Below are 576716 nucleotides of genomic sequence, written 5' to 3' on the forward strand. Positions count from 1 at the left end.
ATCCAGGCACCAGGGATCAAGGTCCACCTGGGGCTCCCTGATCAGTTGGGAGTCTGCTTCTCTCTCTGCCCCTCCCCTTGCTCCTGCTCTATCCCTCCCTCTCTCAAATAAATACATAAAATCTTCTAAAATAAAAATAAAGAGTGAACATGTCAATAGGAAAATGGGCAAAGGATATAAACGGGGATTTTTTTTTTTTAATTCCAGTAAAAATATTTTCTAATGTTTAACCTTAGCAAAAAATGTGAGTGGAAAAAAGGTCGCATTTAAAAATCTTCCACCTAGGGCTAAGATAAATAAAGTAACAAATAAATAAAGTAACAATGCCCAGTATTAATGTGCGACAGAGACACAAACCCCCATTCTTGGTAGGATGTCGACCAGTACAATTCAGAGGGCAATTCAGCAATGTATGTCAAATGCCTCAAAATTACTCATAACCTCTGGCAAGGTAATTCCACAACTAAGAAAGTCCTCCGTGATAATCACCCCAGTCAGAATAAAGGCAAAGAGCCCAGTGTGGTGTAGCATTTAGCGCAGTCGGGTCAGAGTGGTGGCGAGGGCGCCCCAGGGTTGGGGGTAGCGGGGAGCGCTGCTCGGCAGGTGCTGCTACCCCAAGTGGGCCGCTGAGGCTCAGCAAGCCATGCTCTGTCTTGCTCCTAGCTGACGGGCTGGAAACCTGGAAACTGACACTAAGGAGTCATGCTTTGCTGACACCTAGTGCTCCCCAAGGTGATTGCACCCAGCTGGCGAGGAAAATAATCCCTCCGTTAAGTAACTTAGCCACCAAGGGGCCCTGTTTTCGCTTAGTATACACTATAATAAAGCATTTACTATGTACCAGGCATTGTGTTCAGCACTGCCTATTAATCCTCTTAACAGCCCTCTCAAAACCCAACTTTACAGATGAGAGAACTAAGGTACAGAGAGGTTAGGTAACTTGCCTAAGGTCACACAGCCACCCAAGTGGCTAAGATCAGAATTAGAGCAAGGTGGCCTGTTGGGACCAGGGTCTGTGCTCTGAACCACTTCCTTTGCGAGAGGCAAAGGTCTGTGTGATAATAATAGTACTCGAAGAGAACCTCACAGCCCGTACAGCAACTGCTACCCCTTCCCCTAGTACATCTGGCCCAAAGAAGTTAGCACAGGGACTGAATTGGCCTCTGCCAGATAGGCAGTCTAACCTGAGTCAGGGACAACCTATGGCCCAGGCCAAATCCAGTGGGTTTACAAAAAAAAAAAAAAAAAAAATTATTTGTGAAATACTTCATATAGACAAAAAATAAATAAGGAATAACATAAAAAATATTCAGGACCCACCAGCAGCATTTTAAAAATTGTGTCTCCAGTAGTAATGCATCAGTGATACATTTCAACCCTTAGTGCACTGGCTTGTTTTCTGCCACTGTATTAACACACCAAGGAGCACCAAGTGAGCTCTCGGTGCAATGCGGTTTTTTTTTTTTTTAAAGATTTTATTTATTTATTTGACAGACAGAGATCACAAGTAGGCAGAGAGGCAGGCAGAGAGAGAGGAAGAGAAGCAGGCTCCCCGCTGACCAGAGAGCCTGATGTGGGGCTCGATCCCAGGACCCTGGGATCATGACCTGAGCTGAAGGCAGAGGCTTTAACCCACTGAGCCACCCAGGCGCCCCTGCAATGCGGTTTTTATAGCAATCCTTCACCTTCCTAAAAAACAGTCCTCCCCAGTTACAGCTAATATCCTGCTGGAGACATCGGATGCATTCTGCTGGAGACATCTGCAGTTTGGGTAACAAAGCAGTTGCTTCATGGTAGAGCTGAGAAAGCTTCTCGATTATTTGCTATGATCTAACAAGGTAGTGGCTTGTATTCAGAGCTGTGAAACCTGGGGCTCTGAGGAATTATTGAAAAAACAGGAAGCCCAAATGCTAAGGCAACATTACTTGCAGACCAGAGTTATAAACCTGACCTCCACTAAACTCCTTAGCAAATCCATGCAGTCCTGAAGTCACATGCCAAATGTCATGTGAGTATGTTTTTTCCTTTTCGAAAAGTTAAAGGATCAGTTAGTCCCTACCTTTTATCAGATTCTCAAAGAGGTCGGAGACCTTCCAAAAAGGTTATGAATCATTCCTCCAGATCAGGGGAGGCGCCGCCAAATTCTTCCTGATATTTGCTTTTGTACAAGCCTCCAGCTGAGAATGGCTCTTTTTGGTTTGGGTTTTGGCTTTTGAGAATGGTTTTTATTTATTTATTTTTTAAGATTTTATTTATTTATTTGACAGAAGAGATCACAAGTAGGCAGAGAGGCAGGCAGAGACAGAGAAGGGGGAAGCAGGCTCCCTGCTAAGCAGAGAGCCCGATGCGGGGCTCGATCCCAGGACTCTGGGATCATGACCTGAGCCGAAGGCAGAGGCTTTAACCCACTGAGCCACCCAGGCGCCCCTAGTTTTTATATTTTTAAATGGTTGGAAAAAAACAAAAGAATAGTACTTCATGATACACAGAATTAAATGACATTCAGATTTGTGTCCATAAAAAAAGTCTTATTGGAACACAACCACACTCGCTCATTTACATCTTGCCATGGCTGCCTTTGGGGGACAAGAGAAGAGCCGAATAGCTGTAACAGAGACACAAAGCCTAAAAATGTACCATCTGGACCTTTCCTGAGAAAAGTTTGCTGACCCAGCCAGAGATGGGACTAGATAATACATCTTGTAAACATATGTGCCTCTACTTTGCACTTGTGTGTAGATGCTGTTGTGATTAAGTACAAACTCATCTAAGTCTATTACTAATGTAGGTGACATTAGTCAGTGGTACCTTCTTAATGAATCTGGGGAGCTCCTATCACATGAGTTTTGCTGACGTCCCCTATGGAAGGCCAGCCTCTCCTTTCTCCCACCTCCCTGGCACTCAGGGCATACACGCAGCCTTTGGCATTAGAGACCTCATCTAGGGCTCCGGAGCTGGAGTGAGTCACACAGAACAGCAGGGAGAGGAGAGATCATTCTGGCAGCAGCAGAGACACAGCAGTCACATCTAACTTCAAGAGCAGCAGGACCAGCAGGATGGGAGCCCTACAGCAACGACCCATTTCTGGCTGCATGTCAGAGGTCTCCTCACTCAATAGTCCCTAAGGAGTGGCTTTGTCTTTGCTTCTAGCTGTCTAGCCTGTGTGTCTACCCGGGTAAGCCAAGCTCAGGCACTAGAAGAGACCAGCATCATTGACCAGCATCATTCATTGCCAGCAGCAGAGGGGCTAAAGGCAGAGGTTGGTTAAGTATGAGCTTCAAGGGGACAGAGTGGCCAGTCCGTCTTTGTACCCTCAGCACCTGACAGTGCCAGGTACTGAGAGGGCTCACTGAGGTACCTGTTGATGAGAGCACCAGGGAGTAAGTGTGTGAGTTGGAGAGAGCATACACTAGGGATCTCGACTCCGTTAGATTCCAGCCACCTGAAACTGGCAACGAGCTTTTCATGTATCAGGGTCTCTTAAGAAGGGACTAGAAAGACAGCCCTCCTCCTTTAACCCTAGCTATGGCTTCCTGGGTTTCCCAGACCATCAAGTCTCTAGTGATCAGAGATGGTCAAAATTGAGGACTGCTGTGAATTTGACCCTGGGCTATTAGTCTCAGAGCTCCTCTGAGGATACCTGCCCTATCTTTCAGAAGCAGTGGGTCAAAAAGCACACGTGAATGCGCAAGTGTGCACTGGCTGGGAGAACGTGAGACAGGGTACACACCAGTTACACTTCGCTCTGGCCCTGGCCTTTGCCTGCAGACTGTCATGAAGCAAGCAACTGGGCATTGGTGCTCAGACCAACTCTGGTGGATTGGTCATTCAGAAGGAAGTGATTACAGTGATGACTAAAATCAGCAACACTTCGTTACTTGTGGATCTACTTATGGAGGCTGGGGGGACAGGTGTCTAATGACCTGGAAAAAAGCAAGAACTTTCATAGCGAAAGATCAGGGATCAATAGTGACATTTCCACAAAGCTAGTGCTCTGATCCCACAATGTCTAATTTTTCAGACAGCAGCATTTTTCATAATCTCAAGGGAGAGGGAGAACGTGGGGCAAAAGCTGGGCTGAGGCAGTGCAGACTTAGCAGAAACCGAAACGGTTTCCACAGGACTTCTAGAACCAGTATGTTATAGAAGAATTCGTTCTATTTTTGTCCCCCACTATCCTTTGACACTTTGTTGAGAAGGTATGATCTTCCTCTGCCCAGTGGTGAAGATCTGGGCAGACAGATGATTTCTGTCAGATGAAGTCTTCCCGTCACTTTCAATCATAAAATCTCACTGCATTAAAGAATCTAGTCACATCTCATAGTTAAAACTACAAACTTGGCATTATCTCTTTGGCTAATTTGGGTCCTGCTTCAGGCTTGAAACCTCTATCAGAGCAATGGGATACAGTCCATTCCTTCTCCCCAGCCCCCCTGCTTGCTAGTTAGTCTACCACTGCCTTAGAGGCTGATGAGGGAACATTCCAGATAGGAGAGTTCTTACTTAGCTGGTTGGCTTTGTGCTCTCTGGGCCTGCCTGGAGATTAGGGCTGGCTCTCTCTCTCTTGGGTTGGTACCTTCATGAGCTTACCAGAGGTTCCTGCTGCACCCCTTGACCCTGGCAAATGAATCTTCCCCCTTCGCTGTTCACTTGCTGTCCTCTCTCCTCAGTTCCTGGGCACCAGGCAGGACATGTTCAGACCCTTTCTGTGGAGGTCTCCTCAGCTCTGCTGATGGCCTATTGGACAAAGTCAAATACGACCCCACAGCAGTCCATGAGAAACAGTCATGCATACCTTGTCCTGAGGGCTCTGTCATCAGAGTCATTGACTTTGCCTCTCTCTTGCACTCTAGACTTCCTAGGCAGGAAGTCAGCCTGCCTTTGGCCCAGCCTTCAGTCCACTTCCACCTTCTTCCTCCGGCCCGAGTCAAGCACCGGTTTACTGGATTCCCGCAACTACAAGGAATACATTTCCAAAGTCTCTAAGTTGTCCCCTTGGAATTCCCCTCAGCAGGTAGTGGTAGAAGGTGTCCCTTCCCTACTCCTCCACCAAAACGGGGGCTGGAACTCAACACAGCAACAGCTTTATCCAAAAAAACCTCTTCATTAATCTTCTTATAAAAGCCTCTGTTCTTTCAAAACATATACTCTCGAAGTGAATAAAGGGGTTCAAGAGCCAAGGAAGAAGTTTTCCTATTTTCCCCCTTTGTATCCTCAATTAAATTTGAGGCAGAAGAGTTCCATTCTAATAACCTATTTGTTACTTAATGCTATATAACAAATTACCCCCAAACTTAGTGGTATAAACAATAAACATTTATTATTGCTCACAGTTTCTCTGGATCAGGAATTTGGGTGGCTTAGCTAGCTAGGCAGTTCTGGCTCAGGGTCTCATGAAGTTCCAGTCAAGATATCAGCTTGACTGAGGCTGCAGTATCACTTCTAACACGGTTCACTCACATGGTTTGTAAATTGGTGCTGGTTGTTGGTGCAAGGCCTCAATTCCTCTCCTTATGGAATTGTCCACAGAGTTGCTCGTGTGTTCTCATGACATGGTAGCCGGATGCCCACGGTGTGAGAGATTCAAGAGATCAAGATGAATGCAACAACACCTGTTATGATCAGCCTCAGAAGTCATACACTGTCCCCTCTGATTCTTGATTAGCCACACCTACCAGCTCTGATTCAATCTGGAAGGAAACTATATAGGGGTATGGAGACCAGGAATGGAGGATCATTGGGGAACATTCGGAGGCCGTCTTCCACAACCTGTTATACCTCAAATGATAACCAGCCCCTAAAACAAATGAACCAAGTTCAAATAAAGAAGAAACCATAAATTTAGCTTGGTTTAATCCAAACTTCTTTAGGGGACTACTTGATCTTCAAAATTATGTATATTATCTGGCCCACTCCACATTTGATCCTCATCTACAGGAGAGTCCTGATGAGTCCTGAGAGTCCTGATGGGTCCAGGACTCTCCCTGAAGGAAGGCAGGGCCTACGCCAGCTTTTAAGCGTTCTTTCTGGTTCTCAGATTTCTGATTATTATGTAGATACCTTTTAGAGTTGACGTTTACCCAAGATTTACAATTCAACATAAACATTCTAAGGTACATCATTACAAGAATTATCTCTGTTTTATTTATTCTACAGGTAATGATTTAAATTGAATACATCTGGGCACAGTAAATATTTGACATGAAAAGTAGTTGTATCAGAAGAGGCGTCAAAAAATTGCAAGTCATCTGACACATAATCACTAGAAAATATTTTCTGTCCAATCATTTAAGTGTTACAAATCCTGAGAATGTTATCCACTGAACAAACTAGGTACTGCTTATAATTAAATCTTGCTTGCAAATCATCCGTTTAAAAAATGCCTTGAGGTACAAATCACCTATGTATTAAACATGAGTCTTTTACATTTTACAAAGAATTTACAAATATATCAAACAATTAAAGGTAAGTGGCTCTTAAAACAGCTATTAGTCAGGTTCCAGAACACACTGTTCCACAATTTCCCGTAAGTTGGGGTTTTCCATTGCAGCTGCCACTCGCTCTTTGTCATTTATCTGCTTGTTGACTGCAAAACACAGACAAAAGTTAGCAGAGAGACTGTGTCAACATATAGTGACAGACAAAAATTTCATTAGCCCTTTAAAACAAAATTGAACTCCTTGATAACTTAAAGCTGGCTCACTTTTTATAAGTTCTAGAAGGGAGACTTACAGAGAAAAATACCCCCTAAATTCCTACTACTCTACCACAACTATTTTCATTTCTTTTTCTAGTCTTTGTCCATATACACTATTTCCATATAAAGAGTAGATACAATTTTGAAAACTGCTATTTTTCCCCCCTTAAGCCAATTTTTTCAAACTACAGGGTTATTTAACACAGCCAAAATCATAAGCCTTCTAAATTAGTTATGAAGACTATGCTACATGGAGCACCTTTATATATAGCCTTCTTTTTGGAAAGATTCTTAAAAGTGGCATTATTAGATCAAGGGGTCTGAATATTTTTTTATGGTTTGATTCTTATCACTGAATTACTTCCCAACATTTTTTACCAACAACAATACATGAGTTATCAGCTTGCAAAAAAATATCCAGTACTATTAATAAAAACAAACATACACACACATAAAGCAGTAGGTGAAAAACAGCTCATTATTTATTATAATTTGCAATTCCTTAACAAATAGTAAGAGGACATTTCCCCATGTTTATCTATTAGTTATTCTGTGAATTTTCTGTCCATCTCTGTTAATCTACTGCGTGTTTTATTTTTTAATGAGTTTGCATGGATCTTGATATAATAAAGGTACTGGCCCATATTGTCTGTCTATAATTTGCTAAAAGCACTCTCAACGTAAGAGTTCAAAAGAGAAATGTCCACATTCTTTTCTAGACCTTCAATTTCAATTTCAAGTACATAGCTCTCTATCCTGCACCAAAGGAAAAAATCAAGCCCTCTTTAGAGTTTGTAAGTCAAGGTCCCTAAAGCTGGGTATCTTTTAGAGAGGTGCAGCTACTCGCTGCAATATTCACAGGGCCTGCCTCTGGTTCACCTAGAGTCCTACTAAAAAATTACTTTCTTGAAAAACCTATGTTTCCCCACCCCATAGAAGAGCTAATAACTAATTCTTTGCTTTTTTGCAAACGACCTGAAGATACTTGGATAGCTGAATACCAGTATTCAAAGCGAAGTACTATCTGAAGTCGTTTTTTAATGGGTCAAGATTGACTTACTGTCTTCCTCTGTTGAGTGGGTTCCTTCAGAAATGTAGATTTCCAACTAGGAAGAAAAAAAATATAAAAACCAAAATATTTAGAACACTCTAAGATGACAAGCAAAGTGGAATGCACAGTGGACTAAAGAGTCTAGGAATGAAAGCCCAAATAGTTTTCTTAACATCAATGACTTAGTGACAAATTCCTCCAAAACAGGGACTGAAATTAGATTCTTTTTTTTAAGATTTTATTCATTTGTTCATGAGAGACAGAGAGACAGACAGACAGACAGACAGACAGAGACAGAGGAGAACAGGATCCCTGCAGAACAGGGAGCCCAATGCAAGACTTGATCCCAGGACCCTGGGATCACTACCTGAACTGAAGGCAAGTGTTAACCGACTGAGCCACCCAGACATCCTGAAATTAGTAGGATTTTTAATTTTGGTCACCTGTGGAAGGCCTGCAGGGGCTATTCCCATTAATCACCTTCTTTAATGAATACACACAAATAAAATTTTACACAAATAAGATCTCATACATATTTTACTCATGGAATGGATCTCTCTACTCTACACTGTATCTCTTCCTCCCACATCAGTACCTAAAGTATCTAAACTTCCTCTCTGCCCAAGCCCCAAGAAAAGCCATACGAATAATCTAGTGGAGTTTCTTCCATATTTTTCTCCATACCTACATAATGCAACACAGATTTTATACACCCCAAAGTTGTAAGTTTCTTTTCTTTGCTTATTTTACAAAAATGGGATCACAATATAGTTTTCAGTAGCCTCCTTTTCCCATTAACTATTATCTTGCTATATTTACTTTCAAGTATAATATTGGTTAAGCTAAACCTCCTGGCCCTGCTGCATTCCCCCAGATTAGCTAACCTCCAAGAACTAGACCTTCTGAGACAAACCCACAAAATCCCGTGACAAATAAAGCATGCTATATGATAAAGACATGTCTACTCCCCAGAGAACACTGGAGTGTATGAACTAATTCTTATACCGTTATTTTGCTACTTTCAAGAGGGAAAAAAAAATCATACTTTATTATGGCTACAAGAGAGCCTAGAGATCATATAGAATAGACTTTTTAAAAAAAACAAAACACCTTGGGGCACCTGGGTGGCTCAGTCAGCTAAGCACCAGCTCTTGATTTCAGCCCAGGTCAGGATCTCAGGATTGTGACATTCAGCTCAGTGCCAGCTCCTTGCTATTATGGAGCCTGCTTAAGATTCTTTCATTCAGGGGCGCCTGGGTGGGTCAGTGGTTTAAGCCTCTGCCTTCGGCTCAGGTCATGATCTCAGGGTCCTGGGATCGAGCCCCGCATCAGGCTCTCTGCTCAGTGAGGAGCCTGTTTCTCCCTCTCTCTCTGCCTGCCTCTCTGCCTACTTGTGACCTCTCTCTCTGTTAAATAAAATATTTAAAAAAAAAAAAAAAAGATTCTTTCATTCAGTGGGGCACCTGGGTGGCTCAGTGGGTTAAGTCTCTGCCTTCGGCTCAGGTCATGATCCTGGGGTCCTGGGATCGAGCCCCACATCGGGCTCTCTGCTCAGCAGGGTGCCTGCTTCCCCCTCTCTCTCTGCTCTGCCTCTCTGCCTACTTGTGATCTCTCTCTCTGTCAAATAAATAAATAAAATCTTTAAAAAAAAAAAAAAAGATTCTTTCATTCAGGCCACCTGGGTCATGATCCCAGGGTCTTGGGCTCCAGCCCAGCATCGGGCTCTCTGCTCAGTGGGGTGCCTGCTTCCTCCTCTCTCTCTCTCTCTCTCTGCCTGCCTCTCCCTCTACTTGAGATCTGTTTGTCAAATAAATAAAAATCTTAAAAAAAAAAAAAAGATTCTTTCTCTCCCTCTGCTCCAACCCTGCAAAAAATACCATATGAATTCCTCTAGTGGCTAGTGGCATAATACTAACTCTTATTCCAGACAACAAAGGAACAGGTATAAAATCACTCCATATTCATTTACTTTGGTTTAAAATTATGCATGACTCAACTCTGAAAAATGGCAAATGGAAGGGGAAAAGTCAGGCATTTACCCTGTTATTCCTGTATGAACTAACTATACTTCAGGGAGACCACACAGTGGGCTTGGTACCTTGCAGGCATAGAAGACTCTAAATCTAAAAGGTTACTTGTGGCCCTTTTTTTTTAAGATTTTTTTAAATTTTATTTATTTATTTGACAGACAGAGATCACAAGTAGGCAGAGAGGCAGGCAGAGAGAGGGTAGGGGAAGCAGACTCCCTGCTGAGCAGAGAGCCCTATGTGGGGCTCGATCCCAGGACCCTGGGATCATGACCTGAGCCGAAGGCAGAGGCTTCAACCCACTGAGCCACCCAGGCGCCCCTTGTGGCCCTTTCTTAGTGGTTCTTCCTTGCTTTTAAATTTTTGCACATGATAATATGTTCAACACTGTTAGCACTAGGGAAATGGCAATCAAAACCACGAGTTATCATTTCCAACCTGCTAGAATGGCTATAATGAAAAAGACAGATAATATTAATACAGAAGTGTAAGAACCCTCATACACTGTCGGTGAAAATGTAAACGGTAAAGCAGGTATGGAAAACAGTCTAGCAATGCCTCAAAAGTTAAATCTAGTTAGCAAAAGACATAGCTATTCCCCTCCTAGGTGGAGGGAAGATGAAACATATCCCCAAATGAAAACCTGTACATGAATGTTCATAGCAGCATTATTCATAATAGACAAGAAGTGGAAACAACCCAAATGTCCATCCAGTAATCGATGGATAAACAAACTATGGTATATCCATACAATGGAATCATATAAGGCAGTAAAAAGGAAAGAAAGACTGACACATGCTACGACATGGATAAATTCTGCAAATAATATTTTAAGTGAAAGAGGCCAGTCTAAAAGACCACAAACTGTATGATTCCATTTATTTATTTTTTTTAATTTTTAATTTATTTATTTGACAGACAGAGATCACAAGTAGGCGGAGAGGCAGGCAGAGAGAGAGGAGGAAGCAGGCTCCCCGCGGAGCAGAGAGCCCAATGCGGGGATCGATCCCAGGACCCTGAGACCATGACCTGAGCCGAAGGCAGAGGCCTCAACCTACCGAGCCACCCAGGTGCCCCTGTATGATTCCATTTAAATTAAACATTCAGAATAAGCAAATCCAGAGTCCAAAAGGAGATCAGTGTTTGACTGGGGATGGAGAAAGGTTTCAGGAAATGGGTATGGGGTTTCTTACTGAAGTGATGAAAATGTCTTAAAACTGGGGCAGCTGGGGGGCGCCTGGGTGGCTCAGTGGGTTAAGCCTCTGCCTTCAGCTCAGGTCATGATCTCAGGGTCCTGGGATCGAGCCCCAAATCTGGCTCTCTGCTTGGTGGGGAACCTGCTTACCCCCCCACCCTCTCTCTCTCCACCTGCCTCTCTGCCTACTTGTGATCTCTCTCTGTGTGTCAAATAAATAAATAAAATCTTTTAAAAAAACAACAACAACAAAAACTGGGGTAGCTGGGTGGCTCAGTTGGTTAAGCAGCTGCCCTCAGCTTAGGTCATGATCCCAGGGTCCTGGCATTGAGGCCCGAGTTGGACTTCCTCAGCAAGGAGTCTCCTTTTCCCTCTCCCTCTGCCCACCCCCTATTAGTGATTGCTCACACTCTCTCAAATAAATAAAATCTTAAAAAAAAAAAGTGATAGTAGTGATGGTTGCACATTTCAGTGAATAGACAAACTGTACACTTTAAACAGGTGAGTTGTGTGAAACGTGAATTAAATCTCAATAAACCTGTTATGAAACAACAAAATCTTCCTTACCTTATGTTTAAACGGTAAACACCGCTGAAGTTTTACTCTTAAGCACAGCCCTGTAGAGGGGAAAAAAGGAAAGCCCTATTATCTCTTATCAATTCCTGAAAAAGTATACAGCTATATGTAGGTGTCTCCATACAATACAGTAGCTGGAAACAACTTTAGCTCAATCCGGTGTAGGTCTCCTTTGAATCAGGCACCATGCTAGCAACTTTAATATATATAGCCTTACATATTCCTCACTGTAATCCAGTGAGCCACGTATTACCAAACCTATTCTACAAATTATGAAACTAAGGTCACAATTTAACTTGCCCAAGGTCACTGACTTAGTAAAGTGGTAGCTGAGACTAAAACCCAAGACCACTGCAAAGCCTAGGTCTTTTCTACTACATCAATTTACCTTCAAGCAAAGATCAATTCACTTGTTTAACTTTATTGAACACTCAGAACAGGCCAGATCATGTAAAAATTTAAAACCAAGTAAGAGCCTCTTAAAAAGGACCACAAGGATCTTCTCAAATTTGGAATCTTCTATGTCTGCAATGTACAAATAGAGTTCCCTAAACAAGATCCTCTGAACTTCAGTTTATCACCCAATGCCAAGTCACAGTCATATATATATATACACACACACATATAGATATATGTGTATATATATATCCCCCAGTTGAGACTTATAAGAGAATTTAAAACTGAGCTTAGAACAGACCCTCAGTGTGTCCATGTTCCACTTCTCCCCCACCTCAAAACAAGGAAGAAATTTTTATCTAAATCTACACCCCTAGACACAGAAAGTCAAACTGTTCTTATGCACAGGAAGTGTTTCAGAGTACTTAGAGCCTAAAACACAGTAATTCCATGATAAATATTAGAGAACTCTAAAGACAATATATAGTTTCTGTAAGAGGGTCCCCCTTTAGAAGATCTGCCTTAAAACATATCTGGAGGGCTCTTCTCTTCCCTCTGCCCCCCAGTCTCTCTTCAATTTGTTACCTGTGTATCATCTGAGCCTCCTCACATGTTCTACTCATTGTTGGTAGGTGTTTTATCCACATAGTAAATAACAACTGTTCCACAATTCACAAAGCACTTTCTTGACCATCAATATCCTCAAGAGAGGCAGTACAGCATTACTGAGATAGATAGTCTGGTTTCAAAAGCAGCTCCACTATATACAAGCTATGGGGCCCTAGGCAAGTTACTTAACCTCTCTTGAGCTTCAGTTTCCTTATCTGTAAAGTAAATATTATAATAGTACCCCTACATATAGGGTTGTTATGAGTGGTAAATAAATTATTATGCAATGTGCCTAAAATAGGACTTGGTACATAAAAAGTATTTAATAAATATTAGCTATTACTATCGTATCATTTTCATTTTACAACCAGGAACCATGATAAATGATTTGTCTGACCAGCAGAGAGCTGGGAGCTAAATATAGACCTTCTGACTCCAAATCCTATGCCATTCATATTGGACCACACCTCCCTTCAGCTATTCTTGTCCGGACTAAGTCAACACAAATGGCTATCAGCTGGTTTCTCTGCCTTACCCACTCATTCCCTTTGAGTCTTCCTTGTCTTTGTAATTACTTACAGGGATAACCCTAAGTAGGTGACTATCTAAGCAGTCGGGCTGGAATGCATATCCAGGTGCCTTCTGCTGGTTCGCACTACCTGCTCATAGGAAATGCCTCCCAGATGCCAGAAAGAGGGCTCTCTTTATTGAGTTTTCCAATCATGTTGATTGAACACGATTACTACACTAGTCTACTAACTTCTAAAAAGCCAAGGGTCTTAACTGAAACTCATATTAAAAGGGCCCCAAAAAACCTGACAATGCTTTGTTCAAGGAGTGGACAGATCTGAAGTAGCTACCATAATCGGATCTCGGTGCCTTTAGAGTTACTTTTATTTCGTGGGCTTTCTCAATCTTTGTCCACACAAACATGGTTTTTTGATCATTACAATTATAATGCAAATACCACTTAGCATTCCAGTTTTTTCATACTTTCTCAAACAGATACTTTGATTCCTTGATCATATTTATAATTTTCAAAAGAAGCAAGAAATCCCATTATATTGGTACCATTTCCTTATTAATAGATACTAGAGTTTCTTCCAGGCTTTATGATTACAATTTTACTATAAACATTTTGTACATGTTACTATTTTCTTCAATGGAATTATTTCCTTAATTCCTGGGTCAAAGAGTAGAAATTTTTTCATAAGGACTTACTAATATGTACCCAGAGGCTTAAAATTACTTATACCATATGACCCAATAATTCCAATTAAAGGAATTTATCCTGAGGCAATAACTAGAGATATATGAAAATATTTATGTATAAAGTCATTCATCATAGTATTATGTATAACTGTAAAAGCCTAGAAATGGTATAAATGGTTATAAAAATTATGATATACTGATGTGATTAGCACAAACTTCTATGACTATGTAATTAAAAACGAATCTTTAATGAAGAATAAAAATATTCCTTATCTATTTCATGCATTCTATTATCTAACCTTTATAATTCTTGATACTCTTATTATCTCTACTTTACAGGTGAGAAAACTGAGGCTCAGAAAGGTTAAGTAATTTGCCTAAGGCTGCAAAGTGGCAGACCTGACAGAGCTGGAATTTTATTTTTTTATAAATAAAAATTTTATTTATTTATTTGACAGACAGAGATCACAAGCATGTAGAAAGGCAGGCAAGGGGTGGGGGAAGCAGGCTCCCCACTGAGCAGAGAGCCCAATGTGGGGCTCGATCCCAGGACCCCGGGATCATGACCTGAGCCGAAGGCAGAGGCTTTAAGCCACTGGGCCACCCAAACTCACTGGGACCCCACTGGCACCCCAAAGAGCTGGAATTTTAGACCAGAGCACACATTCTTCGATGACAGCTGATTTTTACTTCCTTCTTTATGCTTTTGTGGAGTTTCCAAATTATTGCCAAGAAACACATTACTTTTGAAATAGAAAAAAAAAGCACAAAATAAATGTTACTTTTTGAAAACTCAATTTGCTAAAGGCTCTTACAAGAACAGACTCTCTTTTTAAGAACTCTTATATATCAAAATATTTTAAGATACTCCCCTTCCCATCAAGAGAGTAGCAGCACTTCTGATATCTGTTGATTCAGAAACTGTGCAATGACTAAAAAATAATAAGTATGCTTTTTCTAGTATGGAATATCAATAACCACAATATTATCAAGGCGCCTGGGTGGCTCAGTAGGTTAAGTGGCTGACTCTTGATTTTGGCTCAAGTCATGATCTCACAGTCCTGGGATCCAGCCTTGGCCTCCATGCTCAGCAGGGACTCTGCTTGAGGATTCTCTCTCCCTCAGCCCCTCCCCTGGCTCATGTTCTCTCTCTCTCTCAGATAAATAAATAAATCTTAAAAATAAATAAATAAATAACCACAATATTATCTATTGATTCACGGACCCTTTAGTCCCTCAAGATACATACGGCCTATATGCTGGAAATCACTAAGAGGAATCCCAGATCAACAAGTGAGAAGAGAAAAACAGAAATCACAACAATGGAAGTAATAATAAAACATTTATCTTTTGAGTCATTTTTATAAATGTATCTATTTTTAAATAGATAATATATTCATATAGTTTAAAGACTTAAAAATATAAAAAAGTATATAGTAAAGTCTTCCCCCCTCCTGTCCCCATCCTGCCCAGTTCCTACCACACTGCCCTTCACAGCTAGTCATTTCTTATGTATTCTTCATGTATACACAATCAAATATAAATTTCTGGTTTTGCCCTTTTTTACACAGATATAGCAATATTACACTTGCTTTTATTTCTTAACAGTCAGAAAGATCTTTCCATACCAGGACATGGAGACCTTTTCCACAGCTGTAGAGCATTCCATTGTTAATAAATATCATCAATGATTACTTCAGCATTCCCCTACTGATGAACATTTGGTTTGAAATAAACTTCTTTTATCTTCTATATTTTTATTTATTCATGTTTTTAGACAGTGGGTGGGGAGAGGGGCAGAGGGAGAGGCAGAAAGAGAATCTTTAGCAGGCTCCACACCCAGTGCAGAGCCCAAGCAGGGCTCAATCCCATGACCCTGAGGTCATGATCTGAGCAGAAATTAAGAGTTGACACTTAACTGAGTGAGCCACCCAGGCACCCCTCCTTTATCTTCTCTATAACAAAGTAGTATATATTCAAAGACATCTCTTGTATATCTTACTGCTAACTACTCCAAAATATTAGACACTACCTCTCAAATAGAAAACTACATCAAAAATACTAAAAAAAAAAAAAAAAAAAAAGAACTCTCCCACTAGGACTGATGCCCATATTGCACTGAAGCCAACAGAGCAGCAAAGGAGAGGAAGGTGATGGCAGCAGGGTTAGGCTGATAGCACCCGCTGCAATCTCCAGAACTGGGGAGAGGACTGGCCCACATCCACTCTCTTAACTGTAGGCATGTACAGGGAAGACAAGCAGCATGGTATAACTAAGGAGATCTCATGTCTGGAGTCAGGGGACCTGGGTCTGAGCCTCAGCTTCATCATTTCCTGGCTATATGATTCTGAGCAAGTCACTTAAACTCTCTGAGTCTCAGGTTCCTCATCTGAAAAATTCTCTCACAGGCTGTGAGAGCTACAGAAGACACACATCTGAAAAGACTCCGTGAACTACAAAGTGTGAAACATGACGCTAATTGTTATTTGGGGTCAATAACAGTAAAATAATTTAGAATTAAAAATATATTTGTATATAAAACCTTACCAATAAGGGTTGCCAAAGAGCAGTGAGGTACTGTTGGCGTGAACCTGATAATAACCAAATAGTCGTCTTCGTTTCTCTCCTGAACCTCCACACTACTTTCCGTTACCACTTCCAATTCTTCTAAAGTATTGGGCTTCTCTGGGTCCCGGATAGTTCGAATCAAATCTAAAGAATCATCAGAGACAAGGTATTATGTTAAAACATGAATATGCTAAATAAGGATGACTTTGCCAGTCTTAATCCAAACATGGACTTCTTTTTCTTTAACCAAATATTAACAGTATCGGCCCAGATCTCTCACAGCAGTTTCCACAACCAGTTTCCTTTTGAGAAAACTGTTTTCTTAGATTCTTAGTGGATCATAACCTGCTTCTTGGATCCAACATTCCAGAGAGAATATAAAAAGGAGGAGAGTGGGGCGCCTGGATGGCTCAGTGGGTTAAAGCCTCTGCCTTCGGCTCAGGTCATGATCTCAGGGTCCTGGGATCAAGCCCCGCATCAGGCTCTGTTCAGCAAGGAGCCTGCTTCCCCCCACCTCTCTCTGCCTGCCTCTCTGCCTACTTGTGATCTCTGTCAAATAAATAAATAAAATCTTTTTTAAAAAAATAAAAAATAAAAGGAGGAGAGTTCATAGAATCTCCAAAGGAAGAAAGAAATAACTTGTAGCTTGGGAGACTGTGGTATCAGGATTTATGAAAGTTGAATCTAAATCAAGTCTTTAAAAATATCAATATTTGGGGGCGCCTGGGTCGCTCAGTGGATTAAGCCGCTGCCTTCGGCTCAGGTCGTGATCTCAGGGTCCTGGGATCGAGCCCCGCATCAGGCTCTCTGCTCCGCAGGGAGCCTGCTTCCTCCTCTCTCTCTGCCTGCCTCTCTGCCTACTTGTGATCTCTCTCTCTGTCAAATAAATAAATAAAAATCTTTAAAAATATCAACATTTGATATTGAAGGTGAAGGAAAGGAAAGGAAAAGAAGTTTAGGGCACTGGGCTGGCTCAGTCAGCAGCGCATGCAACTCTAGATCTTGGGGTTATGAGTTTGATCCCACGTTGGGTGTAGAGGTTACCTTTAAAAAATTTTTTATTTAAAAAAAATGTTTAGTCTGCCGGGAACCCAGCATAAGTGAGTATGTAAGAGTTTGGGCCAGACCATCATCTTTTACAGTTAAGCATAGGCAATAGGGAATCCTCAAGACGTTCTGAACAAGGGAGGAACAGGGACAGAATTACACTGTCAGTAAGGAACTCATCCACTAGCTGGTAGACTCAGGAGGAAGAGCAGGGCCAGCTGAAAATGCTGGGCCCAAAACAGGCACATGACAATAGTAATGGAGAGGAGGCGACAGATGGAGAAGTAATCTCAGTGGCAGAATCAACAGAATTTGATGATTGTTTGGATGTAGAAGACAAGGAAAGGGAAAAAGGAAGATGACTCAGATTTTAACTCTGTCTGGGAGAACACTGACAGAATGAAAAAAGAAAAACTGGAGAACCCAGGAAGAAAGTTGGGTAGAGGCTGGGAGAAGTGGGTTCAATTTTATACATATTGATTTTGAGGTGCTTAAGGGGCACCCAGTGGGACATTCCAGCAAACACTGAGCTGTGACGTAAGGGTTAAGAGAGCACCAAGGTTAAACAGACACATGAAAAGATGCTCAACATCACTGGTCATCAGGAAACCGCTCAGAACCACAATGAGAGATCGGCTCACACCTGTCAGAATGGCTAAAATCAAAAACACAAGAAACAAATGTTGGCAAGGATGTGGAGAAAAAGGAACCCTGTGCACTACTGGTGGGAATGCAAACTGGTTCAGCCACTGTGGAAAATAGTATGGAGGTTCCTCAAAAAGTTAAAAATGGAACTACCCTATAATTCAGTAATTGCACTATTGGGTATTTACCCCCAAAATACAAAAACACTACTTCAAAGGGGGTACATGCACAACTATGTTTGTAGCAGCATTTTTCACAATAGCCAAGACATAGAAGCACCCCCGTATCCATTGATAGATGAATTTATGAATATACCTGATATATATGCAATGGAATATTATTCAGCCATAAAAAAGAATGAAGTTTTGCCATTTGCAAGGACATGAATAGAGTTAGAGAGTATAATGCAAACCAAAATAAGTCAAAGACAAATACCATATGATCTCACTCATATGTGGAATTTAAGAAATAAAACAAATACACAAAGGGAAAAAAGAAACAGACAAACCAAGAAACAGACTTTTAACTATAGAGAACAAACTGATGGTTATCAGAGGGGAGGTGGGTGGAGGAACAAGTGAAATGGATGAAGGGTTTTAAGAGTACACTGAATAATGTACAGAATTGTTAAATCATTATGCTGTACACCTGAAACTAGCATAAGCTGTATATTAACTGTACTGGAATTAAAATTAAGAATTTAATTAAAAAGAGGGAGAGAGCACACCAAAGCTTGAGTGGTTGATGAACCCATGGGATTCACAAAAATGAGCAGAACAGTAGTTTTCAAACTTGGGTGAACAATGGAATCATCAGGACTGCTTTAAAAACAAAACAAAGGGATGCCTGGATGGCTCAGTTGGTTGAGCGACTGCCTTTGGCTCAGGTCATGATCCTGGAGTCCTGGGATCGAGTCCCGCATCAGGTGCAGGGAGTCTGCTTCTCCCTCTGACCCTCCTACTTCTCATGCTCTCTCTCTCAAACAAATAAAATCTTTAAAAAAATATTTTTAAAAAATAAATAAAAACAAAACAAAAACTGATGTCTAAGCCCTACCCACAAAGATCCAGATTTAACTGATTTGTAGTATGGGCTGGGCACTAAAACTTAAAAAAATTCCTGCGGTTGGGGCACCTGGGTGTCTCAGTTGATTAAGCCACCGCCTTCAGCTCAGGTCATGATCCTGGAGTCCCAGGATGAGTCCCATATCAGGCTTCCCCTGCTCTAAAGGGAGCCTGCTTCTCCCTCTCCCTCTGCCTGCCATTCCCCCTGCTTGAGCTCTCTCTCTGCCAAATAAATAAATAAAATCTTAAAAACAAAAAATTCCTCAGATTGCTCTTATGGGCATCTCAATTTGAGAACAACTAATGTAAAGGGAGAGACCCAAGAATCCATCTGTGGGAAACACCTAATTTAGGGATCAGAAGGAGAAAGAAAAGCAAGAAGCAGAGATGGAAGTGGGGGGAGGTTAACAACATTAAATGCAGCAGAAAAATTCCAAATAAAGAGAGCAGAAAAGGGTCTTTGGGTTTGTCACCCAGAAAATCACCTGTAAGAAAGCAGTTTCAGTAGAGAGATAAGGCAGAAGCCAGCTTACAAAAGGGGGAAGTGAGAAGGAACTGAAAATGCAGTGCTATGACTTTGGCAGGGAAAGAAGGGCAAAGAACCAATAGGGGGTTTAGACAAAGCTAGAACAATGAAAAAAAGTAAGGGAAACTTGAGTATGTTTTATAGCCCAAGGGGAAGGATCAAATAGAGGAAGTGAGACTGAAAGTATAGGGTGGTGGATGGGGGACTGGCAAAATAAGAAGGGAATCAGACCAAGGATGTGGGAGCCTGGGTTGGCCTTGGAGAGGACAAGATTTCCTTCTTATTCTGGGGTAGAAAAATATGGAAAAAGAGAATGATAGAGAAATGGTGAGGTAGAATAGAAAGGAGAGCAGAGGGAATTCACATAGGATGGGCTTGATGTTCTCAAGCCTAAGGTTTTGTTCTATAATTCATAGCACCCCTGTAATCAAAAATGCTACTGGGAAAAACGAATCAATCAAACTCTACCTTCTCCCCGACCACTCCTGGGCTTATCACTGATTAGCCACAGAATTTGAAAATGGAGGCAGGAAAGAAAAGACAAAGCTTTCTCTTCACAAGGCTCTATCAACATGGGGCTCAGGGAAACATGGCTTTTTTTTTTTTTTGACAGAGATCATAAGTAGGCAGAGAGGCAGGCAGAGAGAGGGGGTAGGAGGCAGGCTCCCCGCTGAGCAGAGAGCCCAATGCCAGGCTGGATCATAAGACCCTGATTTCATGACCTGAGCCAAAACCAGAGGCTTTAACCCACTGAGCCACCCTGGCGCCTCAAACACATCGCTCTTTAAAAAGAAATTTGCTTCCCCTCATCCTGGGTATTTTCCCTGTAAGGCTCATTTATACAAGCTACATTATATTCTTTAATATGCTACCTAACCCTGAAATTAAGTCTCACCCCTTATTAAACTTCTCTGGTTTTCTATTGATTTGAGAGATTTGGATTTATTTCTTTAGAAAGATTTGGACTTATTTCTTTAGAAAGAGTGATGTTGCTCTTCTCACATTACTCCCCTGATGAAAATTCTTCTATGGCTCTGCACTGACATTTTTTTTTTTTCCTAAGAATTTATTTATTTGAGAGAGAGAGTGGAGAGAGTGAGTGACAGAGAGAGGGCACAAGCAGGGGAGGACCAGAGGGAGATGGGAGAAGCAGGCTGCCCGATGGGCAAGGAGCCTGATGCTGGGCAAGGAGCCCAATGTGGGGCACAATCCCAGGACCCTGGGATCACGACCTGAGCCGAAGGCAGACGCTTAAACAACTGAGTCCCACAGGTGCCCCTGCACTGATATTCTTTATACATTTAAATCCTCAGTATCCAGTACTGATCTGGTATCCAAAATAATTTTTGACCACACTTCCACCCTTAACCACACTCTATCCTGAAGCCCCACCTATCTGCCATTCTCTAACATGTCACTTTGTCACCTCCATACTTTTGCTCCCTTTTCTCTGCTTAGTATGACTTCTACCCTCTATACACCCAGAGTCTACTTATACTTCAAGGCCTAAATCAAGTAACTCGTCCTTAAAGTTTTTCCAGATCTCGGGCACCTGGGTGGCTCAGTGGGTTAAAGCCTCTGCCTTCGGCTCAGGTCATGATCCTGGGGTCCTGGGATCGAGCCCCACATTGGGCTCTCTGCTCTGCGGGGAGCCTGCTTCCTCCTCTCTCTCTGCCTGCCTCTCTGCCTAGTTGTGATTTCTCTGTGTCAAAAAAAAAAAAAAAAAAAGCCTCTGCCTTTGGCTCAGGTCATGATCCCAGGGTCCTGGGATCGAGCCCGCATCGGGTTCTCTGCTCAGCAGGGAGACTGCTTCCTCCTCTCTCTGCCTGCCTCTCTGCCTACTTGAAATCTCTGTCTGTCAAATAAATAAATAAAATCCAAAAAAAAAAAGTTTTTCCAGATCTCCCACTCAGAGATTACTATCTCTCCTTCTGAATTTCTGTATCTCTTATTCAGGTTAATGGCTTTCTACTGCATAAAACAAAAAATAATATATTTTCACATACACAGGTCTCCCTCAATATAAGCTTTAGGACAAGAATCATCTCTCTTCCAAAGCTGTATCCCCAAGTGTCCTTCTGTACTGAGATGCTGTAGACAGAAGTCAGGACAGGAATGTGTCTGTTTTGTGGAGATCATTCCACTCATAATCATCTAGCTGGGCTTAAGTCCTGCCTCTAGTAAGAGAGAGGTAAATTAGATTGGCTCCAAATATCTTTTCCAACGCTGGCCTCCTTCTCCCGGCCTATAATCATTGCCCACACTTTATTTGTATTCTTATGGTTAGATCTTTCACTCTCGGTCAGCAGGAATAGCTTAACAGTAGTTAGAGCCAGTTTTCTTAGTTTACAAAAACAATACTAGGTAAATCTAAAAACAGGGAGTCATAAGGCAATTGTAAAATGGTGTAAAGTGCAGAAAGTTTGGAATCAGAAGACATGGGCTTCGTTTTTGCCCTTTCTTTACTGGCAATGTGACCTCCAGGTAGCTGTTTTAACCATTCTGAACCTTTGTTTCCTCATCTGTGCAATGAAGCTGGCCGCAGAGGGTTAAAAAAAATCTATGTGACTCTGTGTGTGTGTGTGTATTCGTTTTTGCACTGCTGGTTTGGCTGGTTTGGCTGTGATAAGAACTGTGATAAGAAACTATAAGTTCGAGGCCTGGGTACAAGGAGCCCGTTTGTCCTCTTCTCTCTGAAACCTGTTTTTTGTTTGTTTGTTTGTTTGTTTTTTGGACAAGAGAGCAACTGCAACCTTAGGCCAGTCCCCAACTCGTTAGTCACCCAGCAGTGCTGGCAGGAGTGGTGGCAGGAGAAGGAATGCGTGTCCAAGGGGCTCGGGGACGCAAGGAAGGAGACAAGTAGTGTAGTCCGGTTTGGTTCCTAACCAAGCACCCTAAACGCCTGCTCTGCCCAGAAGTCTTGAAAAGGGCGTGGGGCAGACAAGGGAAACGAAGCGTTTAAGACCTCCAGGCTCGGCATGCCCCAGGTTTAGGAAGAGCCCGGGTCCTAGAAAGATCCACATTCCAGCGTGACTCAGGAACCCGGAGAAAAGGCTTCCCAAGCTTCGGACGAGACCCAGCAAAAACCGGGGTCTGTAACCCCAGCCCTCAGGTGAGATCCCCGTTACCCCCATCTCCACATACAACGCCAGTAGCTTCCCTGGGTAAAATTAATTACCATAAACCTCTAGCGCTTTCTCTTCCATGATCCGGGGCTGCCGGGCAGCTCCCCGCTCAAAGAGGCCGGTGAGCCACGGGACTCTGCTCAGCGTCCAGGAGAACAGCCCGGACACCCGCTCCATCCTCACGCTCCGCCATCCCTGGCGACTGTCCCACCCGAGCCACCGTCTCTCAGCAGCGAGCCTCGCGATTTATCAACTTCCTGGTCTTCAAATGGGCCAAGACCAGCCTAAAGGTCCAGGACAGCAGAAAATAGGCGGGACCCGGCGGAGTGGCGCGGAGGACCTAGGGAAGGGCCCCGCGGAGACTACAAGCCCCGGCATGCTTTGCTCGATTTCGGCGGGACAAGAGGAAAAAAAATTCCTTCCAGCACATGAGGCGCATTGCGTGTTGGGACGCATGGAACAAAGACATGTATTCTGGTATTTGTAGTCTATGTCGGGTAAGAGCGGGTAGGTAACGGTCTGTTACCCGCCACTGTGTGCCTCATTCAGCGCCCTCGATAAGCTGAAAATGAACCCTGAAGAGGTAGGGGAAAGGAGATCTTGATTTCTTTTGCTGGAGGAGCGTATGAAAGGACAGTCTACTGTTATATCTCTGAGGGAGCCGCTTCCATCCAGTTTCTTACTTCCTAGTCACGCCGGAAGTGAGTTTCCGTTGCGGTGAAACGGAAGGTCTTGAGAGTCTACTGAGGTTGGTCAGGTGTCGCGGAGCGGGGAGGGTTTTTTGATTTTCCTCGCCTCAGAGGTTCTCAGGCCAGCATCTTTCCTCACTACGAGCTGCATATTTCTTTCAGTCGCCTTCAGAGACAACTAACAACGAGCTTTCCTCGTGCCCAGGATATCCAGTAGTGACATACTGAAAATCCTCATCCTAAAAAGAATGTCTTAAGTCCTCTCATGTTCGTACCTGTGATGAATGCTAGGAACAGGGTTGATGATGTTAGTTTTATCCATCCCTCCCTCCAAGTTTCAAACTTTTATTGGCCACTTACTTTGCCAGACTTGGTGTATAGGCACTGAGAATGCAAAGGTAGGAGGCGGCCTCAAACAGCTCATAGACCTGTGAGGGAACTAATCCCTGATGTTGAAGACTTTGAAATTAGAAACAAACCTTTTGTCAGACTTGAAACCAAATGTCATCTCTTCTCTATTGAAAAGAAAGTCAGGGTCATTGTGCAGAATTACCCTATGCTAACATATCCCGTTTATCTCTAAACTTTTGCTTATTGCCTGGCTGATTTAGACTTTAGGCTCACCAGACAGGTGAGTAGTTTGGGTCCCAGGAAAATTGTGTTCAGAGTTTAAGAATTTCCCTGCCATCTGTTCCACTCCACTCCACAGCAATGAAGAGGATAACTTTAACTTCTTTGTAACCAAATTCAGGGCATTTAGGTCTCACCTCCTGTGAGGCCTCCCTACTTCTCCAAGCATAACTGATACCCTCTTTCACTGAGCTCCCATAGCACGTTACAGCACTGAACACGTTGAATTTGTTCATTTACACGCCTGTCTCCCTCAAGTGCCTAGTGGGTCAGGAGCTTATTTCTGTATTTCAAAAGCATAGTAGGGTGCCAGGCACACAGTAGATGTTCAATATATATTTCTTGAATGAATTAACTAAACACTGTCCGAAGAATAAATGGTGAAACTACTGCCGCCTGTTGAGAGACCGCAATCAAAAATATTTACTGAATCTCAACGAGAGCACTGTGCTTAGCAGAGGTAGGTGGCATGTAGAGGAGTTTTCAAACTCCTCTATTTCGAACATCTTCTTAAGAAGGCAGTTGGCTACAGCTACCCAGAACACAAAGGCCTTAGGAATCTGAGCAGACCCTACCCAGCTAGCTCCTCCTTTTCCGCCCCACTCTCCGCCTCGGTTAAGATCTCAGCGTCCAAATGCCGGGCTCGGATTTGTTGGGTAAGAGTTTGGGGCCACCCCGCCCCAGCGGCCAGGCTCCGCCCCTGAACCCCCGCCCTGTGCGTCCCGCGGGGTTGGTCACGACGATCCCACTCCTCGTTCATCTGGAACGTTTTGCTCGCGGCGCTATCTCTCTATAAAGTTGTTGTTGCGGCTTCCGCCGCGGGTGGAGGAAGATGGCGTCGGGTGGTGGTGGATGTAGCGCTTCGGAAAGATTCCCTCCGCCTTTCCCCGGCCTGGAGCCGGAGCCGGAGTCGGAGGGGGCGGCCGGAGGGTCAGAACCCGAGGCTGGGGACAGCGACACCGAGGGGGAGGATATTTTCACCGGCGCCGCGGCGGCCGTGAGTTCCCACCCTTCGGGGCGGGCGGGCGCCCCGAAAGGGAAGAGAGGCTAAGGGAGGGTCGAAGAAGCTGGGCAGAAGGGGCCCGGCGAGACCCTGCGTTGGTGACAGTAGTCGTGGCTTGAGAGCTCTTAATGATGAGTGCTAAGATGTTAGGGGCCTGACTCCCAGGTCCCTGGGGCGGACGGTGAGGAGCGAGGGGTGTGGTGGCTTCTCCAGCTTGGTCCCTGACAGCGAAGAGATGCCCAGGCCGGCATTCGGCCCTGCCGTGTGTTGACCTCAAGGACCCACGGGGTGGTTTTGTGGTGGTTTCCTGGCGGCCTGGTTTAATAGGTCAAGATAAGGAGATGAGATGCAGACTTTTCTTTCCCTAACCTTACTGCTCCTAGGACAAATAGTCTCATCTGGAGTCACTCAGGACAGTGACCCGCCCACAGATCCTTTCATTAGCTCAAAACTTAGACCGTTAATTACCAAAGGCCCATGGTGGATCTAGTTTATAAGCGTTAAGCTGACATCCTCTGTTCCCTAAGGAAAATCCTGCCAGAAGTCGGTTGAAAAAAAGGCCCTGCCGGATAAATCACTACATAGATGACAAGCTTTGTCCCTTTTAAAGAGATGTATTAAAATGCTGAAGTACCTCTGTGCGATTAAATCTCTAAACGTGAGGAGGGAATGGTGTTTCCCTTAGTAATATCCAGGTTTATAATAAGAGGTGTTGGGGGAAAAACAGATCTTTATATGTGGAATGTGAAAATCAGTAATCAGTTCTGGAACCAGTGAAGATGTTTTGGGTTGTTTTATAAGAATACTGACTCATAACCACTTGGTACAGTTCGTTCCAGTTTGAAAACTTCAGGGATAGGTCTGTGAATTTATGTACTATTCTGTCTTGGATAATACTTTTTGCAGTAGCTATTCAGTAAGTAAGTGACTAAAACAGCTGTAAATTCTTTATGTGCCATGTGTCTGAAAAAGGTTGAGGCTGTATTATTTCTGTCAGAGGTTAAGTTTCTAGGAAATATCTTTGGTGACATCTTTAGAATTTTCCCTGTACTGTATTCGGGAATTGAATTCATAATCCCAGCTCAAGAAGTACTTGTTGATACTAACATAACCGCTTAAACTGTCTAATGAAGTCTCTATTCTAAGAAATAATTCTTGCTGATTAGTCTTTCTATATCTCCCTTAAAACAAATTTTTGGTCTTTTCCTTTGGTAATTCTCCCATAAGTCATGGAGAAGAGCTACTGTTAATAATAGCTACTGGGATGGTAGATATTCAAACCAAATATCTGAAAATAGACGCTCTGACATTGAAAGTGACTAGTCACATAGGCAAATGAGGATTTATTTTCCAAAAAGGGCCCTGAAAGGGCAAGCAGTTGTTTTCTAGAGGTTTCTAAAAGAAGTTGTAGAGGCAGTGACTTGATTGATCAGATTACTTTGCAGAGGCGTCAGTACTTCTCTCGTATTAGACTGTGTGAAAGTACTTTGCTTAATTTCCAACCAAAGGGAGGAGGAAGGACTCAGAATGAACTTGTTCTACCACCGAAAGCATTATTTTTAGTTAGATTTTGATCCAGGAAAATTGAGTTGCTGGGGAAACTAAAATGCCACCTGTAAGCCATTTTTTGAGCTGCCTGTTCTGATGTTAATCTTCAGGAAGCCAAGACTCCCAAGATTTCTCACTAGTTAAACTGTGAATTTCTTGTTTAAAAGCCATTAAATACAAATTATATTCCAGTAAATGTTTTAGTTGTGAGCCAGTGTGAGAAGATAGGGGATTGCAGTGCCTCTGTGTCTTAAGGAATAACATTGAAGAATAAAATAAGAACAGCTTTGAAGGCTTATTTAAATCCACCCAGGTTCTTTTACTTGGGCAAGATACTTAATTACTCTGTGTGGTTTCCTCACCCCATAAAATGTGAATAATAGCATTTATGCCCACCATTATTGTGCAGATTAAATTTGAATATCTGTGAAACAGTTGAGCATTGTAAACTAATTACTATAACCCATGGAATCTAATAATGGGTTAGAAAAGTTATATTTATTAACTCTAAAAATGGTTAATATAGTTTATCAAAATCAAACTAGTAATAAGATTAACAAAGTCATCAAAGGCATTTAATGACTTCAGTGGTATCTTATTAAGTTTACCTTCATATATTGTGTTTTGTTGGGTGTTAGCGTAGAGGGAGTGGTATTAAAAAATTGGGAAGCTGAGGCATATAAAATTTAAAATTTATGGTATGCATGTAATTTCCTGGACATTGATGTAACAGCTGCTTTTGTTAATCATCCCATCTGCTCTCTTTTAGGGCCCAAGAGGCTTTGTTACTACAGTAATAAAAGTACGATTTATAATCAAAAGAGCAGCCCATGATAGGCATTTCAGAAACAACAAACCACAGTTACCCAAAAGGGATAGACTGGAGTTCAAAGGATTATTAAAACAAATCTGAATATTTAAAGGATTACTAAGTCTAAAACAAATCTGAAAGCATTGCCTTAAGATTGAGAACCAGCTGGGAAATATCTTAAGATGATTCTTAAGAATACTTAAGACCTTACGTCTTTCTGCTTCTTATTTTGTGGGCATATCTATAAAAAGGTTACAATTCTAAATGTATTATCTGAATCTTTGACTGGACCTGAATCTAGATACACAGCTTTTTAGTTAAAACTTTCTTAGTTCTAGGATAGGATTAATTTTTCTCCTTAATTAAATGAGAGAGCCATTTTTTTGGCCCTCCTAAATCTTTTTTTTTTTTTTTAATATTTTATTTATTTGACAGAGAGAAATCACAAGCAGGCAGAGAGGCAGGCAGAGAGAGAGGAGGAAGCAGGCTCCCTGCCAAGCAGAGAGCCCGATGCGGGGCTCGATCCCAAGACCCTGAGATCATGACCTGAGCCGAAGGCAGAGGCTTTAACCCACTGAGCCACCCAGGCGCCCCGGCCCTCCTAAATCTTAAAATTACATTGAAAAGACTGAATGGCATACATATTTCTGTGCCTCATTTGACTTCAATGGTTTTACTTGCATACTTCCAACACTGAATGATAGAGTTGAAGCAAGTTCTTTATTTGCCCTCCCAGGAATTCTAATATGCCCATCTCTTTTTAGCAGTATGCCAGGACCACAAGTAGATAGGCCCTCTAAATGAAAGAGAACTGCAGAGGCCTTTCTAATGTTAAGAGGAAGGAGGGAAACCTAGATAAATGATAACCTCACTTCAGATTTTGGCCAAATCTGGTAACTACTTCCAGTGATCTATCAGACCAAGTAGAGTTTTTCCCACTACTCTTAATCTTGAAATGAAACTCTAATAATTACAGAAATGGCTAGAAAACATAAAGGGGGGGGGCACCTGGGTGGCTTAGTTGGTTAAGTGTTCGACTCTTGATCTCAGGGTTGCGAGTTCAAGCCTTGCTTTGGGCTCCATGCCCAACATGGAGACCACTTAAATTAAAAATAAATAAAAGTAAAAAATAGAATAAAGAAGAAATAGCAGGAAACTTCAAAAGTCATGTATTGAACACTTAGTCTTTGATTAACAAAGACTTATTTACATATTCTCACTGATATTTAAATCAAAAGAATAACATAACTTTTATTGGTATTCAGAAGTCACGGATAGCAAGTGGCTTCTGATTGACAGTGTTTTATAGACTTTAGGGAATTATATAAAGGTAATTTATGTATTAACATTTAGACAGGAAAGGACATATTATTTTTAGAATCCAGCCTACATCTCTGATCAATATAGTATGTATCCTGAGGGAGAATAAATCAGGTTTTCTTTATTGTGGTATGAAACATACAACAAAATTTACCATCATTAACCTTTTTAATTTTACTGTTCAGTAGTGTTAAGTATACTCACATTTTGTAACAGATCTCCAGAACTTTTTCATTTTGCAATTCTGAAAATCAGTACCCATTAAATAACAGTTCTTCTTTCCCTCCACTCCTAAGCCCCTGGTAACCACCATTCTACTTTCTGTTTCTGTGAACTTGACTAGTTTAGATGACCTCATGTAGGTGGGATCATGCAGTATTTGTCCTTTTGTATCTGGCTTATTTCACTTAACATAATACCCTCAAGAGTTCATCCATGTTCCACTACTCATCAGAATTTCCTTCCTTTTTAAAATTGCATAATAGGGGCACCTGGGTGGCTCACTGGGTTAAGCCTCTGCCTTCAGCTCAGGTCATGATCCCAGGGTCCTGGGCTCTCTGCTCAGCAGGGAGCCTGCTTCCACCTTTCTCTCTGCCTGCCTTTCTGCCTATTTGTGAGCTCTGTCAAATAAATAAATAAAATCTTTTTTAAAAAAAAAATAAAAATAAAGTTGCATAATATTTCATTGTATATATATGCCACATTTTATTTACCCGTTCATTCCTCAGTGGACATTTGGGTTGCTTCTACCTCTTGGTTCTTGTGAATAGTGCTGCCGTGAACACAGGTGTGTAAATATCTTTTGAGACCCTTCTTCAGTTCTTTTAGGTACACACACAAGAGGGATTGCTGGATCATATCATAGTTCTATTTTTAATTTTTTGAGGAATTTCCCTACTATTTTTCATTTGTACTATTTTTCAATCCCAGGACCAGTTTATTTCCTTTTGTGTGCTTCTAGGAAAACTTCTTTAGATCTGGACAGAATATGGTAATTTTATTAAAAGGCCTAAAGAGATTGATAGTTTAGCTGGCTAATATTTTAATTCTGTTCTGCAAAATCCATGGTGACAGTTCCCAAGTAAATAACATGTCCTCAATAAGTTTTTTATAACATCCCTTCTCAAGTCTTTTTTTTTTTTTTTAACTATTACTCATTTGAGAGAGAGAGAATGCGCACAGGGGGTGTGGGGAGGGACAGAGGGAGAAGCAGACTCCCTGCTGAGCAGGGAGCCAGATCCAGGCCCAATCACAGGATCCCGAGATCATGACCTGAGCTGAAATGATGCTTAACCAAGTGAGCCACCCAAGCACCCCCCCTTCTCGATTCTTTTTTTTTTTTTAATATTTTATTTATTTGACAGAAATCACAACTAGGCAGAGAGAGAGGCAGAGAGAGGAGGAAGCAGGCTCCCTGTGGAGCAGAAAGCCCGATGCGGGGCTCGATCCCAGGACCCCGGGATCATGACCTGAGCCGAAGGCAGAGGTTTTAACCCACTGAGCCACCCAGGTGCCCTGTCCCCTGCTTCTCGATTCTTAAATAGACTTAGAAAGTTAATCTAGGTAACAGTATAGTTAAACAACAGTTTACTGCTTAGTGTCTTTAGTTAATGGTGTCAACAATTGTTATGGATAATTTATTATGTTCCTCTAGTGTGTAGTATTTTCTATAGGCATATTTTCTCAAACACTTGTTTTTGGAGCTAATATCACATTGGGTGGTCAGATCTGGTCTTAAATGATTAGTAGTTGGTACCTGGGTGACTCAGTCAGTTAAATGTCTGCTTTTGGCTCAGGTTATCATCTCAGGGTCCTGGGATCAAGCCCTGCATTGAGTGGGGCTCCTTTGCCTTCTGCCCCTTCTTCCTCCCACCCTTCCCCCCTAAACACTCTTGCTAGCAGGCCTGCTCAGTCTCTCTCTCTAATAAATAAAATCTTAAAAAAGATAGTTAAATTTCCTCATTTTTCACATAGGTCTGATACATATGTTCTTGAAAAAGTCAGCAAAACACCAAAGATTCATTTTAATGCTCAGCTCCAATTGTAAACCAGTTTCACTTCTAAAAAGTTTAGATTTTCTTGAAGTACATAGAATCATTAATTTCTTGATCATAGAATTGTGCTAGCAGGTAACCTAGCTTTCAGGATTATGCAGGAAAAGCTAATAAAAGTAGTTACAAAGCACTTTTGGAGGTAGAGGAATGAGAAAAGACTTTTAAAGATGACTAACAAGAACTCAACTTCAGGGGCACCTGGGTGGCTCAGTCGGTAAAGCGTCTGCCTTTGGTTCAGGTCATGAACCTGGAGTTCAGGATCAAGCCCCATGTAGGGCTCCCTGCTCAGCAGAGAGCCTGCTTCTCCCTCTGCTCCTCACCCTGCCCATGCTCGCTCGTTCTCTGTCTCTCACTCTCAAATAAATAAAATAAAGAAAAAAAAACTTAACTTCAAATTTATTTAAAATGAGGCTTTGGGGGGGCGCCTGGGTGGCTCAGTGGGTTGAGCCGCTGCCTTCGGCTCAGGTCATGATCTCAGGGTCCTGGGATCGAGTCCCGTATCGGGCTCTCTGCTCAGCGGGGAGCCTGCTTCCCTCTCTCTCTCTCTGCCCGCCTCTCTGTCTACTTGTGATCTCTCTCTGTCAAATAAATAAATAAAATCTTTAAAAAAAAATGAGACTTTGGGGCTTATGGGAGAAGCAGTAAAGGTTGCAGTCAGATTTCTGGTTTCTGTAGGGAGTTCTGCTCTTTGCTTATTCAGGTGCTGGGGTAGTTCTGATGACCTAGCCATTTGTGATGTTGGGTCATCCACATTTGTTTGGTTGGGAGGGGAGAGAGGAAAAAGAATTCTCTCTTGGTCCTCAAATCTTTTCTACTGTCTTGAGTAACTGTTGGCATAAATAAAATCATGAGTAGTTGATAGTTACTAGAGCAAGTAGCCATAAGTATCTGATCTCCAGGAAAAGCCTGTTGCTCAACTTTTCTGGCTTATTCTCTTGCTTAGTCAAGCGAATAGCTGGGGCTTCATTCTGCTTTCAGAGCAGATTTAAACTGGTTTTGCTTTTTCAAAATGAAAGTTAATAGACTCGTTTGGACTCTGATCCTTCTGCAGTTTTCTGGGCCTTCTAAGTTATATTAGTTTGAAACCCAAAAAGTTTAGTAGGGAAATTTAAACCGTAAAATTCAGTAGATTATAGCTAAATTTTGGTAGACCATAGTATGCCCTGTCACTTTGAGGTCTCTCATTTTCCCCACCCTTCCAGATTCCCCTTTTCTATTTTCATTAGTCTTAAAGGGACTAGCTTAGAGGTTCTTGACCTTTTTGTGCCGTGGACCCATTAACAGTCCAGTGAACCCTATGGATCCATTCTCAGAATGTTTTTACGTGTATAAAATACATAAGATTACAAGGAAACCAATTACATAGAAATGCAGTTAGCAAAACATTAAAACAGTTTTATGTTTGCAACATGTGCTTTTTAATGCTTTACATATTAAGATGTAGGGATAGTTATAACTACCATAATTTTTAAAAAATACAGATGACCATAAATGATATTTTGAGAACTGGAACTATTGTGATATCAAACAAAAATAACTAATTTCCATTATAGTGTCAAATACTGCTAATTACTGTTGCGGTTTTTTGGCCTATCTTTTAATTGAAGAAAATGCTGAATCTCAGTTAGAAATTAATGAAAATGAAATTGTAATTTTATTCCCATCTAAGTTCTGACATCTCCTGATCCCAGGATAAGAACCCCCTTGCTTAAACTCCTTTAGCTGTGAAGGGGGGTAAAATTGTGAAGTCCTTTGGGTTAATTGAATATTTAACCGGTTTGTAGGGTAAGATGCACACTATTACCAAATTTAATGAATACTAAATTCCATTCTCCCAAGTCCAGAAGCTTTTAGTGCATCTGTGCCATTTTTGAAATGTGGCCATGGCATGTGAGAGTGGAGTCACTGCCTGTGGTAAGTGAAATAATTGCCCTCTCCCTAAGATGTCTACCTCCTAATCCCAGAAGCTGTGGATCTATCAGGTTACAAAGCAAAGGAGGATAAAGGAAGATTCCTAATTAGTTGACATTAAGGTAGAGAAATTAGCCTGGGTTATCTGAATGTACCCAGTATAATCACAAGGATCCTTTAAAAATAGAAGACTGGTGGCACCAGAGTGGCTCATTAGGTTAAGCCTCTGCCTTCAGCTCAGGTCATGGTCTCAGGGTCCTGGGATCGAGCCCCACATCCGGCTCTCTGCTCAGCAGGGAGCCTGCTTCCCTCTTTCTCTCTGCCTGCCTCTCTGCCTACTTGTGATCCCTCTCTCTCTCTCTGTCAAATAAATAAATTAAAAATCTTAAAAAAAAAAAAAATAGAAGACTGAAGAGTGTCAGAGAGTGGCTATGGAAATGAGTACCCACTGAAGAAAGGCAAAGAGAGATGTGACATTGTTGGTTTTGAAGATGAGGAAGCAGGCCATGAGCCAAGAAATATGGATTGCTTTTAGAAGCTAGAAGATCAAAGCAACAGATTCTTCCATAGTACCCCCACAAAGGAACATAACTGTGGTGACCCCTTGATTTTAGCCCAGTGAGACCTGTATTGACTTCTATAGAACTACAATACATCTGCATTGTTTAAACTGTTAAATTTGTGATAATTTTGTGTTGCAGTGACGATAGAAAATGAATACACCACTCCACTTAGCTTATTCATCTGTAGAAATAAACGTGGCAAATAGAACAGTATTCCATGCCAGAGTCTGCCAGGGTGATTTTTAAAGACTTCGTGACTGCCCTGTTATCTAGGTATAACTTCTGGGCGTGACTTTTTCCTAATTGTCCTTGCCTTGTTACATTAGTATGTTTACACAATTGTGTAGCTGTATCTTGCCTTACTAAATTATATTAATTTTTCGCTAGAAGATGAGTACTCTAGTTCTCCAGAAGCACAGTTTTATCATAGCTTTTAATTTGGATTCACCCTCTAAATGCAGCTGAGAATTTTAACGGTACTCGCCTTTTGAGGTCCCTTGAAGAATGCAAGGATTCAGCAGAGAGCAAAGAGCAGTTGAGCAACATAAGGAAGAATCACCACTCAGTGACCTAAAGGGAAGTGATGCAGAATCACAGCTGTACTTTTTAGGACTAAATGGCTCTGTAAGCTATAAGGGAGAGCAAACCCAAGTCTGTCCTTCCCTGAGCTAAGATCATTGTGTTAGTGGCCTGGCCTTGTGGTTTGAGGCTGCTAATTGGTGAGGAATACCTCTTTGCCCTTAACACAAGTGCACTCTTGCTATAGCTCTTTCCAGTGCCTCTCTGAGAGGTAGATTTGGCCGTCTGTGTGCCTTCTAATTCTAAAGAGAAATACTTGAACTTTTAAGTGGGCTTATCAGTGGAACCACCTGCTAGAATTACAACCAAAAGGAGTCAGCAAGGGTTGGGTGTCCTAGCCTAGGATTCTCTCACTAAAGAAAGTATACCTCCTTTATTTCAGAAAAGGGGGCAGGAGAAGATGGCAGGACAAGGAGAAGCAGGCAAGGCTGTAATTTGCTTTATTAACTATATCACAAACACACCATTTTCATCATAGAAAATAGTTTTATCTGTTGCCTAGAAATTTAGCTCCCCTTAATAGAGGGATAGTTTTGTGATGTACTGGTGATTCAGAGATTTTTAAAATATGAATTATAAGCAAAGGTTATTTTTAGTATTGAGTTTGCAACTCAGTATAATCTGTGTGCCTCTTCCCTTCCCTCAGAATGAGTCCTTCCTGAAATTTAGCTCTTGATTTTAAATTAACTTTTTATTTATTTTTTACTTACTTTTTTTAAGTAGCTGTCATACCTAGCATGGAGCCCAGCATGGGCCTTGAACTCTCAACCCTGAGATCAAGACCTGAAGTGAGATCAAGGGTCAGATGCTTAACCAACTGAGCTGCCTAGGTGCCCCCAAATTAGCTTTTTAGTATAAATCAATAATAATGATTAAAGATTAGACTTTTAAATCTGGAGCAAAACATACGAAATGTGTTATAAAGCCCAGATAGATATTTATTTTGATGATAAGCTATTATTATAGACTCTAGTCTCATGGAAGACTTGTTTTCTATTAACAGTTCTGTTAATCTAAAGATTAACAGGGAAGGAAGGATACTTTGTCCATTTCTTATATGTAAAAGTAGTTTTCAGCAGCGCCTAGGTGGCTCAATCAGATGGGCTTTGACTCAGGTCATAGTCTTGTGGTCCTGGGATCAAGCCTCACATCATGCTTCCTGCTCAGTGGTGAGTCTGCATCTCCCTCTCCCTCTGTGATCTCTCTTGATCCCTCTGTGATCACTCTCAAATAAATAAAAACTTTTTTTTTTTTTAAGATTTTATTTATTTAACAGAGAGAAGGACAGCGAGAGAGGGAACACAAGCAGGGAGAGTGGGAGAGGGAAAGCAGGCTCCCCACTGAGCAGGGAGCCTGATGCAGGGCTCGATCCCAGGACCCTGGGATCATGACCTGAGCCAAAGGCAGATACCCAAGGATTGAGCCACCCAGGCACCCCTAAAGGAAATCTTTACAAAAAAAAAAAAAAAAAAGTTCTTAGCTTTTACTGAATCTGATTTTAAGTAAAACTTGAGATTATGCCTCAAAGACTTATTGTGTGCTGAGTACTTCCCAGCCTAAAGAAATAAGCTTAGCTTGTCCAATACCAATCCAAATTATTCATCTGAAAATAAATTTCGTAAGGTCCAAAATAAAACAGATGTGAAAAGAGATAAAGTTGGGGAGGGGTACTATACAATATGCCCTAGAGAGGATTATGTAAGAAACTTAGGTAAACTTAGATATACTTATGTAAGAAAAGTGTACATCTAAGTGTTGACTTGGAAAAAATGGGCAGAGGACATCAAGACAAGTCACAGAGGTTCAAAGACAAGTCACAGTGGAAGCAAGACTTTTCAGACCTGTCAACCTGGCAAAGATTTTTTAAAAGAAAGAATTCAGGGTACCTGGCTGGCTCAGTCAGTAAAGCACGTGACTCTTGATCACAGGGTTGTAAGAAGGTAGTTGACAATATATGAGCAAAAGGGAACTGTGGGTTTTAATTTTGTTCTATTATTTGTTGTCTTTATCTCTATAGTAATTTTGTTGATGAAGATTGTGGAAGCACCTAGAAAACAGGATCACTGTCTCTGAGTTGGTATAACATTTAAGCATACATATTTAAGTATTAAAATACTTATTCATTAAGCTTTATTAGCATAGAAAATAGGAGTATTGCTTATTAATATAAATTCTACATATTGGTAGCAGTTTCTTTCTCCGAGGATGGCCCCAGTATTGGGATGGAGCTGTTTGCCTGGCAAATTCAGAATACCCAACAGATCTGTCATTTTACTTTGTTTTGTTGGGTCGGAAAAGGCCTGTTTCTGAGGAACAAAGTCCCTCAGATTTGCTAAGGAAATGTTTCACAAAAGATTCCTTAAGTCAGGTCATTTAACTGATTTGGCCTTGGGGTTTGACTTCAAAACCCTGCAACACCACACCATGGCTTTTGAAGCCAGATTCCCAGCATTTTGTTCATGTTCTACACAATCCAGCTTTGTTCATTCTGGTACCGGTCTGGAGCCCCACCCAACACTTGTTTGTGGGTGATCACTGAGCTTTTGATAAAGGCCATCAACTGACTGTATTTTTACCATGTGCCCATTAGGCTAAGAATGACTGGTTTTTATTCTACTAGCCTGGCATGGGCGTGGTTGAAAATTGTGTCTATGTAAGTTAGGGATAAAAAGATAATTTATATTTGTGAACAGCATTAGATGTAAAGTGTTATACCTTTCTTTGCCTGTCAGGGGGCCAGTAATACATGTACAACTGCATTTCTGTGAACAGTTTAGCCAAGGCCATACAGTAAGCCAGGATCAGGGCTTGAATTCTGCACCCTAGTGTGGTGTCCTGGTCACTAGAATGTGCCCCATCAGCATTTGAAAGAATAAAGGTCATCAAGTGAGAAGGGGAAATGCTTGTGGACAGGTTCTTTAGAAAATTTTCTGTGTGTACACATAGCCATGTCAGTATCACGTGCTTTCAGGTAGGGCATTTCAGCAAGGTTATGGTTTTAGAAATTAACTCTGGAATGTATGAGTTTATTTTAGCTCTGTGATTACTTGGGCAGCACTTACATCACTAGTGATGATTTGCTGCTTATTGAACTGGCTGAATCATGAGCCTGTCTTCTCCTAAACACCCATGGGTACAACTGAGGAATGCGTTAAAAGTCACTTTATGGGTTTGTTTTTAAAAGTAGGTTTTACAGGGCACCTGGGTGGCTCAGTGGGTTAAAACCTCTGCCTTCGGCTCAGGTCATGATCCCAGCGTTCTGGGATTGACCCCCGCATCAGGCTCTCTGCTCAGTGGAGGGCCTGCTTCCCTTCCTCTCTCTCTGCCTGCCTCTCTGCCTACTTGTGATCTCTGTCTGCCAAGTAAATAAATAAAATCTTTAAAAAAAAAAAAAAGTAGGTTTTAGGGCACCTGGGTGGCTCAGTGGGTTAAAACCTCTGCCTTCGGGGCACCTGGGTGGCTCAGTGGGTTAAAGCCTCTGCCTTCGGCTCAGGTCATGATCTTGGGGTCCTGGGATCGAGCCCCATATCGGGCTCTCTGCTCAGCAGGAAGCCTGCTTCCTCCTCTCTCTCTGCCTACTTGTGATCTCTCTCTGTCAAATAAATAAAATCTTAAAAAAAAAAAAACAAAAAAACCCTCTGCCTTCGGCTCAGGTCATGATCCCAGGGTCCTGGGATTGAGCCCCACATCGGGCTTTCTGCTCTGCAGGGAGCATGCTTCCCCCTCTCTCTCTGCCAGCCTCTCTGCCTACTTGTGATCTCTGTCTGTCAAATAAATAAATAAAATCTTTAAAAAAAAATACTGTTTTAGTCAGATTATCTCTTCATTTACAGAGTAAGACCCAGTCTCCAAAGAGAATTGCTTCCCTTCCCATCAGCAATGGCTCCAAAGAAAATGGGATCCATGAGGAACAAGACCAAGAGCCCCAGGATCTCTTTGCAGGCAAGTATGGACTCAAAACCTATCCTAGGAGTCTTCTAAGTCACTGAACTATAAACAAGCAAGGTTTCTATTGGAAACAGCTCGTAAGGATACAGTCGTGGGAGATTTCAAATCATGTAGAAAGTAGCCCCTGCCATCAAGAGGGTTAAGGAGTAAGACCTAAACATACAGATAGAGTTAGGCTACTAAACAGTGTAAATGTGGCAAGAAAAATGCTAGAAATACTAAGCCTCACATCTTCGCTTGAGATCAGACTAAAGTAGTGTCTAGCCATATGATCAAGACTCATAGTGAGAATTACATTTTGTGTCATAATCCAAAATATATGCATACTTATATAAAAGTGAAACAGAAATTTATTAAGTGACTTACCTTTATTTCAATACTGTCTGAAATGTCCTATTGCAGTTTGGAAAAGACTAGTATGGAGTGAAGTTTCTTAACCTTGGCACTATTAACATTTTGGGCCCAATAATTTTTAATTGTTTTAAGATTTTTTTTTATTTATTGACTTGTTAGAGTACAAGCAGGGGGAGCAGATTGAGAAACTGGTTGAGTGCCCTTGGAAGACTTCGTAGAAGAAGGATTTATGTAGGAGAAAAGGAGAAAATTTACAGATGGTGGGGCAGGGGATGCAAGGTACATTTGAAGGCCATTCAGTAAACTTGGTGGGCCAGAGCAGGGAATTCTGAGAGAAGGCGTGGAAGTAAGACTTAAACTGTAGTTTAGGGGATTTTAGACATCAATAATAATTAGTTTGAATTTTCTTTTTTTTTTTTTTAAAGATTTTATTTATTTATTTGACAGAGATCACAAGTAGGCAGAGAGGCAGGCAGAGAGAGAGGGAAGCAGGCTCCCCGCTGAGCAGAAAACCTGATGCGGGGCTTGATCCCAGGACCCTGAGATCATGACCTGAGCCGAAGGCAGTGGCTTAACCCACTGAGCCACCCAGGCGCCCCTAGTTTGAATTTTCATTCTACTGTCAACTAAGAGCCACTGGCATTTTTGAATAAAGAAAGTGGTAAGTGTAATGTTTTAAGAAGACTGATCTAGTGGAATTACATAAAATGGATAGCAGTAGAGAAAAACTGGATACTTCAGAAGGCAATCACAAATTTGTGCAAGAATGAAATGGCAGGGCGCCTGGGTGGCTCAGTGGGTTAAGCCTCTGCCTTTGGCTCAAGTCATGATCACAGGTTCCTGGGATCGAGCCCGGCGTTGGGCTCCCTGCTCAGCAGGGAGCCTGCTTCCCCCTCTCTCTCTACCTGCCTCTCTGCCTACTTGTGATCTCTCTGTCAAATAAATAAATAAAATCTTTTTTTTTTTTTTTAACTATTTTTAGGGGCGCCTGGGTGGCTCAGTGGGTTAAAGCCTCTCTGCCTTTGGCTCGGGTCATGATCTCAGGGTCCTGGAATGGAGCCCCGCGCTGGGCTCCCTGCTCAGCAGGGAGCCTCCTTCCCCCTCCCCCTCTGCCTGCTTCTCTGCCTACTTTTGATCTCTCTATTAAATAAATAAATAAAATCTTTAAAAAAAAAACAAAACTATTTTTATTAGATTTTCAGATATTACAACATCTTTTTATCCCCTTTGGACAGCACGTATCAAACATAATCTTAGGGATACCTGGGTGGCTCAGTTGGTTAAACATCTGACTTCAGCTCAGGTCATGATCCCAGGGTCCCGGTATCAAGTGCTGCATCAGGCTCCCTGCTTAGTGGGGAGCCTGCTTCTCCCTCTCCTCCCTGCTCCTCTCCCTGCTTGTGCTTTCTCCCTCTTTCTCTTTCTCCTTCTCTCTGTCAAATAATAAAGTCTTTTAAAAAAAAAACAAACTTTGCAAGACGGTCTAAAAGTATAATTGTAAACAATAATTAAACTGCTAAAACTAATTGCCATCCTCAGGTGTGGCTAATAGTGCCTTTTCTTAAGTGTTACTATGTTTGTATGTTGGGGCTGTTTTTTCTAGCTTACCGGTTTTCCTGACTTCCTTTGATGTCATTTTTTGCTATCAGTATGCTTGCTGCCTCTAGCTGAAACTTATTCTTCTTTTCCGAACAATTGTAATAGGAATAAATAGTTTATATAAGATTGGGAATATTCCCGGGCGCCTGGGTGGCTCAGTGGGTTAAGCCGCTGCCTTCGGCTCAGGTCATGATCTCAGGGTCCTGGGATCGAGTCCCGCATCGGGCTCTCTGCTCAGCAGCGAGCCTGCTTCCCTCTCTCTCTCTCTCTCTCTCTGCCTGCCTGTCTACTTGTGATCTCTCTCTCTGTCAAATAAATAAATAAAATCTTTAAAAAAAAAAAAAAAAAAAGGTTGGGAATATTCCCAAGAGTAAAATAAATTGGTACATTGACTTTGTAGTCGTTTCGCTTAATAACTGGTTATTGCCTAAATTTTAGGTAGGAGAGGATAGCTAAGTAATTGTATTTGGAAATGGGAGAGAATGTTCCATCAAGCCTGTGCTAGAAGGACACTTCCCAGGGCACCTGGGTGGCTCAGTGGGTTAAGCCTCTGCCTTCGGCTCAAGTCATGATCTCAGGTTCCTGGGATCAAGACCCGCATTGGGCTCCCTGCTCAGTGGGGAGCCTGCTTCTCCCTCTGCCTGCTGTTCCCCCTGCTGGTGTGCACGCTCTCTCGGTCAAATTGTAAATAAAATCTTTAAGAAGAAGAAGAAGAATGCATCTCTTATCATCTTTATCCATGTAAAAATTGCTTAATTTCTCTTGTTTGGTTCACTTGGGTAAGATTTCTCGACTCTTGCTCTCAGTTTGAAAATGTGTTAAGTATTAAGAGTGGTTGCTCTTGAACCCTATCCCCTAACACTTAATCCTAACCCCTAACCCTATCCCTAACCCCCCCAACCCAGCGACCGTGAGCATGAAAAGAATTTAAAAAAAAAAAAAAAAAAGTTGTTGCTCTTGTTTTTGTCTCTTAACTATGGAACTGAAGTTTAGCTATCAGAGACCCATTATTGATCTTCATTGTAGAACGTCTACTTCTTTTTAGATGCCACAGTAGAACTCTCCCTGGACAGCACACAAAATAATCAGAAGAAGGTGCCAGCCAAAATGCTCATTTCTCTTCCTCCACAGGAAGCTATAAATTCTTCTAAATCCCAGCCAAGCTATGAAGAGGTGAGGATTTGTGCCTTTGGTCTTGTTCCTTTTGGATTTTTAGGACTGTGCTGCCAGTGTAAGGTTCAGTTGACTATGAACCTTGAGAAAATATTTGTGACTTTTGAAGACCTTTATGGTTAATTGACAGCCACAATCCAATATCTCTTTCTTGGGCAGAGGATAGCCCAAAGGATAGCACAGAGGCTTTCAGTGAACACTAATGATACTTAGTGTCTGAAGCTCCCATATTCAAGAGTGTAGTCTTTCCTCATTCCTTCCTTAGCCCAACAGAGGCAAGTCTTGCAAATTCTAGTAATTATGCATTATAATCAAAATAATGTTATAAGCAAATAGATGTAACAAAGACCTTTCAACAGGCTTAAAGTTGTGGAAGTTGATACATTGGGATTGTTGGGAAGGGACAGAGCTGAACACTGATGTATAGAAGAATATAGCTTGATGTTGTTATATTGATACAAAATAAATGCAGGATAAAATTAATAGCCTTTTTCATGTATTAACTCTTATGGTTTATCTTCTCTTTAAAAGCTAGAGGAAGAAGAACAGGAAGACCAATTTGATTTGACAGTTGGTATAACTGATCCTGAAAAGATAGGTGAGTGTACTTGGGATTCCTTCTGATGTTAGGATGTGGCCAAGGAAAGCATAGCTAGCAAATTTCTACACAGTTGTCTCTAGAGCTGAATTAGCTGACATGAAGTGCTTCATCATTATCTTTCCTGTAAGATTATACCCCTTGCTATGCTTGTAAAGCCAGAAATAGCAGTTACCTACTATTTTATTAGACTTTTCTTGGCTTTGGAAGGGAGGAAAATCAGAGACATTAAATACTATTAGAATTCTTTTTAACAGATTGTATATTATTATTTTTTATTTTCTTTTCTTTAGAACAAACATGAGCAGGGAAGGGGTGGGGCAGAGCGAGAGAAGGAGGGAGTATCTTAAGCAGTCTGCATGCCCAGTGCAGAGCCCAACATGGGTCTCACCATCCTTAGAGCATGACCTGAGCTAAAGTCAAAAGTCCATTTCTTAACCTACCGAGCCACCCAGAGGCCCCAAAGATTTTATTTTTAAGTAATCTCTATACCCAGCGTGGGGCTTGAACCTGCAACTCTGAGATCAAGAGTTACATGTTCCACTGACTAAGCCAGCCAGGTACCCCAGAATCCTTTTTTAAAAACCCAAACATTGCTCTTTCCCATAGAGTTGATGAGATGGTTTTACTCTTTTTGAAATCATAAATTCCATTTACACATCCTAAAACACATGTTCTAAAATTTGAGAGTACTGAATTTGTTTTTCTCCCCATAAGTTTAGAATTCTTGTTATGTATCATTTATCCCTTGATAGCCTAAAGAAGTAAGTCTGCATCTCTCTTTGATAGATAAAAACGAAAGGACCCAAGCTGAATTTTGGTCATATTTGGGGGAAGTTAGATTTTCAGAAAGCACAATGCTTAACTCTGGGCAGAACTTGGATTTTCTGGATAGCCTTCCCATGTTCCAAGCTTGTAAAAGCTATTAGCAGAGAGCAACAGGCCTCAGCTTTCCTTGTTCTGTATATAGTCCCTGAAAGATGAGGCTTTACAGAGCTTTTCCTTCTAAACAGGGATGGTGTTTATATGGTTAAGAGGAAAATTTATTTTTTATTTTTTATTTTTTTTAATTTGACAGAGAGGGATCACAAGTAGGCAGAGGGGCAGACAGAGAGAGGGGGGGGAAAGCAGGCTTCCCGCCGAGCAGAGAGCCCGATGCGAGGCTCGATCCTAGGACCCTGAGATCTTGACCTGAGCCGAAGGCAGAGGCTTAACCCACTGAGCCACCCAGGTGCCCCGGTTAAGAGGAAAATTTAAGAGGAAAATAAAATCAACCCTTTTTCCATTCTAAACTAGGAAGAAGAATTTATAAAGTATAATTAGATTTTATGCCAAAAGGTTTTTCATTAAACTGTTGACTTTGACTTTTCCTAGACTGTTGGACTTGTAGGATGTTTATGAGCATCTTTCACAGTTTGCTCATCCAATAGTAGAGGAAACTGGGAACCAGTAGGTGAAATGCAACTTTCCTGTCAGGTCACAGTATGGCCCATGGTAGAGCCTGGACCAGCACTTTGGATTGCATGTGTAGGATTATTTTTTGCCTCTGTAGTATTTTAAATATTCTGTAAGCACATTGATTTTTAAGCTAGTTATTACCTGCTTTGTCCTTGGTAGAATAAGAAAAATTATAAGTAAATAATACTGATTGTTTTAATATTTTAATAAATATTTTAATAAAAATGTGGGGCACCTGAGTGGCTCAGTGGGTTAAAGCCTCTGCCTTTGACTCGGGTCATGATCCTAGGGTCCTGGGATCGAGCCCCGAGTTGAGCTCTCTGCTTGGAGATCCTGCTTCCCTTCCTCGCTCTCTGCCTGCCTCCCTGCCTAATTGTGATCTCTATCTGCCAAATAAATAAATAAAATCTTTAAAAAAATATTTTAATAAAAATGATGTTTAAAAAAATTAAATAAAAATCATGATGCTTAATAAACCAAGAGAGGGAGGAAGTATATTAGTTTCCTAGGGCTACTGTAATAAAGTACTACAAAGAGGGTGAGTTAAAATAACAGGAATATGCTCAGAATTCTGAAGGCCAGAAGTCTGAAATCATGGTGTCAGCAAGGCCATCCTCCCTCTGAAGGCACTAGGGAAGATTGTTCCATGCCTCTCCCCTAGCTTCTGGGAGCCTCAGGCATTCCTTGGCCTATAGATGTATCATCATTCTAATCTTGGCCTTCATTATCACATGGCATTCTCCCTAGTGTCTTCACATAGCCTTACCTCTGTATTTGTCTATCTCTGTCCACATTTCTCTTTATAGGGACACCAGTCACATTGAATTAGGGCCTATCCCCTCTGACCTCATTTTCATTTTACTTCTATAAAGACCCTGTTTCCAAATAAGGTCACATTCTGAGATAACTGGGGCCTTAGGACTTTAAACTTATCTTTTTAAGGGGACAGAATTCAACCCTTAATAGTAATTTAAATTTCCCATGGATCAGATTTATTTAAATACAAATCACTTAGGTGATTAGCTTTCATTCCCTCGCACTATAGTCTAGATTCTTAGTCATGTTGATGCCAAGAAACCAGCTACTTAAAGCATATTCATATTCAAGACCTGATCTGAGGGGGACACCTGGGTGGCTCAGTCAGTTAAGCATCTGCCTTCAGCTCGGGTCATGATCCTAGGGTTCTAGGATCAAGTCATACATCGAGCTTTTCCCTCTGCCTGCCACTTCCTCTGCTTGTGCGTTCACTCACTCTCTTACACAAGAAATAAATAAAATCTTTATTTTTTAGAAAAAGGACCTGATCTTGGGGTCCCTGGCAGGTTTAGTCAATGGTGCATGCAGCTCTTGATCTCTGGGTCATGAGTTTGAACCCCACACTGTGTATAGAGATTACAAAAAACACCTGATCTTTAGAACGACACCTTCTGTTTGTTGTGTGCTGTTTATATTCAACATGTGCTTCTCATTCCTACACACAATCTAGATGAGAATCCAGGGCACTTGGCTGACTCAGTCAGAGGAGCATGCAACTCTTGATCTTGGGGTCGTGAGTTAGAGCCCCACATTGTGTGTAGTGATTACTTAAAAATAAAACCTTAAAAACATTAATTAATTGGGGTGCCTGGGTGGTGCCTTTGGTTAAGCGGCCAACTCTTGGTATCGGCTCAGGTGGTGGTCTCAGGGTCATGAGATCAAACCCAGCTCACATTGGCATGGAGTCTGCTTTAGATTCTCTCTCCCTCTGCCCCTCCCATTCATGTGCGTGCACACCTTCTCTACTGAAAATCAAGTAAAGAAATCTTTTTTAAAAATTAATTAGAATCTAATTAATTAATTAGAATCCCACTCATACCAGGATGTGCTTTTTAGAGCCTTGGTAATTGTATAGGCCATCTCCAACTTTCTGAAATTATTTAGGAAATTAACGTTAAATTTAAAACTGCTATATTACTTGCCCATTTCCGTGTTTTATGAACTCTGTATGTACATGCAGGTATGTTTTTTCTCATTGTCTCAGTAAAAGCAGCAGATACACTGGCAAACTGAAGATCCTGCTTTGCTCTTATGTTTTATGGATGTTTGCACTTAGGCTTCCCTTTATTCTAGGCACTAAATTTATGGGATTGACCTTTTGGAAATTTGACTATGACCTGTGAGTGAAATTCTGAATACTTCTTTTATAAAGTAAATTTAAATTTTTTTTTCCTTTTATAGTAAACATTCTTAGTAGTGTTATGCAATGTAGCGTAAATGATTTAGAAGAGAACAAACAGTGGTAATTGATACGCAGTGATTTCTAAGGTTTAGCTTATGATTTCTGTTTTATACACACCCTTTTGGTAGGATTAGAGAGGTAGAGAAGACAAACCCTGTATTTCTGTATAATAATATTTCTGTATAAACCCTGGTTCCTGTATAATCTCCAGCTCGTCTGTGTACTTTATAAAAGCAGGCATTCCTAGCCATGTCATTGAAACCAAGTCGCAGTATGGGACCCTGGTGATCTGGTACTGTACATCTTCCCCAGGGCCCCCTCCCAGGACCAGTTCAGAAGCTTAAGCAGCTAGTAATTATTGACCTAGGTTTTCTTGTTTGGTGTGGGGAAATAATTGAGGGGTTGGGAAGAAGGGAATAAAACTAACCAAAAGCACCAGATTCTAGCACTGGAGCTTTGTCTGAGTCTAGTGTATGTTTTTTCACCACTCAGGGAGTCAATGGCGCCTTTATGTCCCTAAATGGTCTAGGTCAGGACACTACCACAGAGAAAAACAATTGCCTGAATCCTAAATTATTTAACAGTCAAAGGCTTTTTCAGAAAAATAATTCCTCCAGGAAAGAGATTTGTGTGACATCAGGCAGCCGGAGCGTCTTCCTGCCAGGCCCTTTGCTCTGGGTGAACATGCTAGATGAGAGAGGTCCGTGTCCCCAGGACCAATGGAGGGGTCCGTGACAGTATTTCTGAAAGAGCAAACCGAGCCCAGAGCTAGCTTAGGGTAGAACTGCTTGTTTCCTTTTACATCAGTTGCTTCCTTCTCCTCCTGCTGCTTTATACAGCAAGAGAATTGTTTGGTTTTAGACAGATGTGTATAACCAGCCCAAATATTGGCACGGTAACAACCAATGGATTGTCAGTATCCAGTGCTGCTTTGTGGAGGGTATAAATGGAGCCTGGCCTTGGAACAGGGGGCTGACTCTCTTGTCTGTCTTAACCTGGGGCCCTGCCAGTATCTGTGGAGCCATGATATGTGACACAGAGACCCTAAGGCAAAGTAGAAGATTGTAGGATAGTATATAAAACTTGGAGATGAAACAAGTATCCCTTCTTATACAGTGCTCCTGTGGCTTATGATTCCCAGTTAAATGTGAACAACATCAGCCCTGCTTTGATTCACAGAATAATCCTCTTGTGCTTTCTTGTTTTCTCACAGGGGATGGTATGAATGCCTATGTAGCCTACAAAGTTACAACACAGGTGAGTCCAAGTGACCCTACTGGTGACAAGCTTAATAGATTTGGGTGTTTATACCAAGAAGGTCATCATTCAGATTATTTCTGGGTATTTCTTTAGTTTCTTTGCCAACATCCTCCTTCAAGTTTACTCAAGATGGAGCAAGCCTGCATCCCTTTGGTAATCTCATCTGAGCCTTTCCACTTTTCTTCCAGAGAGCTAACACTTCAGTATGAAACTTTGTAAGTTTTATTAAGACATGTGGTATATCTGATATATTCCCATCCCTCTTAGGACCTTTGTGGCTTAGAACTAGTTTGGTGGATTGCCCCAAACTACCTGTTTAAAAATCATCAGTTCTTAGGAGGTTTCCTGTGTGGAGCTTCTTTTAATACTTTCCCTACCCTTTTATCCCTCGGGTCTGGTCTTCCTTTTTTATATAACATTAATGCGTACAAAACTTATACGATGTTGTATGCAGGTTATGAAGCATAAAAAATGAAGCCCCGAACCTACCACTAGTCTTAAGATGAGTACCATTGAATCCACCTGCGTGTTTCTCCCTGTCATATCCCCTGCCTCACACCTTCAGGGCAACCACTCTCCTGAGTTTCTCATTTCCTTTATAAAGAGTCTTCACATACGTATCTCTGAACAATATACTGTTTTGCTTTGTTCTTAAGTTTCATAAAAATGGCATCATGCTGAAAATAGTGCTTTCTTTACTAGCATTGTTTCTCAGACCCATCCATGTTTTGTGTAGCTGTAGTTAGTCTTTTGTGTGATTATAGCATAATATATTTACCCATTTTCCTGTTGTGAATATTCAGCATGTTTCCAGTTTTTGTAATTACAAACCATGACCTTTCTTGCACATGTCTGCTAGTAAACACCTGGAAGGGTTTCTCTAGGGTCTATAACCAGGAGTAGTTCCCCTGGGTCATAGAGCAAATGTTGAGAAAAGGGAATACAGGCTTTCATTTTTGTTTTTGGAATACAAACTTTTTAGAAGTCTTTGTACCAGTTTATACTCCCATTGGCATGTGTAAAAGTTCTCCTTGATATACTACTTTGCCAACAATCGGCAAGGACAACCTCCTTTAATTTTGCCTACCTGGTGAGTATTAAATGATCTGTCATTAGGATGTAGGCCTAATCTTTTTTACTAGAAGTCTCCTTTATATTGTCTCACTACTACTTCTTGGCAGGCCACCTGTGAGTTCTAGATTCAGTGACACTTTACAAGTTAAAGTATCTACAGTGTGGACATTTCACCTGATACACCCCCTTTAATCTGTCTTTAGTTTTGCTGCTTTAATTCCAGCAGCCAGTACCCTTAATAAAGCAGTGCAAGATGAATGGGTTATAGGTGACCATAGATTTCCACTTTAAACTAGACTTCAACATCTGTTTCCTTTTAGAGCAAGGGTTCTTAGCCCGGAAGTAGAACTGGATTTGAATTCAATTTGTTGCCTTTATAATCCTGTACATTTTATGTTCTGCATTTAAAATCAGTCATTCTGAGAAGGGCTCTGTAGACTCCCAGACAACCAGGGGGTACTGAAGTTCAAAAAGTTTAAGAATCTCAGCCTTGGAGAGAGTTACTTGCCAGGTGGCTACAGGATAGGGATCTGGGAAATAGGTTCCTTTCACTTCAAAGATACTTAATCATCTTCTGTTTGAAATGAAATCACCTTGTGTTTTTTTTGTCCCCAAGACAAGCTTACCAATGTTCAGGAGTAAACAGTTTGCAGTGAAAAGAAGATTTAGTGACTTTCTGGGTCTTTATGAGAAGCTTTCAGAGAAACATTCTCAGAATGGCTTTATTGTCCCTCCTCCACCTGAGAAAAGCCTAATAGGTAAGCTGTGTGGTCTTTATTCTGCTTGGAATCTTTTCCTTTGCGTTCTTTCTGTAATATACTTTCTAATTAGTACATGAGACTATTAACAGTGTGGAATCTTATAGGTAGGAAAGAGATATTTCCAATGTTTTCCTATAACTTACACAAGGTCTAGAGAGATAGCATGTTCTGACATGTACGCTTTCCTCAGGTGCAGTAGGAGGCTCTGCTTGGAGCTTTCACAGCTCTGTGTGTTTGCATGTGTTGGGTTGTGTTCACGTTTGTATTGGTATCAGGAGTCTTAAATGATTCCTATTTCCTTCAGACTGAAATGTACTAAGTTGAAGGGGGATTGGCAGCAGGGGAGGGGGACTGAGGAACCTTTTCATTGCTATCAGTTGATGTTTATAATCTATACTCAGAGTCCTACGGCCCCCTTTATTTTTTTTTTTTTTTAAGATTTTTTATTTTTATTTATTTGACAGAGAGAGAGATCACAAGTAGGCAGAGAGGCAGGCAGAGAGAGAGGAGGAAGCAGGCTCCCTGCAGAGCAGAGAGCCCGACGCGGGGCTCGATTCCAGGATCCTGAGATCATGACCTGAGCCAAAGGCAGCGGCTTAATCCACTGAGCCACCCAGGTGCCCCTATGGCCCCCTTTTAGAAAACATATAATGTTCTGCAAGTCCCAGAGTTAAGACTGACCTTCAGCACTTTGAGACTAGTTCAGAATACGACTCTCATGTAAAGAACCTTTTGTTCATGCATTCTCCTGACATAGAAGTGTAGAAGTGGCCTTTGGTTGTTTTTTGTAACGCTGTTCTCATTGCCTTTCCTTTTGTGGACTTATTTATAGGTTATTTATTTTTTTTAATTCATGATGATTTAATTACATTTATTTTTACTTTTCAAATTCCATTTCAGGCATGACAAAAGTAAAAGTTGGGAAGGAAGATTCTTCTTCTGCAGAATTTCTTGAAAAACGGAGGGCCGCTCTAGAAAGGTAAGTGCCAGTGCCATACGACCATTTTCCTAAATGACATAAGAACAGGTGAGAGGCTGAAACTGAGACTTAACCATGAAACATTCACTGAAGTTAGTAGAGATGAGACTTGACTGAATTAAAGATGCACACCTCTGCAAGCTCTTTAATCTTTTCTAAGTCCCTGACCTTCCTATCTTAGGAACAGACCATCTTCTTTTCTTTCCTCATCCCGAGTGAGCAGACAAGGATATCCCCTTGGACAATCAAATATGAATGGCTCCAAGGTCTCTTTCTGAGCCATTATTTTTCTTCCTTTTTAGAAAAGTGAGGAACGTGAATTTAAATGTGCTTATAAGCAGAGTCACACTTAAGTGCCTTATCTGAGGACATGTTAAAGTAATGAAAGATGTACCCTTGCCTACACTGTATGACACCCAAAACTTTGTGAGGCCAGGTTGACTAGCCAGATAACTGCTTATACCTTGTAGGTACCTTCAGAGGATTGTGAATCATCCTACCATGTTACAGGACCCTGATGTCAGGGAGTTCTTGGAAAAAGAAGAGGTTAGTATTATACAAACTGAATTTCATAATTTCTCTCTGCCTCTAGTGAAATGAAACCAGTTCACTCAACAAACACTTGCACTTTACATCCATTTAGTTTAGTACAAGACTGTATCCTAATTTGTAAGCCCCTCAAGAATGACAGGTATTTTTCAGCCTTTGAAATAAAAGAAGTTCTACTTGTATTCAAAAGCGACTGGTTTTAGAAGTCAGATTGCAGCCTAGTTTTATCTTACTGGAACAACACAACGATCTGTTTGGCAAGTCCTTTTCATGTCTTTCATAAGTTACTACTTGGCTCAGATTGAATGCTTGTTTTATAGCAGGAGTTGAGGGGCATTGGTTCAAAACTGGTTACCACACACCACAGAACTGCCACGTAGCAAAAGTGTTGATTCAAGTAGACCGTCCTTTTTACAGGCTATGCGTAGGCTGTTCCTGATTGTGAAAAACTGGAGATGGTCCAGTTACTAACAGTTGAAGAAGTAAGTGAAATATACAATGCAACAAATACTTTATTCTTAACAGAATAATTCTGAACAGAAAATACACAGAAGTGTTTATGTATATATTCATTGGAAATATACATTAAAAGAATTACATGGGGTGCCTGGCTGGCTTAGTTGGTAGAGCATGTAACTCTTGATCTCAGGATCATGGGTTTGAGCCCCATGTTGGGTTTAGAGCTTACTTTAAAATAATAAAAATAAAAATTTATGAAAAGTGAAACTTGAAACAGCATGTATATAGAGCTGTAGGAACATGTTAGTCATTAAGGATCTCTAGAAATACTGGATTAAAATAGTGTTGTATCTCATATGAAAAAAACTAGAAGAAAGGAAATGGTAGGGCTATCATTTTGTATTTATTTTTTCATTTTGTTATTACTTTTAAAGGTTTTATTTATTTGTTATTTTAAATTTTTATTTGCATATAGTATGCATTACTGTCATGAAGAAAATGGTACTAATATGGGTTTTTTCCCCCTAAAATGAAACTTTTTAATTACAATTTCTTTACTTAATGCAGAAATTTTTTGGGGTGCCTGGGTGGCTCAGTGGGTTGGGCCTCTGCCTTCAGCTCAGGTCATGATCTCAGGGTCCTGGGTTCAAGTCCCATATCAGGCTCTCTGCTCAGTGGGGAGCCTGCTTTCCCCTTTCTCTCTCCACCTGCTGCTCTGCGTACTTGTGATCTATCTCTCTCTCTCTGTGAAATAAATAAGTAAAATCTTTAAAAAAAAAAAAAAAGTCTTTTCATTCCTCTGGGATTCCTATATCCATTTTTCTTTTTTAGTCCCTCATCCCCACTTCATATCCCTGAAACATGTTTGTCTCCAACATCACTTTTGACACTTCGGGCTGGATCATTCTTTGCTCTAGAGAGCTGTCCTGTGCATTGTAGGGTTAGCGGCATCCCTGGCTTCTATCCAGTAAATGCCAGTATTACCCCTGCCCAGTCTGAACAGCTAGAATTATGTCCAGCCATGGCCAGATGTCCCCTAGAGGGCAAAATTGCCCCAAGTTGAAAACTACTGCCCTATAATTAATTTTTCAGCATAGTGTACTATAATTACTATAGATTCTTTAGCATCCATTCCATACCTTGGGAAAGTAGTGGTAGGACTGAACCAACCAAGTTGTTTCTAAATGTTTGGCATGCTTGGCTTAACAAGATCATCCCTAAAAGTAACCTCAATCTGAACAAATAATGCTCCTGTCCTTAGACCTTTGTTCACTAAGGAAAATCCAAATGGAATCACAGGACAGCTTCAAAGCTTCTCAAGACCTTATATCCAGCTGTGTGCAGAGTATGCTAACCCAAAGGATCTTTTAACAAAAGCGTGTTTGAAATTTAAGCGGTTCATGCCTAGGATGACAGACAGTCTCAACACGAGGTCACCTGGCCACGTAACAATCCTACTCTCATTTCTTTCTGCACACTATATCAAAAGCTGAAAATTTTGCTAATTCTGCTTAACATAGTCCTTTGATTTTTTTTCTTTCTGTATGTACTAGTTACAGATATGTGTAACTGCTTTTGAAAACAGCAATCTACAGCTCAAATAATTTGTTTAGCAAGTTTTGGGCATACCATCTGATGGATACTAATTCTTCTGAACCTAAAATAGGAGCAGCAGATAACATGCCATCCCGCCTTCTTGGTCTTGTAGCTGCCACGCGCCGTGGGTACCCAGACATTGAGTGGCGCTGGTATCCTCAAGATGTTCAACAAAGCCACAGATGCCGTCAGTAAAATGACCATCAAGATGAATGAATCAGACATTGTGAGTAGCCCTGTGTCTCTCAGCTTCCCCTGCTCCCTCAGTCTTATGGGTCAGAAGCCCTGAGGAGTCCTGAATTTCTCAGAGACTTTCTTTTTAAGAGAATTCAGTCCCTTTAAAAAAAAAAACAAAAAACTGCTAAGGAAATACCATGCTGGATGCCTATATGAGTCCCCTCCATTAAAGATCTGGGCTTTTGTGTTTCAGTGGTTTGAGGAGAAGCTCCAGGAAGTAGAGTGTGAAGAGCAGCGCTTACGGAAACTGCATGCTGTTGTAGAAACTCTAGTCAACCATAGGAAAGGTAACAACCTCGGAAATGCACTTGGAGCTGGGGGAAATTGATGTTTGCTAGTGAGCTGGAGATGGGAGGACATCCTGTCCCCAAGTCTATCAGCCATTCAAGTGGAAATTCTCAGCCCACCAAGTCCTTGATGTTCTCATCAAAAAGGTATGCCCTGCACCTCCCACCTCAGCCACTCTGATCATTGTACTTTCTAGCTGGGAAGGATACAGGGAAGCCAGCCCACACTCATGGACTTCAGTTGGTATGATTTGAATTGGTGGTTTTTATCCAAAGTGATGTCACCCACTTCAGCTACACGATCAGATGGGCAGTATGTAAATTCATGGAAACCATGTATGTCTCCTAACTTTTGCCTAAGAGCTACTAAAATTTGCCACATTTGAATGCGTTCCTTCTCTGCCTTAAACATGGTAATAATCAGAAATCAAAACAGGCAGAAAACTGTTAGAATGAAGATAATGTAAGGATTGGCAAAATAGGGCCTAACCCATGGGCCACTTCTGGCTCTCAGCCTATTGCTACAAGGTGGGAATGGTTTTTACATTTTTAAAGAGAAGAGTAAAAAAATAGAGTAAGTGAGACTGTATGTGGTCCACGAAGCTTCAGTCCTCAGGGCCTTCACAAAAAATGTTTGTCCTGCTCTAGAACATACAAGACTATGGAGTGTGCACATACATTCACTCTCTCTCTTGCAAACAGACTGCTAACAGTGAGCTTTAACATGAAAATTAGGATCATCCCTTTGGCCTATTTGTATTAACTGCCCCTACTTCTCCAGCAATACTGGAGTTGCTTCTTCCAGGTAGGCCTCAACCTAGTGAAACTTAGGCCAGCAGGTGCCTCTCCCTGCTCGTGTGACCACACTGCACTCCACTCACTCTATTAAGTCCAAGTGGCCGGGGTGTAAGTGACTGGGTCACAGAGCCCCCCATTGTTAGATATGCAGAGGCAACTTTGCTGAGGCATGCCATGCAGTGCCAGCTGACTTCTCCCTTTTCCTTGTGAGATCAGAGGCCTCTGCTGTCTTCTTCCAGAGCTAGCGCTGAACACAGCCCAGTTTGCAAAGAGTCTAGCCATGCTTGGGAGCTCTGAGGACAACACAGCATTGTCACGGGCACTGTCCCAGCTGGCTGAGGTGGAAGAAAAAATTGAGCAGCTCCACCAGGAACAGGCCAACAATGACTTCTTCCTCCTTGCTGAGCTCCTGAGTGACTACATTCGTCTCCTGGCCATTGTCCGCGTAAGCTTCTTTTTCCTTTCCTCTTTCTCCCTGCTTCCATAGATTTAAGTTGTCTTTCTTTTGCTTTTCCCCTTCCCAAGACATTTCCATCCATTATAGCTGAAAATAGGTGTAGCTTTATTCTCTCAGGAGAGAAGGTATCTTTTTTTTTTTTTTAAAGATTTTATTTATTTATTTGACAGAGAGATCACAAGTAGGGAGAGAGGCAGGCAGAGAGAGAGAGAGGAGGAAGCAGGCTCCCTGCCAAGCAGAGAGCCCGATGCGGGGCTCGATCCCAGGACCCTGGGATCATGACCTGAGCGAAAGGCAGAGGCTTTAACCTACTGAGCCACCCAGGCACCCCGAGAAGGTATCTTTTGAACCAAAAAATCCATTTAACTGTTAGCTAGTTATCACAGAGTCATTTTGAGGCCTACAGCCAGTTTTTAAAATACTAAAATATTTGGAGAAGAGACTACTCTTGAATTTCCAAGTAGGCCCCTCCTTATTGTTGAAGCTGGACAGTGCTCCTTTCTTCAAACAAGGCTTATTATAGACCTGCTGTCTTGGCCTCGTGGAGCAGTGACTTCCTTAGTCTTTGGTCTTTGCCTCCTTAACAGTAAGCAGCAGCTTTGCCCCGGTAAGAGCTCTTGCTGGCTTCCACTTGTCTCTCTAATGTGGGCAGTCAGGTAACTACACGGAACTGGCTTGGCATTGCATGGGGGAGTGTGGCCAGGGGGCTGAGAGAGCTTGTCACCAGAGTCCTTTGTGTGCTGTGCTGCCCACACTGGTAACAACACCGCGGCCTGCCTCTCAGGTCAAGTACCTCAGCTCTTCTCCTGGTAACCAAGGCAGTCTGGTTTTCCAAGACCTTTTAGAGTGGCCAAGGAAGCTTTACTGGGCTGTGGTATTCACTCTCGCATGGCCCCCTGTGATAGAGGAAAGAGCCAAGAGGGATCCTGGCACCTGCCTTTTAAGGCCTGGGTCTGCCTCTGAACCAGTTTGGGACCAGGATGGACCTCTGAGTTGGAACAGGGCCACCTTCACTCCCCATCTCCAGCATTCCCCCACCAGGGAGCTCCTGTGTTGTCAAGAACCGAGCTGCTCCCAGGGCTCTCATTTCCTCCGTGGTAATGTTGCTCAATGTGGCCTGTGAGGTTGCTCATTGTCCTCCCCCTCAGCTGTCTGGTTTGCTGCTAACTCCAGACTGATAAGAGGCTGGAAAAATAACCTGCTTTGGAATTCGTAGAACTGGTCCGACTACAAAAACTGGAGCGCCACCTCAGGGAAGCACCCTCTCTGGGGAAGTTTTCAGAGGGGGGCATTGTTTGGAGTCTCAGGAGAGCACAGCTCTGGGATGTGACCATCCTCCCCACCCCCCGCCCCCAGGCTGGTTGAGCCTCTGTGGACAGCGATGGGAGAGGCCCAGCCTAGAACTCTGGGCAGGGGCTGGGGCAGCATGGCTGCGTGCAGAACTGCGAGCTAGGCTTCTCTCAGAGACCGTTCACCTGCCCATGAGGGTAGGCAGTAGGATTGAGGCGATGAGCAAATATTTCTTTTCTGCTTTTCCCTGAACCTGGAGCTGTACCCCTCTTAACCCAGAAGGTTACGCTTGACTCTTTTGTGGATACAAAGTTACCTTTACCTGTCCTTTGACATTGAGCTGCTAGGAAATTTCAAGTGAGCACATGTGACAGTCAGTGGTGGAAATGGTGAATGTGGTGGCATTTTCACTCCCTAGGGTTCAAACTTTGGTAAAGGCCTGCACTAAGGAGACCTAGAAAACATCCAGGAGACTTCTGCAGCAAAGGAGATCAAATGGAACAGGGCTGGAAATCTGGCCCCGGGTTCAGATCTCTCAACAGGCCACCTCTTGAAGTCTTACTGAGCCAGTGGGGGTGGTGGATGGCATGGTTAGGCCAACAGCTCTCCTCTGGAAATGCGATCAAGGAACTGGAAGGAGGGCAAACCAGCAAGTGGACCTTGGGGAGCTTCTTGTGAGCCTTGATAGCCTTCCACAGTTGAATATGTAGATGAGATGGAAGCCATGTGTCCCATGGTAGCTGCAATTATTTATTTAAAGATCTGTTAAGCTAACCGCATATACTATTTGGTGTTAATTTAAAGACTGCTTCCTTAGATTGGCCTTGCCTGGTGTATCTTCCAGGCTAAGCTAAGTCTCCAGTTCTGTCATTTGGTTATAGGTCCCCTGCTTTTTTTGTCTGTACTCTGCATACATGTAATTATTTATTGGTAATTATTAATATAATGTTAGCCTTTTCTGTTAGATTATAAGCTCCATTCAAAGCAGAACCATGTGTTTCATTACCCACTGTCTTCTTAGTTCCTGGCACATAGCAGGAGCTCAGGAAGGGTGTGGAGACCCATGGACTAATCTGAGGGAAGCAGTTCAGAAGCCATAGTACTGGGCATTGGCATCAGGCCACCTGCTGTGCTCCCAGCCATCCAGCCTGGGAAGTCGCATGAAGCAGCATGGCCTCCCGGAGGCTGGAGAGGAGTCTTAGCCAAGCTTGTGCATTTTGATATTAGGCTTCCAGCTGGGCACTGACATGTGGCTGCAGAACCTGCCCTTGCTCCGTCCTTCTCTAGCCCAGCTGCCCCCCCACCCCCACCCCGGGCAGAGCCGGTGGCGCTCCTGCAGGGCTGGTTGTGCTCTCCCCCAACCCCCCGCCCCACAGGCTGCCTTCGACCAGCGCATGAAGACCTGGCAGCGCTGGCAGGATGCTCAAGCTATGCTGCAGAAGAAGCGGGAGGCTGAGGCTCGGCTGCTTTGGGCCAACAAGCCTGACAAACTGCAACAGGCCAAGGACGAGATCTTAGAGGTGAGGCCCCCCAAGGCAGCCCAGTGCGGGTATTCGACTGACTCCTGAAGGAGCCCAGGTCCCATCCCACCCAGATGCTTGAACCCCCGCAGCAGGCAAGGGAGCTGTTTGAGTCTAAAGGCGGTGGCTGCTGGGGAAGCCTCAGAGGAGTCCCAGCTTGCTCCTGTGCCATTCCACCCCTGCTGGTCAAGTCAGAATCTCCGAGGGAGGGATCTTGGGTGGGTCTTCAGAGAACTCCAAGGTGATTCAGATATGCCCCTCTGGTGGCGAGAATGAAATTCAGTGGGTGCCTGAGCCAGAGGCTATGGAGCGTCAGAGCTTCCTTAGAGATCAGGCCTGGCCTGGCGCACACAGTTCCTCTTTTCCAGCCAGATGGCCTTACACACTGAATCCCATATGGTTTCTAATCTTACCCAGAGGGACGGAAAGACATAATGACCAATTCAGGTCTCATATGTAGAATTGTTATCCAGGGGTAAAGATTCAGTAATGGTACCATAATACTGAGTGACCCTTCCTTTCCCCTTTCTTCCCAGTGGGAGTCTCGTGTGACTCAGTATGAAAGGGACTTTGAAAGGATTTCAACTGTGGTCCGAAAAGAAGTGATACGGTTTGAGGTGAGATAGAACATCCTGTTTCTTCACACGTGTGCAGTGCCTGATTTTAGTGGTAGTGTTGCTTTTGTTCACGTCTGTCGAGTAGGGAGATAGATGGAAGTGCTGGTGACTTGGTACTTGTGAACAGATGTGGCCTGTGTGTGTGTGTGTGTGTGTATTTACATGTGTGTTCTGAGGCAAAGTAGCTGGCCTTTGTCATTGGACCAGAGCAGTTAGACGCAAAACAAAGCTTGCAGTCGTCCTGTGTCCTTTGGTCCCCTTTCCTTGCTCCTGTCTTCCTTCATCCCACAACCCCCCCCCCCCACCCACCATGAAGAAAACTTTGCAAGGCCTCAGCAGAAGCTGTGTGACTGGAAATTTTAGCTGTTCCAGCTGCTGGCTCTAGTTTCCGGGGCTGTGTTTGGCCTTGGTCAGCATTACACACCACCATCCAGACGGGTAGGAGCAACTGTCTGGATGATCACTCTAGAATCCTGTCTTCTGTAGAAAGAGAAATCCAAGGACTTCAAAAACCATGTGATCAAGTACCTTGAGACACTCCTGTCCTCACAGCAGCAGGTATGTACGTTATGCACGACTGGGCTCCTCTGCCTGCTCCAGAGGCCAGCTGCCTACTGTGGGCTTTGGTCACAGGATGGGATGGGCTGGCCCTGTTGCTCTAATGTGGAGCATCTAACAGGGTCTTTTGCTAAGCAGGATTGCCCAAATCCACAAGAAGTTAGTTTTTAAAGACAAACCTCAACTCTCCCTATAACCCCATGGTACCACCTAACCCTCTTTTTTTTTTTTTTTTAAGATTTTATTTATTCATTTGACAGATCACAAGAAGGCAGAGAGGCAGGCAGAGAGAGAGGAGGGGAAGCAGGCTCCCCGCGGAGCAGAGAGCACGATGCGGGGCTTGATCCCAGGACCCTGGTATCATGATCTGGGCCAAAGGCAGAGGCTTTAACCCATTGAGCCACCCAGGCTCCCCCCACCTAACCCTCTGAAGGCTGAGGCCCCAGTCTGTGTGGCGGACAGTGGGCCCCATTGTAAGGAGCTAACTGAGCTGGGCAAAGCTGTGGCCCCCGCAGGGGTACTTCCTCCAGGGCAGAACCACGACTTTAGTGATTTCCCTTGCACTTGATGCTTCCTCTCAGTCCAGAGACAGGTAAGGGCAGTGTGGCTTGCTGGCCAGTCTGGCCCAGGATCCACTCAGCCTAGCCATCTCCCCCACTTGGCCTGAGCTCCAGCCTCCCTTTAGGTGGCTCACGTGTCTGGGGGAGTGCCGTGGCACTGTGCTTGCTCCCCTCCCAGGCTCAGCCTCTGGCTCTGCCACCACCACTAGGTGGGGGCACTTGTTTACTGTCCCCACTTCTTTGCAGCTGGCAAAGTACTGGGAAGCCTTCCTTCCTGAGGCAAAGGCCATCTCCTAATGGACCAAGGACATCAGAACCCACCTGCCTGACGCTGCCTTTTTATACACTGTCCTCCACCTCTGCTGGACTCCAGTGATGCATCCTGCCTAGCCTGGACTTGACCCTTTCCTCCCTGCCCCCACGACCAACCTGTCCCCATTCTAACCGTTACTTCATTTAGCTTCCATATATATTTTCTTACCTGAGAGAATAGTTTCTTGCTTTAAGCAGAAGACCCACACTAGGTGGTGGAGTTAGGGGATGGGGTGGATTATTGATATAAATATATAAATACAAATGTATATTTTTCAGGATGTGGTTAGGAACTGGGAATAACGTTTTCTGTTACTCCTGATGGTGCCATGAAAAGATTATGTAATAAAATATTTTAAAATCAGATTACATGACTCACAATGGTGGTGCTTTTTACTTTAGGCGGGGGAGCAATTGGGAAGCAGGTCCGGAATGCTCCGAACCAAGAAGTTACCCAGGTATAGAGTAAGTTTCTCTCCATAGGAGTTTACAAGCTTTTGCTGATGCGTCCCTATGGGGCTAGGATTTCTTTTTTTTTTTTCTACCTACCTCAGGTACCTGCTCTGAGGGTCTCTTAATCTGTTTAATTCTTATTCCTATTTTTTAAGGAAGGAATTTTAAAGACCTTTCTCACAGTAAGAGAGGCAAAATTGTTCTCCTACAGAGGAGGCCGACTGTCTTTTATTCCTGCTGTTTCCCTTAGCTGCCCAGGGCTTTCTGAATCTTGCACTTTGATAGCAGTCTTGCGTTCTAAACTTTTTGCCACATCTTCAGTAGACGGATTCATGTGAAAAGTGTAAAGGGGTGATAAGGACTTAACACTTTATCTCCACTGATGACAGAGCCAGACATTCTGCCTCTGTAGATAAGATGATCCAAGAGTTCCTAAATTTTTTGAGGTTCCAAGAAGCTTTACTGCCTGTTTCAGGAGGGAGCGTGCCAACAAGAGGCTGAGTGTTGTCCACACAGGCCAAGGCCATTCATTCAAAGGGGTCTCTGTCCCGGCCTGGCCGGGGGCGGGGGGGGGCTCGAGTCTCCACTGCACTGTTGCTGGGCTTCCCCTCAGCTGTGTCCACAGCTGCTTAAACTGGCTGCTCAGAGTAGACCGTGGAGCTGCTCTGCGGGGCAGGGTTGGCGGACTGCCTGCTGTGTAACCTCGCCACTCCCGGGCCGCAGCCCCAGCCCCAGAGATGCCCGTTTCTGAGGGCGCTCCACACTTGCTCTGTTAGTTCTCTTTGGTGGGTGCTCAAGGTTTGGGGAGGGCCAGCCTGAGGCAAGAGAATGCAGTCAATACCAATGATTTCCAGTACAACAGGCTGGGAAGCAGGGGATACGGGGGTGAGGGGTGGGGTGCGGTACTGGCAAGTATCTTTTTCAACTCGTTAATTTTTTTGGAAAAAGTCAGTCAATCTCTTCCTACCCCCCAGTATCCTCATTACCACCCTTGATTTTATCCTGCCATTTTTTCTTATGTGTTTGTTTTTGCCTAGTTGTAATAATATAAACAAAATATTTTGTATCCCGCTTTTATCACTCGGCACTGTATATTTTATAAGCACTTCTTCTATATTGTTATATATCTTCACAAACTTTAAGTAGTTTTGAGGCTTCCACAGAGCGACTGTACCATAATTCTGACTCATCCCTTATTGTTGGATTCTTAGTTGTTTGGTAAACTTTTAAGTTTTAATAGAATTTCAGTCTTACAGGAAAGTTATAGGCTATCACAAAGAACTGCCATATATTCTTTACCCAAATTTACTGAGTCTTTACATTTTACCTTATTTACTGTATGACTTAGATTATCTGTATTTATGTATTGTATTTTCTGAAGCATTTGAGAGTAAGTTGCAGACATTCTGCCCCTTTACCCTTAAATCTTTAGTATGTATTTCCTTAAGAACAAGGATGCTCTCTCAGAACTTAAAGTCATAAGTGCAGTTATCCAAATCGGGAAGTTGAACACTGAAATAATACTGTGATATAAGCCATGGTCCATATTTAAATTTTGTCACTTGTCCCGGTAATGTCCTTTATAGTGATGCCCTTTTTCCTGGTGCAGGATCGTGTATTACATTTAGTTGTAACACATGATTACACGTGTCTCTCTCAACCCAGAAGAACTTCACAGCCTTTGAGTCATTGCTTTTCCTTACCTTGGCATTTGTGAAGAAGATAGGCCAGGTATTTGTAGTGTATTCCTCAGTTTGGATTGCCCTCATGGCTCCATAGGACTGGATTAGGGTTTTGCAGTCAGGCAGGAACATCACAGCAGTGATGCATCCTCAGTGAATTTTAAGTTGGCATATGATGTCCCGTTGAGCTGAAGTAACTCTGATCCCTTGGTTACTATTTTCCCTTTTGTAATTAACAAGGAATTTGTGAGGAGATACTTTGAGATCCTATAAATATTTTGTTCCTTGTCCTCTGTGCTTTTCTTTTTTTTTTTTTTAATTTTTAAAAAAGATTTTATTTATTTGACAGAGAGAGATCACAAGTAGGCGGGGGGGGGGGGTCGAAGCAGGCTCCCCGCTGAGCAGAGAGCCTGATGCGGGGCTCCATCCAGGACCCTGAGATCATGACCTGAGCCACCCAAGCACCCCAGTTGTGCTTTTCTAAGTCCATAATCTGAATTTCCTGATTGACACTCTACTAAAGAAAAGCATCCTTTCTCCCGACTTAATCATCTATGTGTTTATCATTATGGATGACTGGATTCCTATTTTTCTCAGGGTTGCAAGCCATTGCTTTGATTTACTTTGATTCTCAAATCATCCCTGATTTCTGGGAGGGTCCTGTGCCTTTTTAACCTGTCTCCTTCATTTTTGAACACTTCTGTTATTTTCTGGAGTCATAAAATGTTTCGGCTTCTCTTGTATCTTCCTTGCCCGAGCCCTGGAATCAGCCATTTCTCCATGGAGTCTTGATTTCTTTTGATGGAGGCTTATATTTAGAAACCAAGGTCTGGGCGCTAAGAGTGCTCATTGCTCCTGCAGTGTCATTGCTTCTAGGCCCTCGGTGGCCAGAGCAAGAAAATAAGGAAGGATAAAGATGTATAGCAATAGTGAGAGAGAGAGAGAGAGAGATGGCATAAAGAATTAGATACTAGAAATCATGAATTCTCAGGGATACTTCCAGTCTAGCCCCATTTGGGTTTATCCTAGTCTCCCTTTTCTGTGTTTGTTAAGTCTCTTCTAAAGAAACTTAATTTTAAAACTTTCCTTGCTTTGTTATCCAATGATCCAATGATAATCTTGATGAAGTTTATTTTTATCATTTCCTTGGGATAGATTCTCTGATTTCAGAACTTCCTCATCAGCCTCTGGCATCCAAGGCCAACAGGGCCCCTGCATTTCTGTGTAGAGCTTGCAGACATGGAAATTGCAAAGGCAGGTTAGGCGTACTGAGCCCAAAAGCGAGTACAACTGTACAAAAGGAATCATTCTATCTGGGGAGTCAGGAAGAAGAAATCTGTAGAGAAGAGGATGCTTGAACTGTGTCTTAAGGGTGAGAAGGTGTTTGCCCCTTCTGCTGGGACCATTCTGCCTCCCTGTCTCCTGACAGTGGAAAGTAGGTACATCTAGGGAAATGCAAGTGGCTCAGCATGGCCAGAGTCAAGTCCATGGGCAGTCTGCAGAGAGTGATGAGCAGGAAGCAGACTGCACTACTTGGTATGACTTGCGAGTACGACTTGCGAGGTGCTTGGAATGTTATCCTGAAATGTGGGGAGCCACAGAAGGGACTTAAGCAGGAAATAACAGATAACATGGTCACATTAGAAGGTGTGAGGCTGGAAGCAAGGGGGAGCAGCCAGGTTCATCCCAACCAAGCAGATTGCTGAGGAGGGCAGAAGGAATGGTCTTAGAGCTCTGGGGAGAGGCTCAGGAGGTGGACATGGACCCAGCATCCGGTCACTGAGATGATGAGAGGCCTGAGGGAGGGCACTACTAGCCAGACCTGCAGGTTTCTGGCTGGGATTTGGGAGTACGGTAAAGCCCTTCTTGACACAGGTAACACAGGAGGCCAAGTAGGTTTGGAACAGATGGGAGCAGAACAAAGAGGACAGTAGGTGCTGACCATGTCCTATAGTGTAAGAGGCTCCTCCGAAAGGGAAGGGAGGCCCATGCTGAGAGTTGGGGGAGAGAGGGCATGAAAGGAGCCTTAATTTAAAAGTGGGTCACACGTAGCATGTTAATAAATTCAGAAGAGAGAAAGGGAATCACCATCAAAGCCATATCTGGGAGAAAATGCACAAAGTAGGGAGCCTCACTGCCATTCAAGGAGGCGAGGAGGTATGGGGAAGAAAGATAAAGTGGGCCAGAGAGTAAATATCTCTGAATATTTACCTGCCTGATTATTATCTGCCTGATAATTACAGCATTCTCAAATAGGGATATTTTGTTTTCCTACTTGAGTCAAGTGGTTTAGAGAAGTGTGGAGGTAAGTCTACATTTCCCCCATTTCTCCTTGTGTTATATTCCCCCTAAGAATCTCTGGGCTCCAGAGTCTCGAGGATGAGGACTTTGAGCTAGAGGGACCCCAACATTCAATATGAATAGTGACAGAATAAGTGAGAAGTAGGAGTGATAGTGTCACACATAGATATTTGTAACTTTGAGCTCTTTCCAGAAGACTTGCATTCTGGGGCCCCTGGCTGGCTCAGCTGGTGGAGTGTGCGATCCTTAGGGTTGTGAGTTCAAGCCCCACGTTGGACATGGAGTCTACTTAAAATTTTAAAAAGATTAAATAGACTTGCATCCTGAGTGCATCTGTAGCTGGGAACCCTAAAGAACATAAAGAATCCCTTTGCAGCTCAAAGTTGAAAAACAGGGAGATGATGATAAAATCTGCTAAAGGTGGGACTGGGAACTGGTTGAGGAGAGAGCGCGGTGATGGAATGAGTGTCCATTGCTGAACATGCTGGGAGCCCACATGGGAGTGGAAACCGTGGCTTGTGAGGGGCATCAGGCCCAAGGTGGTGGGATTTCCCCACAGCAGCCTAGGGAAACAGGAGGGAAGAGAAAGATGATGATCCCTCCCACAGCAAGGAAGAGCAGACCTTAGCTGCAATTGGCACGCGCTTAAACCGAACGCTTTATCTTTGGAGACACTGGCTCCGATTTTCTGCTCCGCACTTGGAGAGAGTTGCGCTTGAGCTGAGCCTTAGAAACGGGTAAGAGCCACTCACCCCTGTCTTCTGGCTGGGGGGGTGGTGTGGACGTCATCTGCCAGCGTCTTATGACACCGGATGTGTGGTTGATGATGGCTTTCTCTGCCAAATAGTCAGCTCTCCGAAGTGTAAGTCCTTGTAATTCCATGGTCCCCAGCAAAGATTTGGGCTCAAAATAGGTGCCAAATAGCTAAATGTTGAATCATCTCCAACTGCAGGTTCTCCCACCTGGCATTCGCAGCCTTCCGTGAGAGGCCACCGCTCACCTTTCCTGTTTATCTCCTAGTGCTTCACAACAATACCAGCACCTCACAGAAACTGCCTCCAAACAAGCCCTTTCCTTTGGCACTTCCGTGCAGCCCCAGGAGCCTTTTATTCATAGTGGGCTTTGTACCGGATGCCCCCTGTCTCCGCTCCCATCCCTCTCTTCAGTCTCAGAATTACACCCGTCTGAATGGGAGTATAATTAGGTAGAGATGGAGGGCACGGGCGAATGTGTCAGAACATTCATGGGGGATTCCCATAGACACATCTAGAAACCAAGTCCGTGAAGGTGACTGTGTGAAGGTGCCCATCTTAGCATTATTTACGGTTGTAAAAACCGAAATCAATCTAAATGTACAGCAGGAAGGGATTAACTGAATTATGGTACATTTGGATATTATATAGTCATTGGAGATGATACATAGCTATATCCATTGGCAAGAAGAACATTTTTAAGTGAAAAAAGTAAGTTACAGAATTACATGTATAGTATCATCTACCTTTATACAGAATTATATGTATTTGAGAAGGATGTTGATTGAACGGTTACCTACAGTTGCCTAGCGGGATGGAATTTTGCATTATTTAAAATTTTGATACCATTTTGTGTTGCTTGGAATTTCTATGTATTATTTTTATAATCATAAAAATTCAAGTGTTCTCATTTTGGGAAAACAACTCAGCGCATCCTTCGAAGACCTACTTTATATGTACACTCTCCAGGAAGCTTTCCTTGACGCACTTGCCACTCTACCCCCAGACTGGAAGGGCAGCTCTACCTCCTTTGTAGCCCGTTGTCATCCTCTTAAACCTCTGCTCTTTCTCACTCCCTTGTGCAATAGATTTGAGATCTAATCAATCTGAGATGTTCTCATTAGCCTCTGGGGCTCGGAACTCCTTAAGATCATGGACTGTGTTGTTCCTACCCATCTCCATGTTCACCCACAAAGGCAGCTTAAGGGGGCAACGGCTGCCATTCAGCTCTGGCAATTACTGTTTTATGAACTTGTCGGCCCAGACCTTGGGGTTTTTGAAGAGATCCAGAAATTAACCTGATTTGGGTTTGGCAGGAATGGTGCTTAAGGAGGGGGTGCCTGCAGGCTGGGGGATAATCACCACCTGCCCCATGCTTGCCCTAGACAGGATTCCTCCCCTTTGCCCTTGTCTGTTATGGGAATGCCCCTCTGGCTGGGATGACCAGACCTCGGGAGCCGAAAACACCCCTCAGCCTCCAGGCTGCCTGGAGGGAGCCAGCTGCTCAGCCTCCGTGGGATGCACTTTGGGTCCAGAAAAACCACTGTCCCATCTGAGTTAGGACACCTTTCCCTCCAGGGATGTAACCATTGTTTCCAAATGACTGCCCCCTCCTAGCTTCAGAGCTCTCAGCTTCTTCCTCTTCCATTTTGAGTGGCAGCGGTGGTGACCACAGGGGCCCAACCAGCAAGTCTCCGGGCAGCCTCACCAGAAATCATGATAAGGCACCTGGGAGGCAGGAACCTGTGTGGGGGCAGGGTAATCTCTTCCCACCTTGGAGCCTGACGACAAGAGATGTCATGTGTTAAAGGCCTACTATGTGCCTTTGAGCTTTGAAACATCTTTTTTTTTTTCCATCTTATTTTATTTCTTTTTAGTGTTCCAGCATTCATTGTTTATACACCACACCCAGTGCTCCATGCAATACATGCCCTCCATAATACCCACCACTTGAAACATCTCTAATCTAGCGTCAGGAACTTCCAGATGGGCATCACTCTCTGCATTAAAAGACTGAGGCTTTGAGACCTGAAGCAGCTTGCTCAGGCTCATCACCACCTCCACGTCCCCCTCCTTCTCCGTCCCATTCCCCCCCCCCCCCCCCCCCCCCCCCCCCCCCCGCTCAGAAGGAAGACCTGAACCCGATCTGCTTGACTCAGCTTGTCTGCCACACCATGTCGCACATGTTCTAGGCAGGGATGGACAGGAGGAGCCTAGATAATAATGAACTAAATTATTCTTTTAAAAGACCAAAGGAAGCCACGCAATAGACCTGTTAAGGACACGTTGCCCACCTGACTTTTGTAGGCATGTGAACTTCTCTGACCTCTGTGAGGTAGTCTCTCCCCAGACGTGCACAGCATGTGGCCCAGTTGGGGAGCAGGAGCAGAAGCTGGAACACAGGGCAGCACGTTGGGTGAGCACCCTGGGGACCATTAGTGGCAGAGACGAAAACCTCCACTTGCTGAGAAACCACAGACAGCACCCAGAGCTAGAGTGGGAGGTGAGAGCATCTCAGGGCCTAGAGCTGCGGTCCCTCCCAGCCTTTGGTCTGGCTTTCCTCTTGGCCTCAGTGCTTGGACCCACAACTCTTCACAAGAAACCCCTGTGACCTGAGGATTCCTGAGCCCATCTTCATTCTGGAACCTGAGTACTGGGCACACCAGAGGGGCCGACTGGTTGGTCCCCTGACATTATCATTCTAAGTAAGGGGTGTTGAGAGTTGTTGTAGCACCAGAACAATCTCCCTGGGAAGCTGTGTGGCCTTCCAGGCCTCTGCCATTGCCCCCTCCAGACCTGGGCGGTGTCTGATGCAACTGAGCTGTCCTTGTCATCTGGACAGGGGGAAGGATGCCTAGTAGTGACACTGTTGGCTGGAACCCCAGGGCTAGAGCCTTTGTGTCCCCCGAGAAGCAGCTACCCTCAGTCAAACTTTCGGGGCTGTGGCAGGACACGCTCGCTGGTGAAAGGTGCTCTCCTAACACTACCATCTCCAGGGCTGGCTTCCCCTTCCTCACACCTCCATTTCCTCATCTGTAAAACTGACTGAGCCACCCAGGCGCCCCCAAATCAGGAAAATTCTGATCACTGAGTAGTTAAAAACTCAGGATACTGAAAGAGGAAGAGTGCAGCTTATTTGTGTTGTTTCAAAGTTGAATCAGCAATGTATTCGGATGAACTCTACGTAATTGCCCGTATCCTAATGTTGTGACCTACAAAAAGAGCAAATTCGTATAATTCCGTAAATAATAAGAGCTAACATTAATTTACTATGTGCCAAGCCCCAGCTAAACGTTTTGGAAGCATGATGTCTTTCAGCCCACACCCAACGCTCCGCGGAGCAGATAAGGACCTTGAGGCGGGGAGCTGTCCGAGCTTGTCCAGGTGACCAGAGCCTCCCGGGTCGAGTGATCTGGCGGCCCAGGTTGCAGGGGCTGGGCCCCCTCGGGCTAGTCCGCCTCCTCCCGCCGCCTGGGAAGAATCCAGCCTCTGTGCCCTGCGGCGCCCACCAGGCCAGGAGCTATTTGTTTTCTTAAAGGGCTTAGCCGGCTCCTGAGCAGCCGCGGCTCTGCAGAAGCCCGATCCGTGAAAGGGGCTTTGTGTGCCGGCTGCGGAGGGCCGCGGAGAGCCAGGGCCCAGCCAGGGCGGCAGCTGCGGTCCAACCCACCTGCGCCGTCCCCAGAAGGGGCCGGGGAGGGGACGCTTGTTCCCGGGGCCCTCGTTGCCTCCTGCTTGGCTGTGAACCTCCTCCCCAGGGGCCCAGTGTGGGAGGCAAGATACTGGTGCCTACAACGTGGCTCCCAACCCAGGAGCAGCCGCAGCGCTCCGGGCAGTTGTGGGGACCACCCACGAGCTCAGAAAACTGGACTCAGAGCCCTCTTTGCGATTCAACAGGCCTTGTAGGTGATGATGATGCTGCTGCCTGTGGAGTCCTGAGAGCCACTGCTCTGTTATCTGATCTGGAAATACTGGGGCCAAGAAACCAGGGCTTTTAAGCCCCTTTCTCCCAGAAACTTGGAAATGAAATTCATGTGTTAGAGAGTGATGGAGAGAAGACAAAGATGCTGGTGCAGTTAAACTCATTCTAAAAACAGCAGTCACTTTGAAGGTCCACACACCCCTCATAGAGTGTGAGGAACTTAGCTCCGTGCTCATCTACGGAGCTGGCCTGTGCTTAAAGTCTACAGAAAATAAGCTTTTCCCTTGACTGTAATATGGGCTTTGGAGTCCACAGTATGTCATGTATGCCTCTTTCAGGCATTCTCCAGAACTGATCTCCCCAGAGACATCCTAAAATATCTCCAGACCAAATATCTTCTTTCTTCATTTGGATCTTCACTCATGTATGGAACACAGTGGAATTGGGAGCTGCCGGTTTACTACCAGATGTTTTACAAGTCAGGTGCCTCTAACTAACCTCCCTGTAAACTGGTGATGAAACTCCATCAATCTGAGGTTTCTCAGGAACACCTGAAAATTAAGCAAATAAATAAGATGGATGACAATCTGCGGGGGGAGAGAGAGAGAGAGAGAGAGGTGTCCAGGTTTGAAGGTAACCCCCCACAGGCCTTCCTCTAACTCCTCCCTCCTTCATCTCTCCCAGGCCTTCGCTCTGCTCCCAGCCTCTTCCCAACATCCTCTTCTCCATTCATTCATGGAGGCTTTCAACCCACAAATGTTTGAGTATCTCCTACATTCTTGGCACCATGGCAGCAAACTCTGGCAAGACCAGGTCCCTGGCCCGATGGCAATGAAATCCTGGGGCAAAGTTGGGAGAACCAGGGAGGCACACAATAACCAAACATTATATAATGGAAGACAGGGTGATAGGATAGTGGTCAGGAAGGAAGGTCTCTTTGAGGAGGTTTAAGGCTAAGAATTGGAATTTTTAGGCTAAGCCCACCAGGGAGGTAAGGAGTCAGGGAAGAGTGTTCCAGGGTGAGAAAACAGCAAGCGCAAAGGCCCTGAGGCAGGAAAGATTTTGTTGGGTTTGAAGAACTAGAAGGTCACTGTGGCTGGAGCTGGTACATGAAGCAGAAGGGGAGGAAATGAGATGAGAGATGGAGGCAGGGCTGGGTCACTTTGAGCTTTGTAGACTGTGGTAGGGAGGGTGGGTTTTGTTCTCAGTATAATGGGAAGCCTTCTGAAGGCTTGAAGCAATGCCTTGATGGTGGTTTGTTCTAATTGGAGAATGGACTTTATATGAGAGAGGGAGGCAAGGAAAAACAGGGAGATCCTTTAGAAAATGTAGCTGTTTTCTGGGTGGTAGGATCAGAGACAGAGGGCGGTCATTAGGACAGGTGACCAAGAAGTTTAGAGGTCTTAGGGTCCTGGGAGAGGACTCCCTGGTAAGTAGACAAGGAGAACAGGGTCTCTGAGTGATGGGGCTCCAAAGTGCAAGGGAAGAAATGAAACCCCACCACTTCTGTTCATAATGGGTCATTTCCCTTGCGGGAAGTTTCAGCTTCCTGATTCTGGGGCTCTTGTGTGATGGAATTTGGGGGAAGAAAGTGTGGTACATAGTATTGGTGAGACCTGTTTGTTCCCTTTAGGGTCATCCTCTCAGCCTCTCTCTGAGAGCAGAGTTGAGGGCAGGGGGTGGGGGGAGACTTTCTGCTCCAGCTCAGAAGCCCCTCTGCACTAGTAGGGGAGGAAGTGAGTCAGTGGTCCCCCAATCACCGGCCTCCACCCCTAAGACAGGTGCTCTGCTTCCTCCTCACCACAAGTCCTCCAGCCTGCCCAGACCTTTGTTGGGAGAAGTCAGAGGAGTCCTGAATGGGACGCTGCTGAAAGGGACAGCTCCCTTATGGCTGAAGTGTAGGGCGCTCAGTGGGGGAGCAGAGGCCCTTTTAGCCCAAGGGTGAGAGATTTCTGGATTAAATCCTGCCCCATACCCAGGAAGGCCCTGCCTGAGGGGGTGAGCAAGAACAGCCTAGTGCTCTCTCCCACAGTCCCTCTTCCCTGTCAATTGCCCTGTACAAAGACACCACCCACCTCTGCCTCCAGGACAAGCCCACAAGCTGCCATCATCTCAACACCTGCTCTGCTGAGGGCTTAACAGGGATCATCTAAATTTTTATACACTCTCCTGAGGGAGCCCTATTATCCCAATTTTGCAGATGAGAACAGGTCTACACAGTTCAGGAAAGCCGAGTTATCTGTCCCTCAAAGCAGAGCCCAGGGCCCTAAACTGCTTCTTCCCGGCAAACTGGACCTGAAGCAGATTGGGGCTGAAAGATAAATGAATGGATGAAAAAAAAAATAAATGAATGTAAGGGCTCATGGATGCTGGGAGAGGCGGACATCAAAGCTAGATTGTCCAAGTCTTCCCAGGTGAGGTCTTGTTCCCAGGGTCCAGGTGAAAAGTGGCGGGAAGGGGATGGTGGGCAGTCTGGTCCCGGGAATGGGTGTGAGGACGCAAAAACATCCTTGATTGGCCCCCAAGGCAGGCGCCAGAGTTTGGGCCTTGCATCCCTCCCTGTCCAGCGCCCACAGACCGTAGTCGTTACTAGGCGCTCAATAAAGAGCAGATGAAATTTTGGCTCATCAGGATTCCTGGCAGTCAGCAGGTACTCAGTAAATATTGACAATTGATAATTGTCCGACGAAGAGTCCCCACCTGCGGCCCACTAGGCACAGGGGGCGGTGCTTGGCCCCTGCCTCCTCCGCGCGCTGCCTAATCGGCCCCTCGCAGGACCCGGCACAGCAAGGGAACGCCCGGGGCGGGGCCAATTTGGGGCGGGGCCTGACCGAGGGGGCGGGCCCGGGCCCTGCCCGCTGGGGTCTGCGGTGTGAGCTGGGAGAGGTCTCGCTTGCTGCTTCCCGCTCGGAGGGGCTGGAGCCGGGGTGCGGATGCTGAAAGTTCACATCCCGTCGGTGGGACCCGAGGATCCCAGGCAGAGCCCAGAGAAAGGCCACATGGTGAGTAGGGACACTGCCTGGGAAGGGGCATGGGACCCGCCGCATTTCCCCGCGCCACGCGTAGTGGGGATCCCGCGCCCGGGCTGGAGCATCCGAGCGCGGCGGGTCAGGCGGTCCAGAGACCGCCAGCCAAGGGTCTCGGCCGCTTGGATTTGGCAGCTCCGTGGACGACCGTCCGGGTTCACGGGGGACTGCACGTAGCAGAGGGGCTGGTGCATCCTCCCCATCTCCCCAAGTGTGTGGGCAGCGTGGGAGGGTCCCCGGAGATTGGCGGGGCTCCCAGGGCGCTTTGTGCCTTTGAGCGCGGGAGGGTGGGCGAGTTGCGGCCGCGGGGTCCTGTTGAGCCCTCCCGCTGGGCCTCACGCGCACCTGGCCGCCCGCCCGCGCCCGCCAGGTGTTCCGAGTGGAAGTGCTGTGCCGCGGGCGCAGGCACATCGTGCAGAGGCGCTACAGCGAGTTCCACGCGCTGCACAAGCGGGTGAGGCTGCGCCGCCAACCGACCGACCCCGGCCCGGCTCCTGCCCAGCTCCTGGGAGACGGGTGGACGAACTATGGCCCCAGCCTCTGCCACCCCCATTACCGCCCCTCTCCCTCCGGTCCTGGGCACAGACCTCCCTGCGGGCATCGGGGTAGACGTAGAGGGGCAGGGCCCAGCCTGTACCGTCAATGCCAATCGCGTGGCCGGCCAGCCCTCGGGCGTTTTGGGGGGGGGATGGGGGGAGACTGGGTCCTGTCCCAACCATCACTCACTACGGTCTTGCCCTCCCCCCCCCCCCCCCGGGGTAGAGCCTGAAGTCTGGAAGTGGGGGCAGGGAGGACCGGGGGAGACTCTTGGGCGCAGTGAGCTTGAGGGCTCACGCAGAAGGCTGTGATGGCACCGCGGTAACCTCCTGGCAGATCAAGAAACTGTACAAAGTGCCCGACTTCCCCTCAAAACGCCTGCCTAACTGGAGGAGCCGAGGATTGGAGCAGCGGCGGCAGGGCTTGGAGGCCTATATCCAGGTGTGCAGGGGGCTCGCTCTGTTAACCCCCAGCCAGCTGGACCAGTGGTGTGGTCGGGCGCGGGGGGGGCGGGGTGCGGGTACAGGCCGTGAAGGGGACCCACTCTCCAGCATGCTATGTACTACCCCAAGCCTCAATTTTCTGAACAGTATGGGTCCTAACAGCTCTCTCTGTGTTGAGAGAACAGGACGAGGTAACACGGAGGCAGGTGGTTTCTGCTCAATGAAAGCTAGTTCTCGCTTTCCTCCAGGGTGAGAGCCTGGGCTACCGTTAATACTGAGGATTTGGGTGGGGACCGTTCTCCCTCTTCCCCACACAGTGATGCCAGATTCCAGGCCACGTTGGCTTCCTGGGCTTAGGACCCATGGAGTCACCCAAGGCCCAGTGCTCAAAAGATACCCAAGCTTGGTTTAATGCTCTGCTCATTCTTGAAATTCTTGGTCATTTTAGAACCCCCACCCCCTCCATTTTGCACCGGGCTCTGTATGTTACACAGCAGGGTCTGATTACAGGTTCCCTCTGGTCCCTCCAGGGTGTCCTGTACCTGAACCAGGATGTGCCCAAGGAGTTACTGGAATTCCTGAATCTTCGGCACTTCCCCACAGACTCTAAGGCCAGCAGCTGGGGGTGAGTGCCTCTGGGGGCCATGGCTGGGCAAGAGAGAGGGGCCCCAGTGCTGGGGGCACAGGGTCTCTTTGCAGCAAGCAGGTGAGGAAAGGTTTTACTTATTTATTATTTTTAGATTATTATTTGAGAGACGGTATGAGAGGGGAGGTCAGAGGGAGGAGCTGACTCCCGGTAGAGATGGGAGCTGGAAGCCCAACTCGAAGGCCGGAATCATGACCCCAACCAAAGGCAGTTGCTTAACCAACTGAGCCACCCAGGCGCGCCTTATTATTTATCTTTGAGGAAAGGTTATAGAGGCCAAGTCCTTTTTCTTCTTACAGCTGTCAGGCATGGGCCTGTTTCTTCTTTGAGACGTGGCCTCCCTCATTAGCTTTCTTGGCCCAGGGTTGGGGGGGGGGGTGGATAGAGTGGCTATTTTCTGGACAGTCTTGGTTACCCCAGCCACCTCCGGAACTGAGCTTGTTACAAATAGAAGCAGTGGTCCCCTGGGAGGCGAAGTGCTGGGCTTGCGTGTCTCCACCCCTTCCTCACGCGCGCGCCTGCCTCCCCCCACTCCACTCCCCTCCCCAACCGCAGCTCACAGCGCGTCTCCTCTTTTCAGCGCCCTGGGGGAGTTCCTGCCGAATGACAGCAGGCAAGTCAAAGCCCCTGCCGCCCCCTAGTGGCCATGCGCCAGGAGGCGGCCTGAGGCTGTCGGGCCTATCTCCCCAACTGCCAACTCCCCCCCACCCCCACCACCATCTTGGTTTCTGTTGGTGCCTCCTGAGCCTGCTTACCACCACCTTTTCCTTTTGGGGTCCCTAGTCTCTCCCCTTCCTCTCCCTCACTGCTCTGGGCTCTTCCCTCCTAGCTCCCAGCTGCACCACCGGCCTGTCATCAGCTTCTACACGGATCCCTACATTTGCAGCCCATCCTCAGGTGAGGGGGTGGGGGCTCAGACCTATAATCTCCTTGTAGGGCCTAGATGCCAGGATGGGAGTCCAGGGTGAACCTGCCATTTTCAGCTCAGGACTTGAAGGCAGCATCTCAGGCCTACTGCCTGCATTTGGGGCCATACCTGTCCTGCTGTTCCTGTGGCCTGCTTTGTGTTTTCCTTCAGAAAGCGGTCATGGGGAGATAAACTTGGCACTCCTGGTCTCCATTCCTCACCAGTCTGGCTTTACCAAACTAATGTGAACAGAATGTAAGCAGGACATGCCAAGGCCTCATTTGGGATGGCCAGCTGTTACTGAGGGCCTTGGCAGGGACCTCTATTCCTGAGGAGGGGGCTGAGCCTATGGGTTCAGGAGCTCACATAACTACAGACCTGAGGCCAGGCCGGCCCTCCCTCTTTTCTTCCCTTCCAGTCCCCTTGCTCCTATTTTCTTTCTGTTAAACAGAGCCTCTGCCCAACGTGGTGGTGAATGGCGTGCTCCAGGGCCTCTACGGCTTCAGCAACAGGCCAGCTGAAGCTCAGCCAGAGGTCTCTTGTCATCCTGCTCCTTTGCCAACGATGCCCTGACCAGCCCAGAGGCCTATGGGCCACCTGCCAGGACAGGCACATGCCTCAGTGTATGCGCCCCCTTCTCAGAGGAGGCGGGGTCCCCCCGGCCCAGACCCAGGACTTACCCACCCTAGGTGTCAGGGCAGGGACAACAGGGGATAAGGAATAAAGGGAGAAGTCCATTTAGAGGTAGGCAATGAAAAGGAAGAGGTGTATTTCTTCTCCTACACCAGAAGGGGGCAGGGGACAAAAAGTGGCACCTTAGTGGCAAAGGTTAGAAGGAGCAAAAAGTTCCTGGTTGCTATTTGTGAGTAGTTATTCTACTCACAAGGTAGTGAGGGTTCAGACCAGAGCCCCAGAACAGGGGACAGCACCCTCTGCCACAGGATCCCAGACATTCTGGGACAGGGACTTCAGCAGCTGTTGCAGGCCCAAGAATCCAACCCACACAGTGATTATAAAAAAAAAAATCTTTTTTTTTTAATTGGTCGGTATTGGTAGGACTTTGTTACAAAAACAGGCCGGTAGGTAGGCCTGCGGAATGTGCGGGAAGGGGTCCACTCTGTCAGAGGCCAGCACTGGGGCCACTGCAGCACGGAACCCGCGGCAGCCGGTCTCCACCCAGGGGAAGGTGACAGGGCTGCACAGATGGTGGCTCAAAGGGAAGAGGTCCCGGGGGCCCTACTCCTTGGCGATGGCGAAGGGCTTCTCCACCTCAATCTTGCCACAGTCTGCAATCGTCACATCCTTCAGGGGCTTGTCCCGACTGTCGGTCTTGGTGCTCTCCACCTTCCGTACTACCTCCTGGGAAGGTAGAGCACAGTTGGGTCAGGAGGTCCATCCCCGAGGGAGAAAGGCCCCAGAATCTGGCCAGGAAAATCTGCCCCCACGGGACAAAGAGCAGGCAAACCTTGGGGCCCCAAAAATCCAAATGGAATCCTAGCCGGGGAGAGCCTAGCTGTGACATGAGGAGGCAGCAGTTTTGATCCTCTGCAGCGGGACTAGGCAGAGCTAAGGGAGAAGAGGAGGGTGGCTGGGGAGTGGGTACCCAGTGGCCTTTCCGGGATGACAGTGTGGGCAGCTGGGTTCTGCACAACAGAGGGTAGTGCCAGCCTCTCACTGAGCAAGTGAAATAGAGGCTCCTGTCCCTGTGCAGCCCACAAAAATTGAGAACTTGGGGGCAGAGACACAGAGGGTAGTTCCTGATTCCCTCCAGATTTGGACACAGGAACACTGGGAATCTATGGGTGTCTACTGGGAAAGGGATAAACTAAGTACATGGTGCCCCTGCCCGGGGATGTCCATTTCCTGGTGAAGGCAGCCCAGGTTTAGCCCTTGGCCCCCAAACTCACCATGCCTTCCAGAACTTTGCCGAACACCACGTGCTTGCCATCTAGCCAGGCTGTCTTAACCGTCGTGATAAAGAACTGGGAGCCATTGGTGTCTTTGCCTGCATTGGCCATGCTCACCCAGCCAGGCCCGTAGTGTTTCAGCTTGAAGTTCTCATCGGGGAAGCGTTCACCATAGATGCTCTTTCCTGGGAAGAAAGAGTAGAGCGAGGAGCTGAGCTGGCCCAAATCAAGCAGATCTTTGGGGTGAGGATTCCAGGGACTCAACCTGTCTTCGGTCAGGCCAGGCACCAATGGATTATAAGGACATAAAAGCTATTCCCTTCCTTCCCTCTGGTCTCGGAGCCAAACCATGCTGACAGACCAAGTGGGGCATGAGGCCAGACTAATTTAGTGAACAGCTTACCTGACTGGTTACTTTGAGAACATAACTGAGTGGCTTTTAAATAAGGCAAAGATCAACAGCTACCCTTCGCTATGGCCGGAGAGGTCTGCCACAGGAACTCTGAGGTACTCTGGTACAGAGAGGTGCTTTGCAGGGGGCAGGGGAGATAAGAACTCTCCAGAAAAGGACAGCTGTGGCTGATCAGCTTTTCTTTCTCACAGCACGGAAGATAGACGAGTGGGGAGGGGCTGCCACTTGGGTTCTGGATAATCAAGCGTCTCTTACCACTGAACACTAAATAAAAGCTGGGTGTTGATGTGTATAGTGTGTCTATCCACGAAGGATCTGAGGCCCAGGTACATGACAAAGGGAGCTGGCAGACCCTGACACCATTTCAAAAATCCTCATACCTAAGTTCCCAGAGCTGCTTCCAGGAGAAATCCTGCCCCCTACTTTCTCCCTGTCTCCTCTCGGGAAATTGACAGTGTGCACTAGTGACTATAGGTCCTGGAAAAACCCAGTAACCAGCTTCATTTTGTTTCACCCAACACCTTTCAAACTCACGTACAAAACCTGTACCTATTTACAGCGACTCCTGGGTCAAGAGCTGGCTCAGAGTCTCCTCTCCGTGACAGTCTTCTTTATAGATCTCCGGCATCTGCAGGATTTCTGCCAGAAACCCCCCACATCTCCCTCCATGGCTCTGATCACTTTCCCAACTCACATGGAATAACTCTTCATTTTAAACTCAGTATGTTTCATCATTTTCCCCTCCATACTTCAGTTAGTCTTTTGACAACTTTTCCTTTGCCCACTGTCCATGCAGCTCCCACTTGCATTACCTACTCGTCCTTCCTCTCCACTCCTGCCACGCCCACTGCAGTAGTGACTAATGCTCACAGTGGGAACGGTGTATGCCGGAGAACAGTCACGAGCAGTTTACACACAGAAACACGGCCCCATTGTCCACCCTCAAACTCCTTTGCGCCTAGGTCTTCCTCCCATTCAAACTCTCCGTGGATCCTCCCTCCACAGAGGGCAAGGCCAGGCTCCTGGGCCTGGCCACAGCCCAGCATGGGCTCCCGGTGTGGTGCATGCTCTCCATCTCCGAACCCCACCTTCAGCCAAGCTCCTGCCACAGAACAGCAGTGGGTTCACCTTAGCCCCGCCTCTTTGTCCAAGTTCTCCCTGGCCGGGACCCTGCCCAGATCTTCCCTCACAAGCAAGAGGCCACTACTGACCGGCTTGGCCGGAGTGACATCTCTGCCTGCCGGCAGCTGGCAGTGGCCAACTTACCACGCACCAGGCAGCTACCCTGCAGCACCCCAGCTCTTCCCACCCTAGGGTGGGAGGGAAGGTGAAGCTCAGAGGACTCACTTGCCTGAGGTCACAAAACATGAGGACGGCAGACCTCACCCAAATGTGTCTGACCCCACACATACAGCGCTTTGCATCGCATCTGCTCCGTCTCAGGCACTGTTGCCGATGGCCATCACTCACATTCCGTACTGTTCCATAGATTCCATGTCCTGTTCCCCTGGCTCCTCCCACCTAGACAGTGAACAACCCGGCAAGAGCCTGACCTAGAGCCACGGACCCACGTGCTTCACTTTGCTCCCCACCCCCAGGGGGTACGTCAAGAAAAGTCACCAAGGCTGTGGGCCCTGACTGGCAGGGGTGAGAGCCACACGACCCCCCACCTTTCTCCTCCCCTTTGTCCTGGGGTCTCTGTACAAAGAAGACCACAGCTGGTCCGCACACGGGTGCTAGTCCTGCTTCTGGAGCTGGGAGGGGAGGAGGCTCGTCTGCCCAGCACAATCCAGCCCTCCCAGCTTGAAGGCTGCACCACGAGAGCCCGGTGCCCAGAGGCCCGAGGTTACCTCCAGTGCCGTCTCCCCGGGTAAAGTCTCCACCCTGGATCATGAAGTCCTTGATCACACGATGGAATTTGCTGTTTTTGTAGCCGAATCCTTTCTAAAAAAGGCAAGGAGAAGGTGAGAGGTGGCAGGCGACACCAGGCAGACACTAGACCCTCCATGAACCCAGCCCACAGCTCCACCTCCCAGAAGAGACACCACTGACCAGATTCATTATTCGACGTGCCAAGTGAGCAGTTACCAACAGGCCAGGCACAGAGCACACAGACCCAGGAGAGGCTAAGACTGCACACTCCTCAGCCTTTATACAATTCTACTTCACACGTCATCTCCACCTTTCCCCCCTCATTTTCCTCTAATCGTAAGAACAGATGCAAGACAGTGGGCCAAAAAACAACAGTTACCCGCTGAGTCACTACAGGGTTAGAACACAGACATTTTTTTTCTTTGGTAATTTTTAATTCTGATTCCAGTATAGTTAAGAACACCATTATATTAGTTTCAGGTGTACAATACAGTGACTAAAAATGCTATAGATCACTCAGTGCTCATCCTGGTAAGTGTACTTTTTAAAAAAATATTTTGCAGCAGTCTTTTTTTCTAAGACTTTTATTTATTTATTTGACAGAGAGAGAGAGACAGCGCGATCGCAAGTAGGCAGAGGCAGGCAGAGCGAGGGGGGAAGCAGGCTCCCCGCCAAGCAGAGAGCCCGATGTGGGGCTCAATCCCAGGACCCTGAGATCATAACCTGGGCCAAAGGCAGGGGCTTAACCCACTGAGCCACCCAGGTGCCCCTTGGTAAGTGTAATCTTAATCCCCACCACCTGTTTGTTCTCTAGAGTTAAGAGGAATACAAACTTTCTTAAACATGGCACTCCTGTTTCTTTAAAAACCTGGGAAGCTCTGGGCCCCTTACCCTTAAGAGAAAGTTCTGGTGCACAGGCCACAAACTAGTTTCCACAGATATGTTTTCCTTGATTACTGCAATGTCTTGAAATTTTTTTTTCTCAGGGAGCCTGCATGGCTCAGTTGTTAAGCATCTGCCTTCAGCTCGGGTCATGATACCAGGGTCCTGGGATGAAGCCCCACATCAGGCTCCCTGCTCAATGGGGAGCCTGCTTCTCCCTCTCCCATTCCTCCTGCTTGTGTTCCCTCTCTCACTGTATATCAAATAAAATCTTTAAAAAAAAAACTTTTTTCTCAAAAAAAAAAAAAAAATCTGTATTTCTGGATTTAGTTTAAAACCTCCAGAAGATACAATAATACCAGGTTCCTAGAGCCGCAGGACAGGGTCAGCTGCTGGTACTCGGTGAGGGTTACTGCTGTAGATGGGCCACTCTCTGCACTTCAGTTTGCTGCCAGCTTTCCGTGGCAACTTCACTTGAGTTCAACTACCTCTGTTCCAGCCACTTACCTCTCCCGTGGCTAAGGCCACGAAATTATCCACTGTTTTTGGAACTGTCTTTCCAAAGAGACCAATGACTACCCGGCCTATATCTTCATCTCCAATTCGCAGATCAAAGTACACCTGAGGAAGAAGGGCATTTCAAACTCAGCCTTTTTGAAGGGGTCTTGCCAGAGAAGCCAGGACCCAAGAAGTTACTGTGAAGGTCGTACAGAAAAGAGCCCTATTTTGAGAACAGTGGTTCTGAACCTGATTTCGGCGGTAACAAAAACCCTATGAGCATCTAATGAAGGCTCCAGACACTTTTCCCAGAAAATGTCTGTTTGCACTCCCTTTACACGACAGGGTAGCAAACAACCTTTAGTCTACATAAATAATGAGCGCAGATTCTAGAAATGAACATCAAAAAACCGTAAGAGGGGAATTTAACTGAGCATCATGCAAGTCTGAACGAGACTGCTGTGCTTTGTAATTCCAAGTGGGTAACATCTGGCCTAAGTAAAGAAAAGGATTCAGTTTGCCAGACGCGATCCTTGACTATTTTCCCAGCGCTGAACGGTATTCTCAAAGACTGCTCTGAGGCTGACAGTGTCAGCCCCGGCTGCACATGCCGGGCGCCCGCTCCTGGGTCAAAGCAGGGGCTGGGGTGTCGGGGAGGGCCGGGCAGTCTCTGGTCTGATTGAGCAGAAAAGCACGAGGCCACAGCCGGGAACCTAGGCAGGGCCTGAGCCAAAGCCCAGGACGCCCAAGCCTGAGCTCCGGGAGTTTAAATGCCTCGAACACCGGTGACTTGCGGCTCCGAGGCCAGAACACCGGCGACGGAGGGGTGGGCCTCGCCAGGCAGGTCGGGAGAGGGGAGGACGGACCTTGACGGTGACTTTGGGCCCCTTCTTCTTCTCGTCGGCCGTGGAGGGACCTGGCAACAGCAGGAAGAAGACGGACCCCACGATGAGGGCGGCGGCGAAGAGCACCTTCATGTTACGCTCAGAGAGGCGCAGCATCCACCGGGCAAAGAGAGCGCGGCCCCGGCAGCCGAGGGCCGGAAGAGGGTGGGGACGCGTCGGCGAGAGCACCGGCGCCACCAACGAGAGCGACTGAGGGGGGAAACCGGGGCTCCTGGCCAGTCTCCTGGCAGGAGGTGATCCCTGTTTTCCCCCTCTGGGTTGGCGCCGGGTAGTAGGGTCTTGCGGGAGGCGTGGCGCGGCCCGCCATCAGGGCCTGCCAAGACGCGGGCTCGTGGGTGGCTGCCACGTTACTGTGGTCCCATTGGCTCCCCAGCTCGCCAGGACCCACCAACAGGAAGAGGATCCCGGAAGGCGGCACCGCCCCGAAGAGCACGCGGATTGGGTCTCTGAGGAGACTACAAACCCAGCATGCAGAGCGGCCTCTCCCGTGACCTGCCTTGCTTTCGGGGAGGGAAGTCCTTTGGAGGGTTATGTTGGAAGGGCCGGGGTCTGGAAGGAAAGACGGTTTGCTATTTTCCCACTTGGGCCAGTCAAGCATTAGCCACCATTAGCTTGGGTTTAAGTATGGTAGCTTCCCAAAATTCGGGGCATACTTCTGCTAACCCAGATTATTACCTTATACTGCGCGTTCTACTTGTCTTGCTTCAGAACCTTTCCTTTTTGACTTAGTCCCTGTCACTTTAGTACCTGTTTTTCTCTGGTCTTGGTGTGCTTATTGCTGTATGTATGAGTCAGTGCACACTATTATTGTATACTCTGGTTCTTAACTTCCTTTCTTTACCTATTTTTCCAAGTAAACTTTTTGTTTTTTTCGTTTTTGTTTTGAAGTAGGCTCCACACCCAGCATAGAGCCCAATACGGCTTGGACTGTTGACCCTGAGATGAAGACCTGAGCTGAGATCAAGACCTGAGCTGAGATCAAGAGTAAGACACTCACCTGACTGAGCCACCCAGGCGCTGCCAACTAACCACTTTTTTTGAGCAACAAACTGTGTTGCACTTTTGTGTACATCTCCCCAACACTCCTGCGGGGCTAAGTGTCCAACAAATATTGATTGCAATAGCATCATTAACAGGGAGGTGGGAAATCATACATATGATTATATATATATATTATATATATATATTCTAGACACCTCCAGGTCAGGGATAGTTGTCAGATGCTCTCACACTTTTTCCTCTCTACCACATATATACTTCATAAACTGGGAGTCTCACCCAGAAAAATAAAATTACACACATCTTTCTAAAATTTAGACCTATGACATTATTAAACGTATTTAAACCAGTTTTCAAAGATTAATATGGAAATTCTAGGTCTTCACAGCCCGAATTATCGGTAGGAATGGCTCGTTTCAATTAGCTAAACCAACTTCCCTGGTGGTCTAGTGGTTAGGATTCGGCGGTCTCTCTCAATTAGCTGAACCCTGCAATTTGGTCTCTTTATGAGGTCTGGGCCAAGCTGGAATTTATGCATGGCCGCTGGCATTAACTTGTCCTTGCTAACACCAAATTCAATGCGGCGAAGCTGCAAAGCTTCCATACATAGGTGTCTCAGATAAACACACATGATATTTGCTGTTTCTAATCTTCACACCTCAATTCAGACCACCTCAATCTGGTAAAGGTTCTTCTAGGTAAACTGCTGCACTGACAGGATTAATCTTCCAATACCCCACCCCCCCATCATTTTTTTGGTCAGGCCTCTTTTGCCACTGACTGGTCTGATGCTATCCATAGCTACTGGGAAAAATGTTTACCAAACTATGTTTTCAAAGTACCCATCTCCACATGAGGATCTAATGCTAAAACAGCATAAAAGTGCCTCCTCTGCACCTCCCCCACCACTATGGAAAAGAAAAAAAAAAAGGCTTATGGGTAAAATGTTCTAAATGTGAAGTTTTTCCTCTCATGATGATCTTAAAACATGTCTTCTGCTTACTTACCTACCATTGAAAAACACAAAATCGTTAAGTAGTAATTTAGTAACAAAACTTGTAACTAGCCAATCATGCTGATTGACAGTTGATCTGTGGCTATATATACATATCATACACACACTTGTGATTTTATAATTGCACATCATAGTTTTATCCTCTATCTATATAGATGGTTAATTAGTAGAGCAGAATTACAAAGCTATTCCAAAGCTGTTCCACAGAGCAGATCTTAACTTCCTGATGTTCTACTACCTAAGAACCACAGGGATTCTGGAACCAGTATGTGAGTCAAGAATGTCCAAGTTCTGCCAGAAATATTTCAAGTGACTGACAGAACAGAGCAATGTTCAACCCAAAGGAATGAAGAATGCCAAAGTACCAGGCCTTATTTTCATTCGTCAGCCCTGAGTCATATCAAAGTTAATCTTAGCTGGATCCTTCGTTACAATCCAACCAACAAACCAAAGAAAATTAGTCAAGAAAGGTAAGACATTTTTATTTTACATACAAAAAGGGTGCAAACTGAGTCCTTCTTCCCCAAATTGGGGAAGAGGTATACTTAAAGATCACATTTGTGTTTTCCATGGTGCCCTAGGAAATGGGCTACTCTGAGATAACATCAAGACCCATTTTCCGTTGTTTTTTGTTTTTGTTTTTGTTTTCCCCAAAGAAGGCTACTTCCTCTGCAGAGGAGTTTCTCCCAATGGTGTACAAATCTCTCCCTGGAGGAACCATTCAAATACACTTGAAATTGACATTCATGTTTAAAAATACTACAAGTTTCATTTTCACAGCTGAGCTATGCGACCAGTGCCAGGGTTTATGAAACATCACATATCTAAAATAAAACAAAAAGTAAAAAAAAAAAAAAGTATTTAACAATAATCAGACACATCCACACAGCAATTAAAACTGATTTCCACAGCTGATTTATACATCATCTAGTCTTAAAAAAAATTGCAATCAAATCCCAACATCTTTTTAAAAGTACAATGGGGAAAGGTTAAAGAAACAGACAAAATAACAATATAATAAATTAGAGCATGTAATATATCCAATGGGAATTGACAAATCAACATTACTTTCCATTGGGGGGGTGGTTATATTTTTGGTTTCATCTCTTATCTTTTCTGCTGTTTACTCTTCTGCTTGATAAATGGGGCTCATTCCCAGAGCCAGCTTCCTGTGACACTAATTCGAGAAGCTCACTTGTTAGTTGTTTACTTCTGAGAATATTCAGTAACATATGTTCCCAGTGGCCTGGGCCGTTAAGTCTTTATGGAAGTGAAATGCACAGATGAGAACGCGCACGAACGCGCATGCACACACACACACACACACACACACAGAGGCATACAAGTGCAACCACATACACCCATTTGTAAGTGTATTTCCCCCCAAAGAAATGGCTCATTTTTCCTGAGACATTCCTAACAGATTGACAAACCTCTTAAAGAAAGCTTTCGGTGCAAGGGCTGGCCTGGGATTTGGTCTGGAGCTCATGAAGAAGAACACTGAAAATGTCTCACCTGCCCTGAAAGAGGGGGTTTGCAGGGAAGGGGCAGTCAGGACAGCTGTCCTCGTGTGTTATAGGGATGAGTGCACTGCACCCCCGCCCCCCTTTTTACCATGGATAACCCTCTGCTCTGAGACTTTGAAGGTGGTGATGGCACTGGAAATATGATTGTGAGGACAAAGAGGAGGAAAGTAACAAAAGAAAATTGTCCACAGAACGAGGTTTCTTTATAACATCAAGTTTGGTAACAAAACTAAAAATATATGGAGTACATGTTCACTTTTTCCTTTGTAAGCTGATCTACAAATACTGGGGTGGACTTCCTGGTTGCTTTTTAAGGAAATCTGTCAACTACTACTGTCTATATCCAGGGAACCTACTTACTATTTTGAATACAATGGAGAAATCTATTCTTTTGCACTCAGTCACCTGCAAAACTAGTTATGAGAAACCTGTTTTTAAGACTGCTTAATTGATTGAAGACTTTCAAGATTCCTTATTTGTGGCTAAAAACTGCTCAAAACTCTGTAAACCCTCACAAGGGCCGTGGTTTCCTTTTTTTTAAATTCAGAAACGAAGCCACCCCTCCTCCCCCCGGCCCCCAAATAAGACAACAAAACCACAGGGATCTCATTTCGATTCCTGCCGACCCATCACAGGGAAGACTGGGAGTCACTGGCCATCAGTCTCTAGACAGGGCTTTCCCAGAGATCTGGAGTTGGCAAAAGCAAGAACCCCAGAGACAAGTGCCTGTTGCTCATATGGCCAATCTAGACGGGGTGCAACGTGATGCTGGCTCCCTAAGGATTGCTGGAATTCATCCACCCACTTTGGGGCAGTGGCAGGGAGGATGGCAGTGGACTGGCAAAGGCAATGTTGGCCAGAGCGTGCTCCAAGCTCCCAATCTGAGGGACTCCAGCCCTAACGTGGCTGACACTGGAGATGATATTGTCAGGGCAACACACTGGGGATGGAAAACTGGCTTAAATGTGAAAATGGAAGAGGTGACTGGGACACACACAAAGCAGGTGGAATTGGGAGAGATGCATCAGAAGAATACGTTCCTTTGAGATGCTTTCTGGGCTGTTTTTGAGAAATGCAGGCCATGCTTGCTCACTGGGAGGGGAGAGAGGGGGGATAAATTCTATTTTTTGCGTACAAAAAAATTTAAGGCTATGATCTTTAGTAACCACTCCGACATACATTACCATCACTGCGTATTTCTGACATTAAAGATGGTTACTTGCACTGAGAATCAACACTGAATATGCACCATCAGCGTACACTTCCAGTGAACCACGTTGGGATAAAGAGGTGATGGACCCTCTTCTGGCTACCGGCAGGGCTGTTTCTTTGTACTCGGAGTTCATGGACATAAACAGGCAAATCAACACCACTACTGAAAACTCCAGGATCCTGCCATCTCCTGTTGCCCCTGCAGGTTAGAGTGAAATGGAACTTGAACTGGAGCTCGGCTGAGTCCCTTGACTTGTACCTTCTTAGACCCTGTTTACTCCTAGACAGACCCAGTACAGCATAATGTTCATTAAGGCGGTTATGAGAGCATAGTGGCTGCTGGCACACTGCCTGCCCTTGCAGAGGAGTCCAGATGAGATCCCTGGGAAATGGCACGTGTGTGCGGCAAGGGTTCAACCCTTGCAACACCCAACTGCGCAGACACAGGTCACCCTCTGGGCATACAGAAGGACCGTTTATGCCTGGCTGGATCCCTGGCCTGCCTGCCTCAATCTGCTCAGGATACAATGCCAGAGGGGCCACAGGGCTTGGGAGAACTCCTGGTGGCATGTAGTAAGGGTTTTTTAATGAACAGATGCTGTTAGTACTTACTGCTAACTCAGAAGCAACCGCAACAATCCCAAATAAAAGATCCCTAGGCACCATGTTGAGAAATGGAGAAAGCTCAAAAAACTGCAGTGAGCGGACTGGGGTGGCTGGTGGGTGGAGGGGTTCCCCAGCCTCGGGGGCCTGGCTGAGGCACAGCGCTAAGCAAATATAGCAAATGGGTGGAGGAGGGAGCCCTGATGTGCTGGTGGGGATGGTACTGATGGCCAAATTATTCCTTAGGTAGTCTTTTTATTGGCTTTTTATTTTTCAGGAAGATCACAATAGAATCTCTCTGGGGTCTGGGACCACCTTGGAGTGCTAATGGCCTTGGAGAAATCACCATGACCCTTTGTTATGAAAATCACATACCTAGTAAGAGATGGGGGGGGGGCGGAGAGAAAGAACAGTGCATTAGGAAGGACCCCCCCCATAACTGTTTAGGTTTAAACCCCTCAAGAGCTAGCCTTTAAAAACATTTAAGCCCAAAATAAAGTCACAAACCCAGCTGCAGGGGGGCCTGCCCTGAGCCAAGCTGGTCACTGCCTTTGCTTTTTTGTGGAAGCAGAGGTGGGGAGGCACTTAGTGGGTATGGAGTGCCAGGATGCGAGAGGCTCTGTCACCACCTTCCCTTGCCCTCCCTTGAGAGAGAGACAAGGGATGAGGAAGTTAAAGATACTATACAGGAAGTTCAAGTTGCCCAAATGCCAATTGAGAAGTAAGTTTCCAAGATGGTGCCTTAACCACTGGTAATATCGAGGAAGCAATATTCAAAATCCTTGTGGAAAAGGGATGTGACACTGTGTCTCCCAGTCACTCTGTTCTGTATACAGGAAAATTTCTTTTAAAGAAATGAAAGATCACGATCTACACATGAGCTGAGCCGGTCCGGAGCCAGTAAAGTGATACTTCCTAGCTGAGGCCCAATGGAACGGCTAAAGCCCAGAAACTGATCCATGCGACTGCTATTTCTGCTCCATGTGAGATGCATCAAGGGACTTGTCAGGACATGCCAACTACCAGAAAGTATCCCTACATCCTCCAGTCCAAAAGATGGCCCTCCACCTCAAGCCAGAGGCACTGATTTCTGTGTTCCCCAAACCACCAGACTCAGTCACCAGCCACTGGTCCTCCATGGTTAGGTCTCCCTACTCCCAGACACAAGGCCTTGCTCCCTGACGTGATTCTTTCTCCTCTATCACATCTGGAGTGAGATCACTGTTTGCAAAAGCCGCTGAGCTCAAATGAAAATTGAGCACAATGAGATTAACTCCACATATTGATGACTTTCCAAGCAGTGAATGAAGAACCAAGACCCTTCATGGTAGTAGGTTCGCTGACTACCCCACATGGGAAGGCAGACAGTGGACTGGGGAAAACATGCTCTTGATACATGGCCATCTTATTTGGAAGGAGTCTACATCCAATTTGAGAAGATCATTTCAGACCTTTCATTTCAGTATCCTTTCCCCTGGAATTTTCCAGCACCAACCAATCTTATCCTCCTGTTCACGACAGCCCCACATGCTCAGTCCTGAGCCTGCTGCTGTGGACCTGCTGGGAGAAGATCTGTGGGTGCTTTCTGGTAAGGCAGGCCAGCCCAAATGCTGTCCCTCAGCTATTGGGGCAGATAGTACACGCTGATTTTATTCCCTGGCCCTCTGATACCAAATCCTGAGGTTCTTCTGGCAGTTGGAAGGCAGGCTCACATTCCTCTTCTTGTCCACTAGTGGCAATATGGCAGTGGCTCTTTCATCACTAGTCTGTCCCCCAAGTTACTATGGAAGTCACATGGCTATCTAGTTGGAAGTCCCTGGCAGTGGAGGAAACTAATTATTTCCAATTTTTTTGTCAAGCATCTCTTTCTCCTGGTCACAGTCTGGCTTGGCTGGCTCATCCCATGTGCCGGAGAGCAAGGGTGTCCAAACTGTAGGCTGATGAGGTCAAGAGGCTCTGGTAGGGACATTCTTCAGCAGTTGAGAAGATGAATGAGTATTCAAGTATGTTTCCTTGCCAACCTGAGCGTTTACTCAGAATGACACAGAGTTTGGCTTCTTCTCTTTTGGGTGCTGCAGACCCAACTCTTTCCACTGAGCATGTCCTCTGGACCCATGTTCTCTCTGAATGGCTTGGCTGGCCCCATCCCCCTCAAAACAGAAAAAAGTAAAACTCCCAATATAACCAGACACAATATGCATCTGCCATGTTTTTTGTTAAAAAACAAAACAAAACCAAAAACTAAAAGTGCAATAAAGTCAGTTTTTTCCTTTGCTCAGAACAATCTGCATTGTCCTACTACCATCTGGAGAACAGAGTTCGCTTGTCAAGAGAGCGAAGAATGCCAGCACGTGGGGACAGTAGACTGCAGATTTCTCACAGCTTGTGTCCAACAGTGTAACTTCATAGGAGGGAGCAGGGGAGGGAGGAACCTGCACCGGGGCTGGAGGCTGCGCAGGCACAGAGGAGGGAGCCACATACTGCCAGGCACACCTGGTAGCTGGAGAAGGTTCTTCTCCTGCCCAGGCCTGCCATCTTCCCCCTGCCTCCTTGGCCACACCCCCAGCCTCTGGAGTTCCTTCAGCAGACAAAGCCTGTAACTCACTAGCTTTTATGCTGGAGAGGGTTGAGGGTGGGGCAAGAACCAGGAGTAAACTACCGGGGAGGGAAGAGAATAGTAGTCCTTGAGTTTTTGTGAATGACACCTTCACTGTAAACAATAGGAAGGAGAGTCAACCAGGCAGCCCCCCAAGGGCAATCAGTGGAGGAGCAGCAGCTCTGGGACCTGCTCAGAGCTTTAGGCAGGCAGGGTGGCCAATGACCTACTGGGCCCTGGCTGCCCGCACTGGCTCCTTCTGGGGGCATCTGTTTTCTTCTTTTTGGTTTGGATCTCTACCCTCCCCCACAGAGGAGTCCCTTCCAGTGAAAAGTGGCAGGAGCTGCAGGTGCAATCAAGTTAGAGTCCCCAGGGCCTGAGGACTCCTGGGAGGCACTGGTCACTTGTGGCGCTGGGCAGTCTTCTTCCTTTTCCTCTTAAAGAAACAGCAGCACCTGGAGCACAAGGAACAGCGCAAGTCAGTGCGGGAGGCCTGTAGCTTCGGACAGCTTCTGCCTGCTTCTGCTTACTGCGGGGGTGGGGGATGGCTCCCCCCCCCCCCCCCCCGGTCCCCGGCACCCACCCACAGGGCCACCCATGTCTGCAGTGCACACACTGGAAGCAGTGGGCAGTGTCTGCCAGGAGAGCCAAAGGGAACAGCTGCTTCATTTCAATCTGCAGCCACCAAACTTCATCCAGAGGCTACAGGCTAGGCAGGGCCAAAACAGGCATCTTTGGAAGGAGGAGGAAGGAGGCTTGTTTCCCAGTCTCCCACTCAGCCCACAGAGCTCATCTTTATCTAGAACAAGGCTGGGGGTCCTCAGGGCTGCCTAAGACAGACAGCAAAATGATTTCATGCAGCTGCAGTAGCCAGCGGGTATGGAGCTAAACTGAGGCAGAGAAATCCCCCACAAAATCTGACTGCAACTCTAGAGGGACCTCTTGATGCTGCCAGTGTAGGATTCCGGATTCTCTCCATCCCGCAGCCTCATCTCCACCCTCACCCAACCCAAGCAGGCAGGAGGAGCCCCGAATCTAGTGAGACCTGTGAGCCCAGATCCTCTGACTGAAATCAGCACAGCCCACTGTCTGTTTGGAGGGGACAGGTACCACAGCCCAGGCACTGACCCTCGGCAAGCGAATGGCTGCAAGGTCCTCAACTTAGCTCCTGAGCCTGCTGTTGCGGCAGCAGACAGGGCTAGAGGGCTGGCCCTTGTGTAGGGTGGAGGTCAGGGCCTGCTCCCCTCCACTGCCCTCCATGTGCTGCTCCCTCGGGCAACAGCCACGGCTCCAGCACAGCCCTGAACCCCAGCATTGCCTCCTTACTCCTGTCACTGGAATGGGGAGCAGCTCTCACTGAGGCAGTGACTAAGTCCAGGAGCGTGTGATGAGGGCGGTGGCATGGCTGGTGCAAGAGACAGGTCCTTCCCAGGAAGCCGACGCGTGGGAAATGAGGATGGGAGGGCCAGAAGGTGTGGATGAGTCAAAGATGCCAGATGGTGGAAGGGGGAGTCACGTTGCAGACTTGACCCTTGAAAGGAAAGCTTTTTGGAGAAAAGTCTCTGGTTCTCCTGCTTAAATCCCTCTGGGTTTAATGCCAGGGCCATTCATATGAAAATGAAAAACTGTTGCTTACTTCCCATGCCCCAAAATCCTCTGCTGTAGCTAAGATTCTTTCCATTTTCAGTCTGACCCCTTGGTACTTTGACACACAAAGGACAGGTTATTAAAAATTTGGAGGTCTCTGGGCACCTGGGTGGCTCAGTGGGTTAGGCCGCTGCCTTCAGCTTGGGTCATGATCTCGGGGTCCTGGGATTGAGTCCCGCATCGGGCTCTCCGCTCAGTGGAGAGCCTGCTTCCCTTCCTCTCTCTCTGCCTGCCTCTCTTATGATTTCTCTCTGTCAAATAAATAAATAAAAAATCTTTAAAAAAAAAAAAAATTTGGAGGTCTCTTAGAATGCAGAAACAGACATTTATACAGGTAATGATAAACTTTAACCATATCTAGATGTATCAAATGTGAAAATTTTTGGAAAAAGGACCTTAAGGAGGTCTTAAAAAAGCTTTTCTGAGGGTATCAGTGACTTTTGTGAAATACTATTTTAAGTTAATTTAATTATGTAATCTCTACCCCCAGCATGGGCTCAAACTCATGACCCCAAGAGCAAGCACCACATGCTCTTCCAACCGAGCCTGCCAGGTGCCCCATGAAATACTGTTAATGGGTGTGAATATAGTCACTAAACAAATGGCAGGTATATTTGGAGACTGAATAAATTCTTTTAAATAAAAATGATCAATACTTTCAATTATTTAAGACGGTCTTCTCCCTGGAGAAGGCTTAAAAAAAATGGTGCTTTTCTATTATATATGTTTTAGAAAATGGACATTTCCAAGTTGAAGGTCCTGAAATTAATATTAAACAAGGCAAATTAAATTTCATGAGAGCACCAGTACTACAACAGAGCTACCTGTTCCCTGTTAACCATGATTTTCAGAGACATCATTAACATTTAAGTCAATTTCTATTCTTCTTTTATTTTGGGTGGGGGTGCTAAAATGAGGATTTTGTGTTTTTATTAAGAACAATCACAATGAAGTCCGAAATACTATTTCGGTCCATTTCAAATTATACTATTTCATTTTACCTCCTCCAAGGCAAATCCTAAGAATTAACGTCTGCTTACAAGCACATCATAACCTGACGTGCTGTGCGGAATTTGCCTGACCAGAGGGGAATGTGAGCTGTGGTTTTCAGGCTTGATGAATTTTTGCTAGTTACTATAGTTAATGCTTCAGCAGTAGCAGAAGGTTTTCTTAATTCTAAGCCCAAGGAAACAGGCCCCACAATCTGTTCTTTGACCCTCGAGTTTCTGTGGTTACTATTAGCAACAGGGCCTGTTAAACTGGGTCAGACCCCAGACCAAGCCCACTGACTAACTCCATACAGACATCTTATTCTCTGAAGAGAAGGAAGGTGAGTGATGAACCCTTCTTATGTCGTAGGTTTTCTTCCAGTTGATTCTTTGATTGGATGACCAGAAGTTCTTAACATGCTGTTGTCAGAATCAGTCTATTCTCCTTGGTCCCAAGCCATCACGTGCTCTTTCCCCAGACCTGTGAGCTACTACCTCACCCATATTGCACTCTTGCTACGTCCTGGCCCTATCCCCTTCTGCTATCCCTTTGCTACTCATCTCTTCTTGAGTGTTCTTTTACATTCTTCCCTTGCTCTAATACCTGGCTCAGGCCCCACCATATCTGTGAAGTTTTCCAGGCCATAGTGACCGCTTGGGGGACAACAACAAGTGTCCTGGAGAACTACTTGTCCTTTCAAGTATATATGTCTTATCTCTACAGCTAGGTGGCACCTAAGCCAGATGGTACCTAAGCTCTTGGGGAACCCCCTAGACTTCCAAGCAGAGGTGGATGAGCACACAGCAGGCTCTGTATTTGCATCCAAAATTATGCGACTGACATCTCACAGGAAAAAAATAGACTATGACAATGTCAGATTCACACAGACATGTTTGTTAGATTAAACAGGCCAAATGTGCTCCTCAGTACCAGAAGACTACAAAGTCTATTTCCATTAAACCCATTTGTTATCTTCCACATAGCCCTGTCCCTGGGGAAACCCTGTAGGCAACTTGGCTTAGACTGCTGGGGTTCAGAAACCGGTGTCCAACCCAATCCCCAAAGACAAATAGAAACAAGGTGATCACAGAGTCCAGCAGGCTGTTATCACCATGTAGAACACGACCCCATGCATGCAGACGATGTGGGGGGGGGGGGGTTCTCATTCCAGACCACAACAGACCAACTCGCTCAGGAGCATCTGGAAGGCCACAGGCAGCAGCTAAGAAGCTGGCGAGAGGGCTCTTTCCTGTAGCAAGAATGTGCCTCACTGAACGTGGATTCTTTAGGGCTTCCCCTTCCACGTAGCTCCTATTGTTCCTAAGAATGCATTCAAGGAACCTTCTCCAGGAGTGGAAAAGAGAGGCTTCAATATTGCATATTGCATTAGCTGAGTCAGCCCTTAACCTACTGAATGTACTCTGACAGGAAAAAAAGAAAAAGAAAAAGACAATAAACGAAAAACAAACAAAAAACCCAAAACAACAACAACAAAATGTCCATTTCTCCCCGCAAGAAGGAGCTCTTTTTGAGAGAATCATTCTACAGATGAAAGAACCAGCTGAATCAAAAAGGAAAGTCACAGATTTTTTCCAAAGCAGCCAATTTCCAGGTGAGGGACCAAGCTACAGAATGTGAGATTATCTGGCAACAACTGACATCGTGAATGATAATCTAAACAACTGATATAGTAACCTTGTCCTCCTACTCCTGTCCCTCTCTGTCTGATTATCTCTGATCTATTAATTTAGGAGACAATTCACTCAGCTAAAAATAGAAAGGTAATTCTGGATACTCTGGGATATTGTTTTGACAGGAGGAGAGAGCGATGAGATGGGTTTGAAAGGAAAGAAGGAACAGATTAATTCCTGGGTGTAGGCCTGCCCCATCCCCACCTTGTGGATCTAGTTCCCCAGTCTGGGTGGTTATGGCACAAGGTGGTGTATGGAAGCCATTCAGTGTTCCTAAGGCATTTTGTTTGGCTTTGCCAATCCCAGCCCAGTCTGGTCCGCTCCCCTAGCATGTGGACTGGAGAGAGGGACTCACCACAGGTTGAGCATTTTCAGGCAGCTACAGAGTGTGTAAAGAGAAAAACACAGGAAGAGAGAAAGAGAGATATTAGTCCACAGAGGTGAGATGGAAGCGACTCCCTGTGAGCCATGCAAACATGCAGTATGTGTCTGTGTTTCATTTCCTCCTCTGTTGAGGCGGTGAGTACGCCCAGGCCACTTGGCCCCCACGCTAAGGAGGAGGGGGCAGGCGCCTGACAGAAGCATAGAGGAGGGAGCTGGGTATCTCAGTGAGGGGAAAGGTAAAACAGAAAGAGTTGGTGGGAGCCCCAGAGCGGGTTTTCCCGGGCAATTTCCAGAAAGGTAGCAGGAGAAAGAGGAAACAATCCTGCCTCTAAGAATTGAATCAAGCACCAAGTGAGCCATTTTGGTTCCCACACAAAGTTTTACTGTACAATGTTAGGCTGACCTCCCAACTATTCTGAGGGAAAGAGAAGTCCTTAGCCTTTCCAGAATTCCAACATGCCTGACCAAAGCAGCTGGCAGTTAGCTCTCCCCCTAGAGGAGGGGGAAAAGGCTTCAGCCACCCTTTATTTTAGTAGGAAATGAAGCAGAGCAAGAAGGGTCACTGCTCTGGACTAAGGTATAACTGCCAGGAGAAGGGCCTACATCCCATTCTTACTAATTCCCAGAAGAAACTGCTAAGTTATATTTGGTAGCTAACCAAAAACTCCTATTTTTACCTTAACAAAAATCAACCAAAAAGCTGTCTTGCCTCACCACCCTTCCAATCATATTTAAACAAGGACATGTGTCCTATAACCAGAAGAAAAGGGCAGTTAGATATTCATTTCGTAAACAGAACAAAAACCAAGACCCTGTTATGTCTCTCCTCCTTTACACAAAACAAGCTGGGTGAGGAATCCAAACTCAAAAGCTTGAAAGGGAAGGTTTCATGTCTCTCCCCAGTCCCTGGGTGAATCTTAACAGAGGCAACAGCCCTCTTTTTCCCACAAGCAGGCTGCCTGGACAAATGGCATCACAGCTGCGTGCAATGAAGGGTTGTTTGGGATGTCTTGTGCTTCTCTAGCTGTGACTTCTTCCCATGAAAATGATCGAGCAGGTGGATTCACGGCTACCCCCTCCCTCCAAAACACAGACAGCCAAGAAGAAACACACATGGTTGTGCTGACAGTTCCCTGGGCAAGATGGATTAGTAGCTCATGAAATCACTGGGGGAATCAGCATACAAAATGCCCTAAGCTTTGAGATTTTGGATGACATTTGGTCAAAGACAACTGCTCCCCCCTGCTTTCCACACATTTCTAAAGGCCCAAACCTGGAACTAGTGGCAAAGAGGCACAGCAGTCCTTTTTACTAAATGGAGAGACTTTAAACACTCTTCATCACATCTTAGAGTTTAGAATATTCCAGAACAGAATTTACCACATTGCAATCTCTTTGTGTGAACAGCCCCCTCTTTTACACACAGGACACAAACACCACACTCATATACACAATCAGTGTACACATTTACCAAAACGAAATGAGAGAATGGGTTCAAAAGATAAATCTATATAGGACACACTAGAAGATGAAAGCCTATTCAATCTTGGCATTCAAAGTACACTATAATCCAGAACTAAATGCCTGGCCTTCAAAGTAATAGCCACAACATGAACTGGGAGTGAGGTGGGGGTGGGAATGGGTATAGCCATCTTTCAAGGCCAGACATGTTTAAATCAAAACATGCTTAATGCCCTGATTCCTAACCTTGGCAACACATTCAAATCATCTGACTTTAAAATTTCCTGATGCTCAGGCCATAATCCCAGATAAAAGCAGAATCTCTGGGACCAGGATTCAGATATACATATTTTCTAACATGCCCCAGGTGATTCCAAAGTGCAGCCAAGGCTGAGAACCCAAAGGATGAGTAGTACTATACTGTTTATTTCAGAGAATGAAGTTTTGTCACAGAAGCTGGAAAAAACCTGTGAGTACTATTAAAATATCCAAAGTCTCTGAGACCAGAGAGCATGTTCTTTACTAAAAATGGTCTCTCCCCGGCATTAAAAACTGCCCCTGCCTTCCTTGCTCATAAAGGCCCTCTAGAAACCAGGAGAGGAGCATGCGAAGCTGCCCACTGTCAGCAGGGACTTGACAAGAGAGAGTCCAAGTCATCCTTGAGTTGTTTTTTACCTACTGGGTAGTAAACCCCAAATCCTGGCTTTCTGAGGAAAGGACCCCTTGGAAACAAAGTGAGCTTATCATACAGATGGGGAGGGGATCAGAGGAGTGGGCAGGGGACAAGCATGCAAAGTGTAGCCAGAAGAGAGAATGCAGGTCTTGACTGGCCTCCCACCACTTTACACCCAGAGGTGTAAGCATGTTCTGGCAGGTACTGAGGCGACCTGGGGCTCAAGAGAGCACCTGGGACACAGTGTCACTATTCCTAAGTTGTCTGCTTCTGAGACCAAGATACTGGGATAGCCTGAATGTTCTCAAAGGGTTTCTAAGAAAGGTCATCCATATCAGGCTTGGCAGCAGTTACTGATTTGTAAAGGACTTCTCTCTCCCTACCTCATGTCTTCTTGGAGTTTCAGCCTGGATTGGAATTTGGGAAGGGGCAAAAAGGGAAAGAAGTGATAGAAACACTGCTTTAGCAGCAGACGTGGCAGTTATTCCCCCTTCTACCCCATATGCTAAGAGTTTAACCACACACCATGCAGACAGCACCAAGGGCCTGGTGGTATGGGTAAGGCAACACATTCACAGGCAAGAGAAGCAGAAAAGGGAGTGGACTCACCCGTCCCCAATAGTGTGATTTCCTCTCCTCCCAAAACTCTTCCTCACAGGTGTAGAGACTATCTTGCCTGACTTACCACAGTCTCTCTGATTCCAGAATCATTTAAGTGAGAACACAATCGGCCCTAAAACTCTTGCTCCAGGACTACACACGCAGAGTTCTTAGCCAAGAACCAGACATCAAATGCTGTTCAGTACGGTCCAAGATTTCAGATAAGCAGATTTTTCTTTGTATCCCATAGGGAGCCAGAAGCTTGAGGGACCCAAGAGGCTCATGACTACTACCCGTTTTAGCTCTTATACCACAATTCTTTCAGTTCACTAGGTCTTTTGCCCCATGTGGACTAGAAAAATGTGATGATCTTCCCAGAAATCACAGCTAAAGAAGGGCAGAAGCAGCCTTAAGGTACCATGCAAGAAAGTAAAACAGTCAAAGGAAGAAAGCTGAGGACACAAGCATGAGGAATCCAGTTTGAGATGAGCAGCACATAGAAAGGAAAAGACAGAGAAGACTTTTCAACCTAGCACTCAAGAGCCCCCATGAAAGATGAACGTACTTAGCTTCCTCGACTACCTCCACCTCGGCGTGAGCTGTGATTGGTGCATTAGAGTGGGCTCCCGTGGGGTCATCAACATTCAGCTCTCCGTTGGTTGAGCTAACCACCTGAAACAGAAAGATGGAGTGTGATGGATGTCATGGCAGCAGGAGCCTCCTGCCAGCACCAGAGAGGGTCCCTAGGGGAGATCTAGGCTCTAACTTAGGTACTAACCAGGCAGTGTCTGGAATGCTTGTCTTCCTGAGCTGAGGGGCCAAATGTCCTCATTGAGGTCAGGTTCCCAGGGCCATATCATGGGAGAACACAAAAGGCAACGAGGTAATCATGTAACAGTAGCTTCCACACTGACTGCCTACTCTGTGTCAGCACTGACACACTGTGTGTGTAAATTTAATCTTCACAAAAAGCCTGTGAAAGAGGTCATGTTAACTTGCTTTAATTCTACTTCTCTCAGTTTCTTATGCTAGAATTATAAATAGACTCAGGGGTGATGTTGAAAAAAAATTCTAAAAAGGAAATCAATAGTGGGCATCAGAAACTATAAGCAATCACACTTTCCTTCAGGAATTTCTTCACAGCTTTGACCACTGGTTTGAAGTTATTCAAACAACAAGAGTGCAGCATCCTCTCTGATGAGAGGCAGACGGTAAGGAAACGCTTTCCTTTGGAAAACCAGTGTTATTTCAACAACTTTTATTTCAGGTTCACGGTCATCCCATTTCTCACTGATGGTCCCCGAATTGTAACTGAAGGCTCTCACTCCTGTCATCTGGTTAATGTGGACCCGATCAGGCTTCTCTTGCTTGTGCAGCTGCTTCTGTCACTTGGTTTCATTTCCAGCACATGATTCCTGCTTATGTGGGTGCTGGGAAGTGGGAAAAGGGACCCCGCTGGATAAACCACTCTGCTGTTAAAGACCTTGGCTGAAACATGGGAGAGAACCACAAAATAGGATAAATGGTTCGGATATCACATGCCCTTGGGTAAGTAACTTCATCTACTTGAGATGGTTTCTTATAGGCTGATGTGAGAATTACACAAGCAAATGCACCAGATGGTGTCTGGGAGGATACCTGGCACCCGACACGGTAGCAGAGCACACGCAGTAACTAAGATATGGGCTCCAGGGTTAGTCAGTCCTGGGTGAGAGCCCTAGCTCCACCACTTACTTGCTGTGGGTCCTTGGGCAAGATCTGCAATCCTTCTGTGCCTGAGCTTCCTAAGTAAAATGGGGAAACAATGCAGCTTACCCCTAACAGGGTTACTGTGCAGACAATGTACACCAAATCTTCAGCCCCATGCCATGGTACATGGTAATGGCTCAGTAAGTGTTCATACTACTGTTATTCTCCCTCCATTAAAGTTTATTCTTATCTCCCTCTTGATCTGGGGTCCTCACCAGCAGCTTATTTGAAAAAAATTTCAAGAATAGTCATGAAAAGGCAGGCAGGAGGAAATGTGTAGAGTAAGGGCTCTTTGGGGACTTACATAAAGAATAAAGGGCACACAAGGTAAACATATTTAGCAGCAATCTCTACTTACCATTATTTCTAAACCAGAAATATTTATTTTTCTTATTGATAATACATGCTTAAAAAAATTGAAACAATGCTATATGGTTAGTCAAAGAAAACTACAACATTCAATTTGGACTTACCTAAGGGATCTGATCAAATTTACCATCTCTCATTAATGGAACCACTCAACCTTATTTATCTCCTGACATGACATAATAAATATTATATAACATTATATATGTAATAGTTTTCAAAAAAAAAAAAATTTTATCTGAATCTAAGTACGATGGACAAAAAAACAAAAATAAAAACAGACAAACCCGGGCGCCTGGGTGGCTCAGTGGGTTAAGCCGCTGCCTTCGGCTCAGGTCATGATCTCAGGGTCCTGGGATCGAGTCCCGCATCGGGCTCTCTGCTCAGCGGGGAGCCTGCTTCCCTCTCTTTCTCTCTCTCTCTCTCTGCCTGCCTCTCTGCCTACTTGTGATCTCTCTCTGTCAAATAAATAAATAAAATCTTTAAAAAAATGAAAAAAAAAAAAAAAAACAAAAACAAAAACAGACAAACCCAAAATATGGGACTTTCTATAGGACAGCAAGCCTGGACTCTTCAAAAAAGACTTCTCTGAAAAACTTTTTTCCCTCCTTATAACACAGGGCTAAGTGTTACAGACTACAAGAAATTAAGCAAATAAGAGATTGAAAGAAACTAATGGGGCATAAGAACTAAATGTCAATGCATACCTCGATTAGGTCCTGTACCCTATAAAATTAATCTGGGGCACAACTGGAAATGTGGTAAGGACTGGAGATTAGATATTATGGAATTATTATTCAATTTCTTAGATATGATGATGGTATTGATTACATGAGAGAATATCTTTGTTCTTAGGATATGTGGACTAAAGTATTGTGAGATAAAATGCAATGATGTTTACAGACTACTTTCAAATACTTTAGTACACACCCCCACACCCACACCCACCACCACCACAGAATGAAAGACATGGCAAAATCTTAATAATTTCATCTACGCTAAGGATACACATGGGTTCATTTGACCACCACTACCACCACCACCATTAACTACTACATAAATTTGAAAATTTCAAGATAAGAACATAGGGCAATAAGCAGCAAAACCGAAATATGAGTGAAGATTTACAGATTAGAGAAGCACAGCTCCTCAAGCGAATGCTGTCCCGTTAACTTCCTTAGCCTACATTTATTTCCTGGGGCACATTCTGGCTGCACGCTGGCAAGCATGCTGGTAAATTCATTCTGCCAGCACAGGGGCTAGAGGAGAAAACACTGTAAGTTTCTCGGTGAACAATTCAGGAACTGGACAAGATGTTAAAGAAAATGTCTTGGCTTCTACTGAGACAAAGCAGGAGTCAGCAAGAGTCACCACTGCCAGCTGCCTGATGACTTTGGGTCACGGCACCTGTCCACAGTGTTTCACAGGTCGTAGGCTAATTCCTCTTTGCTATGAATTGCCACTTGGCCCATAAGCAATGTCCTTGGGCAATCTAAGGAAGTACAGGTATTTCCATTTTATGGACTGGAAATCCTATCTGTATCAGTAAGTGTCTGGTCTTAAACCAGTAAGGCACAAATGGGAACCTGATCATCTGGTGTCTAACTTTTAACCTAACTATGCCTAAAATATCCTACTAATCTAGTTCTTTAGAGCATCCACGTCAGAGGCTGGAGGGACAGTCTGGCAAACCACTGAACTGCTTGCCTGGACGTTCAGTAAACGCTCCTGGAGGTGACCAGAGAGCTGGACTCCAGGCCTCGCTCCAGCCTCCTCTGTGAGCCCTGATTTCTAGCTCTAAAAGACCAGGCTGACAGCTCTGGTCCTATCTACCTCATAAATACTACAGCAGTTAAATACAAGGATGCTGAGGAAAATTATAAAAAACAAAAAACTGGGGCGCCTGGGTGGCTCAGTGGATTAAGCCGCTGCCTTTGGCTCAGGTCATGATCTCAGGGTCCTGGGATCGAGCCCCGCATCGGGCTCTCTGCTCCGTGGGGGGCCTGCTTCCTCCTCTCTCTCTCTGCCTGCTTCTCTGCTTACTTGTGATCTCTCTCTCTGTCAAATAAATAAAATAAAATCTTTAAAAAAATAAAAAATAAAAATAAATAAAAAACAACAAACAAACAAAAAAACCCCCAAACCCTCCAAAAAACAACAAAAAAACCCCAAAACACCCTTATGAATGTAGTGAATTATCAGTATTTTAAAAAAATATTTTATTTATTTATTTGAGATAGAGCACAAGTAGGCTGAAGGGCAGAGGGAGCAGCAGACTCTCTGCCAAGCAGGGGGCCCAATGTGGGATGAGCCAAAGGCAGCCGCCCAACTGAGCCACCCAGGTGCCCGAATTATTAGTATTTTAAGCAGTATCATTTTTATACCCTTTCTACTGAATTTTTAGTATAATTTCATAGAAAAATAAGCTTATTTATATACCTGGAATGTTGAAAGTTATTTTATTGTAGTCACTATTAAAATTAATCCAACATTCCTCTGGCTATATTGCAAATATCTTAAAGGACTAAATGAAAGAGATTAAGGTGAAGTGCTATTTTAAACTTTAGTCCTTAATATTAGTAACATCTCTCTTTTTTTTAAAGATTTTATTTATTTATTTGACAGACAGAGATCACAAGTAGGCAGAGAAGCAGGCAGAGAGAGAGAGAGGAGGAAGTAGGCTCCCTGCTAAGCAGAGAGCCCGATGCGGATCATGACCTGAGCTGAAGGCAGAGGCTTTAACCCACTGAGCCTCCCAGGCACCCCTAGTAACAACTCTTTTATTTTTTCATTTTTTTTTTAAATAATTAATTAATTAATTAATTAATTTGACAGACAGAGATCACAGGTAGGCAGAGAGGCAGCCAGAGAGAGAGGAAGGGAAGCAGGGTCCCTGCTGAGCAGAGAGCCTGATGTGGGCTCGATCCCAGGACCCTGAGATCATGACCTGAGCTGAAGGCAGAGGCTTTAACCCACTGAGCCACCCAGGCGCCTCAGTAACATCTCTTTTAATAAGTTAATATTTTAAGTAAAAAATTTGAGTTACTAAATCCCATATTTGAAAACCATGAAGAAAAATAAGAGTTATATACCAAAGGAAGCAATACTTTAGTCAACATTTCAATCCTCCTTCTCACAAGTAACATATGTGGTAGTTCTGTACTTTAGCTTCCCTGTCTGTAAAATGGGCATATTGTTGACCTCAACAAGAATTGTAATTAAAAATTATAAAGATTTGAGCAAAGTAAATATTAGTTAATAGCTGAATGTCATTCTTGGGGTAACTGGGTGGCTCAGTGGTTTAAAGCCTCTGTCTTCGGCTCAGGTCATGATCTCAGGGTCCTGGGATTGAGCCCCACATCGGACTCTCTGCTCAGCAGGGAGCCTGCTTCCTCCTCTCTCTCTGCCTGCTTGTGATCTCTGTCAAATAAATAAATATAATCTTAAAAAAAAATAGTTGAATGTCATTCTTAAGTCTCATGTCTTTGCCTGGTCCTGAAACTTTCTAGGTATTTCCTACATATGTTAATTTAAACAACTTCGGGGTCATCTTTTTGAAAGAGAAAAATATACTGCCTTCTTGAATTTAGATCTTCCACATGTGGAGGATTTGTGGAAACAGTGGCAGGATGGGAACCATGGGGGTGGGGCAGGGGTCTGCCTGTTAAACAGGTGAGAATGGGAGTGTCCATGTGCCTTACTAGAGCAAACTCTTCTCATCTTGGTGCTCTGCATTTCCTACCATGTGCTCTGCTGGTCATTCAGGTAGACTAAGCATGGTCTTACCACATTATCTTTGGGAAATGAGACGACTTGAAAATATATGGCATCTGTTATGTTAGGAAAGTATGGCTGATTTGGTTTGCAAAAAGCATAGCCTTTATGAGTATACACAAACTGTGGCTACAATGAGAGGGGCAGATGTCCTGAGGAGCACCAGAGCTTAATGTGATCTTAGGGAAACGGTACACTTGCCTATCCCCTACCCAAGTGTCAAGGAAGCTTGCAGAACTAAGTTTATAGGGAGTAGAGAGAGGCTGCATTTTCCAAAAGTGCCGCCAGAGACTCTAATCAACTCCAATTTTAAAGACAACCCCTCACAATGGACAATTAAGAAGCACTGTCCAAAAGAGCACCTCTGTGTTCCAGGAACACAAATCTAGTAAACTGTCCAAATGTGCTTGATTATGGAAGTATTTTCCTTTTAAAATATTTAATCTTTGCATTTTCCCTAATGAAAAAGCATGTTTACTGTAAAAAATTAGAATACTAAAAAATACTACATAAAAAGTGCAAGTTTCCAGAGATGACATCACATGGACATGACTAGTGGGAAATCCAGTATATCTTCCTTGAGAACAAGGTTGTGCAAAGTATTTATATAACAACGCAAGTAGCAAATATTTTAGGCTTTGTGGACTATACAGTCTGTGGAAACTACTCAACTCTGAGCATGAAAGCAGACATCCACAATATATAAACAAATGAGTATGCTTATGTTCTAATAAAACTTCATAAAAACAGGCAGAAGGTGGGATGTGCCCACTGGTTGTATTTGTCCTCCCCTACTCTACATTGTTTTTTTTTCTTCTGTATACACTAACATATGTGTATGTGTGTTATTCTCCATATATATGTATATACTTATATATAATATATAAAATATATATGTTAATAACAATGTGCAATAAAATATATTATATATTAATATATTATATAATAAATATGTATTTATATATTATATACAGATACATAATATATAAAAATATGTTTATATATATTTACATCTATGTGTGAAAATAAAAATGGGGCCAAATTTCATATATTGTTTTACAACTTAGTTTTTGTTTCTTTTTTAAAAAGATTTTTATTTGACAGAGAGTGAGAGAGGGAACACAGGTAGGGGGAGTGGGAGAGGAGAAGCAGGCTTCCAGCTGAGTAGGAAGCCTGACGCAGGGCTCGATCCCAGGAACCTGGAATCATGACCTGAGCAGGAGGCAGACCCTAAACGACTCAGCTACCCAGGCGCTCCTACAACTTGCTTTTTCACGAAATATCTTAGACCTTTCCCAGAGGACCTAGAGATCTCTATCCACTGTATGCAAGTGTTATGTTTGTTTTGTTAATGCCAAATTTTGTTTTATTTTTTAGTAGATGGTCAACTAATAAAAAGTTAGTTGTATCAGATTTTCTGGTAACAAGTGGCAACATACATTCTAGAACTGTAGCATCCATAATAGTAGCTACTAGCCACATGTGGCTGCTGAGTACTAAAATGTAGCTAGTTCAAACTGAGATGTTTTTTGGATATGAGACCCACTGTCGTCTTCTTTTTATTTTATTTTATTTTATTCATTTATTTGACAGACAGAAATCACAAGTAGGCAGAGGCAGACAGAGAGAGAGAGAGAGAGAGAGAGAGGAGGAAGCAGGCTCCCTGCTGAGCAGAGAGCCTGATGTGGGGCTCTAAGATTTCAAAAGAGAGTGCCAAATAATCCTCTAAAATAGTTGTAACTCCAATTTCAACAATACTAGATAGATGGGCTATTAAACTTAAAGATTTCTGCAAATGTGATAGATGAAAATTGTTATGTATGTATATGTACATAAATTATTTCTGCAAGGATTGGGGGGAGGGGACACCTGAGTGGCTCAGTCCATTAAGCTTCTGCCTTTGAGTCAGGTCATGATCTTGGGGTCCTGGGATCGAGCCTTGCATCGATCTCTCCCTCTGCCCCTACCCATCCCACTAGTGTGCACACTCTCTCTCTCAAATAAATGAATAAAATCTTTAAAAAAATTATTTCTACAAGGATCATTAGGAAAATAGCAGTCTTTCCCCAACTCCACTATTTCCTCTCCTTTAAAACTGATTCTTTTGTTTTTTACCTCCATTATCTCTGAATAACATGCATGTTGATCCTTCATTTTTAGGCATTATATTCACATTTTCCATCCTCCTAGTCTTCCATTATAGTTATACTGTAATTCTGACAAGATCAATTCTTAGTTTTACATTAACTATTTACAGCTGTGCCATGGAGTATATACTATGCTTTTTTCCTTCCCTGTATAATTTCTTATTCTTCTTAGAGTTAATCATTTTTTTGTTTTCTACAATTTCCTTTTTAAAATCTTATCTTTTACAATGTTTAACTGAAGTAGAGTTGACATATATTAGTCTCAGCTATACAACATAATGACTTAATAATGATATACATTATAAAATGCTCAGGACAATAAGTGTAGTTACCTTCTGTCACCGAAGTTATCACATTAAGAAAAATTTTTTCCAAGTAATCTCTATGTCCAACGTGCAGCTCAGACTCACAACCCTGACACTGAGAGTTGCATGCTCTATCCACTGAGCCAGCCAAGTGCCCCCAAAATCATTACATCATTAACTATATTCCCTGTGCTATACTTTTCATCCCTGTGACTTCTTTTTTTTTTTTAATTTTTTTTAAAGATTTTATTTATTTATTTGACAGACAGAGATCACAAGTAGGCAGAGAGGCAGGCAGAGAGAGAGTGGGGGAAGCAGGCTCCCCGCCGAGCAGAGAGCCCGACATGGGGCTCGATCCCAGGACCCTGGGATCATGACCCGGGCCGAAGGCAGAGGCTTCAACCCACTGAGCCACCCAGGCGCCCCCAAAATCATTACATCATTAACTATATTCCCTGTGCTATACTTTTCATCCCTGTGACTTCTTTCTTTCTTTTTTTGAAGAGAGAGAGTGAGTGGGGGTCGGGGGAGGGGGGAGAAGGAGAGAGAGCATCTTAAGCAGACTCCATATCCAGCACAGAGCCCGATGTGGGGCATGATTTCAGGACCCTGAGATCATGACCTGAGCCTAAACCAAGAGTCAGATGCTTAACCGACTGAGACCGCCAGGTGCCCCAATTTATTTATTTTCCCATGGGAAGTTTGTACCTCTTAATCCTCTTCACTTCTTTTATTTACCCTCTGACAACTACCAATTTGTTCTCATATTTGTAAGTCAGTTTCTTGTTCATTTGTTTTTTTGATTCCATAGATAAACAGAATCATAAGGTATTTTTCTTTCTCAGCTTGACTTACTGCACTTATCACAAAAGCCTCTAGTTCAACCATGTTGTCAAAAATGGAGACACTTCATTTTTAAGGCCAAGTAATATTACACGTGTGTGCACACACATACACATCTTTTTTTTTTTCAAGATTTTATTTATTTATTTGATAGACAGAGATGACAAGTAGTCAGAGAGGCAGGCAGGGAGAGAGGAAGAAGCAGGCTCCCTGCTGAGCAGAGAGCCTGATGTGGGGCTTGATCCCAGGACCCTGAGACCATGACCTGAGCTGAAGGCAGAGGCTTTAACCCACTGAGCCACCCAGGTGCCCCATACCACATCTTCTTATCCGTTCATCTATCAATGGACACTTAAGTTGCTTCCCTATCTTGGCTACTATAAATAATGTTTCAGTAAACAGAGGGGTGCATATATCTTTTTGAATTAGTGTTTTCATTTTCTTTGGATAAATATTCAGAAGTGGAATTACTGGGTCACATGGTAGTTCTATTGTTTATTTTTTCAAAAATGTTTTCTACCATTTTAACCTCTCTTTTCTCTATTTTATGGGAGACTTCCTTACAACTTTATCTTCCAAACTCTTTTTTTTAAAGATTTTTTATTTATTTGACAGATAGAGATCATAAGTAGGGAGAGAGGCAGGCAGAGAGAGAGAGAGAGGAGGAAGCAGGCTCCCTGCCAAGCAGAGAGCCTGACGCGGGGCTCGATCCCAGGACTCTGGGATCATGACCTGAGCGAAAGGCAGAGGCTTTGACGCACTGAGCCACCCAGGCGCCCCTATCTTCCAAACTCTTAAGCTTTAATTTTTCTTATGTTTTTAATTTCCAAGAGCACATGCTCTCTCTTTTTTTCTTGGTTTGCTCTTAGAATGTTCCTTTTTAAAATAGCATCGTGGGGCACCTGACTCAGGTTATGAACCCATGGTCATAAGATCAAGCCCCATGTCAGGCTCTGCACTGGGCATGGAGCCTGCTTGAGAGTTTCTCTATCTCAGGGTGTCTGGGTGGCTCAGTTAAGCACTGGGCTCCACACTCAGCAGGGAGTCTGCCTGAGATTCTCTCTCCCTCCTCCCCTCCCCTCCCCATCCCCAGTCTCTCTCTCTATATATAAAAAAGTAAAAATGAAAAAAAAAAAAAAGTGGGAACCTGCAAGAAGTATAGGGTGGGACTTTAAAGTATAGCTCACACATTCATTTACTGTCCCTTTGCTTCAATATAGCTCCCCATCCCCAAATGTGACTCACATCCCTCAATTTATAGACCCCCTATTTTGCCCTTAGCAAAGAATAAATCTTTGGTTTTGTTGGGGAGGGGGAGAGCAACTAGGGACCTATGACTTCTTAATAAACAGACTTTTAACCACTCTTCTTTATTTTAGCACATGGCCCTACATACCAACTTCTCCTTATAGAACGCCAACTTGAGTCTTTAGGGGATTACCCAGTGAAAACAGGCCCTCTTGGTTCAGGATTCAGTTTTCTTGGGACTCCTAAGTCACTGAATAATTGCCCAGCAGCTAACATTTTGTTGCTGTTGCCTCTTCTGTTTTCTCCAACCTTGTATAGATTCATGCCTTTCAAAGAAATCCCTTTATCATTCTTTTAGTACTGTTTCAGAAGGCGGTGAGAGCAGATCTGTGTGTTCAATCCATCATTTTTACCTAGATGTTTCTGAGGGTTGTTTTTTTTTTTTAACAGAACCACAGCTGTCTCCTGACTTCCTATAAATAACACAATCTTCTGTGAATCACTCCATGTAAAAAACATATTCTAGACAATGAAGCCTATTAAGACGCATTTCTACATGCGAAAGGTTTGTCTATCCCTTTATTTGATTTGGTGGCTCTGGGTTTACTTGTGTGCCCCAACTGGTGGTGTCACTTAACAGTCTGAAAGACACATTTGGATTAAGATTATTAAAACAGTGACATGGAAGAAAAGTAAAGAGACACAGATGTTCTTAAGTACTAGACACAACAAGCTTCAAAACAGTCCAAATGAAATCAGAAATAATTCACTAAGACCACACTTATTCTAGAGCTTATTCGAATAAAGCCCAAAAAGGAAAGAGCCCAACTTCTTGGTAACCCACTCAGAAATGGCTGACTTGGACCAATTAACACTCTCACCTTACATGCTAATAAGGCACAAACGACCATGGAATGAGCTACATATGCAGTCCTTTATCCAAAATCTACTTATTTTGCACATTTCAAGTCTTCAAAATTCACATACTGGACACTAACATACCTCTACCTTGACATTATTTTTATCGTTTATCATGAGTAGATCAAGGTAATAGGATTAGTTTACCCAGAGATCAGTATCAGAAGTCATACAGATGTTTCTTAGTCAATGACAACAACCAACAATCATCTCAACAAGTGGTTCTTACAAGTCTACTTAGGCAGAAATCGGCACACACAGATATTCAGTTAACTATAGAAGCAGCTCAACCTTGTAGCAAGTTTTGTTTCTAAAGGAACCAAAGTTTCAGAAGCAAGTCAACATTCCACCAGCCAAGCTGAGAAGGCCAGGAAAGGGCAATAAAGGCAGTAAGTACCTGCACTGATCCCCCATGGCGGTCTGCAGCCAAGTGAGACGTCAGGTACGAGGTATTGGTCTGCCGGCTGGGCTGGATTTCCCACTCTCCTCGGCGCTCTGACGATGCAGTCTGCTCAGGCATTAGGAAGCATGAGAGCAAGATATGGAAGGAAAGGTGAAGCAACAGCAAGCAATAACAAAATCAAGTACATTAGTGTCCCTGAGGGTTTTGTTTTCGTTTTGGATTTTAAACTAACAACTGCTGCAAAGCACTGAGGAAAAAGTTAGCTTGGCTACATTCATTTCAGCCCAATGAGCCAATACATGATAGTCTACAGCACACCATCCTCACCCAGACACAGAAAAACGATAATCACCAAAAGGCAGGGCAGGGTTGGGGGGGAGGGGCGGGACACCACCACCAAAAGCTGGAATCAATTTTAGCTTCCATATTAGTAAAATTCAGTAGCCACTAAGCAGACCGAATTCAGAATGTTAATATTGTTGGAAAAAGGAACAATCATACTTACAAATCATTTCACTGATTAAAGATCTACCTAAATGGACAGTAGTCGATACAGAAAATTCCTACCATTAGGAATCAAGATAATATGGCTGTTCCTTAAATAGGGAGCCCACCACTCTCAACATAAACCTCTGCGAGACTTTCAACTAAGATAAAACGAGCAGTGGCGGTGGCTGGAATATGCTTTCTTATCTAGGAGAATGAAAAAAGTGTATCTTCAAAACAGGCTCACGGGTCAAGAAATATGAAAAGTTGGGGGGTGCTGAGGTTACAATGTTTTCCTGATTCCCCTAGCTATTGGCCTCTAGTCCAGAATTAGAAATAGTTTTAGCTATGACTACTATGAATTGCTTTCTTCTAGAAAGCAAAAGGCAGATCTTTCCCCAGCAAAAGGAGGGCTTCCAATCCAAAACCTTTTTGGGTTCTGCTTTCAGTTCTGCTGTCATTCAGGCTCTCTTCATTCCTTCTTTACCTGTTTTTTAGATCTCATACTATTCTGATCTTGCTCATTTGTGATTTTTGTTCTGAAGAATCTGTTTAGGTGCCTCTTCCCCTGTACCAGATGGCTGAGGAGGTGTTAACATCATGATGCTCAGCTGTAACAGTCCTAAGGCTCTACAAAATGAAAAATGAGGAGTTGGAGAGGCAGCAGTGAGGGATTAGTAAATCAAATTTTAATTGCTGCTGATATAAACAACAGCAGGGGTTGGGATGTGATATTGCTGCTCTGCATGAAAATCAGCAAGGATGCAATGAATCTTAGAGATATTCACAACTACCGATGTTGTATTTTATAAAAAAAGGAAAGGAAAGAAGTAGTGGTCTGAGGCTCATAGTCAACCTCCCTCTTCTGCATCTTATGGATAAGAGCTGTTTAAAGCTCATCTGTAAGTCACCAAAAGGGCTTTTTCCATTAAAAAAGCAAGGAAAGCAAAACAAAACCTGAGCCTCATGTATCAGCTACAACCTCATCTTTATTAACAAAATATGAAGCCACATGGGTAACAGCAGTGTAAAGAATCTTGGCCATGTTTTCTGATATTCCTCAGGGAATGAGTATATTCTGTACAGAGGCAGCTGTATTAACTCACTTGCTATGTTCTCTAACAAAAGAGGGGCTTGGTTCTCTAAGTCATACCTGAGTTCGCCAGTCACATTTGAGAATCAAAGCTACCCCAAAAAACCCCACCCCTCTGATTATTTTTGTCAACAGAAGTTCAGATGTTTCATTTTCCAATATAAGGCTATGGTTTATAACAACCACAACTTTCATAAAATTATTGATAGTATCCATATCCTCAGAGCACCTAATCTCCTATCATTTTACTACTAGAGATTTGATAATAAATCCAGTTTCTTGTTTATTTTTCTAAGCAATCTCTACACCCAACATGGGGCTCGAACTCACAACCCCAAGATCAAGAGTTGCATACTCTACCAACTAACTAGCCAGGTGCCATGAGAATAAATCTGTTCTAATATTATAAGTAATACCTGTAACTATTATCCATTAGTGATAGTTTCTTCAGTTCCTCTAGACTTTACTTTTTGTAATATTTAAGTAGGATATTTAAGTTCCTAAACAACTATGAAGAACTGTCAGTTTTCAAAAAATTTAAATGTTCAAGCAATATCCAGACATTTATATGCCATTTGGGGTTGTTTTGAGTTCTAAGATACATATTCAGTGTGATTACTTCTTGCATGAATGCTGTTTTGAACTTGTTTTTAAGTCAAATAAAGCTGAAAATGGAAAGAAATGTACATAAAACACTCATATGCTTTTAAACAACAAAATCTGGACAGCGGATCAACTATTATTTCCATTTTTACTGAAACACGCATCAAAAGTCTGGTTTGATGCCACTCTGATTCACAGGACCGTGTACCTATTTATATTCATTCTAGTTAAATACAAAATTAGTTGGAGGAATTAACATTTTTGTGTAGATTTTGGAAATACCAAGACATTTCCCAAAGGCCTAAAAGCCACACTCCATTTCCGTTATCAAAGCAGTGTGTTATTTCAAAAGAGAAAAACAATGGTGAACGAAGAACACAGTGCACCATTCTACTGCCCTCCAACGCCTTCTATATACACTGGAAGCAACAAAACCAAGAGACAGATATGAACCTGGGATTGGTGGTTTATCACACCGGGAATTACTCTTCATCCTAATATTAAACTCTATGGCTATTCTCTTCTAGAATTTAAGGGCTAGGAATGGTGTATGGAAGCTGATATGGTAAAAAGGGTCATTGGCCAGTTTTAGAAAGCAACTGAGTGCGCAGGAACTAGATGAAACGGAGGAATGGCGACAACTACAGTATGCTGCTAGTGTACCTGAACGGTTTTCTAGGCAAGGCTGTGTACACAGAGTTATGACTGGGCATAATCAGCACAGGATATAGTCATACTAAGCAAACCAGTAGAGGAGATCAGCATGTAAACTCTTCACTCTCAAAGACCACTCATGCACACAAGTCTATCTAACAGGCGATCAGGAGCTTCCACAGACAGAAGAGTCACTCAACAAGGTCAATCTCTCTGCATTACTTGAAAGGCAAAGGTCCACATGGAGTGTGAAAATCCCCAAAGGCAGGAGCAGGAATCTCAAGCAGTGGGAATTCCTTAGGGGAACGCTTTAAAATCTGCTGTGATTGCATTACCTGTGTGGAAATGCTGGGTTTACTATCCAGTAGGTGAATGTGGAAATAAAACAGCAGTGATGCCACATAGCATAAATCAAAAGACAAAGCTAACAAAAATTACTTCAGGGGAAACTTAGAGGAGCCTGGTATAAAAACTCAAAACTACCACCTGTGCTTAGGGCAGAAGAAATGAATGCCTCCCAGCAGTCATCTGGCCAGGATTAATGGACAGACAGTGGGGAAAAGGGACACTAACGAGAGGGCAGGCAAATACAGTCTGGAAACACCTGAGGTACCACTCCCATCTATGGCTTAAATATTATTTCCAATTTATATTGGAGATAAAGCTTCTATTCTCAAGCAAAAGGCAGGCGAACACTTCCTGTTGTAGAAAATAAATCACTGAATCCTATCCTTTATATTCTTTGAAAGGTTTACTAATTACATTTATAAGGAAATTTCTCCATGTCACTTTATGCCTCCTAAAGTATTTTTTACAAGATGCCACCTATATAAAACATTTTGGCCTCCCATGTCAGTCTTCTAGGCCTCATTACATAATTATAGTCTTCAACTGTAATTCACTACAATAAAGACCAAATAGTACCAAAAAGTTAGTAATGAATACACTAGGTCACATTCTGTCTTACCACACTCCCAAGATTAATAAAAAAAAAAAAAAAAAAATTTAAGGTAGCAGGGGTAAGACAGAAGTAGAAAGAATGGGGCAGGAAGCATCTCAAGAATTTTTTTTGGAGCATGTTAGACCTTAGATATGAAATTTTTAAAAGCTGGCAAGGTGGCTGAAGTATATACTTTAACAAAATTTAAAACTTCCTTCTGTTAAGCTCATGAAATAGAACCAGTTTATATGCTAGACAGGGATTATTCCATGCAACCTGTCATGTGGTCAAACAATGCCTTCCTGTATTCTACAAACTAGATATCCAATATCAGGGATGTTTAAGAATCGCTGATAACAACATAAGAAGGGATTACTCCCAAGTTCAATACTACGCAGGCCCAGAGCTAACAGTATCAATTTTATGATGCTCTGGGAAACTACTCAGACCCTGCCCTATTCTTACTCCAAAGGGTTTAAGACACCCCACCCCACCTCTCCCAGCCAGAGAAGGATGACTTAACTAGGGAGGATTTCTCCAGAACCTCCTTCCTACAAAGGAAGTGCCTCAGAACACAGGATGTCTGCTGAAATACAGAATATTGAAGACTGCACAAAGAAAACTTTTAATATTGAATAGAGAATTAGAGCAGAAGTGAGTGGCAGCAACTAGGTGACAGAATGAGAGAAGGTAAGGTAAGGTCTGTATTTCAGTCTTACGCTTCCTTGTTTCAATGTCCCCCTTGGGGTAAGTGCTCCAGAAATGAGGAAGGACAGCCCCATTCTGCAGAGAGTTCTATGCTGGAGGGTGACAGGGAAAGTATGCAATCTCTACACCCAAATTCCTGCTAAATGGCAGGTAGCAAGTTAGGAAATTACACACAGGTCAGAGGAAGGCAAATTCTCTCTGAGCATACTCATCTGCCCCTTCAACTAGTAAACTGTGAACCTTGCTGAACCTGAAGCAACTACTCTGTCAAAGGAAAGCAATGGAGAATTAATCAGCTTTTGTTTTTTATAAAGCTACTGGACTTTCAAAAGAATATATGAAGCTATTCATTTTAGGAAGATCTCTGCCCATCTTGGCTAGTTATCAATCTGGCTTAATCTGTCCTTTGGAAAAGCTATGCTTACAACAAGCTTCTTTCAGTAAGCATGTCAACACTAAGCCATATATACTTTTCTAAGGCTATACATTCCTTAAATCTAATCTCTTGGATTCTAGATAGAAACAAACAAATCTGAACCACTCTTTTTTTTTAAGATTTTATTTTTAAGTAATCTCCAAATCCAACATGGAGCTCAAACTCACACCCCTAAGATCAAGAATTGTATGCTCTACTGACTAAGTCAGCCAGGTGTCCCTGAACCAACTCTTTCACTGGGAGTACATCTTCAGAATTCAACATGATTTGATCCTTTTGAGTTTTATTGTTCATTTCTTGTGTGTTTAAAAGGTATTGAAGTAGTTTGAATATGGTTTTCTAGAAGGATGAGGGATCAACTTTTCTTTGACATTTGATTCATATTTTCTTGCCTAGTCAAACTTGAGAATTTTTTTTAAAGCTTTTATTTATTTATTTGACAGACAGAGATCACAAGTAGGCAGAGAGGCAAGTAGAGAGAGAGAGGAGGAAGCAGGCTCCCTGCTGAGTAGAGACCCAGGACCCTGGGATCATGACCTGAGCCAAAGGCAGAGGCTTTAACCCACTGAGCCACCCAGGCACCCCCTCCTCTTTTTAAAAAGATTTTCTTTATTTATTTGACAGACAGAGATCACAAGTAGGCAGAGAGGCAGGTAGAGAGAGGAGGAAGCAGAAACTTGAGAATTTCTAAGTAAACAGTTCACCTCATAGAAAATGATAAAATGTAAGTTCTTTCCCTTAAACATATCTTGTATATCTAAAAATGAGTAAGTACTATTCAATATTATCATACTAGGATGCCATATCTGGCAGAGTTTAATACTTCTAGATGGCTAGTCTGACTCTTTCTAACCTCAAAACAGATACGTTCTCCCTAGCCTTTCAGGTCAAGTGCCCTTTCTTCGTATGCCAACAGAAAATCTACGTAACTACCCAAATTGCTGAACCATGGTAACATGTGTATAGCATTTACCTGAGTAAGGATTGTCACAGGCTTAGATTGAGAAAGAACAGGAAGCACACTGCTGCATGCACATCCTAGTCAATGAATTTTCTATATTTAGCATGCTGAGCAAACACACTGAATAAAACCTTCAACAGTGCAATATACTGCACTCTAATATTAGCTCTCTGGATAATGGCAAGACTTACTTCCTGATTGCACTTGATCAGAGAATGCAAAGAGAAGCTTTGCCAGGTAGAAAGAGGCAGAACTATTTTTCACCTCCTTCCTGATGGATGGTAATGCAGAATTCTTTAAAGAAGAACCACAGCCATGGCAAGATTTGCCATCTTTGGATCTCAGAAAGGACAAATACCAAGGGAAAAATGACAGAAGGTTCCACTGGGAACTTTCTGAATAGATCTAGCTTTCTCTAGAAAATAGTTTGGATAGCTTTCTCTATCCAAACTCATGATTTAATTATAGTTGTCTAGCTGGGTGATACTTATACTAAAAAAGATTGTTCTTAAGCATCTGATACTAACATAGTTGTAAAAGACAGATCCAATATAGGTGAATTCAAATACTGTTCTTTGGACGCCTGAATGGCTCAGTGGGTTAAAGCCTCTGCCTTCGGCTCAGGTCATGGTCCCAGGATCCTGGGATTGAGCCCCACATCGGGCGCTCCGCTCAGCGGGGAGCCTGCTTCCTCCTCTCTCTCTGCCTGCTTCTCTGCCTACTTGTGATCTCTGTCAAATAAATAAAATCTTTAAAAAATAAATAAATAAATAAATAAATAAGTAAATAAATAAGTAAATAAATAAATACCGTTCTTTTGGGAACTGTATTTGGGATCTGTTACTGGGAACCAACAGTACTCAATTTGATACACCTACAATTTAGAACAGCAAGGCAAATTTTCCTGGAAAATTCTCACTGTAACGAGAACTAATACAATTACCTGAGTTTACTCTGCAGCAAGACCTGCTGTATTTTTTGCACACCGTTCTCCTGCAGTAGACAATGTAGCCCTACTCTGGCTGCCAACGGAGGCAGAATGGCTTTTTGTGGAAATAGAAAACAAGCAGGAAGAAAAGCTTACAATTTATTTTTCATGGAAGGTTAAATACAAATCTGTATTTTTTTTTTTTAAAGATTTTATTTATTTATTTGACAGACAGAGATCACAGGTAGGCAGAGAGGCAGCCAGAGAGAGGAGGGGAAGCAGGCTCCCTGCTGAGCAGAGAGCCTGATGCGGGGCTCGATCCCAGGACCCTGGGACCATGACCTGGGCCGAAGGCAGAGGCTTTAACCCACTGAGCCACCCAGGTGCCCCAAATACAAATCTGTATTTTAAATGAACATCTGACTTCATCTATGCTCCTCATCTGACAGATTCATTCATTCAAACAACTATTTATCAAGTGTCTACTCCACACATTATTTTAGGTGTTAGGGAGACAGCAGTGAACAAAACAATAAAAATCTCTACCCTTACTTAGAGGCTTACATCTGAGAAAGCTAAGCGCCTCCCCAGCCCTGCCAAAGGTTAAATGTCCTATGGCCAAAGCCTTTGAGCTAAGCTAAGACCAAGTACTGAGCTCCTTTTCTTTCTCTTCCTACTCTAAGTATGGGACTAAACAGAGCCTGTTAATCCCTAGGATCACTCTTCCACAACTGAAGAGCAGATTTACCCAGAATAGGGAGGTTCTGCTGGCCCTAACATCAATGTCATTTCCATGTTCTGATTTCCAAATATGTCACTATTGTTTTGTTTGTTTTTGAGAGCCCTCCTCTGCCTGCTAGCCATCTTTAGCTAGAATATATATACTCCTAGTATTTGAAACTCAAGATGCCTTAATTCAAACTAAGTTTCTCCTTCAACTTTGCTATTTCTAGTAATCGTACCACCTGCTTCCAAATTATTGGGGTTTCAAAAATCTCCATAACAGCGCTGACTCATCCTTCTCCTTCAACCTTGACACGCATGTGGGCTGCCAAGTCTGGTAGGTCCTAACCTTTTATCATTTCTCAATTCTATTTCATTTTCACAACAATAGCCCATCCAGGCCCCTTGACCTCTGAAGGGGATGCCCTGTACTTTTATTGTCTCCAAGGTAGCTGCCAGGCTATAATCACCTTCTATGCCAAAAGACTGCTAAAGCGAAGTTTTGATCTTATCAGCCCTCTGTTCACTAACCTTTAGTACCTATTCCCTTCTGAAATTAAATACCAACTCTCCAGCCCAGCTTTCCAGGAACTTCATCAAATGGCTCCAAGATATTTTCCTAGCCTTGTCTCCCTTTATTCACACCATGTATTTTTAGCAAAATGAACCTGACAACTTGTTGCTCATTTTCCCTTTTTGCTTGGAATGCCTCTTTCATTCCCACGTTACTCTTCCAAGAACACTTCAAATGCAGTTTCTTTCATGAAACTCTGTCATGCTCAGACTAGATGAAATGTCTCCTTATTCCAAAGTCTGATGATGGTAACTTGAAACTTGGGAAACTTCTCTGTTCTGCCTTGGGTTATAGTTTTCTGGCTACTTGGCATATTTGCTTGTCAGTTCTTTGAGGGCAAGGATTCCCTACTTATTTTGATAGCCCTAGGACATACTTTCACAGAGCGCGTTCTCAACTGAACATATTTAGTCAAAGTTGTTGAGAAAAAAGTTAGCCGCCCCTCAAGTGAGGATAATACTTGTCAATATCTCTCAAAGAGAGACTTTACTTTTTTCTTTTGCTGATTTCAAAATTGAAAAGAATCAGCCTAAAAAAGAACACATACTGCTTTCAATTCCTAGAGTCATGTAAGGGACCTATGTGACTGCAATTTTTCTTAAAAAATAAAAGAACGAGGGGCACCTGGGTGGCTTAGTGGGTTAAGCCGCTGCCTTCGGCTCAGGTCATGATCCCGGGGTCCTGGGATCGAGTCCCGCGTCGGGCTCTCTGCTCAGCAGGGAGCCTGCTTCCCTCTCTCTCTCTCTCTCTGCCTGCCTCTCTATCTACTTGTGATCTCTCTCTGTCAAATAAATAAATAAAATCTTTAAAAAAAAAATAAATAAAAGAACGAAACCCCCAAAATATAACAACACAACCCTAAAGATGGAACAAAAGCAATGAAACCACATAGACACAGTGTAAAGGTAGAAGAGACACCAGAAATATATTTGCCCATGGGGCACAGTACAGAAAGAATTCTACCCAGAAGGATTCGGAATCCTGCTGGGAGTGGAGGTATAAAATTTGCATTAATGCGGGGCTTTCGGTCCCTTAGCAGCCATGGGATACTAAAAACCCTTTGGCAGGGGAAGAGAATTTCAAGATTCAATTCCTCAAAAAGAAGCTTATTGTTGCTTTGCAGATGAGATTTCCTAATTACACACACTGGTTTAATGACCCTTCACTTAAAAGTACACTGATAATTACTGTATTTTTACTCAGCTACCAGGTATGACCATATTTTTCACCTTGGCGATCTAGGTTTTCAACATCTCTTTTTCCCACACTTTTTAAAAAAAAAAAAAGATTTTATTATTTATTTGACAGACAGAGATCACAAGTAGGGAGAGACAGGCAGAAGGCGGGAGAAGCAGGCTCCCCTCTGAGCAGAGAGCCCGATGCAGGGCTCGATCCCAGGATCCTGAAGACAGAGGCTTTAACCCACTGAGCCACCCAGGCACCCCTCCCATACTTTTAAAATCCATTCAAAACAGTAATGTTGATTAAAAATTCACTGAAGCAGGAAAGACAAGGGAAACTAAAGGAAATACCTATTTTAGTTTGAAATATTCTGAAAACATGAGTGGGCAGATATGCTGATTATGCTGACTTCACTGACTACTTAAATTATCTTTTTCTTTCCAAACCTTTTCTATTTAAATGCATTTTTCATAATAAGGTAATATAACTTCATCATAGAATAGTATGGAAAAATATTAACCACAATATTATCAGTTTCAACACTACTTCTGTTAATATGTTGGCATTATCTCGTCTCACTGATTTTTTCATTTTCCCTTTCCCTCAGGGAAATTTTGTTCTCTGATTTCTTCACTCTACAAACTATAAACATTTTCAGGTTGCTACAAGTTTTCCTAAATATTTTTTTAAGTGGCTACATAATATTCCACTGAATAAATGCACTGCAATGCACTTTACTATAACCCAGTTTATCTGATAAAAGACCAGAGCTAGATCCATAACCATTCCCTTATATTTATATAGGTGGGTCATTTCTCAAACTTTGTTAAAATTGCACTGCAACAATTTTATGCACATAACTTAATCTGTATTTTGGGTTGTTCTATTACGATTGATTCCCAGAAGTAAGATTCCTCTATCAGAGAGAACAGTAACGTCATCCAATTACCTTCTAGAAAATTTTAACAATTTGGAAAGTCCAGAGCAATGTAGGACAGTAGACAGTTTAACTGTGCACTCAGCTACACTTTTAACAAGGGAGGTCTGGGGAGAACAATCGCAGAAGTCAACGATATTCTGTTGTCACATCAGAAGTCAGACAAATTATAATTCTTAGCCAACTACTTTGGTTAAAGCATATAACTATGGGGGTGCCCGGGTGGCTCAGTGGGTTGGGCCTCTGCCTTTGGCTCGGGTCGTGATCTCAGGGGCCTGGGATGGAGCCCCGAGTCGGGCTCTCTGCTCAGCGGGGAGCCTGCTTCCCTCTCTCTCTTTGCCTGCCTCTCTGCCTGATTGGGATCTCTGTCTGTCAAATAAATAAATGAAATCTTAAAAAAAAAAAAAAAAAGGATATAACTATGGACCCAACCAGTGTACACAATTTGCTAAACCCCCCCTTTTTGCCTATCTACTCTGTCTTTTAGTTACTAAGACACAAATTTCCTTCCTTTATGCTTTTTTTTCTTACCAAGCCACACATTTTGCTAAGAGTATGTACTTACAGTGAGTCTATCCATTATTTGTATGTGTATGTACTTTTATATGCTATTTTTAATCTATATGGTTCCATATGTACATCTGAGATAAGTGTTTTTGCATTTTATTATAAAAATATGTGTGAATATTAAAAAGTGAGGTCAAGGCTGAGGAGAACAAGCTAATTTGATAGGTGATACTGTCTCTGTGTGTGTGTGTGCACATATCTGTTTAATATCCTTTGCTTGTTTATCTACAGGGTCCTCAAGTTTTCTCTTAGCAATATACAGGTGACCCTTGAACAACAATGGGGTTAGGGACATGGGCCAACGTGAAGTTGAAAATCCCCATATAACTTTGACTCCCCACGTAACTGCTGATAGGCTTCTGTTGACCAGAAGCCCAACAGAAGCCTTACCAATAACACAGTCAACAAACACGTTTTGTGTGTTATATGTACTATATACTGTACTTACAATAAAGCTAGAGAAAAAAAAATGTTACTAGGAAAATCGTGAGAGAAAATACATTTACAGAACTGCACTATATTTACTGAAAAAAAAAATCCACGTATAAGTAGACCATAAAATTCAAACATGCATTATTCAAAAGTCAACTGAATATGATATAAAGATGAAAGTCACAATTTTTACTTCCCAATAAGTGACCCCTTTGTTTCAATGTTGTCAAATCTGTTGATTTTTATGTGTCTGCCTCTTGCCTTTAGGCTGAGAGAAGCCTCTCATATAGAGCACTAGTTTCTCAAACAATATTAACACTGAAGGATGGATGACATGGCTTTCTGTGGAGTGGCCTAAAGCGAAGCTGAGTCTTCACTTAGGTCCATCTCAGATCTTGGCCAGCTCTAGAATTAACTTAGGGGCAGGGACAGAGGGGGAAGAGAGGTGCCACTTTATGCCTAGGTCAGCTGGAAGTCCAAATTACCCACTCTTCTTAATCAGCAAAAAAAGCCCCTCAGCATTGCCAAGAGTGCCACATTGGCCTGCATGCAGCTGAGACACAAAATGGGCTACCCTGTTCACCCTGTATGTTCAGCTTTTTCAGGCCTGTGGCAGACTCCCCTTTCAGCCAACACTTGGGCAAGCCCAAATTCTCTAGACTGGATACTTCATGTAAATTGCCTGGCCACATCTCAGCACCACTGCCTAGCCCCGAGGAATGCTGGAACACTGCACACCACTGAGAAATGGCAAGTTCTTTGTCTTTAATTTCAGTGTATACACCGAAGCAGAGAAGCTGAAGAATTTCGGTTTCAGTGTTAGCCAAGAAGAGGGAGAATGTCTGAAACAAAGCAAGGCCCAGCACGTACCTGATTTCGCAGAGGCGGTTGTGATGGCCGGTCCCTGTGCGTGTGGCTTTCTCGAGTTATTGCAGATGCGCCAGAATCTACGTGAACTGACCCTACTGGAGTAGGCTGGAAAGACAGAACAGAAAGTCAAATGGAAAACAGGTCCAAGCTAACGCCTCCGCAAAGGTGAGCATCATTCTAATTCTAATAAAACAGTAGTGATTATTATTTTTAGCCACCAAGGGCAGTTTCCAGTCTTCTTTTGTTTATTTATCTGCAAAAGGGAGGCCGCTTGGTCCTCAAGAGCTCACTGGAGAGTAGCTTACCTTGGAAAATAAGGAAAATATCCTACAGTGATGTGTTAGCATGCTCTCAGGCACTGTGGACCCCTGGCCAAGAGAGCCAATTCAGGAGTTTCCTACAGTTCTGGGTTCCACTCCTCCAGAAGTCAAGACCTTCACAGCTTACATAGCACCAGCATCTGGATCACTTAACTGAAAGTTCTTCTTCAGAACTGGCTTCAGTTCTGATACCTTAGGACATACGGGGCATAATCTTAAAACATAGGAAGGAGTTGCTCTTACTTCCCAACTGCTACCTATGGCATCACCCTGAAAAGGCTGGCAAATGTGAAGTCTACAGTCAAAGGAATGTTTTTCTCATGGACTTAACCAGAAAGTCTGGCACGTCAAGTGGTGAGGCAGCGCTGGTCTGAGGTGAAGAGGTAAGACTGGATACTTACAATAGGCCTCCCGACCCAATCGTAGGCATAGTCGAAGGTGTAGCCTTTCCTTTCAAACAGGTCTGTGAAGAGTGTCCGTAAATACTCATAGTCAGGTTTTTCAAAGAAGTCTAATCGCCTGACATATCGCAGGTAGGTTGCCATCTCTTCTGTGGAAAAGAGGTGAAAGGCCATGTTCAAGAGCTGAATGCTTCCCATGGCGAGAAGCTCTGGACCAAGCCAAGAATATCTGGTGTTTTCTTATGACCCAAATGAAAGTGATAAAACCTGTCTTGGTCTAAATGACAATAAAAGGAAATGTGAGCAAGCACTCTCATCTAGAGATACCAAGTCATGGTCTCCAACTGCTTCAAAGCTTCAGGCACAGTGGCTGGAGCATCCTACCTGGAAAGTTTTCACAGAGAGCTTCAATGGGAGTATTCCTTTTGGTGTCACCAATTTTTTGATATCTCTCTTTTAATGTATCAGCCTGTAGAGAAGAGAAAGTTATTTGGAAAGAGGTCCCAAGTATGGGTGGTGCAGTATGTTTGGGGAGGCAATGGCTGTTTCAATCAAATTGGCAGGATTTGCTAGGCTCAGTCTTCTTTCTAATAAATAAGAAAGGTAATAGAGATGATGTATTTAATATCTGCTCTGTTCTGGAAGGTTTTTCCTTGTAAGTATATTTAGTAGTCTCAGATAAACACCATCCAATGTAATGAGATGAGTAGCTAGAAGAAAGTAAAAATATTACATGGTGGTATTTTCAAAATTACAGAAGCTTAGTAATCTCCCATGGCCACAGGGGTTCAAAAGTGATTCAGCCTTCCCCTTCTTAGATCAGTTCTATGATAAGATAAAAAAAAAAAACTGCTAATCTAAGCAGGGGCAGACAGATAGCTGGCTCCACAGAATAATTACTTTGAAGTTGAAGAGAAAAAAATAACAAGTAGTAGAAAAATATGCCTTTCTACAACGTGCTTCCAGAGGGAAAAGTGTTATCTATGACAGACGCATGGCTAACAGACAGGTTTGATACAGGTCAGTGGCTCAAAGCAGCCAAGTCTGGTTTGCTCCAAATTATAGACAGGCTCCTGGAGCTTGGATCAACAACGTGGTCTCAAGGGGGTCTCATGAGGCTCTCCCTAGCCTGCTGCACTCAGCTTTAAGCAACAGCGTTCTAAGGTAAGTTGGAGAAATTTTAGATCTACAACTGCCACTAAAATGATTCATGGATCGTGAGAATATTTCAAACAGTGACACACAAATGCACTGCTTGGCTATGTGATGAGTAAACAGAATGTGACACTCTGATAGCTATCAGTATCAATGACAAGATATATATGACCAGGAGAAGACTAGGAGGTGTTAGAAGAGGAAATTAAGGGCAAAGCTTTACTTTTCAGGACAAAAGCCTAGAAAGCATAGTGAGTGGATCCTTCTGCCCTTCTGGAGGGAGAGAGGTAGGAGGCTCGGGGCATAGAAGTACCCAAAGCTACTGATTTTCTGTCCATACTAACATGTTGAAATAAATTACAACTCAAAAATATGTCTCACATTTAACTATCTAATGAGACTTAAAATGGGTTTCCTGCTCCAACCAGCCAAAGGCACAAAGTAATTAGAGTGGTTATGATTATTATCAATAATTAACTTGAACACAAATGCACTCTACCAATACCTACCTAAGGAAAGCTATTTAAACCACATGCTTCATAAGGAACGACTATCATCTGCATAGGGATTTACTGAATGAAACACATCAACAGCAACATTAAGCCTGGATTTTTATTTTAATTCGGGGGGTCCTTAGCTTATAGAGGATGAACAAATATTTTCCAGTTCTCCTTAGGGGCACACCCAGCCCTGCTGGCCTTGTTGGTAAAATGTGTAGCAGCTGCTGTCATCAATTTGTTCCAGAAATTCCCCAGCACACTGGGAACACTCTTCCTGCTACATAATGGTAGTGGAGGAGGAAAGTGACACAGAGAAAAGCAGCACTGCCAAGGCTGGGAGGGAAGAAGGGAAGAGATTATGGGAAACCCCAAAACAAGGAAGAAGGATTCAGAAGGGGAAAAGACAAATGTAGGCAAAACAGAGCTCCAAAAGCCCAGGGGAGCATTTACGATATGTAGACTGATGTTGCCAGTCCCTGCTTCTTATCTCTGTTGCCAGCCCACCTTCTTACAGACATCGAGTCAGCAACCCCTCCATTAACAACTGAGTATTGAAACAAAGCCCTCCGCTGAGCACTTTCAAGGATACCTTGAGTCCTTGCCAGGGTAGGCTGCCTCGAAGGAAATACATGAACATATGGCCTAGGGCTTCCAAATCATCCCGCCGGCTTTGCTCTAAAAGGGAAGACAGATCACACATTATGTTTGCAGTTATTAAAGCAGAAAGGGGTTCAAAACCAAATAATCCCTTCAGAAGCCCTTCTGTCTCTGGAAAGGCTCTGCTTACTCATTCTTTGTATATCTAAACCAGGGATAGTATTTTAGATCAAAACCAAAAAACACTGTGTACTTCCTTTGCTGTCATGGGCAAGTAAATAGCAAGGGAAAGGAGAAAATCCTAAACTAAAACAAATCCAAATCACTAACTGGTGGGTAATCACCCTCAGTCACCAGGAAGGTGCTGTCACCTTCCTGAAAGTAAGGTAATTAAAATGAAATGTTATTTCCAGTATATGGGCTACAGTTACCCTTTGGGTGACCATCATGGAAACTGAGAAGTAGATTAAGCAGCTGAAACTTTTAAATAGTCCATTCTGGCTAGGCCTGCAAAGACACACGTTGCAGAATGCCTGGCATACATGTTGAGTGCTTTTATTTCATCATAAAAATTAACACTTAAAATTTAGTTTGACATAAACAAACATGGATGTATGATCTCTCAGCTCCAATCCATTTATACCATGTTCCATAGATACCTTAAGAAAAATTTAAAATGTATTACTTAAGGTGCCTATTATGGGCACATAAAACAGGATCCCCACATTCTGGGCACTTACCATATAAAATAAGTTGCTAGGTTTTTCTTTCTTTTTCATTGGAAAGACTAAGATGGTAAAGAACCAAAGAATGCTTAACAAAAAACTGTTATATCATCTCAGAAAACATCCTTATATATTCTTGGGTTGTCGGACTGAATAGAAGTAGTACATGCCTCTACTCCTTATTTGTCAATTATGACTCATCTCAGACATCTAATGTATTTACTTCTCAGAATCAAGTTTAGGGCTTTATCATAAGAAATTAGAGAGAAAAGACTAAGGGGGTACTCTAGGTTCCATTATGCTTTCTTTGTACAGAAAAGAAAATCTAAGAGGCAGGGAAAGCTACTCAGCTCAAAATACAAAAGTACAACATGTTTAAGAGCTGCCTCCAATTATGGGAAATGTGCATGAAAAGGAGTGAATAGAATGCTACAGGGCAGATGGGGAAAGAAAAGGCAACTTTCTAAATTGTGGTTTGAAAACGTTTTTTGGCAAGGTGGTTGCTAATGGGAAAGGGAGGCACCCTGACAAGAGAGATAAATAACACAAAACTGAGTGGATGCACATCAATTGAAATAATCTTTAAAAGAATTAAATAAAACAGCAAGACCAACAGAAGCTTTTGTCTACATGCTTGCCTGAGGTTTACAACAAATTTTATATATAATAGAAAACAAAAATCCGTTAGAGGAAAAGAGTTTGTTAACACAACCTAAAGACACACAACAAAAAAGAAAGTACAAGCAGGGTGAGTTGAGGCCTCCCACAAAGCATGGCAGATAGAGGAACCACACCCTGCAGTTTCTCATACTGTATCACACCTACTCATTGCCTTTCCATTTTTACATCTGCTTCCTCTAACAAGAGGCCCCTCGGTGATAAAAATTCACTGGACAAATGGTTGCACTTTTGCTAGTTGAACACTAGAGGGCAAAACTCTCCACATTTTCAATACTGATCGGCACTTCAGGAAAAAAGCCCAACTTCTCTCCACAGCAAAGCCCATTATAAAATGGTTTTGGTTTTTTAAACATCAAACAAACAAACAGAAAACACATGTAAACCCACTGGCATAACTAATAAAGTGGTTTTCCAAATACTGAGCACCATGAACAGTAGCTGTGGAATATGAAATAATAGGAAGAGCAATGGCACCTGAGTCTGGGTTATCTAGCTCCTGGCCCACTCTTTCCATTAATTTGATCCATGTGAAATTAAGCATGGCTAAGTCACCTACTTTGGGCCCCAGTCCTCATCTGAAAATACACTGGTTGATTTAGATAATCTGAAAAGTCATCTTCCAGTTCTAAAATTCTAAAGTCATTAATCTGTGGCAATTTGAGACATTAGTAATTAATCTACGACAATTTAAGCCTTTCAAAAAAAAAAAAAAGTGAAAACCAGAGTCATGTTTTGTTTCCATACTTCTTTGAAAACTCCACATTCATTGAATTCAGCATTTCCACATGCCCTCATCTTTTTTCGTGAAGGATAATTCTCCCTTTCAAAGAAGAAAGGTTTTAAGTGTCCTGGGGCTGTCCTAGGGCCAGAAGGACACAGAATTCTTCCTCACCATAAAAGCCTGCTCTCAACAATTCAGAAAGACATTTGGTTTTACATGTGTGACATCCCTGATTTTAGGTCAAATATTCTTTGCTGGAGGAAAGGGGCTGGGTGACCCAGTGTTCTCACCCTAATTTCAATCATTAAAGAATACAAGATCAAAATTGGCTACCTTAATCAGCAGGAGGTGGCTAATCTGACAAGGTAATGTCAGGTTTAGGAGGACTCTTCCCTTGTTCTCCCTCACAAAATTAATAGGCAATTCTCTCCAAGTCATTTGAAGACACCCTTCTCTTTTTATTATTAAAAATCAGGATGATTCAAGTTCCTATGGAAACCTCTCTGCTTTGAGACCCTGACCAGAGTTTTAAAGGCATGTGACAGCCATCTATATGTATTCTCTATAATATGGAGAGGACAAAATACAGTGACAGGTTCAATGTGACCTGGAAAACTCTGGAACTCAGGAAATTCAAGTTTGGAGAAAAACTCAAAGTCCAGCAGGAATGGCCACACCAAGAGATGAAAGAACCCAGTCTAATGACCATACATGCTTAAAACTTACTTTGTCAAATAAAGAACTATCATTTAGAGACTTTGCTACCATGAGACACTATGCAAAACACTTTATATACTTTATCTCTCAGAATCCTACAGTATAAGGCACTACTATCATACCCATTTCATAGATGAGATAACTAAGGCCGAGGGAAGAAGGTTACTGGACCCAAATCACATAGCTTTAAGTGCAGGAGCCAGGAATTGCATCCCCCCTTTTTTTTTTAAATTAAAAAAAAAAAGGTTATTTATTTGTTTAACAGAGAGATACACAGCAAGAGAAGGAACTCAAGCAGCAGGAGGGGGAGAGGGAGAAGAAGCAGGCTTCCTGCTGAGCATCGACCCCAGGACCCTGGGATCATGACCCAAGCCAAAGGGTTTAACTAACTGAGTCACCCAGGCGCCCCTGTATACCTTCTTTTTAACCATTACCCTACACCTCATACAAACATAACACAGATACCCACCCCTTGTCTCTTCTTGCCTTTCCTGACAAGAATAATAAAATCAGAACAGAAATTGCTATGCCTAGTAAGCAGGCATTGGAACAACTTCTAGAGTCTGTCAGTTAAACCAAGTAATCATGACTTTACTATTTACAACAGTCTGTCTCTTAGTAAAAAGGAAGGAAGAGGGAATATTGAACACTATGCAAGAGACCCGTGTTACGTATATTACTCATTCAACCCACAAACACACCCTTGTGAAATATTACTCTCATTTTACAGATAAGTTTCAGGAAGATTAAGTAACTTCTCCAAAATGACACAGATAGTAAGTGGCAGGAGACCTTCTGGTCTAATTTTAAAATATCACATTTAGGAGTGCCTGAGTGGCTCAGTCGTTAAGTGTCTGCCTTCAGCTCAGGTCATGATCCCTGGGTTCTGGGATCGAGTCCCCAATCAGGCTCCCTGCTCAGTGGGAAACCTGCTTCTCCCTCTCCCTCTCTCCTGGCATGGGTTTCCTCTCTTGCTGTCTCTCTCTCTGTGTCAAATAAATAAATAAAATATTAAGAAAAAAATTATACTTAGTTAACTGAAGATTTCCATATGGTTACTAAAAAAATCCTGACAGCATTCATGATTTCAATTCAAGTTGTATCACTTTGTAATACGATTTTTACTCCCAACGCCAGAATCCTCATCTGAATACCTATGTAGTTTACTCAACAAGACAACTTTGTAGCCATTTAGTCTTTAAAACACTTCTTAGTGTACAAAAATTCATTAATATTTAAACACCCACTATAATTAGCTATGTCTAGGAGTATGGAATCTGATAATATTGTTTACATGTCTACTCTCAAGAGTAGTGATTTTCAAACACTTTTTTCAATCACTTTGGAACCTTTTCTTCAAACAGAATCTTCCATGGAAGCCCCATAAATAAAACAGATAAAAAGAGAAGCTTTTCTGGAGAAGCTAGTGAGGGGCCCAGGGCCTTGTCTATTTGGCCTTCCCACTGTTCCTTAGACTTCTCTTTAAATATTCTCCCCTGGTTTAGTTTCTCTTACAAGTAAGGACTTCTGCCTTCATTAGCACTTTTAGCAATATTTGTGCCAATTGTCGATCCTGAATACAATGCAAGACTCATATAGGTCCTTTCAGGACTGTCATATAGGCAGTCATTCATACATAAACACCAAATTCATCATCAGACTTAACTAAAATGCTGCTACCATCTTAACACAAAAATTCAAGTGCCCACACTGCTGAGAAACTAAGTATTTGGAAACAGTATAAAGAATTAAAAATGTTTAAGTTGTCAACAGGATACTTAGGAAAGTCACTAACTTACCACCTTAGTTTTTCAAGTATAAAAATCACTTGCCTTGTGAAGCATTAAGAATCACAAGTTGTAATGCACAATGGGGACAAAAGTATTATTGGAATAAAAAGTTATTTTAAGGGGCGCCTGGGTGGCTCAATGGGTTGAGCCTGCCTTTGGCTCGGGGTCATGATCTCAGGGTCCTGGGATCAAGCCCCACATAGGGCTCTCTGCTCAGCAGGGAGCCTGCTTCCCCTTCTCTCTGCCTACTTGTGATCTCTCTGTCAAATAAATAAATAAAATCCTTAAAAAAAATGTTTTTTTTAAGTTATTTTAAGGGGGCGCCTGGGTGGCTTAGTCGTTAAGGGTCTGCCTTCAGCTCAGGTCATGATCCCAGGGTCCTGGGATCGAGCCCTGTGTCAGGCTCCCTGCTCAGAGGGGAGCCTGCTTCTCCCTCTCCAGCTCCCTGCTGCTTGTGTTTCCTCTCTTGCTCTCTCAATCTCTCTGTCAAATAAATAAAATCTTTTTTAAAAAAAAAGTTATTTTAAAGACCTGCCCATTTCATGGAGCAGAAAATAAACACACCTTTGCCAAGATGCGTGTTGATAGACATATATCTTGCAGTTCCAGTTAAACTTTTGTGCTCCCTGTAAGGTATGTGTTTTTTGGTTTCAGGGTCAATGTACTCCTTGGCTAGTCCAAAGTCTATAATGTGTATAACATGCTCTTTCTTATTGCCTTGTCGGCCAATCAGGAAGTTCTCTGGCTTCACATCTCGGTAAATGAGATTCTTTGAGTGCACATACTCCATTCGAGAAAGCTAAAAGAGAAAACACACCAATGAAAACATTCTAAAGAAGTTTATTGGGGAAAAAAAACATCAAAACATTTTCTTTTATCAGTCCAACTTAAAACGAAAATAAAACTCATTTCTTTTTCACTTCACTCTTATAAACTAGAAAATACTGATACTTCATTCTTATAAACCAGAAAATAGATACAAATATATACATAACAAATATCAAGATAAATGAAAGTGGGATAGCACTGTTCATCTAAAATGATAATACACAGTTTTACCTCATAATGTTACAATTTATAAATGATGAATGGAATTAGGTGTTTTTAGGCTACTTCAGAAAGCACACATTTGAAGCAGAGGGGGTATAGCTCAGGGGTAGAGCATTTGACTGCAGAAAGCACACATTTGAGAGGCAAGAAGTATCCCCAGCCAGGATATCAGAATAGGTCGATGTCCTGTGAAGACAGGTGCCACTGCCACAATCACCTCCTGCCCACACCTTCCTATCCTCAATCAGACATGACTCCCCAACCTAATTCTTTCTGTTGCAAAAATATGGGAAGTAAGGTCCAGAGAAGTTAGTACTGGACTGATTTCCCAGAGCTAATCAGCAGCAGAGGTAGAAGTGCAGTTTTTATGTGAAAGTAAATAAAGCCCAAAATAATAATCATGAAATTACTTCAGAGGCACCTGGGTGGCTCAGTTGGTTAAGTAGCCAACTCTTGATTTCCACTCAGGTCATGATCTCAGGATCCTGGGATCGAGCCCCACTTTGAGCTCTGTGCTCAGAGGGGAGACTGCCTGAGGAATCTCTCTCTCCCTCTGCCCTTCTGTCCCCTCCAATCCTGTGCATGTGCACTCGCTCTCTCTGTCTCTAAAATAAATAATCTTTAAAAAAATAATTTCAAATTGCATTAAGTTTTATTTCTATGTGTGACACTTCTTACTTAGCATAGAAAGGGAAGCTCAGGCATTTGAATTTTGGACTCAAAAGTCAAGGTCAAGGTCAATTTTTTTTTTTAAACCATTTCCAAGCTTTTACATTAAAGATGCATTTGCATCCTTCCTCTGAGAGGGTGACAAACTCCTCAAAGTTGAGAACTGCCTTAACTCTTGAACTGGCACTGGTATGCAATTTGGCTGGAATTGAGAGAGCTGTCTCTTCAGCTCTGCCAGTCTCTGTGAGAACTAGAGGCCAGAGAACTAAGACAGGTTCTTGGTCACAGTACTCTGGAATCTGATTGTTAGGGCAGTGGGTTACATCACCAATCCTTTCTTGGATGCAAGGGTGAGGGGAGAGGACAGAACCTTATAGCCATGTGTTTAGAACCTATAAATAAAACATCAAGGAAATTACTTGCATTTGTACAATTTCACCTAATCATCCTCTTTCTCTTCAATCTAAATTATAATGCTTCCACTTCAGTTAAGGGCAGGGTATTGCTCCAAGGTGCAAATTCTTAAAATAGAGCGCACAGAAGATGCAGTGTGACTTTTCTGGGTTAACCCTTCTTGCCCGGCCTGCTTCCTAGAATGCCATCAAGCCTCTGAGTGTACGTTCACTAGGTGTTACTACAGCCAGGAAAGCACTAAAAGGGTCACAAGGGTGTAGCTGGGGGACCTATCTTTCCGCAGATTAGCAATGCCAACTTACCAACTGGATGGCTATCATTAACACCGTCTTCAAAGTAAAAGTTCGGTCACAGAGGTCAAACAAATCCTCCAAGCTAGGGCCAAGGAGCTCCAGCACCATGGCATTATATTTCCCACATGGTCCGAAGTAATACACCTGTGGAAGACCTTCACCTGCAAGCAGAGGGGAAAGGGGGTACAGAGTGGGGGACACAAAACCCAAAATGTGAGCTCCATCAGCACTGAGTAAAAATACAGAAAGCACAATTTGTGAGATTTCCATTTTCTTTCATAGTCCCTCCTGGAGAACCTAAACTGAGTACAGCAGCTTCAAAGGGAACTAATAATGGGCAGGAAAGGCGAGCCACTGCACAATGGCCTCAAATAAGCAGCTATTTTATACCAGAGTGACAAAGGTATTTCCACTGCTGTATAAGACAGAGAATGGTCCCTGATCCATTAACTGGATCAGAGCATAAACTATTCTCCCCCAAGGAGGCCCGAAAGTGCACTGTCATAAAAGGTTCAAAAGACAGCTCACTGCGCTCAAAGCCAGCCCACCTGGCCCTGGCGCATTAGCTGGTTTCATCTGCGCTCCCTATGCTCGCTGCCAATGCCATATGGGCTGCCTGCAGCTGTTGCTCCAAGGAGAACTCAGACTGAAGGGTTGAGGTCACAGAGGGTGCATCCTGACCCTCGTCTCACAGGGAGTCTCTGTACTTTCCTGTTTTCTATCAGCTGGGGCAAAGCCAACACACAGGGTTTGGTTACTAAGTAATTCTGAAAGGAAAAGGAAGGGGGAAAAAAAAAAAGCTGGGCTTTCCCCAGATTTGAAATTCATAGCTCTAAGATGCCAAAATCTAGACTTTCTCACCTAAGTGGCAACTTGTGAATGAATTTTCTTCTAAAGTGTATTGTAAATATGAGTCATTCAGTAAATAAATGTTAAATGGCACCATGTGAGGGGTGGATATGAACGAAGACTACAGAACATTTAAAAAATCTGGTCTCATAGAGCAGAAGCACTTCCATCTTACACGTTTATATAAACCATGGTCTGCAGTTGCTTCTGCCTACAAGTTTTTTAGACAGCAAAATCTCTCCATCTCCCCATTCTCTTTCTATGTACAGGCGCGATACAAGCAGAGGGAATTCTCTCTGCCATAATCTGAATGCTTATGTCCCCCCCACCCCCATCCTCAAATTCCTATGTTGGAAACCTAATGCCCAATGTGATGGTTTTAAGAGGGGGAGGCTTTGGGAAGTGATTAGATCATGAGGGCAGAAACTTTGTGACTAAGAGTAGTGCCTTATGCAAGAGAACCTACAGTGCTCCTTAACGCCTTCCACTGTGTGAGGACACAGCAAAAAGTCAGAAGAGGGTCTCTGTCAGAACCTGACCATGACGGCACCCTGATCTTGGACTTCCGGTCACTAGAACTGTGAGAAAGACATTTCTGACTTCATAAGCTACCCAGTCTGTAGTACTTTGTTACAGCAGCCCAAATGGACTTAGACAATACCTACTACTTAAACCTCTAGCCTAGTATGCCCATCCTTGTCTCCAGCATAAATCCTGTCTATGTGGAGTTGGTACACTTCGTTGCTCTGACATCTATTTCATGCCTCTTGCATGTACTGCTACAGTGTCTCTTGTTCCATCTAGGTATGAAGCAACTCAAGTGTTCTGATATGTTCATCCCTGGCTCATATCATCGAATGTAGTATACTCTGCTCCTGCAGCTCCATAAATATCCACTCAGTTGTCCTTGTGGTCGTTTTGATTCTCCCTATCTCTAAAAGGAAACAAGATTTAATTTGAAGTGTCTTTTTTTCCCCTGTTATTCCAAACTCATTTTTCAGTCTTATTTAAAATACACAAAACCTCATAGCTGTTCCCGATAAGTCCTGTTGAAAAATCCAAAGCAGAACACCACCATAGAGAGTCATTGCTTTTATTAATCAGACATATGGTAGATGGTAGTAGTTTGGGGATTTTTCAAATTTACATCCTATATAAGTTTTTGATGTCACTAAAATTTGATTTTCCTAATATAAATATTATATTCTTCAAAACAGATTGTGGCAGATCTGTTAGTGGCCTGCCCAGTGTCCACGATCTCTTTCTTACTTAATAACAGTATTTCTAATTATTGTGAATAGCAATCTGCCCAGTTCTAACTTTTCAACCTCCCTTGATAATAGGAATGACTAGTGAAACAGAAGCAGATGGTTCTAGAAAAGCTCTTTCATGGTAGCCAACTCAAATTGGAAGTGGTCCCCTGCCCTTGACAATGGTTCAAGCTCCAGAAGCCATCTAGAACCACTAGACACCTTGAGGATCAGTGCCAAGAATGAACGGAACAAAAAAGAAAACATGAGTCCCTGATGGCTGTGAAGCAACCAATGCTGGACTTCCCTTCCCTCTGGACTCTAATCCAAAAGAAAAATCAATCTCTACCTCGACTGAACTGTTATTTGGATTTTCTCTCATAGCCAAATCTAATCCTAATTAATAAACATTATTCTCTTAGTTGGTTAAATTGCAAATCTGGGCACAATATCCTTCTTCTGAAGTACAAGCTAAAAGTAAGGCCTGCTTAGAAATATAATACTGACATAATTTCCTATACTTGCTGCCAATACTTAAGGATCAGTTTATTTTTTTTTATTTTTATTTTTTTAAGATTTTATTTATTTGTGAGAGAGAGCGAGAGAGAGAGAGAGCGAGCACAAGCTGGAGGAACAACAGGAAGAGGGAGAAGCAGGCTTCCCACTGAGCAGGGAGCCCGATGTGGGACTCGATCCCAGGACCCCGGGATCATGACCCGAGCCGAAGGCAGACGCTTAACCATCTGAGCCACCCAGGTGTCCCTTAAGGATCAGTTTAAATGAGACAAATAATCATCTTGTTCTTGACAATCTTTAGTAACACATTTAGGCATCTCTTGTCAGATATTTCCATGTTTACAAAGAAGTCACAAAAGCATTCTGGATGATGTCTGTAATTTCTACGTATGAGTTCTATCACTCATAATTCTACCTAGTACCTTCCAAGATGTGAGGAGTTCCTGCTGGCTGCATTATTGCTCCTTGTATTAAATACCGAGGCCTAACAATACTCTGGCAGGCTTCGGATACTCAGGACAATTTCTAGATTACTGAGTAGCTTGAGTACTACTGAGGACTCTTGAGTACTATTGAGGACTACTGAGTAGTCCATCCAAAGATGGACTAAGTCCAAGATACTACTGTAGAAAGGGCTCAAGTAAGTCTTTGATCTATTCTGCTACCAACCCTGAAAATTACTTCATGTCTGTTTTGTCATCTATAAAGAGGAGGCAAGCATTTAGACTGGTTTCCTTTTAAAACCAAAATTCTGACAATAGCTAGGAATTCCTTCTAGCTACCTTCTAGGTTCCTCTTTGTAAAGTCATAGAACCCATATGAATGAGGCATGCCTCCATGTTATACAGAATATGTGTGGGTCAAATTAGAATGTAAGCTGGTAAGTGGTAGTCAACTAAAAATGTGTCTGTTAGAAACATCTCCAGGGGCGCCTCAGTCAGTTAAGTGTCTGCTTTCCGCTCCAGTCATGATCCTGGGGGCCTGGGATGAGCCCCACATCAGGCTCCCTGCTCAGCAGGGAGTCTGCTTCTTCCTCTCCCTCTGCCCATCCCCGTGCTTGTGCATGTGCACGCTCTGTCTCTGTATCAAATAAATAAAATCTTCAAAAAAAAAAACCATAAAAGACTTGTCTGTTTAGCTTCTTAGGTATTACAGAAAATGTGCCAAATATGAAAGTCTCTTTGGGAGATGTAGCTATAATTTATTAGAACTATCTATACAGAAAGATACCCACGCAAGTTCCATTCTGTGCCTACTGTTTCACATGACTGCCCATAAAGTGGCCAATGCTGGTGGTGAAAGACATAGATATAAGTCCACTAAGAAAGTCTCTCTCTCTTTTTTAAAAAGTCTATCTCTTCGATCAGAGATTAGCACACAGTAATGATTTATCCTGGGCTGAATTTCAATGAGAAATACTGTATATTCTATTTCACTGTTCTTCAACAAAGCCATGTTAAATTCATAGCTAAAGAAATTTTTAATCCATAAACATGATGCTGTGAACCCTTTAAGAAGACAAGGGATGAGGTCAGAGCCTTAAATGCAGTATACTAGGAAGTATAAGGTACTTCCTAGAAGTAAGTGTGAGGTAATGGGAACAAAGTGGGAGAGGTGGGCAAGGCAGATATATGCACTGAATTCTTTGATCCATGGTATTTCAGAAGCCAAGGTAGTTTCATAATCTCTCATCTGCTCTGGAAATCAAGCACTAATAAGATCTCCCTCCTAAACTGGTCAACTGCATAAAAGCCTGGAAATTAAAGAAGTAAACCCTGAGTTTTCTTCTCCTGAAAAATTTCTAATGGACTTCAGCATATGCTATTTAGCCACAGGTTAAATCTCTTATAAACCAAAACTGCAAGGTTGTATGTACTCTGTACATATTATCTTGTACATTTTTGCAGGTACTTTAAGACAGCTTTTCCATCCATCAATAACACATTCTTATAAATCCTGCTGGACAGGGGCACCTGAGTGGTTCAGTGGGTTGAGCCTCTGCCTTCGGCTCAGGTCATGATCTCAGGGTCTTGGGATCAAGCCCTAACCGGGCTCTCTGCTCAGTGGGGAGCCTGCTTCCCCTTCTCTCTCTGCCTGCTGCTCTACCTGCTTGTGATCTCTCTCTTGTCAAATAAGTAAATAAAATCTTTTTTTTTTTAAGATTTTATTTATTTATTTGACAGAGAGAGATCACAAGTAGGCAGAGAGGCAGGCAGAGAGAGAGAGAAGAAAGCAGGCTCCCTGCTGAACAGAGAGCCCGATGCGGGACTCGAGCCCAGGACCCTGAGATCATGACCTGAGCCAAAGGCAGCGGCTTAACCCACTGAGCCACCCAGGTGCCCCGTAAATAAAATCTTTAAAGAAAAGTCCTGCTGGACACGCAGTTCACACACATATCAAGTTGCACAGAACAGGAAGTGAGGTATACCACATGACAGCTAATTTTCAGTCTGTCATAAATTTAACTTGGGTTAAACACAGCAAATCAAGGATAATGGCTTCTTTATCATCCAAGCTGTTAGCTAAAAAGATTCCATAAAGCATTATGAACAGTAACTACCCTAAGTAGAGATATTTTTAAAAAGCACATCAGGCTGAGAACTGAAATAGAACCACCTCAAAGCTTTTGGCAATTTGATCACATTATTGCCTAATAATTAGCCTTTCATTCTTTTTGAAAAACTAAATTATCTAGCTGTGAAGCAAGTTCAAGTAAGTCCCATGCCTACATTAATATCTGGATATAAAAAACACATATGTTAATATTTCCATAGAAAATAAGTATATGTTGGTGTTGACTGTCATCTAAAGTCAGGGCCAGAGAAAACCTTTAAGGACATAATGACCTTGGCAATTCCCTTCTTTTCTTTTTGTTTATACAGCTGGATTTTTTAATTCTTACAGAAAACAAGACAGTTTTTCTCCAACACTTAATTGTCCTATAGTAGTACCTTCTAGCACAACTACTAAATGTTCTTTAGTATTTGTGAGAGATTACAGAATTACTGTTTACATGTGAAATTATCATCAGGATTAAAGGTAATATTAAACAAGTCCACCTAATAAGAAAGCAGAAAGAATAGGGAAATAAACAGGATTATATTCCATAGGAAGAAGTAAAGGAGGGAAATAAAAGCATAGCCTTTAAAACCCAGAAAATAACTCTATGAAAACAATGCATCACAAAGATATGAAACAATACATGTGTTTCCCTTTTCTCATTTCTCTGAAAAATGCCTCCTTATAGTATGAACAAGTTCACATATGAATCAAAATGCCGACTTAAAAACAACAACAACAACAACAACAACAAAACAGCTAGACCCAGAATTAAGCAACAGGATTACTTTGTCCTGTAATAAAAAATGTTTTATAATCATCTTGTTCACAGGCCACTTGGGAATTTGAGTATTGCTAGACATATGCTGCTAACATGAGCTCAAATCTGTATGGTGGGGGAAGAGAAGGTGAGGAAAGGCAAGAGAAGACAAATAAGATCACATTTCTGAGCCACAAAAATTGAGATTTTACAGTTTTTCTATTTTACACACACACACACACACACACACACACACACACACACACCCCCACCCACCAAGGTCTTAAGCCTCAAAGCATGGTCAAAGTTTTATTTATCCAAAGGAGCCAGGAAAGAAAGCCAAAGGTGGGAGAAGAGATTTCTTCTGTAACAAATAGCATTTAAGATAAAAATCATTTAAAAGTGTGCTGTGTATTGGGGTTGGGTGGGGGTGGGAGATCTTCTGTCTTTCCAAAAAGACTAACTCAGCTCCGAACTGGTAAAATCTTACGGGATAAAAAACCCAGTCTCTGAAAAATTTCTACTTTCTTTAGTATTGCATTCAGTTTCTGTGACTAAGTTATAGATGCAGAATCTCTATTGAGTTTCAAAAGCTAAAAAGAGATATCAAATTCTTAATACACACCTGAGCAGTAATAACTACAAAGTTAAGAACGTTCTAGCAAGCACTTAAAAGGAATGAAAGAAAAAAAATGAGGTCACTCAAGAACAGTGAACTCCTTCTAGACAATCCTGCCCCACTCCCCCTTACACATTTTGTCCATGTGTCTGTCTTCCTTACTAACAGAAGACTGTCTGCATGCAGTGACTACTTCCATGTGTTAATTATGTTTCCATGTCAGAGCCTAGCATTGGCCCCAACATATGGCAGATAAGGGCAGGATAAATATTAAGTAAATAAATAAAAACAATTCAATGAAATGCCACTTGAGTTTTCTATTTGGAATGCATAATACCTATACCTCAAAATGCTAAAATGTATATATACAGAGCAAAACAACTTCATCAGATTTAAAAACGTGCAGGACATGCTAACAGAGTTGATACTTCTGAGTAGTTCTTGTTTGTTTTTCATAGGAATGACATTTTTTAAAAGAATGCTTTGTTGGGCAAGCCACCACTATGAAGATTCCAGTAATGCAGAGTTGTAGTATTTCTACATTGGCTCTCTTTTCTGTATATTCCTCCATGATGGTTGTACATGGTATCTGCAGTTTTACAGTTTTACCTTGCTGTTCCCACATATGGGAACCCATGTAAAACTATTCATTTTAGTTAACAGCACCAAAAGCTACGCACAAACAATGGTCCATGTCTTCCCCGCTCCCAAAAACCACCTGCCCATCCAAACAGGTTAAATGACCAACATAATGAGTCACCTGAGTTTTCTAATGTGCAAAGGCAGTCTGATGACATCTTCCTACCCCTTTCTTTTCCCACTCCATTCATTTATAGACAAGTTCTTTACTTTGCTCCAGGCTAACTTGGAGTTACATGGTCTTGTCTTTACTTAAGTAGCCCTTTTCCATTTCACTTGAACCTCACAGTCATCCTATGAAGAAAACAGCAAAATACTAATAAAATCCACTTTACATATGAGATGGAGACCCTAAGAGATGTTGTGCGACCTTTCCTAGGTAAAGGAGTGCCCAAGTAACACAAACATCTCTCAACTCCAGATTCACTGCTCTCCAGATTTATGTGGCTGCTGAAGTTACTTTCTATTGTCCCTATCCTACCTCTTCCAAATCACGTGCCCTTTTGATTATCATTTACCTTCTGTAGCAACTCTCTGTCACTCTTCGAGGATATAAATCCCCTGCTGTATTACATAAACAGCTTAATCTGTCCTATCCATTCCCTGGGTTCCCATTACTTTTATATCAGCTCCATGAATACCGCCCTTTCAGGTTTCCTATATCTATCTCTCTATAGTTCTAGAGCCTTGTCAATTCCAGCCCCTGGTCCAGAACAGGGATCACTTGGGCATTATTTTTTAAATTATAAAAGTTATGTATTTGTGTAATATATATTACACACACGTAATTACATATATATTATATGTACATATATACATATATATGTAATACATATATTACATATATATTACACAAATACATAATACAAATAACATAAACTACTTTTATATATACATAATAGGTATATTATGTATATACATGTACCTGTTATGTATATATATATATACACGCACGTATTCAAACAATCAAATATAACAGCAAACCAAAAGCAGTACAGAAATATATGAAGAAAAAATGTTCACATCCATAACAGATTAGACAAATTCACTTAACTAGGAACACTTTTCCGCAACTTCATTTTTAATTATATAGAAGACATCTTTTCTTGTCATCTCATGGGTACATCTCATTCATTTTAACAGATACATAGTTTTTCTTAGTACTGATGGACATTTAGGTTGTTATCTATATTATCTGTTGCTAGAAATAGAGTGAACAGATACTGCTTTTGCCTGGCCTGCACCCTCTTCTTCCTTCCTGTGATAACAACACTTGACTCTTCCAGTGTGGAAGCACCATTTCCTAGATACGACTTCATGTGGTTAAAGTGGGGTCAACTCATTTCCCACTGCCACCCCAAGGATATGACTCAAGCCAGGTAAATCAGAGTATTCTATCTCCCTGCCCTGGGGAACTGGGTCAAGGATGGGTGCTTGACTCATGTTTGTACCCTGAGAGTCAACTCGAGGACGCTGTGGACCTACAGAGAAGGAGGAACAATTCCTTCCCACCCCACCCCCACCGCTAAACTGGAAGGAGCTTAGCCTGGAGCTTCTAGACACTACCACATGAAAATAGGGATACACACACACACACCACACACAGACTACCTACCTGGGAATGAAACACAGAGAAAGCAGAGCTGAGAGAAACAGAGACAGACAAGTATGTCACATAACCTGAGGATCAAGGACAGTGTTGGTCCTGGATCTGGATTGCCTGAGGTATGAATATTGCTGGACTTACCAGTTCTGTGAGCCAAAAAATTCCTCCCCTCTCCTTGCTACCCTCACTCCCCAAGTGAGCTAGAACTCTATTATCTGAAAATGAAAGAATCTAGACAAATATGCAGGTAAGGTGGCAAAAATCCTTGTGCCCACATTTTTGGGCATGAGTGCAAATATATATCTTGAGGGTAAATTCCTTTAAGAGAAAATGCTGAGTCAAAAGGCATGAGTATTTAACATTTCACTTTATATCGCCAAATTGCCAAGAGGTCTAAATCCTGTGGGTTCCTGGTGTGTCTCCAATCCTGGGCCTGCTTTTAAACACAAGTCATATTACTTAAGTATGGAGGCCCATGGAGTATTAAAAACTGCTTTCAGAACCTGCCTTGATCTATTATTCCCAAAGCTCCAGCTCCAGGTTACCTCCTCTCTTATACTTAGCCACAGCAATATCTGAAGGCATCTCTAGTTTTTTTAATCCAAGTTACCATTGATATTTCAAAGTCAAGAGACCCCATTATTTGTTCAATGCTACCACGGAAAATCTCCCTCAAAGCATACCTCTATTATAAAAGTCTACTGGCCCTAAACTGCTTTATCATTGATGGAAGTGTTTTTATGCAGGTTGTCCCATTTAATCCTAACAAGTACGTATAGGTATTACTATTCTCATTTTTTTTTAAGATTTTTTTTTTATTCATTTGACAGACAGAAATCACAAGTAGGCAGAGAGGCAGGCAGAGAGAGAGGAGGAAGCAGGCTCCCTGCCGAGCAGGGAGCCCGATGTGGGGCTCGATCCCAGGACCCTGGGATCATGACCTGAGCCAAAGGCAGAGGCTTTAACCCACTGAGCCACCCAGGCGCCCCTACTATTCTCATTTTATAGGCAAGGTAACTGATCTGAAGTGACTTGCTCAGTTCCTATAATGAGTGGTACAGCCAAGACCTAAACCCCCAACTTCTGCCTCCAAGTCTTAGGCTCTCACTATATCACATGTACCCATGTGCTCTAAGTTCACAGACATCTAGACTGGCAGTAAGTTCTACTGGGATGCACTGCCTTGTCAGGAGATTAAATGATCTTATAAAGATTCAGTAAAACATGGCTTGTATATGAATCCAATGGACAATCATAAGATACCGATGATGTTGATACATTATGAACTCAAGTAATAAAGAAATACTTCCCTTATGAAAGCACAGGTAAGGTTACATCAAGAGTGCAAAAGTGGTATTTTCCTAATACAACTACGAAGGAGTCAATCTTTAAATGAAGTCCATTAATAAGTTGAACACATCATTTAGGAATTCAGAAGGCAACTTGGCAAACACTTAGAATAACACACAAAGTATAAAAAGCAGATAAGCATTTGTTTTCGTTAACTTTGGGCCCATTTAACAAATTGTTCCCAGAAGTTCTCTGATTAAAAAAACAAAACAAAACCTACTAAGGCACACAGTCTAATCATAGCACAGAAGCAGAGTGCTCCCTATTACTGAGCTCTGTTAATATTGTAACCCCCTTCCTAAAGCATCCAAATAGCCTAGGGGAGTAAAGGACCAAGTGTTACCCTCATTTTCTGAACAGAAACACAGAGGTTAAGTGGCTTGCCACAGAACAACCAGTCAATGGAACAGATACAACAGCCTGCCATTCTTTTCTCATTTGAGCCTTTACCCATATATCTCTCCAGTCTGAACACATGTGACCTGATGGAACATTCAAAATGGCCTTATAATTCTGGTCACTGAGGAAGCATGAAGATTTGCAAGGAAGCAAAGTGAACTCATTTATTTTACTGATTTTCAGCGAATCTGAGGAATAAGTACTACAGTGTTCCCGTGTCCAGTTTCAAATTCAATTAAGATCAAAGAGTCTGGTGGTCAGTCTGTCCATTCATCAAACATCACAAGTGAGAACAGAGTGCTGTGGGTACAGTGAACAAGCGGATGGAAAGGCTTCACAGAGCAGGGGCCAAAGGCCAATTCTTGAAGGATGGTTTAGGGTTGATTAGGCTGGAGTGCAAGGAATGAGGGAGGGACCGAGGGAGCAACGCATAGAGATAGCTGAAAGCATAGACGCCAAGCTCTCTGAAATGAGAAAAACTAGAGTATTTGCTCTCTCTCCTGGAGTTTATTCTAATTCTGAACCACCAGCTGGTTTAACAAATGTCTCTGAAAATTATGGCAGAGGTTATTAATAAAGTTGAAAAGGCAGAGATATTGGAGTAAATGAAAAAAAAATCATAGGAATAAAAATCTTAAAAAAAAAAAAAAAAGGCACCTGGGTAGTTCAGTCAGTTCCTCTATCTTCAGGTCAGGTCATGATTCCAGAGTCCCAGGATCCAATCCTGCATGCTCGGTGGGGAGTCTGCTTCTCCCTCTAAACCACCCCCCCCGCAAATACTTTCTCTGTCATGCTCTCTCTCAAATAAATAAAATCTTTAAAAAAATTTTTTTAAAAAGATCACAGGAATCGAGAAGAAAAATAAAGATTTTTTTAAAATTTTTTGTATTTCTTATTTTTTCATAAACATATAATGTATTTTTATCCCCAGGGGTACAGGTCTGTGAATCGCTAGGTTTACACACTTCACAGCACTCTCCATAGCACATACCTCCCTCCCCCTCTCCCAAGCCCCCTCCCCCCAGCAACCCTCAGTTTGTTTTGTGAGATTAAGAGTCACTTATGGTCAAGAAGATGTGGTATATATACACAATGGAATACTATGCAGCCATCAAAAGAAATGAAATCTTGCCATTTGCGACGACGTGGATGGAACTAGAGCGTATCATGCTTAGTGAAATAAGTCAATCGGAGAAAGACAACTATCATATGATCTCCCTGATATGAGGACATGGAGAAGCAACATGGGGGGGTAGGGGGATAGGAGAAGAATACATGAAACAAGATGGGATTGGGAGGGAGACAAACCATAAATGACTCTTAATCTCACAAAACAAACTGGGGGTTGCTGGGGGGAGGTGGGATTGGGAGAGGGGGAGGGGGCTATGGACATTGGGGAGGGGAGGCGAACCATAAGAGACTATGGACTCTGAAAAACAACCTGAGGGTTTTGAAGGGTCAGGGGTGGGAGGTTGGGGGAACAGGTGGTGGGTGATGGGGAGGGCACGTTTTGCATGGAGCACTGGGTGTTGTGCAAAAAGAATGAATACTGTTACGCTGAAAAAAAATAAATAAAAAAAAAAAAAAAAAAAAAAAAAAAAAAAAAAAAAAAAAAAAAAAGAGTCACTTATGGTTTATCTCCCTCCCAATCCCATCTTGTTTCATTTATTCTTCTCCTATCCCCCTAACCCTCCCATGTTGCATCTCCACGTCCTCATATCAGGGAGATCATATGATAGTTGTCTTTCTCCGATTGACTTATTTCACTAAGCATGATACCCTCTAGTTCCAGCCACGTCGTCGCAAATGGCAAGATTTCATTTCTTTTGATGGCTGCATAGTATTCCATTGTGTATATATACCACATCTTCTTTATCCATTCAACTGTTGATGGACATCTAGGTTCTTTCCATAGTTTGGCTATTGTAGACATTGCTGCTATAAACATTCGGGTGCATGTGCCCCTTCGGATCACTATGTTTGTATCTTTAGGGTAAATACCCAATAGTGCAATTGCGGGGTCATAGGGTAGATCTATTTTCCACATTTTGAGGAACCTCCATGCTGTTTTCCAGAGTGGTTGCACCAGCTTGCATTCCCACCAACAGAGTAGGAGGGTTCCCCTTTCTCCGTATCCTCGCCAGCATCTGTCATTTCCTGACTTGTTAATTTTAGCCATCCTGACTGGTGTGAAGTGATATCTCATTGTGGTTTTGATTTGTATTTCCCTGATGCCGAGGGATGTGGAGCACTTTTTCATGTGTCTGTTGGGCATCTGGATGTCTTCTTTGCAGAAATGTCTGTTCATGTCCTCTGCCCATTTCTTGATTGGATTGTTTGTTCTTTGGGTGTTGAGTTTGCTAAGTTCCTTATAGATTTTGGACACTAGCCCTTTATCTGATATGTCGTTTGCAAATATCTTCTCCCATTCTGTCAGTTGTCTTTTGGTTTTGTTAAAAAAATAAAGATTTTATCTGAGTATTGTATACCCATACTGCCTTAGTATATTTTTAAAAATATTTTCACCAGAAGTATTTAAAGAACACACTAGGAATACACCATTACATTATAGTAGCACAAACAGAAATATAATGCAAGCCAAGAATGAGAACCATAAATTTATTTTTAAATTTTCTAGAAACCATACTTTAAAATTAAAGGAAATAGGTGGAATTAAGTTTAATAATATATTTTATTTAATACATATCCAAAGCATCAACACTCCAGCACATAATGAATTTAAAAATTACGAAAATATTTTACATCCTTTGGGAGGGGGAGGAGGGCTAAATCTTGGAAATTTGGTTTATTTTACACTTCCAACATATTCGGATTAGCTATAGTGCTAATTCAGATGCTTCACAGGCATATGTGTCTAGTGGCTCAGATCTGTAAGGAGTTTTGAAAGATATAAATGAGGCTTATACACAGAAATGGTGCAGAAAAGAAGTTCTATACTCAGCAATCTGCATGACCCTGACCAAGGAGCCGTCACTTCTCCAGCCCACAATTCGCTCCTTCCTTTCAACTCTCTAGAACTGCTGTTTCTGTTCACTGGGTTGTCTCCTGTTTAGGAGATAGTTAAGGGCAGGGCCTACTCTTGTTCACCACTGTATCCCCAGGGCTTAACTTCCAACAGTACTTGACCTAAGTGGGATGTTCAATGAAATACCTCTTTAATAAACACATGAACAGACATGGAGCTGCCTCAAGGCCTTAGCTTATTTTGCACTTGGAAGGCTTTCCTTACTCTGGAAGGCTTCCCTTATTCTTCTATTAGAACATGTCCAGGTAAATCATACCTCTTTTTTTTTTTTTTTAAAGTTCAGCCCCTGGCTATCATCCTCTCTATAAAGCTTTCCCTATCTTCCATAATTAGTAGCCATTTCTCCCTTCAGAATTTCCATCTTATTTTATATGTACCTTAAAAAACAAACAAACAAACAAACAAACAAACATCCACTTTTTGTTTGCATTATAGTTATTCACACACCTTAGGGGAGCTCCCTGAGAGTGTAGCACAATACCTCATAAAAAAAGCACCAGAAGCTCAGCAAACATTACATTTTCTTTTCCTCTAGTCTCCTGAAGGGCAGAGACCATGTATTTCATAACCCTGTGGCCCTCAATTATTCAGCACAGGGCTATGGACACAGCTGATGCTTAGCTTTTATCTCCTTGCATCATGACTAAAGTAATTATTAGCACAAGACCACTATAGGCTGGTTAGGAATGATGAAATTAAAGCAATATGAAGTATAAAGAAAGAGGAAAATGTGGGGTGCCTGAGTGTGGCAGTCAGTTGGGTGTCTGACTCTTGGTTTCCCCTGGGGTTGTGATCTTGGGGTGTGGGATTAAGCCCCGCTTCCAGCTCTGAGCTCGGTGGAGAATCTGCTTGGGACTCCCCCTGCCCCTTCTTCCCCATGCCCACCCCCCATTCTGTCTCTGTTGCTGTCTCTCTAAAATAAATTTTAAAATCTTAAAAAAAAAAAAGAGGAAAATGCAGGGAAGAATTAAAATTGTGTCAGACTGTTGAAAGCACAAGAGTACAAAGGTGTATATAGAGCTGACAAATTCTTCTTTTAAGTGGGAGGAATATAAAATACTTGCTTACAAGTTGTTCAAAGAAGGTGACAATATAATTGGTCACAAATGTTAAAAACTGGGTTTTTTTGATGGCTTTCATCTTAAGCACGCTTATAGGTAAGTATTATTCTACAAATACTAAAGGGCTTAATTAGTAATTGGATTACTATTTTGAAAAGAGGTGCAAGGATGTATCTATCTTTATGTGGTCTGCTATTGAAACTTAAAGAAAATATTCTCTCTCACCAATGACACTGACAGACATTGGAAAGGAATTTGGTTGGTTTTAATACAAAACAGTGGATACATGCTTCCACCTTGAAAGGAGTAAATCACTTCAGTGACTCATCTCTTTGATTCCATAGTACTTACTCCACAGCTTTGAGGATGCTGCGAAATGTTATCTTCCTTCTTAATAGTTAACCTTCACAAACTGAGTTAGGAGGGGAGAGCGTCTGAGGGCTGTGGCCAGTCTCATGATGGTCACTGAGCTTACTCTAGATCTTAGTTTGGGCTGAAACTTCTCCTGCCTTTGCCCTCCTTAAAAACGCATTCTCTATGGGCAATCACTAAGTCATTCTTAATGACTGAAGAATAGCCATGAGGACACCAAAGGAAGAGTAACATGCAGTACATAGTTAGAGAGGTGTGAATAAAGACAGACACATGAAATATGAGCTATAATGAAAGGAGAAAAACGGCATCTGAAACTTTAGGGTCTGGGTCAGTTGATAAGCCACTCCCACTGACAGGCTTTGGTGATCGAACTCCCCCCAACCTTTACCTGTATAAGCGCAATACCAGTTTTCTGCAACTAATCACAATTCCACTTACATATAAGTTACTTCTGTCTATTTTTGGAACCCTGCCTTCTAGTTTGCATCAAGTTTCTTAAAAGAAGACAAAAGCCAAGTAACAAATTCAGTTCAGACTGAGCAAGTAGCTCTAGCAGTTTTGCACTTTGCAAAACAATGCACCAAAAGGTGTTCGTACTCTGTGTTACTGTGAGGTGGTACACAGGCCAATTTCTATAATAAACTCACAACACTCTGCTTGCAATTAAAGAAATTATTTGCACAACAAGTCTTCACCAGTAAAATGTTTAAAATAGAAGTCCCCTGCCCCAGGAGGGAGAGGGACAAATTTTATGTACGTAATTAAAGGTAATTACTCAATATGCTTCATGTGACTTAGAGCTATTTAGAGTTTTAAGAAGCAAAGTAGGGCCACATGGGGTTTGACTCTAACAGATAAGCAAGTCTCTTACAGCATTACATACGAACTTTTCTGCTTAATTTTCACTATACTAGAGTACACTTTAGCCATAATTTGAGAAATGTCCATTATCATATGGTTTCACTTATTTGTGAAACATAAGGAATACCATGGAGGACATTAGGAGAAGGAAGGGAAAAATGAAGGGGGGGGGGGCGGAATCAAAGGGGGAAACAAACAGTGAGAGACTATGGACTCCAGGGAAACAATCTGAGGATTTTGGGGGGGGGGGGGGTATGGGGGATAGCCCGGTGATGGGTAATAAGTATTGCATGGAGCACTGGATGTTATACACAAACAAAGAATCATGGAGCACTACATCAAAAACTAATGATGTCTTGTATGGTGACTAATATAACATAATAAAAAAATTGGAAAAAAAAAAAGTCAAGTCCTAATGCTCTAAACTATGAAAAACACACACAAAGGACACAAAACAATACAATTTATCCTAGTCAAGAAGTGTATCCTAGTCAGAAATAACAGTTCCACTTGTTCCCTTTGTTTGGCTAACCAGTGAGGCTAGTTAATAGAAGTTTAGGTCTTGATCCTTGGAAGAATGAAATTCATAGAACTATCAGCAGTAAATCTGCTCCATTAAAGACTAGCAATTATTAGTACTAAGTATGTGAATTACACCCTTCCAAGCCCAGTACACAAAAACAACCCTTTCTATATTTTCCTTCATAAAATTAAGCACGAGCGGGCGCCTGGGTGGCTCAGTGGGTTAAAGCCTCTGCCTTTGGCTCAGGTCATGATCCCAGGGTCCTGGGATCGAGCCCCACATCAGGCTCTCTGCTCGGCGGGGAACCTGCTTCCTTCTCTCTCTCTGCCTGCCTCTCTGCCTACTTGTGATCTCTCTCTGTCAAATAAATAAATAAAATCTTTAAAAAAAAAATTAAGCACAAGCAATAGACTGGACTTATGCTGTACCATCAAGGGAGGCATTTAAGTGTCCTTTTAAAATGTTTTCTAGACAACAAAAGTAGATTTGGAAGCATACATCCATGTACACACACTTTAAAAGGAAAAGATGATGACCACACCACGTTTCCTTGTCTAAAGTTCATTTCATACGCTGTGACACAGAGATGCTCTTCATATACCAATCTCGGGTTCTTGCTGCTGAGTCACCAACTCAAGGACACTTTTATATTTAGGCTCTGCTCCCTCAGAGGAACAACAGTGACACCGGGGTTGCTCCTTCTGCAAAGTATATTCAGAGGCTCAGATATTTTCACACACACCCCCTCATCTCTTTACCCAATGGACAGGACTTTTCCATTTGTTTTTAATGCGAGGCTCTGCTACTGTCCTAATGTTAACTTATTTCAAACAAACAAAACACTCTCATGCTGAAAGGAACCATTGATGTTGAAAGGAGCAGGTCCTTAAGCTGGGCAGATGCGGCTTTAAATTTCAATGCATCATTCCAGACCACCACAAAGTATAAGAAGGTCTGCCTCTGTTAACAAAGGCCTAAAGCAGGTTTCCCTCTGAGGGTTACTCTTTTCCAATAAAAGTATGGTAAGTACAATAAACACAGACACAACTATGAAATAGACAGTTCTCTTTCTGGGAATACAAACTGCCATATGCCAGGACAACACACGGTTGCTGTCTTCAGACTCCCTTCTTAGATAATCTCAAGATGTTGAAATGTTTTAGGGCAAAACATTTTGCTTCTTTAGCAAGTGTTAAATGAAGAGAAAGAAAAGCATGATCTGTAAACTCACCCTTCTCTTATCACACTATCAACCGTTCTGAAGCCACACTCTTAAGAGAACCTTCTCTCTGTGGAATGATGGTCTGCATGATTCTGTACCCCCGAATAAGGTACGTAGGCCAGGACTGGAAAGTTGTTATAGGCTAAGTCAGCCACTCCTTACCCAGGAACTTGCAATCAGGACACAGGGTTGCAGTCAATCTCTGCTGGGACTTAAATCAACAGGGACTGAGTGAAAGGCCTTCTACCAAATATAAGGAGGGACAGAGAAAGCTGGTAACATGGAGAAAATGAAGAGGGTTTGCACACACTGAGGCAAGAGACTTTATGGCCCTGAGAAAGAGAGTCAAAGTGTCAGAGTCCGTAAGAATTGGACAGAAAGCTGGAGACAAAGAGTAACTGTCCAGGTTTCTAGAGGCTTTCAAGTACTTTGTACCAATCCCTAGTGAGACCTACATTATATTTCGTTCCTTGGTTCCAAGACACAACTCTGTCACCTTCCAGTAAATTTCATTCTGGGTCTGAGCTAACCAGAATAGACTGTTAATGATAATCAAACTAGTGTTGACCAACACACACACATAACTGCTCATTTTCCTCCTCTTTAAACATCATTTCCTAAACACTCACTATGTGCAAAACACTACACTAGACACATTAGGGAGTGAAAAAATAAAAAGAAACAGACTCTGCCCTTAGGGAACTTAGAGGTAGAAAACAGAGAAGCGAACAGCTAGCATAGTTGCTAGGTCAAGCTTTTCATAAAAATAAAATGAAGAAAGAGTGGAATGTGGAATGGCATAAGATCCAAATTTATTTACTTAAATTTAACGATATATATTTGCCAAAGCTTAAAAGGTTTTTTTGTTTTTGTTTCTTAAGATTTTATTTATTTATTTGAGAGAGAGACATAGACTGTGAGAGAGAGCACGAGTGGGGAGGAGAGGGAGAATCAGGCTCCCCTCCAAGCAGGGAGCCTGACCTGGGGCTCAATTCCAGGACCCCAAGACCATACCACAGCTGAAGGCAGACACTCAACAGACTGAGCCACCCAGTGGAATGTGGAATGGCATAAGAACCAAAAATTTATTTACTCAAATTTAATGATACATATTTGGCCAAAGTTTAAATTAAAAACTACCATTAAATATCTTGCAAATGAAGCACTGTATATACTATACATCCATACTCTGCAATACATAGTTAGTGATCATGATTATATACACAAATCCAGTTGGACTAGACACTCTACAGGCAGTTTAGGGATTTTTTCAAGGCGAACTTGGATGGTGTGTGATTCTCACCTGTGTGCTAACTTTAGCTCCTAACCTCACACGTGACTCCTGTTTTTAACAGTTGGTTTCCTTAGTAAAACTGTCACCCTTGAAATCTAGCATTTTATTTGTCTATTTAAGATTTTATTTATTTTTTCTTTTTTTTTTAAGATTTTATTTATTTATTTGAGACAGAGATCACAAGTAGGCAGAGAGGCAGGCAGAGAGAAAGAGTGGGAAGCAGGCTCCCCGCTGAGCAGGGAGCCTAATGCGGGGCTCAATCCCAGGACCCTGAGATCATGACCTGACCCGAAGGCAGAGGCTTAACCCACTGAGCCACCCAGGTGCCCCAAGATTTTATTTATTTATTTGACAGAGAGAACACAAGTAGGGGCTCCATCCCATGACCCTGGCATCATGACCTGAGCCAAAGGGAGACACTTAACTGACTCAGCCACCCAGGTGGTCCTGAAATTCTAGTATTTAAATAAAATACCTAGAAACTGGTAGTTAGATGTAAACTGTGGCAGCTGATGGTCTTCTAGTTATTTGACTGATTATTAGACTATCCTAGCAGCCAAGTGAACTGAAATATAGTATTCTAAGAGGTAATTTAGGATTTTGAACAAAGTCTACAGCCTCAAATTAGGTACTAAATCCCCAAAGTGACAGTGTCTCCATATAGGAAATAAGCAAACTAGCACACAGATGAGTCCCTGCCAACTTATTCTTTAACATGTTTTATTATTCTCTAGAACTGTTCTCAATATTTTCAGTATTACAATTATTTTTTAAAATTTTATTTATTTTTTAAAGTAATCTCTACACCCAGCATGGAGCTCAATCTCACAGCCCTGAGATCAAGAGTTTCATGCTCTACTGACTGAGCCTGCCAGGTCCCCAGAATTATTTTTCAGTCATACTATTCAACTTGACATTTAATTCATTTCACCCTTTTAGTATCTTATCTCTTAAATCTATATTAAATAATAAACCTAGTAAGTGAAATAAGTCAGAGAAAGACAAATACCACATGACTACACTCATATGTGCTATTTAAGGAATAAAACAAAAGAACAAAGAGAAAATAGAGACAAACCAAGAAACAGACTCTTAACTCTAGAGAACAAACAGAAGGTTACCAGAGGAAAGGTGGTTGGGGGGATGGGTGAAATAGTTGATGGGGATTAAGATGATGAGCACTGAGTAATGCATAAAATTGCTGAGTCACCATACTGTACAACTCAAACTAATAGAACAGTGTTAACTATGCTAGAATTAAAATGTAAAAAATAAGGCTAAAAGAAACTCAGTACTATTTGAAATTTATTCCTTCCCACTTGATAAATACTTATCTTTCCATCAGAGAAATCTTTTTTTTTTTTAAGATTTTATTTATTTATTTGTCAGAGAGAGAGAGAGTGAGCACAGGCAGACAGAGTGGCAGGCAGAGGCAGAGGGAGAAGCAGGCTCCCTGCTGAGCAAGGAGCTTGATGTGGGACTCGATTCCAGGACGCTGGGATCATGACCCAAGCTGAAGGCAGCTGCTTAACCAACTGAGCCACCTAGGTGTCCCAACATCAGAGAAATCTTAATGAAAAAAATATATAAATAAAAAAGACTAAGGAGGGTGCCTGGGTAGCTCAGTTGGTTAAGCAACTGCCTTCGGCTCAGGTCATGGTCCCAGAGTCCTGGGATCGAGTCCCACATCGGGCTGCCAGCTACATGGGGAGTCTGCTTCTCCCTCTGACCTCCCCCTCTCATGCTCTCTCTCACTCTTTCTCTCTCTCTCTCAAGATAAATAAAAATCTTAAAAAAAAAAAAGACTAAGGAAATATATATAGTAATAGTAGCTGTGAATAGAGAGACTCAGCATGGCAGTGACCCAAACTTTTATCTTTTCTTTTTTTTTTTTTAAAGATTTTATTTATTTATTTGACAGACAGAGATCACAAGTAGGCAGAGAGGCAGGCAGAGAGAAGAGGAAGCAGGCTCCCTGCTGAGCAGAGAGCCCGATGCAGGGTCCTGGGATCATGACCTGAGCCGAAAGCAGAGGCTTTAACCCACTGAGCCATCCAGGCGCCCCTTATCTTTTCTTTATATATTTTTTATTTAAAAAATTTTTAAAAGATTTTATTTATTTATTTGAGAGCGCACACACACACATGCAGAAGGAACAGAAGGGGAGACAGAAGAAGGAGGGGGAAAGAATCTCAAGCAGACTCTTTTGAGTGCACAGCCTGACTCGGGACTTGATCTCATAACCCTGAGATCATGACCTGAGCCAAGACCAAGAGTCAGATGCTTAATCGACTGAGCCACCCAGGCCCACCTCTTTTAAATATTCTTCTAAATATTTAAAATCGTAGGAGTTTTCTCCAGAACTTACAAAATAATTTTTTAAGTGAAAAACTTTATTTTCCTTTGGGCAAGCTGTGCATAGATAATTGCAAATTCATCCTCTAAAGTTACTTTCTTTTTTAGGTGGCAGAGGTAAGAGATCTAGGCTGTCTTTTCTGAACTATACCTGTTGAAAGTGGAGCCAAGCAAAAAGTTGACAAGATATGACCACTGGTTCAATGTGATTGTGTCCAAATAATTCTCCAGTTGCTGATGGGCCAATTATGTCTGCAGACTTGCAATGTTATAGCCACTATACTGATGAGAACTACACATAATTCCTACCTTCCATGGGCTTCAATTCCAAAACTCTTACCATGGAGTTCTTAGATACTCTGTTTGTAGGCAGTAATGAATATAAATGTCTCTAACTACATACCAAATATTTGCAGAAATAATTTGGGGGACTTCATTCTAATAACTTAAGTGGGTGATTGTACTGCCAGCCAAAAACTGTCCAGAGAGCTTATACACTGAAATTTCATCAATTTAACAGACATTTGCTGAGTCTCTCCTTTAGATCAAGTGATATGCAAGTGATAGTATAATGAATTAAAAAGTGTTTCTTGCTCTTAAAAAGCTCACAACCTAGCAGCATATTACATTGTGAAAAATCCACAGAGTGGGAGAGAGATGCCTCTAAGTCCCCTCATTACAGTGCCTCAAGGTGGCCTAGAATTCTTTGAGGTTATTTCTATATTCTGCAAACTGAATGCAATGATAAAAAGGAGTAAGAAGTTTTGGTCACTGCTGTGCCAGAACACGGATCAGCAAACTATGCCCATAAGTTACATGTAACTGGCCTGGATACTTTTGTATGATTAGAGAACGGAAGTAAAGTTTCTACATTTGAAAATATATTTGAAACAATTTAAAGACTGATATTTTGCAATACACAAAAACTACATAAAATTCTAATTTCAGGGGCACCTGGGTGGTTCAGTCAGTTAAGCATCTGCCTTTGGCTCAGGTCATGATCTCAGAGTCCTGGGATCAAGCCCCGCAACAGCCTCCCTGCTAAGAGGAGAGTCTGTTTTCCTCTCCCCCTCCTCCTGCTTGTGCTTTCTCTCTCAAAATTTTCTAATTTCAGTGTCCATGAATACAGCTTTACTGGAATACGGTACATTTGTTTACTTATCATTTAAGGCTGCTTCGGTGCTACGGGAAAAGAGATGAATAGTTACAGGAGAGACTGACGGCCCACGAAGACTCAAGTATTTACCATCTGTTCCTTTTTACTACCTGGCTTCATAAGAAATCTCATTTTCCAAACTGGGGGCAGGATGGAGCCCAATTATAGGTAGCCTTCCTTTTCTACGTGCATTGATTGTCACTAACAGTCCGACAGATCCTTAATAAACCTGCCTTGTGATGTTTCCCTAGTTCAGCACTAGTAATACCACTTCCTTTGCAAATTCATAAATGCACCCAGTTATGATAAGGACCAAACATTAACTGAACCAGTTGGCCTGCTTCTTGTGTAATAGCTTCAGTTTGGTTTTACAGAACAAAAACAGTTACGGTAATGTGATCTTTTTTTTCCTGGGGTTCTTTTCACAGGTATTCGAGACCGCTGTGGCCAAGTGTCCCCTCCAAACTGGCAGGAAAGACTGTAGAGTTATGCAAGTAGAAGTGTTTGTTCTCACAAAGGAGGCTTAAGTGAGGGTAACTCTATTTCAATATGACCATAGTCAGCTCCTCTGAGAGAAACACACACTACCCTCAAGATCACAGATGTGATGGGTTCACTGTAGCTGGATTTCTCCTCTACTGAATCAGAAGAGCCAAGAAATATGAAGTTGCGACCGCTGGAGAATCCAGCAAAAATTCTCCTAAGATGAAACTGTTATCTCTCTCTTCATTCTGAGATTTTTAAGGCTATCAGAAATGTTAAGAGGATATTTCCATTTCTACAGGCAAGTCAGATCTTCAGCTTCGAAGTAAAACAATAACCACCGTGTATTTATATAGCACACTTCCCTTAAGAATACAAGGCTTTTAATGACCATCACCTCATTCAACCCGAGCAGGTCTTCAAACTGTGAGAAACAGGGTTTCCTGTTGTATGCATAAGGAAACTGAGGCACAGGAGGGGTACATGGTTAGCATGGAAACTGAGGCACAGGAGGGGTACATGGTTAGCATGGAGTGAAAAAAACGGTGGGAAGGGGTACAGTCAGTCAGTTTGTGAGGTCATGGGTCGAGCCCACCAACAGGCTCTGCACTCAATGAGGAGTCTGCTCGAGTTTCTCTCTCCCTGTCCCTCTGCCCCCTCTGTCCTTCCCGCCTCCAACCATGCAAGTGCTCTCTCACTCTCTCAAGTAAATAAATCTTTTTCTTAAAAAACACACACAAAAAAACCAAAAACAAAAAGGATGGAAGGAAAAACTAGGCTAAACTTTATTCCTTGTTGCAATTCTTAGCTGTCTCCACTTACTCGCATTGCCTACTCAAAGTGTAATTTCAGAGCTGTCCATTTATACTCATTAAGATCAGTTTTCCCCATATTTAGTGGTATGTGTCTCACCCCTCCACAATACCCCTGGAAGAGAGACTTCTGAAAAACATACATGACAAGAAAGGTCCAGATTTCACTTCTTTTTATCAAGTTCACTATTTTGTCCTTTCTTCTCTTATGAAAACTTTCTACCCAATGGGAAACTGAAAAGTTTCTTTTAAATTCCTTAAGTGCTGTTGAGGTATGTTACTTGTTCATAGCTACTCTTGTTACAAGATTCACTTCTATTTTAAGTAAAATTCCCATCTTTGCAGTATCTCCTCAGCTGTTCTTACTTTAAATTTTCCTGTGTTTGCTCAGCATGTTTATAACTCCTAAGGAGGTTCACAACATTATAGGAAGGTTTTGTTAATCTCACACTTTCTGATGATTTTCTTCAAATCTATGCTTTATTCCTCTGTTGAAGGAGAACCACATTCCTGTTAATTTAACAGTTGCCTAGATTCAAAGCTCTTTTGCTGGTACCAACCAGTACCTCCTATCTTGTTTGATGACATACGAAGCCATTCCCTCCTAGAAATTTCAAAATTGCAAAGTCTGATCAGCTCTGTGAACACTGTCTTTATTCACAGCATAAAGGTTTCAGTGAGTGAAGTGGATTGCACAGGACTAGCTCTGGGCTTCTCAGCTGTATACAAGGCATATGCATTCAACATAAATGATTACATTGGAAAGAAATATCTCAAAACCCAGCTGCCCAACAAATATCTCAAAATCTAGTTGCCAAAGGCCACAATGGTTTTGGAGGTAACAAAGGCAACCTTCTAAGGCATAAAGTTTAAGGGTACCATATGAAACAGGAAAAACTACTTTTTCACTGGGGGGATGTTCTGGGCCTTTGTATTTTTTTTTTTTTTTTAAGATTTTATTTATTTATTTGACAGACAGAGATCACAAGTAGGCAGAGAGGCAGGCAAGGGGTGGGAGAAGCAGGCTCCCCACTTAGCAGAGAGCCCAATGCAGGGCTCAATCCCAGGACCCTGAGATCATGACCTGAGCCGAAGGCAGAGGCTTTAACCCACTGAGCCACCCAGGCACCCCTGGGCCTTTGCTTTAATTAAACACTTAGAGGACTATCATCTACCACTCTATTAAAATTAGGTAAGGGATAACGGGTGGAAGGCCCCAGGCATCTGCTGGGGAAATGTGTATGTATACACACAAGAAAATTATCTATATTAATTATTATATATATATATAATATATTATTATATTAAAAACATTCCTAGGGGCGCCTGGGTGGCTCAATAGGTTAAACGGCTGCCTTGGGCTCAGGTCATGATCCCAGGGTCCTAGAATCGAGCCCCAAGTCAGGCTCCCTGCTCAGCAGAGAGCCTGCTTCTTCCTCTCCCTCTGCCTGCTGCTCTGCCTCCTTGTGCTCTCTCTCTGTCAAATAAACAAATGAAATCTTTAAAAAAAATTAAAATTAAAAAACATTCCTCGTTCATGTTTGCCTATTGTGTGACCCTAGGTAAGTAAGTTAATAAACTCCCCGTGCTCAAAAATAAGAAAAATGAAATAACCATATGAAGTAAACTTAAGTTTACTTACTTTCTCTGCCCAATAAGACATTACTGGGTTTTATTACATTGTGAAATTTTGGCATCTTATTGTCTTTTTATTTATTTATTTTTAAAGATTTTATTTATTTATTTATTTGACACAGAGAGAGAGAGAGATCACATAGGCAGAGAGGCAGGCAGAGAGAGAGAGAGGCAAGCAGGCTCCCTGCTGAGCAGAGAGCCCAACGCGGGGCTCGATCCCAGGACCCTGAGATCACTACCAGAGCTGAAGGCAGAGGCTTAACCCACTGAGCCACCCAGGCGCCCCTTATTGTCTTTAAATATGAGGATTAGCATCTCCTTTATGAGACATCCAAAATAGAATGGTCATTAGCAGATTAGAATAGCTGCTAAATAGTAGAGCCATGGCAGGTCAGGCTTAGATCAACTATGACATGAGTCCCTGAGAATTTTACCCAGGCAAGTTGCTGGTTAGAAGTGGAATTAAGTGTTTAACCAGAGCAAGAATTCCTCCACCACCTTTAGGATCTCTCAATACAATTAAGAAGGCTTCAGAAGCAAAAGATCATTGTAATGTCAGTCTATATTACAGTGAGGCCTTTCGGAATGCCAAGTGAACCGGCAAGAATTTACCATAACCTACTCTAGTAGTTTTACTAAAAAGGCCAAAGTTATTATTCAAAACCACTGTTCCCAAGAAACTGTTAACTCTGAGAACAGTTAGGAGAAGGCAACTTTATACTTCCTTCTTGCTAAGTCAGAGGCCTCCACCGTATTTTATCTACTTACATTCTCATTTCTTTATCTAGAGTCCCATTTTCTTGCCCTTTGCCTATTCTTCCCTCCCCCATCCTCTTTCATTTATTCCTGCCCTTGCTTATGCATATTTCCTCTCCCTCCCTTCCTCTCCTGTCACTTCAGCTGCCATGCTTGGTTCTGGTTTATTCATCTTTTATTTATTTACCAAACATATACTAGGCCTTTACCATGCCGCCGGTCCATATGTAGCTATAAACCTTCAGGCTCATACTGTCCCCTCTCTCACGTTTAGGCCTTCTAATTAGGCCTCTGGTTTTGGCCATCTCTGCCTCAAAGTGTTAGGATACCAGCAAAAGTGGGAGGTGTACTGGATAAAGGATTAGTGGGCTGGGGAATTTAAAAATTGATGATATATATATTCTCCTAAGTAAAAGGACCCTGAGAGCGCAGGGAACAATCCCTTAAACAGGAAAATGAGTTTGGGACTTACCCATAGTGACTGTAACACAATTAACACAACACTGATGAATTACAAAAAAATGAAAAGAAAGTAAGAAAGATGGTTACTTTTACCTGCTGACTGCAAAGCTTACAGCTTTTAATTACTATGCTTAAATCCTGCTCTTCTCTCTTTGATGCTGGTCCATTGTACCAAACAAATGCTAAAGCAACTAGGAGGGCAAGCAAGTTCCAGGGAATCCAGAGTAGATCTTTAAACCCTCACTCCTACTTTTATATATTCCAAACAATCCACAGAAACTACATATGAAAAGAAAAGCACAACTTGCTCAATGCCAAACCCCTCTGTGCTTTGAAAAATCAGAACACAGTGATTTAAGAAGGAATGAAACAAAAATTAGACAAAACTGAAGAAAGCATTTTCCAACAGTGAGGAAAAGAGTACTTTTTCATAGTCCTTACATATAGTTGCAGCTTCACATTTAAAAAATACTGTTTTTGGGGCGCCTGGGTGGCTCAGTGGGTTAAAGCCTCTGCCTTCGGCTCAGGTCATGATCTCAGGGTCCTGGGATTGAGTCCCCCATCGGCTTCTCTGCTCAGCGGGGAGCCTGTTTCCCTTCCTCTCTCTGCCTGCCTCTCTGCCTACTTGTGATCTCTGTCTGTCAAATAAATAAATAAAAATCTTTAAAAAAATAATAATAAATAAAAAAATAAAAAATAAAAAATACTGTTTTTCTTTCTAATAACTTTGGAAATTCTCCAGTAACCTCAGATGCAATGAGTTCAACAACAATGTGCAAAGAAAAATCTACCCCACCCACAGTGATCCAATTACGTGAAAACACTAAATTCCCATTTTGATTCACTTGGTCATTGGGAATCCACTTTGCCAGGGTTAATTTATAATGTAGTTAACTTAAAAAAATAATTTTATGTCTTCTGAAGCTGAGGAAGATACCAAGTATAAAATACCTGTACCAGGATGTTTCTTGTAGAGTAACATGTGGTTTTTAAAAAATTTTGTATTCAATCTTAGAGTTCAAAAAGTTCTTTAAAAAGTCATGTATTCTAACTTTCTACCCCATGCACAAATCTCCCTTACAATCCAGAATGCAGAACCCTTCAACTGCTGCCTGAATAATGTCCTTCCCCTAAAAGACAGGAAATCCTACTGTGTAAGACACCTTATTCCAGTTCATAATTTGTTTTTCTTTCTACAAGAAGGTGCTTGGAAAGAAAGGAAACAAGATATTGTGGCACTTTATTATCACTTGTTGAACTTATGCCTGAAACTGTGAACACATGGCTCAGGATAAATGGGGACATAAACAGGGTGCTTGGCAATATAAGAGGAAGGAGGGAGACCATAAATCTACTGCGTAGTCTTTTAAGAAACTAGTTGTTATAATAGTAATAATAGTAATAGTAATAATAATGATACATGATTAGGGCAAAAAAAAAATACAAAAATACTAAAGGATTAATGTAAAAACTTAAAAGTAGCACCACTTCCCATTTCTAATCATACTCTTCAAAGGTAATCATTATTAAATTTTTTGCATATCCAATCAGATATTTTCTATGCTCCGGTGGACATACCTGTATTATATACGGATTTCTTACACTATATAAATATGGCAATATACTGTTTTGCAAACCTTTTCACTTAAAAAACACTGGGGCATCTTTCCACATCAATACATAGGACTCTATCTTCTTTTTATTATTTATTTATTTATTTGAGATTTTATTTATTTATTTGACAGAGAGAGCACAGGCACGCAGAGCAGCAGGCAGAGGGAGAGAAAGAAGCAGGCTCCCTGCCGAGCAAGGAGTCTGATGCGGGACTCGATCCCAGAACCCTGGGATCATGACCTGTGCTGAAGGCAGGCACTTAACTGACTGATCCATCCAAGCGTCCCTATTTATTTATTTTTAAAAGATTTTATTTATTTACTTGAGAGAAGGAGTACAAGCTGGGAGACAGGCAGAGGGAGACAGAGAAGCAGACTCCCTGCTAAGCAGGGATCCTGATGTGGGGCTCCATCCCAGGACCCTGGCATCATGACCTGAGCCAAAGACAGATAGATGCTCAAATGACTGAGCCACCCAGTTGCCCCTCTACATTATTTTTAATAGCTAATTCCCTAGTATAAATATGTCATCATTTATTTATCCAGATCTATACTGATGACATTTAAATTATTTTCATTCTGTTCTAATTGTTATACAAAGCCAGAATATATCCTTCTTATAGTTTTTTTCAGTAATTTTTGTTTTAAGTCATTTGGAATCAACCTAACCTACCACTTACTAGCTCTTTAACCCTTGAAAATCATGATCATATGGGGGTAAATGGAAGAACAAATACGAGTTTTGAGTTACAATACCTGGATATCAGAAATCAATAGGGGAAATGATCTCCTCAAATAAAAACAATCTAAATATCTGACAGACCATTAAAATTGGTGCCTACATTATAGCCTATGAGGCTGATGGGCTATTACACAATGATCAGAAACATGAAGACTACAGCATCATGACAAATGCTATAAGGCTAAGTGAGAGAAGACGTAGTTACATGGAACTAGGATTAACTATGAAATATGCTTGCATATGAAAAGAAGAGATACTCAAACGAAATGTAGCTCAGTTAGGGTGCTAAGAGCATGGTTCTTTCACCACTTCCTTTCAAAATATCCTTTAATATTTTATAATTTAGTTTCTGTGGTGAATGAAAAAAGAAAAATTGAGAGCTATAACAAAGATCAGAATCATCATTCTCAGCTTCAGGGCCCTCAACACCCTCTTTACTTTCTTCCCTGATTATTTTGGAGATATCAACTGTCATAGTAATAATCAGGTCTTGAAATTTCTTGATAGCAAAGCTACAATCGGCAAACAAAGCGTAAAGTATGACTGTCCACAAGAGACAGAATGGAATGGAATGGAAGGTGTCAGAGATTAGACAAGGAAAAGAATGGACAATCAGGAAGAGTTCCAACTTAAACCATGTTCACAATCATCCAGTGCTACCATTCCTTTTTTTTTTTTTTTAAGATTTTATTTATTTATTTGACAGACAGAGATCACAAGTAGGCAAAGAGGCAGGCAGAGAGAGAGGAAGGGAAGCAGGCTCCCTGCCGAGCAGAGAGCCCGATGCGGGGCTCGATCCCAGGACCCTGGGATCATGACCCAAGCCGAAGGCAGAGGCCTTAACCCACTGAGCCACCCAGGCGCCCCTCCAGTGCTACCATTCTATCTTCCCGTAGATAGGGAACTGATATGAATTTCCACATCATATGGTCAGGGCAATATGGGGGTCAAAAACCCAAGGTAATGATTAAGACCTGCATACTTAAGGAAGAAATGGTCATACTCTCAAGCCAACACAAAAGTTCCTATTTCAGGAATTTAAAGTCTCACACCCTGGTCAGAATTCTTTAAATTCATAAGCCCTCATTCCTCTCAAAAAACTTCATCCTTTTTTTTAAAGATTTATTTTTTGAGAGACAGAGTGAGTGAGTGCTGGTAGGGTGGGGTGAGAAGCAGAGGGAGAAGGAGAGAGAAACCCAAGCAGTCTCCGTGCTGAGCACAGAGCCAAATGCAGGGCTTGATCCCAGGACCTCAAGGATCACAACCGGAGCTGAAACCAAGAGTGGGACACTTAACCAACTGCGCCACCCAGGCGCCTGGCATCCATTTTATATGCACTTATTAATTCCTTGAATAAATCTAAGTCACACTGGGCTCTTTTTTTTTAAGTATTCTTTGTCGTGATACCCAAATATTTTACAAATCACTGGCCTGTGATGAATAATGACAGACAAAAGCTAGTGAGTAAAAACAATGATTACATTATTTTGGTCACTGTCTGCAACATGAAAGGATGTTTATTTACAATGCCACATCACCTTGGTTCTGAAGAGAGTGGCATATAAGCTCTGGCTGTTTAAATATTAACTACTGATGAGTCACATTTGCAGCTGGAACTCACCCTAGAAAAATAGGGGAGAAATGTTCGCTTTTAAGGACTGGATGTTCATGCTCACATTTATAATAAGACATGGTGAAAACTTGTCTACGTTCTTGTCAAATGATTTACTTTCAAAATAAATTGCCTTTTTTGGCCATCCCCAGGAAATATTTTTATTAATAACTTGGCAAAAATCTAAAAAGGTATGCTTATCAAATCTTCCTAACTTTTTTTCTTTCACCCAAATACTTCCTAACTGCCTATCATGTGAATGAACTATGTTGGGTCTTGAGATAAACTTGAGACACAAGAAAGCAGAAGATATAAGCCTTATTCTCCAGAACTTATGGTCTCATTGCAGGGCCGGGGGGTGGAATATGTAATCACAGTTAAAGAACATTCAATACAGGATCACCAGGAACAGAATCAGGATTGAAAAAAATCCCAGTATGGCCTTTAAGATGTTTAGGTGCTCAAAATCAATTACATAACCACAAAATGCAGAAAGTCTGGGTTGATGGCAACTTACATGAAAAAGATGTAAAGGCTGCAGCTGAGTAAAACACCGTAAAAGCATAAAAGTCAACCAGTGAAATGGTTGTTAAGATAGCTAATCTAAATTAAGAGCAATATTGTGTCCAGACCAAGGAAGATAATAATGCCACTATCTCCATACTCAAGAGTTAGTGGTGCTGTTTTATGAGGCTCATTCATAACAAAACTAGGAGAGAGAGGGAGGGAGAGAGGGAAGGAAAGAAAGTGATTGAGAGAGTATATATTCATGCTAGACAGTGGTGATAGTCAAGCATCTATAAAACACATATACAGAAAGACTGAAGGAACTAAAGACATTTGGCCTGAAAGAGGACTTGGGGTGAGTGGTGAAGGGGACTGCATATACCAGCTATGATGCCTCTGAATTGGTAAAAGAGAGCTGAACTGTGCTGCATGGAAATAAAGGCAAATTTTGGCCTCATATGAAGCACTTCTAATGGCCTGGGCTTTCCAACACTGAACTATGTAGAAGAGGGGTAAACTCTACAGTTAGTAGTAATCAAGCAGAGATGGATGATCATTTGTTAAGAAAACCCTAGGAGAAATTCTTACACTTGGTAGAAACTGTAACAGATTCTAAAGCTCTTCCTATCTTAGAAAAGCTTCTGGCTACCTTGTTAGCTGCAGGCAAGAATATTAAAAAGATGATACCCACTACAGCTACTTTTAAGAGCAGTTAATCTCAAAAAGCAGAAAAGGAGTCAGGAATCAGGACTGAACTTCATGTAAGACCTAGAAGGCTTTGTGACTTTGAGATGATTGCCAGAAGTACTGGGAGGGAGACCAATGATGGCCAATAACTGGCCTGACCACTCAAACAGCACTCTTGTTATCCCCACTAGTCTCAGAGGTTGCTTGCTGCCTTAAGTGAAAGGCAATTTTTTTGAAGTCCCCTTTCCTCCAATCCTCTCCCTATTTAATCCTTTCCAGTGCATGAACAATGTCAAAACTTAAGAATCTGCAATATTCTCCTGTATTCAGGAAGAGCACAGATGCTATTCCTACATAACAGGTTCATGAAATTTTTCACTACATCTTGAAAAGGGAAGATTGGCCTCATCTGATGGGTGTACTGGGAAGGGCTTACAGAGGAAATCCTGCAGACTGGCCTGGTCACCTTCCACAGGCCCCCTCAAACTTCTAAGGTAGGATGGATCTAGCATGTTTTTACTTGAGCCTTAGATTTGTGAACCATGTATTTAATTAAAAATGAGCTGTGATAATTATCACCCTGAAATTTATAAAAAAGAGGAACAACATAAAAATCAACTTTAAAAGTTTAGTTCTGAAGACAAGACTCAAGTTACACAAATGCTCTGTGAACTCAGGTTCAATCTTAAATCCTATCTTAAATCCTATGCCTGGAACATTCCATATTTAAGGATATAATCAATAAACAAACATATGCTGAGAGGCCTTTGTGAGCAAAAACCCATTCAGGTTTAATGAAAGACAGATGCCTATCTTGGCCTTACTAGGTCATGACTATGGCTTATTACTGCCACAGCCAGGATATAAGACCACTTGAATAACACTGTATGGTTCTTAAAGAATTCTACATAATCTAGGAAGTGAAATTCAAATTCCTTCAACAGTACTTCCAATAGTGGTACTTGAAATAAAAACATGTTTCAATCACATAAAACTGTCAGACTGAAGAAAGCATACAGCAAAGGAATGTTGACAATGTCAAACAATGAAACTAGTGAACAATTTTGTCTTTTGCAAGAGGTATCCTATAGATATAACCTCTTTAGGGTTGGTAACATTTGCATAGTCAAGATATTTTTCTGAAAGCCAGTAAGATATTTCAGAAATTAGAACTTTTAGGTAAAAAACAAGTATATTTTAAAAAATTATAAATCTAACTAAAAAATCTTCAAAGGTCACAGGTTAATACAATAGCATAAGATAGGTCTTCCAAATTAAGAGAGCAATGGATAAAATGACAGTGTTATGGTATTTCGAACGTGTATTTTAGTAGTTATTTAGTAGTTACCTTTAAAACAGATTTATATAGTCTCAGTATGATAAAATACTGCTTTCAAGTTACCAAACCCTCCTCCTTTCTTTTAGTATAAAGAAATGAAAAGAGAAGGAAACTACCAAGAATCAATACCTCATACACTGTGTATTTCAGGTAGGTGAAAGCATTCAAAGGCTGATTTGTAGGCATGCTGATTTGTAGGCATGCTCATGGCATATCACAGATCCCCAATCACCTGTCCTTTCAAGGAGCCAGAGAATAAGTAGCTTTAGTTAACTATGTTTATTTACCTACTCAGCAAACAGGGGAAATATATGGTCTGGTAAAAAAAGGTCAACTGGACAAGAAAATCTGCAAACTTCTCGGCTTTCGGCTAAGCTATATGCTAACTAAGCACATGGAGAAAACAGACTTGACTTACCTGCACTGCCGAGCTGTTTATAAAACCTGTACTCTAAATGAAGCTGTGGAGCACGTGATTTTATTGGTTCCTGAAACCCAAGAAGAGAAATTGTGATCAGATGTAGACAAATAAAATTTTTCCATTCCTAGGTTTTCAAAGTAAACCAGGGCTAAGACCACTTAATATTTTAGAGATGATATCCATATATGATGGCATTTTCTTACCACAATTTCTCTTTGAAAGCACAGCTAGGGGAAGATGAAGCTGAAGTATATACAATCCCTTCACGGATATTTAAGTACAAATACTCTGTGTGAGACATCATTCAAGGATAGCTCCCTCACCATGAAATATTCTCCTGAAATGTATTCTCCTAGGAAACCAGATGCCAAACCTTTTAATTAAAGACCAGCATGTATTCTCTGCCTGTTTTATTATGAATTTTGGGTGATAAACAGTATTATTTTTTAGAAAAATGATACATGCTCAGAAAAAAAATTTCAAATACACAAAAATTAGGAAGAGACTAAGTAATCTGGGATCCTATCATTTTAAAGAAAAGCACTATTAACATTTTGGTGAATGTCCTTCTAAATATTTACACGTATATTTAGCTATAATACAGACTTGAAAATATATTTAAAATGAACGAGATACTATATTTTTCTTCTGTGTCTTTAAATTCAACAACATAATGATGACATCTTCCTATGGCAGTAAGTAGCTTCATATATATATATAGATAGATAGATATAGATATATATATATAGATATATAGATTTTTTTTTTTTAAATAGGCTCCATGCCCAAGATAGGGCCTGAACTCATGACCTTGAGATCAAGAGTCATATGCCCTACCAACTGAGTAAAGCTTTATATAAATTTTAATGGCTGTAGTATTTCTCTGTATGTGTGTGTTGTGTGTGTACACATATATGAAAACTTTTGGATGTTTTAACTATTTTCAGTTTTCATTATTATGAATAATCCTGGAGGAACATTATATGCACATGTATTTTTACACTCAAGAAAATTAAAGATTGTAAATGTAATTAAAATATGTATCTTACAAAAAGTAAAGTAAAATATGTACCCCTAATCAATATGATGTTCAAGTTTGCAAAAATAGTGTTTTTAAGACCCTGGGAATAAAACAGCCAAACTACCATTTTGCTCTACATTGAACTTTAGGAACTAGCTGGTTAATTGTTCTGAACTGACAGTACACTGGGCAACTAGTTAACAAGAAAATCAAACATTACCCTAGAAAGTAGATTTACATACCCATTAGGATAGCTATTATCAAAACCACAGAAAATAAGTGTTCATGCGGATGTAAAGAAATTGGACCCCTTGTGCATTGCTGGTGGGGATGTGAAATGGTATAGCTATTATGGGAAACAATATGGAAGTTCCTCTAAAAATTAAACAAAGAATTACCATATGATCCAGCAATTCTACTTCTGCATACAAACCTGAAAAAACTGAAAGCAGGGACTCAAACTGATATTTATATGCCCATGTTCATAGCAACATTATTTACAATAATCAAAAGGTGGAAGTGACCCAAGTATCTAGCAACACCTGAAGAAACAAAACGTGATTACATTTTGTTACACGCACGCATATGTGTGTGCACACACACACACACACAGTATTATTCAGCCATGAAAATGAAAGACATCTGGATACATACTACAACATGGATGAACCCTGAAGACATTATGCTAAGCAAGCTAAGCCAGACACAAAAGGTCAAATACTACATGATTCACTAATATGAGGTACCTAGAGTAGTCAAATTTATAGAGACATAAAGTTAAACGGTGGTTGCCAGGGGCTACGAAGGAGGAGATGGACATTCAGTGTTTAATACAGAATTTCAGCTGAGGAAGATGAAAAAGTTCTAGGGAAGGATGGTGGTAATCGTTGCACACCAGTGTGAATGTACTTAATGCCACAGAGCAACACACTTAAAAATGGGTTAAAATGGAAAATTTTAGATACAATTCTAACAGATACATGATTTTTAAATTTTCTCTCCCTTTCCATGGGTTGTCTTCTCACTGTATTCAGAGTCCTTTAATACAAAAAAGTTTTATTTTTTACAAAGTCCAATCAATCTCCTTCCTTGCTTGTGCTTTTTGTGTCATCTAAAAAATCACTGCCAAATTCAATGTCACGAAGCTTTTCCCCTAAATTTTCTTCTAAGAGATTTATAGTTTTGGCTCTTGTATTTAGATCTTTGATCCATTTTGAGTTACTTTTTTATGTTTGATGTAAGGTAAGGGTTCGACTTCAATGCATGTGGATATCGGATTTTCCTAACATTTGTGTGAAAAACTGTCCTTTCTCCAGTGAATGGTTATTTGTCCTTTTTTTTAAGACTGGCTCAAAAGAAGGAGATCCCATAGCTTCCCTTGATAATTCATCCTGATGTTAAATACATTTCATGATTTCAAAGGTCTTTATATGTAGTTTAAATCTCCACAACTGAAACTTCTTTTCTGTCCCTGACAAAAATGAAATAGCTCCTCAATAACCATGAATACTATAACAACTATCTTCAAATAATAAAACTATTCAATCATTTCTTAGACTTTCTTTATTCAGGCAAAGTAATTTCAATTCCTTTAACCTTTCCTCACTGGTCCTATTTTTCAGTTCTTTGATCATCCTTGAAGGCTCTTCCTGAACCCACTTGTTTTCTACATTTTTCTTAAGATATAGAATCCATAAATCACAGAATTCAGAAATTTCCTTGAAGTTATCTAGTCTATCCCTTTGCTTCTGGGAAGGCTGAAATAGTTCATATCCCTAATGAGCTCCATGAAAGAACTCATATCCTTCTTTGATTATAAAATCAGCAATCATCAGAGTTGAACTTCAAGCTTCTCAAGATTCTTGTAGTCAAAAGAAAAAGTACATAAGACTAATTACACTGTAAAGTCACTTCTTTATTCATTTACATCTTCAAACAGAGAAGGATCACTGTTGAGAGTCTCCATTTGGCTTTAGATCTTCTACTGTAGCACCAGTAAAGCAGCCAGTGATGGAATTTGTCCTTCAGAAAAATCCCTAATAATTCACAAGGATCCAAACAGAAACAGGACAACAAATTAATATGGAAACAGAGATTCATCTTTCTGGAGGTTTTTTTTCTGGAGAAAGTCTTTGGGATTCTGACAAACCATAAGGAACAATGAATGAAAAAGCCTTCTTCAAACACAATACTCTAAAACTTCACCGTGGACACCTTGATCAGAAATAATCTGATGGGGGATAACTAAGCTAGCAGATTAAAAAAACACAAAAGCTCTTTAGAGTTACAAAGCTGAAAGTGGACATAGATGTCACATATATTCAGACATGAGGAGCTCTTTATCACAGATGAAAGGACTTATACCCTTTGGCCAATCCCTTTAGCATACAGCTAAAGCCTGCTCAGACAATTAGAGCTTCAAGGTGCTCTTCTGGAAGCACTATAAAGAAAGTACAGTATAAACACTCAGTCTACGTCTTGTGGAAGGCGGCAAGATTAGCAGCATGGAGAGAATTTTTTTTTTCTTTTTTAACAACTGTTAGAAAATTTCTGTTAAAAAGAACATGAGAAATCTCAGTGATAGGGTAAAGGAAGGGTTCATTATACTAGTTTATGTTGTATATGATTTTTAAAAAAGGTTCCTAGAAATCTAAGAAACAAAAGCCCACAGTGAAGATCCAAACAAAGTAGAAAGAAAACAGTACCAGCAGGGCTTCCTTATATTTCTGTGCCAGATGCTGATTACATTTCCACAGAGGGCTGGCTATTTGCCAGAATCACTGTTATTCTGGAACACACATGTCTGCCTGAAATCCTAAACCGACAGCAGACGGCTACCTTGTAGGACTATAATGCTTAAGGCAAATTTTGCTGTTACAATGAAAAGAGCTCAATTACTGCCCTCATATCTCCCATGGAGAACACAGCCCAACAGCAAGAGAGGAGGCCCACAGGCAAGATTGTTATCCTATAAAAAACCTTTATTTAAGATTTATTTGAAAGAGAAATGAGCTCCTCAGACATAACATACTAGATGATATGAAATCTATTTTTAGCTTTCACTCTTGCCCATACAAAGTAGAATAAAGTTTAATAAACTACAAGTGAAATGCAGTAATCCATCATGTGAACAATATGTAATAAGCTTATCTAATGAGGTTAACTAGTATGAATTTGGAAGAAGAAATCCAGAAAGAAAAGACTGTCCCTAACAAAAAGCCTCTAGAGAAGTCTTGATATATAAAGGGAAAATAAGAAAGATATATAGCATTTAGACAGTATTTTAAAGTGTTTCAGGAGCTGCTTCCTCCTGTTACTAGTCCAACTTACTGAAGCGATAAAACAGAAAAATTAAAAGCAAACAAAAAAAAAACCAGATGAACTAGGGAACACTTCTACAGAACCAAATTCCTATAAATAAAAAATATGGTTACTCCTTTGATATTCAATCTGAGAAAATATTTGACCTGCATTGTTACATGCATTACCTGTCTTCCTGCTCCCATTTCTCCAACAAGAGTTCCAAGTCAACAAACATAAGAAAACACTTGGTTCCCCAGCAGCTACCTGCTCTAAGCCCTGCTTCCTGTCCACATCTTTGTAGAGAAACCAATCTGATAACTGTCTGATAATTGTCTTCAAAAGACAACTCGGACTTTTCTATAAACTGACAAGCTCAATCCACACACAGAGCAGGTGTGGATGTGGTTAAGTGCAATTTGTTAGAAAAGAACAGCATTATCACAATTATCACACCACACTTCCTTCAATCATTAACTCCTCTGTCTTCCAACTAATAAAGCCCCAAACTGCCTGTAAATCCTGGGAAACTTACTAGGAAGACAAACATTTACACAGTGTCATAGAAACTAGTCATCTGACATCTCATATGACTAGAAATGATTTTGTATTGACCTTAAATATAAGATAAAGAATTTTCTTCTAAAATTAAATAACATATTTTTAAAAATAGGATGTTATCTTTAATGACCACTAATTATTTATAAGATTAATATTGACAAAACCAAGTCAACTTTTTGTTTCAAATGTGAACACAAGATTTTCACATTTGACAGTTTTTAAGGCTATGATTTGATGATCAGATTTGGTTCTCTACTACTAAGTATATTAATAAATACCTTACATTTTAAAAATGATTTAGTCACAGTCAAGCAAAAGGAAATGAAAATTTCCAGTGGTTTTATCTTTTAAAATAGCACTGTGAAAGTTACAAAATTCACAGAAATTACAAATCTTCCAGTGTCTTTCTTCCAGCTATTTTTTAATAACTATTTTTTGATTCTTTGCTGCTGAAACTATAGTTAGCAACATCTAACTACACAGCATTACACAGGATATAGTGATTCATCACTGTAACACTATATATGGTTGAAGGAAAGTGACTATGTGGGAACATATGCAAAGGAGAAAAAATTAATATTTTTGTGAGTACTTACAACTATTCCCTGTAAAAAAATATGTGAGGGTAAGAGCACCAAAACATGATTACCGCAAATATAAATTTTACTCACCAGTTTGATAGCTACATATTCATTGGTGTAGAGATTTTTACCTAGGGGGAAACAGAATGTATATGTTTTAGTGACATTTATTTTGGGAAATGCAAAGCAAAATCTTAGCTTACAGGGTCATGAGAAAGGTCACATTCCCAATGCTACTCACATATATGAAACATGATTTATAAGTGAAAAGCTAAACCGAGATAATGAGACCCAGTAAGACAAGAATAGAAACCACTTGAGGATTTGGAAATTTAAGTTAAGCATGAGAACTTAAAAAAAAGAAAACAAATTTCTTTTCTCTCTCATACACACATTTTGTTATTTATTATTTCCCAACTATTAAACTATGAAGCAAACCAAGAAACACCAGAATGTCAAAAACACACATTTTAACTCTTGGCACAATAAACACAAACCTCTCAATTTTTTAAACTCACTAACAAATGGGGATTATATGTTATTTGCCACAGTATTTCGTGTCACCTTGGCAAAAAGGACAGTGTGAAATAAAACCAATTACTGCCCATCCTCCTTTTGGAAGACTCATTTCAGTAGATGATTCTCAAAGCTGCTGTGATTCTTCACCAGAACTCTAGCTCTTTATGAGCAGAAAACAGCTCTCCACCTGGACAACACTTAGATGTCTCAAAGTTCTTCTTGCAATATTAATGACTTTTCCTCTCAACTTCTCCACCTGTATAAATGGAATCAATATTCTCCTAGATATCTAAAGTGCCTGGAGGGAGGATGAGGATGAAAGCAGCAATTAACCACTTGGTAAGCCCGTGTTCCATGCTGGGTACTTAACCACCCTCACCTGCCCATCTCTACCGATTCTTGAAGGCTAATTTTAATTCCTCCTGGGTGTTTAGTTATGGCATTGGACTTCACATTTCTTCTTATAGATCTGTCCTATCTTAATCAGCTAGATTATAAATATCCTGAGGGTAGGAATTTTATCTGATAATTCTCTCAATGTCCTATGGTGCTTAAGACCATGTTCTGCACATCTCAAAGACACCCAAAACCTTGACTAATGAAGTTACTGGCACATACAGTATAACTACTATTTAAATAATACATAGAAGTAAATGTTATATTTATACATATATACGCACATATATGTACACAGTTGAATATATATGCGCGGAAAAGGATATAGAAAGATGTAGATTAAGGTATTAAAATGACTGTTCCTTAGTATTTTGATTTTTGTTTTCATTTTTATAAACAAAAAGCTACTTGCAATATAAGTTCCTATTTTAACCAGGATCTAGACAACAGATGGCCCTTTGCAAATCATACCATTATATTTTTAATACTGCTATCAGGTTGCCAAGCACCTTTATGTGTCAAAGAGCACATTAATTTAGAAATAACTTTTGTCTGCAAATAACATAATAAAGAGGACAAAGAGATTGCAGAGAAATACCTAAGAAACCATTTTAAGATGAACAACTTCTTTTTTTAGAAGCAAAAGTAGAAAACAGATATTTTTTCTCTATATATTAATTGCATTAAGCTTCTAAAAGTTAATTTGTGTTTCTTATTAATCCTCTCACCAAAAATATTTTTAAAAATGTATTTGATGCAATTGTGAAAAGGATACTAATAACTGGGAGCAGATAGTTGAAGTAGAAACAGCCAATAGAGGCAGATTAAAACTCCAACTTGGGCAGGCATCTCATTATCTGTATGGATTCTCTACATGTACAAAATTAAATTTTATTTTCTCCAAAAGCAGGGGTGGCACCTGGGTGGCTCAGTGGGTTAAGCCTCTGCCTTCGGCTCAGGTCATGATCCCAGGGTCCTGGGACTGAGCCCGTGTTGGGCTCTCTGCTCAGCAGGGAGTCTGCTTCTCCCTCTCCCTCTGCTCCTCCCCCTGCTCATGCTTGCACTTGGTCTCTTTCTCTCAAAATATATAAATAATCTTTAAAAAACAAAAACAAAAAAACTCCAACTTGGCCACAGACTTCTCCGACACCAGATACGATACTGTATAAAGATTTTTCAGGACAGCTCTTCCTGGCACAGTACAACCACTGCTATTATGACTCAAAACCAACTTTGGCACAAGGCTGACCCTAAAATTTACTATCACTTAGAGGAAAATGGTCAAATTTAAAACTGTAAACCTGGGGGCGCCTGGGTAGCTCAGTGGGTTAAAGCCTCTGTCTTCAGTTCAGGTCATGATCCCAGTATCCTGGGATCGTCCCCACATCGGGCTCTCTGCTCAGCGGGGAGCCTGCTTCCTCCTCTCTCTCTGCCTGTTTCTCTGCCTACTTGTGTTCTCTGTCTGTCAAATAAATGAATAAAATCTTTTAAAAAAATTGTAAACATGTTTAGGAGTCTTTATGAATTGACACCACACTTTCCACCCCCTGCCCAGCCAGTTTTTTTAACAGTAAGAATTCCTATGGGGAGTAGAGGCACCAAAATTCACACCTTACACTTTTAAAGTACGGCATGCCCTTACTATCAAAGAATTAACTTAACCTTTGAAGTACTTGCTTAACCTAACATCTTCAATTCCACAGATACAACATTTAAGTGAAGTAAGGTGATGGTGTACATGTAAGAGTAATAAACCTATATTCTGATCTGTGAGCAAGAAAAGAGAGAAGGCAGTTTAGGATTTCTTGGGGGAAGATATTCTTTTCTTTCTTGTCCCCATCTACTCCCCCTATCTGTATCCCCCAGCTAAAGTCTTAAAAAATGAGTTGGATTTTAATAGAAGAAAAAGGGGAAAAGGCATCCCAAGGCAAAGAAACTGTATGAAAAACAAAAAAGCGACGAAGTAGATGCAGTCTAACAATGAAAGGTGGTCTGGGAGTCGATGGACTATAAGTTGCATCATGAGCATCAGGATGGAGCAGGAATAGGTAAAGAGTGGTTAGGGTAACAAAAGAGACTAGAAAAATAAGGCTCAGGTCACACAGGAAAAATCCTCAATGCCATCTTAAAGTTTAAAACAAAAAATTTTTGTAGGGTTGTGACATGATCAAATCTGTGATCATGAATAACCATTTGTGAGGAAGCATAAACGATGAACTAGAAAATAAGAGACCACAGGTGCATGGGCAATGCAGCTGGTTAAGCCTCCAACTCTTGGTTTCAGCTCAGGTGGTGGAATCAGTGTTGTGAGATCAAGCCCTGCATTGGGCTCCATGCTTAGTGTGGAGTCTGCTTAAGATTCTCTCTCCTGCTCCTTCTGCCCCTCCCCCCAGTGCTTGCTCGCTCGCTCTAAAATAAATAAATCTTTTTCGTTTAAAGATTTTATTTATTTGACAGAGAGAGAGAGCAAGAGAGGGAACACAAGCAGGGGGAGTGGGAGAGGGAGAAGTAGGCTCCCCTCGGAGCAAGGAGCCCGATGCAGGACTCGATCCCAGACCCTGGGATCATGACCTGAGCCAAAGGCAGACACTTACTGACTGAGCCACCCAGGCACCCAAATAAACAAATTTTTTTTAAAAAGAAGGAAAGATAAATAAAATCTTAAAAAAAAAAAAAAGAAGGAGACCAAAGTTAAGGGAAAGCATTTGTACATTTAATACCCAGCCTATGCAGATATCAGACATCTAACACTCAGCTCTCACTCTGCAGAGACTGTATTCTAGGTCCTCATACAGGGCCTTACACAGGTGGCTCAATTATTAAATTAATCACATAATGTGATGAGTTATAAGAAAAATATAAACAAGTCAGTACAGGAGCTTGGATGAGGGAGGGTAAAACATTCCACCACAAGAGGCATTTGAGGGAAGGCTCACAGAGGAGACAATAAAGAGTATATAATAAAATACTAATTTGAATAGCGAGGTGGAAACATGATAGAAATTGTGCAGAATCTGATATACTCTGGGTAAGCCAATATGAATGGAGCACAAGTATATGGACAGAAATGGTGAGAAGTAAAGCCAGAAAGATCCAAAAGGGACAAGTGAATAACCCTGAACGCCAGCTTCTTACTCTAAGGTATATACAACCATGTGTATGTGGAGAGGTGTCAGGCCATAAGATATACAAATAAGACAAAATTTTCCTAGATCTTCACTTTTCTTTGAAGGTTTGGGGGAAATCTTTTGTATAGTTAAAAAGTTATTACAGAAATTGCACAGATTTCATTTGAAGAAAAAAATGCAAGAGTGTAAGGAAATCCCAAGCATTTATGGATGTGCTTCTTCCAGAGGCCACAGGGGTCTCACCAATCAGTGGGGAAACTGTTTCTCATTTTCCCTATGTTCATCTGGGTGGCCCAGCTTTCACAATGTATTTCACTTCCATCTCTTGTGAGCCACGTGTTGCCAGGGAAAGAGGTGATTTTGCCATCCAACTGCTTCTTCTATAGACTTGCCACTAAGTTCTTTTTTTACTCTAGCATCCTTGCTTTCTGAGTACCTAGTGTCTCCAATTCTTGAGCACCACTTAACTACCTGCTTTCCAGCTTCCAAAATTTTGTTAACATTTCTCACCTGTTTTCCTCTTCTCTCCCACATATTTTTTTTTTTGGTTCTTTGCGGTTTTATGACTTAAAAGGTCAAAAAGAATGTTTGACTCAACTTCTTATCGCTAGCAACAAACACAGTACTTGATATATAATAGGTAACAGATGCTAGCTGCACTGAACCAAATTAACTTAACATACAGAGAAGGTTCTTCTGAGAAAGTTCTAGGATAAAAAAAAAAAAAGAAGCCTGGTTTACAATCAGATATGGATAATCCTAAATGCAAACACAGGAGTTTTGACTTCCTTATTCAGCTGTGAATTGTTGGTTGCTGTGAAACCAACAAAGGTCTTGTGCTAAGAGAAAAAGCATAATGGTGAAATACTAATTATTAATCTGGCCCCAAAGTATAAAGTAAAAGAGAGGAGAATACTTAGAGAGATGATGAAGGGGAAGCTTTGATAACAGAACACTTAAAAAATAACATCTACAACACCTAGTATGATTATGAGTTAGAATATGTGAAACTTCTTTACAAGTTGCTAGGTGCTAGAAAAACCTAATTTTTATTTTATTGCAGGGTATGAGCCAATATTTCCTGGCAGAAAATGACTTAAAAATACAATTTATAATTAAGGCATTTCAAAGAAAAAAACTAATAATCTTTGGATTATATGTAAAAGTGGGGGATAAGGAAAAGAGAAGGATCAAAAATGATGTCTCCATTAGTGGAGAACAGAAAGAGAACCAAGAAAAGAAGCACTCTTCCACTCTACCATGATGATGCCTCTTTCCAAGTTCCCACTAAAGCTAAAAGTAACAAGACAATTATGAAACATCTCTCAGCTTCAACTTTCATACCTATATAAAAAATATAATCACAGAAACATAATGAATGAGACAGCCTATGTTAACACAAAACATGATGGCTGATACATCACAAAATATTGCTTGTGTCTGCTAACCTTCTCTGGGGGCACCAAAAGAACTGAACAAATGTCACCCTCTTACAAAGCAATTATCCTTATTCCTAAGAGGTAATGGAGGTGACTGGATAATTCTCTTGAGCTATGCATCAGTCAAATGAATTCCTCTGCCAGAGGGCATCATTAAGACTGAACAGGCCAACACAAAATGCAGCCATGTGGAAATCTAGACAATCATTCAGCCCCTATCCTCCTCAGTGATACACATACTCAAAAATGTTGCTCTGGAAGACTTACAAAAATAGAGGGTTAAAATCCTGCCCATTTAGAATGAATGACTGCTGCAGCTGAAATGTATTTATTAAGTATATATATTTAAAACATTATCAATAACTGTGAGAAAGGCAGGCAGTTTAATGGACAGTAAAGTACCATCGATGAGATGGCACAATCCCAAGCACTCAAAGCTTTTAGAATCTGTTGCACAAAATCCACAATGCTTCCCACGCTCACTTCCTGGCTCTGAGTTCTTTTATTGTTAATGGAAATGAAACTGCATTACATAGCAGCTTCTGGAGCTTTACATCTAAACTCAGCCCTTTTGAAGCAGCAGTCCTCGACGTGATGCTGCCCATAAAACCCACTGCATGAAGACTTCCTATTGCAGTAAGTCACCTACAGAGACAACATTTACCGTAAGCTTCATCAGACACAGCATTATTTCAAAGAACCAGCAGGTCTCAGTTCTCAGAGTCACACTGATAAAGGAACATACAGCCTCAGGTTCCCAGTTTAGTTAGATCTCCAGCTGTCACATTTTCTTGCCCTAAAGTGAAAATAGTACATTTATAAATTACTACCTAGAACTTGCAAAAAAAAAAAAATCCAGCCAAATGAACGTGGGGTACTTTTGTGTTAAAACAAGAAACCACTTTTTTTTTTTTTAAGAAACCACTTTTATGTAATTCAGATTGGTTACCATTTCTATTTAGGGTAAAGAGGACAGACTGGCCTAATGCCTTCACCACCCAGAGAACATCTATTTAAGCAGGCAGTATGATTAGGGGTAAGAAGATAACAAAACAGCACTACAACTTTAAAGAAAAAAGCTACAAGTCATTTTCATTTTTATTAACTTAATTCTACTAGTATATTAGTATAATGTGCAGAAATATTTCCCAAATGGTTAGCAGTTAACAGCAAAAATAAAATTTCTCTTTGTGCTATATTTTCTGAAGGACTTACTTGTCAGTACCAGTAGTATATTATTAAAAAACTTACTACAGGGCGCCTGGGTGGCTCAGTGGGTTAGGCCTCTGCCTTCGGCTCAGGTCATGATCTCAGGGTCCTGGGATTGAGTCCCGCATTGGGCTCTCTGCTCAGCGGGGAGCCTGCTTCTCCCTTCTCTCTCTCTGCCTACTTGTGATCTCTCTCTGTCAAATAAATAAATAATCTTAAAAAAAAAAAACTTACTGCATCCTGCTTAACACTTGTGACAGCATAGAGCATGTTTACTATTAATATGCAAAAACATGTCTATTTTATTTTAAAGATGTCTATTTTAGACAATATTAAAATGTCTTCTCAACTGCAGGACATGACCCATTAGTGGAGTGTCACATAAATAAATACATAGGGTCCTGACCAACATGTTCTTTGAAGAAAAACAGTGTAAAATAAAAAAATGCAGTATACCACACTTAGCAACGGTATGATTTCATGAAATGTTTGTTGCAGATATACATACATATTAAATTGCGTATGCACTGGATCACAATATAATTTATTTAGTGTGGGTCATAGTAAAAAAAATAAAAGCCATCAATAAAAGCCTTCCAGTGACAACTGGCTCACTCAAGTGGCAGAGCGTGCAAGTCTTGGTCTCAAGGTCATGAATTCAACCAAAACAACAAGATACTTAGGAATAAACCTAACCAAAAAGGTAAAAGACCTGCACTCTCAAAACTGTAAGACACGGATGAAAGAAATTGAAGACAACACAAAGAAATGGAAAAACATTCCATGCTCAGGGATTGGAAGAATAAATATTGTCAAAATGTCTATACTATCCAAAGCAATCTGCACCATTACTACAATCCTTATCAAAATACCATCAGCATTTTTCACAGAGCTAGAACAAATAATCCTAAAATTTATATGGAACCACGAAAGACCCCAAATAGCCAAAGCAAAAAAAGAAAAAGAAAAGTAAAGCTGGAGGCATCACAATTCCAGACTTCAAATTATATTACAAAACTGTAGTAATCAAAACAGTATGGTACCAGCACAAAAATAGACACATAGATCAAAGAAACAGAATAGAGAACCCAGAAATGAAACCACAACCGTGTCATCAATTAACCTTTGACAAAGCTGGAAAGAATATCTAGTGGAAAAAACACAGTCTCTTCAACAAATGGTGCTGGGAAATTCAGTAGCAACATGCAAAAGAATGAAACTGGACCACTTTCTTACACCATACACAAAAATCAATTCAAAATGGATTAAAGACCTAAATGTGAGACTTGAAACCATAAAAATCTTAGAGAAGAATACAGGCAGTAACCTCTGTGACATGAGCTGTAGTAACTTCTTTCTAGATATGTCTCTAGAGGCAAGAGAAACAAAAGCACTATAAAATTAGGGCTTCACCGAAGTAAAACACTTCTGCACAGTGAAGGAAACAACAAAACTAAAAGGCAGCCTACAGAATGGGAGAAGATATTTGCAAATGACGTCTCTGATAAAGGGGTAGTATCCAAAATCTACAAAGAACTTATCAATCTCAACACCCAGAAAATGAATAATCCAATTAAAAAATGGGCAGAAGAAATGAACAGACATTTCTCCAAAGAAGACATCCAAATGGCCAACAGACACATGAAAAGATGCTCCACATCACTCATAATCAGGGAAACACAAATCAAAACTACAATGAGATACCACCTCACCCCTGTCAGAATGGCTAAAATCAACAGCACAGGAAACAACAGATGTTGACGAGGATGTGAAGGAGAACCCTCTTATACTGTTGATGGGAATGCAAGCTGCTATAGCTATCCTGGAAAACATCAGGAGGTACCTCAAAAAGTTAAAAATAAAACCGCCCTATGATCCAGCAATCACACCACTAGCTACTTATCCAAAGAATACAAAAATACTAATTCAAAAAGATACACATGCCCGATGTTTATACAGCATTATCTACAATAGTCAAATTATGTAAACAGCCCAAATGTCCATTGATGAATGGATAAAGATGTGGTATGGGGGGCCCAGTGGCTCAGTCAGTTAAGTGTCTGCCTTTGGCTTGGGTGGTGACCCCAGGGTCCTAGGAGCCCTACAAAGGGGTCCCTGCTTAGCGGAGAGCCTGCTTCTCTCTCTCCCTCTGATGCTCCCCCACTTGTATTCTCATACTCTATCAAATAAAGAAAATAAAATTTTAAAAAGATGTGGTATATACATACACATATAATGGAATATTACTCAGCCATAAAAAAGAATGAACTCTTGCCATTTGCAATAACATGGATGAAACAATGGTATGCTACGCTAAGCGACACAAGTCAGTCAGAGAAAGACAAATACCATATGATCTCACTCATATGTAGAACTTAAGAAACAAAACAAACAAGCAAAGAGAAAAGGTTGGGGGGAACCAAGAAACAGACTCTTAACTATAGAGAACTGAAGGTTACCAGCGGAGGTGGGTGGTGGGATGGGAGAAATACATGATGGGGATTAAGGAATTCAATTGCTGTGATGAGCAGCAGGTGGTGTATGGAAGTATTAATCACTGTATTGTACACCTATAACTAATATCACACTGTATGTTAACTGGAATTTAACTAGAATACATATATAAATGAAAAATTTTTCAAATAAAAGCCTTCTGAAAAGTAGTTTCAATGATTTCAAGTTGAGTCAGTGATAGGCTTTGCTTCACTGACTTTCCTAAACTATTAAACACAATTTTATGATCAATCTGTTAGTCAGAAAAATGAGGGCTTTCTAGCAGCTCAAAATCCGGAATGAGGCTCAGTAGAGTAAGGTAAAAGAGGGTGGGGCAGTACCTTTTATAAATGGGGTCAAAGAAAGACCCATATACCCCATTTCAAGAAGGTAAGCCTATGACTACTTACAGAGGCCTAGGCTTTATTAAGCAAATGTGTAAAACTGTCCATATCACCGTGGTTAAGAAAAAAAAAAAAAAACTGGAATGAATCACTCCAAAATGCATGATACTCTGCAGTAGAAAAATACTGAAGTACTTTTATTTTATTATGTAAAATTTTAAAGTTATATAATGATTATCCCATGTAACCTTACCCAATTTCAGTAAATAAATTATTTTGAAGCAAATCCCTGGTACTCTATTTTATTAATAAATATTTCATTATGAATCCCTAATAGGTTTGAAGTAGTCCTTCAAAACAGGCGGATTACTTGCCATTGGAAAACCTCTACAATACAACCGTGGAAAATTAAAAGACCAAATGGAGACCCAGGGACAAGGAGAAGATTATAGCAATAGTCAGACACCTCAGGCATTCAGGAAGAAAAAAAAAGTCTAGGTGGTCCTTTGAAAAGCAAAAGGATTGAGTGAAAAAAGACAACTATGAACAGAGTTCAAGGTAAAGCAACTGACTCTAGAAAATCTAAAACCATGAACTGTCAATGATTTGAACTTAATCATCCGGTAAAAACAGTCTCTTATCTAAGAATTGACTTATCTAAGAATACATTATTTTATCTAAGAATCCACCACCAAATCTGAGGGCACAAAGATTTTGCTTTCTTTGATATTTCTAAGGGTTTTATATAGTTTGGGTTCTTACATTTAGTTGACCCATTCTGGGTTAATTTTTGTATATGGTATGAGGTACAGGTTCAACTATCCTGCTGTCCTAGCACTATCTGTTGAAAAAATTATACTTTGCCTGCTGGTCGAAAAGCAATGGACCACAGATTCATATCTGATTCTCAATTCTGTTCCCATTGCTCTACTACGTTTGTTCTAATGCAAGTACCACTGCTATTAGATCACTGTTGCTTTGTAGGAAGTTTCAAAATAAAAAAGTGTGAGTCATTCAACTCTGTTCTTGCTTTTCAAAACTGATTTGGCTCTTAGGTATACCTTGCAACTCCTTATGAATTTCACAATCAGCCTGTCAATTTCTACAAAGAAGCCAGCTAGAATTCAGACAGGGATTGTGTTGAACTGGAGATCAATTTAGGGAGTACTACCATCTTAACAATATTAAGTTTGCTCCCTGAATATGAATGTCTTTCCATGTATTTAGGTCTTCTTTAATTTCTTTTGACATTTTATAGTTCTCAAGAATGTAAGTTCTATACCCATTTTGTTAAATTTATTCTCCTTTGATTATATTGTAAATAGAACTCTTTTCTTAACTTCATTTTCAGATTAAACACAGATACTTTTGTTTAATAATAATTTGGACCTCTTCTCCCATGACCCATTCCTAGAAGCATATTATTTATTTTCATTAGAGAAGTATTAGGGGGAGCCTGGGTGGCTCAGTCGGTTAAGCATTTGACTTTTGATTTCAGCTCAGGTCATGACCTGGTCGTGAGATCCTGCTCCACATCAGGCTCCACACTCAGTTGCAGAGTCTGCTTGAGATTCTCTGCCTCTCTGTCCCCTTCTGACCTTTCCCCTGATCATACACACTCTCTCTCCAATAAACAAAATCTATAAAAAAAAAAAAAGTATTAATATCTCTTAAACTCTAACTAGGGAACTCTTTCATATTAATGAATTTTCCAGACTAGTGACACTCCTTCAGTAAAAGCTAAAAACTAAAATCACTTACAATGAAAATGTTTCTGAAGTTTCAGGCTTCATAAAGAGTATGTGGTGCTCATTTTGGCAGCACATGTACCAGTTGGAATGATACATAGATTAGCAAAATCCCTGTGCAAGGATGACATATAAATCTGTAAAGTGTTCCATATTTTTACATATCTCCAATTATAAAATAAGTAAGTAACGGGGATGTAATGTATAGCATGGTGACTACAGTTGCTTATTTATAATTTGTTCAGAAAGTAAATCTTGGGGCGCCTGGGTGGCTCAGTGGGTTAAGCCGCTGCCTTCAGCTCAGGTCATGATCTCAAGGTCCTGGGATCAAGTCCCGCATCGGGCTCTCTGCTCGGCAGGGAGCCTGCTTCTCTCTGCCTGCCTCTCTGCCTACTTGTGATCTCTCTCTCTCTCTCTCTCTCTCGCTGTCAAATAAATAAATAAAATCTTTAAAAAAAAAAAAAGAAAGTAAATCTTACAAGTTCTCATCATAGGAAAAAAAATTTGTTAACTATGTAGGATGACAGATGTTAACTGAACTTACTTTGATGATCATTCTGGAGTATATACAAAAATATCAAATCATTATGTTGTATACCTGAAACTAATGTTATATGGCAATTATACCTCAATTAAAATAATTTTTTAAGATTTATTTATCTTAGAGAGAGAGAGAGCACACAAGTGGGGAGAGGGGTAGATGCAGAAGGAGAGAAAGAATCTCAAGCCGACTCACCAACGAGCACAAAGCCTGAAATGGGGTTCCATCTCACAACCCCATGAGATTATGACCTGAGCTGAAACTGAGTCAGATGCTTAACCAACTGAGCCACCTAGGCACCCCTAAAAATTTTTTTAAAGGACAGAATATCTGTTTTTTTTTAAATGAATCTGATCAAGATAAGTAATAGTTATATTGTCACATGAATGATACCCTTGAAGGTTAATGAAATATATAAGGCTGTCTAGACTGCTATTTTGTGTACTCTGTCCCCTCCCTTGCTATCAGTCTGCTAGTAATTACTTCTTGATATATATAATACCCTTCTCCTGTGTATCTACTCTATGGGAGACTAAGAAAATAAAGCTTGTTAGAAATGCGTATAAAATATGAAGAGAGAAGCTTTAAGGAAAAGATTATCGTTCTAAAATATAGAAACTTTTGGGTACACAGATCCTAAGACACCTATTTTAGCTGCTAAGCCATTTTAAAATTTTTATTGTTGTTTCAATCCGTTTGCTAGTCTTCAGCCTTCTTCCAGAGAACTAGAACTTGTAAAGAAAAATGATACCATATGCAGTTTTACTATATAACACAGCTAAAAATTCCGGCAAATATAATTTATAATTCTAATTTACCTTAACATACTCTTCGTAAATTTTTGTGAAAAAATAATCAAATATTCTGAAAATAGAGATATTTTGGAGTATCTGTAGAAAACTGCACTTGTATCATTGATGTATAAATTTCCTGTGCAATATATATAAAACTAATTTTACCCAGTAAGCTATAGAGGAGGATGTTATATTTCTGATATTAATCTATCTTTATGAAAATGCTTATTTGCTTTTTTTTAAAAAAGATTTTGTTTATTTATTTGACAGAGATCACAAGTAGGCAGAGAGGCAGGCAGAGAGAAAGAGGGGGAAGCAGGCTCCCTGCTGAACAGAGAGCCCGATGCGTGGCTCCATCCCAGGACCTGGGATCATGACCTGAGCCAAAGGCAGAGGCTTAACCCACTGAGCCACCCAGGCGCCCCGCTTATTTACTTATAATAATAATAATAATAAAATCTGTAAGTAACCAGAAGCCCAATTATACAGTAACAGTTGTGGTAATGCACTTGATGAAAAAAAATATAGCCATTAAACTTGTAATCATGAAAATCATTTTAGCAATTTAGTAAATAAAAAAGCAGAATCCCAAAGCATCTCCAAATTTGTTTAGCCAAGGTGCATACATATGTATATACTCCATATATGTATATACACACACATATGACAGAACAAAGCCTTTGCTCTATTTTTCTGTGATGTTGCAATTCTGTCTACCGAAACAAAAACAATACAAAACTACTTTCATGATTTGGAATTTCTGGATGTTCAAATCCAAACCATCTAATTATTATTTAGATTTTTAAAAATTATTTAATCCCTGAAGTAGTTTATAAAATAAAGATAGAAAAAGTAGCTTACCACCTCAAAAAGACATCTGAACTTCTAGGTTCATGGCAGAAACATTATTCTGAACTACCCAAGAGAGCCCTTTAATCATAGGAACACAGAATTACTTAAAATCACAAAGCACTTACTGTTGAAGCGAAACCATCCAAACTTGAGAAAACTCTATTATTCTTTACGTACCAGTATTACTGGATTTAAAAAAAAGACTGTTCTGTGTTCTTTAACAATACAAAAAAATTAGGGATGCTTGGATGGCTCAGCTGGTTAAGCGTCCAAATTTTTATTTCACTCAGGTCACGATCTCAGTGTCATGGATCAAGCCCCACATTGGGCTACGTGCTCAGGACAGAATGTGCTTGTCCCTCTCCCTCCTCCCATTTGTGTGTGTGCTCTCTCAAATCAATAAATCTGGGTGGCTCAGTGGGTTAAGCCTCTGCCTTTGGCCTAGGTCATGATCTCAGGGTCTTGGGATCCAGCCCCACATGGGGCTCTCTGCTCAGCAGGGTGCCTACTTCTCCCTCTCTCTCTCTGCCTGCCTCTCTGCCTACTTGTGATCTGTCAGATAAATAAAATCTTTTTAAAAAATCGATCAGGGCGCCTGGGTGGCTCAGTGGATTGAGCCGCTGCCTTCGGCTCAGGTCATGATCTCAGGGTCCTGGGATCGAGCCCCGCATCGGGCTCTCTGCTCCGCATCGGGCTCTCTGCTCCGCGGGGAGCCTGCTTCCTCCTCTCTCTCTGCCTGCCTCTCTGCCTACTTGTGATCTCTCTCTGTGTCAAATAAATAGATAAAATCTTTAAAAAAAATAAAAAATAAAAAAAAATAAAAAATCGATCAATCAATAAATCAAAAAATCAATAAAATCTTAAAAAATATAAAAAATTAAATGCTTTTCAATTTTTTGAGAAAAATTATTTTTTTTTTGTGGGATGGAAAAATGAGATCAGAAGTTCTTATTAATTTATGGTCTCCAGCAAGGGGGAAAGATGACATATAATGCCTTTCCAGGTTTTTTTGCTACCTACAGAATAAAAGTGCAAAATCTACATCATGGCCCACACTTAGTCAAGAACGGACTGCTGACATCTCTAGCCTCACTTCCCCCTGAACCTTATTCAAATAAAAAGCTCAGGGTAGAATAATGTACAATGTTTACAATGTCCTCCTCCACTTTGATTTTACTCTAAATTCTAAAATACACACATTGCTAAAAAATTAAAAATTAAAATAATAATTAATTAATTAGCCAATGTTTTCCTTCCTCAACTCCCAGAAAAATCCCTGAAGATTAAAGTTGGGAATGGTCCACCAGAGAAACTAATGTTACTTAAAGAGAAGATTTTTGGCTACCATTTTATACTTTATATTTCTTTTCCTAGTAACAGGTAATTGTACTAAATGCCAATGACTATCATCTTTGGAATGAGATATTTATTCTAATGCCCTTTTAATTTTTTTTATCTCACGTGGTATTTCAACCACCCACGTAAGTGACAGGTGGTGCGATTACATAGTACAGAATGGAAATAAAGTGTTTGGGATGTCCCGATCTGGGCTCTGGTTGCAACTGTGTGGCAAACTAGTTCATTTTCCCTTGACCAAGTCCTTTAGTCTCTAATCTCTCTCATCTTTAAAATGATGAAGGTTGGACAAGGCAATGCCAAGGTTTCTTACAGGCCAAAAACTTAAGTAACTCTTACTTTCATCAGTCTGGAGTTTATATAGCATTAATGATGACAACAATCCACTAACAAATGCTCTTTGTTGATGGTGGTTAAAACAACTACAAAATCTACTTAACTATCTTAGCAGCTAGCTCACATTTTTATATGTCACTAGGATATCTCAAAGTCTGTCAAATAAATGCCTTGCTGAATAAAAATGTATGACACATAGAGAGAGCTGACTTAACATGGTAGCTAAAAAAAGAGGCATTTAGCTCTAGTCCTCTCTAAAACCCCATTGAAACTACCAAAAAAAACCAGACAGATATAAGTAGGTGAGAAAACAGCAGACTGAAGACATCAACCTTCAGAAGTACTAAACAGACAAGACCCGAGAAAGTGGACGTATACGACAGAGGAGTAATCTTAATGCTAAGACTGCCTAATGATATTGATAGAAAGTTTACAATTCTGTTGGAAACCTGAGAAGGATTAATGAAAGATATGTGGATAACTAAGAAAATTCTTTAAAAATCAAGTATCAGTAATTTTTAATTCTGAGGGAAGGGGGATGAAGATGTACGTGAAAGAAAATATAATAATAGTGCTCTCATAGCTCAGTTGTGAACAGTATTTTCACAACCGTAACACTATAAATGTAGAAAAATAGTTTAAATGAAAAGTATAACGTAAGTATGTTGGGAGAAGGTGGGGAGTGACTGGGATGGTGTACACCAGAAAAATAAAAAACAATTTTTAATAACACTTAGAAGAAAGGAGGTATCTAGAGAACATCGTTAAAAGAGTTAAAATGCTTGCCTGTAGAGATCAGGATTTCACAACCTATGCCATATGATTGTTTTCATTAAAATCAGATTATAAAAGGGGCGACTGACTGGCCCAATTGGTAGAGCGTATGACTCTGGATCTCAGGGTTGTGAGTTTGAGCCCCACACTGGGTGTAGAAATTACTTAAAAAATAACACTTAAAAAATTAGATCATAAAAATATATATGTCTATAGCATTCTCTTGCCCTAGTAACCCTAACTCAGGAAAAAACTGGATTAATCTAACATGATCTACTCACTGAGAGTCCACTATGACTGGCAGTAAACTCCACTTCCTTTGATAAAAGCTTTGCCTTTTTGGAAAAGTCTAAGTTCAGACAGTTTTCTCCTTAGGATGCATAATGGCATCAAGTAAATATTGATTCTGAACTCTCCTCATAATCAAATCCAAAATCAGCTTCGTTTCATAATCCTGCTCACACAGTTCCAGTTTCAGCAATCTTCAAAACTTCACCATTTAATTTTCCTGATAAACCAGCCAAGATGAATAATCCTGCAAGAATCCTATCCGCGACACTTCTAAAATTGTTGTATTAATGTGATGCAGACTTGGTGTCAGCGAATATGGTTGAAATGCTTGACTCCTACCATTTTTGATGGATTATGCTGACCCCAAAAAAAAATTCTTCCTCAAGATCTGTTAAAGCTGTTTAATTCTACAACCTCTGCTTGAGTTAGAACCAACAGGGTGTAATTTCAAAAGAAATTAAAACTATTATAATACTAAGAACAAGAATTTTATACTTATTCATAATTTTTCAAGAAAATGAAAATGCCTTATTTCTGGAATCATAATATTAAAGCCCTTCACAACATACCGTGGAAGCAAAACAAAGGATATAATCTGTTACATACCTGTGAAGTGGGGACATAAACATCCCTGAGAGGGGAAGGTATTTTGTCAGGTCTACAACTTACTTTGAATGGTGCAAGCACAGACACACATTCATATACTCTCACACACACACACAAATGTACACACACCTCCCCAAAGATATAAAGCATATGGGACAAAATATTAACAACTGGTAAATCTAGGTAATAGTATATTATGGATAATCACCATCCTATCCTTTTTACTTTTTAGTAAAAATTTGAAAATCTTCATACAAGGTTGGAAAAAATTAAAACAAAAGTTTAAACAATATTTGTATTATGTATATAAATGCTCACTATGTTATCAACCACCATATTATGTGATTATATATATTATGGGAATTATAGCTCCTAACAAATCTGTAAAGATATTATTACTCTCATCTTAAAAAGGGGGGAAAAAACTTCGAAAGGCATTATGACTCCAGGACTCTAACCACTTGGGAAAGAGAGTAATGACATGACTTCTAACCTTGTTTTAGTTTGTTCCATCCAAAGACGCTACAAGTTTGCAAATGTATAGGAAAACCTTAACAATGCTGTAAAAGCACAACACAGCTGTTTCTGTTTCAATGGTGGCATAGTTTTGGGCTGATACATACTTAGTTCTATTTGTTCAAAATAGATTAATTGATTTATTAAGAAACTATGAGTGAAAAAGTAATAATTCATTTTATAATGCCTTCACTTTCAACTAAAGAATAAAACACTTTTAAATTTTATCTTAAGCCTATATTCTTTCAGATGAATGATTTTCAAAAAAATTTTAACACAGCAAAGGGGTACGTGGGTGGTGCAGTCGGTTAAGTGTCCAGCTCTTTTTTTCAGCCTGGGTCATGATCTGGACGTTGTGGGATTGAGCCCCATGTGGGACTCTGCGCTCAGTGCAGAGGTGATTAAGACTCTTTCTTCCTTGGGGCGCCTGGGTGGCTCAGTGGGTTAAAGCCTCTGCCTTCGGTTCAGGTCATGATCCCAGGGTACTGGGATCGAGCCCCCCATCGGGCTCTCTGCTCAGCAGGGAGCCTGCTTCCCCCTCTCTCTCTGCCTGTCTCTCTGCCTACTTGTATTCTCTGTCTGTCAAATAAATAAATAAAATCTTTAAAAAAAAAAAAAAAGACTCTTTCTTCCTCTCCTCCTGCCCCTTCCCCCTTGCTCGCAAGTGCTCTCTCTCAAATAAATAAATAAATAAATAAATACGATCTTAAAAATTTTAACTCAGCAGATTGGTATCTTTTAAACATAATCTTATTGAAAACTCAGTATATAGGCGAGAGTCCTATCTTCTCATTCTTCATTTCCCATTATCTCACAGTGGGAAATAAGGGCTCTAAGGCCTTGTGGGACACAATATGAAATGAAGGGTTTTAGAAAATATGCATCTGTAAACTGTTAATGATCATAACTGCCAAATACAGAACTGGCTGGTAAAAGATTAAGTTAAAATTCCAATTAACTTCATTAATGACAGATAAGTAATTCAGGTAAGGAAAGAACAATATGCAAAGATGTTGTCATGTACACCCTATTTTAGTCACAGAAAAAAGTATCTTATTTTAGAAGCCAGGGAGGAGGGTGTCAAAGGACAAGTTGCTACCCTTGGCCAATTTACTTTTGTCAAAAACATTCTTCTGTGTTAATGATGTACTTTTGTGTATTTCATCAGGTACCAAAGATGAAAAACAGCAAAAACAAACAAACAAATAAATAAATAAAATAAAAAGAATTCTTTGCGCCTCCATTTTCTTATTTGCAAGTAAAATGATTCTCTAACAATGTCCTATTTCACAAGGATAATATGAAGATTATTAAAATTATATGCAACACTGTCTAGTCTAAAGGGTCTCCCATTAACATAGACACATATTAGGAATGGGTAAGAAGTATCATCTACTTATTCTTATAACTAAAAAGAAAAACAAGCCATTAGCCATTTACTTGTAGACTATACTAAATGTAGACAACATTTTCTTAATTCTGGAGGAAGAGAATCATTCACAACTTAATGTTTACATGATTCTTTCCAGGCCTGATTCAGAATACTCAAAAATTTTTTTTAAAAAGGCCTCAAAATAGACCCATGTTTCTCAATTAATAAAAAACAGTTTGCACATGTATCTCCACTCCACTGTATTCCTCCAACCTTTTATTCACAATCATCCTTCATCAATCTTCCTTTCTCAAATCTTCAAAATTCCCTTACTATTGAGGCAATATACACAGGTAAGACTCCACAGAAATAATCTTTCCAATGAGAAAGAGGCAAAGGCCACAAAGAAGCAACTCTTAAAGAAAAAATATAAATCAATGTATAAAGACATTTAACTTTACCCATGAATCTACACATATTTAATAAGACACCATTTTACCCTATCAGACTAGCATACATCAAAAGATTCTCAGTAATGTTCAGGGCTTTTGAAGGGGCAGGGAAAGAATCACCCATGCACATGCATGAACACACAGGCAGAAAGTAAAGAGAAGCCATCTTTCTATGGGTCCAATTTCCAATATGCAACAAAATCACAAATATGTATATCCTTTGACTCAGAGTGTACACTTCCCAGATTTACCCTAAGAAAATAATTAGCCAAGTCTGTACAATAAGGATGTACTACTGCAGGCATCTATTAGGATGCTCAGTACAGTATCACTTATAATATGAAAAGACAGAAACAATTAATATGAAATATAAATGGGCTAAATTACAGAATAACTACGGATATTAAAAATGAATGATCTAGGGACGCCTGGGTGGCTCAGTTGGTTAAGTGTCTGATACTTGGTTTTGGCTCAGGTGGTGATCTCAGGGTCGTGAGATAGAGCTGGTACACGGCTTTGCGCTGGGCATGGAGCTCTCTCTCCCTGCTCCCCTGCCATTTCACATGTATGCTCTCTCTCTCAAAAAAATAATAATCTGTATTTTTTATTTTTTAAAAAGATTCTTATTTATTTCACAGAGAGAGAGGCACAGAGCACAAGCAGGGGGAGCAGCAGAGGGAGAGCGGGAAGCAGGCTCTCCGCTGAGCAGAGAGTCAGATGTAGGGCTCAATCTCAGGATCCTGGGATAATGACCTGAGCAGAAGGCAGACGCTTAACCAACTGAGGCATCAGGCACCCCAAGAATGATCTGTATTTAAACTGAAAAAAGAAATCTGTGCTATATTAAGTGATAAAAACATGTTTATACTAAAGTTTGATTACATTTCCAAAATATGTCCTGATAGACGTTCTAGAAAATTAAATTAAATTAAATTAAATTAGTGGTTATCTTTGGATAAAGATTTTTTTTTAAAGATTTTATTTTTAAGTAATCTCTATACCCACCATGGGGCTTGAACTCACAACCTTTAGATTGAGAGTTGCATGCTCCACCAACTGAGCCACCCAGACACCCCTGGAAAAAGAGGAAGAGCTTGAAGAGTAGTGAGGTTAAAAACTCTTCTGACTTTTCAACCTCACTACTCTTCAAGCTCTTCCTCTTCCAGCATCCCTTAAATGCACCTTTCTCCCACTCATACAAACTCCATAAAGTATCATCTCATCATCTGTGACTGTGTGTCCATTAACACACATAGTGATGACCTCCTTATCCCTACCTCAAGCCTAAAATTTTCTTAGTCTCAGATTCACATTTTTGCGTATGTGCTGCACACTCCTCAAAGTCAGTATATTATCTACCTATCTTCCCTACCACCAACTCAAATCCTGTATTTCCTACTGCCATTCAAAGTTTCCTCATTCACTTGGTCTCTCCAAGCTGGCAAATTCAGTCATCTTTGAAAGCTTTCCCTCAAATGTAGGGGGTCAAATCCTGCCTACAATCTACTTCTGAAATTTCTCCCTAATTCATCCCTTCCTCTCCACCTCACTGCCATTTTCAGAGCTAAAAGCTAAGGCAGGTCTGGCCATTTCTGACCTAGACTGTAAAGCCAAACAAACATTTCTTTTTCTTTTCTTTTCTTTTTTTTTTTTTTTTTAAGATTTTATTTATTTATTTGACAGAGAGAGAGGTCACAAGTAGGCAGAGAGGCAGGCAGAGAGAGAGGGGGAAGCAGGCTCCCCGCCGAGCAGAGCGCCCAATGCGGGGCTCGATCCCAGGACCCTGAGATCATGACCTGAGCCGAAGGCAGAGGTTTAACCCACTGAGCCACCCAGGTGCCCCCAAACAAACATTTCTTAAGTACCCATTAACATTTCTTAAATATATATTATATGCCATACACAGTAAAAAGGAGCTGAGAATATAAAGATTAATGAAGCAAAGTACTACCATCAAGCTTATCTTGAGGCAGAGACATGGGGGAAGATAATACAATGTGACAAGTTTTACAATTAGAGCAAAATTCACAAGATGTCAATCTCTTTCTTATCTGATCTAATCTTACAACTACCTGAATTATCTTTCCATCTAGAATACAAACCAGATCATGCCACTCTTCTGTTGTAAAACCCTTGATGATTCTACTCTGCTACCTACAGGATAAAGTCCAAATGCTTTAAGTACCATCCAAACACTTCACAATCTGGCCCCAACCTCCCTGATGGAGCCATCTATTACTACCTTTTACTTCACATCCATTAACCCAGTCATGCTGCTGGGTTAAACAGTTGCTACTCTGATAATGTTTCATGTTCCTACTGCTGGAGAGCCCTTCTTCCTTGTGCCCACCAGTGGAAGTCTTGTCCTATTCTCAAATAATGCTTCCTTTCTGAAATCTTCATTAACCGCTGCTAAAGCAGTTTTTAATATATTATAATAGTTTTCACTTTGTGTTACAATTTGTTTTTTTCTTTCTACCAGTAGACTGAGACAGATTCTTGAGGATAGAAACTACATTTTGTTATTCTATCTTTCCCAAAGTCTAGTAAGTTAGTAATTATTCAAGAAATGTTTGTTAAGGTGCACCTGGGTGGCTTACTCTGTTAACTGTCTGCCTTCCGCTCAGGATATGATCTCGGGCTCCTGGGATCAAGTACCACATCAGGTCCCCTGCTTAGCAGAGAGCTTGCTTCTCCCTCTCCCTCTGCTCTTGCTCGCTCCCTCACCCTCTCTCAAATAAATAATAAAATCTTGAAAGAAAAATGTTTGTTAAATGAATGATGGGGTAGAAACAGGTTTGCAGAGAACCAAAATGTACTAACACTGCATTATTTTCTTTGTTTCTCTACCTGGAATCCAGAGGTCTCCTAAATCAGTGGTACTAAGGCCACTACCTACCATCACCCCCACCCCCCTATAACAGGATCCTGAAGGAGGCTATTTTTTTTTTTTTCCTTCTCTCTTCCCATTCATCTGGCTATCTATCTATCCAATCCACAGATTAACAACAGTAAATAACACAGATAGAATCCCCACCCTCCAAGGGGGTTATATTCAAGTAAGGAGAGACAATTAGCAGGTAAATAAACACAAATAAATCATTTCAGGTAGTGATCAATGTGATGACTAAAATAAAGTGTTTGGGGGCGCCTGGGTGGCTCAGTGGGTTAAGCCTCTGTCTTCAGCTCAGGTCACGATCCCAGGGTTCTGGGATCGAGCCCCACGTCGGGCTCTCTGCTCAGCAGGGAACCTGCTTCCTCCTCTCTCTCTGCCTGCCTCTCTGCCTACTTGTGCTGTCTGTCAAATGAATGAATAAAATCTTTTAAAAAACTAAATAAAATAAAATAAAGTGTTTGGCTTCATAGCTAGGAGAGAAATGTGCCATTTTAAATGGAGGTGGGGAAGAAATCACTGAAGGTTTCTCTGAGAAGGAAAGAAAAGGTAAAGCCTGAAGGATGAGAAGCAACCACCTAACCAAAATTTGGGAGAAAAATTCTGCAGTAGAAGGAACTTTAAGTACAAAAGCTCTGAAAACAGAAATGCATTTGGCTATTTGAGGGCCAGAGAGACAGTGTGGCTAGAAAAAGAAATGAATGTGGAGAAGAAAGCATGGCCTTGTAAGTAGCAGCCTTGGTGAAGGGCCATCTGTACCTGTCTTGAGTTTGCAATTTCTAGTTTATATCATCTGTTGTCTGCACAATCTCCTACTTACGAACATCACACCCGAAGAGCAGTGGAATGGAGTATATAGCATATCCTATTGTTAGGAAGACGTCAAATGATTCTGGAAGTTTGTTTTCTGGTTTCTGTAGATAAAAATGTATTCCTACATACAATGTCATGACAATACGGTCCCAGGGCTAATGAAAACTTGATAAGCACAAAAGACTAAAACCACTTCAAAAGAAAGAGAAGTCTTCTTTCTACTGATTACAAGGCAAGCCAAAATGAGAACTACCAAAATTACCCTAAATTCACATAAGGACTCTGAAATACATATGGGTACAAATTTATCCTTTTAACTCACTAAGTTTTTCTATTCCCATGTAAACTTAAAGATCATCTAATACAAATAGTTAAATAAGACAGATTTCCAGTTTTTACTGACTGAAGTTTTCCTTTACTTTTAGAGAAATCAAACAATTTTATGATGTTCTGAGAAAGCAAGAATTCATGTGCATCAAACTGCCTCTCAGTAGTAATTCTGTGGATGTTTATGTCATACTCTAATTCAACTTACTACTGTGATGTTAGAGCAAAGTCAATCCATTACATAAATGAATATTCACAAAACTAGCTACTAAAACAACTCAGTAGTTGCTAGGAACTCAAGCAGTGTGAAATTACACATCTTACTCCTATTCTCAGTAGCATCTGCTAGATTTGCTAACTCGAACATCGCTAAATATAAAGAGCCTTCCATTACACTAGTGAGGTCTTAAAATTCCAGGCTGCTGGCCTTCTACCAGTAAAAATAAATTCATACTCAGCATCCTTAAATTGAACTGTGCACCCAGTGATCTCTCACTAGTGTAGTGATGCTTCCCTGATTCTCTCTATGGGGGACCAGAGACAACATTTTTCCATTCTTCTGCAGAACAGAAGAAAAGGTGACAAACAATAATCATGTTACCCTTCCATACTCCTGTTCTCCTGTTCCCTCAAGGGGCAGAGTCTCTTACAATGGGTCTTTATAATCATCCATACCCATAACAGCTATGGAGAAAAAGCAAACACTTTAGCCTAAAAGGGAACCTCTTCACATTCTCCAAGCTGATGTCCAACTTCATATAAGATCTTTCATTTTCTCTTCCCAATTCATTTTCTCATTCCCATTTCAGTGACCAGGGAGGGCCACTGAAAAATTTATAAATACCTACTGTACCTTCTTCCCAATTTCACATCTTCAAACTGGTTGGTTTTGTCATTTTTTTCCTCATACTCACAAATTCATACTTGAAATTAAAAAATCCATTTCCCTGGTTGGGAAATAAAATCGAGTAACTTCTCCCTGGAGTTCTAGCTCAATCCTGATGTTGGTATTTCCAGGAAGAAATGCAAACACAGTATCAGTTGGAAAGCCTCTCTGAACAGGAAGTATATCCTTACAGACTAAGTCTGGGTATTACTCATTAAGGATTTATTCCTTATCAGGGGTGGAGTCAGATTTAAAGCAAGACCTTACTCCCTTCTTAGAGTGTGGTTCAAGGACCAACAACATCTAGGTCACCTGAAGTTTGTTAAAAAGAACTTAGGTCTACCTCTCAGACCAACTAAATTAGAATTTTCATTTTATTGATATCTGTATATAGTGCTCCTACATCATAAAATCTCAGAATTGGTGGTAAATTTAAAAGCCTATCATGCACAGAGATGAACCTTGAATACAATTATAACTGATAATGACTATAGTCCCCTTCACAAATTCTTTAGTTCTTATAATAACAAGTCCTCCTTAAGATAATTTCTCATGAAATTATAACTGCTTATGTTAAACACACCAAAGCTGTCATTGCTGGAAGTCACTGATAAAACCAAGTCCTTACCTAATCTGAGCTCTCCGAAGTTCCCACACCCTATCTTCTTGCCAACCCTGAAGTTGGGTCCCACCATAAGAACCCCAGAGGACGTTGAGGTGCCAGACGGTCGGGGACAGTGCGTACTCCTTTGTGCCATGGGTTTAGTTGTCCGTTGTCTTTCATCCTTCTCCCTACCAGAATGGTCCATGATTTTACACCACAGAGTCTCTGCACGAGTAGCCTCAGTCCGTATAATTCTCTTCAATACAAAAGTACGTCCAAATAAACCGTAGTCAGAGAAAAGTAAGGAGATCTTTTGACACCATATTTATGTTTCTAATGTATCTCCAGGAGATGAAAAATCATTGATTTGTTCTTGTAGGGCATGTAGTCTGTGGATCTCAAACATAGGAGGGTATTTTGTAACCTAGGTAAAAATCAAGAAACATAGAGTTAAAAATTAAATTTTAAAACAAATTCAGAAAGTTACCACTAATTAGAATGGATCTTATCCAAAAATGAACAAAGTGGGTAGCTTCCTGAAATGGATTTTGGTTTTATATTCTCCAACAGTTTAGCCATCTGGACTAGTTATTCATCTGGTAGCATAAGCTCGGTAAGCTGCAGACCATGGCAGCTAAGGGAACACGCAAGCCTTTAATATAAAATTCTATCTCTGGGGTGCCTAGGTGGCACAGTAGGTTAAGAATCCAATTCTTGATTTCAGGGTCATGAGTCCAAGTCCTCTGTTGGCCTCCACACTGGGAGTGGAACCTACTTACATACATACATAATATACGTATGTATTTAAGTACATACATATACACATACATAAATGCTATCTTCTAGTACTGTACAACATATGACCCACAAGAAAGCTATTTGCTCCCTTTTTCATCACTGGCCAACAGAAAGAAAAAGTGGGGTTAAGTCTAGTTAAATAAACTGTGGACAATTAAAAGCTCTTCCTTCAATTTTGAATAGAACTTACCACAAATGAATTTCCTTTCCGTCCCACCTCCTCCATCTCCCCACCATTACCAAGCACTGACAGCAACAACACAATCCAATCCAAGTTACTGATGACACAAACTAGTTCTATAAAAAACTTCCCAAAACCCTAGTGATACTAAGCAGTCCTAGACTGAAGCTTTGCAATTGTACTTAATATCCTCTAATTATCTTTGTTGTTTACTAAAAGTCCTTCAAACAGTCTTAGTAAGAGAAGGGAAATAAAACTTAAAATGTTTTAGATAGTTCTGTCTTAACTGGTGCAAGTATGTGTCTTTGTATGAGACACGTCAGGCTAGATTTTCTTCCCTTATAAATTTCTCTGAAGACAGGAAAAAGATGGATCTTAGCCTATCCTATTGAACTAACTACCAAATTTTCATAAATTATCACTAGTGTAATAGTTTCATTTATAAGATTTGGAAAAATGTACTTCCTTATCTATTGCTCTTCATACTTTTCATATGTGTTCACTCGAACAGATGGAGGTTATTTTTATACTTGTCACTAACTTTCTCCATTGCGCTTAAACTCATGAAACATTACGTGGAGTAATCACATACATCATTATCCATGTATACTTGCATGTATGTATAGAAAAACATATAGTACTTGCCAGGTTAGAACCCTGCAAAAATCATGTTCAGCTGAGAAAAGGATGTTTTTAACACCTGCTTGTAGCCCAGAAGAATCACTTTAACTCCCACAAACATGGAAAAAATTTACACTTAAGAAACCAGTTTTCTAATATATGCATGCGACATGAGCATAGTCTAACCTGTAATTATGAAAGATGAATAATATTTAATACTACTTTTATATGGCACTTCTCATTTAAGAAATCAAATTGAACAATTTTTCAAAATCCTATTTCTTTATCACCACCCACTGATCAAACCTATTTTCTACTTCTCTATTGCAAACTCTTTAGCTTGTCATTTGAATTCCTTTACTTTTAAACTCCCTATTTAAATTCTTGTATCAAAAAGTTACATTATTTATGTATATTTTATATTATGCGCGTACATACACACACACAGAGTAATATTATGCAGCCATCAAAAAAGAAATATTGACATTTGCAATGATGGGGATGGAACTAGATGGTATTAGGCTAAGTGAAATAAGTCAATCAGAGAAAGACAATTATCATACGATCTCACTGATAGTGGAATTTTTTTTTTTTATTTGACAGACAGAGATCACAGGTAGGCAGAGAGGCAGGCAGAGAGAGAGGAGGAAGCAGGCTCCCCGCTGAGCAGAGAGCCCAATGCGGGGCTCGATCCCAGGACCCTGAGATCATGACCTGAGCCGAAGGCAGCGGCTTAATCCACTGAGCCACCCAGGCACCCCTGATAGTGGAATTTAAGAAACAAAGCAGAGGATCACAGGGGAAGAGAGGGAAAAATGAAACAAGATGAACCAGAGAGGGAGACAAACCATAAGAGACTCTTAATCTCTATAAACAACTGAAGGTTGCTGGAGTGGAGCGGGGTGGGGGGAAGGGGGTGGCTGGGTGATGGACATTGGGGAGGGTATGTGTTGTGGTGAGTGCTGTGTCTTATGTAAGACTGATGAGTCACAGACCTGTACCCCTAAAGCAAATAATACATTATATGTTAATTAAAAATTAATTTTTTTTTTAAGTTACCACATAAACACAAGGAGCATCCATTGTTGGCCCTTATACCTAGAATGGCCTCTTCTGTCTTAACGGCCTGACTCACATCCTATGACCCTTATGAAACCTTTTATAACCAACTCACCATTAACACTTGGAGCACCACTGTGTATACTATGCATACATTTGCAACTTACCATGTACCAGATTATATTGATATGTATTCCAATATTCCATTTGATTATATGCCTTTTAAGTTAGGGATCTTGTCATATCTCCTTTAGTTTCTTACATATAATTGGTACTTAATAAATACTGAATAACAATTATGATGGTCTTGCTTAATAGAAAACAGATTTTCAATGACATAACCAAATATTTACACAAAATGGTACAAGAGAATACTGATTAACCTTAAAAACTCTTAGAATTCATCTAGAAAGAAGCTGGTATGGTTTCATTTCAAGTCATTAGTGTTAAGACAGGATAGTCAGGCTTTCTATTTCATAAGGATATTAAATGATTTATTTTCAATTAGTAGCAGATAACGTATGAGAAAGTTAGCTCAAGAATCAGGTCAAGGGTGCCTGGGTGGCTCAGTGGGCTAAAGCCTCTGCCTTCGGCTCAGGTCATGATCTCAGGGTCCTGGGATCGAGCCCCGAATTGGGCTCTCTGCTCAGCGGTGAGCCTGCTTCCTCCGCTCTCTCTCTGCTTACCTCTCTGCCTACTTGGGATCTCTCTGTCTGTGTCAAATAAATAAATAAATATCTTAAAAAAAAAAAAAAGAATCAGGTCAAATAGGGGACGCCTGGGTGGCTCCGTCAGTCAAGTGTCTGACTTCAGCTCAGGTCATGATCCTGGGGTTCTGGAATCAAGTCCATATATATGGGCTCCCTGCTTAGCCTGGTTCTCCCTCTGTCTCTGCCTTTCTCCCCTTCTCTCTCTCTGTCTCTCATGAATAAATAAATAAAATCTTTAAAGGAAAAAAAAAAGAACCAGGTCAAAATGAACATCCAAGGTAAATATTAAGTTATACTTTATTTTTAAAAAATGACTTCCAGGGCACCTGGGTGGCTCAGCTGGTTAAGCAACTGCCTTCAGCTCAGGTCATGATCCTTGAGTCCCAGGATCGAGTCCCGCATCGGGCTCCCAGCTCCACGGGGAGTCTGCTTCTCCCTCTGACCTTCTCCCCTCTCATGCTCTCACTCTCTTTCTCTCAAATAAATAAATAAAATATTTTTTAAAAAAATGACTTCCAAAGATAGCAGTAAAAGACAAACTACATGATTGGTCCTTTTTCTTTTTTACAGTAAAAAAGGGGGAGAGAAATTCCACTTTTTTGCACCATACACAAAAATAAACTCAAAATAGATTAAACATCTAAATGTAAGACTTGAAACCAGAGAACTCCTAAAAGCGAACAAAACACACACATACACACAGGGAGGCAGTAAACTTTTGGATATCAGCCTTCAGCAGTATTTTTCTGGATCTGTCTCCTTAGAGGAAGGAAACAAAAGCAAAAATAAATTATTGGGACTAAACTGAAAAGCTTTTCCACAGCAAAGGAAACCATCAACAAAACAAAAAGGTAATCTACTGAATGACAGAAGATATTTACAAATGATATAACCAATAAGGGTTAACACCCAAAATATATGAAGAACTCACATAAATCAATGCCTAAAAACAAAATACCCTGATTAAATAATGGGCAGAAAACCTGAACAGAAATTTCTCCAAAGAAGACAAGGTGACATATGAAAAGAGGCTCAATAACACTAATCAGGGAAATGCAAATCAAAACCACAATGAGATATCCCCTCACAGCAGTCAGAATACCCAGTACCAAAAAGACAAGAATGGGGCACTTGGTTGGCTCAATCAGCAAAGCATGCAACTCTTGATCTCAGGGTCGTGAGTTCAAGACTCACGTTCAGTGTAGAGATTACTTAGAAATAAAATCTTGGGGCACCTGGGTGGCTCAGTTGGTTAAGCATCTGCCGTTGGCTCAGGTTATGAGTCTGGGGTCCCAGGATCAAGCCCAGGTCAGGCTCCCTGATCAGCAGGGAGTCTGCTTCTTCCTTTCCCTCTCTCCCTTCCCCCTGCTTCTGTGCTCTCTCTCTTCCTATCTCAAATACATAAAATCCTTAAAAAATAAAATAAAATCTTAAAAAAAAAGATATGCCAACAAGCATTGGCAAGAATGTGGAGAAAAAGAAACCCCTGTACACTGTTCTTGGGAATGTAAATGGGTGTAACAACTCTGGAAAACAGTATGGAGATTCCTTTAAAAATTAAAAACAGAAATACCATATGACCCAGTAATCCACTTCTGCGTATTTACCTGAAGAAAACAAAAACACTAATTCAGAAAGATACATATACCCCATGTCTACTGTAGCATTATTTACAATAGCCAAGATGTGGAAGCAACCTAAGTTTCCATCGATAGATGAATGGATAAAGAAGATGGGTGGGGTGTGTGTGTGTAATGAAATATAAGTTATTTAAGGGGCGCCTGGGTGGCTCAGTGGGTTAAAGCCTCTGCCTTCGGCTCAGGTCATGGTCCCGGGGTCCTGGGATCGAGCCCCGCATCGGGCTCTCTGCTTGGCAGGGAGCCTGCTTCCTCCTCTCTCTCTCTATGCCTGCCTCTCTCCCTACTTGTGATCTCTATCTGTCAAATAAATAAATAAAATATTTAAAAGAATGGAATCTTGGGGCGCCTGGGTGGCTCAGTGGGCTAAAGCCTCTGCCTTCCGCTCAGGTCATGATCCCAGCGTCCTGGGATCGAGCCGGCATCGGGCTCTCTGCTCAGTGGGGAGCCTGCTTCCTCTTCTCTCTCTGCCTGCCTCTCTGCCTCTTGTGATCTCTGTCAAATAAATAAATAATATCTTTTTTTAAGAATATTTTATTTATTTGACAGAGAGAAATCACAACTAAGCAGAGAGGCAGGCAGAGAGAGAGCAGGAAGCAGGCTCCCCGCGGAGCAGAGAGCCTGATGTGGGGCTCAATCCCAGGACCCTGGGATCATGACCTGAACCGAAGGCAGAGGCTTTAACCCACTGAGCCACCCAGGCGCCCAAATAAAATCTTTAAAAAAAAAAAGGAATCTTGCCAGTTTGTGACAACATGTATGGACCTAGAAGCTATTATATTAAGTGAAATAAGGCAGAGAAAGACAAATTATTTTTATATTTTATATTTATATATATTTATATTATATATATTTATTATTTTATTTTTATATTTTATATATATTACTTCACTTATATGTGGAATCTAAAAAACAAAACAAATGAACAAATAAACAGATTCATAAATACAGAGAACAAACTGGTGGTTGCCATAGGGAAGGGAGATTCAGGGATGAGCAAAATAGGTGAAGGAAATTAAGAGGTACAAACTTCCAGTTATAAAATAAGTAGGTCAACAAGGATGAAAAGTACAGCATAAGGAATGTAGTCAATAATATTGTAGTAACTTCATATGGTGACAGATGGTAACCACACTTAGTGTGGTGAGCATTTCATAATGCAAGTAATTGCTGAATCACTATGTTGTACACCTGGAACAAATACTGTATGTCAACTATATGTTAATAAAAAATGACAGAGGGAGAGATATATAAATGCAATAAAATGTTTCTTTTTCTAGTAAATAAGCCATTTTGCAACTACTTGTAGCTTATTAAACATATAAATGCTATGATAAATTTTTACAATCATGCCAGCAAGTTCTTAACTTGCTAAAGTCTAGGGGCACCTGGGTGGCTCAGTCAGCTAAGCATCTGCCTTTGGCTCAGGTCATGATCCCAGTGTCCTGGGGCTGAGTCCCACATCCGGCTCACTGCTCAGCAGGGAGCCTGTTTCTCCCTCTCCCTCTGCCTGATACTCCCCTTGGTTGTGTTCTCTATCTGTCAAATAAATAAAATTTTGGGGAAAAAAAGAAGCTTAATTCTAATAGTTTCTATGAATTTAAGCATGCTTGAATTAAGAGGAAATACATTTTTTCAAGTATAACACTGCAAGCATTCTTTATAATCAAAAGTTATAATTCATTTCAGGAACTGGTTTACCGCTTCCCAGAAGGCATCACTTCATCAATAAAGCCACACTTACTGAATAAAAACAGATTTACATGCACAACTTCCTTGACTGGGAAATTATAAGAATTCTCCAGTAGGTTAAAGAATTATTGCTAATAGTAAAATGAAAAAATCCAATTCATCAAACTGCAGGTAGGGAACTGATGCCAAATCTGCTGGTTTATGACACAGTTGAAGAAATGACTATCTTCAACAGTGGTCAGTGAAAAGTTTTCCTAGAAGATATCTAGAAGACATCTTAGAGCATTCTATCACATTGAAATGGGAGAAACTTTTCTGGTACCTATCACCCTGAGGCAACATCCAAAAGAAATAGGCTAAAACCAAGGGGTCATCTGGCTCGAAGTCACTCTCTTATAAAGGCAACAATGAATGCATGCTTTGTGGAAGAGACAGGCAGCGTCCTCTATCATGAATGAAATGACTTAAGTGATTTTATTGCTTTACGTAAGAGTATTTTGAGAAGCCGTGTGAAGTCTAAAAAAAATTAAGTCATATTATAAAACCACCAAAGAAAACGTTTAAAGAATTACAGCTGTGAGTCTGTTAAGAGAAAATAAATCACTGAATTACAGTTTGTTATTTCAGATTCTCATATATTGGCACCACCAAAATGAGGTATGTAAATATTTAAATTTTAAAGTCAAAACATACAGTTTTTGTTGATAGTCAAGACAAAAGATACTCAAGCCTTCTAAGTCTCTCTCTTCTGATATAAATTACGATGAAATTGCTTAGAGGTGTAGGATTGCTAGATTGTATGGTAAGTGAATGCTTAAAGAGTCTCTGAAGTGACCATACTTTTCTGCTGTTCCTCCATCTACTGGCTTTGGTGCAAAGGTTTACAGCCTCTCGGTCACAAGTTTCAGCTTCAGACATCATTTCTCACTCCAGTATCCAAAACAAAAATCAAAGGGCAGGGGCACCTGGGTGGTTCAGTCATTAAAGCATCTGCTTTAGGCTCAGGTCATGGGCCTCACATGGGGCTCCCTGCTCCGTGGGAAGCCTGCTTCTCCCTCTCCCACTCCCCGTTCCCTCTCTTGCTGTCTCTCGCTGTCAAATAAATAAATAAAATCTTAAAAAAAAAAAAAAAGAAAGAAAGAAAGGGCAAGAGCAAAAAGACTTTCTCATCATGTATCTGCTTCTTGGTAAGGATGAAAATTCTTCCCAGAGCCCAAAGCAAAATTCCCCTCCTGTTAAGTGGCCAAGAGTGAATACCACAATCCCTGAAATTCCCACTGTAAGCTCCTCAAAGAATGACATCAAGCCTAACCTGATGTTTAGAACACAGGATAAGTTGGGGCACCTAGGTGGCTCAGTCACTTAAGCATCTGCCCTGAGGTCATGATCTCAGTCCTGGGACTGAGCCCCGAGTTGGGCTCCCTGCTCAGTCAGTCTCCCTGCTCACTGGGGAGTGCTTCTTCCTCTGCCCATGCTCTTTCAAATAAACAAACAAAATCTTAAAAAAAAAAAAAAGAACACAGGATAAGTTTCAAGAGTGGTATCATACTGAAAGAGGTACTGAGTAAATATTCAGTAAAAATGGTATCTGCATGTGTGCATATGCTTGTGTGTGAGTGTGCTAAAAGACTATCAAAAATTACAGAATAAAAAAATCAAAAGACAAATTAAGGACAAATAAAAGTCTTATAACTCATTTTAGCTTAAAAGAAAAAAGGACACTAAGAATATCACTTTAATTAATCTAAATGACCAAAATTGATTTATTTTAGTCACAATACATTTCAGGAGTGTTATTATTAAAGGGAAGAACAATGTTTAGTATCAGGTTCTGATACTATTACTGTTTCTCTTTTCCACCAATTCCAATTATTAATGTCTCCCAAATGTTTCCTATTCTTACCACCCTACCCTCACTGTTCAGTCTATTCTCATCTAATGATTACTTTTCAGTTTTATTTAAGATCACACTCTCAACAATTTCAAATATAAAATAAAATATTAACTACAGTCACCATGCAGTACATTACATCCCCAGAACTTAATTATCTTCTAACTCCAAGTTTGTGCAGAAGTCTCCCCGTGTCTCCCTTAACCAGTTTCAGTTACCTACGGTAAACTTCCATCCGGGAGCAGGTAATCTTCCTTCTGCTCTTTCATCAGAAAGTTAAGAGAAGCCTAGGGCTACGTCACAATGCCTGTGTCACTCCACTTCATCTCATCATGTAAAGCACTTGACCATCTCATAACGTCACAAGAATAAGAAGGAGAGGGGTGCCTGGGTGGGTTTGGCTCCAGTCATGATCCTGGCCGCCAGGATGGAGCCCCACATCAGGCTCCCTGCTCAGTGGGGAGTCTGCTTCTCTCTCTCTCTCTCTCTACCACTCCCCCTGCTTGTGCACTCTCTCTCAAATAAAATCTTAAAAAATAATAATAATAAAAAGGGGAACACAGGAGAGTAAGATCATCTATTTAGTATATTGTTATAACTGTTCTACTTGTCAGTTGTTGATCTCCTACTGTGCCTAACTGATAAAAGTTATCACAGGTATGTAATACAGGAAAAAACAGTATATATAGGGTACAGTACAATCCATGATTTCAGGCATCCATTGGGGGTCTTGAAACTTATCTATCACAGGTAAGGTGGGGGACTACTGTACCTTTCAACTACCTTTACAACCCCCCTATACCTACTATTACCCCTGCTTCCTGCCTCAGGCAACTCCAATCTGCTGCTCTGAGTTCAGGTTTTTTAGATTCCATGTATGTGGGTCATACAGTATTTTGTCTTTCTCTGTCTTATTTCACTTAGCATAATGCCCTCAAGGCCCATGTTAATCTTAAATCATCCACAAACAGTGATAATTTTACTTCTTCATTTCCAATTTAGATGCCTTTTGATTTCTTTCTTTCTTTAAGTAGGCTCCATGCCTAGCATGGGGCCCAATGGAGGGGTTGAATTCACAACCTTCAATCAAGCCCTGAGCTAAGATCAAGAATAAGACACTTAGGGGCGCCTGGGTGGCTCAGTGGGTTAAAGCCTCTGCCTTCAGCTCAAGTCATGATACCAGGGTCCTGAGATCAAGCCCCGCATCAGGTTCTCTGCTCAGCAGGGAGCCTGCTTCCACCTCTCTCTTTCTCTGCCTACTTGTGATCTCTGTCTGTCAAATAAATAAATAAAATCTTAAAAAAAAAAAAAAAAAAGCCTCTGCCTTCAGCTCAGGTCATGATCCCAGGGTCCTGGGATCAAGCCCCACATCGGGCTCTCTGCTCAGCAGGGAGCCTGCTTCCTCCTCTCTCTCTGCCTGCTTCTCTGCCTACTTGTGATCTCTGTCTGTCAAATAAATAAAAATCTTTAAAAAAAAAAAAAAAGAGTAAGACACTTAATCAACTGAGCCATCCAGGCACCCCTTGATTTCTTTTTCTTGACTAACTGCTCCGGCAAGGACTTCCAATACTATGCTGATTTCTTCTTTGACCCATTGGTTATTCAGTAGAATGCTGTTTAATCTCCACATACTTCTGAATTTTCCATTTTTCCTTGTAATTGATTTTTACTTTCATGCCATTGTGGTCAGAAAAGATGCTTGAGCGGCGCCTTAGGTGGCTCAGTTGGTTAAACATCTTCCTTTGGCTCAGGATAAGATCACAGGGGTCCTGGATCCAGCCCCATTTTGGGCTCCCTGCTCAATGAGAAGTCTGCTTCTCCCTCTCTCTCTGCCTCTCCCCATGGCTCATGCTCTGTCAAATAAATAAATAAAATCTAAAAAAGAAAAGAAAAGAGAAGATGCTTGATATGCTTTAAGTCTTCTTAAGTTTATTAAGTCTTGTTTTGTGACCTAACATATTATCTATCCTGGAGATATTCTGTGTATGTTAAAAAGAATGGGTATTCTGCTGTCAAGTGGAACACTGTGTAAATATCTATTAAGTCCGTCTGGTCTAGCATACACTTTAAGTCCAATGTTTACTTACTGAATATCTGTCTGAATGATCCATCCACTATTGAAAGTGGGGTACTGAAGTCCCCTATCATTATTATGTTGCCATCTATTTCTCCCTATTATTGTTTATTTTATATATATTTAAGAGCTCCTATGTTGGGTGCATAAATATTTGCAAAGTTATATCATCTTGTTGGACTGACAACATGTTGGACTGACAACATTACCATTATAATGACCTTGTTCTTATTAGAGAATTTGTCTTAAAGCCCATTTTGTCTGATGTCAGTATAGCTACCACTGCTTTTTGGTTTCAATTTGTATGGAGTATCTTTTAACATCTCTTAACTTTCAGTTTGTGTGTGTCCTTAAAGCAGATGTCTCCTGTAGGCAGCATATAGTTGGGTCTTATCTTTTCATCCATTAACCAACTTTATGTCTTTTGATTGGAGAAATTTAGTACATTTATATTTAAAGTCATTATTGATATATATGGACTTACTATTACCATTTTGTTAACTATTTTTTTAGCTGTTTTATAGTTCCTTTCTTCTTTTCTGTTCCCTTTGTCTCTTCCTTTATGACTCGATTATTTTATTTAGTGTGTGCTTAGATTCCTTTCACTTTCTCTTTTGTGTATCTTACAAGTTTCAGTTTTGTAGTTGTAATGAGGCTTATATAAAAATACATTTACAACAGTCTATTTTAAGCTGGTAACAGCTTAAAATGTACACTAAAGCTCTATATTTTTTACACACCCCCTCACTTTGTTTTCTATGGCACAATTTACATCTTTTTACCTTGTATACCTGTTAAAAAATTATTGTAGCTTGTTATTTTTACTACTTACTCTTTTAACCTTTATACTAGATTTATAAGTGATTTACCCACCACCATTACAATATTAGAGAATGTTGAATTTAACTATATATTTAACTTTACCAGTGAGATTTATACACTCATGTTTTCCTGTTAGTAATTACCATGCTTTAGTTTCAGCTTGAAAAAGTTCCTTTAACATTTCTTTTAAGACGGTCTAGTGGTGATGAACTCCTTCAATATTTGATTGTCTGGAAAATTCTTCAACACTCCTTTAATTCTAAAGGATTTCTAACCTCAGTGACTGACATTATGACCATTATTTTTAAGACTTTATCAAGTAAATCACTTATCTCTGTTTCTGAGTTTTATCTTGTTCTTTTGTTCAGAAAAGATTCCTCTGTTTTTTCATTCTCCTTGACTCTGTTGGTTTCTGTGTACTGGATAAAACAACCACCTCTCCCAGTCTAGACAGAGTAGTCTCCTGTAGATAAACCTTACTGCTCAGCCAGGTCCTAGGTCCTAGCTGTTTCTCAAATCTTTGTGATTGTCCAAAGCCACCTTCTTTGTTCTTGCCAACACATGTCAATGACCCAAAGGGGAGGACCTGGGATGCCTGGGTGGTTCAGTCAGTTAAGCGACTGCCTTCAGGTCAGGTCATGAGACTGGGGTCCTGGGATAGAGTCAGGCATTGGACTCCATGCTCAGCGGGGAGCCTGCTTCTCCCTCTGCCTCTGCCTGCCACTCTGCCTGCTTGTGCTCTCTCTCTCTCTCTGACAAATAAATAAATAAAATCTTTTAAAACAACAACAACAAAACCAAATGGGAGGATTTAAGTCAGCATTTCCATGAAGGCTATTTAGAAGCTGGACCTTCAGGCAGCAGCTTTTAAAGAATGAGAGTAGGGGCGCCTGGGTGGCTCAGTGGGTTAAGCTGCTGCCTTCGGCTCAGGTCATGATCCTGGGATCGAGTCCCGCATCGGGCTCTCTGCTCAGCAGGGAGCCTGCTTCTCTCTCTCTCTCTGCCTGCCTCTCTGCCTACTTGTGATCTCTCTCTGTCAAATAAAAATTTTAAAAAAATGATAATAAATAAATAAAAAGAATGAGAGTAGATCTTTCAGGGAGACTGAGACCAGAGCTTTTTAATCTGCTCCCTCTGCATTGAGCCGTCAGGGTTACAGTCAGTTAAAAACTGTTTGTTATAGTCTTGTGGGACTCATAAACACAAGCTCTGCAGCCACTAGAGCCAGGCAACCATGGGGGTGCAACCCCAGGCAACAGCCACAAAAGCCTGGGCACCAGATGAGACTGTACAGATTCATTCTAAGGAGACACTGGTGACATGCAATGGGCCAGAGTCCCCTATCAGGTTCCTTGCTCAGTGGGGAGACCGCTTCTCCTTTTGCCCTGCTCCCCCACTCATCTCCCTTTCTCTCAAGAATAAATAAATAAAATCTTAGAAAGAAAGAAAGAAAAGGCAAAAGAACCAGAATAGGGCGCCTGGGTGGCTCAGTGGGTTAAGCCGCTGCCTTCGGCTCAGGTCATGATCTCGGGGTCCTGGGATCGAGTCCCACATTGGGCTCTCTGCTCAGCAGGGAGCCTGCTTCCCTCTCTCTCTCTCTGCCTGCCCTCTATCTACTTGTGATCTCTCTCTGTCAAATAAATAAATAAAATCTTAAAAAAAAAAAAGAACCAGAATAGCCAACACACATTTCAAAGAGAAGAACAAAGTCGTAGGACTAACACTACTCAACTTTAAGACTCACTATAAAGCTACCATAATCAAGACAGTGTGGTACAAGTAAAAGAATACACAAATAGATCAATGGAACAGAACAGAAGGCCCAGAAATAGGCCCACACGAATATAATCAAACTGCTCTTTGACAAAGGAGCAAAAGCAATACAGTGGAGGATTATCTCTTCTAAAATTGGTCCTGGAAAAAATGGATACTACATGCAAAAAAGTGAATCTACACACAGACTTCACACCTATCACAAAAATTAACTCAAAATGAAGGGTAGCTCTAAATGGAAAACAGAAAACTATAAAACTATTAGAATGTATAATAGAGAAAATCTAAGTGACCTTGGGTTTGGCAATGATTTCTCGGATCCACCACCAAAAGTGCAATCCATGAAAGAAAAATTGGTAAGCTGGACTTAATTAAAATTAAAAACTTCAAAAAATAAAAAAAAATAAATTAAAAAAATAAAATTAAAAACTTCTGCACTGCAAAAGTCATTGTTAAAAGAACAAAAAGATAAGCTACAGACTTGGCGAAATATTCACAAAACAAATACCTGAAAAAGGACTCTTACCCAAAATTTAAAAAAAAAATTAAAAAATAAAAAATAAAAAACCAAAAAAACTTGAAAATGAACAACAAAATAAACCCAATTTAAAAATGAGCAAACGGGGGCACCTGGCTGGCTGGTTCAGTTGGTAGAGCATGTGACTCTTGATATCAGGGTTCTGGGTTCAAGCCCCACACTGGATGTAGAGCTTAATTTAAAAAAAGAAAAAGAAAATGGGCAAAGAATCTGAACAAACACCTCACAAAGACATACAAATCACAAAAATGAAAAGATGCTCAACATCATACGCCATTAAGGAATTGCAAATTCAAATAAGGTATTACTACACTATTAGGATGGAAAGTACAAAACACTGATAACACCAAATGCTGGTGAGGATATGGAGCAACAAGAACTCTCATTCATTGTTGGTTGGAATGCAAAATGGTACAGCCACAGTGGAAGGCAGTTTGGCAGCTTCTTTCAAAGCTAAACATATTCTTACCATATGATCCAGTAGTCCTTGGTACTTATTCAAAAGAACTGACAACTTAAAGGCCATACAAAAACTTTTACATAATGTTTATAGCAGCTAAACATAGTAAATGTTTTTATCTGAAATCGCCAAAAAGTGGAACCATTCAAGGTATCTTTCAATAAATGAATGGATAAACTACGATACAGCCATGCAAAGGAATATTATTCAGCAATAAAAATAAATGAAGTATCAAGCCATGAAAAGAAATAGGGGAACATTCAAAGAACAGTCACTAAGTGAAGGAAGCCAATCTGAAAATATTATATACTATATGATTCCAAGTATATGACATTCTGGAAAAGGAAAAAATATGGAGATAGTAAAAAGAACAGTAATTGCTACATATTCAGGAGACAAAGGGAGAAAGGGATGAAAAGGCAGAGGGGATTTTTGGAGCAATGAAACTAATCTATAAAATACTGTAATGGTAGATACATCATTATGTGCTTGTCAAAACCCATAAAATATATAACACAAGGATTGGATTCTATAAACTATGGGCTTTAGTTAATTATAATACAGTCAACCCTTGAATAGCACAGGTCTACTTATAAGGGATTGTTTTTTATAAATACAGTATAATGTTATAAACATATTATCTCTTCCTTATGATTTTAATATTTTCTCTAGCTTACTTTAAGAATACAGTATAGGGGGCACCTGGGTGGCTCAGTGGGTTAAAGCCTCTGCCTTCGGCTCAGGTCATGATCCCAGGGTCCTGGGATGAGCCCCGCATTGGGCTCTCTGCTCAGCAGGGAGCCTGCTTTCTCCTCTCTCTCTGCCTGCCTCTCTGCCTACTTGTGATCTCTCTCTGTCAAATAAATAAATAAAATCTTAAAAAAAAAAAAAAAAGAATACAGTATATAATACATACAACACACTATGTTATTAGTTATTTATGTTATTATTAACTATGTTATTAGTGAGGCTCCTTGTCAACAACAGACTAGCAGTAGTTTTTGAGAAGTCAAAAGTTATAAGTAGATTCTCAGCTGCACTGGAGGGCTGGCATCCCTAACCCCCACACTAATCAAAGGTCAACTATAATTTTAAATAAGCATGTATTATTTTTAGTTATTTAAAAAAAAATCATTAGATTAAAAATTCCCTCAATTTTCTAACACAAACCAGCAGAAACATGTCTGCAAAGTTACCTATCTTTACATTACCTTCTTCCTATCTCATACAGAATAGGTGGTCCTCTCACCCAAGGCAAGTAACTTATAAACTTTACTGTATCATCTCTCTCACCTGTACCTTTATCCTCTTCCTCTCTCCTGATCCCCTACAATGAGCACCAAACATGTTCAAAACATTCCCATTAAAAATATAAGACACAACACCCATACCTTGATCATTATTTCTGGTCCAGCTACCATTCTCTTTCCCATGGGCCCAACCAAACTGAAGAGCTGTCCTCACTCACAGTTTCTATTTCCTTATTACTGAACACTGTGTAATAGGGCTTTTAATCCCATCCCCCCAAACCATTTTTACCTTTCTTTTCAGGTAAACCGCACCTTTGAGGTTAAATCTGAGGAACACTGTTCAGTCCATATCTTTTTCATCTCCTTGCACTGGTGGGTGGCCTTTTGCTCTTATTTTAAACAATTTTTCCCCTTTGAGTTCATGCTGTCACTCTCTTTTGTCTTTCTATATCTCTGACTGATCCTTTTATTTTTTTAAGGTAGGCTCCTGGGCTTGGATCTGAACACACGACTTGAACTCACTACCCTGAGATCAAGACCTGAGCTGAGATCAAGAGTCAGACCCTCAACCCCGTGAACCACCCACCCTAACTGCTCCTTTACTCAGCCTGTCCTTAAATGGTTTCATTTCCTCTGAATACTGGGTCAAGCCTCTCTTCTCACTCAATACAACTTCATGGATTCCAGTCATGCATGCATTCAACATAAATGTATTAAGCATTTATTATGTAAAAGACACTGTGCCGCTGCCCCCACTCCCCCACGTGCACTGGTACATTATTCTAAGCATTCGTATCATATGTTCATTTACATGCTGATACACCCTAATTTACATTTCCAGCCCTTCTCCAGAGGTTGAGATCTATATGGTCAGAAGTATACTTAATTTTTCTACCTAAACATAAAAAATGCCGATACTTCAAACTGAACAGTTCCAACTGAACTCATCTCTTGGCTCCCATTTCTCCCACCACCTTCTCCCCAAGAAAATTTGAAACCTACATTCTTCTCTTGGATCTCATTTCAAAGCACAATACTACTAACCATCGACCTCAAGACCTAAACAAGAGACAAAAGAACTGTCAGTTTTAACTCTTAGCACTCAAATCTAGAAGTTTTCTCCATGTTGATTTAGTATCACTGTAGCAAACAATCCTCCCAGAGGGATGGAACACAATCTCACCACTGATCTCCTTGCTCTGGGTTTCCCCTCTCAACTAGTGTGTCTCCACAGCAATTTGCACACCACTGCAGCCTAAGGGAACTTTCTTAAAAGGTCGGCCTGATATGTTATCTTCCAACTCAAACTTTCAATAGCTTCTCAATAGCCTTAGAGAAAAGGTAAAATCTCTTAAGTGGCTTAAAGTCCTTCCTGATCTGGCACTTGCTAACCTCTCCAGCTTCGTTTCACTTCAATATTTCCCTTGCAGTGAATGTTAATGAACACCAAACTTAACTCATTTCTTCTCAAAGACCCTCAGCCTGGACTCCTTAAGTTAACTTATGCTCCTTTTTAACCTCTACCCTAAATGTCCCTTTCTCTGGAAAACCTTTCCCAACTCAATTCTGTGTTACGTGTCCCTCGCATGAATTCTTTCAGTAGGGCATTTGCTAAGACGATGAAACTACTCTGTATAATACTATAATGGTGGATATATATCATTATACATTTTTCTGAAACCACAGAACGTACAACACCTCAAGTGAACCCTTATGTAAACCACAAGCTTTGGGTGATTATGATTTGTCAATGTAGGTTCATCAATTATAACAAATGCATCAATGGGTGGGGGGTGTTGATAATGGGGGAGCTATGCATGTTTGGGGGGATGTATGAAGGGTAAATCTCTATACCTTTTTCTTTATTTTACTGCGAACCTAAAACTGCTCTAAAAAATGAAGTCTTAAAAAAAGAAGACATACACACGAGTTTGTTTATGCACATTTTAAAATATTATTTCTACAGAAAAGAAAGTAATAGCTATTACTGAAGGAGTCTGCATAATTTCTAGGTGTTGATAAGGAAAAGCACTTATATCTATTCAAAGTAGAATTCTTGGAAAACCTGGGTGGCTCAGTCTGTTAAGCCTCTGTCTTCATATCAGGTCATGATCCCACATCCGGCTCCTTGCTCAGCAGGGAGCCTGCTCCTCCCTCTCCCTGCCACTCCCCCTGCTTGTGCTCTTTCTCTCCCTGTCAAATAAATAAAATCTTAAAAAACAAATAACAAAAGGAAAAAAAAAAAGCCACCAAAAAAAACAAAGTGGAGTTCTTAATTCAACCAACAAACATGTAGTGAGTGCCTAAAACTAAGACAGTCACCAGGTATATAATGGTGATGTCAACATATATGTAGTTCCTGTGCTCATAGAACTTATAGTTCTAGAGGTGGCATCACAATCAATCACAGGAATTAAAGAAATACAAAGAAAACAAAGATCTGCTGAAATAAAGATTATGAGGAAGTCAAAAGGGAGAGTTTTAGATAGAGGGAGATTAAAACCGTTATTAGAAGCCACACTTTAAACGGTGTCCTCAAGGATGAGAAGGAGCCAACCTTATCAAGAGCTAGGAACAGAGTCTACAGAGAGAGGAACAGCCCATAAAAAAAGAGTTGGTGGAAGAAGACCAACAAGTTCTCAAGGTGAAGACACAGCAGGAGTCCATCATTCAGGATGTTTATAGATCACTGATACAGCAAGAAGAAGCCATTTAAACATTTAAAGCAGTGGAATGACATTTATATGTAAAAGGATTTAGGGCTTACATAGTTTTATTTTATATTTAAATTTAAATTAGTTAACAGGTGCAGCATTATTAGTTTCAGGAGTGGAATTTAGTGATTCATCAGTTGCATACAACACCCAGTGCTCATTCCATCAAGAGCCCTCCTTAATGCCCATCACCCAATTACCCACCTCCCCTCCAGCAACTCTCAGATTCCTATAGTTAACAGTCTCTTACAGTTTGTCTCCTTTTGTTTTCATCTTATTTTATATTTCCTTCCCTTCCCCTATATCATGTTTTGGTTCTTAAATTCTACCTACGAGTGAAATCATATGGTATTTGTCTTTCTCTGACTAACCTATTTCACTTAGCATAATACCATCTAGTTCCACCCACATCATTGCAAATGGCAAGATTTCATTCCTTTTGATGGTTGAGTAATATTCCTGTGTGTGTGTGTGTGTGTGTGTGTGTGTGTGGGTAAGAATATGTATATACACACACACATCTTCTTTATCCATTCATCTGTTGATGGACATCTGAGCTCTCCATATTTTGGTGACTGTGGACATTGCTGCTTATAAACAGTGGAGTGCATGTGCCCCTTCAAATCACTGTTTGCATCCTTTGGATAAATAGCTAGCAGTACAACTGCTGGGTCGTAGGGTAGTTCTATTTTTAACTTTCTGAGGAACTTCCATACTCTTTTCCAGAGCAGCTACACCAGTTAGCATTCCCACCTACAGTGTAAAAGGGTTCCCCTTTCTCCACATCCTCACCAACATCTGTTGTTTTGTGACTTGGTAATTTTAGCCATTCTCACCTATGGTTTTGATTTGTATCTGCCAAGTGATATTTACATTTTTAAAACGATTAACTTTGGGTGCTATGTGACCTCTTCAGTGAAATGAATGAACTTAGACTTACTTGCCCTGATAAAACCCAATTATTCCTTGCCATAGATGAGGAAACTGAAGCTCAGAGGGTTATGTTCACTAACTAGGTCACAGTCAAACCCAGCGGGGTTTGACTCTGGTATCTCATCTGCCACATATACCAAAAAACCCTGCACTCACTTACTCACCCATTCAGCCCCACTGAATCGAAAGTGCACTGGCTTCACAACTGTCCTCCTGAAACAATAAAAAAACAAAAGTGTGTGGTGTTTTTTAATGTGTCCACAATTTTTTTTTTAACTAGGAAGCCAGCCTAATTCTTCCTCCCTTGAATAACTTAAAATTCCTTCTGTTTCCCACACTGATGCTCTTCATCCCTTCAACGCTATATTTCTTTTTTAAGATTTTATTTATTTACTTGACAGAGAGAGATCACAAGTAGGCAGAGAGGCAGGCAGAGAGAGAGAGAGGGAAGCAGGCTCCCCGCTGAGCAAAGAGCCCAATGCGGGACTCGATCCCAGGACCCTGAGATCATGACCTGAGCCAAAGGCAGTGGCTTAAACCACTGAGCCACCCAGGTGCCCCTTGAACACTATATTTATGACCCCTTTTTGTGGCAGAATTTCTCCATGGGATCTCATTTGCATTTTTTTTTTTAAAGAGAGAGAGGTCACAAGTAGGCAGAGAGGCAGGCAGAGAGAGAGGAGGAAGCAGGCTCCCTGTGGAGCAGAGAGCCTGATGCTCGATCCCAGGACCCTGAGATCACGGCCCCGCCGAAGGCAGAGGCTTAACCCACTGAGCCACCCAGGCGCCCCTCACTTGCATTTTTAATTGAAGCTTTATTGAGATATAATTTATATACCATATAATTCATCTAAAGCACATTTCTGTTTTAAAAATAATTTGGGGAGGCGCCTGGTTGGCTTAGTGGGTAAAGCCTCTACTTTTAGCTCAGGTCATGGTCTCAGGGTCCTGAGATCGAGCCCCACATCAGGCTCTCTCTGCTCAGCAGGGAGCCTACTTCCTCCTCTCTCTCTGACTGCCTCTCTGCCTACTTGTGATCTCTCTCTCTGTGTCAAATAAAAAAATAAATAACATAAATAAATAAATAAAATAAATTTGGGGGGCACCTGGCTGGCTCAGTTGGTGAATATGCAACTCTTGATCTCAGGGTTTTGAGTTTAAGCCCCATGTTGGGTGTAGGGACTACTAAAAATAAAATCTTTAAAGCTAATAATTAATAAATAAAATAAATTTTGAACTTGGGAGATATCAAATTTAGCCCACAATTAGTACAACTGACTTTTCTTGAGTTCAGTCATCTGGTAAATACTTAGAGCTTCCTGAGTTGGCTCATTCATTTCACCAACCTAACAGGAATGGTAAGGACCTAGGCCTATAGGAACTATCCTGTCATATACTGAGAAAAGGAGACTGTACCTCCTGCTTTTGGCTTCATCTCTAAATCTTGTTCACAATAAATTTGTTAAGGACGGAAAAGTAAAAGCACTTATATCTATTTAAAGTGGAATTCTTAGGATGCCTAGGTGTCTCAGTCAGTTAAGCATCCACCTTCAGCTCAGGTCATGATCCCAGGGTCCTGGGATCAAGCTCCACATTGGGCTCCCTGCTCAGCGGGGAGTCTGCTTCTCCCTCTACCCCTCCTAGTGCTCTCTTGCTCTGTCTCAAATAAATAAATAATATCTTAAAAAAGAAATCTGGTAAGGGGGCACCTGGGTGGCTCAGTGGATTAAGCAGCTGCCTTCCGCTCAGGTCATGATCTCAGGGTCCTGGGATGGAGCCCCGCATTGGGCTCGCTGCTCAGTGGGGAGCCTGCTTCCCCCTCCCTCTCTGCCTACTTGTGATCTCTCTCTCTGTCAAATAAGTAAATAAAATCTTTAAAAAAAAAAAAAAAGAAATCTGGTAAGGACTTCTTCATGTAGAAGCCAACTGTGATACTGAAAGGTTTAATCAGAGAGGAGCAAAACTATGTATTTATATAAATATTTTTATAAATATTATAAATAAATTATATATAGTTTATCATTTCGCTGCTGTGGCCTCAAAATACATGTACCTAACCTTCTCTTTCCTATGACATATTAGTATGGCTTTTCAAACTTTATATGGTTCTGACAACAATGCATGGTCCTTTTGGAAAGAATAGTTACAACTGAATTTCTTTCAATCTGGTTCAAAGTGTATTATTCCTGAAAGGCATTCCTTGAAACCTGTGGCATAAATTAGGCATTATCTCTGTGTTCATCACCCTGATAAAGTTTTCATTACTTTTGTCTTCTTACTGTTTTGTTATTGTTGTTAATTCATTATACTCTATTCCTTCAGTAAGGAGAGTTAAAGCTGAAGGTTAATGGGTATAAACCTATAGTTACAACGTCTTCTTTCCTGGAGAACTATTTACTTTGAACGAATGTTCAAATTTGCTATGAAGCTGGATAAAATCTGGCTTTATCCAGATTCTCATCCATTAGACTCTGAGCTGCCTGACTTCTTGTTACTTCATAAACTTTATCACATTATATATATTATATATATACTTCTCAAAATTATATACTTTTTTCAAATTATATATATATACTACTTCTCAATATTATATATACTTTTCTTTTTTTTTAAGATTTTATTTATTTATTTGACAGAGAGAGATCACAAGTAAGGAGAGCAGCAGGTAGAGAGAGAGGGGGAAGCAGGCTCCCTGGGATCATGTCCTGAGCTGAAGGCAGAGGCTTTAACCCACTAGCCACCCAGGCTCCCCTCAAATTATATATACTTTTCAAGTATTACTAAAATGTATCTAATCTCTAAGGATAAAAATGTGACACCTGATAATATTCAAAAGAAATATACCATCCTTCCCCCCCAAAATACGTTTTGAGTAAGCACTTTTAGAAAAAAACGGCCTCTTGCGGTGATTACTTTAAGAAAGCAGTATTTATTTGGATGTTAAATTACTGGATGTTTTTTCTCAAAGTTATCTTAATTTCTCATGCTAATCTTCTTTTATTTAAGTTACAGACATAAAATGTAACACCCTTCTCTTGAATAAATTAAAATAATAAAAGGATAATACTCCCAGTCTAAAAGGTTTAAAACAGAACAAAACTGAATGATGGCCTAAGAACACCAAGGCTTTTTATCATTCTCAAGATGATTCCATTAAACAGGCATGCATCAAGAAACAAACTCACTGATGCAAAGGCTGCAATGCTCGAAGAACCAGATAGCAAATGTAAGGACTCATGACCACTTCAAAGGTATATGGTAGTAAAGTGAATAGCGGGCATCCCATCTAAAGCACAGCTATGTCTCAGCTCCTGTTGACGTCTACCATGTAAGAATATAGACGCAATGCTGCCAGCACGGATTTTTCAGGAGTTGTTATTAGTCACTGAAATATCAATAAAATCTCCCCAATTTCAGAGGCGCCTTGGGGGCTCAGTTGATAAAGCATCTGACTTCAGTTCAGGTCATGATTTCAGGGTCCTGGGATCAAGCTCCACCCCCCCACCCCCGGAGCTCCTGCATCCAGTCCTGTGCTCACCCCTCAGTCTCCCTGCTCAGCAGGGAGTCTGCTTGTTCCTTTCCTTCTGCCCCTCACCACCACACCTGCTCTCTTTCAAATATATAAATAAAATCTTTAATATCTCCCTTTTTTTATATGTTGGCAATTAACTTTTAAAAATTTTAAATATCCAAAACACCCATTTGCAACGTCTTGTCTAAAGCTGTTCAAATGAAATACAGCTTTTAAAGTCTTTAGCATAAATAATGTATGTTGCCAAAAACAAGGATGGGTACTCAAAGAATAAAAGTATCCTGTTTAAACTAAAAAGTACCTATTCACTCTAGCAAAAAAAAACCCAAATCTTATGAAAAGAGGAAGTCTGAAATAATGGTAACACTTTCTACCAAATAGTTCAGAATATCATGGCTAGTGCTATTAACTAGATTGATTTAATTCATTTGTTTCTTATTCAAGGGAATATTCACATTTCTTAATTTCAAATCCAAATGAGAACAATTTTGGTATTATTCTCAGAAAATAAGCAGTTTTCAAAACAAAAGTTTATTCCACATTAGATAATGGTATGACATTTATACCATTTATATAATAAACAGATGTGTTTATATGCATTTATTGACAAACATTTATATGACAAACAGATGGCTTTATAAAGGGAAAAGGCTATCATATATAAAATTACAAGACCATGGGCTGATGATGAATGTAGATGTTTCTGATACTGAGATGGGTTATAGCCACAGACATTGCAAATTTCATTTAAAATCATCTAGTCAAAGACAACACTAATATTGGTGAAGTTTTCTTATTAGGAAATGATCACATCATTAAACTTTCCTTGAGCAAGCAAGGCAGCCAATAGGGGGGAAGGAGGGGACTGGAGTGGTTTGTTTTGTTTGTTTGTTTTTTTAAGATTTTATTTATTTATTTGACAGAGAGAAAGATCACAAGTAGAGAGGCAGGGGGTGGGGGGGTGCGGGGGGTGGCAGGAAGCATGCCCTCGCTGAGCAGAGAGTCAGATGCGGGGGCTCAATCCCAGGACCCTGATATCATGACCTGAGCGGAAGGAAGAGGCTTAACACTGAGCCACCCAGGCACTCCATGGGAGACTGGAGTTTTAACGGCTATATACAGAAAGCCTGAATTCTCTTCCTGTATTTCCCATTAATTTATTGATAAGCCACACAAGGCAGTAGCAAATCTCACCTCTAATTAGATCTTATGTAACATTTCATTGTATTTGTATACTCAATTATCCTAAATAGTAACTATCTTCCACCTTCTGAAATCCTTATTCTAGAACATGTTTTTCTTCTCTCATGGAGCATAAAGGATTATAACAGGAGTGTTCCCATATTCAGCTTTCTCTTTCTCAGTTTTATGTATGAACTAGGTACAATGGAATCTGATTCTTTCTCCTAAAGGTGCTGAGCTACTTTTCATCATAGGTACATACCATACTCTTACTTGGTACCTGGAAACACAGGTTTAAAACTAAAGTTTAAGGTAGGGCTGCACTTTAATCATAGCAATATGAAAGGCATTACACTACTATCTTCTGCTTGCTTTTATCATGAGTGAGTCTTCATTTTGCACTGTATTTACTGGGAACTTGAAGGGCTGCTGTTGAAAATCTGACAGCATTATAAATATAAATACTACTCTATTTTTATCTAACTCTTGTCCATTACAAATAACTATTTCTTAATCAATGGCTAAACACATAGGCAACTTACCCATCTAATTAGAATGTTTAAAGTTATACTTATCCCCCTCTTCAAAGGGCCATTATCTGTTTATTCTCTCATTTTATAGCTTACATGATAGTGCAAAAGGAATAGTTTCTTTCTATATTCTTTTTTTTTTAAAGGACTGTATTTATTTATTTGACAGAGAGAGAGAAGGGTGGAGAGTGAGAGAGAGCATGGTACAATTTATTATTATATAGTCCAATGCTCTATAACGTGTTAGGTAGGACACATTTTGAATTCATAGAAGTATCTTAACCATAAGAACTTGATTAATACAAAATTTAGTACAGAATACTTTTTGTCCTTTCAATTTTTTTGATATCTGGAACAATTGACACTTTTTCCTATATTCTTTCTCTATAACTAAGCTACAGTAAAATAAAAGTATTTATTTTAAGAAGAATGGAAAAACATGAGTTCAAGTGGTCTTTCAATGATATTTTACCTTCACTGGGATATGGCTATAGTTACATTATACAATTCAGATGCAGCATAGCAAGCTTCTATTTGAATCCTACAAATAAATATGATCAGCAATAAACTTCCCTTTTCATTATTTTCAGTAAAGGTAACTGAATTTCATTAATTAGCAGAGGTCAGTGTGAGGAGTTAAGACTAAGAGACAATTCACAATCTTGACAACTATTAGTACTAAATAATTCTCATATTATAATGGATTACCTCAGAGCAAGAAAAACTATAGTACTAGAATCATAAAAAACTTTATCTAACCATTTCTATGAAAAATTAATTAAAGTTTGGAAGAATTAGGGGCACCTAGATGGCTCAGTTGGTTAAGGGTTAAGTGTCCACCTTCTGCTCAGGTTGTTCTTTCTCTCTCTCTCCCTCCCTCCTGCATGAACTCTTTCTCTCAAATAAAATTTAAAAAAATAAATAAAATTAGGAAGAATTTGATTCATGACTACCCTAAGATTTGAAAGAGAGTGTGCATGTGAGTGAATACACACACACACACACACACACACACACGAATTGGGGAGGGACAGAGGAGAGAAAGAGAGAGAAATCCTAAAGCAGACTCCCTGCTGAGCACAGAGCCCAACTTGGGGTTGGATTCCAGGACCCTGAGGTCATGACCTGAGCTGAAATCAAGAGTCAGAAGCTGAACCGATTGAGATATTCAGGCAGGCACCCCTTGAATACTTTTTTTTTTTTTAAAGATTTTATCCATTTATTTGACACAAAGAGAAAGAGATCACAAGTAGGCAGAGAGGCAGGCAGAGAGAGAGGGGGAAGCAGGCTCCCCGCCAAGCAGAGAGCCCGATGTGGGGCTCAATCCCAGGACCCTGAGATCATGACCTGAGCTGAAGGCAGAGGCTTAACCCACTGAGCCACCCAGGCGCCCCCTTTGAACACTTTAAATAAAGGTTTCTGAAACCCCAAAATTTCAACTACCTTTCACTACCACAAACTTTAGGGTTTATTTCACAGTTCTGAATTTTTCCAGTATTAAGAATATCTGTTGAGTGCCTGTTGCAGACTAGGTACCATATGAGACACTTCACATGGGTTATCTGACCTATAGGAGAAGTAAAGTTTAAAGACATTAAGTAATTTGCCAAATATTACCACAGCTAAGAAATGGCAGAAAGATGGAGCGCCTGGGTGGCTCAGTGGGTTAAGCCTCTGCCTTCAGCTCAGGTCATGATCTCAGGGTCCTGGGATCGAGCCCCACATCGGGCTCTCTGCTCGGCAGGGAGCCTGCTTCCTCCTCTCTCTCTGCCTGCTTCTCTGCCTACTTGTGATCTCTGTCTGTCAAAGAAATAAATAAAATCTTAAAAAAAAAAAAAAAAGAAATGGCAGAAAGATAACTCAAATTCAGACGTGCCTAATTCCAAAACTGTTCCCCATCATGTTATGTGCCATCCTATCACATCACACCTTACCTCATTCAACATGAATAAAAACATCTGTACCTCAGTTTTCAGTTAGTTTTACTGTTCCTTTCTAAAGATTTATTCATTTTGGTGGGGGGGGGGGGGAGGCAGAGGGAGAGGGAGTCCCAAGCAGACTCTGCACTGAGCATGGAGTCTGATGGGGGCTCAATCCCAAGACCTTGAGATCAGACCTGAGCCAAAAGCCAATGGTAGGATGCTCAGCTGAGTGCACCACTGAGGTGCCCCAGTTTTACTGGGTTTTAAGATACAGTTTACAAAAATATTACATAAATAATGTCATAAGAAGATTTGACTTTTCTGTTTACTTTTTAAAGCTATGTAAAAATTGGGGTGCCTGGGTAGCTCACTCAGTTGAGCCACCAGCTCTTGGTTCTGACTCAGGTCATTATCTCCCGGGTCATGGGATCCAGCCCTATGTAGGAATCTGAGCTCAGCAGGAGTCTGCTTTGGGATTCTCTCCCCCTGACCCTTCTCCCCGACTCTCTCTCTAAAATATATAAATCTTTTAAAAAACAAAGTTATGTAAATATTATCAACCAATGACTATTGACTTATTTACAGCAAAACCAGTTCTTCTGATAAACACAATTTATACTAATTTATCAACCTTTTAAATTTCCTATTACAGGACTGGGAAATTCATCTTTATTTTCAGAGATTATACACTCAGCTTTAAACATGAGCTAAACTACCTGGGAATGAAGAAATTCTAGCGTGTACAACTCAGAGTAAAAACACAGGAGCACTATTTTCTAAGACCATCACATTCAAAGGACCTAGAAAGAAGCAGTTTTAAAACTAAGGCAATGATACCAACAAAGCATGAACTACTGAAATCTTTTATCTATGTTAACAGATAATAGTATTACAATTATCTTTGCCAAAAAGTTCACTCCTAAAATTACCTGTTTTTCTCTAATTTAAGGTAAGATCACACTATTATTTTCATCACCGGTTTCCCTAATGATATTTCCAGAAGATGTAACACAAAGATTCAGATTATTGGCTTATTTTTATTCTACAATAATTACTTTGTTAAGACAATCTACAAAGAAAATGAACATTTGTTTCAAGTACTCAGAACACATCCTGTGTGAGAACAGTAAACCAACACAGACTAATAGGGAAAAAAAAAATCTTTCAGTAATGTGGTGAAAACGTTTTCTTTTCTACCACACTATAAAATCTTTTTTAAGCTAAGTTATGCTAAAAAAAACAAAAACACAGTAACTGTCATTGAGCAGATGGTTTTTCTTCTCTACTGAAGGAAAAATAAATAATAAAACTGTCCTGATGAAGCCAGTATTGAAAAGCCGCAAACACCTCCCACTGGCATATAGAGTGACAAAGATCCTGAATCCTCATTTTTCTTACAATTAAAAAAAAAATTTAAATAAGGCTTTGATAACTGCAGTGTGGTAATACAGGAATAGTCAGCATAACACGTTGCAGGACACCAACAAGCAGCCTTGATGACAACCCAAATAGTTATTGGATTGATTTCTCCATTGATTGCCTCATCCCTAACTACCAAAGAACTACTGTGTTTCCTCCATTAATATCTCCTTTTGATTGAGGAATTGGATTTTTAAGCTTTAATGTAACTTTTCACCTAATTACTACTTTTTAAAAAACACCCTATCACAAGCTTAATAGTAGAGTCCCTGCAATATTGACAGGAAAAATTAGAATTTCAAATTTTTCTGTTGATCAAGGAAATACTAGATTGTTATACAAACATCTGATTTGAGTTCCCCTAGTAGAGAGTCAACTTACTCCTCCTGTTTCCTATCTTGTTTTAGTTACTTCATTCAAAAGCTTAAGGATAAGAACAAAACAAAGCCTACTTAAAACCTGCCTGTAAGCTTCTTCAATGTAGAAGCAATCTTTGTTTTCACTGTACTTCCAGTGTCAACACTAGGCTTAAGACAAAATAGTTGCTCAATAAGTTTATGATGCACAAATGAGTGATATTATCCTTAATTATACATCTATTTATCACGATGCTATAGCCGTGGCTATCGTTACCTGTCTGCCTACTAAACTGTGGAACTCCATGGAACCAGGCACTGCTGTCTTAGCTGCCTACAGTGTCAGGCAGCTTCTGCTGTACAGAACACAGCAGACTAAATAAATGTTTAACTAAGTGACTGTTTTTAATTAACTGAAATTTACTTGATAGGTACCCTCAATTTACTAAATCCTAGCCCTCCATTTCACTTATTCTAATTACAAAAAAATTAAGAAACAGCAAAACCACAATATACATAAAATCTATAACCCATCCTCTACACACTTTCTTTTTTGTTTTAAGGCCAGAAGGTCTACTATAATTAGTATAAATTCAACATGCACTCAATACTTACATGTCACTAAATATGCTCAGAATTCCTAAAGAGTAAAAGATTTATAATATTCACCATTTCCATCAGAGCAAGATCCCACTCTATTCCCTATAATATCAGGGATATCAGCAGTATATTTTTAAATGATAAAAAAAAAATCATCAGGGGTTCCTGGGTGGCTCAGTCGGTTAAGCGACTGCCTTCGGCTCAGGTAATGATCTCACGGTCCTGGGATCAAGGCCACACATTGGGTTCCCTGCTCAGTGGGGACCATGCTTCCCCCTCTTCCTCTGCCCCTCCTCCCTGCTTGTGCTCTCTCCCTTAAATGAATAAATAAAATCTTAAAAAAAAAAAAACAAATTAGTTCTTCCAAAATACTATAAGCCTCTTACAGGCAAAAACCCTTTTCTTCTTTATGATGTCCCACAATAACTTATGCATAGTAATTATTCAAAATAAAGCAAGTTTTAGAAAATTTTAAAGTTCTTTGTAATCTTCAATTAAACAGAAGTTAATCATGTTGCCTAAATCCAGGCATCCTAGGATGTTTATTTTAATGAATTGAATTTTTAAAAATCTGTGTTGTAAGAGCTTTAAAAGAAATTACAAGAACACTAAGAGCTTCATAATTTACACAATGTAGCTATTAAAATAGCAAAAAAAAATCAATAATTGGGTTAATTCCCTCCTTTTAGTCCCTTCTCCCATCACAAAGCAGGTCATCCCCATAGCACAGAAAATCAAAATGAAAATTAGTTTGATAACTGATTTCTCAAGGGAAAACAGCTAGTGAAAAGTAAAATTCCAGAGCTGGTTTTAATTTGTGATCTATGCCACTCTCAGTCTGAACATCTTTTTTCTGACTATTGGATAATTAATTAAAATCACTATGTCCCTCACTCAATTACCACTAAATTAAATCAAGAGTAGCGCTTATAGGGGTGCCTGGGTGGCTCAGTTGGTTAAGCGACTGCCTTTGGCTCAGGTCATGATCCTGGAGTTCCAGGATCGAGTTCCGCATCAGGATCCGTGGGAGTCTGCTTCTCCCTCTGACCCTCTCCCCTCTCATGCTCTCTCTCTCTCAAATAAATAAATAAAATCTTAAAAAAAAAAGAATAGCACTTATAATGTACAGTAGAGGGAATATAGTCAATAATATTGCAATAACTTTGCATGGTACAGATGGTAACTAGACTTATTGTGGGGATCACGTCATAATGTATAAAAATATCAACTTACTATGATGTATACCTGAAACTAGTAAGATATTATATATCAATCATATTTCAATTAAAAAATAACAATGCTCAGGGGCGCCTGGATGGCACAGTCAGTTAAGTGTCAGACTCAGAGTTGTGAGATCCAACGCTGTGTCAGGGTTTGCACTCAGTGGGGAGTCTGCTTGAGAGTCTCTCTCCCTCTCCCTCTGTCCTTCCCACTCATTCTGTCTCTCTAACAATCTTCAAGAAAATAAAACAAAACAATGCTTACATGTCACCATAATTGTAACTTAAAACTTCTTGTCACATTCACAGTTTAAAATAGGCAAAATTATTTATAAGTTTTATTGACATAAATACCGCTTTGACGTCTATGCTTTTGAGGGCAAGAGCTAATGCTCTTCAGTTTTTCCTTTACAAAAATTTTCACAAGGAATTATACTGAGTAGTTTTTCCCGGGTTTTAGGAAAAGATTGTTCACATCCTCCTTACGGCCAGTGACAAAGTGCATGAAGAAGCTGGTTAGGATATGTGTTGCAGTCTGTACTTAGAACAAAAAGAATTAAATGCCGACAGTACTTGAACAGAAAAGTTGGTTCAATGGTGATACAAGCCACCATGTTTTCCTCCTTAGTTCTGTATCTTTAACTAGACAGCCATAAATATCTTTAGAAGACAATAGACAAAAGGGATTACAATTTTCTCTTCAGTTTTTGTTGAAAGACTTTCAGAATGGCTAGTAAATAGGAAAAATACTGCAGAAATGGAACGACCACAACTATCCTCTTCCTTTTCCGAGCATGAAAAAAGTGTTTAAAGAAGGTTAAAGCTACACAATCTTGGACTTAAAAAGTTATTTCTATAAAAAATTCTACTGAATAACTGACCATTACATACTGCCTATACAGCATATACCTTGATACATTAAAAAATTTTCAAGATAAAAACAGGTTAAAAATAAAGATGCATCAAACTAGAAACCATCTACCCAAATGAAAATATAACTTTTATTTATTTATTATTTTTTAGAGATTTTATTTATTTATCTGACAGACAGAGATCACAAATAGGCAGAGAGGCAGGCAGAGAGAGAGAAGAAGGGAAGCAGGCTCCCCGCCGAGCAGAGAGCCCGATGTGGGGCTTGATCCCAGGACCCTGGGATCATGACCTGAGCCGAAGGCAGAGGCTTTAACCCACTGAGCCACCCAGGCGCCCTGAAAATATAACTTTTATTAAAGAAGTTTCATTTACACATCATTGAAAGTACTTAATGGACTCCAGTCCTAAGGAAAATCATCTAATCAAAAAATTCGAAACATTTAAGTAGTGTGACTATCAACAATCCTTACAATCTGGACTTTCTGGACAATATTTTCACATATACATTATATCTTTGTCAAATATTTGCATTTTTTTTATTATGGAAACAATCTACTATCAGAAAAAATAATCAGAACTCAAAGAAAACTATGATATAAAAAGTGAAAAGTGAAACCTCACCACCAAAGAAGACTTCTGGTAAGTTTTTTCCAGTCATACACTAACATTTTTGTTTGGTTGGTTTTTAACTGTGGTAAAATATATAACCCAGTACTTACCATTTTAACCTTTTGTAAATATACAATTCATTGGCATCAAATACATTGACAATACTGTGCTGCCATTATCCCTATCTATACCCAAAACTTTTTCATCACTTCTAGCACAAATTCTGAACCCATTCAACAGTAACTTCCACTTTCTCCCTCCCCTCAGCCACTGGTAAACTCTACTTTAAGATCTGTCTCTATGAATTTGCCTATTCTAGATACCTTATATAAGAGAAATTATACCATATTTGTCTTTGTGTGTCTGACTTATTTCACTACGCTTAGTGTTTTCAAGGTCCCTCCATGCTGAAGCATGTGTCAGAATTTTCTTCTTTTTTTTAAGATTTATTTGAGAGAAAGGATGCATGCTCACACATTTGTGTTAAGACTCAGTGAAAAGAAACAAAGGGAGAGGAAGAGAGAATCTCAAGCTGACTCCACACTCAGTGCAGAGCCGGACCTGGGGCTGATCTCACAACACTCAGATCATGACCTGAGTTCAAAACAAGAGCCCGGTGCTTAACTGACTGTGCCACCGAGATGCCCCAGAATTTTCTTCCTTTTTAAGGCTGAATTTTAATATTCCATTTTATGTGTATGCCACATTTTGTTTATCCATTTATCTGTCAACAAACAGTTTGCTTTCATCTTTTGGTTATAAGAAATAACACTGCTGGGGCACTTGGGTGGCTCAGTGGTTTAAGACTCTGCCTTTGGGTCAGGTCATGATTTCAGAGTCCTGGGATGGAGCCCCACATCTGGCTCCCTGCTCGGAGGGGAGCCTGCTTCCCCCTCTCTCTCTCTCTGCCTGCTGCTCTGCCTACTTGTGATCTCTCTCTGTCAAATAAATAAATAAAATCTTAAAAGAAAGAAAGAACACTGCTATGAGTATTAGTGTACAAATATCTGTGGAGACTCCAGTTTCAATTGTTTTGGATATAAACCTAGGAGAAACTGCGGGGTCATATATGATAGTCCTGTCCTATATTTAACCTTCTAAGAAACGATTTTCTACAGCAACTGTACTATTGTATATTCCCACCAGTAATAGAGGTTTCCAATTTCTCCCCATTATAACACTTGTTATTTTGAATTTTTTTAAAGATTTTATTTATTTATTTGACAGACAGAGATCACAAGTAGGCAGAGAGAGAGGAAGGGAAGCAGGCTCCCTGCTGATTGGAGAGCCTGATGCAGGGCTCAATCCCAGGACCCTGGGATCATGACCTGAGCCGAAGGCAGAGGCTTTAACCCACTGAGCCACCCAGGCACCCCTTGAAATTTTTTTTTTTTTTAAAGATTTCATTTATCTATTTGACAGAGAGAAATCACAAGTAGGCAGAGAGGCAGGCAGACAGAGAGAGGAGGAAGCAGGCTGTCCGCAGAGCAGAGAGCCCGATGCGGGGCTCGATCCCAGAACCCTGGGATCATGACCTGAGCCGAAGGCAGAGGCTTTAGCCCACTGAGCCACCCAGGCACCCCTAGTCTGAATTTTTTTTTAATAATAGTCAGACTAGGGGTGCCTGGGTGGCTCAGTCAGTTGGGCGTCTGCCTTCGGCTCGGGACATGATCCCCGGGTCCTGGGATCAAGTCCCACGTCGGGCTCCCTGCTCAGTGGGAAGCCTGCTTCTCCCTCTGCCCCTCACCCTGTTCGTGCTCTCTCTCTCTCGCTTCCAAATAAAAAAAAAAAAAATCTTAAAAAAAAAAAAAAGTCATTCTAATGAGTATGAAGTGGATGTATCTCATTCTAGTTCTGATTTGTATTTCCCTAAAGACTAACAATTTTGAGTATCTTTTCAAATGTTTACAAGTGCTTATTTGTATATCTTCTTTGGAGAAATGTCTACTCAAGTTCTATACCCATTTTTTTTTTAAGATTTTATTTTTTTATTTGACAGTGAGAGAGAGAGATTGCAAATGGGGAGTATTAGAGGGAGAGAGAGAAGCAGGCCCCCCATGGAGCAGGGAGCCTGATGTGGGGCTCGATCCCAGGACCCTAGGATCATTACCTGAGCTGAAGGCAGATGCTTAACTGACTGAGCCACCCAGGTGCCCCTCTATACCCATTCTTGAACTGTTTTTTGTTGTCGTTGAGTTTTAGGCATCATGTAAACATTCTGTTATTAATCCCTTAGCAGAAAATACATGCAAGTATTTTTTTCCATTTTGTAGTTCATTTTTTTCACTTTCTTGATAGTATCCATGATACACAAAGCCCTTAATCTATAAGTTGCTTTGAAGGCTAACTAACCTTTATCTCCACTTTGCACTTGCACTGCTATTAAAGTCAGACCTGTTGGGGCACCTGGGTGGTTTAGTGGGTTAAGCCTCTGCCTTCAGCTCAGGTCATGATCTCAGGGTCCTGGGATCGAGTCCCGCATCAGGCTCTCTGCTGGGCAGGGAGCCTGCTTCCTCCTCTCTCTCTACCTGCCTCTCTGCCTACTTGTGATCTCTCTGTGTCAAATAAATAAATAAACTCTTAAAAAAAAATTTTTTTTAATTAAGAAAAAAGTCAGACCTGCCAATTCAGATTAAGCCTTCAAGTATCTAAAACATAAAGCTGGGGGCGCCTGGGTGGCTCAGTGGGTTAAAGCTTCTGCCTTCGGCTCAGGTCCTGATTCCAGGGTCCTGGGATCGAGCCCCACCATGGGCTCTCTGCTCAGCGGGGGCCTGCTTCCTCCTCTCTCTCTCTGCCTTCCTCTCTGCCTACTTGTGATCTCTGTCTGTCAAATAAATAAATAAAATCTTTTAAAAAATTTATTTATAAAAAAATAAAAAATAAAAGCTGAATGAAGACTAAAAGGCTGAAATATCAATAGCAGATGATCATTTTGTGTCAGAAAAATCCTGATATCGTTTCTTAATTTTAAAAGAACAGGATGAAGGGGGGCTCCTGGGTGGCTCAGTGGGTTAATGCCTCTGCCTTCGGCTCAGGTCATGATTCCAGGGTCCTGGGATCGAGCCCCGCATCAGGCTCTCTGCTCATCAGGGAGCCTGCTTTCCTTCCTCTCTCTCTGCCTGCCTCTCTACCTACTTGTGATCCCTGTCTGTCAAATAAATAAATAAAACCTTAAAAAACAAAAACTAAAACAGGATGAGAGGTGCCCTCAGTGGTTAAACTAATCTCTTATTTCAGCTCAAGTCATGACCTCAGAGTTGTGAGATTGAGCCCTGCACTGGGCTCTGCACTCAGCAGGATGTCTGCTTGAGACTCTCTCTCCCTCTCCCTCTGCTCCTCCCCACCACTCGCATGTGTGCTCTCTCTCTCTCAAATAAGTAAATCTTTAAAAAAAGAGAAAAGAACTGGATGAATTGGGGAGCCTGGTTGGCTCAGTGTATTGTGCCTCTCTGCCTCTTGATTTTAGCTCAGGTCTTGATCTCAGGCTGGTGAGTTCAGGCCCAATATTGAGATCGACACTGGGTATGGAGCCCACTTAAAACAAAAAACAAAAACAAAACAACAAAAAAATACAAGTAAGAGGACAGGATGAAAGAAGACAGTTTAATTCAGCGAGACTGCTGGCTCTAATCACCTTTTGCTAATTCACAGATATCCTCCAGACACCATTCTCCATAAGCTGTGCTACAGCTCATATAATCTCGTTTACGTTTAGAGTCAAAACATGTTATTACACAGGATACTTTGATCAAATACAATTTCACTATTCATAATTCATATTTAGAATTCATCAGATAGCACTATGCAAAATAAATATGGACCAATCTCAAACACACTTATTAGGTCCCTACTTTTTATTTTGAGTATTTTCTTTGAATCCCTTATTGCCATAAAACAGCAGTTCTCAGTTGTGGCTGCATAGCAGTCACTAATGAAACCAGGAACCACACCCCCTTAATATGCTGATTTAATAAGATGAAGATGGGTAGGACACTAAAACTTTTTAAATACGCAGCTAGATTGAGATCCATTATTCTACCATAATATTTGTTGTCAACATTTCTCTAACGTATGCAATGCAAATGCAAATGCATGAGATTTTTAACGGCTATTTGTTATCAACATTTCAACATTAGAGAAACTGAGATTACAACATTAGAGAAATGTTGATAACAAATAGCTGTTAAAAATCTCATGCATTTGCTGTTCTTTATAAAATAAAAACTTTGGGGGCACGCCTGGCTAGCTCAGTCCATGGAGCATGCAACTCTTGATCTCAGGATTGTGAATTTGAGCTGCACATTGGGTGCAGGAATTACTTAAAAACAAGAAAATCTTTAAAAAAAAAAAAGCAAATATTTCTAGCCCCAAGAAAATATATATTATCTTTTTAAAAAGATTTTATTCATTTATTAATGACAGAGTGGGAGAGAGAGCAAGAGAAAGCACAAGCAGGGGAAGCAGCAGAGGGAGAGAGAGAAGCAGGCTCCCTACTGAGCAGGGAGCCCGATGCAGGGCTGGATCCTGGGACCCCAGGATCACAACCTAAGCTGAAGGCAGACACCCAGCTGGCTGAGCTACCCAGCCAGCCAGTAGCTATTTTTAAAGCTACTAATGTTTTAAAAATATATACATATGGGACACCTGGGTGGCTCAGTCAGTTAAGCCTCTGCCTTCAGCTCCGGTTGGTCGTGTTATTGGGCTCCTTGCTCAGCAGGGAGCCTGCTTCCTTCTCCCTCTGCCTGCCACTCCCCCTGTTTGTGTACTCATTTCTCTCTCCGACAAATAAATAAATAAAATCTTAAAAAAATACACACACACACACATATATAATCTCCCAGTGACCCTGCTTTCAGATTGAACTGATACAATGAATCAAGGAAGACCCATTGGCCTAGTTCTTACTTTATCCTTCCTTATTAAATCCATTGCAAGTAGTTCCTCATTTCACCCATCTTTATTTCTGTACCCTTTTGTTCCAGTCAAGACATGAAATAGCAGGAAGACAAAAAAGAAACCTTTCCAAATTCGGGTGACCTTCCAACGAGTATTTTACCAGTATATTTCTGAATATACAACACAGAATTTTAACACTGTGCAACACACAGTATTGGGTAAATCTCCATAATCATCCTATATATATATATAAATATATAAAAATATATATAACCTATAATATATAGGTTATAAATTAACCTATATTCAATCAAAATATGAAAGGCAAAATCTCATTTATTTATTAATAAGTATTAACTTACTGCTTTCTATTACCAGGTATGAGGATATACACTGGATATAAACACAAAATACAGATTTTAATGGCTTTAAGAAATATGACAAAGGCTCTTACAGAGGTATTCGGCAGTATAAGGAAGTATAGACAAGGAACATCTAATAATTTAGTGGTTAAAAATACTTCAAAGAGTGAGATTTAACTGTGGGGGCAGGGAAGCGGGGGGGGGGGGACTAAGAGTTCCTGAAAAAGTATACCAAGGGAGAGAAAGGCATTGCAGGGGGAAAAAAAAATGTGTACACACACACACACACACGAATGGAGCCAAAAGAATGCAGCCTCTAACATAGCTGTTCTCAAAGCATGGTCCCTAGGTCAGGAGCATCAACATCACCTGGGAATTTGTTATAAGTAGAAATTTGGGGGCCCCAGCCCAGATCCATTAAATCAGAAACTCTGGAGGTGGGGCCCAACAATCTGCGCCTTAACAAATCCTCCAGATAGCTCTGATACACACTAAAGTTTCAAAACCACTGATCTAGTCTGATCAGGGAACTGTAATTATGTTATGAAAATTAAAACAAAGAAAGCTCACAACTGTTGGAGGTTAAATTGCACAAGGCATTGTACACTAACATTAAGTCCTGAGAAGCCACTGACAGTTCCCAATCTGTGAGGTTCTTTTCCTCTCTTAATTACCATTGCCCACATATACACTGTCTTCACGCTCTCATGGGATATTTAAGAAACTTGACTATGTGCTACGATCAAGAGTCACCAAGAGTTAACCACAAATTTTGATACTGCATTTTCTTTTTTTTTTTCTTTTTAAAGATTTTATTTATTTATTTGACAGACAGAGAGAGATCACAAGTAGGCAGAGAGGCAGGCAGAGAGAGGAGGAAGCAGGCTCCCCGCCGAGCAGAGAGCCCGATGTGGGGCTCGATCCCAGGACCCTGGGATCATGACCTGAGCCGAAGGCAGAGGCTTTAACCCACTGAGCCACCCAGGCGCCCCGATACTGCATTTTCATTACTACTGAGTTTTAAGTATTCTTAAACCTTCAAAATTAACTTCTTCTGGAACCTCAGTTATTTACAAGTGTATTTACAAATTTTCAAACATTTTTTGAAGTTACCTTTCTAGGGGTGCCTGGGTGGCTCAGTCAGTTAAGCATCTGCCTTCAGTTCAGGTCATGATCCCAGGGTCCTGGGATGGAGCCCTGCTTCTCCCTCTCCCTCTGCCTGCTGCTCCCCCTGCTTGTGCTCTCCCTCTGTCTCTGTCTGTGCCAAATAAATAAATAAAATCTTAAAAAGAAAAAGTTACCTTTCTAAAAACTAAGTCCTAATTTAGCTTGCAGTGAGTGTCATGAAAAAAAATGGTCTGAATGACACACAATCTTTGAAATCTGTTGAGATTTCCAGGGGCATTTTTTTTTTTAAGATTTTATTTATTTATTTGACAGAGAGAGATCACAAGTAGGCAGAGAGAGAGAGTGGGCCCAGGTGCCCAGGCACTTTTTAAGGTTAATTATCTGTTGCATTATCTGAAATTTTGGATTCCACAAAGTACTATATATGCATATGGTAGCAATGCTATGGTACTGATTCTTTAAAATTTGAATACAATGTTCTATATTCACCCAGTAATTCAAGCTTATTCATGGGGTTGTTCAAGTCTTCTATCTCCTTACTAAATATTTTTGTTTGGAGTTAAAAACTATTAGGATGGTAAATGTGTACATTTATCCTTGTAATTTTCATTTTTGGTTTATGTATGTTGAACCTTTTTTATATGGTAAAAATAAAGTTAACAACCAGTAACTTCTGGTAAACACAGTTTTTTTTTTTTTTTTCATTTTATTTATTTTTTCAGTGTAACAGTATTCATTCTTTTTGCACAACACCCAGTGCTCCATGCAAAACGTGCCCTCCCCATTACCCACCACCTGTTCCCCCAACCTCCCACCCCTGACCCTTCAAAACACAGTTTTTATATAATGTGGCAGAGACTGCTGGTAACCTGTACCAATACTGAATCTTTCTTCTTTATTCGGTAAGTAAAGTCCAAGTTTACTCTAGGCACCAATATGCTCACCTAAAACACATTTCATAGCAGTCTTGCAGTGAAGAGCTAAGTAGGCTTCCATGAACGACATTAAGAGATGGCCTAACAGGGGCGCCTGGGTGGCTCAGTAGATTAAGCCGCTGCCTTCGGCTCAGGTCATGATCTCAGGGTCCTGGGATCGAGCCCCGCATCAGGCTCTCTGCTCCGCAGGGAGCCTGCTTCCTCCTCTCTCTCTGCCTGCCTCTCTGCCTACTTGTGATCTCTCTCTCTGTCAAATAAATAAATCTATTAAAAAAAAAAAAAGAGAGAGATGGCCTAACAGCTTTCATGGGCTCCATACCCAACCCTCATCCCTCCTTCTACATGGAATCTGTGAGAATTGGTGCCGGAAGAAGCCATCTTGGATGACAAGGTTAACCACAGGTTAAAAGATGGCAGTACAAAAAACACAGAGTAAGTATTCTGAGGCCTTGATGATAAAATGAAACCTCCATGATCAGCCCTAGAAATGTCAACTTCCAGGCTCTTTCATGTGGGGGAAAAATAAATACCTGCTTTCTTTAAGCCATTGTTAGTTTCTGTATCTACGTAGCAGCAAAAAAACAAATTCTCTCTTTTTTTTTAATTAAAGATTTTATTTATTTATTTATTTGACAGAGAGAGAGAGAGAGAGAGAGAGATCACAAGTAGGCAGAGAGGCAGGCAGAGAGAGAGGGGGAAGCAGGCTCCCTGCTGAGCAGAGAGCCCGATGTGGGGCTCGATCCCAGGACCCTGAGATCATCACCTGAGCTGAAGGCAGAGGCTTAACCCACTGAGCCACGTAGGCGCCCCAAAAAAACAAATTCTCATTTGAAACACTAAAGTAGTACTCCTTTGCCTGAAGTATTTTTATTAATATAACCACCAATTTCTTTTGGTTACTACTTTGCCAGGTATAACATTTGCATTCCTTTTACCTTCCAACTGCCTCTATCCCAATATTTTAATGTCTTAGAAACCGTATGTTGGGGGTGCCTGCGTGGCTCAGTTGGTTCAGCAATTGTCTTCAGCTCAGGTCATGATCCTGGAGTCCTGAGATCAACCCTGCATCAGGCTCCCTGCTCAGTGGGGAGTCTGCTTCTCCCTCTGACCTCCCCCATCTCATTCTCTCTAAAATCTTCAAAACAACAACAACAACAACAACCAAAAAACCACATGTTGGTTTTGGCTTCTACATATAATCTGACAAACTTTGTCTTTTATGTACAGCATTTGATCTTTTTTTTAAGATTTTATTTATTTATTTGATGGAGAGAGACACAGCAAAAGAGGGAACATGAGCAGGGGGAGTAGGAGAGGGAGAAGCAAGTCACCCACCGAGCCAGAATCCCAGGACACCAGGATTATGACCTGAGCTGAAAGCAGAGGCTTAACAACTGACCCACCCAGACACCCCGCATTTGATCTATTTATATTCATTATGGTTAGTGGTTTATTTGGCGTTATTATTAGTTCTACCAGATCTTTGTCCTACCCTTTTGTTCCTTTCTCCTTTTTTTCTACATTATTTGAGGTTCCCCTCTCCCATTCCATTTGCCTTCTAGTTCTATTTTTATTCTTTCAGGTGCTGCTCTGGAAACTTTTAAATGCACATACAACTTAAAGTTTAAAGTTATAGGTCTCTTATCCTTCTCTCATCTGTCTACATGTAGAATTTTGATTAGAGGTTTATTTTTTTTATTGCTGCTATAACAAATTACCACAAACTTAGTGGCCTAGAACAACAGTTTTGTAGGTAAGAAGTACAAATTGGGCCTTACTAGGCTAAACTCAAGGTGTTGACAGGGCTATGTTCCTGGAAGAGTTCTAAGGAAGAATCTGTTGTCTTTTTCAACCCCTAAAGACCACCTGTATTCCTTGGCTCATAGCTACTTCTTCTACTTTTCAGAACAAAGGATGTAGTATCTTCAAATCTCTTTCTGGCTCTCCTGCCTACTGTTTTTCCTTATAAGGACTGCTGTGATTACAATGGGCTCACTGGATAATCCAGGATAATCTCCCCATCTAAAAATCCTTAATTTAATCATATTTGCCAGTCTCTTCTGCCATTGAAGGTAACATATGCATAGGTTCTAGGGGTTAGGATATGAATATCTTTGAGGGCCTGTTATTCTGCTTACCATAAATGTACATCAGACCTTTTCAATCCTTCTTCCATGTCTTAACCTTATTGATATTTTCTCTCTTTTATCTCCCTGTATAACATTCCTAATTATTTCTTCAAATCTCTCTTCTACCTCACTAATTCTCTTTTCTTTTTTTTTTTTTTAAAGATTTTATTTATTTATTTGACAGAGAGAGAGGTCACAAGTAGGCAGAGAGGCAGGCAGAGAGAGAGGAGGAAGCAGGCTCCCTGCAGAGCAGAGAGCCCGATGCGGGGCTCGATCCCAGCACCCTGAGATCATGACCTGAGCCGAAGGCAGCGGCTTAATCCACTGAGCCACCCAGGCGCCCCTCACTAATTCTCTTTTCAATCCAATATGCTGTTAAACCCATCTTTGAATTTTTCATTTTAATTATTATATATATTTTTGTTTCTGGATTCTAATTATTTGGGACAATCCTTTGTTCCTGAGTCTTAATTTCAATTCTTCCATTTGTTTCCTCACATACATTAAGCACATTTATTTTTATAAATGTCTAGTAATGATACTATTTGAAGTTTCTGTGGGTCTGATTTAGGTGTTTTGTTTTGCTCTTAGTGAATTATCTCCTCATGTGCTTTGTGTAAGGGAGTTTGCACTCTCTGGAATGTTATATTTGGTGATTCTTGGAAGCCTTTGAGAAGATACTCCTCCAGAAAGAATTTGGATTTATTTCTACCTTTGCCTGGGCATAACACCAAGCTGTAATCACTCAAAAGGAGTCTCAGTTCAGAGATTTTTTTTTTTTTTTTTTGAAGTTACACAGGTAGTGGGGTCCCAAACCTCTATGAGGGCATGTTTCTAATTATAAACATTCAGGGAAACCTTTTTTCTCCCTCTATTTATAGCCAAAGCTAAGAAGGATAAGTTTTCCCTCTTTGCTAGAGTGCTTTTTTTCTGCTTCTCCCTTTCACAGTGGGTATATAGCTTTTTGTGGATTCTCATTTTAGGAAGGTGGATCTCTGGCCTGACTTCCTATAAGGCATGGCTTCTATTCTTTGTCTCCTGAGTCCCATGCGTATCTCTTTTTTTTTTTTTTTAAGATTTTATTTATTTATTTGATAGACAGAGATCACAAGTAGGCAGAGAGGCAGGTAGAGGAGGTGGGCGGAAGCAGGCCCCTCGCCGAGCAGAGAGCCTGATACGGGGCTTGATCCCAAGACCCTGGGATCATGACCTGAGCCAAAGACAGAGGCTTTAACCCACTGAACCACCCAGGCGCACTCCCCCCCCCCCCCATGCATACCTCTTAAAAACTGAGAGTATAAGTCATGTGGAACAAGTAGATGACTTCAGGGCAGCAGTCATCAAATGCTTCTACACTTCTTTGAATTTGGGCTCTCTTATGTTTTGATTTGTTTCATTTTTAAATCTTTTTTGCTAGCTCAACCTTGGGGTTTTTGTGTGTTCATTGTTTGGTTTAAAAAAAAATAAAATAAATCCGGGACACTTGGGCGGCTCAGTTGGTTAAGAGTTTGCCTTCGGCTGGGGTCATGATCCCAAGGTCCTGGGACTGAGTGCTGCATCAGGCTCCTTGCTCAGTTGGGAGACTGCTTCTCCCTCTACCTGCCCCGCCCCTCACTGAAAAACAAATAAATAAAATCTTTTAAAAAATAAAATAGGGGCACCTGGGTGGCTCAGTCAGCTAAGCATCTGCCATTGGCTCAGGTCATGATCCCAGGGTCCTGGATCAAGCCCTGATCGGACTCCCTGCTCAGCGGGAAGCCTCCTTCTCCTGCTCCCACTCCCCCTGTTTGTGTTCCCTCTCTCGCTATGTCTCTTTCTGTCAAATAAATAAATAAAATCTTAAAAAATAAAATAAACAACAAAAAAATCCATCGTTTTTAGGTGTTTAATGGTAAAAAGATTTTATTTTCTTTTAAAGATAGTGTATCTTGGGGGAAAATATATAGTCTCCCTTATCACTAAAGTAAATGCAATATCTATTCTAAGCTGATAGTAACTATAAGATTATGTTACACCAGTGGTTCTGAAATTCTGAAACACCTTCCTTGTATATTTAATATCCTTATCTTTCTTCACTCCTTCAAAGTTCCTTTTTAAGGGGTGTCCTTTATCAAGTAACTATAGGAAAGTACTGCCTTCCAGTCTTCTTTAAAAAAATACTTTATTTGAGAGAGAGAGACAGCACAAGTTGGGGGGGGGGGTAGTGCCAGACAAGAAGAAGCAGACTCCCCACTGAGCAGAGAGCCTGACATAGGGTTCAATACCTGGACCCTGAGATCATGACCTGAGAGGAAGGCAGCCACTTAACCAACTGAGCCACCTAGGTGACCCTACCTCCCAGTATTTACTATCCCTTTCTTTCTTTTCTTTTCTTTCCTTTTCTTCTCTTCTCTTTTCTAAGATTTTATTTATTTGACACAGACAGAGGATGCACACAAGCAGCGGGCGGGGGCAGGCAGAGGGAGAGGGAACAGCAGGCTCCCCGCTGAGCAAGGAGCCAGATGTGGGGCTGGATTCCAGGACCCTGGGATCACAGCCAAAGTAGATGAGAGATGCTTAACTGACTAAGCCACCCAGGCATCCCATCTTTCTTTCTTCCTTTTCTTTTAATTTATTTGAAAGAGAGAGAGAGGAAAAAAGAGAGAGGGTACATGCACTAATAGGGGAGAAGGCCAGAGGGAGAGAATATGGAAGGAGACTCCTACTGAGCTTGGAGCAATAGGTGGGGCTCAATCTCATGAGTCATGAGATCTGGACATGAGACAATCCAGGAGTCAGATGCTTAACTGCCTGAGCCACACCTAAGCTCTCCTACCATCCATTTCTAAGACCCCTAAAACTTCCCCCTCTCTCTAATTTTTGAATCATGGCTTTACAGGGGCACCTGGCTGGCTCATTCGGAGAAGCATATAATTCTCAATCTTGGGGTTGTGAGTTTGAGCCCCATGTTGGGCACCAAAATTCAATAAATAAAATTTTAAAAAAATTTTAAACATGGCTTTATAGATTATAGATATGTATTTATGATATTCCCAAATAATAAAAATTAAATATAGTATACTTACAAATACAAGTGCAAGAATAGAAAATAAAAATGACTTATTATGTGTTAGAATTCTGTTACAGTTGTGAAGTTCTCACTTTCTTTTCATTTTTAATTATTTTCCATCATATTAATTATGCAGTAAAATGAACATCACCATCACTTTAAACTAATTAGCTCCCCTTTTCTACATTTGGTTGAAAAATTATTCATACAAATATGCTACTTAGTGCTATCAGCCATTCTCTCACGTAATTGTTTCAGGATGTTGGTTTTCTATAGGCAACCAAACTTAAGCAATAGTTAGCAAAAAATCCGTCAAGCTGCATTTTTTTATTTCAAAGCTATAGAAAGATACCTCACTCTTTGTTGCTATCAGATCAGCCAGAAATGTATTTTATGGTCAAAGCAACCCCAATATTACAATCTGTCAATGAAGAAAAGCCAAAATCACAAACTGGTAAATGACTATTTCAAAGCATCTCCTCTATAAAGAAGGAAGTTAGGAAGGCTTCACAACTCAAAGGTGGAGAAAACACACAGATTCACAAAAATGTTCAATGATGGACAGAGAATATAGGGAAACAGTAACCTCTGACAATGCCTCAATTTCTTTACTGCTAAAATAAGAATGACCACAGAAAAGAACAACAAAACTGATCAGAGATGAGGGCACCTGGCTGGCTCATGGTAGAGCATGAGATCTTGATTAAGGGTCTTGGTGAACGTTCAAGCCCCATGTTGGACACAGGGCTTAGTTAAAAAAATGCAAAAATAAACAAAAATTAAAATTAAAAAAATTGATCAAAGATGTGAGGCAAGCCACAAGGAGAGCTCTTTCCCCCTCATCCCTATTCTTTCTGTAAACACCTTCAAAGCAAAGGTAAGTAGTTAAGGTAAGGAAAATGAGTAGACAAAAGACAACCATAACCTCTCATACCCACACAGAGAGCCAAGAAGTTTCTCCTGTTCTTCTTGAGCCTCCATACCAAACAACAAAACCCTGAAAAGAACTTGAATTTGTCCTGGCTTGTTTGACAGTTTATATTTATTTTATTCCTATTGCAGAGAGACCCAGAAATTTCTCCTTTCCTTTCTCTGACTCTATGAACTGAATTCATAATAATCCATTAAGTCTTCTGAGAGGATCTACCTGTAATAGTAGTAACCTCTGACTGGAAAATAAACCCTCAAATGAAAACCCAGTGAAAATACTCCAAAGATAATGTTTGAGAGAAGCAGAGGAGGAAATGCCTGCCAGTCACCTCAAAGGAGAAAAAGTGCTGCTCTGTATTCAGTACCATTAAAGTAAGAGACATAAAAAAATAATAATAATAATAAATAGGGCTCCTGGGTGGCTTAGTCAGTTAAGTGGCTGCCTTCGGCTCAGGTCATGATCCCAGGGTCCTGGGATCGAGTCCCACATCGGGAAGTTTGCTTCTCCCTCTGCCTCTGTTGCTCCCCCTGCTTGTACTCTCTCTCTCTGTCAAATAAATAAAATATTTTTTTAAAGAAAATAATAATAATAAATAAAGTAAGATATGTACATATTGGTTTCACTTTGAAATTTTAAAAGCCATGAGCAAGAAGGGTGTTTCTTTAAAGCCAAGAAAGGCAAAATGGGAAAAGAAACAAAGGTAGGCTCACTACAAAGAAGCAAACAACAAACACCTAAAAAATCCATATTTTGGCACTGCTTTATGAAGCTTTAATTAAAACCAACCCTTCTCTAGTAGCTTGCACAGAAGTCAAACATACACACGCCTACAGGATTCCCATGAGTCTGGGCCAAATTCAATTATCAAGACAGTGTAGTAAAACACATAATTTCGTACATTTGGCTGCATAAAAGTCCATGTCTGAAACAATGTTTTATAATCCTGGAACAGAAAAAATGCTGTTACTCCAAAGATAACTGAGTTTTACTTGCCCCTTTTCCTTTTTTACCACCTATTAATAACCATAAATAATTTTAATCAGTTACATAAAATCTTCAGTCTTAAACACTAAAGAACAGTATCTGATTATTTATAAGATTCCTAGGGTCAATGTGACAGTAAAACAAAAAAAAATGAAAAATTTCCTTTTAATGACTATTCCAAGATTAAATTATTAACACATTGATTTCAAATTGTTTTCTTTTCCCCAACTATCTTTCATACCTACCTTAAACTTTCTAATCTTTTCTATAATTAGCAGATCTTGTCCTACCTCTTTATCTATTCATGCCCCTACCAACCACAATTCCTTCTAACCAAGTACTTCTAAAATATATATAATGGGATGCCTGGGTGGCTCAGTTGGTTAAGCCGCTGCCTTCAGCTCAGGTCATGATCCCAGGGTCCTGGGATTGAGTCCCACATCGGGCTCCTTGCTTGGGGGGAGGCTGTTTCTCTGCATCTGCCTGCCACTCTACCTGCTTGTGCACTCTCTCTCTCTCTCTGACAAATAAATAAATAAAATCTTTTAAAATATATAAATACATGCAGGTATAGATGCCAAACTGTTTGCATAGATGTAAATATCTTTAGGTAGAATAATCGCTCACTAGGCTAATCACTAAGAAATATCTTCAATGCATTAATTTACTAGAAAATTGGAAGCTTATCCTTTTAAATCCTAAAGCTCAGTTTAGACATATATACTTTACAATTAAATAGAAGCCACTGCAAAAATAACTTAAACAATGGCCCTAGCCAAGTCAAAAAGAAGTAAGATATAAATATTGGAAAGGAAGAGAAAAAAAGGCAAGTTATAATTATTTCAGAGCATGAAATGGACTCACACATGGACTCTTTAGGCAGCCAAACACATGACATTATGTGAATTTAACCTTTTTGATGACTGAGAACAACCACAGTATTCTTCTTTGAAAAATTACGTCATTCAGCACTAATGAAGTATATAAAGTCAAATGCTGTTACTATATTAAATGACCTCAGGCTACTAAGTTTTAAGACTATATATTTTTCTCTTTTTTTTTTGTATCAAAAGTCACATCTTCTAGTTGGTGTGTTCAGTTCTAGCTATAACCAAACTCAATAGTAAAGTTAGGTGATTTAGTATAAAGTCAAGCGAGTATGCTCTTAGAAGCTTCAAAGGTATACTCTGAAGAAAAGCACATGACTATTAGGACTCAGGCTTTTATAATACAGACTTCCTAGCCTACTCTCAAGTTCTCAGTTCTGCATATACAATATTCCTAGGAAAATAAAACTACAAGAGTTTCTATGGGTATAAGATTGGATAGGGGCACCTGCCTGGCTCAGTAGACAGAGCATCCAATTCTTAATCTCAGGGTCATGAGTCTGAGTCTCACATTAGCTGTAGACGTTACTTAAAAAATTTTTTAGACAAAAAAAACTGTGATTGGGTTAAACAAGGGCACTTCATTTCATAAGTCAAACAGAGCAGATTCAGGAGCAGTGGGTAAAGACATGATTTGTGTACTGAAAATAATCATTGTTCTTTAATTCATTAGAAATTCCCTTATGGGGGCATCTGGGTGGCTCAGTGAGTTAAAGCCTCTGCCTTCAGCTCAGGTCATGATCCCAGGGTCCTGGGATCAAGCCCCGCATCGGGCTATCTGCTCAGCGGGGAGCCTGCTTCCTCCTCCTCTCTCTGCCTGCTTCTCTTACTACTTGTGATCTCTGTCAAATAAATAAATAAAATCTTAAAAAAAAAAAAAAAAAGAAATTCCCTTATGTTTAGATAAGTGTTTTCACACACATTCTCACACACAGACTAATCTGAACATCAAGGTAACTAATGTCTTTAAGTTATGAATTGTAGTATTTTAAAAACATTAAAGCAAAGTGAAAAAGAAATAGTTTTATGTGCATAAATACAAGCAATGAAGTTAATAAAAAATAATTTCTTTTTTTTAAAGATTTACTTATTTATTTGAGACAGAGTGAGCATGCAGTGGGGGAAGAAGCAGAGGGTGACAATCTTCAAGCTGACTCCCCACTGAGCTCAGAGCTCCACAGGGAGCTCAATCTCAGGATCTGTAAGATCACACCTAAACCCAAACCAAGAGCTGGGCACTTAACCAGCTGAGCCACCCAGGTGCCCTAATAAAAAACAATTTTTTAAAGATTTTATTTATTTACTTTAGAGAGAGAGAGCATGAGCAGGGGAAGGAACAGAAAGACAGGGAAAAGCAGACTCTGCACTGAGCACACAGCCTGACATGGGGCTTGAGCTCATGACCCTGAGATCATAACCTGAGGCAAAAATCGAGAGGCCAAAGCTTAACTGACTGAGCCACCCAGGCACCCCCAAAAATTTCTAATCAAGAGTCCTTTGGGTACATTCCTAATACAAATAAATAGGAAGAATCTACAATCAAAATGTCAAATAAAGCAATTTGTTCTTTGTTAGATTAGCCATTGATCATGATTCTAATCCACCAATAATTTTTTTAACAAACTACCTTCCAGTGACCATTTCTATCTGTGGGTGGAGATGATTCTTAGTAGCTATCAGCCAACAACCCTCACCTAACAACTGCACCACATCAAAACTCAAGGTGGGGGCGCCTGGGTGGCTCAGTGGGTTAAAGCCTCTGTCTCTGGCTCAGGTCATGATCCCAGGGTCCTGGGATCGAGTCCCGCATCAGGCTCTCTGCTCAGCAGGGAGCCTGCTTCCTCCTCTCTGCCTGCCTCTCCACCTACTTGTGATCTCTGTCTGTCAAATAAATAAATAAAATCTTTAAAAAAAAACAACTCAAGGTGGATTCATCAGCCCTCTACCAAGTCTTATACATATGACAATGCAAACTAGAAAAAACATTTCATTGTCCTCTAACATTTCAGAAATTAATACAATATTGATGTGACTCAAACTGTACCAATTTATTTTTACATAAATTTTATTTTACTTTTTACTTTACAGTTAGATGCTAAATATATACAATATCCAAAGGCCACAAAGCACTGTTACATTACACATATGAAGTACACATTCAAGACATTATCCAAAAATATTTTTCATGTATAAAAATGGTAAAGATTAAAAAAAAAAAAATGTCTTGTTACCCAACGTTATCCAAATCCAGAGAAATAGACTCTCAAGCCTTGTTTAAAGAACTGTATCACCTCTCTGGAAGACCACCTGGTAAAATGTTCACTTACTGAATAGCAAGGAATAAATAATAATGTTCATCCATTAAGCCCTAAAGAAATAAGTGTCTTAGAGAAATAATAAAAATGTTTATTTCAGGATACATAGAAGCAAGTATCTGAAATAACCTCAGAAACAATAAAGGTATAAATAACTTATGTGTTCTATAGCCATTACATAACTCTCTGATGATACAGAATATTTTTTTCAATGTTAAGTGAAAAAAGAACACTAACCTATATAATCCAAATTTTTTTCAAATTTTATTTAAAACATGCATTTTATATATATCATACAATCAGAACAAATTAGAAAGATAATCTGACTGCTAATAATGATTACTATCTAGAAGGTATTACATGTGCTTTTATTTTGTTCTTCAAAACTTCCCTACACTGTTCAAATTTTTTTACAATGCTCCCATATGAAAAAACCACATAAATTATTTTATTTTATTTTAAGATTTAATTTATTTTACAGAGAGAGAGAGCACGAGCAGGAGGGAGCAGAGGGAGAAGAACAGACTCCATGTTGACCACAGAGCTCAATGCAGGGCTCAATCCTACGATCCTGAGATCATGACCTGAGCCAAAATCAAGAGTCAGATGCTTAACTGACTGAGCCACCCACGTACCCCTCACATAAATTATTTTAAAACATAAATCAAACCAAATACCTTGTCCATATCCTCAAAATAGTGACAAAATATTGAGATAATGCTAAGAAAAAAAAAACTTAAGTAGGAAAACAATAAATAGTACAGCATATTGTGTAACAAGAGAACTGAAGGGTTACCTGGGTGGCCCAGTCGGTTAAGCATCTGCCTTCCACTCAGGTCATGACACCAGAGTGACAGACCCCCACCTTAGGCTCCCTGCTTAGCAGGGAATCTGCTTCTCCCTCCTCCTCTGCCCCTTCCCCTGCTTGTGCTCATCCTCTGTCTCTCAAATAAATAAAAATCTTTAAACAAACAAAGGAACTGAATATATATACACACGCTAGCATATATAAAGAAAAAGAATTTACAGGAATACACACCAAACTGCCCAATTTCTATCCAGATTGAAATCACCCTTACAAAGCACTTATACTGTGTTAAAAGAATACCTCTGTAAACAACTTACAATAACAGAAAGTCTTACTAATATTGTTTAAATTAAAAACGTTTGCAAAACACACACACACATTAACCCAAGAGATTAATGATACTGTCACCACAAAACCAAGTAGTTAACTATTAGAAGTACACATTATGTCAAAGTTAACAATATTTTATGTTATACTTTATTATGATATTGTAATTAAATTACATTGGATTCAGATTATAAAACTAGCAATCATATGTATGCTAATATTATATATACTGTAGTCCTCCAAAAATTACTTTAAGTTGCAGAGTGACCTGCTTCTAGACAGGTCTTTGATAATTTAAAAGCTAAAACTTTCATGCAGAGCATACATTTACTTCTTCGTGGGCACACGAGAGACTATTCTCCAGTCAGAGATTTGAACTATCTAGTCACTCTACTCAAAGACAAAATTAAATCCTCTCAACCCTGTAATTGGTCGTCCTGGACACAGGATTATATAACAATGTGGAGAATAAATATATTTTTAATATAAAGGATCAACTGGATTCAATGTTCAGCTTCCCCCCAAATATAAAAACACTTAATGGTTCTGAATAACCAACTCAATACCTTAATATATTTTAGTACCAAAAGAAAATTAATGCAAGAAAACCAAAGGCACACACTCTCTTAAACATGAAAGAACATGTCATACACAGAAACTGAAGATAAGAATTGAACCAAAGGCTAAAAATTCTGAATTCTAATCATATATAAGCCAGTGACCCAAGTTAATACTTCTAAACCTTCTCAACCATAAATTGAGATTTATTCAAAAGTAAATTATAAAATGTTGAGAAAAAAAGAATTAAAACTTAAATTTTTTAACCAACGAAAAAGAATTCATTGTTCTAACCTGCTCCACATTAAGACAAATCCCAATGGCCCTGATCAGTACTGGTACGATTGGCAACTTAGAAAGATTAAAAATATGATTAGTAACTGGACTGTGGTATTTTAATACTAAGGATGTAAACCTTAGTTTAATCATAGCTGAGTGCATAAAGAGGTTTATGCTGTCAGTACTGTCCTAACAAGAAGGATACAGCACAGCCTTACCTACAAAATGATTGAAAATGTGCAGTTTTAGAAAAAAGATTAATGCTTAAGTATTTATATAACAGAAATGTTATTTAGCATTTATCATACATGAATTAAAATATGTTGAGTCATAACATTTAATTTATATTAAATAAATACAGCAAAAATGTAGATATATTTCATGAAATACAATTTATGTTGAATCACTCTCAAATATTTCTACAGTAAATACTGAGCTGAGCTCTTATTTTAACCCTATTAGTCCTTACTTCATTCAAGATGATTATCTTAGGGGCACCTGGGTGGCTCAATGGGTTAAAGCCTCTGCCTTCGGCTCAGGTCATGATCCCAGGATCCTGGGATCGAGCCCCACAACGGGCTCTCTGCTCCGCGGGGAGCCTGCTTCCTCCTCTCTCTCTGCCTGCCTCTCTGCCTAGTTGTGATTTCTCTCTGTCAAATAAATAAAAAATATTAAAAAAAAAAAACAAAAAAAACCCAAGATGATTATCTTGGTGAGATGCCAGGGTGGCTCCACTGGTTAAGCATCTGCCTTTGGGTCTAGTCCTGATCTTAGGGTCCTAGGATCAAGTCCCATATTTCTCCCTCTGCCTGCCCCTCCCCATTTGTGGTCAAGCTCTCCCTGACAAATAAATAAAATGATAACAAAACAAAACAAAAAAATCAGGGATGCCTGGGTGGCTCAGACATTAAGCGTCTGCCTGCCTTCAGGTGAGGTCCTGATCCCAGGGTCCTATTTTCAAGCCCCACATTGGGCTCTCTGCGCCACGGGGACCCTGCTTTTCCCCCTCCCTCTCCCAATCCTCCTGCTTGTGTTCCCTCTCTCGCTGCTGCTCTCACTGTCGAATAAATAAATAAAATCTTTATAAAAATTATATAAAAACAATCATCTTGGCTACATGCCCATTTTTCAGATCTTAGTATTTTCATCTTTTATTATCTGAAAAAGCAGTATTATGACACTCTTCATTTTGTAAGTTATACTGAAAACGCTTAATAGGGGTGCCTGGGTGGCTCAGTGATTTAAAACCTCTGCTTTCGGCTTGGGTCATGATCTCGGGGTCCTGGGATCAAGTCCTGCATCGGGCTCTCTGCTCAGCAGGGAGCCTGCTTCCTCCTCTCTCTCTTCCTGCCTCTACTTGTGATCTCTCTCTCTGTGTCAAATAAAGTCTTTTAAAAAAAATGCTTAATTAAAAGCAACATGCAGGGCACATGGGTGGCTCAGTGGGTTAAGCCTCTGCCTTCAGCTCAGGTCATGATCTCAAGGTCCTGGGATCAAGCCTCGTATGGGGCTCTCTGCTCAGCAAGGAGCCTGCTTCTCCCCCGCCGCCTGCCTCTCTGCCTACTTGTATCTCTCTCTCTCTCTCTCTCTGTCAAATAAATAAATAAATAAAATCTTTAAAAAAAAAAAAAAAGCAGGGCGCCTGGGTGGCTCAGTGGGTTAAAGCCTCTGCCTTTGGCTCAGGTCATGATCTCAGGGTCCTAGGATCGAGCCCCACATCAGGCTCTCTGCTCAACTGGCAGCCTGCTTCCTCCTCTCTCTCTGCCTGCCTCTCTGCTTACTTGTAATCTCTGTCAAATAAATAAATAAATAAAATCTTTTTAAAAAAAGCAAAAATTCAGGTATCTATTAACTTGAAAAGTTTTAGTTGGTTCTTATATCCATTCTCTCCTCAGTATTTTCACAACTGCCTTTAAATCCTTCAACTTTTTTTTTTTTTTTAAGATTTTATTTATTTATTTGACAGAGATCACAAGTAGGCAGAGAGGCAGGGTGGGGTCCTGGAAGCAGGCTCCCTGCTGAGCAGAGAGGCCAATGCGGGGGCTCGATCCCAGGACCCTGGGATCATGACCTGAGCCAAAGGCAGAGGCTCTAACCCACTGAGCCACCCAGGTGCCCCAAATCCTTCAATGTTTTACTAAATGTTTTAAAGATCTTCTGTACTAATTCTATCATCTCATCATTTCTAGGTCTATTTCTATTGACTGGTTTTTCTTCTAGTTATACTTTCCAACCTATTTGCATAACTAAATAACACAAAATTCAGAATAGTGTTTCCTAGAAGGTCACAAAAAGAAAGGGGCATGTAAGAGTCTTCTTAAGTACTGGTAATGTCTATTTCTTTATTTGAGCAATGCATATGCAGTGTTCACTTTTAGTCTTTAAACTATACATGACCCTTTATGCAGTAAACTCTTTATGTACTCCTTGAAAAAAATGTTATAAAAATTAAGTTGGATGCTTTGAAGAGATTCAGTAGGAAAACTAAAAACCGAAGGGAGCGGAGGGAAAACATCATCAAAAATAGCAGAGTAGGGGCACCTGAGTGGCTCAGTTGGTTGAGCGACTGCCTTCAGCTCAGGTCATGATCCCAGAGTCCTGGGATCAAGTCCCACATCAGGCTCCCAGCTCCATGGGGAGTCTGCTTCTCCCTCTGACCTCCCCCTCATGCTCTCTCACTCTCAAATAAATAAAAAATAAATAAATAAATAAATAAAAATTAAAAAATAGCAGAGTAGGGAACTCTCTGGGCCCCATCCCTCCACAAGAACAACAAATAACTTGGTAAAAACTGTCAGAATCAACTTTTGCAGAACCTTGAATGTAACCCCAAAACTCACAACCAAGAGAAGATTCGCAAAGAAAGAACCCACGACATTGCAATAAAAGAGTGTTATAGGGGATGCTCCTGGGTGGCCAGGTCGGTCAGGTATCTGCCTTCAGCTAAGGTTATGATCCAGCATCCTGGGATCAAGTTCTGCATCGGGGGCGGGGGAGGGGTGTCCCTGCTCAGCAGGAGTCTGCTTCTCCCTCTCCCTCAGTCCTTCCCCCACCTGCTCACATGCAACGCTCTCTCTCAAAAAATAAATAAAATCTTTAAAAAAAAGTGTTATGGGTTTTATTTTATTTTTTTTTAAGGATTTTATTTATTTATTTGACAGACAGAGGTCACAAGTAGGCAGAGAGGCAGGCAGAGAGAGGAGGAAGTAAGCTCCCTGCCAAGCAGAGCCCGATGTGGGGCTCGATCCCAGGACCCTGGGATCATGACCTGAGCCGAAGGCAGAGGCTTTAACCCACTGAGCCACCTAGGCATCCTGTTATGGGTTTTAAATCACCTGCCTATTATACCCTACTCTCTAGTTCAGCAGGGGCAGTGAGGATGGCAGCGCACTCCTGGTACAGGCTGATAGTCCCAAGGGAGCAATACAAACCTTAGTCTCCAAGAACTGTGACTGAATGTTAGGACCTGACTGGCAGCTTCCTGGAGGACTGGCACAAGGACTTTGCCTTTGTTCTGCCTGACCTGGAGCACTTCCAGGGCAAGCAGCCTGGGTAAGGGAAAATAGGGAAGGGAGAGACTGAAAAAGGAGGTAGGTAGGGAGAAATGAGCTTTGTAAGCTCTCAGACATAAAAAGGATTCTAAAAGAATACATATATGCCCAAGTCTGGATATAAGCACAGAAAGAAGACCCTAAGTTGGGGTGCCTAGGTGGCTCAGTCATTAAGCATCTGCCTTCAGCTCAGGTCATGACCCCAGGGTCCTGGGATCGAGCCCTGTGTCAGCTTTCTGGTCAGCAGGAGTCCTGCTTCTTCCTCTCCCACTCCCCCTGCTTGTATTCCCCCCCTCTCTCTCTGTCAAATTAATAAATAAAATCTTAAAAAAAAAAAAGACCCTAAATTTTCACCCCTACCGCACCGCCAGGCTCCACACAAACAGGTAGTGAAGGATAAGGCAGGGTTGTAAGTAGCTTAGCTTAGTGTTGAAGGAATATTCAAACACAGAACCATTTAGTCAAAACTGAAAGACCTGTTTTGGGCTACAGGTATTCAAGGAAATATGGTCAAAATGCTAGTTGAATACTAAGATAATGAAACACAGACTCCAAGAATCACACATGACTAAGAATACATACTTTACAAAAATAGTTTAGAAAAGACACAAAACAAAACAAACAGTAAAAACCCACAATGAGCAGTGACAGGGAGGATATCTGATGTCTAGAGGTACTACACAATAATATTCAAAATGTACAGTTCTCAGCAAAAAAATTATGAGGCATGCAAAGAAAAAGCAGTCTGGCTCATTCACAGGAATAAAGAAATTAATATAGAAAATGTCCCTGATGGGGCATCTGGGTGGCTCAGTGGGTTAAGCCTCTGCCTTCGGCTCAGGTCATGATCTCAAGGTCATGGGATCAAGTCCCACATCTGGCTCTCTGCTCAGCAGGGAGCCTGCTTCCCCCACTTCTCTCCCTGCCTCTCTGCCTACTTGTGGTCTCTCTCTCTGTCAAATAAATAAAATATTTAAAAAAGAAAGAAAGAAAGAAAATGTCCCTGAGGAAACCCAGGCAAAGGAAACCTGCCTCTCTGTCTACTTGTGAGCTCTCTCTGTCAAATAAATAAATAAAATCTTTAAAAAAAAAAAAAAAAGAGAACAAAGCAGTACAAAACTAACTGGAAATGAAGGCAATGATAAAGGACCTGAGAAACAAAAAATATATATATAAAACAGAAAACAAATAGCTAAATAACAGAAATGAGTCCTAAATACCAGAAATAACTCCTTCCTTTTCAGTTATTTTAAATGTAAATAGGTTAAATTCTCCCACTAAAAGGTAGAGATTGGCATAATGGATTAAGAACAATCCCAACTAAATGCTATCTACACAACCCTCAGTTTATATCAAAAGACACAATGGTTAAAAGTAAAAGGATGAAAACAGACCTCACAATTACAAACATGTCTAATAACAGCGTCACAAAATATAGGAAGCAAAAACTGACAGAACTGCAGGGAGATACTGACAATTCTACCATAACAATTAGAGACTTTCACACTCCACTTTCAACAATGGATAGAACAATCAGAGAGAAGATAAATAAGGATATAGAGTATTCGCACAATACTATGAACTATAGCCCTAACAGACATATATAGACACTCCACTCAACAAAGCAGAATACATATTTTTCTCCAGTGTACATGGAACATTCTCCAGGAGAGATAATACAATAGAACACAAAACAATTCTCAATAAATTTTAAAAGGCTGAAAGCATACAAAGTATCATTTATGATAACAGAATGACACTGGTATCAATTAACAGAAGAAAAATTGGAAAATCCATAAACAGTAAAAACTTAACAACATAATCTTAAACAACAAATGGTTCAAAGAAGAGATCACCAAGAAAAGGAAAAAAAAGAGAGAGAAAAAAATTACAAGAAAAATTAGAAAATAACCTGAGACAAATTAAAACAAAAATACAACATGCCAAAACTTATGACATATAGTGAAAGCAGTGTGAAGAGGTAAATTTATACATAAAAATGCTACATTAAACAAGATCCCAAATTGATACTCTGAAGTTTACACCTTAAAGAATACACCTTAAAGAACTAGAAAAAGAATAAGCTAAATCCAAAACTAACAAAAGAAAAGACATAATAAAGATTTGAGTGGAGGTAAAAAAGAAAATAAACAACAGAATCAAACAAAACCAAAAGCTATTTCTTTGTGGGGCGCCTGGGTGGCTCAGTGGTTTAAGCCGCTGCCTTCGGCTCAGGTCATGATCTCAGGGTCCTGGGATCGAGTCCCGCATTGGGCTCTCGGCTCGGCAGGGAGCCTGCTTCCTTCTCACTCTCTCTGCCTGCCTCTCTGCCTACTTGTGATCTCTCTCTGTCAAATAAATAAATAAAATCTTAAAAAAATATATTTAAAAAAAAAAGCTATTTCTTTGAAAAGATCAACAAAACTGGCAAACTTTTAATCAGACTGACTATGAAAAAAAAAAGAAGACTCAAAGTACTAACTTCACAGATGAAAGTGGTGACAAGGCTACAGACCTGAAAAACAGAGGGGTTATAAAAGGAAACTACCAGTAATAGCACACCAACAAATCAGATAATGTAGATGAAATGGACATGGTCCTATAAATACACGAAGTAACAAAACTCATTCCAGAAGAAATAGAAATCTGAACAGACCTGCAACAAGTAAAGACTAAATCACTAGTCAAACATCCCACCCAGAAAAGTCCAGGACTACATGACTTCACTGGTAAATTCTACCAAACATTAAAAAAATAATTAACAATCCTTCTCAAACTCTCCCAAAATCCAGAACAGAATACTTCCTAACTCATTCTGTGAAGCCAGGATTTCCTTGATACCAAAGCCAGATAAAAACATCCCAAGAAAATTACAGACCAATATAGTTGTAAAAATCCTCAATAAAATACTAGTGAAGGTAATCCAACAACGTATTAAGAGCATTACACATTATGATAAACAGCTTTATTCCAGGTGGGTCAACTATAAAAATCAATCAATATAATACACCCATTAACAGAATGAAGGAGAAAAACCATATGATCATCAGTGTTGATGCAAAGAAAAAAAAAAATGCAGGGTACCTGGGTGGCTCAGTCTCTTAAGGAGTCCAACCTTTGATTTTGGTTCAGGTCACGGTCCCATGGTTGTGAGATTGAGCCCCACATCCAACTCTGCGCTCAGCAGAGAATCTGCTCGAGAGTCTCTCTCCCTCTACCCCTCCCTCTGGTTGTGCTCACAGTCTCTCACTCAAATAAATAAATCTTTAAGAAAAATCCATTTGATAAAATTCTATCATGACAAAAACACTCAAACTAGGAATAGAAAAGAACTTCTTCCGGGCGCCTGGGTGGCTCAGTGGATTAAGCCTCTGCCTTCCGTTCAGGTCCTGGTCCCAGGGTCCTGGGATCAAGCCCTGCATCAGGCTCTCTGCTCAGCAGGGAGCCTGCTTCTCCTTCTCTCTGCCTGCCTCTCTGCCTACTTGTAATCTCTGCCAAATAAATAAATGAAATCTTAAAAAAAAAAAAAGAAAAGAACTTCAACATAATAAAATATTTTTATGAAAATCCCCCAGTTAGTATACTGAATGGCGAAAGACGAAAAGCTTTCCCCCTGAGATAAGAAAGACCAGAATGCTCTCATTTGCCACCCCTATTCAACAATGTACTAGAAGTTCTAGCCAGGACAATTAGGCAAATAAATGAATAAATAAATTTTTAAGGGAAAGAAAAAGTCATCCAAATTGGCAAGAAGAATAAAATTATCTCTATCCACAGAGGACAAGATTCTATATAAGAAAACCTAAAGAAGGGGCACCTGGGTGGCTCAGTGGGTTAAGCCTCTGCCTTCAGCTCAGGTCATGATCCCAGGGTCTTGGGATCGAGCCTCGCGTCGGGCTCTCTGCTCAGCAGGGAGCTTGCTTCCCCTTCTTTCTCTGCCCGCCTCTCTGTCTACTTGTGATCTCTCTCTGTCAAGTAAATAAAATCTTTAAAAAAAAAAAACCTAAAGAATATATACACAAAAATTATTAGCGGTAATAAATTCAGCACAAAAATCAGTTGTATTATTATATACCAAAAATGGATAATTTGAAAATGAAACAAAGAAAACAATTCCAGTTATTATAGCATCAAGAAAATGATATAGTTAGGAATAAATTTATCTAAAAAGGTGTAAGCATTGTATACTGAAAACTAGAGGAAAAATGCTGAAAGAAATAAAAGAAGACCAAAATAAATGGGAAGATATCCTGTTGTCCATAGTTTGGAAAACTTAATATTGTTATGATAGTACAGCTCAAAGCAACCTACAGATTCAAAGCAATCCCTGCCAAAATCCCAACGGTCTTTTTCTATAGAAATGGAAAATCTGTTCCAAAAATTCATATACAGATTGCCAGTTTCTGCTCTGACATGCAGAGATCATGCAATCATGGTTCCTGTTCCTTACAACAAGAAAAGTAAAGGGGTGCCTGGGTGGCTCAGTGGGTTAAAGCCTCTGCCTTCGGCTCAGTCATAATTCCAGGGTCCTGGGATAGAGCCCCACATTGGGCTCTCTGCTCAGCGGGGAGTCTGTTTCCTCCTCTCTCTCTCTCTCTACATGCCTCTCTACCTACTTGTGATCTCTGTCTGTCAAATAAATAAATAAAATCTTTAAAAAAAATAAAAATAAAAATAAAAGCAAAAGCCTAGGACCATAAACCCATCGCTGGAGACATTATTTCTTCTCACCAACCATACACACAAGGAGAGAATAGGATGAAATATTTAAAGTGGTGAAAGCACAACAGCCAAAATATGGAAAGAGCCCAGATATGCACTGACAGATGAATGGATAAAGAAGAAGTGGAATATATATACGATGGAATATTATGTGGCCATCACAAAAATGAAATCTTAACCATTTGCAACAACGTGGATGGAACTAGAGGGTACTATGCTAAGCAAAATAAGTCAGTCAGAGAAAGACAATTACTGTATGATCTCACTGATATGTGGAATTTGAAAAATAAGGCAGAGGATCATAGGGAAAGAGAGGAAAAAATGAAATAAGAAGAAACCAGAGAGGGCGACAAACCATAAGAGACTCTTACTCTCAGGAAACAAATTGAAGGTTACTGGAGTGGGAGGCGAGGTGGGAGGGATGGGGTGGCTGGGTAACGGGCACTGGGGAGGGTATGTACTGTGGTGAGCACTGTGAATTGTTAAGACTGATGAATCACAGAGCTGTACCCCTGAAAAAAATAATACACTATACATTAATAATTTAAAACGTGAAATTAATTAATTAAATACATAAATAAAAAATAAAAGTGAAAAAATGAAGTGGTGAAAGCAAAAAACCAACCTAGAATTCTCTATCAGTGCAATTATCCTTCAACAGTGGAGGAGAAATAAAGGCTTTCTCAAACAACAATAGAGGGGATTTGTCATCAGTAGACCTGCCTTGCAAGAAATACAAAAAAACGTTCTTCAGAAGGAAGATGACATAGATCAAAACCTCGGATCAACAGAAAGAAGACCATTTGAGAAGGAATAAGTGAAGGTAAGATAAAATCTTTTTTTTTTCTTTTTCCTAACTGATCTAATAGATAAGTATTGGTCCAAAATAACAATAGCAACAATTTATTGGGAACTATAGCTTGGATAATTGAGTCACAAAAATGTGATGAGGGAAAAAAAAATGTTATGAGAAACAGGAACAAGGAAATGGGAACCCTGTTTTTAGATACCTGCATGAATCATGAAGCAATCTAGTATTACTTGGTTGTGGACTTAGATTAGTTATAAATGTATAATGTAAACCATAGGGCAACCACTAAAAACATTTTAAAATTCATACACAGTTGTAAGGGACAACAAACAGCCAAAATACAACCTTGGAAAATCTTGAAAAATAATTGGAGGAGTTATACTTTATGATTTTAAAACTACCACAAAGCTTAATAATCAGAACAGGGTGGTACTGGCATTAAGATAGATAAACAGATCAAGAGAATAAAAGAGTCCAGAAATAAGCCCATACATCTATAAGGAACCGACTTTCATTCACTGGGGAAACAAAGGACAAATAATACTGGGACAACTGGATACCCACCTGCAAAAGAATGGAGCTGGCCCTTAACCTCCTAATGTACAACTCAAAGTAGATCAAAGACCAAAATATAAGAGCTAAAAGTATCACACTCTTAGAAGATACACAAATGACCAAAAAGCACACAAAGTGATGCTCAACATCACTAATCACTAAGGAAATGCAAACCAAAACCACAAGATACCACTTCATACCTAATAGCAAGTCTATACTTAAAAAAAAAAAAAAAAAAAAAAAAAAAAGAAAGAAAATAACTGTTGGCTAGGATGTGGAGAAATTAGAATCCTGTGTACTGTTGCTGGGAATGTGAAATGATACAGCAGCTGTAGAAAACCATGTTTGCTTCCTCAAAAGAGTTAAACACAGAATCACCACATAACCCAGCAACTCTACTTCTGAGTTTATGTCCAAAGAAGTGAAAGCAGGAATTCAGATATTTGTACACCCATGTTCAATAGCATTTAGTTGGGGAACAGGAAATAGTCTGGTGATAGTGGTGATGGGTCACACAACAATGTGAATGAACTTAATGCCACAGAATTGTACATTTTAAAATGGTTAAAATGGAATATTTTCTATGTACATATGCCACAAATTTTTAATTTTTAAAAAATTTTTAAAAAGATTTATTTATTTGAGAGAGAGTAAACAAGCAAGCAGGGAGGGGGAAAGGGAAATGGAAAGAGAAACCCAAGCAGACTCTAGCCTGAGGGTGGAGCCCAATGTGGGGCTTGATCACACAACCCTGAGATCATGACCGGAGCCTAAACCAAGAGTCAGACATTTAACCAACTGTGCCACCTAGGTGCCCCAAGATTTTATTTTAAGGTAACCTCTACAGTTAACATGGGGCTTGAACTTACAACCCAGATAAGAGTTACATGTTCCACTGACTGAACCAGCTAGGTGCCCCGTCACAACTTTTTTTTTTAAAAAAGCAAATAAAGGTTTCCAAATAAGACATCCAGATGGCCAACAGACCCATGTAAAGATGTTCAACATCACTCATCATCAGGGAAATACAATCAAAACTATGGTGAGATACCTACCACCTCACACCTGTCAGAATGGCTAAAATTAACAACACAGAAAACAACAGGTGTTTGCGAGGATGCAGAAAAAGAACTCTCTTGCACTGTTGGTAGAAATGCAAACTGATGCAGTTACTGTGAACAACAGCATGGACGTTCCTCAAAAAGCTAAAGACAGAACTACCCTATGACCCAGCAAATGCAATACTAGGTTTTTATCCAAAGGATATAAAAATGTTGATTTGAAAGGACACATGTACCTCAGTGTTCACAGCAGTTATCAACAATAGTTGAATTATGGAAAGAGCCCAAATGTCCATCAACTGATAAACAGATAAAGAAGACGTGGTATAGGGGCACCTGGGTGGCTCAGCGGGTTAAAGCCTCTGCCTTCAGCTCAGGTCATGATCCCAGGGTCCTGGGATCGAGCCCCGCATCGGGCTCTCTGCTTGGCTGGGAGCCTGCTTCCTCCTCTCTCTCTCTCTGCCTGCCTCTCTGCCTACTTGTAATCTCTATCTGTCAAATAAATAAATCTTTAAAAAAAAAAAAAAAAAAAAAAGAAGACGTGGTATATGTGTGTGTGTATACACACACACACACACACTCCTAGATTTGCATTTCCCTAATAACTAGTGATGTTGAGCATCTTTTCTTGTGCTTTATTGGCCATTTGAATATCTTTTTTTGGTGAAATATCTATTCAAGGTCTTTGCTCATTTTTCTTTTGATAGAAAGTTTTTATAATTGGTCAGATTTCACATTTTAAGTGTATGTATATGTGTGTATGCGTGCACACACACACACACACACAGAGACACACACAAATGGAATATTACTCAGCCATCAAAAGAAAGAAATCTTGCCATTTGCAACAACATGGATAGAACTAGAGTATATGATGATAAGTCAAAAAAGTTACTCAAAGACACAAACATATGATTTCACTCTATGTGAATGGAATGAGCACTGGGTGTTCACTAAATTCTACTGCTAAAACCAATACTAAACTATATGTTAACTAACTTGAATTTAAATTAAAAAAAAAAGTATGGAAGAAAAGGAACCATGTTAATCTGTGGAATCATGTTAATCACTTGGAAATATGGCACTTTGAGGTGAGCTACGTTTAATGGACATACACTTAAAATGTGAAATCTGACCAATTATAAACAAATACAGTGAAAACTTTCTATCAAATTTAAAGAAAAATGGGCAAAGAACTTGAACAGACACCACCAAAAAAGTATATGCAAATGGCCAATAAAGCACAAGAAAAGACGCTCAATATCACTAGCCATTAGGGAAATGGAAATCACAATCTCAGGAGGTACCCCTTATACCCACTAGGATGGCTGTAATTAAAAAACAAAACAGGGGGGACGCCTGGGTGGCTCAGTTGGTTAAGCAGCTGCCTTCAGCTCAGGTCATGATCCCAGCATCCTGGGATCGAGTCCCACATCGGGCTCCTTGCTCCGCAGGGAGCCTGCTTCTCCCTCCACCACTCTGTCTGCCTGTGCTCTCTCTCTCTCTCTCTCTCTGACAAATAAATAAATAAAATCTTTAAAAAAAAAAAACAAAAAAACAAAACAGGGGCGCCTGGGTGGCTCAGTGGGTTAAAGCCTCTGCCTTCTGCTCAGGCCATGATCCCGGGGTCCTGGGATCGAGCCCCACATCGGGTTCTCTGCTCAGCAGGGAGCCTGCTTCCTCCTCTCTCTCTCTCTGCCTGCCTCTGCCTACTTGCGATCTCTCTCTGTCAAATAAATAAATAAAATCTTTCAAACAAACAAAAAAACAAAACAAAACAGGTACAAAATAACAGCTGTTGGTGAGAATGTAGAAAAATTAAAATCCTTGAACACTGCTGGTAAGAATCTAAAATGGTGCAGCCTAGATGCCTGGGTGGCTCAGTCAGCTTGGGTCATAGTCTCAGGGTCATGGAATCAAGACCTGCCTTGGGTTCCATGACCAGCGGTGAGTCTGATTCAGATTCTCTCTCTCCTTCTCCCTCTGCCCCTCATGTACTCATGCACATGAGCTCTCTCTAAAAATAAAATAAAATCTTAAAAAAAAAATAAATAAATAAAATGATGCATTTTACTCTAAAAGTAAAATATAGGGGGCTTGGTTGCCTCAGTCTATAGAGCATGCGACTCTTGATCTCAGGGTCATGAGTTCAAGCCTCATGCTTGGCACAGAGACCACAAAAATAAATTAAAAATAAACTTAACAAAAAAATAAAAAGTAAAATATAAAATTACCACATGGCCCAGCAATTCCATTACTAGCTACATACCTAAAAGAACTGAAAATCTGTATCGAACAAAAACTTGTATATGAAGGTTCATAGAAGCAGTATTTATAATAATCAAAAGATGGAAACAACCAAAAACACTTTGAAGTGATGAACACACAAATGTGGTATATCCATACAGTAGAATATTTTTCAGCCTTAAAAATAAAAATAAGGTCCACCTGGGTGACTCAGTGGGTTAAAGCATCTGCCTTCGGCTCAGGTCATGATCCCGGGGTCCTGGGATGGAGCCCAGCATCAGGCTCTCTGGTCAGCAGACAGCCTGCCTCCCCCTCTCTCTTTGTCTGCCTCTCTGCCTACTTGTGATCTCTGTCAAATAAATAAATAAAATCTTTAAAAAAAAAGACTTTGTTTAAAAAAATAATAATAATAATAAAAATGAAGTACTGATACATACTACAACATGAATGGACCTAGAAAACATCCTAAGTGAAAGAAGAAGACACAAAACATCACGTTATATAAAACATCACATGTTATATAATTCCACTTATACGATACGACATACCCAGAAAAGATAAATACAAAGAGATAGAAGGACAGATTAGTGTTCTCCAGGGGCTATGGAGAAAGAGGAACAAGGAGGAACTGCTTAATAGATTTGGGGTTTTTCCTTTGGGGATGATGAAATGTTTTGGAACTAGATAAAAGTTATACTTGCAAAATATCATGAACATACCAAATGCCACAAATTATACACTTCAAAATACTTAATTTTATGCCATGTGAATTTTACCTCAGTATGTAAAATAAGAGGGTGCTGGAACTGATAATGTCTTATGAAAACAATTATCCAAACAGGTCAAGCTATTCTGCTACTTACTACTTCCAAACTAAAACAAAATAATACTGAAATATTTTTCTAAGTTTTTTTTTTTTTTTAGTAATCTCTACACGCAATGTGGGGCTGAAACTCATGACCCCAAGATCAAGAGTCGCATGCTCTTCTGACTGAGCCAGCCAAGGGCTCCAACATTAAAGTTTTTCTTAAACCTTTTTAAGATTAAATGCTGATTTGAAGGGGTATATGCACCCTAATGTTTATAGCAGCACTATCAACAACAGCCAAATTATGGAGAGAACCCAAATGTCCTTCAACAGATGAATGGATAAAATGGATAAAGAAGAAGTGGAGAGATAGATGGAGATAGAGGGAGAGCGAGTGCGAGCGAGTGAGAGAGAGAGTGAGAGTGTGTGTGTGTGTGTGTGTGTGTGTATAAAAGGAAAATTACTCAGCCAACAAAAAAAATGAAATCTTGCAACTGCAACAACATGGATGGAACCAGAGTGTATGATGCTAAGTGAAATATGTCAGAGAAAGACAAATACCATGATTTCAGCCATATGTGGAATTTAAGAAACAAAACAGATAAACACAGGGGAGGGAAGGAAAAAGACGATACAAACAAAAAGGATACAAACCATTAGAGACTAGAGTTCAGAGGACAAACCGAGGGTTGCTGGAGGGGAGGTGGATGGGGGGTGGGGATTAATGAGGGCACTTGTTGGGATGAGCACTGAGTGTTTCACATAGGTGCTGAATCACTAAACTCTACTCCTGAACTGAACACTACACTCTATGTTAACGAACTTGATATAAAAAACAACAAAAACAAAACAAAACAAAACCCCCACACCATTTTAAGATTAAGATCCTCCTAACACGGGTGTGTGGGTGATTCAGTGGGTCAAGCAGCTGCCTTTGGCTCAGGTCAGATCTCAGAGTCCTGGGATCAAGCCCTGCATCAGGCTCCCTGCTCAGTGGGGAGTCTGCTTCTCCTTCTCCCTCTGCCCCTCCCCCTGCCCGTGAGCACACGTGCGCTCTCTCTCTCTCTGAAATAAATAATAAATAAAATCTTTAAAAAAGCAAATATGCTCTTGACATTTTTCTAAATCACACTATTTCTTTAGAGAGAGAAAAGCAGTATTATACAAAGCTTCTCAAGCATAATTTATTCATGGACTTAAATACTCTGAAATCTAATAAAAGATATTTTTAAAAGCTAGATGAGGTGGTTCTTCTAATTTAGTCACCATGAACAAAAAGGTCAAACAAAACCTGAAAACTCAGCTACCACAAGTTACTTCAAATTTTATATCTAAAAATCACAATACAAAGATTTCCATTGGTTATCTTTCACCATCACTTTCACAAAACAGATTCAAGTGGTCTTGTACCCAACACTGGGGACCCAACAGTCTGACTTGCCCTGTTACCTACTGTGAGCACTATTTCCCTTCTGACAGTGACTTCCCCTTGCTATCTGTCACCTAGGATTAAAAATTCTTTGAGTCAGTTTTGTTTATTTCTTGGTCTCCAGATACTACTAGCTGTTTGTTTAAAAAGAGGCTACAGGGGCGCCTGGGTGGCTCAGTGGGTTAAAGCCTCTGCCTTTCGCTCAGGTCATGATCCCAGGGTCCTGGGATCGAGCCCCGCATCGGGCTCTCTGCTTGGCAGGGAGCCTGCTTCCTCCTCTCTCTCTCTCTCTCTCTCTCTGCCTGCCTCTCTGCCTACTTGTGATCTCTCTGTGTCAAATAAATAAATAAAATCTTTAAAAAAAAAAAAAAAATAAATAAAAAAAAAAAATAAAAAGAGGCTACAGGGGCACCTGGGTGGCTCAGTTGGTTAAGCCTCTGCCTTCAGCTCAGGTCATGATCCCAGGGTCCTGGGATCAAGCCCTGTATCGGGCTCTCTGCTCATCCCCCCTACCCCCCCACCCCACCCCACCCCCGTCTGCCTCTCTGCCTACTTGTGATTTCTCTCTGTCAAATAAATAAATAAAATCTTAAAAAAAAAAATTAAGAGGCTTTAGAGGTAGAGATACTTGAACTTGACATCCTGTGTCTACCCCTAATCAGCAACATGAACTTCAGAAGTAGTTTCCATTCTTGGCCTCACTGCTCAGTCTGTAAAACTGTAGTAATGACCACACTTCAGGGGCTTACTATGAGAAAAAAAGTGAGATAATATAGCCAAAGCATTTAGCATACTGACCATTTCATAAATACTCAAACTACCATCACTATTATTACTATTCTGTGTTTTTACTAATAATTCCCTAAGGAGAAACCCTCATGACTGCTTGATTATATTCATTAGATTATGTCTGTGCCTCAACTGGCTTTCTTCATTCCTATCTTTTAGGAGTCCAAAGGACTCTGCACATCACCATCAGATTTACCTTCATCTGCATTTACCAGACATACAAATGTATGCTGTTAACTCCGCAGCTTAAAAAACCTTTATGGCTCGGGGCGCCTGGGTGGCTCAGTGGGTTTAAAGCCTCTGCCTTCAGCTCAGGTCATGATCCCAGAGTCCTGGGATCGAGCCCCATATCAGGCTCTCTGCTCTGCAGGGAGCCTGCTTCCTCCTCTCTCTCTGCCTGCCTCTCTGCCTAGTTGTGATTTCTCTCTGTCAAATAAATTTAAAAAAAAAAGTATTAAAAAAAAAAACAAAAACCTTTATGGCTCTCTACTTAATGCCAACATCAAATCTAACTTCCTCCACCTGACATGCATTATCCTCTATTAACAGCTGTTCCTCAAACTTTAGTGTACATCAGAATAATCTGAAGTGTTTGTTAAAACAGATTGGTGGACCCCACCCTTAGTTTCCAATTCAGTAGATCTACAGCAGGCCTCAAAATCTGCATTTATAATAAATGTCCAGGTGATGCTAACACTGCTTGAGGAACCACACTCTGAGAAGTACTACTCTTGTACGGCCCCATTCTGCCTCCTTAAGCTTATTTTTGCCCACTCTCTAAGTGGCACACATAGCTTTGATTGGATTAGTCTTTTCACCGTCTGTGCCCAGGTCTCCCTCACTGCTTAGCTTAGCTGGCTGCAAACACTTCCTTGCTTACTCAAACCCTACCTATCTCTTAAGCTTGTGGTTCCCGGCACTCCCTACACTTTACAATGGAAAAGCTTTTTCACAAACTACGGAGGCACCTTCCCAAGATTCTGATTCAAATGATCTTGGGAAAAGTTTCCCCCAAGGGATTCCAAAGAGCTGCCAGAGCTGAGATCCACTACTTTACATTCAATCTCCTTCCCATCAGGACTATGAACTGAATATTCTCCCCTCAAAATTCCTACAGTATTCCCAGATTATATTAACAAGTTTGCACTCATTTACTTATTGGATTGTATTACTCTCACCCTACCATTTTAAGTCTTGTTTCTCCAACTTGATAAATAATCTTATCTTCATTTTCTATATTTCTACAGCCCTAGCATGATGAATACACTGTAGGAACTCTGTGGTTATTTCTTCATTGATAATGGATTCAAGTTAGAAGTCAGAATGTTAAAGTACTTCTAATTTATCCAAACCAGGAAACTATGGTCCCTCTTTTTTTTTTTTAATACAGTTCTACAACAAGTTTATTTTGTTACGGTGATCATTTAACTCCTTCCATCCCCAATAACTAAATTTATAAGAAAAATACTAATTATCAAAATGCTGTGGGGAATAATAAAATGATTAATAGCATCATAAATCACAGTTGCTTCCTTAGAGCAAATAGCCTTGTCGAAATCCATTAAAGACTGTTTCAAAACAGTTAAAGAGAATCAAAGCACACATATTTAAAGATGCTGAAGCTCTGAATAGTTCTATGATTTGTTTTCTCAACAGATGTGCATCCTTCAAGCCCTGAATTCACCAGATGCATATTAAATTAATCCGTACTTTTAGTTTTACGTAACACTCCACTCCAGTTTTATAAATACACCACCACATAAAGCAGAATTCTACTGTTGCTTTCCGACATTAAATACTAACAGATTATTTCCACTGTGCAAAAAAAAAAAAAAAAAAAGTTAAGATTCATTTTAATGCAGCGGAATGTGTGCTTATAAAATATAGGCTACAATATCTTCATTATTTTTTAATTAGCCAATTTCTATCTAGAATGTGAAAAATGACAAATTTGCTTGTAACTAAAGACCAAGTGACACCTGGCACTTTAAGAAATACACACTAATTCACTCGACACTTCAGAAATTAGGAATTCAACCAAAAATCTGGTTTACCGCTGTAACTGTAGGGTTTTTTAAAAAATTTTTATTTATTTTGACAGAGAGAGATCACAAGTAGGCGGGGCGGGGGGGAGCAGGCTCTCTGCTCAGCAGAGATGTGGGGCTCAATCCCAGGACCCTGAGATCATGACCTGAGCTGAAGGCAGAGGCTTAACCCACTGAGCCACCCAAGTGCCCCATGTAACTGTAGTTTAATAGTCCACTTAAATTTTCTGGAAAATGTACCTCTTATAAAATCATAATTTCTCCTTAAGCTAAAATGAATGAGTTCTTATAAGAGAAGCAGGACTGGACTGGGAGTCAGGAGATCTGGGTTCCAGTCTCACTCATTTGCTATTCCATCTTGAGTGCATCACTTAGCCTCTTTACACTTCAGTAATCTCAGTTGTAAAACCAAAGGGTCTACCTAGACAATCTCTATGTTTTCTTTTAGCTTTATGATTCCATAATCTATGGAACTCAAGAAACACAAGCATTAACCAGATGGATCCCATTAAAGAGAAAGTGAGCTTACACACTGATAGATTTGGAAAGCATCTATCTCTGGAAAACCTAAATGCTTTCACACAAACAGCTCATTCCTTGTGTCTATTGTTAATTAACTAGGTGAAAAAGCAAATAAAACCCACCAAACATGGAGTTACCAAACAGTTTTTGCATCCTAACTTAGATGGCCAGAATATTTGGAGGTCAAAATGCCAATTAAGGTTAAGATGCTGTAGAAAAATGAAAGGTGTCCTAGAAGTGCAGGAAAGGATAGTTAATAAAACCAAATAAAAGTGGATTCTAGCTAACAATTACTACTTAGGCTATATAAGAAAGAGTATCTCAGGGGCACCTGGGTGGCTCAGTGGGTTAAAGCCTCTGCCTTCAGCTCGGGTCATGATCTCAGGGTCCTGGGATCGGGCCCCGCATCGGGTGCTCTGCTCAGCGGAGAGCCTGTTTCCCCCTCTTTCTCTGCCTGCCTCTCTGCCTACTTGTGATCTCTGTCAAATAAACAAATAAAATATTTAAAAAAAAAAAGAAAGAGTATCTCAGGAAAGCATTTTATTATGTTTAGAACAGCTATTCCCTCTGAGTGCAAATTAGAAATAATCAGGCAGCTACGATGTTTGCCTGCTCAAGCATCTGGGTAGTCTTCAACAAGCGTAACAGAAAGAAGCAAAACCCAGAAAGGGCATCAAGAAATCTACATAATACCCTGCACAACAATAAAAGGCAAGTGGCAAAGGACTTCAACTTTAGTGATCGTTCAAAAATTCTGAATTTAGGGGCGCCTGGGTGGCTCAGTGGATTGGGCCGCTGCCTTCGGCTCGGGTCATGGTCTCAGGGTCCTGGGATCAAGCCCCGCATCGGGCTCTCTGCTCCACGGGGGGCCTGCTTCCTCCTCTCTCTCTCTGCCTGCCTCTCTGACTACTTGTGATCTCTCTCTCTGTCAAATAAATAAATAAATAAATAAATAAATCTAAAAAAAAAAAAAAAATTCTGAATTTAGATCTCCCTCAAGCCCTGTTCCCACATGCAACTGTCATATGGCCAGTACCACATTTAACTCACACTTCTTAATGCCCAATTACATAGCTCAAAGAATTAAGCACCTGTCGATTAACACCTAATGATCTAACAATCTTTTGAAAGGGAAATTCAGACTCTGAACAATGCTTCTAATTACATCTGAGAATGTAAGGAAAATCTTTTTTTTTTTTTCCAGATTTTATTTATTTATTTATTTGACAGCGAGAGAGAGAGAGAGAGAGAGAGAGAGATCACAAGTAGGCAGAGAGGCAGGCAGAGAGAGAGAGAGAGAGGGAAGCAGGCTTCCTGCTGAGCAGAGAGCCCAATGCGGGGCTCGATCCCAGGACCCTGAGATCATGACCTGAGCCCAAGGCAGCGGCTTAACCCACTGAGCCACCCAGGCGCCTCGCAAATCTCTTTTCAAAACCACTCCCACATTATTTTATTCATTTTTATTTCTTAAAAAAAAATGCACCTAGGGGCTGGGGGCAAAAGGGAAGCTTGAACTGGCAGAGCACAGAGGATTTCTAGGAAAATGAAAACACTCTGTATATTAAATGATGGATAGTATACACTTTTAGAAACCCATAGATTGTATAAAACAAAGAATGAACCCTAAGCTACTATGGACTTCCGGTGATTATGATGTGTCAATTGAGTTCATTAAATGTGTCAATTTGTTCATCAACTGTAACAAATGTACCACTCTGGTGGAGAGGATGGGGGAGGCCATACATGTATAGTGCAGAAAGTTTATGGGAAATCTGTTTTCTTCCTTTCAATTTTGTTGTGAACCTAAAACTGCCCTTAAACAATAGTCTTTGGGAGCACCTAGGTGGCTCAGTCGGTTAAGCATCAGACTCTTGGTTCCAGCTCAGGTCATGATCTCAGGGTCATGGGATGGAGCCCCAAGTGGGCCTCTGTGTTCAGTGGGGAGTCTGCTTGAGGATTCTCTTCCTCTCTCCCTCCTTCTGCCCCTAGCCTTGCTCACACATGTACATGCTCTCTCTCTCTCTTAAATAAGTAAATCCTTAAGAAATGTAATAAAATCTTTTTAGGGGGCACCTGGCTGGCTCTGTCAATAGAGCATGCAATTCTTGATCTCGGGGTTGTAAGCTGGAAACCCACAATGGGTACAGAGATTACTTAAAAATAAAATCTTTAGAAAAAGTCTTTCTTAAAAATACCACATTAGGGGTGCCTGGGTGGCTCAGTGGGGTAAGCCGCTGCCTTCAGCTCAGGTCATGATCTCAGGGTCCTAGGATCGAGTCCTGCATCGGGCTCTCTGCTCAGCAGGGGCCTGCTTCCCTCTCTCTCTCTGCCTGCCTCTCTATCTACTTGTGATCTCTCTCTGTCAAATAAATAAATAAATAATCTTTAAAAAAAAAACCACATTAACATTTTTTGAGTAGAAACACTTTTATAAAACAATTGAACATTTTTGTGCAAAAATATCAATAGACACACGGTCCTTAAACCTTTCACAAAAATTAGCTCAAAATGGATCTTTCTTTTTTTTTTTTAAGATTTTATTTATTTATTTGATGGAGAAAGAGAACAGGAGAGCACAAGCCAGGGGAGCAACAGAGGCAGAGGGAGAAGCAGGGAGCCTGACGTGGGACTCAATTCCAGGTCCCTAGGATCACGACCTAAGCCGAAGGCAGTCACTTAACCAACTGAGCCACCCAGGTGCCCTCAAAATGGATCTTTTTTAAAAAACAGACCTGAGAACTCAGTGTAAAATGTAAAACTATAAAAACTCTTGAAGATCACATAGAACAAATGTATATAACCTTCAGTTGGGCAATGAGTTTTTAGATGCGATACCAAAAGCATACTCAATGAAAGAAAAACTTGATAAGGTGGACTTCATTAGAATTTAAAACTTTTGTACTATGAAAGACAGTTAAGAGAATAAAGAGACAAACCACAGATTGGGAAAAAAACATTTGCAAAAAACCACATCTATAAAAATATTTGCAAGAAACTGTATCTGATAAAAAAATATGTATCCAAATTAAACAAGGAACACTTAAAACTCAACAATAAGAAAACAAACAACCCAATTTAACGGACAGAAGACTGAACAGACACCTCACCAAAGAAGATATGTAGATGGCCAAAAAGCATGGTGCTCAACATTTTATGTCATTAGAAAACTGCAAATTAAAACACGTATTAGGGGCGCCTGGGTGGCTCAGTGGGTTAAAGCCTCTGCTTTCAGCTCAGGTCATGATCCCAGGGTCCTGGGATCAAGCCCCATGGCGGGCTCTCTGCTCAGCAGGGAGCCTGCTTCCCTTCCTCTCTCTCTCTGCCTGCCTCTCTGCCTACTTGTGATCTCTGTCTGTCAAATAAATAAATAAAAATCTAAAAAAAAAAAAAAATCTTAAAAAAAAAAAAACACGTATTAGGGCACCCGGGTGGCTCAGTGGGTTAAGGCTCTGCCTTCGGCTCAGGTCATAATCCCAGGGTCCCGGGATGGAGCCCCACAACAGGCTCTCTGCTCAGCAGGGAGCCTGCTTCTCCCTCTCTCTCTGCCTGCCTCTCTGCCTACTTGTGATTTCTCTCTCTGTCAAATAAATAAATAAAAAATCTTTTAAAAAATAAAATAAAAATAAAACACATATTAGAATGGCTAAAGTACAAAAAACTGATCATACCAATTCTGGCAAGGATGTAGAGCAATAGGAATACTCATTTATTGCTGATGGGAATGCAAAATGATAAAACTACTTTGGAAGACAGTTTGGCAGTTTCCTATAAAATTAAATATATGTTTACCATACAATCCACCAATCAAGCTCCTAGGCATTTACCTATACAAGCTATCAAGCCACAAAAAGACATGGATAAACCTTAAATACATACAATACAAAGAGTAAACCTTAATAAGAAAGTGTGTTACAGTTAATAATAATGTATCAATATTATACATTAATTATAACTAATGTATCACACTAACACAAGATGTTAATAATTGGGGAAATGGATGGGATGTAGTTTTGTGGATATGGAAATATGGAATTCCACCTGCTCAATTATTCTGTAAATTTAAAACTGTTAAAAAAAGGGGCGCCTGGGTGGCTCAGTGGATTAAGCCGCTGCCTTCGGCTCAGGTCATGATCTCAGGGTCCTGGGATCGAGCCCCGCATCGGGCTCTGCTCCGCAGGGAGCCTGCTTCCTCCTCTCTCTCTGCCTGCCTCTCTGCCTACTTGTGATCTCTCTCTCTGTCAAATAAATAAATAAAATCTTTAAAAAAATAAAAATAAAAATAAAACTGTTTATTTTAAATAAAGTCTTAATTTAAAAAAAAAAAACAAAAAACGGGGGGCGCCTGGGTGGCTCAGTGGGTTAAAGCCTCTGCCTTCGGTTCAGGTCCTGATCCCGGGATCCTGGGATCGAGCCCCGCATCGGGCTCTCTGCTCCACAGGGAGCCTGCTTCCTCCTCTCTCTGCCTGTCTCTCTGCCTCCTTGTGATCTCTATCTGTCAAATAAAATAAATTTTAAAATCTTTAAAAAATAAAAAAACGAGTATCTGTGGATAGGAGATATTATTACTTTAGGCTACAGAAATTTGAGAACAATGAAAGAAATTAACTTTAAATAAAATCAAATTTAAATCTATTTAAATTTTTAAAAAATTAACTTTAAACCCCTTGTCTTTTTCCTGGCATTGGTCATACCCCTGCTCACTACCACCTACATGAGAAAGTAACATCTAAGAAATGGAGGGAAAAAATCCAGCTAAAAAGCTGCTTGACCACAGCTATGGTTAGCAATTTAGCCTGAAGAACTAAAATGATATCTGGTGATTACCATGGACACTACACACACACACACACACACACACACACACACACCCCCCAAAAACTTAAAAAACATTTTCACACCACTCATTAATGCCAGCAGACAATATGTACTTATATATGTATATGTGTGTGTATACATACGTGTGTGTGTGTGTGTGTGTGTGTATATATATATATATATATATATATATATAAAGAAAAATGTAAATGTACGGTACTTTCATTCAGAGGCCCATAAGTCCTCAACACCCCTTTTTCTAGGTTAGAAAACGTAAACTACAGAAATCAGTGTGCATCCAATGCTATATTGTTCCTTGGAAATTTTATATGTCATTTTAATGAAGAAACTATAGCATTCTGACAGGCTTACCCAGTACCCAGAGGTGTTGCACCAAGTTGTCTTTGGTGGCAAAGGCAATGGCTACCTGTTTACTCAGCTTCTCTGGCCAAGGCAAAATCCAAGAGAATATCCCTTTCCCCAGTATGTCTATGCCTCCATTGTGATGGGTGAGCAATTATTGAAGAACAATTCCCATCCCTGACACCCCAGCCCTTGCCACAACTACACTGCCCACTTGGAGCTTCTGGTGAGGAAGAGACTACAGGAGTATTGGGGCAGGCCACTAGTCTTCCTATAATATCAGAACATTTCTGCTGCAGACAAAGCATGGTGCTTTTCCATCCAGATTGCTCTCTCTTCAGTTCATTTCTAAGAGACCACGCTAGTAGTATTTTATAGTTTCTCAAAGATGCCTGGGTGTTTCTAGTCTATGCCAGGTGCCAACTACTGTAACGTGAACAAGTAATGGTCTTTTCCAGCTCAGTAAACCCAAAAGCCTATCCTCAGGATTTACTAAGATCCGAACTGAAAAATCCAAGTATGTGGCCTATGAACTATATGGTGCCATTTAGATGAAAATAATAGCAAATGGCATATGGTAAGGCAAAACTCCCTACTGAAAGATTAAATTTAAGTGGACTTAACACTGAATACAAAAAATCCTCAGCAAAAGCTTCTCTTCTAGATATAACATGAGAGAATAAAAGATTTATTCTGTATCTCCATAATCCATTTTTTAAGCAACTTCCAGCAACAAGTGTTGACAAAAATGGCTTAAGTGAATGACAAAGATGACTACCTAATGTTCATGTAGTTTAAAATGACTTACTTTTAACCATTGTCTGTGATCTTTCTGTGTAACAATATAAAAATTCAAGTTCTTTTAGTTACACGTTCACTGATACAGCAGAAATTACATAATCTAAATCTACTGAGGATCTTTATTTTTTTTTAAATAATCCGATGAATTCAAAGCCATAAAACATGAAGGGGTGAGGGAATAAGGAAACTGAAACAGATGGCATCTGATTTTTTTCCTGAGTCCATCTTGAACACAATCCCAATAATGTCAAAATCCAATTTAGCTCTCCAAATAAGTAATCCACAAAACTTAAAATGGTGATTCTGAAGTAATTTCATTTTTTTTACCCTCCCAGCTTCTCAAAGTTTCTAATTAGGCAGAAATGAGTACAGATAACTTAGATGTTAAAAAGAGAAAAACTATCAAAAAAAAAAAATAAAAAATAAAAAAAAAAAAGAGAAAAACTATCATGCCACAAATTTTGAAGTTCTTTCATGAAAATCTACTTCCACTTATCTAAAGCCACTGAAAAGCAATTTCTACCAAGAGTAATATTAAAATCTGTCTGTGATATCAGCCTTTTTTTTCTTTATACAGTTACAGTGATTATTTATCCTTAATAGAGATCAAATCATATCTTCAGAAAGCAATATACTTTTTAAAAAGCAACAAGCTCTGGAAGACTATTCATTTGGTTTGAATAAAGCACTACTTGGCATTTTTTAAACATTTCCACGGTAACTCTTTCATTACCAATTTGGCAACACCAGTAAAATTAACTGTATTTTGTTCCTTATATGTTTCCAGCATATGGTATATAAATCTTCCCAATCTTTCCTAAACTTTTTTGCTATCATTCAAGAGATGCAATAGTAAAGAAACATTTAGTCATTTTTAGATTTCCTGACAAGCAAATTCCAAAACTGACAACTGCAAAGATCCCCAGAATGGCCACATACTTTGAGTGGAAAAGGTCACTGAGAAAAGTGTCCTAATGGTCTCTAATGTTGCCTACTATTTAGGTAGATATTTTTCCTCTAACAGCTAGTATCCTACCTCATATCCCAAAGTAAATTTAATTTAGTAATAAAGTTCTATCAGAATATAGGGGGGAAATAGGAGCTTCTGATAGCTTTAACAGAGCAAGATAATACAGCCTCAATTTTAAGGTCCAAAAGACGATTAAAAATGATGATCCAGGGAAACACAGCTAAAAGCTTACGTATACACTTAAGAGTTTATACAAAAATAAAAAAAATAAAAAAAGACTTTATAATCTCAGAAAAGCCATTTAGAAACCTGAATAATCTTACCAAAAAATCTGTTTAAGTGTAGCAAAAATATAATTTCAACTCTTTAAAAATAATATTCTTTGGGGCGCCTGGGTGGCTCAGTTGCCTTCAGCTCGGGTCATGATCTCGGGGTTCTGGAATCGAGCCCCACATTGGGCTCTCTGCTTGGTGGGGAGCCTGCTTCCTCCTCTCTCTCTGCCTGCCTCTCTGCCTACTTGTGATCTCTCTCTGTCAAATAAATAAATAAAATCTTTAAAAAAATAATAATAATATCTTTAATAATTCAAAATATAGGGGCACCTGGGTGGCTCAATGGGTTAAAGCCTCTGCCTTCGGCTCAGGTTATGATCCCAGGGTCCTGGGATCGAGCCTCACATCGGGCTCTCTGCTCAGCCTGCCTCTCTGCCCACTTATGATCTCTGTCTGTCAAATAAATAAATAAAACCTTAAAAAAAATTCAAAATATACCCATTTATCAATTTGATCAATATTTACTTGGTGCCTGTTTTAAGCAGCTACAGTGGTGAATAAAATTTAACATAGGGGCGCCTGAGTGGCTCAGTGGGTTAGGCCTCTGCCTTCAGCTCAGGTCACGATCTCAGGGTCCTGGGATAGAGTCCCGCATAGCATCGGGCTCTCTGCTCAGCAGGGAGCCTGCTTCCTCCTCTCTCTCTCTCTGCCTACTTGTGATCTCTCTCTGTCAAATAAATAAAATCTTTAAAAAAAAAAAAAGTAACATAGTATCTCTACCTCAAAGAGCATGCAATATAGTTGGTTAGTTTTATTTAAAGAAAAAAAAATTCAACTCTGTGTTAAAGATAGAGATATGGGAAAGAAATATATTTGAAATTTCTTTCGAAAAATGCAAAACCTATAAACCTCTCTAAAAAGTGATAATAAATTACAAACTTTATACCCACTTTCGACAGAAAAAAATCTTATTAAAGTTATTTGACTTATTTTTGGGGGGTAATATTTTATTTATTTATTTGACAGAGAGAGAGATAGATCACAAGTAGGCAGAGAGGGAGGGAGAAGCAGACTCCCTGCAGAGCACAGGCACCCCTGTGCTTATATTTTATATATTTTATATAAGGCACCCGACTTATATTTTGAATATGAAGCATATTTAAAAATTTAAAATTACTGGCTACAAGTTACATCAAAAAGCAAACACTATTAGTTGATAATCTGATACAATAGGTTACATATAACTGTATCATTTTAAATTTATAAAATGAGGGGCGCCTGGGTGACTCAGTGGGTTAAGCCTCTGCCTTAGGCTTAGGTCATGGTCTCAGGGTCCTGGATCGAGCCCCGCATTGGGCTCTCTGCTTGGTGGTGAGCCTGCTTCTCCCCTCTCTGCCTCCTCTCTGCCTACTTGTGATCTCTCTCTCTGTCAAATAAATAAATAAATAAAAATAAAATCTTTTTAAAAAATAAAAAAATAAACTTATAAAATGAATATAAAAACTTATTACTCTTAGATTTAGTTCTATATTCTCATCATGAATGATTTAAAAACAGAAATTCATTCCATTTTCATTTGTTTTACAGAATTTTATACAAAAGAATTCTGCAAGTAGGGATGCCTGGGTGACTCAGTTGGTTAAGCATCTGCTTTCAGCTCAGGTCATGATCCCAGGAGCCCCATATCCGGTTCCCTGCTTAGGAGGGAGTCTGCTTATCCCTCTCTCTCTGCGTCTCTCCCCAGCTCGTACTCTCTCAAATAAATAAATAAAATCTTTAAAAAAAAAAAAAAAGAATTATGTAAGTATTGCTAATAGTTTAAGTCTAATTAAGATGAGTCATGCTACTGATGTTGATGCTAATCTTAAAATTACAACTACTTTCTATTTTATGCCCCAATTTTAATTCTCTTCAGAGACATATGAAGTTAATTAAACTTTATATAAGTTATATGTATGAAAGTGATGAATTACTATATTGCACACCTGAAACTAATATAACACTGTATGTTAACTGGAATTAAAAACTTAAAAGAAAATATATATACATTATTATTTAAATTTTTTTAATCACTCTATACACACTATAAATCTAAGAAAAACCTTTGAAACAATGGTCACTTCAATAAATGCACATATTGTTCTCTCTTTTGTAGAGTTTATTTCTTTTTTTTTTTTTAAGATTTTTTATTTTTTTTTTATTTGACAGAGAGAGATCACAAGTAGGCAGAGAGGCAGGCAGAGAGAGGAGGAAGCAGGCTCCCTGCGGAGCAGAGCCCTATGCGGGGCTCCATCCCAGGACCCTGAGATCATGACCTGAGCGGAAGGCAGCGGCTTAATCCACTGAGCCACCCAGGCACCCCTCCCCTTTGTAGAGTTTAAAGCACCTACTAATAACTGAATCTCATGCCACTTACGGTAAATTTCTAGAAGCCAATGAAAGTCCTATTGTATACATATGTTTTTGCAATATTATCCAGTTCCCTTCCCATCCTGGGCTATGTTGACTGTGGAGATTAATAATAATTGATCTTTCAATTAGAAGGTGTTTAAAGCGGTGCCTGTGTGGCTCAGATGGTTAAGTCTGCCTTTGGCTCAAGTCATGATCTCCAGGTTCTGGGATCGGGGCTGCATCAGGCTTCCTGCTCAGTGGAGAGCCTGCTTCTCCCTCTCCCACTGCCTCAACCCTACTTGTCTGCTCTATGTCTCTCAAATGAAAAAATAAAATCTTAAAAAAAAAAAAAAAGATGCTTACATTTAGGGACACCTGGTGGCTTGGTCGTTAAGCAGCTGCCTTCAGCTCAGGTCATGATCCCAGGGTTCTGGGAGGAGTCCCACATGGGGCTCCTTGCTCAGCGGGAGTCTGCTTCTCTCTCTGCCTGCTGTTCCCCTTGCTTATGCACGCTCTCTCTCTCTCTCTCTCTGACAAATAGATAAAATCTTTAAAAAAAAAAAAAAAACCACACTGTGGAACGGGACTGCAGACTGACTGAAAAAAAAAAAAAATGAAGGCGCTTCCATTTAAAGTGCACTATTTTTTAATTTTTTCTTTTAAGAAGACTCCACGTGAGCATGGAGTCCAACTCCGGGCTTGATCTCCATCCTGAGATCACGACCTGAGCTGAGATCAAAAATCTGAGGCTTGTGCTCGCTTCGGCAGCACATATACTAAAATTGCAAGAGTCTGAGGCTTAACCCACTGAGCCACCCAGGTGCCCCTAGAGTGGACTGTTATTTAAATACAACACACACACACACACACACTTACAATATTGGTAAAAATTTTAACTCATTTTACTTAGGAAGAAACTAAATTTCTGGTAAGTCCCATGACTTGCCCAAGGTCAACAACTAGCCAGTGGCACAGTCTGGGTTCAATCCCAGATTTACCTATCTTAAAGCCAATACTTCCACTTGACCACAATTATCTCCTTAAAAGATTAAGAGACAGGCTCAAAAGCTGAGGATCCTGTCTCTATGAACGTTCACGTATCTATTCGGAGTCATCTATCACCACACAGTACCTACAATTCAGTCGCTAATTAAAATATAAATGAAGAGGGTCTTTCTGCTTCATTTAAACTAGGACGCATACTGTCAGGTATACTGACAGGTAAGAAAGAGATTGGAAAAGGAGGCTTGCCTCAACATGTCTCGCCTAGACCTCTACATCTATATGGTCCCCCTAGCCTATTTTTTATAAACATGCCTATCTACCAAACAAAGCTATGCCCGGCTAGCCTGCAGTTTGGTGCTTTTCCGTGTTGCACTTTTCTAAGACAATTTATACGAGATTTAACATCGAACTGGGAGACCTGGCTGAATATGCCATTCTGGCACTTTCTAAATTCAGAAGTATCATTTAAGGGCAAAGAACATCACCCTCTTTTTTACGCTGTGATGCTTGCCCACTTGAGGGTACAGCTCCGGTAAGACTCTAGGGCGAGAGAGCAGTAAAGGAAGAAGTGGGGGAAGCACACGGAAGTTGGGTGGAGGGAGGTCTCCTTACCCACTCTTTTGCCCTAGCTCCGCCAAGGGCGGCTCCCCGTGGTGCCCAGCCGACTCACAACCCCCACAACCCTGGAAGCCGTTGCTCTGTCTCAGAAGGGTAGGCAGGGGAAGCAAGGGATTGCCCCAACCACTCGGACAAGGTCCATTCTCCCCTTCTGGCCCGGGAGGATGCTCCCCCTTTCAGAGCGAATCCTCCAGGTGGCAAACTCCCAGTCCACTTCAGCCGAAGTCTTCTGCATCCGAACGGGCGCCTCCCCCGCAACGTGGAGCTGGCCACCCGAAACTCCCCCAAGCGGTCTCCCCCAAACCCTCCATTCCACCCCCGCAACCCGCCACAGAAACACACGCCGGCCTGCGCCCCACCCAGGATCTCCGCGGCCCCCTCCCCAACCCGGAGAAGGGCTCCCCGACCAGTCCCTACAGACACACACACTCTCAGGTTCCATTCTCCCGGACCCCGTCGAAGCCGGAGTGAGTACCTGGTCCGGCAGTGCTCCGAGGCTCAGATGGGGCGGACGCGGTACCCTCCCAAAGGCGCCGAGTGCTTCTCCAGCCACCCGCAGTGGTGGCTTCTCTCTTTCCCAAGAGCGGGAGGGAGGAGAGGTGCCGGAGGGGAGGGGGGAAAGCGAAGAGCCGAGGGGCTGTAAGAGCCGAGCCGGAACCACTAGCGCTGGCCCCACCCTCGGCCCGGCGCAGAGCACCCTGGCGCTCCTGATAGGACAAACTTAAAGCAGGCAAAGAGAAAGGGACACCACCACTTCCGGGTCATCCCCATTACTGCCCCTCCCTAGCAACCGCGTGGGGTTGCTAAGCGGAAGTGCCTTCAAAGACAGCCAACCCCATTTCTTCTGAGACTACCAGGAGGTAGCTCGGAGGGGCTACCTTTTTGGAAACACCCTCTTACCTTTCCCCGGTGATCTTCGACACTCTTCGCCGTCAGACACGCGGAGCCCAGCTTGCTTTTCCCTTCAACTGTAGTCTCCCCTCCAGCCCCCAGGCACTATATACACCTGCTCCCTCCCACCCTGAGTCCAGGCCAACTCATTGACTCCTCCTAAGGCTCTCTCTGGTCCCTCGTGGGAGTTTTCTTCTGGCGACTTAGCAAGCATCTCCCTCTTGTGGATTTTCAGTTATGTTTCAGCTGGGTTTAAAAAATCTTCAATGTTACGAAAGCTTTTTCATGGACTTCATTCACCTGTGACAGCCTCTAAAACCGAACGGTGAGAAAAGTTTTGTCTTCACCTATCTTACCTTTTGTGAGGATTACACATTTATGTACAATCTAGAAATAGCCTAACTAAAATGGAAGGGGAAAAAAAAGATTGGCTGTAAGTCGAGTAGAGCGATTTTGACCCATAAAAGAGAAAAAAGGCCAAAAGAAGCCGGTAATCAAGCTAGGGACAGACAACATTTAATCCTCCAGTCAGAATAAACTTTCATACCAACACTGTGGACAAGAAAAATGTTGTGAGACCTCATTTACTCTTCTGTCGGGGTGATCTGAATTTTGAAGTTATTGGGAAAACTACTGGCTATGGTAAAACCCAATATAATTAGTCCTCTCTTTAGAAAAATGACCCATACATTAGGGCAGTTAAACATTCAGAAAAATGTAACTGGTAAATCAGAAAAAAAATTAGTAAAAATCTTGGCTGGACTTTCTTATCTTGAATATGTTTAAAAGCAGTAAAACTTGAGTAGCTGCTGAATCTGTTTTCTATTCGATAGCAGTGAATGTACATGCAATTGCTGGCTCTGATTTTACTGGTCATGATAGCTTCTTAGTCACCAATATTGGACTGTTGTCCACCTCATCTGGGGCAGAGGAAATGAGCTTTGGTAACTTAAAAGAAAGAGCAGGACTGTTGGTTTCCTGTACCCATGGAACAGCATTAAATTGATTCATCCTAGACAGTTTAGCAAAACCTGTAGGAAATCACTTGAGATTCAAATGTCAGTAGTAATTTAATTAGTCTAAAACATTTCAACTCTTGCCATGGACATGCATACGTGTGGGAGTATGCACATAAAAAATTTCAAATGGAATTTGAATACATCCACTAATTAATAGTTCTTTTAAAGGGGTGCCTGGCTGGCTCCGTCAGTAGAGCATGCAAGTTCCAGCCCCAAGTTGGGTGTAGGGATTACTTAAAAAACAAACAAACAAACAAAAAAACCCACCTGGCAATAGGTCACAAGTAATGAACCTGTTACCATGACAAAATAGAGGATATTATTTCAATTGTCAACAGAATAAAAAATTTTTAAATTAGAAAAATAAAACTACGAGTTCAATGAATAATGACTTATCTAAACTATAGTGGACTTAGATGTCGCTAAAAATCTTAAAAAGTGATATGGTAAATGTGTATATAAATGTGTATAAAATGTGTATATAAATAAATATTTAATTGGGTAAAATTAATTGTTAAGATTTTTTTAAAGATTTTATTTATTTGTCAGAGAGAGCGAGCATAAGCAGGGGAAAGGGGCAGAGGCAGAGGGAGAAACAGGCTCCCCCACTAAGCAAGGAACCAGATGTGGGACTCAATTCCAGGACCCCAGAATCATGACCTGAGCTGAAGGCAGACCCTCAACCAACTGAGACACCCAGGCATCCCACAATTAATTGTTAAGATTAAATGTGGTAGTAGCCAATATAGAAATGCAGGTTCCTGTGCATCATTCATTTTTCCAATTGCCTGAGGTAATAGGAGTTATAAAAGCATCCATTTAAATCTTCTCCTACTATAGTTTTGTGGTTTTGGTTTGTTGTTTTTTTTTTAGTTACTCAATTGCTTTTTTATAGTTGTATGACTGGCTCAACTACTAAATGGTCATATGACATATAGTTCTATCATTCTCTTTTTTAAAAGAAAGATTTATTTATTTATGAGGGGCACATAGGTGGCTTGGTTGATTAAGCGTCTGCCTTATGCTCAGGTCATGATTCCAGGGTCCTGGGATCAAGCCTAGTATCAGGCTCCCTGCTAACCAGTGACTCTGTTTCTCCCTCTTCCTCTGGTCCTCTTCCTGCTTGTGCTTGCTCTCTTTTCAATAAATAAATAAAAATCTTTTAAAAAAATATTTATTTATGAGAGAGAGAGAGCGAGCACATGTGAGTGGGGGTGGGGGGAGCAGAGAGAGAGAAAAAAATCTTCAAGCATCAGGGGATCTGACATGGGGGTGAATCCCACAATCCATGAGGTCATGACCGAGCTGAAACCAAGAGTTGCCTAACTGATTGAGCCACCCAGGTGTGCCCTATTACTCTATCATTTTCAGTATACTCATTGCTTGGAGATCTCTAAAGTTGTACAGCAAAATCCACATCTAAAACTAGCTATGTGGGTTTAACTACATTTTTAGGATTTTGTGAGCAGTGCTAGAGGAATCCATATTCTTAATATGAACCATAATTAAGACAGTGTTCTCAGAACCTGGCTAGATCTCAAATGGCCTTCAAAGTCAGTACAGTAAGCACCCTTCATCCTGTAAATGAATACTGGACCTCCAGTCTTTTTGCCAATCTCTTCAAAGTTTTTTTTTTTTTTCACTTTTTTAAATCGTCTCTTTTAATCATTCAAGAAAATCAGGGTATCTAACGTTTATTTTTTAAAAACCCAGGTCACCTGGCTGGCTCAGTCAGAACATGCGACCCTTGATCTCAGGGTCATGAGTTAGAGCCCCACATTAATGTAGAGATCACTTTAAAAACAAGTAAATAGGGTGCCTGGGTGGCTTAGTGGGTTAAGACCCTGCCTTTGACTCGGGTCATGATCTCAGGGTCCTGGGATGGGTCCGGCATTGGGCTCTCTGCTTGGCAGGGAGCCTGCTTCCTCCACTCTCTCTCTCTCTGCCTGTCTCTGCCTACTTGTGATCTCTGTCTGTCAAATAAATAAATAAAATCTTTTTAAAAAAAATTAAGTAAGTAGGGCAACTGGGTGACTCAGTGGGTTAAGCCTCTGCCGTCGGCTCAGGTCAAGATCCCAGGATCCTGGGATCAAGCCCTGCATCGGGCTCTCTGCTCAGCAGGGAGCCTGCATCCACCTCTCTCTCTGCCTGCCTCTCGGCCTACTTGTGATCTCTCTCCGTCAAATAAATAAATAAAATTTAAAAAAATAAGTAAATAAAAATAAAATAAAATAAAAATAAGTAAATAATTTTTTAAAACAATAAAACCCAATACTGTTACTCAATAATATTTAAATATTCCTGAAGTAATTAATATTCAGATATACTTAGAGTTCCATTGACATCTCCAAATATAAAAGATAACAAAACTAGGGGCACCTGGGTGGCTCAGCGGGATAAGCCTCTACTTTCGGCTCAGGTCATGGTCTCAGGGTCCTGGGATCGAACCCCACATTGGGCTCTCTGTTCAGCAGGGAGCCTGCTTCCCCCCCTCTCTCTCTGCCTGCCTCTCTGCTTACTTATGATCTCTCTCTGTGTCATATAAATAAATAAAATCTATTAAAAAATGATAACAAAACTGAGTCAATCAGTTAGTGAATACTTGGGATGAGTTGGAGAAGACATGTAGTCAAATTTGCCACTTAAATGCCTAAGCAATATACAACACAAAACCCACAGTTCCTAACACAAGGGGCTTAGAGAAACCCACTTAGGATACATGTGAAATAAACTATAGAATGTTTAGCCCTAGGAAGAGAAAGCTTAGGATGTAACAGCTATATTGAAATACATGAAGGTTGTAATGTGGAAGGAATAAGTTGTTATGAGTTATTTCAAAGACAAAACCAAGAATAGAAGGAGGGCAGTTAGAGAAATTCAAAATTTTAATTCCCAACATTTTTCACAGAGTTGCCAATTAATAAAATAGTTCACCTAATGAACAGCTGTAATTGGCTTGAGTTGGGCAAGATTACTTCTTGTTCAGTGAGGTTTTGATTCAGTGAAAATCTTTCCCACCCCCATATGCCATTCTCAAAGATAAAAAGAACCATTATAACAATGTTGGTTGGATCAAGGTCCAGCTGAACCTTTAATTTTTCCAAAAGTGAATTACCACGACACGTTGTAAGTACAGTGAGAACTATAAGCAGCATATATATACATGTGGAAAGGTGTGGTTAATTTAGGTTTCATTTTCTGCTTTAAAAAAAATGATAAGCATTTGTCATAAATAACTCCTTGAGCAAGCACACTGTACAACTTTCATGATAGTATTGCTCTTCCAGGGTGCCTGGGTGGCCCAGTGAGTTAAGCTTCTGCCTTCAGCTCAGGTCATGACCCTTGAGCCCTCAGATTGAGGCCCACATGGGGATTCCTGCTCAGCTGAGTCAGCTTCTTCTTCCCCTCACACACTTGTTCTCTCTCTCGCTCTCTCTCAACTAAATAAATATTTTTAAAAATAAAATTAAAATATAGTATATTTCTTCCTTTGTGAAACTAGGTAAACATAAAATACATATGATCCCCACAATGTTCAAAAATTCCAGAAAAGTTTTATTCATTGGTCAGGAATTTAATATTTATTTTAATATTGTTTTTATTTTATTTAAAAATTTTGAAATATTTATTTTAATATTGTTAATTTTGTTATTTTTTAATATTTAATATTAGTATTAATAATTTGAATAATCCATTCAAAGAGGAAAGCCAGATTAATTATGTGAAGGGTACAAAATTAGAAACAAGTTTAATTATCTTTTTAATATATAAATTTTACTTTTGATCCAGTTTTCAGGAGAAACAGGGAGTCATCCTATGTTGTATATTTGGAAAGACTGTAGGTTCTTTAAGTCAAAATTTTTAGAAACAATTACATATCAGACTTAGACTCAGTGGGTCTATGTGGGTCTATGATGTGTCTATGGACACGTCACCATAAAGTTTCTCTTTCCATCAATGAAAAATAGCAAATCAGGTTTCAGATCCACCAAAACTTTACTTTAAGGATTCCTGGGTGGCTCAGTAGTTCTGCCTTTGGCTCAGGTCATGATCCCAGGGTCCTGGGATGGAGCCCCGCATTGGGCTCAGATCATGACCCCAGGGTCCTGGGAATGAGCCCTGCATTGGGGCTCATTCTGCATCTGCAGGGGGCCTGCTTCTCTTTCTCCAACTCCCCTTGCTTGTGTTCCCTCCCTTGCTGTCTGTCTCTCTCTCTGCCAAATGAATAAATAGAATCTTAAAAAAAAATCCATCTCGGGGGTGCCTGGGTGGCTCAGTGGGTTAAAGCCTCTGCCTTCGGCTCAGGTCATGATCCCAGGGTCCTGGGATGGAGCCCCGCATTGGGCTCTCTGCTCAGCAGGGAGCCTGCTTCCCTTCCTCTCTCTCTGTCTGCCTCTCTGCCTACCTGTGATCTCTGTCTGTCAAATAAATAAATAAAATCTTTAAAAAAAAATCCATCTCTAAAAGACAAAGCAAAAAATATAATCTACAATCATCAGAACTTAGTTTAAAAACTGATAAATCAGAATAATGCACTGATTTGTATTTTTTTTTTCACTAATTTGTATTTGTAAGAAAAAAATAGTAGGACATAATCTCAGGAAGCACACAAATAGTCTATTGTGAAAATAAGTATTCATTTATTAAAAACAAAGTTCAGCAAAACATACTTGTTAAAACATGGTTAATTTTGACAACAGGAGGTCAGGGAGCAAAAAATGTGATGAGAAAGTAAGAATATCAGTTACTAAGTTATATTATATCCTCCCCTTCATTTATACCCCTGGTTATCTTAAAATGTATAATGGTAGCTCTAAGGACTCTAGACAGATATCTGGATTTATGGTATGTTGCCTTTCATGTTTTATCGATTTCCAACTTTAAAATTATAGGCCCAAAGGGTAATATTTTATGATACTGAATCAAATGCATATTCTTGGAAAATTTCTCTCTTTTAGTGTAGTCTATGAAATATTCCTGTCTAATTCTATGGTAGTATTTTCGCCCGTTTTGTTGTTGTTAGAAGCTTTATCAGCTGTTTAAACCCTCAGGCCAAATTGCCCTGACGGAGAAGATACATAGCCGTCCAAATTTTTTCAACATTGCATCTTTGGCCCTCTTTCTTGAAGAGGGTATAGGTTCAGTTTAATTAATACTGAATTTTTTTAATGTGCAAAAACCTAACTCTGCTTCTTAAGGCAAATAAAAGAAACAAAAGTATGGCACCACTCCAATTATCAAATGCCATTAAAAATGGCAGAAGTACAAAGATCTAAACAATCTCAAACACAGATTCGTAATTAGAACACCATGCAATGAATAATTTTTAGCAAGAACAAGAAGCTTAATAACAACAGGTAAAAGAAACCAAATATTGCAGTTTACTGAATACTAAGCTAAGTAATTGTAATTAATCTTACAAATTCTCCAATATCATAATCACTTGCTTTAGAGTAACTGTATATAAGCCTCATTTTTTAAATTAAATGCCTATTCAACAAAGCTAATTAGAACAAATACATTTATGCATTTACATCCTAGAATAATAAACAGGAGACATTGGTCAAGGATGAATTAAGAAAGTTCTATTCTTTTTCGTCATCTGAGTGATCAGGTGGCAAAGGACATGCTCTGTGGAAAGAATAGAGAACTTCAATAGTCATTGGAGTATCGACTATTTAAAAAAAAGTGTTATCAACCTATATAAATCATCACCATTAATAGTGCAATGTGTCTGGTCAAGTGAATAGAAATGAGAGAAAATTAAACTCCATTAGTTGACAAACACCTACAAATCCCAAGTACTAGAGCAACAAAATCTTTAACTATTTTGCCTGTTAATTTGTCATATCCGTTGTTTCTCCTTTAGGATATGTTGCCATTCTTATTAAAAAGGGAATCTCTATTTCTATAGCATCTTCTTTCAATTAAGTGAATTGATAAAGAGTATAATCCTTCAGCAAGAACATCATGATAATAGGGATGTCTGGGTGGCTCAGTCAGTTAAGCTTCTGCCTTCAGTCCAGGTCATGATCATGATTCCAGGGTCCAGGATCAAGTCCCACATCCGGCTCCTTGCTCAGCAGGAAGCCTGCTCCCTTCAGCCTGCTTCTCCCTCAGCCTGCCACTCCCCAACTCGTGCTTTCCCCGCATCCCTCCCTACAAATAAATAAATAAAATCTTAAAAAAAAAAAAAAAAGAACTTTGTGATAAAAAAAAAAATCAACCAATCCATGTGAACAGAGAAAACAAAGCAAGTTGCCATATTTGACTGTATATCCTTTTGAACCATATAAACATATTACCTAATTGGAAAAAAATCTCAAAATTGGTTAAATTGGTACAAGGTAGTTGTAGCTTTTGAAAAATAATTTACATTATCCCAGAGCCATTCTGTATTCACTATACTTTTTATAGAGAAAAGTCTATGTAAAACTTAACCATAAATCAGGATTTTTTTGGAGCTGCTGAAGATCTGTGAAATCTACTCTAAAATAAGCAGTTTTCAGGGCACCTGGGTGGCTCAGTCAGTGAAGCATCTGCCTTCGGCTCAGGTCATGATCCCAGGGTACTGGGATGAAACCCCATGTTGAGCTCTCTGCTCAGCATAGAGTCTGCTTCTTTCTCCCCCTGTTCTTGCTCTCTCTCATGTGTGTGCATGCTCTCTCTATCTAATAAATAAATAAAATCTTTTTGAAAAATTGTTTAAATAAATAAATAATAAAATATTTTAAAAAATAAAATGAGGAGTTTTCAAATTAGATCCCATAAGCCTAATTGGTCATAGAGCTAGGTAGTGAAAGAAGGAAGTAAAAGGTATTCTGACCGGGTATGAGATTATCATTTGACTTACCTACTATTAGATTACCACGAGGACTTCATTGTATTTTCCTGGAAGTTAAATCAAATTAACAAATGAACACTATCATGAGCCAAGCTTCCTTTTTGCAAGGACCTGCTGTTTATATATCATAGCTCTATTCAAGGTTTTACGCACATAGTCTTTCTTGATTCTGACTCCACCCCACCCCCATGCAAGTAAAGGGAGTTTACCCTGCCTTTGTGAGAAAAATAAAGCTGTAGGAGTAGCCATGTTTCAGGTTATAAATTAGAGAGTTTATAGCAGAAGTCCTTCTGATAATTGTTAACTACTATCAAAAATAAGGCTATTGGGGCGCCTGGGTGGCTCAGTGGATTAAGCCGCTGCCTTCGGCTCAGGTCATGATCTCAGGGTCCTGGGATCGAGCCCCGCATCGGGCTCTCTGCTCCGCGGGGAGCCTGCTTCCTCCTCTCTCTCTGCCTGCCTCTCTGCCTACTTGTGATCTCTCTCTCTGTCAAATAAATAAATAAAATCTTTAAAAAAAAAATAAGGCTATTGATATACTATCAATAAAGAGGTAATTACAACTCTCCTAAACAAAAACAAATCTAAGAAAGGGGTCTAAAGGAATAATATAAACCGTTATTACCTAGTTTTATGTCACAAATTTTAGTACACCATGGATCAAAGTCCTTTATGAAAATATACATGTATTCTTTCTCCATATAATTGAAAACCTGTAATATATATTTTATTGTTACGATGATCAGTAATGGTCAATGGTATAGCCATATTTGGCAATATTGCCAAATATTTTGTTTCCTTAGTGGAAGTCACAAATAATTCAAGAGGGCTGTAATATATTCTAGAGCTAATATTGACTATTAGTCTGTCATATTAGAATGAGAAAGAACAAGGAAGAATGATGCCAGACAGTGACCTGGAACTAGAAGAAACTTACAGGATCATGAAAGCAAGTCTATTAAAAGGCTCTATCTAAAAATGTATCCCATTCATTGTTGATTTTTATTGAAGGCAGAAATCGTAATAGTGACATAGCAACAAAGTCTAAAATTTAGTTACTGCTCTAGAGTTTGACATTTCTTTTAGATATCTCATAACAGGGATGCCTAGCTGGCTCATCAGAAGAGCATGTGACTCTTCATCTTGGGGTTGTGAGTTCAAACCCCACATTGGGTGCAAAGATTTCTAAAAACAAACAAACAAACAAACAAAAAACTTAAATATCTTATAACATGGATGGTAGGCACTCAATAAACATTTATTAAATGATCTTAGGAACAGTATTGAATTCTTAAAAATTTATATACATAAGAATCCTTTTCTATATCCAAATACTTTGTTTTAATTGCTCTTTCAGCCATTTATTTTTATTTAGTTTGTGTCCAATGGAAATCAATTCCAAACACACTGTACAATCCCAAACAGATGTACAGTGTTCAGATATGAAACAAAGGGAATGTTCACTCACATCCAGAGATCCTTCATAGCTTGAGATCTATTGGGTCTGGTTGCTCCCCTATAGGTTTCTAAAGACGGCAAATAGTGGTTTAAGAATTATTAAGCCTACTGGGGCGCCTGGGTGGCTCAGTGGGTTAAAGCCTCTGCCTTCGGCTCAGGTCATGATCTCGGGGTCTTGGGATCGAGCCCCACATCGGGCTCTCTGCTCCGCGGGGAGCCTGCTTCCTCCTCTCTCTCTGCCTGCCTCTCTGCCTAGCTGTGATTTCTCTCTGTCAAATAAATAAAATATTTTAAAAATAAAAAAAAATTAAAAAAAGAATTATTAAGCCTACTGTGGCCATATTGGATACTGTAACATGTAAGCATCAGTGTATGAACATGTGAACCAAAAATTTCATAAAGTGTCTATTTCTAGAAAGCTTTCTGTACATCAAGGCAGTTGTAAAAGTTTTACTTTCCAGAATCAAGTACACCTAGATTTAGGACGAGGTTCTAACTATCTAAAAATACTGATACAGAAAGTGTTCCAAATGTAGCTATTCTGACTCATAAAGTTATTTTTTTTAATGTATTCATAGAGAGAGCACAAAAGAATTGTGAATTTAATATAGGCAAGTCTCCAGGCACCTGGGTGTTCAGTCAGATAAGCATCCAACTTTTGATTTCAGCTCAGGTCATGATCTCAGGGTCTTGGGATCAAACCCCACGTCCAGCTCTGCGCTCAGCACAGAGTCGGCTTGTCCCTCTCCCTCTGCTCTTCCTCACGCTCATGCTCTCTCTCTCAAATAAATAAAATCATATATATATATTTATATATATATATAAATCATATATATATATATATATATGCCCCTGTCACTTGACTTTTAAGTGTATATGCAAAAATTACTCATGCTGGGGCACCTGGGTGGCTCAGTGGGTTAAAGCCCCTGCCTTTGGCTCGAGTCATGATCCCAGAGTCCTGGGATGGAGCCACGCATCGGGCTCTCTGTTCAGCAGAGAGCCTGCTTCTCCCTCTTCCCTCTCTCTGCCAGCTTCTCTGCCTGCTTGTGATCTCTGTATGTCAAATAAATAAAATATTTTTAAAAAATTACTCATGCTTATATGTGTGGAGCATAACAAATAACATGGAGGACATGGGGAGATGGAGAGGAGAAGGGAGTTGAGGGAAATTGGAAGGGGAGATGAACCACAAGAGACTATGGACTCTGAAAAACAACCTGAGGGTTTTGAAGGGGCGGGGGGTGGGAGGTTGGGGAACCAGGTGGTGGGTAATAGGGAGGGCACGTATTGCATGGAGCACTGGGTGTGGTGCAAAAACAATGAATACTCTTAAGCTGAAAAGAAATTTTTAAAAAAAGTGAAAAAAAAATTACTGATGCTTAGATTTGTAGTAGATGCCAATAAAACATCACTGCCCTGTAACATGTCAGTTACTACATAAAGTCACATGCAATGTCAACCCCAAAGCTCCAGAGGAAAGAGTTCCCGAGAGAACAATGAAAACTTAACAATGTAAAATTTTATGTGGAGTATATCAGCATTAAAATAGTACTGCTGAAATAATAAACAGAGGATTTACAATAACACCTGGTGGTTCCTTCCAATGTACATATAGATAGAATCCTGGAACCTTTTTATATTACCTAATCATTTTATGGCCTAAATTTAATGAATCAAAGTAAAAACCCAATTTCTATTCCACAGCTTATCCCTTTTCTCTAGACCAAGGTGAAATTATTCTTATTATCAAGAGTTTTAAGTGTCCATATTTCTTTTTTTTTTTTTTAATATTTTATTTATTTGACAGAGAGAAATCACAACTAGACAGAGGCAGGCAGAGAGAGAGGAGGAAGCAGGCTCCCTGCAGAGCAGAGAGCCCGATGCGGGGCTCGATCCCAGGACTCTGGGATCATGACCTGAGCCGAAGGCAGAGGCTTTAACCCACTGAGCCACCCAGGCGCCCCTCTTTTTTTTTTTTTTTAAAGATTTTATTTATTTATTTGACAGACAGAGATCACAAGTAGGCAGAGAGAGAGGAGGAGGAAGCAGGCTCCCCGCTGAGCAGAGCTCGTTGCGGGGCTCAATCCCAGGACCCTGAGATCATGACCTGAGCCGAAGGCAGAGGCCTTACCCCACTGAGTCACCCAGGTGCCCCAAGTGTCCATTTTTCTTAAGCTACATTTAATCACATCATTAATTTTCAATGTCTCTCTTTATTCTTGTATGTGAAACTCCAGCAGATTTAATATTGGCATTCATTACCTCGTCAAATCCTTCAGACGCTCTGTAAGTCAGTCCAACTGGGGACTCTCACAGTTTCTGTTAGTAAAATAAAGAGTGGAATTATTAGATCTGATGAAGACTGTGTTTTCCTTGTCACATCGGAATGGCTACTGACTACAGGGCACAGTGGACACTGTGGGTTCAGAGGACCCAGTGTGCTGGTTAAAGGAATGTGTGAATAAATCTGTGTGGATAGGATCAGTGCCAGAAGTAGCAGTCACAGACTGAGCCTGGCCACCATCCCCTTGCCTATTTTGGTCACTGTGGCATGGGTCAGACTTGCTGTTTGGTGTGCTGTTGGATCATAGGCTCCCGGCTCATGCAGGAGAAGTACCTAGCAGGGTCTTCAACCAGGGGGCATCATAATGACAGTGACATGGCACCATCTGTCCACCCATGCTCACCATTCCCCCATACCTCCAGTCATATAATAAATATAATATTTATTATAATATATATTTATTAAAATAAATATATATTATAATAAATATAATATAATAAAAATGAATATGAAGAGAGGTTTTTACCCAGAGATGATCACTATTGATATTTGGTCTATTTATATACATGTTTTTACACTATAAAAACTATAGTTCTATATGCAGAATTTTTGCTTAATATTTATCATCAGCATATTTCTGACACTAAAAGCTTAAAAAGCAAGATTTAATTATCTTCTTTTTTTTAAAAGATTTTATTTATTGGGGTGCCTGGGTGGCTCAGTCGTTAAGCGGCTGCCTTTGGCTCAGGTCATGATCCCGGGTCTTGGGATTGAGCCCTGCGTTGGGAATCCCTGCTCAGCGGGAAGCCTGATTCTCCTTCTTCCACTCCCCCTGTTTGTGTTCCCTTTCTCACTATCTCTGTCAAATAAATAAATAAAATCTTAAAAAAAAAAGATTTTATTTATTTGACAGAGCGAATGAGAGAGCACAAGCAGGAGCAACAGCATAGGGAGAAGGAGAAACAGGTTCCCCACTGAAGAGGGAGCCTGACACAGGACTTATTTTCAGGACCTTGGAATCATGACCTGAGCGGAAGGCTGAGGCTTAACTCACTGAGCCACCCCATTTTCTAACTTTTCTACATTGGTTATTTATTTCTTATGGAGGTTGAACTAGTATTTTTTGAGGAGTTGATTTAGTAGAATTGATGCTGGATAAACCAACATAGAAGTTGTTTTTTTTTGAAAGAAAAAAAAAAGTATAGAAAATAGACTGTAAAAATGAAAGAATAAAGACAGGAAGTTCATGCTTAATAACATAGCCCTTAGTACGTAGCATCTGATTGGGAACTGATCCTCTTTGAGTGACTGAAATGAGTAAAAATAATACTTTTCACTGATGTTTGAAATTTGGGAGTAACTTAGAAAAAGAGTAGTACAAGTTTTTTAAAAAACCCTGGTTTGTGATTTCTTATCTGTTCAAGGCAAAACTTCAAAGTTATTCAATATCCCCTTGTGTTCTATTTTCAAGAATATATTTTCTTTATACTCCAGAATATAAAAACTTACTTTCTTTTTGCTTTTCCTAAGCCACTGCTTCCTGCCTCTTCAGGAATCCGATTCTCTTTTTCAGAATCTTTAGGAGACAGGCTGAAGAATTCTCCGATTCCTTTTTGCCACTTGGGAGTTGGGCGCACACAAACTGGATTCCCTCCTGCATACTTATTTTCAACTATAAAATATAAACAGATGGACCTAAATAAGAACTAAGGATACAACTGCCATTCCTTGAAGGGAAGCAATTAACATTAAATCTACAGGATATTAAGTGGTATTACATCCAGCTTAAAATAATTAGAAAATGTGAGATGATAAAGTTGTATTCAGTCAGTATTATATTATACATTATTATAATACAATATATAATAATATTTTGTTAAAATTATCCTTTGTCCTAGGAAAATAAAATTAACATAATTTTTACAACTGGAAAATATTTTTCATAATTTATCCACAAGCAGAGCTATTCAAATAGTCTTATGTATTGTCATACTAAACTTTGACATTTTTTTCCTAATATGAGATGTAGTATAAATGGCCAAAATTTTACTTAACAAGGTTATTAATTAAAACACCTGTGAAAGGCAAAGCAAATATACAGCAGTGTGAAAGTTTCTGCAAAAATAGGTTACAGTTTTCAAAGCCCTTGGCTCCTTTTCAGTTCGTACAGTTCATAAGGTAAATCCAATTCTTGATTTTTAAAAAAAGATTATTTATTTATTTGACAGACAGAGATCACAAGTAGGCAAAGAAGCAGGCAGAGAGAGAGGGGAAGGGAAGCAGACTCCTCCACTGAGCAGAGAGCCCAATGCCGGGCTTGATCCCAGGACCCTGGGATCATGACCTGAGCCAAAAGCAGAGGCTTTAACCCACTGAGCCACCCAGGCACCCCTTGATTTTTTTTTAAGTAAGTTCTACACCCAACGTGGGGTTTAAACTTATGGCCCTGAGATCAAGAGTTGCATGTTTTACCAACTGAGCCAACCAGGTGCCCCAATTTCTGATTTTTTTTTTCATTTTATTTTATTTTTTTTAAAAGATTTTATTTATTTATTTGACAGATAGAGATCACAAGTAGGGAGAGAGGCAGGCAGAGAGAGAGAGAGGAGGAAGCCGGCTCCCTGCCAAGCAGAGAGCCCAATGCGGGGCTTGATCCCAGGACCCTGGGATCATGACCTGAGCGAAACGCAGAGGCTTTAACCCACTGAGCCACCCAGGCACCCCTTTTTTTTCATTTTAAAACAGCAATATAGAGGAAAAATTTCTGCCTCCTTATGAAGTAATGATTAGTATACGAAGATGAACAAATTACTGAGCCACTACATGTATCTTTCCCTTTAAACACATTTGTCACAAACTCTGTTATAAAGTTGCTTCCATATATACATATATGTATATTTATATACATATATATACGTATACATATACACACTCTCTGAAGTTTTTATTTTTGATTTATTTTTTAAAGATTTTATTTCTGAGAGAGAGAGACAACAAGCCCGAGTAGGGAGAGGGGCAGAGGGAGAAGCAGACTCCTCCACTGAGCAGGGAGCCTGATGCGGGGCTCCATCCCAGAATCCTGGGATCATGACGCGAGCCAAAGGCAGAGGCGTAACCAACAGAGCCACCCAGGCGCCCACTTCTTAAGTTTTTAAATCTTTTTTAAAAGTACAAGTGACTTTTTTTTTAAAGATTTTATTTATTTATTTGACAGACAAGAGATCACAAGTAGGCGGAGAGAAAGGAGGAAGCAGGCTCTCCGCTGAGCAGAGAGCCCGATGCGGGGCTCAATCCCAGGACCCTGGGATCATGACCTGAGCTGAAGGCAGAGGCTTAACCCACTGAGCCACCCAGGCACCCCTACAAGTGACTTTTTAAAAGTAGTGATCTGCGGCCCCTGGGTGGAGCAGTCCGGTTGAAGATCTGAATCTTAGTTTTGGCTCAGGTTGTGGTCTCAGATTTGTGAGATTTGAGCCAGGTCTGGTTGCACTAGCAGTGGAGTCCACTTGAAATTTCTCTCTGCCTCTGGCCCTCCCACCTCAATCTCTCTAAAATAAATAAATATTCAAAAAAAAAATAACAGTGATCCTATGGTTCCTAATTTTCCAAAAGGACACATATAGGAACTCTTTGAGTACGTAGAAAGCATATGGCAGCAACCTATATAGCTCAGCATAGAATTCAAACCTAGCTCAGAGTGCCTGGGTTGCTCAGTTGGTTAAGGGTCTGACTTTGGCTCAGGTTATGATCTCAGGGTTATTGCTTGGCAGGGAGTTTGCTCTCCCTCTCCCTTTGCCCCTCCTCTTGATGGTGCTCTTTCTGTCTCTTGCTCAAGTAAAAAAATAAAAATCTTTAAAAAAAAAAAATTCAAACACGGCTCTGCTGATTTAATTGTGTGACTTTTACCAAAGTATGTAACCTGAGCTTAAATGTCCTCATCATTTAGAATGAAGTTATTACTAATTTCATACAGTTGATTAAAAATAGAGATCTGTGGGCGCCTGCCTGGCTCAGTTGATGAAGCATGCTTTTGATCTCAGGGTTGTGATTTTGAGCCCCATGTTGGGTGCAGAGATTACTTAAAAATAAAATCGGAAAAACAAAACAAAACAAAACAAACAACAAAAAAACCCCAAAAGAGATTTGCAAAGGCATCTGGCTGACTCAGTGTGTAGAGAATGAGACTTTTGATCTTAGGGTCCTGGGTTCAAGCCCTTTTTGGGCATAGAGCTTACTTACAAAAAAATAGAGATCTGTAAAATGCCTTAAGAGGTGCATTTGGCCAACATATGTTCATTAAGGGCCTATTCAGTCGGCTTTGGTGATTCAACAGTGCACCAGACAATGAGATGTGGCCCTGATCATAATTTAGTGGTATAGAGTATAGAATATTCTCAGTAAATTCATCACCTTTCAAAATTTTGACCTACAGCTCCTTTTTATCTAAAGAGAATTAGTTAATATTTTCTAATGAAATATTTAGAACAGGGGGAAGTTTAAGTTAACTTAAGAACCCATGAAGTTCTTCACAGTGCTCCGCTGTATGTTCTTAATTAGGCCTTGTGGAATTAATCTTCCTAACTTCCTAGGAGAGGAATGAGGCACCAGATGGCACGGTATTTCCTCAACCTCTCCTTGCAAAGAAGGTGCAGTGTGAAGCTCTTTCATGGGCCAAGTTTTCCCTCCTAATGTCCCAAAAGCAATATCAGGAGCTGCAGTAGTTGGGATAACACACACACACACACACACACACACACACACACACACACACACACAGACACCATGCCAAAAAATAAACAACAACAAAACCAAAAATACATGCAGAAATAAAAACAAAAACTTTATACTAAGACAACCCGATCAGCACTGTCAACTATAGTCCTAATTCTTAATCTAGTGAAGGGGAGCTTAAATAGCCTCTTGCAGGAAAAAGCCATCAGCCAATATTAAAAATAAAAATGCTAAACTAGAAAGGAAAAATAGGTTTGAAGATAAACCGTGTCTGTCCCTAACCCCGAGGTTGGAGATTCTTTTCCTTGCGACCCCCACCTTTACCCCAACCGAACGAGAGGCCTAGGTCCCCTCATTATATCAGAAGGCAAGGAAGAAATTTGAGTGTGAGGATCTCAGGAAAATAAATTCCACGGTGGGTCAGGAGGCTTGCAGGTCCGGAGAACTGTGGTGCAATGCCTGATTCCCTTTGAGAAAGTTCCTCCAGGAGTTGCAGGGGCGCTTGTTACCTTTCCTTGACGAAGGCGATGTCGAATTAGTGGCAGAAGTGGAGGAACCAAGCACCTTCCTGGGGGCTCGCGAAGCGACCACTGCAGAGAGGCAAAGGAGAGCATTCAAAACAGGGCAGTTAAGTTTCCGACTCGAGTCACAGAGCCGCGTTTTCACCACAGTCCCCGACCCCGCCGCTTGGAGAGAAGAGCCCCGAGATCCAGAACAGCAGGACAACCCTCCCCTGTCCGTGCCGCTCCTTCCTCTTGGAAAAGAGGCCAGGCCGCAGCTTCCAGAATGGTTGGACTAGCCTGGCTCAGAGGGCGGTGGAGAGCCCTGGCCCCTGCCCTCCACTGCCGTGCTCAACTACCTCACCTTTTCTGTAGGTGCCTGGGACACTGTCCGCTTTCGTCCGCACCATGGTCAAACTCGAGGAGATGAGAGCAATCAACTGACTTTCCAACCGCGGGTGTTTAACTGCACAAGGACCCGAAAAACGAATCTCCCGCCACAGTTTATATTGGTCTGGTTCCCGCGCGCTCCACAGACTCTCCGGGGGAGCCGCTCCCATTGGTTCCGCGCCGTCCCCCCACAACCAATCGCCAGTGTCCAGCTATGACAGTGGCGAGCCTTGACTCAGTACCGTTCCGTCCATCAACTTTGCAGAAGCCTGTGATTCGTAGCCGCCCCAAGTGGGCGGTGTTAAAGCTTTTCCTGGGGTGCCCCAAGAGTGAGTGCTAAGATTGTGAGTTAGGGAAATGGGACTGCTTAGAAAAGAAAACCCAGCAGAGACAGCGAATTATAACATTTCTCCAAAAGTTACCACAGGGATAAATCTAACGATCGACTCCAGGAAAAGAAACTTGAAATGAGCAGTTTTTTTTTAAATGCAAATCAGAATAAATAACTTCCTTTTTTAAAGCCTCAAACTATCTCTACAAGGTCCATAACAAACCATTTCTATGGTAAAAACTGAGTCGATTGTATGTACATACACACGTAAAAAGGAACGAATTAATGAAAGGTCTTCCTGACATCTACATGGTCTCAGAGCTCCTTAAAAATACGCCATATGTCAGGGTGCCTGACTGACTCAGTCAGTGGAGCATGCAACTCTTGATCTTAGGGTTGTGGATTTGAGCCCCACCTTCTGTGTAGAGATTACTTAAAAATAAAATCTTAAAAAAAAAAAAAAGCCAAATGTGCCAAGGGTACACCCCTGACACATAGTGATTATAACGCTAGAATAGTAGCTCACAACTATTTTCTATCCCTATGTCTGTCTTCTAATTACTCAAAATACCCCTGGGGAGTGATTTTCACTCTCTGAAAACCATGCATAAAACGTGATCAGATGAGCTTGCCTTGGGATATGTTTTGTTAAATGCTCACTTGAAAGACAATCCTGAAAGTGTAAGCACCGTGTTGATTCTCTCCAATAAATCATGCTTGAACTTTCACAAAATAGGCTACTCAATATGTCAACAGAATCAACAACTACTTTTTGTTTTAGAATTAAAGAACTTGAAAAAAAAAGATTAATGAATCTAGCCAACAGGTGAAAAAATCTATTTTATTAAAATCATTGTATTATAATTCTATTAGTGGTATTATAATAGCAGAAAATGTATTGAAAATTACCTGTAGCTCTGTCTAACACTTGGAGTCTACAGTAGAATTCCTATCAGAAAAATCAACAAGCCCCAGGGTATTCCTTTCTTCTTTGTTATCATTCCCTTCTCAATACACAATCGTTCTTCAATACACATTATTTCCTTTTCAGTTAAAGTGGCTTGAACAAAGGCTTGTATTACTTAATTCAAACTCATAACGCAGATTCCTGTGGAGATGAGAATAGCATAGAGAATCTGATGGTCTTTTCTCTTAGTTCACATGCTAAGTAAACGGCCAGAAAGAATTGCAAATATACCTTTGCACACACGAGCAGTCTATTACTACAGCTGTGTTTGTATGTATTTTAATAATAGGGAAGAATGCGTGTTAAGGTAAAAAAAAAATTAGGAAACAAGCAGTGATGTCTAGCACAAATTCTTAATTTAAATATATGCTTTAAGGAAGCTCTTCTTTAAATAAAACACAGGGAATTGTGTGGTGTGAACTTGAAAATTTCAAAGGCCTAGGGCATCATGAAAAGTTGTAGTACATATGTATGAAGTATCTGCCTAAATGTACACCAAAGAGTATCTTTGAGTCATGTTAAATAGGTGTGCTTGCTTTGCTCAGGCGGAAGGGCATTTTAATAAATGATAATCTGTAAACGGCATTGTATTACATTACATACATTACAAACTAGAGATTGTGATCATTAACATATGCTTTATGTAAAAAGAATACTTTTTTAGAATATTATTTTTTTAAAAAAGATTTTCTTTATTTGACAGACAGAGATCACAAGTAAACAGAGAGAAGGAAGCAAGCTCCCTGCTGAGCATAGAGCCCAACGCCGGGCAGATCCCAGGACCCTGAGACCATGACCTAAGCCAAAGGCAGAGGCTTAACACACTGAGCCACCCAGGCACCACAAGAATATTCTTTAGGACCTAATAATTTCATCATAATTTATATGATGTACTAAGTCCTGTTGTAAAAACAATCTTGTCACAGTCTCTGTCTTCAAGAAGTTAACATTTATTTTTATTTATATCTTTTTAAAAGATCTTATTTATTTATTTGACAGAGAGAGAGACAGCCAGAGAGGGAACACAAGCACACTGAGTGGGAGAGGAAGAAGCAGGCTTCCCTCTGAGCAGGGAACCCAATGAGGGGCTTGATCCCAAGACTCTGGGATCATGACCTGAGTGGAAGGCAGATGCTTGACGGCTGAGCGACCCAGGTGCCCCTTATTTTTTATTTATTTTTAAAAAGATTTTATTTGTTTATTTGACAGAGAGATCACAAGTAGGCAGAGAGAGAGAGGGGGGAGGCAGGCTCCCTGCTGAGAAAAGAGCCCCCTGCGGGGCTGGCCTCCAGGACCCTGGGATCACAACCTGAGCTGAAGGCGGAGGCTTAGCCCATGAGCCACCCAGGCGCCTCTATTTTTTATTTTTATTTTTTAAGATTTTATCTACTTATTCGTCAGAAAGAGAGAGCGAGAGCGAGCACAAGCAGGGAGAGCAGCAGGCAGAGGGAGAAGCAGGCTCCCCGCTGAGCAAGGTGCCCTGGTATGGGACTTGATTCCAGACTGGGATCACCACCGCAAATGAAGGCTGTCGCTTAACTGATAGCATCCCCAGAAATTAACATTTAAATAGTTGGAACTGAACAGATACAAACAGGTAAATAATTTGCGTATATTATATTAACATGAAAAGTAGCAGATTTTTATGAAGAAACAAAATTTGTACTATTAATGAACATTCGGAGTATTTGGGGGGTTTTTAAAATAGAAAATCATATATTTTCCAAATTAATAAAAACAATCTACACCTAGTGTAAGTCAACACAGTCATATGGTTTTTATTATTTGTCGATGAAAACATTAGCATAAAAAGGTGAATCAGGATCCAATTAATATAATTGTTTAGTCTACATAGCCTAATGGGGATGAAGAACCTGTAAAATAGCAAGTGCTATTTTATTTTTTTATTTTTATTTTTTTTAAAGATTTTATTTATTTGAGAGACAGAGAGCACAAGCAGGCAGAGAGGCAGGCAGAGAGAGAGGAGGAAGCAGGCTCCCTGAGGAGCAGAGAGCCCGGTGCGGGACTCGATCCGAGGACCCTGGGATCATGACCTGAGCCGAAGGCAGAGGCTTTAACCCACTGAGCCACCCAGGCGCCCCGCAAGTGCTATTTTAAATGCTTTTACACAAAACCAGAATAATTTAGAGGCTGGTCTCTCAGATTAACAGTTTTGTCTTTTCCTCGACTGTAGTTGTTATAGGTATTTATACTATCTTCTCAGCAGAATTCTCGATTCTCAAGCCCTGCATCTAAGGATGCAGAAAAATCACGCGCAGCGGAGCTCTGGTACCAGTGTAAACAATGTCAGGAAGCGGGAAAGCAAAGGCAGCGGGGTGGGGGTGGGGTGGGGGGAGGGATCTGTGCTGGGGGCGGAGCCACTGGGAGGAGCCGTGCAGGCTGGCGGAACTCGCGCCACCGAAGTCGGTGTTGCGAAGGGGACTAGTCCGGCGCAGGACGTGGGGCTGTTGGAGCCCAGCTGGTTCCGGCTGGGAAAAATGGCGGTAGCTGGGGCGGCGTCCCGGGAGCAGCTAGTGGGCTGGTGCACCCAGCAGTTGCGGAAAACTTTCGGCCTGGATGTCAGCGAGGAGATCATGCAGTAAGACCGGTTCGGGTCCCAGGCGGGAAGCAGCTCTGGGATGTGCACTGAGCGAAAGGGGGAAGCGGGGAGGACTAAAAAGTTGATGAGAGTGAAGAAATAGGATAAAAGGGCTATTATCGGTCTCTAGACGCCGAATCTTGACCTCCGGCTTTACAGTTTAGCTCCTGGAATACTGTGTCAGGCTACCCAGTCGGCCGGTGGGGCCTTTTTTTCTTAGGAAAAGGCCAAACCCCTGATAATTAAATCGTTAAGACTGTCCCGGGAGCCAGTTTCCTTGTAAATTCTGGAGATAATGGGCAAGCTAAATTGTTTTTCCAGAAATCCCTTGCTCTGAGCATTTTAGTTTGCTCGATATGGGTTGTTTCAAATAGGACCTGGACTTTACATTGAGGTGCGGTGGTAAGGTGTAAATAACTTTTGACTGAGGAGTCCCAAGTTCTGTTTTCTGTTGTCATTTACCCGTTTTGGAACCTTGGGCATTTTAATTTGCCTCTCTATACCTTTGTTTCCGCGTCTATAAAATGAATAATTAGAAGAGCTCATCTTTCATATTTTATAATTGTTGTGAAGTGGAGATGGTGACATAATTTAGTATTTGCTTTCGATTGATTTGTCATTTTTGTTGCATTACATAACTGGTGCTGGGGCAACAAAGACGACTGAGACCATTGGGTTCTGTCTAGTTGATGAGTGGGGGAAACGTAAGGTGTTGTGAGAGCATGGAGTAAAGGACTCCCACTAAGATTTTGGAAACTTGAAAGGTTTACTTCAAGGGATGACTTTAGCCTGAGAGCTAAAGGGTGGGTAGGTGGAAGTGCAGTGTTCCCGCGAGGTAAAAACTTCTACAAAAATTGAACTCCATCCAAGAACCTGAAAGTGTTTCTTGATTTGATTCCGTTTTCATAGATGATGAAACCTTTATTGCCATTTCTGGGGCTTTTATAGGAAATGAGTTTCTGAGTTGGGAGAAAACAGTTAGCAAGGAGAGAATTAAGAAAGACTGCTTTAAAGGTTTTTGTTTTAAACACTGGAACGAACAACTAGGAAAAACAAAAACAAAACACCCTGCCAAATGGTATGACTTATCTTTATCCTTGTTTGAAGGCAAGATCAGATTAAGTAGTTTTCAAACATTTTTTTAGAGCAGTGGATGTTGTCAAATGAGATAATGAGACTTTGCAAATACACCAAATGGGAAAAAAAAGTCACTTGGTGAACACAAAACAAAACACAAAAATTGAGGCTATTTTTAAATTTTTTTTAAAAGATTTTATTTATTTATTTGACAGAGAGAGATCGCAAGTAGGCAGAGAGGCAGGCAGAGAGAGTGAGACCTGAGCGGAAGGCAGCGGCTTAAACCACTGAGCCACCCAGGCGCCCCGAGGCTATTTTTGATGGATCAACAAGACAATATGATTAGATGCTGTCTTCTCAGTCTCAGTGTCCATTTGTATCTTGTCTGCTTACACAGTATGAAGACAATCCTAATTTTCATAGATTGTGGTTTAACAGCTCATTTTGAAGCCTTAGTTTTCTTTTCAATTAAACTTAATCCACACTCTTTAAAGAACAATGATCAGAAATTTAAATTTTATAGTTGGAAGGACTAAGTATGGCTAAATACCTGCTTGCATTTTTTTAAACTCATGAATAAGTCTACAAGAATTGTTCAAAACAAAACAAAAAAAAAACCACTGAAACTACCTATAGCATAGTTCTATTTGAACTCATTTGTCTTAGTAGATTTTTACTAGTTATTGCTCAACAGACTATGATGCCACAATCAAAGCATTTTTGTGTAAATTTGCTGTGCTTTGAGTAGTATTTAATTGAAAATTAGTACTATGGTAGTGTGCTAACTTGAAAAATTTGGCATGAGTGGTCTTTTTACAAACAACACAAAACTACTATCTTTTTAATCAGTGATACATTTGTGGAACATTAAGATTTGTACACAGGATTAGCAAAATAAACTTTGCTCTACAGTCTGCCTTAGCTCATGTTTTGGATGACCCTATTTTTTTTTTTAAGATTTTTTTTTTTTTTTAAATATTTGACAGAGAGATCACAAGTAGACAGAGAGGCAGAGAGAGAGAGAGGGAAGCAGGCTCGCCGCCGAGCAGGGAGCCCAATGCGGGACTCGATCCCAGGACCCCAAGATCACGACCCGAGCCGAAGGCAGCGGCCCAACCCACTGAGCCACCCAGGGTTATTTGACAGACAGAGATCACAAGTAGACAGAGAGGCAGGCAGAGAGAGAGAGGGAAGCAGACTCGCTGCTGAGCAGAGAGCCCGATGCAGGACTCGATCCCAGGACCCTGAGATCATGACCTGAGCCGAAGGCAGCAGCTTAACCCACTGAACCACCCAGGCGCCCCGGATGACCCTATTTTGATAAGATTTTGTATATAACACTGTATGCTGTTCCTTTTTATACTTTGTTAAATAATTAAAATATCATTTATTCAAATGTTTCTGGAACTCTTTAAACATTTCCCTAGTGATTTGAATACTCCACAGTTAAATGATCCCCTGAGCTTCCTTGCAGTTCCTTCTATGAGAACTTGGTAGCAATTAATATTTTGATGGGGGCTGCTAAGTTTGGGGGTCAAGTTAATTAAACTGTGAAAGTCCTGAAAAACAATTGTGTCTTTTTAATATATGATGGACTAGAAGATGCTCTTAATGGGGCCCAAAGGCACAGGTTTATTTACCTATCGATCATAACTCTGCAAGTGAACCACCACATTAGGAAAAAAACCGAGTACATGTGTACCAGTGATAGTACAATCACGTGATTTTATTTTAATTTAAAGAAATATAGCATTATTATAATTTTTCTTGTATCCAATACAAGTGTGTCTGAATTACTGTTCATTCAGATCTTATAATGCTTTCATGGTCTGATATGTTAATTTACAAATTATTTTTTCAATTCATTCTTTCCTTGGTGTAACGTAATTACTGTAGAAACCTAAAAAAAACAGAGATAGAGGAGGAAACTAAAATTACCGTAATACCACAACCCAGAGGTAATCTTTGTTTCTCTCTTAGTGTTTTTCTTATGCGTATTGTAATCTATTTTCAAAACATATTCATCTTAGAGGAAAAATAAACTCTCTTTAATCATATCACTCAGTGGTAATTATTTTAGTGTATAACTTTCTGGCCTTTTTTCTACACATAAGTGTATGGATATACACATTTCTTTTAGCAATTGATATTGCTATGATATGCTCTACGTTCTATCCTGTTATTTCACTTACCATTATATGAAAGCATTTTTATCAGGTCAGTAATAATTAATCATAAATTTCACGTTTAGTGGTGGCATATTCCATTTTGTAAAGTCCAAAAACTTAAATTCACCAGTCTTTCCCATCAGTGGATATTTTTTTTTTTTTTTTTTTGACAGAGAGAGAGATCACAAGCAGGCAGAGAGGCAGGCAGAGAGAGGAGGAAGCAGGCTCCCTGCGGAGCAGAGAGCCCGATGCGGGGCTTGATCCCAGGACCCTGAGATCATGACCTGAGCTGAAGGCAGCGGCTCAATCCACTGAGCCACCCAGGCGCCCCAGCAGTGGATATTTTAAATAGCTTCTAGTTTTTCATTAATTCAAATAGTGATACAGTTAATTTATTGCATAAAATTTCCTGTAGAGTCCTATAAATGGAATTAGCTGATTATTTTTAAGGCACTTTTTTTTTTTTTTAAAGATTTTATTTATTTATTTGACAGAGAGAGAGGACAAGTAGACAGAGAGGCAGGCAGAGAGAGAGAGGAAAGCAGGCTTGCTGCTGAGCAGAGAGCCTGATGCGGGACTCGATCCCAGGACCCTGAGATCATGACCTGAGCCGAAGGCAGCGGCTTAACCCACTGAGCCACCCAGGCGCCCTTTTTAAGGCACTTTAAGTGTATTGGCCTGTCATTTTTTAGAAAAGTTATACTGACTTGAACTGCTAGCCCATTTCACTTCAAGGAACCCTTTATAACATTTCCTTAAAATAGATCTGCTTATTCTAGTGTGATGCTAATCTTTTTATAATTGTTTTAAAAGATTTTATTTTCTTTGAAGTAATCTCTATGCCCAACATGGAGCTCAAACTCAACCCCAGAATCAAGAGTCACATGCTCTACCAACTGAGCCAGCCAGCTGCCCTGATTTACAATTTTCGAGAATTTTTTTTAGTGTATGTGCTGCCGAAGCGAGCATTCGAGAATTTTTTTTAAATATTTTATTTGACAGAGAGAAAGAGAATATAAGCAGGGGGAGTGGGAGAGAGAGAAGCAGGCTTCCTGCTGAACAGGGAGCTTGTTGCAGAGGTTAATCCCAGGACCTTGGGATCATGACCTGAGCCAAAGGCAGACACTTACTGATTGAGCCACCCAGCCGCCCCAGTTTTTGAGAATATTAATTCAATAACTGGTTAGATTGTCATATATACTAATTTTTAGCAAAAAAGAAATCTTGGGTTTTGTAGTGTAAAGGTTAAGTCTTTTGGATTCCAAGGAATATACAATGACTGCAGATGTGTACTTAGAGAAAGTATTCCTATATTAAAGACAGCTCCACAGCCTATTTTCAAGACATTAATTCTAATCTTCTAACAAGATTATATGAAGTTTAGATTATGAGCTACTTGAGGTCAGGGTTTTTGTCCTGATCAAACTTAAATCCCTAGCATTTAGCATAGAATTTGGCACAGTCCACTCTAATGGATTAATGAATGGTTTGTAACTACCTTGATTTCTGTTGTGATTATTGGGAGATACAGCATAAGCAGGTCTTGTTTCAACAACTTATATTTTTCTTCCTTAGGTATGTTTTGTCAATTGAGAGTGCTGAAGAGATACGAGAATATGTTACTGACCTCCTTCAGGGAAATGAGGACAAAAAAGGTCAATTCATAGAGGAGCTTATAACCAAATGGCAAAAGAATGATCAGGAATTGAATTCTGATGCTTTGCAACAGTCCTTCAAAAAAGATGGTAAGTTAATATTATAATTGAGGACTGAAATATTGGTAAATGGACTGGTTTATAGGACCTGATATTTTCTGTCATCCCTATTTCCTCGCAGCTAACTTAAGCAGAACCATATGTATATATATTTTTAGTTCAGTTCTACTCAAGTAATGAATATTGTTTTAGTTCAGACTTTTTGAACTTTGAAAATACCACAGAAATGCCTGTTTGCAGATACAAATGTGGTTTCGGAATAGTTTAGATTAAATAGATTAAAAAAACACTTTCCAATTATGTGTATATCTGGATGAAAGTAAATGTTGACCAATTATAGTATGAACAGGATTTAGAAGTAACTATTTAGTTAAAAGATACAAAAGATAAACACCAAACTAAATAATCTAAGTCATTATTATTATACAATCTGAAATATTAGATTTTAATTTACCATTTTAATCCTAGCCAGTAGTCTTTATCATCTACTATCTTGGAAATTGTGTTTTAAATTTGCAAGGAAAAACTAACGTAAGAAGCTACCTGACTTCATATCTTCACTTTATTTTTTTTGTAAAGATTTTATGTATTTGTTTGACAGACAGATAGAGAGCACAAGTAGGCAGAGCAGCAGGCAGAGAGAGAGGGACAAACAGGCTCTCAAGCGTGGAGCCCAATGAGGGGCTCAATCCCAGGACCCTGGAATCATGACTTGAGCCGAAGGCAGCTGCTTAACGGACTGAGCCAAGTCACCCCCATATCTTCACTTTAAATATTAAGTGTCATCTTCTTTTTATTAGCTACTAGTTTACCAATGAATCCTGCTGTTATCAACCTATGTGCATATATGTGTGTGTTTTATATACATGCATACATATATATATATATATATATTTTTTTTTTTCTTTAAAGAAATGTCAGATGGTCAGAAATCAGGAGACCAGCTAAAGAGGAGCAGGCGGAAAGGAAGAAATAGACAGGAAGTTCCTGCATTTGCTGAACCTGACACAACCAGGGAGGTCAAAACACCTTTTGATTTGGCCAAGGTGAGTGATTGATGAATCTTTTTCTAGTTCTATGAAAAAGGAGAGGTGACTGATACATTTCAGAGAGCAAAGTGTACAAACTGATCTAGAGTGGCAATTCTTCAACAAATGCATGAATTTTATAGAGAGAAAGTGATAATGATATATTACTTTCTATATAGTAGATATTTTGGCAGCCTGATTAAATAGTTATTATAAGCACACCTTGGTTAGAAATGATACTAAGAAAGATATATATAAATGGAAAATATTTATGTATTAATTTTTAAAAAGACTTTATTTATTTGAGAGAACGAGAGAGAGCGCACAAGAAAAGGAAAGGGGTCAGAGGGAGAGGGATAAGCAGACTCCCCAAAGAGCAAGGAGCCTTGTGTGGGTGGGGCTCGATCCCGGGACCTGGAGACCATGACCTGAGCTGGAGGCAGATGCTTACCCGACTGAGCCACCCAGGTGTCCCTAAATGGAAAATATTTAATGAAGGTCACCAGGGCTTCAACTTCAACATTGTGTGTGTGTGTGTGTGTGTGTGTGTGTGTGTGTTTACTAAAAGAACGAACATTTCTGTTCCATCTCTTACTGCCACCACCATTATCATTTAGTTTTTAAAGTTTTTATGTATTTTCTCATGACTCTCAAAATAGCCCTGTGAGGTATGCAGAAATATTTATAATCAAGGAAATTTGACAAAGTAAATATCCCAATAAAAGGGAATAGTTAACTATGCTAAGATGGAAGAGAGCTGACCAAAAAACTTTTGAGTGTGAGGACAATGCAAAAAAAAATGTGGAAAAATATTTGCAAAATAATAAGTTAAAGGGAAAAGAATAGAAATTTAAGCCTTTTATCAAGCAGAATAAAATAAGCAGATGCGGGCGCCTGGGTGGCTCAGTGGGTTAAAGCCTCTGCCTTCAGCTCAGGTCATGATCCCAGGGTCCTGGGATCGAGCTCCACATCGGGCTCTCTGCTGAGCAGAGAGCCTGCTTCCCTTCCTCTCTCCCTGCCTGCCTCTCTGCCTTATTGTGATTTTCAAAATAAAAAAAAAAAAAAAAAAAAAGCAGATGCTTAACGACTGAGCCACCCAGACACCCCATAGATTGGTTTTAGCTTTCTGGGGGACAGTTTGGCACCATACATCAAGAACCATAGAAATGTTCATATCCTTTTGACTTACGAGTTTGATTCAAAAATCTAACATAAGAAAGTAATCAGAAATGCATGCAAAGGGGGGGCGCCTGGGTGGCTCAGTGGGTTAAGCCGCTGCCTTTGGCTCAGGTCATGATCTCGGGGTCCTGGGATCGAGTCCCACATCGGGCTCTCTGCTCAGCAGGGAGCCTGCTTCCCTCTCTCTCTCTCTGCCTGCCTCTCTATCTACTTGTGATCTCTCTCTCTCAAATAAATAAATAAAATCTTTAAAAAAAAAAAAAAAAAGAAATGCATGCAAAGGGATGCCTGTGTGACTTAGTTGGCTGAGCAACCAATTCTTGGTTTCAGCTCAGGTTGTGATCCCAGGATCATGAGATTGAACCCCACGTCAGTCTCCATGGTTAGCAGGATCTTGACTTGGGACTCCCTTTCTCTCCCTCTCCTTCTGCCCCTCCCCACGGCGCACTTTCCCTCTCTAAAATAAATAAATAAATCTTAAAAAAAAAAAAAGAAAAAAAAAGAAATGCTTGAAAACAAACTTGAAAATTTGAACGGACCGGTTCAACAGTAAGAGAAAGATTAAATTAATTATGTTTCCCTCATTAGATAAAACACCATGCAACTAATAAAACTGTTCTCTAAAATATGTAATTTGGGAAAATACTCATAAAATATTGAGTGAAAAATGCATGAATAAAATATATATATTTGATTTTTTGTGTTTGAAAATTACTTATTCTATATACACACAAACATGCTTTTACACACACACACACACACATAAACCTAGGAAGGCTAAAAGACAAATTTTAAAACTGGTGTTTCTTCAAGTAATGTGACAATAAGTGTTTTAATTTTTCCTCTCTATACTCTTGTATTTTCTATTTTTTATTTTTATAATGAACAAGAATAGTTTTTCTAAAAAATTAGCTTTATTGAGGTGTAACTGTCATACATATGTAATTGCACATACTTAAGATGTACAATTGGTAAGTTTTTTTTACGCTCTTAACCATTTTTTAAATGTTAGTAGTATTAAAAGTATTTGCATATTGTTGTACAATAGATCTCCAGAACATTTTCACCTTGCAAAGCTGAAACTCTGTACCCATTAAATAGCTCCCCATTTTCTCCTTCCAGTCCCTGTCAACCACCATTCTACTTTCTGTTTCTATGAATTTGACTGCTTTACAACTAAGTGGAATAAAACAGTATTTTTCTTTTTGTGCCTGGCTTATTTCACATAGCATAGTGTTCTTAAGGCTCATTTATGTTGTAGCATATGTCAGAATTTCCTTCTCTTTTAAGGCTAAATAATATTCCATTTTATGGATATACCACATTTTGTTTATCCATTCATCTCTCAGTATACATTTGAATTGCTTTCTCTTTTTGGCTGTTGTGAATAGTGCTGCTCTGAACATCAGTGTGCAATTATATCTTCAGGACCCTACTTTTAATCCTTTTGGTTGTATACTCAGAAGTGGGGTTGCTGGATCATATGGTGGTTCACAAATAGGCTTTTTTAGATGGAAAAAAAACCAGAAAGAATAATGACTAATATAATGAAGACCCGTGTACTTACCATCCAGGCACCCCTGCATTGGACATTCTTAGACATATTTCCTTCAGGTACACTTGAGAGTTTCTTTAGGATATATTTACCTGTTATTTGAATTGCTGAGTTATAGGCTTTCTTAATTTTTCTTTTACTGAAACTACCAAATTAATTTCTAAAGTAATTGTACCAATTTTAACCTTCTTCCATCAAGGCAAGTGATTTCTCTTTTCTTCTTCTTTGCCAGTACATAATGTGAAGCCTTTAAAGTTTTGCCCTTTTAAAAAAAATTCTTATTTTGATTTTATTTTTTATTTATCTTATTTAATTTAAAAAAAATAATCTCTACACCAATGTGGGGTTTGAACTTACAACCCTAAGATCAACAGTCGCATGCTCTACAGACTGACAGCCAGATGTCACAAGTTTTGCCTATTTTAAGTGTAAGAAATGGTATTTCATTTTCTTTGCATACACATGAATTCTAAATTGAGAGTGTGTCATTTTGGAGAGTTTGTTGACTTGTTTTGGTTTCCATTTTTTTAGCCTTTTGGATTATTGTGACCTACTTCTTCATATTCTTTTTTTTTAAAGATTATTTATTTATTTATTTGACAAACAGATAGAGAGAGAGAGAGCAAGAGAGGGAATACAAGCAGGGGGAGTGGGAGAGGGAGAAGCAGGCTTCCCGCTGAGCAAGGAGCTTGATGTGGGGCTCAGTCCCAGGACCCTGAGATTGTGACCTGAGCCAAAGGCAGACACTTAATGACTGAGCCACCCAGGTGCACCTACTTCTTCATATTCTTGATCTGCTTTTCTGCTGAGTTGAAAGTCTTTTTCAAATTGATTTATAGCAATTCTTTATTCTGTGTTACTTTTTTATTATATATGTTGTAGATCTCTACTAGTCTGTGTTTTTTCCTTTGTGTTATTTTTTGACTCACAGGAATTTTAAATTTTTTTAAAAGATTTTTAAAATTTATTTGAGAGAGAGAGAGGGAGAGAGACCGAGAGCACGAGAGTGGGGAGGGTAGGAGGGAGAAGCAGATTCCCCACTGAGCAGGGTACCCAGTGCAGGACTCCATCCTAGGATTCCAGAATCATGACCTAAGCTGAAGGCAGTTGCTTAACCAACTGAGCCACCCATTGTGCCCAGGAATTTTCAGTTTTAATGTAGTTGTATGTATTGATCTTTTTCTTTGTTTTATGCTTTTTATAGCTTATTTAAGCCTTATGACATTTTCCCCATCCCAACGTGAAAAAATATATTTTTCTAAATGTTCCTCTAATAGTTTAAAAGTTGTAATTTTCACATTTAGTTTTATAATTCATCTGAACATTATTTTGAGTAATTTTCTATTACTCTTATCAGTGAAATTACTTGTTTTTAAAGTAGAAGATGTATTACATACGTATGTGTGAATGTATTTTTTACAAGTGGTAACTGCAAGTACATAGATTCTTAAGGAGGTAAAAGTATAATGGTAACGTAAAGAGAGTATTTTCTGGCCAGAGTGATCAAATCACAGATAACATTTTTTTTTCTTTTACGTAAGCTCCGTATCCAACCTAGGGCTTGAGCTCTTTACCCTAAGACCAAGAGTCACATGCTCCACTGAGCCAGCCAGTTGCCTCAAATAATGGATAGAAATTTTAAACCCTTACTTCATTTTTTTAAGAATAATCATGGGGGCATCTGGCCTCTGACTCTTGGTTTTGTCTCAGGTTATGATCTCTGTGTGTGAGATTGAACCTCGAGTTGGGCTTTGTGCTCAGCACTGAATCTGCTTCAGTTTCTCTCCTGCCCTCTCCCAGCTCCTGTGCGTGTGTGCTCTTGCACATGCACTCTCTCTCTCTAAAATAAATCTTTAAAGATAAGTAAAATAATCATTAAATAATAACATAAAATACAACAATGGAATTTTTTAAAGGTTTATTTATTTATTTTAGAGAGGAGAGTGTGGGATAGGAGGAGTGGCAGAGGGAGAGAGAATCTCAAGCAGACTCCCCACTGAGTGTGAGGCTGATGCAGGACTCAGTCTCACAACCCTGAGATCATGACCTGAGCAGAAATCAAGGGTTGGTTGCTTAATTGACTGAGCCACCCAGATGCCCCCAATAATGAACTTGTAATAAATTAAATTTTAGCATCCAGGAGAGAAAGTTGTTGAAAACAACATGAGAACTATTATCTATGTTTTCTCCTTTGAGCCAATTTCCTAAGGATACTTTTTCAGAACTTCTAATTTAGTTTTTAAATATTTTGAAGCTATTGATAAATATTTTAAAATTTAATATTCCAATTCTTTTTGCTATTTCTTTTTTGTAATATTTTAAAGCTCTTTTTTAAACTTTTTTTTTTTTTTAAAGATTTCATTTATTTATTCGACAGAGAGATAGATCACAAGTAGGCAGAGAGGCAGGCAGAGAGAGAGGGGGAAGCAGGCTCTCTGCTGAGCAGAGAGCCCAATGCAGGGCTCCATCCCAGGATCCTGAAACCATGATCTGGAGCCGAAGGCAGAGGCCCAACCCCCTGAGCCAGCCAGGCGCCCCTTTTATGGTAATAATTTAATCTTTCATCCATCCAGTCCTATGTTGCTCTAATCTGTTTGGTCAACTCACTCATTTACCAATCCACATTAAAGCCTCCATTAACTATGTAATATTCTGCTGCAACCTAGTTTTTTAGTGCAGTAGATGCCAGTATTAGCTTAACAGAGTATTTCACTGTTTTTAGTAAAGGATCTTAATGAGTAAGGTGCCTTGATGCTTGCTTGTTAAGTAGGTTTCATGAGGTAAAATAAAAGCATGGTTTACTCTTAAGTTCCCAGGCTTGGGTAGGGAAAGATCTTCCAGTTAATACTGAGCTAACATTTAATTTTATATCTCTTAATGCTTTAAGAGCAGCTTACTCTTCAACAACCTGTTTCCAAGTCTATATTTTGTTCTTAAGTATTTTCTACTCATTAAGCAAACTTGGAAAATGATTTTGAAAAAAAAAATGGTTTATCCCCTATGTAGTAATTTCTTATTAGCATTGAAGTGTACACTGAATTAGTGAATACTGAACCATTACTCTCTCTTTTTTTTTTAAGATTTTGTTTATTTGAGAGAGAGAAAGAGGGTAAGCATAGTAGGGGAGAGGCAGAGGGAGAGGGAGAAGCAAACTCCCCACTGAGCAGGGAGTGTGATTTGGGACTCAATCCCAGGATCCCAGGATCATGACGTGAGCCAAAGGCATATGCTTAACTGACTGACCCACCCAGGTGCCCTGAACCATTACTCTTAGGGGAAATACAGGGTTAGGTTTCTGTGAGCATCTGGTCACAACATTTCTATAAAACATTCAGTACTTAACCTTATTTTATGTGTACTTCTGTTTATTTTTTTTTAAAGATTTTATTTATTTATTTGACAGAGAGAGATCACAAGTAGGCAGAGAGGCAGGCAGAGAGAGAGGAGGAAGCAGGCTCCCTGCGGAGCAGAGAACCTGATGCGGGGCTCGATCCCTGGACCCCGAGATCATGACCTGAGCCGAAGGCAGCGGCTTAATCCACTGAGCCACCCAGGCGCCCCGATTTTTTTAAAGATTTTATTTATTTATTTGACAGACAGAGATCACAAGTAGGCAGAGAAACAGGCAGAGAGAGAGAGGGAAGCAGGCTCTCCGCTGAGCAGGGGTTTGATCCCAGGACCCTGAGATCATGACCTGAGCCACCCAGGTGCCCCAGTACTTCTGTTTAAAGACACTTTATTTTTTTTGTTTTATTTTTTAAAGATTTTATTTATTTATTTATTTATTTTAAAAAATTTTATTTCTTTGACAGAGACACAGCGAGAGAGGGAACACAAGTAGGGGGAGTGGGAGAGAGAGAAGCAGGCTTAGAGCCTGATGTGGGGCTCGATCCCAGGATCCCGGGATCATGACCTGAGCCGAAGGCAGACACTTAATGACTGAGTCACCCAGGCGCCCCTTATTTATTTATTGGACAGAAAGAAACACAGCAAGAGAGGGAACACAAGCAGAGGGGAATGGGAAAGGGAGAAGCAGGCTTCCTGCTGAGCAGGGAGCCCGATGCAAGACTCTATGCCAGGACCCTGGGATCATGTCCTGAGCTAAAGGCAGATGCTTAATGACTGAGCCCCCTAAGCACCCTAAAGACACTTTATTTAATATATATTACTGATTTATTAACATTGAACTCACAGCCAACAGCACTATAACTTAGGCCTGAAAAAATTTATCTAACACCTGTTTCCTATGTAAGGTACAGCCTTCTTGAGCTTAGGAATACTAGGCGACACTTAAACACTATGCATAGGGACATTTTAAATACCGAGATCATGAACAAAAAGCGCAAAAATGTAAAAAAGTGGCACTAAGTAGACTAAAAATAAGACTTTTATTTATAGTATGAGAGCTGAAATGAGAAGGCAGATTACTGCCTTAGTTAGCCTTTTAGTGGGAGATCTATGCATTTGGAAGATCAGATTGTTTGCCACCCTGTGCATGTCCACAAATGATTGTGAAAGTACCTGGTATATTGATTTAGGGGTTACAAATTCATTTTAGTAAGTGGGCAAATTCATAGACCTGGAATCCTGAAAAATGATCAAGCTGTGTACTTATAGTTCCACTTATGGACCTGTAGGTAAATGTGTCTTCAACTTCTACAGACAGTTCATTTGGTTATTCAGAAAATTGTATTGCATGTCTACTATATATCAAGAATAACAGCAGTAAACAAACCATATTAGGTTCCCATGCTCTCCTAGATTACATCTTAGTGGTTCAAAGGAAAGACAGAAAAGACAGTTCAAGGGGTGCCTGGGTGGCTCAGTTGGCTCAGGTTGTGATCATGGGATCCTGGGGTTGAGCCCTACATTGGGCTCCCTGCTTGGCGGGGATCCTGCTTCTCCCTTGCTTATGCTAGCTCTCTCCCTCTATGTCAAATGAATAAAATCTTTATTTGTTTTTGAATAAAATCTTTTTTAAAAAGCCAATTTTTAAAAAAAGATTTTATTTATTTATTTGACAGAGAGAGATCACAAGTAGATAGAGAGGCAGGCAGAGAGAGAGAGAGAGAAAGGGAAGCAGGCTCCCTGCTGAGCAGAGAGCCTGATGCGGGACTCGGTCCCAGGACCCCAAGATCATGACCTGAGCTGAAGGCAGCGGCTTAACCCACTGAGCCACCCAGGTGCCCCTAAAAAGCCAATTTTTAAAAGTAATTACAGATTGTGAAAACTGCCATGTAAAAAGTACAAAGGGCAGTGTGATAGGTAGTAGTTGGTAGTTGGTAGGAAGGGAGCTACTTTATATAGGACATTCAGGGAAAGCCTCTCTGAGGGAGTGAAATTATAGCTAAGAACTGAACACTGAGAAGGAACCAGTATATAAAGAGATGGGCTAGAAACAGTTCAAATGGACAGAATGACAAGTGCAAAGGGGAAGTGGAGACAGATGTTCTGGGAACTAACAGAAACCTGTGTGGCTGGCACATAGTGAACAGAGCAAGAGTGATATGTGCATGAGGTTGGAGAGCCCCTGGAGACCATATCAAAGCTTCATAGGGCGTTACAAGTAGCTTGGATTTCTATTCTCAGCACAGTGGGAAGCCAGTAAATGGTTTTAAGCAGTGTGGTAATATGCTATGAATTTTCTTGCTTGTCTTATCCTTTCCTTCTCTACTGTATTTCTCAATGTATACTCATTTCCTGTATGTATATGAGAACTCATCAAAGCATAGCCTTCAAATACCTTATTTTAATGTTACTGAATAATTTAATGAGAGTCAAGTACAAGTTTCTGTTTAGAGATTTTAGTCTCCTCACCACCATCACTGACAGCCAAAGATATAATTGACTAGTTTGAAAAAATGGCAGTGTGCTAGATTGGATAAAATCTTTAGCACTTTCTTAGATTTTAATTTTTACCTAAATTGACTTAAATTATCTCTATATCTCAACTCTTGGCTTTGGACATTAGGGCATTTCACCTTTCTTATACTTAGCAAAGAATTTTTCTCTTCCTTGTAGTAATTTTTCCATCCATTAGATTCCATCTTAAGATTTTTCCTCTCTGGGGATGCTGAGTGGCTCAGTCGGTTAAGCATCTGCCTTTGGCTCGGGTCGTGATCCCAGTCCTGGGATCATGTCCCACAGCAGGCTCTCTATAGCAGAGAGCCTGCTTCTGCTTGCCTCTGTCTGCCATTCCCCCAACTTGTGCTCCTTCTGTCTCTTCCTCTGACAAATAAATAAATTCTTAAAAAAAAAAAAGAGAGATTTTTCTTCTCTGAAAAGGGAAAGCAAGAGGCATCTATTCAATTATGTGTCTGGATATTTATGTCCTCCCAACCCAATTTTTATTTTTTAAAGATTTTATTTATTTGACAGAGAGAGAAATCACAAGTAGGCAGAGCAGCAGGCAGAGAGAGTAGGGGAAGCAGGCCCCCCATCGAGCAGAGAGCCAGACTAGGTGCCCCTAGCTGAAGGCAGAGGCTTAATCCACTGAGGCACCCAGGCGCCCCCTCCCACCCAAATTTATATATTAAATGCTCGTGTGATTAGGAAGTGGGGCCTTTAGGACGTTCTTATGTCATGAACGTGTAGCCCTCATGAATGGAATTAGTATTCTTTTTTTTTTCTAATATTTTTAAAAAACTTATTTGCCAGGGAGAGAGAGCACAAGCAGGGGGAGCAGCAGGCAGAGGGAGAAGCAGGCTCCCCACTGAGCAAGACTCAATCCCAGGGCCCTGAGATCATGACCTGAACTGAAGGCAGATGCTTAACCAATTGAGCCATCCAGGCATTCCTGGGATTAGTATTATAAAAGAGATCCCACAGATCTCCCTAGTCCCTTTTATTGTGTCATGATACAATGATCTAGAAGAAATCATTCCTTTGACCTGTAAGAGGGTCACCAACGATGCTAGAACTCTGATCTTAGACTTCCAGCCTTTAAAACTGTGAGAAATAAGTTTCTATTGTTTATAAGCTACTCAGTGTGTGATATTTTATTATAGCAGCTTGAATGGACTAAGACAGAGGCTGATAAATATAGTTCTCTTTTTAAACTTTTTATTTTTGGCAGGGGGCCTGCTTCCCCTTCTCTGTCTCTGCCTGCCTACTTGTGATCTCTGTCTGTCAAATAAATAAATAAAATCTTTAAAAAAAAGGAGGGGGGTGCCTGGGTGGCTCAGTGGGTTGAGGCCTCTGCCCGTGTTGGGCTCTCTGCTTGGCAGGGGGTCTGCTAACTCCCTCTTTGTCTCTGCCTGTCTACTTGTGATCTCTGTCAAATAAATAAATAAAATCTTAAAAAAATAAAATAAAATAAACTTTTAATTTTATAACATATATACAGAAGCGAACAGATGTATTTTCACAAACTGACCATTCCTCTATATCCAGAATCAAAATATTACCATTCCTCTAGAGGACCCCCAGTTTGCCCCAAAATGACATCCCTCCCAAGGGAAAACACTTTCCTGACTTTCCACACCATAGGTCAGTTTTGCCTACTCATGAATTTTGTGTAAATGGAGATAAATAGTGTGTACTCTGTAGTGTCTGACTTCTTCGAATTAACGTGGTGTATAAGAATTATCCATATTGGGTGCCTGGATGGCTTAGTTGGTTAAGCGACTGCCTTTGGCTCAGGTCATGATCCTGGAGTCTTAGGGTCGAGTCCCAAGTCGGGCTCCCTGTCAGTGGGAGTCTCCTTCTCCCTCTGACCCTCTGCCCTCTCATGCGCTCTCTCTCACTCTCTCTCTTAAGTAAATAAATCAAATCTTAAAAAAAAAAAGAATTATCCATATTGTTTTATATAGCTATACTTTTTCATTCTCATTCCTACAGAGGATTCTGTTAAGTGAATACATCAATCTGTTGAACGTTTAGATAGTTTTCAGTTCTAGTGCTGCAATGAACATTCTTGTACATGTCTTTGGTGAACATTTTTTTTTTAAAGATTTTATTTATTTATTTGACAGAGAGAGAGATCACAAGCAGGCAGAGAGAGAGGAGGAAGCAGGCTCCCCGCTGAGCAGAGAGCCCGATGCGGGGCTCGATCCCAGGACCCTGAGATCATGACCCGAGCCGAAGGCAGAGGCTTTAACCCACTGAGCCACCCAGGCGCCCCTTTGGTGAACATTTTTGCACATTTCTGTTACGTATATATCTGAGAACTGAATTGCTGGATCATAAGCTATACGTATGTTCAGCTTTAGTAGGTAGCAGTGTATACTCCCCAACAGTGTATGAAAGCTTTAATTGTTCTTCCTGTATCCTTGCTAGCACTTAGTATTTTCTGTCTTTTTCAATTTAGCCATTCTGGTTGGTATTGCAGTTTGGTTTTTATTTTGTATTACCATGATGAGTAGCAAAGTCATTAAGCATCTTTTCATGTGTCTCATGACCAGTTGGATAGTTTCTTTTATGAAGTTTCTGTTTAGATCTTTTGCCCATTTTTCTACTGTGTCATCTTTTTCTTATGGAGCTAATTTTTTTCTTGATTTTTTAAAAAGATTTATTTATTAAGAGAGAGAGAGAGTAAGGGTATGAGCAGGGGAAGGGGCAGAGGGAAAGGGGAGAGAGAGAATCTCAAGCAGACTCCGTGCTGTGCAGTGAGCCCAGCTCAGGTCTCCATCACATTCTGAGATCATGACCTAAGCTGAAATCAAAAGTCGGATGCTTAACCAGCTGAGCCACCCACATACCCCTTTCTTGATTTTTCTTATTTTATTTTATTTTTTTAAAGATTTTATTTATTTATTTGACAGAGAGGGAAGGATCACAAGTAGGCAGAGAGGCAGGCAGTGGTGGGGGGAGCAGACTGCCTGCTGAGCAGAGAGAGAGCCTGATGCGGGACTCCATCCCAGGATCCTGAGATCATGACCTGAGCAGAAAGTAGAGGCTTAACCCACTGAGCCACCCAGTGGCTCAGTGCCTGATTTTTCTTATTTTATTGATCATATTTAAAGATATTTGAGTAATACCTATTTTGAAGGGCATTTTTGTTTCTTATGATTTCCACTTTAGCTATGCTTAAATATGCCACATAAATAGCTTTTACTGCTACATTTGCCTTCCACCAGCTGTAATAGAGGATTGAAAGCTACCAACAGAAAAGGCAAGGCATATCAGCTAGTTTTTCCAGAATCTAACCTTTCTTCAAACCCTTGATGGTAACCCTTAATTTGTATCTCTCCCATTCCTTTCCTTCTGTCATGGTTCTTAGGCAGTGTATAAGTTGTCATTGAACTGAACTGAAGTTTTTCTCTTCTTGATGTTCACATTACCATTAATTATTTGATGTTATTTCTGATATCTTTGTACAATTAGGCACAAGAGAACAGCAACTCCTTAAAAAAGAAGACAAAGTTTGTCAGTTTATACACAAAAGAGGGACAGGACAGGCTTGCAGTCCTGATCCCTGGTCGCCATCCATGTGATTGCCTGGGCCAGAAGCACAAGCTGATCAATAACTGTCTGATCTGTGGGCGCATCGTCTGTGAACAGGAGGGCTCTGGCCCCTGCTTTTTCTGCGGTACTCTGGTAAATTGTTTCTTTTATATTTTATTTTATTGTCCTTTGGTTGAATATGTAGGGACATTCATGTCCCTAGTAATTTCTCTTTTTCTTAGGAAATTTTTTCCCTCCAATGTCCAGTAAACTCTAGTAGCAGGAACTTAATTAGTCAAAAACCCAAGGTTATGTCTTAGTACTGAGACCTATTAGTGAGAAGAGTTTTGAGTATATACATGTTGACTCCAAGTCTTGTACTGTAACATAATTCTCAGGTTATTATAGCTTCTGTTTCCAGGATACCTCCTTTTCACCTTCATTGTCTGAGAGAATGACCTAAGAATGTGGCAGCAGTAACTGTCTTACGAACACCCTAATGAGTTGTCTAGAAAACTTATTCTGCCAGTTGAGCAGGCTGGCAGAAGCAGTGGCTTTAGATGTTGGTGATGACATCCACTTCATATTGCTTTGTTTTTTCTTCGCTGATGGGTCCTTTAATTGTTCAGTATACTCAAAAAATAAGCTGATAGTGGATCGCCTAAAATGTAGTGTCTTCCATCAAAAATATTCATCGAACAAAAACAAAAATTCATAAAACAGCAGTAAATATCTTCTTATATGGGGTTTTCTCTAGAGAAATGCCCTATAGCTGCTGGCAGAAACTTCGTGTGCAACTGAAGCAACTTACAGCCAATTTCAGTGTTTTCCACTAGATCCCTTGGATCCTTCAATTCGAGACATGGAGCAATATAAAGCAAATTGGCCTGGAAGTCTTGCAGCTTTATAAATTCAGTATGAAATTGTTTTTAAGTAACTCCTTTTTTGCCTCCCTTCTTATAGTTGCAGTGATTTTATAATAAACAGAACTTTTTTTTGCTTAATATATTCATTATTTTATAAGTAGGTAATATTCAAAGATAAAGAAATGAAATATATATTATAAAAGTGTAAAAAATTAGACTAGTTTTCACTGGTAGCACTGTAATTTGCTTGTTCTGGTTCTTTCTTTCTTTAAAAGATTTTATTTCTTTATTTTACAGAAAAAGAAACAGCCAGAGAGGGAACACAAGCACGGGGAGTGGGAGAGGGAGAAGCAGGCTTCCCTCCAAGCAGGGAGCCCACCCAATGCAGCGCTCAATCCCAGGACTCTGGGATCGTGACCTGAGCTGAAGGCACGCTTAACAACTGAGCCACCCAGGCACCTCTTTCTGGTTCTTTCTAATAAGACGTCTGCTTATTTTCTTTCATAAGACTTGGATTTTATGGTTAGAACTGGAAGTCTTTTAAAAAAAAAAAAGTCTTACAGGGACGCCTGGGTGGCTCAGTTGGTTGGGCGGCTGCCTTCAGCTCAGGTCATGATCCCAGCGTCCTGGGATCGAGTCCCACATCGGGCTCCTTGCTCCGCAGGGAGCCTGCTTCTCCCTCTGCCACTCTGTCTGCCTGTGCGCTCTCTCTCTCTGACAAATAAATAAATAAAATATTAAAAAAAAAAAAAGTCTTACTTGTTTTTCCCAACATTCTCAGTGATAGCAAATCTTTGTCCTTTGAAAGTAGGTTAGATTTTTTTTCCTTTTTTTAACAAATCATTCAGGGGCACTTCCAGTGAGATAAGTTTTTTCTGTTGTTCATAAAAGAAGGGAAAAGTGGAAAGAGACAAGGGCAAACTCATTTGAATATGTATATCTCTGGTGTGTTTGGATAAAAAAAACCAGCAGTAGTCTCATTATTTTATTGCCATATCTAATGTGTAATTTGAGGTTACATTTTAGGATATCAAGCAAACAAAATTAATGTAACTAGGGTCATGTGTCTTGTTCTTATTACTTTATAGGTATGTACTCGTGAAGAACATGATATTTTACAGCGTGACTCTAATAAGAGCCAGAAACTGCTGAAGAAGTTAATGTCAGGTAGGCAGCAATCTTTCCATTGGATCATGGTGGTGGTGGATACATTTTGTTGTATCTGATTGTTTCTTTCTTGTATCCTGGTATGCAAATGCAGTTTATTCACTCATTTATTCTACAATCATTTTTTTAAGTTATTAAAACCACCTAACATTGAGCAAAAAACTACTAATAATAATATTGGATTATAACCCAAAGAATAAAATTAATGTCTTGAATAAATAAATAAGTTAATAAATGGGAGAGAAGAGACAGCTCTTTATTATAGAAGAATTCCAATTATTACCATGAATGAATGAGGGTTATAGAAAATCACCATTTAGAATACCACAGTAGTAGTAATTGCCATGGGAAAGATCCACTAATGGATACTAAAATTGTTGGATGAAAAGTTTAAGAATAGGAGATTTGCAAGGTCATGAAAAACCAGGAAAGTTTGAAGAATTATCACAAATTAGAGGACCCCGAGGAGACATGACAGCTAACTGCAATGTGGGATTCTGAATTTGATCCCAGAGCAGGAAAATAATGTTAATGGCAAAAACATTGGCATCCAAATAAAGACTGTAATTTAGTTAATAGTATTGTACTAATGTTAATTTCTTTTTTTTTATAAGATTTTTTAAGATTTTATTTATGTATTTGACAGACAGAGATCACAAGTAGGCAGAGAGGCAGGCAGAGAGAGAGGAGGAAGCAGGCTCCCCGCTGAGCAGAGAGCCCAATGCGGGGCTGGATCTGAGATCATGACCCGAGCCGAAGGCAGAGGCTCAACCCACTGAGTCACCCAGGCGCCCCACTAATGTTAATTTCTTTGGATAATTATACTATGGTTATGTAAGATAGGGTATTAACATTAAGGGAAGCTGACTGAAAGTTATACAGAAGTCTACTTTTTTTTTTTTCCAACTCTTTTCTAAGTCTTCTATAGTTGTAAAACACATAATAAAAATAGTTCAGGACTGGGCACCTGGCTCATTCATTTGGTGGAGCATTCAACTCTTGACCTCGGGGTTGTGAGTTTGAGCCCCAAGTTGGGTGTAGAGATTACTTAAATTAAAAACTTAAAAAAAATATTTTTTTTTAAATTTTGTAAAATTTTACATACTTATTTATTTGTTTTAGAGATTTTATTTATTTGAGAAAGAAAGAGCAGGAGGTGGGTGGAGGGGCAGAGGAAGAGGGAGGAGCTGCATGTGGAGCTCGATCCCAGAACCCTGAGATCATGACTACAGTAGAAGATAGGTGCTTAACTGACTGAGCCACCTAGGCGCCCCAAGATTTTATTTTTAAATTTACATCTGTGCAATTTTTGTTTTTGCTTTAGTTCATTTTTTTTTTTTAAGATTTACTTATTTTATTTATTTATTTATTTAGAAGATTTTTTTTTAATCTTTTTTTTTTCATTTTATTTATTTTTTTCAGCGTAACAGTATTCATTGTTTTTGCACAACACCCAGTGCTCCATGCAAAACGTGCCCTCCTTGAAGATTTTTTATTTTATTTATTTGACAGAGAAAGAGATCACAAGTAGGCAGAGAGGCAGGCAGAGAGAGAGGAGGAAGCAGGCTCCCTGCGGAGCAGAGAGCCCGATGCGGGGCTCCATCCCAGGACCCTGAGATCATGACCCAAGCCAAAGGCAGCGGCTTAATCCACTGAGCCACCCAGGTGCCCCAAGATTTACTTATTTTAGAGAGAGCTCACACACACAAGCTGCGGGTGGGGAGGACAGTGAGAGGGAGAGGGAGAGAGAATCTCAAGCAGACTCCCCCTTGAGCATGAAACCCAACGTGGGGCTTGATCCCAGTACCCGGAGCTCATGACCTGAGCTGAAGTCAAGAGTCAATCACTTTACTGACTATGCCACTCAGGTTCCCCCCCTTTTTTTTTAATAAAGATAGATTGATTGGTATTATAAAGTAGTGATTATAATGTATATAGAATTTTATGTTTTCCTTTTTTTCAATTAGTAGTTTATAATTAGTTTCTTTTTTTTTTTTTAAAGATTTTATTTATTTGACACAAACAGAGATTGAGAGAGAGAGATATTGCAAGTAGGCAGAGAAGCAGTCAGGGAGAGAGAGGAGGAAGCAGGCTCCCTGCCGAGCAGAGGGCCCAATGTGGGGCTCGATCCCAGGACCATGGCTCAGATCATGACCTGAGCCGAAGGCAGAGGCTTTAACCCACTGAGCCACCCAGGTGCCCCATATAATTAGTTTCTATGTAGCTATCCATTCTTTATATTTATTGTTTTTAGTGGCTAAAAATGGTCTGTTAACTTGAATTATTGTAATTTTATCACCTACCTTCCAGTTACTGGGTATTTTGACTTTTCTAAGATTTTATTTATTTATTTAACAGAAAGAGACACAGTGAGAGAGAGAACACAAGCAGGGTGAGCAGGAGAGGGAGAAGTAGGCTTCCCACTGAGCAGGGAGCCGGATGCAGGGCTCAGTTCCAGGACCCTGGGATCATGACCTGAGCCAAAGACAGACGCTTAACAACTGAGCCTCCCAGGCACCCCTGGATATTTTGACTGTTATATCCTTCAGTTTATTTTCCTGGGATAAATTCTTAAGAATCAGATTAATGAATCAAAGAGTATGATTTTTTTTTAAAGATTTTATTTCTTTATGAGAGAGAGAGAGATTACAAGTAGGCAGAGAGGCAGGCAGAGAGAACGGGTGGGGAAGCAGGCTCCCTGCTGAGCAGAGAGCCTGATTCGGGGCTTGATTCCGGGACCCTGAGATCATGACCTGAGCCCAAGGCAGAGGCTTAACCCACCAAGCAACCCAGGTGCTCCTGATTTTTTTTTTTTAAAGTAGTCTCTACACCCTACATGAATCTTGAACTCACAACCCTGAGATCAGGAGTTGCATGTTTCACTGACTGAGCCAGCCAGGCCCCACAAAGAATATGATTCTTCAGGGATACCTGGGTGGCTTATTCTGTTAGGTGTCTAATTCTTGATTTTGGCTCATGTCATGATCCCAGGTTTGTGAGACTGAGCCCTGCAACAGGCTCTGCATTGGACATGGAGCCTGCTTAAGATTCTCACTCTCTCTCTGCCTCTTACCCCTCTCTCCCTCTCTTAAAAATTTTTTTAAAAATTAAAATTAAAAAAGATTTTTAAGGGGCACCTGGGTGGCTCAGTGGTTTAAAGCCTCTGCCTTCGGCTCAGGTCATGATTCCAGGGTCCTGGGATCAAGCCCCACATCAGGCTCTCTGCCTAGCGGGGAGCCTGCTTCCTCCTCTCTATCTCCTTGCCTACTTGTGACCTCTGTCTGTCAAATAAATAAATAAAATCTTTAAAAAAAATTTTTTAAAGAATTTTTTAAGAATATGATTTAAAAAAAAGAAGTGTAATTGACATGCAATGTAATGTTTCAGGTATACAACATAGTGACTGACAGTTGTGTGTGTTATGAGGTGCTCACCACTAGCACAGTTACTACCATCTGTCACCATATGATGCTATTAAAATATTTACCATTGACTAGGGGCCCCTGGTATCTCAGTTGTTTGGGCGTGTGCCTTTGGCTCAGGTCATGATCCCAGACTTCTGGGATTGAGTCCTGCATTGGGCTCCATGCTTGGCAGGGAGTCCACTTCCTCATCTGTCCCTCATCCCACTCATGTTCTCTCTGTCAAATAAATAGAACCTTTAAAAAAATAAATAAATAAAAACAAAACTACCATTGACTATATTCCCTATCCTGTAGCTTTTATCCCTGTGACTTAAATCATTCCATACCTGGAAGCCTGTACCTCCCACTCCCCTTCATCCATTTTTGCCCATCTCCTCGCTCCCTCCCCTCTGGCAACCACCACTTTTTCTCTGTATGTATGAGTCTGTTTCTGCTTTTGTTTGTTTTCTTTTTTAGATACCACATATTAGTGAAATCATACGGTATTTGTCTTTAATATGAACTTTTTTTTTTAAAGATTTTATTTATTTATTTGACAGAGAGAGAGAGAGATCACAAGTAGGCAGAGGAGCGGAAGCAGGCTCCCTGCTGAGCAGAGAGCGCGATGCGGGGCTAGATCCCAGGACCCTGAGATCATGACCTGGGCTGAAGGCAGAGGCCCAACCCATTGAGCCACCCAGGCGGCCCTAATATGAACATTTTTTTAAAAGATTTTATTTATTTATTTGAGAGAAAAGGAGATCACAAGTCGGCAGAGAAGCAGACAGAGAGAGTGGGGGAAGTTGGATCTCTGCTGAGCAGAGAGCCTGATTAGGGGCTCCATCCCAGGACCCTGAGATCATGACCTGAGGTGAAGGCAGAGGCTTAAACCACTGAGTCACCCAGGCACCCCTAATATCATTTTTGACACTTAAAATGTATTTGCCATGTTACTTTGCCAAAATATACCAATCTGTAACTGTATAGTGACTAAAACCTGTCACTATTGCATTTTGATATTTCAAATATTTTTATCTCTATACTTAAATTTTTTTTCTTGAAGGAGTACCTGGGTGGCTCGGATAGTTTGGTGTCTGCTTCGGCTTGGGTCACAATCTCTGGGTTCTGGGATAGAGCCTTCATGTTGGGCTCCTGGCTCAGCTGGGAGCCTGCTTCTCCTTTTCCCTCTGCCTCTCCCCCTGCTTGTGCTATGTTTCTCTTTCTCCCAAATGAATAAATAGAAGTATTCTTTATCTATACCAAAATAATTTAATGTAAGAAAAATTTTCTTTCAGAAAGTGGTCCATTTTCTGTTTCTAGAATTGCTGCTCTTCTTCTCTTCAATCTCCTGTTGGATTTGTAGGTGTTCGGAATGGTTTGATAACTATCTAACTGAACTCCTGCAACCTGATGTCATCTCAGTCTGTTAATCCTTCGCCATCTTGACTCCTCTCCTAAATAAAATCTTTTTTAAAAACTTTTATTAAAGAAGTTGAATATGTCTCCATACCTTTTCAGTTAGGATTGCTTTAAGGTCATTATTCTAAGAAAAGGTAGTTCTAAGTGTTTTTCTTATATTCAGAACTCAAGAATCCCTCTCTAATCTTAAAAGAGTCTTAACAAGACTTTGAACAGTCCTGGAGTTTGAATAAAGAGAAAGGTCAACCTTTATATAACCTCATTTTCCTAACACATCTTAGGTCTTGGTTTTATCATAATTGATGGCTCTCTTTTCTGGGATATATAGACTTTTGGTTTGCTGTCACACAGGAGATGACACATGGGCCAAGGAATAAATTTGGGCTCATTAGACCTAAGTTTAAATTTTGTTTCCATTTTCTAATTTCTACCTGAGTGACTCAGTAAGTTTATTATTGTCTCTAAACTTCAGTTTCTTTTTCTGTAAACATAATATAAATTGTTTTACACAGTTATTGGGAGAACTAAATAATGTAATATATTAAGTGGCTTAGCATCTGATGAGTTTTCAGCATTCATTTCTATCCCTTTCCTGCAATTTCTACTCTTGTCTTCCATTATTTAGTTTTTAGTTTTGCTATGTGAAAGTATGTTTAAAGATTATAGTCAGCTTTTCATTTATAATGCATTTTTATATTGTGTAACAGTTTGGTACCCTTAGTGATCCAAACTTCCATATGGGAAGAAAGAGATCCTATTATATACTGAGAACGGATTTGGTGTCAAGCCATGCTTGATGCTTGATAAGTAAAGCTTGGCCTGTGTATTTGTTTTTCATTGAAGTTAAGACTGTCAGCCATCTGGAGCAGAGCCAGATCTTCTGATTCTTTGTGCTTTGCTTCCCAGTGATACAACTAATTTATATTATAGGCTGATACCATTTGGTTTCCTTATTGAATTTCAGGGACAGAGAATTCTGGAAAAGTGGACATCTCTACCAAGGACCTTCTTCCTCATCAAGAATTGCGATTTAAGTCTGGTCTGGAGAAGGCTATTAAGCACAAAGACAAACTGTTAGAATTTGACAGAACTAGGTATGATGTGGTTTGAATAATAAATCCTAAGCAATAGACTGGTCTACAAATTCTGGCCATTTAAACATTTATTCTGCCACTTGGTACCTTTCTAGGGTGGAGTATGAAAGATTCACAGCAAAAGAAGATTCACAGCAAAAGAAGAGTTCTGCTGCATAACATGGCCTACATCTTGTTTTTGAATTCATGTTTGAGATAGGCTCCCACCAAGAGGATCTTACCCTGTAACATTTTTTAATTTTTGGCAGATGCTGGTGTACCCCCAGAAAGTTGATTTGGGTTGACAGAATTCCCCAGTTGTTCCACTACAAGTGGAACATATGCCAGTCAGCATATGTTAGAGTGCTTACCCAGAGTAGACTGCAATAAGAAATTGCCTCTGGAAGAGTGTAGGTAGTGGCATATCATGGAAAGGCATGATTTACCCTTCCTTCCCTTTGATGCTCAATTTGTTTTCTGACTTAATGGTCACTATATTAAAATGTCCCTAAATTGGCTTTTACATTTGTACACGTTTGTCATTTAGCCCATCAACTTCTGTTTAGGAGACAGTTTTATTGATTTGTTAATTCTATTTTTTATTTCTTACATGTTTTTCTTCTTCTTCTTTTTTTTTTTTTAAAGATTTTATTTATTTATTTGTCAGAGAGAGAGAGAGAGAGTGAGCACTGGCAGGCAGAGGCAGAGGGAGAAGCAGGCTCCCCGCCGAGCAAGGAGCCCCATGTGGGACTCGATCCTAGGACGCTGGGATCATGACCCGAGCTAAAGGCAGCTGCTTAACCAACTGAGCCACCCAGGTGTCCCTGTTTTTCTTCTTTTGAACAAAATATGTATTCAGAGCCAGTGGTAAAATTGTTTTGTTTTTTAAATTTCTTATTTATTTTTATTTTTTTTTTAAACATATAATGTATTTTTATCCCCAGGGGTACAGGTCTGTGAATCACCAGGTTTACACACTTCACAGCACTCACGATAGCACATACCCTCCCCAGTGTCCATAACCCCGCTCCCCCTCTCGGTAAAATTGTTTAAATAGGACTTATATACTCATATTTCAAATGGCTGTGTGAGAATCTATGAGGGTCCTTGGAGAACTCTGAATCTTTTACTTATTGTACCTAACCTGGGAGTCTATTCTGGGCATTATAATCCTTTAGTTAGACACTCTTTCTCCTTCCAAACCATTTGCTGTAAATCTGAGATGTATCTTGGAAAGCTATTTCTTAAGCCCATCACAAAGGTTTTTTGTTTGTTTTTTTCAAGATTTTATTTATTTATTTGACAGAGAGAGATCACAAGTAGGCTGAGAGGCAGAGGTGGGGGGGTGGGGGGGTGGGGGGGATGGCGGAGCAGGCTCCCTGCTGAGCAGAGAGCCTGATTCTGGACTCCATCCCAGGGCCCTGATATCATGACCTGAGCCGAAGGCAGAGGCTCAACCCACTGAGCCAGCCAGGTGCCCCCATTGCAAAGGTTTTTTAGCTCATATTTACTCCTAATCCTTTAAATATCACTTCTGTCCCTACTCAATAAAATTTTATCATTAGAAATAGAATTGACAATGGAGTACATTTCTAGGTAAATGGAAACTAGAAAAGGGTCTCTCCCTGCTAATGCCCCCTTTTCTCATGTGTTCCAGGGTACCAGTTTCATTATTTAGGTTCACATGTAGGACCAGTTTTCTCCTGAGCCCTCTGAAACCTCCCCGTCTCAGTCTACTTTAAAACTTGTATAATTCCAGGGGCGCCTGGGCGGCTCAGTGGGTTAAAGCCTCTGCCTTCGGCTCAGGTCATGATCCCAGGGTCCTGGGATCGAGCCCCGCATCGGGCTCTCTGCTCTGCAGGGAGCCTGCTTCCTCCTCTCTCTCTGCCTGCCTCTCTGCCTAGTTGTGATTTCTCTCTGTCAAATAAATAAAACATTTAAAAAAAAAAAACAACTTGTATAATTCCAGCTGTGTCCTGAAAAATTGAAATTGATATATGAATCTAAATTCAGTATTTCCCTATGCCTATGTATATCACAGACATCACTGTTTGTATTATGTCACTGTGTATATTATGCACAAAGTCAGTTGTGACTGGATTTGTTCATTTTGAGTAATCACTTAATTTCTTTGAGCCCCAGGCTCATTATCTATAGAATGAGAGGGTTGGGTCATCAAAATTCCTTCTGGTTCTCAGTTTCTTTGTCAGTATGATCTTAGGAATAGGCCTGAGGCCATATCTTAGAATTTGACCAGTGTTTTAGTGTTTTAGTGAGGGACTAGAGATAGGTTTTGGGGGTCAGAGATAGAAACTGGCCTATAGTAGTAGAGCAGTAGGATGTCCTAAGAGTAAGCCATATGGGGGCCTGGGTGGCTCAGTGTGTTAAGCCTCTGCCTTCGGCTTGGGTCATGATCTCAGGGTCCTGGGATCGAGGCCCGCCCCCCCCCGCTCCCCCCCCATATCAGGCTCTCTGCTCAGCGGGGAGCCTGCTCCCCCCCCCCCCCGCCGCCTATTTGTGATCTTTGTCTGTCAAATAAATAAATAAAATCTTTAAAAATAAAAAAAAAGAATAAGCCATAGGACTTAAACAGTCCGGGATAGCACTCCTTAGTTTCTAAGGGAAAGGGCAGCAGTTGGGCCTAGCAAGAATAGACTAGGTCCCAGTAGTAGAGGGGCTAGGATATTGAGTAAGCTGCCGAGACATGAATTCAGATGTAGCAAAACCTGGTAGAAGCTCAGTTATGGCTAGACCAGTTAAAAAAAAAATGGCAGAAGATAATGGGTTATGATGCTGTGTCTTTTTCTGCCTGAGAGTGAGATTAGTTTCAGGAGCTGAGCTGAGACTGCAATGGGGATAAGATACATGCAGAAGCTGGGAACTAAGCAGAGCTTGACCTGATTTTGGAACTTTTTTGGGCATCTATATTTGAGGTAATAATCTCAGGATATCAAGTCCCTGTTTTATCATGTGTTCTTTTTTTACCTCCTTAGCATTCGAAGGACCCAAGTCATTGATGATGAGTCAGATTACTTTGCCAGTGATTCCAACCAGTGGTTGTCTAAAATTGAGCGGGAGACTCTGCAAAAGCGAGAGGAAGAGCTGAGAGAATTTCGACATATGTCTCGGCTCTCTAAGAAAATCACCATTGACTTTGCAGGCAGGAAGATTGTGGAGGATGAAAATCCACTAGCAGAGTATCACAGCAGGTAAGTGGGCAGCACCAGAAAGGGTTTGGGAGGGGGCAGTTTGTAGAGGATTTTCCCCCTGTCATGGATCTGTTATTTGTTTATTTTATTTTATTTTATTTTTTTAAAGATTTATTTGAAAGAAGAGAGAAAGTGAGCGTGAGCAAGGGCAGGGGTGGAAGGAGAGGGAGAAGCAGACTCCCCTACTGAGCAGGGAGCCTGACATGGGGATCTATCCCAGGACCCTGGGATCATGACCTGAACCGAAGGTAGATGCTTAAATGACTGAGCCACCCAGGCGCCTCTATTTTTGTTGATTTAAAAAATAATATATTCATTTGCAGGGCTCCTGGGTTGCTCAGTGGGTTAAAGCCTCTCTGCCTTCAGCTCAGGTCATGATCCCGGGATCCTGGGATCAAGCCCCACATCGCATCGGCATCGGCATCGGGCTCTCTGCTCAGCAGGGAGCTTGCTTCCCTTCCTCTCTCTCTGCCTGCCTCTCTGCCTACTTGTGATCTCTGTCTGTCAAATAAATAAATAAATAAATAAATAAATAAATCTTTAAAAATACATATGTATTCATTTGGAGTCATTGTAAGAGTAGCTAAGACAATTTTGAAAATGAACAGTGAGGGGAGCTTGTCTTCTAGATAATTGCTGTAGTTTGATAAACTTTTTTTAAAACAATGAGATACAGTTTGGGCATGGAGAAGATCAATGAAATGTAAAGGAATCGAGAAACAATTTTGAATTATGTGTGCTTGTGTCCACACATGTATAAATTAGTAATTGAAACAGCATTTCTCCTTTCTAAAAAAAAGAAAAAGAAAGATTTATTTATTAGAGAGAGCGCATGCATGTGCACAAGGCAGGGTAGGGGCAGAGGGACAGGAAGAGGGAGAGAATATCAGGCAAATTCCCTGCTGAAGGCGGAGCCTGACATGGGGCTCCATCCCACCACCCTGAGATCATGACCCAAGCCAAAATCAAGAGTCGGACGCTTAACTGACTGAGCCACCTGGGTGCCCCTGAACCAGGTAGCATTTCTAAATAGTAAGAAAAGGGTTAAATATATGATGGGATGATTGGCCACCAACTTGGAAAAAATCTATATTAACTCTGTACCTCAAACCATACTGCGATAATAAGTTTGACTAAATAGTTAAATGTAGAAGAGATAAAAAGATTAGAAAGAAAGAAATATAGGAGAATATAGATACAGTCTTGGTGTAATAAAGCTCTTTCTAAGCAAGATACAAAACCCAGAAATAAAAAAGACAAGGTGTTTTATTAATTTTATTTTTTTTAAGATTTATTTATTTGAGAAAGAGAGCACTCACAAGCTGTAGGGAGAGGCAGAAGGAGAGGGAGAAGCAGACTTGCCCTGAGCAGGGAGCCCGACCTGGGGCTCAATCCCAGGACCCTGAGATCATGACCTGAGCTGAAGGCAGCACTTAACCAACTGAGCCACCCAGGTGCCCCAAGATATTTTTAATAAAGTAAAAAAATTCTACCAAACTGAGAGAATATTGTAAACATTTTTAAATCAAAAGAGGAATATCTATATAAAGACTTCCTGCAAATTAGAAGAAACAGAAAACAATCCAGTAGAAAAATGAGCAAAGGTTAAGGACGATTTACGGGTGAAGCAAATAGCCTATAGACGTTTAAAAAAAAATGCTCAACTAGGGGCGCCTGGGTGGCTCAGTTAAGTGTCTGCCTTTGGCTCAGGTCACGATCCTGGGGTCCTAGAATGTGGAGCCCAGCATCTGGCTCCCTGCTCCGCGGGAGGCCTGCTTTTCCATCTCCCACTCCTGCTGCTAGTGTTCCTTTTCTCACTTTCTCTCTGTCAAATAAATAAATTTTTTTTAAAAAAAAGAAGAAAAATATAAAATGCTCAATTAGTTAAAAGGGAAATGCAAATTTTAAAACATAATACATCATTAAATTGGCTGAAATAAAAAATACATATATATAAAATATTGCATAATCTGTGAATGTAGGAAAATCGAGATGCTCTTTTACTATGGATGGAACTATTAAAATGGTACAGCCTGAATGCCAAGAGTGAACCCTAATGTAAAGTATGGATTTTGGGTGATAATGATGTGTCAGTGTAGGCTGCTTAATTTTAACAAATGTACCACTTAAGTGAGGAATGGTTGATCATGGGGGAAACTCTGGATGTATGGGGCAAAGAGTATAAGAGAAATGTGTAAACCTTCTGTTCAGTTTTCCTTTGAACTTAAAACTGCTCTAAAAAATAAAGTTTAATGAAAAAATTTCCATCATGGCCAATTTCAAGTTACCACCATGAAGTTATTGAATGTGGAGTTCAGGGATACGGTTTTGGCATATCCATATCCAGCATAGCACTGAAAAGAAAGGATCTCACTCTCTGCATTCTGTTTTGCAAATGGCATGGGTGTGTCTTCCTTCCCTCCTTCCTTCCCTTCCTTCCCTCTCTTTCCCTCACCCCCTCTTTCTCTTCTTTCTCTGTGCTCCCCCACTGTCTCTCTCAAACACACACACAAGTAGATATTGGTAAACACAGTAATGCTTGCCACAAGGTCCAATCTTTGGCCTTCTTTTTAAGATCTGGCAAATCCATCATAGACGTTTCCTAAGCAAAGGTTATTCTCTCCACAAAAGAAATTCTACCACTAACTTCAAAATAATTATTCGTCTCACCAATTACATCTTGATACATAGATAAAAAGAAAAAAATAAAATTATTTTTGGGTGATGGGTTTAAGAATTTTTAATTTTTTCCCATTAATTTTTATTTTCCAGTTATGAATTCCCTTTATAATAATAAAATTATTTTTATGTTCAATGAAAAGTGGCACAGCTTTTTAGTAGTGAAATTGGACAGTATCTCAAACCATATCTTATATTATGCATACATTTTGACTTGTCACCTATAACCTGATAGCAAGATGCTAATTTCTTCATCCCTTTCTCAACATTTTAAAAAAATATTTGCCCTTCTGACACATGAAAAATGGTATTTATTTCATCAGAATTTTAATTCACATTTCTTTGTTTTGATTGTATGCTGGTAATTCTGAACATTCTAAAAATGTGTTGATTAGCTATTTGTATTACTTCTTTTTTTTATTTGTATTACTTATTTTATAGATTCTAGAGTTGTAGATATACTTCCCATTTGTTATATCTCAAATCTATTTCCTTCCTTCAGATCACACTGTCTCCCCACCTCTTATTTCATTTAGACTCACCTCTTCCCTCAAAAATTCTTATTTTTCTTTTCCTTTTGCTTCATACCCATGTCTCTGCTTTTTCCTTGGTTTGGAAATTTCTCCCCCAATCTTCACTTTTGAAATACCTGCCTATTTGGTACAACAGGTGGGATGATAATAGCAATAATTGCCATAACTGTATCATAGTATAACAGCTACATCCTTCCATGTTTTTGTTCATCATCTTCATAGCTGTTTTTTTTTTTTTAAGATTTTATTTATTTATTTGACAGAGAGAGAGATCACAAGCAGGCAGAGAGAGAGGAGGAAGCAGGCTCCCCGCTGAGCAGAGAGCCCGATGCGGGGCTCGATCCCAGGACCCTGAGATCATGACCTGAGCCGAAGGCAGAGGTTTTAACCCACTGAGCCACCCAGACGCCCCTTCATAGCTGTTTTAAACCTGCCATTTAGATTCAGAGCTTCTTGAAGGCAAGAACCATGTCCTCCACATTTTCTTTTTTTCTTAAGTAGGCTCCGTGCTGGTCTCAGTGTGGGGCTGGAACACATGACTCTGAGGACCCTGAGGTTAACACCCGAGCTGAGATCAAGAATCCAATGCTTAACCGACAGAGCTGCCCAGGTGCCCCTCCGGCACACTTTTAAGTTGCCTTGGATATCCGAGGTTCCTAACAAATATCTCTTTAATCGTATTAAATTAAATTATATTTAATTGACCTTTCCCTTTCCTACTGGTAAAAGCTTTTCATTATGTTGTACCTCACAATTATCATTATCGGCAAATATTTCTAAAGCATCTGGCAGGGACATGGAGTACAGCAGCAAGTAACATAGAGATATCAAGTAGAATAAGTTACGGTTCCGCAGGACCTATTATCTATTACTAACCGGTAAGATTAGTTCTATAGTCTTTTTTTTTTTAAAGACTTTATTAATTTGGCAGACAGAGATCACAAGTATGCGGGGCGGGGGGGGGGGGGACAGGTTCCCCGCTGAGCAGAGAGCCCCATGCAGTGCTCTATCCCCGCTGAGTGGAGAGCCCCATGTGGGGCTTGATCCCAGGACCCTGAGACCATGACCTGAGCCAAAGGCAGAGGCTTAACCCACTGAGCCACCCAGGCATCCCAGTTCTACAGTCTTTAATGAATAATGATCACATTCTTTTGTGAGTTTAGAGCCAAAATAAATAACAAACACCGTAGGCACAGGATAACATGGGATGTATTCCGTGACTGTTTATGAGACTGACCCGCTGCCTACTGCGCTAAGGAGGCAAGTTCCGTGACTGTTTAATTAGTAGGTGTTAATAGAACTTCAGAAAAAGGAGTAAGAACTTTTGTGCTGGGCCAGTAGAGTGCCTCATTAGAACTTCTGGGCCTCGAAGCAAGGATAGAATCCAGATCAGCATGGAAAAGTAGACAGGGACTTCTGAGTGGGCAGAGGAGTAATTGAATGTGTTGAGTAAATTGAATACTCTTCTGTGGGTCAGACTATTTCTAGGCATGTTTTCTCATCTTGGCATTTTTAGTGATCTTGTTAGGCAGATGAATGATTGTAGTATGCTCTACCTATTTTCTTAATGTTCTGGAACTTTTACTAACTCGTATTCCTTAGGGTTCTTGGAGTGAAGAGAAGGAAGTTGGTGGTGGGGATAGGGAAGATCATCCATGGACCCCTCTTTGAATTTCAAATTTTATCATTGTTGAAGGATTTTATGTTGTGGTAAGTAAGGATATTCTGAGCAAAGAATATTACCAATTATTGCATCCTTTGATTTGTTATCACAGACTAGATGAGACAATACAGGCAATTGCCAATGGAACCTTGAATCAACCATTGACCAAATTGAATAGATCTTCTGACGAGCCTTTGGGAGTTCTGGTGAATCCCAACCTCTACCAGTCCCCTCCCCAGGTTAGTGGACCTTTTCTCTAGATGGTAATGAGAGAAGTTTGGGCCCTGATATTTCTCCTTTCAAGTGTGCCTGTTTCATAGGCTTTAGATACTAATTTGCTCTTTGAACACACCCATCAACCTCATCTTCTGACCCCAGTTTTTTCCAATTTTTTTCAGCACTTCTAACAAGTTGACCTGTATTACCTTCCTAGTATTTTCCAAGAGAGGGTTTTAAAAAGTAAGATATTTAGACAATAACCCCATGGTCTTTTTGTTAATGTTCTTTCTCTGCCTTTTATAGAATATGGGTAGTCCCATGGAATGGTATTTTAAATTGAAATGTTTATTGTTGTCATTCACTTTTTCCATCATACATTGAGTGTCTGCTATGTGCAAGCATAGTAGTAAGTGATAAACTGACTGTTATACTGCTTCTATCGTCAAGAAACTCATAGATTAGTAGGGAAAAAGATTACATAAGCAGCTCTAATACTAACAGAAATTTAAATAAAGTATGGTGGAAACCCAGGAGAGGGAAACAGTACTTCCAGTTGAGAATAAAAGAGGCTTTTATAGGGAAGCTATAATTTGAATTCCTTAAAATAGTTGCATATGTTAATTGTACTTCAATTAAAAAAAGATAATTGCAATGACAGACACATGTGCATAGAGTAGAACTTCAAGAAGGAGTTCATAAATGCACTAGAGGAGTCACCAAAGAAATAGTGTTTGAGAGAAGACTTAAAGGATGAATAACAATTTCCAATGAGATGAATCTAAGGAGGAAATTCCAGGTAGAAGGAACAACATGTACAAAAGGCTCAGCAGCTTAGGAGCATTGTAGATTTGTTAGAACCAGAAGTAACTTAAGTATAAAAGTTAAGATAAAAAAAAAAAAAAAGATGGAGTAGTAGGTGTGTTAGTTTCCTAGAGAAACTATAACAAAGTATCACAATTAGTTGGGTTAAAACAACAGAAATTTATTTTCTCACAGTTCCATAACCAAAACCAAGGTATTGGCAGGGCTACACACTTCCTCCAAATGCTCCCTTGCCTCTTTAAGCTTCTGGTGGCCCTGAGTGTCCCTTGGTTTGTAGCTGCATCATTCTGATGTCTGCCTTCATCTTCACATGGCCTTATTCCCATTATGTTTTTGTCTCTAAGTGTTCTTCCATTTTATAATAATTTTTTTAAAAAAATTTATTTGACAGAGAGAGCACACAGTAGGCAGAGCAGCAGGCAGAGGGAGAGGGAGAAGCAGGCTCTCTGCTTAGCAGAGAGCCCGATGGCGGGGCTCAATCCCAGGACCCTGGGATCATGACCTGAGCGGAAGGCAGCCGCTTAACTGACTGAGCCACCCAGGCACCCCTGTTCTTCCATTTTATAAAGGCACCAGTCATTGGATTTGGGGTTGAACCTAACCTAGCATGACCTTATCTTAATTTAATTGCATCTGCAAAGACTGTTCCCAAGTAAGGTCACTTTTACAGGTTCTGGATAGACATAAGTGTTAGGGGGCATACTACTCAACCCAATACAGTAGGCATCATATTACCATGAAGGCCTTTATGTCTCATGCTGAGGAGACAGCATGGTTTTATCCCATAGTAGGTAAAGGGAAGTCACTAAAGAATTTTAGCGGAAGAGCAGCATGACTTACATGCCTGTATAGAGAGCAGATTGGAGAGAGGAGTAAGACTAGAAGCAAGGAAATTCCTAAGAAGGTTATTGCAGTAGTGCAGTGGGGAGATAATGAGGAGCCAGGTTAATGTTATAACACTGGTAGGGCAGCAGATGAGGAGACCAGTTACTAGGGTCTATAATTGTGTTATAGAAATATAAGAGATTAATTTAGGAAAGTGGCCGTGGGAATAGAGAAACCGGTAATATAAACTAGAACTGTAGTAGAGCTAAAACAGAGAATGTGGGCCTCAAATTGTTCAAACACCAACATGTTTATGAAACCACTTATTTCCCCTGTAAAGGATGAGTCTTTCCTGGGTATTCGCAGTTAAGGTCTTCTATCCCTGCGTAATATTTACTCTATTCTGCTTTAGATTTTGGATAGCTATTTATGTGTTTGTCTTCTACTAGGATTATAAATTCCTTGAAAGAAAGAACTGTATCTTTTTTATGCCTTATGTGCTTCACATAGTCAAGTATTCAATAATTGTTTATTTTATTAAGATATGATGCAGTTGATTAGAATCATGAAACTTTATTACAGAAAGATTATTAAAGATTAACTTAGTCCAACACCCACATTTTATAGTTGAGAAAACTAAAACTGTTAAAAGTTAAGTGATTGTTTAGAATCTCTAAACTACGACTCTAGTTTTTTTCACCTGATAAATTATCAAATAAGTCAAAAGCTAAGAAAAGTAAACTAACTCCAGACTTTATCATCTTAAAACCTACTACCTTTTTTGGCCTTGTTTCAGATAAAGATGGCATAAACTTTAAGAAAACTCTGCCCAGTATGATTTCTTCATTATAAGCATTCATCTCATTTTTGTATATCTACCCCATGTTCTTTCCTTGTCAGACAAAACTGTATGTTTGGTTTCTTTTTTGTGTAGTGGATAGACCAGACAGGTGCAGCCTCACAGAAGAAGGCTTTCCATTCAGCAGGATCGGAACTAGAATTCAACTCTTGTCGGCACCAGCTGCGAATCCAGGACCAAGATTTTCAGGAAGGCTTTGATGGTGGCTGGTGCCTCTCTATGCATCAGCCCTGGGCCTCTCTGCTTGTCAGAGGGATCAAAAGGTAAGGATGGAAATGAATCTTGCTGTGGAAGATTTTATAGTGACATACACTTGATTTAGAATTATGAATTAGGGAGGTACCTGGGTGGCTCAGTTGGTCAAGCTTCTGACTCTTGATTTTGGTTCAGGTCGTGATCTCAGAGTTATGAGATGGAGCCTCGAGTTGGGCTCTTTCCTGGACATTGAGCCTGCTTAAGATTCTCTATCCCTCTCCCCCTCACCCCCTGCCCAACCTCTCTGTCTCTCTCTTAAAAAAAAAGTGTGGATTAGAATTAATTTTCCCCAATTTAGTGATTATTTATAATACTCTTCACATAGGACTTTCAGCAATATATTCATGTTACTGATTTGTTAGTTGTGTTTTTACTGAATAGCTTAAAAAAAACTGAGTTTAGAAAAACTAAGAATCCTAGTCATAACAAAGAATAGAATACCATTTTTTCATCTTTGGAAGAAAGTCTTTTTTTTTTTTTAAGATTTATTTATTTATTTGACAGAGAGAGAGAGATCACAAGTAGACAGAGAGGCAGGCAGAGAGAGGGAGAAGCAGACTCCCCGCTGAGCAGAGAGCCCAATGTGGGACTTCGATCCCAGGACCCTGGGATCATGACCCGAGCTGAAGGCAGAGGCTTAACCCACTGAGCCACGCAGTGGCCCCTCTTTTTTTTTTTAATTTTATTTTTATTTTTATTTTTTAAAGATTTTATTTATTTATTTGACAGGCAGAGATCACAAGTAGGCAGAGAGGCAGTCAAAGAGAGAGGGGGAAGCAGGCTCCCCGCTGAGCAGAGAGCCCAATGTGGGGCTCAATCCCAGGATACTAGGATCATAACCTGAGCCGAAGGCAGAGGCTCAACCCACTGAGCCACCCAGGCGCCCCAGAAAGTCTTTTTTTTTTTTTAATATTTTATTTATTTGACAGAGAGAAATCACAACTAGGCAGAGAGGCAGGCAGAGAGAGAGGAGGAAGCAGGCTCTCCGCGGAGTAGAGAGCCCGATGCGGGGCTCGATCCCAGGACCCTGGGATCATGACCTGAGCCGAAGGCAGAGGCTTTAACCCACTGAGCCACCCAGGTGCCCCAGAAAGTCTTTTTTTTTTTTAGATTTTATTTATATGTCAAAGAGAGAGAGCACAAGCAGGGGGAGCAGCAGGTAGAAGGAGAAGCAGACTCCCTGCTGAGCAAGGAGCCAGATGCGGGACAGGATCCTGGGATCATGACCCAGGTCGACCAAGTCGAAGGCACACGCTTAACAACTAAGTCTCCCAGGCATCCCTGGAAGAAAGTCTTTTGACAAGACTTGGCTTTGTAATATAACACTCAGCAACATTAATACTATGATCCTATTTGAAATTCAAAGTTTTTATACCTATTTATTAATTTTCTTAATACATCAACCCAACTGTGGTTTTGTTTTTCTATCATATATCAACTAAGCTGAGTAACCATATTGAGAAACCACAAATTCCTTTTCTACAGAAAGTGTGGGATTTGTAAGAGTTAAGTAGAATTATTACAAAATTGAGTCATTGTACCTATTAATGGTCTGAACTCACTGTTCTATGGTTTCATGTTTCTTCTTAATTTAATTTTAAAAGATAATTTTTGGGGGGTACCTGGCTGGGTCAGTTGGTAGAGCATGTGACTCTTGATCTTGGTGTTGTAAGTTTGAGTCCCACATTGGATATAGAGATTACTTAAAATTAAAATCTTTTAAAAAAGAAAATAATGGTTTTTTTTTTCTCTGCTTTTATAAATACAAATAGAAAATTGGAAAATACAGTAAACAACTAGAAAAAGACCACGTATAATCCCACCACTTAGAAACAGCTACTGTTAAGGGCGCCTGGGTGGCTTAGTCATTAAGTGTCTGCCTTCGGCTCAGGTCATGATCCCAGGGTTCTGGGATCAAGCTCGGCATCTGGCTCCCTGCTGAGCGGGAAGCCTGCTTCTCCCTCTCCCACTACCCCTTTGTTCCCTCTCTTACTGTCTCTCTCTCTCAAATATACAAATAAAAAAAATCTTAAAAAAAAAAAGGTTTGAAAAAAAAAAAAAGAAAGAGACAGCTACTGTTAGGGATGCATGCCTGGGTGGTTCAGTCAGTTTGGGCATCTGCCATTGGTTTGGGTTGTGATCCTGGGTCCTTGGATCAAGACCCACATCCCCATGTCAGGCTCTCTGCTCAGTGGGAGCCTGTTTCTCCTTCTCCCACTACCTATGACTCCCCATGCTTGTGCTCTCTCTCTCTCTGTCAAATAAATAAATAAAATCATTTTTAAAAAAAGAAAAAAACAGCTACTGTTAGCATTTTAGAGGGTTTACTTATATTTTTTCCTGTGCAAATTGTTAAAAGTGAGACCATAATATATGTTATGTTTTACTTCTTTCACTTTATCATTGCAACATATTCATTTTTTCCTTTTTTCCCAATTTTATTTTATTTAATTAAAGATTTTATCTTTTTATTTGACAGAGAGAGAGAGAGATCACAAGTAGGCAGAACAGCAGGCAGAGAGAGAGGGAGAAGCAGGATCCCTGCTGAACAGAGAGCCCGATGTAGGGCTCGATCCCAGGATCCTGAGATCATGACCTGAGCTGAAGGCAGAGGCTTAACCCCCTGAGCCACCCAGGCGCCCCCTTTTTCCCAGTTTTATTGAAATGTAATTAACATATAACATTATATTACTTCAAGATGTACAATATAATGATATATTTTTAAAAAATTGCCTCAATAAGTTTAGTTAACTACATCCATGACTTCACATAGTTACAAATTTTTTGTTTGTCATGAGAACTTCTTTTTGTTTTAAAAGATTTTATTTATTTCGGGGAGGTAGGGAGAGGGAGAAACAGGATCCCCACTGAACAGGGAGTCTAATGGCTGCAGGGCATGGGGCTTGATCCCAGGACCCTGGGATCATGACCTGAGCCCAAGGCAGATGCATAACCAACTGAGCCACCCAGGCACTCTTGTCATGAGGACTTTTAAGATCTACTTTCTTAGCAGCTTTTAAATATACAATACAGTATTTTAAAAAATTATTTATTTATTTATTTATTTGAGAGAGAGAGAGCAGCAAGGGGGAGTGGCAGAGGGAGAGGGAGAAGCAGGCTCCCTGCTGAGCAGAGGGTGCAACATGGGACTCAATCCCAGGACCTCTGGATCATGACCTGAACCAAAGGCAGATGAGCCACCCAGTCGCCCCTATACAATATAGTATTGTTAACTGTAGTTACCAGCTGTACATTACTTCCCTGGGACTTACTTACCTTATAACTGAAAATTTTTACTATCTTCATCCATTTACCTCTGGCAACCACCAGTTTGGTCTCTGTATCTATGAGTTTGCTTTTTTTCAGATCCCACATATAAGTGAGATCATACAGTATTTGTCTTTTTCTGTCTGATTTAGCACAATGCCCTCAAGCTCTATCCATGTTTTAAATTAAATGGCTGGATTTCCTTTATTTTTATGGCTGAATAATATTCCATTGTGCGTATAAACCACATTTTCTTTATCCATTCATCCATCAGTGGACATTTGGTTGTTTCCATGTCTTGCCTGTTGTACATAATGCTGCAGTGAATGTGAGAGGTACAGATATCTTTTTTTTCCCTTTCTATTTTGCCTTTAGAGTTTATTATGCCTAGGCAGTATCCTAACTTATAATAATAGTAATACCATTTATTTATTTATTTATTTAAAGATTTTATTTATTTGACAGAGAGAGACACAGCAAGAGAAGAAACACAAGCAGGAGGTGTGGGAGAGGGAGAAGCAGGCTTCCAGCCGAGCAGGGAGCCGGATGGGGGGCTTGACCTCAAGACGCTAGGACCATGACCTGAGCCAAATGCAGAGGCTTAACGAGTGAGCCACCCAGGTGCCCCAATAATACCTCATATTTAAATAGTTTTTTACAGTTTTAAAAGTAGTAGCTCTATGAAAGAGATTAGGCCAGTATTATTATAATCTTGTACAAATGAAGGCACTTAGGTAAGCAAAGATAAAGTAGCTTTCTCTGAATTAAAGCTCGTTTGCAGCAGAGATGCAACTAGAGTTCAAGTTTTCAGAGTGTTTTTTCCATTCTTACTGAGTAAGCTTCAGTCATTTTTCTTCTGAAAGGAAATTTTTTATTAGCATTTAGGATCAGTCATTTCTACTTTGGTGTTTTCATTATTAGCTGTGACTTCCCTCCTTCATTAAGGTGCATTACCATTTTCTTTCCCCTCTTGAAGGTCAGGCCTTCTTGCTTTGGCTTGTAATTGTTTTTATCGTTCATGTGTGTAGTGCCATTAGAACAAATGCATGTGAGGGACACCTGGGTGGCTCAGTCGATTAAGCGTCAGGTCATGATCCTGGGGTCCCGGGATTGAGTCCCACATTGGGCTCCCTCCTCAGTGGGGAGCCTGCTTCTCCCTCTGGCTGCTTTGCTTGCTACTCCCCTGCCTGTGCTCTCTCTCTGACAAATAAATAAGTACAATTTAAAAAGAAAAAAAAAAGAACAAATGTGTGTGAATCTGCTTCTGCTTCAGAGCAGCTGGGCCCTCAGATACGTGTTTTTCTCATTCAGTTTTCTACAATTAGGTTATCTTTTCCATCTTCCAAAGTAGAAAACTAAACAGTTTGCCTTCTGCTGAGACAATGAGAATGTTTACATTTCTCTCATCCTATTTTGGATCTGTGTTATTCAGATTTTGTTTCTAAAAAGAACAGATGAGCAGCATCCTGCCCACAATAACTAATCCCACCGAAATAAAACGGGTGGTTCTGCCACATTTGTGAGACCAGTTTCCCAATAACCCTTCAGGTTATTCGGTGTGGAGAGAAGAAAGCTAATGATTCATTCTTCATGTATTATTGATCACCTGCTATGTGTCTGGCAGTCTTTCATTTCATCTGTACTGGAAAATGAATGATATGAGAAAGTCCCTATTTTCCACTGTAAGAATTTTGTAATAGGGGTATATTATCAAGGTACTTACTTCATTTGGTTGGAACTAAAAGATGAACATCCTTTTTCTTCTTTTTCTTTTCTTTTTTATTTGGGTATACTTGACACACAGTGTTACATTAGTTTTAGGTGTACAGCTTAGTGACTTGACAAGTTTATACATTATGCTTTGTTCACCACATTTGTCCCATTTTACTGCTATTACAATATCCTTACATTCCTTATGTTCTGCTTTTTATTCCCATGAGTTATTCACTCCATACTGGAATCCTGTATCTCCCTCTCTCCTTCATTCATTTTGCCCAATTCCCCCTCCCCTGGAACATCTTTTTATAATCCTTGTAGAGTAATTAAATTCTTTTGAATGCATTGTTATTCCACTTAAAGATTCTTTCGAACTAGTCAAGTTGTTTAATTATCTACAAAGAACATAATCCTTTACAGAATGCTTAGAAAATATAATTGAAAGTGGTTATAATTTAAAGAGTGACGATGATAAGTATTTTCATTTACTTAAATTCTATTAAGTAATGGGGCGCCTGGGTGGCTCAGTGGGTTAAGCCGCTGCCTTCGGCTCAGGTCATGATCTCAGGGTCCTGGGATCGAGTCCCGCATCGGGCTCTCTGCTCAGCAGCGAGCCTGCTTCCCTCTCTCTCTCTCTCTCTCTCTCTCTCTGCCTGCCTGTCTACTTGTGATCTCTCTCTGTCAAATAAATAAATAAAATCTTAAAAAAAAAAAGAAAAAAAATTCTATTAAGTAATGATTATAAAAGTACTCTTCTTAGAGATTTATGTGTTGGTGAGGATTTTTCTATTAGGTTAGAGAACAATTAACAAAGCTTCCAAGAAAATGTTAGCTTTTCACTCAAAGAAGAGCAAGGATTTCCTTTTTTGTGGCACAACTTAGATACCTTGAAAATGTAAGATTTGGGAGTGCCTGGGTGGGTCAGTTGGTTAAGCATCTGCCCCCAGCTAAGTCATGATCCTTGAGTCCCAGGGTTGAGGCCCCACATGTCATTGGGCTCCCTGCTCAGTGGGGAGTCTGCTGCTCCCTCTCCCTCTGCCCCTGCCCCTACTCATGTTCTCTCTCTCTCTCACTCACTCTCGAATAAATAAAATCTTTATTTTATTATTAATTTTTTAAAAGATAAGATCTTAAAAAGAAAAAAAGTTAGATTTGGGTGGTAGAAGTTCCAAGGCTAGTGAAAGGTACTGAGAGCTATTCTGAGTTACAGAGATCAGGTAAAAAGTAGGACCTGAAAGAGATGAATTGTCTTTTTTTTTCTTTTTTTAAGATTTTATTTATTTGTCAGAGAGAGAGAGCACGCTCACAAGCAGAGGGGAGCGTCAGGCAGAGAGAGAGGCAGACTCCCTGCTAAACAGGGAGCCCAATACAGAAATCAGTCCCAGGACCCTGGGATCATGACCTGGGCTAAATGCAGATGGTTGACCGTCTGAGCCACCCAGATGCCCAAATTGTCTTTGTTCTGATGATAGGAAAAGCTGGAGAACAGGGTTCATACTCCAGTGAAGGGTATTATATGTTTTTCACACAAAATACCCCTCTTTGTGAAATACTTTCTATAGATCTCTTGGTTCAACTGGATGATTTGCTGTTTTAAATGAGATTCTCTGGGATACTAGAATTTAGACCCTTCCTTATCAATTTGTAATTGTTTTAAGGGTGGAGGGCAGAAGCTGGTACACTCCTCACAGAGGACGACTTTGGATTGCAGCCACAGCCAAAAGACCCTCCCCTCAAGAAGTCTCAGAACTCCAGACTACATATCGTGTTCTTCGTGGGAAAGGTAACAGCCGTATATTCTCCTTTCAGTATTATTTGATGGAGAGAAGTCATTGTTGTTGATGTCCATCTTCTTTTTTTTTTTAATAGAGAAAAAAGGTTTTATTCAAACACACAACTTCAATAATACAAGAGTAGTGTACCCAGTTACTAGTTGGGTTTTGTAGACATGTAATATCTTTGTCAGTCTTTCTCCAGTGTGAAAATTCCAACCAAAGATACCAAATGTGATGTTCATCTTCTTTCATTTCCTTCTTCCTATGATTTCATTTTTTCTGGGTGGGTTGGTATGCGAGGGACTTTTACCTTTGTGTATGTTTGTTTCATGGCAGGTCATAGATAGCTGTTCAAATCATTAATTCATCAACTAATGAAAATAAAAATAACAGGGGCGCCTGGGTGGCTCAGTGGGTTAAGGCCTCTTCCTTTGGCTCAGGTTGTGATCTCAGAGTCCTGGGATCGGGCCCCGCATCGGGCTCCCTGCTCAGTGGAGAGCCTGCTCCTCCCCCCCCCCCCCCCGCCTGCCTCTCTGCCTACTTGTGATCTCTGTCTGTCAAATAAATAAATAAAATCTTAAAAAAAAAAAGAAAGAAAGAAAAGAAAAATAACAGTTCCTAACACCAGATATCGACCAACTGGTTTTAATTTCTTTTTCTTTTTCTTTGTTTTTTTTTTAAGTAGGCTTCACACCCAGCCGGGAGCCCAATGTTAGGGGAGGGGGGTTCTTGAACTCACAACCCTGAGATCAAGACCTGAGTAGAGATTAAGAATCAGATGCTTAACTGACTTGAGCCAGTTTTAATTTCATCTGAGAAAATTTATTTTCTTTCTTCCTTCTTTCCTTTTTCTTTCTTTCCCTCTCTCACTTTTAAATTGGGAGAGCAAAATGACTACTGTAAACTCTGGGATAGTTAGATTGGGAAGAGTAACCACAGTAAGAATTTTTGTGGGGGAGTGACTCAAATAGATATCTGCTGTGGGATTTGGACAGGTCAGGGTTGGTTGACTTAAGCAGTATATTTTGGAAGTCATCCCAAGCACATCAAGTTTGGATCCTAAAAACCACTTCTGACCTTTAGGTGTCTTGTTTTTCTTCCTCTTATCTAACTCATACAGTTGTTTTGAAGGTAGAATGAGAGGATAATTACAGAACTAGCCTTAAAAGTTTTTAGGAACACCAAAATTTTAGGAATCAAAAGTTCACGTTTCCTTAAAAGCACATTTTTCTTTGTGACTGATATGACTGGCTTCTTTTAAATTTGTGTTGTCTTATTTTTTTTTCTAACTCCCTATGTTCTGTCATTCCTATATTTTTTTGGTTTTTCTCTTCATACCTATAGCTTGTTTCTAAAACCTATCACCACCAAATTCAAAGCTAGTCCAGCTGAGTATAGGTGGAATTGATTGTTTGAACTTTAATGGTGTAAGGGTGATTTTTTAAAAATAGCTTAGGGGGCGCCTGGGTGGCTCAGTGGGTTAAAGCCTCTGCCTTCAGCTCAGGTCATGATCTCAGGGTCCTGGGATCGAGCCCCACATCGGGCTCTCTGCTCCGCAGGGAGCCTGCCTCCTCCTCTCTCTCTGCCTGCCTCTCTTCCCAGTTGTGATTTCTCTCTGTCAAATAAATAAAATATTTAAAAAAAAATAAATAAATAAAAATAAAAATAGCTTAGGATGTGGATAGTGGACTAAGCCAGCCACTCACTAAATTTTTTGCTAAAATACAAACAACTGTGCTAAATAAAAACATCATTTTTTTCCCTGTGTCTACAAATACATAAGAGAGAAAGTGATTTGTTCAGAATTGGAATCAGATTGGGGAGTTTCAGGGTCACAAAAAAGGAAATTAATATGATCCTTCTGTTTTTCTTGATTCAGATGTGGAATTTCCCAATGACTATCCATCAGGTTGTCTTTTGGGCTGTGTGGACCTTATTGACTGCTTGTCCCAGAAGCAGTTTAAGGATCAGGTGAGTAAAGAGTAATTTTCTTGGACACATGCTTGGTTTGCTACCATAGTTGACTTGTAGATCCTTCAACACAGAATATCGTGGAGATAGTATGGTGATAGCAATTGAATTCAGACGTGTGAGGATAATCTTTTCATAGGGAAATATTGGAAAGAGAAAAGATCCGGTCAGAAACAGAAAAACTAGTGATGTTTTGGTTTCTGATGCATGTACATTTCTGTGTGACAAGCTATTGCCTCAATTAGGCTAAAGAGTACAGGGTCCTTATCCTTTCATAAAACTGTGCTGCTTTTGATAAAGAAACCCTCCATTATCCCTTAAATTATTTCAGTTAGGTGGTGGAAATGATAGGATTTGTTATTTTGGAACATTTGGTCCATGCCAGAGAATTCATGATAGGCAAGTATGTTTGAATTCTGATTTCCTGGACTATGCCATATTTGGGGTATATTTAAGAGAGTGAGAGAGTGTGTGTGCGGCGCATGCACATATATAGGTATATATTTTTGTTTATTTTGATCACTAAAGATTGGACTGATATAACTAGAGTTCATTTTTGAACAGCAGAGGGAGCTGAAGAACTTTAGCTTAATTGGAGAGCTGAAATTTAGAGCCTTGTATTTATACTCAGACCAGCAAAAATCAGAATGGGAAAGTCTATCCTTGGAGCCTGAAGCATCTTACCTAACAATATGGTTTTCCTGTTCTTTGAACAGTTGCTTTAGGCAACCACTATGCCTAGGAAAATGTTCTTCAGTTTCATTTTTCTCAGTAAATTGTTTTCCAGATTTATTTGCTTTTCAATATTGTTATTACTGTTTATAAAAACTGTTCTTCTCTATCTTACTCTCTCTACCCTTTCCTCATAGATTTTAACCAATAGTTAGTATCCCTTTAGTTTTCTTTCATTTTCTTGTGGATTGCCTCCTCAGTCCTCTTTGATTACTTTATGTATATGAGTACACTGCATGCATTTTGGCATGAATTTGATCCCTCGCCTCTTGTTCTCCCTTATTACCTGGTCCAAACCTAGGCAACCATAGACATGTGGTTGTTTTCCACACTCTTATGCCTATGCCCCTGTGGGTCTTTCACCATTTTTCTAGGATCTTCTTTGCTCTGTTCCTCTCCCTCCCCACCCTACCCCCTTTTTTTTTCAGTCTAGAAGTAAAAATTATAAAAATTCCATACATTGGTATTGGCCTTATAGGGTTTTTTTTTTTTTTAAGATTTTATTTATTTGAGAGAGAGCAAGTGCGTGCAAACCTATGAGCTGGGGGGAGGGAGGGGCAGAGGGAGAGAGAGATGCAGGGAGCTGAGCAGGGAGCCCAATGCAGGGCTCAATTCCAAGACCCTGAGATGATGACGTGAGCTGAAGGCAGACACGTAGACAACTGAACTACCCAGATGCCCCAGACTTTATAGTTTTAAAGACTCTCACAGTCATTAATAGCTTAGTATGACTTAATATGGTATTAATATGTTTTCTTTATAGGATATTTGCATTCTGAGAGGGAACTCAGGAGCATCTGGCAGTGTGATTGGGGGGGATTGGTAAGGGGCCTTCCTTTAGTATTTGTTGATCAAGCAAACCACCATCTGATATAAGGTCAAATGATTTCAATCACTGGACAGGCTATCTTCTTTCTGCCACAGGTTTGTGTAGAGAAGGGTAAGAAACTATAACCCTAGCCTATGGAGTATAGCAAAGTTTATGGAAATTAGAAATCTAATTAACAAGGGGCGCTTGGGTGGCTCAGTGGGTTAAAGCCTCTGCCTTCGGCTCAGGTCATGATCTCAGGGTCCTGGGATCGTGCCCCACATCGGGCTCTCTGCTCCACGGGGAACCTGCTTTCTCCTCTCTCTCTGCCTGCCTCTCTGCCTAGTTGTGATTTCTCTCTGTCAAATAAATAAAATATTAAAAAAAAAAGAAATCTAATTAACAAAACAAATCTTTTTCATTTCTCAAAGATACCTCTCTTTCAGGTCAGCATGGTACTCCTCTTCAAGCTTAGATTATGTCTTTTATCCTGAGGATACTGAGGGCAGCACATAGAAATATAGAAATCCTCCCATATGTTCCCAGCTGGAAGTCTTAGCAGCTCTCCCTATGAATTTCCCGATGTATGACATTAGAATATCCCCAAACACCGGAAGCCAGTAGGCTTCATTAAACAGGAATTCCTACCCATTTTCCCTATGATCAGCTTTTCTGGGGCTTTCCCCCACTGTTTCTTTTCTGTGTTTGGGGGTAGCTCAAGAATGTATTCAGAATTGATATTAGACCTATTTGGAGGTTATGTATTGGGTAAGGATCTTTAAAAAGTTATAGCTTTGGTGTTTGGCTGCCTTTTAGAAAATGTCTCAAGCCTCTTTGGTAGTCTTCCTGTCCCTGACCTAGGGTTCTATGATGTAAGAAATGTGATTACCTAGCATGTTTTACAAACGTTATTCTCATTTCTGTAATAATGAGTTGAAAGTTTAGGAGTAATAGCTCTAGACTAGCGTTTCCCAAACTATTCCATGCATAAGTGTTCTCTGGAGACATAAAAACGGGGGAGGTGATTGTCTATGGACACATATATTTGGAAAATGAATTTGTATCAAATAAATGTATTTGTTTACTGCAGAACTTTTCAGGTCCATTAACATGCTAGTGTGCATTATGACTCTGATACATCTAGTGGATATAACATGCAGTGTTCCAAAAACTTTTAGATCATAAAATCCCCTCTCCCCACCCCATGCACACTGCCTAGTTACTAACTGCAGAACTGGTATCTTGTGGTATATACAACTTAGAAAGTGCTAGTCGACATACGTTTGGTTTTCTTTTATTCTCACAGGTTATTTATGAAAATGAGGGAGAATCATCCAGGAATTGGTTTCTTGACCTGTGTCTTCCTTCTGCATCTTCACACTCATTTCTCATCACCCAGTTGAATTATATTTTCCTTGAAAACCAGTGTAGATCTAGTAATTTTTATTTCAACTGAAGCTAATCTCCTAAGTAATTTGGACCACATTTTACTTCTCCATCTTGTTCCTAGTTTTTTCCTTTTCCAAAGAAACTCACATTCTTGGCCTTTCTTTGATAAGTTAAAATATACTAAGGCCTCACTATTTCTGGCATAGTGTGATCATTTAGTCTCTTAAAAAAAATAAAAAACAAGGTTTTATTAGTGGTTGTTTAAAATCATGTACACTATACTCTGACTGATTTTTTTAAATATGTGCTAAAATTGCTTTGCCCTGAGCTAAGAACTCCTCTTCCTTTTATCTTCTAAGAGTAGTATGGCTGGCATGGATAATTTGTGCCAGAAAAAAATCCCACTGGACCCTCAGCCCTCCTGAGTAATGGCAGGGAATCAACCTAAACAAGGTAGGAATGATACAGAAAAGGCTGTGGGCTCAACTCAAGAGAGAAAGGTAGATGAGAGTCATCTAGTTACAGCTTCTCCTGTATTCCCCTGGAAGGAGCCCATGCCGTTCGCCAGCATTTTATCTGCCAGCAGCAGATGTAAGCTCTCAAAAACAGCAGGGAGGATGTTGACTGCAACAATACATCAAGGCTGTGGTTTGTAACCTCAATAGTAAGGCAGTTAAAACTTTTTTTTTTAACAAAGACATTTTGATTGCCAAATCCATAACCATTAGCAGCTGTGGTTTGAACAGTTCTCTAGACCTAACAAGTTTTCAAACAGAAAGTTGAGTTGGTGGCTTTTGTTTCTACTTGTCTGTGTTGTGTTTGTGCTATTTATATCTCTGCCTTCAATAGAGAATCTGATTTGTCTGAAATTTCCAAGGTCATTGATCGTTCTGTTTCTTCTGACTAAATCCATTCCTCTCCTGCCAGCATACTGACCCTTCAGTCCATTTGATCTTATGGCTTTTATAATAGCCAAGACCCTGTCTTTAAAGAGCTCTGCTGAAGCAGTTCTGCTGGGTGCCTATGTAATTGACATCGGCAATAGAATTGAAGTCTTCACTGGGAAGAGAGTATTACTTGTTCCTTCTCCTATAAGGGTATCCGAGCGATACAGATCTAAAGGACGATTAATAAAAATGGAATGGAAATCATCAATTTCTATCACCAATGTGTTGTATGCTGATCTGAGAGGTGAGAAATTAGAGGATGAAGGAACATCAATATTCAAACCAGACATTAGCTTTGAAAAGTGTGGAGTCCCCAAATTCCCCAAATTTTCTTTTTCTTTTTTTTTTTTTTTCAAAGTAACTTCTATGCCCAGCATGGGGCCTGAACTCACGACCCTGAGATCAAGAGTCATATTCTCTACCGACTAAGCAAACTAGCCCCTGCAAATTTTCTTTTAATATATGGAAAATGGGAATGCCTGGGTGTCTCAGACAGTTTAGCGCCTGCCTTTGGCTTAGGTCATGATCCTGGGGTCCAGGGATTGAGCACCACATTAGGCTCCCTACTCAGCGGGGAGCCTGCTTCTCCCTCTACCTGCTGCTCTCCCTACTTGTGCTCTCTCTCTTTTTCTCTCTCTCTGACAAATAAATAAATAAAACCTTTCAAAAATGTGTAAAAATGTCCTCTCTGTTGTACTGAGAAAACCTGCATATTTATAAACCTAAAAATGTGTATTCCTAAGGGATCATGAGGGCTGTGTCAGAGACCCAACAAAGAGGGGAACTGTGTATCTGCCACAGCTAGTCTGACCCTATGAAGTTCTTTAAAATCACAGCTCACTTGAATGAAACAGGGAATGTATTTTCAGAATTCTCATGAAGACTAGGATATTTACTAGAACTTCTAGGTCAGAACAAACTGTCTTTACAGTTGTTTTATAACCTGAGTGTTAAGTGCCCACATGCTGAGTTGAGGACAACCATGTATGTTTTTTAATAATCCAGAAAGCATTATACTTTCTATTGTTCTTATCCCAAACAGAGGAGGGAAATAGTAACACTTATCTGTGCATTTATATAAATTCTTTGATGTTTAGCTTTTCATCTGAAAATGAACATGTAATTCTTTTTTTTTTTAAGATGTTATTTATGTATTTGACAGACAGAGATCACAAGTAGGCATAGAGGCAGGCGGTGGTGGGGGGGCAGTGCTGGGGGGGGCAGGCTCCCTGCTGAGCAGAGAGCCCAATGCCGGGCTTGATCCCAGGACTCTGAGATCATGACCTGAGGCAAAGGCAGAGGCTTAACCCACTGAGCCACCTAGGCGCCCCTAATTCTTTTTTTTTTTTTTAAGATTTAATTTATTTATTTGAGAAAGAGAGCCCAAATGCATGGGTAAGGGGCAGAGGGAGAATGGTAGAGAGAGAGGGAGAAGCAGACTCCCTGCTGAGCAGGGAACCTGACATGGGGCTCGATGACAGGACTCTGGGATCATGACCTGAGCTGAAAGCAGATGCTTAGCTGACTGAGCCACCAAGATGCCTCTGAAAATGAATATATAATTCTTAAGATTTTCTAAAGTATTATTATAAACACTTGAGTGCCTGCCATAAATCAGACATTGTTTTAGACACTAAAAGAAACAGAAAGGTGAATCAGCCATAGGTTCTGCCCTCAGAATGTTTGAAAGACTACTAGACAGATGAAATACAAATGTAAACAAACAAATACAAAATAAAAAGCAAAATTACTGTCTTGAAAAGTAGAGTGTCACTGAGGAATTTAAAGGAGGAAAAGGTTGCTTCCAGCTAGGAGGGATCTCAAAAGACTTTATTAAGAATATGGCTTTTGAATTAGCCTTAAAGGGTAGTAATAAAATCTATCACTTTTGATCAGCTGTAATATGCCAGACCTATCATGTATGTTCTTATCCTCACTACAATAATAACAGCAAGGTATCGTTACCCCTCTTTCAGGGACGAGGAAATTTAAGATCAGTTAAAGTAACTTGAGTACTATTAGTCAGTAAATGATAGAGTTGAGATTGTTGTTCAAGTCTTTCTACATAGTTGATTGAGAGGCATATTCCAAGGAGAGGAAGAAGTGTGAGGTGGAAGTTTTGGGCCTGTCCAGAGAATAATAGCAAACCAGTTTGTTGAGAGATGAGTATGGGTGAGAAAAAGGAGGAAGCAGCAAACAAGAATGGAAAAGTATGTTGTGGTCCAGTGGTAGATAGCTTTGTATGATAAGCTTTAGCGGTAACACTTTTTTCTATAGTCAGTTGTGGAATGGAGAAGGGGTGTTTGGAAAGTGGTCATGGCCTTGATTTAGGAAAATGGATCTGGCTGCAATGTGGAAGATGGATTACAGTGAAGATCTTGAAGGTGGGGAGACTAACCATATGGCAGTTGTCATTCGAGGGTCAAGTCTGTTCTAGGATAATGCCAGTGCAATGAGACAAGAGGGGGACAGATGTAAGAGGTTTTAGGTAGAATCAATCACTTAATGTAACACCTTCATTTTACCTGTAAGTAAACCCAGGCTTAGAGACAAAATGGTCTGCTTGATCTAGAAAGCCTAGAAAGTCTAGACCTGAGCTGAAGGCAGAGGCTTAACCCTCTGAGCCCCCCAGGCGCCTCGAGATTACTTAAAATCTTAAGAAAAAAATTAATTCCATACACAGTGTTATGGTTTTTTACTTGGATAATTTAAAATGTTTTAATCTGGGGCGCCTGGGTGGCTCAGTGGTTTAAAATGTTTTAATCTGTTTTGTTCTAAAAGACAAATGTCATTTTATGAAGGGGTATTGTTAATGTTAATGTTCATAGCACCAGATTACCTAACAATGATCTTACCTTGGTAGGTTAACTGATGTCAAAGGATGCTCTGAGCTCTGCCTCAGAATAGTTGTTCTCAGTTGAGTCAACCAGCCATTGGGAGTTAAATTCTAAAATTATCAGGTCCAGCTTTGCGCAGTGGCAGTATCGTAGCCAATGAGGTTTATCCGAGGCGCGATTATTGCTAATTAAAATTATCAGGTCCCCTAAGTAAGAGGAGTTTTAGCATTCTGAGTTATTAGTCCCAATGTAGACTTCAATGGTTAAGGACCTTACAATGTAGTATCTTTAATTAAGAGCAATTCTCTTTTAGTTCTTAGTAGTTTAAGTTGAAGTAAAAGCCTGCTATATGAAATTTAAGACTAAAAATAACTGTCATGTATGGGTGATTCCCATTTAGGTCTTTACGAGTAAGGGCAGAAAGGTATGAGGTTAATTTTAAAGAAAATATACTTGCTTAGGTTCTGTTATGTATGGAGGTTCCAGCATAGGATTCCAAAGGGCATAGAAAGCCACATTGGAAACTTAACTGTGAGTAGGATGGGACCAGGAAATCAACACTATGTGGCTTCAGCTAGATCATTTTCCGCAAATGGCTCTAAAACCCTTAAGCTGCATATCACTCATACGTTATTCTTTTCACCTGGAGCAAACATGAGCTCTGTAGCATTGAGCTGTAACCCGCCCCCACCCCCCCGCTCACTCCCCCCCCCGTCTTTGATACTGAGCACATGACTTGAATTGGGTACTAGTACATGGGAGTTCAATATCCCATCTTGGGCTAGCTGGCATGATCTTTATTCAACTCCAGTCAAATATATAGTAGTTACCTTGTCAAAGCCTCATGATCATTATGTCACTGATGTGAGAAAACTTTTATTCTCCAGTAGAGTGTGGCCTAAGGTACTAGTTGTGTGTCCTGTGAACATCTTGAATTGCTTTGAAGAAAATGTACACAACTATTAGAGAACACAATTGCTTTCAGGATATGCTTCTTTGGATCTGTTGTGCTTTGTAGCCTTTTTATCGGACTCATTTCCTTCTCTCCTTCTGAGTCTTATCATCTCAATCTTCTTGGAGTTGGTTATCCGCTAACTACATTTCAGAGCCCGATTTCATGTCCTATCTATCTAGTTCCCTAAAGTTCAAACCAAGAAAACCTATAGCAAATATATGTTCTTTGTCAATGAGTTCTTTCTTAACTCTTTGCTTTAGCTTTTTGTCCTCTGGAGACAGATGTAAGACTTAAAGGTCATTTGGGGATTTGTTGAGAAGAGTGACATCTTGCAGAGTTGGTGAAAATGGCCACTTGGCTCTGAATTAGTTGTGATTGCCAAGAAACAACTAAACTTTTTTTGCTCCTTACAAAAATGGCAAAAGAAATGTTTCCTAGATGACTGGTGAACAATTTTCCTCTGGAGAAGAGAAGAAAATGGCTGTTTAGTGTTAATTACCTGTTATGTTAGACAGCTATGAAACTTATGAGCCATGAAAAAAAGAGTAGGCCCAACCCTCTCCTCCTCCCCCCAGGCTGGAAACCAGGTGATAGGAGTCATGTTTTCTTTCTTTCTTTCTTTCTTTCATTTTTAATTATTTTTTATTGTGTTATGTTAGTCACCATACAGTACATTATTAGTTTTTGATGTAGTGTTCCATGATTCTTTGTTTGTGTATAACACCCAGTGCTCCATGCAATCCGTGCCCTTCTTAATACCCATCCCTGAGCTCACCCATCCCCCACCCCCTCCCTTCTAAAACCCTCCATTTGTTTTCCCGGAGTCCATAGTCTCTCATGGTTCATCTCCCACTCCAATTTCTCCCCCTTCATATTTCCCTTCTAATGTCCTCCATGCTATTCCTTATGTTCCACAAATAAGTGAAACCATATGATAATTGACTTTCTCTTTTTGATTTATTTCACTTAGCATAATCTCCTCCTGTCCCATCCATGTTGATGGAAAAGTTGGGTGTTCATCTCAACACCCAAAAAACAGAAGTCCTGTTTTCTTAGGCAAGAACAGCCACAACTTCCTGAGGAATCTGTTGCTGAATTTGAATGGTTCCTTTGAATTGCTTGATTTTACAGCCCACATTCTTTGATCTTTCTTATGTGCTATCTCAGTGACCCTTCCTTTAACATCCTCTCTAAATTGGATATGATATCCAAAGTTTATTCACATTGTTTACAAATATGAACCTCCTTTCTCTTAATTAATTTACTTTTTTTTTTTTTAAGATTTTATTTATTTGACAGACAGAGATCAGAAGTAGGCAGAGAGGCAGGCAGAGAGAGAGGAAGAGGAGGAAGCAGGCTCTCCACGGAGCAGAGAGCCCGATGCGGGGCTCAATCCCAGGACCCTGGGATCATGACCCGAGCCGAAGGCAGAGGCTTTAACCCACTGAGCCACCCAGGCGCCCCTACTTTTCTTTTTTTTTTAATGTAAGCTCTACACCTAACATGGTGCTTGAACACAACCCCAACATCAAAAGTTGCATGCTGTACCTACTGAGCTAGCCACGCACCCCTAATTTAGTTTTCTGTCCATCAGCTACATTTTAGTCTCTGACTCTCAGACTAAAAATCCCTTTCTTGTAAGTCACTGACATGCCAGTGTTTAATGTGGTCCATAGTACCCAGGCCCCAGTTGCAGAGATTATGCTTTTCTGAACGTACTGAGGCTCTGCCAAACTGACTTTGTTTTACTGCACTCTGCCCCTTTTCCCAATACAAGACCTTACTTTACTTTATTTTTTGCAGACTGCTTTGTTCTTCAGCTCTTTTTCTTGTAAGCCTCTTGAAGTTCAGTATAAGAGCTTGGAAAAAGGAATATTCACATAAAACTCTGATTTAGATTAAGTTGGGAAAGTTGATTTTAATGTTTATCTTTATTGTGAGACATGAGTGTGTCCCAGGAACCTGTTGGATAATTTATTTATCTATCATTTTTCCCATTATTTGACATTTGCTCACTCTGTTAATGTATGTCAGTGTAGTTAATATTAAACATAGGGCCTTATTGGACCACTTGCCAAGACACAAAAGTTCTAATTTAGCTTTAGGGATAACAGATTACAGAGTAGTACCTGCTTTTACCCAGAGTTATAGTCCTAAGAGTCTCTAGTTCCCAGCATGTGTGCATTTAGTATAGTTACGATAACCTTAATGTGGGGCGCCTGGGTGGCTCAATTAGATGAGCATCTGTCTTCAGCCCAGGTCATGATCTTGGAGTCCTGGGATCAAGCCCTGTGTCGGGCTCCCTGGTCATTGGAGAGCCTGCTTCTCCCTCTGCCTGCTGCTCCCAAAGCTTATGCTCTCTCTCACTCTCGCTCTATCTTAAATAAATAAATAAAATCTTTTAAAAAATACTATGTCTTTAATCAACAGTTAACAAATATGACATATGCAATGACATTAAAAAAAATAACCTTAATGCACAAGTTGTTTTCATTATTCTTTCATTCAGAAAATATTTATTGATTGCCTACAGTATGCCAAGCATGATTCAGGGTGCTGAGGAGTAAACAAAATAAACAAAAACGCTGGTCTTCATGGGAGTTTTCATCCTTGTAAAGAGAGGCCAAATTTAAAAATGCAGTGGTGCCTGGCTGGTTGAGTTGGTAGAGCATGTAACTCTTTTTTAATTTTTATTTATTTATTTATTTGACAGAGCACACACAAGCAGGAGGAGGAGCAGAGGGAGAGGGAGGGGAAAGAATCTCAAGTAAACTCTGCGCTGGGTGTGGGGCTCAATCTTACCACCCTGAGATCATGACCCAAGCCAAAACCAAGAGTTGGAGTCTTCAGCTGAGCCACCCACATGCCCTGAGCATGGGACTCTTGATCTCCAGGTTTTGAGTTTGAGCCTTAAATTGGGTGTAGAGATTACTTAAAAATAAAATCTTTTAGGGTGCCTGGGTGGCTCAGTGGGTTAAGCCACTGCCTTCGGCTCAGGTCATGATCCCGGGGTGCTGGGATCGAGTCCCGCATCGGGCTCTCTGCTCAGCGGGGAGCCTGCTTTCCTCTCTCTCTCTCTCTCTCTGCCTGCCTATCTACTTGTGATCTCTCTCTGTCAAATAAATAAATAAAATCTTAAAAAATAAATAAATAAAAATAAAATCTTTTAAAAAATTAAATAAGTAAATTATAATGTATTAGATGATGGTAAGTGCTATAGGAACAAAAAAGGGTTGAGAGTACCAAGTCTGTGAGGAGATTCATGCTCTGATTTTAAATAGAATGATTAGGGAAGGCTTACTGCGAAGCTGACATTTATTTTTTTTTTTAAGATTTTATTTATTTATTTGACAGACGGAGATCACAAGTAGGCAGAGAAGCAGGCAGAGAGAGAGGAGGAAGCAGGCTCCCGCTGAGCAGAAAGCCTGACGCCAAGCTTGATCCCAGGACTCTGGGATCATGACCTGAGCTGAAGGCAGAGGCTTTAACCTACTGAGCCACCCAGGCACCCCGAAAAGCTGACATTTAAACAAAGTTCTGAAGAAAGAGAAGCCTTGTGGATATCTGGGTCGTGGTAGAGGTGGGAGCATTCTAGGAAGAGGGAGTAGGCAAGTGCAAAGATCCAAGAACAGGAACAACCTGGAAGTCAGTGTGGCTGGAGTAGAGTGAAGGTGGGGTTAAATGTAGTAGAAAAAGATGTCAAAGAGGAAATAGAGAGCCAGACTCTCCAGGAACCTGAAGGTTATGCTGAGGACTTAGGCTTTTATTCTGAGTGAGATGAAAAGCCACTGGAGAGTTTTAAGTGGTGGAGTGTATAATCTGATTTTTTTTTTTTTAAATAGTTCTGGCTGCCCTGTTAAAAATAGAAAAGAGAGAGGTTAAGGGTAGAAACAGAGAGACCAGTTAGGAGATTATTGTGGTAATCCAGGAAAACATGATGGCTTGGACCAGGGAAGTAGCTGTGGAGGTCTCAGGAAGTGGTAAGATATTGGATATCCTTTGAAGGTGGAGTTAACAGAGTTTCTCAGTGAGGTGGTTGTGGGGGTTTTGGCCTGAACAACTGCAAGGGTGGAATAGCTAGTAGGCTGGGTATCCATTCATTCATTATTCATTTTAAAGGGGGGAATGGATAAGAGAGGAGCAGGTTTGGAAATGAATCAGGATCTCTGTTTTATAAAATTTTATTTGTATTGTGATAAAATATATATAACATAAAACTTTCCATTTTAACCTTTTTTAAGTGTACAATTCAGGGGCATTATGTCCATTTATAATGTTGTACAACCATTACCACTATCCATTTCTAGAACTTTTTCATCATCTCAAACAGAAATTCTGTCCCCATTAAATAATTTCTTCTTCCTCCTCCCTCCAGCCCCTAATAACCTCTATTTTCTGTCTCTGTGAATTTGCTTATCCTAAGTACCTTGTATAGGTACTCATCATGTAATATTTGACCTGTGTATGGCTTATTTCAGTAAGTGTAATTTTTTAAAGATTCATCAGAATTTCTGGAATATTTTTAATATTCCACTGTGTGTATGTACCATATTTTGTTCATCTGTCTGTGGATGAACATTTGGATTGTGGAAACTATTGGGTGCTATGAACATTGGTGAACAAGTAAGATGTTGGGAGCATGTAACAGCTTTCAATTTCTTTGAGGGATATACCCATGAGTGGAATTGCTGGACCTTACAGTAATTTTGTAACTCTTTGATGTTACAAAAACCAAACTGTTTCTATAGCAGCTTCACCGTTTTACACCCATACCAGCAATGCATGACTGTTTTAATTTCTTCACATCCTTACCAATACTTGTTATTTTCCATGTTTTTTGGTTTAGTTTGGTTTGGTTTTATTATAATCATCCCATAAGCATAAATTAATATCTCACTGTGGTTTACATTTGCATTTCAAGGACCTCGTTTTTTCCCCAGTTTTATTGAGATATAATTGGCATGTAACATGGTATTAGTTCACTGTGTACAACAGAATGATTTAATACATGTATATGTTGCAAAATGATTACCACAATATATTTAGAGAACATCCATCACCTCTCATAGTTACAAATTCAGGACCTTATTTTTTAACTCTGGGCCTGAAGAAAATCACTAAGGTGTCAATGTAGGGAGAGAAGAGGTCTGAGGCCTGACCTCTGAAGCACTCCCAACATTTAAAGGATGAGGTGATAAGCAGTCGGTAAATAGCAAAGCTAAGAAGAGATGATATCCTGGAAGCCAAGTGAGGAATGTTCGTGAAGGAGGGAGAGAAGAATTCTATCAGGTTCTACAAATAGGTCAATTAAGATGAGAACTGAGCATTGACCATTTGATTTAGCAACTTGGAAGTGAACAATGACCTTTAGTTCACCAAGAATAGTTTTGGTGGAGTGTTGGGAGTGAAAGCCTGTTTATAATGAATTCAAGAAACAGTAGAGGAATTTGAAGCAGGGAGCATACATAATCTTTTAGTGAATTTTGTTGTAAAAATAATCAGAAATGGGGCATTTGCTTGAGGACAATGGGGAGATTTTGTTTTATGGCAGACATTACAGAAAATATGTTTAATGGGATAGAGTCAGTAGAGAGGGAACATTTATTGATACAGAAAAAAGAGGAGAGAATGACTGAACTGGGTTATAGTTCTAGAAAAGTAGAGCTGTGAGGTCCTCGCAGCACTGTCCTCTGCCTCAACATTCTGAGACACAGAGGGTAGAGAGTAGGAAACCTGAAGAGATGTGAATTGTGACTGTTGCTGTTGAGGCCTCTGTAGAATTCGGTTGAAAGATCTCGATGGCAGCCTCTGGTTTTATTCGTGCCAAAGCACCTCAGCAGTAACAGCTGGAACCTACTTTTCTTTGAGTTCTAAAGATCCAGGGTATAAGGAAAGAAGAGCATTTTCCTTCTCATCTTTAGTCTTTTTTTTTTTTCCTACTGTGAACATTTTGACCCTGCCTCTGAATATAATTGTGTCTGATATTTGATATTAAGCTATGTTTTATCAACGTACATGCCACACCTGTCCCACACAGAGAGCCATGGTATGTGGGCAGGACCAAAAGGTGCTAAAAATTCCTTCTGTTTTCTCCACAACCTTACTTAATCACTTAGGACTGAGTGGTCAAGTGGTCAGTAAAGAAATTTTAACTACTTAGGTTTCCACTAGTTACAGAGAAATTTTAATTTTCTTATTTTACTGAAACCTCCATTTCTACTTTTGAGCCTTAGGTCTTTAGAGGACATATCTTAGCAGATGAATAAGAGTGGAAAATAAGTTTATACATTTGATGGTAGTTACTAGGAGAAAGGCTCCTTTGGTAATGTCATAGTCAGCCTATGAGTCATATTTGTCAAACATGCTAAATACAGGACATAAAAGATAGGAATAATGAAAAAACAAATCAGTTGGGCATTGCTAGAGAGCACTTTCTGCCAACCCTCCATTGTGCCTTAAATTGTGATTATGTGGCCGGCCTAGTCTTACTCTAGGTTCTGTGTCTGTCTTTGCAGAAGGAATACAAGTCCTAACTATTCACACAGATTTGTGATGAGAGATCCAAAGGAGGCTTCTAAATAATTTTCAGAATTGCTCTACCGTTACCTTTTCACCCTAAGTAAGTCTGGAATGCATCCAGCAAAACAGCTTTTGCATGTTCATACCTTTCAGAATGAATCATCTTCCTTCCTTTTAGTGAAAGAAGGGCTCTGTTGACTATTTCTGGCAGGATTTCCACAAATGTTCAAATTATTTTTCTTAAACCTTCCAGTGTTTCACTCAAGTTAACCTGGGGGTGCCCAATGTTCCCAAAGGAGACCTCCAAATCTCCCAAGTTTGTAATTTATACTAAAAGAACAGTCAGTCCTGATTCTTCTGGAAAAATATCAGGTATCTTTTTTTTTTTTTTTTTTTTAAGAAGTTGTTCCCATTATAGGAGGTCAGAAATGGCAGGCAATAGACTGCATAAGACTACTGTGCTAAGGCCTGGGGAAAGGGGAAGGTTTGTTCTTGCTTGTTGAGCATAATCCTCTTTACTTGACTGAAATGGAGAGTGCTATCATCAGAATGTTGAGGTGAAATTTGGGACATCCTTTGATCTCCCTGAAATTCAAAATCTGTCCCAACTAATCTGAACTTGTTATTTTTATATTTTGCAGTATCCAGACATGAGTCAAGAATCTGATTCTCCATTTGTTTTCATCTGCACAAATCCCCAGGAAATGATTGTGAAGTTTCCTATTAAAGGAAATCCAAAAATCTGTAAGTCACAAGCTTTGATGGTCTAATTTTTGTTTCTTTTGTTTCTTTTTGTCTTGTGTCTCACTTGTTTAAAACCTTAAAATCTTCTCTTCTTACCTTGTTCTATGGCATCTCAAGCTTTGGAAGATTAATATAATTACATTTATTGATAACTTTAGTGTTAACCATAGCATAGCCTTTCCAAAGTATACCTTGATCCACAATTATTGGCATGCTAGTGAATCACTCTAAACTTCTATTTAAGACCCCATTACATTTAAAGATTTATTTATTCATTTCGAGAGAGAGAGAGAGAGTATCCATGCAGGGTGAGGGGTAAGAGAGAGAGAGAGAAAGAATCCCAAGCAGACGCCCCGCTGAGCAGAGGGCCCCGGATACTGGGCTTTATCTCACAACTCAGAAATCATGACCTGAGCTGAAAATAAGAGTCAGACGCTTAACCAGGTGAGCGACCCAGGTGCCCACAGACCCTATTACATTTAAAATTCTTATTTGTCAGCCAAAAGAGTATGCTTTACTCTGCTGCACTACTCATTAAAGGAAGTAGTAAGCCCACACCAGTGGCAATAATGACATTTATTCATTGTTCCTCAGTATTCAGTCCAAGTAAGATTTAAGTTGGTGTCTATTTTTGAGTGTTTTGGAGGCTCCACTTCCCACTTTTCCTGTGATTACTGGTTCCTAGAACTCTGCATTCTTGCTTTTCATTCTCTTGGAAACCTCTTGATTATTTTTCTATAACTTTTGCTTTATGTATTTGTGATTATAGACCCTCTGCATAGTCACTTTTTTTTTTTTTTTAAGATTTTACTTATTTATTTGACAGACAGAGATCACAAGTAGGCAGAGAGAATGGGGAGAAGCAGACTCCCTGCTGAGCAGAGAGCTAGATGCGGGGCTCGATCCCAGGACTGTGGGATCGTGACCTGAACTGAAGGCAGAGGCCTTAACCCGCTGAGCCACCCAGGTGCCCCTAATATTCACTTCTTAATCACTTTCTGTTGACTTCATTTTTTCAACTTCCAACTCTTCTTCAACTTCTAACTTCTCTTCCCCTGTGTAGTCCTACCACAGCCTCTTCTATTTCAAAAAAAATCTCAGGAAACACATAGTGGTGTCCTCTCTGCCTAGCTTATTTTTATTTTTATTATTTTTTTTTTTTTTTTTTTTTTTTTTTTTAATTATTTTTTTTTTCAAAGATTTTATTTATTTGACAGAGAAATGACAAGCAGGCAGGGAGGCAAGCAGAGAGAGAGGAAGGGAAGCAGGCTCCCCACTGAGCGGAGAACCCGATGTGGGGCTCGATCCCAGGACCCCGAGACCATGACCCGAGCCGAAGGCAGAGACTTAACCCACTGAGCCACCCAGGTGCCCCTGCCTAGCTTATTTTTTTTTTTTTTTTAAGATTTTTATTTATTTATTTGACAGAGAGATCACAAGTAGGCAGAGAGTCAGGCAGAGAGAAAGGAGAGGAAGCAGGCTCCCTGCTGAGCAGAGAGCCCGATTCGGGGCTTGATCCCAGGACTCTGGGATCACGACCTGAGCCAAAGGCAGTGGCTTAACCAACTGAGCCACCCAGGCCATCCCCTAGCTTATTTTTTTTTTTAAGATTTTTTTATTCATTTATTTGACAGACAGAGATCACAAGTAGGCAGAGAGGCAGACAGAGAGGGAGGAAGCAGGCTCCCTGCTGAGCAGAGAGCCCGATGTGGGGCTTGATCCCAGGACCCCGGGATCATGACCTGAGCCGAAGGCAGAGGTTTAACCCACTGAGCCACCCAGGCGCCCCCCCTAGCTTATTTTTAAAAACAACCTCAACAACCCTCCCATTTGCTCATGTCAGTTACTGTTTTGTGCCTCTGTGGCACTGCTTTCCCATTGTGTGAACTGGATGATTTGGGGGCAAGCATTGTCTTCAGCTGTGCGCAACTCTACCTTACCCTGTACCTTGAGGACCAACTAGCCATTGGATAAACCTGTTCTATAGAGAAGTACTTTTCTTTCTCTCTCTCTGTCTCTTTTTTAAAGACTTTATTTATTTGAAAGAGTGAGAGAGAGGCAGTGCATGAGTCAGGGGAAGGGCAGAGGGACAAGGGGGCTCCCTGTTCACCAACAACTCTGGACTGGATCCCAGGACCTTAAGACCATGACATGTGCTGAACTTAGATGTTTAACCAACTGAGCCACCCAGGTGCCCCTAGAGAAGTACTTTCCAAACTGTACTGTAAATAAAAATCACCTAGAAAGGTGTTAAAACACAGTTTTCTGGGCCCTCTCCCAAGTGATACTGATTCTGTTGCTCAGCTAACTACACTTTGAGTAATACTGCTTTTGATCGCAAAATACTTGGAGTGTGAATTTAGATTAATATATATTCATCACAAAATTCAGGCAACCCTCATGATTTACGAGACATATATTCTTAAGATTCCTACATATCAGAAAATCTGAACATATTGCCTTTGACTTACACATATTATTTACTTCAGACTGTATCCCAGCAGGTAGCTAAGTGGTCCTGGAAATTTTTTTTCTTCCTCTCTACTATTTAGAATTTGTTTATTTGTTTGTTTGTTTGTTTTAAGATTTTATGTATTTATTTGACAGAGAGAGATCCCAAGTAGGCAGAGAGGCAGGCAGAGAGAGAGGGAAGCGGGCCCCCCACTGAGCAGAGAGCCTGATGCAGGCCCGATCCCAGGACCCTGAGATCATGACCTGAGCTGAAGGCAGAGGCTTAACCCACTGAGCCACCCAGGCGCCCCTATTTGTTTTTTCTGTTTGTTTGTTTTGTTTTTTTAAAGATTTTATTTATTTATTTGACAGAGAGCGATCACAAGTAGACAGAGAAGCAGGCAGAGAGAGAGGAAGGGAAGCAGGCTCTCTGCTGAGCAGAGAGACCGATGCCGGGCTCGATCCCACGACCCTGGAATCATGACCTGAGCCAAAGGCAGAGGCTTTAACCCACTGAGCCACCAGAGGCGCCCCTATTTGTTGTTTTTTTTGTTTGTTTGTTTGTTTGTTTTTTAAAGATTTTTATTTATTTGACAGACAGAGATCACAAGTAGGCAGATAGAGAGGAAGGGAAGCAGGCTCCCTGCTGAGCAGAGAGCCAGATGTGGGGCTCGATCCCAGAACCCTGAGATCATGACCTGAGCTGAAGGCAGAGGCTTAACACACTGAGCCACCCAGGCGCCCCTATTTGTTGTTTTTTTTTAAGATTTTATTTATTTGACAGAGAGAGACACAGCAAGAGAGGGAACACAAGCCAGGGGAGTGAGAGCAGAAGAAGTAGGCCTCCCGCTGAGTGGGGAGCTCATGACCTGAGTTGAAGGCAGAGGCTTAACAACTTAGCCCACCAGGCGCCCCTAAAGATTTTCTTTTTAGGGGCACCTGGGTGGCTCAGTGTGTTAAAGCCTCTGCCTTCAGCTCAGGTCGTGATCCCGGGGTCCTGGAATTGGGCCCACATTTGGCTCTCTGCTCAGCGGGGAGCCTGCTTACCCCTCTCTTTCTACTCGCCTCTCTGCCTACTTGTGATCTCTGTCTATCAAATAAATAAATAAAATCTTTTAAAAAAAAAAGATTTTCTTTTTAAGTGATGTCTGCACCCATTTTGGGGCTCAAACTCACGAACCCGAGATCAAGAGTTGCTTGGTCCACTGACTGAGTCAACCAGGCGCCCCCTCCACTATTTAGGATTTTTATTTATTTTTACTTTTATTTTTTAGATTTTATTTATTTATCTGTCAGAGAGAGAGAAAGCGAGTACAAGCAGGAGAAGCAGGTAGAGGGAGAAGCAGGCTCCCCGCTGAGCAGAGAGCCCAATGTGGGACTCCATCCCAGGATGCCAAGACCATGACCCTAGCCAAATGGAGATGCTTAACCAAGTGAGCCACCCAGGCATCCCTAGAAGTTTTATTTTTTTTTAAGATTTTATTTAGTTATTTTATTTTATTTTTTTTTTAATAATTTATTTGACAGAGAGAAATCACAACTAGGCAGAGAGGCAGGCAGAGAGAGAGGAGGAAGCAGGCTCCCCGTGGAGCAGAGAGCCCGATGTGGGGCTCGATCCCAGGATCCCGGGATCATGACCTGAGCTGAAGGCAGAGGCTTTAACCCACTGAACCGCCCAGGCGCCCCTAGTTATTTTATTTTAGAGAGGGAGAGAGAGTGCAAGCTGGGGGTGGGGCAGAGGGAGATAGAATATCAGGCAGACTTTTCACTGAGCACAGAGACAGATGCAGGGCTCAATCTCATGACCTGTCCAAAACCAAGAGTTGGACACTTAACCGACTGAGTCACCCAGGTGCTCCTCCACTATTTAGGATCTATTTATTTATTTATTTATTTAGATTTTTTAAATGTATTTAATTGACAGAGAGAAACAGCAAGAGAGGGAACACAGCAGGGTAAGTGAGAGAGGGAGAAGCAGGCTTCCCGCCAAGCAGGCAGCCCCATGTGGGGCTTGATCCTACGACCCTGGGATTGTGACCTGAGCCGAAGGCAGACACTTAACAGTGAGCCACCCAGGCACCCCTCCACTGTTTAGGACTTAAATCTTTCTTTTCTCTTTTCTGGTTGTGGCAGTCTATCCCTCTTTGTCCCATTCTCACCTTAACTGTAGGCACCCATAGCAGCTCTGGTGGTAGGGGCCAAAGATTTTAGGTCTTCTCTCCCATATCTAGTGCTGCTTGATCTTGAGTCCCCATAACCTTTTCTTAGCTTCCTTCCCTAATTTGGTTTTTATCTGCTGCTTAGTTCCTTTGAGAAAACATTCTGTATAAACAGAATTTAGGTATTTCTCTGAAATGTTTTACTCCATTGCTGTCTCTCCCAGAGACCTACCTTCAATACATATACTGGCCTGTTTTTCTTGATAAGGTTTCATGAGGGGTGGGGGAGTGATGTTCTTAGGAGAGAGCTTTAGTCACCTCTGTCTTTTCCCCATTGTTTCTGTTCTTAAAAGCTTTAAAAAGCCAAAATGGGCTATATGATTCTTTCAGGGACAGTAGGACTAGAGAGAAATTGTGAGACTGTAGCTTCTTCCATGGTAGGCCAGACAGGGTAAAACACTGGCCAGAAATAATAGGGAAATTTAAAGAAAAAAAGGAAAGAATGGGTTGACCCTGTGTATCTCAGGAATTTTTTCTTTTTTTTTCTTTTTTTTTTTTTTTAAGTAGACTCCATGCCCAGTGTGGGGCCTTTGTGAACTCCTGAGCCTGAGATCAATAGTCACATGCTCTACAGACCGAGCCAGCCAGGCTCCGCAGAAAGAAAAAAAAATTATGTTCTACCTGAGGATTTAGTTTGGTGTAAAGTTTCTATGCCCTATAACACTTTATTCCTTCATCCTTCATTCCTCTTTTACCATCTCTAAGAATCTTACAGTCGGGAGTTATATGCAGCTGATGAGTTATTAAATTCTACCCCTGAAACTAGTAATACACTGTATGTTAACTAAATTGAATTTAGGTAAAAAATTGAAAATAAAAATAGTAAAAGTCTTACACTCTGCCAGAAATTCCTTCTCCATAGGCTGAAGGGGCTACCTTCAGTAGTTGACAGCTGGAAAAAGTCTTTACTCCCACTGCCACAGGGGAAAATATGTATTTGGCTCTTAATTTGAAATGCTACACATTTTCTTCTTGATATATCATTACACTAAGTGGTTAAGGTCCATGGTATTAATAATATACTCTCCTTCAATTACAGCCCTATGACTTAAATGTTTTTTTTCTTATTTTTCTATTGTAGGATGGCTTAGGAATCTTCTATAGATTAGTTCTATGAGATATGCAAGTTCCAAACTCTGACTTGCAAATAAGCTTTTAGAAATTTACCTGTTGTGGGGCGCCTGGGTGGCTCAGTGGGTTAAGCCGCTGCCTTCGGCTCAGGTCATGATCTCAGGGTCCTGGGATCGAGTCCCACATCGGGCTCTCTGCTCGGCAGCGAGCCTGCTTCCCTCTCTCTCTCTCTGCCTGCCTCTCTGTCTGCTTGTGATCTCTCTCTGTCAAATAAATAAATAAAATCTTAAAAAAAAAAATAAGAAAAAAGAAATTTACCTGTTGTACCATGTGTATGTGTGTGTGTATATATATATAACATATATATATATGCACATATATATGCTTTAAATTAAGGTTTTATACACACACACACACACACACACACACATATTTTAAATTTTTTGAGTATAGTTGACATACCATTAATTTCAGGTGTACAACATGGTGATTCAACATCTCTATATGTTATGCTATGCCCACCAGAAGTGTACCTATCATCTGTCACCATACAATACGATTACAATATCATATAACTATATTTTTCTTTCTTTTTTTTTTTTTAAGATTTTATTTATTTGACAGAGAGAGACACAACAAGAGAGGGAACACAAGCAGAGGGAGTGGGAGAGGGAGAAGCAGACTTCCCGCCAAATAGGGAGCCTGATGCAGGTCTAGATCCCAGGACCCTGGGATCATGACCTGAGCCAAAGGCAGACACTTAACGACTGAGCCACCCAGGTGCCCCTAACTGTATTTTTCTATGCTGTACCTTTTATTCTCATTCCTTATTCATTCCATAACTGGAAGTAAGGGCATATATTTTGATTTATGCTTTTGGGCACATGAACTTGAGCTTGCTTGACCTGGGGATAATTATGTTTCTTGAAGTTGAACTAATTCAGAAAAGAGCAGTATGCAATATGATCACTTGGCTGTGTGTCTGCTCAAATTAGGAAATGCAAAAAAGTATAGTAGAGTATTTAGGTAAAATGCTCAAAGAGATAAAGGAAATCTTTTTACTTCAAATGAACTCCATGCTCTAGAGACTCATGCAAATACTGCCTTATATGTTATGCAAAGCATGTGAAAATCCCTATGAGAGTTATATCGATTGATGACAAATACTTTTCCCCCTTTTAACTTCTTGTCCATCTGCTGCACATGTATTTGATTTTCTTTTAGGCACCATGATTGAGGATGTGGTTAACACTGAAATGCTGTAGATACTATATGTAGAAATGTTGGGGAAATACCAAAACTAAGCATCACCACTCTGCATTTAAGAGAGTATACTGTATGTTAATGTAGTTAACTGTCCAGGTCCCAAGTCTTGAAAGATGAGGCTGAACTAGAACTCAGACTTCAGAGTTTCTGTAGTCTGAGGGCAACTGTAATGACTGCTTCTTCATGCAAGAAGCCCCAGTCCCTTGCCTTCATGGCCTGCAGCTGGCTCAAGAATTGCCACTATTGGTAGTCCCTGTGGTAGATGTTAGGGATGCAGAGAAGTCCTTACTTATAAGGAGCTCACAGATTGCTGGCACTTGTATGGTTTTCTTAGGTAGTCTAGGAGATGAAAGAATTTCTGCATCCCTGGAAATGCTCTGGAAATCCCTTCTTCCTCTATCTATATCTCCTTCTTCCTATTCATTTTCCATTTTATGACATCATCTCCGAAGCCAGGGATTAGTTTGCCTACCCATTGAGTGCTTTGCTTCTATGGGTTGATCTTTCCTGAGCTGGTCTCACTTAAGGGCTTTCACAATCAGACTGGAGTTTTCTGAAGATTGTGCTTGGAATGTTCTTAAACAGTAAAGCTTTGAGAGTGTCAAGAAGGTAATGTCTCTATTTTATATGAGGAATCTGAAATACATGTAGTTAAAAGACTTGTCTAGAGTTGTAAACTGAGACCATGAATAAGAAACACAACTCCCAAGCCTCAGCATCAATATGACTACCTTGCTTTTTCAGAGAACTTTGAGTTTATGAAGCACTTTAACATACAGTATTTCAATTAGTTATTGGATTAAATGACTTAGTGTATATAGAAAACTTAGCACAGTGCTTGGTATTTAGAAAGCACTCAATGTTAGTTTTAATTTTCTCAACTTTGTAAGTTAGTAGGAATTTTTTCCTCCTTTCATTTTTCAGCTGAGTAAATAGGTTTATAGAAGTTGTATTTTGCTCACATCTTTCTGTCTCTGGTTTTTCTGCTCTTTTCACTTTATCAGATTGCCTCAGAAACAAATTATTCCAGTCATGTTTCACTTTTAGGCACAATATCAGAGCTGGAAGGAGGCTTCTGTACTATATGGTCCAATTTCCTCGAAAAAGTTGAAGATGAGAGTGACTAGGCGACTTCCTCACATATAGCTAGGTAGTCTCAGAACTACAGTTAGGACCTCAGTCTTCTAACTCACTCAATACAGAAAACTAGAAGTCTAGAGTCCTAGGTGGAATTCTGAATTCTGTCCTAGCTTGCCCTAAAAAGTTGAATGAGATGCAGTACTTTCTTTATACCTCTGGGTACCACCACCTTTACAATGGATACTCTTATGTTTATCTGATATCTGCTAATTTTGGTGACTTAGTTCCTATAATTCAAAGGTTTTGGAATTTGTAATGTCTGCTTTCTTTGTTTAATTGATTTGATGAAAACATTTATTGAGCACCTACCATTTTGCACCCACTACGGTAGTGTTAGAGATACAAAGGCAAACGTGCCTTGTAATAGGGCTTTTTGCCAGATTGCTGGCACATGTTCGAATTTCCAGCTGGGCAGCCTGGGGAATGAAAGACTCCTAAATCCCTGGGAATACTCTGTGCTCTAAAGCCCAAATTAAAATCAACAGCTTTGTGACTATTGTGGACAGCATTCCGGGCATTACTTAACGATGGTTTCTGAAGAAGGATGGTTTCTGAGAAGTAATGTTATTCCAGAGACAGGTATACCTCTAGAGAGATGAAGGGGGAAAAGAAAACAAAATTTAAGAAAACAGGGAAACTTGTTAGGTTGAGATTATTTTTCTCACAATCTTTTGCAGCAGTCAAGACATGTATTCTTATTTTAGTTGGAGAAATGAGAATATTGAGGTCTAGAGAGATTAAATAACTTGCCCCAGGTTTTACATGACAACAAATATAGGGTAGTTATGGGTCACACTTATACCTGGCTGTCCTTGAAGGGAGGCTCCTTATCTATTTGTTAGTCTTTATTTTTATTATTTTTTTTTTATGTGTGAGACTGAACTGCCCTGTTTCTGTTTCAGTTCAGCGTCAGCATCACTATTGACTTAACTAAGTCTTGTGGGGGAAAGCAATGTGCAGAACAGACAGAACTTTGTTAAGATTGTCTTCATGAGAGGGATAGTTCTTAAGGCTGCTACCACTGAACCAAACCCTGTCCTGGTAGATTTGAGGGGTCAGAGGTCAGGGACCACATCCGTGAAGTACCTCTGATTAGGGTCACCTGGGACAGGAAGATTGCTTGTTTTCTAACTTTAACACTTAGAAGAGTCATACAGCCTATGACCTTTGCCCTTCTTAGCTGGTGATAGGGGCCCTTTGTCAATAAAGCATTCATGTGGATTCTACTCCACTGCTGCAGGTCCCTCCCCCTATTAGGTTGGAGGCAGCAAAGGGGTGAACCCAACTGCTTTTCTCACTGCAAGGGAGGTTCATGCATTATGCTCAGCCAGTTAACAGATCAGAAGAATGAGTTTCCCACTGTGTGAAATGCCTTCCTTTATTACATGTGTGTATTCTTTAAAAACTTGCCTTAGCATCAGACATCCTGAGAAACCATGATGTTTCTTTTATAGTAGCTACATAATTAGAAATATTAACTATTTAGATTCTTAAGTGAATACTTATTGTGTGTGTGTGTGTGAGTGCCTACATTTGTGTGTCCTTAAACAGTGTTCCCACTGATTCCTCATTCGTACAGAATGAAATTCTGAAGTTTGAAAGTATCTGAGTCCTGAAGCAAGATAATTGAATGTGACAGGAACACAGTAACCAGAGGACCTGCGAGGCCATGAAAGATTTGCATTGCAAATATAAAAAATAAATAATGAGGCTTCTTTTTCTCCCTTACAGGGAAACTGGATTCCAAGATCCATCAAGGAGCAAAGAAGGGGTTAATGAAGCAGAATAAAGCTGTCTGACCCAGGGAAAAAAGAACTATACAACATAGTGGAGTTTTGTGTACTAAAATTGCTATCCACTGGTCCTTTGGAACTGAAGCATTAGAAATCTAAAGGCTTGTCATCAGGCTTGAATCTCTTAGAATTTAAACTCTTACCTAAATCTGTATATTTTTCTTAAAGAGTGGGATTCTTCCTTTATGTAGTAGGTCAAAATCTTTGAAAACATTATTTATAAAATGCTATTTTAAAAATTCTAGGTCTTTGACATTTCTCTCAGAATGGTATCAGAAGAGGAAGGAACAAGTTGGAAATTACTCTCCTTTCTGAGGCTTGGGCTTGAGGTTACAAAAATTCTTAACATAGGTTAACAATTTTTTTTGAGAAACCACTTGAATTTTAAAGTTTCTTTTCAAAGCAATAGCGTGGTTGGAGTATTAGGATGTTTGAGGAATCCTGTGTTTAATACAATCCTGTGATGGGACCGAAAGGGGTTTTAACGAGTTTTTTGCTCTAGTCCAACATCTCTTGAAGTGAATAGTCTTCAGTATATGTGCTGCCGAAGCGAGCACGAAGTGAATAGTCTTCAAAAGCTGAATAACTTTCTTTGGCAGATTTTTTTTTTTTAAGGGATAACCTGAAGGGGCGCTGCCACTTTGTTCTTTGGTTTGAGATGTTAGGCCATAAGAGGATCAGCCTGGGAGGAGATAGAGCCACTTGTTAAAGCAGCATGAAACTGCCCTATTTATTGTTGTGGGTATCGCAAAACCATCACTTGGATGGGGCAATTAGAAACAAACTAAAAAATAAAGTCCCTTCAGTAAACGTTTTCAAATACCCTCAAATGCAGCAACCCAACACTTTAAACCATCCACACCTCAGGAAGCTATGAGCTCTGAGAAATAGAAGGTTGGTTTGAAATGAGATTTTCACTCATCAGTCTGGCCCCACTTAGTGAAGCACTTTTTTTCTGAGGCCGTTCAGTAGAGCTGTCAGAATCTCAGTTGCTGGCATCCTCAGGAAATTCATGGTCTTAAATGTGTATGTTCTGCTTTTTATAAAGCACCACCACAACACTAAGGAAGTTGGATTCCCTCCAGCAGTTGTGTGCATGACTTAAAAAAGAGAGCGCACAGGAGAGAAAAAAAAGTGCCCTGTGTTATGAAAAAGATTAATTTCCCCTTTCTTTAATCCTTCATATTCAGCATGTATTTGCATTGAAATGCCTGCACTCATATGCATTGATGTTCACTCAACTGTGAACCCTGCTTGTTGCATAGCTCTAGGCACTGGTTTTGTGGGGCCTGATCACTCTGGATTCCCAGGGAAAACCCACCCGATTCTTGTTCCGGTAATGCAGACATGCAGTATTCTCATTCTTTTCCTGTTCAACTTCTGTAGAAAAAGTGGAAAGGACAGCTAATGGTACTTCTTCAGGGGGGAATAAAGTTTCATTCTGGTTTCCTGAAGACCCTAGTACTATTAATGAACCCACACTGGGGTAATAGATTACCAAGCAGTCATCCCATGAATTCTGCACTGGAATTTTCTGGTTTTCTGAATTCCAGAATAAAACCAAAAGGCAGAAGGTGAGGGGCTAGGGAACAACAACAGTAAGTTTTCTGCCTTTTTATGTGGAATGGCAGCTCAAGCACAGAGGAGTCTGGATTGATTTTTTTTTTTTTTTCCCACCTGGATAGATTGTGTATGCATGCCTAAAGAAAAACATCAGGACCTGCAAGATCAGGTTATGCAACCATTTTGTGTGCTGTGATAAGAAAGTTTACAAGAGCATTATAAGTTTACAAGAACCCCCCTCAGCATCCAAAATATGCAGAGGAGGCGCATGAGTAAATGGCAGAGTAACTTGGAAACTTCTTTTCATGGTTAGACTGTGAAAGTCTGTCTTTAGTTCACATGGTGATGGTGTAAGGTCTGTCTTTTATTTGTAGGACACCGGGGAGGAAGTGTGAGAGAGACTTGGGGGTAGAAGGCCCTCAGTTGCTCAGTGATGAATAGCATAGTTTAAAGCCTAGTGGAAATTCTTAGCATCCTGAGTACAAATTCGCCCAGGAATTGCCTTTCAGTGCTTTATAACACTTTGCACTGACCCTTTTAACTCTGGGACAGCTTGGCCTGAGGGAAGTTTTCACATTTCTGAGCTGGTTTTCTTTTGCTGCCTAAATGTTATCGGCGCCCCCTTTTGGATGGTTGGGTCCAGTGGCTCTCGATTTGTACAGTACCTGAAGGATTCAGTGTTTTTGTTTTTCTAGGCAGGTCCATGTCTTAATTATGTAAGCTCAGAGTGGGATATATATGAAACCAGATACTTTTTCTTGTCAGGATTTAGGAGACTGACTTTGTAGTCAGATGTTTGGAATGGACTAAGGGTTTTGTGGGATTTTTTTGTTTTTTTTTTTTGTTTTTTTTTTTTTTTTTTTTAAAGATTTTATTTATTTATTTGACAGAGAGAGAGAGAGATCACAAGTAGGCAGAGAGGCAGACAGAGAGAGAGGAGGAAGCAGGCTCCCTGTGGAGCAGAGAGCCCGATGCGGGGCTCGATCCCAGGACCCTGAGACCACGACCTGAGCCGAAGGCAGCGGCTTAATCCACTGAGCCACCCAGGCGCCCCGATTTTTTTGTTTTTGCTTGCTATAGCTAATCTAGGGAAACAGAAATAGGTGTCCCCTCTTTTCTCTTTAAGCTGGAAGTTTACAGAAACCCATTTTTTCCTAGGGTGTAGCTGTAAAAAATCTAGACTTTAAAGATTACTTTTACAAATAATTACAAAGTAATGGTTTTTATGAGTTATAACCTTCAATCTCTTTCCATTTTAACTGCTGTCTCTACTAAAGCCCGTTTATGTGGATTTCATTTAGTTTGGTAAAATTTTTTTTAATGCTTTTGCTAGAACTCCTAGCCAAGATTGAGACAGTATTGAGGTTGTTCTCCTGCCCAGCTAGAAAAGGCCAGTAAAAAAACAAGCATCTGTTAAACTAGAGAAATCAACTAACTTCAGTTTATTAGGCCTAGGGGGAGGAAAGAAAGGCTTGTGATGAAGGAATTTTTTTTCCTTGAGATTCAAATAGCAAGTACACATCTGCTGTTCTCAGCTTCTGTGAATGTGTTTGGAGGGAGGTGATCCATATCATAGGTTCCAGCAGCAACAAGGGATCCAGCATGTGGAGAGCTTTTCTACTTGTCTCATGCAGAGGGGAAAGAACATAGCACAGTTCCATCCTTCAACACAAAGAAACTTGTATAAATGTCCATTTATATGTGTACACATAATGTGGATTAATTCATGGGGTGAAACTTGGTAAACTGATCAAATTTCAGTTGTGACAATGGAGAGCCCAGAAAGAAAACCCAGTAAATATTCTAGCTTGGAGTCAGATAAATAGGGCTGGGGGTAGGGGAGTGGGGGAACTGAGAATCCACATAGAATGTGACACGGGAAGGGAGTAAGATATTGGCACAAGGGGCAAAAAATGTCAATATGGAAGATTTGAGAAGAGTCTAGAGCTGTACTGTCTAATATGGTAGCTACTAACCACTTGTGGTTATTTAAATTAAATGAAATTAAGAATTCAGTTCTTTAGTCCCATTAACCAAATTTCAAAGGGTCAAACTGCCACATGTGGCTAGTGACTTCAGAACTGGAGGGCACAAATATAGAACATTTCCATCATTGCAAAAAATTTGGTTGGACAGTGCTTATTCAGAACAGGGGTTCACACACTTTTTTTGCACAGGGCCAGATAGCAAATATTTTAGGCTTTCGAGGTCATACAAGTTTCTGTTATACCTATTCAACTCTGTTGTTACGGTACAAATGAATCCATAGATAATGCATACATGAATGAGTATGGCTATGAGCCCATAAAACTTTATTTATGGACACTGAAATATGAATTTTATATTCTCACACCACAGAGTATTATTTTGATTATTTTTCTGCCCTTTAAAAATGTAATAACCACTCTTAGTTCATGGGACATCACCAAAACATGCAGTGAGCATGTGAGCCTAATTTGCCAACCCCTGGTCTAGAGGAACAGGAAGTCAAAACTCAAGATTCTTTTAGTGTACAGGACATCACTTAAAAATTTTGGTGGTTCTTCCAGGCTTGCGAACTTTCTTTGGCTAAAAATTGATGTTCACTGTAGGACTGTTTATTTTCCTTTTTTCCCTATTTTTGCAGTCCTGTCCTCCCCAGTGATAGGGTCATAATTTTTAGTAGAAGATGACTACTTGACTGTTAACCCTTAATTAAGTCATATCTAAGTCTAAAATACCAAACCCTACTCTTTGTCTACCTGCTAAATAGTGAATCCTCACTTCTAACATTGCGTAGTAGAGATTGGAATTGTGCTGTCACCTGGAATCAGTACTGCCCTATACTGTACTAGAACAAGTTAAATATTGGTAGGCCAAAGGGACATTATTCTTCCTAGGCTAAACAGGCTTAGTGCTCATCTTTAGCCCCCAACCCCATCCCCACCGTGTGTGTGTGTGTGTGTGTGTGTGTGTGTGTGTGTGTGTGAAGATGGAGAGTAAAGGGGTTTTATGGCCTGGCTGTATTCCCAAGTTACACACTATCTTGAGTGGCACTGTTGAAGGATGCCTCAGGAGAAGGGAAGAAAGATAAAAACTGCTGAGCTAAAATGATCAAGGACACCGGAAGGACATAAGAGGGGCTAAGAAAGGGGAGCCTTGAGAATTAAGAAATTTGTTTGCTATGGAAGGAGGTGGAAGTTTTAGGGAAGAGGTCATGAAAAGTTTGTATTTCACAAGTGAGCGGTGGGTTGGGAGGGTTCACGTAAACATGGACTGAATGTCTACTATGTAGTGCACTGGGCAATCACAGATAAATGGCAGATATGGAAAGGTAAAAGTTACAGTCGTTAGAATAGTGGGTTGCAGAAGGACAGCATCAGGCTTTTAGATAATAAAAAGCAACAAGATTTGGTGATATAGGATGGTGAGATGAAAAGGGATACAGAAAGATGAGAAGTGGGTACTTTGCAGAAAAAAAACAAGTGGTAATCCTAAGAAAGAAACTAGAGAACAAAGGATAAAACAAATTAGGAGGTTGATAATTTGCCGAATCAAAGGATAAAATGGATGAAACCATTATGAGCTGTGCTTGCTCTTCTGTTCTTTGTGGATGTTCAAAAAAGCCCTTATGGCCTTTTCTTCTGGACACCTACGGAACTGGTATCTTATGCATTTAAGGTATGATTCCCCAGAGATCTCTCTGCGAGGAAGTCTGGTCCTGCGAGAGTTCTTTCCGCGAGGGAAGAGCGTTAGGTTCGAGCTCTCCAGTCCAGGTTTCTCCGAGTTTATCTCTGTTTTAACCGGCTCGCCGGGTTTTCCAGCATTCCCAGAGCTACGACTCTAATCCGGGCTCGGTGTGACCGCGCATTCCGAGACCCAGGATTTGGCTCTTTCATCCAGGTTCCGGGTTTCCCCGGCGCACTCCTACTCCAGACTCCACAGCAGCCCGGAATCCAGATCCGAGGGCCCGGAGTCCAGTTTCCGGGTCTTCGGGGCGGCCCTGGTTGTCCCGGATCGCGGCGGCGGCGGCGGCGGTGGCGGCGGCTGAGGGACCCGCGGCCCCGGACACAGCGGCACCGGCCGGGCGGGGCGGAGCGGCGCGGGGAGGGGGCGGAGAGCCGGAGCTGAGGCGGGGTGGGGTGGGGGGGAGGGGCCGCGGGAACGGATGGCGGCCTGGGCCCCGTAGCAGCGGCGGCTCTACGGCCCGGGGCCCCGGGCGGGCGGAGGTGGCGGCTCCCGGGACCGGCCGCGCGGTGAGTCCGAAGCTTTGTGTGGAGCCGGGGCTGGGGGAGGAGAAAGGCAGTGGCGCTGAGGGGGGCCGGGGCTGAGGGGGCCGGGGGCAGCGGCGCCTGACGGAGGAAGTGGGGGTTGGGGGGCTGGGGCGGAGCGAGGGGAAGGTGTGTTTGGGGGGGAAAGGGGGGTCGTTGCGTGGGTGGGGGAGGGGGCGTCGAGGGGCGCGGGGTGAAGTTCAAAGCGTGGCCGGGGCCGGTTCACCCTCAGGGTAGGGGTGCCCAAGAGAGGATTAGGGTCAGACCAGGTTGTGGGGACAGGCCAGAGAGTTTCAGTGACGAGTCTGGGTATCTCGAGGGGCCCTAAGGCGGCTGGGGCTAGTCAGGGAGTTAGGGGGGTTCAGGGGTAAGGGTTGGGAGCAGGACGTGTGCGCGGCCTTGGGGTGGGGGTGGGGGGGCAAGGTGGCCCGGAGCGTGCAGTAAGTAGGTTGTGGGTGTGTGCTCCTTCCAGTCTTCAGGTCACATTTACTCCTGTCCTTTTCTTCAAGATGGAGGGATCCCTGGGCCTGGCCCTTAACTGCTCTCCTTGTACCCCCGGGAGGATTTGTGACCCTGTCCTGTTTGGAAAAACCCATGCTGCCCTCTTTTCCCTTTATGTGTAATTACGGTTGGATCATCTCTGTGCTTTGCTCAGATTCTCCTTCCTCCCTCTGGGGTTGAGGAGGAGGAGACACATCTGACCAATTAATGTGTGTTTGTGAAACAGGCAGCAGCAAACAGTCATTTCAGCTTCTAGGAATTAGGCTCACACAGGGTGGAGAGATCAGAGCCCTTCAGGGGGAATATTTCTGAACAAATCACAGATGATTAAATTCTCTAAGAAACAGCTTCCTACCTAAATGAGAGTGGGAAAGATGGGGGAGAAAACCTGTCTGTTCTAGCCATGTGTCCAGAGCCCCAGGGGTTGAGGAGAGTCCCCAATCCCCACAGGCCTCTCTTTTCTGTACTAGGCTTTGCTCTGCAGCCTTGAGTTAATTTCACCCCTGCTGCTTTGTCTTGGGGGAGGGAGTGCTGGTTTAGGCTGTTGTGAGGAGATGACTGTTCTGCTGCCACACACAATAGTCTGTGTCATTTTATCGGGAGTGCTACCCCAGAGCTGAGAACTGCTGCTGCAGAGATAAACCGGTCCCTCTCACCCGCCTATTGTGTACACAGTGAAGGTCATAGGTTCAAGTCTTGTCTGAGAGCTTTGGATATGCTCCATCTCCCAGGCTCCTCAGTGCCATTTTCTTCCTTTTCCAGACTGGGGCTTGCCATTGGAGGAGGCCAGACAGAAAGGCTCTTCTTTTTGAGTGAGGAACAATGCAGAGCTCATTGGCACACATTTTTCAGAAGAATAGGGAATGCCAGCCATGTTGTGCCTGCCTCTTTGGCTAGCCTGTATTAAGTTGTGGAGGAATCCTGTCTGGGAGACTCAATCCGATGTTTGTGTCAGACCTTTAAGGAAGAAGACTCCAAGGGGAGGTTTCCACTCTTGTTTGAACCATCATATTTCTTTTTAAACAGATTGGACACTCAACAGTGATTTTTGCTTGTTTAGGAATACCACTAAAAACCTTTGCAGGGTTAAGATAGGGAGTCAAGGACCAAGTACCTTTTTAATGGTGACTTCCTGGTCAGTAATAATTGCACAACAAAAAAAAGCCGCAGAATTTGCCTATCTGGGCAAGAGCTATGGAAACAAAACAACTTTCTTTTTAATCTTTATTTTAATTCTGATGGAAAGAGATGACTTGCCATTGTGCATAAAGGCCATCTCTGCCTTTGTATTAGGGAGAAATTTGTCAAAGTGATGATCGTAAAAATCATTTGAGGTCTTGGGGTTTGTTAATGAGAGAAGGATGAGAATAAGCTAGAAAAAACGCTATCCTTGTAAAAATCTCATAGAAGTGTCCAGATAGTATTTAGGTGCTATTAGTTGGGTAAAAAATTATTAGGGATTAGAAATGAGGTTTCCATTTAGTATATTAAGGAAAACTTTTAAGAAGAGATTAGAAATCAGACTCCTTGTGAGAGGGCAATTGCACACAATGCACTGTGTACACAATAGCCAACCATAGCCTATAGGATATTGTTGAATAGGAATTTTAGCCTTTGATTTTGGTAGAGGTCTTGTTCTGAAGTGCTGAGTCTATGTGCCTCCCTCATCCCTTAATTTCAATGAGTTTCTTAAAATGATGACTTGCTGCTTAGGTGTTGGGCTTTGTTGGGAGGGAACATGTTCTTGATGACAAACTATCTTAAAGTCTTACTAGAAGTGTTGTCAGTCTTTAGAGTATTTCCAACTTACCTGTCCAAGGTCTCTGGGTGAAGCCTCACCTAAATAGAGTCCAAAGCATTTTGTCTTTGGGTTGTAGGCATTCATTCTGAATCCTGTCAGGTCACAGTGAAGGCAAAAGCCTCCTATTAAGTTTGCCCTGATTAGAATTAGTGGTTTCAGAGTTGGGTCCTTGCCACAGGGAGTCTTCTGAGTCTTCTGATTATGACCATCTTTCAGAGAGCACTTTGGTTTTCTTGGTAGAAAATGTTCTCTTGTGAGAGGTCTGATAGCTGGGCAGATTAGTGCTTATTTTGTGTGAGGATATAGGAGCATAATTTTGGCTCCTGGTAGTAATTATGTTGCAATTAGCATATAGCAACTAAAGGACTGGAACAGGATAATTCGTTGAGGGGTTTAGCATTGCTCTGGCGATTAGAAGTGCCACTCCTTATTTATTTGACTCCGAACACTACTGCCATGGGCTCAACCATGGACTCAACTATGGAGACTTCACAAGTTCTTCCCCCCCTCTTTTCTGCCAGGTACCATAGCACTTTGCAACTGCCACTTTCTTCTGCTACATAGGTAGCTGAGCAATTGTTATTTCCCTTGTGGAAAACCAGTCATGGATGGGAATACTGCCAGACAGATGGGGCCACTCTGAGATAAGGCAGCCTTATGTTGTGTGGCAAGTTTTCTTTTCAGCAGTTCAATTTTCACTTCTACTTGATTTTTAAAAATCCGTTTCCTTTAAAAAACAACAGCAACAAGAACAAACCCCACAAAATACAAGATCACATAGTGTGCTGAATATGCTATCATGATATCTCTCATAAAATTTGGCTGTGACTGACAAAATGAAGATCGTTGATGCTGATTGGCAGGATCTGGGCCCACTGAGTGTCAGTGAAGGACTCTTTTCACTAGGGAACAGGTAATTCACCAAAGCACCTGCCTAGCTGGGCATGTGGAATTGGCAGCAGCTGTGCAGCTGAAGAGGGATTATTGAGCAGGTGGTTAAAGAATCACATGCCACAGTGACAAGAAAATTCTGGGTCTTCCGTGGTTTAGGTTCAGTTCGTATGTGTGAAATTGCTCTTTGTTTCACATTTCTTAATGTCTGGTACAGGTTTGTTAGTAAGATGGAAAAAAAGATAAAAAGATAGAAAAAAGATTCTTCTTTCTCTATGTTTCTTGTAGAATACTGAGCAACATGCCATAGACATAGGGCATTATGTCTAGCTGGCCTTATTGTATTTCTGTGATTTCTGGCTTTATGCCCTATGAATGGGAAGGAAATGGTGGTAATTCAGTTTTCTAGTGCTTGTTTATTAGAGGGAAATGGGAAGGAGAAAATTCTTTGCTTTCAGTGTGGTGAAATAGATTTAACCCACTGGGAGACTACCCAGCAGGTTTTATGCAAAAGATATAATTGACTTTTTGTGTAGGTCTACCTGACATGCCTCCCTCAAGAAATTTGCATGTGTTTTTATTTTATGAATGTAAATCTCCATATGAAATTTGCATCTCTTCAGATGTCCTCTTCCATTTTTAGTTTCTTCTAGCACCTTTATAACTCTTTTTTCTGGCACTGAGATTAACATCACTTGTTAATCTAAAATCGTCTCAAGCCAAATCATGTTAAGAAAATAATACCTCAACTGTATATTTATCTTAGAAACAAGTATAGCATTTCCTATAACTTGGAGGAGGACTTTCTATTTTTAGGTTTTTTGCAAATTCCCAGGTTTTTCTTGTAGGTTACCATCATCATCTTCTGTTAATATATTATTTTTCTTTTGTGTGTTCATGCCACTATAGTAGGCAGTGCCATAGAGCCAAAGTGTATGAACAAATAACTTGGGTGTTTATTTTCTGATTTTTTTAGGGCCTCTAGTCATTTTCTGTGTCAGGTCAACACAACAGGCTCTGTGCTGCCCCCCTCATTGAATTCACTGGGTACTAATTAACAGTTGATTGAAGGAAAGTAAGTGATATTAACTGTTTAGAGTTCAGAAAACCCTTTTCCAAGTGGAGTGAAGCCTCTTTAAGGGATAGAGAGAGCTTAGATACATAGATTGATTGATTGATTAGGGGAAAGGGAGGCAATGGTATAAGGCCAGGGCCAGTAGACCACTGCAAAGACAGGAACATTTGCAATTATCTGCTTAAACCTGGTTGGTAACCAGCTTTAAGTGGGAGTCTCGCAGTTATTTGTATAGTATTAACTTCTCGGAAAGAATATAACGTTTTTTATTTACCCATATGAAGCCATCACAGTTGTTTGTTTGTTTTAAACTGTTCACAAATCACAATATACTTTCCTAGCATTTTCAGTAGTTTGCTTCCTCATGCTTTTTCCCCTCCCCCATCTCCCATCCTAGTTCCCTGCTCTGAAGACTTCTCCAGCAGCTTGGAAACACTCTAATTACTGTAGCTATTATAGTCACAACCCAGATCTTCCACCTCCTTCCCACTCACCCCTTTCTATCTTCCTTCCCCCTCCCCTTGCTCTAGCAGCAGGAGTTGAACTGCAGTCTCATGAGCACAGTCAGATCTATGAATGAGCTTTATATCTTGTCAAGGCAGAACTCCAGATCCAACAGGGCTGATTTTTCATGGTCCTCTTGCTGTTTGTTCTTGGATCAGAGTCCCAGAAATAAGAGATGGCAAATACCTATTAGGTCATATCTAGTCCATCACTCAGGAGCAAACCTCCAATCTTTCTCTTGTCTCTGTGAGAATTTTTTCCTTCTTTCTTTTGCAGGTGAAAGCTGTCTGATGCCAGGAAAGCTCTGAAACTGCCTTCTTTTTATTGTGCTCTCTGGTCATTAGTGTATGACCAACTTTGCTCTCCTGGATTTTTATTCTTACACCGTTTTCATGATTACTTGCTCCCAGCAATATCTCTACCCCCTTCAAGTTCAGTCCTTTTTGATTATTGGCACCACATTTGTGGGTTCCTTTAGTACTGTCAGTTATCTATACCAGAAGTTATCATTTTTCAAACCTTTTCCACTAGGGTCATTGTGGCCTCATCTTAAGGAGATACACTTCACAAACGCCCAGGTCACACACCTTGGCATGTAGTAACTAATAAAATGGTTCAGAAAATATGTGTGAGGTTGTGCCCTTAAGAAACTCCTGGATTGGATATACAAATGCTGCTGCTTTCTGTTTAATTTGGAGTACTTCCTGTTCTAACCCTTTGTTCTCCTTATGTGGATGGATTTTATTTTTGTGTGGCTTAGTTACAGTTATTGTTTGATTTAAGAGTGTTTTCTTTGCTAATACAGCTTTTCAAAGAATAGAATAGGGTATCATAAAATCTCCTCACTATTATGCTTCTGACCAGCTGTGTGACCTTGTGCTAGTCACTCCACTGTTTTCACTTTCCTTATTTGTAAAATGAGTACATTAAACAAGATCATCTCTCAAGGTTCCATTTAGTTGTAGAATTTTATGATACTAAGATTGTGGTGGAAGAACAGGCAACTTATTGATAGAAGTTTTTTATTACTGTGTCAAAAATATAGTCAGTATACAGGAAGGCTAATGAGTAAAGCCTTGGTTCTCTGGGGTTTGATCCTTACTCCTCTTTGATATGTTTGTAAAGCTTTTTACTGTGCATTTTTTACTAGGCCATCTTCTTTTAGAGGCTCTTATAACCTTATTGTGCAGGTTCACCAGCTTATCAAATATATTTTTTTCTAGTCTGCTCAAGCCATAGAAGTGGGAATCAGAAAGCTGTAGAAAAAACACCTCAGATTGTGAGAAGGAAATTGTACCTTGAAAGATTTGCCAGAAGCAAATTTGTGTGTTAAGTCAGCAATCTAAGATTTTAAAATCTCTTTTATCTGAAATCTTTAAGTCAAATGGGTCTGATCGTGGAGGTGGGTTAGGTACTTTTCCATTTTTGACCAATCATTAGAAAACTTGCTTTGAATTAATTTCTTGGGATTAAATATGATTGCCCACTGTGTTTTGTTTGGAAAATAAAATTATGTGATTTTATGCCAGAAAATGCTAAATTGATGACATTTGGTAAAGTATAACTAACAGGGAGGATCCCTGAAATGCCCTGTAAAGGGACTGAGGGATAGAAAGGTGGTGGGTGTTTGTAGAAACTGTGGAATTGACAATAATGTTAAGAAACCTTTGCTTTCAAGCAGTTTAAATGAATAAAATTACATAACCACGTTAATTCCCCAAGTTAGGATTTTTATCAGCATTTTCTAGTTAATTCTTAGAGTGGGGACTTCCAGTAGCCGCTATTTATTGAGTATTAAGATGGTGGTCTTTCAGTCTTTTTTTCTTTCTTTGTTAGTATAGCAAAAATCACATGTTTAATCTACTTTTGAACATTGGAAGAAGCATTCACTGTTTTAAAGTTTGCATTTCTTTATTTTTTAAAAAATATTTATTTATTTATTTGTCAGAGAGAGAAGGAGTGCACAAGCAGGGGGAATGGCAGGCAGAGGGAGAAGCAGGCTCTCTGCAGAGCAAGGAGCCTAATATGGGACTCCATCCCAGGACCTTGGGATCATGACCTGAGCTGGAAGCAGACCCTTAACCGACTGAGCCACCCAGGATAAATTTCCATTTAAAACATCCATCAGTCTGTAACAGAAAAATCTGGTGGATAGAACTATTGTTCATCACAAAAAGTCCTGGGAATGCTTTGCTTTGTTTCCAGCCATCTTCAGCATATTACTAATTTTGGGGTAATCTAAAGGTTAGTTTGAGAAGTGCTCCACTTGAATATGACATTTTAGAAAGATTTATATTAGAAATACAAGTAGTTTTTATTTTTTATTTTAAAATTATTTTTATTAACATACAATGCATTATTTGCCCCAGGGGTACAGGTCTGTGACAAGTAGTTTTTATAGATGGGTTTTTGTTTTGTTTTTTAGGTGTCAAGTGATGCATAGGGTATTGAATTGGAAAGTGGCCAGAGTAGATGCCATGCAACCTTTGGAAATCAAACCATACTATGAATGAAATCCAGATCCTGGCAGTTAGGCCACATTGCATGCTTGGTACTGTATTGCATACTTGTATCTGTAGTTTCTTAGGCTGTAGTTGAGTATTTGTTGGGGAATGCATCAGTGTCTGCTCTATTCTGTGTATAAAGTACAGCTAATCGGCTTTTGGCATATTACCAGCAATGTTTCTAGCAATACTTCTAGGTAGACACTTTAGGTTTTGTTAGGATGAACTTTCATTTATGTGAGCAGAAGTGGATGTTCAAGAATGTACCTTCTAAATTTCAGTGACAGATTCTGAAGTTTGGTGTGAAACTCAGCATTAATCTTTGTTCTGGGACTGATCCTTCTAGAGCAGTCTTAAAAAATGCTATTAGAGGGGTGCCTGGGTGGCTCAGTGGGTTAAGCCTCTGCCTTCGGCTCAGGTCATGATCTCAGGGTCCTGGGATCAAGCCCCGCATCGGGCTCTCTGCTCAGCAGGGGGCCTGCTTCCCCCTGTCTCTCTGCCTACTTGTGATCTCTCTCTTTCTCTTTCTCTCTCTGTAGCAAATAAATAAAATCTTAAAAAAAAAAAAATGCTATTAGAGGGGCGCCTGGGTGGCTCAGTGGATCAGGCCGCTGCCTTTGGCTCAGGTCATGATCTCAGGGTCCTGGAATCAAGCCCCACATCAAGCTCTCTGCTTAGTGGGGAGCCTGCTTCCCCCTCTCTTTCTGCCTGACTCTCTGCCTACTTGTGATCTCTCTGTCAAATAAATAAATAAAATCTTTTAAAAAATGCTATTAGAAGTGGAATTACAGGAAGAGAAATGGCTATTGTGCAGCTTTTGGGGTATGTGAATCTGAAGGAGGGAGGAGGGAAAATTTTTTTCTATTTGGCATCTGCTTATGAATGTATTTCCAGTCCATCACTTCTGACTCTTGCCTATCCCTTTCTCTCCTAAGCATTACACTTCTTCCAGTTACGATGGCACAAAACTTTGGACTCAAATTTGGTTCTTTTTCTTACTCCCTACCTCATCTAATCATTCACTAAAATTGGATTATTCTAAATAGCTTGCCACTGAGCTTTGCTTTTTCATCTGACCTAGTTCAGGCCTTCATCCATATATTATTGCAGTCACCTCATGGTTAATGACTCTATTCCATAGTACAGTCTGCTGCAATATTATTTTAATCCTTTTTAATGTAGGCTCTAAGCCCAGTGTGGGGCTTGAACTCGCAACCCAGAGATCAAGAGTCACACACTCTACCACTGAGTGAGCTAGCTGCCCCAGTATTACTACAGTTTTTCTTTATTTGCTTAACTGATTTTTTTTTTTAAGATTTTATTTATTTATTTGACGGAGACACAGCAAAAGAGGGCACACAAGCAGGGGAGTGGGAGAGGGAGAAGCAGGCTTCCTGCTAAGCAGGGAGCCTGATGTAGGGCTGGATCCCAGGACCCCCTAGGATCATGACCTGAGCCCAAGGCAGATACTTAACAACTGTTATTGAGCAGTTAAGTATCAGGCCATACGTGGTCCCTCTCCTTTCATAGCTTAAAATTGTAGTTGGGGAGACCAAAAATCAACTGATAGATGTATGATCATGAACTAAAGTGCCCTGAAAGAATTTGGTTCTAGACGAGTATATGACAAGGAACCCAGTGTAGTTGTTTCCATCTTTTTTTGGTTTTGTTTTGTTTAGACCCATCGCGGGGCTTGAGCTCAGAACCCTGAGATCAAGACCTGAGCTGAGATTGAGTTGGTGGTTTAACTGACTGAGCCACCCAGGTGCCCCTTTAAGTTTTATTTAATAATTTTTTTAAGTAATCTCTACATTTAACTTAGGGTTTGAACTCATGACTCCAAGAGTCCCATGCTCCCTGACTGAGCCAGCCTGAGCCAACCAGGTGCCCCATTGTTTTTTTGTTTTGATTTGTTTTATGATTTTATTTGATTTTTTTAAAGGATTTTGTTTATTTATTTGATGGACAGAGATCGCAAGTAGGCAGAGAGGCAGGCAGGGGCGGGGAGCAGGCTCACCGCTGAGCAGAGAGCCCGATGTGGAGCTCGATCCCAGGACCCTGGGACCATGACCTGAGCCAAAGGCAGAAGCTTTAACCCACTGAGCCACCCAGGCACCCCATGATTTTTTTTTTTTTTTTTTTTTAGAAAGAGTGAGCAAGCACTCATGCCAGAGCAGGGCGTGGGGGTGGGGGCAGCGGCAAAGGGAGAGGTAGAGAGAGAATCCTAAGCAGGCTTCACGCCCAGCACAGAGCTCAATGCCAGGCTCTATCTTACGACCCGAGATCATGACCTAAGCCAAAATCACGAGCTGACGCTTAACCAACTGAGCCACCCAGGTGCCCCTTAAGATTTTTTTTTTAAGTAGTCTCTATATCCGATGTGGGGCTCTAACTCAAAACCCACAGATCAACAGTTGCATGCTCTGCCGGCGAAGTCAACCAGGTGTCTCCCAGTATAGATTTTTTAAAATACAGTTCTTATCATTTCACTTCTTGCTGAAAAACCTTAAAGGGCTCCTTATTCCCTGCATAGACCAGCACTCAACATCCTCTATAATCTGACCAACCTTGGCCCTCCTCAGCCCCCATTTCATTTCTTTCTCTTTTTGCAGCCCTTTCTTCAGCTTATCCTACATTTTTCATTCTCAACACCTTTTTTTTTTTCTTTTCTGTTGGAATGGCCCTCGCTGCTCCAAAGCATTCAAATCTGACCCTTCAGCCTACCAAAAAATTTCATCTCCTTCCCAAAGCCTTTCTTAACCCTTTTCTTCCCACCCAGCTTTCTCTAAAATTGATTTCATCTTCCTCTGTATCTCTCTTTGCTCTGTTATAGCGCTTTCTCACAAGTTGTCTTTAATTAGTTATTTGTGAATATATTTTTTTCCTCCCTCATTTTGAACTGCCTGAGACATCGCTGTCTCCTCTGTTCCTTGTGGCTTCTCGACCAATGCCTTGAATATTACTTTATGCTTAATTAATACTTGCTGAATTGAATTGGAATTTGATTTTTGAAAACAGAAACTTCTTGTAATTTTTTTTCAGGCCTCTTTTTTTTTTTTTAAGATTTTATTTATTTATTTGACAGAGATCACAAGTAGGCAGAGAGGCAGGCAGAGAGAGAGAAGGGAGAAGCAGGCTCCCTGCTGAGCAGAGAGCCCGATGTGGGCCTCAATCCCAAGACCCTGAGATCATGACCTGAGCCAAGGGCAGAGGCTCAACCCACTGAGCCACCCAGGGGCCCCTTCAGGCCTCCTTTTATGTTAAGGTAACTTCCATTCAACACATTTTATCCCAAACTGAATAACCTAGGACTATAAAAGCATTCAGAAATCCTTCAGAATCAAGGGCAAGCATTTGTTGCTTTTACTGCCTGCAGCAGTACTGTGGTACCATATATCCTAGCTGATGGAAGACTTTGGGGAGGGAGAGGAGTAGTACATGGCAGGTGGAGGCAATGTAGGTCAGACATGGGAACCAGACTGGTTCTGTTAGAGGAATATAGGCACTGTTGGGCCCTCTGGGTATTGTTGACCTCTGGGAGGTCTTTTTAGTTTTTCTTATTTACTTCTTTCATTCTATAAATATTTATTGGATTCCTGTTATTTGTGAAGCCCTGGTCTAGCTGCTTAAAATCTATCAGTGAACAAAATAGACCAAAAACAACCAATCAAACAAACAAAAAAATGAAAAAAAAAAAATCCCCCAACCTCATGAATCTTATCTTTAAACAGAAGGACCTAGAACTAAGCATAATGAATAATTACATATTATTGTGAGGCCAATAAATGATGTGAGAAAAGTAGAACATTGTAAGGGGGATTAGGTATGTGGAGGAGGTATAGATGAAAGAGGTGGGAAGGCTGTAGCTTTAAATAAGATGGTCAGGGGCACCTGGGTGGTACAGTAGGTTAAGCATCCGACTCTTGGTTTAGCTCAGGTCTGATCTCAGGGTCGTGAGATTGAGCCCCATGTTGGGTCTTGGGCTGAGTTTGGAGCCTGCTTCAGATTCTCTCCTCCCTTCACTCCTCATCCTGCTGTGTATGTCTGTCTGTCTCAAATAAATCTTTAAAAAAAAATAAGACAGAGTTGGCATACTTGAGAAGCATGTTACTGGTTGTTAGGCACTTTGCTGAGGTTATTGAATGCTGCCTAGCAGAGAGAAAGAGGCAGTGTCTGCAGTTGTTCCAAAGAGTTCAGCTGACATAGAGGGGGAAACAGCTTCTCCTTATGTTCTTTTCTCCTGGCTGCTCCTCTGGTTGGCATTCCTGGAAGTTAATCATGGTGAAAATTGCAGTCAGTCATGTCTGGAAGACACCAGGGGTAGAACTGGAGGCCCTGTAGCCAGTTCCCTGAGGGGTGGGATTTACTCTTTTGCTAACTGGGTCTTGGATACCTAGAGTAAAGGGTGAGGTAGCCCCTGAGTTGTCTCCTGACTCAAGGGGAGAAGTCCAATATGACCTTCGTGGTGAGGCCTCACCAACTTTGGGGTAGCTCTTTAAAAATAAGCTTTGAAGGAGTATGCACTCTGCTCCCAGCTTAAAAATTGAATTTTCAGGTTTCTGGTATTTTGACTTCCTCTAAACACATAGCTAGCTGTGTTCTGGAAGTCTCAATACCTAATGCATTAGCCTGACGATGAAGATGTCTTATGATGTCTGGATGCTCTCTTGTTTGACTTGTGTGTTTTCTTACAGTTTCCTGTAAGAAATTTTCTTACAGGAATTTTCTTACAATTTCCTTGCTTGCCCTTTCCTCACCCCTCTATTTGTTCATTATTTTTCCTGGTCCTCGTTCCTTTTTTGCTTACATGAAGCTGATAGGAAACAGAAATCCCTTAGGCCAGACTGCCACTTTGGTAATTGGCTGGAAGCTAAAATTCCTACCTAATATACAAGAAATGGCATGTCTTATTTCTGTCCTTGGGTTATATAGAATGCAGCTTGTGGACATCAAGCTCTCAGCTGGTTGTACGGTATGCTCTTCAAGGTAGCTGAGGTAGGTAGTACCTGAACACTATTTTTAGTTATTTATACATCAACTTGTGCAGTTGCAGTGCATAAGGAGACCTATTTGCCATTCCATAAAAATATGCTGTTTTTGATATATAATTTTATAATAAAGTTTCTCTTTCTTTAAGATCTTATTTATTTGACAGAGAGACAGCAAGAGGGAACACACAAGCAGGGGGAGCTGGAGAGGGAGAAGCAGGCTTCCTGCTGAGCAGGGAGCCCGATGTGAGACTCTATCCCAGGTCCCTGGGATGACCTGAGCCAAAGGCAGATGCTTAACGACTGAGCCACCCAGGCATCCCTATAATAAAGGTTCTTTGGGGCGCCTGGCTGGCTAGGTCCATGGAGCATGGGACTCATGATCTCAGGTGGTGGGTTCAAGCCCCACCTTAGTTGTGGAGATGGTTTAAGAATAAGATCTTAAAAAAAAAAAAAAAAAAAAAAAGACTTCAATTCTAGAATAAAGGTTCTTTTTTTTTTTAAGATTTTATTTATTTATTTGGCAGAGATAGAGAGGGAACACAAGTGGGGGCAGGAGGAGCAGAGGAAGAGGGAGAAGCAGGCTTCCCGCTGAGCAGGGAGCCCCACATGGGGCTTCATCCCAGGACCCTGGGATCATGACCCAAGCCAAAAGCAGACACTTACCCACTGAGCCACCCAGGCTTCCCTAGAATAAAGGTTCTTAATGAACTCAGGTCCATGCTAAGAAGAATTTGTTTTATTTAGGCAGATGATTGTAATGTTAGGTGGGCTTCCAAGCAAATTTCACATGGCTTTCCTCTCAGTTTGCCATATATCAAACTTGAAGTCATAGGTTCTCACTACATGTGCTTAACTGGTACAGTCATACATTACTGATATTGTGAACTTTTAAGGCCAGCAGCTGTTAATTCAAGCGTATGTTGTTATTTTTTATTTTAGTGGTTTGAAAGGATCTCCGTTTAATGACCAAGGTGTATTGCTTTATTAGTAAAAATGCTTTGACATAGCTAGTGAAAACTGTTTTTTCAGTAGTAATGTTTCTGTGGTTTGTATTAGTTGGCCCTTCCCGACCTAGCAGAGCTGGAAATCTTGGCAATGTGGATTTCAGATGAGTTCCATAATACTATTTGACAAAGAGAAAAGTGTAGGGCAGTGTTTGTCAATATTCTTTTTCTTGAGCCTTTATATAAGAAAGGAATTCAGTTTTAACAAGGTCACATTGGGGTAGGTGACATAATGGTGAAGTGACATTTTCTTCCAGCAACAGATATACGTTGTACCTGAATATGTGATCTGAGGTTTACTTAAAGGTTTTAGGTTTATTTAAAAGTGTCACTGACGTAAACATGATTAGTGCCATTTCTCTCCTCTTCTATGAAGTTTTTTCCTTCTTTCTTGGTAGGCAAAATAATCTTATAATAATTTAATTCACATCTCGGGTGCTTGATGGAAGGAGACTAATTGTGGAAATGTATTGCTTGTAGACTATGCACCTGATAGGGATGATAGAGACAGCAAGGTATTATATTTTTTATAAGGATTGAGATCCTTGTTTAAATAACAATATTGCATTCTTTTTTTTTTTAAGATTTTTTAAAATTTATTTTTTGTCAGAGAGAGAGAGGGAGAGAGGGATCACAGGCAGACAGAGTGGCAGTCAGAGTTAGAGGGAGAAGCAGGCTCCCCGCTGAGCAAGGAGCCCGATGTGGGACTTGATCCCAGGACGCTGGGATCATGACCTGAGCCGAAGGCAGCTGCTTAACCAACTGAGCCACCCAGGCGTCCCACAATATTGCATTCTTAATCAAAATAATATGACTGAGTTGGAGCTGTTAAAGGAGATTAAGGAAGCTAAAAAATAGGCCAGATAATAATAATATGCAGTTTATTTATACATGGATTGGCTAAATACTTCATTGGGAACAAATGCGAAGATATGGTTTTGAGCAAAACAAACTGCTTCTTCAGTTGGCAGTTTTAGAACCTACAAAGCAAAGAAAGAAACTGCATTTTACTATTGATAAAATTTCTGTAGGTCAGCACTACTTAATAGTAATCATATCTTGGCTCTTTTCCTCCCAGCCAACTGGGAAGGAAGCCTCAAGAATTACTGTCCTAATCATGGTGTACCAACCGCCACTTCTGTGATGGGCTCTGTGCATGCATCTTACTGAGTCAAAAAATTAAATCATCTTATCTGATTCTCAACCTCACAAAAAATAGTAATCATATATTGACTAAGGTAGCATTCTTCAGGGAGAGGAAGAACAAAATCTTTCACATGGGGATTCACTTTTAAGAAATGGAGCTATGATCAAGTATGTACATTAGGAAAAGTAGAAAAATTTTAGAAAGCAAATAACCCATTGCAAAATTAAAGGCTTAAAAATCATTGTATTAGAAATCCAAAAGAAAAGAAATGAAAGCTAGGGATCAAAAGGACTGTACAAAACAGATAGTTATTTGGCATAGTCTTAGAGGCTGTAGAGAGAAGAAAACTATCTTTAAAATACAGATATTTTCATTCAAGGACAAAGAAACCCACAAAGTGATGATGGGTGAGTGCCACCTAGAAATTAGGTTAAAGAAAGAAACGGGGGGAGGGGGGGAAGAAACAAAATTTGATAAGCCTCTTTGTACAGCTGATGGTCAGAATTTCCTGTTTGTTTTTATTTTTTTATTTTATTTTTTAAAAAATATTTTATTTATTTATGTGACAGATAGAGATCACAAGTAGGCAGAGAGGCAGGAGAGAGAGAGGAGGAAGCAGGCTCCCTGCTGAGCAGAGAGCCCAATGCAGGGCTCGATCCCAGGACCCTAGGATCATGACCTGAGCTGAAGGCAGAGGCTTAACCCACTGAGCCACCCAGGTGCCCCTGTTTTTATTTTTTTAAGGGGACGTGTTAGAAATAGAAAGGCAGCTAGAAAATTGGTAAGACTACTTGATCATGGTGTGAAGGATCCATTCAGGAATGAAAGCATCAGAGAATTTCCTCCTAAGCAGATTAAAGTTTCTAGGTCGAATGATGATAGATGCTTAACTTTTTTTTTTTTTCTTCCTGGTTAGAACATGAATTAATCTTTTTCAAAGCACAAAAAGTATAGAAAAATATAAAGTCCCAGGAATTATCCCAGAAATATTAGCATTTGTTTAGTATTTCCAACACATTTTTCTCCCACATCACTAAACTTGATTAGATCAAGTATCTCTACTCAAGATTTTAGAAGGAATTCAAGGGTAAACTATAAATCTCTTAGTGAAAGTCTGTTACTTAAAGTTGTGAGTGGCATGATCATTACACTAATGGGACTGGTGTAGATTTCAGATGTGATTCTCTCCATAAGAAGGGTCTGGAGATGGAGAGACAAAAAACTGTATTGGAAATTGATAAAAATACAAAGTAAATATTGAGTTGACTTGGTACTGTTCATGTAACTTACTGGGGCTAAGGTGATAGGTTAGTTTACATAACAAGTCACATATGACAAATCATTAATAGTTGTGTGTGGACAAAGTTGTCACCAGCGGACATTGTTTACTTTGAGAGACTTTTGTAAAAGTTAGGCCAAGGCTATTTAAAAACTTTACTCATGGAATGGGAGAAAATGTTGTGTTGTATATTAGCAAACTGACTTTCTGACAGTCCATAGTTCCTTCTCTGCAGTTCTAAAACTCAAAAACTGAAAACTGAGCTTTTATAAGGTAGACACAAACCTGATTGTGTCTGTTGAGGCTATTCACAGTCTTTTTATTGTCCAATTTCAAGTAAATATTCATCTTCCTTAGGAATATCAATGAGTTTAATGTTGGGGGCTACCCCAGTTTCTACTGAGAGTATTGTATAGGGTATATAAATTATCTCATGTTTTTAAAGGTGAAGCAGCTGTAGCTCAAATAAGTGCAGTGACTTGTCTGTAATTGTTAAGCATCTAAGAGAAAGTAAAGAATAGAATTGAGGTTTTCTGCCGTTTCCGTTGTTTTGTTTTGGCTTTTTATGCGTTGTACTATGCTGGTTCCTCATAACATTACCTCCAGGAACCAATCTCATAAGTTCTTCTAGGTAGAAGAGCTTAAGTAAAAACACTCATCTTATTTGACCTTTTAATAAATGTTTTACAGAAGCTTTTTCAGGTAGTGAAGTTCCTGAATCATTTCAATTATAAACTTCAGGAATCTCATGGCTGTTGGGGGTGGGGAGAGATGAAAAATAGATGAGCTTAAATGTGGATAAGTGTTACATTTAAAAAGAGGTAGAAAGAGTACCTAGGTGGCTCAGTGGGTTAAGCCTCTGCCTTTGAATCAGGTCATGATCTCAGGGTCCTGGGATGGAGGCCCACAGTGGGCTCTCTGCTCAGCAGGGAGCCTGCTTCCCCCTCTCTCTCTGCCTGCCTCTCTGCCTACTTGTGATCTGTCAAATAAATTAAAAAAAAGAAAAATCTTAAAAAAAAAGAAAGTCCAAACCACGTTCTTAGGATGAGTAAATTGTAGCTAACCCTTGTAAGCCCCCAAAGACTAGGAATCTTGGTAAGCCAATTCCTAGAAAAATTAGCTCAGTGTGCTGCCAAGGAAATGGTGAGCCTCATTAGGAAGAGAATCAGAATTAAATAGAGATAAAAATAAACATCCCTCTGCGAAACCAAGGTTTGTTTATATTTGGGATAACTGTGTTCTGTTGATCCCCAAGAAACATATGCCAGGGCCAGTGACCAAAGGAGGTAAAGGCTTTAATGAAGACATGTCAAAAAAATTCATCTTTTAAAGACAGAATATTATTGGGGTGCCTGCTGTGACTCACTTGATTAAGTGTCTGACTCTTGATCTCAGCTCAGGTCTTGATCTCAGGGTTGTGAGTTCAAGCCCTGAGTTGAGCTCCATTCTGGGAGGGGCATAGCAACAGGAAGAAAAGAGAATCTCAAGCCAACTCCCCACTGAGCACGGAACCCAATGTGGGGCTCCATGTCACTACCATGAGATCATGACCTCAGCCAAAATCAAGTCAGACGCTTAACTGACTGAGCTACCCAAATGCCCTTGTTTCAATGATTTTTAAAACTTTTAAATTTGAGGGCGCCTGGGTGGCTCAGTGGGTTAAGCCGCTGCCTTCGGCTCAGGTCATGATCTCAGGGTCCTGGGATCGAGCCCCGCATCGGGCTCTCTGCTCGGCAGGGAGCCTGCTTCCCTCTCTCTCTCTCTCTCTGCCTGCCTCTCTGCCTACTTGTGATCTCTCTCTGTCAAATAAATAAATAAATATTAAAAAAAAAAAACTTCTGGGCGCCTGGGTGGCTCAGTGGTTTAAGCCGCTGCCTTCAGCTCAGGTCATGATCTCAGGGTCCTGGGATCGAGTCCCACGTCGGGCTCTCTGCTCGGCGGAGAGCCTGCTTCCCTCTCACTCTCTCTGCCTGCCTCTCTGCCTACTTGTGATCTCTCTCTGTCAAATAAATAAATAAATATTAAAAAAAAAAAACTTCTGGGCGCCTGGGTGGCTCAGTGGTTTAAGCCGCTGCCTTCGGCTCAGGTCATGATCTCAGGGTCCTGGGATCGAGTCCCACGTCGGGCTCTCTGCTCGGCGGAGAGCCTGCTTCCCTCTCACTCTCTCTGCCTGCCTCTCTGCCTACTTGTGATCTCTCTCTGTCAAATAAATGAATAAAATCTTTAAAAAAAAAAACAAAAAAACAAAAAACTTCTAAATTTGAAATAATTGTAGAGTCTCATGCATTTACAAGAATAATACAGAGAGATCCCTTGTAGCCTTTACCCAGGTTCCTCCAATAGTCATATCTTGCAAAACTACCATACAGTATCACAACCAGATAGTGACATTGATAAAATCTATCCATCTTGTTCAGATTTCTTCAGTTTTACTTGTACCCATTTGAGTGTATATATTTAGTTCTCTGCCGTTTTATTACCACCATAGTCAAGATACAAAGCAGTTTTATCACCACAAAGATCCCTCATGTTGCCCTTTTATAGCCATACCTACCTCATTTCTACTGTCCTTCCATCTCCCATAAGATTTTTTTTTTAAAGATTTTATTGATTTATTTGAGAGATGGTGAGAGAGAGGGCGCATGAGAGGGGGTAAGGGGCAGATAGAAGGGGAGAGCCAAATGTGGGGCTCGATCCCTGGACCCTGAGATCATGACCTGAGCCAAAGGCAGAGGCTTAACCCAGAGCCACCCAGGTGCCCCAATAATCTATTTTTTAAAAGATTTTATTATTTAAGAGAGAGTGAGAGAGAGAACACAAGCAAGGGTAGGGCCAGAGGGAGAGGAAGAAGCAGATTACCCCCTGAGCAGGGAGCCCAATGCAGGGCTCCATCCCAGGATCATGAACTGAGCCAAAGGCAGACACTTAACCAGATGAGCCACCGAGGTACCCCTCATGATAACCTTTAAGGAAATACAGGGATGTTTGAGGGAGTATATCCTTTTTTTTTTTTTTAAGATTATTTATTTATTTGAGAGACAGAAATCATAAGTAGGCAGAGAGGCAGGCAGAGAGGAGGAAGCAGGCTCCCTGCTAAGCAGAGAGCCCGATGCGGGGCTCGATCCCAGGACCCTGGGATCATGACCTGAGCCAAAGGCAGAGGCTTTAACCCACTGAGCCACTCAGGCGCCCCGGGAGTATATCCTTTTTATGTAATTTTTCCAAAACGTGTTTTATTTATCAAATTAATATGTAGGCTTTTCTTTTTGTCTTTCCATGAACTTTATATTGAAAATCAAGTACTACTATGACTTTTAATGAAAATCAGTAATCTACTTTTTATACCTTCCCATCACCAAGTTTACTCCCTATATGTAACAGCTTTATACTTCTTAGTCTTTTTTTTTTTTTTTTAAGATTTTATTTATTTGATAGGGAGAGAGGGATCACAAGTAGGCAGAGAGGTAGGGAGAGGTGGGGGGGAAGCAGGCTCCCGGAGGAGCAGAGAACCCAATATGGGGCTTGATCCTAGGACCCTGAGATCATGACCTGAGCCGAAGGCAGAGCTTAACGCTCGGAGCCACCCAGGCACTCCTTCTTAGTCTTTTTCTTAAATTTACTCCTGTGTCAAAATAACGACATGCTTTCCGCTGTCCTCTCCTTACTAAATCGTCTTAGTATAGTGTCACATTTTTGGTTAAATATGTACTCATTATTGTGTTAAGTACATATTGTTCACTGTTGGGCCATTTGGTATACTGCTGTTAAGTTTTCTTGTACAATTTTTGTTTTTTCCATGATTTAATATCATTAATTACTTTGTTTATTTTGGCTCGTTACATCCCTATCACTAATTTTTTCAGATTCTTCAACAGATTTGTAAATCTCACAATATAGTCAAACATAGAATAATGCTTAATTAGTTAGCTTTTGCCTTTCCTTTTTTTTTTTTCTTTTCCTTCTTATCATTCCACCTTAATATCCTAGCCTATGAAGATTGATGACATGATTCCCTTTTACCATGATTGCATAAAATGCTGCTTTAGGACCAGGAACATGATCCAGTAATGCAGCTCTTTTGTTCATAGGTATTTACTGTGTTGCTTTTTAAAAAAAGATACAATGTGCATGTAATAAAGTACATTAAGTTCACTAATCTTAAGTGTACAACTCAATTTTTACATATTTGTACACCCATATAACCACCATCCAGTTCAAGATATAGAACATTTCCAGCCCCACAGGATTCCCTCATGCTTCTTCCCAGTCATAAACCACCAACCCCACAGACATGACCACTTTTCTGACTTCTGTCATCTTTGATTTATAGATGTTTAAAATATGAAAACTGAGTGATTAAAGTCTGATAGAATTTATCATACATTTAAGTATATACATGAGGGTTCTCAAGAGTCAGTTATGTCCAGAACACCTGATTTGTGTACTAGCCCTATTTTGGGGAGCATCTGCGTTGTGTATGAATAAAACTATTTGAAGTTTAAGAGGATACTCAGGAGAACATAGGTATTTTAAGAAACGTGGAGGGGCTCCTGGGTGGCTCAGTCGTTAAGCGTCTGTTTTTGGCTCAGGTCATGATCCTGGGGCCCTGGGATCAAGCCCAGCTTTGGGCTCTCTGCTCAGCCAGAAGCCTGCTTTTCCCTCTCCCACCTCCACTGCTTGTGCTCTCTCTCCCTCTCTCCGTTTCTCTCTGTGTGTCAAATAGGTAAATAAAATCTTTCAAAAAAAAAAAGAAAGAAATGGGGAGACTGTTTTGTTTCCTAACATTTCCCCTAGACGACTCCTAGAGAGAGGAGTCCATATTCTGTTTTAGTAAGTTTGAAGACTGTCAGGTAATTGAGACAGTTTGTAACTAGATACAAATGAAATTGAAGTAAGACTAGGGAGGAGAAAGGGCAGCCTGGACACCATTATGATTCTGCCTTTTGAGAAGAAAGCAATGTTCACTCCCTCATTCATCCATCCATCCATCCATCCATCCATCCATTTATTCATATATATATATTTTTAAAGATTTATTTATTTACTTTAGAGCATGAGAGGGAGGGGCCGAAGGGGGAGAGAGAGTCTCGAGCAGACTCTGAGCTAAGCGCAGAGCCCAACGGGGGACTCTGTCCCGTGACCCTGAGATCACAGCCCAAGCTGAAATCAAGAGTTGGTTGCCCAACCAACTGTGCCACCCAGGTGTCCATCCCTCCCTCATTTATTGACCAAAATATTTATTGAGGGCTGACAGTAAACCAAACACTGTTATAAGATACAGTGATGAGCAAAAAAGAATAGTCCCTGCCCTCAGGGTGCTTGCATTCTAATGGAGGAAATAAATATTAATCAAGTCATCACACACATTGGGAGGTAGAATGTGCACAGGGAATACCTTTCAGGTAAAAGCCATGAGGCAGTAAGGTAAGAGTGTGATGCAGAGGACAGTGTGGCCATGAGCTTAGGACTGAAGAAGTATTAGGTAGCCTTATGGGTGTATATGTGGATTCCACCATTTTTTAATGGCTAACAGTGTGAATAGTACCTTTTGACAGAGAGTTTTTCTTTGCTCTTTAGAGTTACTAAAGCTTAGTAGCTCTTGTGTACAATTTAGGAAGGGAGGTGAGGTCTATAAAAAGTGAAGATTAATTCCTTGTATTCCCTGAGAAATTCTTGGGTTATTTCCTTTCCATCGTGCCCGTGAACTTCTCCCACATTGTCACGTGTTTTATAGATACGATGATTGACACAGAGAAAAGCTTTCACGCAACAGTTCTGTGTGGAGGGCTGATTTCTTAGATCTGATTCCTAGCCATCTTCACTATTCACTTTTTTCCTGAGAATTTGAGCACCTCTTTCTCGTTAGCATAGAAAGTTTACTTCTGGGGAATAGAACTAAATTATAAAAGCTGTATAGTCCTCCAATTATTAGGGGATTAGTGGAGCTTTATTATTTAGATGATCTTTGCCTTCTGCTTCTTGGCCTCCTTATGCATAGGTCTTGATAAAGAGTTTTCTGTGGACTGGTTCCACGGAATGAATCCCTGTAGAGCTGGGACTGAACTATTTACATATTTGGTATGCTGTTTAGCCTATTGTGAGATGTATGCTGGCACAGAGCAGTATCAGCAAACACGAAGGCTCTAAGCCTGAGCCCTGTTGAATAGCTGTGTCCTGGTGGACGTGTCAGTTGCTTCTGTGAAATGAAACAGGTCAAGCCTCATAATCTTTGTCTGAGAACAGCAGCCTGTGAGGACCATAAAACTGTTCATGAGATGTAGCATAAAACACTCAGGGACAGATAGATGCTATACTTTTTACTCTTCCGTCCTTAGTTGATACATGGTCAGATGAGCCCTGTTGAATTGGATCCGTCTTCTCAAATTGGCATTGTTAGTCTGTTCTTTATCTGATCCCCCATTGGAGATATAAGCTTAGAGCTATGGTACTTGAGGAGATGACACAGTTCCTTTGTTACAGTAATTAATGTAATAAATTAAGGGAGAGACCCAAAGGAAAGTTGATGGTTTCTCGTTAGAGCCTTAGGTGGAAATTCAGTTGATTAGTGAGCTCCTGTGAAGTGTGGCCGGTGGAGAGGGAGATGCCTGTTCTTCCAGCTGGGTAAAGCTCAGAGCCACTGAGTGTGGTTTAAATGTACTAGCCTCACCAGGGGCTGGCTGAGCACAAACTAATTTCAGGAAGACCTCTGGAATTGAGGGAAGATGGTATAATATGGTTTTCTTGTATCAACTCCCATTGGTTTATTGACGCATCAAACCCATGAATCTCAATTTAGATTTGAAGTCCTGTCCTATCAGTGGGGTCAACAACTTAGTGCATTGGAACAGGTGATAAAAGAGAGTTTTGAGATGGGTACCTTCCCCTTAGGGGATTTTTGAAGGAAAACAGAGTTTGTCACTGTAGTGTAGGGTTTTGAGCCACACCTGACGTTAAGGAGTATCCTAAAGAGAAAATTCAGACTGCTGAGTTAATGGAAGAAAAATGGATTGCCAGGACATTGGGGTGGCTCAGTCATTTAAGCATCAGCCTTCAGCTCAGGTCATGCTCCCAGTGTCCTGGGATCAAGTTCTGCATTGGACCTCCTGCTCAGTGGGGAGCCTGCTTCTCTCTCTCCCTCTACCATTCTGTGCTCTCTGTCAAATAAATAAAATCTTAAAAAAAAAAAAAAAGAAGAAAAATGGGTTGCCATTTTTCTTTCATAGAACTTAGGTTGATATCAGTACTATCGATAATTTTGTAAAAATTTTTTTAAACATTTTTCCTTTTTTTTTTTTTTTAAATACTGTGATTCTCTGTATAAAATCTAATTGTGAAGCAGTTCAGACACTTTAAGTTCAGACACTAGAACAGTATAAGAATATTTGGGTCATTTTATATTTTTGAGTTATCTTACATTTTTCAAATTTGTATGTTATAATATAATATGCTTAGAATTCATGGAATGATGCTTGCTCCATTTAATAAATGAGAATATTTAATGAAGCAACTTGGCTTAGGGTCAGGGAAAATTTGAGTCCAGAAATCACATCTTGTTCTCTCTCTCTTTTTTTTTTTTTATGTAAATTCTACACTCAACATGAGGCCCAAACTCATGACCCTGAGACCAAGAGTAGTAGCATGCTCTAGGGGGCATCTGGGTGGCTCAGTCAGTTAAGCTTCCAACTTGATTTTGGGTGAGGTCAAGATCTAAGTCGGTGGTGAGGTCAAGCCCCACCTCTGGCTCTTTGCTCAGCAGCGAGTTTGCTTGACATTCTTGCTTTCCCTCTCCCTCCATCCCTCCCCGCGATGTGCTCATGCTTCCTCTCTCTCTCTCTCAAAAGACTGATTTATTTTAGAGTTGCAGGGAAGGTGCAGAAGGAGAGAATCTCAAGCAGACTCCCCACCTACCATGGAGCTGACTGGGGGGTCGATCTCATGACCCATGAGATCACATGACCTGAGCCAAAATCAAGAATTCATGTTAAAACCAGCTGAGCCACCTAGGTGCTCCAGCAAATCAGCCTTAAAAAAAAAGGGGGGGGGGTGCTTGGTGGTGTAGTTAAGCATTCGACTCTTGGTTTCAGGTCATGATCTCAGGATTGCGAGATTGAGCCTGAAGTCAGGCTCCATACTCAATGTGGAGTCTGCTTAAGATGGCCCCCTCCTCACCTCCACACACTCTCAAATAAATAAATAAATAATCTTTTTTTTTTTGGTAAAGATTTTATTAATTTATTTGACAGAGAGAGAGATCACAAGTAGGCAGAGAGGCAGGCGGGGGTTGGGGGGAAGCAGACTCCCTGCTGAGCAGAAAGCCCCATGCAGGGCTCCATCCCACAATCCTGAGATCATGACCTGAGCCAAAGGCAGAGGCTTAACCCACTGAGCCACCCAGGTGCCCCAATAAATAAATCTTAAAAAAAAAAAAAAAAAAAGTCACATACTGTACTGCTGAGCCAACTAGGTGCCCCCAGAAATCAATCTTTTTTTTTTTTAATAATCTCTAAAAAAAAAATGGGGCAAACTCACAACTCTAAGATCAAGAGTTGCATGTTCTTCTGATTGAGCCAGCCACGTGCCCCAGAAATCATATCTTGATTCTAACTAAGTTCAGTGCTTTTTTTCTACATCATGCTATCTTCTTAAAATTGGGTATAGCATTTTTTTCTACCTTTTTTTTTTTTTTTTGGACCATACAGCTTTTGGAGGGAACTACCTAGCCAGACAGATCACTCTCATGTTTAAATGTGTATGACTTGTATGGTCCCAAGCAGATTATATGTACATACAGCTGTCTCTCACTCATGATAAAACCTGTAAGAAGATTGATCCAAAACCCATAGGAAGAGGAGTAGACAGATAAATTTACAGTACAGCAGCGTTGGACTATTTGCTTCTTAGATCAGATTATCTGTAGGTAGTTGGCAGTTTAAAGAGATACTCTCTCTTTATAGTCCTCTAGGGAGAAGTACTGTCCTTACTGCATTTGAATATCAGTAGGGTCAGTAGCTGCTTATGTCCTCTGGGCAGGGGGGAGACCTCACATGAAGACTCTTATTCTCAGCCATCTTGAAGTTCTTACACATCCCTGAGGTAGGAAAGTAGCGTGATATTTGGCACGTGCCTTAAAAAAGTAAACAGTGACTTGGGGCGCCTGGGTGGCTCAGTGGTTTAAACCGCTGCCTTCGGCTCAGGTCATGATCTCAGGGTCCTGGGATCGAGTCCCACGTCGGGCTCTCTGCTCTGAGGGGAGCCTGCTTCCCTCTCACTCTCTCTGCCTGCCTCTCTGCCTACTTGTGATCTCTCTCTGTCAAATAAATAAATAAAATCTTAAAAAAAAAAAAAAGTAAACAGTGACCCAAAATATGTGATTGCAAACTAGTCTGTGGGCTGGGAATTTGAGAGATGGAATTGGGTTCTAGAGAGGAAACTGGGATTTAAATTTTTGCTGTTGTAGGTACAGAATATGCGGTATGATTATCATGGCATATCTTAGTTCCTTAGCTATATTCGTGCAGAGAGGAGTTGTTGGTGATCAGGTGCTGGAACAAATAATGGTACTGACAAGTAATTCCAGAATCTGGTGAAATGTGGTCCTAAATGAGGAAGTGCAGTACATTTAGGCAGAGGGAGAGAAGAGGGAGGAAAGTATTTACAGAAGCTCTCAAGTTGAAAGTGCCTTGTGGTCTCTCTAAGGTATTGGTTCTCCTGATTCTGCAGTTTCTCTGCCATCGAAGCAAGAGGTCAGTGCTTTTCATTTCCAGCAAGCATGTTAGTTGCCCTACCTCCTGGGGTTAAACATCTCTGCAATGACCTGTCAGAGAATTGATTATTAGCAGTCTAAAGCCAGGGAAGCTGTAGGGAGCAGATGGGAAGTGGTTTGGCTGCTGCAGTCAGGCTGATTAAAGAATCCTTGGCAATTTTACAGTTTATCTTTGGAAATGTACCACCAAAGTTACTGTGAAGCCTATGGGGTTTGGAAGACTGGATTTCTGAAAAGTCACCTGGTTAAAAGTAGTACTTATGAAAACTCTTAATACCCTCAAAAATAGGACAGTAACTCTCAAAAGAACATTGGGACTACTAAAGATCAGTCCTCAGGATATGTTTTCTTTGTTTGTATCCTGGTCCAGAAATGCTGGGTGGTTTTCTAGGAAGGGAAGCACTTTTTGGGAGATACCTTAATAAAATTGTAGATTTGAAAAAGGCCCTAGGCGTGTCCAGACTACCCCCTACCACACAAAGAGGAATTCTTAATGTTATTTGCTTCACAGATTATTATGCTTTTTCTGATCACTATTAAGATATGGCTTCACTAAGCATTGTGGGCTATTGTTGGAAATATCAGGTTACTGAATTTCTTCCTGAGTTAAAACATGTCATTTTTTTTTTTTTTTAAGATTTTATTTATTCTTCAGAGAGAGAGCACACACAGGCAGGGGGAGAGACAGGCAGAGGGAGAAGCAGGCTCCCCGCTGAGCACAGAGCTTGATGGTGGGACTCGATCCCGGGACCCTGGGATCATGACTTGAGCCAAAGGCAGGTGCTTAACGGACTGAGCCACCCAGGTGTCCCAAAACATCTGTCATTCTGTAACTTGTATTCACTTATCCTATTTTCTACCCTCAGCCTCACAGGATAAGTTTCTCTCCCCCACATTTCAACCAGATATTTGAAGCTCACCAACCTGTCTCCCTTTGGTATTTTCCTTTCCAAACTAAGGAATATCTTAATCTTTGTATTTGTAAGACCTTTGCTCTTATGAAAAAATGGCTTTTTGATCTTTCAGTTTACTCTTTTGGACATCTTTCTGTTTAATGAATATCACTTAAAATGTAGAACCTGGAAATGAGCACAGACTACCAGATGTTCAAATTTTCTTCTCCAGCTCCCCTTTGAGAAGAATCACATTAAAAAAATAATAATAATGGCAGTAGATCTTGTTTACTAGGAAAAAACAAAACAATTTGCCAGGACATAGAGAATTGGTGGGATAAGAGGAATTTGAAGAAGTGTCTTTTCTTGCTAGTGTTAAGGCTGAATTTTGGGTTCTACATTATTGTAGGCATTGATTTTATCTCAGATTTTTTTCAGGAATAATTTTTAATATCTTCATCCATTTTACTCTTTATATTACAAAATTCAGTTGGTATTTGTGTTTACAAGAATTATTAACATTCATGCTACTGAAATGATTTTAGGGCTTTAGATAGTTTTTTACCAAGACAGATATATACGTGTTTTACATAACTGAAAATCTGTTACCCTTTTTTTTTAAGTATTTATTTGAGAGAGAGAGAAAGAGAGCACACACAAGAGCGGGGGACCAGGAGAGGAGCAGAGGGAGAGGGACAAACAGACACTGTACTGAGCACCTGACACAGGCTCCATTCCACAACCCTGACGTTATGACCGGAGCCAAAACCAAGAGTTGGACGACCAACTAACTGAGCCACCCAGGTGCCCCTATAACTTTTTTTTTTTTTTTAAGATTTTATTTATTTATTTGACAGACAGAGAACACAAGTAGGCAGAAAGGCTGGAAGAGAGAGAGGAGGAAGCAGACTCCCCACTGAGCAGAGAGCCTGATGCGGGACTCGATCCCAGGACCCTGGGATCATGACCTGAGCCGAAGGCAGAGGCTTTAACCCACTGAGCCACCCAGGTGCCCCACCCCTATAACTTTTATACATGACAAACAACTTGACTTTGTGTAAGACTTGACTAACAACATTTTTCTTCAAAATTCTGTAGATATTTCATTCTTTTTTAACATTTACTATTGTAGAGCAGCCTGAGGTTGGCTTATAATTAGAGAATTTTGCCAGAATGTTTCTAAGTTTGGTTTTTTAAATTGATTTTGCTGGGGCACCTTATAATTAGAGAACTTTGTCCTTATAATTAGAGGATTTTGCCAGAATGTGTGTAAGTTTGGTTTTTTTAATTGATTTTGCTGGGGCACCTGGGTGGCTCAGTGGGTTAAAGCCTCTGCTTCAGTTCAGGTCATGATTCCAGGGTCCTGGGATCGAGCCCCGAATTGGGTTCTCTGCTCACTGGGGAGTGTGCTTCCCTTCCTCTCTCTCTGCCTGCTTCTCTGCCTACTTGTGATCTCTCTCTGTCAAATAAATAAATAAAGTCTTTTTTAAAAAATGGATTTTGCTGAAAGAGTAGTAATCCTTTTCAGTCTGCATGCAGGATCTTTTTCAGATAAAGATACTATTCATTTATTATGTCTTAGTGGGTTGCTTACCTCCCATTTGTTGTAGTTTCCTCAGTTTTCACTGCTATTAAATGGTGGTATATCTCTCAAAATTTCTCTCATTTTCTTTTTGCTGTCCTTTTTCTTCATGTTTAGGAAAATATCTCAGGTTTTCTTGTAGTTTACTAAATCATTTCCCACAGTTTGTTCTGTGCTTTCTTGATATTTCTGTGAATTTTAATAGGTAGTGCATTTTTTGTTTTCTTCTTCCTTTTTTAAAAAATGTCATATCCTCGGGCACCTGGGTGGCTCAGTGGGTTAAGCCTCTGCCTTCGGCTCAGGTCGTGATCTCAGGGTGCTGGGATTGAGTCCTGCATGGGGCTCTCTGCTCGGCAGGGAGCTTGCTTCCTCCTCTCTCTCTCTGCCTGCCTCTCTTTCAAATAAATAAATAAAATCTTAAAAAAAAAAAGTTATATCCTCATATCCTTTGTCTAAGTTCATATCCTTTCATTGCTGCCTGTTTTCTTCTTAATGCTGTCTTTTCCTTACTGGCATACTTCATTTATCTTGCTCCATATGACAGGTCATCCAGTACAGTAAAGTGAGAACTGTCATAAGCTCTCTCAGTACTATCATTTTTATGTACTTTATATTCTTTCCCCAATAGTCTCTGTTCCATCATAGTCCTGTTTTCTAGAGGAAGATTATGTTCATTTGTTTTGTTTTTTAGAGGAAAGTTTTGAAAGTTTTGTTTTTCCAAGGTTAAACAAACATAGGGTTATTTTAATGGTTAAAGTACATACTGATGATAGGGCAGCTTGGGAGGAAAGTGGGTGAGTTTTAGGTGAATGTGAATGTGTTATCTTCTAAGCCTTGCCACAGTTGCAAAGATTGCAGTGGTAATAAATTATGATGTTGGAAAGAACTATGCTTTAATGATGCACTATAGTGCAGATTCAGTTGGCATTCCCTTTTCTAGAAATGCTCATTGTCCCTCATAATAGAATTATTTCCAGTACCCTTTTCCACTGCCTTACTCACTTATTCACTGCTGTATTCCTAGCACCTAGTTTAGAGTCTAGCACTAGTAGGTAATAAATACAAATTTTTTTTTGAATGAATGAACAAAGGTGTGCTATACTAATATTTACTGGAAGCCAAGTCTTCTTAGGTGGTATTGAGAATTCCAAACATTTCAACAAAAATTTCTTTACAATTCCAGATATTTGGGGCGCTTGGGTAGCTCAGTCGGTTAAGCATCTGCCTTCAGCTCAGATCATGATCCCAGTGTCCTGGGATCGGGCCCTGTGTCAGGTTCCCCGCTTAGCAGGGAGTTGGCTTCTCCCCTCCCTCCCCTCACTCATGCTCTTTCTGTCTCTCTCTCTTTTTTTTTTTTTTTTTTTTGTCTGTCTCTCTCAAATAAATAAACTAAATCTTTGAAAAAAATAAATAAAATTCTAGATATTTTCAGAGGTATCATTTCTCTGACTTCAGGGATAATGTTTCCTTTACCTTGTGGGTGGCATTTTTTCATTGTTCCTACATCATGCTGCCCCCTTTGCTCTTCCTTTTATGAAGTAGGATCTCTGTAGACTCCATGCCAGCAATAGTTCCTAATGGTACTAAGCTCTCTACTTGTGTAAAGGATGTATTTTTTTCCTCAGATCTACAGCTAAATGGCAAATTAACGTGCACACCTTTCTCTCTTAAATCCCAGTTACTAGCAAGCATTCACGTGGGACAGCTCTGCTGTCTTGGGATGATATCTTCTCTTGTTTCTGTTTGTTTGCTTGTTTTTTTTTTTAATATTTTATTTATTTATTTGACAGCGAGAGAGCACAGGTAGGCAGAGCATCAGAGTGAGAGGGAGAAGCAGGGTCCCCACTGAGCGGGGAGCCCGGTGCAGGACTTGATCCCAGGGCTCTGGGATCATGACCTGAGCCAAAGGCAGTTGCTTAACCAACTGAGCCACCCAGGAGCTCTGATATCTTCTCTTGTAACTGAACCCTGGTTCTTTGATACTGTCTTGAGAGAGTAGGTGGAAAATTACAATTTGTTGTATCTCTGTCCTATCTGTAGCATTTACTATTGGAAATCCACTTTGCCAGATTCATTGTGCCACTACTGGTTTGCTCTTTGCTCTCTTATCTTATGAGCATTCTTTTCTAAATGGATATAGAAAGATGGTGGACAGGGGAGTGAGCAAGAACAGAACTCTTTCACTTTGTCATAAAGTAATATCTGGATGGTGTTTCTTGGCTGCCGGGTTTTCTAGATGGTACACTCTCAAAGTCTAATGAGCTGGGAGACTGGAGTGTTACAAATTGTTCTGTCTCCACTCTTTTTTAGCCAATCTCTGTTTCATGTGGTGAGACCTTGGTATTTATCAATACCATGCCCACAATCTTTTTTTTTTTTTTTAAGATTTTATTTATTTATTTGACAGAGAGAGAGACAGCGAGAGAGGGAACACAAGCAGGAGTGGGAGAGAGAGAAGCAAGCTTCCCATGGAGCAGGGAGCCTGATGTGGGGCTCGATCCCAGGACCCTGGATCATGACCTGAGCCAAAGTCACTTAACGGCTGAGCCATCCAGGCGCCTCACCATGCCACCAACCTTATATAAAAGTGTGAAGAATTATTTCACACTCCGCTGTTAGGGGTTTTAGTAGTGTTTAGTCAGGGTACAATTTTTGTGTGTGTGTTTATGTGTGTGTTTGTCTTCATAGATATTTTAGGGGGACGTGGGAAAGGCTACAGTGCATTATGCTGTTTGGACATAATTTGAAACCTTGAGTTGAATAAGCCTTATTTAACTGAAATTAAGCTGAGTAGTTGAGTCCTCTCTGACGATTGCCTCCTTTAGTTGCAATATTTGGCCTCTATCCTAATGTTATATTTTTTCTAGTTCTGCTTGCTTTTTCTCTTTCGCTCTTATCCATAATAAGATTTTTTCCCCCAAAAACAGTAGAATGACAAGGGATCATTATTTTTAGTAGGGACAGACTCTGTTAATAGAGGGCTTTTACAGCCTTTGCAAGTCCATGTTCTGAGTCTCTGATAATTCAAGAAGAAGCAAGGAGAAAGGGGATATGAGTACAGTTGTGCTAGAGCTTGAATCTGTTATGTGCCAGGGCCTGTATTGATTGAGGGAGGATTGCCAGCTGGCGGTGGTAGTAGAATAAGTCTCTGGGGAATGGGAAACTAACTCTAGAGGACCCGTAGTTAAGACTTATACACACTCTCTGGGCAATTGGAAATACTGTACTCTCCCCTGGGGAGATGGAGCAGGAATTAACTTTTCCCTGGTCCTATATGACTTGGTTAGAAATACAATTGAACCTGTTTGTCTTGTCCATTGTGATGTGATAGCCCCCTAGGAATAGTCTGTTTTGTGTGGGAGTTTATTTCAGGCTGTCTCCTTGCCTGTATTGTTTCCTTTAACAGCTCTTTAAATTTTCTTTTTCCAGCAATGATGTTGTCCACTGGGCATGTACTGACCAATGTGGCAGGTCTGAGAACATAGCTGAAGCTGAAAATAGGAAAGCTGGGGGCAAGGAAGAGCCTTGAATCTTGAGGTGGGACGTTGACTCTAAGATGTCCTTGAGCAGTGGAGCCTCCGGAGGGAAAGGAGTGGATGCAAACCCGGTTGAGACATACGACAGTGGGGATGAATGGGACATTGGAGTAGGGAATCTCATCATTGACCTGGACGCCGATCTGGAAAAGGACCAACAGAAACTGGAAATGTCAGGCTCAAAGGAGGTGGGGATACCGGCTCCCAATGCTGTGGCCACACTACCAGACAACATCAAGTTTGTGACCCCAGTGCCAGGTCCTCAAGGGAAGGAAGGCAAATCAAAATCCAAAAGGAATAAGAGTGGCAAAGACACTAGCAAACCCACTCCAGGGACTTCCCTGTTCACTCCAAGTGAGGGGGCAGCTAGCAAGAAAGAGGTGCAGGGACGCTCAGGAGATGGTGCCAATGCAGGAAGCCTGGTTGCTGCTATTGCTCCCAAGGGCTCAGAGAAGGCGGCTAAGGCATCCCGCAGTGTAGCCGGCTCCAAAAAGGAGAAGGAGAACAGCTCATCTAAGAGCAAGAAGGAGAGAAGCGAAGGAGTGGGGACTTGTTCAGAAAAGGATCCTGGGGTCCTCCAGCCAGTTCCCTTGGGAGGACGGGTTGGTCAGTATGATGGAAGTGCAGGGGTGGATACAGGAGCTGTGGAGCCACTTGGGAGTATAGCTATTGAGCCTGGGGCAGCGCTCAATCCTTTGGGAGCTAAACCGGAGCCAGAGGAAGGGGAGAATGAGTGTCGCCCGCTAAAGAAAGTCAAGTCTGAAAAGGTAAGAGGTGGCCAGATCTGGCTGCCCACTGCCAGTCAGAACTGCCCTGGACTAACCACCAAATGCTTTGTGCACTCTGCGGGAGGCTCATTAGTTTGTGGGTAATGACCAATTACAAGGTCAGAGCAGCTGGTATGATAATATGGTTTTGTTCCAAATTAGGGGATTCTCTACAGATTCATTAACAGCAGGCCTGGGCATTTTGGAGACTATCTATTGTTGGGGGCAGCTACTTCGTAGAATGAATTTTCTCTTTAAGTTGGAGAACCTGCCACCTTGCCCTTGTTCCACCCTCAGACACTTGGCTGGACATGGGCATCAACCTTTATGTGGCTGCCAGCTTGCTTGTATTTTATCCTCAGAGTCATCGATAAACTTTGTAAGTTGATGATAGGGTTTTGGTTGAGTGCTCGTCTTAATGGAATAAATGGTGCTGCTGGGTCTCTGGAAGAGAAATGGAATAATAAGTCTCATGGAATGATATCTGCCAAATGTTCTTTTGGTACCTACCAAAGAGCGAAGGGGCAGGTAAAGAAGGGAGCAAGATGTATTGACTGTACTAAGAGGTACTTAATCGGGTCTTACGAGTTAGCGTTGTGGCTATGCATGTTTGGCCTTGAAAGAGATTGTTTGGCCAATAAAGGTATAGTTTTTGGCCAAGTATCTCCCTCAGCTATTGGTAATCAAAGTGTCCTAGTGGTTTAATAGCTGCCAAACAGTGTAATGATACCTTACCTTCTGCTTGAGTTGGAAGGACAGGTGCTAGCAGCCCCAGGAGGGGCTCTACTCCTCTGGGAAAATGATCTTAGTTCATGTCTCAGGAAATAGAGCTTGCAGGGCTGGAGCAGAGTAGGTGTGAGTCTAGGGTCAGCTCAGGCTGCCTTAAACTTCAGCAGCTTACAATTTCCTGCAAAGCGGCTGGCCTGGTGATGAGCTCTTCATTGTCTCTTGATTTTTCCGCTCTGTGTTTGCTCACCCTGTGCTTTCAGCTGATCCCAGCAGATGCAATATAAATTGGTTTCTCTGTAATTACATCAGCTGCAACAGGGAATACCTATTTCCATATGTAAGTGTTAATAAATAGAGGCTGTGTATGTATGTTTGTGTGGTGGTGCCCTCTCCGTTCCTGGTTTCCAGTGGTAGCTTGTGCTTTCTTTGCTGTAGGTATTTTGGTCTTTGCCTCCAGCACATCTGTAGCTCTTAGCAACATCTGGGCTTCCCTGGTAACAGGGCTGTGAATTTTCTTCCACTAATAACACAATGGTTCATTCCCTTTCACCGGAGGCAGCTGCCAGAGAAAAGCTGCCTGTGTTTAGGTGACAGATGCTATAGTCCACCTCAGCGGCGTCAAGTTCCAGCTGGCTACTGGCATGGCTTGTCCTGCGCTGGCTGTGATTTACCATTTTCTCTGGGGTGCAGATGGATAATACTGTTTTAAAGAGGCCTAGGAGTACCAATTCTTGCTTCTGTTCCAGGCCCATTAGACTGTTCCCTACATCTGGCTGCAATAAACTCTTGCCATATATCCATGTCCATAATCACTGTTCTTCCTGTGCTGAAAAGTGGCCACTTTTTTTTTTTTTTAGGGTTAGTTTGTTTGTTTATTTATTTGACAGAGAGAGAGTGTGCACACTTGCATGTGCATGCCATGCAGGGGGAGCGGCAGGCAGAGGGAGAAGGAGGCTTACTGCCTAGCAGGGATCCCGATGTGGGGCTCTATCCCAGGCCACTGGGATAGTGACCTGAGCCGAAGGCAGATGCCCAACCTACTGAGTCACCCAGGAACCCCGAAAAGTGGCCACTTCTGAGAGTGAAAGGAACATGAAATCTTTCCTTTCTGTTTAGAATTCTTAATTTCATGTCCCAGTCTTGTAGGCCCAAAAGTCATCTGCAGGTAAAAGAATTAATGATGCTGAGCTTTGTGTTGGATTTAAGTCTAAATGTCTATGATGGTCTCCAGTAAAGTAGCAAATGGAACTTGTTTTCTCTTGGAGGTCCAGTGACCAGTTGGGTGGCTGCCCTTCAGATTATAATTGGGCTGAAAGATGCAGTGTATTCAGCTGGGAAAACACCTTGGAGCCAGGGAGGTTTGCCCTTTCATAATGGAGCTGTGATATATAAGCCTTGTCTCCCAAGGAGACTGACAGTGGGGCAATGGAATGAGAGAGAAAAGGGGGAGAGATTGCTTCACTTTTTGGCAGAAAGAAAATTGCTGGGAAATACTTTTAGAAGCAGAAAGTTGCTATGCAGTTTGATGTTACTGTAAGCCAAAACCTGGTTTCTCAGTTCCTTTCCCTATTTCCTCAACCTTTTGAACAGTCTGTTTCTGGGGGTGCTTTTCCATAAAGCCTTTGATCATTGAAATAATTATTTAACTAATGTTAGGAAGTTGCTAGGAGATGAAAACACTGTGCAGGGAGAGAGTGTTTCTAGAATGGGAGGAGGGGAAGACTTAAGGGGTAAAGAAGGCTAGGAATCTTAGAGCAGATCAGCTTTTGGGAAATAAGGACTCCAGGGTTTAGAGTATAAGAGGGGCTCAGTAATGATTACTATTATAGCTTATACGCTAAGTCTTTGAAAACTTTAAGATTTTCTCTCTGAGATACGGGCTTGCCTATGCCTTAATTGGTTTGGAATGTTCCTTCTATGTAGGGATAACCAACAGAACTAAAACAGCAAAACAGATGTTTTGATATAATCTGGGAACTGTATAATCTGAGCTGGGAGCTGTCATGAAGAAAACTCATAAAACTGGGGGAAGTGTCTTGACTGATGTCTCCCCCTAACCATGTCCGCCTGCCCCTTCCCTCCCCACCCCCACCTTGGAAACTGGAGAAAATAGAGTTTGTGGTGAGGGGTAGAATTGTCATGTATCTACCACTAGCTAATGAGGGAGATTTGAGTATTCAAATTATCCACCTCAGGACCCTCTTTCTCATCTAGTTAAGTATCTTGGGCTGTGGCTGAGGGAATTTCCTATCAGCCAAGAATGTGGATTTCCCTTCATGGGATCCTGCTTAGGCTCCACCACACCTTTCTCTGGAAGGGCTCACTGTGCTGTTTCCCGGAGTTCTAGGAGAGACCAGAAAAGGCTCTTAGCAACTGCGGCTACCCTGAATTGTTACTGAACACTCCTGCTCATACTTCTTGCCAGCTGAAGAGATGGGGGCAGGAATGTTGAGGAATAAACAAGATAGAGTCTTTCGGCTCCTGCCTGTTCCTTGCCTTTGGTTTGATTGAAAGATTGTTAAATTAGGGATGGAAGGGGAAGAAGGGTGCCTTGCCTGAATGTTCCAAGCATAGAGCTTAGCACTTGCATTGCCACTCTGGCAAGAAAAAAAGAATTTACAAACCACAGAAGACAGTGATCTATCTGTGCTGAGTCTGTCTTGCAGTACATACTCTTGTCAGAATCAAGGGCTTAAACCAGGAATTTAAGGTGAGACTCATTTTTTCAAATCGTATAAAGTAACCAGTAGGCTCTAGTGGCTAAAGGATCTACAGGTTTGTAACCAGAAGCTCCCCTGGCCTCTTTAGCTGCTGTTTTTGACCTTGCAAGGTAGAAACAGTCTGCACTCTGCTTTCCGTTTTTGGGGTCTCAGCTTCCGTTACTCTCAGACTGCTACATATATTACCACTTCCCCCCTTAGTTTAGGATACCAAAAAAAAACCCCATTAAGTGTGCTCTTTGCCCTTTCTCCTTCTGATCATGCTTGCTATCATATCCTGTGTTCTAAGAGCATCTTCCTCTGTCCTTGGTTTTGTTTTCCTGCCCTAGTTTATGCCTTCCAGCTAAGTTCTCTTGTGTTACAATTCCTCATTGCCCAATCAAGGTCAGGTCTCTTTCTTTTCCTTCTGATTCAAGGTTTTCTCTTAAAGCCTCTTCCTTCGCTAGCTGTTTTAGCTGTTTTTCTCAGCTATCGATGACATAGCAGTCAACCATGCTTCCTGAAGCCAGATGCCCTCCAGCATTTTCCTACAGGGGAAAAATTGAAAGAAGTTGATATTTATGTGGGACAGAGATGCAACGGAGCCTGATCTTAATTTATTTTTTCTTCAGTAGCTCTGTTTTCCATCTGGGTGTTGTAATTCAAGGAGGGCCCACAGAAAAATTATCTTGCCCAATCTCCTCATTTTGTGGAAGAAGAAATTAAGACCAGGGAAGTCATGTGACTTGTCTAGGCTCTCACAGGTAGTCAGGAGCAAAGCCAGGCTTAGAAACCAGTTTTTTGGTGACCAAGTTCTTAGGGCATATTGTTACTCTGGGGTTATTGAAAAGTCTTCAGTTGTTATGAGGGATTCTCTGTTTTCCCATTCTAAGAACTATCTTAGAAACATTGGATATAAATTCCCAGATACTCTTGAAACTGTTTTCACTATTTTTCATACCGATTTTAACATTGTAGATGTTTAATAAACAAAAGATCCCTTGAGTTTAGGTTTCTTTGGTATGATGATGATGTTTGCAAAGAACTATTTACAGCTGGTATTAAGCCTATCCTTTTATCTTGTTACATATAACAAAGGAAAGTTACTTTTAAACTGTTGCTTTGAGCTTGGTTTGTGTGTATATGTGTGTTTTCTGAAATACTGCATTCCAAATTTCCATTGTAATCATTGAGGCATTGCCAGTTCCCTCTTTTTTTGCAATTGCAGGTAAGAAAAATTGCTATTGCTTCTTGGACATATCACTAGTAGGTAGACCTTAAATGTATTGTGATAGTAACTGTTTTATAGTTATATTGTGATATAACTGTTTTATAGTAACTGTTTTATAAAGACATGATATATACTGTTGAATACCATTTATTCAGGATATTAACTGTGAGTGCATTTTATTTTTATTAAAAAGATTTAATTGAGGTATAGTTGGCATTTGAGTGCATTTTAGATCTTAGGTATTATACTTGGTGCTCAGTATGTCCTAGTGAAAATAACAGAGAAGTGTCCTGCATTTTGGACCTTACGGTTTACCATCTACAATTGAGTCCCTAAAAGTGTTTCCCATAAAACCATGTGTATCACATCACCTGAGTGTCAAAATACAGATTCTTGACCCTGCCCCAGTTCTGCTAAGTAAGTTTCAGGAGTACGGGCCCAAAAATCTTCCAGAAGTCTCTCCAGATAATTGCTGTATACTTTATCATTTGAGAACCATTGTGAATTTTCTGTTTAAGGTGAGAACTGGGAACAACTTCTGACATAAAACACTAGCTTTCTTTCTAAACTTAAATTTCACATCAACTTTTATCTATAACTTAATGGTTAATAGTGTAAACTCTGGGGGCGCCAGGGTGGCTCAGTGGGTTAAGCCTCTGCCTTCAGCTCAGGTCATGATCTCAAGGTCCTGGGATCAAACCCTGCATCAGGTCTCTGCTGAGTGGGGAGCCTGCTTCCCCCCCTCTCTCTGCCTGCCTCTCTGCCTATTTGTGATCTCTTTCTCTCTTTCTATCAAATAAATAAATAAAATCTTTAAAAAAAAAAAAAAAAAGAGTGTGGGGCACCTGGGTGGCTCAGTGGGTTAAACCGCTGCCTTCCACTCAGGTCATGATCCCAGGGTCCTGGGATCAAGCCCCACATCAGGCTCTCTGCTCAGCAGGGAGCCTGCTTTCCTTCCTCTCTCTACCTGCTTCTCTGCCTACTTGTGATCTCTGTCTGTCAAATAAATAAAAAATCTTTAAAAAAAAAAAAAAGTGTAAACTCTGGAGCCAGACTACTTGGTTTGTTTCCCAGCTTTGCCACTTACTGAGTGATCTTGAGCAAGTTATTTAACTGCTCTACCTCAGTTTTTTCAACTGTGAAATGAGGAAAACAATAGTTCCTACCTAGGGTTGTTATGAGATTAAATTAGTTAATGCATATAAAACACTTTGAACAGTGTGTGGCATTCAGTAGGAAGCATTCAATAAATATTAGAAAGAGAGAAAAACACAATTAAGTTAAAATATGTCTTAGTCTGTGATAGGCAATAATGGGGTGAAATACAACCACATTCCACCTATACAGGAAGCCCACTGTAAATAGATAAACATGTTGATTAAGATTTTGAGCACTGTGCTCAGAAGAAGATCCAAACCTGGGTTGGGAAATTTTCATGCTGGTGATGGGTTCTAAAGGTCCTGTTATTTATAGTGGGATTTGGAGAAGCGGGGAGACCGAAAATTGACTTTAAAAAATCTTGAAGTAGCCTATTGAATTTCACATTTCATATAAATTAAGTTTCTTTTCTGGCCATATTCCTGTGGGGTTGGGTGTATTGGATGGATGCTATTGTGGTTTTGCCAGCCTGTGCAATCTCGTGTATGCTGGAAGAGCACTAAATGCTTTTTGTTTCTACACAAGAGTGCATGGAAAAATCTAAGTCCCAGTTCTTAATCTTTCTCCCCCAATGTGAACTTGTATTTTTGCCATTTGGGTATAAGAGCTTTTACCAGCAGAGCTCATCCGGGGAGGCAGCAGGGCTTGGGCTTTTAGGCTGGAGGTGGCAGTAACATACACAGCTGAGATCCTGCCACTGCTGGCTGGCTGAGCCCTCCTCTCTGTGGTTTTCACTCTTCAAGCCATGCTTGAGTAACCCGCCTCCAGAGCTGCTGACAGGGCCGTGTTCAGAGGCCTTGGAAATTACACTGTTCATTTCCTTATCATCCCCTGACCTGCAGTGCAGAGCCTTCTGGTGCAGGAACAAGGCAGAAAAAAATCCAGACGGCTCCCAGCCAGCATGTGTCAGGGGCTACAAAGAAGGAAATTGGACTTGCTCACTTCAAAACCGTGGGGTTAGGCTTTGATTTTTGGTTCCTGCCGAGAGTTATTTGTGTGTGTGCACATGTTCTATCTCTGTGTATATGTATAGAATGAGTCTGTGCATGGCAGAGCTGTAGAGGAGGAGCATCTGAAAGTAGAAAGCAGAGGGAAGATTGCTTTTCTCCGGTTAATTTCCCAGTTGTGCCATTGGGATGGGCCTGGAAAGATTAGCATCAGGAAGGTGCCAAGCCATATTAATATTTTAAAATATATTTCTCTTGGTACAGTTTAGTCATGGCTGACAGCACCCACCCAAGTAAGAAGCTTCCCCAGCAGACTGAGGAGACATTTTTAACAAATCCTGTGCCTGAAGTCATTCATCCTAGATGACATTGACGTAATCAATGTTTAAGCTACCTGAGAAAGGATAGACTTCAGGTCAGTCTTGCGTAAGAGGAATGGCTCTTTTGAGATAGATGATAGTGTGACAAAAGAGACAGACAGAAGGAATTTATAGCATTTAGAGATTTTCTGTTCATAGGGCAAAACTCTATTATATTTTTAGAACTTGTCCTCGATTTTTTAGTATTACAAAACAATCTGCCTCCTTTTTCTTATGGTGTTTCTCTTGCCCTAGGATACCCAAAGGAAACACTTTTAGGCTGAAGAAGTAAAATGCGGATGGTGACAGGCCCTTGAGCAGAATTTTACGGTCATTCTGTTCTTAATTTTCCTTTTTTGGATTTCCACTGTCTTTTTTCTTTTTCTTTTTTTTTTAAGATTTATTTATTTATTTGTTAGAGATCACAAGTAGGCAGAGAGAGAGAGGAGGAAGCAGGCTCCCCGCAAAGCAGAGAGCCCGACATGGGGCTTGATCCCAGAACCCTGGGATCATGACCTGAGCTAAAGGCAGAGGCTTTAACCCACTGAGCCACCCAGGCACCCCAGGATTTCCACTGTCTTAATGTCATTGGTGATACTGGGGCCTTTGTGAAGTGGGGGGAAAAAGTCTTTTAGCTTTCAGACCCTGGAGGTTTTTTTAAGTCCTAAGTGTCTCTCGTGTCAGAAGTACTCTGTAGAGAAGTGTTTTCACATGAGAAAATGATGACTAAGGTGAGGGTTACTTCTGTTTACCTTTTTATAAAGCAGTAGTCCCTGTACCAGAAGCAGCAGTATCTGTGAACAATTGTGTTGGGCCTTGTGTTTTAACATTAGCTCTTTCTTTGATTATGATACATACCAGAGTTGGAGATAATGCTGTCATAGAGCACCTTCCTTATTTTTTTATATACTTAGAAAAATTTTATTTGTCAGAGAGAGAGCATGCACAAGCAAGGGGAACGGCAGGCAGAAGGAGAAGACTCCCCGGTGAGCAAGGAGCCCGGTGCCCCAGGACCCCGGCACCATGGACCCAGGACCCCAGCACCATGACTTGGGAGAAAGGCAGACAATTAATCAACTGGGCCATCCAAGCTCCACTAAGCTTCTTTTCTTATCTGTAATGTGGAAGTAAATAATAGTACTGACCTTATTGTGAGGATTAGATCAGATAAAGAACATTAAGCACTCAGTACAGTGCCTGCCTAGCATGTTGTAACTACTCAATAAATATTAGCGTTGCTAATAGTATAATGTTATTAGCTATTAGGTACAGGTCATTGTGAAATTAAGTTGAAAGATATCTTTAGAGACTTTAAAGAGTTAAGCCTTAACTTTAAAGAATTAAGCCAAAACCTGAAGGTTTTGGAAAAGAATGAGTTTATGATAGCTTATGTTTCAACTCCTGGTTTCCAGGAAGGTTTGAGGAGAGAGAGATTTGAGTCAGAGCATTTGGAGCCATTGAGGTTTGGAGTTACGTTGTTTGATAGATGAGTTAGTTTGGAAGTGTTTGTTGGATTCCTTTTGGTTCAGGGCTGATCTCAAGTTGAAGAACCTGGCTTTTGGGACGCCTGAGTGGCTCATTTGGTGAAGTGTCTGTTAAGCTCTGGTCATGATCTCGGAGTCCTGGGATCAAGCCCCACATTGGGCTCCTTGCTTGGCAGGGAGTCTGCTGCTTCTCTCTCTCCCTCTGCCTTTCTTCCCAGTGGTGTGCTCGCTCTCTCTCATGCTTACTCTCCCTCTTGCTTTCAAATAAATAAAATCTTAAATGAAATAAAAGAGAACCATGGCTCTTGCTTAGCTATTTCCCATTAAAGTCAGGTTTTTTTGTATATATTCAGGCCTTCTGAACTATTTTTCTAAGGATTGAAATGAATGTAACATGATTGCTTTAGAAAGGTTTTCCCCTTTTGTTAATCCTTAAGGAGTACAGACTTTAGCCTTTTGAAGGAATTAGAGCTCACGGCTGAACAGTGAGGAGAAGAATGAGGATTAAGGTACTTCTTTTTGTGAACTTGTCACTAGCTGCAGGAAATAAAAAGGCAGTTCTTAGATTTTTGGTAGTGGTCAGTTTTCAATTTGAAATATTGTCCATTGTGAGAGTATAATTTGACAGTGTGCCTGAAAAATACACTAATTGAATATTTTAAAATTTGAGACCATTGGATTCTAGCCCTACTAGCAAATACTATATTGTGTTTAGATGAGCCAGACCTGGCCATTAAATTTTTTCATGGTCTTTTTTTAAAAATTAAGGAATAATTGACATAATATATTAGTTTCACATATATGTGATGATTCAATATTTGTATATATTGCAAAATGATCACCACAGTAAGTCCAGTTAACATCCATAACTACATATAGTTATAAAAGTCTTTTTCTTCTGATGAGAACTTGCAAGATTTATTTTCCTAGCTACTTTCAATTATGCAGTATAGTGTTATTAACTACGGTCACCATGCCATACATTAATTATGTCCCCATGGCTTATTCATTTTATAACTGGAAATTAGCTCCTTTTGACCTTTTTCACCCATTTTCATCCACTCCTCACCTCAGGCAACCATCAGTCTATTCTCTGTATCCATGAGCTTGGGTGTTTTTTGTTTTGTTTAAATTCCACATATAGGGGTACCTGGTGACTCAGTCAGTTAAGTGTCTGACTCCTGGGTTCAGCTCAGGTCATGGTCTCGGGGTCATGAGATTGAGCCCTGCATTTGGCTCTGCACTGGGCGTGGAGCCTGCTTAAGAGGGTCTCTCTCCCAACACCCACCCCCCCCCCCTTCCCTGCACGTTCATGTACGCATTCTCTCTCTCTCAAAAAAAAATACATTCCACATGTAAGTGAGCTCATATAGTATTTAACTTTTTCTGACTTATTTAGTGTAATGCCTTCATGTTCCCTCTGCATAGTTGCAAATGGCAAGATTTCATTCTTTTCTTTAATGAATGAAAAATATTCCATTTTATATACATTTACACATGCCAGATTTTCTTTATCCATTTAACCACTGATGGACATTTAGGTTGTTTCCATGTCTTAGCTATTGTAAATAATGCTGCAGTGAACATGGGGGTGCATATATCTTTTCAAATTAGTGTTTTTGTTTTCTTTGAATAAATATCCACAAATGGAATTACTGTATCATATGGTAGTTCCATCTTTAGTTTTTTGAGGAAACTATTTTCCATAGTGACTGCACCAGTTTACATTCCACCAATAGTGCACAAGGGCTTCTTCTCCACATCCTCACCAATACTAATTTTTTATCTTTTTAATAATAGCTTTTCTAACAGGTGTAAAGTCATACCTTACTGAGGTTTTGATTTGCATTTCCTTGATGATTAGTGACGTTGGCCATGTGTTTGTCTTCTGTTGGCCTCCATTTTTGTTAGTGGGCTCTTTCCATCATAAAAAGTTTTATAAACGGATACCCAGACCACCCAACTCAGAGTTGGTATTTCCTATTAGATACATTTCTTCAGAAGTTAAATACGTAACTGTGCACTGAATTAATCCTTAGTGAAAGGTACAGAGTATTGTAGAAAGAAGGTGTACATATTCATCATAAACCAAGCAAAGTAATGGGAGGTTAGAGAAATTAACATTCAAGTTGAATAGTCTTAGTGCGGAGGCTTCTAAACTGGAGGTACATATTGGAATCATTTTGGAGCTTTTACAAAAGTAAAAGTGCCCTATTGAAGCCAGATCTTTAGTGCTGGGGACAGTAAGCATGTACATACTTTTTTAAAACTTTTAACAGATGCTTTTCATATACCTTTCGGTTAAAAACTACTATCATTGTGGAAGTTGTCCTTGTTTTTTTTTTGCCATTTCCAGATGGAGCTGTGCACTACACTTTAGATATCATCTGATTCTCAGGTGTTCGTCAGCATGCTGAAGATTTTCCTCCAGCTCTCCTTTTTCATTTCTCAATCGTTGTGCGGGGTCAGTCATTTCAGAATACAGCTATAATGAATCTGACTTCTCGTTACCCCCTCAATTAGGAGAAATAATTCTGAATTTCTGACATAGTTGTTAAAAGAGGACATTCATATCAGTGTTACTGATTCAATTTTAAATTACTGTTCCAGAATTTTTAAGGAAAATTTGAGCAAAATTCTTTCTTTTTAAAAATATTTTATTTATTTATTTGTTTGTTTATTTGAGAGAGGATGCACACATGCAGGGGGAGGGGCAGAAGGAGAAGCACATTCCCTGCTGACTGTGGAGTTGGATGTGGGGCTCCGTCTCAGTACTCTGAGACCACAAACCTTGCTGAAGACAGATGCTGAACTGACTGAGCCATCCAGGTGCCCCAAATTTGTGCAAAATTCTTATGATTAGATATATTTGCCATATAGGCAACTTGGTGATATTTTAAAAAATATAAAGTAAAAGGGAGTAGAAGACAGGTTTAGATAATTTAAATTTATTGCTAATCCAAAAGTAGTCTATTTTCTAATCTATTTGTAAAAGTATTTCCGTGGGGGCACCTGGGTGGCTCAGTGGGTTAAAGCCTCTGCCTTCAGCTCAGGTCATGATCCCAGAGTTCTGGGATTGAGCCCTGCATCGGGCTCTCTGCTCCACGGGGAGCCTGCTTCCTCCTCTCTCTCTCTGCCTGCCTCTCTGCCTACTTGTGATCTCTGTCTGTCGAATAAATAAATAAAATCTTTAAAAAAATAAATAAAAAATAAAAGTATTTCTGTGTTTGTTAGACCATACATGTTCATAGTTTTCTGGAAATTCATGGCATCCCAAAATAAAATAGTATAGCTATCCAATAAAGACCTTATTCCTGAGCATGTTGCTGGACACATTCAAATTAAACATGCTGTTGTAGAAAGAGAGAACATCACCTGACATAAATAGTAAAGTCCCCTAAGTTCTTTGCTTTTTCTTTTAATAAACACATACTATTTCTTTGAAGTCAATAAGAGTATTAAATGTTTTTGAGTATAGTGTATTTTCCTGCTGGGATTTTAAGTCTCATACCTAAGGAAGGATAATTAACATGCTACCGTTGTTATTGGAGATGAACATATACTTGAATGTGCTGCAAACTCAGTTTAGAAATATTATGGAATGACCTATTTTGGCCAAAGTTATAATAACATAACCTTTAATTCTCATATAATAAAATTTAAAATATGGTTTTTAGTACTGTACATGTATTACCTGTGCTCTCAGAATTTATATTGATCTATAGATAGCTCTCTTTAGGTTTTGGAGTCTTTCAAATATATATACCACTGAACAGGAAGAGAAAAAATGGCAAATGTGGAGAAGTCATCATACAATGTGACTACACATTTACATACACCATGTTAGTCTAGATCTTAAATCTGTCAGTATGCAGATTCCTAAACATCTGGTGGAGTGTCTGTTTTAGATAAAATATGCCATAAGGCATTTTTCATTTTGCTTATACATATGTGCTTAGATTGAGAATGTGGAGACTTGAAGTCAAACAAGCTGATTGCTTATTACAATTTCAGAAAGAGGCTGAGAAATTTTTTCATTTTTGTTTGTGTCTGCTATCTTTCCTCTCCTTTCCCATCCCTTACAAAGCATCAAGTTCTAAAGTCAGGGTATGAAGCACTTGGTCAGAAAATACTCTTGAAAATTATTTAGGATGCCCCCATGTTGGAGATTGACGTATTGGTTTCATAAATTAAACACAAACAATTTTTTCTCCAGCATTGAAACCATTGTTTTTTTAGTTTGAGGTCTCATGTAAAATGTAGCTTGTGTTTAAGGACTGTATTAATGAAAAATATGTATTTATACGTAGAGTTCCCTTAACCCTGGCTAAATACTTACACTGGCACATGGAATTGGAAACCAGATAAGTGAATAGACAGTTCTGGTCTCCTGTCTCTGGCTCCCTCCAGAGTGTATACTCAGTGAATGGAATAACTGTGAGGCCCAAACCATTCAGATTGTTCTTTCTTTTCTTTTTATTGCCAGCTGCATACAGTTTATTTGATTTTGTTAAATGTATCTATATCCAGTTATCTATTTAGTATACAAAGGTATTTTATGATAGAGAAAATTTTGGGGTGCAGGTTCTCTCTGTTAACGGAAATTTACAGGTCCTTGGATTGAACCCAGCTTAATATAATGAATACTCCTTGTAGCATTTAGTTTTCAAGTCTACCTTTAATGTTCCTCACAATAATCACAAATTCTTTCTCTCTTAGACTCCCTTGGTCTTCTATATGGTAGCCTCAGGTCTTACCCTTGAGTTAAACAAGGGTCATCCTATAGGCAAAGTGAAGAACAGAGCTATTCTCCTCTTACCAACATAATATCCCTGAGCCTAATGTCTCTCAGGCTTAGTGCCTTTGGTAACTTCTCTGAGTTACTCTTCACTTTCTATCCTTTTCTGACTTTCAGCTAGATCTAAGTCATGGTTTTTTTTTTTTAAGTCCTGTTATTTTAATTATTTTTGTTATTTCTGAGGCTCTTGCATTTGATATTGGTCCTGTCTTAACCAAGTGGAATTATATTTAGTTATACAGATTTAGAGAGGTCTTTTCTTCATCCTTCCCTACTGAAAATAACTAACCAGGAAAAGGTAACCATGTTTTATGTTCTACATGGGCATTCATTACACTCTCACAACATTGGTTTTATCAAGAAAACCACTCTACTGTTGCACTGAGGTTTTACTCATCATTTGAAATTCCTAATTAGCTACTGCTTAGAGATGGCACTGCTGTGACTAGTGTACCTTATCCAAAAGCTTGGTGTCAGTGGTATGCTTTTAGCTGTGTACTAGTGGCTGCTCTTAGACAGAACATTGCACCTACCCTGTAGGACAGGATAAACAGAAGTGTTCATGTTGAAGAACTAAGTAAAAATGATTCTATTAAAAATAAAAAAAAGATTCTGAGTGTAGGCCTATAAACATCATTGAGGAAGAAAAGAAGTATAGTTTGCTTCTTCCTAGGAAGCAGTTTGGGCAGGACAAAACTCCCAAAAATAGACATTCTAAGCTTACTGACTTGGGAAGCTCTGGGTTTTTGCCCCTCAGCCTTTGTGAAATGGAGCAGCTTTTGAGAAGTGGGAATAGGAATGTGACAGTCTTAAAGGCTTAACATAATGCAACTTTCCAACCCTCTAATTACTCCCTTAGAACTAAATAGGAGGTGTCCTTAGATATCGCAGAGAGGCAAAGATTGTTATTTAGGACCCAAGTTAGATAGGGTTGTCCCTAGCTTCTGCTGGATTAGTTACCTGAAGTGGCAGAGGAAAGTGTGGGAAGATAGTTGGAAAATAATATAGTGACATTTTTGTATCCAAAATTTTCACATTTTTCCTTTGTTTTTATTCCCTAGTCACATTTCATTCTCCATTTCATATCTAATAACGAAAATCAGGAGAAAAGGGCCAGGCAAATCCACTTTAATCCTTCCCATTCCATTGTCCCCATAGACAAAGGGAAAGCTTGTCCAAATGAACTGGTGACAGCCTGAGAAGTATTATTTGGAAGATAGTGGCAGTGAAGAGATAGTGGGGTTGGGCTTTGTGATGTGGGGAATGAGTGCTTGAATTTAAATTTTGATGGTTTGTTTTTACTTTAATTTTTATTTTTCTAATTAAGGATTTTATTTATTTTAAAGAGAGGGAGAGAGTGCTAGCTGGGGAGAAGAGCAGAGGGAGAGAGAGTAGCAAAGAATCTCAAGCAGATTCTGTGCTGAGCGTGGAACCTAACATGGGTCTCAGTCCCACAACTCTGAGATCATGATCTGAGACAAGATCAAGAGTCAGGGGCTCAAGCAGCTGAGCTACCCAGGCAACCCTGTTTTTATTTTTAGCAAAAACAAATTTATAGCACTTTACCACCTATTTACTTGCTATTGGTAAAACAATGACAAATGACTGGTTCATCTGGTTTTGACAAGGGATTTGAGATTAAGGTAGATTAGGAGTTGATAGCAAGTGATGGTGGCTTTAGTCTAAATAATACCTCCCAGGAAATAAACAGTACTATTTTTTTTTTAAACATTTCATTTATTTATTTATTTTTAAAGATTTTATTTATTTATTTGACAGATAGAGATCACAAGTAGGGAGGCAGGCAGAGAGAGAGCAGGAAGCAGGCTCCCCGCTGAGTAGAGAGCCCAATGCGGGGCTCGATCCCAGGACCCTGAGATCATGACCTGAGCCGAAGGCAGAGGCTTTAACCCATTGAGCCACCCAGGCGCCCCTAAACATTTCATTTATTTATTTGACAGAACACAAACAGGGAGAGTGGCAGGCAGAGGGAGAGGGAGAAGTAGGCCCCTGCTGAGCAGAGAGCCCAATGTGGGGCTTGAACCCAGGACCCCAAGATCATGACCTGAGCCGAAGGCAGAGGCTTAACCCACTGAGCCACCCAGGTGCCCTACAAACAGTACTTTTAAAAGGAACTTAGATTTTAGTGTGGTGCTCATTTAATAAAAATTATCTTTTTTTTTTTTTTTTTTTTTTAGTTTTTTTTCGGGGAGAGGGAAAGATTTTTGTTTTTTTTAAGATTTATTTATTTATTAAAGAGAGTGAAAGCATGAGGTGGGGGTGGTGGAGAGCAGCAGAGGGAGAGACTCTCAAGCAGACTCCCCACTGAGTGTGGAGCCCAATGTAGGTCTTGATCCCACAACACTGAGATCATGACCTGAGCCAAAAATCAAGAGTCAGAGGCTTAATTGACTGAGCCAACAGGTACCTTAAGCAGTCTTCACCCCAGTGTGGAGCCCAATATGGGGGCACATTTCACAACCCTGAGACCATGACCTAAGCTGAAATCAGTAGATGGATGCTTAATGACTGAGTCACCCAGATGCCCCTTTAAGATTTTATTTTTAAGTAGTCTTTACATCTACTGTGGGGCTTAAATTTACAACAAGGGTAAGAATCCTGTGCTCTACTGACTGAGCCAGCTAGGCACCCCTAAAAATTATCTTTTCTTAAATATTCTTGTATTGATCTTATCTTAGGGATGGTTTTTTACCACATTTCCCCTGTTTATATGTTTCTGTATCTTTTTTTAAAGACCACATAGCTTTTTTTTTTTTTTTAAGATTTTACTTATTTGAGAGAGAGTGAGAGAGAGCAACAGAGGGAGAGGGAGAAGCACATCCCCCACCAGGCAGGGAGCCCAGCACAGGACTCGATCCCAGGACTCTGAGATCATGACCCAAGCTGAGGGCAGACGCTGAATCAACTTAGCCACCCAGGCACCCCTATTCTGATTCTTTCTTTTTTCTCTTTTAAGATTTTATTTATTTATTAGAGATCACAAGTAGGCATAGAGGCAGGCAGAGAAAGGGGGGGAAGCAGGCTCTCCACCTAGCAGAGATCCCGATGTGGGGCTCGATCCCAGGACCCTGAGATCATCACCTGAGCCGAAGGCAGAGGCTTAACCCACTGAGCCACAGGTGCCCTTGTTCTTTTATCTTTCAAAACCATTTCCAGGGGCGCTTGGGTGGCTCAGTGGGTTAAGCCGCTGCCTTTAGCTCAGGTCATGGTCTCAGGGTCCTGGGATCGAGTCCCACATCAGGCTCTCTGCTCAGCGGAGAGCCTGCTTCCCTTCCTCTCTCTGCCTGCCTCTCTTGTGATTTCTCTCTGTCAAATAAATAAATAAAATCTTTAAAAAAAAAACAAAAAAACATTTCCAAAGTTTTGCGCACCTGCCTGGCTCAGTCTGAGAAGTGTATGACTCTTGATCTTGGGTTCAAGCCCCATGTTGGGTATAGAGGCTACTTAAAATCTTTTTTTTTTTTTTTAAGATCTTATTTATTTTTATGAGAGAAAGAGCACAAGCAGGGGGAGTAGTAGGTGGGGTGGGGGGGGGTGAAGAAATAGACTTCCCACTGAGCAGGGAGCCTAATGCAGGACTTGATCCAGAACCCTGGGATCATAACCTGAGCCGAAGGTAGATGCTTAACCAACTGAGCTACCCAGGCACCTAAGAATACTTAAAATCTTTAAAAAAATTTTTTTTTCTTCCCCTAAAGTTCATCTTGCAAGCTACTGTATAATAAGTCCAATGGGGGTATACAGTCTAGTAGGAGAGACAGAATGGACTCAAATAATCATGTGCATAACAGGGTGGGTGTCAGAGAAAATAACCATGAAGAAGTTTGAGTCAAATAGCTGAAGGATGAATAGTAGCTGATTTGGAGGAGAGAGTTCCATGAATGAAGAGCTAAGTCAAAAAGTCCCTTAAGGTCATGAGAGAGAATTGGAAATATAGAACTGGAAAATGTAGGAGTTATTAATGTGAACCAGTAAATGGTAATTGATGCCATAGAACTGGATGAGGTTACCAGGGTAAACGTGTCTGTTGAATGAGATGAAAAGAAGGGGGCCCAGGATACATCCTTGAGGATCTATCTAACTTAGATTATACATTAAGAAGTGCTTTTCTGTGTAATGGAGAGTATATGAAACTACAACTGGGAACACATGTCTACAAAAACATGTAAAAGTCCTCTGAAGGGGTGCCTGGGTGGCTCAGTCTGTTTAGTGGCTGCCTTTGACTCAGGTCATAATCCCAGGGTCCGGGGATCAAGTCCCACATCAGGCTCCTTCCTCAACGGGAAGCCTGCTTTTCCCTCTATCTGCTATTCCCCTGCTTGTGCTCTTTATCTCTGCCAAATAAATAAATAAAATCTTAAAAAAAAAAAAAGATTTGGTTTACTGGTTTGAGTTGTGCTTTTTTCTTTTTTCATTCATTCATTCATTCTTTCTTTTTTTTAAAGATTTATTTATTTATTTAGAGAGGTTGAGTGAGTGACTGCAAGCCGAGAGTCAGAGGCTCTACCTCTGAGCACAGAGCGCAGAGCCTGACATAATAGTGCTGGATCTCACAACCCAGAGATCATGACCTGAGCCGAAACCAAGAATCTGCAAGAATCTGCAGCTTAACCGACTCTGTCACCCAGGCGCCCCTGGATTGAGTCATGCTTTAAGGGAAAGTTCCTTTCCCATGCTACTTGTAAACAGTGAAAGAGTGATCTATCTTTCTTTAACCACTTCCCATATTTTTCCTGTCTTTTAGTGCCTTTTCCAAATGAGTCTCAACTTCCTTAATTCCACTTTTACATGATTACAAAGCATAGACTTTGTAATTAGACCTGTGTTTGAATCTCAGCACTTTTACTTAATAGATGTGGAATCTTGCTAATGACCTTTGATTCTTTTTCCTTAAATTTTGTATGGATTAAAAGTATATTTAAATGTGTAATATATGGTTGTCTGGTAGTTGTAGGCCAGCAACAAGTGTGTGTACTCTCTTTTCTTTCTTGGATCCTGCCCTATACTTCCAAACAGGTGAGTTTTTTCATCTGATCAGGCCTGTCCCACCTCCCTATGACATCATGTAATAGCAGGTTTTCTGCTAGAGTAAAGGAGTTTGACATTTCAAGTGGTAAAAGTCCTTTCTGGAGAGGAAGTACAAGGGAGTTTTGCATTGTTGTAATGTTGTTGAGTTTTTCAACAATAGCACCAGTGACATGTGGGACTGGATAATTTATTGTGGGGGCAGTTTTGTGTACTGTAGGATGTTTAGCAGCGTCTATGCCTTTGCTTACTTGATGCTAGTAGAATCTTTTCTAAGTTGAGGCAACCAAAAATGTCTCCAGACATTGCCAGATGTCCCCCAGAGAGCAGAGTCTCCATTTGAGAACTATTACTGATGTGAATGTTACTTACATGGCTGTGTATGTTTATGAACATTCAGTGAGTTGTTTATATGATACATACAGTGTTCTGCTGTGAATGTTATGTTTCCATAAAAAGTTTTTAAAATAATTTTTTCACCAAAGGCAGGAGAGAACCAGGCTGTAACCCATTATGATATCTGAGTTTGTCTAGATTTTCATTCTTTTCCCTCAACCAACCCCTAAAAGGTGAGGTTGAATTAAGGCAAGAAAAGGGTCCATGGTAGTATGGAAAGGCAACAAAAAATAGTCTGAAACGTTAGCATCCAAATATCTCTTTTCAACTCCTAGCCAGTAGGGTATGGAATTCAACCTAGAAAAATTTCTTTTTTTATTTTATTTTATTTATTTATTTGACAGAGTTCACAAGTAGGCAGAGAGACAGGCGGAAAGAGAGGGGGGAAGCAGGCTCCCTGCTGAGCAGAGAGCCCCATACGGGGCTCGATCTCAGGACCCTGAGATTGTTGGGTCTCCCAATAATGGGTCCATGGTCAAAGGAGCGAGACTGATATAAAGCGAAGGTCAAGTAAAGCTTTATTTTGTGCCAAGCATCGAGAATCAAACTGACCGGCCAGGGCTGTCTCTTGCAAAGACGAGACCTCTCTCCTCTTTACAGACTGGCTTTTAAGGGCAAAGTCCATGTGGTTGGGCCTGGCCACGCACAGGTGACCAGATTGTAACACAGAGAAAGCTGCACAGCCTTGCTAGGTCACACATAAGTGACCAATTGAATTACAATTTACCCTATAGTAGATATTTGAACTAGCCTATCACCTTGGTCAGAATTGGTGCCCAAAGGGCGGGGCCCATACTCCTTGGTAGCTAGGAGACAGTATGCGCCCCCACTGATTGGATACCTCCACCTGGCCTGACCCACCCTTGTATTTGGGCTTTGTTACCTGGGACTGGGTTCCTGGGACTTGTTTTTAAGTAAATTCCCTGAAGAGGGCAGCGGGGCAGGGTCAGGATGGAGCTGCTCTGGCTAAATAGGCCCTTACAAGGTCATGACCTGAGCTGAAGGCAGAGGCTTTAACCCCACAGAACCACCCAGGTGCCCCTCAACCTAGAAAAATTTCTATAACAAGATTTCAGAAATAAGCTCAAGGCATATGACAGAGTTGAATTATCAACAAAACAGGTATCTTACCTCCCATCCTCTCTGCTATTCTGCGACAGCAGAAGAAGGGATAACCTTGTTTTGGTCACTTCAACCCTTATGACCCCTTTCTTGATGGTCACTGAATTTACTTCTGAAAGTGTTTGCTTTTACCTTTAATATAAAATCTTTTGGATTTTTGTCTTTGTATGGATGGATAGAATGTCCTTCCATACTGGGTGATGTTGACTGCTGCCTGAGAATACAGTCCCCAGAGAAGTCCTTGGACAGGACCCAAGCTGAAAGCAGTGGGTTAAGTAACCCATCTCATTGTCTTAAGAGGAGTCCAAGAAAAGATTCCGTTTTGAAGTTTGAAAGATCCTATAAAGAGAGGGCCGGCCATGGGCCAAGCAGCCTTTGAGGTGGTAACCAGCTCATAAACAAGAACTGGCATGTGCCAACAGAGTCTCTCTCAACCTGGCTTCCAGAGCTGGCTGAGGAGAAAAAAAAGTGTGGAAGGCTCTGTAAGTGGAAGGATTGTTCTTGGCTCTGGCTGTAGGGTAGCTGGAAATAGAGCAGGGAGAGAGCTTGGACCTGGTCTTAGGGGTCTGGGCATTGCCCTGAGAGGAAGAGTTTTTTCCCTTCCTTTTCTTGTTATGTTTTATTTTCCCCCCTTCTTTCTTAGTATTAACATTTCAAGGTACAGGAAATAGTTGGATATTGAGTGTTTTACAGCTCTTCTGGAACAGCCTATTAATATTCTGGTCTGCTAAAACGAAAGCCAGAAGGGATTTAACTAGGTAGAATCAGGACTCATAACTCTTATGAAAGTGCTGTAATCAAGGTACCCTCAGTTTATTTGGAAGTGTTTACATTTTACTAAAATCCCATCACTGCCAGCCAGGTTTTTTATTTTGTTTTTGTTTTTGTTTTTGTATTTTAGAGATGATGGGCAGCCATGGTGGCTAAACCAAGGAGACTAGTAAGACCTGAGTTGGCAACAGAATGAAGTATCTGAGAATAAAAGGAGAGCATTGCTATGGGAAAGAGGTACAACCATGCCTCTGGACCCCTACCCCTCATTATTCTCTACTGGTCCTAGCAACTGCCAAAGCTTGCTCAATAGAGTTGTGGGCTGGGGATTGTTTCTTAATCCCTGTATGGGAGTACCAAACTTCAGCTGTGTTATCTAGGCTCTGAGCCTCCGGCACTTGGCTAAGCCACTTGCTGAGGCATCTGGCGACTATATACAAAAGCCTATTTTGTCAGAGAGAAGACTGGGGCAAAGTACAAGCATTGTTATCTCTAATGCCCTCAGGGTAAACTGTCTACTTGGCAAGTGAGCCTGTCTTGACCTTGTGAATTACAGCAACATGTCCACTTGGTCTCATGTTTCTTTGAGATTATTTTCTACTAGTGACGCTTCAGCACTCAGGTGTTGAATGCTAGTCTTTGGAAAAAACTATTAATTTTTTAAAAAGTTTTAAATGTCATAAAAGTAATAAATGCTTTATTATAAAAGTTTTGGAAAATGCGGAAAGGTAAACAGAACAGAAAAATCATATTTAGTTTTATCATGTTTTCTTTTTTTTTTAAATTTCATTTATTTGACAGGGAGAGATCACAAGTAGGCAGAGAGGCAGACAGAGAGTGAGGGGGAAGCAGGGTCCCTGCTGAGCAGAGAGCCCGATGCGGGGCTCGATCCCAGGACTCCGGGGCTCGATCCCAGGACTCCGGGGCTCGATCCCAGGACTCTGGGATCATGACCTGAGCCGAAGGCAGAGGCTTTAACCCACTGAGCCACCTACGCGCCCCTATCATATTTTCTTAGCAGAAGAATTTCTTTGACATTGTGGACCTAGCTAGATTATTGGTTCAGGACTGGCTTGGACATGACCTATACTTCATGAATCTCAACTCTGTTCCCTTAAGCATATTTAATTTTCCCATTTGGGAACTAACCTGTTTTGGCTCTGCTTGGCTAGGTTTTATTACATTTGATGAAATCTCACCCTGGAGTATGAAACTCTGTCATCTGTATTTAAGTTTTTATAACTTGTCTCAAAGCCAAGTTTTTATCTTTATCTGTGATTGTCTTTAATAAATGAATGTCTTGGAGTGCCTGTGTGGCTCAGTTGTTAAGTGTCTTCCTTGGGCTCAGGTCATGATCCCAGAGCAAGCCCAGCTTCCGGCTCCCTGCTCGGCGGGAAGCCTGCTTCTCCCTCACCCACTCCCCCTGCGCTTGTGTTCCCTCTCTCCCTGTGTCTCTCTCTGCCAAATAAATAAATCTTAAAAAAAAAAAAATGAATGTGTAGGGGGAATGGTTTTAATATTTTAAAAGGTTGAATGTTAACTCACTTTCTTCTTTTGGGAAAGCGGTATCTGTGGTGTCAACTAATAATTTGCTTTCTTTGATGAGCTTGGTCAAGGAAATCTTACGAGATTTCTTATTGTATAAATAAAAAAGGGCTGTCTTTTGTGGAATCTTGAGACAAATCCAGGCATAGGGCCTTTTTTTTTTCCCTTAGGGTAACATTTGAGTTAAGGCAACTACAGGGAAAGATTTTTTACTATACAGTTTCCTACCTGGATTTATATTGTCTAAGCTGGAGCTTCTGCTTACTAGATGTTTAGATTATTAACTCTTAGAGGCTTGTGGTAAAGAAAATGGAAATCTTGGCCTAATAAGGAAATGTATTTTGGACGTATTTATTTCCTCTCCTTAATTTTAAAATGAGATGAAACCATAGGAGACTAATGTTTAAAAGTACTCTTTGGCAGTGGATATCAGGTATAGCCATTCCCAGAAGAGACCTTCACTACTATACCCTTATGATCTTATAACAGGACAGAAATGAGGAGAGATGCTAGCTGGGTACATTTTAATTTGTGTTCTCTGAATGTATGTGTTGTATAATGATAAGTTATTATTATAGATTTTCTTTTCATTTAACAGGGATTCTTCATATAATGGGAGGGAGGGAGCTCCCAATAAAAATAATTACTCTAGGGGGCGCCTGGGTGGTTCAGTGGGTTAAGCCTTTGCCTTGGGCTCAGGTCAGATCTCTGGGTTCTGGGATCAAGCCCTGCATGGAGCTCTCTACTCAGCAGGGAGCCTGCTTCCCCTCCCTCAACCCCTGCCTGCCTCTCTGCCTACTTATGATTTCTGTCAAATAAATAAATAAAATCTTTTTAAAAAATTACTCTAGCAGCTCTGAGGCTAACTTTTGGAACCATCATCAGCACTTTGGTTTGAAAAAAAATCAAATCAGGATTGACTATCTAATGGTAAGTTTTGACCAACAGCGTGACTTAAGAATGTAAGGCAATCAAAAAAAAGAGAGAGAGAATTTAAGGCAATCTAAGGAAACTCTTTGAAAACCTTCCATGCGAATAACTTATATGTGAATAGAAGGTTGAGAAATCATGGCTGGTGGCATTATCTCTAGACAGAATTTCTGCTTTTTGCATGTTTACCAGATGGCTTTAATGTTTCTACCTTTATTTATTGTCAAAAAGCAGAAAATAATCTGTTTCCAGAACTCATTAATGACTGATAAATAGTTGGAAAATTTGAGGAATGAGTGAGCTAAATGGTTATATATGGGGAATTTTTTTCACTAATACAAGTTTTTAAAAATTAAGGTATTCACATTTCCTTAAGTGTACAATTCAGTAGTTTTATGGTATATTCAGAGTTATACAGCTATCACCATTACTCAGTTCCTGGATATTTTCATCACTCCAGAAAGAAGCCTTGTACATATGAGCAGTGTCTGTCTCCTCTTCCCCCTCTTTTCATATACACACACACACCCATTCTCCTTTTCCCTCAGCTCCTGCCAGTCAATGATCTATTTTATATCTCTATGGATATGTCAGTTCTGGACATTTCATATGAATAGAATCATACAGTATGTGACCTTTTTGTATCTGGCTCCTTTCACTTAGCATAATGTTTTCAGTGTTCATCCATGTACTTCATTCCTTTTTATGGTTGAATAATATTCCATTATGTAGATATACCAGATTTGTTTATCCATTTTTCATTGATAGACATTTAGATTTTTTCACTTTTTGGCTGTCTGAATAATGTTGTTATCAACATTGGCATACAAGGGGTTTTTTTTTGTTTGTTTGTTTGTTTGTTTGTTTGTTTTTAAGATTTTATCAATTAGAATATGAGCAGAGGGAGAGAGCAGGATGCAAACTTCTCACTGAACACAGAGCCCAATGTGGGGCTCAATCCCAGGATCCCAAGATCACCACCGAGGCCAAGTGAGATACTTAACTGACTGAACCACCTAGGTGCCCCTCCGTATGAGTTTTAGAATCAACTTGTCAATTTCTGCAAAAAAGCTACTGAGGGTTTTGACAGAGATTGTGTTGAATCTGTGGCACAATTTGGAGGGTATTGCAGTCCTAACATGTTTTCCAGACTATGAACACAGGATCTCTTTCCATTTATTTAGGTCTTTTTAAATTTCTTTCAGTGACATTTTACAGTTTTCAATAATACAAGTCTTGCACTTCTTTTGTTAAATTTAGTCTAAGTATTTTGTTCTTTTAGATTATATTTCGGTTTGTATTTATATTGTAAATGGAATTTCCTCAGTTTTTTTTTTTGAAGATTTTATTTATTTGACAGAGATCACAGGTAGGTAGAGAGGCAGGCAGAGAGAGGGGAAGGGAAGCAGGCTCCCTGCTGAGCAGAGAGCCTGATGCGGGGCTTGATCCCAGAACCCTGGGTTCATGACCTGAGCCGAAGGCAGAGGCTTTAACTCACTGAGCCACCCAGGCGCCCTGGAATTTCCTCAATTTCATATAGTTCTGTAGAAATACAGTTAATTTGTATTTTTTAGTCTGTGTCTTGCATCTTTTCTGATCTTAGCAGTTCTAATGGATTTTGTGTGTGCGTTCTTTAGGACTTTCCATCTACAAGGTCATGTCATTTGCAAATGATACTTCTACTTCCTTTCCAATATGGATTTCTTTTTTCTTGCCTAATTGCACTGGCTATAACCTCCAGTACAGTATCAAATAGAAGCAAGAGCAGACATTCTTGGCTTGTTTCTGATTTCAGGGGAACACATTTAGTCTTTCACTGTTAAGTGTGATGGTAATGGTGGGTTTTTCAGAGGTGCTCTCTGTTAATAAGGAGTTTTGAAGGGAACATTTATACCCGTTTGAGATTTAAGAGTATTTTTTTTTCATGACGAAGTCCTTGAGGTACTGGTATGTGTGTGTGTGGTGTGTTAAGAGAAGAAACCTGTGAAATATAAAGCATGCACAATTGAGAGCATCTGAATTATGTTGTCTATTCTACCATTTAAACTGGGCATTCTGTTGTATTCTCTGTGCCTTCTTCATTCATGCTTTCTGTTCATCAGGTATTTATTGAACATCTAGTTTACTAGATATGTATTTGAGGACACAAGAGTGAAAACAAAAGGGCTGAGGTCTTTGTCTTTGGATAGCACTGTATCGCAACTTCACACTATTTCAGCAACCACTTTTTTATCTGTAAAGATGGAGGTGTTGGGTATTCATTGATAAGTGGGCATGTGTTAAGGGTCTGCTTATTTTCAGAGTTCAGTATGGAATCAGTATTAAGAATGACTTTATATGTATGTACCACAAGTACTACATATATGTCAGTTACTTACATTCTTATTTTTCAAACTACCATAGTTATAGCAGTGACTCCCAAATCTTCTGTCCTGGCCTCTTTTCTAAGTTTGATTATGGTTTCTTGCTGCCTAGCATACTTCTTTGCTTGGTTGTCTCAAATATACTTCAAATTCACAGTACCCAAGAAAAAGAAAATCATAATTTGTCCCTAAAGCCTGCTTTTCTCCCTGCTTTCTCACTTTCAGTAGTAGTATTATTTCCTTCCATTCACCCAGACTAGAAATTCTGTGTCATCTTTGATACCTTTTTCTCACTGCTCACATGTAGTGTATCACAAAGACTTTTTTTTTTTTTTAAAGATTTTATTTATTTATTTGACAGAGAGAGAGATAACAAGCAGGCAGGCAGAGAAAGAGGGGGAAGCAGGCTCCCTGCTGAGCAGAGAGCCCGATGCGGGGCTCGATCCCAGGACCCTGAGATTATGACCTGAGCCTAAGGCAGAGGCTTTAACCCACTGAGCCACCCAGGCACCCCAAATCCTAGCTTTTAATAGCTGTATGACCTTGAGCAAATTACTCAGCCTCTCTGAGCCTAAAGTTCCTTATCTTAAAGTAAAGCTAATAAGTGCTTCATAGAGCAAAAGTGAAGATTGAATGCATTTATGAAGGTAATGATTATAGTAATCATGGCCACAATATATCGAACATTTATTATTTGCTAAACACTGAGCTGAGTACAATATTAGATACATATTGCTTATAAGAAGTAATTATTAGCTTAGTGCCTAAGGTACAGCAGACATTCAGTCAACTAAAGCTTGTATTTTCTTTCTTTTTTTTTTTTAAGGTTATTTATTTATTTATTTATTTGACAGAGAGAGAGAGAGAGGGAATACAAACAGGGGGAGTGGGAGAGGGAGAAACAGGCTGCCCACTGAGCAGGGAGCCCGACATAGGGCTGGATCCCAGGACCCTGGGATCCTGACCTGAGCTGAAGGCAGATGCCTAACGACTGAGCCACCCCGGCGCCCTAAAGCTAGTATAGTCTGTGCTGTCTTTTCACTAGGCCGAGCATCTTAATGGCAAGAACCACATTCATCAATAAATAGTTGTTGAGTTTGAATTTATTTAGTGCGATTTGACACAGTGCTAGAGGTTTTCTTCACAATAATATTGTATTGCCTACTAACTTGACAGCAGTTCCTTGGGGATTTGAAGGTTTTGGGTTTCCTATTAAAGTTACGCATTCCCCTGGAGAGTTAATACCTTGTACTATTATCAAGAACTATCCTATGGGAATTAGTTGTTTATCAGCTGCTCTCTAATCTGAGAAAGACCTTGCAGAATGAGACTGGGTGAGAAAGAAAGGGGAGACCTGGACATTCAGTATCATGGGGAGTAAAATCACTTTCTCCTATTTGCCTCAAAATTATTTATTCTTTTTACTAATTTGTAATGGACATCATGCTATCTAATACGCCACGGCAACATTTGGTAGCCTTGGCTGGGCTGTAGATCCATGGGATTAGATCATGTAAGAGTGAGTCATTTCTGTTACTTTGAGGTCTAAATTAGTTGGATTATTTATTTATTTATTTATTTCTTAAAAGATTTTATTTATTTATTTGACGGAGAGAGAGAGAGATCACAAGTAGGCAGAGAGGCAGGCAGAGAGATAGGGGAGAAGCAGGCTTCCCACCGAGCAGAGAGCCCAACACAGGGCTCGATCCCAGGACCCTGAGATCATGACATGAGCCGAAGGCAGAGGCTTAACCCACTGAGCCACCCAGGCGCCCCATAAATTAGTTGGATTATTTAATACTTTGTGATATTAGAGGCATGACTGCAGAGTCCCTTTAACAGTTAATAGCTTTATACTGAGTACTGAGAGAGAATATTCTAAACTTGGCCCCTAATTTTGATCAGCTACCTGATAAATGAGTATCAGCTACCCTCTGAACTGCCCGGAGGAATGTTGAGCACAAATGAGAAGATAAACCTGAAAGCACTGGAAAGGCTTGACAAATGCAAAGTGGATTATTCCAGACTTGAACTTGGGACTTTGGAAAACTCACTTAGCTTCCTGGGCCTCGGTTTTCTTATCTCTAAAATGACTTGGAAAAATTATTTCTCAAGGTCCCTGTTGGTTCTAAATTTTGAGATTCCATCCTGTCTCTTCTAACTGGTGTTTCCTGCTTTTATGCAGTCCTAACACACCAGCCATAGTTATTGTTAAAATTTGTCCAGTCAGTATCACATCTTTCCTCAGAACCTTCCATCAGCCCTTAATTTCCTTCAGAGAAAAAACCCATGGTGTGTTAAGGCCCTATATACGTGATCTATGCTTCTCCCTGCCATACCTCTGTGGCCTTTATCTCCTCTTTTCCTCCTCTCTCTCTCTTCACCAGCCTCACCGGACTCCACTGCTCCTTAAATATCTTGGGCATACTCCTCTTAGTAGGGCTCCTACACTGAAAATTCCAGCTTCTAGAATTCTCTTTATTCATAAAGAGTAGTATTGGCAACTCCCTCATTTCCTTCAAGTTTTTATAACTGTGTCACCCTATTTTAAATTTGCAACTGCCTCTTCACTGCCCCTATACCCTGTTCCACTATTTTTTCTCAAAGCAGTAATTACTAATTTACTAAGTGTGTACTTAATTATTACATTATTGTTTATTATCTGATTCTGTCTGCTAGAATGTAAGCTCTACCGGGGAAGAGATGTTTTTTGTTTGTTTCTTTTAGTTTGTTTACCCTTGTTTTCCAAGTGCCTTTAATACTACCTGGACTATTAAATATTTGTTAAACATAGGAATGGGTTGTCCATTGTGGTGATACTAACTTCATTTTTAGCTGATTTATAAAATGCTGGTTTTGATCTTTATCTTTTATATTGGAGTCTTTCTCAGTATCTAGTAATTATTGGTTGTCTGTTCATGGTTTTTTTTGTTTGTTTGTTTGTTTTGTTTTTTGGGGTTTTTTTTGTTCATGGTTTAAACATCTTTAAGTTGGGGCACTGAGGGGCCCTGGGTGGCTCAGTTGATTAAGTGTCAGACTCTTGACTCAGCTCAGGTCATGATCTCAGGGTCTTGTGATCAAGCACTGTATCAGGCTCTGTCTGTGCTCAGCCTGGGGTCTGCTAGTCCTTCTCCCTCTGCTCCTCCCCCTATCATGCTTTCTCTCTCTCCCTCTCAAAGAAGTAAATAAATAAAATCTTTAAAAAAACAACAACAACAAACAAAAACCAGTTGGGGCACTGAAAGATTGATCGGAAACTCTGAATGCCATTAGCAGGATATTTTTATGGTGAACTTCACAGTGAGATAGCTGTTAAATTGGCAAACCCTACATGTCCGTATCTTTAGGTGTGTCTTCATGGGTTTACCACTCCTTAGAAAAGCCTCTTCTAGTCTTCTCAAGGTAAGGACTAACTGCTAGCTTTCCTTTTGCCAAGTGAAAATAAAAGAGAGCTGGGGCCTCAACCTTCCACATTCACTATGCTTGTTTATTTATTTTTAAAATATTTTATTTACTTATTTGACAGAGAGACCATGCATAGCAGAAATATTGGCAGGCAGAGGCAGAGGGAGAAGCAGGCTCCCTGCTCAGCAAGGAGCCTGACAACACAGACCTGGATCCCAGGACTCTGGGATCATGACATGAGAGGAAGGCAGACATGCCCCCATTTACTATGTTTAAATCCACATTTAATCCCCTTATTTTAGGTATGATCCTCATATCCTCCCCTATGCCTGGAGCAAGCACCCTAGTCCTGAGATCTTCTGTTTGACCCTCTCCAGAGAATAAACCTCTGTCTAGTCTCTGGCATTGGGGTTGGGCAGGAGTATCTGAGTGAGAAAACGGATTAAGCTTGTAACTTGCTGAAACAATTTTCAGTCAGTCTTAATCACCAGTCTCGCACTCAGATTCCAGCCTGAATTACCTGCTGCTGACAGTTTCTGAGCTCTTGGGGCGGGGGTTGGGGGTGTTGATTGGTGTAGTTGGAAGTTTCCTACTGCATTCAGCATTCTTGTGTATGCGTGTGTGTATGGTTTAGCATTCAGCATTCTTGTGTATGCTTAGTTGCCACTCTTTCATTTCCTTTCCAGATTCCAAAATGTTGCCTTTGTATCCTTTTCTTCTTTGTGGGTTGTTTTTTTTTTTTTTTAAGTAAAGATTTTCTTTATTTGTGAGAGACAGAGAGAGGCATAGGGAGAAGCAGACATTCCACTGACCAGGGAATATGATGTGGGACTCCACTCCAAGACCCTGGGAACGTGACGTGAGCCAAAGGCACACGCTTAACCACCTGAGCCACCCAGGTTTTTAAGTCTTTTGGAAAATCCTTTCTTGTGGTTTTAGTGTGGTTTTGTCTACTATATTTGTTGCAACTATTTTCTTACCTGTCATTTGTCTTCTGTTTGTTTTAAATTGACATTTTAATTGAGATAATTGTAGAGTTACATGTAGTGGTAGGTTATAGTACAGAGATCCCTTGAACACTTTACCCATTTTCCCCTAGTAGTAACATTTCGCAAAACTATGGTATACTCTCAAACCTAGGATATTGAAATTGATACAATCCACCAAACTTATTCAGGATTTGACCAGTTTTACTTGTTCGTGTGAGTGTATGTGTGGGTGTGTGTGTTTGGTTCAATACAGTCTTATCACATGTGTAGGTTTGTCTTTTTACTACCACTGTCAAGATTATGAACAGTTACATCACTGCGGGATCCCTGATATTGTCCTTTTATAACATAGCCACCTCCCTCTCTATATATACCGCCCACTTGGAGAATTCCAAGCAACCACTAATCTGTTCTCCATTTCTAAAATTTTGTCCTGTCAAAAGCGGACTTATTTATTTATTTATTTATTTATTTGACAGAGAGAGAGATATCACAAGTAGGCAGAGAAGCAGGGGGAGGAGGAAACAGGTTCTCTGCTGAGCAGAGAGCCCCGACTCTGGGCTCAATCCCAGGACCATGGGATCATGACCTGAGCCGAAGGCAGAGGCTTAACCCGCTGAGCAATACAGGCGCCCCTTAAAAGTTTTATATAAATGGAATCATCAACATTTAACCTATTGGAATTGGCTTCTTTCTTCCTTTCTTTTTTTTTTGAATTGGGGTTTTTTTCAGTCAGCATAATTCTCTGGAGATTAATCATGGTGATTGCATTTTTCAGTAGTTCATTCCTTTTTTTGCTGAGCCTCTGTGGTGTATATGTGTGTATATTCCAGAGTTTGTTAAACCAATCACCTGTTGAAGGACATTTGGGCTGTTTCCAGTTTTTGGCATTATGAAAAAAATAGCTGTCAACACTTACTTACAGGTTTTGTGCAAACATAAATTTTCATTTCTCTGGGATAAATGCTGAAGAGTCCAATTGCTGGGTCATATGGTAATTGTGTGTTTAATGTTTTAAGAAACACAAATTATTTTCCAGAGGGACTGTACCATTTTACATTCCTACCAACAGTACATGAGAGGTCCATTTTCTTTGCATTCTTACTGGTATTTGGTATGACTATTATTTTTTAAATTTGCCATTCTGACAGGAGTGTAGTGGTATCTCATTGTGATTTTAATTTGCATTTCCCTAATGACTAACAGTGTTAAGATCTTTTCATGTACTTGTTTGTTGTCTGTATATCATCTTTATTTTTTTTTAAGATTTTATTTATTTGAGAGAGAGAGCACACAAGCAGGGAGAACAGCAGGCAGAGGGAGAGGGAGAAGCAGACTCCCTGCTGAGCAAGGAGCCCCCTGTGGGTCATGATCCCAGGATGACCCTGGCATCATGACCTGAGCCAAAGGCAGCTGCCCAATCAATGAGTCACCCAGGCGCCCTTGTTTACAAAAATTTTTTTTTTAAATTCATTTATTTGAGAGAGAGGGAGTAGGAGCAGGGGGGAGGAAGAGAGGGAGAAGGAGAGGCAACTCCCTACTGAGCAGAGAGGCCAACAGTGGGGCTCCATCTCGGGGCCCTCAGATCATGACCTGAGCCCAAGACAGATGCTTACCTGACTAAGCCACCTAGGCGTCCTGTCTGTATATCCTCTCTAGTGAAATGTCTCTGAATGCCTTTTGCCCATTTTCTAATTTTTTTTTTACTTTTTTTAAGAGTTTTTTATATATTCTAGATCCAGTCCTTTGTGAGATGTATGGTTGCAGATATTTTCTTCCAGTCTTTAGCTTATCTTTTTATCCTCTTTACATGAGCTTTCACAATGCAAATATTTTTAGTTTTGATGAGGCCTGGTTATCAATTTTTCCTTTTTATAGATCATGTTTTTGGTATCAAGTCCTGAGAACTCTTTGTCTAGTCCTAGATCCTGAAGATTTTCTCCAGTTTCTTCTGAAACTTTTCTTAACTTTATGTTTTACACTTAAGTTTGTGATCCATTTTGAGTTAATTTTTATAGAAGGTGTGAGGTTCAGGTTGAGGTTCACTTTGTATATGTTAACCTATGGATATCCAGTTATTCCGGCACCATTTGTTGAAAGGGCTAACTTTCTTCCATTAAATTGCTTTTACAACTTTATCAAAAATCATTTGAGCAAACTTGCACCTACTTCTGGGTTCTCTCATCTTTCCATTGATCTATGTGTCTTTCCCTCTCCCAGTACCACATTACCTTGATTACTATGGCTATTTAATAAGCTTTAATATAGGTTACTGTGATTCCTCTCGCTTTATTTTACTTTTTCAAGATTGTTTTAGTTATTCTTAGGCTAATGCCTTTATTTTATTTTTATTTTTTAAAAAAGATTTTATTTATTTATTTGAGAGAGAGAATGGAAGAGAGAAAGCATGAGAAGGGGAAGGTCAGAGGGAGAAGCAGACTCCCCACTGAGCAGGGAACCCAATATGGGACTTGATCCCTGAGCCCTGGGGACATGACCTGAACCAAAGGCAGTCACTTAAGCAACTGAGTCACCCAGGTGCCCCAACTAATGCCTTTATATATAAAATTTATAATTGGTTTATCTCTATCTATAAAAAACCTTGCTAGAATTTTGATTAGTAATTGCCCTATGGAGAGAATAGACATCTATTTTTTTTTTTAAGATTTATTTATGACAGAGAGATATAGCAAGAGAGGGAATACAAGCATGAGGGAGCTGGAGAGGGAAGAGCAGGCTCCCCACTGAGCAGGGGCCCCAATATGTTTTGATGAGGTCTAGTTAACAATTTTCCCAGGTTGCTGGGATCATGACCTGAGCTGAAGGCAGACGCTTAATTGACTGAGCACCCAGGTGCCCCTAGACATCTGTCGTTTAAGTTTACTTATGTGTTTTGGTCTTATAAAAGTTTGTATTTAGGGGCCCCTGGGTGGCTCAGTGGATTAAAGCCTCTGCTTTCGGCTTGGGTCATGATCCCGGGGTCCTGGGATTCAGCTCTGCGTCAGGCTCTCTGCTCAGCGGGGAGCCTGCTTCTTTCTCTCTGCCTGCCTCTCTGCCTGCTTGTGATCTCTGTTTGTCAAGTAAATAAATAAAATCTTAAAAAAAGAAAGTTTGTATTTAATGAAATCTGTTGGTTTTCCTTTTTATGACTCCTGAATTTCATTTCTAATTTAAAAAGAACTTCCTCACCCCAAGATTATGCAAATATTAGCCTCTATTTTTTCTTTAAATATTTTGATTTTATATTTCATTTTTTATTTTTTATTTTTTTAAAGATTTGTTTATTTGAAAAAGAAAGAGCAGGGCAAGGGACAGATGGAGAGAAAGAGAGTCTTAAGCAGGCTCTACACCCAGTATAAGCCCGACAGAGGGCTCAATCTCACGACCCTGAGATCATGACGTGAGCTGAAATCTAGTTGGACACTTAGCCAACTGAACCACCCAGGTGCCCATTAAATTGAGTTTTTAAACTAGCTGATACTTACTTTGGTGTATTGTCAGAATCATATATGTGTGTGTGTGTATAATATATATATATATACACACACACACACATATATATATATAAATATATTTAACGCTATTGGAGAATCCATTATTCTCTCATCATTTGCTGCATTTTTGAACGTTATTCATAGTTTTACATTGATTTGAGATGCCATCTTTATCATAATCTAAATTGTTATATATATATTTGGGTCTGCTTCTGGGCCAACTTGTCTGTGCAGTCATCTGTTGCATCATCATATCATACTTTCTAATGATCTGTTGTGGGTCTGTGAGATGTTATAGTGTCTAGGAAGAGGCATGCATGGCATGATAGTTCAGAGTTTGACTCCAGTTGCCTAGTTGAAGGCTAGCTCTATCATTTACCGGCTAGATGACTTAGTGTGAGTTATTTACATTCTCTAGACTTCAGTATCATCTGTAAAATGAGAATTATAATATATAAATTCTAGGGTTATTGTGAGAATTAATGCATTAATACATGTAAAGCTCTTTAAATGCTATGTAAGATAGTAAGTGCCATGTAAGAGTTAGGCTATTATAATAAGGCAAAGTTGTCCTCATAGTCCTCCTTTCTAGACTAGCTTTAAAAATATTTTCTTATTTCTTTCCGAATCTAGTTCAGCTACTGATTGGCATTACATTGAATTTATAGTTTGGGAGGAGAAATGATCTTTATAATGTAATAAACCACTTAGTTATCATTATATGATACTGGCTTACCACCTAAGAACATGGTGTTGTTGTTTTTTTTTAAAGATTTTATTTATTCATTTGACAGAGAGAGATCACAAGCAGATAGAGAGGCAGGCAGAGAGAGAGAGAGAGGGAAGCAGGCTCCCCGCCGAGCAGAGCCCGACGCGGGACTCGATCCCAGGACCCTGAGATCATGACCCGAGCCGAAGGCAGCGGCTTAACCCACTGAGCCACCCAGGTGCCCCGAACATGGTGTATTTTTTCATTTCTAGAGTCTTGTGTCAGTTCTGGGCTTAACAGATGGAGATTGTTTTCTGTTCTCATCCAATCTAAAACACAAATAATTGGGACTTATATAGAGTTCACGAGTGTGACATTATTGGCTCACTTTTTCCCTAGAATAACAGTGATATAAAAACATGATGCTGTAGACTACATCATTAGATGCTCTATAGGTGCTTGCATCTACGTTGATGGTCTAAACCAGTCTTTTCAGCACTGTCTCATATTTTTTCACCCAGAAGTGCATGAATGAGTAAATAAAAAAGAAAAACTCGGAATGATAACCTTTGGAACAGTAATAGTGAAATTCAACATACATGTGCATGTATCTATATATATGAATAATGAGTGAATATATGTAAAGAAAATAATGCAAATGAAATTGATTCTTTTGAATTCGAGCTTTGGGATTTTCCTAAGGGAGACCCTTCCAAATCCCTGCCCCAGGAAAGATGCTTGTTATACTCAGTTTTTAAGATCACTGACCTCAGGGGCACCTGGGTAACTCAGTCAGTTGAGCACCTGACTCTCGGCTTTGGCTCAGGTCATGATCTCATGGGTCCTGGGATCAAACCCCACATCAGGCCCTCCACTCAGTAGAGGGTCTGTTTGAATATTCTCTCCCTCTGTCTCTCCCCATTCACACACTGGCTTGGTTGCTCTCTCTTTGTCTTAAATCTTTGAAAAAAAAAAAAAACAAAAAACAAAATCACTGTCCTCTTTCCTCAGTTTTTCTTAACATCTGACTCCAAACTCTAGTTGGATGCTTTGCATTTTAGATTGTTCAGCTTGAAAGGAAAAACTACTTTTGATTATGTGTAAGTCAGCTGCCCCAAACCCAATCCCAGCCTGCATATATCAGTTAATGGCTTCAGGGAAATAGCAAGTAGGGCCAAAGACTGTTTCCAGTGAGGGGGCGCCTGGGTGGCTCTCGTTAAGTGCCTGCCTTTGGCTTAGGTCAGGATCCCAGGGTCCTGGGATAGAGCCCCGCATCAGGCTCCCTGCTAAGCGGGAAGCCTGCTTCTCCCTCTCCCCCTTCTTGTATTCCCTCTCTCGCTGTCTCTCTGTCAAATAGATAAATAAAATCTTTAAAAAAAAAATTAAAATAGAGTGGCCTGGGTGGCTCAGTGGGTTGAGCCTCTACCTTCAGCTCAGGTCATGATCCCAGGGTCCTGGGATCGAGTCCCACATTGGGCTCTCTGCTCAGCGGAGAGCCTGCTTCCCTCTCTCTCTGCCTGCCTCTCTGCCTACTTGTGATCCCTCTCTGTCTACTTGTGATCCCTCTCTGTCAAATAAATAAATAAAATCTTTTAAAAAAAAATAAATAAATAATGTTTAAAAGTTTAAAAAAAAATTAAGACTGTTTCCAGTGAGGACCACAGGAGATGCCATATACAAATGCCCTTAAACCATGCTTGTTTGGGGGGCACCTGGGTGGCTCAGTGGGTTTAGCCGCTGCCTTCGGCTCAGGTCATGATCTCGGGGTCCTGGGATCGAGTCCCGCATCGGGCTCTCTGCTCAGCGGGGAGCCTGCTTCCTCCTCCCTCTCTCTCTGCCTACTTGTGATCTCTGTCTGTCAAATAAATATATAAAATCTTTAAAAAAAAAAACACAAACCATGCTTGTGTTTGTTTTCCTGATTTTCTTCCCAGAGTTGTTTAGGTTTGATAAGTGCTTATGTTTATTCTTGGAAGGGAGTAGGTTAGGGGTAAAAAACAAATTAGCTTTATATTTTGACTAAGAAGTCTTTTTTTAAAAGATTTTATTTATTTATTTGTCAGAGCGAGCGAGCGAGCACAGGCAGACAGAGTGTTGAGCTTAAACATCAGTAGAGGGGCACCTGGGTGGCTCAGTCAATTAAGTGTCTGCCTTCAGCTCAGGTCATAATCCGAGGGTCCTGGGCTCTATGGGTTTGGGTTCCCTGCTCAGCATGGAGTCTGCTTCTCCTTCTCCCTCTGTCCACCACTTCTCCTCCCCCCAGCTTGTCCTCTCTCTCTCTCACTCTCTCAAATAAATAAAAATAAATAAAATCTTAAAAAAAGTAGAGATGCTCATCAAAGTACAGTAATATATACTATTCTATTTTTCTCATATGTTAGAAGTTTTTAAATAACATTTTGGGAGTAAAAACAATATAAATTGAAGTAAAAACTCTCAACTATAGTAAGTAATATATACCTTTTATTTAGAAGTTTCTTTTTTTAGTAATCTTTATACCCAATATGGGGCTCAAACTCTTGACCCTGAGGTCAAGAGTCACATGCTCTTCTGACTGAGCCAGCTAGGCACCCCTTAAAAAAGGTTTTATTATACATACAAAAGTGCACTAGTCAGAAGCTTACAGCTCAGTGAATTTTCAGTCTGAACACAACCATGTAACCAGAACCCAGATCAAGAAACAGAACATTACTAGACTCTGGAAAGTTTGCTGTGCTGTCTTCTAGTCATAAGCCCCCTAAGGCTAACCACTATGCTGACTTCTACCAGCATATGTGAGTTTTTTTCTTGTTTTTAATTTTTATACAAATGGGGAGTCATACACTGTTGAGCCTGTGAGAGTCATATACCTAATTGCATGTGGTGGTGGTTTGTTCACTCTAGTTGCTCTAAAGTAGTCCATCGTGAAAGAATATACCACACTTTATTTAACCATTCTACTGTAAATGAGTATTTGTGCATTTTTAGTTTTCAGAGCACTTCTCACCCTGTTTTTCTTTTCTTTTTTTTTTTTTTTAAAGATTTTACTTATTTATTTGACAGAGATCACAAGCAGGCAGAGAGAGAGGAAGGGAAGCAGGCTCCCTGCTGAGCAGAGAGCCCTATGCGGGGCTCGATCCCAGGACCCTGGGACCATGACCTGAGCGAAAGGCAGAGGCTTTAACCCACTGAGCCACCCAGGCACCCCTCACCCTGTTTTTCTTAATATTACAGGGGCTATGGACATTTTCTCAAGTATACTGATGAGGAAATCTGACAATATTTATCATCTCTACTTTAGAAATTTCATAATGGTGAACATACACCTTTTTTTTTGAACATACACCTTCTAATTTTTTTTTTTTAAGATTTTATTTATTTATTTGACAGAGAGAGAGAGATCACACGTAGGCAGAGAGGCAGGCAGAGAGAGAGGAGGAAGCAGGCTCCCTGCGGAGCAGAGAGCCCAATGTGGGGCTCGATCCCAGGACCCTGAGATCATGACCTGAGCCAAAGGCAGCGGCTTAATCCACTGAGCCACCCAGGCGCCCCAACACCTTCTAATTTAGAAACTTAATCAAACCCATTACCTCAGTTAACTGTTGCTGTACACAAACACAGCAGTTTATTGGCTTAACTTACCTTTTTATTTATTCTGAGGGTTAGCAATTGAGGCTGGATTTTGCTAAATGCTTCTGGTGACCTGCACCAGATTTGGCTTACCTTGGTTGGGACTGCTGAGCCACCTTCTCCATGTGGTTTTTCATTCTCTCACAGGCTATATAAGGCTTATTCACATGGTGGTTTCCCTCCTCAAGGGGAAATGTGAGATGTGTGCCAGGCCTTTTGAAGCTGAGGCAGAAAACTGGCCCTGTTTTTTCTTCCTTCACTTTCTGTTGGCCAAAGCAAGTCACAAGGCCAGCACAGAATCAAGTGGTAAATAAGTCAAATTCTATCTCTTGATGAGAGAATTGCAAAGTGGGTGACTTCAGGGAAAGGAAGAATTTGTGACTTTTTTCTTTCAAACTGCCACATATTTTGCGTTTGCTTTTTTTTTTTTTTTTTAAGATTTTATTTATTTATTTGAGAAAGTGAAAGAGCACAAGTGGGGTAGGGGCAGAGGGAAAAGCTTATTCCTTGCTGAGCAGGGAGCCTCCTGTGGAGCTTGATCCTGGGACTCTGAAATCATGACCTGAGCCTAAGGCAGACCCGCAACCCACTGAGCCACCCAGGCACCCCACTTTTTTTTGTTTGTTTGTTTGTTTGTTTTGAAGATTTATTTCAGAGAGAGAGAGCATGTGTGGGAGGGGCAAAAGAGAGGGAGAGAAAATCTTAAGTGGACTCTAAGCTGATACGGGGAGGGCAGGAGTTGGGGGCGCTCAGTCTCATAACCCTGAGATCATGACCTGAGAGAAAATCAAGAGTCCAAGGCTTTAACTGACTCTGCCACCCAGGTGTCCCTGCATTTGTTTTTAGGAAAATAAATCCCAGTGATCCAACACGAATCCTGTCTCCTGTCTTGTTTTTGATATAGCATGTCAGTTTTATATAAACTTTATTATTTTCGCCTCTGTTTTAAAACTGTTTGGAATGATAAATGGAATAGGGCTGTCTTGTATGGGTGGTATTTTAATTTTATTTGTTGTTCTTCTTCCCCCTACCTTTTTTTCTGTACTATTCATCTTACCATTCAAGAACACCTCTTCAGCAAAGCCTTTTTGACTTTTTGTCATTGCACCCCAGCCCCACCCTGGCATCTTCCCTTTGAACCCCTCATGGTGACATTTAGCATCCAATAATATTTTATTACATTCAGTTGTTTTCATGTCTGTTTTCTGTTATTAGACTCTAAGCTTCTGTATGTATCCCCAGTGTCTGATATGTACATCTTTTTGATGGATGAGGGGTGCTTGGGAGGCCTTAGGTCCTGCCTTAGGTCATGATGCCAGGGTCCTGGGATCGAGCCCTACATCAGGTTTCTTGCTCAGCCAAGAGCCTGCTTCTCCCTCTCCCACTCCCCCTGCTTGTGTTCCCTCTCTTGTTCTCTCTCTCTGTCAAATAAATAAAATCTTTTTAAAAAATGATGGATGAAAAAAATATTGGATAAAATTGTGAGAGAGTTGCTAGTTTTTTCTTTACCAAATTGGTCTTCTCCATTTTATTTATTTTTTAATTTGTTTTTTAAAGATTTTATTTATTTATTTGACAGAGAGAAAGATCACAAGTAGACCGAGAGGCAGGCAGAGAGGGAGAAGCAGGCTCCCCACTGAGCAGAGAGCCTGACACGGGGCTCGATCACAGGACCCTGAGACCACGACCCGAGCTGAAGGCAGAGGCTTAACCCACTGAGGCACCCAGGCGCCCCGGTCTTCTCCATTTTAGCACAGGATTGTTTATCCCTTTGCTTCTATTCAGATATAATTTCTGCAGCTTTGACTAGATGGTAGTATTTATACTTTTTAAAGATTTTATTTTTAAGTAATTTCTCTACCCAGTGTGGGGCTTGAACTTATAACCCAGAGATGAAGAGTTGCATGCTTTATCAACTGAGCCAGCCAGGTATTTAGATTTACATTTAAGTTACTGAGAAAGGTCAGATAGCTCCATCCATATATAACAACAATTGCTATTATTTCTTTTTGTATTACTTGTGTTATTTTGGCTAAATATAATTTTTTCTTCTAGGATACTGTGCTTTTATTTAGAATGTAGTATTTTATTTACATAGACACACCTTTAATACTTTGGAAGATGGAATAATTCAACATGTGTAATGAACATATAATGTCTTTTTCTTTTTTCCTACCAGTTATCTGAGCCGCTGCCTTTTGGGGGAATTCCTTACCTGATGAGTTAAATGTCTACTATAAAATCAGAAAATGCCAGATGCTTACTTTACTACCTCTCTTAGCAATGAGTTTGAGACCTTGCTTGACCCAAGCTTCACTAACCACATATATCATTACTGATATTTTCATGTCTCTGATGCCAAGAGACAATGGAAGATTGTTTATAGTGATTGTGGTGACAGTACCGTCCAGTCTCCATCCAGAGGCAACACTATCCTGACCGATAATGTAGCATAATTTTTTTTTTAAGATTTTTATTTATTTAATTGACAGAGGGATCACAAGTAGGCAGAGAGGCAGGCAGAGAGAGAGGAGGAAGCAGGCTCCCTGCGGAGCAGAGAGCCTGATGTGGGGCTCGATCCCAGGACCCTGAGATCATGACTTGAGCCGAAGGCAGTGGCTTAATCCACTGAGCCACCCAGGCGCCCTGTAGCATAATTTTTATAAGTGGTTCTGGTTGTATAGTTTCTTTCTGTGCTCGCTTGTTTCTTTCTTTCTTACTTTTTTTTTTAAGATTTTATTTATTTATTTGACAGAGATCACAAATAGGGAGAGAGGCAGGCATAGTGAGAGAGGGGGAAGCAGGCTCCCTGCTGAGCAGGGAGCCCGGTGTGGGGCTTGATCCCAGGACCCTGCGATCATGACCTGAGCCAAAGGCAGAGGCTTAACCCACTGACCCACCCAGGTGCCCCTCTGCGCTTGCTTGTTTCTGAGCCTAATTCTCCAGACTTCCAGGGAGTTCTGTCAGTCACCCATTAACCTTTCATCTTTTGCTTAAATCAGCCAGAATTAGTTTCTGTAAGCAACCATAAACCATGAATGATATAGTTAGTAGTTGAATTTTGAGAATAGAAAACACAGTACATATTAAAGAAGTATATATTTTATTGAAAAAAACTCATGAAATACTAGATCTGTAATACACAAAAATGTGATAGCTTATATAACACAGATTGTAAGTGATATAAAAAAGGAAAAATCTGTGGAAGAATGTTTGGAAACAAGTTTTATAGAGAAAGTGGAACTTGTAGTGAGTATAGAATTTGAGTAGAAAGAAGAAATGTTTAGAAAGGTACAAGTCAATCAGGAAAACGTAATTGGTAATTATTTTCACTGAGAACTTTTTTCTTTTTTTTTTTTTTTTTAAGATTTTATTTATTTATTTGACAGAGATCACAAGTAGGCAGAGAGGCAGGCAGAGAGAGAGGAGGAAGCAGGCTCTCTGCTGAGCGGAGAACCCAATGTGGGGCTCAATCCCAGGACCTTGGAATCATGACCTGAGCCGAAGGCAGAGGCTTTAACCCACTGAGCCACCCAGGCGCCTCCGCTGAGAACTTTTGATAATATTTAGATACCTCTGCTTCATATGGCCAAAAATAGGAAGGAAAAAATAAAGGAAGGGGGGATGTTTGGATTATATATTTAAGTAGGCCAGAAGAGTGTGTGCTTCCAGTATTTGTAATCTCATGACTGTGTAGAACTGGGAGAATTATAAGTTGGCTTGTGGAAGAATAGGTAAGCATTTATTTTTGCAGAAGTTCTTTTTCAAAATCACTGAAGGCTATTGACACTTTTTTAAGGGGCAGGGAGATTTAGCTGTTCTCTTTTTTTAACTTAACTGATTTGTGGGGCGCCTGGGTGGCTCAGTGGGTTAAGCCGCTGCCTTCAGCTCGGGTCATGATCTCGGGGTCCTGGGATCGAGTCCCACATCGGCCTCTCTGCTCCGCGGAGAGCCTGCTTCCCTTCCTCTCTCTCTGCCTGCCTCTCTTGTGATTTCTCTCTGTCAAATAAATAAATCTTTAAAAAAAAAAAACTGATTTGTGATTACTTTTTTTTTTTTAGAGAGAGAAAGTGAGCAAGCGAGTGTGGGGGGAGAGGGTTAGGAGGAGAGGTAGAGAGAGAATCTAAAGCAGACTCCGTGCCCAGTACAGAGCCCAACCCTGAGATAATGACCTGTGCCAAAATCAAGAGTTAGATGCTTAGCCAACTGAGCCATCCAGGTGCCCCTATACTTTGAGAATCATACTCCCTAAAATCTCTTGATAACAATAATCTATTTGTCCATCAAGTATCCTAGTCCTGATGAGTGGGAGTGGGAGAGGGAGAAGCAGGCTTCCCTGTGATCAGGGAGCCTGATGCAGGACTTGATGTGGGGCTCAGTCTCAGTATCCTGGGATCATGACCTGAGCGAAGGCAGACACTTAATGACTGAGCCACACAGGCGCCCCTCACTAGTTAGATTTCAGTTTAGATCAGTGATTCTCAGAATGTGATTCCCAGATTGGTGCATCAGCATCATATGGAAATCTGTTAGAAATGCAAGTTCCATCGCCATCTTAGACCTGCCCATCTCAGAAACTCTAGGAGTGAGGCCCAGCAATCTGTCTTAACAACCTGCCTCACCACCACGGTCAGTGATGATCCTGATCTGGTTTGGTTGTGTGAGTGTGCATGGTAGCCTAGATAACAGTTCTTACAGCATATTGACTATGAGTGACATTTGCTTTTCCTACAGTGCCTTGAAAAATCTTTTCTCTTTTAATCAGTGTCTGACTCCTAAGATGTTCATACTCTCCTCCTTTAAGATCATAGCTGCTGAACTAATCTATCAAGGGTTGTCAAATCACAGACTGCAGGCCAAATCAGGGTCACCTCCATTTTTGTAGAGTCGTGAGCTAAGAATGGTTTTAATCATTTTTTAAAAGCTGCTTTATTGAAATCCAATTGAAATACCATAAATTTCACCCACTTAAAGCATGCAATTCACTGGTTTTTAGTATATTCACAGAGTTGAGTAGTTTACTTCTATCTAATTTTATCATTCTAACGAGATATCTTGTCAGCTCTCACTTCTCCCCTCACCCCAGCCCATGCTAACCACTAATCTACTTTCCTATTGTGGACTTTTTATTTAAATGGAATTATGCAACAAATACGTGGTCTTTTGTTTCTAGTTTCTTCCACTTAGCATTGTTTTCAAGGGTCATTCTTCATTCCTTTTTATTGCCAAATAATATTCCACTACATGAGTATTCATTTTATTTATCTGTTTGTCCTTTGTTGGACATTTGGGTTGATTTTTTACGTTTTTAGATGATTGAAAATGTTAAAAGAAGAATAATTTTTATGATGTGAAAATTATATGAAATTCAAATTTTATTATTCATGAATATAGTTTTATTGAAACATAGTCATGCTGGTTTCTTTACATATCATCTGTGGCTATTTTCATGCTACAATTGCAGATTTAAATAGTGACTGACTGTATAGAATTCAGACCCCTAAAATATTTATTATTTGACTCTTCGCAGAAAAGATTTGCCAACCCTCGATCTTGAACAGTTTTTCTCCATTTTTGTTTCCTAAGGAGTTTTTTAAGACATTTTTTAAAAAATATTTTATTTATTTATTTGACAGAGAGAGAGATCACAAGTAGGCAGAGAGGCAGGCAGGGAGAGAGGGGGAAGCAGGCTCCATGCTGAGCAGAGAGCCCAATGCGGGGTTTGAACCCAGGACCCTGAGACCATGACCTGAGCTGAAGGCAGAGGCTTAACCCACTGAGCCACCCACGCGCCCCTAAGACGTTTTTTTCCCTAGTTGCCTTCCCATGAAATTTTATACCAATGTATACCTTATATCTGGAACACAAACTGATGATAGTACCCCCCTTTTTTTAACCCCTTAGGCACAATACTGTTCTCACAGAGAATGGATACTATAAAGTAGTGTTCTGATTAGGTTAATCTCCTTCCTTTGTTATATTAGAAGGGTAAGAAAATTTTCATATGGTTTAGATTTCCTTTAGAAATACTTCTAGTGTTGAGGTGTTCAAATAGTATATTGGGATCTACTGTTAGATCTCTAAGCTAAGAGACTTAGCTATCAGCATACAACACACGATACTACCGTCTTGGCATTTTAAAATTTTGGAAATTTTGGGGGCTTTTGATCAGTATATTTGAGGCTTTTGCTTTAGTTCATAGACTGGTTTAAAATATCGCTTACTGGGGCGCCTGGGTGGCTCAGTGGGTTAAGCCTCTGCCTTTGGCTTGGGTCATGATCTCAGGGTTCTGGGATCAAGCTCCGCATTGGGCTCTCTGCTTGACAGGGAGCCTGCTTCCCTCTCTCTCTCTCTCTCTCTCTCTCTCTGCCTACTGGTGATCTCTCTGTCAAATAAGTAATAAATAAAATCTTTAAAAAAATATATCGCTTACTAATAAATTAGTAAATTTGGCTGTAGGCAGTAGTCAGAGAGTTTAGTTTTTTAGAATTTTGTCTGTAAAGTGAGAATTTTTAATACCAGCTGGTTTATGATGCTAGCTTTCTGCATCTCTCCTATGCCCTATAGTACAGTAGAAAAAAGATTCTTTTTTTTTTTTAAGATTTTATTTATTTATTTGACAGAGAGAGATCACAAGTAGATGGAGAGGCAGGCAGAGAGAGAGAGAGAGAGGGAAGCAGGCTCCCTGCTGAGCAGAGAGCCCGATGCGGGACTCGATCCCAGGCCCCTGAGATCTTGACCTGAGCCGAAGGCAGCGGCTTAACCCACTGAGCCACCCAGGTGCCCCTAGAAAAAAAGATTCTTTTCTCCCATTTCCCCCCATCCTCATCTTCTCTTTCTTAAACATGTATTCCTGGAGAAGTAGGAGTAGGCAGGACTGTGAGGATTTGAAGGCTGGAGAGAAAAAGGTCTGCTCAAAAGAAGAGACTCCAATTTAAAGCATTGGGGCACTAATACCTCTTTTCTTTGTGTCAGTTGTGTTTTTGTTGTTGTTTTTAGATTTTTTTGTTTGTTTGTTTTTAATTTGATAGCAATCACAAGTAGGCAGAGAGGCAGGCGGGGGTTGTGGGGGAGCAGGCTCCCTGCTGAGCAGAGAGCCTGATGCAGGACTTGATCCCAGGACCCTGGGATCATGACCTGAGCCAAAGGCGGAGGCTTTAACCCACTGAGCCACCCAGGCACCCCTTTGTGTCAGTTGTTAATGACTGTGTTCAGTAATGCAGAATAGGCCATCAATCGTTATGAAAACATAGAGGTTTTAAATTTTTTTTTTTTTTTTAAGAAAGATTTTATTTATTCATTTGAGACAGATATACAGAGAGAGAGCATGAACAGGGGGAGAGGCAGAGGAAGAGGGAGAAGCAGACTTCCTGCTGAGCTGGGAGCCCTATGTGGGGCTTGATCCCAGGCCCTGGAGATCATTACTTGAGCCGAAGGCAGACGCTTAACCATCTGAGCCACCCAGGCGCCACCCGTCTTTTATTTTTTATATTTTTGAAAGATTTTATTTATTTTGAGAGAGAGAGATCAAGATGGGGAGAGAGCACGAGTGGGGGGAAGGGCAGAGGGAGAAGCAGACACCCCACTGGGCAGGGAGCCCATGGGGCTCAATCCCAGGACCCGGAGATCATGACCTGAGCTTAAGACAGAGGCCTAATTGACTGAGCCACCAAGGTGCCTGTGAAAACATACAGGTTTTTTAAATGTAGATGAAAAACTGGAGTCTAGCAAGAAAACAAAATCCATTTGTTGTCCCGTTTCTCTTTTCTACCAAATAGAACATATGGAAAAATGGAAAGTGTTGCATTTCCCTAGAAGGAGAAAAACTGGCAGAGAGGAACATGGCAAATGTGTTGCACTGGGACTATAAATGATTTAATGGAAAGGGAATTGTTATACAGGTGGAATCTCTCCTCTTTGCCCTTGGCTGTTAGGTCTTTCTATTTAGTGAACTGAGACTTCTCTTCAGTTTAAGTGAGTCCTTTTTGAGAAGGGTGAGCCCAGAACCTGCTCCCCAGTATATGTTTTCTATGCTTTGTGAGAGTCGGGAAGCTTAGAAAATGGTCTAAAACCAATCTTTCTCAAACTTCTATTATTATTCTTATTATGTTAAGCAATCTCTACATCCAGCGTTGTAGAGTTCAAATTCACGATGCCAGGATCAAGAGTTTTATGCTCTACTAATTCTTTCTCAAACTTTGAACTTGCCTTACAATATTTATAGACCTCTTGGGCAGAATTTAAAATATGATTTGCCTGAATTTATTAGACTTGTTTTGCAAGTAGTTATTGTGAGAGAAGGAGGTAGTAATGATAACATCTTCTCAGTTTAACTATGAGATTTAAACCTTTTTTTCCGGCAGTTCCCTTTTTGACTAAAGATTTCTCTGTGTGTTATTTCTCCTATCATCAAATGGATCTTTAGCTGTGTAATACTAAAATAAGATTTAAAGATTGTCACCTTTCAAGGTTCTGTGCACTATAGATCAATACTCGTATGTATATATGTATGTATTTATTTATTTTTAAAAGATTTTATTTATTTGACAGAGATCACATGTAGGCAGAGAGGCAGGCAGAGAGAGAGGAGAAAGCAGGCTCCCTGCTGAGCAGAGAGAGCCCTATGCAGGGCTCCATCCCAGGACCCTGGGATCATGACTGAGCGGAAGGTAGAGGCTTTAACCAAACACTGAGCAACCCAGGCGCCCCAAATACTCTTATTTTAATCAGCTTATCTAAAATAATTCTTTTCTTTCTACCTAAACCTGATGGTCTATTGATACTCCTTGGCTTGGTGATGTGTTTTTTGTTTTAAAGATTTTATTTATTTATTTGTCAGAGAGAGAGGGGGAGAGAGTGAGCGAGCAGAGGCAGACAGAGTGGCAGGCAGAGGCAAAGGGAGAAGCAGGCTCCCTGCTGAGCAGAGAGCCCGATGTGGGACTGGATCCCAGGACGCTGGGATCATGACCTGAGCTGAAGGCAGCCGCTTAGCCAACTGAGCCACCCAGGCGTCCCTGGCTTGGTGATGTTTAATTGGACTATCCACTCAGTTGCTGAAGGTGAAACAGAGATTTATCCTAGACTCTCTTTTTTCACTTTTCCAGAAATCATAAGCTCTGTGAATAATTACTCTTAAAAATATCTTTTCTCCTCCTCTCTATCACCACTTCTCTGCTCTAAGTTGGACCTTATTACTTACGACCTGCATCACTGCAATTACTTCCCAGTCAGTCTTTCTGCTTCTGGGTTAGTATCTCTCCAGACCATTCTCTACTTTGCCTGGTGGGTTATCTTTCCAAAATAAAATGAGAGCATGACATCAGCCTCCTATCATAAAATATTTTAATTATTTCCTATAACATTCTAGATTAAATTTCATTTCCTTAATTTTAAGAAACAAAGTCCTTCAGAAACCCATTCCAGTCTGCTTTTTCCTAGCTTCATCTATCACTCCTTTTTTTTCATCCATATAAAGTACTCACAGTTCCTTAGACATGCCATGGGGTTTTAAACCTTCTGTTTAATATATCATTGTGCCTTTGTATATACTTTCTTCTCTGCCTAGAACACCTTTCTCTTCTGTTTTTGATCAATTAACGTCTACTGCAGGAATTAGAAGTTTTACTTTAGGAAGCTTTGTTTCTGAAGACCTCATATGTGTTTGTGTCATAGCATTTATCACACCTTGCTACATAATCTAATTCTTACTCTTTTCCACCCAGACTGTAAGATTTTCTAGAGGACAGTGTTGTGTCATCTTTATCTTAGGCTCCATGTTATTTAACACAGCACCTGGTTCCAAGTAGCTGCTCCATAAATGCTCATTGACTGAATCTCATTCATGTTAAAAAGAAAAAAATTTCAGTGGAACAGAAAGGTTTTCAGCTTGAGCTCTGGACCCATTCATTCCAAGTAATGTTCAGTACACCCAAAGTCCAACAAAATCAAAGAATTTGGAAGGACTTTGGGGCCTGTTGGAATATAGTTTGATGTGCTTTGTACATTCACTGATTTTTGGTATCCAGATTCATGCAGAGTATTGCTTATTCTTGTCAGCCAAACAAATGATGCTGAGGTTGGAAGCACTCTTTTCAGTCTGGTTTTGCTTACTGTTTTGAAATAGGCAGCGGTCTTTTTTTTTTTTTTTTTTTTTTTTTCCGTGATGAAGACCTTGTTTCTTCTACAGCTTCATCTAAAACCCCCTTTCCAGAAGGCCATGGGATACTGTCATGCTTTGCCCAGAGTTTTCACAGCAGCAGTGCCAGGACTAATCCCTTCTCATAAATCCTCTAAGCTGTCAGCAAGCAAACCTCTTCTTACCAGTCTAGCATGAAAGCCATGAGCTGGGAATATAGGGTGGTACATTGGTTGTTAAAGGGCATTTGGTTTTCAGTCTCCAGACTGCCAGTCAGTGCTTTATCCTCTGCTGTTGGGCCATCAAGTTGTAGGTGTTGGGTGGCATACTTCAAGGTTGCCCCCAGTTGTTAAACAGTTGCAAAAAGCTGTGATTTCCCTGTAATGAGAGAACTGTGTGCTTGTGGTTTCTGCCATTCTGATGAGCAGGTAAAAGAGATTAAGACTGGCTACTTATGAGGATTAGAGAGAGTAGAAACCTACTTCCTTCTGGAAGCCTTTGTATTTCTAGGAGGTACTTTCAGCCCTTTATTTTGCAACCAGATCTGCTTAATAAAAGCAGAGAGAGTGAAAAGGGTTGTTTGGTGAAAAGAGGATCCAGATAATCAGGATTTTTAACAATCAGTTTATTTGAGTATAATATCCATATAATACAAAAATCATACATTTTAAATGTACAGATTGACAATTTTTCACAAATGAATGCACCTTTTTAAACATCACCCAAAATTGGGGCACCTGGGTGGCTCGGTGGGTTAAAGCGTCTGCCTTCGGCTCAGGTCATGATCCCAGGGTCCTGGGATTGAGCCCCGAATCGAATCTGGGTCTCTACTCAGCAAGGAGCCTGCTTCCTCCTCTCTCTCTGCCTACTTGTGATCTCTGTCTGTCAAATAAATAAATAAAAATCTTTTTTTTTAAGATTTTATTTATTTGACAGAGAGAGATCACAAGTAGGCAGAGAGGCAGGGGGAAGCAGGCTCCCCGCTGAGCAGAGAGCCCAATGTGGGGCTCGATCCTGGGGCCCTGAGACCATGACCCGAGCCAAAGGCAGTGGCTTAACCCACTGAGCCACCCAGGTGCCCCAATAAATAAAAATCTTAAAAAAAAAAAAAAATCACCCAAACCAAGATGTAAAATATTTTAATTTCCCCACAAAGTTCCTTTGGGTCCCTTTGCATTCAGCACCTCCCCATTGCAACCAACCACTAATCTGATTTTCAGCGTTATAAATTAGTTTTACCTGTTTAGGATTTTGCATAAAAAGAATCACACACTATGTATTCTTTTTGTTTCCAACTACTTTTGCTCAGTATAACATCTTTGAAAATTGTCCATTGTTGCATGTAATAGTTATTTCTTTTTATTGTTGAGTACTGTTTTATTATATGGATATACCACAATTTATTCACCAGTTGAAGGAAATTTGGGTTATTTGAGTGGAATTCTGGGTTATATATGTTTAACTTTGTAGGAAACTGGAAAACTATTTTCCTAAGTGCTTGCACCATTTTACACTTACACCAGAAATGTATGAGAGTTCTAGTTACTGCAAATCCTTGCCAAAAGTTGATATTATCGGGGCACCTTGGTGGCTCAGTGGGTTAAAGCCTGCCTCTGCCTTCGGCCCAGGTCATGATCCCAGGGTCCTGGGATCAAGCCCTCCGTCGGGCTCTCTGCTTAGCAGGGAGCCTGCTTCTTCCTCTCTCTCTGCCTGCTTCTCTGCCTACTTGTGATCGCTGTCTGTCAAATAAATAAATAAATAATCTTTTTAAAAAAAAAGTTGATGTTATCTTTTTCATTGTAGCATCCTAGTGGGTGTGAGGTGTATCTCATTATGATTTTAATTTTTCACATTTTTTCATTTTTAAAAGACATTTATTTAAATACACAAATATTTAATTAATTAATTTTTTTTTATTAAAGTAGGCTCCATGCCCAACATAAGGCTTGAACTCATAACCCTGAAATCAAGTGTTGCGTGTTCTACTAACTGAGCCAGCCAAGTGCCCCTAATTTTTCATGTTTTTTGAGGCTGTTGTAAATCATGTTTTTTTTTAAATTTCATTTTACATTTTTTTGTTGCCTTTAGAAATGCAGTTGAATATTTATTGTATGTAACCTTTTATCAAAGTCATTTAGTTCTTTTCTCTAGCAGTCTTTTTGTGTGTGTGTTTTGTTTTAGATTTCCTAGGATTTTGTACATAAATAGGTTGGTGTTGATATTGCACTTATCTTACTCAACTTTAGGCAGTAAGCATAGAATCCACATAATCTAGATTTTTGGCATGTGTAGTTTCCTGGATATTTGAAAGCCTTATCTTTATAGGCCTCTGTATGCATGTTAGGATGACATAATTGAAGTGTAAACCATGAATATGAACTGGATGAACACAGTTGAAGTGATAATCATATGTAGAATTGGCATGGCAGATGGTAAACAAGGTTGTTTTGCTTTCTGGGTTTTTGAAAATTTAGAAAGAAGGTCCTGAGCTCTAAAGAACAATAAAATTTGGCTCTAGTCCAAGAAGAGCACTTCATAAAACCAAGGTACAGCATAGGATAATGGCATTATCTCTGGCCATTTGTAAAGCCTCTAGTTCATTCATTGGACAAATATTTAGTGAGTGAGAGTGCTGACCAGGTACCAGCCACTGTTTTGGTACTGGGGATACACCAGTGAACAGTCAAAAATCCCTGTTTTGATTACATTCTAGTGGGAGAAATAAGTATTAGGCATAAACATCTGTCTGTCTAGCTATTTATAGTGAACAGAGCTTTGGAGAAAAATTGGAAAAGGTGGGTGGGGTGGGTGTATTGGAAGTATGCTGTTTTAAGACCCCTATAGACGACTTGATTAAAGCTGGAAACTCATCAGATTCACCTCACAAACCAAGTAGTAGGAAAAAAGGTTAATTAATAATTATTCAGTCAGTGATGATGAGGATTATCTCAAGTTTAGATAGGTATTCCCTAATGATTTTCATCTCTAACCTAATTGTCTTATTCGCAAGGAAGAGTTTGCAGAAGAAATAGTTCCAAGCAAACTACACTGATACCTCACCACAAAACACCCCATTTTCATAGGAAAAATTTTGAATTTTTTAAAACTTTTTTTTAAAAGATTATTTATTATTTATTTGTCAGAGTGTGTGCACAAGCAGGGGAAGTGACAGGCAGAGGGAGAAACAGGCTCCCTTCTGAGCAAGGAGCCCAATGAGGGACTTGATCCTAGGACTCTGGGATCATGACCTGATCTAAAGGCAGACGCTTAACCAACTGAGCCACCAAAAAATTTCAATTTTTCAACATCTACAAACACAAAATAGGAAATTCTACACAGTTTTAGAATTGTTCATTTTATCATCTTGCTTAGAAATGGTCAGTATTGTGTTTGAGATCAGTGAAGAAACAAAAAAAGGTGCCACTTTTGAATAATATTACTTTGGACATTGTAAAACATCAGATGTCATAGAAACAGCCCTAACCAGATGGCTATTAAATTATCCATGCTTTTCATTACAGATTGATGAATCAGTAGACATTAGTAAATGTGCCCAGTAAATAGCACTGCTTAGAATATCTGAACAGAAATTCTTAGAACATTCTACACATCTACTAAAGCAAAGTGAGATGAAATACCCAAAATTATAAATGAAATCTTTGAAAAAAATAAGATATGGAAATCCTTCCTCAGTTTGTGTAAGTGGTAGTGCTGCTTTATATCAGGAGTTCACCTGAAAACACCGTGTGAATTGTTTTATTCAATTTTGCATAGGAGAAACTCAATTTTGCCCATAAGCCTGAATTCCATATTAAATTATCTTTTCAAAATGGTGAATCTAATAATAATAACAAACACTTAAAAATAGTACTCACTGTGTGCTAGAACTGTTGTAAGTTTATACATATTCACTAATGTGATCATCACTGCAAATTGATGATGTAGGTAGTGTTAATGTCATCCCATCTATAGCTGAGGAAATGAGGTAAAGAGGACTTAGGTAATTTACCCAAGGTCCTGTAGCCAGGAAGTGGCAAAGGCAGGATTCAAAGCCAGGTAACCTGGTACCAGAGTTTACTTTTTTTTTTTTTTTTTAACTTAAAAAATTTGTGATAAAATATATATAGAACATGAATCTTATCATCCTAACCATTTTTAAGTATACAAATCAGTAGTGTTAAGTACATTCACACTGGTGTGCAACCAGTCTCCAGAACTGTTTTCATGGTGCAAAACTGAAACTGATATATCCATTAAACAATTCCCTAATCCCTTCTTCCCCTGCCCCTGACAACTTCCATTCTACTTTCTGTCTCTATGAATTTGACCAATCTAGATACCTCATGTATAAATGGAATCATACAACATTTGTCTTTTTGTAACTGGCTTTTTCACTTAGCATAATGTCCTCAAGTTTCATTGACACCATAGCATGTGTCAGAATTTACTTTTAAGGCTATAATTTATATATATATATATGTGTGTGTGTGTATATATATATATAATTTTTAAGGCTATATATTATTTTTAAGGCTATAATTATATATATATGCATATATATACCTTTTTAATTATAATAAATATATACCTTTTTAAGGTATATTTCATTATGGGTTTATACCACCTTTTGTCTGTTCATCTTTTGATGAACACTTAGGTTGCTTCCACTCTTTTTGGCTGCTGTAAATAATGTTGTTATGAACATATGTGTGCAAATATTTGCTTAAGTTCCTGCTTTAAACTCTTTGGGATATATATCCAGACCCAGAAGTGGAACTACTGACTCATATGGTAATTCAGTGTTGAATTTTTTTGAGGAATTATCATTTTGTTTTCTATAGGAGCTGTATCATCTTTTATATTCCTATCAACACACAAAGGTTCTAATTTCTCTACATCCTCACCAACTTTTGTTATTGTGGTTTTTTGTTTGTTTGTTTGTTTTTTTAAAGATTTTATTTGTTTATTTCACAGACAGAGATCACAAGTAGGCAGAGAGGCAGGCAGAGAGAGGAGGAAACAGGCTCCCTGCTAGGCAGAGAGCCCGATGCGGGGCTCGATCCCAGGACCCTGGGATCGTGACCTGAGCCGAAGGCAGAGGCTTAACCCACTGAGCCACCCAGGCGCCCCTGTTATTGTGTTTTTGTCTTTGTTTGTTTTGTTTAATAATAACAATCCTAGATCCTGATAAGTATCAAATAATACCTAATTGTGGTTTTGATTTACATTTCCCTAATGGCTAGTGATGTGGAGCATCTTTTCATGCCCTTATTGTCCTTCGTTTATCTTCTTTGAAGAGAGATTTATTCAAATCCTTTGCCCAGTTTTGAATTATGTTGGGTTTCTTGTTGTTGAATTATAGGAGTTTTTAGCATAATCAGGATATTAATCACTTATTAAATCTATGGTCTGTAAGTATTTTCTCCCATTCTATAGGTTGTCTTTTTACCTCTTGTTGTGTAAGTTTCCTGCGTTTTTGGTGTCAGCCAGGAAGTCATTGCCAAATCCAGTGTCCCCTTTGTTTTCTTCAGAGTGTTAATAGTTCTAGCTCTTATGTTTAGGACTTTGATCTATTTTGAATTAATTTTTGTATATGGTTAAGGCAAAGATCCAACTTTTATCCTGTGGCTTAATTTCTGACCTGTTGTCTTTATCACCCACCCTCAATTTAAAGATTTGGCATAATGGATATAGGAAATGTAAGTAGTAAGAAAGTGGCAGTAGCAAGTATAGAGTACTTATTTAGAAATGTCAGTAGTTTAAAAAAAAAAAGAAATCTCAGTAGTTAGAAGAGGGAGGGAAAGAAACAGATTGCTGTTTTTAAGCAGAAAATATTTTTCTTTATTAATGTGTTCATTGGAGAAAATTTGGAGAGGTTAAGAATAATAAGATAGGGGCACCTGAGTGGCTCAGTTGGTTAAGCAGCTGCCTTTGGCTCAAGTCAACCAAAGGATGGTTGCCAGGAATTTGTTGTTGGGCAAGACCACAATTACATGAATTTGCTAGCATTACTCTGTAGCCAGGAGAAGAATAAAAGAATAAAAACAAAATCAGAAGCAAAAAATTGAATGATAGGTATTGGATTAAGGTTGTATTAGGAGTAATTGTGTTGTAAGGACAAGAAATCTACTCTAACAAAAGTCAGTGGGGAGTTATTGTCAGGTTTTAGGAGACAATCATAAGGGCAACCAAAACCAGAAACGCAGACATCTCTTCAGTATGTTCATCTCTGGGATTTTTATCTTTCTTGAGTGCCCTACTTTGCACATGGTTATACATGACTGACACAGTACTCCTTTGTATAAGTCCCCACACTCCTCATGAATTACAGATTTGACTCATTAGTGGGTTATAAAATCAATTAAGTTGGTTGCAAACAGCTTTTTAAAAAAGCAATTCAGTATAGTTAGTAAGGTTATTTTAAGCTGTGTGTGTGTGTTTGAATGCGTATTTATTGCAACATAAAATTAATCACATTTATTGAGTGCCTGTGTGCCAAACAGGGATTCATTAGTAAATTAACCAGAATTCCTGCCCTTTGCTTCTTCCTGCCCAAGAACCTTTTAGAATACAGGTCAGAGTAGGCAGAGTTCACTTGCCACCTGGGGAGGGCAAGGGGTCAGTGCAAGGGAGTAGGGACAGAAGGGTTGTAGGAAACCTGCCTGAGCTATATAGATCTTGCATAGGGTAGGAAACAGAGGTTGTGTGCCCTTGGGTAACTTCTACACCTGAAGTTCAGGTGTACAAGGCCTGCTTAAGGCCACACCTGGAGCAAGAGAATCTTGTTCCCATCCCTAGTCTTTCCCCAAGTGACAAGCAACGTCAGTCTACCACTTGGGGCGGGGGCAAGAACATGAAGAAACACCTGCTCTATGCACAGATAAATAAGACCTGCTGAGAGGTGCCTGGGTGACATAGTCGCTTAAGTGGCTGACTTAATTTTGGCTCAGGTCATGAGCTCAGGGTCCTGGGATCCAGCCCTGCCTTGGACTCCATGCTCAGTGGGGAGTCTCTTGAGGATTCTCTCTCTCCCTCTCCCTATTCTTGTTCTCTCTATCTCTCTCTTTCTCTCAAATAAATAAATCTTAAAAAAAAAAAAAAAGCTACTAAAAACTGAGGATGAAACAACAACTCTCAGAAAAATTCTCCAGTAATCCATTCCTCACACTAAAATACAAGGTATTATCCTTTTTGCACTGGAAGAATTTGAAGGCTATGATGCACTGAAGCTAACAAAAACAACAGTAAAATCAAACCCAGCTCACCTATACACTAGATTGATTCAGATCCTTACCCTAATGTCCTGGCAGAAACAGATGTGCTTATTTCCAGGCATAAATATTATTTTCCTCAGTTTCTACTTTTTAGACATAGTATCTAGTTCAATAAAAAATTAAGAGATACACAAAAGAAGCAACACAAATATAACCAGACCTAGAGATTGTCTAGATGTTAAAACTATAACATAGGGATTTTAAGTAATTGAGTAAAGAATCTAGAGGAAAAATTCCTGCCTTTACGGAATTTATAATCTAGTCGACAGAGAGAGACAATAAGCAAAATAAATATATAGTGTGTTAGATGGTGATGAGTGCTGTGAAGAAAAAGCAGAGAAGGATGTGTTGGCGATTTGGGAGTGAGTGGAAGAAGAAGGTGACATTTGGTAAATGACTTAAAAGAGATAAAGAAGCAAGTTAAGAGGGTATCTGGAGGGAAAATGTCCAGAGAAGGGCAGGGTTGGGGGGTAAATAACAGTAAGTGCAAAGGTACTGAGGTGAGAGTGCACCTACATATGCTGTGTGGTGACGTTTTCCTCTCTCATGTGGGAGCAGGCACTATTTCCTGTCCTGTGTGAGATACAGGTGTTGTTTTCCTTATTACTTTTGACAGTTTCTCTTCTCAGCCTTAGATTGTTCCTTCACACTGGGATGAACACTACTCAGCTGAAAACTTGAAGGGGACCTTTTGTAGATCTCTAGAATTTGTGCAGTGCTTTCCTTTGTTATACTTTGCCCTGTAAACTAGCTCTTTCGCCCTCTCTAAACTTGCAGCTCTTTTGTTCTCAATTCTCGGAGACTGCTGGTTCTGTTTGGGTTACTCCTTCTCACAGAACAGCCTAGAAATTCTTTCAGACAGTCAGCTGGGGCAGTTGTAGAGCTTAAATCATTTGTTTCTCATCTTTTGGGAATCACTATTTTGATTACTTAAAGATGTATTTATTTATTTTAGAATTTGAAAGAGAGTGCTGTGGGGAGAAGCAGAGGGAGAGGAAGAGAATCGCAAGCATTTCTTTCCTTTTTTTTTTTTTAAGATATGTATGTATGTATTTATGTCAGAGAGAGAGAGAGAGAAAGTGTGTGTGTGTATGCGTGAATAAGCAGGGGACTGGTGAGGAGAGGGAGAAGCAGGCTTCCCACTGAGCAAGGAGCCCCATGCGGGACTCGATCCCAAGACCCTGGCATCATGACCTGAGCCAAAGGTAGATGCTTAACCAACTGAGCCACCCAAGTGTTCATTCTCAAGCATTTCTTGATGTCCATTATCTTGAAAAGCATTTTATATTTTTTTTTCTTTGTTTCAGGTTAGAGGGTAAATCTCATCTCTGTTACTCAGTTTTGGCTGGAGGTGAAAGTCTCATCATCATGCAGTTTTTAACAGGATCCCTCTAGCTGCTGTATTAAGAACAGAGTTGTCGGGGTGGAAACAGGGAGACCCATTTGGGAGAGAAATACAGTCAAGTGAGAGATGATGAAATAAAATGTAATTTTCACTGTATGTTATGGTCAAATAGATTGAGAACCATTGATCTCTCTCCATCTCTCCTTTCAAATTTTCAAATGTTGAACTTCGATTATTTAGAGGTCGCCTCTAAGTTAAGTTTTTAATGCCTCCCATCAGCTTAGTGCCATATAGTCCATTCAGTTATTGTAAGTGGCCTTAGAGGAGGTTGGTGTAGATAGGGGCAAATTTCTTTTTCCTTTCTTCTTTTTTTTAAGATTTTATTTATGTATTTGAGAGACAGTGAGCAAGCACAAGCAGTGGGGAGGAACAGAGGGAGAGAGAGAAGCAGACTCCCACCCAGCAGGGAGTGCAGCATCTGGTGCTACCTCCCAGGACTCTGGGATCATGACCTGAGCTGATGGCAGACGCTTAGTCACCTGAGCCACCCAGGCGCCCCTTCTTTGTTTGTTTTTCTTCTTTTTTCCTTCCTGGGATTGTACTCTCCTTTAAGAGTGACCTTCCTGGGGCGCCTGGGTGGCTCAGTGGGTTAAAGCCTCTGCCTTCGGCTCAGGTCATGATCCCAGGGTCCTGGGATCAAGCCCCGCATTGGGCTTTCTGCTCAGCAGGGAGCCTGCTTCCCTTCCTCTCTCTCTGCCTACTTGTGATCTCTGTCAAATTAAAAAAAAAAAAAAAAAAAAAGAGTGACCTTCCTACTTTTGGTATTTAAATGTTCTTTTATGAAATTATCATGATGGATGATGGTGTTTGAATTTTTTTTACTATCCTTTTTTGACTTAATTTATATGTATTTTTCAGAACCAGTTTGTGGTCTGTGAAATCCACCTTAGTGAGATCCTAATTTTTTTTTTTTTTAAGATTTTATTTATTTGAGAGAGACAGTGAGAGAGAGCATGAGCGAGGAGAGGGTCAGAGGGAGAAGCAGACTCCCCATGGAGCTGGGAGCCCGATGCGGGACTCGATCCAGGAACTGTGGGATCATGACCTGAGCCGAAGGCAGTCGTCCAACCAACTGAGCCACCCAGGCATCCCGAGATCCTAATTTAAATGGTTGGTCTTGAAATCAGGCTGAGTGGCAAGGGAAGTATTGGGGGAACCTGGAATATGACTGAGAGATCAAAGTACTGGGGTCCTCTAATGGCTCCCAAGTAAGGGATCATAGGAGCCCGCAACCAAAAGCCTGGAGAGAGGCGATGATGGGGTTATAATTAGAGAAAATTTGTCATTTAATATCCTAAAGGTGAGGCATTTCAGAATGATGACAGAATCCATGGTGTAGCAATGTTTATGGAGATAAAAGGCATTGTGAAAAATTTTATGCCTTGATCATTTTTCCTTTATTTGATGAGGGATATGGACTGTTGGGGCTAAACCAAGTATGTTTAGTATATGGTTCAAACAAGAAAAACAGGGGCGCCTGGGTGGCTCAGTGGATTAAGCCGCTGCCTTCAGCTCAGGTCATGATCTCAGGGTCCTGGGATCGGGCCCCGCATTGGGCTCTCTGCTCCGCAGGGAGCCTGCTTCCTCCTCTCTCTCTGCCTGCCTCTCTGCCTACTTGTGATCTCCTTCTCTGTCAAATAAATAAATAAAATCTTTAAAAAAAAAACAAAAACAAAAAAAGATCTCTTTCCCTCCTGCTGACTTTTTGTGCAAATCTTAACTTAGGATAAAGTATGTGTTTTCCCTCCACTACCATCTCATCCTTCCTAGCTCCTTGTTCTTCCTTAAAAAGATATTTTTATTGGAGGTGTGCTGCAAGTAAAAACTATCACTTGAGCTTACTGCCAGCCATACAGCTTACTGCCATTGACTTGGGGACAACTTTTTTTTTTTTTTTTTTAATCTTAAAGAGGTGGTGCTGGGGCGCCACACAGGCGCCACTCCCCTTGTTCATGCTCTCTCTCATCTCTCTCTCTCTCTCAAATAAATAATATCTTTTAAAAAATAAAGACATGGGGGGCACCTGGGTGGCTCAGTGGGTTAAGCCTCTGCCTTCAGCTCAGTTCATGGTCTCAGGGTCCTGGGATTGAGCCCCACATCGGGCTCTCTGCTCAGCGGGGAGCCTGCTTCCTCCTCTCTCTCTGCCTGCCTCTCTGCTTACTCGTGATCTCTCTCTGTCAAATAAATAAATCTTAAAAAAAAAAAAAAAAAGACATGGTGCCATACACCTTTGTAATAATAACTGTAGTAGGAATTACTATAGGAATTACTTAGTAGGACTTCTAATTGTGTCTCCTGTTCTCTGCAGAGTAGAATCCGCAGATTCTTTTTTTCCCCACCTTAGAAGAAAATTTTTCAAAGATTTAATTTTTTTGCTGGAGAGAGAGAGCACAGAGGAAGGAGGAGAAGCAGATTCCCTGCTGAGCAGTGAGCCCAAAGCAGGGCTTAATCCCAGGACCCTGAGAATCACAACCTGAGCTGAAGGTAGATGCTTAACCAACTGAGCCACCCAGGCATACCCCACCCCCTAATTTTTTTTAAGTCAGCTCCACACTTGGCGTGGAGCCCAACTTGGGGCTTAAACTCATGACCCTGAGATTGACACCTGAGCTAAAATCAAGAGTTGGCCACTTAACCAACTGAGCCACCCTGACATCCCCACCTTAAAAATGTTTAATTTTTTATTGTTGAACTGACCTGTGCTTATATAGGTAACTTGTAAGACACAGAGGAGTATAGAGAACAAAAATTCATAATCCAACATGTAGTAATAACCATTTTTTTCAAGATTTTATTTATTTAAGTAATCTCCACACCCAACAGAGGTTTAAACTCCACAACCCCCAGATCAAGAGTTACACACTCTTCTGACTGAGCCAGCTGGGCATATCTAGTAATAACCATAATGTCCCTTATTATATGCTTTTGCTATGTACCATTGACCTCCTGCTGCTTTCTTAGCTTATCTTTTTATCTGATTAAAAATGCCCTGTACGGGGGCGCCTGGGTGGCTCAGTGGGTTAAAGCCTCTGCCTTCGGCTCAGGTCATGATCCGGGATCGAGCCCCGCATCGGGCTCTCTACTCCGCGGGGAGCCTGCTTCCTCCTCTCTCTCTGCCTGCCTCTCTGCCTAGTTGTGATTTCTGTCAAATTAATAAAATATTTTTTAAATGCCCTGTAGGGGGCGCCTGGGTGCTCAGTGAGTTAAGCCTCTTCCTTCGGCTCAGGTCTTGGTCTCAGGGTCGTGGCATCGAGCCCCACATTGGGCTCTCTGCTCAGCAGGAAGCCTGCTTCCTCCCTCTCTCTGCTGCCTCTCTGCCTACTTGTGATCTCTGTCTCTGTCAAATAAATAAATAAAATTTAAAAAAAATGCCCTGTAAAAATTTTTTGGTTAATGCTAAATATTCCATAGTCAGGATGTATCATAAATTACCCATTCCTTAATTCCCTACTGTTAAACTTTTAGGGCTGTCTTCAACTTTATTGTTTGTAAATAAATTTTCTGGATTCTTCAAATAGGCAGTTTAATCTACATTTATTTGTTGTGGATACATTCTTAGATATAAATAATGTTAGAGTGGTCACGTTGATACATATGTGTTTGCATTTATTTTCTTTCTTGAGTAGGCTTTTCGAAGTAGAATAATAGGGTTCAGTAATTTTTCAAATGCTTTATACCTGTTTATATTTTTTGTGAATTCTGTTTTGATTTTTGTTTTTGTTTTATTTTTGGGACTTTGTGGATCTCTGTTTTAATAATTTATTTGAGCCCTTTATTAGAACTTACCTGCCAATAATGACAATAGCACTTACTAAATGTCAAGTATTACTCTAAATGCTTCTAATACGTTAACATTAACTTTAACCGTCAGATATTTTTTTAACAGAAATGTTAAATAAATGTCAGTTTCCCATGGGGCACCTCAGTTAAGCATCTGTCTTTGGCTCAGGTCATGATCCTAAGGTACTGGGATTGAGTCCCACGTCAGAGTCCCTGCTCAGCAGAGCCTGCTCCTCCCTCTCCTGCTGCCTGCCACTCTGCCTATTTGTGCTATCTCTCTGTCGAATAAATAAATCTTTAAAAAAAAAAAAAAAAAGTCAGTTTTCCAAACCTAACTAAAAGTTTAACCTACAAATATTTTTTTAAGATTTGTTTATTTTAAAGAGAGAGAGGTTGTTGTCAGGGGGGAGGGGCGGAGGGCAAATGGGAGAGAATCCTCAAAACCACTCCCTGCTGAGCATGGAGCCCATGCTCCATTCCAGGATCCTGAGATCAGGACTCCAACTGAAACCAAGAGTCAGCCAGATGCCCCTTTAATATATAAATTTTATCCTTCCCTCCTAGCCACTAATACTGAATACTAATAGTCTTTGGCATACTAATATATTTAATGTGCTTATAGCCTCATGACATAATGTTGACCAGTACTCAGATGTTATATACAGTGTGTTTAATGGTTGTAACATTACCTAGGTCTATTAATTTTTTTTCCTACTGACCAAATTTAATATGTATTTAAAGTTATTCACCACTTGTGAGAATTTTTAAATTATTATTTGTGTCCTGTTTGCTTAGAAAAAGGATTTTGTGCAATTTATAACAAGTAAGACCTAACAGTAGGACTATAAAGCATTAAAGATAAAAAAAAACTCAAAGAGGAAATAGGATAATTATACCTAAAATCTAGACCCATTCAGTAAACATAATTTAGTATTAAATAGGGTTCTTCCTGACGTTTTTGATAAAAATGAAATTCTGGCTTTTGGGGATAGCTCAGATTCATTCTTTTGAAATTATGCCCCCCCCCCCCCCGTCACCAGCCATTCCCTTTTAGTCAGCAAGTCTTTCATGTGGACCTTCACCCTAGAATTTAAGGTTTTTCTGTTTCACCCTATTTTTGTCTCAGTCTGAAATCAGGCTGTTGTACTAAGTGACCTTTTTAGTATCTGAGGAAATTCATGTATTTGCAGTTAAATTCACCCCTTTGGCTTTGGCTATGAAGAAATTCCCAGAGAGGATAATTCCCATGGTGGGCCCTAACCTTATGAACTATTTTAATGTGGAGCTTCAAAGATGTAGATTTTTTTTCATTTTAGAGCAAGAAAGTGCTTGTTTTTCTGCCTTAATTGCAACATCTCTTTGGAAAGACAAGATAGATTGGCTTAAGATTGAATCAAAATATGATGCTAGTGAGAATTATATCCTGAAGATGAAAAACAGAGAGCCAAAATCTGACCTTGGTTAATCATCCAGAGATGGAGTGGGGGAGAACCTCAAAGATAAAATGGTGAGTAGCAGCAGTTAAAGGGAAAGGATGATTGGTTGAGGGCTTAGGGTCTGTAGCAAGAAGGAGAATACTGGTATCCAAGTCAAGACCTTTAGAAGGGGCCTTGTGACTCGGCACTAGAAAAGCCTTTGTGTAAAGTATTCCCAGTACTGATACTTATATGTCACCTGCTGTGTACCAGGTGCAGTGGTCATTGTTAGGGGGAATAAAAAAATGGTATGCCCTTTTAGAGAATTTCACTATTAGTAGGAAAGATGAACATGAATGAATAATTATATTAATAACTGCTAACATTTCCCATTGTCTCCAAGGATATAAACTCCATGAGAACACAGACCATGTCTACTTTTATGTTTGGCACAGAGTAGTTGTTTAGTAAATATTAACAGAATAAATGAATTTGTTTAGGCTTTCCCAGTTTACTGAGTGCCTTCATAGATAGCTCATTTAGTATTCTACTTTTTTTTTTTCAAGATTGCATTTATTTATTTAGTTGAGAGAGAGAGAGTGAGAGCATTAGAGGGGAGAAGGTCAGAGGGAGAAGCAGACTCCCCGTGGAGCTGGGAGACTGATGCGGGGCTTGATCCTGGGACTCCAGGATCATGACCTGAGCTGAAGGCAGTTGCTTAACCAACTGAGCCACCCAGGCGCCCTACTATTCTAGTTCTTGCTCCTGTTTATCCCTTCTGTGATGTAAGTAAGATAATAGCAGTATCCACAAGAATAATAGTATAACATAAAGCAGAATAAATTCAATTAAATGGAAGTTCAAATACAAGATTATAAAGGAGAAAAAATTAATTCTGGCTTGCTTAATTTACAGAAAACCTCTCTCCAGACATGATCTTTTAACCAGGTCATTTAAGGAGAATAACGTTGTGATAAACAGAGTAGAGGAAACTAGGAGCTTTTGTAGCCATATGAGTTGTTACACCTCTGTGCTGGATCTAGAGTAGCCACATACTTTCAATACCCTTCCTCTTTCCCTAGTGTTTTATTTTTTTTTTCAACGAAGGATCCTTTGGCTTTTCCACAGCCCATCAGATGCTATTCCATCTCAATAGAGTTTAATTATTCCTTGTTTATTTTCCTCTCTTACCCAGGGAACCCCTGATTTTCTATTTCTGGAAATGAAATACTTTTTCATGCTCATTATTCAGATTCTAACATAGAAAACTCAGGGACCTCCCCTTTCTGACAGGCTTATCAGTTAAATTTTCTGCTCATCTCTGCAAACATACACGTGTTTGAGAGAAGGTTGGGAAAAGAACAAGAGATGGAAAAGATTTTTATTTTAAAATGGGATGTTTGGCAAAAGAAGTAAATTACTTATGAAAGAGAAATGGCAGGACTTCTTAAATAATTGGATTAGGGAAGCAAAGAATAGAAACGGTCAAAGATGACTAGAATCCATAGAATGGCTTTTTGTTGTTGTTGTTAAGATTTTATTTATCTATTTGACAGAAAAAGACATAGTAAGAGAGGAGCACAAACAGAGGGAGTAAATGGGAGAGGGAGAAGCAGGCTTCCCACTGAGCAGGGAGCTTAATGCAGTTCTGGATCTCAGGACCCTGGGATCATGACCTATGCTAAAGGCAGACACTTAACAACTGAGCCTCCCAGATATCCCCCATAGTATGTGCATTTTAAGTGCTAAAGTGCTAAACCTCTCAACCTGGTTCCTCCTCCCTAATACCTGGCTTACTCCTCATTCAGCCATCCATTCTTCCATATTTATTTATCTAATTTAATTACCTATTTACTTTACTTACTTATCCAGTAATTCATAGTTTAACCCATTACCTTATTTTATTTGTGTAATACCGCTTGCCAGTTTTTCAAGCCATCTCCTTGTTTGACATCCTTTGTCTTTTAGAGAAATCTTTGTAAGTGTTGGTCCTTGTCCACTGATTGCTAAGTCCCATTGCCCAACCTTCTTATTGTATGTCTTAACACAGTAAACTGAAATAGGATAAATCTAAACTTGAAAAAAATAATAATGCTACTTAGTAAGATTGGATTGCTTAGAGACCTAACATTTCTGTATTCTGACTCCCTTTTTATGATGCAAAATGGATTCTTTCATAGTAGTTTTCATTCCTGGCTCTTCCTGAACTGGTATCTAATGACAAACTAATAACATACGAAGGCCTTATAGCCAAAAACCTATCCTAGACAACTGATCAATGTTAACATTGTCTTTTCTCTCCTCTTAGAACCAGGAACTAAACATTGATGTGTTTGGGTATTGTGAGGATGAAAATCATTAGATTATTTTTCAGAGAAGGCTTGTTGCATGCCATTCGTTTTGTTAAGCTGCCTTAACAACTGGAGTTCAGGTTTCAGTGAGATGAGGGTATACATCCTGCTGTGTGAAAAATTTGGTATTATGTTTATTAATGTACCATCTGACATCTGAATTATCCTTTTGAATTTTACACATTTCCAAATTTCTTGGAAACTGAGAATATATCTCAGATCCTAGTGTAAAGTCTAATAATTTCAGTTCAGTCCTTTCATACTCCAAGATTCACTCTTCATTCTTAGTTTGGCATAATACCAAGGATATTGATAAATGTTGGTTGCCAAATAAATGTAAAAATTCTGTTCCCTGAAAGTCATTGTAATTAGTAATAATAGCTGTCATTTATTTTGAGTGCTTTCAAAGGAGACTCTGCCAGGCAACAATTTATCTTGATAATCTCACAACAACCTTGACAAGAAGGTGGTGACTACTCTCATCTTACATTTGAAGGAACCATGGCTTAGAAACATTTACTTCCCCAAGATCACACAACTAGAAATGAATAGAAGTTGATTTATCACCTATGTCTGTGTGTGACTTCAAAGTTGGTCATTTTACCATAATGCTTGGCTGCCTCTATCATTTAATTTGATGGAGGCCTAATATGACACCCACATTAGGCTCATATATTACTAATAATCCCTCTGTATCACAGCCATACACATTCTTAGATTTCCTGGCTGAGATAACATTGTATAATTCTGTTAAATTTCTTAAATTTAACTAATGGGGCTAGACAAATAGGAAGGGGATTTACAATCTTTGTTTATTTGTAATAATCTGATTAAACAGTAACCTGAATTTGTAGTCCAGAAGTTGAAGCCAGCAATAATTTAATCTTAAAGTGAGCAGCAACTTCGTGTGTGTGTGTGTGTGTGTGTGTGTTTGCCTAGAAAGAGCAATTACTAATTATCTAATTGAAAGAAAGGGATGACCTATACTTATAAAAAGGATTAAGATGACTAAGTATACGAAACAGTCTATAAGCCAGATGAGTAATATTCACAATAATTCTCTCAGAGAAAAGAGAGCTGTTGTGGTCAGGGAAACTGCTTGTAATGAAATCCACTATTAGCACTAGATCACATAGGAGGAGCTGTAAGCATGCTGAGTGTTGTTACTGCTTCTCTGGTCCCGTTTAAGTTGGGGGGCTTTGTAAAGAAGACGTTAACAATAAGAAGATGAGAGCAGGGGCGCCTGGGTGGCTCAGTGGGTTGAGGCCTCTGCCTACATACAGCTCAGGTCATGATCCCAGGGTCCTGCTCAACAGGGAGCCTGCTTCCCTTCCTCTCTGTGCCTGCCTCTCTGCCTACTTGTGATCTCTGTCAAATAAATTTTTAAAATCTTAAAAAAAAAAAACAAAAAAAACCCAGAAGATGAGAGCAAACAGTGAAAGTTTATTTTGGCTTTATTTTTGTTTTTTACAACCCTTGGAATAAAATGCGTTTTGTTTTGTTTTGTTTTTCAGGCATAATGATATCCACCCCTCAGTGAGAATTGATTCTCTTTGGTATTTTGTCATATTCGCAAGGGAAACCAGGGTCTTTATGTTTTGTTGTAGAACAAGTGAAGAGAACTATACACATTTCAGTGTGGCTTCAATCTGTTGTATCCGTTGAGTTTGATTAAACTGGCTATATAAAAGAGCACTTAAAACTTAACCACTTCCCTTTGGTACATTTAGGTTGTAGTGAGTAATAGTATTGTCATAGATCCATTGTTGTGCATACTGCTCACTAAACATATCTTTTTATCCAATAGTTCCTTAATTTTTTAAATGTTTGTCCCTTTACTAGGATAAAGTAAGTTCTTCACTGATAATTTATGAAACTATTTTATATTTACCCTTAATGTCTGCTTTAGCTACTAAGAATGCACATTAAGTTACATAAACATTTTAGCAAATGAATTAAATGTCTTTAATTTTAGAAGTACTGAGTACAGAATGGAAAACGAGCAAAATTAGGTTTGGCAAGGGCATTTGAAGCAACCACTGCGGTAATTTTGATCATCTCTTTTTTTTTTTTTTTTTTTTTTAAGATTGTATTTATTTATTTGACAGAGATCACAAGTAGGCAGAGAGGCAGGCAGAGAGAGAGGAGGAAGCAGGCTCTCTGCAAAGCAGAGAGCCCGATGCGGGGCTAGATCCTAGGACCCTGGGATCATGACCCGAGCTGAAGGCAGAGGCTTTAACCCATTGAGTCACCCAGGTGCCCCAATTTTGATCATCTCTTAAGGGAACCAGGATATGAATGATACTAGAATAATAACCCTTTATATTGAGCTAAGTTTCTTTTAGGAGTGGGGAGACTTCTTAAAATTCACCATGAGTTTTGGTTAAAGTAAGGAGGGCAAAAAGTGCTCATTTGATGCTGACCTATACATTAAATCAGGGACTTTTCTATTTCAGTAAGTAGCCATGAGTAGCCATGGAAAAAGAAGTAAGCATGACCGGTCTGTGGTCCTCACTTGAACTGTGTGAAAAGCAGAGTTGGTTTTAATAGGAACTTCAAGTGAGACTATAGGTGGGTCCTTCAGAATATGTAGGTACGTAATGTATTTCAGAATAATGTGATAATAATAATAATAAGAGACAGCTAAGAGCCAGAAATTCTAACCATTTTTTTAAAGGCCAGTTAGCTAAACATATTTAATTAATTAGAATTAATTTTTTTAAAGGTTTATTTATTTATTTGACACACAGAGATATCACAAGCAGGCAGAGAGGCGGGGGGAGAGCGGGAAGAAGACTCCCTGCCAAGCAGAGAGCCCGACACGGGGCTCCATCCCAGGACACTGAGATCATGACCCAAGCTGAAGGCAGAGGCTCAACCCACCCAGGCACCCCTAGAATTAATTTATTTAGTTGACATAGAGTTTAAAATTAAATGTGAGTAAAGGAAACAGGTGGGGAAAGGTTTAGAATTGGAGGTTCCTAAACTGCCAGTTTAGAGAGTGGTGGAGACAATACTACCTTCTTCCTAGTTTTACCTTGGGTGACTCTAATTACACTTCAATAATTCTGAGCTGGTTTGAGAGCTAGTGAAGAGAGATTGTATTACGGCCTCCTAGTACGTAACTCAGTTTTGCTGGAGGTCACCATTCTCTTTAGTGTCATTCAGAGGTGAGGACTATTTAATGGCAGGCAGCCTGAAGCTGCTGATAGCACAGAGGCCTTTAATGGTAAGCTTTGGGAAATATGATTCTCAGAAAGAGTGAAATATCATAAACTCTATAGAGGGTGTGAGTTTCACCTATTATACAGTTAAAAGGTAATAAAGGACTAAAAAGTATCTTGCTAAGTAGAATTGAGAGAAAATATAAACAGACTTTAAATATTTTTTAAAAATTTCAAAAGCAGTTTTTTATTTTATATTTAAGTTGAAATAGGTACTTTCTTTTATTTTATATTTGCAGTTGAAAATAGGTACTTTCTTTAAAGAACGTGGCATTTCATCTAAAAAAAATTACCAAGACAGCTTTCTGATACATAATTGACTATACTGTGGCAAGATATTTTTCCTCCCTCAACCTTTTTTTTAATGAACAATATTGAATATACAGAAAAGTTAAGAGAAGTAAAATGATCACCCACCACCTAGATTCAGTAATTGTTACAGTTTTGCCATATTTGCTTTGTTTACATATGTGAATTTTATTTGTTTTGCTGAACAGTTTAGAAGTTTGAAGCATTAAGATGTTTCTCTCCTAAACACTTGAAAATTCATTCCAAAAAATGAGGACATTTGCTTATATAACCAAAATACCACTGAAATACTACACAATAATTCCTTAATATCATCTGTTATCCATGTGTAGCAAAATATTTTATTTGTTTGTTTCTCCATACACCAATAACTCTACTCTTCCCAGGGTCTTATCTTTGTTTCTCATGTTGTCATGAACCTGATGCTGTGTGAATCCTGTGGATTCAACCCTGTTGCCTTGTAAACTTTGATCTAGTGTTAAAAGTTTAAAATTTTGGGGTGCCTGGGTGGCGCAGTGGGTTAAAGCCTCTGCCTTTAGCTCAGGTCATGATCTCAGGGTCCTGGGATAGAGCCCCGCATCTGGCTCTCTACTCCGCAGGGAGCCTGCTTCCTCCTCTCTCTCTGCCTAGTTGTGATTTCTCTCTGTCAAATAAATAAAATATTTTAAAAAAAAAAAAGTTTAAAATTTCCCCAAATTGGAAATTTGTTTTGGACTGTATTAATCTCTTTCTTGGTTGCATTCCTATTCGAATTTTACAGTATTAGAACAGACTGAAGAGAGACTTCTTTATTTTATTTTAATTTAGAAATTTTAAAAAGATTTTTTTAACTTGATAGGGAGAGAGAGATCACAAGTAGGCAGAGAGGCAGGCAGAGGTGGGGGGAGGCAGGCTCTCTGCTGAGCAGAGAGCCCCACGCAGGGCTCTCCTAGGACCCTGAGATCATGGCCTGAGCCAAAGGCAGAGGCTTAATCCACTGAGCCAGCCAGGTGCCCCTAATGTTACTTATTTGACAGAGACACAGCGAGAGAGGGAACATAAGCAGGGGCGGGTGGCAGAGGGAGAAGCAGGCTTCTTGCTGGAGCAGAGAGCTGGATGCAAGGCTGGATCCCAGGACTCCGGGATCATGACCTGATCGAAGACAGCCGCTTAACCAACTAAGCCACCCAGGTGCCCCTGAGAGAGACTTCTACGATGAACAAGTTCATTTCCCTTATTTTGCAGGTGTCCACTTTGAAATGTTGGTTCTCTGGAGGAATAAGGAAAGTGCTAGATTGGGAAATCAAAGATTTAGATTCTGGTTCCAGGTCTGTAATGAACTGACTATAAGTAAGTACCTAGGCAAGTCTGCAAAAAACTTACTTTCTCTGACTTTCATTTTATTCATGTGTAAAGTGAGAGATTAATTTGGATAACATCTAACATTCTGTGAATTAGTGAATCTAGGGATTTTTGACTTGTAATTCCACACTACCTTACTACTTGCCTCTACAGACTCTTGTCTGTGATCCATAAAGACAGTCCTATATCTTTTTCTTTTTGAAGGTCCATGCCAGTGCCAGGAATGAAAGATCACTTTGATCAAAGTGAATGCTGAAGTTGATATGTATATTCCTTCCAGAGGCTGTTAATCGTAGAAGGGAATATAAGGAACTTTTGAACATAGAACCTTCAGTGGAACAAAAAGTCAGGCAGAGGCTTAGATAGATACTTAAATTGAATTGCTTGTAATGCTGCCATTGATGCGAATGATAATGAGAATGACAGCAAACATTTATTTACTGTGCACTAAATACAGTGCTAAGCACTTTAAATATATTAATTGAATGGATTAAGTGGGTTCATAAATGCAGAACGCATAGAATAATGCCTAGTACATGATGTAGCTGTATAAGTAATAGCTCTTATTATCGTTTTTATTATTATATTTTTGTGGTGGTGGTTGTAATTAATCCTCACAGCAACCCTATAAGGTAAGTGCTATTTTTATCCATTTTGCAGATGGGGAAACTAAACACCAGAGGTTAAATCAAGACATAGAATTCAAATCTCTAGTCTGTGTAGTGAGTCTTCATTTGGTTAAGAATGCCTAGGTACATTGGGTAGCCAGGGAAGGCCCCTTTGAGGAGGTGACATTTAGGCTGATATTAAAAGATAAAAAAGGAATGGATAAAAATGGGGGGGGGGGTATGGAGAGGTGTGCCAGAAATAGTTCTAGGTAGAGAGTAAGGCAGGTGCAAAGGGCTGACAGGAAGAATGGTTTTTGCTAAGGTTCTCAACATAAATGTCACCTTCTCATTGAGTTCTTCTCTGAATACTCTAAAATTACACATCTATACACTTTTCCTTCTTCTCTTTTCTATTTTCTCCTTAACACTTATCATCATCTCACATACTGTGTAATTTCTTCTGGTTCCTCTCTTTCCCCACGAAATGGGAAATAAGCTTCATGAAGACAGGGATTTTTGATTTGTCACTGAACCTAGACTAGAGCCTCTCTTAGGCCATCAGCCTTCTTTCAGCAAATTAGAAACAAGTCTCCTTCCCAAGAGACTGCAGCCCCATGCAAGGATCCTCAGCTTAGCTAGCAAAGAATGATCTGGATTGCAGCCTCTTCCTACTTCCTTAGTTAGGAACCCTTACACAGGATGGAATTGAACAACCTTTACACGACAGACCTATATGCATCCGTAGCACATACCGCAGTGTTAGCATGTAGCAGTCACTGACTAAATATTTGTAAAATGATGGGCTAGTTTGGAGTGAAGAGGGGAGAGTGGTTATGAGATGAGAGGTAGGTGGAAACCAGATCTGGTAAGAACTACTAAAGGTTTATTTTTTGTTTGTTTGCCTTTTCCCCATAATAGCAGTCATCTGGAAGGTCCCTTGGAACACTTTTCTTTAAATCATGATCATCTGTATTTTTAATAAGCAGTGCACATAATTTTGTGGTAGAGAAAGACATAGGCCAAGTTAGTTTAAGTCCAGCTTTCAATAGTTTTGGACCTTGGCCTCAGATCTCTCTCCTGCCTACTTATCTCAACCTTGTCTGTTTGGCATTGCATTTTGCTTGGATATGTTGGATTACCATGTCCTATCAAGATCTGTGCTAGAGCCTTTGGAATAAGCTGTATACAAAATGACCATTTTTTCTTGTAACCTCAAATCCGGACACAGTATGGTAGAATTTTTTAGTTGTTGTGGAAAACCCAGAACCTGTGGTCCTTGTGACTGAATAGTGAATGCGGGGGGAAACTAGGGTATCTGAACGTTATTCTATTTAGGAATTTCCCAAATGAATTAGTTAAGACCATCTGATTTTTTCATCAGCTTCTACCCTTAACTCCCCAGAACACCAACTTTCACTGATGTTATTTAGGGTTCCCTGTTCACTGTGGAAATGACACCTGGAATCTTGGCATTGAATGACTATTTGAGCTTTTGTTTCTCTTTCATGCTGATGTTTTTTTGGTACCGCAAGTCACATTTGAGAATTCAGTTTATCTCTGAGAGATTTTTGTTGGCAGTTTTTATCTTATTGCCTTTCTCTTCAATGATAGGATAATGATACAGCTTGAAAAAGAAGGAAACTGCAAAGGGTTATTGATGGAGCTCCTGCCCCACCATGCCCTAGGCCTAGCATGTGCATGCTTCTGATGAATCACTGCTGTTAATATTTAGTATTTACTGATTCTCATATCCCAGTATTGTGCAAAGCACAGAATCTGCCCAGGGGACTTAAAAGCTAAATCACCTACTTGATCTGTTGGCTTTCTCCCTCCCTCATCTTTGTTGGTGGCTGCAAGGAGGATTATGGGAGATATAAAACTGTAAGCAACAGGAAATCTAGACTATGTAGCTTTATTGCTGCCTGGAAAGTGCCTGGGAGTTCAGATGCAAGGATTTGATGCTCTTTGCAGCTGCCATAAATAACCTGCTTTCATTGGGGTGAAGATGAAATATTTCCACATGGTTGCTCAAGTCTCTTTTCTCTTTGCCTTGATGCGCCCTCCTTCTTTCTCTCTTTCATTAATTGCTTTGCAGTTGCTGATGCAATTAAAACGAGATGTGTCTGCAGCCTCTGTGGTTTGCTGTCAGGGCCCTCTCTCTAAGGTCTTCATCTTGCTGCTAGGGATGGGTGAACATCTGATTTTGAAGCAAGAGGAGGGAGGGACCTGTGGCTGTAGTTAAATGTGTTTTTCTAAAAGCAGCAGCTTGCAGAGCTACATTTCTCCTGACACTCTAATCATTTTGCCAAGCCAAGCCCTAGTCCCTTGTGCTGTTCATTAATGGGGTTTATATTTGGCAGCACAGTGTATAGAAATGAATCCTGCTGAATTGCTTTTGTTGGTGATATAGAAAGCGCTTTTCATTTTTAAATAGGTGAGAACAAGATGGAAACAGCAGTCTGAAAGTGCAGAAGAGTCAAAACCAAATCCACAGGTTTCCATGGAAAACAAGAACCTGATGTTAAGCAAATTGGACTGCAATACTTAGTCTGTTTTGGGTCACTGGGTAGAATATACACTACACCTTCTATTATGTATGTCTCCCTCCAGACTAGCATTTACGCTTGACTCTGACTTCTGTTCCCTTTTGCTTGTCTTTGAAATTGCTGCAAAAAGCTCAGAGGATCTAACTGCTGTGTTTCTACTTAGTTTCTGGTAGAGGAGTGTTGACTACTTGCTTTACTGGTGCTGCTTGGTAATCATATAGCCGGTAGGTTGCTGTGTGACATCTATCTTCATCTGCTTATCTGTCTTCCAGACCAGTGTATGCATTTGCCACATATATAGAGGGATTACACTGTCTACCACAGCAATACTCAAACTTAAATGTACATCGGAATCACATGGAGAGCATGTTAAAAAAGATTTTTAGGCTCATCTCCAGAGATTCTGATTCACTAAATCTAGACTGAGGTCCATTTGTATTTTTAACAAGTCCCCAGGATGTGCTGATGCTCCCAATCTAGAGACACTTAGAGTAGTACTGGCCTAGGGATAGCCTTATGCATAGCTAAGACTCAATACTTCTTGATTTGATTTGATTTTATCTATCTATTTATTTATTTATTAAAGATTTTATTTATTTATTTGACAGAGATCACAAGTAGGCAGAGAGGCAGGCAGGTGGGGGGTTATCACTAAGCAGAGAGTCTGACGTGGGGCTTGATCCCAGATCCCTAAGATCATGACCTGAGCCCAAGGCAGAGGCTTAACCCACTGAGCCACCCAGGTGCCCCGATTTGATTTAATTTTTTAGTGATTAGTTCTCTCTTAAAATGTAATAGATTCCAAAGATTTTTATCTGCTTTTACTTTCAAGCAAAGCTAATCTGTTAATTATATTATCTGAATTTTTTACTTTTAACCACTCTTTCCCCACAGATCTCCTGTCAGATCATCCATGTTTATTGCTAGCTGCATATCTGTTGAGGTGTTTGATTCTGAGATGCAGAGATGTGGTTACCTTGAAATTTAAATTATACTTACGATGAGACAGCTGATCTGAAATTATGTACCTGGGTTTACAGGTTCTAAATTGTTTCCTAAAGTAGGGGAAATGTGTTTATTTCTTTGAAGTCTAATTTACTGAATTCCTTCACCCACCCTGATTTGGTTAGATCCCATTCTTTTGTAAAAGTTATTTTTATTAACATATAATGTATTATTTGCCCCAGGGGTACAGGTCTGTGAATCATCAGGCTTACACATTTCACAGCACTTACCATAGCACATACTCTCCCTAATATCCATCACCCAGCCACCCTTTCCCTACCCTCCCACCCCCGAGTAACCCTCAGTTTGTTTGTGAGATTAAGAGTCTCTTATGGTTTATCTCCCTCCTGATCCCATCCTGTTTCATATTTTCCTTCCCTACCCCCCCCCCCCACAGTCCCCTGCCCTGCCTCTCAAATTCCTCATATCAGAGAGATCATATGATAATTGTCTTTCTCTGACTGACTTATTTCACTCAGCATAATACCTTCTAGTTCTATCCACATCGTAGCAAATGGCAAGATTTCATTTCTTTTGATGGCTGTGTGGTATTCCATTGTATATTATATACCACACCTTCTTTTTCCATTCATCTGTTGATGGACATCTAGGTTCTTTCCATAGTTTAGCTATTGTGGACATTGCTGCTATAAACATTTGGGTGCACGTGCCCCTTTGGATCACTACATTTGTATCTTTAGGGTAAACAGGTTAGATCCCACCGTGACTTGGCAGCAGGGACCAGTATTTTTTTTTAATAGGCTTTATTTTTTTAGAATAGTTTTAGATTTATAGAAGAATTGAGAAGATAGTATAGAGATTTCCCATACATCTCATACCCATTTTTCTCTATTATTAGTATGATGCATTTGTTATAATTAATGAGCCAATAGTAGTATATTATAATTCTTATTATTAACAGAAGTCTTTATTTTATTAAGATTAACCTGCTTCTCCCTTTTTTGTTCCAGAATCCCATTTAGAGTCCCACATTACGTTTAGTTGTTGACTCTCTTCAGGCCCCTTTTGGCTGTGGCAGTTTCTCAGACTTTCCTTGTTTTTGATGACCTTCACAATTTTGAGGAATATTGGTCAGGTATTTTGTAGAATGCCCCACAATAGGAGTTTGTCTTACTGTTTTCTCATGATAAGACTGGAGTTATCAGTTATTGGGAAAGTTACCCACAGAGGTAAAGTGCCATTTTCATTACATTATATCAGCATACATATTATAAACATGATTTATGACTGTGGATGTTGACCATGATCACCTGGCTAAAATAGTGTTTTGTCAGGTTCTTCACTATAAAGTTATTCCCCTTTTCTTCTCTTTCCATATTGTACCCTCTGGAGGGAAGTCGCCGTATGTAGTCCACAGCCTAAAGAGTGGGGAGTTGTGCTCTCCTTCCTTGCAGGTAGAGTATCCACATAAATTATTTGGAATTCTTCCGCATGGGAGATTGTCTCTTCTCCTCATTTATTCATTTACTCAGGCATTTATTTAGATACCACTGTGGACTCATGGATATTTGTTTTATATTTTGGGTTCCAATCCAGTACTACTTTATTTTTTTGCTCATATTGTTCTGGCTTCAACATTGAACTGACCCCTTACAGTCAGTTCCCACATTACTTTGTCATATGATGCGTGTGTATGGATGTGTGCATGTGTGCACCTATACAAATGTGCTTGTGTGCTTTATTTTTTAACACATCCTTACTTTCTCGCACTGTAAGATGAGGTAGACTCATCTTGTATGCTTCTGGCCCTAATGCTTGAATCAGCCCATTTCTCCAAGGAGACTTGATTCCTAATATTAGAGAATGACACTAGGAAAAAAAAGATCTAGGCAGTAGGCATGCTTCTTGCTACTGTAGTGGGGCCATTATTTTTAAACAAACATATTGTTCCCAGTATTTTGTATTTTAGTATTAGTAAATAAAATTTTTGTTGCTATTAAATGTAAATATAGTTCTCACAGAGATTGAGGGTACATTATACATAATTTATATTGATCCTTCAAATACTTATTAATATTTTAGTACTGTTGTGTAGTTGTATGAAGTTAATCAAATTTCTCTGGGCCCTTAGTTTAAATCTCTCTTAGTCTGAGAGATTTTCCTAATACTGAGCCTTTACTATTGTGTTTGAGAATTCTGGATTGATTGTAAGCATTGATATGCAGTAAGACATCAGGGAACCAAGGGAAGGCTAGAATGCCTCCTACTTACACAGTTTTCACGAAGTGGAAAAAGACAGAATTTCCTCTAAACACCAGTGGTTTGAATATTGACTCCTTCAAGGATGAGTGTGGGAAGAGGAAGAAAGAAGAGGAGAGAAACAGAATTGCCTGTAATCAAAAAAGGACATTTGATTCACGCTTATGAGATTTTTGGCAATGTGAATCTTTTGGAGACAGAATAGGAATAATAACCATTGAGGAAATTATGTTGGTTCCTCAGGGAGGTTGACATCTTTGTTTTCTCTTGATAATGAGTTCCCTTTTCTTATTCAGGGCTCTTGTGTGCTGTTAATTACATAAGTTACTGAGATCCTGGGCAGTATAAACCTCTGTGTGTTTACAAAAAGGTTTTGAGGTTTTAGCAAGGTAAACTTAATGACATAATGACATTGTTTTGCCAGTATTTGGAGTGTAAAGTCGAACCAAGCAAGCTGGTTTTACCGAACAGAAAAAATATAAATACAAAAAAACATTACTTGATATATTTGAGAAGTTAATAAAATTGGAGACTAATCAAGATCAGGCAACTTGAGAAGCCAAAACCACAGGTTTAGTTTTGGGTCAAAGTTATCTACTTCAGGGGCACCTGGGTGGCTCAGTGGGTTAGGCATCTGCCTTCAGCTCAGGTCACGATCCAGGGGCCTGGGATCAAATCCTTTGTCAGGCTTCCTGCTCAGCGGGGAGCCTGCTTCTCCCTCTCCCCTTGCTCCTCCCCTGACTCACGCTCTCTCTCTCTGTATCAAATAAGTGAATAAAGTCTTTAAAGGAAAAAGTTATCTACTTCATTTATATCAGAACTCACAGATGTAAATACGATTTTGTTAATACCATTTATTCAGTGCCTACTTGCTGCTAATTTTATGAGGCTTTCTTTAGACATTAACACTAACTATAGGCTAGCTTAAATGTGTTTTAAATTCTGATACAGACTTCTGTAGTCAGGTGCTTCTCAGTTTCTGTGTTAATTCAGAAATCATCATCAAATTTTTGTTCTAAAAGTTAAAAAGAAAGTCAGTACACATCACTGTCTGATATTGTATCCAAAAACAGGCCTAGAGGTTTTTGTGTTTGTGTTTTTTTAAAGATTTATTTGTCAGAAAGAGAGCACAAGCAGGGGTAGCAGCCGGTAGAGGGAGAAGCACCTCCCCCCTGAGGAGGGAGCCTGATGGGGGACTTGATCCCAGGGCCCTGGGATCATGACTGAGCCAAAGGCAAACACTTAACCAACTGAGCCACCCAGGTGTCCCGTGTATGTATGTTTAATTCAGCCAAACTGTCAGTCTTGTATGAAAAGCTAGAATAAACTTGTAGTGTCTCAAAAAATGTACTTCCCATGTACCATTCTAGGAAGCTGGTGGAAGATGTTCTCCACAAAATAAAGGTTTAAACCAGGAAAGAAGAAGACATATGATGGAGGAAACAGGAAATCCAATCAACAAGAAAAGCTAGAAAATAGACCCATAAATATAGGGAACAAACTGGTGGTTGCTATAGGGGTGGGGGGATGAGCAAACTGGGTGATGGGATTAAAATCTAAGTTATAGACTCCAGTTACAAAGTAAATAAGCATGGGGATGAAAAATACAACATAAGGAATATTGTAATATACTTATTGTTGATGATCATTTCATAATGTACATAATTGTTGAATCATTGTACACTGAAAGCTAATCTGTCTACTAAACTCAAAAAATTTTTTTAAGGGGCAAAAATTTTTTTAATAAAAGAAAGGAAAGGAAGGTAGGCAGGAAGGCTAGGGGATTCCTCTAGATAGTGAATGAATTTCAGATAAACAATAATTTACCAGCACTAAATGGTCATCCAGCCTGGACTGGAGAAAGTTTAAAGGCTCCAGAAGAGAGACTTCTTTAGAACGATGAAGTAGAATACTTGATGGGTCTGAATGTCTTGAGAGGAAATATAGACGGTTGACAAAATTTTTCTGGGTTGAAATGATGACAAATACATGGAGATCTAAGCAAATGAATAAAAAAGATAATGCTTACATAGGAAAAGCAAAAAGTTGTGCTGGAAAGGAAAAGGAATCATGGTTTACTATAGGGCTTAAATATGAATAGGCTTACAAAGTCATTAAAATGTACACTGAACAGTGAACTAATCAAAATTTTAATTTTATTATAAAGGATAGTTGGGTGCAGGAAAAGAGAGATCTAAATCATCATCTTTCAAAGTGAGAAATCAATAGATAATTCCCAAAACTGAAAAATTAAGAAGTAACAACAGGAGCATGTAATTTAGAAACGTGGAGATGAATTCTAAAATAATCACTTGAAAGTGATTGCAAGTGGTTTGCCTCTAGGGACTGGAAATGGGACAACAACAGAGGTGAGGGCTACTGTTTTTACTTTTATTATTATTATTTATTTGCTTGAGAGAGAGTGTTAGAGCATGGAGGGGGTCAAAGAGAGGGGGAGAAGCAGACTCCCCACTGAGCAGGGAGCCCAAAGCAGGGCTCATCCAAGGACCCCGGGATCCACAACTGGAGCTAAAAGCAGATGCCCACCAGACTGAACCACTCAGGCGCCCCAGGCTACTGTTTTTCCTAACAAACTTTGTAGAACTCTGATTTGTTAAATTATGTGCATTTTTAACTTTGATCTCTTTAAAAAATAGGTGTATGCCTTAGAGGAAATGTTAAAGGAGAAAATTTAAAGCACAGTTGGAGATGGGGCGCCTGAATGGCTTGGTCATTAACCAACCCTCTGCCTTGGGCTCAGGTGATGCAGGATCCCAGGGTCCTAGGATTGAGCCCTGCATCAGGCTCTCTGCTCAGCTGTGGGAAGCCTGCTTCTCCCTCTCCCACACCCCAAACTTGTGTTTTCTATGTGTGTGTGTGTGTCTCTGTCAAATAAATAAAATCTAAACAAAAACAAAAACAAAAAAAAAAAACACAATTGGGGTGGCACAGTGAGGTAAGCCTCCAACTCTTGGGTTTAGCTCAGGTCCCGATCTCAGGGTTGTGAGATCAAGCCCCATGTTGGGCTCTCCCGGGCATGGAGCCTGCTTAACATTCTCTCTCCCTCTCCCTCTTAAAAAAAAAACAAAAAACATACATACATAAATACACACACACACACACACACAAGCAGTTGGAATACCTGGCTGGCTGAGTTGGTAGAGCATGCAACTCTTGATATCAGACTAATGAGTTGGAGCCCCACATTGGGTGGGGAATCTACTTAAAATAAAACAAGGGGCACCTGAGGGTGGCTCAGTGGGTTAAAGCCTCTGCCTTCGGCTCAGGTCATGATCCCAGGGTCCTGGGATAGAGCCCCCCATCGGGCTTTCTGCTAGGCAGGGAGCCTGCTTCCCTTCCTCTCTCTCTGCCTACTTGTGATCTCTCTTTGTCAAATAAATAAAATCTTACAACAACAACAACAACAACAAAATAGTTCTTTTTAAAAAACCCACACAAGGGGCACCTGGGTGGCTCGGTGGGTTAAAGCCTCTGCCTTCAGCTCAGGTCATGATTCCAGGGTCCTGGAATTGAGCCCCACATCGGTCTCCCTGGGTGAGGAGCCTGCCTCCCCCCGCCCCCTCTGCCTGCCTCTCTGCATACTTGTGATCTCTGTCAAATAAATAAAAATCTTTAAAAACACACACACACACACACAATTACTGTCCAACAAATTTTACTGTGTTAAGAATCTTGGTTCACTACCTGGATCTTTGTCCAAATTTCTGTTTTATCAGTTAATTTGCTTTTATTTTTATTTTTTAAGATTTTTATTTATTTATTTGACAGACAGAGATCACAAGTAGGTAGAGAAGCAGGCACAGAGAGAGGAGAAGCAGGCACAGAGAGAGGAGGAAGCAGGCTCCCCGCCGAGCAGGGAGCCCAACGCCGGGCTCCATCCCAGGACTCTGGGATCATGACCTGAGCTGAAGGCAGAGGCTTTAACCCACTGAGCCACCCAGGCGCCTCAGTTAATTTGCTTTTAGCTGCAAGTAACAGAAACCCTTTTTTAGGAGTGCCTGCGTGGCTCAGTTGGTTAAGCATCTGCCTTTAGCTCAGGTCACGATCCTAGGGTCCTGGTATTGAGCCCCACATTGGGCTCCCTGCTGAGCAGGGAGCTTGGGGAGTCAGCTTTCTCTCTCTCTACTGTTAGCCCCGCTTGTGTTCTCAAGTGCTGTCTGTCAAATAAATAAAATCTTTAAGAAATAAAAAACCACAAACCCATAGGGGCTCCTGGGTGACTCAGTGGGTTAAAGCCTCTGCCTTTGGCTCGGGTCATGATCCCAGGGTCCTAGGATTGAGCCCCGCATCGGGCTGTCTGCTCAGCAGGGAGCCTGCCTCCCAGTCTCTCTCTGCCTGCCTCTCCGCCTACTTGTGATCTCTGTCTGTCAAATAAATAAAATCTTAAAAAAAAAATAAAACACAAACCCTTTTTAAATAGCTTGATAAGGAATTTTTTTTTATCAATCATCAGTCAATTTCAGAGGTAGGTCAGGTTTGGGATTTTTTGTTGTGGTTGTGGTTTGCTTGTTTTGGATAATGCAGTGGCTACAGCTTTTTCCCAGAAGCTCCCAGCAGACTTTTATTTTCATATCTCTTTGACCATTAACTGGGTCATAAACCCTCTTTATACTAGGCACTGACTAGGGGAATGGGATTTCAATGGCTGTATTTGACTGATTGTCTCAGATGAAATGGATATTAGGAGTCAACCATAAGGTCTGCTGTGCCAGTCGTTGCCTATTAAGTACTTACTGAGAACCCACTTCTCTTTCAAGAAAGCTTTACCGCTTAGAAGAAAATGAGTGGCTAAAATGACACTGAGTATGAACAGCGCCAAGGTACTCAGTAAATATTTATTGAATGAGTTAGATGAATGTAAGTAAAACTTTTTGACATAGATAGAAATACTTTAGATGTTTAGATTTAGATGACTAGGGAAAATACATGCATTTAAACTAGACCAGGAAGCTCCTTGAAGAAGAAGGAAAACTTAAACTACTGTTTACTCATCAGCTAGTCATAGTGCTGTCCTGTTAGAATAAATACACCTTTGTCAATTGTTGTGCTAGTTTAACCAGCTTGGAGAAGGGGGCAGTTTTTGTTTGTGGTGTTTACCAGTTTCCACAGCATAAATAATCTTACCCTGGTCAATTTCAGTGTATCAGCATGGAATCAGTTATCTTGCATGGTTACTTCTAACATTATGATTTTTATTTCTAACCTACTAGGATAACATACTGATAAAAGCAATATTTATCTTTTTTTAGCCTTTTAGATGTTCAATACTAAGACTTAGGTTTTTAATATAAGGTAGTTGGTTTCGGTGTTTTGGACAATGGTATGTTGGAAAAGACAATTTTAAGATTCTAGTAAATCCTGGTCTTTGAAGACTTTGAGAAATGAAAAACCCTTGTGGTTAGCTTTAGGTGCTAGATGAAATGTTACTAGTCCAGTTTTAATGGAGTGTCAACTATGTGCTCAGTGCTATAAAAACAAAAATAGGGCACCTGGGTGGCTCAGTTATTAAGTGTCTGCTTTCGGCTCAGGTCATGATCCCAGGGTCCTGGGATTGATTGCTGTATCGGGCTCCATGCTCATTGGGAAGCCTGCTTCTCCTTCTCCCACTTCCCTGGGTTGTGTTCCCTCTCTCATTGTGTCTCTCTCTGTCAAATAAATAAACAAAATCTTTGTGTATACACACACACACACACACACACACACACATCTGTTGCTCATTTGTTTTTATTTTTTTAAGACTTTATTTATTAGAGAGAGAGAGTGCTCATAAGCAGGGGGATCAGCAGGCAGAGGGAAAAGCAGGCTCCCTCCTAAGCAAGGAGCCCAGTGTGGGCCTTGATCCCAGAACCCTAGGATCATGACCTGAGCCGAAGGCAGATGCTTAACCTACTGAGCCATCCAGGCATCCCCTTTACTCATTTTTCTATTGAATTATTTATTTTTCTTTCTTTCTTTTTTTTTTTAAAGATTTTATTTTATTTATTTGATAGAGAGAGAGATCACAAGTAGGCAGAGAGATAGGCAGAGAGAGAGGAGGAAGCAGGCTCCCTGCGGAGCAGAGAGCCCGACATGGGGCTCAATCCCAGGACCCTGAGATCATGACCTGAGCCGAAGGCAGCGGCTTAATCCACTGAGCCACCCAGGCGCCCCGAATTATTTATTTTTCTTAATGATTTCTAGGAATGATTTATATAAACGACAGATATGCTTCCTTCATTTTAAGGTTTTTTAAAGACTATAATTCTAGTCTCTATGGGGGATGAATTGGAAAAAGGAGAGACCATTGTCAACTTGGCCATCTGGGAGATAATTGCAATAACCTGTAGCCAAAAACGAGAGATGATAGGGAGTTCAACTGTGGTAGTGGGGGAGGAGGGATACAGATTAGAGATCAAACTGCTGCCACCCAATGACTTCGTAGTGGAGTTTGGATTAGGTGTTAGTACTACTGCCTTTTAATTTAGTGTTCTTTCTAGCATATATCATTATCTCCTTTACTCTCCTTTCTTCTAATTCTGTGAAAGAAAAATAAGAGAGTTTTATACAGCAGAGTCTACAGTAAGGTTAAAGTGATATGAGGGCCTACTTTAAGAATCTTGGATATAAAAAGAAGCTATAGATGAGTATTTTTTATCTGCTCTCTGGATTTGAATGACTTTTTTTTTTTTTTTAAGATTTTATTTACTTGAGAGAGAGTGAGCAGGAGCAGGGAGAAGGGGTGGAGACCGAGGGAGAAGCAGACACCCTGCTGAGCAGGGAGCCTGATACTAGAGTCAATCCCAGGACCCTGGGATCATGACCTGAGCCGAAGGCAGATGCTAACCAGCTGAGCTACCCAGACACCCTGTGAATGCTTTTCCAAGCCTGAATGTAAAGAGAAGAAACAAAGGAAAAGATTGATAGGTTTTACTAAATAAAAATTGCTAATTTCTTTGTTTCAAAAAAGATTATAAATGCCCCCAAAGGATCCTGTTAGACTGTAGTCCTCTCAAGCAGTATCTGTCCTCTCTTTTGCATTCCTCATACCACTAAACCTAAAAGTAGGGTTGCTGTCCTCCTTTTTCTCATCACTTGCAGATCATTGTCTCTTTCTCTTCTAGAACCTCCTAGGTTTGTTAGTTTGTCATTTATCTATCTTAGTCATAGACTCTGGGGTTACTTCTTATCATTCCTTAATTGGGATGTTTAATTCATTTACAGTTGTAATTATTGATAAGATTTTTGTCTGCCATTGTGCTGTTTATTTTGTATGTCTTATCTTATTTTTGTTCCTCTGTTCCTCCACAACAGTCTTCTTTTATGTTAAAATAGATATGTTCTGGTGTACCATTTTAATTTCCTTGTTTCTTTTAATATTTTGAGTTATTATCTTAGTGGTTGCCCCAGGGATTACAGTTAACATCTTAATTTATAATAACCTGGTTTGGATTAATGCCAGTTTAATTTCAGTAGTGTGCAAAAATTTTGTTCCTGTTCAGCTCTGTTCCCTCCTCTTTCTTTTGCTGTTATTGTCATACAGATGACATCTTTAAATATTATGTGCCCATCATCACAAATTATAATTATTGCTTTATGTAGTGTCTTTTATTTTTTATTTATTTTTTAAAAATGTTATTTATTTATTTGACAGAGAGAGAGAGAGAGAGAGAAATCACAAGCAGGCAGAGAGGCAGGCAGAGAGAGAGGGGGGAAGCAGGCTCCCCGCTGAGCAGAGAGCCTGATACGGGGCTCGATCCCAGGACCCTGAGATCATGACCTGAGCTGAAGGCAGCGGCTTAACCCACTGAGCCACCCAGGTGCCCCTGTGCAGTGTCTTTTAAATCAGATAAGAGAAAAAAAGTTACAAGAAATACATTTATACTGGTTTTTTTTGTATTTACCTACTGTGTTAGGCAGAATAATGATCCCCTAAAAAACAATCTGTCTTATTAATTCCCAGAACACGTGAATATGTTACATTACATAGCAAAAGGGATTTTATAGATGTGATTAAATTAAGGATTTAGAATGAGAGAAAGATTAGCCTGGATTAAGTCAGTTAGGCTCAGGGTGCCTGAGTGGCTCAGTCCTTAAGCAGCTGCCTTCGACTCAGGTCACGATCCGAGGGACCTGGGATGGAGCCCTACATCGGACTCCCTGCTCCACTGAGAAGCCCACTTCTCCCTTTCCCACTCACCTTGTTTATGTTCCCTCTCTCACTGTCTCTCTCTCTCTGTAAAATAAAGAAAATCTTAAAAATAAAAAAACAGGCTCCATATAATCACAAGGATCTTTATAAGGGATGGAGAGAGACAGGAAAGTAAGAGAGACAGATTTAAAGGTGCTATACTGCTGGCTTTGCAGATGGAAGAAGAGGCCCCTGAGCCAGGGAATGTAGGCACCCTCTAATGGGAAAAGCAAGAAAACAGATTTTCTCCCAGAGCCTCTACATAGAAATGCAGCCCTGCTGACATACTCATTTTATCCTAGTGAGAGCCGTGTCAGACTTCCAACCTCCAGATCTCTAGTAAATTTTTGTTGTTTTAAGCCTCTAAGTTTGTGGTTTAATGTTGCAGCTATAATAGAAAACTAATACAACTATGGAGTTCACTGGTGTTCTTTATTTCTTCCTGTTAATTTATGTTACTTACTGCCTGTTGTCCTTTTGTGTCAGCCTGAAGATTTCTCTTAGCATATCTTGTATGGGAGGTCTGCTAACAATGAATTCTGGTTTTGTTTATCTAGGAATATCTTACTTTCTCCTAGTTTTTTGAAGACTAGTTTTGCTTCATATAGAATTCAATACTCAGGGCGCCTGGGTGGCTCAGTGGGTTAAAGCCTCTGCCTTCCGCTCAGGTCATGGTCCCAGAGTCCTGGGATCAAGTCCCTCATCGGGCTCTCTGCTCAGCAGGGAGCTTGCTTCCCCCTCTCTCTGCCTGCCTCTCTGCCGACTTGTGATCTCTCTCTGTCAAATAAATAAATAAAATATTATAAAAAAAAATAAAAAAAAGAATTCAACACTCAGCCAGGCAATGACACTCTGGTTTAGCCTTCACTTTCTGCTTGTGCAAAGACTCAAACTCAACCAAAGTGAGAATTTAGAGCCTTCTCAGGCCATTTCTAAGCATGTACTTAGCCTTGGGCATGCACATAGCCTTCTGCATGCATGTGGACATCTTGATCCAGGATCACATCAGAACTTTTCAAAGCCCTTGTGGACATTAGCTTCCCTAGCTTTCTTTTTAAGCTCTTTGGATAGTCTAATATTTGCCCTGAATGTTATCCACTGTCTCAGGCAGCCACAAAGTTAAACACGTGCCTGCAGATATTTTCAACAAATATTCCCACTACCAGGGCAAAAGCTTTTCATGATGAGCAAACTCTAAAGTCTGGTCAAGTACAGACAAACTTACAAGTTCGGCCATGTTACAAGACAGGCCATGTCATGAGAATTCTTTGGAAATGAAGCTTGGAAGGAGCCTCAGTCGTGTGCTGCCCCTTCAATGGTTGTTAGGCTACTGCTTTTCACTGCGATTGTAGGCTATTGATTTTTTTCAGCCCCAAGGATAGGAATAGGGCAAGTTAAGATGCCACAAAGCCCACTGTTCTTACTGAGATTCATGATCAGTTTGAATCTCAATATGTGATGTGAGCTGGGTTTTTAAAAAATAAATGCTCTTCGTTTGCTGCAAGCCTTTGGTTAATTTCCAGAATTCTGAAAAACTTGATTCTGACGACTTTTGCCAGTTTTCTTATTGCTTTTATGGAGGATGGAATTTTCAGAGATCCTTGCTCTGCCATTTTTGCCGATTTTTCCACCTTTGCCCCCACCATTCTTTAAAGGTTTTAATTCCTGGCCCTCAGTCACTATCTCCAACATTGTTTCTGGACTTAACTCTTGACGAATTCAGTGTCCTTATTAAAGATCTTGCCCATGCCTTCGCTTCTTATTTCCTTGACCACCTCTCTGCCAGTGATTTTGTCCTCCATCTTATCTCATTACTGCTTCCATGTACCAGTGCCCCTGAGCCAAACTATTTTGTAAATAAAGTTTTCTTAAATACAGCTTTGCTCCTTCATGTATTGTCTACAGCTTCTTTCATACTACAACAGCAGAGTTGGCTATTACAGTAGAGACCATTGGTCTTCAAAGCCTAAAATATTTATTCGCTTTAAAGAAAAAGCTTGCAGACTCCTGACTTAAAACGAGTCAGTTAGAGCTATATTTCTTCTGTTATCTTGATTTCAGGAATCCTATTCTCCAACTATCTTCCCCCCCTTTTTTGCAGCTCCTTTAGAGTCTCAACTGTATTAATTCCTTAACCTCACCACCGTTTACACTGTACATCTTTTTCCAGATCTTTACTTCCCTCCTTACCATTACCTCTTCACATTATAATTAATTCCTTCTATACATATTTTTTTAAGATTTCATTTATTTATTTATTTGACAGAGAGAGAGAGAGATCACAAGCAGGCAGAGAGCCAGGTGGAGAGAGAGGGGGGAAGCAGGCTCCCTGCTGAGCAGAGAGCCTGATGTGGGGCTTGATCCCAGGACCCTGAGATCATGATCTGAGCTGAAGGCAGGGGCTTAACCACGGAGCCACCCAGGCACCCCACTTCTGTACATTTTTAAATTACTCATTGACAGAACCATGACCATGGTTAAATCTGACTTTTGGCTTCCTGCATGCTTACATGTATGCATCTAAAGGTGGCTGGAGAAAACCACACAATTATTCTGCCTGTTCTCACTTTATTTTTTTTAAAGATTTTATTTATTTATTTGACAGATGGAGATCACAAATAGGCAGAGAGACAGGCAGAGAGAGAGAGAGGAGGAAGCAGGCTCCCTGCTGAGCAGAAAGCCCCATGTGGGGCTCGATCCCAGGACACTGGGGTCACGACCCAAGCTGAAGGCAGAGGCTTTAACCCACTGAGCCACCTAGGCGCCCCTGTTCTCACTTTAAGTTCATGTTCCTTAGCCTTAAATGGGCCTTTAATACTTCACAGCAATCCTACTACAATTCCTGACTATTCAGTTTTTGATACCTTCTCCTCTGCTCAAACTTGCTGCATCCTTCTCCCATCCTCACTTCCACTTTGCTTGCTATTTCCCTGGAAAAACAGAAGTAGGGACTTCCATCCATTCTGTACACATCTTTCCATTTATTTTTACTCACATGTACCCATTTGTCTTTGCCCATGAGCCGCTTGTGTTCTATCTAGAACTAATCTCTCCTCTTATGCACAAAATGTTCCTCTTGCCTACTCAAGGACTTCACTCCAGCATTTCTCCTTTTCTTCAATTGCAGAATTACTTTTTTTTCCTGTGCATAGGATCACTCTCATCAGTAGCAAACATGCACCAGATTTCTCTAATCTTTCAAAAACAACCTCTCTTGGGGTGCTGGGTGGCTCCGTCATTAAGTAAGCATCAACCTTCAGCTCTGGTCATGATCCCAGAGTCCTGGGACTGAGCCCTACATCAGTCTCCCTGATCAGCGGGAAGCCTGCATTTTCCTCTCCCATTCCCCCTGCTTGTGTTCCCTCTCTCACTGTGTCTCTCTCTGTCAAATAAATAAAATTCTTTTAAAATAAAAATAAAAATCGCCTCTCTTAATCACACATATTCACCCAGGAATTGCCGTATTTCTCTGCTCCCTTTAACTCAGCTCCTCAGAGAGCAGTCTATACACCATTTATAGACTCAGTGACGGTCTATACAACCATCTCATTCCTTTCCTCCCTTTTTTCTCCTAAACCAGCTCTAATCTGGCTTTTGTCTCTGCCATTCTATAGAAACTGGCCTTGTCAAAGTCACCAGTAACTTCTCCATTGATAAATCCAATGATCAGTTCTCAATTTTTTTAATGTAATAACTTTCTTGAGATATAATTCACGTGCCATAAAATTCACCTTTTGAAAATAATAGGATTTGGAGGATTTTAGTGTATTCACAGAATTATGCAGCCATTTATTATTGTCTAATTTTAAAGCATTATTATCACCCCAGAAAGAAGCCCTGTACCTATCTGCAGTCACTCTACATTCCTTTGTTCCCTTAGCTTTTGGAAACCATTACTTTTCATGTCTGTGAATTTGCCTATTCTGGACATTTCATATAATGGCGTCACATAATATATGGCCTTTGTGCCTGGCCTCTTAACTTAGCATAACATTTTTAATGGTCATCCATTTTATAGCATGCATCTATATTTTGTTCCTTTTTATGGCCAAATAATGTTCCATTATATGGATACACATGCTACATTTTGTTTATCCATACACCAGTTGATGGATGTATTTGAGTTGTTTTTTTTTTTTTTTTTCCTTTTTATTTATTTTTTTTTTTTCAGCGTAACAGTATTCATTCTTTTTGCACAACACCCAGTGCTCCATGCAAAACGTGCCCTCCCCATCACCCACCACCTGTTCCCCCAACCTCCCACCCCTGACCCTTCAAAACCCTCAGGTTGTTTTTCAGAGTCCATAGTCTCTTATGGTTCGCCTCCCCTCCCCTGTTTTGACTAATGTTACTGTGAACATTCATGTACAAATTTTGTATGGACATGTGTATTCGGTTCTTTTGGGTATATACCTAGAAATGGAATTGCAGAGTCATATGGTAACTCTGTTTAACATTTTGAGGAACTCCAAAGTTTTTCCCAAAGTGGCTGTACCAGTGTATAGTCCCACATGCAGTGTAGGAAGGTTCCAAGTTCTCTACACCCTCACCCTCACCAACAGGTTTTTTTTTTTTTTTTAAGATTTTATTTATTTATTTGATGGACAGAGATCACAAGTAGGCAGAGAGGCAGGCAGAGAGAGAGAAGGGGAAGCAGGCTCCCAGCTGAGCAGAGAGCCTGATGCAGGGCTCTATCCCAGGACCCTGGGATCATGACCTGAGCTGAAGGTAGAGGCTTAACCCACTGAGCCATTCAGGTGCCCCTCACCAGCAGTTTTTAATGTCTTTTTTATTTTAGCCATCTTCAAGAGTATGAAGTTGTATCACATTGTGAGTTTAGTTTCCTAATGACTAATGATTCTGAGATTTTTTTTTTTTTTAAGATTTTATTTATTAGAAAGACGGCAAGAAAAAGCACAAGCAGAGGGGAGAGGGAGAAGCAGGCTCCCCGCTGAGCAGGGAGCCCGATGTGGGACTCATTCCTATGACCCTGAGATCATGACCTGAGCCAGAGGTAGACACTTAACCAATTGAGCCACCCAGACACCCTTTTGAGCATCTTTTCATGTGTTTTTTGGCCATTTATATATTTTCTTTGGAAAAAATCAGTGAAGATTTTAGGAAAAGAGAATCAGTTCAGGTCCTTTGCCCATTTTTAATTGGGTTGTCTTTTTATTGTTGTAAGAGTTTTAAAAATATATTCTTTTTTTTTTTTTTTTTTTAAGATTTCATTTATTCATCAGAGACAGAGAGTGCACACAAGCAGGAGGGGCAGCAGAAGGAGAGGGAGAAGCAGGCTCTCCGCTAAACAGGGAGCCCGATGTAGGGCTCAATTCCAGGACCCCAGGATTGTGACCTGAGCTGAAGGCGGACACTTAACTGACTGAGCCACCCAGGCACCCCTAAAATATATATATATATTTTTAAAGGTTTTATTTATTTATGTGACAGACAGAGATCACAGTAGGCAGAGAGAGGGGGAAGCAGGCTCCCTGCCCAGCAGAGAACCTGATGTGGGTCTCAATCCCAGGACCCTGGGATCATGACCTGAGCCGAAGGCAGAGGCTTTAACCCACTGAGCCATCCAGGCGCCCCTAAAATATATTCTTGATGTAAGTCCTTTAACAACAGTTATATGATTCACAAATATTTTATCCCATTTTCTAATGGAATGTCTTTTCTCTTTCTTGGTAATCCTCAGTTCTCAATCTTTATCTTATTTGAGTTGATTTGATTACTCCCTCCTTCATATACTTTCTTCACCTGACTTCCAGAATACCACATTCTTCTTCTTCTTCTTCTTTTTTTAAGATTTTATTTATTTATTTATTTGACACAGAGAGAGAGAGAAAGAGAGATCACAAGTAGGGGGAGCAGCAGGCAGAGAGAGAGAGAGAGAAGCAGGCTCCGTGCTGAGCAGAGAGCCCGATGCAGGGTTCGATCCCAGGACCCTGAGACCATGACCTGAGCCGAAGGCAGAGGCTTAACCCACTGAGCCACCCAGGTGTCCCAGGATACCCAGTCTTCTGATTTTTTTTTTCTCACCTTACTGTGTGCTTCACCTTGGTCTCTTTTGCATCTTATTTTAATCTCTCCAACCTCTAAACATTGAAGCACCCCTGGGCACAGTTCTCAGACTACTTGTTCTGTCACACCACTGTTATCTCCTCTGCTCTCATTTATATGCTGACAGTTTCAAAATTACTATCAGTCTCATATATTCATCTGCTTTCTTGACATTTTGACTTTGATATCTGATAGCCATTTCAAACTGATATGTCTAAAACCAAACTCCTGATTTTTTTTCTCTAAAACCCAATTCTCCCTCAGTCTTACTCATCTCAGCAAATAACAATCCCAGATTTCTAATTTCCTGGGTCAAGGAATCATTCTTGACTCCTCCTCCTGTCCATCCCCATATTCAGTCCACCAACAAATCCTACTGGCTTTATCTTTAATATATTTAGGATCCAACCTCTTCTCACTACCTTCACTGCTACCAGCTGGTCCAAACCACTGTTTAACTTCTGGATTATTTTAATAGTTCTTAACTTGTCTCCTTGTCTTTAGTGCCCTATAATCTTTTCTCAACATAGCAGTCAGAGTGATTCTTTTAAAACGTGTCAGATTTTTTCACTCTTCTACTTAAAACTGTGTTGTGGCTTTCCATATCATTCAGAAAAACTCAAAGTTCTTCTAGTCAACGACATCATCTAGCCCCTATATTTAGTCTGACCTCCTTTATTCTCTTCTCTGCCTCTCTCACTCATTTCCTGTTGAACTAACTTCCTTAATATACCTCAGATGCCCCAGGGACATTCCAACCTTTTGGTCTTTGTGGGTGCTCTTCCTTCTGCCTTCAGTGCCCACTCTTCTGCATGGCTTCAAAGACTGTGCCATGCAGAGCCATACTGGGGCCAGAAGCAAAAGGAAAAATCACTAATAACAATCCAGTCAGTCTTTATTTAAGTTTTGATGTTTTGTTCATTGTGGGCTTTGCCTTAATTTTGAGCTTTAAAAAATATTGCATTAAGATATCATTTATCTTGGGGCGCCTGGGTGGCTCAGTGGGTTAAAGCCTCTGCCTTCGGCTCAGGTCATGATCCCAGGGTCCTGGGATCGAGCCCCACATTGGGCTCTCTGCTCAGCAGGGAGCCTGCTTCCTCCTCTCTCTCTGCCTGCCTCTCTGCCTACTTGTGATCTCTGTCTGTCAAATAAATAAATAAAATCTTTAAAAAAAAAAAAGATATCATTTATCTTGATTACTGAGTTTTTTGGGTACTTCTTTAAATATTTGCACATGAGGTGAATACTTTTCATCCCTCCTTTACTTCCTTTGCCTCACTTTGCTCAAGAAAGTAGGACGGGTGGAGGGAGGGCACCTGGGTGGCTCAGTCATTAAGCATCTGCCTTTGGCTCAGATCATGATTCCAGCGTCCTGGGATAGAGCTCCATATCGGGGTCCCTGCTCCCCTGTGTTGTGTTCCCTCTCTCGCTATCTCTCTCTGTCATAAATAAATAAAATCTTAAAAAAAAAAAAAAGTAGGAATAGAAGGAAATCTCTTTCTGATAGAGAGTATCTACAATAAACCTATAGCTCGTATCATAGCTAATGGTGAAAAACTGAATGTTTTTACCTTAGAATAAAGACCAAGATAAGGATGTTTTCTCTCACTACTTCTGACCATTACACTGAAGGTTCTAGCTAGTCTGATAAGACCAGAGAAATCAGTAAAACATATACATTTGAAGGGAAGAAATAAAACTGTCTTTATAGATGATATGATCATCTATGTGTAAAATGAGAAGGAAGCTACCAAAAAAAATGCTATTATGTGAATTTAGCAATACTGCAAGACAGAAATTCAATGTTTAAAAATCTATTGTATTTCTGTATACTGGCAATCACATTGAAATTTTTAAAACACCACTTATAATAGCATCAAAAGTGTTACATAGTTAGAAGTACACCTGAGAAAAGATGTGTGAGACCTCTATAGTAAACTACAAAACATTACAGAAAGAAACAAAGTCCTAAATAAGTGGAGAGCTTTATTATCATGTTCATGGATGGAGAGACTCAACAGTGTTACAATGTCAGATATCCTTAAATTAACTTGATTGATAGACCAGTTAGCCCTAATTCTTAGCAGACATTTTAATAGAAAGTGACAAGCAGGTTTTAAAATTCATAAGGAAATGCACTTATACTACCTGACTTCAATTCTTATTTTAAATCTATAATGATTACAACAGTGTAGCATGGACACTGAGATAGCCAAATATGTGGATCCATGGGAAAGAGTCCAGGACTTGACCTGTACATACATGGTCAGTTGATTTTCCTATAGAAGTGTAAAGGCAATTCCACAGAGAAAGGATAGCTTTAACAAAGTGTACTGGAACTATTGGATATCCATGTTCCAAAAAGTGAAGTTCTATCTAAACCTCACAATATATACAAAACTTAATTCAAAATGGATTTAGACAAATGTAAAATGTAGGAATATAAAAATTCTGGAGAAAATCATAATAGTAGAAAACCTTCATGACCTTGGGTTAGTTCAAGATTCTTAGACACAACTTCAGGAATACAGTTTATAAAATGAAAAATTGATAAACTGGCCTTGATTCAAGTCTGGAAGTTTTGCTCTTTGAAAGGCACCATTAAGAGAATGAAAAGGTAGGCTACCGATTTTGAGAGAAATAATTGGAAATTACATATCTGATAAAGGACTACTTTCCAGAATATATAAATAACTCTGGATATTCAATAATAAGAAAATAAACAACCTGATAAAAAGATGTTCGACAAATCTGAACAGATAACTTCACCAAAGATAAGTGCATGAATAGATTTCCAATAGATTTTCCTTTGGCCAACAAGGAAATGTAAGTTAAACCTACAATGACATACCACTAGATTCCTTTATTAGAATATCTAGGATTAAAAAGACTTGACTATACCCCATGTCTTTGAGGAGCAACTGGAACTGTTTTACACAATTTTTTTTTAAAGATTTTATTTATTTATTTGACAGATGGAGATCACAAGTAGGCAGAGAGGCAGGCAGAGAGAGAGAAAGGAGGAAGCAGGCTCCCTGCTAAGCAGAGAGCCCGATGTGGGGCTTGATCCCAGGACCCAGGGATCATGACCTGAGCCGAAAGCAGAGGCTTTAACCCACTGAGCCACCCAGGCATCCCTGTTTTACACTATTAATGGGAATATAAAATGATAGAAGCACTTTAAGAAACAGTTTCACAATTTTTTTTTTTTTTTTTTTTTAAAGAAATTGGCACTTACAGGGTGCCTGGGTGGCTTAGTGGGTTAAATATCCAACTCTTGATTTCTGCTCAGGTCATGATCTTGGTATTGAGCCCTGCATGGGGCTCCACACTCGGCAGGGAGTGGAGTGTGCTTGGATTTCTTCTTTCCCTCTTCCTCTGCTCCTTCCTCCCTACTTGTGTTTGTTTGCTCTGTCAAATAAATCAGTCTTCAAAAACAGAAAGAGAAAAGAAAAAAGACAGTCTTCAAAAAAAAAAAAAAAAAAGAAATTAAGCACTTACCTAACATAACCTGGTCATTCCATTACAAGCTATTTACTTTGTTCACATCATCTTATTCCTAAACATTTATAGAAGTTTTATTTGTAATAACCCAAAATTGGCAACAGCCCAAATGTCCATTAACTGGTTAATGGATAAGCACATTTTGGTTGGTGTACCTGTGCAATAAATTATTGCTCATCAACAAAAAGGAATTCTGTATTGACACAACATGAATGAATCTCAAAATAATAATCCTGAGCAAAAGAAACTATATAAAATAAAGAGTACAGGGCGCCTGGGTGGCTCAGTGGTTTAAGCTGCTGCCTTCGGCTCGGGTCGTGGTCTCGGGGTCCTGGGATCGAGTCCTGCGTCGTGCTCTCTGCTTGGCGGGGAGCCTGCTTCCCTCTCACTCTCTCTGCCTGCCTCTCTGCCTACTTGTGATCTCTCTCTGTCATAAATAAATAAATAAATAAATAAAATAAAAATCTTTAAAATAAAGAGTACATATTGTATGATTTTTGTTTATATGAAATTCTAGAAAATGAAAATTGTAGTGACAGCAAGCAGGTCAGCATTTGGTCAGAAATGGGATGGGGGAAGGCCAGGGAAGATCTGGAAAGACTGGAAAAGACCAGAATGGAGGATTACAAGGAGGCATGAAGAAAGTTCAGTGTATGACAGAAATATTCACTCTTTTGATTATGGTGATGATTTCACAGTATTAGACATGTCAGACTTATTTGTATAATTATTTTAAAAGGTTTTGTTTGTTTGTTTGATTTTTGGAGGGGTGCCTGGGTGGCTCAGTTGGTTGTGCATCTGCCTTCAGCTAAGGGTTATAGGATTGAGCACTGTATCAGACTATTTGCTAAGCTGGGAGCCTGCTTCTCCCCCCTGTTTTTGCGCTCTCTCTCTGTCAAATAAATAAAAATCTTTAAAAAAAAATTTTTTTTGAGGGAGGGGGAGAGAGAGAGAGAGAGGCGGGCAGAGGGAGAGGGAGAAGCAGACTCCCTGCTGAGCAGGGAACCTGATATGGGACTCGATTCCAGGATCCTGGGATCATGACCTGAGCCAAAGGCAGAGGCTTAACTGAATGAGCCACCCAGGTGCCCCTAGATTGTATAATTTTAAGTTTGCGTGGATTCATCCTATGTCCATTGTATCTTAATAAAGTTCATGTAAAAAAAACAAAGACTAAATTAAATTGACCATTGTAATCAGGATATAAAGCATCTCATGTTCTCTTATTAGAAAAATTATTTGATACAACTTTACTAGAAGACAGTTTAAGAATATGGGTTGTTGTTTTTGTTTTGTTTTTTTTTTTAATTATTATTTTATTTATTTGAGAGAGTGAGAGCCAGAGAGCACAAGTGGGATGAAGGGCAGAGGGAGAAGCAGGCTCTTCACTGAATAGGGGGAGCCCAATGCAGGGCTCGATCCCAGGACTCCAGGATCATGACCTGAACTGAAGGCAGATGCTTAACTGACTGATCCACGCAGGTGCCCCAATAATATTTTTAAGAAGATTTTATTTAGGGGCACCTGGGTGGCTCAGTGGGTTAAAGCCACTGCCTTCAGCTCAGGTCATGATCTCAGGGTCCTGGGATCGAGCCCCACATCGGGCTCTCTGCTCAGCATGGAGCCTGCTCCACCCCCCACCCCCCGCCGCCCCGCCGCCTGCCTCTCTGTCAAATAAAGAAAGAAAGAAGGAAAGAAAAGAAGATTTTTATTTAGGGGCACCTGGGTGGCTCAGTGGATTAAACCTCTGCCTTCTGCTCAGGTCATGATCTCAGGGTCCTGGGATCGAGCCCCACATCGGGCTCTCTGCTCAGCACGGAGCCTGCTTCCCTCTCTCTCTGCCTGCCTCTCTGCCTGCTTGTGATCTCTCTCTCTCTGTCAAATGAATAATAAATAAAATCTTTTTTAAAATTTTTTTATTATTTATTTGAGAGAGAGTGAGAGAGAGAGAGCATGAGTAGGGGGAGGATGAAAGAGGAACAGACTTCCTGCTGAACCAGGAGCCCAAGTGTTGGGAGTCCTAGAACCCTGAGATCATGATCTGAGCTGAAGGCAGAGGCCCAACCCACTGTCACCCAGGCGCCCCCATCAACCAAGTTTTAAACATCCAAACTGTTAAATATATTTATATAAATCTTTAGATTAATTTGATTGGTGTTTTATATGGGATCTCTTGGTATGTCGTTTTGAAGTGATAAATTTAGATGGTTTCCAAAAAGATTAGGTCATTATAACTAAGGGCTTTTTAAAGGGTTATTTTCTAAGGGTTATTTAATGAGATTATATTTAATTTGGCATACCACGTCAAACTATAAATCTATTTATTAAAGCAGTATCTACATATAGTTTTAAAAGTTAAAAGTACAACTTGGGGGGCGCCTGGGTGGCTCAGTGGGTTAAAGCCTCTGCCTTTGGCTCAGGTCATGATCCCAGGGTCCTGAGATCTAGCCCCGCATCGGGCTCTCTGCTCCGCGGGGAGCCTGCTTTCTCCTCTCTCTCTCTCTGCCTGCCTCTCTACCTGCTTGTGATCTCTGTCTGTCAAATAAAGAAATAAAATCTTTAAAAAAAAAAAAAGTACAACTTGGTTTATAATAGAATAGTTCCATGCCATGTCCCTTCTTCCCATTCATCCCAGAGGCAACACTTTCAAGTCTTTTAGTTGTTTCTTCTGGTATTCACTTCCATAGTTCAGATAGTTCAAATAATAAGCTTACTCTGCTATTTGTTTTAATATTTCTAATTTATTAAATGATCTAATATTTATTATAATGAAAGATGAGATATCGTTCTCTTGCCCCTCCTTAATTCATCACATGCATACTACTTCTCTCTCTCTTTTTTTTTTTTTTAAGATTTTATTTATTTATTATGGAGAGCACAAGAGAGGAGAGGGTCAGAGAGAGAAGCACACTCCCTGCTGAGCAGGGAGCCGAAATGGGACTTGATCCTGGGACTCTGGGATCATAACCTGAGCTGAAAGCAGTTGCTTAACCAACTGAGCCACCCAGGCGCCCCCATACTACCTCTCTTTTGCTTCCTTACTTGCACAGTCTTTTGTTTCCTGGATTTCTTTTTTTGTTTGCTTCGAGTTTTATGTATTCATTAGTAATTCATCTCCAGACTCTTTGATAGAAGTAAAAAATCTCTTCTTGATAGGTTATAAACATATTTTTTCAATTTTTTTCACCTTAGAGACATTATTCCTTGAATATTCTTTCTCTGAATGTGGACTGGTGGCTTTCTAGGCCAGCTACAAACTTTCATCTTAGGATTTATCCTTGGAATTTTCCTTCTATGTTGGATCGTCTCCTTTCTGGATGTCATGTCTTCCTCTTTCTCAATTTATTTCCTTGCAGTGGAGCACATCTTCCAGTAGTAGTTTTCTGAGAAAAGGGGGTATGGGAGGTAAATTTGAGATTGTATTTAATTTGGCATACCACGTCAAACTTAGGGAACTTGGGGGGAACTTAGAGGTCCAGAAAGTTTGTCTAGATATTAAATTCAAGATTGGAAATAGTAGGTTGAGCTATCAGCAATTACTGTTGGCAATTTTTGGACTACAAAAAAGGTAGTTTCATTCATTTGACCTAATAATTTTACCTTTTGAAGATATTATCTTTTTATTCTTTTTATTATGATGTTGTTTGGTGTGGGTTTCTTTTCATCTGTCCCAGTAGAGAAGTTCTAGACAGCCCTTTTAATCGAAATTTATATCTGCACATTTTGTTGTTTTTATTTGACAGAGAGAGATCACAAGTAGGCAGAGAGGGGGAAGCAGGCTCCCCGCTGACCAGAGAGCCCGATGCGGGACTCGATCCCAGGACCTTGAGATCATGACATGAGCCGAAGGCAGAGGCTTAACCCACTGAGCGCCCTAGGCGCCCCATCCTTTTTTTTTTTTTTTTTTAAGATTTTTTTTTTTTTGACAGAGGACACAAGTAGGAGAGAGGCAGGCAGAGAGAGAAGGGGAAGCAAGCTCCCCGCTGAGCAGAGAGCCCGATGCAGGGCTCGATCCCAGGACCCTGGGATCATGACCCAAGCCGAAGGCAGAGTCTTTAACCCACTGAGCCACCCAAGCGCCCCGCCCCATCCTTTTTTAAAAATAAATTTCCTTTTCCTCTTTATTCTTAGTTTTACAACTCTGATTACTACAACTTTCTTATTATACTCAAATGCTTTTTCATAATCTCTTGTTCCATGGATAATCTCTTATGTTTGATTTGATAGTTTGTTGTTGTTTTTTTTTCCTGCTCCCTGCATTGTCTATTTGCTATGATTTCATTCATTGTTTAGTTTCAACTCATATTGGAGGGTTTTTATCAACTGTCTTGTCCATCTTGGTTAATTACTTTATTTAAAAGTAGGATACTACAGGGGTGTCTGGGTGGCACAGTTGGTTAAGCATCTGACTGTTGGTTTTGGCTCAGGTCAGGATCTCGGGTTGTAAGATTGAGCTGCTCGTAGGGCTCTGTAATAAGCACAGAGTCTGCTTAAGACTTCTCTCCTTCTCCCTCTGTCCCTCTCTCTCACATAAATCAATCAATCAGTCAATCTTTAAAAAAATAAATAACTAGGGGTGCCTGGGTAGCTCAGTAGGTTAAGCATCTGCCTTTAGCTCAGGTCATGATCCCAGGATCATGGGAATGACCCCTCATCAGGCTCCCTGCAGGGAATCTGTTTCTCCCTCTCCCTCTGCCTGCTGCTCCCCCTGCTTGTGCGTGCGTTCTCTCTCTCTCTCTCTGTCAAATAAATAAATAAAATCTTAAAAAAATATATTTTAAATTTTTTTAAAATAATCTTTAAAAAATAAAAAAATTGAGACACTATAGTCCCTTTTAAATATTTTTTATTGACATACAATGTCTTATTTGTTTCAGGGGTGCAGGTCTGTGATTCATCAGTCTTACATAGTTCACAGCACTCACCATAGCACATACCCTCCCCAGTGTCCATCACCCAGCCACCCCATTCCTCCCATTCCCCTCCACTCCAGCAACCTTCAGTTTATTTCCCGAGATTAAGTGTCTCGTGGTAATCCTTTTTTAGAAGCTCTGTTTTCATTGGTGGGGTTTATCAGTTGCTGGGCTGTACTGTAGGGGCGATTGACCATTTATGTGGGGGTCATCCAACTGCCAGCATCTACAGGTCCTTTAGTCTTAGGCAAGTCATTTTTCCCTCAGAGGAATCAACTAATCTTTTGCCTGCTCTCAAAGAGCCCAGTGAAGGGAAAAGGGTTTTGTATTTCACTGGTGCTGTCAGTGTTGTACTTTATCCATATTCTCAGTTGTGCTTGGTGTGGGTGAGTACAGAGCTTGGTTGTCCAACATATACAGAGAGTAAACCTTCAGACTTCAGCTAGGGTCCTGAGGGGTAGGGTAGGGAGATGAGAAGCTGCATTGGGTGGTAGAGATAGTCTAGAGGTCTGATTGTATCTTTTAAAGACTGTGAGCTGATCTTTGTCTCGAATTTTATCCTTTTTTTAAAAGTACCTGATGCTACTAAGCTTTTCCTGAGTTTTGAATGTCTGCTAGCATAGTTCTTTCATTTCCAGCTTATAGGCTTAGGTCTCTAACTGGTTTAGGTTTTAGCTTCCATTGGTTTGCTAGGTTAACATTTGTTCATCTTGTTTTCTAGTTTCCTAAACGTTTTTGACATCTTACATCTGCTGTTCTTATCTCTCTTGCTCTCCTTGTCCTCAAGGCTTTACACCTATTTTTCTGCTTAGGTGTTTTCATTTTAATGAGCTTTTGGAAGAGAAAAGAAGGAAACGTGTATGTGGGGCAGTCACCCTCAGTTGTACAGGGTGGCCTTCAGGAAGGTTCTCTCCTGAGGGAGGTTGAGTTAAGGGTTGAAATCCAGTCTGATTTCACCATACTTTAAACCTGGTTAGAACGGGAAGGCAAATTCTCTCTCATCCACCAAGGCCTTATGCTTGCTGTGGTAACCCTGGGTGTATATTTGTTGCTATCGTCTTTAGGTGATCACTTGAATGTAATAGAGAATTTTTTCAATTCTGTAGCAAAAGGTGAGTGCTTTTTACTGGGTTCAGTGTCCCAGTTCTTGGTAAATTGTGTATGTATGCCCTTTGAGTATAGTAATAAATATGTTTTATTTCTAAATCTTATCTAGTTTTTTGTGTAATTTTTTAGCACCTAACTGGGTGCCCAGTATCCTTAGTTTACTTTAACATTCTGAATGCTAAATTCTTGGTCCTGTGAACAATGATTCATAGAGGAGGAGACTGAATCTAAGAGATTTTGAAATGCATGTATGCATATATATATATGTACACACGCACACATATTTTTAAAGTAGGCTCCATGCCCTGCATGGAGCCCAATGCAGGGCTTGAACTCATGACCCTGAGATGACCTGAGCTAAGACCAGGAGTCAGACACTTAACCGACTGAGCCACCCAGGGGCTTCTGGCAGTGCATTTTTTTTTTTTTTAAGATTTTATTTACTTATTTGACAGAGATCACAAGTAGGCAGAGAGGCAGGTGGCCGGGGGTGGGGGGGCAGGCTCCCCGCCGAGCAGAGAGCCCAATGTGGGGCTCGATCCCAGGACCCAGAGATCATGACCTGAGCCGAAAGCAGAGGCTTAAGCCACTGAGCCACCCAGGCGCCCTGGCAATGCATATTTTTAATTGAGATAATGTACAAATGGAAATATACCTTGTGAAGTCAAATTACTGACAACCTTGTTTAATTTTCAAGGAGAACTTGATTACCTAAGATGGTAGAAACAGAGTTCATTTTTAGCAATGCCAGTTATCCCCTTAATGTCCTCCCTAACCACAATTCCCCCCATCATCTTTGATTTCTTAACTTTTAGGTTGGCTGGCTTATGGAGGAAGGGAGTCAGAAATAACTTGAGCTGATAATAAATATCAGCAGCATTTTCTACCATGGCCTTTAAAGGAATGCTGGATAGAATGATGACTGTATTGAAGCAGAACGAAAGGCAGCAAAAGTCTTGAGTTTAATGAAGCAAAATAGTTCTCAAGTTTTTTTTTTTTTAAATAAAGATTTTATTTATTTATTTGACAGAGAGAGATCACAAGTAGGCAGAGAGGCAGGCAGAGAGAGGTGGGGGTCGGGGAAGCAGGCTCCCTGCTGAGCCTGATGTGGGGCTCGATCCCAGGACCCTGAGATCATGACCTGAGCCGAAGGCAGAGGCTTAACCCACTAAGCCACCCAGGTGCCCCAGTTCTCAAGTTTTTAGAACCATTTAATCCTTTTTCCTTAGTTCTCTCTAATTTTAACCTTTCCCATATATTAGAGGCAGAGAGGCAGCTATAATGTGACAACTTATGGCTCCTTTCTTTCAGGAAAAAATTTCTTTCCTTTATAGCTTTTTTTCCTATGAGTGATTGTCTCTGCCTGTTATTTTCTAAAAGAGGTTCCAGAAGGACAGTGCTTTGGTGTTTATTCAATATTTTATGAGGAGCTACTCTGCAGAACAAAGAATGATCTAATTTAACTCACAAGGATGTCAAAGACTAAAGGAATTAGTTCATCGTTTAGAGCAGCTGAAGGAAATAGCAGCCCGTTGTTCTCCGAAGTGTGAATCTTTGCCACCCACCAGTTGTTGAAATCTCAGCTTTGTCTTTGTACACAATTCAGTGTCTTAAGAGGTCTGTGGGGGTGACTGTCAATGTGGAGTGACTATTATGCAGATAAATGAGATTATGTCAGTTCTGTCAGTGCCATATTTTCAGCACTTAACTGGAGGGCCTCAGTAAACTTAAGTGCTGTTACATAAAGTTACATAAATGCTGAATAACTACCAAGCTCTGGGACAGTGAAGGGGGATAAAACATCAAGTTGCTGGAAAGCTGTAGTGTGTTTTCTTACATTTATGGAGAAACTATCAAAAGTTAACAAACTTAATTAGATTCTTCAAGTCATCCATTTATCCATTTGTTCAAAAAGTAGTTATTGAGTACTTCCCATGATCAGGGATTGTGCTCAGGCCCTAAGATAAAGTGTTGGAGGAGGGGAATCTATCTTTCACAGATTTCTACTTTATCATGGGAGGGAGACATTACAGAAAGTCATTTTGTGTGAGATAAGTGCTACAAAGGAAAATTACTACCTCTGAGGTGCTATGGAAGTTGACTCTAGCTTAATTTTTTAGAGAACTAATGTGGTTAGTAGAATCTGTTTACTACCTAAAGAGGTCATCAGGAAAGCTTGGCATTTTTCCTCATTATAGCAATGTGTAAGCACTAGATAATAAGGAGTATTTTGCCTTTGGGTATTTCTTTCTTTCTTTTGGTTTTAAACTGTTTCATGAAGAACAATGAAAAGACCACCTGTACCTGTTACCCACCTTAAGAAGTAGAGCACTTCAGGGCACCTGGGTGGCTCGGTGGATTAAAGCCTCTGCCTTTGGCTCAGGTCATGATCCCAGGGTCCTGGGATCGAGCCCTACATCGGGCTCTTTGTTCAGCAGGGAACTTGCTTCCTCCTCTCTCTCTGCCTGCCTCTCTGCCTACTTGTTATCTCTGTCAAATAAATAAATAAAATCTTAAAAAAAAAAAAAGGTAGAGCACTTCAGGTTTAGAACCTCCTGGGTAACCCTTTCCTAATGAGGTCCTTCCTCTTTACCTCCCACTGATATATTTTATATTAATCATCCACCTGCTTATCTTGGTATTTTTTTCCATTTGTCTGTATTACTGAGTAGTCTTTCTTAGTTTTGCCTGATTTTGTTCTTGATTTAAATGGGATCATTATGGGGGTGCTTAACTGGCTTTAGTCGGTAGAGTATGCATGTCTTGATCTTAGGGTTGTATGTTTGAGCCCCACATAAGATATAGAGATTACTTAAAAATAGTCTTTTAAAAAAATAGTAAATGGAACCAGTATGTCATGCATTTTTTCCCAGTGGAACCAGTATGTCATGTGTTTTTTTTTAACTTGTCCCATGTTGATATGTTTAGTATAATTAATTTATTTTCACTACTGTTAGTATTCCACTCTGTGAATATATGAAAATATATATCCTCAGTCTGTTGAGGGACATTTGGGTTCCTTCCAGTATTTTTGCTATAGACATTGCTGCTGTAAACATTGTTGTTATGTCTCCTGTATTCCAAAAAGGAATATAGGGCTGGAAGTTTAAAAATTCTGAGACCCTACCCCAAGGTTTATAAAGTACAAAGTATCACTTCCTGATGCTATGGAACAAAGGTAGTGTACTAAGATAACATCCTTCTAAATAATATGTGAGTATAGACTTTCCCTCTGAATGGAAATCTAGTCTTTTTAGGATGGTAACGAGATATCTTGTACTTTACTGGGGTGCCTGGGTGGCTCAGTAGGTTGAGCACCCAACTCTTGATTTTGAGTCAGGTCGTGATCTCAGTGCTGTGGGATCAAGTCCAGCATGGAGTCTGCTTAAGATTCTCTCTCTCTCCCGGGGCGCCTGGGTGGCTCAGTGGGTTGGAGTCTCTGCCTTCGGCTCAGGTCATGATCCCAGGGTCCTGGGATCGAGCCCCGCATTGGGCTCTCTGCTCAGCAGGGAGTCTGCTTCCTTCTCTGTCTCTGTCTCTGCCTGCTTCTCTGCCTACTTCTGATCTCTGTCTTCCAAATAAATAAATAAAATCTTAAAAAAAAAAAAAAAGATTCTCTCCCTCTCCCTTTGTATCCCTTCTCTCCTTCTCTTCAAAAAAAAAAAGAAGAAGAAAGTTGGTATATTGCCACATGGCTTTAAATACTGTATTTGAGGGGTGCCTGGATGGCTCAGTGGGTTAAACCTCTGCCTTTGGCTCAGGTCATGATCTCAAGGTCCTGCCATCGAGCCCTGCATCAGGCTCTCTGCTCAGCGGGGAGCCTGCTTCCCCCCACTCTGCCTGCCTCTCTGCCTACTTGTAGATCTCTCTCTCTGTCAAATAAATAAATAAAACCTTTAAAAAATACTGTGTATGAAATAAGAACTTTTTAGAATGTGACTACTTTGTTTTCTTCTTTCTATAGGAGATTCTAAAAGAAATTCTTTGATTTGTTAAGTAAAACCTTAGTTTGAGGGAGAACAGAAAGATTTGCTCTGGGCCTGTTGGTGTTTACGCATAGAATGATGCCCCCAGTGAACTTTTACTAGGAGCTTCTCTTTAGACTGGAATTAATTGAATGTTGATTTGAGGACATGAGGTAAACAATGAAATTAAAAAGCATGTATTTCTGCCACATGTACTTGTTAAAAATACTAAAGTAGTATTTCTCTTCTCTATCAGTCTCTTCCTTCCTCTTGACAGTTGTGATTTGGTTTATTTAGTTTCTTGCTAGTTCTTACTTGTGTGTCCCTGCTCTCTCTCTGATCTTTTAGTCAATCAGATCAATCCAACTCTGAAGCTAGAAATCTGTAGAATCTCTTCTGGCAACCTGAGTAAAACCTGTGAGGAGAAGAAAGGAAATGATAGTAGGCTCTGGAACACTAGAACATTCCAATGTAGTCCATTTTAATATTTCCTAGTTTGAAAGAAGGTATCTCATTGCCTGAGGGATAAATGCATCTGAACTATTTCACTGTGTATTTTTATTTATTTATTTATTTATTAAAAAGATTTTATTTATTTATTTGACAGACAGAGATCACAAGTAAGCCGAGAGGCAGGCAGAGAGAGAAGAGGAAGCAAGCTCCCTGCTGAGCAGAAGCCTTTTGCTGCTTCTTTACCCCTTTCTCCTTGTTCCGTGGGTTTTCAAATAGTTTCTTTGTCCCTTCCCATCCATAACTTTTAGAATTTATTTATTTATTTATTTATTTATTTAATCTATTTGACAGAGAGATCACAGGCAGGCAGAGAGGAGGAAGCAGGCTCCCCACTGAGCAGAGAGCCCGATGCGGGGCCTGATCCCAGGACCCCAAGATCATGACCTGAGCCAAAGTCAGCGGCTTTAACCCACTGAGCCACTCAGGCGCCCCTGTGTATTTTATTTGAAATATATATATCTATATGGAGCTCAAAAATATCTCTTCTAAAACCTGTCATGCTTGGACCCTAAGCCTCATGTCAGTCCAGAGTCATTGTGTATTAGGTGCTGCCTTTATCTCATTCAGATCATTTTGAAGAGATTCCTGGTTGGCAGTGTTTAATTTTTATACTGCAAATGCTTGTCTGAATATAGAGGTTTTCATTTTGATGGACGACCCTTGTAATAAAACTCAAGTTAAATAGCAGTGCTGTTAAGGATAGCTGCCCCAAGACAATCATACCAGGTTGGATTTAGGCAACAACCGAATTTAGAGAGAGACTAAAAATCTAGCATTTTATTAATCTTATAAGGAAACTGAGGCCAAGAGAACTTAAGTGACCGCAGCAGCTAATGTGTAGAAATCTTGAAGGTGCTAGACAACTAAGTGATAGGAGCCAGGATAGCTTTCTTTGCAGAACTAAGGTCTGCTTGTTAGAGCAGAAGAGGAACAGATTGAGGGAGAGGGAGACCTCCCTGATCTTTTTTATTTTTTTAAGACAGCTGAAGTATTTGTGCTGTAGGCATTTTCACCTTATTCAAAGCTGTCCACCCATGTATTTTTCCAAAGGTTCCTTCTCAGGCAAGTGATTAGCTAAATGCCTCATTGAAGTGGAGATTAAGTGCTAACTCCTTAGAGGATTATAGGATTATTACCAACTTGTCACCTGCTGACCATTTTTATCTGCTTAGGTAAAGTGTGGGCTGGTGGGTTATGCAGTTTGTTCTACAAGAAAGAGAAGGATATACAGAGTACTGGAGATTATGGCAACTCAGACTTAATAGGCCCAGAAGGATAATGTTTCAGTTACTCATATAGAGCAAGTGGTTTACACATCAGAATATCATTTGGAGACTTTCTCTCCTGGGTTTGTTCCTGGCTTGTTCAGATGAACACTAGCAAGTTCCATTTTAACTCTTCTTATGGAGCCCGGTTGTAGAGTAATACAAGAATTATGGAAGGTGCACTCACCTTATGTGCACATGTTCCAACCTGAAATAAGGATGGGCTTGAGAAGCTAAAAAGGAGACAAACTCATTTGACTTTCTAAATTAATGATTTAATAGCCAACTCTTGGCCTGCTCTTAGCCTGAAAAAAGCTCCTATCTGGCTTATAAACTTTCTAATCTTTGTTCTGAGGTAAAGGTCAGTGGACAAAGGCCATTTGGAGGATCCCTAGGGCACACTGAATAAAAACCAAAACTGCAGCTGCAGCATTTAACATTTATCAGGCTGTGTGCCAGGAAACAATGCTAAATGCTTTTATATGGTATTTCATTTAATTCTCACAGTAATTCTGTGAGATACATAGTAGTATGATTTCTGTTTTACTAATGGAAAGACTGTGGCTTTAAGAAGTTAAATGACTTGGGGTGCCTGGGTGGCTCAGTGGGGTAAAGCCTCTGCCTTCGGCTCAGGTCATGATCCCAGGGTCCTGGGATCGAGCCCCACATCAGGCTCTCTGCTCCATGGGGAGCCTGCTTCCTCCTCTCTCTCTCTGCCTAATTGTGATCTCTGTCTGTCAAATAAATAAATAAAATCTTAAAAAAAAAAAAAGAAGAAGTTAAATGACTTGCCTAAAATTGCAATAGCCAGTATTGGAGGATCGGTTTGAACCTGGTTGGCTGTCTTCAAAGTCCATTTCCCTCCATTATCTTGTCCTACTTATCTTCACCCATTCCTTCTGTCTGAAGGAGTCTTTCTTATCTTATGCATTCTTACACCAAAATCCTCCTCTACTATTTCCTAAAACAGTCCATATCTATGGACATTTTCAGCAATATTCTTTTATATGAGATTTTCTTTTTTACAAGGTTAAAATTATAAATAAAATGGTTAAGAAGTTTTACATAGTGGAAACAGACCCAAAAATTTAAGTCTTATTCATTATATTTTGTCAGGAAAACTCCTTTTAAAAGGCTATTTTTTTAAAGATTTTATTTTTATTTGACAGACAGAGATCACAAGTAGGCAGAGAGGCGGGCGGGGAGGGGGGGAAGCAGGCTCCCCACTGAGCAGAGAGCACAATGCGGGGCTCCATCCCAGGACACTTGGATCACGACCTAAGGCAGAGGCTTAACCCACTGAGCCACCTAGGTGCCCCAAAAGGCTATTTTTTAAAAAGATTTTATTTATTTATTTGACAGAGAGATCACAAGTAGGCAGGGCGGCAGGCAAGAGAGATAGAGGGAGAAAGTAGGCTCCCTGCTGAGCAGAGAGCCAGATGGGGGGGCTCAATCCCACAGGGCTCAATCCCAGGACCCTGAGATCATGACCTGAGCCGAAGGCAGAGGCTTAACCCACTGTGCCACCCAGGCACCCCTAAAAGGCTCTTAATGGAATTCACAGTGAAAACTGAAAGTGATAGATGCTGATAAAAAATTGATGTGGTGGGATGCCTGGGTGACTCAGTGGGTTAAGCCTTTGCCTTGGACTCAGGTCCTGATCTCAGGGTCCTGGGATTGAGCCCCACTTCTAGCTCTCTGCTCAGCGGGGAGCCTGCTTCCCCCCCTTTCTCTCTGCCTGCCTCTCTGCCTACTTGTGATCTCTCTCTGTCAAATAAATAAATAAAGTCTTTAAAAAATATTAAAAAAATTAAAAAATTGATGTGGTATGCTTGATCATACTGGTTATGGTAAAGGCTAAAACATTATTCAGGTTTATTAGGAAGTCAGAGAGCTGCCAGGAGAATTTGGAGAGAGGAAGAAAAACACATAGTGCACATGGCCCCATTTAATTTATGAACTTAAGTCTTCTGTCTTCTAGCTGCTTGCCGATTAGAAATCTCAACTCCCAACCTGTGCTCTAAGAAATCTAGCCTTTTATTGCCGTGACCTGCAAGGGACTCAGACTCTTCCCAGTATTTAAGCTCTTTGATCTGAATTATTTGAATCTTACCCAAGGTTAAATATAAGGTCATGCATATGGGAGTGGGGGACCATGAGATAAACCTCCCATATGTAGTATATATTGTATAAAATATTACATATTTTATATATTATGTATAATATATATCTGGGCTTTGAGTAGTCATTTGTAACCCAGAAAGGAATCCAGAAATTAGTGCAGACCTCCTTAAAATAAGTGCTTTAAATGTCAATTTGCAGGGTTATAGTTAGGGAGAGATTAAAAAAGAAAATGTTAGGGACACTTGAATGGCTTAGTTGGGTAATCGCCTGCCTTCAGCTCAGAACATCATCCCAGGATCCAGGGATTGAGTCCCTCATTGGGCTCCTGCTTCTCTCTCTGCCTGCCACTCTCCCTACTTGGACTCACGCTCTCTCTCTCTCTCTGATAAAGAAATAAAATCTTCATTAAAAACAACAACAACAAAATGTTATCATCCTTTAGGGATAAAGACAAAATAAGTTCAAGGTAGAATACTTTGAACACTCCTAGTAACACCTAAAAAGGTCCTGAGACGGGTAAATTACATTATCCTGAAAAAGTAGACAATACTATAGACTTTTTTTTTTTAACTTAGCCTACCTGAAAGTTTGATAGAATGGTGTGTATCAAAAGCCTTAAAATATACATACCCTTTTATGCAACTGTTCTCATATGTAGGACTTTAGCCCTGTAAATAGTGAAACAGGTGCAAGAGACTTATTTATCCATTAAGATATTTTTCTCCGGGTGCCTGGGTGGCCCAGTCGTTAAGCGTCTGCCTTGGCTCAGGTCATGATCCCAGAGTCCTGAGATTGAGCCCCGCATCAGGCTCTCTGCTTGGCGGGAAACCTGCTTCTCCCTCTCCCACTCCCCCTGCCTGTGTTCCCTCTCTCACTGTGTCTCTGTCAAATAAATAAATAAAATCTTAAAAAAAAATTTTTTTTTTTCTCAGCTTTTTTGAACAAGTGAAAATTCAGACAGCCTAAATATCCACCTATAAAAAGATTGGTCAGATAAACTATGGTTTGTTTGTTCAGAGGAGTTCTATTCAAAGATTTAAAATTGTCTAAATTAATAGCGAATTGATACAAAAATGTTTATGATACAGTGAAATTCTGATAATATGGCCTATTGCAATCTGAAAAATTCCAGTTGGTCTTCAAGAAAGTACCCATATTCAAGAGTAATCTGGAATGTTCTGATGATCCAACCATAATTTATTCCTGTAGTAGAATTGGATGCGTTTGTTGCCTGGCCGTAATACTGTTTTTGTGGTGGAACTCCTTGATGATCATTCAAGTATTTCATTTGAGGAAGATGCAAAATTTGATACTTTTTTTTTTTTTTTGACAGGGGGAGAGAGAGAAAGATCACAAGGAGGCAGAGAGGCAGGCAGCGGGGGTGGGGGGGTGGGGGGCAGGAAGCAGGCTTCCTGCTGAACAGAGAGCCCGATGGGAGGCTCGATCCCAGGACCCTGGGATCATGACCTGAGCCGAAGGCAGAGGCTTTAACCCATTGAGCCACCCAGGCGCCCCCAAAATTTAATACTTTTAAGAGCAGGAGAGGTGCAAAGGGTTTTATATCATGAACAGGCTTATTAAGCATGGCTTTACCATCTAAAAAAATGAAATAAATATTCTGTCAGCAGCTTCTAATATTTTAAAAGAAATTGATGCTGAACCCACCCTAGAGCCAGGCAACTGGAGAGAGACTGTGATTGCCCATCTTACTAGTTTCTAGTAAGATGCCTGGGATAGGGTGGCTGGGTGATGGACATTGGGGAGGGTATGTGCTATGGTGAGTGCTGTGAAATGTGTAAGGCTGATGATTCACAGACCTGTACCCCTGGAGCAAATAATACATCATATGTTAATAAGAAAAAAATTTTTAAATGGAAAAATCAGAAAGAAAAGAACTAACAACAACAACAAAAAAGATGCCTGAGAGGAGGGCAGTTTTCCTATAAGAAGGAGGCAAAGTAGGCAGACCAAACTGCGTGTGTAGAGTGTTTTTTAAAAAGTAAAACCTGAGGGGCACCTGGGTGGCTCAGTGGGTTAAGCCTCCGCCTTCGGCTCAGATCATGATCTCAGGGTCCTGGGATGGAGTCCCACATGGGGCTGTCTGTTCGGCAGGGAGCCTGCATCCCCGCTGTCTCTGCCTGTCTCTCTGCCTAATTGTGATCTTTCTCTCTCTCTCTCTCTCTGTAAAATAAATTAAAAATATAAAATAATAATAATAATAATTAAAACCTGAAAATGCAAAGACTTGGAATTTGCTCAGATATTTACAAAATATAAATATTTTAAGGGACACTGATTCTTTTTTTTCTTTTTTAAAGATTTTATTTATGTGACACAGAGAGATCACAAGTAGGCAGTGAGGCAGGCAGAGAGAGAGGAAGGGGAAGCAGGCTCCTGGTGAGCAGAGAGCCCAATGCAGGGCTCGATCCCAGGACCCTGGTATCACAACCCAAGCCGAAGGCAGAGGCTTTATTAACCCACCGAGCCACCCAGGCACCCCTGAGACCCTGGTTCTTAAACTATAGTTGCTGGTCCAATCAAACTGAATTATCAAGTTGTTTTTTTTTTTAAGATTTTATTTATTTATTTGACAGAAAGCACAAGCAGAGGGAAGGGAGAAACAGGGTTCCTGCTGAGCAAGGAGCCTGGTTCGAGGCTCAGTCAGGACCTGAGTCAAAAGCAGACACAACCAACCAAGCCACTCAGGCACCCCAGGAGTTTTACTAGAGTGGTTAAAAACACATCTTTCTATTGGGCTTGGAGTTAAGAGCTTGTAAAGCTTGAACTACTGTAGCTACCTTGTCACCCAGGAGAAAAGCCTTTCTAAAAATGAAGCTGGACCAGAGAAGGCAGCACTAAGAGAGGGAAGGTTAGAGACTAGGCCTCCATGACAGCATTTGAGCCCCTATATCAGGCAGTGCCTGATTTGGAATTTTTTAGTTACGTGAGAGCTCCTAAATTCCCTTTTTGTTTAAGCCAGTCAGGTTTGGTTTTCTGTTACCTGTGATTGAAAAAGTCAGCTACTTCATAAGGTTGAAGTTTGGCGACGTGAAATGACTTGCCTGAAGTTATACAGTTAAATGGTGGAAACTGTGAACAAAACCCGTCCCTGCCACCTCTTTTATAAGCTCATTACTCCAACATAAATCAGGTTAACTAGGTTTAGGGTGAAGTTTATGATGGGTTTGTAGTAGATTTGGGTTGCCATTTAAGATAAACTAATGGAAATCAGCCCCACTCTCACACAGTGTGTTTTTTGGAGAGACAGTGACTGCTGTTGGTAGAGAACTGACTCCAGTATTGTAGTGCTTATTTTTCTAAACTATTGGATAAGAGTTCTGTCCATAGACCATATCATTTCATGATTGATACCATAAGTCAGTCATCTGTGAACTTAGTGGATAATATCTGTCTGGCTTTTTTAATATTGCCCAGTACCTGGGCCTTCTAAGCTTCTAGAATCAGCAGACTCAAACATTTTTCTGGGTGTGTCTGGTAATATGAAATAAAACATGGGCCTCAAATATATGGCAAGTTTTTTCCTGCCTTTGGGGTTTGCATATGCTGTTTCCTCTGCCTTTATTGCTTACCCCCACGTTTGCCATATCGTCTCATCTTTGAGGTCTCAGCTTAAATCCATCTTCTTCGAAGATTCCATCCTTGACTACCCTAGACAGCTCACATTGTTCCCTTATCACTTGCACTGTCTAGTCCTTAGTAGGTTTCCAGTTCCTATTTATTTACCAGTCTCTTTTACCATACCCAGTGTCTAGCACAGGACCTACAGATGGAGGGTACTCAATAATTATTTGTTAAATGATTGAGTTTTTTGTATCTGTGCCTTGAAGAAAAGCAATAAATATCACTAAGTATTTGGGCCTTTCCCCTAGCCCTGTCCCAAGTACCTTAATGCTCTCATACCTCCACCTACTGAGCATATGGCATGAATCCTGAAGAGAGAGGAAACTGAAAGCCATACTTAACCATTATATTGATAATTGTCTCTGGCATTACTGAGTTGATATTTTATTATGTCCATTCTTCAGCCTGTCATGCCTAGTTTTTTCTTTTCTCTATGACTTCTCACCTACCCACTTGACTCCGGCTCACATTCCTCACACTAAAAGGATGTATCAGAGAAGTGAGGTGGCCCTGAGGGCAGGGGAGGAAGGATGGAATGACAGGGGCTACCAGAAATCGCTTTCAGGACTCTAATCACTGTAAGGTCACTGTTTAGAGTCTGGAATGAGAGGGACTTTGAATGTTTCTTTTTCTTGTGCAGTGCCCTCAACTTGAGTGCTGAGCTGGCAGGCGGGCACCTTTTCCTCCTCAGTTACTGTCAGAGCAACATGAAGGTCAGGCAGAGAGAGACAAATGAGAGCAGCTCAGGGAAAGGAGGTTACCACGGTAACAAGTAGGGGGACTGCTCTTTGGAAACCGGCCTAATCTTTCTCCTTCTCCCTCCTTCCGAGTACAAGAAGATGGGTATTGTTTAGCTGACCTGCATCCTTGGGGTGGGAACCATAATCCGTTTCTGACAGTTCTCAGTGACACTGGAGTGAGCTGCTTTGCATTTTAATTTGATAAACAGCAGCCACAGTTTTCTCAGAAGTGCTGGAGACGTGGCTTTTTCTGGCCCTGTTCCAGATAGGATTCTGGTTGCTACAGAGAGGGGTTTGGGATTGTCGTTTATTTCCCAACAAAGATTTTGCATATTTGCACATGCACGAAAGATGCCACTCAGTTCTCAACAGCTAGAATCAAATGAATACAGGTAGCTCCTAGGTTGTGAATATCAGCCTACGAAGGTCATAGAGATGTTTATGTAGAACTGCCCATTTGCTCAGCGACCTCTGCCGTGAATGTACTGACTTAATAGCCTTATCTTTCTGCTTCCCACTTCTACTTAGATGCCCCGCTGTTGCTGCTTTTTTCATCTACCTGCCCATTTCCTCATCAACTCCTTCCCTTTTCTTATAAACCTTAACCTGGGGCGTCTAGGTGGTTCAGTCAGTTGAGCATCCCACTCTTGGTTTCGGCTCGGGCTCCGGGTTGTGGCATCAGACTCCTCTCTGCTGGAGTCTTTCCTTTCCCCTCTGCCCCTCCCCTAGCTTGCACTCTCTCTCTCTCTCTCTAAACAAATAAGTAAAATATTTAAAAATAATAATAATAAACCTAAACCTTGACATATGTAAATCTCTCTCCCTTTTCCATAAAAAATTAGTTTTTTTAAAAAACTATAAATTCTAAATATAATGAAAAATCAAATACTGAAAAATACAAAAGCGAAACTTAGAGTCATCCACATTCTTACTACTCAGAAATGACTGCAAGAACATCCTTCCAGATCTCAACTTTCATTTCTAATTTCTCATCTACAGATTGTTTAAGAATCACATATACTTAATGTAGACATCAGTTTAACATTAATGGGCTAATTTAATACATGCTGTGTTGTAACCTTCTGTTCACTCAAAAATATGCTATGTATATCTGTCCTTGATAGAGATCAATGCTGTGGTGGTCATTTACATGTTTCTGGGCCTTTTTTGTTTGGCTATTAAAAACAACACTGAGACAAACTCTATGTCATACATCTTTTTTTTTTTTTTTTTTAAGATTTTATTTATTTGAGAAAGACAGAGAATGAGCATGAGACTTATAGCTCTGCTCCAGGACCCTGAGATCATGACCCAAGCTGAAGACAGACGCTTAACTGACTGAGCCACCCAGGTGCCCTGTCATACATCTTTGTGTGTCTGTCCTGTTATCTTTTTTATATAAATTACAGAAACAGAATCTTGGGCCAAAAGAGCATGTATAATTTACATTTTATACATAGTGTCAGAATGCCCTCCACCAAGTTTCTGCCAGTTTAGATTCCCAGCAACTACAACAGAATGCCTGGTTTTTTTTTCCCTACCCTTGCCAACTTGAACCATATTTGTTCAACTTTTTCATCTTTGCCGGCAGATAGGTGGAAAATAATATGGTTTTCCTTTGTATTATATATTATTCTGATGTCCCTCAGACCGTGCACTGAAGACCAGCCTCCTTCTTTTCCTAGAGTACTGGCAACTGAGGAAAGTTTAAAAGAAAAACCAAAAAACTAATCTCATTCATCTTTCTTCAGCCTCTCTCCAAATCAGAACTAAAATCTGTTTGTTTCTCCTCTTTTTTCTTTCTTTTTCAGGTATAGGATACCATCCACTTGCATTTAAGCTCCAGAGACTGGTATTTTAGTCTGTTTGGTTTATAGCATATCCTGAGCACTTACAGTAGTGCCTGGCATGTATTAGGTGTTCAGTAAATATTTGTGGAATCCTCTCCCAACTATCTGAATCTGAAATTCTAATCATGCCCGACTCCTCTACTGATTACCTACATGTCTAATATCTTATGAAGTCAGGTTGCTCATACATCCTGAATGTCTCTTGAATCCTTCATGTCATCCCCCTCCTTCTGACTTACTAGGTTTATTGCAGCAGGCATCTAGCTAGGAACCCTTTTTTCCAATCTCTTTTAGTCTACGCCCTTCTATTAATTTTACCTTTACATATGCAAATCTCATAACATTGTTCCCTTGTTTTAATTCTTTAGTAGTATCTTAATACCTAGGAAGTTAAATCCAAATTTTATTCTCCCTGTATCTTTATTCCAACCAAATCTAGCAACTTGTAGTTCTTTGAATATATTGTATTTGTTCCTGCCTATGCACCTTTGAGTGGTTGTTCCTTCTGTGTGGAGCGTGCATTCTTCTTTTCTTGGGAAACTCTTATGCCTTAGGTCCACTCCAGTGCGAAGCCTTCTCTTTTCCCCCTGACTGTCACTCCCTGGGCAGGATACTTGTAGCCCTTTGCTTATCTTTATTGTGATTACATTCTTACCAGTCTGTCCGCCCACCTAAAATGAAGTTTTGCAAGCAAGGACATAAACTTTGTATTGACTCTACAAATACAGGATACATCTGTTTTTATGAGCCTTATAGAGTTTCGTGTTTCTCCATTTTATTACTTTGTTGAATGGATTTGTGAGTTTCCAAATTAGGAGTGTGTTTAGTAGTAAAGGCAGTAAAAAATCACTAACTAGAATATAGTCACTCACATTGTGCATTGGGTTTGACTAATGCACTGTCTTAGTTAAAGAGATTTTTAGGGACAGAATTCTTTCCAATATTAGAGTACTCTGATGCCTTTGTAAGTCATGTTATTTAAGAAACTTTGTCCCTTGAAAGATGAATTGCCCCTCTCAATTTCCATAGGATTTTGTGAGCCCCATATGTTAAGCATGTTCTACAAAATTCTAAATTTCATATAGTGTTGTTAGTTAGTATTTGGGGTTTTGTTGGTCTTTTTAGAAGAGCTGAGGTAAGGAGGAGTTGTTAAAAAATATAGTTTAGCAGGGCTTAAATGCGTTATGACACATGTTTCAGTCTCACTTCAGAGGATATACTGAAAAATCAGAAATGTATTATGCAACTTTAAGCAAAAATTGAAATATGAAACTAAGGATTTGCCAGAACTCGTGTAAAAACCCAGATCCAAAAATAAATTAAAAGTCTTGAACGATATTTGTTCTTTTTACAAAAGGTAAGTTTGCTTTACCAGAGGACTATGAAATAGCAAGTAGCCTTTTTCCTCTGTGACAGAGCATCTTGAGTTTTGACGGAGTGTAAGTGTCTAAATCCAAATTAATCATATTGAAAATACTGAAAAAATTTGCATGTGGAACCAGAGATCCTATTGTTTAGGGAATACTGGCAAGTGGGAAAAAACTGGAAGAACATTGGACAGCAAATACCCAAATTTTCAAAATTAGAGATCATTAAACTTATGTTGATCTTTAGTAAAATCCTAGAACAAAACATTATAGTAGTTAGTTTGTGAGTCCCTTGTACTTTCTTTCCTGGTCATGACTAAGCTTCTTTGGAATAACATCATATAAAGGGGAAGAGTATAATTTTCAGAGTCAGACGTACCTTGATTCAACTTCTGGCCCTGCTACTTAATAATTGGGTAATTATGGACAAATCAGTTAACCTTCCCAGGGTTCTATTTGTTTTCTCTCAAACAAAGCTATCATCTACTTCATAGGGGTATTAGATTTAATGAGATAACGTATGTAGAAATCCTGGCACACAGTAGACCCGTAATAAATTCTAATTATCTTCCCTTCACCACTTCCTGCTTTTCCTTACCTAGTATAGTCAGTTTAGCTTCTTAGCTTCTGTGTCCTACCCTTCCCTGCAATTTCAGGTTTTTAAAAATTATTTTAATTAATTAATTATTTTTGCAATTTCAGTTTCTTACTAAGATTAACACCGGCCCATTTTCTTCTTGAAACTCCCTTTTCCCTTGACTTCTTGTGACACCATTCAGTTTTGATTCTCACTTCTTTATTACTGCATGGGTTCTAGAGCCAGACTGCCCGAGTTTGAATCCCAGTTTTATCACTAAGTAGCTGTATGATATTGGCCAAGTTACCTAATCTGTTTAGCCTTAGTACATTCTTCTTTAAAAGAAGATACTATTAAAACCACAGCTATCAGAATAGCTAAACTTAAAAACACAAGAAACAACACATGTTAGGCATGGATACCAGTAAGAAGCCTACTTAGTGAGGATGTGGGGAAAAAAGGAACCTCATGCGCTTTTGGTGAGAATGCAATCTGGAGTAGCCACTGGGGTAAGTAGTATGAAGGTTCCTCGAAAAATTAAAAATAGTATTACTATATGATCAAGTAATCCCATTCCTGGGTGTTTACCGAAGGAAAATGAAAACGTTCAGAGAGACATATGCACCCCTGTGTTAAGTGTAGCATTATTTATAGTAGTCAAGATAGAGAAGCAACCCAAGTGTCCATCAATAAATGAATGGATAAAGAAGATGTGGATGCATATGTGTGTATGGTTGTATATGCATACATACATTTACATACTATAGAATATTACTCAACTATAAAAAAGAATGGAATCTTGCCAGTTACAACAATATAGACCTAGAGGGTGTTATGCTAAGTGAAATACAGCAGAGAAAGACAGATGCCATGTAATTTCACTCATATGAGAGTTAAGAAACAAAATGAACAAAGTAAAAAAAGAGACCAAAAAACCCAGACTTTTTAAATAGGTGAAGGGGATTAAAAGTATACTTACCTTGATGAGCACCCCAAAATGTGTGGAATTGTTGAATTGGAATTGGCCAATCTAACACTTTGTTAATTTTATTTGAATAAAAATAAATTTTCATTTATTTTTTTGAAAGGAAATACTATATTACTATTACTATATTAATTACCACAGTGGGTGGTTTTGAGGAACATGTATAAAATGCCTTTTTTTTTTAATAATTTTTTTTAAGGTTTTAAAAAAATTTATTCATTTAACAGAGAGGGAGAGTACAAGAAGGGAGAGCAGCAGGCAGAGTGGGAGGGAGAAGCAAGCTGTCTCCTGAGCCAGGAGCCGGATGTGGGACTCAATCCCAGGACCCTGGGATCATGACCTGAGCGGAAGGCAGCCGCTTAACGAACTGAGCCACCCAGGTGTCCCGACATATAAAATGCTTTGAGGGACACCTTTGTGGCTCAGTTGGTTAAGCATCTGACTTCGGCTCAGGTCATGATCTCAGGGTCCTGGAATCGAGCCCAGCATCTACTTCTCCCTCTCTCTCTTACCCTCCCCCCACAAGATTTATCCCTTGCCATAATACCATCCTGACACCATGGTAATTATTTGTTATTTCTGAATGAAGAAAGGAATCCAGAAAACTTTCGGTTATTAGAAACCAAATGAAGTCCTTAAACCAGGTACTATAAACTTTCTCCCTCTGTTCCCAATACAGTTGTTGGGTAGGTACATTGGAGTACTTTGATTTCTTCAGGGTATTTGAAAAAGCCTTTTATGATATTCTTGATGACATGTTGATGAAATGTGGACTGGATGGTGATACAGTTGGGTGACTTTATAGCTGGCTGAAGAGCTGTATTTGAAGAGTATTGATTACTAGATGTTTGTCAGGTAGGATGGAGGTGGTGTACCACAAGACTGTCTTTGGCCTTGTCTTTTTCAACATTTTTATTACAACTTCCATGGCTAAATATAAAATAGGTATATAAATTTGTGGGTGATACATAGTGGTCAGGACTTTTTCAGTTGTGATGGAAACCTTGCTCAAGCTAGTTTAAGCAAATAAGGAATTTATGTGTTCCCACAAATAGAGTTGATTAGGTTTCCGGCAGGGGCTCAAATAATGTCATCAGGATTCTGTCTCTGCTCATTTCCCTATTCTCCTTTCCCCTGAATTGGCTTTCTTAGTCAAGCCTTTGTCATGTGTTAGTAGAAATGAATATTGGCAGCTCCAGTTTTAATTTAGTCCTTCCAGTGTAAGGTACCATAGGAAAAAAGAATTTCTGTGGTCTGTGGAGAACTTACATCATGTATTTTGTGTAGGGTTCGGCCCACTCCTGTAGTGGAATGAGGTTTGGGGAGTGGGTTTTTCATAAGAAAGAGAAATTCCTCTACCAGAAGAGGAAGGGAAAGCCATGATGAAAAGTCAAAACTGTACCATGACAAACCACTACAGATGGAGAGTTTAAGCACTGCATGTCTGAATAGAAATTGACAATGTTATAAGAGACTGGCAGAATTATATTAACAAGATATTATTATTACTATCAGCAGCAGCAGCTAATATTTGTTGAACTTTTACTGGGTCTTGGGCACTGTATACTAAGCACTTTACATCCAGTTAATTGGTACAGTGGCCATTTGAAATAGAGGTACTCTTGATGTTTTTATTTTACAGAATAAAATAGAATCAAAGACTGCATAATGTGTCTGTGGTCACCCAGCTATTAAATAATAGAGCTGAGAGGGAGCCTGGGTGGCTCAGTTGGTTAAGTGTCTGCCTTCAGCTCAAGTCATGATCTCAGGGATTGAGTCCCACATTGGTCTCCTTGCTCATTGGGGAGTCTGCTTCTCCCTTTCCCCTCCCCCACTTGTGCTCTCTCTGGCTTGCACTGCATACTCTCTCTGTCTCTCTCAAATAAAAATAAATAAGTAATAATCTTAAAAAAAATAGAGCTTAGATATCAACCAGTATGTCTTTTAGGAAGGTGAGCATTTAAAGTTTAAAAAAGTTTAAAATCATTACCTACATTTTGTTACAATGTATAAAACAGTATATATAGTATGGTATATACAGTATATATAGTACAGTGCCATTTGTCTAAATAAAGGGAAGGTACATATAAGCAAGCAAATACATATGGTTGTTTCTGGGAAAGGAAATAGGGGTCAGGGATGAAAGAGAATCCTTTCAAAGTTTGAGTAGAAAAGATCTAGGGAGTTCTAATGAATATGAAATTCAGGATGAGCTTCCAAGAGTGACGTGATTATTAGAATAAGTAATAATAACTATTATTTGAGATTGCCAAAATACTCTACACCTGTTGCTGTTGAAGCTTTAATAGCTAATGAGCTATTAAAGAATTTAATCTTTTAGGGGTTCCTGGGTGGCTCAGTCAGTTAAGCATCTGCCTTCAGTTCAGGTCATGATCCCATGGTCCTGGGATGGAGCCCTGCATCAGAATTCCTGCTCAGTAGGGAGTCTGCTTCCCCCTCTAGCTCTTCCTGCTACTCCCCCTGCTTGTGCTCACACTCCTTCTCTTTCTTTGTATCAAATAAATAAATAAAATCTTAAAAAAAAAAAGAATTTAATCTTTTAAACCACTGCAGTAGAGTGAGGGTTATTTTCTCCTCCCACATAGGTGGGGATGGAGTTAGAACAAGGTTTTTATGACTACCTATTATGGAAAATATTCACCCTTCAGTGGTTGGTTAGACGATCTTTAAGATTCTTCCACATTATGATGCTGTGATTTTTCTGTGCATATTCTTTTAGGAACATATACCTGATAGAAAATGAGATGCTCTCATATAAACATGCTCTCCAGGAACCCAAATCAGCTTTGCTGTTCAAGGTGCTTTCTTTAGAATGAATTATGTCTCATTGGAATTACCTATTGTTATGTAAAATCACCTGCTATTCTGTGACCTTCTAGGACATAAAATTACCTGGGAAACACTTTGGCAGTGAAGCCTGTCTAAGCAGATGTCCAGTTCCTACTTGGTTTAACAGTGCTGAGGTGTCCATAATCAGGAGTTAATCTATAGTGCATAGTACTCTTCATACTACTTTGAGGTTTTATCTCTGTAATACCTTTAGTTTAAATAACATAGACAAGGAAGACTTATGTAGGAAATGAGGACTCCTGGCAACTGAAGATTCATTTAAAAAAATTTTTTACGGGTGCTTGGGTGGCTCAGTCATTAAGCATCTGCCTTTGGTTCAGGTCATGTTCCCAGGGTCCTGGAATAGAGTCCCACATTGGGTTCCCTGCTCCGGAGGAAGCCTGCTTCTCCCTCTTCCACTCCCTCTGCTTGTGTTCCTTCTCTCGCTGTGTCTCTCTCTGTCAGAATCTTTAAAAAAAAAAAAAAAAATTAGATAATGGCATGTTTAACTTCTGAACTACTAAGCTATATTTTCAAAGAAGTCTTATCCATGGCAATTTAAAAACAAATAGGCATTAGAGAGACTGATTACCCCTCCTCCCACAGTGGTAAGGTCCGTTTTCTCTCTGATGACCACTAGTCATTTGTCCATTTCCAAAACCATTAGCTGAGCTCTTCATTCTCCCACAAGTTTAAAATACTCATTGCCTAACTGTTGAAGTTTATTTTTACCTAACTTGTAAACATCCCCTACTTACAAAATCCATTGTCTGTGGATCTTAGAAGCTTTCTTTCCTGCTTCCCTCTTGCTAATAATGTTCCCTGCCTTCATGTCTTATTTTCCTTCACCATTACTTCCAAACTGCCCTGTTGTGGCAGACACTCCTATTTGCCCACTAACCAGGCAATCGCCCTTAACTTCCTGGCTACCAGATTCCCACTTTTCTTCAGGAATCAGATGGGCATATGGTTTTGGAGAAGCTGATCATTTCTTCTATCCCAGAACATGAAACCTGATTTGTTCTCAAAATATGATCCTCTGACCTGTAGATATTTCTGCGAGCTTTTCATTGGTTCTCTGGGTCAGAATTATTTTCATAATAGCAGTAAGACATTATTTACTCTTTTTACTCTGTTGATACTTGGCCTGATATACAGTGATAATGCAAAAGCAATGGTGGGTAAAGTGGCTGGTATCTTGGCACAAATCAGGTAAATGGCACCAGATTGTACTACTAGCCATCACATTCTTCACTGCTATCCCTCACAGTAAAAGTAAAAATTTTGAAAGAGTTTGAGCATTGGTATTAATCTTCTTTGAATGCTTGGTAGTACTCACCAGTAAAGGCATACAGTCCCGGACTTTTGTTCATTAGGTTTTTGATTATTGATTCAATCTCCTTACTAGTAATTGGTCTATTCACACTTCTTACTTCCATCATGATTCAGTCTTGATAAGGTGTGTGTCTAAGAATTTATCCATTTCTTCTAGGTTGTTTAGTTTTTTGGCATATAATTAGTCTTAGAAGTCTCTTATGACTTTTTGTATTTCTGTGATATCAGTTGTAATATGTCCTCTTTCATTTCCAATTGTATTTGACTTCTCTCCCTCTCTTTCTCTCTCTCGTGAATCTAGCTAAAGTCTTCTCAATTTTATCTTTTCAAAGAACTGCCTCTTCATTTCATAGGTCTTTTTAGTCTTTGTTTCATTTATTTGTGCTCTAATCTTTGTTATTTCCTTCCTCTACTAACTTTTTCTAATTCCTTCTAGTTTCTAGTTTCTAGTTAAGTTGTTTAGTTAAGACTTTTATTTCTTAAGGTAGGTATTTTTATTACTACGAACTTCCCTCTTAAAAATGTTTTTGCTGAATCCCACAAATTCTGATATATTTACATTTTCATTTGTCTGAAGGTTTTTCTTATTTCTCTTTTCATTTCTTTTAACCCATTGGTTGTTCATGTTGTTTAATCTCCACACATTTGTGAATTTTCTAGTTTCTAGTTGGTTTCTAGTTTTATACCATTGTGGTTGGGATATGATTTTAGTCCTCTTAAATTTATTAAGACTTGTTTTGTGGTCTAACATATCTGCCCTAGAAAACATTCCATATGCACTTGGAAGAATTGCAAGATGTATTCTGTTGCTTTTGGATGGAATGTTCTGTATGTATCTGTTAACTCCATCTGTTCTAAAGTGTTATTTAAGGTTAATGTTTCCTTATTGATTTTCTGTTGGAATGATCTATCCACTGATGTAAATGGGGTAGTAGACTCCTCTACTCTTACTGTCTTGCTATCTATTTCTCCCTTTAGATCTGTTAATAATTACCTTATATAGTTAGGTGCTCCTCTGGTATAAATATTTACAAGTATTAGATCCTCTTGTTGGATTGACCTGTTTATCATGTAATGCCCATTTTTGTCTCTTTGTTCTAAACCTAAATGGATAAAAGACCTCAACATGAGGCAGGAATCTTATCAAAATCCTCCAGGAGAACATAGGCAGTAACCTCTTCGCCATCGTCCACAGCAACTTCTTTCAAGACATGTCTTCAAAGGCAAAGGAAACAAAAGTGAAAATGAACTTTTTGGGACTTCATCGAGATAAAAATCTTCTGCACAGCAAAGGAAACATTCAACAAAATGAAGAGGCAACCCACAGAATGGGAGAAGATATTCGAAAATGACATTATAGACAAAGGGCTGATACTCAAGATCTTTAAGAACTCCTCAAACTCACCACTCAAAAAACAGATAATCATGTCAAAAAATGGGCAGAAGACATGAACAGACATTTCTCAAAGAAGACATACAAATGGCTAACAGACACATGAAAAAATGTTCATCATCATTAGCCATCAGGGAGATTCAAATCAAAACCACAGTAACATACCACCTTACGCCAGTTAGAATGGCCAAAATTAGGGAGACCATAAACAACAAGTGTTGGAGAGGATGTGTGGAAAGGGCAACCCTCTTACACTGTTCATGGGAGTGCGAGTTGTTGCAGCCACTTTGGAATACAGTGTGGGGATTCCTTAAGAAATTAAAAATAGAGCTGCCCTATGACCCTGCACTTGCACTATGGGTATTTACCCCAAAGATACAGGTGTAGTGAAAAGAAGGGCCATCTGTACCCCAATGTTTTGGGTTTTTAAAAAGATTTTATTTATTTATTTATTTGACAGAGAGATCACAAGTAGGCAGAGAGGCAGGCAGAGAGAGAGGGGGAAGCAGGCTCCCCACTGAGCAGAGAGCCCGATGCTTTTAAAGGTTTCTTGTTTGTTTGTTTTGTACCCTGATGTTCATAGCAGCAATGGCCACAATCTCCAAACTGTGGAAAGAGTCAAGATGCCCTTCAACAGACAAATGGATAAAGAAGATGGTCCATATATACAGTGGAATATTATGCCTTCATCAGAAAGGATGAATAACCAACTTTTGTATCAACATGGATGGGCCTGGAGATTATACTGAGTGAAATAAGTCAAGCAGAGAGAGTCAATTATCATATGGGTTCACTTACTTGTGGAGCATAAGGAATAACATGGCGGACATTAGGAGAAGGAAGGAAAAGTGAATTGGGGGAAATCAGAGGGGGAGACGAGGCATGAGAGACTGTGGACTCTGAGAAACAAACTGAGGGTTTTGGAGGGGATTGAGGGTGGGAGGTTGGGTAAGCCTTGTGGTGGGTGTTATGGAGGGCACTTATTGCATGGAGCATTGGGTGTGGTGCAGAAACAATGACTCTTGGAACACTGAAAAATAAAATTTAAAAAGAATTGAAGTCTGTTTCGTCTGGGGGTGCTGTGACTTTTGATCTTGGGATTGTATATTCATGCCCCATGTTGGGCATAGGCTTTATTTGAGAGAGAAAAAAAAAAGACTGTTGTCTGGTATTACTCATAGAGCCACTCCAGCTTTCATTTGTTTTCCATTTGCGTAGAATATTTTTTCCATCCCTTCACTTTCAGTCTGTGTGTGTTCTTATATTTAAAGTGAATCTCTTGTAGGTAGCGTATAAATGGGTCTTGTTTTTTCAGCCTAAGTGCTTCTGTATGTCTTTTGATTGGAAAAATTTAGTCCACTTATGTTTAAAGTAATTATTGATACTTCATAGTTAATATGATTGTGTGTCAGCTATACTTCAATTAAAAAAATAAAAATAATTTAAAATAAAGTAATTATTGATAGGTACTTATTCCCATTTGTTATTTGTTTTGTGGCTGTTACTGTAGTTCCTATCTGTTCCTTTCTTTCCTTTTACTCTCTTCCTTTGCGGTTTGATGACTTTCTTTAGTGGTATACTTATATTGCTTTCTCTTTCTCTTGTGTGTATTTGCTGTAAGTTTTGTTTTGAGGTGATTGTGAAGCCTACGTATATAACAACTTAATATCTATAACAGTCTATTTTTTTTTAAGATTTTATTTATTTATTTGACACAGAGCACAAACAGGGGGAGCTGGAGCAGGAGAGGGAGAAGCAGACTCCCAGCTGAGCGGGGAGCCTGATGTGGGGCTTGATCTCAGCATCCTGGGATCATGACTCAAGCCAAAGGCAGAAGCCCAACCAACTGAGCTGCCCAGATGCCCCATAAGAGTCTCTTTTAAGCTGATCCCGTTCCAAAGCTTATTATTTTTTATTCTCTCCCTACCCAGGTTTTGTTGTCAATGTCACATTTTACATCTTTTTATTTTGGGTATCTCTTAACTAATTATGGTAATCACAGTTATTTTCCCTACTTTTGCCTTTTAGTCTTTATACTAGCTTTATATATGATTAACCCACTACCTTTACTATTTTTAGAAGAGGAGAGAACTCTTTCACACTCATTTTAGGAGACCAGCATTATCTTGATGCAAAGGAAACAAGGATGCCACAAGAAAAGACAATTATGAGCCATTATCCCTGATAAACACAGGTACTAAAGTCCTCAACAAAATATTAGCAAACTGAATTCAACAATTCAAATCCCACCATGATCAAGTGGGATTTATTCCAGGGATGCAAAGATATTTCAACGTCTACAAGTCAGGGGTGTCTGGGTGGCTCAGTTGGTTAAGAGACTACCTTCAGCTCAGGTCATGATTTCAGGGTCCTAGGATCAAGTCCTAGCAAGGATCAGGCTCCTTGCTCAGGGGGGAGCCTGCTTCTCCCTCTCCCTCTGTCTACGACTCCCCCTACTTGTGTGCTCTCTCTTTCTCTCTCTGTTGAATAAATAAAATCTTCAAAAAAAAAAAAAAAAACAGTCAGTGTTATACAACACATTAACAAAAAGAAGTGTAAAGATTATATGATCATCTCAATAGATGCAGGAAAAGCTTATGACAAAATTCAGTATCCACTTACGATAAAAATTCTCAATAAAGAGAATTAAGAAATAAAGAAATTAAGAAATAATAAAGAGAGGGAACATACCTCAACATAATAAAGACCATATATGCCAAGTCCTTAGCTAACATCATATTCAATGCTGAAAACTTTTCTTCTAAGATCAGGAATAAGACAGGAATGCCCGCTCTTGCCTCTTTTATTCAACATAGTATTGGAAGTCCTAGCCAGAGAAATTCTGTAAGAAAAAGAAATAAAAGACATCCAAATTGGGAAGGAGGAAATTAAAAACAAAACAAAACCAAAAAACCTCACTATTTGCAAATGATATATATATATAGAAAACCCTAAAGACTCCTTAAAAAACTGTTGGAATAAATGAATTCAGTAAAATTGCAGGATACAAAATCAATACAAAAGTCTGCTGCATTTCTATATACTAATAACAGAATACCAGAGAAATTTAAGAAAGCAATCCCATTTACAATTGCATCAAAAAGCATAAAATAGCTAGGACTAAATTTAACCAAGGAGGCGAGAGACTTATGTATTGAAAACTATAAGACATTAATGAAAAAATTAAAGACAACACAAATAAATGAAAAAATACTCCATGCTCATGGTTTGGAAAACTGAGTATCATTAAAATGTCCATAGTACCTAAAGCAGTCTACAAATTCAGTGTAATCACTAATTCCAATGGCATTTTTCATGGAAATAGAACAATCATAAAATTTGTGTGGAACCACAAGAGACCCCAAACAGCCAAAGCAATTCTGAGAAAGAAGAACAAAGCTGGAGATACCTGATTTCTAATTTCATGACTCCCTGATTTTAAACTCCATTAAAAAGCTCAGTAATTAAAACAGAATGGTATTGAACAGAATAGCCCAGAAATAAACCCAAACATATGTGGTCAATTAATTTATGACAAAGGAGCCAAGAACATACAATGGGGAAAGAACTGTCTCTTCAATAAATGGTGTTGGGAAGATTGGACAACCACATGTAAAAGAATGAAACTTGAACACCATCTTACAACATATGCAAAAATCAACCCCAAATGGATTTAAGACTTGTACATAAAACCTGAAATCATAAAACTCATAGATGACAATATAGGCAGTAAGCTCCTTGACATACGTCTTGGCACTGATTTTTTTAATCTGACACCAAAAGCAAAAGCAACAGAAGGGAAAACAAAACAACATAAAATAAAAAAGGCTTCTACACAGCAAACACAGCAAAGGAAACCATCAACAAAATGAAAGACAACCTGCTGAATGGGAGAAAATATTTGCTAAGCATATATATCTGATAAGAGGCCAATATCCAAAATACAAGAATTCATACAACTGAACACCAAAAAAAGAAAAGAAAAGTCTGTTTAAAAACTGGGCAGGTGACTGGGTAGCTCAGTCGATAAGTGTCTGCCTTTGGCTCAGGTCATGATCCCAGGGTCCTGGGATTGACCCCCCACCTCAGGCTCCTTGCTTGGCGGGAAGCCTGCTTCTCCCTCTCCTGCTTCATCTGCTTGTGTTGCCTCTTTCTCTGTCAAGTCAATCAGTCAATCTTAAAAAGGGGGGGAGGGGGCCAGAAGATCTAAAGAGACATTTTTCCAAAGAAGATAAACAGATGGGCAACAGGTATATAAAAAGATGTTCAACACTATTAATCATCAGGTAAATACAAATCAAAACTACGAGGTATCACTTCATACCTGTTGGAATGGCTATTTACCAAAATAATAAGAAATAACAAATACTGGTTAGGATGTGGAAAAAAGTTCACTGTTGATGAAAAAGTAAATTGGTGCAGCCACTATGAAAAACATATGGAGGGCCCTCAAAAAATAAAAATAGAACTACGATATATGATCCAGCAATTTCAGTTCTACCTAGAACTTTATCTGAAGAAAACAAAATCACTGAAAGATATAAGTACCCCATGTTCATTGCAGCATTATTCACAGTGGCCAAGATACGGAAACAACCTAAGAGTCCATCATGGGGGAATGGATAAAGTAGACGTGACGTATATATACAATGGAATATTATTTGGTCACAAAAAAATTAAATCTTGCGTTTTCCTGTGTCAGCTATACTTAAATAAACAAAAAATCGGCCATAAAAAAAATGGGGGGAATTCTTAATTCTTGCCATTTATAACAACATGGTTGGACCTGAAGGGCATTGTGCTAAATGAAAAAAGTCAAACACCACATGATGTCTCTTATCTTATATATGGAATCTTTTTTTTTTTTAATTCGTTTATTTGTTTATTTACAGCATAACAGTGTTCATTGTTTTGGCATCACACCCAGCTTATATATGGAATCTTTTTAAAAAGCTCGAAACAGAGAACAGATTAGCAGTTATCAGAAGCAGGGAGTAGGGGTGGGAGAAATGAGTGAAGGAGGTGAAAAGGTTGAAAAAATATATCTTTAAAAGCCAGTTTATCTTTAAAATATCTTTATATATAAAATCTCACCTTGTGAGTACATGTCATTTTATATTCTATGTGACAAAAGGGGAAGTACATATAAAGTACTTCTGCTGCATGCCAAAATGTATTTTTCTCTAGGTAAAGCACTTTTGCAGTTGAGTTGCAAGCTGACCTAGCCAGTTTTTCATGGGATGTCCTTTTTACTTGAAAGTACAACTAAAAGTATAGGTATTCAGAGCTGGGTATTTGCAGACATTTTCTTAAAAGTCAATGAAATGAGCCTATTAACTCCAAGGAAAACAATCAACACTATTTGTTATTAATGATAAAATATGAGAGGGGCACCTGGGTGGCTCAGTAGGTTAAAGCCTCTGCCTTCGGCTCAGGTCATGGTCCCAGGGTCCTGGGATCGAGTCCCGCATCGGGCTCTCTGCTCAGCAGGGAGCCTGCTTCCTCCTCTTTCTGCCTGCCTCTCTGCCTACTTGAGATCTCTCTCTCTGTCAAATAAATAAATAAATAAATTTTAAAAAATTTTTTTAAAAAAGATAAAATATGAGCTTTCAAGCAAACATTGTATTTTTGGAAATTTTTCTCTCTCCCTGCCCCCAGTAGTTTGACAGTCTACCAGTACTTAAAGGATTTTCTGATGAACTCAGAGGCAATATCAGCGACTATGACTTTTTTGTATTAATGGAATATGTCGGTATATGAAAAAGTTGTATAAATCAGTGAACCAGTATTTTCCAAATGACTAATATATGATGTTAAAAATCATGCATGGGTAGAAGAAGCATTCAAAGTACTAGACAGACCAAAGGGCTGTATTGTAACAGAGTACAAAATGTTCATTGATATAGTCAGATTCCACATTGCCATTAACCTTTAAGTAAACTATCATTTGTTTGGTTTTGGTGTCTTACTGAAGAATAACCACAATTACCTGAAAAGGATACATATATAAAATCTATGTGAGGCCAGTTTTCTTTATATAGTTCGACACATTTCACCAACAGATTAAATGCAGAAACAAACATGAGAATCGAGCAGTTGTTTATTAACCCAGCCATTGGAGAGATTTGCAAAATGTAAATCATTGTCACTATTCTTTTTTCCCTTTCTTTTGAAAAATTACAGCTATTTTTTTTTTTAAGATTTTGTTTTATTTGTTTGACAGAGAAATCACAAGTAGGCAGAGAGGCAGGCAGAGAGGGGGGAAGCAGGCTCCCTTCTGAGCAGAGAGCCTGATGCGGGGCTCCATCCCAGGACCCTGAGATCATGACCTGAGCTGAAGGCAGAGGCTTAACCCACTGAACCACCCAGGCGCCTCTATTTTTATTTAAAATGTTACATGTATTCGTATGTACTAAGTTTTTAAAAGTCATTTTAAACAAGTTAATGCAAGTCAAATTTTTTCTTTTTAAGTTCTAGTATGGTAAATATCAATAGACATAGTCCACATTAGAGCTCTTTGGGGTCTTCAATTTTTTGTTAATCTTTTTATTTTGGGATAATTATTAGTTTTAATAAATAATTCAGAAAGATCTCATGTATCCTTTACCTAGTTTCCCCTAATGGTAACACCTTGCAGAGCTATAGTACAGTATTGTAAAGGGAATATTAATTAATGCAGTCCACCTATCTTAAGATTTCCCCCATTTTGCTTGTGCTCGCATGTGTGTTTCTCTCGCTCTCTGTGTATGTGTGTATATTTAATTCTGTGCATTTTGATCATATGTGTAGACTTGGGTTATTTACCATATGGTCAAAATAGAGAACATCTCCATTACTGTAAGAACCCTTGTGTTGACTTATCTAACCACTCAACTCTACTACCTCCCACCAACCCTTCCTCCTGGCAACTAATAATCTGTTCTATGTGTCTCTAATTTTGTCATTTCAAAATCATTAATTTCATTTTTTAAAATATTTTATTTATTTGAGAGAGTGAGTGCACAAGCAGAGTGAGGAGGAGAGGGGGAGGGAAAGAAGAATACCAAGCTGACTCCTACTGAGCTACCCAGGAGACCCTCAAAATCATTAGCTGTTTTAAGTACAAGTTAGAATCTTTCACTTTTAATTTCTAATATAGTAAATACTAACTGATAAAGCCTACGTAAATAAAAGCTCTGTAAGATTCTCTGTTTTTAAGACTATAAAAGATTTCCCAAGACCAAAATATTTAAAAACAGCTGGCTTGAGGCAGTGAGAATCATTCCCATTTCTTCTTTCCAAGCTACTACAGAACAAGGTGTGGTTTGTGATGTCTCAATTTAGAATTCTCATAGGATCATCACTATGAGTGAATGATGATTAGGTTCTTTAGTATAATTTGCTCTATTCATGATATTGGTTAAATTGAGACTTTTCTACTGACATCTGTGATTCTGAATGATTCAGAAGAAAGACTTTAGCTTTCTGTTGTATTTACCTTACTTTGTGGGTTATTGTTTCTTTTGGTTTTATTTAAGATTTTATGTATTCGAGGCAGAGAGCACGAGCAGCGGGGAGAGGTAGTAGGAGAGGGAGAAGCGGACTCTGCTGAGCAGAAACCCTGACGAGGGGCTTGATCCCAAGACCCAAAGGCAGGCAGACAACCATCTGAGCCACCCAGGCGCCCCTTGTTTCTTATTTTCTTGTTTGTTTTTATATCCTATGGGGTTAGAGAATGGAGTAGAGATGAGAAGTTCCAGTCCTGACTTTTTAGGAAATGAGTATGTGAAAGGAAGTAAGAATTGTGTTAGGAAAGGGAGTAGTGGCTACCAAAGAATGAATTTTTCTCATTCTTTATTCTTGAAAAGCTAATTCTAGTGCTTCCCTTGAAACAGTACAGGAATGGGAGGAATTATCAGCCTTCTGTGGAAAAAAAATAATTTCAGAGGTAGTACTCAAGTCCCTATCATCACTCATCAGCTGCAAAGTTAATAGCTTTGCTGAAGGAAAATGTGGTGAATTTCAAGTAGGCAGGAGATTATGGATTGAGAAGAGTTAGAAGAGCAGAATAGATGCTTCTCTCAAAAAACTTGTGCCACAGTAATGGACACTACCATGTAATTTATGTTATACAGTGATTTTATTTATGATTTTTCTTCCTTTGTTAAATTTCCAGGATAATATATCCATTCCCACACACTGGGAAGTTAAGACAGGCTTGAATTTTAGAGTCATATGATGTGCTATCTTCTCTTTACCAGAAGAGGTCTTTTGGGTGCTCGCTTCGGCAGCACATATACTAAAATCAGAAGAGGTCTTTTGGGTTTGAGCCTGATATTCTATAGGGATCATTGCAGGAGATCTCGCTATGGCTAGTCTTATAGTCTTCAAGTTATATGTTCACTTGCACTTGCATTTTCTAGTACAAACTGGAGCTGCCTTTACTCCTGACCTTGGCCAGGCTGATTGGTTAAAATTGAGTGCTAAATTAAGTTGTCTGTGAATAACAGAATATGTGGCTTCAAAGAACTCTTTGCTGGCTGGTAATGGTGCCAGCTACTGTGTCTGTCTTTTTCACTTTTTCCTCCTTGCCTTCTGCTACAAGATGTCTTGGAAATTAACCAGAGTTACAATCAAATTCTTTTTCAAAGCAAGCTTAAGTGAAATCTAGAACAACAGACCTGCAGCCTATGTTTCTCCTTCCTTCTTCCATCTACCTTCCTTCCAGTAGTCAGGGTCAAAGAGTGTTTGAAAAGGTGATTTCCTCCTTCACTAATACTTAAATGTTGTATTGATTTGTGATTTACTTGGTATATTCTATTGTATTCTGTTAAGAGCTTTGTGGAAAGGAGGAATTCAGATTTCTTCTTCTATCCTCAGTTACTGTGATTTCTTACCAGCCAGGCTCTTGGAAACAAGTAATTACTGATCTTCCAGGATAAGCAAAGATAATCTGTAATTATTAAAAAAATATAATAAATTTTTTTATCTCAAAATCTCAGTCAACAGGAGGCAGTTCAAATAATTGAAGATTTTTTCCTATATTTTAATTTTAGAGACAATTAATGTAATTGATAAATGGGGAAGGCCTGCGTGTCTCAGCAGTTGAGTGTCTGACTCTTGATTTTGCCTCAGATCATGATCTTGCAGTCATGGGCTTCAGCGCCCCCCCACTCCCCTGCCAGCACCCTCCCAGCCCCCCACCCGCTCAGCATGAATTCTGCTTGGGATTCTCTCCCTCTGTCCCTCCCCTCCTCCCCTCAATACTCTCTCTCTAAAAAAAATAAAATTGATAAATGGAATTTTGAATAAATACCTGTTATTCTTTTTGATAACCCACCATAGGGGCGCCTGGGTGGCTCAGTTGGTTAAACATTGGACTTTGGGGGGCGCCTGGGTGTCTCAGTGGATTAAGCCTCTGCCTTCAGCTCAGCTCATGATCTCAGGGTCCTGGGATCGAGCCCCGCATCGGGCTCTCTGCTCGGCATGGAGCCTGCTTCTCCCCTCTCCTCTCTGCCTGCCTCTCTGCCTACTTGTGATCTCTGTCTGTCAAATAAATAAAACCTTTAAAAAAAAAAAAAACATTGGACTTTGGATTTCCATTTGATCATGATCTCAGGGTTATGAGATCAAGCCCCACATTGGGCTCTGTGCTGGGTGTGGAGCCTGCTCAAAATTCTCTCCCTCTCCCTCTCCCCATCGCCCACATTTGCTTTCTTTCTCAAAAACAGAACTACAATAAAAATTTTGCCAACAATCAAGTTTGTTTTTTTTTTTTTAAGATTTTATTTATTTATTTGACAGAGAGAAATCACAAGTAGGCAGAGAGAGAGAGGAGGAAGCAGGCTCCCTGCCAAGCAGAGAGCCCAATGTGGGACTCGATCCCAGGACCCTGAGATCATGACCTGAGTCGAAGGCAGAGGCTTAACCCACTGAGCCACCCAGGCACCCAATAATCAAGTTTTATAGGGGAGTATTTTCATGTTTATTCATGAATCAGGAATCTATAGTATTGTTAGTATTGCTGAAGCTGAGTCACTATAAAATCTTGAAGGACCTTTGGAATTATCAAAGAAAGAGAATATAGTATTTAGTATACTTGATGACATTCTGTGTTCTATATAATCTTGTCCAATAATTCTGTATAAATCTGAACATTTACCTAACCATTATCTCCAATTATCTTTCATTCTTGGATAAAGGGAGTTACTTAGAGTTACTGAAGGTAACAGTAGAGCCATCTTCCTCTCTGCCTTTTGACTATAAAGATGAAGGTATCAGACTCATATTTGTGAAGAGGAGAGGGAAATATCTGTCCCCAATATTTCTTCGCTGCATTTTCTACCCCCCAAATTATGTTGCAGCCTTAAATTTTTCTTCCATCAGTTCCTCTCAGGTGGGAGGCAGCTGAAGTCAGTGTATATTACTTCTTGAGGGGAGATTAATGGCTCTGGCCTTTCTTTATTCTCTCCAGTCCTCATTTCTGCATCACCTGCCTATCAACACTTAGATCTCCAATAGGTGCTATTAAGAGTAATATCTAAAGGTGAATTGAAAAGACGTATCATTAAAAGATAAAGGACACGAACTGGGGAAATTTAAGATATTTCCATCTTTAAATTCTCTTGTCTCTTTTTAGGTTTTTCTTTTGTTTTGTTGTTAATCTCCAGTGAGTCCCGGGAGCCCCCCTGTGGCACTCTAGCATTTTAGAGACCAAGAATTGGCCTGGGTTTTATTGTTTTTATAGCTATTAAGGTATTTAATGACCTTAACTTTTTATGTTCCTGTTACTCAGTTTTCCCTGCTGGCACCAGTCTCCTGACGATTCCTTCTCTTGTGTCCTAGGTATATGGGAAAGGTGGCAAAATAAGTCCTCTTCTGATTTTATCCTCTCCTGGAGAGTGGTAAATGAAGCTGTGTTTGTTTCAATGAATAGTAGACTATGAAATCCCATGAAGCCACCTAGGTTATTAGATGAATATCACAGAGCTGCTTATTATGCATTGTGGCTTAATGTAGATTATAGATGTGACCAAATGGTAATTAGCAGAGCTAGAGCCGTAATTAAACATTATTGTGCTGCTCTGTGACTTCTCCTCCGATTTCTGTTGCAAAGTAGGGAACTGAAGAGTTCCAAAGCCATAGGTGGATTTCTTTACTTCTTCCCCCACCAAAATCTCTTTTAATTAACTGACTAAATGAAGTCATCCTCACACAAACAGAGATCCTGAATTCTACTTCTACCGCTGATCAGTAAGAGTAGTTTGGTGCATATACATGTTAATTGGCTCTTTGTATAATACATTCTGTTTTTCTAACTGATTATTTCTGCTAAGTTCCCTCTCTGCATGTATTCTGTAGCAGGGTTTAACTTGGCAAACTGAATGCAACAAGGGTGTTTCCTACTTAAATCTTAGATGTTTTTTGGATCTGTCAGTACAGAACTGGGGGCTTGGCTTTATTTACATTTTTAGTAGCTTTCTTCCCTTCTCATTGGTCTCCCAGAGACAGTGAATGATCTACCAGGAAATGAAACCACTTCTAGAAAACAGCTGCCCTTGATGGCTGAGAGAGAGAGTGTGTGTGTGTGTGCGCATGCACGCACACGTGCATGTGTAGGTGACTCCCTGGGGACTTACCTCCTTCTTTGTTTTGGATTGCTGCCTCAGCAATGGAACAGATTAGCAACAGGACATGCTCAAGCAAGGCAGTCAGAAAGTTCAGAGGAGTGACTTAAAAGATTCAAGCTAATCTGTGTCCAAGAAGGAGGACCCTGCCGGAACTTCTGATAGTAGAAGAATGGTATAGAAAAGACAACAACCTCTTAAGCAAAGGAAATGTACATACTGATTGTGAAATTGTTTTTGTCTCAGTTCTTCTCCAGGGGAAAAAAAAATAGAAAAACAGCGGTGAGGCCAAGAGTAAAGATGATCTGTGTACTCTGTTGTAATTCTTGAGGTCCAAAGTGTTACGAGCTACCTTCTTGAAACATTCCTGAAAGGGCTTGATGGTTAGACCCAGATTCCAGCCATATACAGGGTTAGCAGAGACTTGAGCTTACTTTTTCTGTGTTTTTACCTTCAGATCTGTGCATAGAAATTTTACAGGCCTTTTGGGGATCTAGCACATCTAAAGAAAGCAAAGATATCTTTTGGCCTTGACCATAATGCAGAAAATTCATTATACGGGCTTTGACTTTCTTTTCTTTTTATGAAAGAGTTGGAGTTAGGGAAGTATGGGGTTGGGGGTCGGGGGGAAGGTGGGTGCATGAAAACAAGCAAATAATGATAATGTTTTGGCAGCCTCTCAGGGACCAGAATTCGTCAGAATCTGTGTTCTAGCATTCAGTGGACTCAGTGATGATTCACAAATAGCAGTGACTTCTAAGCCAAGAAGTGAGAGCTGACTGCAGTAGAGGCTATACCCAGATCTCAGCTTCTAGAGTAGTATCTTAGGCCAGGAAGGGATGTGTGTGTGCGTGTGTGTGTGTGTATGTGTGTGAATATGTGTTAAGAAAGGAAGGTAGAATATAGGTTCAGCAGTGGTCATTCAGTAAAACCAGAGTTCTGTTGCAGAACTGTCCAGCAGCTTGGATTATGAATGCATATGTGGCTCTCTAAATGTAGGTCCATTGAAGGAGTATATTCAGACTGCACTAAAAAATCTTTTGTGGGGTACTGGGTGTCACAGTCAGTTGAGTGTCTGACTCTTGATTTCTGCTTAGGTCATGCTCTTGGGGTTGTGAGATGGAGTCCTGCATCAGAACCCCATGTAGGCTCTGGGCTTGGCAGGGAATCTACTTGAGAATTTTTCCCTCTGCCCCTCCCCCGCTCATTTGTGCTTGTTCTCTCTCAAAATAAATAAATCTTTTTAAAAAAGTCTTTCACAAGGAGAAGAAAATCACAATCCTTGACTCTCATTTTCTAGGTCTTTTGAGTGGTATCATACTTAATCTTCAGGGAAGATGAGTCAGTGTGTGAACTGAGTGCTTTTGCATGTGCAGGACACTGTTCAGTTAGGATTTGGGCACTGTAGACTCAGAGTATTTTCATGAGTCTGATAAATGCTAGGATTTAAGGAGTTAAGGGATTATTACCCTCTTTATTACAACTTTTAATTCTGGATATGTTGAATTTTTGGTTTCTAAGTGATTGCATTCTTGTGAGAGGTTCTAGTTGTAGAGGTAGATTGCTGGTTCTTGTGTTCACCTATTTCTGTCTGTGTGTGCGTAACCAACTTCATCTGCAGATTGCCATGAATTGGCTTCTGGATAGCAATAGCACCTGCTGTTCCTTAAAGTTAATTTGATGTTGGATTCATGCTCCCAAATGTCATTCTTATTAACCAGTCACTGTTGTAATCTCTAAGGGTTAGAAACCCCCATCAGATTGCTCCTAGCCCTCCTATAACTTTTAAGTAGATGTCCTTCTAGCTAAAGATGAGTTAAAGCTCTAGTCTTCTTGAAGTGACATTTCTAGGCTCTGGATATTTTCTCCCCTTCTTTATCCCTTCCCGTATTCTTGGATTTTAACCTGATTAATGTATTATTTGTCAAATGATAGATTGGTGGGAAACACAGTGATGGCAGTAGAACATGCCTCAGAAATCTTTTCTTTCTCATCAATCGATGTGCTCTAAATACTGTTGAAATCTGGACCTGGTTCTCTATCACTAGAGGTTTTAAAATGAGACAGGATTTTTGTAGTACACTTTTAGCTAAGCACAGTTTATGAGGAAGATCATTAATAAGAAATACAGCTTCTCCTACCACAGGGTGCACTCTCATAAACGACTAGATTTGTAGTGGTATCACAAGCTGGAACTTGAAAGGAAGGACCAAAATCTTATATTTAGAGCCTTCCGCACTGGCAGGAAAGAATGTAGGACTAGATTAAACATAGAGAAGGTATTTCCTCTAAATGTTCTCTCTGCAACTCAGCTACTACTTTTCTTCCCTCACAGATGGAGTCTCCTGTCTCTACACCAGCGGTGCTGCCACTGCACCTTTTGGTACCAGTGGTCAGTAATGACATCTCATCCCCCTGTGAGCAGATCATGGTTCGTACCCGATCAGTTGGGGTCAACACATGTGATGTGGCTCTGGCTACAGAGCCTGAGTGCCTGGGCCCCTGTGAACCTGGGACAAGTGTCAACCTCGAGGGCATCGTGTGGCAGGAAACAGAAGATGGTAAGTGCTATGTGGGACTTTCCCATCCCTTCTCAATGTGGGCTTATCGTTGTAAATTACACCAAGTATTTATTAGGAGTCTCAAATGCCATAGTCTGCTTGTGATACCTATCCAGAGGATCGCAACAAACTTCTTAGTAAGATTGTCCAGCTTCTCGAGATTGCCACTTTTTAAAATTAATTATCTACCCTTCATATCAGTCAACAGTATCGGCCCTCGTATTTAAGCAGTCATTTGATAAGTGTTAGTCAGGTAATTCAAACTGGGTCTAGACTCTCCATACTCCTCTGTATCATTTTGTATGGGAGAATTTGAAGGTAAATGAACTTTTGGGTCAGGCTTGAAGAGAATAAAGTAATGAAAGGACAGCTGTGGGAGTCAAGGAAATGGAAAAACATTCACTCTTAAATTGACTTAGTGTTGGCTCATTGAATATGCAACTCTGGCCTTTTTTAACACCTGGAGGTGCAGCCAGCTCCTTCCTACTGGTTGCCTCATTGCCCAGCCACCCACGCCACTTCATGCATCTGTCACTTAGTTCTGTTTTTATAGGCCTAGGCAACAGGAAGATGTTTACATGGTCTTGTTTTCAGGCATTCACTAAGCAGTTGGCTCGCTGTTGGGTGCTTCTGCCCGAGGCTACCATCCAGATTTCTTGTATATTCCATTTGCCCCTGAGAACAGAATTTCTTCTATTTTGGAAGTTCATAAACCTAAAAAGTAGAGGTATAAAGGGAGTTAACCAAGTATTTCTGATCCCTTGGTACCGTCTGTGGCAATTTGATTTCAGCACATATATTCTTTTTATAAAGAATCCAAGTTCTTGTTAAAGTATGTGTGGTTTAGAGAGGCTGGGCCTCAGGGTCCCATCAGGTCTTGGCATCAGTAACCAGACTTTCAAAGTGTCCCCACTCTGGAGTTTAGAGGCCCAGAGGAATGCAGCTCATTATCTCTAATTATCATAAGCTATCTTGTCAGTTTGCCCATGGAAATTCAGGCATTTCATTGTGGTCATTCTAATCAAAGTCTGTTCCTCTGAACGTTCTGTTGTGATTCAGTATTTATTTAAAGTCTACCATGCAGTAGGCATTGAGGTGATATAGGTTAAGAATTCTGTGTTTTTGGCGTTCTCATTGTTAAACAGCAATAGAGTAAAGCTTCAGGTTTCAGAATAACATTGCTGATGAGGTTTTATTGTGTGCCCAAAACCATAATGCCCCCCCCCAAAAAAATCCTATTGTGTTAAAAACTGATGCAGAGACAATGGAGACAGAAATTGATCCTAGAGGCTGACTCTCAATGTGTGTATTCAGTATACAATCTGGAAATCACAAGTGGCTATATCTCTGGTTTTAAAAATATCATCTACCTATGGCCAAACATCTAAACAGCCACAATGTCTGTTGGAATGACAAACATGTCCAGACCTTAGCTCTGTGACACCAAGCAACCTTCGGGGTCTGTTACCTCAATATATTGAAGATAGAAGACATAAATTTCCTGCCTATTTATTCTATCCATCTTTATGATGGTGACTTTTCTCCAAGGACAAGATGTTTTTCATATGTGTGAACTTGATGAAAACTTTGCAGGAAAGTGAAGCTAACCCTTTCACTCTCCTGAGAACAGTGGTTACTTTTTTTTTTTTTTAAATCTCAGGATCCCTGTTCTCCCTTCCTGCCAAGGCAATGTTAGCACACATACACAAAATTTTTAAATTATTTCCTCTGAAAAGCTCTCTAGTTGTACCTGGCAGCTTATTACCAAGTTCCCCTGTTACACATTTTGCATGCACCCTGCATCTTATTTTCACCGTTGTTATGAAGTTTGTAATTTTATATAATTACATTTTTCCAGTAATATCTATCTCTTCCACTGGGTTTTTTTTTAAAGATTTTATTTATTTATTTGACAGATCACAAGTAGGCAGAGAGGCAGGCAGAGAGAGAGGAGGATGCAGGCTCTCCTCTGAGGTGGTGCGGGAAGGGGGGGGGACAGGCGGTGGGAGGGAGCAGGGAGACTGCTCTGGGACTCTGGGATCATGACCTGAGCCAAAGGCAGAGGCTTAACCCACTGAGCCACCTAGGCACCCCTCTTCCACTGTTTTAGAATTCTATCAGCTCAGGGACTCTGTTTTGCTCACCATTGAATATCTAATACTTAACACTTGGCCTCTATAGTAGGCACTCAAAAATATTTGAGTGAGTGAATGCTTACATCTAGTCATTGTCATTTCTAGATCTATGTTACCATGTATCTAATGGCTATTATAGTAATTGTCTGAACTTAGAACCATATTAAATACTTTACAAAATTCTAAACCTTCTCTGAAACTCAGAATAATTACTACTGTAATTATTGAAGTAATTCAGGTAGTAAGATCACTCTCATCTATTTATATCTGTAAGATTTTTAGTTCTCCTACCTTTAATACCATATTTTCTCCCATTTACTATATTGTGTTTCAGGGCTTAGTACCTCTCCTTTTTCTTTTTCATTCATCACAAGGGAAAGAGAACTGTTCTGCAATTAGATACTATACTCTGCTTTCTGGCCCACTCAGAGGGCCTTCACCTGAACCATCAGTTGGCAAAGGTCTGAACTGGGATCAGAGTTGGTTTACATTCCTTTTCATCTTCAGGTGACAGAGATTTCCTGCAAAGATCATTCTCTGCAGATCTGTAAGATACCATATACTAAGTCAGTCCTCAAGTTAATAATAAGAACTATATACAGATACTTTAGAAAAAAAATCCTTCAGCCTTCTAGGATTTTTGTCTGCTACCTGACTCTTTGTACTTCTGTCTGTCTCTTTTCCCAGCAAACTACTATCTTCAAATGGAAAAATCCTTAGAGCTTAGAGAGAAGCTGTGAATGCTTGGCCTCTGAGGGAAATGGAGGATCATGAGGTCCTTGTAGAACTGAGCTACCTTGCTGAGAACAGGTGTAGGGGTCAGGAGCTCAGTTCTTCCTGGTTTCTTTACCTACCTGTCCTGCAGTGTTGCTTCTTTCTTCCCTCTCAGTGCAAACCTTGCCTTGGAGACGTTTTTAAATTCCTGCGGATTCCATCTCTTTTTAGGCTGTTCATAATTCAGCCAGCACTGCAAAGATCATCCTTGACTAGGCTCAACTAAGACCCAAGTGTAACTTGGAATGTTTTCTTTGGCTTTTTTGAGACTTAGCACTCATTCCATCTGATTTCATTTTGTTCGACCTTACTTCAAATCAAAATAACAGGGGTGCCTTGGTGGCTCAGTTGGTTAAGAGTCCAACTCTTGGTCTCTGCTTAGGTCTTGATCTTAGGATCGTGAGTTCAAACCCCACATTGGGCTCTATGCTGGGCATGGAGCTTACTTTTAAAAAATAATCGAAACAACAGGTCCCAAATCCATTCCTAGTTCACAAGGCTTACTTTAACCCAGGATCCTAGAACAATGTATAATAATCCTTAAGGTAGACCGTGTTCTTTTACTGAGGCAGAATTGCGTCCTGGCTTCTATGATGTTTTTAAGAAAGGCAAGACTGACTTTAAATAAGAATTCCAGGAGATGCTGTAGGTTTTCCTTTTTAAGCAGCCACACTAAGTGTAGCATTACTTTATCAAATGTGCTTTCTGGAAGAATTTGTGGTATAGTGGAAAGAGCACGGGAGTGAAGAATAGGAGAGCCGTATACTAGTTGATTATGGCATCTTAAAATATTAATAGCAATGATGAAATTTCACTATACACTTGTCATATAGAGTTGTTTTCTCAGAAAAATGAAACTACTCGTCTTGCCAGTCTCCCATTCAGAAGATCACCCACATTTTTCAACTCCTGATCCGAGTCTGACAAGTGGAAGAATTCACAAAACCCAGTTGCTTTTGGTGCAGGCATTTGCTAGGTGGTAGAAGCTGAGCTCGCAGTACTGCTTAGCGATCCCTTCATTCACCTTTAGCTCAGTACTGCTTTAGCAATCCTGTTGCATTCACCTTTCCCAATACTTACCTCATTCTCAAGATTCATTAGCACAGTTCATTCTCTCCTTATGCTCTTAAGCAACTAGAATCAAAGACACTTGCCTAAACCCTCCCGCTTCCCTCTTCTTTATTAAAATGTATTTTTATGTCCTATTGTTTCTTTTTTCTCCTTATTCTGAAGATTCTTTAAGACTTTATACCATGAATTTTATCTACTTTTCTTCATCTTCATTATTTCCCCTTCTTTTTATACTCCCCCTGCAACAGTTACTTAGAGTGAAAGTTTTTTCCTCATCTTTGCTACCCTTTTGAACTTCTCTCCTTTTCTTCAGTACTTGCTATTGCTCTTAACAGTCTCTTTTCACCTACTCAGTATCGTATACCATCTTGCCATCAGATTTCTTCTGCCACCATTTGACTGAAATCATCTCGTACCAATGATCATCTGTTTTCCCAAGGTCTTTTCGCAGTCCACCCTAGACTTTTTTTTTTTTTTAAGATTTTATTTATTTATGGGGCGCCTGGGTGGCTCAGTGGGTTGGGCCGCTGCCTTCGGCTCAGGTCATGATCTCAGGGTCCTGGGATCAAGCCCCGCATCGGGTTCTCTGCTCAGCGGGGAGCCTGCTTCCCTCTCTCTCTGCCTGCCTCTCTGCCTGCTTGTGATCTCTGTCTGTCAAATAAATAAATAAAATCTTTAAAAAAAAAAGATTTTATTTATTTATTTGACAGAGAGAGATCACAAATAGGCAGAGAGAGAGGAGGAGGAGGAAGCAGGCTCCCCGCCAAGCAGAGAGCCCGATGCGGGACTCGATCCCACTGAGATCATGATCTGAGCCAAAGGCAGAGGCTTAATTAACCCACTGAGCCACCCAGGCACCCCACCCTAGACGTTTAGAAGCTCTACTGTTTCTCTATTCTTGAAACTCTCCACTCGTCATTATTATACCTCTCAAAAATCTCATTTTTGGGGATCGGGAGGGAGACAAGCCATAAGTGACTCTTAATCTCACAAAACAAACTGAGGGTTGCTGGGGGGAGGGGCATCGGGAGGGGGGTTGGGGTTATGGACATTGGAGAGGGTATGTGCTATAGTGAGTGCTGTGAAGTGTGTAAACCTGGCGATTCACAGACCTGTACCCCTGGGGATAAAAATACATTATGCGTTTATTAAAAAAATTAAAAATTTTAATTAAAAAAATCTCATTTCTTTTTTGATTGGTTATTCTCTTTATTTTGTGTCAATTCCCTCTTCCTCCTTGTATTTATTAAGTCAGAAGTTCCAGAAGGCTTTTAGGATGCTGAAATATTGGTCAGTTCTGTTCTGTTGGCCTTTAGGGAGGGCCTGTGGCAACTTGTGTCCCACTCCTTTCCCCCAGACAAGCAGCCTTATCCACAATATATTTTTTTCACGTCCTCTGTATGCCATAGTGGAGAAAGTTGAGGAAACATTGACTTAAGAATGGGATTTGGCTACAAGGAATGGAAGATGAAATAATAGTGATTTAATAGAAGAAAATTCTGAAGGTTGGCAGTCCAGGGCCAGTATGATGACTTCTAATGTAATCAGTGTTCTAGGCTCCTTAAAGTTACTTCTTCATTGCAAAATTGCTAATGTAGCTCTAGACATCACATTTACTTTCCAGGCTTGAAATTGAAGAAGAGGGGCGCCTGGGTGGTTCAGTGGGTTAAGCCTCTTTCTTTGGCTCAGGTTATGATCTCTGGGTCCTGGGATCAAGCCCTGCATGGAGCTCCTCAGCGGGGAGCCTGCTTCCCCCCTCTTGTGAGATCTCTCTGTCAAATAAATAAATAAAATCTTATTTTTAAGATTTTTAAAAAGAAAGAAAATGAAGGAGAAGAGTACAGTAGCTTTGGCTTCCCACCTAATCTGTTTGCCTTTAACAAATTTTTCCAGAAGCCAGATCTAAGACTTATGCCTACATCTCATTGGCTACCCCTTCTGCAAAAGAGACAAGGAAATACTGTGTTTTAACTGGATACATTATTTACCCACACAAAATAGAGTCGTATTAAGACAGAATGGGAAGCAGCCTTCTCTGCCGTTCTTCTTTGCATCACCTTCTTATGTCATAACTCCCACCAGAAGTCATTGGTTCAGTAGCTTTCTTTTAATAAATGCAGTCTTTTATATTCATGGCTTCAACTATCTCCCTTGTATGAACAATCCCCATATCGTTATCTCTAGACTTGACCTTTTGCCTAATCCCATTTCACATATCACCAGAAGCTGATTTCTTAAATTCAGAATGTCTAAAAAAGAATAATCTTTCTCCCGAAATTTTGCTTCTCTTTCCCTCTTCTCTATTTCTCTTTTTTATACCTACTTTCATTACCTATATTACCATCCTACCTGTTTTCTAGGCTCAGACCTCCCTAGAGTTATTTCTGACCCACCCTTCTTTACCTTTTTTTTTTTTAAGATTTTATTTATTTATTTGACAGCGAGAGAGAGAGAGAGAGAGAGAGATCACAGGCAGGCAGAGAGGCAGGCAGAGAGAGAGAGAGAGAGAGGGAAGCAGGCTCCCCGCCGAGCAGAGAGCCAGCATGGAGGCCAGGGTTGGCCTTGAACTCATGACCCTGAGATCAAGACCTGAGCTGAGACCGGAGTCGGACACTTAACCCACTGAGCCACCCAGGCACCTCTATTCTTCAATTTTTTTTTTAAATAGCTTTTTAGTAGTTACTCTGGGGATTACAATATGTGTATTCAACTTTCCACAGTCTACTTAAAATTTGAATTTTTTTTTGCCACCTCAAGTGGAATATAGAAATCTTATCACTATTTAAGATACTTTACCTTCCCTTCTTTATGTTGTAATTGTCTTACGCTCATTGCCAAAAACAGGTAAAATCAAAATAAGAATGAGATCTAAAGTTTATATGAAATCCAGATTTTATTGTCCATACATAAAGTTTAATTGGAACCTAGGCACACTTCATGTATTTTCAGCCACTATGCACTAGAGTGGCAGAGTATTACAAAAGAGATCATATGGCCTGCAAAGTCAAAAATACTCACTGTCTTGTGTTTCACTAAAAAGTTTGTGAACTCCTGGTCTTATGTATTACATTGAGAACCCCATCAGACAGTCTTTAAAAATTTTTCCCTTTCAGTTGTGTGTTATATACTTTAAAGACTCAAGAGAATGGTTTATTATATTTACCCATATACTTAACATTTCTGTGGCTCTTTCTTCATTCCTGGTGTTCCAGTTGTCTATTATTTTCCTTTTGTCTAAAGAATCTAATTCTTTTGGAGCAGGATAATTGGCTATTAATTCTCTTAAGAATGTCTTTATTTCACCTTAATTCTAAAAGATATTTTTTCTGGGGGCACCTGTGTGTCCCAGTGGGTTAAAGCCTCTGCCTTCAGCTCAGGTCATGATCTCAGGGTCCTGGGATCAAGCCCCGGATCAGGCTCTCTCCTCAGCAGGGAGCCTGCTTCCCCCCCCCCCCGCCCCGCCCCCACCTGCCTCTCTGCCTACTTGTGATCTCTGTCTATCAAATGAATAAACAAAATCTTTTTTTAAAAAAAGATATTTTTTCTGGATATAGACATCTAGGTTTACGTTTCTTCTTACAATTTAAAATTGCTCTATTTCTTTGTATAGCTTCCATTGTTCCTAAGAAATACACAGTCACTTAAGTCATTGTTCCCCTATAAGTAATGCATCACTTTCCTCTATTTGCTTTCAAAGTTTTTCATTTTGATTATGATGTGTGATGTATCTGATGTGGATTTCTTTTGTGTTTATCCTGTTTGGGGGTTTACTTACTTAACTTCTTGAATCTGTAATTTTCTTTTTTCAAATTTTGAGAGTCTTCAGCCATTACTTGAAACATTTTTTTCCACTCCACTGTCTTTCTCCTGCCCTTTTAGGAGCACAGTAACATAAATATAAGCAGTCCTTATTAATTTCCACCTGAGATTCCTGTGTGCTTTTTCTCCTTTATTAGACTATAAGATAGCTGAAGTCAGGAATTGCATTTTATATATCATTTTATTTCCCCCAAGAACTAGTTCAGTCTTTTCACAAAAAGTAAAATAACCAGTAAATATTTGATTAATAAAATTGTGCCTTGCGCTTTTGTATTTCAGGTATGTACATAAAAATCTAATTTTTTGGTAACTTCTCTTGGATTCATTTGGTATATATTGAATAAAAATAATGAAGGATTTTGTAATCCTTACTTCCTTCCCTCTTCCTTCCCTCCTCCCTCCCTCCCTTCTTTCCTTCCTTCTTTTCTCCCTTCCTTCTGCCTTCTTTCTCTCCTCCCCTCCCCTTTCCTCCCACTCCCCTGCTCTTCCTTCTTTTCTCCTTTTCCTTCCTTTCTTTCTTATGTCTTCTACCACCAATATTTGGAAGTTTCAAAAATCAGAGATAGAACCTTAGGTATTTTCAAAGGAAATGGTTTGAAGTTATATTCTGAAGAACTTGAGCATGGATAAGCAGTCATAAGAGGAATATGGGGTGCTGAGTGGGCAGACCCCAGGCTCTACCTCTGCTACCCCACCAGATGCAACCCAGAATAGTTATACTTAGGGGTGATTTATATGTTAGGCTTCTTTGTGAAACTATATTTGATATATATATTTGATATATATCAAACTATATTTGATATAATTTGATAATTTCTGTATCATTTATCTGGGTTCACCTTCCCACTCCAAGAATCACTCCACTCCACTCCAGAATATCAGAAATACCAAAAATATCAGAAAGACAGAAGTAAAACCATGTTTTCTTTGTTTGTTTTAAGATTGTATTTATTTATTTGACAGAGAGAGATCACAAGTAGACAGAGAGGCAGGCAGAGAGAGAGAGAGGGAAGCAGGTTCGCCGCTGAGCAGAGAGCCCGATACGGGACTCGATCCCAGGACCCTGAGATCATGACCTGAGCCGAAGGCAGCGGCTTAACCCACTGAGCCACCCAGGTGCCCCTAAAACCATGTTTTTGAAGCTGAAGCAGGTACAACTCCCTTGTATGTCATGAAAAGCTGTATGATAAATTCGGGCTATCTTCCAAAGCTTCTTTAAGCTTCTAGCTTAAAGATTTGGTGGGGAGGAGGGAGTTTCAATTTTTTTTTTTTTTTAAGATTTTATTTATTTATTTATTAATGAGAGACAGAGAGAGAGGCAAAGGCATAGGGAGAAACAGGATCCCCAAGGAGCAGGGAGCCTGATGCGGCACTCAGTCCCAGGACCCCAGGATCATGAACTGAGCCAAAGGCAAATGCTTAACCGTCTGAGCCACCCATGATGCCCAGTTTCAGTTTTTATATCCATTAAAGGTTTGTCATATATATGCATAAGCAGACGTAAAAAGTCTATGCATCCCCATCTCCACATTTTTATTCAACAGCTAAGAGTGTCAGGAACTGTTTGAAAGTAACTGTTTCAAGGACTAAATAGTGTCTTAAAGACATAATAGTACAGGGGGCGCCTGGGTGGCTCAGTGGATTAAGCCGCTGCCTTCAGCTTGGGTCATGGTCTCAGGGTCCTGGGATCGAGCCCCGCATCCGGCTCTCTGCTCCGCAGGGAGCCTGCTTCCCTTCCTCTCTCTCTGCCTGCCTCTCTGCCTACTTGTGATCTCTCTGTCAAATGAATAAATAAAAATCTTTAAAAAAAAAAAAAAAAGACATAATAGTACAGAACAGATACCTGAATTAGTGTCAAGAGAGTTGGATTCCAGAGCAGATTGTACCATTAGCTAGGTGTATCATCTTGGGTAAGTTTCTTAACTTATCCTGGCCTTACATTTCTAATTTATGGGGGTCTGGACTAGATCTGCACTATTTAGTACAACGTTTTCGTTGGAAAAAATGCTGTTCAAAGTGGTAGTCTAGTCACATGTGATACTGAGCACCCTAAAATGTGGCACATGATACTGAGGGTTATTAAATTTGTTTGTTTTAAAGATTTTTATTTATTTGACAGAGACACAGAGAAAGAGGGAACATAGGCAGGGGGAATGGGAGAGGGAGAAGCAGGCTTCCTGCTGAGCAGGGAGCCCGATTTGGGGCTCCATCCCAGGACCCTGGGATCATGACCTGAGTGGAAGGCAGATGCTTAATGACTGAGCCACCCAGGCACCCTGAGGGTTATTAAATTTAAATGGTCACATGTCGCTAGTGGTTTACTGTCTTGGGCAGCATAGGGGCTAGAAGAGCTTTACATTATATATACTCTAGAAGTGCAAATATATACTGTAAGATAGAAAGAAGGGTAAGTATGTGGGAGGATGAAGAGGGTGGGTTAAGTAGCTGACATCTGAACAGACCCAGGGTGACTTCTATGACTCTGGCCCCCGTTACCTGGCAGAACATTTGGCCCTGCTTCAAACTCAGTGGTTGAGCCTTGTGCTTTGGTCTGTGGGTTGCAGTTTTCTCATTATCAGAGTAATAGGCAGTGGTTTTGCTTAGCAGGAAGTTAGTTTGCCTGTGGTAGCTCCACTGAGAACCTGCCTCAGCAGTTCTTTTTCCTCATCTGATTGCAGATCCCAGCTGCGGGTCTTTATCCTTCTTGCTAAAAAGAAGGGGCTGTCCATTCATCATCTTTCATGGATCTAATAACTTTGGTATTTACCCTTGGTATATTCTGTGTGATTCTGATGTAGGAAAGTATGTGTTTGAACTGTGAAGTACCTAATTTTATATATTTATACTGGAAAGTTACACTAGTTCTCAGCTTCTGGTTTTTCTTTTATCTTGGCTATAATTTACAGTCCTTCACCTTCAGTCTTGCCTCAGGCAGCACTTACCTTGAGAAAGAGATGGTACACAGTGACCAAGCTTTGTCCACTGCTTAGCTAGTTGCTTACTAGCCTGACTCCCGCAGAAACAGCTCCACCAATAGCACAGTCATAGTCTAGCAGCCATTGTCTGGCACCACAAATCTTCATAGCAACAGACCACCACATGGCAACAGCAGTCACACAAAGGAAACATTAGGGAAATCGTTACTTACTTTCTCCCACCCTTCCCCCACCCAAAACATCAGCCAGCACGTTTTTCCCACCTAGCAGCTTACTCCCAGGGGATGCTTTAGGGCAGTTGCTTTTCTATATACCCTTGTGGATTATGTTATCTGCCCACTGTCATATACTTAAATCCTGAAGCCCTAAAGAACCTACAGAATTTTGGTTACAGACTTTTTTGAGTTTCATTTTATGAATTGCAAAATAAACTAAGCAGGGGAGAAAGATGTCCTTTTGTGCACTGTCACCCCCCACCTCCCTCACCCCTGCAAAGCACAGTGGGGTGGTACAGTTGGCCAGACTGTGGACTTGGCAGATAAGCAAGGTTGCTTCCAGTGAGATTCTTTTGATATTTCAGTTGTTACTTTTTTGTTATTAATGTCATCCTTTAACAAATAATTTAGTTCCATGGGGCGCCTGGGTGGCTCAGTGGGTTGGGCCGCTGCCTTCGGCTCGGGTCGTGATCTCGGGGTCCTGGGATCGAGTCCCACATTGAGCTCTCTGCTTGACAGGGAGCCTGCTTCCCTCTCTCTTTCTCTCTGCCTGCCTCTCTGCCTACTTGAGATCTCTCTCTCTCGCTGTCAAATAAATAAATAAATAAAATCTTTAAAAAAAAAAAAAAAAACAAAAAAACAAATAATTTAGTTCCTAATACTTATGTATGAAACTCAATAAGTGATACCTAGGCAATAATTACGGTCTGGTATAAACTGAGACTGATCACTAGCCCCAGTTAATTTAGCTTTGGCTTATGATTCCAAGAGGTAAAAGGGATAAGGTTGTTTAATTGGTCTGGGTCATAGTGTCCTTATTTGTAAATTTGGGAGGTTAGACTACATATCTCTGCGGTCCTTCCAGCTGTGATATTTACAATTCGGTGATCATTTGTGTAGGACAGACAAGAGAACTGTCTTTGTTAATCACTGGTTGTGGTGAGATCTGCAGGAAGATGTTGTTGAACCCTCTGGTCTCAGTGCTTACACTGCTAAAAACAGGTCCTGGCCCTGCCCTGGTTGATAAAGCTGCTGTAACAATGATGGGCAGAAGCTATTAACAAACTTGGCAACTGGCCTTTTCTCCCACAGCAGTAGTTTTCAGACCAGTTCAGGCAGAGCTTTGCTCCCAGGTCGCTGCTGCTGCCTCTTAATGATACCAGTAAGAATTCCCTCTTCCTCACTTCTCCCTCTCTGTCTCTGACTGCTTTATGAAACAAGAGTCTATTCTGCACCTCTTCTGATACTTCATTATCCTATCTCCCTCAGGCTTTACTGAACAAAGAAATCATAGGGCATCAACTTTATAATTTAGGCAGCTGGAGATCATTTCCCCAGGATAGGGGTGGGTAGGTAGCTCATTCCCCCTGGCATGAGGCAGCACTGCTAAATGGCCCGTGTTTTGTCTGCCAGGCTTAGGCTTTGTTAGGCCCATTCAGCATTCTCTGTATTTGAGTTAAATTATAGTGGCAAACCAAGCCCCTGTACTTTTAGGAGGGTAGGGGTTAGGGAAAAAAATGGAAAGTGTGTCATTTATAGGCCCTGCTACTTGCTAATTGCTCAAGGAATTTTTGTTTAATCCACTGTCACTGTGCTTACTCCTGCCAGATCCTTTATTTCCCCTAGTTGCTGCCTTCGTGGCCTTCTCCATAGCAACAAGCTCTGTAACAAAAAGGCTATGGTGAGGAATTGAGTAGTTCCCCCTCCCACAAGCTGTACTCTATTTTCTGTTTAGTATGTCTTTAAAAAGCCTAAAAGACTGTTATCGAATACTTTTCTACCCCCACTGAACTCAGTACCAAATGTAACTTTTTTACCCTGAACTGTTTCAACCTGCCTTCTTATTTGACTCAGATTATGCCCATCTTTTGAAAAATTTCTTGTATCATTCAGTACATGAAATACTGTGCATATTCCCATTTACCATGCTCCCCTCTGCTTTTCAGCTTTTAGCCTGATCCTTAGAGTCATTCTATTTAAAAAAATCTCATAGGGGCGCCTGGGTGGCTCAGTGGCTTAAGCCGCTGCCTTCGGCTCAGGTCATGATCTCAGGGTCCTGGGATCGAGCCCCGCATCGGGCTCTCTGCTCTGCGGGGAGCCTGCTCCCTCCTCTCTCTCTGCCTGCCTCTCTGCCTACTTGTGATCTCTCTCTGTCAAATAAATAAATAAAATCTTAAAAAAAAAAAAATCTCATAGAGGGATGCCTGGGTGGCTCAGTTGGTTGGACGACTGCCTTCGGTTCAGGTCATGATCCCAGAATCCTGGGATCGAGTCCCGCATCGGGCTCCCAGCTCCACAGGGAGTCTGCTTCTCCCTCTGACCTTCTCCTCACTCATGCTCTCTCTCACTGTCTCTCTCTCAAATAAATAAATAAAATCTTAAAAAAAAAAAAAAGAAAACTCATAGAAATGGAGAAAGAATGGACGAAGAAAGTGGAAACCCTCCCCGACCATCCCTCAAGCACATTTGTGTTAGATACTAGGCTGGTCCGCTGCGGAGTTTGGGCAGACTGCCCGAAGTAGAGAACTAGCTTGCTAGTATAGAACCAGCTGATCCTGCTACTGATGTACAGGAGTCACAAACTTAAGTGTTTTTGTTTTTAAGTTAATAGGTCTTATTGAACAATAATAGAAATAGAAATATGTGCACAAATCGTAAGCATGCAGGTCATCACATTTTCAAAGTGAGCCCACTTCATGGTATCAGTACCTAGATGAAGAAATGCATTATTACCACCACCTCAGAAACCCCTTCATTCTTCCCTTCCAATAGCTAACCCCTTCAAAAAAAAAATCAATTCTGACTGCCAGCATCATAGATTAGTGTTCTCCATTTTGAACATTATATAAATAAGATCATTACAGTGTATACTTTTTTAGGTCTAGCTGTTCAACATTATGCCAGTGAAATTTAACCATGTTGTTACACGTAGTGGTACTTTGTTTATTCTCATTATTTTATAGTATTTCATTATGTGAATGTAACACTATTCAGTTGTTGATGAGCATTTGGATTGTTTGCAGTTTGGGGCTGTTATGCAAAACACCGCTGGAAAAATTGTTGTATATGTCTTCTGAGGAATATATATACACATTCCTATTCTGTATATACTTAGGAATGGAATTCCTGAGTCCTTAGATGCACATATGGTCAGCTCCAGTGGATAGTGCCAGTTTTCCAAAGTGTCTAAACCAATTTATACTCCTACTTCTGATTAGAATCCTGGTTGCTTTGCATCCTTATCAACACTTGACCTTACTTGTCTTCTTCATTTTAGCCATCATGTTTGGTGTATGTGTGATACTAATTTGCATGTCCATGAAGATCATGAAATCAAGCTCTTTTCATGCGCTTATTGGCCATTTGGAAATCTTTTTTTTTTTTTTTTTTTTTTCCCATTTGGAAATCTTTTATGAAGTGCATGTTCAAACCTTTTAACCACTTTTGGATTCGGTTGTGTTTTTTCTTACAAATTTGTAGGAATTTTTTGGTATATTCTATGAGCCCATTATCAGATATATATTTATTATAAATGTCTTCTTATTTTGTATCTTGCCTTTTCTCTTAATGGTAACTTTTCATGAATGGAAGTTCTTCATTTTTATAAAGTCTAGTTTTTCTTTTTCTTCTATAGTAAGTGCTTCGTGTCCTGTTTAAGGAAATTTTGCCTTTTCCAAGGTAATAAAGATACTCTTTTACGTGTTTTTCTGAGAATTTTATTTTTTTTTAATTTTCATATATAGGTTTACAGTCTATCTGAGATGGATTTTTGTTTAGGATATGAGTTGGGAGTCAAGATTCTACTTTTTCCATATGGTTACCTAACTGACCCAGCACCTTATTGAAAAGGCCATCCTAACACCACCACCCCCACCGCACCCCCTCTACACCCACTCCCCCCACCCCCCCACCCCACCCCCGCCACACTGCAGTGTCACGTTTGTTATGTCAAGTGACATAGGTGTGGTTTATTTCAGGACCCTGTCTTCTGTTCCACTCATCCATTTGTCTAGCCTTATGTCAGTACTACACTGTCTTTTTTTTTTTTTTTTTTTTTTAAGATTTTATCCATTTATTTGACAGAGATTACAAGTAGGCAGAGAGGCAGGCAGAGAGAGAGAGAGGAGGAAGCAGGCTCCCCGCTAAGCAGAGAGCCTGATGCGGGACTCGATCCTGAGATCAAGAGATCATGACCTGAGCTGAAGGCAGAGGCTTAATCCACTGAGCCACCCAGGCACCCAGTACTACACTGTCTTAACAACTGTAGCTTTATGAGGCTTGGTATCTAGTACTGTAAGTTCTCCAGCTTTTTTGTACTACTTCAAGATTGCCTTGGGTATTCTTGGCCTTTTGCATTTTCATATAAATATTAGGATCAGTTTGTGAATTTTTTTTTTTTTAAGATTTTTTAAAATTTATTTATTTGATGGATAGAGATCACAAGTAGGCAGAGAGGCAGGCAGAGAGAGAGAAGAGGAAGCAGGCTCCCGCTTGAGCAGAGAGCCTGATGCGGGGCTCGACCCCAGGACCCTGGGATCATGACCTGAGCCGAAGGTAGAGGCTTTAACCCACTGAGCCACCCAGGCGCCCCCAGTTTGTGAATTTTTATGACAAAAATCACCATGCTGAGATTCTGTTTGGGATTACATTAGATCTACAGATAAATTTGAGTAAGACCCAAAGTTTTATCCTTTTATTTAAGCTAGTGTTACTCAGTTGGGGATGGCAGGGTGGTGCATGAGATCAGAGCAAGTCTGTGGTATCAGTTGGGGAGCTTGTTTAATTAGAAGATATGTTGACATCCCTTACTCTTAATGTTCTGAATTAGCAGGCTCAGTATAGAGCTTAGATATTTATTATGAAACGGCTTCCCAAAGAATTATAATTTGCTGCCATCACCACTGTGTTCCACACCCCCCCCCCCCCCAATTTGAGAGCCACTGACCTAGACTGTAATCTTGGCTAGCAGCAGTAATTCACTGAGGCTAACCAAGGTAAAATCTGATGATTAAATCAATACCAGCTCTCCTTTGGGGGCTGTATTTCCTAAGGCTTGTAAGAAAGTACCAAAAACTGGGTAGTTTAGAACAAATTTATTATCTCATAGTTGTGGAGGTTAGATGTCAGAAATCAAGCAGCAGGACTACTCTCTCTGATATTTTAGGGAAGAATGTTTCCTTGCCTCTTCTAGCTTCTGGTGTTTGCCAGTAATCCTTGGCATTCCTTGGCTTATACATCTCATCACTCCAGTCCCATGGCTGACTTCTCTCTGTGTGCCTTCACATCTTCTTCCCTCTGTGTGTCTGTTAGTGTGTGCAAATTTCTCCTTTTATTAGGACACCAGTCATATTGGATTAGAGCCCACTTAAATGACGTCATTTTAACTTGATTGCCTTTGTAAAGACCTTGTTTCCAAATAAGATCACATTTTGAGGTGTCAGGGGTTAGGACTTCAGTTCAACCGATTGAGAGGGACACAATTCAACCCAAAACAGAAGCCATTGAAAATTTCAAAAATAATTATTGTCATAAGATAGAGAGAGGAAGGAAATCCAGAAGTGTTTAAAATCGTAAGAGACGCTGCTTCCCAAAGCCACTCTGGGCAGAAAATCATCCACTCTGATCTCAACCATTCCTCTCTCTACATCACTACCTCCCATCTTTTTTGGCTCTGAGAACTACAATGTGGTTTGGTTCTGCTCTGTTAACAAAGCCTGAAAATGCCAAGTGGAGGTTACCGAGAAAGAAAAAGAGGCTTCAGCAGTTAGCTGTTTCTGTCAGCCTGTACCTGAAGAAAGCTGAAAGGAAAAGTGCCTCACGTAGACTAGCCCCCAGCCATGTTCTTATCCTGGTTTTTCCTGTTAGGCCATAAAACAGTAAAACCATGGACAAGTGTGATTCCATCTCAGCCTCAGGCAAGTATTTCTTCAAAGCTGTCACACTGAGATGATACCATCCCCTCTTATTTCCAGTAGCTTTCAGACAAGTACTCCAGCTGGACAGCCGAGAGGGCGTGATGACCTCTGCTGAGCTGCCTCCCAGTGTGGGTATAGTGTGTGGTTACCTCAGCCAGAAGAAAGGGAGGATGTGAGATTTCAGGGTGTGGTGAGCCAGCCTTTGTTGCACTTAGACAAAGTTTCCATGGTGTGGGTACTTAGAGATGGGAGGAGGGTTCATATTAGATCTTTACCGTTCCTTCCCAGCCTCCCTGTCCCCATGGTCTGGGGGGTAGAGTGGTCTACATTTGATAGATGTCCCACTTTGGCCTGACATGTCTACCCTATACCAGTTCTCTGCGTGTTTATCCTTTAGCAATAACAGATCTACCTAACCAACTCCCCAAATTGGTGCTTGCTTGACAATGGTTTCAGCTGGCCTTCTACTATACTTTTGCCTGAAATTCTGTGAAGAGAAAATACCATGGTCATGTAAAAATGGTTCCAGGATGATGGTGTTACCTTGTGCTTTCTTGGCTCATTCAGCCCCAAAAGATCCCAGAAATAAAGGCTTAGGATTTTTGTTTCCTGTCAGTCCCAGAACTGAAGGCAGAAGAAATTGAAGACACCATTTTCTACAGCAGTGGTTCCCAGATTTTGCTGCACATTAGAATGTGGGGGCAGGGATTTAAAGACCTGGTGCCCAGGTCTTGCCCAGTTAAATTAAATCACAGTGTATGCAGATGGGAACCAGGTGTCAGTATTTTTTTTAAGATTTTATTTATTTATATAAAATAAAATAAATAAATAAATGACAGAGAGATAGAGCCCAAGCAGGCGGAGTGGCAAAGGGAGAGGGAGAAGCAGACTCTCTGCTGAGCAGGGAGCCCAACGTGGGGCTCGATCCCAGGATCCTGTGGTCATGACCTGAGCTGAAGGCAGACACTTAACTGAATCCAGGCACCCAGGTGTCAGTATATTTTTTTTTTTAAGATTTTATTTATTTATTTGACAGAGAGAGAGAGAGACAGATCACAACAGGTAGAGAGGCAGGCAGAGAGGAGGAAGCAGGCTCCCCGCTGAGCAGACAGCCCCATTTGGGGCTCAATCCCAGGACCCTGAGATCATGACCTAAGCTGAAGGCAGGGACTTAGCCTACTGAGCCACCCAGGCGCCTCTAGGTGTCAGTATTTTTAATCATCTGGGGTTGTATCCCAGGTGCACCAAGTTGGGGAACCACTCTTCTATGAACTTCAAACATTTTGGGTGAAGACTTTATTCCAAATTGCTTTATATAACCTCAGAGATTTATACTTAAGAGTATTAATAAAGGGCTCCTAGGAAATATAGATCCTCTTTGGAAGTATATTCTCTGAGGGAATAATAACCACACTTCTGCCTTTGGGTTTCTGGTTTTGGAAGATTCATACATGATTTGATCCTTCCCTACAGTGGGATCCCTGACTTGCAGATGAATGGATTGCCAGGATAAGTGAGATTTTAAAAACAAACAACAACAACAACAACAAAAACATCTGGAGATATTGCTGTTAAGCTGATCTGAGGTTCTGCCTACTTAAGATTTGGTAGGACATAAGAATTTATAGCGTAGTAAAGCATTCTCTCAATAATTTTCACTGCTGTAGACAAATTTGGGACCAGAGTTTTAAAATATGGCACTCTTAAAGTTCCTGATATTATTACTGGTGAACCCATAAAAAAGAATAGTTTTCAGAATGCAGCTGATTTAGGGAAAAAATCTTAGGTAGTAGATGAATTACAGATGGCCCTAATTTTCCTTAGTCTTTTCATTTCTTAAAATGACTTCCTTGCGGGCGCCTGGGTGGCTCAGTGGGGTAAAGCCTCTGCCTTCGGCTCAGGTCATGATCCCAGGGTTCTGGGATCAAGTCCCACGTCAGGCTCTCTGCTCTGCAGGGAGCCTGCTTCCCTTCCTCTCTCTCTGCCTGCCTCTCTGCCTACTTGTGATCTCTGTCTGTCAAATAAATAAATAAAATCTTTTTTAAAAAAAATGACTTCCTTGCATGAGTTTCTAATTATATTCACCCTTTTCCTACACCTCTGGTTTGAACTTTAGTTCTGGAATGAACAGTGCCTAATCTCTAATCACAGGATGAGATTAAACATTAGACAGTACACCAGAGATCAGCTGTGAGAAGTAAAAGATTCCTATCTTCTGCCACTTAAGGTTTCCACTGATGTTGTAGTTTCAAACCAGCCTTCCTCATAAGTATATCCTTTTGTAACTCTCCTCTCAGTCCTCCCATTTTCCTATGGTGTACTGCTCCAGCCTAAGATGCCACTATACTTATATCTTTCCAAAAACTGTGACTGACTGACTTCTGCTCCACACCGATCTCTATAGAGAACTAGAAAACCTGAAGTTAGTACTGACTGGGAGTCAAGACATTTGTTGCAGATGCATCCTCTTCCTTCTTGCCCCCATTCCCAATACCAGTTGACAAACATGTCCGTCATTCTCATTTAGAAAGAAATTAAACCTATGCAAAGCCCTCTTAACAGGCCCTTGATCATTTAGTGGTGGCTAAAAAGACCTTTGGCCCATATAAGAAGTATGGGGAGTAATAAAGAGGGCTTTACCAGGAAAGCAAAGAGAAGAGCCCAACTGAAGGAATATTTAATTTCCAGAGAACAGGACTACATTGTACCACACATGGGCATCAGTGTAAAGAGTGTTAGCAACGACCGTTAGTGTTTCCCGTTAGTGTTTCTTGTTAACCACTCCCATTAGCATTGTCCATTAGCTTAGCTCTTTTTGTTTCTCTAACCACACTAAGGAAATACAGCTTCCAAGGGAATCTTTTTTAAGGTGACAAGATTTTTTAAAAAAAGAAGGAGAGGGGTCCTCAGTGGCTCAGTCGTTAATACTCTGCCTTCCTGCCTTTGGCTCAGGTCATGATCCCAGAGTCCTGGGATGGAGCCCCCCATCGGGCTCCCTGCTCGGTGGGAAGCCTGCTTCTCCCTCTCCCACTCCCCCTGCTTGTGTTCCCTCTCTTGCTGTCTCTTCTCCCTGTCAAATAAATATATAAAATCTTTTTTAAAGGGGGGGAGGAAAAGGAAAAAAGGGTCTTTTACGGGTACCTGGGTAGCTCAGTCAGTTAAGTGTCTGCCTGTGGCTCAGGTCATGATCCTGGGGTCCTAGGATCAAACTCCATGTTGGACTCCCGTGCTCAGCAGGGAGCCTGCTTCTCCCTATCCTGCTCCCCCTGCTTGTGCTCTTTCTCTCCCCCCCCCATCAAATAAAGTCTTTATAAAAGAAAAGTAAAAAAGAGTCTTTTAAAAATAACCAATGATAGAACTAATGTTTGCACACCCAGGAATAAATCCCTCTACCATGACTTCTGCCTTGAGACGTGAGTCTTAGGAGTCAGTTGTAAATTGCATAGAACATATGAAATGGTTTGGTACCAACAGGCTCTTGTTAGGCCCACTTGTTTTTAAACTGTCCAAACGATCTGATATGTCGTCTATAAATGGTGAGCAGAGTTGATGAGTTCTTGATCCAGTGGGTAACTTCGTTTTTGTTGTAAAAGTTATTAAACTGATGGGGCTCCTGGGTGGCTCAGTTGTTTAAGCATCTGCCTTTGGCTCAGGTCGTAAACGTAATCCCAGGGTACTGGAATCAAGTCGCACATCGGGCTCTCTGTTCAGCTGGGAGTCTGCTTCTGCCTCTCCTCCCTGCTCATGCTCTCCATCTTGCTTTCTCTCTCAAATAAATAAATAAAATCTTTTTTTTTTTTTTAGATTTTATTTATTTATTTGACAGACAGAGATCACAAGTATGTAGAGAGACAGGCGGGGCGGGGGGGGGGGGAGCAGGCTCCCTGCTGAGCAGAGAGCTGGACGTAAGACTTGATTCCAGGACCCCCGAGATCATGACCTGAGCTGAAGGCAGAGGCTTAACCCACTGAGCCACCCAAGTGCCCCAATAAATAAAATCTTTTAAAAAAGAATGAAAGTTACTAAGTTGAAAGGTTGAAATAGATAAACTTTTATATGTATCTTAAGACCAAGAGATCCTCTACTACATCACATCGAGTAAGAGGAGGCATGTGGATGCTTAAAAGTCTTCATTTTGAGCTTTTCTATACTGTACTTTGAATTCATGATGAGAGGTAGTAAGCTATAATTTCCTTCTGCATTTTCTTGTCCACTACTAATAACTATTATTTTGTCCCTTTTTTTTTTTAATTACATTTTTTACTGAGTTAAAAATGCCTCCTTTCTTGGATAAGACACTAAAAGCATGGGCAATAAAAGAAAAAAAATAGTTAAATTTGATTCCATTGAAATTAAAAACTTTTATTCATCAAAAGATACTGAGAGTTATAAAGACAACCAACAGAATGAGAGAAAGTGTTTGCAAATCATGTATCTGATAAGGGATTAATGTCCAGAATATATAAAGAACTCCTGCAACCTGACAGCAAAAATACCAAACAACCCAATTCAAAACAGAGCTGAGGAGGAGCACCTGGGTGGCTCAGTTGGTTAAGCGTCTGCCTTTAGCTCAAGTCATGATCCTAGATTCCCAGGATTGAGCCCCAAGAGTCTGCAGAGTTCCCTGTTCAGCGGGAAGCCTGCTTCTCCCTCTCCCTCTGCCCCTCCCCACCCCCTGCACTTTCTCTCTTGCTCACTCTCTCTCCCAACTAAATAAATAAAGTTAAAAAAAAAAAAAAAGGCAAGGACTTGAATAGACATTTTGCCAAAGAAGATATACAGATGACCAGTAAGTGCACAAAAAGATGCTCAGCATTATTAATCACAAGGGAAATGTAAATTAAAACCACAGTGAGATACTTCACACTTACTAGGAGGGCTGTTATCACAAAAAGAAATAGAAAAAGACAATAGCAAGTGTTGGAGAGGATGTGAAGAAGTTGGAACCCTTGTGGATTATAGATGGGAGCATAAAATGTCATAGCCATTGTGGAAAACATTGTGGTCATTCTTCAAAAAGTTAAACATAGAATTAACCTATGACCTAGCAATGCCATTCCAAATAATTGAAAAGCAGGTGTTCAAACAAAACTCATACATGAATATGAATGGAAACAACCCAATGTCCACCAACAGATGAATAGATAAAATGTATATACTTTCAATGGGATATTAATTCGGCAATGAAAAAGAATGAAATATTGACACATGCTACAATGTGGATAAACCATGAAGACATCATGCTAAATGAAATAAGCCAGACACCACAAAAACAGACACATAGATCAGTGGAACAGAATAGAGAGCCCAGAAATAGACCCTCAACTCTATGGTCAACTAATCTTCGACAAAGCAGGAAAGAATGTCCAATGGAAAAAAGACAGCCTCTTCAATAAATGATGCTGGGAAAATTGGACAGCCACATGCAGAAAAATGAAATTGGACCACTTCCTTACACCACACACGAAAATAGACTCCAAATGGATGAAGGACCTCAATGTGAGAAAGGAATCCATCAAAATCCTTGAGGAGAATGCAGGCAGCAACCTCTTCGACCTCAGCCGTAGCAACATCTTCCTAGGAACAACGGCAAAGGCAAGGGAAGCAAGGGCAAAAATGAACTATTGGGATTTCATCAAGATCAAAAGCTTTTGCACAGCAAAGGAAACAGTTAACAAAACCAAAAGACAACTGACAGAATGGGAGAAGATATTTGCAAACGACATATCAGATAAAGGGCTAGTATCCAAAATCTATAAGGAACTTAGCAAACTCAACACCCAAAGAACAAACAATCCAATCAAGAAATGGGCAGAGGACATGAACAGACATTTCTGCAAAGAAGACATCCAGATGGCCAACAGACACATGAAAAAGTGCTCCACGTCACTCGGCATCAGGGAAATACAAATCAAAACCACAATGAGCTATCACCTTACACCAGTCAGAATGGCTAAAATTAACAAGTCAGGAAATGACAGATGCTGGCGAGGATGCGGAGAAAGGGGAACCCTCCTCCACTGTTGGTGGGAATGCAAGCTGGTGCAACCACTCTGGAAAACAGCATGGAGGTTCCTCAAAATGTTGAAAATAGAACTACCCTATGACCCAGCAATTGCACTACTGGGTATTTACCCTAAAGATACAAACATAGTGATCCGAAGGGGCACGTGCACCCGAATGTTTATAGCAGCAATGTCTACAATAGCCAAGCTATGGAAAGAACCTAGATGTCCATCAACAGATGAATGGATAAAGAAGATGTGGTATATATACACAATGGAATACTATGCAGCCATCAAAAGAAATGAAATCTTGCCATTTGCGACGACGTGGATGGAACTAGAGCGTATCATGCTTAGTGAAATAAGTCAATCGGAGAAAGACAACTATCATATGATCTCCCTGATATGAGGACATGGAGAAGCAACATGGGAGGGTTAGGGGGATAGGAGAAGAATAAATGAAACAAGATGGGATTGGGAGGGAGACAAACCATAATCTCACAAAACAAACTGGGGGTTGCTGGGGGGAGGTGGGATTGGGAGAGGGGGAGGGGGCTATGGACATTGGGGAGGGTATGTGCTATCGTGAGTGCTGTGAAGTGTGTAAACCTGGCGATTCACAGACCTGTACCCCTGGAGATAAAAATACATTATATGTTTATTAAAAAAAAAAAAATTTGGAAGGGGAGGCGAACCATAAGAGACTATGGACTCTGAAAAACAACCTGAGGGTTTTGAAGGGTCAGGGGTGGAAGGTTGGGGGAACAGGTGGTGGGTAATAGGGAGGGCACGTTTTGCATGGAGCACTGGGTGTTGTGCAAAAACAATGAATACTGTTACGCTGAAAAAATAAATAAAATGGAAAAAAAAAAAAAAGAAAGAAGCCAGACACAAGAGAACAAATAATACATGATTTCACTTAGATGAGGTATCCAGAATAGGCAAATTTAAAGAGACAGAAAATAGAATAGAGTTACTAGGAGCTAGGAGTCAGAGGGAACAGGGAGTTTTTGCTTAATGGTCACGGAGTTTCTGTTTGAGGTGATGAAAAACTTTTGAAAATAGGTACTAATTATAGTTCTCAAAAAAACTGGGAAAAGTTTTTATAGACAATCTGGGAGAAATCATAAATCACAAAGAAGAGAGAACTACTGTTAGGATTTTATTGTATTACACATACATTTTTTGTTTTAGTTTTAACAAATTGGGACCTGTCTCTGTGTATTTATATTTGTAATCTTTGATTATGGATGAATATATAATGAGCATTTTCCGGTAACTTTTCTTTTAAAGATTTTATTTATTTATTTGAGAGGGGGAAGAGAAGGAGATCACAGGCAGGAGAAGGAGCAGAGGGAGAGGCAGAAGGAGACTCCTCACTGAGCAGGGAGCCTGATGCAGGGCTCCATCCCAGAACCCTGGGATCATGACCTGAGCAGATGCTTAAGGCAGATGCTTAACCAACTAAGCCACTCAGGTGCCCCCTCTCCTATAACATTAAATTGTCTCCTGTAACATTGTTAAAAAACCACACATTCTATGTTAAAGGATGTATCATGGTTGATTTAATCAAATTACATTCCCTTCTTTTTTTTTCATGACTTTAAAAAAGATACTTCTGAAATTTTTCAGCCCTTTAAGAACTTAGCTTTGTTTTTCATATCATCAATAAAATACTCACAAAGGGAAACACATAACCTTCCAGCTTTGCACTGTTGAATTTCTGTCCCCTAGCTCTTTTTCCTGTTTCTGTCCTTTTGCTGCCTTTTACTTTGACATTTTCTTTTTTGCTTCTTGCCTCTTCTGCTCTTTGCCACTGCAGCTTTATTGCTGCTTCTATTTCTTTTCTGGCAGAGAGAGGTCAAACATAAAATCAATAACCTCCTTCTCAGCCAAAAATAAACCTACAAGTGTTGATGTCTTTCACTCTAGTCCACAATTTTATTCTCAAGTGCAGTACACAGACCATTTAGTGTTTTACACCTGGAAATGTGGGCTGCTGAGAACCAAGAAAGCATATCCTCATGTTGTGAGACAACATAGTTAAAAATACAAGCTTTAGAGTGAGACTGATTTTGATTCAGATCCTGGCTTTGTATCTTATTTAGCTGTGAAACAGGAATAGATTGTCTAATCTTACATTTCTTCACCTGTGAGATGGGAATGATAATACTTTGGAGATTGCTGAGAGGATTAAATATGGGATAATATATGGAAGACTTGGGTGCCTGGGTGGGTCAGTTGGTTAAGCATCTGCCTTCAGCTCAGGTCGTGATCCCAGGGTTCTGGGATTAGGCCCTGCATCAGACTCCTTGCTCAGCAGGAAGTCTGCTTCTCCCTCTCCCTCTGCCCCCACCACCCACCCCACTTGTACACTTTCTCTCTCTCTCTCTCTTTCAAATAAGTAAAAATCTTAATAGATATATGGAAGACTCTTCATAATAAATGGTAACTTTTTAATTAAAAGCAGTGCTTTTTATTTTTTATTGAAGTATAGCTGACATGCAGTGTTATGTTTAAGGTGTACAGTGTAGTGATTTGACAGTTCTGTACATTATGTTATGCTCATCATGATAAATGCAGCTACCATCTGTCATCATACATTATTACAATACTATTGACTATATTCCCTATGCTGTACTTTTCATCCCAGTAAGTGGTAACTATTATCTTGAAAACCATCAAGGATAAACACCATCCCACCACCTCTCCCCCCCACCCCCCGCCAAAAAAAAGTCAGAAAAAGCAACAAGAGATTTAACAAGGGACTAAGCATCATTTTCTATTACTAGGCCTCAGAAACTTCTTCCACAACTTTAGTGGGATTTTATTAGCGCCTACATCTCAACTGAGTGAGCAGACTCAATGTATGGTAACAGTTAAGTTCTAGGATGCTACTGATGGTCCATCTTATAAGTAGAAGAGGAAGATTGATGCTTATTGCAAATTCTGCAACAAATTTTGTCTGGCAGCAAGACATAAATAAAAGGCAAGAATTTGAATTGACTCCAGTTCAAACTGACTGTCAGACAAATTCAGACATTTGCTTTTAAATGTGAGCCCAGTGAAGTAAAATATGTATAGTGTGTTTGGTTTTTACAGTCAGTGTTAACCCTTAGATGAGTCTTGAAAAGGTAGAATTGTTGTAACATTAAACAAAGCATCAGAAACACAGGATTCAGTTTAGCTTATTTGTGGTTTCTTTAAAAATTCTAGATCTTTACTCTACATTTTAGTAACATAAAGTCATTATTGCTGAACTTCCTTGAACCCCAGCACACATACACACAGCCTACCCATGCTGCTAGAAGTTTGATGAACCACACAGGGTTGAGTGTCAAAAACTACTGATTCTTTCAAAGATTTTTATTCTTTTAAAGAAGGAAGAGTAAGTAGTTGAGTTCCTATTCTGCTGTCAGCTTATCAGCCAGAGATGAAATGTGGTTCCTATCTAAACCCTGTGTGATGAGTTAAGCCTGTATTGGGGTTATTCATTCTGTTCGTTCGTTACTGAGTACCTGCTAAATATTTATATAGAGAAAAGAGAAAAATGTAGATGTTATCTCTTCTAATACAGCATTATTGCGGGGGCAAGGGGGTTGGAGAGGGGTAGGTGCCACTTTTTATTGTTTACATGTATACATGAAATGGCACAACATTCAAAAGGTACAAAAAGGATAGACAATAGAAAGTCTTCCTCCCCTGTTCATGAGCTCACCTACCTTGAGACGACAAGAGTTATAATTTCAAAGTGTAGTGTTATTAATATCGTATTTTAAATCAGAACATTTATTTAGAAATAGAAATAATATAGCAGGCACAGGGATACATTTTGGGATATCAGATAAATTACAAAAAGTAGATCATTAATTTCTAAATCAAATAAGTTCAGGGGCACCTGGGTGGCTCAGTTGGTTAAGCATCTGCCTTCAGCTCAGGTAATGATCCCAGGGTCCTGGGATTGAGCCCTGCATCTGGCTCCCTGCTCCATGGGGAGCCTGCTTCTCCCTCTGCCTGTCATTCTTCGTGCTTGTGTTCTCTCTCTGTCAAATAAGTAAATAAAATATTTTTTAATTAAAAAAAATTTTTTAATCAAATAAGTTCAGTCACAATAGACAAGATAAAATTTGTATCTGGAAGTCTTGGGATTTAGGATTGAAGCTACATTAAGTTTAGAGGAGGTATAGAAAATTCATAGGAGAAAAAATCTGTAAGCAAAAGTTACCTGTAGAATAGGACAACCATGTGTTAAAGGGAGAGAGATCCTCTCTACAAACTCCAGTAAGCTGTCTTTAACATCTCAACCTCCTGAAAGCAGGAAGCTGAGGAGTTGGGCATCAGTAAAGAGAGAGAAACCATTACACAGAACTTTGAAAAAGGAGACTATAAAACTTTGAGGAAAAACCTTTCAGGATTTACATCTTCACCTGATACTGAAAATAGCTAACATGATTAAATAGATGATAGAATACTCTTTTAGTGTCCGGTATGTGTACTGGGGTTGGTAAGAGGGCAATTTTTTGCCATTTACTTAAAACTAATAAAAAACTAAAAATACTCTTTAGTAATGGCCCAGTAGATCCAGTTTGGCTGTCTGAAACAGACCCTTATTTATAAGCTAACCAATGGAACTGGGAAGGATCTTTTAGTATTGAGTATTGGGGAGATTCTCTGGGAAGGAAAAAAAATTGGTTTAGAGACCCATGTTTGTTTATCTAAGTTTATACAAATATATACATATCTAAAATCATCACATTTTACACTTTAAATATCTTACAATTTGTCAATTATACCTTAATTTTTTTTATTAACATATAATGAAACGTAATTGTTTTAGGAGTACAGGCCTGTGATTCATCAGTCTTACACAATTCACAGCTCTCACCATAGCACATACCCTCCCCAATGTCCATCACTTAGCCACCCCATCCTTCCCATATACCTTAATTTTTAAAAGATAAAAAAATGTCCAAAATAGATAAGTTTATATGTATGTATGTGGTTATACATATAAACATGCACATACACATACGTAAATTCAAGATTTATTAAAGAGATACATGTTTGGTTTTTATAAAGCCACTTACTTAAAATAATACATAAATTCCAGATTTCTAGATGAAAAGGCTAAAAAAAAAAAAGTAAAAGTAGTGGAAGAAATCACAAAGAAAAAAGATCTACCAATTTGATTACATTAAAATGTAAACCTTTACTAAGTCAAAGAACATCTTGAACAACTTTGCCTAAGGCTAGTCCTGTTTACTTCTAAATGGGGTGGAATAAAAAGAAATTTATACCCTGTCACATTTTTGCCATGTAATGCCAAATACGCAGCTTTGTTTTCTAAGATTTATGGAATTGTTTTTTCACATTTGCTTTGTTTATGGGAGCTCCTTTTCAGGAAATCTTATAACTGAGTATTTTCAAGTAAATATAGGCAAGTAACTATACCACTAAATAGTGTATATGAAGAGCCCTATTAATAATGCATTCAGCAGACACCACACAATTGAGAACTAAAACAGATCACTTTTGGCTAAATTATAGAGCTCAGTTAGTTTTCAGCTTTTCCCAAAAGGGTGACTCTGGATAAGGCAGTTGAGCAGTCCATACCAGCTCTTTATTAGCTTAGTAGTTATTTTTTAGCTCGGAGACCAGGTAACTGAAATTGATGCCTAATTTTATGCTCTTGTTAGGAGCAGTGAGCCATTGCTCAGCCTCTATTCAGTGGGGGGCATTCCAAGCCCATTCATCACTAGCGTTAGAGGGCAAAGATTGTGACAGAGCTGTCAAGATGACTATAACAGGGAGAAAGCATCTTTGATGGAACAAGGATATAAGATGACCTAAAGGTTTGTAAGCTGCCCTGGCACTAGTAGCTGATGGAGGAGGCCCAGGTAGAAGTTTCACATAGGTGTTCTCCAGATACGAACACTGTAGTTTTCTAGAGATGCCCTCCTCTTGAGGAGGGAGTAGAAGCTGTTTTGTTTCTATTCACACGTGTTAGGTCTGTCATATCTTACTCTCACTGAGTGTTGCTGTCATCACCATCTCTATGTACTGGAAGAGCAGTTACTCAGAGTATTTTTTAAAAGCAAACCAAAAAGGGGCACCTGAGCGGCTCAATTGGTTGAGTGCCCAACTCTTTTTTTTTTTTTTTAAAGATTTTATTTATTTATTTGACAGAGATCACAAGTAGGCAGAGAGGCAGGCAGAGAGAGAGAGAGAGAGGAGGAAGCAGGCTGTCCGCAGAGCAGAGAGCCCGATGCGGGGCTCAATCCCAGAACCCTGGGATCATGACCTGAGCTGAAGGCAGAGGCTTTAACCCACTGAGCCACCCAGGCGCCCCTGAGTGCCCAACTCTTGATTTTGGCTCAGGTCATGATCTCAGGGTCTTAGGACCAGGCCTCAGGCCAGCTCCTCACTCAGTGCTGAGTCACTTGAGATTCTCTCCCTCTCTATCAAATAAATCTTTTTTTAAAAACACAACACCTCGGGGTGCCTGGGTGGCTCAGTGGGTTAAGCCTCTGCCTTCGGCTCGGGTCATGATCCCATGGGATTGAGCCACGCATTAGGCTCTCTGCTCAGCGGGGAGCCTGCTTCCTCCTCTCTCTCTCTCTCTGCCTGCCTCTCTGCCTACTTGTGATCTCCGCCTGTCAAATAAATAAATCTTAAAAAAAAAACAATAACACCTCATAACATGAAATCCTAGAGTTCAGTTCACAGCTCTCTATTGCTGTGTCATATTACCTAAGATACTGAAAGTCTGTACAGAATGAACAGTATGGCTGTTCCTAAACAGGGATTCCATTTGGTCCAGATACCTAATAATATATAATAGAATTTAGGGTGTCTGTTATATGGATGTCCAAAGATTTTAATTTAAGCCAATCTTTTTTTTTTTTTAAATTTAAGCCAATCTTTAAAAACTTTCTGCTAGTCCCTAAACAACCCTTATTTCCTTAAACATGTTAGAGTATTCATTATCTACTCTATGCATCCCTGTTATGTGTTAGATTAGTAGTGGTAAACATTGCTGGTAATAATGTCTTCTTTATATTAAGAGTTTTGCCCATTTTACTTAATTGTAGGTTACAAACTTCCTGGAAGCAGAGACTAAAAATTATTCAGTCCCATTCCTCTGCTTCCCAACAAACACCAATGCCACATTGCTTTGAATTTATAGCTCTTTGTAGATTGGATGAGAAAAACACTGGTGTTTGAGTTGTCTGTGGTTTTAATTTCTTAGCAATGTCCAGGATTTCTCACTGCCCAAGACTAGGAACGAAAGGGCAATAAAACTGGTAGAGGAGCTATTAGATTGCTAAAGAGTCATAAATTACCTCTTACCGTTTATATAATTTTGAAGGAAACTTCAGTTATAAAAGATAATATGGTTGCTGTAGCACCATCTAGAGGAAAGTCTAAAAATGTTTAAAACTTTATTTTACAACTTCGTATCAGTTCATTTAAATCTAGATGCCACATCCTTCCTGTCTTTCCTCTTTTACTAAATATATCATGTTATGGCAAGGTATAGTTCAATCAGCTCTTCAACCAAACTTTACTCTGTCTTTATCCATTGTTACCTGACAGCATGTTATTTTCGTGTGTGTTTCTCTGTTCCAGCTAGACTATAAGATACATTAGGCTAGGATAGGGACAATGGCTTCTACCATAGCCCCTAACTACTGATATACATCAAACTACTGATTTGATGTAATCAAATATTACATATTGATTATTAAATGATAGGTATAAACATTACAAATAACTTTGTGGGATATATATATATATAGAGAGAGAGAGATTATTCATTTGTTTTTTTTAAAGATCTTATTTATTTGAGAGAGCACTAGCAGAGGGAGGGGCAGAGGGGCAGAGCAGAGAGGAAGAAGCAGACTCCTAGCTGAGTAGGAAACCCAGTGCAGGACTTGATCCCAGTACCCTGAGATCAGAACCTGAGCCAAAGGCAGCCGCTTAACCAACTAAGCCAACCAGATGCCCCAATATAGATAATTCTTAACAACATAGTGCCAAGTTTAAAAAAACAATGAAGTCCATAACATAATCCTATATATGTAAGTTAAAATACACAAAATCAAAACAATATGCATTTTATATGAATATATACAAACAAAAATGTGTACATTACATATAAAGAATGGCTGTTGGGAAGAAGGGGCATGGGAATTGTGTAAAATGAGTCAAGGGATTATTAACAAAGAGGCTGAAAACCATAACCTTCATTCTTACCATATTTAGAAAATAATAGATGAGTAAAAGTTGTTGGGGGAGGCTAAATTAAGCAACCCACCCCAAACCAATCAAAAGTTTTTATCTTATTTTCTATCTGTAACAATGGATTAGTGCACCAATCAAACAACTAACAAGTATTTATTTAGCATCAAGTATTAGAGTGACTGACTTTATGGTCTTTTCTTAATCTCTAACACAGCCTCAGCTCATCATTACATGACTTCACTCTTTCTTACATGTGCTATGCTCATCTCAGATCCTCTTTTTTTTTTTTTTTTTTTTTTTTTAAAGATTTTATTTATTTATTTGACAGAGAGAGATCACAAGTAGACAGGCAGGCAGAGAGAGAGAGAGAGGGAAGCAGGCTCGCTGCTGAGCAGAGAGCCGGATGCGGGACTCGATCCCAGGACCCTGAGATCATGACCTGAGCCGAAGGCAGCGGCTTAACCCACTGAGCCACCCAGGCGCCCCTCAGATCCTCTTAAGATTTACAAAATCCTACCCATTCTCCTACCCATTCTTCCTTCTTTGATCTACCTACACTTCATGGCTCTACCACAGTATGCAGCTTTTTTTTTTTTTTTAATTTTTTTTAAGATTATTTATTTATTTGACAGAGATCACAAGCAGGCAGAGAGAGAGCAGAGGGAGTGGGGGAAGCGGACTCCCTGCTGAGCGGAGAGCCTGATGTGGGGCTCAATCCCAGGACCCTGCGACCAGGACCTGAGCCAAAGGCAGAGGCTTTAACCCATGAACGCCCCAGGCACCCCAGCTTTTTTTCTTATTCAGCATTTTTTTACTAATGATTTTATGTATATTCATTTTTCTTCCCCCGCCACCTCAAGAGAGTAAAACTGTCAATTCAGTAAAAATTTTGAATTTCCAATAGCACTTGGCACAATGATGGAGAATAATAAGTGATACATATTTGCTGGCTAATTGCATGAAAGCAGTGTATGAAGTAGATTAATCTGATAGTGATTTACCAGCTGGATTGACAAAAAGAATTAAAACCTTGAGTTAGGGACACAAGTCAGAGGCTGTTGCAATAGTCTGCAGTTGAGTTAATAAGGACTTGGACTCTGATGGTTGTGGTGGGAATGGAGAGGAAGACGTTGAATTCAAGGAGTTCTAAGCCAGAATGACAGGCAATAGTGACTGGCTATTATCCAAAGCCAGCTCTGCTTCCTCCCCTTTCAGCCCATGATCCCTCCTAGTTATGCTGAAGTTCCCTGCTTCCTTTCCAGTTCATCAGTTGCCTCTCTTCAGGTCCTGAATTCTCATAATTTAGGAGAATTCCAACTGGACAAGCTCATCTCCACAAGGCAAAACTGACAGCAGTGGTAGAACTGGCCCATCCCCAACTTTCTGTCTCCGGGCATGAAGGTAGCAGCAGCTCTGTTAACATCTCTATAAAAAGGCAGAAATAGGGGTGATTGGCTGGTTCAGTCTGTAGAACACGCAGCTCTTGATCTGAGGGCCATGATTTGAAGCCCCAGAGTAGGCATTGAGTTCACTTGGGGAAAAGAAAAGGTTGGGGGGTCTGGGTGGCTTAGTCAGTTAAGCATCTGACTCTTGATTTCGGCTCAGGGTGGTGAGATCAAGTCGTGTGTATGTGTGTGTGTCTATCTCAAAAAAAAAAAAAAAAGGAATCTTTTTTTTTTTTTTAAGATTTTATTTGACAGAGACACAGCATGAGAGGGAACATAGCAGAGGGAGTGGGAGAAGGAGAAGCAGGCTTCTTCCACCCAGGCAGAGCAGGGAGCCTGATCCGGGACTTGATCCCAGGATCCCGGGATCACCACCCGAGCTGAAGGCAGACGCTTAACAACTGAGCCACCCAGGTGCCCTCTAATACGTTTTATACTCAATATTTCACTCTTAAAAATTATTAAGTGGGTGCCTGGCTGGCTTAGTTGGGAGAACATGTGACTCTTGATTTCAGGTTGTAAGTTTGAACCCCACATTGGGAGTAGAGATTACTAAATAAGTAAATAGATAAATATTAATGACTTCTAAGAGCTTTTGTTTACTGATATTATAGCTCAATATTTATCATAATAGGAATTAAAATTGAGAAACTGTTAAACTACGTATTTATTAACACATTTCAAAACAACAGTAAAAAAACCTATTATATGTGAACATTGTCCTTCTTTGATCTACCTACACTTCATGGCTCTACCACAGTAGAAAATATAGTTTTATATATATATACAAAAATATATATAGTTCATGAAAAATATAGTTTCTAGGGACACCTGAGTGTCTCAGTTGGATATCTGGCTTCCGCTCAGGTCACAATCCCACCCTGGGATTGAGTCCTGCATCAGTCTCCTTGCTCAGTGTGGAGCCTGCTTCTCCCTCTACCGCTATCCCTGCTTGAGTTCCTTGTCTCTATCTCTCTCTTACACACAAATAAATAAAACCTTACTATATATATATTTTTTTCTAAAATAAAAATATTTAGTGAGAAAAATGTTTTGGGTTTTTTTTTTAAAGATTTTATTTATTTATTTGACAGACAGAGATCACAAGTAGCAGAGAGGCAGACAAAGAGAGAGGAAGGGAAGCAGGCTCCCGGCTGAGCAGAGAGCCCTGTGTGGGGATGGTGCTGGGATCGAGTCCCGCATCGGGCTCTCTGCTCAGCAGGGAGCCTGCTTCCCTCTCTCTCTCTCTCTCTCTGCTTGCCTCTCTATCTACTTGTGATCTCTCTGTCAAATAAATAAGTAAAATCTTAAAAAAAAAAACCAACAATGCTTTTTAGTTTCTCTAAGAAAGACCTAAAGATGTATGTTTCATTTTGTAGCCATGCCTAGGCATTCTTGGCATCTATACTGAAACCCTCATTGCCCATTGGTAGAAATAACATACTTAAAACAGGGATAAAAACAAGTCTTCAGTTTAAAAACAAATTATTGGATATTGACCACATACACTTGTAATACTACATTCAAAGCTCGCTGACAAACTGAGTTCCAGGGAGTCACCAGAAATGATTTATCTGACTGATTCCTTTGTCTACCAGTAATAGAATTTTTCCCCGTGAACTCTTTTTGTTGTTGTTTGTTTAGGGACACCTGGGTGGCTCAATTGATTAAGCAGCTGCCTTTGGCTCAGGTCATGATCCCAGGGTCCTGGGATTGAGTCCCACAATGGGCTCCTTGCTTAGTGGGGAACCTGCTTCTCCCTCTGCCTCTGCTTACCACTCCCCCTGCTTGTACACAGTCTCTCTCTCTCTGACAAATAAATAAAATCTTTAAAAGGAAAAAAAGATTAAAAAAATTTTTTTAGCAATCTCTATACCCAACTTGGGGCATAAACTCACAGCCCTTAGTTGAATGCTTTACTGATTGAGACAGCCAGGTGCCCCTCCCCATGAACTTTGAATTCAAATATAACAGAGTCTTAAGAGAATCATGACATTAATGGATATAGAATGTATGTAACCCAGAAGTCAGATATGAGGACTTACAGGGCTAATGATTGAACTATCTGAGTGTTGACTCTGGATTTCCTCTAGAGTCAATTAAGAGAAAGAAGTTGGGTGAGATACAAAAGTTGGTGATAAGGGAAGGATTGCTACTGTGAAAGGTAGACAAATGAATGACAAGAAAAAGTTACTGCTAACAACCAGAAAGGAGACGGAAAAGCCAAACACAAAAACCCAACAGAGCAATTTGCTTACAATTAATAGTGGGTTATTAACTCTTAATACTCCAGTAACCTTTTTAAAAATAGGTCTGTTTTGTTTTGTTTTGTTTTTAAAGTAAACTCTACCCCCATCATGGGGCTCAAACTCATAACCCGGAGATCATGCTCCACCCACTGAGCCAGCAAGGCACCAAACCTTTAAAGGGACATCTCTTTACTGCACCATAGATAATTATATGTAGTATGATGCACTGGGTCATTAGCAAAAAGATAAAAATGTCTTCTGTATATGGAGAGTCCTCAGCTTATAAATGGCTTGTATTCCAGAGTTAATCTTCAAAACATTTTGGGGAGCTCAAACCATTTTTCTATAGAAAGTTAAATGTTATTTTGGGTTCCAAACTGATACTTCTTTTTTTTTTTTTTTTTTTTAAGATTTTATTTATTCATTTGACACAGAGAGGGAGAGATCATGAACAGACAGGCAGGCAGAGAGAAGGGGAAGCAAGAGAGCCTGATGCAGGCCTCAATCCAAGGACCCTGAGACCATGAACTGAGCCGAAGGCAGAGGCTTAACCCACTGAACCACCCAGGTGCCCTACTTTTTTATTTTATCTATTTAACAAACAAGTTCTGAGTGCCTAATACCAGTAAAATATCTCAGATAGCTCTCACTTAGAGCTTTGTTTCAGTGGGAGAATGCATGCTGAGGCCAAAGTCTGGGCATGTATACTGTCTCCCCCTGGCTTCCATCATTTCCCTGCATGGAGTTAGGGGTCAGGAAGCTATGACCCCAGCGCCAAATCCAGTCTGCTGCCTGTTTCTGTCCCTCAACCCCTGATCTACTTGATCTGGCCTGCCTTCATGTCCCTGACTTCACTTCTTTCTCTAACTCCCCTGTATCCTCATATCCATTTTGCCGTTCCTCAGAACATGTGAGGTACATTCCCATTACAGGACCTGCATTCTCCTCTGCCTGAAGTGTTCTTCATTCAAATATCCACACAGCTCACTCTCTCCTTCTGTCAAGTATCTCACCTTCAATGTCACCTTCTCAGTAAGGCTTTTCTTAACCTCCTTTACAAAATAGCAACATCCCCACCCCTCACATTCTCTTTTTGTCTGCTTCTGTTTTCTTTTTCTCCATAGGGCTTACCACTGTAGAATATATACTTGTTCATTTATTTATTGTCTTTCTCCCATCATTTGAATATAAATTGTACAGAAGAGCAAGGACTGTATGTTTTGTGCATTGCTATATCCCATCACTTCAGAACAGTGACTGGCCCAGAGTAGGTAGGTGTTCATTTGTTGAATGAATGAATAATAAGAGAGATACATGCATGCTAACCTGCCTTTTATCCAGGGAGTAGTTGTCAGCATCAACCAGGATTGAAAATTGGGATTGAAATAAGAGTTAAAAGTAGCATATAGGCAGGGCACCTGGGTGACTCAGTCAATTAAGTGTCCGACTCTGGCTCAGGTCATGATCCTGGGGTCCTGGACTGGAGCCCTGTGTTAAGCCTGCTTCTCCTTCTTTTCCCTGCTAATGCTCTTTCTTTCTCTCTCTCAAATAAATTTTAAAAAAAGTTTTAAAAAAATAGCACATAGGCAAATGCTTATGTTTCCATTTAAAAACTCAAGCCTGGGCGCCTGGATGGCTCAGTGGGTTGAGCTGCTGCCTTCGGCTCAGGTCATGATCTCGGGGTCCTGGGATCGGGTCCCGCATCGGGCTCTCTGCTCAGCAGTGAGCCTGCTTCCCTCTCTCTCTCTCTGCCTGCTTCTCTGTCTACTTGTGATCTCTCTCTGTCAAACAAATAAATAAAATCTTTAAAAACTCAAGCCTGTTGGAGTAACTTGAGAGCTCTTCA

General features: G+C 40.4%; 8 protein-coding genes, 1 non-coding gene and 1 pseudogene across 25 annotated transcripts in view; 6 read left to right on the top strand and 4 right to left on the bottom strand.

Annotated features, from left to right (window-relative positions):
* Window positions 1-6124: 6124 nt before the first annotated feature.
* Window positions 6125-23051, bottom strand: CIAO2A (cytosolic iron-sulfur assembly component 2A). 2 transcript variants are annotated; one of them, XM_046009701.1, is made up of 5 exons: window positions 22792-23050; window positions 16311-16475; window positions 11538-11587; window positions 7758-7803; window positions 6125-6586 (listed from the first exon to the last, which is right to left on the bottom strand). In XM_046009701.1, exons 1-5 carry the CDS (start codon window positions 22913-22915, stop codon window positions 6489-6491), a joined length of 483 nt encoding a protein of 160 aa, XP_045865657.1. In that variant the 5' UTR covers window positions 22916-23050; the 3' UTR covers window positions 6125-6488. The 2 variants fall into 2 exon arrangements, with proteins under 2 accessions (XP_045865657.1, XP_045865658.1); XM_046009702.1 differs by lacking the exon at window positions 11538-11587 and having other exon boundaries at window positions 22792-23051.
* Window positions 23052-24780: 1729 nt separating this feature from the next.
* On the top strand, window positions 24781-58874 carry SNX1 (sorting nexin 1). Its single transcript, XM_046009691.1, has 15 exons — window positions 24781-25054; window positions 37680-37788; window positions 40793-40920; window positions 41452-41518; window positions 46408-46451; window positions 48145-48286; window positions 49190-49268; window positions 49739-49814; window positions 51985-52098; window positions 52303-52396; window positions 53434-53639; window positions 56318-56461; window positions 56998-57078; window positions 57565-57636; window positions 58443-58874. The coding sequence occupies exons 1-15, from the start codon at window positions 24890-24892 to the stop codon at window positions 58491-58493; spliced, it is 1572 nt and encodes a 523-aa protein (XP_045865647.1). The 5' UTR covers window positions 24781-24889; the 3' UTR covers window positions 58494-58874.
* Window positions 58875-70501: 11627 nt separating this feature from the next.
* On the top strand, window positions 70502-74037 carry SNX22 (sorting nexin 22). 3 transcript variants are annotated; one of them, XM_046009876.1, is made up of 7 exons: window positions 70502-70617; window positions 71012-71095; window positions 71515-71619; window positions 72152-72246; window positions 72848-72880; window positions 73097-73164; window positions 73626-74037. In XM_046009876.1, the coding sequence occupies exons 1-7, from the start codon at window positions 70549-70551 to the stop codon at window positions 73745-73747; spliced, it is 576 nt and encodes a 191-aa protein (XP_045865832.1). In that variant the 5' UTR covers window positions 70502-70548; the 3' UTR covers window positions 73748-74037. The 3 variants fall into 3 exon arrangements, with proteins under 3 accessions (XP_045865832.1, XP_045865833.1, XP_045865834.1); XM_046009877.1 differs by lacking the exon at window positions 72848-72880; XM_046009878.1 differs by lacking the exon at window positions 71012-71095.
* A 147-nt stretch (window positions 74038-74184) lies between these two features.
* Window positions 74185-79797, bottom strand: PPIB (peptidylprolyl isomerase B). The gene is made up of 5 exons (XM_046009874.1): window positions 79612-79797; window positions 78755-78868; window positions 77344-77437; window positions 75082-75266; window positions 74185-74533 (listed from the first exon to the last, which is right to left on the bottom strand). The coding sequence occupies exons 1-5, from the start codon at window positions 79744-79746 to the stop codon at window positions 74411-74413; spliced, it is 651 nt and encodes a 216-aa protein (XP_045865830.1). The 5' UTR covers window positions 79747-79797; the 3' UTR covers window positions 74185-74410.
* A 2323-nt stretch (window positions 79798-82120) lies between these two features.
* On the bottom strand, window positions 82121-274012 carry CSNK1G1 (casein kinase 1 gamma 1). Of its 6 annotated transcripts, XM_046008577.1 has the most exons (14): window positions 273823-274012; window positions 211906-211954; window positions 192613-193012; window positions 167990-168030; window positions 162434-162503; window positions 128937-129088; window positions 127066-127300; window positions 121860-121945; window positions 120000-120084; window positions 119616-119764; window positions 118895-118999; window positions 106795-106905; window positions 95613-95719; window positions 82121-88056 (listed from the first exon to the last, which is right to left on the bottom strand). In XM_046008577.1, the coding sequence occupies exons 3-14, from the start codon at window positions 192791-192793 to the stop codon at window positions 88002-88004; spliced, it is 1377 nt and encodes a 458-aa protein (XP_045864533.1). In that variant the 5' UTR covers window positions 192794-193012; window positions 211906-211954; window positions 273823-274012; the 3' UTR covers window positions 82121-88001. The 6 variants fall into 6 exon arrangements, with proteins under 6 accessions (XP_045864533.1, XP_045864534.1, XP_045864532.1 ...); XM_046008578.1 differs by lacking the exon at window positions 211906-211954 and having other exon boundaries at window positions 119616-119761; XM_046008576.1 differs by lacking the exon at window positions 211906-211954.
* On the top strand, window positions 179233-179334 carry LOC123945357. The gene has a single exon (XR_006819195.1). It is a non-coding gene; the product is annotated as a U6 spliceosomal RNA (small nuclear RNA).
* A 5861-nt stretch (window positions 274013-279873) lies between the features above and the next one.
* PCLAF (PCNA clamp associated factor) lies at window positions 279874-291581 on the bottom strand. Of its 5 annotated transcripts, XR_006818741.1 has the most exons (6): window positions 291442-291581; window positions 291087-291167; window positions 287356-287518; window positions 285825-285881; window positions 282111-282148; window positions 279874-280888 (listed from the first exon to the last, which is right to left on the bottom strand). XR_006818741.1 is itself a non-coding variant. In XM_046008920.1 (5 exons), exons 1-4 carry the CDS (start codon window positions 291485-291487, stop codon window positions 282136-282138), a joined length of 303 nt encoding a protein of 100 aa, XP_045864876.1. In that variant the 5' UTR covers window positions 291488-291581; the 3' UTR covers window positions 279874-280888; window positions 282111-282135. The 5 variants fall into 5 exon arrangements, 4 of the variants coding, with proteins under 4 accessions (XP_045864876.1, XP_045864878.1, XP_045864877.1 ...); XM_046008920.1 differs by lacking the exon at window positions 285825-285881; XM_046008922.1 differs by lacking the exon at window positions 282111-282148.
* A 3638-nt stretch (window positions 291582-295219) lies between these two features.
* Window positions 295220-366075, top strand: TRIP4 (thyroid hormone receptor interactor 4). Of its 2 annotated transcripts, XM_046007201.1 has the most exons (13): window positions 295220-295364; window positions 300185-300354; window positions 301237-301370; window positions 313411-313623; window positions 315425-315503; window positions 321291-321420; window positions 324393-324608; window positions 329596-329722; window positions 332284-332471; window positions 339105-339229; window positions 341101-341192; window positions 356021-356123; window positions 366002-366075. In XM_046007201.1, the coding sequence occupies exons 1-13, from the start codon at window positions 295264-295266 to the stop codon at window positions 366067-366069; spliced, it is 1746 nt and encodes a 581-aa protein (XP_045863157.1). In that variant the 5' UTR covers window positions 295220-295263; the 3' UTR covers window positions 366070-366075. The 2 variants fall into 2 exon arrangements, with proteins under 2 accessions (XP_045863157.1, XP_045863158.1); XM_046007202.1 differs by lacking the exons at window positions 295220-295364; window positions 300185-300354; window positions 301237-301370 and adding an exon at window positions 312156-312212.
* On the top strand, window positions 348033-348147 carry LOC123945256 (annotated as a pseudogene).
* A 5605-nt stretch (window positions 366076-371680) lies between the features above and the next one.
* ZNF609 (zinc finger protein 609) overlaps window positions 371681-576716 on the top strand; it is a 231450-nt gene continuing 26414 nt past the window's right edge. For 2 of the 4 annotated variants that reach the window (XM_046008418.1, XM_046008419.1), the window contains exons 1-3: window positions 371746-371861; window positions 403241-404114; window positions 539837-540062. In XM_046008418.1, the coding sequence (XP_045864374.1) occupies window positions 403368-404114; window positions 539837-540062 (973 nt within the window). In that variant the 5' untranslated portion in view covers window positions 371746-371861; window positions 403241-403367. Of the gene's footprint in view, window positions 371862-403240; window positions 404115-539836; window positions 540063-576716 lie in introns of all 4 variants that reach the window. The other 2 variants (XM_046008420.1, XM_046008422.1) reach the window with 2 other exon arrangements.

This window comes from Meles meles, chromosome 6 (genome assembly GCF_922984935.1).
Source record: "Meles meles chromosome 6, mMelMel3.1 paternal haplotype, whole genome shotgun sequence".
NCBI classification, from domain to species: Eukaryota; Metazoa; Chordata; class Mammalia; order Carnivora; family Mustelidae; genus Meles; species Meles meles.

What these genes read in the sequence shown, in the direction of transcription:
- CSNK1G1 (XM_046008576.1), bottom strand. Translation starts at nt 192,793, where the DNA reads ATGGACCATTCTGGTAGGGAGAAGGATGAAAGACAACGGACAACTAAA. An exon ending in CAACACGCATCTTGGCAAAG is followed by an intron (nt 121,946 to 127,065) that starts GTGTGTTTATTT and finishes CTTCCCTTTTAG; the next exon opens with AGCAAAGCCGGCGGGATGAT. An exon ending in TCTCTGTGAAAACTTTCCAG is followed by an intron (nt 119,765 to 119,999) that starts GTAGGATGCTCC and finishes TCTTTTCCACAG; the next exon opens with AAGAGATGGCAACCTACCTG.
- SNX1 (XM_046009691.1), top strand. Translation starts at nt 24,890, where the DNA reads ATGGCGTCGGGTGGTGGTGGATGTAGCGCTTCGGAAAGATTCCCTCCG. An exon ending in CCCAGCCAAGCTATGAAGAG is followed by an intron (nt 40,921 to 41,451) that starts GTGAGGATTTGT and finishes TCTCTTTAAAAG; the next exon opens with CTAGAGGAAGAAGAACAGGA. An exon ending in AGATGAATGAATCAGACATT is followed by an intron (nt 52,099 to 52,302) that starts GTGAGTAGCCCT and finishes TTTGTGTTTCAG; the next exon opens with TGGTTTGAGGAGAAGCTCCA.
- CIAO2A (XM_046009701.1), bottom strand. Translation starts at nt 22,915, where the DNA reads ATGGAGCGGGTGTCCGGGCTGTTCTCCTGGACGCTGAGCAGAGTCCCG. An exon ending in GAAAGCGCTAGAGGTTTATG is followed by an intron (nt 16,476 to 22,791) that starts GTAATTAATTTT and finishes ATGATTCTTTAG; the next exon opens with ATTTGATTCGAACTATCCGG. An exon ending in CTCTTTGGCAACCCTTATTG is followed by an intron (nt 11,588 to 16,310) that starts GTAAGGTTTTAT and finishes TCCCCTCTACAG; the next exon opens with GGCTGTGCTTAAGAGTAAAA.
- SNX22 (XM_046009876.1), top strand. Translation starts at nt 70,549, where the DNA reads ATGCTGAAAGTTCACATCCCGTCGGTGGGACCCGAGGATCCCAGGCAG. An exon ending in GCTTGGAGGCCTATATCCAG is followed by an intron (nt 71,620 to 72,151) that starts GTGTGCAGGGGG and finishes TGGTCCCTCCAG; the next exon opens with GGTGTCCTGTACCTGAACCA. An exon ending in CATTTGCAGCCCATCCTCAG is followed by an intron (nt 73,165 to 73,625) that starts GTGAGGGGGTGG and finishes TCTGTTAAACAG; the next exon opens with AGCCTCTGCCCAACGTGGTG.
- TRIP4 (XM_046007201.1), top strand. Translation starts at nt 295,264, where the DNA reads ATGGCGGTAGCTGGGGCGGCGTCCCGGGAGCAGCTAGTGGGCTGGTGC. An exon ending in ACAGTCCTTCAAAAAAGATG is followed by an intron (nt 300,355 to 301,236) that starts GTAAGTTAATAT and finishes TTTTCTTTAAAG; the next exon opens with AAATGTCAGATGGTCAGAAA. An exon ending in TCGTGTTCTTCGTGGGAAAG is followed by an intron (nt 339,230 to 341,100) that starts GTAACAGCCGTA and finishes TTCTTGATTCAG; the next exon opens with ATGTGGAATTTCCCAATGAC.
- PPIB (XM_046009874.1), bottom strand. Translation starts at nt 79,746, where the DNA reads ATGCTGCGCCTCTCTGAGCGTAACATGAAGGTGCTCTTCGCCGCCGCC. An exon ending in GGCCCAAAGTCACCGTCAAG is followed by an intron (nt 78,869 to 79,611) that starts GTCCGTCCTCCC and finishes CTTCTTCCTCAG; the next exon opens with GTGTACTTTGATCTGCGAAT. An exon ending in CCGGGGAGACGGCACTGGAG is followed by an intron (nt 75,267 to 77,343) that starts GTAACCTCGGGC and finishes CTTTCTTCCCAG; the next exon opens with GAAAGAGCATCTATGGTGAA.
- PCLAF (XM_046008921.1), bottom strand. Translation starts at nt 291,487, where the DNA reads ATGGTGCGGACGAAAGCGGACAGTGTCCCAGGCACCTACAGAAAAG. An exon ending in CCCAGGCACCTACAGAAAAG is followed by an intron (nt 291,168 to 291,441) that starts GTGAGGTAGTTG and finishes GCCTCTCTGCAG; the next exon opens with TGGTCGCTTCGCGAGCCCCC. An exon ending in TTAGGAAAAGCAAAAAGAAA is followed by an intron (nt 280,889 to 287,355) that starts GTAAGTTTTTAT and finishes TTCTTTCCACAG; the next exon opens with AGCATGTCCTTTGCCACCTG.